Here is a 576,716-nt window from a genome sequence, read left to right on the forward strand (position 1 = left end):
CATAGCCAGGTGGGAAGCAGGGCCCAGCGCGGGGGTCCCCATCAGCGAACCCCGACGCTGCCCGACCCCACCCGCTCCGGGCAGCCGGGCCGGGGGAACCGCGGTCTCGTGCCCGAAGCGCCTTCCTACCCCTCTGTCCGGGCAAGGCGCCCCTTCAGCGCTATCCCCGCGGTGGCGTGGCGCTACACGGCCCGCCCAGCCCCCAGCGGCCGCGGCGGGGACCGCGGCACAGCAGAGCCGAACCCAGCGGCCTCCCCCCGCCGCGCCGGGCGGCTATTTTTAGTAAATCCTCCCCGCGTCGCCACGGGTTGCCGCGAACGCAGCGCGCAGCTCCTCTCCAGCTGCCGCCGCCCCGCCCTCCGCGCACGGCACACGCTCGCCCGCCGCCGGCGAGATGGCCAGCTAATCCCCGAGGCAGCAGTAGCAGCAGGCGCCGCAACTTTCCCTCCCCGCTCCGATCCTGCCCCGCCGCGCCGGTGGAAGATGGCAGTTGGGGGAAGGATTGGAAGTTGCAGCCCGCGAGCGAAGAGATAAGGCGGAAGGAGGCGCAGGAAAGTGAGTGGCACCGGCCCTGAGTTCTGCCCGGTCCCCGGCCGTTGTCTGTGACCTGCTGGGGTGGGGTTTTGGGAGACCTTTGGAAGGGTTTGGGTAAGTTGGGCCGTGTCAGGGCGGGCAAGGTGGTGGTGTGGTGTTTCGTGTCGTGTGGGAACAGTCTCCCCCCCCCCCCCTTTCCCCCCTCCGGCAAGTTTCGCTTCGCAGGAGCGTGAGTGGAAAAGGAGTTTTCTGGGCGTCTGCTCTGTCTGCCTGGTGCGTGCGCGCCGTACTTGGCCCGGGAGCGGGGTTCCCTTGCCGTGTCCCCCTCCTGTGGGGTGCCGGGCCGCAGCTCCGGGCGGGCAGGGGCCGGTTGCTGGAGCCCCAGCGGGCAGGGAGAGCGCTGGAAGCTCCCCAGGGTGTGCTGGGTAGCGGGAAGCAGGGGAGGGCGCCGGGGGAGCTGCCCCCCGTCGGGACCCAACGGGAGCAGGTGGGAACGGAGCGGTCGGCAGGGTGCTCGTCAGTCAGGCACCGCCGCTGGGCTCATGTCGGAGCGGCCCGGAGCAGGCGGTGGCCGGAGGGCGGGCAGGATGCATGCCATCCCGGCAGTGGGGTAGCGTGGACAGAGTTCTGTGCAGATGCATGTTCGGTGTATGCGTCCTGGCAGGGCAGGTTCCAGGGTAGCATGGCTGGGCATCGGACGGTTGGGTGGTTTCCAGCAAGGGTACGGTTGTTTTGACTCCCATAAAATGCCTGGATTTTGATCAGAAATGGAATATAATAGCAGGCAGTAGTCATCCATGCTTATCACTGTTACAGAGAGAAAAAAACAGGTATTACGTGTAATGCACAAAGCGTGTATTCATCTTTGATAGATTTAGCCTGAGCTCACGGCAGTTTGTGTTTCTAAGTGATCCGAAGGGGTCTAAACCCACTGTTAGACTACATGAGGATTTAAGAGGGGATGAATATTTAAAAGCCTGAACAATGACAAGGAAGTAGGAAAGTGAATTGTGGAGACCTATTGACATATGAAAATGCGTGAATGTGCTTTTCTCATGCAAAAGCTGTTGAGAATCTCTGTCAGAAACAGCGCAAAACAAGTGCTGAAACAGAAACTGAGGAATTTTAAACATATTTGTCTTTCAACATTGCCAGCTTTAGTTCCTTGATGCTTTGTTTTCTGTGACAGAATAGTTTTGTGACAGTTACTCGGGATTTAATTTGCAAGCTCACAAAGGCCTGTAAGCTCTGCTGAGAACTCATGAGCAAAAGGAAAGGTATTTCACATTAATGTTTTTCAAATACCCTTCCATATCTCCCTTCTCTCGTCTCTTTTCCTCCATCCCCCCTCAGCTCCTGAGCAGCTTTCCTAGTTCTACTGAAGATAATTAAAATTATCTTTTTATTGAATGTTTCTCAATTTTTTTTCTCATGTCTGGTGCATTCCTGTATCAATGCCCTCTGCCTACATATGTTTTGTACCCAGAACGCCTACTTTGTTGAGAGACAAATGCAGGTTTGTTCTCTGTCATAATACCGGAGCAGTCTTGGAAGGCACTTCCATCCCTTCATACATTTCAGTTGCATGGTTATTTGTATAAAATAAATACCTCAATAATATATGACTCAATGATGCAAATAATACACTATTTTAACTCCTGTTTTTCATTATGAGGGCAGAGAGATGATCCAAAACATTGGGAAAAAACTTGCCATGGCCTCAGTGAAAACCTGAGATCAGTCATATTTACCTACCACTGGTCCTAACTTCATACAAATATTGAAATAACTCTCTTTTGTGTGCAAATGTCATTGTCAGTTCAGAACTCTGAAAGCGAGAAAAACACTTGGTGACCGAGTTGGTACAAGTGCAGCACCAGAGTTAGTTAAGCCTACCTAGAACACTATTCTGGGTGTCAGATTCCTTTGTATTTTGGTATCAAAGTCTACGTGAATGTGTAAAACACCCAAATATTTTCAACCTGATGTTAAAATGGCAGTTTTGAAAAGAGTAGTGTTTGTTTTTCCATTAATCTGCTTTTCCACAAATGAAGAGCAATCTACAGGGTGCAATGGGAACAGTATTTCGTAAGCTGTTGTGTATCTTCTGTTTACCACCATCTTCCTGTGCCCAGAGCAGATTAAAATGGAAAGTGAAATTGTGTCTTCACTACCGAAAGTCCCAATACATGCTTCATTTGCTGCAGTTGTTCCTATTCAAATTTTCCTGGGAATAAAAGGCAATATTATGATTCAGTGGCATGTAACATTAAAAAGAGATTCAGTTATAAAAAATATGTACTTTCTAAAAATCATTTAAAGTGGAAAATAATTTTCATTTGTTCATCTCACTACCTGAGATAGTCCCATGGAAGTTGCTGTTAAAAATGTAATTTACATCCTGAAAATACTGATCAAATTCATGTTTACCCATCATGAAAATGATATGAATGCCAGTTTGAATTACCATGAATGCAGGGGGTCATGACTAGTTGGATTAGTTAGTTTCTTAGTATTCAACTAGTGCTTGGTAGGAGAAATATAGTTTTGAAGATACTTGAATCCTGTGTGTATGAACAACTACAACCAATGAAAAATTACAGAAATGTTGAGATGTTACCTGGTCACCTCCAAAACGGTAAATTAAGCATGTATTCACCAGACTGCGTGTACTGCTATTGTTTCATGTAATCAATATTCAGATTAGATAATTTAAAGCTACTTAAGGTATGTGTATACAAACTGCAATAGACAGTACTTCTGATTTACAGTGTAGTCATAGCTGAATCATAGCTGAGAGAGGTTACTGTATCTCAGGAGTGAGTGTTTTTTCCCTTTTACAGAAGGTGTTTGAAACAGATTTGCTGAGGGTTATATGCTATGTCCTGTATGCATCTTGTTTATGTGAAATTAGTTTTCCATAGGAATTTAAGTTAATGAGTACTTACCAGTTTTCCAGGTTCTTCTAGGGTGAATAAGAAACTTTTTTTCCTGTTGCTGCATTTAAGTAGGAAGGTACATAATGCATTTGCTGGTTTGAATTAAAGATAGCTCTCATGTAAAGACAGAACATTGGACTATTCCATGAGGAAATCTGTTTGTCATGCTTCGGGCTTTCAGCAATGATTTCCAGAGAAGAAAGCTTTTTTTTTTTCTTTTTTTTTTCCCAGAGAAAGTTACATTACTGAATCACTTAAGTTTAAATTGTTTACTGAAACTGGTATGTGAGTAAGGCATATTAAAGCTATCATTACTTGATGAAATTATGTTTCATTTGCTCCTGGTTTTGAGTTTTTAGGTTAGGATTCTCTTACATGACCAACTAATCTCTCACTTATTTGATGTGGCTTACTTGGAATGAATGCATTGCGAATGAGAGTGTATGTTGGGTAAGGCTGCACTAGTGTTGACCTTTACACAAATCCAGGTAGATGACATCAACTGCTCTACCCCTGTCCATCAGTTCCATAGCCCCATCATAGAAGGCCACCAAATTGGTCAGGCAGGATTTCCCCTTAGTGAAGCCATGCTGGCTGTCACCAAGCACCTTGTTGTTTTTCACGTGCCTTAGCATGCCTTCCAGGAGAATCTGCTCCAAGATTTTGCCAGGCACAGAGGTGAGACTGACTGGTCTGTAATTCCCCAGGTCATCCATTTTCCCCTTCTTGAAAATGGGGGTTATATTTCCCTTTTTCTGGTAGTTGGGAACTTCACCTGCCTGCCATGATTTCTCAAATATGATGGCCAGCGGCTTAGCAACTTCATTCACCAGCTCCTTCAGGACCCGTGGGTGGATCTCATCAGGTCCCATAGACTTGTACATGTTCAGATTTTTAAGATGGTCTCGAACCAGATCCTCTCCTACAGTGGGCCCAAGGTCTTCAGTCTCACAGTCCCTGTGTCTGCCTTCCAAGACCTGGGTGGTTTGGTCAGAGCCTTTGCCAGTGAAGACCGAGGCAAAGAAGTCGTTCAGAACCTCAGCCTTCTCCAAATCCTGTGTAGCCAGTTCTCCCAAGAGCTTCCTCCCCAAGAACATAGGGGGCCTATGTTCTCCCTAGTCTGTTTTTTATTTGCTATGTACCTGTAGAATCCTTTCCTGTTATCTTTAATATCCCTAGCCAAATTTAATTCTAACTGGGCCTTGGCTTTCCTAACCTGCTCCCTAGCTTCCCGGACAGCATCCCTGTACTCTTCCCATGCCACCTGTCCTTGCTTCCACTTTTTATAAGCCTCTGTTTTCATCTGAATTTTCCTCATCAGCTCCTCATCCATCCAAGGAGGTCTCCTGGCCCTCCTGCTGCACTTCCTTCTAGTTGGGATGCAACACTCCTGAGCTTGTAGCAGGTGATCCTTGAATATCAACCAAGACTCTTGGGCCCCCCTGCCCTCTAGGGCTATATCCCATGGAACCTTACTAAGCAGGTTCCTGAAGAGGCCGAAGTCTGCTCTTTTGAAGTTGATATCATACTGTTGTTCTCGTGGCCTTCCACCTGTACACCTTGGTGCTACTGTTATGTCAGGTTTCCCATGGCAAGTAATTGCCACTGGTGTAAGTCTCACTCTTTTTCACTATCCTTTTCTTGCACTGTTTCTTGCAGTTTTTAGTTTGTATTGGGTGAAAGGCAAATGTCTTATAAGTGTTACCCAATGATATACACAAAGCTCAACAGCCAGTTTGCTTGCAATACCAGCCTCTTATCAAAGACTACTCCAGTCAGTGTTAATAGCATCATTAAGTGGGGACAGTCAATAGGGAATTTGAACAGATCAGGAAGAAATCTGTATAGTTTCTATGGGAAAAGTAGTGTGGTGGACCAACTTATGCATTAGAAAGGACACCTGGGAGAGGGTGCTTATTAGGGAGGCCCTGTCAGTTCTTTTCTTGACTACCCACTGAAATGAATGATGCCTTTCCCCTTTCCGTTTTCTCCTTTGGCTTTTATAGTTCCCTTTCCCTTTTTCTGTGTTTGTCTCTCTCCCCCTTCCCTCCCCCCCAAGACACTTTTATTATGGTAGTTGACGCATGTCATCAGCTATAAATTCTACAAGTAAATCAAGAAGGGATGTAAAGATGCTTACAGACTTGTAATGAGAAGTCTAGGTATGTGTGCCAATAGATTGGTACATGGTCAATTTATACCTGTTTAAATAAAGATTATTTGATAACTTTCCTGGGTTTACTTTTTGTTCAAACAAAAGTCATACATCCTCTAAGCCTTCATTTGGTCAGCCTGAGTTTACCTTTCTGTTTTGTTTTCATGTAAGAATATCTCTATTCCTTCAGATATCTTTGTGCCTTTCTCTGTCCTTTTCAATCTGAATTTCTATTTCTTCAGTAAGTATGACCGGAATGGTAGTCTGTGTCCATGGAAATCTCATCAGTGCCCTGGCCAAGGGTGGTAATACTCAATGTCTCTCCTTTTTTTTTTTATTTTCCACTAAGTGTGTACTGATGTGTCCTAGGATGCGTTCAGGTCTAACTGACAGTTTCATTTCCTGTAACTTTTTGCAATGCTCATGATTACACCAAATCACAGAAGCGTTCAAGTTGGAAGGGACCTTAGGAGGCATGTAGTCCAACCTGTTGGTCAGAGTCGTCATAGAATTCAGACCATGTTGCTTAGGGATTTGTCCACTTCTGTCTGAAGACCTCCGAGGAAGGAGCTTCCACAACCTCTGGACAATCATACTCAATACTTAATTATCCTTATAGCCTCATATCCGATTTTTCTTCTTTATGTTTAGTCAATAACCTCCTAGCTTTAGTTCATGCCTGTTGTCTCTTGTTCTTATGCCATGCATGTCTGTGAAGACCCTGGCTGCATCTTGTTGGAAACGTCCTCATAGGCACTGGCAGGCTGACGTTAGGTACCCACTAAAGCCATCTCGTCACCAGCCTGAACAAGCTCAGCCCTGTTAGCTTCTCAATAGGCTGAGAAAGTTGGGGCTGTTCAGCCTGGAGAAGAGAAGGCTGCATGGAGACCTCGTAGCAGCCTTCCAGTGTCTGAAGGGGGGCTATAGGAATGCTCGGGAGGGACTCTTCATTAGGGACTGTAGTGACAGGACAAGGGGTAACGGGTTAAAACTTAAACAGGGGAAGTTTAGATTGGATATAGGAAAGAAATTCATTACTGTAAGGGTGGTGAGGCACTGGAATGGGTTGCCCAGGGAGGTTGTGAATGCTCCATCCCTGGCAGTGTTCAAGGCCAGGCTGGACGAGGCCTTGGGCGATATGGTTTAGTGTGAGGTGCCCCTGCCCATGGCAGAGGGTTGGAACTAGATGATCTTAAGGTCCTTTCCAACCCTAACTATTCCGTGATTCTCCTCACAGAGCAAGTGATCCAGCCCCTGACAGCCTTGATGGATTTAGGAGGAGGCATCTTTCAGTTACTGGGTGCTCAGGTGAGGTCTAGTGCTTTAGTGAAGGGGAGACCTAAAATTTCATATTTGTAAATCTATCAAGTAGTAAATAGCACTAGATTTTGAAAATCTGTGAATAAGGCAATGAGCAGCAGTGTACTGTCTTGAGACCATAAAATTAATACAAGCTGTTATGTGCTTTTAAGACTTTATCATTGCAGCTTACATAGAAACAGAGCTTATTCAATACTGCTTACCAGAAAAGTTCTTGAGTCATGTTATTTTGGAGTAGGAAGTAATGTGACATTGGATTTTTATTTTAAAAGACTTCACATGGATTTAAATATCTCCTTTATAGAAGCATATGAAGAAAATGACATGACACAGACATTCTGTATGTTTAGGCTTTTAATTATACAAAACTCTAATTATTCAAGTTTTTGACAGTTATCATTAAGTCTCCAGGGTGTCTAACTCTCGAACTGAAACCTTGCTTTGACAAGAGGTGGGTGAACTGCAAGCATGAATGTAAGATTTCCATGGGAAAAAAAAAACAAACCAAAAACCAGTAAATTCCAAATGGAAAATAAGCAGTATGCACATACTGTGTTTAGTTTGTAAAATATATGCATTATTGGCATTTTACCCGATTCACAGCTAGCTAGTTATTCAGTTGTTAATATATAGCTTAAATTTAGAGGAATATGATGACAATATACAATAAATCCAGTTACCACTTTAATCTTTTATGTTTCCTCTTTTCGTAGACAATATAAGCAACATTGATTAATTAGCCATGCTATTAATTAGGTGGAGTTTTGATATTTCATGTTGGAGTTGAAGCTGTTTTGGGATATAATTACTCTGTATATTCTCTGAAAACATATATTGAAAGATCAGCGAGTTGAAATGGAAAATGATATTCAATAGATAAGAAGACTCTTTATTATCTGCTTTATGTGGGTTAGGTCTGCCCTGCTGACCTCCGTCATCCACACCAGAGGTCTAGCTGGAGGTTGTCACAGAATCCTTTTTGGCTTCTGCGCACTCAGCTCTCTTTCCATATAAATCAGACTTAAGAGAGCAGTGGGGAAGTGAAATTCAGTCTCATCAACGGCAAGCTTGAAGACGTGGTCAAGATGCAGTCCTATGGCAATCAGGGCTGCAGAACTGACAAGAGCGAATAGTTTGGGGAGGAATCCAAATCAAGATCCAAGTCAGAGAAAGGTATTTTCATTTCTAATTGATATATTTAGGTTAAATCTATGGATACCTCTGCATTAGCAGCCTAGCAATCTATTCCTCTTGCATGTGAACATTTCTTGCTTGAAGGTAGATGATTTGCACTGAACGCAGAGCTGTTGAACATAATGTAACAAAGAAAAGCTGAATAAAATCTTTCAGAGGTGCTAGTTCTCCTATTTTAAACATGTTAGTCTCTTATGAAGATTTGTGAATGAAGTAAGCATCAAAGTGAATACTCAAGTGCTCTTGATAAATGCAGGTTTCTTCCACAGTCTCTCGGAAGAATGAAGTATCTGTATTTATTGTATGCTGTTGCACACACCTAGCCCCTCCATCTGTCTGTTGTGTTTGTTTGGTTTTGGTGTTTTTTTTCTTCTCCTCCTCTCTGAAAGAAAGTATTTAAGAATCCAGGTCTGAAAATGTTACTGGAAATTATTATCTTTTAATCATTTGGAGCAAAAGAGTTCAAAACTTCCCTTTGACTGGAAAATTAAGTTAGTAAGTGCTTTTTTTCATCAACAAGCTTTCGTCAGAAATTAGTGAAAAAGATACAGGATTAATATGATTAATAGGTACGTAACCAGAGGTTTTTATTGCTTTTCAGGGAGATATGTATAACTGGAGCAATAGCAGTTATATTAATGTTATGAGACTTCTGTTAGGACTTCTAAGAGCTAATCAGCCATTCTTTTTAGTTGGGCTAATGCATGTTGTTGATACTGATTCAGAAGAATCCGATGAAGAAAATGCAGATTTCAAAAGAAGATGATGGGAATGTTCTAAACAATTTGCTGAGGAGGACACTGATATTAACAGTTTAAGAACCTTGATTGAAAAGGTCAGGGATTTTACTTATCTAGGAGGAGTTTTGCCATTGACTATAATGAGGTCAGGATGTCACCTTTGCATGTGAAATTTTCACCTCTTTATGGTGTATTTGTATTGAGAGAAACAGGTAAGATTTCAAGGAGAGCTCTTGAAAGCCCTGTTCAACGTTTGTATCTACTGAAGACATGCACCATGTGGCACTTAGGGACATGGTTTAATGGTGGACTTGTCGATGTTAGGTTAGCTGTTGGACTTGATCTTAAAGGTCTTTCCTACTTAAATGATTCTATGATAGTCATATCTTTCTCAGCCAGCAGAAGAGCTCTCAGGGGGGATGGAACTTGGAATTGCAGCTAGCAGTAGTTAAGTGCTCATTTAGTCATATAGGCAACCCAGAGATGCTGAAACAACTTATACGAACCATCAAAGCAGTGGAGGAGATACAAAAGTGTATAAAAAACAATTCTTGATGATTCTTTGCCATCTTTTGTCAATTATCTTTAAATGTTTTTAATAGATTTTGTCATACACTCTAGGTACGTTTTCCTGACGCCAAAGTATTTGCATGCTTCTGTCCCCTCCATTACTAGTTTTCTTCAGTGATGCCTAAATATAAGTTTGTGGCTTCTTCAGTGTATTCTGATTACATGCAAACAGTGCATACTGGTATGCGTAGAAGATTTTTTTTTTGGATGTCTGGCAAATGGAATCCTTTTTCTGTAGGCCACAAAGTAGCAATAGGGCTGCTTCTACAGTTTCACTGTAGTTTTTATGGAGAGTCTGTGTACATTGCATGTGAGAAACATGGAAGTGCTGATTAACTTCGTAGTGACAAACAGTATAATTTCTGATCCTGCTTCCCATTTACTTATCCTCAGAATGGTCATCCATACTTTTGGAGTGAGCTGCTGGGATGTTTATTGCCTGTGAAGTTTGTATGCATCTTTTTTCCTTTCATTTCTGTGGAATGTTTGATTGCTGTCTTTGTAAGGAGAGGCTGGGCTGGGAGAGAGGGCAAGAGACACAACTGCGAGACTGTCTTTTTCAAGTGACATTTGGACCATAACTTAGGTTTTTATGCATAGAAATGTCAGATCAAAATACACTTCTGTATAGATCATGAAGCAACATAATAAATTCATTATTCTGTTAAGAAAACAAGACATGTATTCTTTGCAGTGATTTCAGTCTAAGTACTACAGGAGAGTGAAAAGGCTAAGGAAAAGACTTTTTTTTTTTTATTTAAGGCCAGAGAAATATAATCAAAACAAATGAAAAGTAATCCAGATTAGAAAAAAAATACCTCAAATTCTGCTAGTTTACTCTGATGAAGGGCAGTTTTCTTGCATGAAATTGATTAACTGTGTGTTACGTAAACTGAAGTATTTCTTTTAAAGCATCATACAATTGCTTCTTTTTCAGGTTCCTATTGCTGTGGTATGTATACAGTGATTTTATATTACTTTCCTTCATGAAAAAAACCCACTATATAGCTTCCTGCTACAGATAGCTTAAAATCAAGCTAATGAAAAGACCAAAATCTGTCATTTATGGTATATAGTTGTATTCTAAAATGAATGGGAGCTGCATAGATTGCCAAGGACAAAACTGATGTCTAATTTATTTATCCTGTTTTGTTGAGATTTATTTTTTTATTTTTTAAAGTCCAACATTGTGAAGAGATGTGGAATACACGCGAGGCACGCATAAAGCACAGGCAATGACTCTTCATCCTTAAAGCAGTTATTGAACGTCAGTGCAGTGATCCGTCAGGTTTTGATATACAGGCTGTTTTCCTCTTATCAATAGACTTTATCCACTAATGTTGGTGCTTCAGTTAGACAAGGGAATAATTACCTATATTGATACTAGTGGAGCTGATATTACTGACACATATCAAGGTAAATCAGATGAGAATCTGACTCCTGTCAGGTTGCTAGCGATTCAATCTAATTATACTGAATTAAATATAATTGCATATCATCATCCAGTCCCCAGAATTTTAATAGCAATTAGGTTTTCATACTTCACGTGATTTTTAAAAATCTGAAGTATAATGTAAATTCTGTGAAGCTTGTATAAATTTAAGTTTCTTGGAAAACTAAGCACTGTTTAAAAAAAAATACCCATTTTGGTCAGGAAGCTTTTGTCAGAAACTACCGATAAAGACGTAGAATCATAGAATCATGGAATGGTTTGGGTTGGAAAGGACCTTAAGATCATCCAGTTCCAACCCCACTGTCATTGGCAGGGATACCTCACACTAGACCATGTTGCCCAAGGCTTTGTCCAGCCTGGCCTTGAACACTTCCAGAGGTGGAGTATTTACCACTTCTTTGGGCAACCCATTCCAGTGCCTCACCACCCTCACAATAAAGAACAACTTCCTTATATCTAACCTCAACTTCCCCTGTTTAAGTTTGAACCCATTACCCCTTGTCCTGTCACTACAGTCTGTGATATGCAGCTGTACCTGGAATTGCCCTGACTCAGGTGTAGGACGTTGCACTTCGCTTGTTTGAACTTCATGAGATTGGCATTGGCCCACCTCTCAATTGTGTCAAGGTCCCTGTGGATGGCATCCCTTCCCTGCAGTGTATCAACTGAACCACACAGCTTAGTGTCATTGGCAAACTTGCCCAGGGTTAATGTAGATAATCAGTGTATGATTCTGAGTTTTTTACCTGTTTTATTAGATATTACAATACTTTATTATGTAATACAAAATTACAGAAGTTTCATATTTTGTTATAAAAAGAGGGTACTACGAATAATATTTCTGTTTGAAAGATGACTGCTTTATTTGAGTTCTCTAGGTTTATACTCATGTAGAATAGGGTTGGCTGTGGCATCATTAGAAATGCAAATGTAAATACAGTTTTTGTGTAGAAGATAGCTGAAGAAATAATTGTTTCTGAATCAGGAATTCATATAGTTCTAACCATTTTCCAGCTGGTTAATTGTTTAAAATGAAAGTGATGCTGTGCAAATGGGCAGTAAGCATTTGATGCTACATAGTAAATGGTGCTTGAAATAAGTTATGTTTCATTCTGTATCAAGCTTCAAATTGTGCACTGATACAACACTAATGTGTTGCCAGAAGAAATAAAGGGAAGTTTAGAGGAATGAATTGTTATTATTATTTTGAAATTATTATTTGAATTTAATAATAATTTGAAAAAATTGGAATTAATATTTGAAATTATTATTATTATTATTTTGAAAATTTTTAAAATCTGGAATAGATGAGGAAGTTCTTTGGTTTAGTAACTGCAAGGTTACTCATTGTGGTTCCCATTTCCTACTAGTAACAAATTGGAATCCTGTTATTTCACTGTATATTGATTTTTCTTTTGCAGTGCATCCAAAAATTAATAGCAGCTTTGCCTATTTTGTTGCAGTTCTCTAGTAAAAGGAGAAAAAATGACCTCCATCCTAAAAATTTCAAGTGAGAATACAACCAGTAAAAACTTACTGGTTTAAATGGTAATGAATATTTCTGGGAAGCAAATGGAGGCTTTGGACTTGGATATAAGGGCTAACACGGGCAACTGGATTTGTCAAGATCATATTGTCAGAAAACAGCTAGAAAATACTAAGAGCCTGCCAATGTCACTGACAGAGAAGTATCACCTGGGAGCAATAGGAAGTGAACATGTAGTTGAAGAACTCTTCATCTCCATCCTGCCTGTAACCTCACCCTGGAAGCTGCAAGAAGAGGTCACTACAGACCTCTTCTTTGTGGCATAGTATCGTGGACCTACTACAGAGAGTGTAATTTTTTAATCTCTCTCACTTGATTGAGAGCCACAGCAAGGGTCATACCAGGAAATGTATAAGATATAAGAGTGAAATAAATTTTGCCTAGATAGGCAGTAGCATCATATAATAGTGAAGCCTGATTGTTTTGTGATTTTTTGAAGGCCTACTCTATGTTAATGTTGAGTTCCTGATTAGGAGTCCTCTTTCATGTCCCAGTGAAAATAAACTAGATTTAATAGTATAATAGAATTTATTCACTCATCAGTACAGAATTCCTGGAATGAAAAAAGATCAACAGAACAGCCTTCTGTGCAAGATTGTAAAATCTGCCATTTTGTTATGGAATGGGGTATATTTTCCTTTTTTTTTCTTATTCCTGTCACACAGAAGGTAATTATGGCTTTGTGTATAAGCGTTAGAGACAATTTGGAGTCAATTGAATAACTGGAGTAAAGAAGCTGAAGCAAAAAAGGCACTTTCAACACGTCATGTTTTAGAACAGTGAGCTATGAAGAACCTGGCCTCACCTAAAAGAAAGAGCTAAACTCTATGTTCTTTTACAATCACATTAAATGCAGTCAATTTCAATTGGCTGTTTCAGTAGCAAAGGGGCATTTTCTGCATGATTTATGCAGAAAGAATGTTTGTTTCTTTCTAATCTTATTCAAATTTCAGTAACCCTCTAATTACTATGTCCAGTGGGCATAAATATTATTTAGATAAAGCACAAGGCTGAGACTATGTCTGAGCATGTAGAATTTTGTCCATGATTGCTTCATGAAGGCTGGGATTTGTCTTCCTACACAGGAAAAAGTTAGATGCCACTCTAAAACTATGCATCTGAATTCAGTTGTGGTGAAATTGCTCTTGCTTGAAGGACTAATTTCCCTATGCAATGCAGCTTTATATCCTCTGGATGCTCAGGCCTACATCCCAAGCCATTGCGTCTCTCTGTAGGCCCATCTAGATGTCTAAGCATTCTTAAGCATTCAAGGTGCTGGCAATATTGTCCAGAAATCCAAATAATTTTCTACATTTTTCTTCCACCTTCTGACTACTACACTGCACCATATCCCATAGAGAAGGACTTGGAGGCCAGGAATATTGCAATGTGCCTGTGCACATTCCCTCTTCTCAAACCCATTGTAGACTAGCCGGTTAAAACAGTGATGAGAGGAAACATGCTACCCAAAGAAAACAGCTGGCCAGTATATTGGCCTAATGGCTATGTAGTCATGTGTAATAAGAATGGTATTACCTATGTGCACTAAAGGGCATGCACTAAGCCAATATTGATACATTTTGTGCTGGTATAAGACCTTCTTAAACATTGTGGTGCCTCTGAGAGTAAGGATGTTTTCTCTTCCTGTATTTTTCCGCACAGCTTTTTCCCCAGTCTCCATGGCAGACTTGAGTCCCAGTCTGTCTCTTGGCTCTTAACAGAAAGCTCTCTGCCAGCCATAGGCAACCAGCATGGACAAGTCTTAACCTATTTTTTAACCCTCTTCCTAGCCTGAACAATGCAGAATTTTGGATTACAGGCCTCTTAATGACACAGAATCAAGAGGGACAACTTGATTGTAGGAGACATATGAAAAGAAAGAAGAAGGGCTCATCTTCTAAGACAAATCCCACCATGCTCAGTATCCTAATCATAGAAACCCACTAGATAATGAGTGGATTCTTCAAAGTCACAAGACGTCTAACAGCCACTAGTCAGCTCTGCATGCAACTTCTAATACTTCTTGTTCATCTTTCATGAAACTCCAGCTATAGGCAAGGAGAATGTCTGTATGTAGTCAACCATTGATGGCAGGAAGGAGATGACAACCGAAGCAGCACAGGCTTGGCATACTGAAAACAGTGAAGCTTGAGCAACATCCCACCATTGCATATGAGTGATTACTAGCCCACAGCACAATTCTGGACAGGCTGAGTACAAAACTTGGAGACCCCAGAGAGACACAAGTGCCTTCTCTAGTGTCTGCAGTAGTTGTAGCTCCAAGCCTAGCTAGAGATATCAGTGCAGTATGCTTGAGCAGCGTATGTGCTCCTACCATGAACAGTCAGAAGTTTAGGGTTCCTGTTTCTTCCGCAAGGCTCTGGTTCTCCAGGTTGGTAACTTCCCACATGATTCTGATCCTTTGCCTGCTCGTGACCTGGAGAATGTCTGGTGTGTTTAAGATGCAGGAGAGTGAGCAGGTGTTTGGAGACAGTATCTGTGGTCTTTGGCTTTGTAGACTGTGAAAGACAGCCTGCACAGGGGTCCTAGGGAAAAAAATAGTTTAAAGCAACGTGGTAATGTGCCATTTTTATTTTGTGTATTTCTAGATTGAGCTGAATAAGTGGATCAAGACACTCTTGATTCAAGTCCCCCTCCTTCAGACTGGAGTGGACACTTGAAACTAGCAGTCGTGTGCTCTCTTTATGACAGTGCTGTTTCACTTGGTGATCTGTCCTAGTTGCATTCAGGAGAGACCTGACTTAGCAGTGCTAGACAGCTAAGACAGCTGTGTTTGGTCTGAAATCAAGCCCGGAGTTCGCACTGTGTAAGAAGTTTTCCTGTTTTGCATTTCTTAAGTAGTTGGGTGTCTACTGAGCTGCAGGGAGTTCCAGCAGAGAACAAGAATGCAGGGAGAACTGGAGTATCTAGAGCTGTACTCAAGAGGTTTTGGTGGTGCTTCATTGTAGTGCTTCATTGCGTGCTTTGTGTAGTGGAGTTACAAGTCCTTGTTTCCTTCTTGTTCTGCAGCTGGGTATGTTTGTATGTAAAAGTTTGCATCTTCTCCTCCTGTGAGATACAGGTGGTAAGGTATGAATTCCCCCAGTTTTGGGGGCAGACAATTGGGTAGCATGTAGAGTCTATCACAACTGGCTTTCTCTTCTGCTGGATCAGATTTAAGGTACCTGTGTATGTATGCAGCCTGGAACTTTGGCTTCTCTGAAGTGATTTTCATGTAAGAACAGGTTTTGAGATGATGAATGGGAAAGGACAGTTCTCACTTCTTCAGGTGTCAGCTTCCATGTTTGTACTGCTTGGCCAGGTTGTCTGGCAAATATCTAAAAGAGAATGTGTCCTCTAGGCAGAACCTGCATATCTGTATCCTTAAAGTTCCTTTCTGTCCAACTGGCAAAATTAGTAGACGGATGTTGCATGAAGCCTGAGATAGTGCTCACAATTTTTGGATACTTAACTTTTTTAAACTTAGAATGTTTTCTTCTCCTACAATATCTGACATTATTCATGGATCTGATGTAGGACCATGAAATTTTACTGGTAGTGTAGTTGTACGTATACATGTGGCCTTCCAAATGTGTTCCAGATCTCGCTATTGCTCTATATATCTACCATCCTAAACTATGCAAAGGGATTTTCTTTCAAAATGAAGTGGCTGTTTCTCTAATTTTCACACACAACTTTTGGTAGAGGTTTGCCAAGGGGAGGGCTAGATATTATGGCTTGGCAATGTGGCAGCAAACATTTTTTTAGCTCATTCCTTGAATGTTTTTCCTAGAAAGTTGCCTTTTAAATGATATCACCATATTTCTTCCTGAATTGAACATTTGAGGAAGTAGGTGAACATAGAATATTCAGCAAGTTCTACAGAAAGTCTCACATCCATAAAGACATAAGTGAAGAACTTGTTAACAGCACTGCTGTTTCTCTGCAATTCAAAGGGGAAGTAGCCTGCTATCACTTGAAGGGGTCACTTCTCTGTTCAGAGTAATCATAACAATTCATCCTTCCTCCTGTGGTATTTATGGATCCCTTCTGTCAGATCTCATTTAGACTAGTTACACCATCAAATGTAGATAGGAAGACAGGTTATAATGTGGAAGAAAAAAAGGACCTCAGTTCAGCTTTTAAAATTGGCATGGATGAGTGACAGACCAAAGCTTTCTGGGCTTAGATCAGGCTTGTGCATCTAAATCAGTTAAGACTCTTAAAATAAACAGTAATTCATGGTTCTTAACTGTTTTCACACATTGGTAAGGGGAAATTCACCTACGGTTGCTATGAAATTAACAGTAAACTTACAAACAGATGAAAAACCCCCAACAAAACAGTGATTCTTTACCTCTTTCTTCCAAGTGAGCTTTAAATTTTCTGGATGAATGCTTTTTAAAATATAGAACCTTTTCTTTCAAATTCCTCCTTCAACCTACCTGTTCTAGAAGTTGTTTGGTTCCTCCCAACTAATTTCTCCTTCCTGCTGTGTAGTTTCTTGAGTGGATTGTAAGAGCACTCATGCTGTGGTCACTGTTCCCCAGAGTAGTTTCCACATCATCTTTTTATCATAGTTATACCTCTGTTGAGTCCCCATCACACTGATTGGGATTACTTTTGCAGTGTTCATATCTTAAATTCTCAGAGAGGTTTCACTTTTCTCTCCAGGTACTTCTGCGAGTCATATGAAGACTTTCTGTCTTAGAATTCTTAAACACAGTATTTTCTGTAGAAGTGTTTAGATACCTGCAGTTTTGAATATTGCATCTTTTTTCACTTGATTAATTTCACAGGGCTTTAAACTGAACTTTTTTCTTTCTAAAATACATCATACCCTTTTAAAATCAAATTACTGTAATGGAAAGTAATGGACTTCGTAGTAAAGTATATTTAAAACAGTGTTAAGCCAAGCCATTTTTGCTAAATAAAGATTTTAAGCTGCTTTTTATTAAAGCATGTGGTGTGACAATTTTGGAAAAGAATGAAATATATTATTACAATACATAAATGCAATATTATTGAGTGCAGTATGTTTGTACATAGATGCACTATGTATAGAACTTAATCTCTTGCCATTTTGTTTTTTTTTAATGTATTTTCACATTTACTTTAAATGCTGACTAATATAGAAGAATGGTGTTACACACATAGCATCAACAAATGGAATGCTGTAAGCAAGTTATAGTCAGTAACTAAATCAATCCACAGTAACCTTTTGAAGAAAATGATGGCACATTACCTAGATAGCAAAAGCTCTTAATTTTATTTTGGGAGTTTCAATTTTCTTTTATGCCTTTTTTTTTTTTTGTGTGTGTTTTAGTGATGAATATGACTCATATGAGATGAAGGAACCCTTCGACATTCTTGTGTTTCAGCAACAGTGGGAGTGCTGTAGTCAAAAAAACACACCAACCAAACCCAACATAGATGGGGGAAGGCAAATCACTGAATTTGGTGACATCAGTGGGTAGTGTTGAAAAGAGGACTTTTAAAAATCAGAATATTTGGATTGATGGCTGGGGAACACATCTAAACAGGTCCATCTTTGTTATATTATTATCAAATACAAGTAAGTATGTAGAGATATATGTCTATATTCAATTTATTCCTATGCTATAGGTTGATACAGATTGACGTAGATAACCAGACAAAATATTATCTTTATCCAATCTGGTTAGGGAAGCTCAGGTTGAAAGTGGTGCTGGATGAACACCTAGGACACTCAAGCAGTTGGTTGCATATCATCTGGAGTGGGAATGTGCCTGTAAAGAAAGAAATTATAGAAAGTTGTTAAAGGTTAATCTGAGGAAGAAAAATATCAACATTGATTGTGGGTAACACTAAACTTGTGTAAACAAAGATCTATATTGGGAAGGTAGTTGCCTCAGCAACTACCTAGTGAGATCAAAGGAAAGGATTAAATATGAGGAAATCTGTAAATTTAGGGGGAAAGCTGAAACCCAAGGCTGTGGTAATGTTGGCAGCTGGGGAAAATGGGTAGATGGGCAAATTAAGGTGATGAGAGGCAGCACCTGAGTAGTATGATGATGACTTGTATAGGAGAAAGGCTGAGTTCATGATGGTCAGCCTGGAGGCTGTTTTGAGAGGATGGGTATAAGGTGAACATAAAAAGGTAAGTTTTGAGAGATAGACTAATACATTCTTTAGTTATATTTGAAGAATGTTCTGATATTGTGGGTGTGTTAAGCAGTGACATGCTGGAAGAATGTGATTTATGTCAAGACTTAATACAGGTGCTTAGCTGGAGAGTTACTTGGGTGTTAAGATGGGATGTACAGAGAACTACTGAATTTGGAGGTGTTACCAGCTCAAGTTAGCTTGTATCTGAAAAAACTGCATTATAGTCTTGTGTAATCCATACTGCAATCTATGTAGGACCTGATCTTAAGCATTTCAGTATGTTGACTGCTCAGCTCATTTCTTGTTTTCTTGTGGTTTTGTTTTTGTTCTTTTTTTTGTTCGGTTTGTTTTCCATTTATTTTTAATCACAGTGTTAACTTAGAAGTTTCTGAGCTTGATGCAACCATGACATACTGATTAGGTGTTTAATGATGTTGATAGTAACAGGCTTAGGTTTATTCATTGCTGACCTAATCAGATTATTTGTAACAGTCAATTTACAAACTATGTTTTTAAATGCCAGCAAGATGTAGTAGCATTTAAGCATGAGTTTGGGTTGTGGTGGTTTTAATTTCTCTACTTACTTACTTTTACTAAATCAGTTCCTTTTTTGGTGGTGTTCTGCAATGCATTTCAGATACTAAACTTGACCTTCCTTGTGTAACACAGGTGTGTCAGCAATTACTCCTCTGTTTCTTTTTAGAAGCACTTAGGTGTCAAGTATTGCACTATAATTGAATAACAGTCTGGGTTTTTTTGTTTTTATTTTCTGTGATTGTGCTGGATTTTTTTTTTTGTAAAGAGTGAGGTATGTGCCTAACTTCATGTTCTTGATTACTTTCATTGATTGTTTTTTAGATGACTGGGAGCAAAGTTAGAATAGGTTTTAATTGTTAGATTAGTTTTTTAAATTTTACAAAACTTCATAGTTGCACAAATGTAGTTAATGAGTTCCAAGGAGCAGGTAAAGACTGCTTAAATTGTAGATAGAATAACCTGTAATAAGCACGTTGGCTGTTTCCAAATGTTAGTCAAGTTTGAATTAATAGTAGGCAGACTGCTTCAAAGGGCTAAAGTAAGCCAGTGCAACAGCTTGTATATATAATATGGAAGATGTGAGAGATAGGTAATTAGAATGTAAAAATTAAGAGAGTGAGGATAATTTACTGTGCTGCGTATGTTTGGAGCTTGTAAGACCAATGTAGTTAACCAGCAATGTATGAAGAATGGATTTAGTGTGTTTAAACAGGAGAACCAGAGTAAATTCCTTCATTCCAAGCTGCTGCACGTTTTATGCTTTTGGCACAATTTTAGTCTGACTATCTACTATTCTACCACAATCAAAGTAACCTGTATGACTGACCCTACCTAAAAGTGGGCCTAAATATGGCCAGTATTCTGTCATCTTAATCTCACAAGAGCTTTTACATAGGAAACTTGTAATGGCGTTAGAACTACTTTTGTTTCTAAGCAAATGGATTGGAACTGAATATATGAAAGTGATATGAAGGCAGTGTGTTGCTGAAGACTAAAGGCTGCTGTTATCTGTAACCTCTCCTCCACCCCCACTTTTTTTTTTTTCTGTTTTAGGAAGCTTGTACATAAAAATAGTTTTATTTGACAGACTTGAGTTCCTCTTCCACTCACCAAATTAATTGTTGACTTCATATGATGATAGACTAGGAAATTTAGGCTTTCAGAGCCGAGCCAATCCACAAGACACTTTCAAAAATACTGACAGTAAAGTTTAACTTCTTCTGTGTATAGAAGAACAGTTTTACTGGTAAAAGTGTTTGCACAAGAGATAGCTTTACTGCTGCTTGCTTGGTGCTGCCCCTGTATTTAAAGGGGTGGAGCAAGGGAGATGCTCAGTTTCTAAATTAACTTAGAAAGCAGAAGTCTAAGTCTTGTAATTTTTTTTCTGGATCATATTGTCCAAGAATGGTATGCAAACTAGAAGGAGAATTATTTTTCTTTTTTCGCCACTCTTAACAGTTGTCAGTGATAATAAGAGATGCATCTTTTGGGTCTTTCTACGTATTAAAAGGAAAAAAACCCGCCTTTGTAAATGAACAAAGTTAGCGGACTAATGCCATAAATCTGCAGCTGCAGCATCTGCAGAGCTATTTCTTACCCCTGAGAAGTCAAAAAAGGCTGCATGTTGTTAATTCTCATCAGCATAGGGGTTAAAACGAGCTGTGTCCTGAGCACACAAAGTGGCTGCATATATCAAACTGCAGGTCGTGAATACAAGATGCAAATCTCCTCCAAACATTGTGGTTTTTAGACTGAGATAGGGATCCAGAGATAACAAAGACAACCAATGCCTTTCAATAGTTTCTATTGTAATAGAATCAGAAGGAGGTTATTTCTTACTCTAATGTCCTAAACATTAATAGTGGAAATAACATTTCCACCAATGAAATAAGCGCCATAATTATGGGACTGACTGATCTCATTTTGAGAAAGTAGAGCTGTAGCTTTAAATGCCTCTCTCTCTTAATGGAGGTTTTCCTGTGACAGGGAAGCAATAATAGTACATATTTTTTCATCAAGGCAGCTGCTGTAGTCTGTAATGCATTTTCTTTGCCATTTGCCCACATTTAATTGTGACAGTGTATAAACTTAGGTAACGAAAGCCTCTCTATACTAAGGAAAGGTGTCTTTCTCACTCACAGTGCTAGCAGATATGCCTGACTTGAAAAAGGTATTGTATTATTCGCAAAAATCCTATAATTTTTCTTTCTGAACCTCTTACCTAGTTCTCTTGCTATATGAAGTGCATCATGAAAAAAACACCACGTTTCTGGTGAGTTATCGATATCTGTTACTTTTCCCTACCACAATTAGTAATAAGTCTAGAAAAAGACCAGACACAGAACATTTTTTTCCTGAGTCTTGGCACATTGGCTTTTCAGTCTGTGTATATTCTTGCTGTTTTGCTTGCTTTCCAATTTTAGGTTGTTGTAACTCTCTTTAGACAAATCTAAGTAGAAAGTTGTTTGTGTCTGAAAGTCAATAGGAATTTGATTACAATGCTTTTAAATATTAAAAATAAAAATAGTAGTATCTCCATATGAAAAATAGTATTATCTCTATATGAAGTCCAAAAAACCTGGATATACTGTAAAACATTTCAATGTGATGTTTATTTACCAGTTTGTGGTATGGCATACATAATACCCTCAAATGTAATGATGCAGCTTCTGTTGAAACTTTTTTCTAGTTGAATTTTCAATATGGTTGGTGGTGTAACAAAACAAAAGGAGTTGGAAATCCGTGATGAGGAATCTGCAGCAGGAAATCTGCAGCTGTAGGAGCTGTCATGGACTGTGTCAGGTTGTTGGGACCCTGCCAGAAAAAATAACATAAAATCTATTTCTGTTTGTGCATCTGGATTTACTTGCTACAAGAGTTTGGCAGTAAATCCAAATGTAACACTATATTTTTAATTATTTTCTCTTATGCTTCTTGCCTCCTGTGGGAAAAAAATCTAGGACAGCTTTCATTAACTTCTCTTTTTCTATAGAAATATGGTTATCAAAATGACTTATGCTTAAAAGGCAGGTGACAATTAATTTGGATACATATGCAATTTTTATAAAGAAAAAGGTGAAAATTGTATTTCTATCATTTCAAAAATTGATTTTTCCTAGAAGTGGACTGTTAAATTCTGTATTGAACTCCTAAACTCTTTTCTTTCTGATGCACTTGCAAACCCCGCATCTATTATTTTAATTCCCTCTTGCTGCAAGTTAGAAAAGATGCTTGTCATATTGCTCCCCCCTGAAGAAGGCTGGAAACCCGGTTCTGTTCCATTTTTTTGTGTCTCTTCCTGCCTCTAATGCCTTTGCTAATCCATCTGTGCACTTTTCTAGGAGTCCCAAAGGCTTAAGAAGTGTTCTGTTTGACATTAGTTTTGTTTATATTAGTTTGACAGGTGATTTTTTGATTCAGAATTGCTTCTGCAGCCTGAAAATCTTTTCTTTAACAATGTCATACTTCCCTTTTGATTTTGAATTCTACTGGCCTCATACAGTTGTGCAGCAGTAATTAGAATCATTGCATTATCTAATGTTTGTGGTTAATGTATGATAGATTTGGATAAATCATAAAGTGCTGTGTTACCTGCCAGCTAAGACAGGATGAATACTCTTTTTTTAATGTAAGAAAATAGCTTTTTTTTTTTTTTTTTAACCTGTTTTAGAGGCAAGGGCAAGAATAATGCAGTCTCACTGAATCATAAAATGAATTATGTAATTCTGTTTGACTGGTTAACATCTGCATACCCGTTCAGTCTTACAGAATAATACCCCCTCCTCCCCACAACCTTCTTCTACATCTGAGTACTCTTAAGATCATACCTTTAACAAACTGAGGGGCACTGAGTTTAACACCCCTGTTCACAGATGCAGTCTCTTCCATGGATATTCAGATTGCTGATTATGAAAGAACAAAAAGAAAAAAAATCCATTGTTTAATGCATTTAAAAAACTTTTTTAATTTACAATATCAGGTGCAGTGTTCTGAAGTATTTGCCAAAACCATCGAGTTTTAATTCGACTATTTTCATCCAATCAGGGTGGTTTGTTTAAGTGAGAACAAGTATTGAGTCATGTTTAGCTCTGGTTTTGCTTGTTGTGCTTTTGTTTTCACCTGAATCAAATGGGATTTTCTTGTATATGCATAGGCATGGATTTTTTTATTATTTTCTTATTTTTAAGAAAACTCCCCATCATGCTCCCCCAAGTCTTTCATGAAACTTGGCATTTTTAGCTATGATTTTTCTGGAAGTCTTGAATGTATTAAATCTGCAGTTCAAAACTGAATTCCAGTATTGAGAGAACAAGCCCACACAGCTGAATCTGAAATTGCTCTGCACGTGAAATCTTTCAAATTAGAGTATTTGCCACAGTTACAGTCCTGAAAAGAAGAGAAACTAAGTCACTTCTTATGAAGCCCATTATTTCTTCTGTGTATGTAAATAGATGCAAAAGTGCACCGATACAGAAGTCTTTTTATTAAAAGAGATTTACCTGTAGCTTGTTGCTTTTTAAACCTTTTTCTTGGAACTAATTATCTGAACTGATATTTATATCCGAGATTTGCATAAGCTGCTTTCTAATTACGTTGATGTACAAAAATATTTGCATTAAAAATAGTTGCAAGTATATGTATATCTATAGCATCTGATGGGGACAAAACCAATGAATTGATTTGATGTGTGTTGGATCTTTATTTTTATCTCAACCCTCAGACATTGAGTTAGAATAGACAAGAACTTGGACAGAATGTGGGTTGTGTTGTTTTTTCTCCCCCCTCCTCCTGCACAAGAGTTATTTTTCCATGACCTTTATGAATGTTGTTAATTTTTTGCCTTATTTTGCCCTAGTACTATTGCTAAATGACAATATGCACTTGCAGCAGAGGTCAGAATTTTCTGTTAAGTTCTGCTTTATGAGCCAAGTGCATTAGTAAGTCTCTTGTGTTGTGGCTGGAAGGTTCCTGTGTGAAGGAGGATGTTACGCTACTACTATTAACATAAAAATTATCAAATTTAAAGTTTGATTTCTACCTCCCAGTGGCATTGGTGAAATGGCAGAAAAGTAATCTCACATAAAAATATTTTTCAGACTTACACCTGCAACCACATTTAACTGCCTGATGCAGAAAGTCTGTTTTCTTGGTTTGTATTCCACTGCTGAAAATGCCAAAGTATTTATCAAGCTTGCATGTATGATTTAGTCCCTGCTGAAACATACTCTTAACAAATGTCACTTTTAATCCTAAGCTTGTCTTGCGAAGACAAGTAAAGCTCTACTGTAAAGAAATCCGCTGTCAAAAGACATTCAGTGTAAATGTTCTTCGTATCATCAGCTTTAGTGAAAGGTTTATTTTTCTTGTAATACAATCTCTATGAAATTTCTCACTTGTCAAACAGTTCAAATAACTGCTTAAACAATTAAAGACTCTGTGGTAATAGTTCTTTAAACATTGAAAAGCCAGAAATGAAGCCTAACATACGTAGAAGCTAGCACAAAGAAAATTGGTTAAGCTTTGATAAAATAACAGCAAATACATGTGGGCTTTTTTTCTTTCTTTTTTTTTTTTTAATTATTATTATTATTTTTAAAGGTAAGTTTATACACAGGATCTCAGGTTATATGTTCCCTGGCCATCTGTTTGCTTTTCCTGAGGAAAATTTGACTGAAACTTGTTTTCAGTAAACAGAAAAATACTTGTCTGTTAATTAAGCAACAAAAGCTGAAGGATTCCTCATGGTAAACCCAACAAAAATTCTTTTGCTGCTAAGCAGATAAACCCACTTCTCCATCGTAGGTTTAAATGGAAAATTTTCTGTCATCTCAGCTGTTTTTTAATGAATGAAATAACATTGGCAACATTTCATGTTGTCTATGAGGTATCCATGATGTTTCCATGATGTATCCATACATCTAATGTATCACAAGCTTGGATACTATTTCCTGAGGTGAGAAAGCCGTGCACCAGATATCAGTAGGTCATGTTTGAGATCATCTCCTGTATCACAACTGTAAAAGCATTGGGCGTAGCAGTTGCCTTCTGGCTGAGCTTGCTGACAACCCATATCCCTTCTCCTGTGCTGAATCTCTCATCAGTTTGACTTCTTCATTTTATAGAAACCTTTTCATTTTATAGAAACCTTTCTTAGTGTAAATGTGTCAGTCACCACTCATTATTGTGCTTGGTGCTTATGCTAAAACCTGTTGCCCCCCTCTACCTAGTTTTTTGGCACAGATTTCAAGTTCCTTGTGGGAGGAAATTCTTTAGGTGCTACATAAAGACAAGGTGGTCTTGCTCTTACCTGGAATCTCTGTATGCTGTGATGGAAGTAGCTCTCTGTAAGTGATTGATATGGTTCTTCACTTGTGTTTTATCTGTTTGTAGATGCTTGTTTTAATTTGTATTCTTGGGACTCTAAACTGCATTTGCCATGAGTGTGTATTTTGCATGCCTTACTCCTGTGCCATATTTTTTTTTCTGGAAAATTTTATGTCTAGTGGAAGTCAGAATTACCAAAGATGCGAATATACCTGTGGATTTGAAGTTATCTGCTCTCTTTCTGAAATACTAATTTCTCAGGTTAACGTTTTAAGGCAAATAAACAATAAAATAAAATAAACAATAAAATTCAGAAACTGTTTTTTAAATTATTTTTTCCCCTAAAATAATATCTTGTATCATTGCTTAGACCTTCTCAAAATCAGAAATATATATAGGTATAGAAGAGGACAATCATTTAAATGTAAATGAGGTAACACTTGTACAGCTTCTTGAATAGGCATGTGTCACTGAATAAATGCATCCAGTGTCGAATACTATGTCTTTAGGTGGGAAGGCAGTGCACATGAGGCACCAGAAGGTCATGTTTGAGACCTGTGTTCTACGGTCCACATGAATGTACTAATTCAAGAACACTGAGCATACTGTGAGAGCTTTTTTCCATCTCTTGACATTTGAGGAAGGTTTTAATAACTTTTAAAAGTCCATTAAGTAGCAGAGTACTGAATGCCTTACTCTAAGTGGTTTGAATCCTGGGTGGGACATCTAGGTCCTAATTTAATGGAAGCAGCAACAGCGGTTCTGGAGAAACCATGGACAGACAGCTTTGTAGACTCTGGAAGGGCTGGAGACCAGAAAACCTTGAGATTTGTCTGGATTCATTCAAACCAGGTGTCAAAGCAAAGCTTACACAGACATACTCATACATGTGCTCTAAAAACACAAACTGTTTGCAAATCAGGTTCTGTTTAGTATGATTATCTGTGCTAATACCTGTACATAACCACAATTAACATGAATTTGGGGTTTTCCAGGGTATTTAGCTGTAACTTAACTCTAGCCTTTTTGAAAGCAGTGGTAATATTCCCAAGTATTTGTATTTATAATCACATCAGAGTGTTTAATTATTAGATATTGAGGAAGATTTCTGTGGAAGAGAGAATGTTCTTTTGTCTTAAAACCTGAAAAACTTTGTTGCAGTATGTCTCAGTGAAATGAAATGAGTATACTGAAAGTAAAGGTTTGGTCATTTCAAATAATATTTTTATAATGTCTGAGGAAGTTTATACATGAAGCTGCTCCCTTATTTTATTAATTTTTTATTTTTTACTTAAGGAGCACATATCCTCATGCTTTATTTAAGAGCTGAGAAGGAAAGCAAGACTGATAACTTCAGAGGGTAATTCAGAACCCAGGCTACCCATCTGAGATTCCCTTCAGAGACTTTCTCTTCTAGATAAGTAGTCAAGTAGTCTCTTCCTGTAGAGTGTAGGACAGACGGACTCCCATAGGGCGGCTGATATTTCTCGTTGTTTCATGAGATGCATTCTTTTCTTAATTATGATATTGCAGAAACACAAGAGTTCATTTTTATATGAAGCTTTGTTCTGTTGCGCTCTAATTATGAAATTGCCCTGTTGTAAGTATTCAGGTGCTGTGCATCTCAGATTAAAACATAGTAAATTAGTTGATATGCTGCCCTTTACTTGAAAAGATACTGTACATACAGAATAGATGAAAACTGTGTTATTGTCCGTCTAAAGTTCTCTATCAGTAGCTATGTGTTACTTAGCATACTGTGCAGCAAGGTTCAGTAGCATTTGAAATGTGGTTCAGTGTGAGGAAAAAAGGAGGAGTGCTTGAGAGAAATTTGGTTTTTAACCAGTGGAAAGACAGCTATAAAGTGAGGCTGAAATAGTGTGAGCTACATATTATAGGCTCAAAGGGTTTCACAAGTGCTCTATTTGCTGTCTATTTCTTGTTCCTTTGAAAGAATGTTTTTAGTTTTAGTGTTCTGAATCAGGTTGGGTTACCTGAACCTGTGGGAAAAGTCATCTTTTAATGACACGAATGGTAAAAATTTACAAGCTTGCTTTGTTCTTCTTGCGTGAGCCCACTTAGTAAGAATGTATGTTGGAGTGACGGGTTTTTATTCAATGGGTATGCATATATAGAATAAACAGTCCATCATTTTTCATTATTCCTACCTGATGATTGATAATAAATTATCAGTTAAGGAAGTTTTGCCTTCCTCAGTATTCCCTGAAGTAAGTGCTCATATAACCCTCTGTACTCCTGCTGTCATTTAAATTTGCCTTTGCTCTCCACAGAAGTCTGCTTAAAATTTTTCAAGGGCAAATTTAAGAATTTAGAAAGCATTTCTAAGTTAGGTGCCTAAGTTCTGTCTGAGGCTTCCTTTCCAGGAGCCTGGATAATTAGTTTTGATAGTAGTGGGTAGGAGAAGCAACATGAAGGAAACATAGAATTTGAGATTTCCTTCAAAATAATGTGGACTCTAAAATTTCTTGTTCTGGCTCACTTTCTCCAGCTTTTTGAGGAAAAAGAAAAATTCATAAGAGACAAATGCTTTCCTTCAGTTATGCTTATCTGGCGGAAGTTCCTCCATGCCATTGTATGTGGGGAGAGGACTATACCCACTTTCTTACTACCTATAAGGGCTATTCTTTGTGTGTCTTGAAGCAGAATGGCTGAGGCTGGAGAGCATCTCTAGAGGCTGTTTAAGTCAATCCCCACACACAAAGCACAGTCAGCTAGAGTAGGCTGGTCAAGGCCATGTACACTTAAGTTTTGAACATCTCCAAGGATGAAAACTACACAGCCACTCTGGGCAACCTGTTCCAGTGAAAAGGGTTTTTGTTTCTTTCTTTCTTTCCTTATGTTTAACTGGATTTCTTCAGGTCTCTGGTATTTTTTTTTCATTGCTAGCCACTAAACTTCAGTTTAGAACTAGTATCTTTCCTTGTGAGCTACTCTTAGGGTGCAGAGAAGCATTAACTTCTGATAGTTCCATCCCTGTTTCATCAGGCTTTGTGAAGAATCTGAGAAGTCCATTATATTTCCCTAGCTCCAGCAGAGCCCATTGGCAGGACTTTGGGAGTGCAGGAGAGAACTCATCCTCTCTGAAGGTGGCTGCATATGTTGATTAGTGATACAGTCTTGGCAGTAGTTATGTATTACAGTGGTTCAAGTGGTGGAAGTGATACAAGTCAAATTTGTGCTTCAGTGACCTCCTAATTTTATGATTAAATTTTTTCCATAGAAGAAGTTCTTTTTTGTTTCCAAAATGGTTTTAAGCAACACTGATTAAAATCTGGCGTAATAATAAAAAAAATCAAAATGTGGACACAAAGAGGCTAGCCTATCTCATGTTTGCTATTTCTGCTGTGAAGGCATCATACAGGCCAGTACCTCACCTGGAGAGGTCCCTTGTAGTCCCTGGTAGTACTTGATGCAGCTCAACTTTATGAGGGCACAGCCTGATGTACACTCCTCTTGGTGAACCAGGGAGCTAGTGTGGAGGAGGAAACAGGACTGTTTAAACTGCAGCAGACTTATTTCTGCAGCTGCGTGGTGAACAAGTTCAAAAACCTGAGGAGGCTGGAAAATAAAAAGGTTGGTTTTAGCTAGATTATATTCCAGCTGGCTTCACTAGGAAATGCAGTAGAAGCTTGTGCCAATTTGTTGTAACTGGCATAGCAGAAGTCCAGCCAGCTGTTTAGGAGCATATTATTTAATCCTGATGATTAAGGCCTAAGACTCGTCTTTGCTGGAATGCATCATCTCATGTTGCTTTTTAGAAATCTTGTTTGCTTCATCTCTGTAGTAGATGGTGAGCATAAAACGGATTGACCAAATGTCTGTATGGCTCTCTTGCTTGCTTAAGAGAGCTTCAGAAAGGAGGATTTGTCTTATGGAAAGAAAACTGAGCCTTCCCACTTAGAACAGTATGCGCAGTATGCTCACAATGTGTGATGGCTTAAAACTTGCTGCTAGAGGAATACTGAACCTTCGAAGAAACATACTGCAAAATTGTTAGAGACTTCAAAAAGTTTTAAGTAGATAACTAATTAAGGATAAGATACTTGAATACCTGTTGCAAAGTACTCAGTCCTGCACTGAGCTCTGGACACTGAAGGCTTTGCTGTGGAACCGCTAAATTCATACTGAAAGCAGTTATATGCCCCAATATGTATTGGAATGGATTTTGGTAATGCTGCTGATAAATCTGCACTGTACTTCCATATAAAGGTCACAGCATAATAGCATTATGCTGCATAATGTCGTGGCTTTTGTTCAGCTTATTCTTACTTTATGTTTGTAAACCAAATACAATAAAAGTGGAATAAAAGAGCATATAGCCATTGGCTCTGTGTGGGCTGATGTCTTTAAGTCCTTCATGTTTAGAATTCATGCTAACATTTCTCAGCACACATGATCTTATTTTTTCCCCTTTTTGTAGAGACATAGAATCGTTTAGGTTAGAAAAGACCTTTAAGATCATCCAGTCCAACTGTTAAGGAGCACTTCCAAATCCACCACTAAACCATGTCTCTCAGTGCCTCATCTACATGTCCTATAAACACCTCCAGGGATGGTGACTCAGTCACTTCCCTGAGCAGCCTGTTCCAATGCTTGACAAGCCTTTTGGTGAAGAAATTTGCCCTAATATCCCATCTAAGCTTCCCCTGGACATTTCCTCTTGTCCTATGGCTTGTTACATGTGAAATATAATTCACATGTCAGCTCACTTCCTAATCGAATTTTGGAGGTTCATATGAGGTTAGAAGGGTTGGATTTGGCACTCTGGGTTTGGCTTATGTGGGTGAAATTCACTTTCATAAAAGTTCACTGTAATTTGTTTCTTGTCTTCATGTTGTCATGCATTTATTATTTTTGAAGTTCTATAGCTTGATATTTTTTTTTTCCCCATCTTACTTTTATTATATACAGTGCAAATAACTATTCAAGATTTTTTTGTATATCTTTCATTGGAAAGACACTTTTTTTTTAACCATTGCATTTTTCATGTCCTGTAGAGAACAATTGTTGTTATATTGTTTATTTTTTAGGTTTTTTTTAAGCCTTTCACATTTCTTTTAATTGTGCTTTTTGCTAAACTGCTCTTGGAACAGCAGAATTCATACCAATTCCGACAGGTATTTTAGATGCTTAATTTTTGACATGCAAATTGTAAGAAGTGATTACTGTTCCTTTCTTGTGATATTTGAGGTGAATGGCCCCCAGCCTTTTGATCTTAATTTCAAGAACAATTTTTATTTATAACTAGCTTGAGAGCTCTTTTAAAACAATACATGCAACAGAGAATTAACTAGATGTGTTATTAGGGTTTCCAACCTGTCACGTTCAGAATTTAATGAAGTGTATCATACCATATTTTAATCCACAAAAACTTTCACAATGATTTTTTAAACCCCTTTACAAATAGACATATTTTGGAGCTGTGTAAAAAAAAAAAAATCTTCTGGAAGAGAAAGATCTGGAAAGTACCTCCAGAATGTAGTTTTGAAAAATGTGTGCCTATGGTTTTATTTCAGAAGTTCTTGTGAAAAATTAAACCTTGGGGAAGAGAACTATTTATTTAATCTGAATTTTGTGAATCTGTATTCATTGCATCCTCTTTCAGAAACCCAGTTCCCCAAAGAATTTTGGAGTATAGGTGCAAGATAGAAAAAAAGTAGTTATGGAATATCTTGTGAGTTTTGGGACAGCACAGTGGGAGATGACAGTTTAAAGGAATGGTATTACCTTGAAATATTACTTGTGTTTAAAAACGTTGTACCTATAGAAAACATAAGGTTTGTGGTGGCCAGTGGGCATGAAGACCTACATTCCATCTTGCACTGTTCTTCTGTAGCCGTTTCTAAGATGCATCAAGCCTTGGAGCACATAAACCATTAAATTTCCTTTGAAGAAAAACGAGAAGGTTCATTGTTTCTGGGTGAACAAATGTAAGTCACTGATGTGTGGCATCACATCCAGTGACAAATCTGAAGTTAATATGCTGTATATTTCGCTATAGCTGAATATGCCCAAGTTGTTAACAAGTAAAGGATGAATTATCATCCAGCTAAAATGGAATGCTTTGGGAAAGTGCAGGTACTGTACTAAATCCTGGAGCCACTTGCTGTACCTCAGTATCTTCAAGACTTATAATCATAGAATGAATCAGAGAATGGTTTGGGCTGGAAAGGACCTTACGTCTCACCTAGTTCCAACCCCCTGCCATGGGCAGGGACACCTTCCACTAGACTGTGTTGTTCCAAGCCCCATCCAACCCGGCCTTGAAGCACTGCCAGGGATGGGGCATCCACAGCTTCTCTGGGCAGCCTGTGCCAGTGTCTCGCCACCCTCATAGTGAAGAATTTCTTCGTAATATATAATACAAATCTACCCTCCGCCAGTTTAAAACCATTTCCCTTGTCCTATCACTCCATGCCCTGGTAAAAAGTCCCTCTCCAGCTTTCTTGTAGCCCCTTTTAGTTATTGGAAGACTCTTATAAGCCTTCTCTTCTCACTTGACTGATCTGGTACTGTGTGGTGGTTTGTGTGGGTGGAGGTAAAGTACAAATGCATCTCCCAAGGACCGTAGTACCCCACATGAAATTATAAGGTACTGTGGCCAGTGCTATGCTTTTTTCCTTTGGTAGCATTAAAAAAATTGCTAACATTAAAAAACATGTGGCACTGCAGTTCATAGTGTCTGATTTACACTATGACATTGCTTCAGGAATGAGATGAAGCATGTCAGCTTATCAAAAGTGTATTTGAATGTGATGAGACTATGTTGTGAATATAATTATGTATATGATGATGTGGAATTTTTCATGGTTCTGTATGTGAGCTGTGACAATATGAGCCTTGTATCATATTTGCAAGGAATTGTTAAAACTAAACCTGAATGGCAACATTCAGCTTAGCGAAAGCTTTGCATTTACGAGAAATACATGGAAATAGAGTATCAGGCAGGCTGCCAACCCCCACTTCATAAAATATAAGACTACCAGTGCAGCTGAATTTACAGAATTCCTTAACAGAAATCTTTTTGTGGGGATCCCAGCAGAATGCTTTCTTATACAGGAGTTATTCTCAGTAGGTTTAACATCAATGAATATTCAGTGCTGATGCTGTCTATGGTGATCTTAAAAGGGAAAAATCCTTAACTTCCACATTGAGTAATCACAGAGTAGCTGAGGTTGGAATGGAACTCTGGAGATACCTAGCCCATTCCCCTGTTAAGGCTGGGTCAACTACAGCAGGTTGCCAAGGACAGACAGCCTCCAAGGATGGAGACTCCACAAGGTAGCTGGGCAGCATGTTTCTGAAATGTTTGGACTCAAGAACAATGAAAAAGTGCCTTCTAATGTTTAAATGGAATTTTGCATGTTTCAGTTTGTGCACATTGCCTCTTTTTCTGTCACTGGGTGTCACTGAGGGAGTCTGGCTCTGTCCTCTGCTCTTCTGTTCTTCTGTTTACCTAGTGGGTCTGATATGGAGCACCTCTTTTTCCCCTGACCTTGGTGTTCTGTCTCGCTTTTCGTTCCCTTCCTCCTCCCTTCCCTTCCACTCCCCCCACTGTCTTCTGCCCTTAGATATATTTTCACAGAGGCTCCACAGGCTTGGTCATGGGCTAATAAGCTTTATCCTGTGGTGGGGCTGTTGCAGGACTGACTGGACTGGCTGTGACTGACATATGGCAGCCGTTTACGTTCTCCTGCAGAAGCCACCTCTGCAGCTCTCCACCCTTTGCCTCCCAAAACCTTGCCACATACATTCAATAGACCCATTATCTCATTGAAGTCCCTCTGAATGGAAGCACAACCGTCTGCTCTGTCAACCACTCCTCCCAAATCTGAATCATCTGTAGAATTGCAGAGGGTATGCTCTCTACCATCAGCCATGTCCTCAATGAAAAGCGGTATTGGCACCCTGGGTACTCTAAGTGACTGGCCTCTAGCAGGCCTTTGGACTGCGGATCACAACCCTTTGAGCCTGGCAGCTCAGGCAGTTTTCAGCTATCCTACTGTCCACTTATCTGTCTATATTTCACAATTTGCCTGTGAGGATGTTATGGGAGACAGTGCTGAAAGCCTTGCCAAACACAAGGTAAACAACATTCCCTTCTCTCCTTTCATCTGCGTTGCTAGTCATTTCATTGTAGAAGGCTCTCGGGTTGTCCAGGCATGATTTTCCTTAGTAAATATATGCTGTCTGGATCCCATCACCTTCCTATCCTTCACATGCTTAGAAATTGTTTCCAGAATTTGTTCCATCACCTTCCTAGAAACTGAGGTGAGGCTGAGTGGCTTGTAGGTCTCTATTCTCTTTATTGTTCCTGAAGACAGGAGTAACATTTGCCTTTTTGCAGCTTTTGTGAACCTTCCTTGATGGTCATAATCTTTCAGAGGTAACTTGGGAGTGTCCTTGCAGTGATACTCTCCAGCTCTATCAGTGCTCATGGGAGCATCCATTCCATCAGGTCACATGGTTTTGTGTATGTCTAGCTTCTTAAGTATTCCCTAACCCAACCCTTCTCCAAGATTAAGTGTTCCTTGCTGCAGAAAAGCATGGAAGAGCTAAGAAGTAACTCCTTTCTGCAGAGTTTCAGCAAAGCTGATACCAGTAACTCAGTAGTTTAGAATGTCTGGGACCATTGTTTTGATGAAGTATGGAATGTCAGTATATGCACTGACAGGAGTATGCCATACACAGTCACTGATCTCTCTCCCTCTCCTTCCCTTCCTTCTCTCCCCACCTCAACTATCCCGGTTACTTGCAATTATCTTTATTGGGGAAAAAATGAAGATGCGTTTGTGAGGTGAAAGCTTAGCCATTTGTGCGCAGTCTGAACTGACTGCATCTGGACATGCTAGCTTCATACATCTATTTAGATGGGGGAACTACATGAAATGAAATTAGGCAAAACTATAGTTTTAGCTGTGGTGATAATAATTGTTTTCCTTAGAATATTGTCAAATCCTAATGTCCAGAATTTTATATTATGTTTATGTGTCCAAATAGCAGGCCTGTTTGAGCAGGCTACTTTAGTGGCCATAAAAGCAGAAGCTGCTTATTTAAATGCGTGATTTCCCTTTCATGAATGATAATGGTGCTAAACTTAAATGATAATGCTTAGTTAAAATGTAATTTACTATCTGAAATTTGGCTGAGCTCACTTAAAACTAAATGTGCAGTTGGTGGTTTAAAAAAAGTGTCAAAAGCTGCTAAAATATTCAGCACTAAGAATATCTGACTACTTAGATGCCTCAGGAGCAGTGGCTGAATAGGATAGTCACAGTCGTAATTCATTACAACCTTCTCTTCTCATGATGCTGTTTTTATCATGCTTGAATGAAAATATATTTTAGTACTCTGAAAGCCTTTTGTCTGCAGCTTTAATCTTTCAGCAGATGAGAGTATCAGAGCAACGTTTTTGCCTCTGCTTCTGCATTGAACTGAGAGTGTCACAGGACTGTGAAAGGATTCAGCCAAATTGCAGAACCTTCCTTGCCTTACTCTTGAGCAGCCCGCACTATTGGCGACTATCTTGGTGGTGTCAGATATGTCATTAGGTAGTCATGGGAGATCCATTCAACTGTGCTCATTATTACAACAGGCTCTATACGTGAGCTGTGTGAGCACTGTAGATTAAGGAAGTAGTAGCTATTCCAGAAAGGCTGTTGAATGCAGATCTGTTTCTGCACATTCATGTTTCAATGCTGACTGCAAATGTCTACATTAGGAGTAAAACTATGAATTGGGCACTGTTTAGCCATAAGGATATAACCCACCTATTTCTTCCTTAAGTCTTTCAAAGTAGTTCATAAATTTCCTTATTCCTAGTGGGAAGAGAAGGGATCATTTACTTCTTTACTCTGGTATTGTTATGTGACTGTAAATGGGTTTTAATGCAAATTTGTATCTGAATCTGAACTACCCTGAAGCTTGAGGATTTTTTAAATTTAGTCTTGTTTTCAGTGGTTGTCGGCTTTTCATTTTACAGCAAAAATGTATGTAAAAGAATCTCTAGGGTAAGGGATTTCATATGTTCTTGTGTTTGATGTTAATTATAATCTTATAATGTTGTTAACATGTACCCAAAGTTGTTTTTTTTCTTCTTTATTTTATTCAGATTCACCCCACTTCTGGAAGAACCTGAAAATCTGAAGAACCTGCCGCGGTTTACAGTGTCAACAAGTTAACCATTCCATCAAGAGCAATGAGTTCCACAACACCGGGTCAGTTTGTTTATACCTCACTCTTGGATTACACTGTCCTGTATTGGTATGTGTGGGGAATACAGGTGACCTGCCAATAACCTCAGGCACTCAAAGACATGAGGAACATAACCAGAACAGCCGTAAAACATCACAGATGTGAATACCCAACATTGGCATGCAGCATATCCTGTATAGGTGGACATGAGGTGATAAACAAAGATAATGTAAATTATAGTGTTGGAACTGATCAAAGCTTAGCTAGAACAAAAATACACAATAATAGCTGAATAGTTAAGGACTAAAAATAGCTTGTGTGATTTTCTATTAATATGACAAGATGCTCAGTAAAAGTGATTCAGTTTGCACACGCATTCTGTCTCTGTCTCATAATTCACTGGAGGTATGTACATAATTCTTTGTGTTGATGAAATGGATTTGGCAAGTTACTGTTATGCCACCGGCACTTCATAAGATATGACTGCTTTATAAAACAGGATAAAGGCAATACAGGCACTTTGGCTGTTTTGGGGCTACCTTATCTCTATTGAATTCTAAAGCCAAGATAATCCTACAGTCCTTTCAAAACATTTTTTTAGAGTTTATTAAGAAAACCGAATAATCATGTTTGGCCATGAATAGACATATTAAAACATTTGAATTCTTAATATTTGTATTTAGTCATTAATTTATTTTCTGCCTTTGCACAATTGCTTTAAAGAAAGATTGCAAGTGGTATTCTGTTATTTTTATTTTTTTTTTCAGCTCTAAAGTCATATTTGCCCACATTGGGCATACTCTGCAGAGCTTTTTTCTTTAAGGATTCATAGTTAACAATGGTCTCTGAGCCTGCTGTATCCAATTCCTGCAAATTGAGTTACTGCAAGTTTACCTGATAAAAAGTGTGCTATTAGTAGCTGTACCCAATGTTTAAACTTCTAAGAAAACAGAATGCTGCATATGGAACACGGCTTGACTTCAGTTCTTTTGAGGAGTGCGAGTCCTGAATTCAAATACGTGCAATGTCCCATATGGTTCACACTTTGTTCACCCACATTTGAAGTATCTATTTCTAGTACTGTTGGTACAGGTGGCTTATTTAAGACTGCTTTGGTTTTGTGCAAACAGCCTATAAAAGCATCAGGGAAAACACTGTAATAGTGAGCTGTATTTATCTGCTCCATGCCTATCTCATAGAAATGTAATTCACAGTGGATTTTTTAAGAATTGTTGATTGTAGTGTTGAAAATTGGCAATAACTGCTTTTACAGTAAATGGAGTCAAGCCTCGCTGGGTTTCATACTCTGCCTCTTTTCCTGCAGTGCAAATTGGGGCATGCAGTGAATTACCAATACAAAGCATGATGAGGCATTCAGCAGAAAGGCATGTCTTTGTTTTATCTTTATCGCAGTGGTGACTAACATGAAATAGTGTTGTACTTCCCTAAACGAGCAGTTTAAATTCTGAGATACTCCAGTTGATTTAGTATCTTTCTAATGTTTTTTATCTTGCTTTAGATGCCGTCTGTGTAAATAGCCAAAAATGAAATTGTCTCTCATAAAAAAAAAAAAAAATAATTTATCCATCACTCTTACTGCTATGAAGGAACAAATTGTAAATATGCATTCATGTTTGCTGTCTTTCCAAATCCAGTGAAGGAGAAACATTAAATACAACCAGATTATCTGTAAAGTTATTTAGACACTTCAGAAGCATTGCCTTCAGTAGGAGCTAGGTGCCTAAATATCTTTACATATTGTCCTTTGTATCCCTCGTCATTAGATTTTGCCTGTGAAAGCTCTGCATTACTTCACCAACCGTATCAAAACACCTCTGTGGCATGTACAGCATTGCAGAATTTAAGGGCAGCATAACCCAGGGGATCCTCATTTTAATTTTCCTCAGTGGAAGAGAAATGAGGCAGGATTTATTTGGACTAAAGTCTTGCATCCTGCTCAAAGTAAATGCTGTGGACTAAAGGAGAATGGTTGTCTCCTTGTGGCATCTCTTCTGCCCCCTGATTGAGGGAGTCTGAGATGTGTTTTGTGCAGTGTTTTGTCACCTTTTGGTGGTTACTCAAATTTTTCCTTTCATCACTGTCACTGTAATAGGTTGGTAGGAACAGAGTGATAGGAAAGGCCTCCCACTTCTCTGAGCAGTTAACCTTGATTATTAAATATTTTAGAAGATAAAAATTGCTGTGTTTTCTTTTTGCATCCACATTAACTGGATTCACCCTTCCCAGTTGTTTTCAGGCATGTGTGTTTATTCATATGTGGCCAATATAACTTTGTCCCATTGCATTTTGTATTGCTTATGTTTCTTTCTCCTGGAGTTTGTTTTTGTGAAGGTGAACCTGATTGAGATGAAAAGACAGGAGGGTACTTCCATCCAGCTTTAAAAGTCCCTTTCAACCCAAAGTATGATTCTATGATTCAACTTCATATTTGTAACTTGAAGTAACAAATATGTATCAAGATGTACTTATTTCACTTGTAAACACTCTGCAATAGTTGCGGAAGTATCCTTAGTATTCCAGTAGAAAAATTAATTGGATTGGCACTGACATGAGCAGCTTGTTCCTGTGGTGGTGATCATGTGGAAGGCAGTTCTTGTATTTATGGCATATAGTTAAAATGGCAAAAGCTTGATGGAGATGTGACTAATGTTAGAATAGGGGTATTCTGCTCTTGCCTTTTTTGCTCCTGAGAATCTTGTGCTTCTTCAGGGAATGGGTTGCTGTATTCAGTCATGGCCAGTGGTTAGGGCAATTTAAAATAATTTCTAAGCAGGAAACTTAAAACATTCCAATTTAATGCAGGTAGTAGTTTAAAACACTCTTTTTCTATTGTGTAATACCAGGATGCTACCTCATTTGAATACCTATCTATGTGTCTTATGTATAAGACTTGTGAATATTTCCATAATATATTGTAAATATCAATATTTTAGATCAGGTTGTAGGTTACAACAGAATGGTAGATGTACTTTTTCATTTTACAGTTTGTCTAGCCCGCATGCATAAAGATTGTATATGTACTTTCACACATGCTGTTTACACAGAAGATAAATATGCTTAAAGAAAAGAGAATAAAGAATAAAGCAAGAGGCAAACTGAAAAAGTGGTGCTATTCTGTAGATGAATGGTACAGGCCAACCCACTTCATGAATGGCTTGTTCTGTCAATTAAAATAAATCTGAAATACCGTAGAAAGCTTCAAATATTATGTGCTATGTTAAATTTCTCTGTACTCTTAAAATGTGAATGCTAAGTGAAAAAATACTTATTTCTTTAAAATTACTTTACCTTTATACCTTATTGTCAGAAAGTCTATTGAAAGACCTGATGTGGAACAAGTGAAAACTGTGCTTGTTTTATTCAAATGTTATCTGAGGAACTTCTTTGGATAGGGTTTGTTTTTAGCAGCAATGCACCTAAGTTATTGACTTACATTGTATGATGCAATGAAAGGGTCTCCAGTGTAGCAACATCTACTTGCAACAACACTGTAACCTATTAAATTGATCTCAACTCTGTGAACCTTAAGGGACCAGGCTCTTGCTAATCTGCAGAGCTGTAAAGCAAATGCTGAATCCCAACAGGGGAAGGTGCTGATGTTTGGTTGTTTGCTTTGCTTACAGATTGTGAGATCATTAAGGAAATATTTACATCCTGTGGCCATTGCGTGTTTTGAACTCATCTTGTGCACATAAACAACATTGGGCAGAAGAAGAAAATGTTTATTTGCTCTTATAGGGAATAGTTAACTTACTGTTTTGAGAGACTTTATTTCTCAGTAATACCAAGTGGTGAATAAAATACAGATGTATTTTGGGGTTGTCTCTAACTGTTTAACATTTTGCAATATATCTTCTAGTAGCATGGTACTGTGATTGGGGATTTTGTCTGTTGTGTGCCTAACACCAATTTCCAAGGATTCTAACACTTGCAGAGGATGTTACTCTTCTGAACAGGGGATGGCTTTATTTCCCCAGTTCCTTCTTTTTGTTCATTTTCCCAGTTCCTACTTTTGATTCCCTTTTCTGTCATCTTGATTCTGAATTTCTTTAATCGGCATGTTTGTTCTCCTTGAGAAATAGCTTGCTCTTCCTCTCTGCAGGCTGACTCCCCCTGTTTTCTTGCTCAGCTTAGCTCTGCTTTTTTATAAATAATTTTCCTTATGTTAGTAAAAGCTAAGTATAGAAAGTGCTCCAAAATTGTATTTCCACTGCTATTTTAAAGTTAAAATGCAGTGAAAGGTTATGTTACAGTCCAGTAACCATCTCCACTCCAGCAGTAGAGGCTGTGGGTGGATGAATATTTTGATGAATGATCATGTATGTAGTTACTCTAAAATATATGTTGTCAGTCTTGTGAAAAGGTTTAAGAGAACTCCAAGTCCAAAACAAAATAGTAAATGAAGTAGCAGAAGGCTAAAACCTCTTCTTTATACAGAAATAGGTGTCCTAATTTCTGTCTAATCCTCACATTTCAATTTAGAGATCCAGATAACAACAACAACAACAAAAAATCCTTTTCTGATGTCATTGCTAGCAGTGTTCTTTACATCTGAAAACACAACTAGCATGGAAGATGGTTATGGTTCCCTGCATCTCTGCAAACTCACTTTCCCTCCGGCGTGATTTTACTCATTAGATAGCCGTTTCACTTCAGTCCCTTACTAAATGATTCTGTGTTTAGACTCATTGCTCTATGTCTGTCTTAATGGGGGGAAAAGATAGGACAGAGCCACCTCTAGGGTAGGGGACCAGGTGGGAGACTGTGAGCAGGGAGCTGCACAATTTGAAAAGCCAGCAAGGGGAGGTTACATTTTGAGAAATGACATCTTCATTGGCAGGGCCAGAATAAGCAGCTCCAGCGGCCACCTGCCTCTGGTTCTCACTCTTCTCACTGACTGGTCTATCATAGCAGGTACATTTATTTGTGGCTGCAGGAGGAAACAGATTTTGGAACTGATTCAGGCTTAGCTGTTCCCAAGAAAAAAAAAGAAGGGTTGTTTTTAGCCTGGTTTGGTTCCTCATTGTGGTTTACTACATAGCCACACGATCAGTGGTGTTGGCAATGTGAGGAAGGAAGATGGAAGAGAAAAGAGTGTTTAGCTCATGTACTACCTTTGAAGGTGTCATGCTTTAAACCCAGCCAGACAGCTTGTTCACTCACTTCCCCCCCTTCTTGCCCTCCCCCTGCTCCCAGAGGGATGGAGAGGAGAATCGAAAAGAATGCAACTCCCATGGGTTGAGATAAGAACAGTTTAGTAACTAAGGTATAACACAAATCACTGCTGCTACCACCGATAATAACAATGATAAGAGAAATAACAAGGGACGAGAATACAACACCTCAGCACCAGCCAACTGGTAACTCGCCCCCCCCTCCCAGCCCGACCAAGCACCGACCCATACCTCCTCCAACCCTGCAGTCCTAGCCCTTCTGGGTAACTCTCAGTTACATCCTGGGCATGACGTGCTGTGGTATGGAATACCTCTTTGGTCAGTTTGGGTCAGGTATCCTGTCTCTGCTTCCTCCTGGCTTCCCCTACTCCCTGGCTCACAAAGTCCTTGGCCAAACCAAAACATCATTGTTATCAGCTCTGTTCCCAGGCCGAAAGTCAAAACACTGCACTGCACCAGCTACCAAGAAGGAGAAAAATGACTGCTGCTGCTGAACCCAGGACAGAAGGAAACAGTCATGAGTGATCCTTGAGCAGGAGAAGTGTGATCAGTCTCCAGAATTGTGGGATTACCTACCCCTAGGTAAAGCCAGAGGGAAATACTAAGGACTTCTTCACACCACTTCACTTTACTAGTCATTTCTGTTTTCCAAATGATTTGAGTTCTCAGTTCTGTCCATAGAGAATTTAGAGGTTCAGTGAAAATTTTTGTTTTTCATCTCTGTAGCTGAAAGAAATCACCAACAAGGTCACATCCTCTGTCATAGAGTGTACTGCTTTTGAAGTACTCCAGCATCTGACTGCCAGGCATTCTTCATTTTAATTAAAATATATGCAACACAAAGCAGCAGTATGTGAAATATGCTTTGTTGAAAGATCATACAATTAATATTTTCCTATAAATTTATAACATCTATATTTTTTTGGAACAATCTGTTTCTAAAATGTTACATGATACGGAAAGTTAAATATGGCACCATGAATAAAAACTTTCTTTTCGTTTCTGCATTCATGCTGCATGAATGTTGATTGTATTGAATACCCCAAAAAAGATGTGTTTGCCAAGTTTTAATTTTTTCTGACCCACACACCTCCTCCTTATTTAGTCTCCAGCAGCCTGGATATGTTTCTGCAGTGATAATTAAAACACTTAGAACAAGTAATTTGCAGGTTAGGTAGCTCATGGAAGGCTGGACTGCTTTTTGTAGCACCTTAATTTTGAAGCTTCAACTTCGAAACTTCATTATGAAGTCTGATTTGTTACAGCGTGTGGAATATTTTAATCTAGAAATTAAGTACTGCTTTGTACCATTTATCAAATGAAGGTCTAAAGGGACCTTGAGTTACGGTTTAAATCAAGGGCGCAGAGTTTACTTCAGGCAATGATGTCTATGTTATAGAATGGATCCAAGTTCTGCTGAACTAGTGAAACTCATGGTTTGGACCTGCATCAGGGCACACTAAAAAAAAACCCAAACCAGTAAGAAATCAATCATCTCTAAGAAGACCAGACAAATGTTGTTATTAAAAGCTTACAACAGTGAGTTCCACAGTCCCCTTAATGACCTGTTTCCATTTGTGCTTATACCTAGAAACATAAGGTTCCTCTTCTTTATGTTTCTACTAGTTATATCTTTTTCTGTTTAACATTGCAGTTTAGATACGCAGGATTTGTAAACTCTGAGAATTTTTTCAATGTGGCTTGAAACAAATTAACACAAAAGATACCCTGGAGGGAAGGAATGCCATCCAGAGGGACCCTGACACACTTGTGAGGTGGGCTGATGCCAGCCTTATGAAGTTTAACCATGACAAGTTCAGGGTCCTACACCTGGGTTGGAGCACCAGGCACAGCTACAGGTTGGGAAGAGAAGAGATTAAGAGCAGCCCTGTGGAGAAGGACTTGGGGGTGCTGGTCAATGAGAAAATGAACATGAGCCGGCTTCAGTGTGTGCTCGCAGCCCAGAAAGCCAACCGTATCCTGGGCTGCATCAAAGGGAGCGTGACCAGCAGGTTGAAGGAGGTGATCCTGCCCCTCTACTCTGCTCTGTGAGACCTCACGTGGAGTATCGTGTGCAGTTCTGGTGTCCTCAAGATAAAAAGAACATGGAACTGTTGGAAGGAGTCCAGAGAAGGGCCACGAAGATGATCAGGGGACTGGAGCACCTCTCATATGAAGATAGGCTGAGAAAGTTGGGGCTCTTCAGCCTGGGGAAGAGAAGGCTGCGTGGGGACCTCATAGCAGCCTTCCAGTATCTGAAGGGGGCCTATAGGGATGCTGGGGATGGACTCTTCGTAAGGGACTGTAGTGATAGGACAAGGGGTAACGGGTTAAACAGGGAAAGTTTAGATTGGGTATAAGAGAGAAGTTCTTTAGTGTAAGGGTGGTGAGGCACTGAAATGGGTTGCCCAGGGAGGTTGTGAATGCTCCATCCCTGGCAGTGTTCAAGGCCAGGTTGGACAGAGCCTTGGGTGATATGGTTTAGTGTGAGGTGTCCCTGCCCATGGCAGGGGGGTTGGAACTAGATGATCTTAAGGTCCTTTCCAACCCTACCTATTCTATGATTGTATGATTAGATTGAACTGGTGCTCACTGCAGGGGAGGGGTTTGAAGTCATGTAATACATAGATAACTGGTTTTTTTTTGTTTGTTTTGTTTGTTATGACAAAGTTGAGCAGCTGTCAAGGGTCCTGGATTAGTGCCTAATTTTTGGTGGAATCTATAGTTCTTGGGGCTGTGATGTGTGGTGTTGGTGTCATTCTCAATGTATGTTCCAGAGCTGAGTCTCCTGCAGGGCTCTGGCCTCTGGCTGGGAATTCTGACAGAAAGGAAGGTGATCTAACAGGGTTTGACAGAACTCCCATTCGTTAAACATGGAATATTTTCAGTTTAAAGTTTCTGATTTAACACTTTGGTGGTTTCTGCCAAAACAAAACAGTGAGCTATTTCTGTATTCCTACCCAGAATGCCCTTTGTTACCGATTGTGGTTAACAGCTGATGGGAAGACATGAGGAGTAGTCACTGCTGCTGTGCTATTCTTCCCCTCACTTGTTAGATATTCTTCTAGGATAGTATTTGCTAGGGTTTCTTCCCAGTCTTTTCTTTACTGGATGGTAAAAATCCATTTTTTTAACCTTTTCTCAGAGACCACACTTTTAAATATCATATTTTCAGATTTCTCTTAAGGTGCCACCTGGGAGTGACAGAAGTACAGAAGTAAGATTATGCAAGTAATTATTGTTTGTTACTCTCATTTCTTAAAAATCCTCAGTTTGCAGACACAGACACTTCTCAAGTTTCTGGATTATGGATTAGTCAGGTTCTGTGCCCCTCACTACTTGGATGCAGGACGTTGCCATGGCATGAGCGATGTAGAGGACAACTGCTCATGCGTGGCTTCCTCAAAGTACTGCTGTTTAAGACTGCATCTGTGCTGTGCAGAAGTTTATAGCTGTTTTCAAAGTTGAATATCCATCTGTTCATAGAGGTTTTGTGTTGTCTGTATTGATTCCTCCTACATTGGGTAACAGAGGACAATCTGGCATGAGTGGTAGATTCATGAAGGATTACTGATCTGGGTTCTGGTAGAGGAAAAAGATGTTTTCTGTGAGTGTGGGGCCTATGAGTTCCTGTGTATGCTCTGTGCTGTGTGACCCACATCACTTACTAATCAGAGGGGGTGAAAAAGGTATGTTAATCACTTCAGGAAATGGACAGCTTTGACTTGGGAACAGCATTAGCAATTCTTTGTCTTGCTAGAGCATGCAGGCCTAAAATGCTGTTTGCGTTTAACCCAGCTTGTTAAGGATAGAGGGAGTTGTATCAATAGTGATGCCAGTACTGTATTTCTAGAGAAAGTAATTAATAGGAAGAAACATATCAAAAGCTCTGCTCAGAAAGCATAAACGAGTATAAAAACTACAGCTACTCTGTATTTTGAGACAGTACTATTTTGATGCAGAACCCTGCAATAAAGGACAGTGCACAATGCATGCACACTTTAAGCTGCATAAAGAAAGCATACATCAGATATTTTTCACAGCTTCCCTAAGGTGCTTGCAGCTGTTCCCCTAGCCTTGAAGTATATCTTTAGTGACTTAAAGTGAATATGGCTCATTTAGATATCCCCAACTCAGCTTTCAGTAGTTGCTGTCAGTGCAGAAAGCACTCATATTGCTCAAAAGCTGCCTCAGTTCCTGATGAATATCGTTTTTGTGTACTGAAACATTCAGCAATTGCCCTAGAATTTTTTAAAATTTTTTTTTTTAGGTTTGTTTTTTTTTTAGTTTTTGTGGACAGATTCACAAGTGTAAGCTAAGACAGGAAAATCCTGAAATAGCCCCTGAGTGCTCTGGTTTTTCTGTTCAGCTGTTTGTAATGAGTGGAAGAAGAGAGAGGAGCTCTCTTTGCTACTGCTATATGAAATACTGCATCACCTTTTTCTTATGATATGTCTATGACTTCATCAATGTTTTACCTTTCCAAACTGGTGTATTAGAATATTCCTTTCCTGCTGTGTCCTTGGATGCACTTGAGAGGTCTACTTGCTCTCCCTCACCAAACATTCAGGAAAAGTTACACCTCAGAGCACTCCATTAATCCATTACCATCCAAAAAGTCTGTGATAGATGACAAATAATGCTTGATTTCTGTTACCTGATTGGGAGTACCTACAGAGTTGTGGAGGCACCGTTCATTTCTCTGGCAGGGAGACACTAGCAAATGACTGCAGTAGAAGTCTTTGGGGTCCAGATTTGCACCCCGAAGAATTTAATAGTGGAATTCTTTCAGTAATAGCAAGAAACTCCCAAACCAATCAACTGAATAATGAAACAAAACCAGCATCTGCATGTAGAGGAGGCTTAGGAATAAAGACACTGGCACAGCGACTTGAAAGCAACGTAGAGAAGAGTAGGTGAGATAGAGTGGAGAAGCTGTGGTGGAGAGATAAACACTGCTCTTGGCTTAAAAGAATAAAGAGCAAGAACATAAGAAGAAAGGCATGGAAAGAAGACACATGCAGAAACATAAGAATACATGAGAATAAGTGTGTCTAAAGTGTGAGCAAGGAAAAGAAACTTTTTAAAAGAACTTCCTGGGGAAATAGCCTCCCTTCCGCTTGGCACGGGTCCTCAGTGTCACGAGGGAAGTGGGACTAGCTTCTCTGGTGCACTGCATGCCTAGCTGCTGAAATGGAGATTCCTTTCAAAGTTGATTAACACTTTACAGCTAGTCAGTATTTTATAGTGCTGAAAATGTTCCCACTGAGGGGATTCTGAGGTACTTAGCTGCCGCTAGTTTCAAAGTCTGTTATGTTACTGAGGTATCTCAGTGGATATGGACTGGAAGAGCAGATTCCATTAACTGCTTTTTAAAGGAGTATCTGGATTGCTTTTGTTATGTTTTGTATTTTCTTACCTTTGGGAAGCAGTAAAAACCTTTTACTTGCAGGATTAATAGTCCTTTCCGTATAACTTTATCCAGAACACACCCTCTCTGGGAGCACACCCTCTCATAGAGTACTACAGTTCCTTTTGCCAACTCACACTGGCTGATGCAGCTGCCTGCTTTGGTTTGTAAGAGTTAAGGGCTCAGGTGGAGGAGGTTGCATGTACTGTGTGCAGTAGTCTATACAATTGAATAGGTTGCAAGTTCATACAAAATGGAGTTAATGTTAAAAAATTTTAGCATGGATTAATTTTAGCATAGCTATGTTTAACTTCATTATAGATGGTTACTTGGGTTTTGGTTGGGATTTTTTGTTTTCTTTTTCTTTCTCAACCAAAATAAAACCCAGAACTATGTTGCAGTTCAGTTGTACCCTGGAATGGAAAAAATAGACCTTAAAAAACCCACACCAAAACCCAAGACAACTCCTCCCTCAAAAAAAACCAAAAAAAACAACAACCCACAATCTAAACCAAACATGTCGTACGTGTGATTTTCTGGTGCATGTATTTAATATCCTTGTGAAAGGGGTGTTTTGATGGTACAGAAATGAGCTGGTATTTTGCAATCAAAAATCATATGTAATCTCTGTGTTTTTATAAGAAAAAAAATAAATCTGCAGAGTGGTCTGCTACTGCTTCCTGGACTTGCAACATCCATGGTTCTGACAGTTTCAGGGCTTTAGTAGCAGTCATTCTAAATTTTACATTGTTTTTCCGGTCAGCATCAATGTTCTTAAATGGTAAGGGTGGTATTTCCACTACTTTATACACATGGCTGTATAACATGCAGAAGTAAGCTTTCTGGGCAATCTGTGGATTCCATATGAAGAAAAAGAGACTTTTCTGGGGAGGGGTTGGGCCAGGAGATCTGTAATCTCTTCTTTGGGTGTTATGTGCTATGTTACTTCAGGAGAAGTAAATCTTCCTGTTGTCTAGCACCATTTTCTTCCTGCTATTCCATCTCTCTAGAGATCCTTCCTGCAGTTGTGTGAAGAGTCAGGAGGTGGGCAAGGTCTCTTTAATTAGTACACACGATGTTTTATTTAACCATCCATCTATGCTGTGCGGTGACTGTGCCACAAGAATTGCACAAAGTTTTTTTTCACTGTAGGCGGTTGTTCATTTATTAATGTAAACACCATGTGCCTTGGATGTGTGAGCCCTAAAAATAAACTTGCAGAGTTAAAAATAGATCTCTGGGATTACTGAGATGCTGCTTAATCAGAACCAGCTGCAAGCTGTCTAGAAAATGTAAGTTATTTGGAGCCAGATGGCTTTTGCCCTTTTTGCTTTAGACAGCATGTAATTTGGGTAACTACAGATACAGTAATGTATTTTCCCAGTCAAACTGTTTGATAAACATATTTGTTTCAAACAGACACTTCCAATTAGAGAACCAGTAAAATGTTAATTTATTTTAATATTTCTCCATGTGGGTAAGCCAGAGGAAGGTTGCATAATACTAAACTCACAATAACTGGTCACAGCTGGATTTGGCAGGACTGTAACGATGCATCATTTTACAGCAGGGCTCTTACTCTGGGAACAATCCTCCTGAAAGCAAGGAAAGAATGGTTTAAGTGAAGTGAATGATGCAGTGATCAGTTGAACTTACGTGGAGTAAGTTTGCAGGGGTAAAGCATTACACAAGATGTAGGAGATGAGTCAGAAGGGTACCTGGCATGTGTACTTCAGAACAACAGCCCATATGATTTCAGGAAGGATTGCTTGCATCACTTGGTTAACTGATTAAACCAAAACTTGTTCTGAAGCTTGGCGATTTCCACAATTCACTGGCCTGCTGGTGGGGACCTGTGTTCAGGCTCTTTAGGAGTCTCAGTGACTGCTCTAGGAAATAGGAAACTGAAGCTCAAGTCTGCTTTATTTGATTCGGAAACACCCAGGACAGGGAATTATGCTTTGATTCAGAGGCTTGTAAGTGAGTATTTCAACCTGCAGTATCATCATAACTCTATTTATGAGGTCTACTCATTTGCATCTGGGGGAGCATAGTGTGAAATTGCACAGCCTCCAGACCATTCTAGCTGTGTGTGTATAAATTGCCATTCAATCTGGTATTTGCCTATCTAGATTTGTGTTATGATCATAGGAAAACCTGGGGAAAAGAGGTGGAATGTATTTGAGGAAATAGCCTCTTCTAGGAAGTGTGATAACAAAAGCCAGCTGTACAAACCCAAAAAGCAGTAATCAGGTCATTTAAGTAGTGATGTAAGATGAAGACTGTTGTGCAGAAGATCCAGAAGTGAGTCTTGGTTTAAGCAAAGGCTTTTGAAAATCAGGGTTAAGGTGCCAACTTTACAGGCAGATGATACAAATTACATACAGCTGGTATAAAACAGTCATAATGAGTGCTTAACTTTCTCTACAACCTTCTCCTGTCAGTGTTTTACACTGTTAATAATAACTGGATTTAGTTAAGATCTTGAAGTTCTGTTCACATGTTAGGTTGGGTTGTTTTGGTGTTTTTTTTTTAAGTCTTAGCGCTATTTTCTTTAATTAAATGAATAATTACACTTTCTGACTGAAATGCCTTTTCCTCCACAAAACTTTGTTGACTAAGGATTTTTCTTTCTCTGCTTCATCCAGTCTTCCAGAATTCCTCAACTTCAGTGTCTGTCATGCAAGTTGTCATCATCTTATAAATTTAAGCCTCTTATGAGAAACCACTCAAACATAGCAGCGTGTCTGAAGGCAGCACTAGCTACCTGAACTGGCACAGTGATGTGTGGGGAAGATAAGTGTTGTTTTGGTTTGAGTTTTTCGAAATGCTTATATTTAAGTGTATATACAATGCAAAACTGTCTGAAATTGGTAGTGTGGCATTCTGTCCTCCACTTCAATTCTGTTGCACCTATCATGCTCATGAGTCATGAGCCTTGGGTTTTTTTTTTGAGCTGCAGGAAGTAGGTTAATCAATATTTTTGTGGTCTGTAATTTTTTATAGAAATTGTTGCCAAGAGGAGGTTTAGGTTACAGGTTTCTTTGGAAGCAGATCAGTATGAAAATAACTTTCCAAAGTGCTTTGGAAATGCATTAAGTTACATTTTTAAAAAATTGCACTTGTTTGGTCTATCTGATTATTAGCTGAAACAACCAGTGATTTAAGAATGTGCAAATCTATCCTTGCCTGAGTATGATTGAGGTTCAATTTACAAGTGGATCTTAAAATAGTAACACTTGTAGTCAGATTCTGAGATGTTTTAGGTTGAAATCAAATTATAAGAATTTTCTAGTTTTTGACAGCAGAAGTGATAAAGCTGTGCAGATGAATTTTTAAGTAGCTGTATACATGACATGCAGTCTTAAACTGATGACTGTCTGGATTTAGATCATTCCAGCTGTAAGAAAAGCTCAGTGATGATTTGATTGCTCCAGGCTTTCTTGCCTAAGTATTTTGTCAGTGGCCTAAAAATGGTTCCCAGACTATTTACCATAGGATAATTATGACCCACTCCTAAATAGCAGAGCAAGAAAGGAAGGGGAAATGAGATTGCATGAGCAATTTAGTTGGGATTTCAGTATTTCCTCTATTAAGAATACGGTAGAGGAGAGAAATAATTCATTACGTATCAACCATTTACCCCCCCCCCCCTTCCCTTTATCTGATGAGGAGATTATCATTAAGCATAGAATTAGGTTTACGTTGATTGTGCTGTTCAGATCTGTGCTCAGCAGATCTGAGTGGGTACAAGCAAAGTATGCTGTACCAGTAAAGATAGCTGCAGGAAATTATTTGTGCCACAGGAGCTGGTTACTTGGGAGAGAAGGAAGAGCAAAAAGGGGATGATTTAGACCAGAGTTAGAGCAAATAATTAACTAAATTGAATTTAGTGATTGTACTCTGTTAAAAATCAAGTAACTTTCTTCTCAAATGGCACATGAAGTATCTAAATGTTTCACTTAAAAGGAATCACAAGAAAGAACATTCCAATGTTCTTAGCATGCATTTTTGCTGAAACAAATGAATTTCATTAAAGTTCAGAAATAATTTTTGGTTTGAACTGGTTCCCAATTGTTTGAAACCTATTTAGTTTTTGCTTAAATCCAGGACTAACACTGATAATATTAAGATGTAGACTGAGGTGCATTCAGCAGGAAGCTGTGCTAGAAGAGGTTACTCTCTCTTGTCAGTGTTCATCTCAATGTTTGTTTCTATCTGCCAGGTATCTGAGCATTGTGCCACCTAAAGTGCCTTCTCTCCTGTCTGTTACAGCAATCAGGTTGCTATTGATAGCTTAAATATCAGGACTTTGCTAATCTGGTACATTTTGACTGAGAAATACCCTTGGAAGCATTTGCAGCAGCAGCTTAATATGCAGCATTTTAGGCGATGGAGGTTGTGAAAGGCCATGTGAAGACATGCTACGAGGAGGTAGCCTTGTCCTAGCTCATGTGAATTCATATTCACTGAATTAAATTAATTCATTACCAAATTTAAGAAATTGTGGACTTGCTTACTGAAAATACTCAGTCTTGTATAGTAGTAAAATTAGTATAGCTCAACCCTTCTTAGTGTTTTTAAGTGGGTGTTTTTCGGACAGGGCTTCAACAAAGTAAATTCAGCTGAAGATGGCTAGCATCATCATTCTGTTTGATAGCATTTCCAAGATCTTTGGGCTTGTTTACACAAGGACACTAAAAAAACTTATCTATGCTAACTAGACCTTTAACTTGTATTAAATCCTTGTTCAGAATGCTTTCAGAATTAGTTTTCTTAATTTAATTTACATTAATTTATTTTAGAAATGAACTAAGCTGCATGGAATTAATCCTGAATGAGTATCTATGATCCAGAATAGTATTCATAACTAGTTTAACCACTCTTCTTTAAAAGTAAATCTAGATTGCTTTCAAATATTTTGATGTATTTTTCTCTGAATTTCTTCTTCATTTAAGATGAAATTTCTAAGGGTGGATTTTTTGTGTTTGGGCTTTTTAGAGTGTTTTAGGTTGCTTTAAACTCACTATGTTAGCATAAGGAAAGTCATTTGCTCACCCAAGTTTAGATCTTACTCATGTCTCAGGAAATCCACACTAGCTGAAACCAGTAAAATTACTCTGTATAGCATCACTATACAATCATCCAAAGTGACTTGAAATTAATATGAATTCATAATATGAATAGATTGTAGAATAGTCTGTAAGGACAATTAAGAGCTGCCAAGTCTTTCACTCATTTGGCAATAGGAAATAAAGCTGAAGTGCTCCAAAAAAAAAGCTTTTTTTTACGATCTTAATAGACATGTCAGAGCACAGAGACTATCAGAGCTTGCCTGAGGTGCTTGTTTCATTTGGGCTATGTTAGATCTGGTTCCTTTTCAATTTCCTCAGAAAGTCTTCATTGGAATTGCACAGTCTAGCCCTATGTGCTTTTATTGAACATAATTTTCCAGTTCCTTTAAAGTGATATGCATCTTCCTTGGAGATGTGTATCATTGTGAGGAAAACTGCAACCATGACATTTGTGAAACACTGAAGAGCTGGATCCTCTTTGCTTTTTTTCCCCTACCCTTGTATCTGAACACATAACCTCTCTCAAAGTTGGTTGTTCAATTTGACAGTCACTTTCAGACCTTGTACACCAGCCTCCTCTTGAGCGTAAGCTATACTTTACAGTTACTTGAGTAAGTTACTTGTGCCAGTGATGCTTTGGAAGGTGTAGGCATTGCAGATCTTTTGGTAGTAGAAGTCATAGAAGGTCAAAAATGTCCAAAAGTAGCAGATTTTGTAAGTGGATCTTCCCCTTTTGGGAGTTGTCTCTTTTTAAATAGTTTTCTGGGTAACTGTATTTCAAGCTAGATTTGTGAGATATCTTCGGCTTTTTTGTTTCAGTTTGACAGAAGCCAACTGGCAGTTTCCAAACCCCTGATCATTTAAACGACCGTGAGGCAGCAGGATGAGCCAGAACAAGTGAGGGAGTAGAAAAGTCTTGCAGTAGTTGGGAAAGCAACAAGTCACTTGGAATGGTGCGAAGGAAGTGTGTCTCTCTCATCAGATGGAATATTAAATTTGAGCTGTAGTCTTTTCCTACAAATTTAATAGTTGGCCTATTGTACAAGCAGAAGAATATTGTGTTCTTTTACATTTCCTTTCATGGCGAACTGCCATATTAGGCTTTTCAAAAGGGTACCTGTCGTGTCACACCCAATCATACTGCATTTCAGAGTATACACAACTCTTAAAGCCATTTTGGCTTTAGAAGATGGTAAAAGTCAATTATGACATTATTTGCCATGCTTTCCTGATTTAAAGTCTATTGGTATTTTTAAGGGACAGGATCCATTGTATCTATTCATGGTTAGTCACCAGAAGCCATCTGAAATGAGTTAGTCTCTGACTAGTTCTCAGAAAAGAGCTGAGATTCTTATTCTGTTTGGTAATATATTCCCTGTTGTGCAGTACATCTCTTGAAGTGTACTGTTATCTGGTTGCTTTTTTTCTAGCTTTCTTTTCAACCTTTAAAGTGATACATGTCCCTTTTTGTGATTGAAAGGATGCTGAATTTATGTCAGAGTTTGCTGGGGGATTTTCATAGCATTTGTCACAAAAAATGAAGGAAAAGAAGATAAATGTCTTTGAGGTTCAGTAAATGAAACTATTTTAGTATTAATTAGGATGGATGTGTAACTATTAATTTGTATCTGAATGATGGACAGAGTCTTTGGTGAGTCTTGTGAGGCATCCCTGCCCATGGCAGTGGGGTTAGAACTGTATGATCTTAAGGTCCTTTACAACACTAACCACTCTATTATTAAAATAATTCTTTAATATAATTTTGAGTTTTCAAATTCAAATATGTACTTTAAGCAATAAAACAAAAAATTAATAGTGTTCAATACTTTAACAAAATGCCTAAGTTAATAAATTCCTAATTTAATCCCTGCATCAAAGGTTTGCAATGACAACAGAAACGGAAGAGGAAAGAACCATCCCTTTCCTGGCCTTTTCTTATATGTGCTAAATAATTAATTTCCCAGTAGTTTTATTTTGGTGGATATTTAGCTAATTTCATGAAATGATGGTCTGTGCGAACATTTTAATTCTGTGTGTCCTCTAGAGTAGTTTATAGTGCTATATCTGATAAGTGTGTGCTCTTCCACTGTCCAGATAGGTATATGTTAACATTTTTGAATAAGCGTTTCTTGTCACTTTTCTTCCAAGACAGAATTAAAATGCCTGATGCATCTGATAGACCTTTCTCCTATATTTGCATAAGATATCTTCTGGGGGGTGGGTGGAAGGGAGGAGAGAGGTAAAAGGAGGGTGCATAAGAATGAGAGATCAGGTAGTTGTACCCAGCACATTGTCTTCTCAGCCTCACTAGCGATAAGACATACTGGCAGCTCTCATCTTCTGTACATGAAAAATACTTTTTTTTTTTCAGCTAACCTACGTTATTGTATATTGGGCTTTTCTATGAAAGAGTTGTATTATTTTGCTGGATTTTCTGATAGTAGCTTGAAAGTTATTGTTGCTACTCATTGATTCAAAGGCAGTGAACCCTGTCAGTGTTGACCCGATGGCTCTATCCCTAGAGGGTCTCTTTTCCAAGCTGCCACACTAATACTTTTCTTCATTCCTTACTATGTTATAATAACTATATTGAGGCCTCATTGCAGTATGTGTTCAAAAGATTTATTTGCATTTCACAGGGTTTGAGTTTCCATATCTTTCAATTCATACATACTTAACATTCTAATCTACTGGAAAAGCTAACAATTTGAAGGTGAAAGAAATGCAAATATTTCTTGCACGCATTCAGCATATATGAGAATGTCTCCTGGATGCTTGGTTAGATAAAACTACTGTTTAAATTCAAATAAGTTACTAATATTCCTAATCAGAGCTCAAAATTCTTTGGTTCATTACCATGCTTTATTTTTATTGGTAGATTTATTTACCACAAAATGCCAGACTTGCAGGAATTAACAATATTGACCGGGTATATATAAGCAGTGAGCTGAATATGAACTTACAGAAAGTTAGTTGTCTTGTAGCTGTGGATCTAAATCTGGTTTGCACAGAAATGTGCACTTAAAGTGAAGATATTCACAATTTACCAATGTGTCATTCAAACTCCTAATACTTCCTTGCATATCAAACTGTCTTTCTGGTATCTGCTGAATAGTTTGTGATTAACAAATTCTTGGGTTATTTCAATATGAATGTAGGACCATGAGAAAGATGCTTTCCTTATTAAGCAATATTAAGTTCCTGAAGCATTTCGTTCAAATTATATGCTCTTTTAAAATATAGGCAAGTAATGTAAAGTATGCGTGGTGTGATGTTTCTTTTTTTGTGTTTTTTTTTTTATTTATTTTATTTATACAATGTAAGAGTCAACTTGGGGAAATGAATGAGTTTAAATTACTACCAGTCAAATCACAGTATAGTTATGAGAGAGAAAACCAAACCTTAAAAGCACCTTTCCGCCACCCCTCTCTTCCCTGAATGTCTCTGCCTCCTCCCCACACAGCATTACAGGGGGGGTTAGGAAGTGAGAGTTACTGTCAGTTCATCACACTCTCTGCTGCTCTTTCTCCTCACATGTTTCTCCTGCTCCAGCATGGGGTCTGTCCCATGGGGTGCAGTCCTTCAGGAACAGACTGCTCCAGTGTGAGTCCCCTCCAGGATCACAGCTCCTGCCTGCAAACCTGCTCCAGCTTGGGCTCCTCTCTTCATGGGCCACAGGCCCTGCCAGGAGCCTACTCCAGTGTGGGCTTCCCATGGGGTCGCAGCCTCCTCCAGGCATCCCCCTGCTCCAAAGTGGGGTCGTCCATGAGCTGCAGGGGGACAGCCTGTCCCACCATGGTCTGCACCATGAGCTACAGCAGCTTTGTTTCTTTAAGGAAGAATTCTGAAATCTCAAAAAAATGATTTAGTAAAAATTGGAAGACTTTAAATAGGGCAAGACCATGATCTGTGTTGTGCAAGAGCTTCTCTATCAGGGAAGAGGGAATTTATCAACACTTGGTAGAAGTCTACAAAATCCTAAATAGGATGCGAGAAGGTTGATAGAGATTAATTATTCTCCATCCCTCTTGGAAGAACTAAAGGGTATCAAATGAAGGTGGTGGGAGACAGGCTTCATCTTTGTAGCCACAGTGGTGGAAAGCCTTGCTGAGGATATTGCTGGTGCTAATTATATTTTTGTTGGAATTCCATTTTGGTTGGTAAAGTATGTATTCATCAGAATATGCCCAACAAAAACACTACAGTGTTAAAGAAGTTTTTCTTAACTGTCCATTGATGTCTAATATTTAAAAGAAAGATTCTGTTAGCCAACAGTACTATGGCAGCGGAAACATCTTGTAGATTTTAGTTTGGAATTTGTGATTATGTTAGACTTCTGTGAAAATAGAATGTGCTGGTTTCCCATCATGAGTCAGAGCGGTACAGAGAGACAAAGAATGCTCCAGATGAGCCATGTCTCTGTGGCTGCAGGGGGGTTAATGTTAACTATTAAGCGTTCTGTGAGGAGTTATCTGGCTCCCAAGCAGATGATCTATGGAGATAACTTGGTAAGACAGAGTGAATTTCTGATGACTAAACCAGCATGGCAGTTACACTTTTTGCTTTTGTTCTGCAAGTTTTATGTAAGCCAAGTACTTTACTTATCAGTCGCATGTGGGATGCAGTAGAATATGGAAAAGGGAAAACAAAGGTCAGTACATTACTGATGTCCCCTCCCTGCCTTTCAGCAAACAGCCTCAATTTCCTCCTTAGAGCTTTTTGCATCCTGCACAGTTGTGTAATGTGGAGCAGTCCTTAGCAGGAGTCCTGTAACAAATATGGAAAACTGTGAAAGTAGCTTGCAGGGTAGTTAATGTTGCTAAGGAAGTGCTAACAGAAATATATTTATAACATGATAATTTCATTTCTGTTACCTGAATGGGGGGCTAACACCCTAAACTGGTCAGACTTTTCTTCAACTTTTTCCTTTTTCTTTTTTTTCAACTGCCTGAAGCAGTTGAAGATGTATTCGCCTTGGTTCCTTCAGTGCTTGCCAGCTGGAGGTTGCTTCCCTCACAACTCATTTCTGTCCTGGCAGTCTTACTTATGATCACAGCCAGCTTAGGATAATTTTTTCCTAGGATAATAATTGTCAGTTCTGAGGACTGTAGGGAAAATAGCTTAAAACCCACTGGAATTAGGAAGTGGTAAGATGCATGTAAGGGAAAGTAAGTTCACAAAGTTTTGTAGGTTATTTATTCATGTTGGATTTCCAGAAACTGCCCAGTGAACTAGAGCTCTATTGGACTGGAGCTGTGCAAACAGCATATGATATAGTCACTCAATTTTCAGAAATCTTGTGTCCAAAATGTTGTTTTTGTTTTCCTGAAGCTTTAAGCAGTTCTTGTAAGCAGTGCATTTCCTCTCTGAACATCCCTAAACAAATAGAAACTTTTTGGTTTCTTCTGAAGCTTTAAGCAGTTCTTGTAAGCAGTGCATTTCCTCTCTGAACATCCCTAAACAAATAGAAACTTTTTGGTTTCTTAAGTGTCTTATTTAACACTAATTCTTCAAAACATGTTGAAGATCTATCAGGATAGTGATTTAATAGCTTCCTCAGGCAGGAGCTACAGAGGAAGGTCTGTGGCCCAAAGTCACTAAGTTTAGAAATACCTTTTTAGGCTTAACATTATAAAATCAGGATCTAATAAATTACTTGGATCAAAATGATTTTAAGTTATAGAATATATAATTTTTTTTTAGATTAGAAACTACATGCTTTTATGATAATTTCTGATTTTGTAGACTTTAGCAGTATTGGGTGGAATGATGTGGTTGAACAAATGAATTTTTTTAGTTCATATGATTAAACTCCACATAATGTGGTGTAGAAACAAAGCATATAGTTGGTAAGAAATGCTTGCATTTCTAGAATAGAAAACAAATACGTTTTAGCTAGTAGTGTTGTGTCCTGCTAAATTCCCGTTTTTTCCATATCTGTGCAAATTTGAAACTATCATGACAATCAAAATGGAGAGGAAGATTGTGAATTTGTTATTTTCAAATCCTGTAGGAAACGAGCTGCTAATTCCTTTTGTGGACTGCTGAAATACTTATTTCTTGATGAAGTGTGTGGGGTATCTATCTTTTAAAAAATACACAGCAGAACATGCATCTCTGGATGATTGTAATACATTACTTCTAAAGATTAAATAAGATGTTTTGTTGCTGAAATAAAAATCTTGTACAGTCATATTTGTGATAGGAGGGTGAAAAGGCTAACGTGTGCTAATGATGACAGGTGATGCAGAAATGCCCTGGAAGGTGTACTATGTAGTGTGGCTATTAAATTCAAAGATCGTGTAAAATCTAATAGCCATTAGTGAGGCAATGGTCATTTGTCTAAAACATTTGGCATTTAAGATGCTGTAGCTGAATGTATTAAATCAAAGATTTAGAAAGATGCTTATCAGATTTGTGAACAGTTTTGTTAAGTCTTGTGGATGTTTAACATTTTTTTCATCCATCCTTTAATAAGATAATCTTACAATTTGGGTTGCTACTATTTTTCATTCAGAAGCACTTAAAATAGCAGAAAAAGTCATCAGAGTTACTGAGAGATAGGATATGATACCGTTCCTGTCCAAAGGAATTCTACCAGATGGGAAATGTGCAAGAACTTGTCCTTTTTTCTCACCTTTATCCCCACCAGTTGTCTGGGGGCTGATTAACAACTGGTTTTGTTGCCCTTACTCAAAGCAAACTCCGTTTTGGTGGAGAGGGTACAGGAGCATGCTTCATTAAGTAGTCTTTTTTTCTGTGATTAATGTAACGTGGAAACTGGCCAAAAAGCTGCTAAGTTTATCTGAAGTAACACTTGCAGCTTTGTGGAAGTATGCGGCTGAGTAATAGTATAAAAATAGCAAGTTATTCTGAGGAAGAGCATATGTTCTGTAACAATGAGAAATTGGTATATAGATAAAAGAAATTACAGATCTAAATATAAATTTCAGATGAGAAAGATCTGTGTCTTCTGTTGACACAGCCGTTAAAAGTTGTTTAATGATCATTCTTCTAACACAGTTATTTAAAGAAGCACCATCATTGATAAATTGCTGTCCTGCCTTAGAGGTACATATTTTGCATTCTGTAACAGTACAGATAATAGGTACTTTTTATAGTCAAGTGCACACTAATATATAGGGTGCCATACAGTGACAAGAGCAGGATTTTTTTTTCCTCTTACAAGAAAGTTACACTGCAGAATTGTACTATTTGCTTACTATTTAGAGACACATCCAAATGTTGCTATCTCCCGTTAGAATTAAAAATGAAGACAACATTGGAACAGATTGCCGGGTTACTTGAGAAAGCAGTTAGGTATATGTGCTTAGGCACTGGAAAACAGTTCCAGTACAATGTCATTTAAAACTCCCCATGCTTGAGCAGATAAAAGTATGATGTACTGCTGTGAGGATTAAAACCTTTCTCTGTAGAAGCTGATCTCTTTCATGGAAGTGTTTAGATTTCTTCACGAAACAGTGAAGAGCACAAGTTGGCTGCAAGTTCCTCAAAATCTCTACCTCTGTTTGTCCTTCTGCTGTTTTTTTTTTTCCTTTCTGTTTTCTTTCATTTTGTGTTTTTTTTTTTTTTTTTACCCTTTTTTCTTTTTTTTTCTTTCTTTTTTTTTAAGCTTTTCCTTAAGCACTTAGAGATTGGCACACATAATAGTCATACTGATTGAGCAGAACAAGAGATTAGAAGATTAAGTTGCAGTTAGATGTGGAGTAACTAAAAGCATTATGAAATAAAATCCGCGTATAGCTGCTCTGTTCATCAAGCTCTACCTAGCGTGAAGCTGACTGACGGAGCTCTGAAGGCTTCAAGAATAGTTATGTAAAATAAAACCTTTATTGGTAAAATTTTAATTTTCAGGAGATACCAATTTGAAAATATTAGACCTTGCTTAGGACAGTCTTGGCAAAATGAAAATCAGTTCTCATTTGGTTTATGGGTAGATCTTTTCTGAACCACTTGCACTTCAAAATCTACATGCCTCTTGCTGTCATTTGAAGTCTGAAAGAAAGATTTGATCATGAAGGGCTTCTCTTTCAGAGGAGGATGAAATGTTGGCAGAAGAGAGAGAATTTGGGTGGTGGAAAGCAGGGAGAGGTTAAAGAATTCAGCTGGCATTATTTGTATGATCAATTAATATATATATATTTTTAAAACTATTTCTCTTTGTCTCTTAATCATTGAATAACCAGCCTGATCTCATTAATGTCTGTATTATAAACTGCCTATGTTGCTGCTGCTGGGGAGAAACAAGAAGAAAAGGAAGGTTCCAAATTCCAGATAGGAAATTATTGAGACATCAGGAGAAAAGAAAAAAAAAATAAAAATCCTTGCAGATTTTTTTTCTCCTGGGGTTGTTTCACCTCTCAACCCGGATATTTTTCTCCATAATGCTGAAAGTATGAGACAAAGTAAATATAGTAACTTTAGCTCTTTCATTTATGATTCCCCGAAAAAGGGAGGTCACTTTCCCCTGAGCTATCAGTCATCTCTGTATCTAAAGTAGTGCCAAAAAAAGCTAGATATGGGAGGTAAGATAGTATTTCTGCTGTTAAAACTTTAACACATAGCTGTTTATTCAGTGTTTAGAGTTGTCTTCTGGTAATAAAAGGTAAAGTAAAACAAAAAAATCATAGTGAATGTAATGATCTTTCTGTGTATCTGGGATCTGTTTCCTCAGTATGTGCTGCAGATCCTGGCTGGGCTACATACCTAGTTTTCTGTGAAAAGATGTATGCAGAGGAATACCTGATACGTGTCAAGATCTCATCCTAATGCAGATTTCAGATGCAGCTTGGAAACTGAAATATAGGTAAATTACTGGCAAAAACCCCCATGAGAATACAAAAATATCACTAGCCAGTATAGCTGTGAAATCTAGGCAGTTTGGGGTTAATCCTTTTATGGACCTCTGGCCAAAATCTATAGTTGGAATATGCTCTTTGGCTGTTTCAGTATGGCTTTGGAGAAAGTCGAAGATAGTTTTCTTAGATAAGGGGGAGCAAAATACATTATATGATGTTCCCTCTGTAGGGATGCTCCTATTACTCTATTTTACTTGTTTATTCTTGTGATTTTAAAAAAGAGCTGCATCCAAAATGCTCTTCTTTTGGAGTTTTGTGCATCCATGCCATATGTTGAATACATGCTGAAGAGTAGTTGTAGAATCTATGCAGCAACACTTGTCCTCTATCTCCCTCCCCACCCACACTAAAGTAACAGACTTTGAGTCTGTTATTCTCTGCACCATTTTTTCCTCCTGCAAATGTAGATGTTCTGGTTATACCAGGTCAGTGTTCTGCAAATTGACCAGGGATATTTATTTATTTATTTTAAAATTTATTTCTCTGACTCACATTTGAGGGTCTTTAAAACACTGGGCTGGTGTATCTGGAATACATAAACTGAACATTGAAACCTTAAAAGTATCTAAAGGTGAATACAAAAAATCACTGAGTTTCTTGAAGTACAGCTGCAAGCACTAAATCTGTAACCTGGTTTCTGCCATTTTTCCTATTTTCTGTACATCATGTGGAGGTTAAAGGAAATTTTAAAATGAAAAGGGTTTTGGAAACCAGCTTTAGTTGTTTTTTCTTAACTCATTTGAAATACATAGTCTTCAATGAGAAATTATGCCCAATTTGGCTTGTACATGCTAGAATTTTGGCTTGTTTCCATAGCTGCTGCGTACTCTGAAATGTGCAGAATGAGAGGGCAAAATATCTCATCCTGTCTGTTCTAATCTTGTTTAGAGTTTTTCACTCTTAGCATCCTGTGATAGTCATTTTTAGCAGTGGGATCATAAACAGGCTTTAATGCTTGATTTGTCTTTCACACTGAGTGTAAAGGAAGCGTCTAGAATGTATGATGAAGTATGTGTGTAGGCATGGAGAGCACAAAGCTATTACAAGAAGCATTACAAAAGGTGATATTTCATATGTGAGCCTGTAGACAGATGTGAAACTCATGATTTTGTGTAAGCATTTTGAAAATGGAATATCGCAGCACATTAGAAAACAATTACACTTTTGTCATCGGTGATTTGACCTTGTGCATGAGATGCTGATCTTGCTGGGTTTTGATAGGGGGGTGTAAGAAAATTGTTTTTAAAAAAGGTATGCTTTAAAATGAATAGTAAATTTCACCTGAGATTTTTACTTCAGATATGGAATCCTTTGCATATCCTGCTTTGGTCATCTGTTTAAGTCAAACTGTGAATGAAGGCCCAGGTCACATTATCAAAGGCAATTGGGATATTGACTCATTTGAGAAAATATTGTCTAGGAAAATGACCTAAAATAGCTTTGGAAGTTCCAGCATTCTTTTGAGTCTTTTTACTGTGAGGATCCATGATGTAAGAAGAAGTATCTACAAAATAGTTTCTTTTCTGGCTGTGGAAAATGAGTAACATACGAACATAGAGAGACGTGAGTTTGTGACTATCACTCAGGCAATGCTGAACCTTCTTGGAGTGACTCCATCCAAAAACAGCTTGAGGGCCCCATACCGACAGTGATCCAGACACAAGTTACATTTTTCTTTAGGCTCTGAAAATACTCTATCAAATATATTTTCTCCTTGTATAACCTGAAACACAATGAAGAGTGGTCTTACTTAATTAGTGCTTGTTTAGTCTCAGAGCCTCTCAGAAGCCTCAAGGTGGGCTGGGGTTGATTCTGCTGCAGTGTGAAAAATTCTCAAGGCTTTTCTCTCTCCGAGTTCTTGGCCTGGGGAAGTGCTGCCTGGGCTCTGGGAAAACTGGAAGAGTGTTCGTTCTAAAAACCTTTCAGAAAACTGGAGTCCTCCGACTAGTTGAGGGCTGTGCTGCAGCACATGCTGCACTCATTAACTAGGAGGTTTCTCAGTGATTGACTATATCAAAACTTTCAGTAACAAAAAGTGAATTTTTAACAGGTGGTGTTTCTGTTTTGTCCACATGAGCACCTTTTTATAGATTTTGCTCTTCCCCACCCCCCGCAAAAGTATTACAATGAAACAGCTTAGGGAAATGAAACAAGCTGTCCAAATTTGTAAAAGTTGCAGTTCCTCAAGGAATTTCAGTAATGCATGACAACTGTTCTAAATGGGGATTGGGACGCTCTTGATATTTTTATTTGTTTTTATTTTAAATGAGAACTGCAATGATTTCTCAAGAAAGCAAGGATGATCTTTAGAAATCATCTTGATACTTGCAGAGCTAACAGTTATGCTGGAAGAAAAATAGATATTTAATAAATGAGCCAAAAGTCTTCCCACTTGGTCACGTTTTGTCTTTCAAAAGGAAACATGTAGCTTTTTTTTTTTTTTTTTTTTTTTTTTTGCTGTGGCACTGTTAACCTAGTAGGAACACCTGAGCAAACACAGCAGTGTTTGCACATGTGGCATTAGAATGAGTAGAGTAGTAGAAACTAGTTAACTATACCAAAATGTGTGGAAAGCCCTGATGTCTGGTAGGTTTTCCATGTGGGATACGTATTAGTTATTTATATTGTGACTAATAAAGGACTTTATGCTTCTGCACTATCTCCAGTACAGTAACTTGTATCTGCTATCAGTTTTTAAAGTTTACTATTTCTTGAGGAGCCACTGTACTAATGAATGCTGAGATTTCAGCAGATGCTGGAAGGATAAGTAAACAGCATGAGAGACGCTTGGAAAATAGCAAGGCAGTGCATCCTGGATAGAATAGATACAAAAGGAAAACAATGTAACTTTTTCTTGAAATAGCAAAAACATTGTGCCATTCATTTTGCAAATAAGAAGTAGAATATGCTGTTGTGCTTAGCAAGGAATTAAAATTGAGTATACTTTTAAATGATGATGTTTATGTGAGGATGAAAATCTGCATTAGGAATTATTTGCATACAGTAACACTACTAATTCAAATATTTATATATTTAAAAAAATAGGTTGGCAGAAATTACATAAGGTGTGGAGAAAGAGAGGAAAGGTGTCTTTAGTGGATATGCAAAAATTATAAATACCTTATGCCCTAAGGATCTGTGTTTGCATTTATAAAGATCATTTCACAGAGTCTGTATGGCACATGCAGTACATGCTAAAAATATGAGAAATTTGCCTTTGGATGAGCCATGTTACAGTAAATTTTTAAGAAGTGAAAAGGAATAATTAAAAATCCTCAGAAGAACATAATTTCTTGGCACATGCAACATGGCTAAATACTTACACACCTGTCTTCCCCCCCTCCCCCCAATTTCCCTGAGTGTGTGTAATGGAAAACCATCAAAACTGCTCCAGATCTATCAGATTTATTTACACGTGTGCAGCCATTATAAGAGAGGGAAAAGCTGTAAGCCTAAGGACAGCTTTAGTGTTAAGAAGCAGTGATTACAGACCAGCTATGCATACATGCATGTTTTAAATTCCATAAATGTTTTAACTATCAAAGAAATGAAACTGTGGGAATGCACAGCAGTTGTAGTGTGATTTGTTTATGAGCATGAAATATTTGCTTGCTACACAAGGAAATAACTTCAAAACCTGGTAGCATCACCTAGTCCATATTTCTCTTCCAGCTGAGTCCTTTCTCATAACCTCCGGGCTCTGAATGGTCTCTCTCTCCAAGTCTTGTCATTTTTTCCTCCTAGTAGAAGGGAAATGGTTCCACAGAGGCTGTTTAGTAAGTAAGTATGTAAGAAATTAATAGAACTGTTGTAAGGTCTGAAGCACAAGCTTCAGCAGATGGAGCTTCTCAGTGTCCAGCTGCATGCTAGGTTACTGGGAAGATGCAAGAAGAATGCTATTGGAATTCTCCAGCTGTGAAAGGTGATGTATCTGTGGTAGACTTCTGTTGGGTACATTGAAATATCTTACAAAATGTGGCTTCTCCATTGTGTTAGATGGGCAATCTGTAGGGATGGAAAAAAGAAAGGAAGAAATGTGTGAGAAGGTGAAGTTAGTGTCTCTGCTGAGTGCTGTCATTCTTTCAAGAAGCAAGGGTTTCTGCAGGCTGCTGGCTTGGACAGTGTCTTTGTTACAGGGTGGGGGGCACAGAGAGGACAGCTCCTTGTGGTCTTGGGCAACTGTTGTTTTTTGGTGTGAGGGTTTTTTTTTGGTAGTCAGAGAAGTTGAATATTGATCTAGTTCATAGTGTATCACACGTACTCAAAACACCCAAAGCCCTGGGTTGTTTAGGCATTAAACTTTCGATGTACTTTACAAATGCCAAAGGAAAGCATTGAATAAATCATGAAACCACAATTTTAAAGGTAAACCTGGGCTATTGCTGTGGCTTAGCTTTAACCAATTTGTCTTAATCTGTTTTATATTAATTTAATACACAAAACCAAATGGAGATGTCTTGGTGGATTTTCCTCTTCCCACTTCCCCAAATACCGTTGCTAAAAGTGGTAATTTGTGTTTTTGAGAGCTTACTAAATCAGGACACTGAGTTTGTGTTAGTTCTGTCAGAGTTCTTTTTACATCTGGTGTTAAACATTGTCTGTTAGAAAAACACATGTCTCAGCAGTGAAATTGGGAACCAGATTGTTACCTGCAGTAAAGAAGCATGCAGTGCATGCATGAAAATACATTTACAAATGTGCTTTATGGCAAAAAGTAAATGTCAATCAAAAAATAATTGTAATGTTTTAGTTCTTTTTCGTTTCATTACCCTTGATCACTTCGACCAGTATAAACTGACTATAAAATACTGATTTTTTTACTGATTTGTTAGATGGTATCCCCTGTTCATGTACAGATACATGAAAGCCTTCATAAAAAATCCTGTCCATTCACTCCAAAGTCAGCTAGATCTAGTCTGTTAGATAACTTGGCTAATGTTAAATACAGTTAATTTAGTCTTCCTTACCAAGTAGTGCAGAATGGTTTGCATTTTGTTAGCTTCAATTCAAAGCAGCAATGAGAAAAGCTACTCTTAGGTAGTGTTTTTGGTTATTTTTGATTCTGTTTTTTCCCCCTCCAAGGAAGCAGAGATTATTACTACTTGGACGTTGTATCTGGTATCTTATTATGGCTGCAAGTATTGAATATCTGGTTTGAAACACTGTAATAATCCTGAAAAACTGGTGTGGTGCTTCTTATTTTTTAAACAAATAAAAGGAAGAACTGGGATAGTAAGCTGATTTACAAGCCTACAGAGTTCGGTACTGCTGAAAGAAGTGGGAGGGAATAACAGCAGAACCAGCTAGTTGACTAACCACTTCCCTTCATTGTTGCTTTTAATATCATGACAGCCTTGCTAGGTTTCTAAACCACCATGAGTTACATCAACGAGACCATGTATGCTCTAGCTGGTAGGTTCTTTTCATTTAATATCTAAATTGAAAATCATTCCATGTGATCCTCTGTGATTTTTGAATGAGTTGAAAAATGAACTTCCATTTCTCTTTCAAGTACTGTATCTTATACTGTGCTGTCCTTCATGAGCTGAAGCCATTTGTGTTGTTTCCTATTATGACTTGGTGGCTGAAAAATCCTTGTTTTGTGGTTTATGTTGCAGGTCCTGTAATAAGTCCTTAGTAATAAGTATTATAGTTAGAAATCCTAAATAATACACTAAATAAGCAAATGCTTTTCAGTAATTTCACTCCTTAATACCCTAGATAGCCTGAAGTGGTTTTACGGTGGAGATTTGCAGTTGTACAGTTAAAGCTAAAATAAGCTGGGTTTATGCTTGCTATGCTCAAAAAACTCTCTGTCAACCATAAAGTCTGTATGAAGTTCAAGCCTGGTGTCTCAGCAGCAGCGCAATTGGAGGTTCTAGCCTGTTTTAGTGGTCTGAATGGGAGTTAGATTGGATTCTGTGTGTAGCCAGAAGTTGTAATAGGGATTTCAGCTGTTACAGCTATTTATTTTTGTCTGATCAATAATGTGTCTGTAATGTGGCTAAATATAACCAAAAACTAGGGGAGGGCACATCAGTTCAGAATCTATTTTATAGCATTGTTCATATAGTGGGATGTGCTAACTTCTGTTGCCAGCATATTTCTTTACTTAATAGCTTTACTTGAAATGTATAAGCAGCTTTTTAATGATACTTTTCCCAGCAAAAAAACACCACGAAAACGAAAGCAACCAACCAAAATCCCCCCCAGTAACAGGTGTTTTTCCTAGGAAAGGCATAATTAAAGAATGGATGGTACATTTTAGGTTCTTCATTTAAGACATGATGTCAAGTTGTCTGTTCACATTGATACCTTATAGTTTCTACAACATGTATTTGCAAAGTGACTTCTGTGTTTTGTGCTTATATTTGGATATTTACATTTGAAAGACAAAAGCATTAAGCCAAACATTTCAGGAGAATCATGATGTTGATAAAAATAAGATTTTGAAATTATCATAGTTTTATTTATATTCTTATACTAAAAACCTGACGTAATTCCATTGAATGTTGCACAGGAAAACATGGTGGACCGTGGAAGGTTCAGCTAGGATAAACCTTGTGCTTGCCAGCCACTATTGCCCTGAAGTATGGGTGTACTGTAATGAAAGATTTCACATAACTTTATCTTTTAATGCCAGTGTTTTTGGAGAGCCATCAGGAGTAACATCGAGTACTGTAAGGAAAGTAAAACTTAAAATCTAACAGTAATACTTAAGTTTCAGAGTAGTGATAGCTGCATGTGTTGCATTTTGAAGCCATCTGTACCCCTCACCTGAGGAACGTAAGGGTAATTAGCAAGTAACTTTTTCTTGCTAAAGTGACAAAATAAGCTTGTTTTCCAGACATCTTAATCATTAATTCTGCCATCGGCTTCTTTATAGGGAAGATGATGATGACAGTGATTAATAATAATAATAAATTACCCAGTTCTCTGAATACAGCGCATCTTTGTGGAATCCTTCAAAGTTTTCCTTCATTCATGTCAGTAACAAATTTCACTAGTTCAGTCTTCCCTACACTGCAGTGCCTGATGCTGGGTCCTCAGCAAATGTATGCTGTTCTTAAAAGTTCTGGTGGACCTGTGACAAGACACGCATCAGTGAGGGATTTGGTCAGTGCTATTTTCATTTGCAGCTGAGCTGGAATTATGAAAATATATGGTCATCCCAGCTTTTGTTAAAGCAAACAAGCCAATGAAACAAAAAGAGCCTTTTCTCCCCCCCCCCCCTTCTTCCTAGACCAGTGAGCAGCACAGCTGCAGCAGCCTGCTCTCAGAGGTGGTGGGGAGAGGCTCCTGGGTGTTCTCCCAGATGCCTACTGAAGGCAACTTTCCCAGCTGCCATTTTTGGGAACGTGTTTTACACCCTGTCAGACCTGGCAGAAATCATTCTATGAATTCAAAAGTTATTGTGATGAGGGCCTAACGGATAAGTTTCATTTCCTTAGGAAACCAGGCTAAAAATAAGTAATTAGCTCTTCTGTATGCAGAGGAAATTTTTTTAAATGTTACTATCAAATTTGTTGCAAAATGAGAGGCAAAAAATGATTGTTTTAAAACTATGACATTTTAGCCAAATAGTGTGGGGAGCCTGTTGTTTAATTTTTCAGGTTTTTGGTTGTCAGTTCTTTCTACTCTTCTTTCTAGCACTCGGATATGCACAGAGATGGCATATTCCCGAGACCATCTCTTTTTGGTCTTAGAAATAGCCATTGTAGCTTAGAAGTCTTAAAACTTAATTATCTGTGTTACCAGAGCCCAGCCTTTGGGACCCCAAATCTGTCCAGTGTTTCAGACCAGTGTTCCCAATCGAGTATTTAATATAGAAGCAATTGTTATATTAGGCATTCCAAAATTTGTGGTGTTAATAGTCATGACAAGTATAGACTTATTGCTCGTATTAACTGCTCAGTTGACTCTCAGTGAAATTAATGAACTTCATTCCATTCTGAATATTGGAGGGGAAGGAATTATTTTAAGCCAAGAAACCTACTTTTTCAAGGTCTGTCTCCAAGTATAGCTTGCTGTTAGACAGTTTTCCTCCTCTAGTTAAATTTTTTTTTTTTTTTTCTCTTGGAGTTAGCTGTAAGTGAAAGGGTGTGCAAACAACTGTAAAGTAATTTCAGGATGACATTTTCGGTGCCGTTTCAGTGCTGGGCAGTGTCAATGTTAAGGAAGAGGTTATTGCACGCTCCCCACCCCGTGCCAGGTACGTTTTTTCCAGTTTGAAGCAGTACTGTTTCTGTAGCCACAGCATAGGTAAAATAATGTTACAAAAAGGCAAGTCAGGCCTTAAAATCAAACTTCTGACTAGTAAATATGTAGCATCAAAGTAGTCTTCGGTTACTGGGTGGGGTTTTTTTTTACATTAATTGTAATGCAAGTCAGCACAGTGCGCCTGACCACTGCTCTGAGTTGGGGGGGTGCATAGGATATTTTAAATAATGTTTCTAAAATCTGATTGTGTCATACTTGTGTAGGTGGGAGGAGGTCACAAAGAGGAATGGTGAGGGAAGGTCTTTAATACTGCAGTATCTACGTAGTTGTTCCTGGAGGCACATGGAAGGAATGAAGCTAGCTAAGATTTCACAGTTTGTAGGAGAACGCCTCTGTGGCAATTACACATTTCTTTGCTTCATCTGTCTGTAATCTTCCTCCCCATCATAGGTACTTGTAAGGTCCAGCTGTATTTGCCATCTTGTGTAGTTACTGTGGAGAGCAAATGATATGGGCCATGATTGGAATTTTATGTAAGTTCCATGATGTACTCTCACCTTCAGTGCCTGAGTGCTGATAGGAAACGTAATTTCAGTCGTGTTTAGAATAAAGGCAGGGTTTGATTTTTCCCAGCTTTTTTTTTTTTTTTTTTTAATCCGAAGGGAAAACTTGGAGGGTTTGTAGCTTGTAGGAAATAGTAACATTTTAAAGCTTCTCTGAACCTGCTGAGTTGCTTCCTCTCTATCTCAGATGTCAGCACATCATTCTGTCAGTACAAGTTTCAAGAGTTAATAGAGAATTTTAAATAATACAATTCATTGAGTAGTATGATTAATTTTGTTGATCCAGTTTTCTACCTTGTGTTGGTGGAAGATGAAATGCAACAGTGGTATGAAGCATGATGCTCTTGTATGAGATCATTGTAGATCTGTATTGGAAAGCAGACAAGCAGGAGAGTGTACAACTCAGTGAGAAAGTTTAAAAGCCCTATGCTTACAGCTGGATTTGATGTAGTATTGCAGTGAAATAGCAGATGCTGAAAATTATTATCACTCTGACTGCTCTTTAGTGCTGATTTTTCAAATGATGCTCTGCTCACTAATTTGATATTGTTAAGCAAGACTGTTACTAGAGCTCTCTTATTTCATCATTTTTAATTACTTTCGGCTTTGTAAATGAAAATAATCCTGACGATTCTGTAATTTATAAACCTGGTAATTGTATATTTTCATTAGCTTACTATTTTTCAAATCTTTATTCTACAAAAGATTGTTATTGCCGCCATTTATTCAAGAAATGGTCATATGACTCAGGAGGTTTATTTCTTTCATATAGGATCTGTTTGCAAATACTATGCATTTTGTACAAATGAGACATGAAGATTGCAGAACTTAATACATCATTTTCATATGGCAGAAAGTATTCACTGAATAAATCATTTGTAAGTAAACAGTAAAATTTGTTGAATAACTGTGAACAGCATTATTCATTTCATGTTTGGTATTATGGCTCCAGTTCCTTTCATATCTGTCTTCACAGGGAGAGCAGTGAAATAAGCAAACTATTTTAGGCAGATGAGCACAGTACTTAAGAATAAACAGAACTTTGAATTTTAAGGTGTGAGGTCATAAGTATGTTTTGGAGATTGCAGCCATTTTTTACTCTCTTCCAGATTTCTGTTTGCAGATATTCTAGCAAGATTGCTAGCTTAGTCTAACACGATGATTTGAAAGGATGAACTTTTAGATCAAAATGTATAGCAAATTGGGAGTAAAGTTTTGAAGTTATGCCAGGAGAATCTTTGACTGACAGATGAAGATTTTTCTTATGAATTTTTTCCCTGTTGTAGTGTTTTCCCAGACTGTGAAGAAGATTTTAGCTGTGTGAAGCAGATTTATCCTTTTATGTGCTCACTTATTCTGAATTGCTGCATTTAGAAACATTATGTAGAGTTGAATGCTGTTTGATAATAAATTGTCAAAAATTCTAAAGAATATAATCTTTTCCTAAGGCATGTATTTGCATGCAGTAGCTCCTTAATGAATATTTATGGTTTATAATGAAAACCTTTCTTTAACGTCATGCATGTCTACTAAGAATACTTAGTGTGGAGATTGAATTAGGAGAACTGCTTTATTTTCCATGAAGACATGACAAAAGTTTGAGTATGTCTGTTGAAGAGTGTTCTTCTTTAAGTTAGTTATTTGCTAATTAAGTTATTTTTCATGCTTGAACACGTAGAGCAGAAAGATGTGTAAGTCTATGTACTATTTCACAAAACCATGTTTGGTACCTTGAATTAACTCTCACTAAGTTAACCTGAGGGGAGAAACACAGAATCATTCCAGAACTTGACATGGGATTAAAAATTACGTAATTACATTTTATGTTATTACTGTGTGACTCTTGCACACATAGCCAAGAATCATGTAGAACCTACAGGTAATGTATGTGAAGAAATAGAAATCAAATTATGTGTATAAAGAATATACACAAACCAAACATTCACTTGGACAGTAGCATTATGTATGTATGTAGGATCCTCTCATTTCAAATAAACCTCTTCCTTCAAGTACTCTTTATTGTGGTGATTTGTTCCTTCTGCAAGATACTAATATTACTGTATGATAATAATGTATAACTAAGCTGGTTATTTTTGTGTGGTAAAGGAGCAACTTCCCAATCTCACCTGATTCGGAAACTTACTTTGGCTCTATTTTAAGACCAAAGAACTGTGTTCCCCAGCAACTTACTTCTTTCCATCCTGTTTTAAAGAAAATATGTTATATTTCACATATTTTAATGTTTTCAGATTTTAATCAGCTGCTTCCAGTCATCATTCCCTGATGAGTTATACTTCAACAAAATTAATAATCCTAATTCTGTGTTTACAGCTGTGCCATCAGGAAATCAGTATATTCTTTTTAGGCAGATGCAAGTTTACAGTTTCCGTGCTGTAAACAGCTGGAAACAATTCTGCTTGCATCCTGAGATTACAGAAGACTGTGTTGGTACTATGCCCAAGCTAATACAGCCTGTTTCTTAGCAGCAAGGGTTCTGTGCTGTTCTAATTGTAGTTAAACAGCTTTCAGTTAGCCCAGGAGGCAGGCAGAGATGTATTGCATATGCCTTCAAAGAGGTTAATGGTATTTGCATTTAAATACATGGCAATTCCGCCCTTCCATACCCATCTATGAACCTCGGTGTACTTTGACTCTGAATTTTGAAAGAAGACATAAAGATAAGGAGGGATACTTTTCAATTAGGCTTTAGAGTAATGGCTAGAAAACATATTCCACTAAACGGATTCTTACTTTGTGAATTTGCAATGTTACGTGCAGCACAGAACAGTACATACAGGACGGTGTGTAACTGGTGTTTGCCTAGAACCTTCAGTCAGAGCTGTCCCTTCTGAAGTTTGGCAATAAACCTATTTCTCCTTCAGTTTTGCTAGTACCGTCACTGCCTTTCTCCATGATGCCTTATGCGCAGTCCAAGCTGTTCAAGGTTATAATATACCTATTGTAAATAAAACCAGGAAAACCCCCTCTCTCTTGCCTTATTGATTTTCTTCTAAATAAAGAACATGTTCTTGAAGTCTAAATGTGCCTGACCGTTTGGAACTGGCGATGTTTTGATTTCAGAAAAAAGAAGAAATGTTAAACAAGTCAGTCTTGGTGAAGTTAAGCAACTATATATGCAAATAAAGTCATTCATCTAATTAAAATTCAGTCGGTTATTACAAACTGAATTAAAATGACAGTGAAGGAACAGCCTCAGGTGTATGACTGTGCATTTTAAAGTGGTACATTTAATGTTTGTGCAGAAGGTTTTTATATGTTGGAAAGTGATTAGCACCTTGGCTCTTCTGCTTTCAGGAGAGCTTTTTCTTTCTTTAACAGTGCATAAGATTTCAAGATTTTGTTTCAGCATTTGACCTACTTAGCAAAAAAGTTCTGATTAGTGCCATGTAATATACTCCCTCAGTTTTGGAAGTACCTTTGGGTAATGTGTTGTAGAGAAAAGTAATCTCATCTAGGAGCGTAAATGGACCCTATCACATTTTAAGATAGAGATTTCTTTTTTTTCTTTCGATTTCCTCTGCCTAATTTAGACCTCAGATGCAGCCCTGTTTAATGAATCCATGTTCAACTGTTGAGCTTAACTGATAGCTTAATTCTGCTTGCATATAAATTCTTCTGTTCCTTGGCTGATGAAAAAGAATCCCTCCCTTTGAAGTGAGGTGCCACAAACAAAGCCTAACAAGTTGTTTTGTAGGAAATTAAGCTTTTGGTTATTACTAATTTTCTGGGTCCTATAAAACACTTCCTCGTTAGCAGGGCCTAAATAACTGTGTCCCCAAAAGGTAAAGGAGACTGGTTACTATGGGTTATGCTTATGGTTTAGGAAAACCCATGGGCAAGCAGAATACAAGAGAATACAAGTCTTCCATCTAGACTGCAGTAGGAGCAGGATAGTTTGAAAAGGACTCCATTCTTCTCATTTCTTTCTTTACCTGCTTTCCTATGAAGTGAAGCATTTGTTAATGAGATAATAGGCATTCATCTGGAATTGTTGAGGGAGTTCCTAAATATTTCTCATTCCAAGTAATCTATAGCTGCAGGAAAGACAGTGCTTCCCTAAACATAAATTTCAGCAGCAAAAGTTGGCAGTTATTCCATTTCTTGCTGTGAATTTCAGGGCTGCCAAGAGGAGTAACTAATGTCTTTAAAAAAAAAAGGAAGAAAGAGGCAAAAAAGCTTCTGCACTGCTTCAGCTGGGACTTACAGACTGGCATTGGTGTGTGAGACCTGTCTGTTACCATAAGAATTTGGCTGCAGCGAGGATGGATAAATCCCAGCTGGTGGGTACATGATGTAAAGATTTGTGTGATAAAAGTCTTGATCGTGCCTTTTGTAATGAAAAGTAACCTTCACAGCTTTGTGGTTTTAGAAGCTTATGAAGCTAATTTTTAATGGTTTGGGATTCCGCCCAACCCCTTTCTGAATTCAGGTGCTGGACTTGCTTATAACAATATGATGTAAGTGTAGCAAGTGGTGAACATATTTAATACCAAAGCTAGACCGAAGGCTTGGCAAAATTGAGTAAGGCAAAGATAGCAAGGTGAAATCAAATGCTGTCTTCATAGTACAAGACTTCAGTCTTTGGCCTGTGTAGAGTAATGTTTTGCAATTTTCCCTGACTCATGAGTATCAGTTCTGAATGAATAAAACATGGTGGGTAGCCGTCTACTTTGTCCTCTGTTTTAGGCTGGTGTGTAACTTCGCTATTTCCCCTGAGCACTCACAGGTCTTGGGTTTGTGTCCTGGCTGAGGTCTGTTACTTTTCTTTGCAGCATCAGCTTAAATATTTTTTCTTATATATTCAGTGTGGCACCTACAAAATTCTTCCATAAATATTTTAATGATAAGAAATACCTTTTAAATGAGACATTTCTTCTAGTTTGGAAAGTATTTTCCAGTGTTGCATGCAACAGATTTTTTTAAGTATTGAGTCAGAAAATTCAAGTTGGTTTATTTGTACTTACTATGTATTTGTGTGTGATGGAGAAACACTTTTAAAGGTTTCTTGATCATGCTCCCTATATGATGTTTCTAACAGTGCCATCTTTCAGGTTATTTAGAGATGGTTGATAGCAGTCATACCTATATATCTTTTGCATTTTTCCTTCGGAGTTACTTCATGCACTGCTGTGGATGGAGTCAGCTGGCAGATATGTAGAACATGTATTACCAGCCCTTGGTAGAACTTTCTTAATGACACTGAATGACTAGAAGCCTGGAAAGAAAGGGTTTTATGTTTGCCCTCTTTCTCCTTCATTCCTCTTCATGTATTAATGTAGATAAGGAGTGCAATTCTGGATTACAGTTATTCATACATCTTAATATGTGATATCTGTGTTTGACAAATACCTGTCTGCACTGTGTTTTATCTGCTCTGAAATCTCAGAACAGTATTACGAATTCCATCATTCACACCATAAACCCATTCCCTGCTTGGTAATGACAAATAATGGAATGCTCTTTACTAAATAGGGCCATTCTGTCATTTCACTTTGTCTTAATCATTTTTACCATGCTTAAAAATACCGTGGTTTCAAAAAACCCTTAAGTATAACTGCTTATGTTTGCTTCTCCAATCTAATTGCTTTTAATGTGAATTGATATTATAAGTGACTGTCGTTTGTTCATAAACTTGACAGTGAGCAACAAAAAATCTTACCTGATTTGGAGAAGTGAATGAGCATAATGTCAAAGCATTTAAAATAATATTAGTTGGTTCATATTGAACAATTTATTCGAGTTGTGTAATGCAAAATAAAGATTATTGTGGAAGAAGGTAAAGTTAGTATTCCTCTCTCAACACAGATGCCAACTTGGTGGTTATCTGTGAGACTTTATATAAAGGCAATGATCTGCTTATGTCTCTTAATTGCCAAATGAGATTTGAAACATTTGATTTTAAGTGTATGCCTTTTAAGCATATGCTTTAAGTACTTTGAATGCATATCTTGTCATATTAATTTTTCAGATCATCATAATAGTGTAGTTGTATAAATGTGTAATGCAGAAAGAAGTGTTACTTTAGAAGCAGGAACACCATTCATTGTAGATGCAAATTTTTATTGCATTAATGTTTTGGTCTGGCTTACTGATTGTAGCCGTAGCATATGCCAACAGCAGCAGTTCCTGTATCAAGTGGCTGTATTTCATTTTCTATGTGGACATTTCAGGTAGCTACAAAGTACTGATACAGGTAAATAAACAAATCATAAATTACAAAGGATCTGTGATTGATGATTGCACTTCAAGTCATGGGCTCACACAGTGGAAAGGAACAAATACACTATTGTAGTGTCCCACAGTAGAATATGTCGCAGACTCCCACAGTAATCAAATCTCTTGAATGGAGCGATCAGTTGCTTGTCTGAATGATGGGTCCTTGCAACAGCGTCTTCATCTTTGATTGCATGAGGTTCCCCAGACCCCAGTTTCACTGAATTCTTAAACCGCAGCTGACTGTGTGACCCCTCTGGCACATGTGATACATTGCCGCAGCATATCTTCAGCTGTGTACGAATCATCTCCTAAATAATCTTAACTACAAAGACTGTTATATTTGACCATTTCTGCATCTGGAAGAACAGTCTGCTAAGTATTCGCAAGTGTCTTATCTGTGTACAATTTGGTTAATTCTGCTGCAGAAACTGCCTGAGTGTCTCTCTGGAATGGCCAGAGACTGCATTCAAGGTATTAATCAGCACGTTGAAGCAGATGAATTTTTCAAGGCACAGCAGGACCTGACTGAGGGAATCATTAGAACCATCTAAAATACCCACATGGCAAGCTCCTTTAGCAGTTAGTCAAATATGTAATAATTTGCAACGAGAGTTGAGAGTAACTCCTTTCATCTCACCTCTGTATAGAACTACCTGGTAAGTTCCTGGGGAGCACCTAGGGAATTAATGACTTACGTGCATACAAGAGGCTGAGGCAGGGACAGATGACTGGAGGCAAGAGGGAGATACTGGGTTAGAAAAGCTAAAGCTTGCTTGAAGCTGAATCTGTCAAGGGCCTTTAAGAACAAGAGCAATGAAAAGGGCTTCTGCAGGCGTTTCAGCTGCGAAACAGAGACCATGGAAAATGTCAGCCCATTACTGAATGGCACAGGGGATCTGGTGACATGGAACATGGATAAGGCTAAGAAACTCAATACTTTCTTCACCTCTGGGTAAGATTAACTTTCAGGAATCCTAGGCCATGAAACCAGTAGGAAGACTGACCCTCACTAGAGGAAGATCAGGGAATATAACCTGGATGCATACAAATCTATGGGAGTTGATGGGATGCACCCATGACTTAAGGGAGCTAGCCAGTGTCAGTGTGGCTGCCCCATCCCTGAAGGGTTCAAGGCCAGGTTGCACAGGGCTTTGAGCAACCTGGTCTAGTGGAAAGTGTCCCTGCCTAAGAAATAACCACACGCTCCAATACTGGCTTGGGGATAACTGACTAGAAAGCAGCTTTGCAGAAAAGGGCCTGGGAGTCCTGGTGGACAAGTTGGAAAAGAAGCCAGCAATGTGCTGTTGCAGTAAGGGAGGCCAATAATCTCTTAGTCTGCATTAGGCAGTTTTCTATATGTGGCTCTTTTTTGGGAAGAGTTCGATATATCTTTATTTGAAAAATATTTAAATATCTACATAAGCAGATTTATTTTTTGTATAGCTGAGACAAGCATGCTGATCTGAATGTTGTTTTAGTTCCCTTAGCTGCCTTTTATTTATGTATATATTTGTATAAATTTAATGAAATACATAGCTATAGGCAGATTTTCTAAGAGCTTAAACATCTGACCACTTTCAGGGAAATAAAGCTTTTTGATTCAGTCAGTTTTATTTCTCATTTATCTTCCTCCCTCAAATATAATTCTCAGAAATTAATATGTAAGAATGGACAGGTTTAGCAGAAAACCAGTATTTGTTGGAAGTTGCAAAAGCAGATTAGCTTTATTAAGTATGTCTTTCAAAATCTGTATTAGACAAGTTACAGTTCAGTAGCAAAATGCATGTCATTTTTTTGTACTATTATAGTGATATATTGGGAAAAAGCTCATCTAAAATGCAGTTTTTATAGCTCAAGGTCAAATCCTGCTTCCTTGGACCTTATGGTGTGTAGTACAGATTCTGCCTTTCTACAGTTATTGAAAATGAAAACACTGTTGGGCATGTACTGCTTTCACACTGGGGTTCTCAGAGTGCCTATTTCACATGGACAACCTAAGCCTTGTTTTGGCTGTTGTAACATCCTTCTTCCACCCCTCTCCTCCCCCCCCCCCCAAATGAAAGAAAAGTAGCAATACAACCCACACCTAGCGCAGAGATTTTATGGAACAGCACATGTGGAGTTATACACCATTAGATGTATTTCTGAAGAAGGGTAGTGCCTAAGATTAGATATACTCCTGAACATAAGTTTTATCAATCCAGAAGCTTTTTTCTATAGTGCAATTAAAGAGAGAATTTCTTCTCAATAGTGTTTCTTAAAGCCAAACCTGGGACTCCAGCCTTTTGTTGGCAGATATTTCTTTAACCTTCAGGTGCTTTCACAGGAACTTGTTAGAGACTCCGAGTATGCAACTATAGCAGGAAAATACAGGGAAAATGGAAAAAAAAAAAAGCTTTTAAAAGATGAAAGATGACAATTATATAGGAAATCTCATATTGTATGAAATGGCTGGGAACCCTCTTTGTGGAGGTTCAGGGAATGACATTTATATCTACCTTCCCCTGCCCCTCTTGACACATGGTAGAAGCTTTTGCGAAGTCCAGACTTGAAGGAATGGCTGAGGATTTCTTTTACAAAGGGAAAAAGCTGCTCTTCAAGTACTTTTTCAAGCTCTGGATTAGTTCCTGAGGGTAGTCAGATACGGTATACAGATGGAAAAGTGTTTCAAGAGGATCCGATACAGGACTTTTGTACAATTCTAAGATACATGAAATGAACTGGGGAAGTCTTGAGACTCCTTTAAATTGCATGCTGTAACTCCCAACCCTGTGGTATTGTGCAGAAGTAGAAAAGTTCCAGCTGGACCCCAGGGTCCACACAGTGCCTGTGTTAGGTAAACTGGGCAGGCTCTGAGGCAGGGGCCAGGTCCAACCAACAATTCACAAGGCAGTGTCATGGTGATGAGGTGCATCCTAGTTTTAGGGCTTTTGTTTTTCTGTTCCATAATGGATAGTATTTCCCAGTTCAGAAATAACGTGTTATTTGGAGAAGCAATAGTCTAGGCTGAGTGAAATTTTAGGCGAAAGACTGGTAGGTGAAGACATAGTCTGTTAATTAGACATCCTAACAGAACGTCCATGGGGAACATAAGCAATACCAGACAGTTTGTTAGAGGTGTTTAGGTTTGAGAGCTGGACTGGCAGAGCTACTGGTTAGGCATGGATATTGGCATGCACTGGAGAGCAGTGTGGCGAAGGTGATGTTAGGGGAACTTACCCACAAAACTAGGGGAAGACTGGTCTGCAAAGGAAGGTCGTGACTCCACTCAGTATCTGCAGTGTAGACGATTCTGTCATACTGGAGGAATGCTGAAAAGGTTAAGCGTGTTACAAAGTGATTTCCTTTAGTGTTTTAGGGAGCTCACTGAAGAACTGAATAACTTTGTGTTCGAAGGAGGCTGCATAAACTGTTCCATAAACTGAGTTGAGAACCTTAATCATTTAATCCCTGAATTGGGGGGGAAAGAGGGAGGGAATAAATGTTAAAAGATTTTTGTTAAATGAGTAACATTCATCCCTGATAAAATGATTATAAGTAATTAAATTTTTTTGCCAAATGAAAATGTCAAAGACAATACAAACCCAAAGTTTTGTAATTTCGGAGTGCTTAACTTTATAGCCTTAATATATTTTAAGGGTTTTATGTTTGTAAAATATGCTTATCAAAAGCATGAAAGTAGAGTCATGAAACAGTTTATTCCTGATTTTTGCTTTTTCCTGGTGATTAGCTCTTGAAAATCTTAATGAATAGATTTATTTTTTTTTTGTTATCTGTGGCTTTTTGTTTGGTTTGTGGTTTGTTTGTGTTGCTTTTTGTGTGTGTTGAGTGTGTTTCATTGTTTCCTTTCTGTTGTTGTGCTTGTTTTGTTTGGTTTTTCTTTTTTGCTAAGGAGATGCAGATATATAGAGGAGATATAAATGAAGAGAGGAAGCCTGCCTAGTGGTATAATAGTTTCCCTGGAGCACTATTGTAATTTTTATTATCTAAGTTATATATGGTAAACTCTAGCTTTAGGCAAAACCTAGAAAATCAGTTTTCACTGTCTGTGTATTTTACTACTTTTGCTTGAACACTTTTATCACAAATACAGCAAAATCCTTCAAACTCTCCTGAAAACATTTTGTCTCTTTGACAGCTTATTCTAAGTACCTCATGGAGTTGGGCTTAATTTTAAGATCATTTCCACAATTAAATATTTTGACAAATTACTACCATCTTTTTTTTTCTGCTGGCAGTATTTTGACAGATGGGAGAAATGTTTCAATCTCAGGAAAGTATTTTAAGGTAATAAAATAATTGAAAAGACGTAGGTGTAGTATCTTTAAAAATACCTCATTTAGATTTGTCTAATACTGGAATGAACTGGGGCTAGGACTCAATGTGCTCACTGTATTGTGGGCATATTTCATTTATTCCGGATAATTTGAAAAGAGAGATTGAAAATACCGTACTCTGAAGGGATGGTCTTGGAGACTTCTCAGATTAAGAAAGCTTCTGATTTATTTTTTTGTGACTGGTACTTAGAAGCGTGTACAATATAACCTCTGTAACAAGATTAGGGGAAAAACGTACTGTGGGGTGCTTAAACTCTTGCTTTATCATTGCTTGAAGCAAAGCTCACTGTGTTTGTGGCATTTTGCTAGTGGCTGTGAACATTAGATATCTTTTCTCAGGTGGTAGCTGTATTAAACCACCCAGTGATAAGAAGGTCTGAAGAGGCAAGAAGCCTATGTCTGTTTGCGGAACTGCTGTTGCTGTCAGAGTGGGCTTCCTGCTTGTGGAAGCTAGATAGTATAAGACTCTGCTAAACAAGTACCTCTGTCCAGGGGCCCCATTGTTGTATTGTTACTGCTTCACATCTTGCTTTGCAAGGCTCTAAAATAAGCCTTTTTAAATGGCCAGTTCCACCTGTGAGCTGGTGAAGAGAAGAAATCTCACCTAAGCAGTATTGGTACAGAAGGTAATGAAATGCAGTCGTATCTTTTTCAAGAATAAATATTTCTTAATTTATTTTAAATCTGATGCAGAATCAGTGTGAATTAGGGTTACTAGGGGGCTTTTCACTGGCTCTAATGAGCAATGTAGGAGCTGAAATGGGATAACCAGCCTTCCAGAGGTCATTCTTTCCCTGGGTTAGGAGTGCAAAGCTAAATGAGATATTGCATAAGAGTCCTTAGATGTTCAGGTTATCACATTACCACTTCTTCAAACATCAACCTACTCTGTAATCTTCAGCAATGTAGGTTTCTTACATCTGGTTTGTACTCTCTGTTCTTCTTCCTGAACTAAAAGACTGTTTTTTATATATAATATATATATAAAGTCACCCAAACTAAGCAGATTGCTTTTCTCTATGAACTCTTTTCTTTTTTTTTCTTTTTTTCCCTTTCCCTGTTTGATCGTGTTCTGTGTCTTTAGGCAGACTTCAGCATTTTCTCAATTTAACAAATGGCTGGGGCCTGCTCTAAAAGTTGTAAGGAGCCAGGCAAAGCTAAAATAGGTCTGCCACCAGTTCCTTAATCTGTTCTTCAGCAACTCTTCTTCCAAAGCTTTTCTGTAGCATTTTGACTTGGAGCTGTGAGTGGGTGTCTGAGGTAGTATCATTCAAGTACTGTGGTTTTAGATGGAAATTTTTAGGCATGCTGTGTCTGACGTTGCAATGGGCAGTATAACAAAGTGGCATCACTATGGTGTTTTTGAAATGGAGACAGTGTTTTTGTCTTTGTAATACAGTTTCTTTTTAAGTTCTTCCTTTAGTGAGTGGCTGGTGTCTTTCAGCAAGCTGGCCAGCAGTTTTCTGGGCACTGTTGTATTTCTCTCTGCTCCGTGACTATGCCACATAGCACCACTCTGAACTTCATACAGTATTCACAAATGCTATGTTAAATCCATGGATTGGGTGAATGGTTCGCTAAACCCCAGGAAAAGAGGCCTGACTGGGACAGTCCAGAGGAAGCATTTTTGAAGGGCAGATTTGAAAGCTGGGGAAGAAGATGGAGCTGGGCCTTGGCCTGGCTGAGGGTTGGCCTTGGGGGTAGGAGGGGTGTCAAGGTCAGGATTGGCCCCATTGAGAGGCAGGGAGCCCTGAGGAAAGGGCAGTCATGGAGAGCAGCTGCTGCAGTTCCTCACAGGTCAGGTGCGTTCCCAATTTCTTCTGAGCTTCCTGTTCCAGAGCTACAATAGGAGTAAGCAGCCTGATTCTACCCCAGGTCTAATGTGCAAATTGTATTCGTACTTTGTCATTAGACTGAATATTCTGGTAAAGCTTGTTCCTGTGGCCGAACTGCAAGTGTAAATATGCAGACTTAAAATGTTAATGCCACTTAAATTTCATCTCTGTGGAGTGACACCTCAGTGTGTATAGAATCAGATTAAGGAGAGAAATAAATCATTCATGCACTTCTGACTAGAATAGATGGACTAACTGCTTTTTATGTGATTAGCTGCTGGTACTTTTAACTATAAACAAGAAGATAAGACCTTCTATAATTCACTTTCCTGAATAATCTAAAGAATGAGAAAACCAGACTTTTTTCCTGTTCGTTTGGGTTTTATTTGTTCTCAGTGGTGCCTTGCTCTGGTGCAGTTCATTTACTGCAGTGAAGTTAACTCATGCCAGGACACGGGTGAGCTTGATTGGTGTTGGATCCTTGCTCTGTCCTCTTGAGTCTCCCTTATTTTGTAAGACAGTAATTCTCTTCATGTGGCTGTCCTTCTGCTCTCAAGTGAGGCACCCTGATACCCTTCTTGGATATAGAGACCATGCAAATATGTTCCAGCAAGTGAATAATTTAGTAGATATTCGATGACATTCAAAGACAAATTTATACTCTTTTGGTCTTCCATTTAAGATTGAAGTCTCTAGTGATTATGATAGTTTAACAAAGATGTAGCAAAACAATTTGCACTTGAACTTGTGGAACAAAGACAGTAACAGCATATTATCTGTGATGACAACAGTGAATATGCTGTGCAGTACTCAGATATGTCTGTATGTTTAGCTTCAGTGTTACTTAAAGCTCTTCCTGGAAGTATCTTATGTGTCAGAAAATCAGCTAGTTATGGTGACTTTTCAGATGCACAGACTTTTTCACTTTTATACTGGTATATCCAGTGCTGCTTTTTCAGAGCAAGAACTTTGTTACTACATGAAGAAACCTCTCTGCCTATCAGCTTGTAAAGTATTTGGAGTTACAAGGATGATATGAATTTTTCCCCTTCCAGATCCCAGTCTTATATTGACTCCCTCTGTGTTACAGAGGGAGAGAGAGACTGACCTGGAGTGTCTGGGACTAGTGACTGTTTCTCCTTATAATTTCTCTGAATCTGGTGTCTGTTTTACTATCAACCTTCATGACCCAAATATTTAAAATTAAGAAGCTATTGGAAAATTTTGGATACTTTTGGTGGTGGTCTGATTCTGCAAGGAATGATGAAACAATACAATGTCCCTCTGAATAAATTTGGGTTGTAGGTGTTGGAGATGATATTGCAAGTTGTTGTGGACACATACATAGACCAGATAGAAAAAAAAAAAAAAGCCTTTTTTGCTCTTCACAAAGGTGCCACAATAGAAGTCGTGTTAGTTTCTATATGTATTCACACTGCTTCTAATATTAGAGCTGTCTGTAAGCAATCAGCTTGTGTAGGAAAAGACAGATTGGAATATTACCTTTGAGTAAATTCTTTGTGCCCTGAAGGGGTACTTTGCCACCTCCTAATCCTGAACTCAAGAGTCCTTTGAATCTTAGTTCTAATAGTTACTGTGTTCTTGAACTTGCTCTGTTCTTTCTTCGAGTCACCTGCTATGGTAAGACACAAGACAATGGCTGAAAATCTTTTTTCTATGTCCTATCTAAACAGACAAGTTTTGTCAGCTTTTGCTGAAGACTGTGACGTGCTTTGAGACTTGTAATCTGACAAACTCCATTTGTGCTGTACTGTATTGAAGAAGCTATGTTGCTCAAGAAAATATTGTACTATATTGTGAAATATTGCTAAATATTGTACTATATTGTGAAAGAAAATGTTGTACCATATTGCTAAAGAAAAAAAAAGAATCACATTTTGGGTGGGTTTGATTTTTTTTAGTTTTTTTGTTGTTGTTGTTGTTGTTTGTTTGTTTTTTGTTTTTTTGTTTTCTTTTAGCAGAACGCAGACTAGAATTTTCTTAGCTTTATTCTCTGGATTCAGAAATCGTAATTCATAAGCATTCAGTGTTGCCAAAAGAAAGACTGAAAGTGTCTCTACCTATAATGGGTACTGTAGAAATACGTTGGAATTATGAGTGTACATGATAATAGGAAAAAAGTGGATTATGAGTTTTTGGAGGGAGATAGGAGATGATAGTGAGATCTGTTAACTAAGAGTAGCATATTAGAATAGAAAACCAAAGTCAGCTTAGTAAATAAAAGACTGGGAAAACACCGTGGTGTGCTGCTTTTCTTCTATCACATTTCTGTTGTTTAGCAAGGTATTTAGTTTTGGACTGGACTGTACTTTGTTTCCTTCAGCAGTATTTTCAATATTTTATTAAAAGGTACAATTCAACATAAATGTACTGTGTATGTATACTTCAGTATATGCATGATGAAGCTACATCAAGTTTCTGTCTTAATTTCTGCATTAAGCAGGAACAGTTCACCATAACTTACAGCATTGACTAACCTCAGAAGACTGAAAAAACCCCTACAAACGAAACCAATCCTGTGACTTTCAGCTCTCAAATTTTCAACTTTCTTAAAGAGACTTTTTTTTTTCCTGAGAACCAGGCCTTTAACTGCTTGAAACTTCATCCAGCTTAAAATAACTTGGTAAAATTAATCATCTACAGGCTGTGACAGCTTTAGACTAGTAACCCATACAGCATTTTTTTTCATTATTATATCAAAATGCACTGCTTTTAGTACAAAGATCCTATGCACTCACATGAAATCTAAAATAAAAAGGCAGTTCCTGTGACCTTCTAATTCATTAATAGAATTTTTCATTTAAAATTATTTTGAATTTAAATTCTAGGGTTAAGGACTAGGCAAAAAAAAAAATTAAAAAAATAACAAAATATTATGTTGAATTTGGAGCAGTAAGAGAAAAAAAAATATTCTGACAATTCAACATACAGAAAAAAAGGCAAATTTATTGGTAAAAGGAAACGTTTTCAAGCTTTGCTTTAAAGATTCTTCTAATAATAAGAATATAAAAAGTAGTGAATTTTGTAACATAACCTAAACATTTGAAATAATAAGAGGAGAGAAAATTAAACTGTACCATATGTTTCTTATATTTGCTTGGATCCTTGCTTCTAATATCAGTGTAGCCCTTACATAAAGGCAAACTCTGGAGACTGGCAATTGCTTGATTTTGTCGTTTTATCTGACTGGTGGGGAAGATTTGTCAAGCAGAATGAACACAACCGGGTTTTGTGCAGCTACGTTAAACCTCGGTTGCTGAGAATTGCAAAACCATTTTTCACTAGCTGAGGAGAAGCAGTGTGGTCATAGGAGCAGCAGCAGAAGTAGATGTGTGAAAAGTTACTTCTGTGTTTATTAAAATTGTACCCAGATGTACTGGCCATACTTAGGGAAGTTATGCCTTGCTTGTGTTTTCGTTTTTAGTTTTACATGGTTTTCAGGTTGGTTGCTAAAGCTTTAGCTTAGTTCACTCTTGGAAAGTAGTTTGTATCACAGCTCCCTGATATTTATTTTCTAATAAATAATTAATTCTAAATTATTTTAGAATTAATTCTAATTATTTTAGAATTCAAACCTTTTACACTTTGTCGCTTTAAGTCTGTTTTCAGAAATTTGGTTTATCCATGCAATTTTTACATGAACAGAAATAGGCATTCGTGTGTCTGTGCGAGGACCTCAGTACTGCATTTTTTGAAAGACTGGGGAAAGCTTTTCTGTCCTAATTATTACAATACCAGTGGCTAAGCAGTATATTCAGAGTCTGCAGCCTAGCTTACCCTGCTGTGACATGCACATATGTCTGACTACCTAGAAACTGTCAGTTCCTTTCTGTCATTAAACACTTGGGAATTTTCTCCTGAGTATTTGACAAAATCTTTCTGGCCTGAGTCTTCCCCATGTTCCGTTAGCTTTCCAGTAAATGCATGACTGAAATCAGTATGAGCTTTTCACTTGCCTCCTTGGCCAAGCATGACTGCAGAAATAGCCATAGTTAAGTAGGCGGGTTGGCATGTTAAACGTTTGCTTCAAGAATGTTTTGCAGTCCATGTGAGGTGAGCTAAGAGTAATTTACTATAATATTGTAATACCAAAGTATAATACAGCTTATCTGTGAAAGTTTACTTTCTTCTATCTCTACTCCTCCCCACCCCAAGGCTTCATCTGGGTGTTTAAATAAAGTGTGCATGAGAAGGTGATTGCACAAAATTTAGTCTTCAGTTATCTGGATATCTGTTGTAATATTAGATTAACTGGTTGTTTTGTATGGAGCTACTGTATACAAAACAATCAGATTTTATAGTCTTGATCTCATTTTGTAAAGTTGTATCTCCTGAGAGCCAGGTAGGTGTTATAAATATTGTTTTCTTCATTTTTTTTTCTTTCTTTTTTTTTAAACTTGTTTCCAACAAAGGTTTATTTGGGGTTAAGAACCAAAATTCTTTTGACAAAGTGGATTGTTGTTTCCCTGTCCTCAAAACAGAGAACCTCTGTCAATGTGGAAATCCTACCAAGAGTTTCCCTAGTACAAAGACAAAAAAGAACAAATCCTATGTGAGGAAAAATTTGTCAATAAAACTGGAATACACCAAAGCATGGAAAAAAAAATATTACAAAATATGCATGCACTAGGAAATACAAAGGGAGGGAGTTGTACAATACTAATTTAAAAGTTTCTCTTCAGCTGTGAAGAGCCAGAAAATGTATTTGGTACTGAAAGCTTTTTCTTCATATATGTCATGCTGCCAAATTGCATGAAGTGACCTGCTCCTTAAAGAATCAGATACATTCCATTAGCCGGTCTCAGTGGGATTGTCTGGTAGTGAGTTTCATTATTTACAGCACTCCCTTTCTTATGTTTGTTATGCTAAACTGTTGCCGTTACATAACTTTGTACTATGTTTTTCATACCCTCAACATTAGGTTACATTTAAAACACCTCTACAAAGGTGTTGCTAGTGAGAAGTCTGTTTGCCAAGGGTGTGGGAATTGTATTTAAAATTTCAGAGTTGGCAAACTTGCTTGCCACATTTGAAGTCTTGAATATACTGTGTTGAAAGTCAGAGTTATTAACTCAGGCTTGGCATCACACCAACATAGTTCAGAAGCAAAGCAAGAAGGAGGTTTGTCCATATTATGCCCTGTGAATGTAGCCTAGTATTGTAATGGAAATGGTTGAATGTTTGTAATATTTAATTATTTAAAATGTGCAAACTGCAGTCGTATCTGAGTTATTTGCATCACATTTCTTTCATCTTTCCTTCTTTTTATCCGTATGTGCAACAAAATGACTAATGAAAGCACAGTCATCTTCTGCTTTGCCTTATATACGGAGCTAGATCAAAGGCTATGAAAAACATAAGCAAAATTTAGCTTTGCACCCTCATAGTTGAGGGAGAGTAAGCATTTTATGTAGTTTTTGTTTCAGTGGTAGAAAATGTCAGGGCTCTTAGCTCATTGCGCTTTCCAGGATCTGACTGCCTGGGCTCCATGCCGGTATTGATAATGCAGTTGTCCAGTCATGAGAAGTGTTGCTGAATCTGGAACTGTCACTAAGATGTAGGAGGTAGGTGAGGTTGGTTGCTTGGTTGGTTCTCAGAGAGTCTTTCTGGGCATCTTTCCTCTTCATTAATGCCCATTCCTTTCTGTTGCAGCTTTGGCTTGAGATCAGCATGAAGCAGCTTCCCAGAGTGCAGAAGGCCAAGAATTAAGGGGACCAAATAATTTAAATCAGAGCAACAAAATGGTTTTGGCATTTTAGTCAGTGGGACTTACTTGCCATGTGTATTCAGTCTCAGTTCCTGTGGTATTGATGAAACACTTAAAGATTGTGAGGCGTGAAGGTAATTCAGAAAGGGGTAGCATATAATAACAGATAAACAATCTGTAGGTCCTTGCTCAGGTATAGTGTTGGCCAATGAGTTCAGAAAGTGTTCTTGTGAAACTGAAATATTTCAAATTTTATGATTTCATTAACAGCTGATCCTTGTTCTGGAAGCTCTGAAGACTAGCATATATTTTAAATGGACAAAACCCTATAAAACAGCTCAATTATTAAAAAAATAAAATCTTGATTATGTCTTTTCCCAGTATGTTCTATACTTCTAAACACAATACTAATTACCAATTTCAGTTTTTAATTCTTAAGCATCCCAAACCCAAAGGCAGAATTCTACATGCAATATCACCCTGAAAATAAAGAAAACAAAATGGCAGATTCTTAAGCTGTAAGAAATGCTCTAAAAATCTCTATCTTGTATTTGTGTTTTGCATCCCTATAGTGTGATATAGCCAAATTGATTTTCCTCCTGATGTTATGTGAGCTGAATTGCCTCTGAGGTATTGTTTTCTGATACATGCCGTATTTTAGCTCAGAGTAGATTTTTATATGCAAGCTGTAACTCTCAGAAGCACACTCTGTTTGACACCACTTTAAGTACAGTTGCACTGGCAGTAATATATCTTCATGGGAAGAAACCACTAAACAATAAAATTATGTAAATTAGACTATAGGAAGATTATTCATAAGCAAATGCCTAGATGCAAGCTTAGCATCTCCTCTGTGGTTCAGTTCATGGATTTTGTTAAAGTATGACAATCCTGGCAGAAATCACAAAAGAAATAAAGATCAAAGCCTAAACATAAACTAAAAGAAATGAAGTATTTTCTGCTGATCAATTAATGATGTGCTTTGCTGCCAGCCTGCAGTCATAAACTAAATAGGAAACCACATTAGGCTGCTTTTATAATCATGAATGGAAATGGCACTTATGGCTAAAGAGGGAAAATCTCATTGCGTTTATCTCTGTATTGTTTTTTAATTGTTTTTTGTCTTTGTTGTTTTTCATAATTCATATTCAGATTAGTTACCTAATTTTAGATGAGCAACCAAGTGTGTAATAAATGCATGAGTTCCATTTGGTTTAAATATCCCTATCTAATTAGCTCGTGCTTTTGTTATCAATCTCTGATCTTAACAGCCTAATGGCAAAAAGAGTTTTTAGTAATTAAATTGTTAGTAGAATTATTGTAGAGCACCTTGACACACCAAAGACACTTCATTATAACTATAAATAGTCTGTAAAGGTTCTTAGTAGAAATAAGATTAAAAAGCAGAAGAGTAACAGTCTAGTTCTATATTTCCTGTCCTCTCTTTGTAGTTGGAACTGTCTTATTTTCATCTCCAGCACTTTTGCTGTTTTATAGGATACTGAGCTTTTCCTTTTCTGAATTTTGTCAGCTTCTCATGGTTGTTGATGAATAGTACAGTGCTGCTGGGAATCACGTAGCAGAGCACAGAAGATACTTCCCTATTTGCCTCCTATGAACTCATGCTGCAGTAGGGGTAAATGTGAGTAGTAAATGACAGTTGCATTCATGATACTTTTTCCTTTCTCAGAAGAGATTTTATTGAAAGAAAGATGCTATTATAAGGACAGCTGTTGTGTCCTTTCATATAGGATAGTAAGATCAGTCTGGGTTTTTGAATGAGATTTAAGTGGAGTTGCACCCAGTTATAAACTGTTGTGCTGATTTCCATAGCAGCAGGGAAGGATGAATAGCATCAAGACGTTCCTTCTTACGTTCAGAATTAATGTAGTGAGGTGCATTGTGTATTAGGTTTTAAAATAGGAGTTGTAAGGAAGCTAAAAATAGAGTGTCTTCAGGACAATGTAATTGGAAAGATATGGTTTTGTTTTTTTTTCCCCTCTTGTTAGGCTGCAGGCAGGATTTACTGCCCTCCCCACAGTTAAAAACAAAGGAGAGGAATGGAACAAACTGTAGGTCTCTGTTGTTCAAAGAAAACCACTTCCCCATCTGCTGCCACTCCTTTGCCATGTAAAAGTTCTGTAGGTGGAACTGGATGTCATCTAGAAGTGCAGTCTTGCTGCTGGCATTTCCTTGTCCGTGACTCCCCCCATCCTGTCGCTGCCTTCCCCCTGTGTCTTTTCCTTGCACACCTTTTTCTCTGAGGGCTATTGTCTCCTGCCTGTGGCACTTCTGCGTAGCCTAAGTCGGAAAGCCCAGCTTATCTGGCACGCTGCGTGGCATCAGAAGTGGTTAAGAGAAGTTAATACTTAGGATACGTTCTGTGTTCAGTAAATGGGAACTGATGATTTAAATCATGTGGGGTCCAGAAATGTGGTGGTGGTTTGAGGCCCAGTGAAGCAGATACGCTTTGCTGAAACAGGGGAGGGGAGGAAATGCCAGGATGTGAAGAGACCTGGCTGAGTGGCATGTTGTGCATGCACGTTCAGGTTAGACTAATGGTTTGATTTTTAGGATAGGAAGGAATTTTCCTCTGAGTCATATTAGCAGGAATGAATGTGGTTCTTTTTCCTTACTTTACAGCGTAGAGCCTTGTTCATGTTCAAGGATCACCAGGCATGTTTCCCTTAATAAAATTTCTGCAAGGCTACTGTAACACTTCTAGGTTTTCTCGCTCTCCCCTTCCTCTTGCTTTCTCATTCTCCCTCTACCCCTGTCTCTTTCTACCACTTTCTTCTTTCCAGCGTATGGCTGCTTTTGAGGCTCATGGTCTGTTCTGTAAAGTCTGATACTTGTTCTAAAAGGAATATTCTGGAAAAATAATAGATTATTTTTTTTTTTTGACATTCTAAAGGGCTGGTATTGGGATTGGTGTGCACCCCCCTGGAATTAAACATTTGTTAAGTTGATCTTTTTAATTGTGAGTAACTGAGCTGAATGACCCAGGCAGTGTCTGCCTAACTTAGATTTCTGTTAGCTCCTTTTAGGCTTTTTCTTGCTCTCTGTACAAGTTTTGTGGTTTGTTCACCAAGGTGACTAATTTTTCCATGACCTGGAATGCCTTATAGTGGGGGAGCAGAGGTACTTAAAATTGTATTTTGCATTTGAGTCTGTTTACCGTGCAAAGTTTAGCTATTAGAACATTAACTTCCTTCATTGAGTAGTCTTTGCATTTACTTATGTTTCCTGAAGTGCACATGTAAAGTAAAATTGGATAAAATTAGAGAAATAAAATATTGGAAATCTGAGGGTTTTGATTTTGAAGATTTTGTTTCAAAAAGGAATGAAAGGGTGACAATTACTTTTTCAAGTTACAAAAATCTTGTGTGTATTGTAGGAGTTGCTTGTGAATATGTAGGAAACGTGCTATTGCATATACCAAGTCATAAATCGTAAAATCACAACAGCTGTTGTAGTTGACTATAATGTTCACTCTGCGTTTATTAAAATTTTTACATTTCCTAGTTGTTCAGTGCTAATGAGGTTGCCACATCTTGTAGGGGTCACTTCTGTGTCTGTAACAGGAGATACTCAGATGGAGCTTGGATCATGCTTGTCAGTGGGCTTTGAAACCTAATTAGGCAATTATAGCTTAAATTCCACAGCTCAAAATAAACAGAGCTCCATCTTTTCTGTGAGCTATTTTCTAACAATGAATCCTGATGAGTACAGACTTAACTACAGCGGCAATGCGCAGATTTTGTTCATCAAGAATAAAAGTGATGCTGAAGTATGCTGTTGCACCCTGAGAAATAGGCCACGTGCAGTGTATATGGGAGCCACCTATTTTGTGCAGTGTGCCATTTATGCATGCAACTGAATTATTGTCATGAAGAATGCACCTACAAGTTTAAAAGGATGTTTTGCTTGCTCCAAGCAGTTATTCAGAGAGATTCACTTGAGCAATTAACTATTTTAAATGAAACAGTCTGTCTTACAGAAATGTTAAATAGTTGATTGTCATGCTTTGACTTTTAAGTAACCCAGGAACTTTTGCCTTTGACAATACTTCTTAGCATTTTCAAGCTTACATAGGTGCCAGGATAGACACTGGTGTTTTAGGGTATCTTAGTACTTGAGCATGTGTGCATTGTGTGTATAAAAACGCTATTGAACCTTTGCTGGTCAATCACTGTACAGTCATAGGCAAGTTTCACTTGCAGTGAGCCTAAAAATTCTTGCTTACATTTCATACACATACAGAGATCTGTAGATAAAAAAGCATGTGCTAAACACTGTGTTAAAGGAGTGGATCTGTCTGTATCCCAGTCCACTCAGAAACAATTGCTGAGCAGTGAAGACACACTGATAGAGAGTTGCAAACTATCCAAGCTGCATCTAAGTACCAGCTGCATTTCCATGTGGCAACACTAAGATGGGCATGCTCTCTTGTTGAGAAGCAATAGCCCTTGATAACTTCCACACTGGTAATCAGAGTAATTAAGTACTTTTTCAAGTAGGAATTTCCCCTCATCCCTTTGAATGAAACATAATTTCAAGGTGCACAGCATTAGCATAAAAATGGGGAATAAACCATTGAAGTCTAGACTGAGTTACATTTGCCCTGAAAAATCCTCAGGTTTTTTTTTGCAGATGATGTGCGTATTTTGGAGAGGAACATTTAACACAGCCGGTTTTCAAGTGTCCTTTCTAATACTTCTTTTTCTTCACTTCTTCCTGGGTACCACTGAAAATGCCCAAACCAGCTGGCTAATTTTTTTTTTTTTTTTTTTTTCTGCTTCAAACCATGCTAGTCTCTGTTCTCTGACTTTTAGGTTCAGCTGAATGCATTACAAAAAATATTTATTTAGAAAAAAAAATACACATACAAACAGATATGACTTAATTCAGTGTTTCAGAATACTGTAAAGCTATGCCAGTCTGAGTACTGCATTATCTGAAAGAAAGTTAAGTTGTGGTTTGATCTATTGCTTGTTAATTAAGGTGTTCTATGGCTTTTAGTTACATAAAATTGGCTTAACATTTCTCATACTGCCTAAGTGCTCTGGTCACATGAGCAGACTATTCCTTTTGGGTAGGACAAGAATAAGTGGCCTGAAGTTGCTTTAGGCAGGTTTAGACAGGATATTGGGAAAAATTTCTTTTCTGAAATGGTTTTCAAACATTGGAACAGACTGCCCAGGGAAGTGGTGAGTCACCATCCCTGGAGGTGTTTAAAAGACAAGTAGATTTGATGCTTAGGGACATGGTTTAGTAGCGGACTTGATAGGTTAGTGGTTGGATTCTTCAAGGTCTTTTCCAACCTAAATGATTCTCTGATTCTATGAAATATCTATCCCAGTAGAATGCTTTGATTTTAAATGTTTAAAAACAAGTTTCTGGATTAGTCCTTCTTACAGCATGACTTGTATGTGTTACTTCAGTTACTCTGATAGACAAGTATTTTGGTGATGGTGTTTCTTAAGCTTCTTAAGAGTGAGATGATGTTTACTAACTAGGATATCTCCTGCTTAGCTTTAAGCCCACAGTGCAGTGTAATCAAATATACAGTTTTCTTATTTGGTAAACTAAATGTCTGTTTTATTTCCCCCCCCTTCCTGAGAAAATTCAAAACCACTTTTTTCAAGTAGCTTTTCATATCCTGTTGAAATGATTACTGTGGAGATAGATTCTTAGCATATCTCATCTTGCTTTGTTTAAAAAGATTAATGTATGGAAAAGAGAAGGAAGAAAGACATCCTGAAGGTCTGTGAAGACTCATTCAGTAACTTTTAAAACTCTTTTAAAAATAAAGGCATAATATGGTAGCATTAAATTAAGAAAATGCCTGTCCTTTATGAGGCTGTATGTTTCAGCATATTTGCATTTGGAAAATGTTTGCTGCATTAATATGTTGTTAAAACAAGTTTCCCATTTTTTTTTAAGATCAGCTCACTGAAACCTGTTGCTGCCAATATCAAGGTATTTTTTTGTTTATTTAGTAGTTTTAGCTCTTCTGCTCTTAGGGCAGTGTTACTGTCGGGCTTTATGCTCTCTGGTTATTGTATTACACATTTAAGAGCCCCCTGTGCCAGAGAAGCTGTGCTAGCTTTTGCCTGCAGGGCTCTGGCTGCTTAAGTCAGTGGTAAGACAGGGGTAGCAGTGTACTGCCACAGTTGTAGGTGCTATTTTGAGAGGTCAAGCAAACATATGATGGGCACAGAGTATTTGATATCTTCCTGTTAATTTTGGAAAATACTTGCTGGAGAAGAACTTCCCAGGCCCTGCAGCTGTTTATTCCCTGTTCATATTTCCATTGTTAAGTTTTTATCCTCTGCCAAGACCTTAATATCTTAAAAGGCAGATGAGATCCAATCATCTTTCGTCCCTCTAGTGTTTTTCTTTCTGCATATCTTTCCTTTCCAGCTGCAGATCTTTCCTAAATTGATTGCCGTCTGCTCCCCCTGTGGTTTAAACATCTGACTTCTCCCTCCTTATAGCCCAACCTAAAATCCCTCACTCCTCTTAGCTTGCTGCTGTATGTATTACTTAAGATTTCTGTATGTTAAGTAAAAGCAAAACAAAATGCTGCCCCCCCTTGCAAGATCCTAATGGTCAAGTGCCATAGTGTTTTTATTTTCCTTTTCTCATAATTTGTTTCAATAGATCTATGGCAGATACCATAATTTGGGCTTTTTTTCTCCTAGTATCTCTGAAATTTCCTCTAACATAGACTTCATCTGTGCTACGGCATCTTCCAAATAAGGTCTCTTCATTGTGCCAGAAGTTTTTCACTTGTTTACTCTTGTGCCTGTTTTTGATGCTGTCATTACTCTTACGGAATTCCTGCTAATATGTTTTATGTTTTTATGCAATATTTTTTTTTTTCCCCTTTTTTAAAATGTTGTTGAATATTCATTGGGTACTCACATTTTATTTAGATTTAATAATTATACCTGGTTTTCCTCCAAAATAAAATGGGTTAGATGCAGCCACAAGTCTGAGAGAATGGCATAAGGAGCATTGGAAGGAAATGTTTTACTTGTTGAGAACCCTCTCCAGGTAGTGCATTTTCAATACAGACCAGTTCCCTCTGCTACCTTCTTGATAGCATGGTCAAGCAAAGTGACAGCAGCCATAGCTGTGGTGATGACACCGTCTGATGACTAGTTTGCAGTCCTTATGCCAGAGAAAAGAGAACAACACTGCATGAGGAGCCCCAGTACTGTTTAGTCAATCCAAAGTGATCATGGCAGACTTCAGAGGGACCTATTAATAAAAAGAAGGAGGGATAAAAGGGAAGAAGTGTACTGTTCTTTAAAACAGAAATAAAAAAAAAATCCTTGCTTGTGCACTAAATGGTGTAAAGGCAACTGGTAAAACGGAAAGCACACTATCTAGTAGCTATGGATTGCCATAGGAACCATAAGTGTAGCAGCTCTTCTGTTAATTATCATTCATAGTGTTGAATTAACAGTGAGTTTCTGAAAACACAAACATATCACTTCAGTGTAACTGTAAATATTATGACCTTGAAAAATGCTTTTTTTTTTCTCTTTTTTTTTCTCCCACTTTTCCCAGTCTTTCCAGATTTTTGTTAATGTTAACCTTAAAGTGTAAGAGCACACACGCAAAGTGAATGAGGAACCCACTGCAATCATTCTGCCTACTGCTGCCATCTCCCGGCTGGCGCCGCCCCACATATGGACAGGTTTCTTTTCCTTCTGTAGTGAGAGAAAGCTCAGACAGTATAGATCCATGTGTCTGATGAAGTAAAGGCTGTACAGTATTCCCATACCATATGTATGTGGGCAGTTAATGATCATGGTGTAAGTACAGCCATAGATAGTTAAATTACATTGCTTTACATACAGATGGCACAATTCTTTATTAAATATCTGAATTAAATAAAAAAGGTCCTTTCAATTTGTTTGCACTGCTGTAGTCTTTTGGAACACAAGCTGTGATCTAACAAAATGCTGTCTGCACCCTTTTTTATTTCCACAGTTCATGTTCCCACCAACAAACTTTTCCAGTTCATTCTGCAGAGAAGGTCATCTTAATCAAATATATGTTGCTAGAATAAATACATATAACCTTCTGTATATTTATAACTGATATGTAGGAGTGGGTTTTCTTAACAAAATCCTGTTGAGGCAGATGTCTGGAACTTTCTTTAGTTTTATGTCAAAGACACATCGCTCATGTATCATCTAAATTTGCTCTATCCAATTTACATTGAGCAACGATCTGGTCAGAAGTGATTACTTGCCAGAACTCACACTGGCATTACTATGCTAACTTTCTCATGGGTGTTAATCACTATGGTGATTAAGGCAGCTACCTAGATGTTACAGAAAAACTACTAATTCATTTCCAAACTGTCAGTGTTGCTTTAGAAAAAAATTAAGATATATATTATTTAAAGGTTGTACTAGGGAATGTTTAATATTAAACGCCAGTAATGCTTACTATAGCAAAAATGGTAAGAGCAAATTACAAGTCAGTTGCAACAGGTTAAAATCACAAAGTAGCCTGTACATCGTTGCTGCCCTCTCTGTGGCTTTTATCCTTTTTTGCACAAAATCACGGCATTTTCTCTAGTGTGTCCCAAAAATGCAAAATTACTTTGATCTCTGTCTGGTGCCCTAGTATTTGGAGACCCCATTTGAAGCACTTTGTGGGTGGCTATTTGGGTAAATTCCAGTATCCAGGTGAATTCCAGTGCAGGGCACTGTTGGCAGCTGATATTGGTCACACCAAAGCTCGTAAAAAGTGATATTCTCCTGTGATTAAAAACTACGTTTTTTTTTAATACTATGATGATGTCATTGTTTCAAAAAAGGAGGAGCATATTCTGGGCTGTAAAAGTCCATTCTGCCTTGGTAAGATATGGTGATTTCATAGTTTTATCCATTAGCTGCTTGTAAGCATAATATTTGGTTCTCATTTGACATAAATATCTATGAAAATAGTTGGCTTTGATAGTGACTGTTAAACACTTTTTCTATTATTTCTCAACAGTGTTGTAAGTCAAGAGTGTTAAGAAGTGAATGTCATGCCAAAAAAGGACAGTAATTATGGGTACTCTATGTGAAGCGCTTATGTATTTAATTCCTACCTGGGTATGTGAATAACATTGAAGTATCAAGGAAACTGTATTTCTTGAGTGCTTCAGGATTCAAAGTTTTATTTTGATGGCAAGATGATTTCAATACTTTCCTGACAATTCTCTTGAATAGAGGGTTGCCAGATAGCCAGCTTTTAAGGAACATAGTTTTTCAAGCCTGTGAAACTGTGGTTATGATTGCCAGATAATGAAATGCTTTTTTGTTTGTTTGTTTTCTTTTGTTTTGCAAATAAAGGAGGAAGTGTTCATCCTGATTTATGAAAGGGAGTGGTATAAACTGTAAAATTATGGCACATTAATAATATCTAGTGGCGAAAGCTGAGAACTGAAGGAACAAATGTTACCTAACACCTTGCACTGAATTTCTCAGTGAGGTGACAGGTCTAATAGTGGAGCTAGAACTGCGTATTATTGCTCTTTGTTATCATAAAGTAAGGGAGTGTTGAGGTAGATGTTCCTTATGTTTACCAGGATGTCTTAATAGCTTGTTCTGTTTAGTTATTGCATTGGCTTGACAGGCTTGTTAATCTTTCTGCTGTTTCTGCCTTCTCATTTCCTGTGATGCTACTGTCAATGCATCAGGAGGAGGCTGCTGCCTTGTGAGACTGATGTTACCAAGGAACACTGGGGCTGATCAGTGGAGGTAAAACGAGTTAGATTTTGTCATCCTTTCAGAAGCAGTTTGAATGGATCCAGTTCAGAGTAGGTGACTGACTGCCTAACCTCTGATCCCTTACAAGCCAGCATGTGAGGAGACGGGTGCTTCGTCCTGCTGCCAAAACTGCCAGGGGACAGCAAGCTGCCCCTCCAGCCTTCCTTATTCAATCTGCTTCCCAGGCTGGCTGGTTAAGAAGGAATGGCAGTAGCAAGGGAAACAAATGATAAAAATGACCCTCTTCAGAAAATACAGCACAAGGAGATCTTTGCGCTGGGCAGTGCACTTAAAGATTTGCACACTGTCTGTGGGAAGGGGGCATGTACTGCAAAACTCTCTGCAACTATCCCCAAACTACCCTCTGAATGGAAACTTCCTGAGATTGCATAGCTGCATGACTGCTTCTGCCTTAAGGGTCCCTCTGCTGGCCTTATAGCTCGGATGAGTATTTTCAAATAATGCTCCAGTTTGGCCTTCTGTGTGTTAGCATCTTTAGTGCTGCAGGTGTGGTGAGGTTCGAATCCCTAATAGTGCTGCAGGGCCTTTTGGAACCAGGGAGGAAACAACAGGTCTGAATGGTTAAGTGATGGAGGTAGCTAAACAAAACACATGAGGCTTTATTTAAATATTTCTGTGTTTTAGGCCAGGAAAAAGATAGTTTTCTCAAATGAGTTTCTCTATTATTTGGAAAAAAATGTGGAATATATTGGAGTTACTCTTTATTATAGTTTAAGCTTATGTTTGCCAAATACAAATCTTTGTGTATGCAGAGACAACGTGAGTGGCAGAGAGATGGAATTATTCTTTTTTGTCTAATTAAATTCTGAAGATGAAAAAATGCCTTACACAATCTGTAGCGTTTCTGGTCGGTTTGGGGGTTCTCTTGTTTTTTTTACTTCCTTCTGTTCTCATTTTATATTGATGATTATTCAGTGGCTTTGCATTTCAGTTCAGGAGTTGTAATGCTTCTTAATTTTATTTTGTTTTTTTCCAAGTTTATATTCAAAGCTGGTGTCATAAATTCCAGAATCTTCAGTTTATGGAGTTTTATTTATTCTTTTCTACCGTCAACCTGGATTACATTCCTCTTTTCTACAGCTGAACAAACAGAAGGCTATATCCATCAAAAGCATAGTCTTGAACCAAGTGAGCTCATATAAACTATATCCCTAAACAGTACTGAACTAAAATTGATTTATACTTATGGTACAAGAAGTCATCTTGGATTTTCCGCTCATCTTCTAGGTTAGTTTATTGGTTACCTAGATTTAACTTATATGAGAATGGACTTAGCAAATTAAGTTCTAAATGAGAAACACCTGCCAGAAATAGTGGTGGTGTTTGTTCAGGGTTATTTTTGTGTATTTTGTTGTTTTTTTTTTCTTTTTTCTTTTAAACCTTTATATAAAACTGGGGTGAGGAGATTCTGCCAGGCTTATCTTCAAATAGGAGTATTGGGAGAAATCTGGTACTTGGTCTCGCTACTTTTGCCTTAGAAAAACTTTTGCATGTCTATTGCTCTTTTCCTTTTTATCAGTAAGACCACCATCTGAGCTGATTCTGCAGCACAGTCTTCTGCAAATACATTTCATTTCAGTTTCAAAATTCTGATTAAAACCCACTCATGCCTAAAGTTAGCTTCAGATTTTCAGGTTATCAGATATCCTTGTGCTTCTCATTGTGCTAAACCAGATTTTTGTTTCAAGTGTCTGCTTTCTGTCTAATTTAAAGGAAATTATGTAGAGGGAAAGAAGAAACGTAGAAAGAAAAACTTTGTGACATAAGTTGATTTTGATGGAGGCTCTAGTGGTGTAATGAAAGGTAATATTTTACATATACTGTTTATGATAAAATGGCAAAAACATGGTCTTTTTTTTAAATCTGAAAGTTGCCATTGTATTCCTGATAATACTGCAGTCTGGTAGGATCTCTGACAAGTATTTTACATCTTCATACCAAATCCCTCAAGATTGTACATCACGCTCAGGTTTGTGCTCTCCTCCTCCTTTGTTTTGCTTGCAGAGAGGTTCTGGTCCCTTCCTACAAGCTGTGCACTGTCTGCTGCTTCTCTAAACCAAGATATTGTGCAAGGGAACATTGATATTCTTGGAATACGCTGTAGATTACAGAACTTCACAGTGGAATTAAATCACATGCACAAAAGAAACCTGGATATATTTTATTCCAGTCTTGTTTCACATCTGTATTTCCCTAAGAAAGCTGAATTTTCACTGCATTCAAGTGCATTGGTTTGAAAATTAATTATAGTAATGTTGCTCACACCTTGGTGGTACTTTGTGCAGTTCATGCACTTTCATTTATGTAATTATATAACATATTCAATTATCTAACATACATAGTATCATTATAGAAATAATAAGTGATATTTCTTGATAGAGATTTTTGTCAGTTGGAAAAGAAACTAGAATTAATTTTTTAAAGCAGCCTTTTAGCTGTATTTCAAATTCTTAAATAATTTTATGCTGCTATTTAATAGAACATATTAAATGTTTTCTATTATTTATAGTGCCATAAATATTCTGGCTAAGTGAGAAATACACTTTCATCAAAACATATTATATGTTTATCACACATTAATAGAATTTATTATTACAATGAATATTTTTTGCCTGTTTCTAGAATGTCAGAATCTCTTAGTAGCTGAGGTTTTTTTAAAATCTCTTCAATGTCCTAAAAGGATTCTACAGTTAGCTAGGGCACTTCACCATGTCTCCACAATACACTACATTACAAATAGCAAAACAGGTATTTTTTGTGCCTACACCCAATTTTTGTGTGGTCCCTTGAAAAAGGAAAAAAAAAACAACAACCCTCTCCCAGCCCTGTCTCCCCACCCCTTGCAGCCCAAGGAGCTGTTTTTCTAGATGTGTGCTTCAAAAGATACTGATTTACAGGATCTATTATAAAATTAGAGTTCAAAGAAAATAGGTTGTTTCAATATGATGTTTGATCTATACTCTTGAGTACTTCTTGATCTTAATATCCTTTAAGCAGAGAAGCTGTAAGAAGATACTGCCATTTTTAAGGTCTGGTAAAAAATAATATTCCTAGTAACAGTTCTGTTGGTTAATGTTACTCCGTTTATTCAAAATATGATTATTATGCAAGCCTGTGTATATACTTGATATTTGCAAGTTTCTGGTAAAGAAAAAGTACCTGGTTTTACAATGTTTTGCACTTAGACTGAACCGGTGATTGGAATCTGAGCCTGAATTTAAATTAAATATTAAGTAGACTGTATGAGCTGTGGCAGGCAAAAATTCATTCACCTCTGTCATCACATTATGAAATAAGATCAGAAGCTCATAATCTTCCAGAAGAGGATTCACGGTTTGGACTTTTTTTGCTGTTATACCATAAATGTCGTATGAGGAGTTTCTCACTGTAGTTCTCATTGTATAGTTCATGTATATGGTCTACTATATTTTTCTAAATTTCCTCATTTCACACTCCTTAAAGTCCCTTCCACTTCTTAAGGACTTAACAAAATATAAAAATCTTTATGGGTATAGCTGCTTTGAATTTCATTTCTACTTAGTAGAGAGGTGCCCTGCCAGCAGTGGTTTGCTGAGTGCAGTCTATTGCCATAAAGATAAACTGCATAGGTTTCCCAGCAGTGAAGGTCAAAGGACACATGCACAGCTATTTATTTGCTTTTAAAACAGAAGGAATATGATTTATGCATGATATTAGCTAATGTCATAGTGTTGAGCTTTGCAGGTGCGGCCATGGGAGCCTGACCCTCTACTAATCCCCCTAAGTGTAGCGAGCATGCATGCAATAGCTTTGTTGTTGCCGTGCTGCTTCTGGACTCACTTTGGGCAGTGCTTTGCGAGGTGAGGCTGTGTTTCCCTGGACAAGGTTCCAAACTGTTAGGTTCAAATAATTAATCCTGTTTGGGTTTGCTTAGTTTTGTATTAAACTTTCACTGGTAGTACCTCCTAGCCTCTCACCCATCTGCTGATGCAAAGCATGCTTGAGCACCCAGGTCTGAGATCAACATTACAAGGGGCTCATGCAAATGGGCCAGGCTGGATACACGCACTCTCTTCAGGGAGATGAGCCAGTGCTGATGTTTCTGAGATCTGACTCTAACTGTTAAAAAAAAAAACACAATAATACATCTTCATAGATTTCTTTAATGATGTATCGTTGCTCTGCCTTACCATTCTGCCTTACCAGCATTCTGTAAGAGGCAAAACGTGGATGACCTGCCTACGAAAGGCAAGGGGAACAGGCACACTGATTTTTAGGCCTTTGTGCCTTGTTTAGCATATGTGTAGAGAGCAGAAGGGTTTTGTAACAGATTACAAACAGCAGTCTTATTGCTTCTCTTTCTTGTTATTTTTTCTTAGGTTACTGTGGCTTAATTTGCAGTGGTGGATGTATTCCTTGTGTGCTAGTGGTGTATGAGATCGAACTGAGATGTAAATAAAGAACAAACTTCAGAGTAGGATTTACAACAAAAAGCCATCCATTCCCTTGCTGTATGTTGTTTGATAGGTTCCAAACACAAATATAGGCTGTAATTTTAAATTTCATAAATAAATCGATGTTTTAACACTATTCGGAATAGTAGGAAGAACAAAACATGGAAGTGATGAAGTGCATAAATACGACAAGTGATTGTACTTTAAGAAAAATTAGTGATGCTTCACATCAGAGTTTGGCTTTGAGATTATTAACTATAAAGATGTAGACATAACTGATTTAGTTTGAAGTATTTTCTCACAAACTGGAGATTGTGGCAATTTAATAACAACTGCACATGGAAGTTTTGTCTCTTAGGATAAAGAAAATGAGGTCATCTTATACCTGTCCCTATTCCACAGTGGAAAAGAAAGCACCTCTTCCCCAAATCTGTAAAACGTATTATTGGCATGTCTACTTATATCAGAATCATGGAGTTCTTCTCTCTTACCACGATATAAGAGAGAGAAATATTTTTATAGCATATGTTAAAAAAAATCCATTTTTTAAAGGACCAGTTAGAAACCCCTAGAGGGAGCCAGAAGCCTTCCCTACAGCTGCAGTGGCAAACAGACATGGAGTTGAAACTGTTTCGTAGGGTAAATTACTCCTAGTCTTTCTGATATGGTATTTATTTTTACTTTTGTAGTTTGAAGATTAAACATACCGTCATCTGTGCTACTCAAAAATGTATTTTCACAATTTACATGTTGAACTTCATGGCTATTGTCCATGAATTTTTAAAGAGAGGAGCGTGCAGTGGCAGTACATGCTGGGTGATGGAGGAGGCTGTGAGTCTGTCCTGCTGTGCTGGCCCAGCACTCTGGGTTGTGTGTTTTTGTGTGCTGCTTTGTGCAGTGTTCAGGGGAATGAGGAGATGTTCCCCTCCGTACAACAAATCACACCTGAAGTACAGCATTAACAGTATCTTTGATGCCTTACTTGTATTTTGTGAATATCTGTATTTTCTGTTTAGTGCATAAAATGAGGAGAAATCCTGTTTTCACCTTTCTCTCCTTCCCCCCACCCCCCCGCCATAAGTAGAAGCAGATGTTGAGAAAGTGGTTTCATCCTTTCACTTCTCTCCACCCTTCCTCTTCTAGTGTTAGCACCCCAAGCCCCGCAGCCTGTCCATACACCTGTTGCTTTGTAAGCACCAACCCTTTATCCCACGAGCAAATTTGTTGACAACTTCACTATAAAATACATCTCTTTCTGGGAAAGTCATGCTATACACTCAGCAGAATGTCTCCCAATACCTTAGCGAATTAGCAAAATATTTGAAGAAACGCTTTATTTCTACGAACAAAATACCCTGATGGGTATTGGATTTGTCACAGCATATAGGGTTTCTCCTGTAGCCTTACTGACCTTGTATGCTATTGAGTTGCAAACCAGATCTTTATATAATCAAACCAGGAAAATAATGCTTAATTAACAATAAATGATCCCATTTTAGCAAACAGGTAACTAATTTTGTGCACCATCATTAAGGCTTATTTTTTTAAAAATGCTGGTGGTTTAGCATTTGACCCATGGTTTGAAAACACAACAGAACATGGAACTATTTTAAATTGAAAGGCGATCAAACCACTTTCAGCAGGATACCACTTTTATGAGTGGTCTTGGATCTCATAACTCCTAAGTGCCACAGAAATGAGCAGGTTATGAAAGGCTTTTCTCCTGAGAAAAATATATGTGCTACTTAGCTGTAAATCATGTTAGGCTCTTCATTACACTACAAAGAATTAAAGAACACTAAATAAATGACTTTTTCCCTCCTCCTGTGTGCTCCTGAGTCATGTTGTAAATGCTGGATCCTGTTGTTGACTGATGCAAAAGCTACTGTCGCAACCTTTTATTCCCTAGGTGCAAATTAATCCTTTGTAATGTAATTGAAGGAAATCAATGACATATTTACCGTATCTTGGGTATTGAGAACATGCAAGCAGGAGGGAGAGCAGAACCAGTCACCACTCTAAACTCCCGTTGTGTGAAGGCACAGGTCAGCAAAGATTTAATTATTTGGTTTGTGAATTCCCTTGCGCTTTTTTAGTATTCTTCTGATTATCTTATAATGTTTTTCTTACCATTATACAGTTTGCTTCTGTCCTACACAAAGTAAATGCCGGTGACATAAAAGAAGAAAATTTATCCTAGGAGTTACGGCTAGTGCTGTGATACAGTTAACATGTAGAAGTGAGTAACAGCAATACAAATTCAATTGTATTTCATTGAATTAAGTGTAAACTTTATCCTGGCTCTCAGTATGAGGACTATTTGTGATAATCTGTGTAACTGAAGTTCCCTCTCTTGTATAAATTTCTTCAAATGTTTGATACCAACTCCGAATAAATAGTGCCTTGCTGTAGTGGCCAGGGTCTGCTCTTCAGCTAACAAGCTTGTAAGATTTGATGTGCTTATCAGAGTGGGAGTAGTCAAATTTGGAGTATAGAAATATGTTAGTCTCCATTCCAAGTATATAAATTATAGTTTTAGTTTGAAAGTACTGTATAAATGTACATCTTATGAAGGCAGATTAAAAGTAACCAGATATTAAGAAAAAAACAACCCAACAAAGAAAACCACCACCCCAGAACAACAGAAAAACTCCCCAACAAAACCACAAACCAAAATGAGAACAAAATATTGTGATTTATAAAGTTTGATTCCTGTAGCAGTATTTCTGAGTTTCAAGTTCTAAACACCTACTCTCAACCTTGAGTTGACCTTGAAGCTTATGAACTAGAGGTAACAATTATGCAACAACTAAAAATATGCAGACAGGACTTTACTGCCTAAAATGAACTGCTGCCCGGTGTTTTGTCTGCTGTTTAGGAAACTTAACTTTGTCCCATTGGAAAGCCAGGGGAAACGAGTGAGGGTAGCTAGTGTGCAGAAATCTCAGAACACTTTGGGAGGCAAGGGTAGGAGTGTGGCAAATGCATTGTGTTACGTCAGTTCTCCAGGAAAAGTCATGGGCTCGTTCTTTGTGCCGCTTTGGAGCAAAAGAAGTTTGCCCAGTGGATGTCTCCAGCCAGAGTCTAATGCTGAGAAAGCTCAGCTGCAATATAAACTTTTGAAGAGGTTTAAATGAACCTTTGTCATCTAAAGCACTCTTTCAAGATAAAGTGGCCTTGTCATAGACTTGGTTTTATTCATTTTTATCATATATTACAGCCTTTGCAAGATTTCATCAAACTTTAACCTTCTAGTTGTGATGCATTCATGAAGCAGTAAGGTGACTGGATTATATTTGCTGTACATTACAGCTCTTTCTCTGAAGACAGAAATGAAATATGAAAAATAATGTGTCCAGACTGTAATTTGGACAGTGATCACCGGTATCCCTTATAATTTAAATTGATATCTCTGTTTCTTATTCTTCTGTAAACAAAAGGCTTATTTGTCTGTTTAAAAAGAAAAAACAAGCACCCCTCCCAAATCTATTGCATGTTTTTCTATTCCACTGAATGATGCAATAGGCAATAAATTGCAGTACATCATGACATTTTGAAAGTAGAGGCATCCAGACATACATACATAGTTCTACAAAAATACTTTTTGCTGTTCATACATTCTAACGACATCTCAAAAGCAATACAAACGTTTTGTGACAAATCTTGGCAATAAGTGAAGCATCGTTTGGATCCTGTTTCACCCTTTGCACTTCTGGAGAGTATTTTTAAGATAAAAAAGTCTGGAACCTTAATGTCTCTTTCTCTAGGGCAAAATCAAATTTACTGTCTATTGTGCTGTCTTATCTCTGCAACAAGGGCTGAGAAAATGAAATTCCAGAGCATCGTTTTGGACAGTGGGTTTTAGGTTGCTGTGTCTTTCCCAAACAGATGTTTTAGCTGCAGATGAAACAGTCCAAGTGCACATACCCTAGCTCTGGAAACATTTAAATCTAAATGTTTAAATGCATGGACATATATTCTTTATATTAAACCTGCAACACTAGCATCATTAAAATATTAGCTAATGATAAAATTGTTCTGTGGATGCCTTTTCACAACATAGAGATAATGAATATGAATATCATTTGAAAATGGGGCATGTTTTCCTTTGAGAACTAATCATTATAGATGCTATGAACTCCCTTGGGCTTAATACACATCTTTGGTGACAAACTTCCCTAAATGCATTAGAAAATGTTTTCTTTCATATTTGTGCTTTAATGAAGAGGTTCCTAATGACTACAAAGTCCTCTAAGTAATAATGAAACACTGACATTTTTGGACATTCTCCAAAATTAGGTGCGAATGCTGTTCTTTTGGAATTTCTAATAAAATGAATCCCTTTGCCCAGCTAGCTTTCCAGGGAACTACAGGTCGGGTTTGGATTTTGGGTGAATAAAATCAATCTCTTCAGTACTACCAGTGTGAAATACAGTTTGTCCTTGCTATCATAAGAATTTCTTACACTGCTGTTCTAGGATTCATGAACCTTAAGGTAAATTATGACATCTCAGACATGATTCTTATTCACAATTTCTATGAAAACTTACAGTGGGAAAAAAGTGAAGCTTTTTCCATGAGGTTTGTGTTGCAGTATATTCTAATGAGCTGGGAGACCATCTTTGATCTTTGCAGGTTAGAGACTCCTCACAGTACAACAAACATGCTTTAAATCAAGCCCTGTGTATCAATTTTGCTGTAGTGGAGTACTTAGGAAATAATTTTATTATTATGTAGTATGTATCTCAATGCTGTAATGATTCCCTGTGTGTTTTTCCTGTCTTTCTGACTGCTCATTTGGAAGATCCAATAGGAGACTTTCCTCTCGAACTTCAGAAGGTACTCTCAGTGATCCAATAAAGAAACTTTCTGTTGCAATACCCCATAATTTAATTTACACCCCCACCCCCTACCCCCAACGTAATTTGGAAAGATTTATGCAGGCTAGAGGAGAACTGGTACCTCCTAGAGCATTGAACCCATCTTTCCCTCACTCAGCTTTGGTCCTGGTTACATCTGAGGCTGACACTGAAGTGTCCAGCTGTGCAACTACTCAACAGTGTGGTGATGGGTCTCTTTCTTGTTTTCCTTTTAAATGTATCTATTTAATCCCCAGAACAGAGTGAGAAGTTTTTTGGAGTCTAATTATTTGGCAGTATGGCAAAAAAGTTTTTTCTCCAGGAGAACGTATGCAAGACTCTTCTTGTTTGGAAAGAAAGTGTCTTTTCAGGGAGGACATCAGAGCCCTTTGCTCAGCAGCATCTGGTAGGCTTCAGTAAAGTTCAGAAGCAATTCTGCTGAGCCATGGTACTGCATCATTCATGCTCTTTAAGGCAGTCTCAGAAATTAATAGTATGCTGCATGCACATGATGTTGCTTGTCCTTAAGTCTATGGGTCAGTAGTACTGACTCTCCAGAACACATTGTGTTTTTACAAAGTTGAAAGTGGGAAAGTTAGGCATGGTGTCAGTGTGTTGTACTGAATTTTATTAATACTAAAAAATTGACGTATGACTTGGGCTAATGTTTCAAATTAGTACTGTCTACAGTAAAATGTAGAGATCATGAATTAGAGTTGTTGCATGTATACTTTCCATGTGAATGCTCCAACCTTGTCTTCAAAAGGTCAGAGAATCTATGCTGATGTCTGTCAGTTTGCTGAGTATAATGATAATGGAACACAACCTTCTATTCCATATTGAGAGTGCTGCCTCTTAGAGGAAGGTGCTAGGAAGTGGAGTCCAAGAACATGAATAGCGCATGAGAAAAAATACCATAGGCTGAATGAGGCATTGTCTTGCAATGCATCACATAATCCAAGAATAAATTATAGTGGTGTACAATTTTCCTGGATGTGAAAGTGCTTGTCGAGACACCACTGGATAAGAATGTGCACACAGATACTGCACATATACTATAACACACTTGCAAGGTAGCACACATACAGTAGTAGCTGTTGGATTTTGCTCTCATGCCCTGTGATTTTCACAGTGATATTTTCATCTGCCAAGGAGCAATAATCTTAGTGCCTAAAATGGCATTTATGATGATGAATATAGTTGAGATTTAGTTTTTGTTTCGGTTTGTTTTTTTTTCCTGTGTATGTCAACTTGTTTTCTCAGCTTCACATATGATATGGCCTTAGTTTCTACTGCATATTAATATCACCCACCATATTCGAGAAATAAAACCCAGAGAAAGCATAAGTGCCTTTTCCAAGACCACACAACAAGTCAGTAGCAGAACTGGAATGAAACCACAAGAATTCCTGGCTCCTTATTAGACTTTTTAAGGCATTTTGGAGGGCGTCATCCGGACATAGGGAATACTTTATGTAAAAAAGTAAATTTTAAACATCTAAAGGTGATTCACACTAAGCTGTGTTCTGTAGTGCAGTACAAACAGGTGTTTGATGGCACTGCCTACCTGATGGTGTTCTTCTGACTGACTTTTCCAGCCATTTGGTGGTACTGTGCTTCTGGTAATAAAGAAAAGCTGAGGTAAAGAGGTCAGCAGTAGCTACAGCAGATGGCTAAACCACATGTCTTGTCTTTAGTAGTGTTCTCACAATGTGGTCCTTTAAGGATGCAACTGTGAAGGTAGGACAAAAAACCCAACCATATGCAGTCCAGTGGTACTGTGTAGGTGGTGTGGATAAGATCTTCTTTTGTAACTAAATTCAACAAGTAATGGGCATTGCTTCTTGGGAGCAGAAATGAACATAGGTGTTGCTGTGGGTGCAGCTGCTCACTGAAGCAAATAATGATAAAACCAACTTTTTGAAAAGTTTGTATTAATTCTTATATCCTTGAATGGGAATAGCAGATTTGGGGAGGAGTGGAAGTAAATGCTCAGCATCATATGCTTTCAGAAAAAAATATTTATAGTGTCTTTAAAGCCTGTTTATCTTTAGTCTGAAATATTTGCATTCATTTGCATGAGTACAAAGCCATATAAAAATAGATGGCTGTATTTTACATTCACTCTCAAATGGTGTAAATGACAAACTAAGGAGAATTAGCCCTGTTACTGCTTTCTTTCAGTAAGTTCTTATAGCACTGGTGTACAGTAGATTGCTCTAATTAAAAGCAAATAGATACACAGAGAACTGAATTGATGGCATCATTTAGAGTACCTGTTTGATCTGGAGAGCAGATTGTTTGTAACCTAATGGAAATATTAACAAGCCGGCCTCTTCCTTGGTCCTCTGCGCTAGTGGCCTGGGAACTGGCAGCTATCACGACAGAACCTGGCACTGTTGAATGCTTGGCCAAATTCACTGAATATTGAATTTATGCCTTACAGCTACTATTTTTTGTAATAGCAGCAAATTTAAACTGCAGCTTCAAGTTCAAGACGCTCAAGCATCAATTCTTCCTGCTGCACCTTTTGCAGTCTCTTAACTAGGATTCCTTTGAACTGGGAAAAGGAAATCGCATGTTGTTTCTGGCCTGGCCTACGTGGCAGCAATCGAAACGGGGTCAGAGAACTCAACATTTATAATAATAGATGGCTTTTAAGTAGTTGGTACCTACTTTTTTGCTTTTTAGCTAGGTTGTGATTGTTAATAGAGCAAAAGAATTTACTCTAAGCTACTAAAAGCAGTAGTGTTCCTCGGATTTTTAGTTATCTGTATTTTACATGGACGTTTTAATGTACCATTTCCTTCGCTATGCAGAGCAAGAGGATTTTTTCATCTGTGCCAGTCGTTTACTGGGAGAACTTCTAGCAAACTTTTCTTTATTTTTGCAAGACTGATTCCCTTCCCCAGCTGCTTTGGTCTGAGTGCAAATGCTAACTCAGCATTGGCAGGCTCCGCTTAGTGGGACTGCATTCCTTCCTTTGCAGGATTTGACACCGGGAGAGCAACAACTGCTGTGGGCAAGTCCCAGAGGACCAATAGCTCTTTCAGTGGGATGCACTTTGATGGTGAGGAAATAGCCTGCTTTGATAAGCTGTCCAGATGATCAGGTCATAATCTGGACAGCAAAGCCCACTGTTCACCAAGCCAAATACCCGTTTCTCAAGACCCTGACCAACAAAATGGGAGGATTTTATCAGAGAAAGAAAGGGTTATGGAAATGTTTGCTTTGAGAAGTAATTTGGTATTGGCATGCATAAACCTGAGCTTTATCAATCTCTCTTCAGAGGCTGCTATTTTTTTTTTTGTGAGAAGTGCTGGTCTTTTACACCAGCAGGAAATACTGTGAACTTAATGCTGGAGATAAAGAGCTATGTGGTTGCTGTAATGGCAAAGTTTGCTTTCATGAATTTGGGAAGATACTATCTAATTTAATTTACAAATGAAAGGAAATTGTAGAAAATGTAAGGAACTGCCATAGCAAAGATATCAGTTGTTCCAATTACTTCATCTTGAAAGAAAATTCTGTGCATCCTTGACTTAATACCAAAGTATGGTTCTGAAAGGTTTTTTCTATCGCTTCTGTTTTAATTGGAATGTCAAGTCAAGAGTCCCGTATGACTGGAACAAACTGTTTCAGTATAATCACATTGCAGGCTATATTTATCAGCTTCTTTGAATGTTGAGATTTTATGGCAACCAAAGCTTCCCTGCCCAGAATCCTAACACATGTTCAGAAGATGATACAACTGAAGGGCTTAAATTTCTCTTGTAAATTTTACTTTTTTTTTTTTTTTTTCCCTTTCTTTAAAGAAAACCAAAAACCTGTAATGAGGCTGTGGCTCTGGTTTTGCACTTCCTATGAACCAGTACAAACAAAAATAATCATGAGAGTAGGCATCAGGAGCTTGAGCTTCCCTCACCAATCAGCCAGAGCAAGGTATGGGTTTTTTTTTGCTTAATTTTTGCCTTGAGCCACCCAACTGTCCAACTGTCTGAATTCAGGTACTGTCTGGAAAGCAAAAGTTACACTTGGGACCTCCTCCAGCTGAAAAGGGAAGTGAATCTAGATCTCCTGCTTCCTGCTAAGCTGAGCTTTGAGGGGGAAATTTGGCTGGGATCTTGAAACAATACTACTTTTCTGGGACGGCTGTGCTGTTAAAAGAAAGCCGCTATGATCACATTTTGAGAGAAACCTAATTTTGTTGGTCCATGTTAGTTACATACTAACATGGAGCACAGCTGCCATTAGGGTGATTGGGGTGCTGGCTCAGCCTCATTTCTAGGCTCCTCAGGGGTCAGGCTTAATTGAAGCACTGTACAGCTTTGACCAAAAAAGTTGTCATTTACACAAAACTGAATTTTGGGCACCTAGAGCATCCTTGTTCCCAAAGGAAAGGTCTTGGTGAGTTGTGGTGCTGTTTAGGCTCTATGGGAGTTCGAGAAAACTTTGGAGATTCGGAGTTTGAAAAAAATGTAGTTATTTATATTCTGGTTTGGATCTGGTCTGTGATATGAATGAGTATTGAATTCCCTGTGTTGTGCAGGAGAATTATTCATGGAAGTATTTCCTGAAGTACTACGTACTCCCTTAACTCTTCAGTAGTTGGGCGTGAGTGGCTGCGACGGCTGTCTCGTCATGATCTGTTACCCTTTACAATACCATCTACAGCAACTGTGACTAATGAGTGCAGAAGTTGTGCTGTGCCACTGGAGTGGCTTTTTGAAGCAGACTTGAAAATTGTTATATAATTACTGTAACTTTGATCAATGCTAGTATTTGGAATATTTTTGTTCCATTCCTCATTTTCTATGGATTCATGGAGTTTAAGACTATAAGGGGCAAACTGATCATCACATTCAGCTGCAGGAATATGAGAGTCAATAAATGTTGCTCAAAAGCATTTCTCCAGCAGTCCTATCATTTTTGGCACATATTGTGCACATATTACCTTTCATCATGAACTAATGCTGGTTTTGCTGTAAGGAAATTACGTGACTGCGAAATAGAAACAGAGGTAATCATCAGGTTGAGGATAGGTGTTGTGTTTCATAGGATGATCTCTTTCAGTATATTATTCACCTTTTTAGAAAGAGAAGAACGTGGAAAATCAGTGAGTAATTCCATCTTATTCTACACACAGCAGTCCTGCAGCAATCTGTGCTCTGCAAACCTTGGTCCTATTTTTAACTTCAGAAAAATATTTCAGTTCACTGGCTTTCCTAGTGAGAAATGCAGAGCACTCATGCACAAGTTCAAGCTATTTTTCCTTTCCTTGATTCTGGTATTCCAGGAAAGCCAGTTTTGCCAAACCCATAGATAATTTTCCTCCTGTAATCTCTCAGTAAGTCAGTGTATGTCACACCAGTTAGAACGTAAGTCACTACTGAAAGAAAAACCTTGCAGGTTTTAATTCATGGCATACTTCTGTATTGTAGTCTTCAATATCGCTGTAAACATGAATTGAGAAGGCAGGCTTGGCTGTAGTGGGATTTCTTGTAAGCATAATTGCTTTGATCTTTCTCGCTAGAGCAAAGCACACACAGACTTGTACTCATTTTTTGCATCAGATAGGGTGGATGGAGCTCTTTTTTAAAGCAAACAAAATACATTGTCTTGCAATCTTTTTTTTATGAGAGAGGCATTGGTAGAGCAGGTGGCTGTGCTGGATGGGACTGCACTGCTTGACTTTTATTTTGCCCTTGCAGGCAATATATTTGAATGTTGCTTGGCACATTTTGCATAAAGATTGTATTTAAGCCTATAACAGTTTGCCTAATGAACCATTTGTCCTCTAGTAGGTGAGACTTTAAAAGCTTTAATGAGATGTTAGGTGAATTGGAGTGGTTGGCATTGAGGGATGGGGATACCGAAGTGCTGGTGCAGGGGTAATAAAGTAAAGGTCTTGTTCACAGCTTCCTATAGTTGAAGCAACAAAGCTGTAATTACATAAACAGAACCGCTTCAGCAAGCCCAACATGTCATTATGGATTTTCCAGCTAATCTGTCCATTCATCTTAATGGTGCAGAACTTGTGCTTCATGTCACTCTCTGCCTTTGTTCCACTCCTTCATCTCTTGAAATGTCTGTCATGAAGAAAGTGTTTATCTTGAATTATGTGTTGAAGAAGGTTAGAGTGCACACTTCTGAAGTTTGGCATGAAATTTCCTAAACAAACCTTGCCGGTTGCTTTGTGAAAATGACTGAGGTATGGATTTCAGATTAACACTGTGCATTAATGTTTTTGGAAGCACTTTAAAATAGCGACTGTGGTGTTGGTGAATAAAGGAATCCCATTGAAGTGCATGTGACATCCACATTATTAACAAATCAGCTTGTTCGTTGTAATGAATATTATTATGATAAATGTTGTCTTAATGCACAATGATTAACAGTTACTACAGAGACTTTTTATTAACTGAGACATTTACTTTTATTACATTTTAACTTTAATACAGCCCATGATTTAAACACTTTTCTATTTGGATGTTTTTGTGTTGGGCTAATACTGGTATTGTGTTGCTGTACAAACACTTGCAGAACATAACATACATGAGGAAGTGGAGACTTCAGTGTGAAGGCTCAGGGACCCACTGGAGCTTGAGGCACAAAAAGGTTTACACTAGGAACTGCAGAGAGTCTCTGAGTCACAAGCAGCTCACTGCTGTGGAATGAAATGATTTCACTTCAGCCTCTCTGTTTCTTTTTTTTCCAATGGCAATCTTAAATTTAAGATGTGATCTTTTTGTTACCCTTCAGTAAGAGACAGTCTCTGATGGATTTTTTCACATTATATGTAATATTCCAAATCTATTCCTGTAACCAGTTGGGCCTATTCTTATGTGATGCTTGTTTTTCTGAATTTGATATATTTTTTTAATTATTATTTTTAAAGTCAGTATTAACTGTAGTTCTGTGTCTTTATGTATAGATTTTGTACTAAGATGTCCGGAAAATTTGCTAGGGGGAGTGAACAAGCAAACTAAGTATATTTCTAAGAAACCAAATATGTTCAGGTGACTGTTTGGGTTCAGTGTTTCTTTTCCCTAAATTCATGCAACAAGAGAACAGGCTTATTAAATGTATCTAACTACTTTGATATCGTAGAAGTGAGGTTGCTGCTTCTCCACTTCAATGAACATCATTGTTGCTTGATTTTCAGCAATTTGTGGAGATTTATACTAAATCTTAAGAATATGAGTATTTCTGTATGTCAGTAGGCTTACTCGTGCTCAAAATTGAAACTGTGTCTATGCACTGTTCTCACTGAAGCCTAAAATTTGTTCTGTAATCCAGTTAGTGATCCTTTACTTCCCCTCTCCTTCTTCTTTTCAGAAATAGCAGATTATTAATTTTTCTGTGGGTTAAGGATTTCTGAATGGCTGATATTAATGCTAAGGTGAACTTGGAAATGCAGGTAGTGCTCTGTAATGCAGCTAGACATAGTGAAATTATTTTCTGTAATTAAAACTATTAATACTTTCAGTTTAAATTCAGTTAAAATCTAGTTGGTGATTTCTGCTTTCAAATAGAATTCTTGCAATCCTGTTAAGCTCAGTGGAATTGTCAGCTTGTATTTGATCTCTGATTGGTTTTCTTTAGAGCTCAATATTAAACCGAGCAGTGTGTGTGGGTACTGCACCTACTTTCAAAGGAACTTCAAGGTCTCACAAATTCTCATTAAAAGTAAGTATAAACCAAAGCAATTGAATAAGAGATCTGTGGGCTTTGAGATGTCTGCATTCTTTTCCAATCTTGAAATGTATTTGATTTATTATAGCTTATATTTATTCAAAGTGCGGAGTAGATCCAACTGGTTTAAATCAGCTTCCTCTTTATATGTAACTCAACTGCATAAAGAGTAGTGGAAGGCACAAATAACTATACTCCTTTTTGTCTAAGGAACAGGATTAAGGATGACAGAACCAGAATGGTTGTCTGGAATACGTCTGGAATAGATATTAATGAATATATTACGTAACTGCAGCATTGCCAATATCTAGATCTACTTGGGAAGGATAATGGTGTACCAGTTTGGGAGTTTCAGGTTTATACAGATGCTAATAGGTGACTTCTGCTTTAGAAACATAGAAGGGCAGGAACAGATGATTTATATGATTTTCGTGTGTCAACACTTGTTGGGAGACTTTGTAGCAAGATTTAACTTCTCACCAAAATTTGTAGCTCTTGTGCTATGTGATTATTTTTGTTTGCTTGTTACTTCTTTGAGGAAATCAGTGCATTGTGTAATTGAAGGGAAATAAACTGCTGCTATAGTATTTCACATGTCAGTTGTGTTGCGCTAGACCTCTCAAAAGTGAAAGAGAACTAGGGTGCCATAAATGACATTTCAATAGTCTAGTCACTGACACAAAATTAGAGAGGGATGTGTTTGGTACCCATCCCAAGCTTTGAACTGTTCAAGTAAATCTTTTTTATTGATCGTTAACATTCCTTAGGTTTTTCTTGAAATTCTAGTTATCTCTGGGAGAGAATGTTAAGAAATACATGGAGCTTGCAAATAAACTTATAAAATTGTTAACAGATTTATTCCTATTGTTACTGTTTTCTTCTGAGATCCGCTGAGCTACGTTTTGTAATGGAATTAATTTTTCATTTTAAAAAAGTATCAAAAACTACCTGGAATTTGACACTTACCGGCTCCTCGCTTCTTCTTAATACGAAAATTGTGCTAAATAGTTACAAATCTGATACAACCCAAAACCTTAGAATTAATAAAATGAAAGTCTTTGGCAGACTTCCTGCTGCAGAATTCTTCTCCATTCTGTCTGTGTGTTGCAGCTCTTACCACTGAAATCCTTCTTTCAGCTGCCATTGCATACCAAATTAAATCCTCAACATAGCACTGAATTCACTGTCTATTAGGCAAGATTTTCCCCGAGGCAGTTAGACATTTAAGCTGAAATCCTGACTTTGTTAAAATAAAGGCCTGTATTTTGAGTACAGTTTAGAGTTGTTATTTTTTTTTTTCTTTTTAGTCCATGTATTTGTAATATAATCATAGTAAATATCCTGGTGACAAGTGCCAAGTCTCTGTCATGGGGAACATATGATGGAAGTGCTAAATCCATGAACTCTGTACATGGAAACAGTTCTGTTGAAAGCTAGATTATTAATAAAATCTACCCTATTAATAAAGTAACACTCTGCCAGGTCTCTGGCACTGGCTTTGCTACACCCTTGCTCAGTGCTGGTAACTTCACAGACTCTCTTAGATGGGGTGTTTGGTGTGTTTGGGAGTATATTTACATTCAGTAGGCACCTATTTTTACTGTTCATAATCTTGCCAATTTAAAAGCTGTCCCACTGTTGACCTATGCTAATCACAGTCATGCAATTACCTACTGTCATGAAATTTTCTAAAATATATTTCACCAAAACATGAACTTTCAGTTTAGTTTGTTTTATCACAGGATAACAGATCATACCATCTGAAACAGATTTCAAGGTTTTGTAATAATTTTGTTAATAAAATCACTTTTGAGAATGATCATTGCCCAGGTACCTGTGGGGTTCAGTGACCAGAGACTGAGCAGTGGGAACTCGAAGGTGCAGCAGAGTCAGAGGACCAGAAGTAGCACTGTACGGTAGTAGCAGCAGCAGCAACCCAAACACTGCCAGCGCCTGTTCCTAACACTGTGAAGGTCTCTGTCATGAAAGCTACCAAAAGAAACATCTCCCTAGGATGCTATGAGATCATAACAAAGTTATTGCCTGAAGGGTCATAGGACTTTATGTGAGTTCCTGAAGCCAGAGTATTTTGAGATCGTATAAAACTTATCATGGGGTATTTTAATGGGATTGTGAGAATGTGCAAGATTTGGTATGGGATATTTATGGGAAGGATTAAAGGTTAATGAAGGTGGTTGAGGGAGGAGAAAGCATGGGAAGAGAGAGGCGGAAAAGGGTATTGAAGGAGCTTGTCACTTGTAAGCAGGTTGCTGGGCATTACGCTGATCTGTCTGAGTGCTATGCCTCATTGCTGCAATCCATATTCTTATAACCTCCCATTTCCATCTATCCCCTGTGTACTTCCTGTACCCTGAGCATCTTAATAAACCTGGAGGTGGGCTGGCAGGCCTGAGAGCCAGCCACTGGAGCATGAGACTGCAGACCTGTGGGCTCATGGGTGCAGGGGATGGCAGAGCCGGGCTCTGAGGCAGCTGCTGGACCCACCAAGTGCCTGGGCCAGTACGGCTGTGACTCTTTGCAGGACTGTAATCTTTGTGCTGTGATTGTTTCGTATATAGCATTTGGAAGTCAGGGATTACAAATAAACTGTCTTTAACCATACAGTTCTATTTTCAGCGTGTTTAATATATGAAAGTGCCTAGCAGGTGACTAGTAAGAAAGAATTTTATTCTGTCCCTCATGTTAAGTTGATTTACTGTTATGAAAGCAAACACACATTTCCTCTCTTGTAGACTTAGTACTTGAGACTGCACACGGGATTTTGTACAGCATTCCTAAGATGCCTGAGTAAGCGTGTGGACTCTTATATAAATAACATTGTGCATACAGAAATATACGTGTGTATAAGAATATTTTTTTCAGTTTAATTCTGCATGGATTTTTTGAAAGATACAACATAATGCAAACACAGGTGGAGAACTTAGCTTTTTGGTGAAAGATTTTAAGAGCAAGACCAACAGAAAATGAAAGGGTGTCTAATCATAATAGAAATTTGCTGACAGCTTCTTCCCATAATGGCATTTGCTAAAAGATAAAGTAAATTGCATCTATGTACAGATATGAGATCAAATAGCTGTTTGGAGAGATATATTTTCCTTATATTGTTAACAACTAATGAACTGATAAAGATTCTCACAACAATTAAAATGTGTTTTTAAGGCACTGCATTTGGCTCATTTAGGAGAGGAAGTCAAAGTGCAGTAGGTTGTTGTCAAGTGTCTTGTGTCTGCAAAAGCTGAAGTATAACTTCTATCAGTGATTCACTTATGTAATTGAGGAAAAGGTTGTTTCTTAACTTTACTTAAAATTGGAGACTTTAAAATGGTATGGTTTTAACCACATAGCATCAATCAGAAAACGTGTGAGTTGAATGAGAAACATGAGTTACGCTTACAGGAAGTTTCTAACATGCAGCTCCATAAATGTGCTGCAATACGTTGCTATTCAGAGAAAAGAAGGAAAAAACCACCCCTAGAAGTGGGATCTGTTCAGCTGTTCATTCTCTCTGAGACTGCAGCGTTGAACACTGTGCCTGTGCTTTTGCTGTGATGTGCTTGTCAAGGCACCGGTGCATCGCACAGACATGGCAACCTGTAAGCTGGTTCCTTTGGGCTTGTAAGTGTGTGTCAGACAGCTGACACTGGTGCAAAGAAGTGTCAGGTGGCAGTAAATGTGAATCCAGAACTTATGCCCAGGGTATGCAAGAGTTGTTTTGGATCGAAGGTTTCAGGTATAGGTGTGCTTTTTACAAAAGGAAAAGCAACAAACAAATTATACATTTTTTTTTCTTTTCCTTCTAGAAAGCTTATTAAAAGCTTTAAGTCGCTCCATTTCACAATTGAGTATTTTATATACTCACCAGGTACTAGGGAAACCAATAAACATTTTAGAGGGCTTAAAATGGTATTAGAGGTATTATTTGTTGTGCTTATATAAGGTATAAGTACCTTAGTTCAAAGGTGGGGCTTAGAGAGTGTCATAAACATAATCCTAAATGAACTGAAATAGATTTCTGAGTCAAAAGTATATCACAAATTTTAGAACCAACATAATGGATCTACTTAAGTATTCAAAATATATATTTACATGTTTCACAGGGAATTTTGGGACTCTCACATTTTCAGATGTGAAATTCATGTTCTAGGCCTGCTGCTGTTACACTACGCTATTAATGCATCCTTTAGAGTCAGGGGATATAGTCATATGTGGGTGGATAAGGGAAGCGGTGGAAAGCAGAGGAAGACATTTTGATTCGACATTTGAGTGGTTTGTCAAGGTGTTTTTTTTTTATTTTGGGTTGAGTTGTTTTTTTTTTGGTTGGTTAGGTTTTTGTTTTTTTTTTTTTTGGTTTGCTTTTTTTTGGCGGGGGGGGAGGTGGGGAAGAAAAGCAAATGGCTTTTTGAAGCTGCTCAGAATGTTGACAACTTCCAGAACTGAAAATCAGTGCACAAATCACAGATGAAACTCTTTCAAAATATGAGTGCCCTATTGGTATGCTGACTAGATATGTGTGCACAAGACAAGTAGATTTATCTATGTACTGTGTAACACGCATAAGCCAACTTGGTCACCCGGAGATGTCTATGTGATGGATCACATAGCCTCATGATAGATGAGTTCATTTTCTGTGTGTCGCTGAATACAAACAATGTGTGTGTTTTGTGTCCAAAATAGCATTTTAAGTTGCCCTTGAGACTTACTTTTTTTAAGTGGTTTTCACAAAGGTATGAATATAAGTGAGAATAGCAGCCTTCTGGTATATCTAAGAAGATATATCATGAAGGTGGAGGTAGGCTTTTTATGGAGATGCCCAGCAAGGTAAAATGAAGCATTTGTCATAAACCGCAAATAAAAGGGGGAAAAAAAATCTCTATGAGGATAATTAAACAAACATTCTCAGGGGCATTGTGGAGTAGTAATATGAGTCTCATTTTATAAAACAAAATAGAAACCTTTTATCTTGTAAGTTTAAACATGCCATTGCTATTAAATACAGGATTTTTTAAGTGACTTATAGTCTATTGAGGCATTGTCTGTGGTGTAAGGTTCCTTGTCATCACAAAACTCTATGGGCATGAGCCTCTGTGCTTGAATTAACATTTTCCTGCTATCACTGGAAAACTTTCATTTGCAGTGCTTTCGAATCCTAAACTTCACTTTTTGCTTCTCTTGATCCTCTTTGAATTAGCTGGTAGGGGGAGCTGTTGGTTGGATTTTAGTTCATCCAGTTACTACTGTTTTTCTTTTTTGTTATTATTCACTAGAGGACTGACTGTTTAAATGCTTGAGCAAAAAGACCGTTTTTTTTCCAGTTACTGTGTTCAGAAAATATTCATTCGGGTACAGAAAAGGAGAAACCAGGAAGCATGAACAAGGATCTCTGATGTTCAGCTCCAAACTGCAACAACTTAATCCTTAGGAAGAAGTAATTAGTAGCATGTATTTACTTAGTATTGCCACAGCTCTTTAGAGGTTTGAGTGCTGTATTTGTAAATAGGATGTAGCCTTGAAGTGATACCTTGATAAACTTCACTCTGCAGATCATAAAACCAGCAGGGTTCGTTTGTACTTAGGACTGTGGTCTGTTCCAGCATTTGGAAAGTGTTTGATTTGGCTTCAGTATCCTTCCCATCTTCCACCCCAGTTCAGATTGTGCTTTTTCTCTTTTCTGTGCTGGATGGTGTGGCTGAAGTAGTCCTTTGCCTTCCATGCTGGGCTAAGAGCAGAGTGACAGAATTCTTTCTTCCCTGGGGGCTAGTGTGGGAAGGAGTCTCTCAAAGAGACTTTCGAAGTCAGGAGTAATTGCTGCTTTTTGAATTTTCCCGTCTTGTGGTCTGTAGCTTACCAGTAGACATGTTATGTGGTTTTGTCCCCATCTGCATGTTCTTGGCAATTTCTGTGAGTTCATAGGATCTTCACCACCAAGAAGAGGCTGATGTTTTTTATGAAGACCTGGAAACCAGAAGGCAGCCAAGTAATGTCAATATTCAGAACTTGTAGTACAAAACTGTCATTCAGCCTCTGTTCTGGTACTGTTTCTAGTGTATGATGTAAAGGCAGGTCTCAAAGAGCCCCGAGAGCAATACCTCTGCCAGGCATCTAAACATGTGAGATGTGCTACAGAGTACAGAGGGGAATAACTGATTATCAGGGGTGCTGTTGAAGGTAGCTTAGCTTACTCTTTTGCAAACTGCTCATACTGTGGTCAAACCACTGACCTTTGGATCAGAGTGCAGAAACTTTTTTATGGCCAGTTCGACACACAAAATGTAGGCATTTGAGTTCAGATATTATACCTAGGTTAAAGAAAAATTATAAAAGGACAAAAGAAGACATTTCTCTTGGGTTTCTTTTCCAGCCATTAGAAGTGGTCTGCCCACTTGTGCATTTGTTTCCCATTGAGACACAGAAACTACGTGCAATTTGTAAGTTCCAAGGGTGAAATCTCACCAGGGTTGCAGCCTGATCCCTGCAGAGGAAGCTGGTGCAAAGTAGTTCTGCGCCCTCCTCCCCACTACCTTGGTCTGCTGGAAAGATTTGGTCTGCGTACAGATCAGCCTTCTCTGTTCCTATTTTCTCAGTTTGAAATGCTGACTCTTTTCTTGCAGATAATCTTTTGATCCTTCTTTGTCTAGCCCACAAACTTGTAAATCATGTCATTCATGTCCTCATGGTTGCCAATTGTATTAATGTTTAAAAATAAAGCAAGCCAATATATTTTCTCATGGCAGACATACTGGAGCCCTCTGTTTTGGATGTTATAGGCATCATGCTACACAAGGGCCAACAGAAAATTCCTGAGCATAAAGTGATGGAAACAAGTTTATATACAAGATATACAGTTAACAAAAAAAAAAAAAAAGAAAAACAGAAGGGGTTTGCCAATTAGGAAAGTTTGGGCAGCAGATTTTCAAATAAATGGCCCTGATTCAACCAAAACTGCAATGACTCATAATCATATCAGTTTAACATTTCTCCCTCCTACTGGGCTGCTTTTCCAACTGGCTAAGAGTATCTGACAGTCGTCTTTATTTCTGATATACTGGAAATGTACTCAAGGATTTCCAAAAATATTTTTTATACAGGCACAGTATTATCGAAATGCTCATGGGATCTGGGTGTTATTTGCTAAATGATTTCTTTCCCCCCCACAAAGTATTTGAAATTAATTTCAGTCACTTAAAAGGATTTGACAGGCACTCTGCTGGTGAGACTCAGTTTATTTTCCAGGGACTGTTTCTTTTCAATTTGGCCACAGGTAGATATAAAGAACATTATAATCATGATAACATGTTTCTTTGTGCATACCCAAATAGGCATGCATGGGTTTAGATGTGTAATTCTGGAGTGAACTGGTTGCAACCTCTGTTGTTGTTTCCCTGTACCCTACCTGTTGTATGCATTTCCACAACTGCATGAGTTTCTCAGAATGAGCTGTACTTCTCTAACTTCTAGCATGCTTTAAACTGTGCCAGGCACAAAGATTCCTGCTTTTCTTAGGCTTTATTTGAACTATAAAGTATTAAAAATTATCACTTGCTTTTTCTAGCTGTAATGGTGGGGATAAACTGTATGTGATTGATTAAATGATAATTGCATACGAGCATTCCAGAAGCTGAAGCCAAAACTGCACAAGCAGCAGGACCAGGAAGAGCAATAGGAAGGTAACATTGGAAACATCTGGGAGCTTAGAGCAGCAGGAAAGACAGCTGGGCAGCCCACTTCTCTGACTGCCCTCAAAACCCGAGTACATCAGAGGTCTACCTCTTCTTAAAGAGGACCACTTGGGCATAAGATCTGATTTCTGAGATGTGAACAGAAAGCTGTAAGAGGCTTCCTGCTGGTTTCCCCTTCAAATGCAGCAAGTCATTGCTGCGGTGCACCCCTCAGCCCTGTTAAGGAATAGTTTTCAGTTTTAGGCCTATTTTCAGTTCGCCAGCAGTGCTGCTGCTTGGCAGTGCAGTGAAGGGCTCAGTAATGCTGCTTCATTCAGCTCTGGTGGTGATATTCAATGGAGTAGGGCCAGCATGACTGCATCAAACAGTGTATTTTTCCCTTTATTTCTTTAGATCATTCTTACACACTTCATTTTGCTGCTTTAAAGTTATGTTGTTTGCATTGTGAACTCATGCATGCAAATTCAGGATATGTAAGTTTTCAGGAGCTTGCAAAACCTTATACATGTTTATATATTAGATTGGTCTTTAAATGCATAAATACGCACTACAATTTCCAAAGAAATTCTGCCCTATTCAGAGTACAGAGGAATGCAAATAGCTGTTATGCATCTTTGCATGTCCTGGTAATTTAGCTTGCATAAATATCTAGTAATGGACTCATAATGAAAAAGCTAAACTTTCCAGAGTGTGCAAGCTGTTCCTGCACAAGTAAATAATTGCAGAGCAAACATACTAAATGTGCATTTAATTTAACTGCTACATGGTATGGGCATAATTGAGAATCATGAGAGAGAGGAATATCCCCATGAAAGTTTGTTTCAGCAAGCTGGGATTTGCAGGATAACTAGTTAGTTGAATCAGTCATGAATTGATCAGATCAAAAGCATACTTGTAGGATGTTTTCATTCAATGAGCCCACGCTGGTGGGCAGCAGAGTCTGGAAAAAATATACATTCCTAAATTTGCTGCCATTTTTGTGTTCACAGTAGCTTGCATTTGGATTTTGTTCTTCATTTTATGTACCCGGAAAGACTTTACCCCTAGGAAGTTTTGACAGTTGTAATAGCTGCTTTTTCTGAAGCAGCATCTTCCTGTCTGTGACACTGTGCTACAATCTTTAATTAAAGAGGACTGTAGGATATTGAGTGTGATATCCTATTTAAAACAGGAGCATAGTCTAGTTCCTGGCAGCTTCCAGGTCTTCCCTGGCTTGGAAACTTGGGCTGGTCCTTAGCTTAAGTGCCCCCTCTGCCCACTGTAGTTACTTAGTACTACTTTAGGCAAGTTGCCTCATCTCGGTGTTTCAGTTCTTTATATTACAGAGCTGATATACAGTTTCTCTCCTTCTTTGACTTTCACATCTGTTTTATTTCCACCCAACAGAGCCCTGAGTTGGTTTTCCCCCCTCCTCTGTTTTAAAAAGAGCCTTGCTTGGTGGTATTCCCAACTCAGGTGGGGATCCTAATCTTTGACATGATAAATTGATCTAACAGTAAATAATGACATTTTAAACCCACAGTCCCCTATATTTCTAGAGGATTTTTTACCATATCTGTGCACCCTGTAGTGAAAAAAGATCCTGCCTGCACTATTTCAACTGATTCATAAACATTTAATCAACATTTACAGCAGTAACTGTAACCCTCATGTAGTCTGAGACCTTTCTACTGTGAAGTCATTCAGTTCAGTAGTATTTCAACATATGTTTTGCCAAAGTTTTATATTCTTCTAAAATGGAGGTTTTAAATTAGATATGAAATAGAATATGTTCAGCATATTCAGTTTATTTTTTGTTGTGTTTTGGTTTTTTACTGCCCATGCAGTTTCTGTTTCCAGTATGTTGGTCCTTTCTCTGACTGTAAGTACTTCAAGCACATTGTTGGGAAGCCAGATGCTTTGGTGTGGCTGACAAAGCCTTTGGCAATGGATCAGCATCTGACTGGGTACAGTGACTGAGGCCTAGGCATGTCCAGTTGCTTCTGGCCACTTGGGGAGTAGAGCACCATGTCTGCCTCAGTGGGCACTACACTGGTAGTGTTGCAATGACAGCAGCTGCCCAGAGCAGCTCACATGCTCAAGAACATGCCAGGGAAATTCCAGCAAGCTTTGAATAGTTAGAGCAAGCCAGCAAGTTAAAAATATTTGGGGTTTTGGGTGAACTCTGCATAGACTAATGTGTCAAGTAGAGAATCTTGTCCACCAGCAGGGCTTTCCCCAAAGGAGACAAACTGCATGAGTGATGTCAGGAGCTGAAGTATAGCAGATAGATGAGCTTTGCCCTCCCATGGAGAAGGCAGGCATGTCCCTCTCCTAGGCCGGTTGCCATTTGTGTGACTCCTGGTCAACCCCAGGAATTTTCTAGGACAAACTGGAGACCTTGTATAGATCCAAGATTCTTTCACTCCCTGTTCTCCTGCCATCGAAGGTGGTTTGGTTCCTCTCGAGTTCAAACCAGGGAGCAGTGTTACTCCTGCTACCTGCAGCAGAACTTAGAGTTGCAGCTTGGTAGGGTGGACAATTCTACTGAAGCAATTCCATACACACTGATTTTTTAAAAATGTGCTTCTCTGGTGTTAGTTGCTGGGTACTTACTCATTTCATAGCACCATGAGGATGGCAGGTTGCATTTTAACAGTGCAAGTTGTATTTCATTGTGCAGCCTTCTGAAAGGTGTGTGGTGAAAAATAATATGACATTGTCAAGGCTTGTTTGTTATTATCGCTAAATGAAAGAACAATAACATCAATTCTCTTTTTTTACATTAATGATCGTATTTTCCCCAGGCATTTAACTGCTTTATCATTTGTTGTTTCACCCCAAACAATGACATGCAGTTGCAGTCTGTAGGGTAGATGAATACTGATTTCTACTGGCATCAGTGAAACTTGTACTAATTTAGTGAAGTTACCATATGGTCCACAGCTCTTTGCTTTCCTTCTTAGATAGAATATTTGTGTCATTTCACAAGAATAATGGGGATTTCAAATGGATGGAAGACAGCTTAGAGAACTGAAGGAGTGAAGTGTTTATTGAATTGTAATGTAAAACTGAAGAAAAATTAAAAAAGAAGAAAAAGTTGAGCATGAATTGTATATGAAACGTCTTTAAAAAATAGCTGTTTTCTTAAAGAATAGCAAAAATACATAATGATGCTTATAAAGCTGCAATCCTTTATTGTCAAGATTTGTAGGGCAACCAAACTATAGTTTTAAATTCAGGACTTCTGGCCTTCATTCGTGGTTCAACAAAGCTAAAATGATAACACCCTCTGCCTTTCCCCATCAAGCTTTAGAACACATTGGGGAATTTAAGCCAGATTTAGCAGAAGAGCAGAAGTCTGGAATTCATGGCAGAAAGTCTGTGGCATAGGCAGTGGTTGTGATAGCTTGGCTTGCTAATTACTGAAAGCATTAGCATTTGTAAAACTATTAAGCATTAATTTCACTATAGGATTTCAGGTAATTCTTCAAACAGAAAAATGGGCTTTTTTTAAATACATAGGTATACACAAGCCAGAGTAGTATGTACTGTTTGGTACGATTAGAATAAGAAATAACCTTATTTACATACATGTATTTTCCCATGAGTGGGGACTTGTTTAGTTTTTTTTTTGCTTTCAGTATTGGGAATATGTCTATTTAAAAGCTCAAAAAAATATATATTTTTTTAAGAAAGTATTAATTCTGTCAACTTGTTTTCTTGACTATGTAGTAGAGAATCATCCTGCCCTCTGTTGACTCTGAAGGACGCTGCAAACTCTGAAATTCATACCAGTTAACAATCTGAATTAATCTTGCTTGCCTTTGTAAATTCCCTCCCGCTACTTTCTGCTGCTGAGAGCAGTGTGCAGATGTTCTTTGATGCTAATCATTAAAGAGAAAATCATACGCTTCACTTCTTCTGACTTGGGCATTAGTCAATTTGAATAGCAAATCCTATTGTATGCCTAGTTCCTAACTCAATTGTAACTGCTCCTCATTCTCATCCATAATACAGGTTTTTTTCTTGAAGAGCATTGCTTGCCATATGTTTTCCTGAAGTACTGCAGTACCTTAGTCTGCAAGGAACTAATTTTCATGTCATTATGAATGAAAACTATGACACAGAGGTTTTAAATTCTTTTTCTCAGATTTTTTTTTCTTTAATTACAAGAAGAGATTTAAAAAAAAAAGTTAATTAAAAAAGTATTTATTTTGTTTTACGCAATAGGCATTCCACACAGCATTTGGGTCATAATTATATACCGGTACATCTAAGCAGACAGTCCCAGTCATTGATTTGCATAGTGACTGGTACAGCATCCAAAACGTTTCCAAATTTGATATTGATATAAAATATAAGAATATTTTGTTGCTATCAACTGACGCTCCTTTTGCTGCACAGTGTCCTTGTGGTAGCTTCTGTGTTTTCTACCCATGATTACATGATGTTTTTTCTAAGCCATTGCTAGTAAACTGGGCAGTATTAATGACTGATACATAGTAAGACACAATACTGCTTTATGTAAATATGTTTATAACTAGATTAGACATGTAAGTTTTTAATACCGGTGATGAACCGCAGGATAACTAGATTGATAGAAAACAAAATACAGTATGAGGAAGTATTTATGCTTTACTTTTACTTCTTACACATTTCTCTAAAGCTCAAATTATCCCTTGACTAGTGGAAGACAATCTGTTAATTGAAACCTAGGCTACTTTTTTCTTTCTCAAAGCCCAATTTAGACTAGGTTTCAAAACCTAAATAAACAACTGTCTGCCTGCCCATTAAAAAGGAGTGTGTCAGGTTTCTGTGTTATTAAGTCTTTTAAATAATCTCCACTTAACTGTTCACAAGGGGCCATGTAATCTTTAAGGATTTACAATGCCATTGCCTTGTGGTCCAGAAAGATGGGGATGTCATGGGAAGGGTTTGCTCACTGAAGTGCAGCTGCGGGTAAATCACCAGAGTTGTACTGTATGCCACCAGCTCGAGGTGCAATACCTACAGTTAAAAATGGCGAAGAACTTTGTGTATGCTGACACGTCAGTTAATACAAAACCCATAATGGATGTGCTGAGTACTTAAGTACAGGTTTTAAATGGAATAAATGGTCCCTCTATAATTTGTCTGCATGAAAAAGTTTAATAAAGGCATTGCAAACAATGATGTGTAGAAGGTGTGCATGACCACTGTACTTTACAGCTTTGCACTGCTCTGTTTCCTGGCGATGGGCAGGACTCCCCTGCTACCTGTGGTGGCCATTTCAGGTCATCCTGGTCAAAACTGGCATTAGAGGTTTAAAGGGGAAAAAAACTGTATGTTGGGTTTCAACACTGGGACTTACTGGGAAAAGATCCTGGAGCTGGAAAGGTTAACAGACCTCACAGAGCACAAGGAGGGACCCAAAGATCTGGAAGCAGAAAGATGCTTAAAGGAGGGAACCTACATGGTGGAGTTGTCTCAGTGATCTCCTGGGCAGGGACACTGGCATTGTGACTAGAAGCTGTAGAATTGCACCTTGGGGCTGGTTAGACAGTGAGGCTGGGACAGGAGAGAAATTCACTGCAACACCTCACTGCAGGTGAAGTGTAGAGTAGCTGTGCTTGGATAATTTGAAGTGCTGTGCAGTGCAATGTGCTGCTTAAGGAAGAAGGTATAATGTCATGGGCAGTGACCCGTACCAGCAGTTGAGTGGCTTCTCTTTACTTTCAGTCTCTTAGTGCTGCACTTCTGCTTTGGTGGATCAGTAACCTGTGGCACATCTTATGACTGCAAAACTCAAAACCTAGCATGTGGATGCAGTGTGAATCAGAGGAAAACCTGTAAAGAAATGTCAAGAGTCTGGAAAGGAATGTCTTTATATCTGCATAACTATTCTGTGCAAAGAATCAGGTGTGAGCGAAGACTACAGAGTGATCAAAGAGGAGAGAGTAAAAGACGTGATACAGCAGTGACCGCTGTGAGCAAATGTGTTGTAAGTTCTACAGAAAAAAACCAGCACATAGAGGTGTGGTTAAAGATTCAGTTACAGCAGCTGTGCACAAGGCTGTTAAAGTTGTGCCTTTTAGATTAATCTGGTATTTCCTGCGTTCCTGCTTTTTAATCAGACTTTTTAAAGTTTGTTTGACTTGTTGTACGTGTTTGGTGGTCACATGCTGGTGCCCAGGCAGTATCATTCTATCATGATATTGGTATAGAATCACTGTTACTCATTAGTGTTTTATGTGCTAAAGTCAAAGAATATGCACAGACTCAGAATCTCCAGAGAAAATGATAGAATTGCTACATGAAAATTTTCCTCTTGAAATGGTTTAAATATATTGGAAGACTCATCTGGCTCAAGATGTTGTTGAGCTGTAAATAGCTGGAGGCTGGAAAAAAATAGTTTATTTGTTCTGTTTTTACTCTTCCTTTTTATTTGTTCTGTTCTTACTCATACCTGCGCATGAGTCACTGTGTCAGGCTGAGTACAGAGCTAAATGAAGCTGTACTCTGATCTAAGATATCCATTCCTGTGTCACCATAACTTTAAAAGGGCAAAGTAAATACAGGCAAATTCATGAAGTTCTAATACCTTAAAAAAAAAAAAATAAAAGCGCCCATATGAAATAACTGTTTATGCTTGTCAGTGTTAAACTGAGCATCTTGCATTTCTTTTTCAGGAATATCTTTCTCATTTGAAAATAGTATTTTAATTTAATCATAGTTTAAAAAATACACACCTCAAAGGAGGAAGATTTGAAAGAGCAAGGGCTGGAAAGAGCATCTTTAAAAATAGTGCTTCAGTTCTTAGGCTGCCCTGTTGGTATTGCTGCCTCTGCTTTGCTGTGGGGGAATATTGGGCTCGGTCAGGCAGATGGTCACCGAAGAGATTATTTTTAGGGGTTAGGATTTCAGATCCAGACTCAAATCTTAGCAAGTGTGGCATTTCTTTGAATGTTTGACACTTTACCGATTTAAAAATAGCTAAACAGAGGTTTCAGGTGGGCAAGGGGTGGTGGGGGTGGTGTTTAGTTTGTTTTTTTTTTTTTCCTTAAAATTTTCATTCAAAAAATTTCTCCTGAACTGAGTCTCTACATGCTGTATTTCAGCCCCAAGCAGATTTTTACACCTGAGTAATAAACCCCTGGAAATGGGGTTTTATAATGGAAAATGCAACTTAACCTTAAGTAGAACAGCACCTTACAATAACACGGATTTGGAACCTACAAAATCCCTTGCTCCCAAGGGTGTTGTTACAGTGAAAAGGAGTGTAATAACAGTTTAATTTATCATAAATACATAACATATTTTATGATGATTTGATTGTGTTGAAAAATTTCACCGTACAGATTTTAATAAAGCAACCTACTGGTAAACTTATTGCAGTTGGCTTGCTTTTCCTTTGACTAGGGAACTCAGCAGAGTGAAGCATAAATGACTTAGTTTTAGAAGCTGCTTAATAAAAAATAGATTTCCTTTCCCTGTGACTTCTTTATGAAGCTGAAAAATGGCTAGGCATGTCAGTGGTGTGTGGCAGAGCTAATTTCTACCTGGCAATGAGTAAAACATTATGGTTAAGCTGAATAATCCATTTTCCTTTGTGAACATGAAATGCAGTAAATTATCTAAGATTCTAAGATATATCAAATCCAGGAAAACTCCCATCTTCTGAAAAACAGAAGAAACAGTTAAATATGGCCTGTGCTACGTTTTGGGCAAATTGGTCACCAGAAGTGCCCCATACCAGGGATAGATTGGTCTTGCTTTCGTAGTTTGCAGTGGTATGGCAAGAACTGTGTTTCTTGGCCATGCTCTGCCTAAATGGAAGTGGCATCAAGGACTGCCACAAATCAAAGCAGAATTCATGTAGACAGTTTCCTTGCCCAGTAACCAACCTAAAGTTTGTGATGCTTTCCAAATGAAATAAGGATTATTGGATTTTCAGCTTTTTTTATCTTCCCATCCTATATAATTTATAAATTAGAAATTGAGAAGTAGAAGTTAGGATTTGTTTTACTGTTCATTGTTGTATTTCATTATTACATTGGTCTTATATAAATTATAATAATTTAGAGAAAAAAAACAGTTTTATTTGACTTACTGTTTTTGTTTAAGTACCATTAGGGATTTTTTCAATTAAATCTGGTAGGACTCTTGAATCAAGCATATATTGTACACTGACACTGTATCCTGATTATAGTAATACTAATAAATGCTTTGTATGTAAAGTTATGGTATTTATAGATGAAACTTAATACTGTCACGCCCTTAAAACTTGGAAAAAGTTACCTAAACTGACTTGAATAAACACAATAGTTCTGAATTGGAACTCCTATTGAATATCTAGAGAAACAGAAATAAATGGTATTGCTTGTTCCTTTTCCACCAAAGAGCACTTTTCTGAGAAGCCAAGAAAGTCTCCAAGAGATTCTTAAAATGCCATTCCTACAAAATGTGAATGCAAACTAATTTTTATTGTTTGTATTGGAATGTGAAATGGATTGATGACTACTAATGTAGTATGTGCTTGTTTTAAAGTATAGATCTAGAACCAAGTGAATGATAAATTAGATATTACCAGAATGTCACATCTTTGCATTTTCGTTGTAAAATACTGTTTTAGTCTGCACTTGCAAATGATTTTGATCCCCCTTCCTCTGTAATAATTAAATGAAAATTGCAGTAGATAAAAATAACATGAAGTCAGAATGTTTCCAATTGGGGTTTATAGCCTATGTCTGAAAATGTTTGGCCTATGGGCTTTCACAGTGGGTTTTTGGTTTGTTTTGGTTAGGGTTTCTGTCAGTATGGTAATCACTCCCTTTCTCCCTTGACTCCTAAAAATATTGATTTTATTGTAATTCTTGCAGAGAGAGAAGAATTTACTAAGAAAACTGAGTGACCAGGCAGAAGCTAGATCTTTGTTCTGTTTGTTTTTTAATATGCTGAAAGATGCTTTGTGTGTGCCATGAAGCCCACAGCTTTTTTATCAGTCAGTTTGTGACCAGGTAAGGGAGCAAAAACGAGTTGCTGGGCAATTTTCAGTGAATATTTGTTTTCAAAGGTAATGGATGGTGGTCCACTGAAAAATGATCTCTTAGAGGACAGCTCACAGTAAAGCTGCAGACTTTATTTGTAACATGTCCTGACAAAACTCACAGCTGTCTGAAAAATGCTAGTAATGATTCAGGTTGCTTGGTAGTTCATTAGTACCTTACACTTAACAAGTTTTGAAGCTTTTCATTACAGATTGCAGAAGCAGAAAGATGAGAAAAAAGAGAGAGAAAAGGGAAGAAAAAAAAAGAGTTGAAGTTTCTTCACAATGGAATTAGTTCAAAGCTAAGACTCTAGGAAAACTGCTTACCCTTGTCCCGATACTGGACTTTGTCTTCTTTTATCATAAAATAATTGGTATGTTTTGATCAGTTATGTTTATATAAAATAAAAACTTTTGTCTCTGAATTCAGTGCACCTTCGTTCTCTTCATAGAGTGCACTGGAGCGTTAGAAATGATCTGAACCTGCATTCAGGTTGTTTCCAGGACTTGTCTAGGCTTATCAATTAGCTACTCTAAATTGTGTACGTTCATTTGGCATAATACCAGCATTGTCTGGCACCATGGATTCAAATAATTTTTGACCCAAAGGCATGGTGTAACTGCAGGAATCATTATGCTGTGCCTCGAAGGTCCCCTGTGAATGCAGCTCTGTGCTCAGTTGTAACCCTGTAGTGCCAGGGATTACATATTCTGCAGCATCTGCATTCCTGTGCCAGAAAGATGTCCTGTAAACCTGAACTGTTCCATCTGTTATTTCGTTTCACCCATCACCTGTAGGCCCTCTTTATTTTCCAAGTCCTTGCACTTATGCCCTCAGCAATTTATGATTTATTTTCTCTCCCTTAGCTCCCTGTCTCTCATTTGCTATCATCCTCTTTGCATTGGCTATCTTGCCAAATAACTTGTTTGCTTTAATTCTGTGAACTTCAAAGATTCCAGTTTCAGCCACCTCCCACTAACTTTGACTTTCTCCTGTTTTCTGCTGCTGTTCATATGCTTTCCAATAGCAAAGATGTATTCTCACTTTGTTTGCTTTAACAGCTTTCTTTACCAGCTTGTTACACTTTCAGATGGACATCTTCCTGCTTTCTTATTCTGTTTCTCATATGGAGGAGATCCTGTATTCATGTGCAAAACTCTGTGGTGACTACAAAAACTTAGCAGTGGTTAGTTGGATGGGTGTGACTTGGTGCCTATTATAGTTGGTATATAGTTGATATTGTCTATGTTTTCTTTCCTGCCAATACACATTAGACTTTCTTGCTTTATAATTAGATCTCAGCTCTCAGAGGTGAATATGTTTTTATTGTTCTTTTTTGTTGTTGTTGTTCAAGCTTTAATGGGAGTATTGGTCAGTGCTTACTGCCCCTGATTATCAATTGTAATGCCAAAGAAAATGATACTTTAGCATGAACCTCCCAGTCCAGATCTGCATAAATGTAACTACTTTGTACTTCAATTTGTGTATTCCTGAAAACTGTTTGGAAACTGTTACATTCTTACCTATTTTTTTAAAGAATTGCTGAAAACCAAGGTAATGTTATTTGACCTCATTATTTCTTCAATGCAGTAAAATGGAATACATTGAAAACTATTGCACCATACTTTATACCTTGATTAACCTATACTAAATACCTGAACTCTGTGCTTACTTTCTGTGTCCCTTTTGAGGGGAAATATTAGTATAAAAGCCTTTATTATTTTTTCTTTTTCCCTTCCTTCCCTTAACATATAAGTGCTTTTTATCCAGAGTTTGCTTTGGCAGGCCTACTATCATGTATAAGAATTGCTTATTTTTTTCATACGTAATACATTTATATTTTTCTCCTACTACTCAACTTGCAATAGATCAGATCAAAACTCTGGCTAACAATTTTGTGGAAGTGTTTTCAGTATTTTGTGAAAAGTTCTTGGAAGCAATCAAAATATTGTAAAAGGCTGGAACTTTACCTACTTGTTAATTGGCAGGTTTAAACTTTTATGGGTTCCTGGTACTCTGGCAATACATGACTATTAAAAATTGCAGGTGGTTCAGAGGAAGGGGGAGGTGAGTTCCTGTGCTAGTAATATATCATAAAATGATATATTTCATGCGCCTGTTGTGAAAGTGGAGACTTTAATACTTTTTCACAATGTAAACTGATTGAAGAATCTTTATGGATCTCATTAACTGAAGTTTTTCTCTGTGAACATTGAAAATGTAACACTTAAGGCTAAAGCCAGCAAAAATAATCAGCCTCTGTGGTGCCTCCTTTGGTTCAGCATAGCACTGTGGTATCAAAAGTGCTTATTTGTTCTGAGCTTAAGTTTGGCCTTTTGCATGAAATTCAGTTGATGATTTGGCCATTTTCCTCAATTCTGGCATGATGAAGCATAGGAAGTAGAAGGTTAGAGCTGTTGCATGCTCCAGCTACAATAAAATACTATAGTGTGTTTGACAGAGTCACAAACCCATGGTATTGTTGAGTTTGGAAAGGACCTCTGGAGGCCAAATTCTGTCACCTCCCTCCTCAAAGCAGGGTCAGCTACTGCAGGTTTGTCTGGGCCAAGTCCAATCAGATTTTCAAAATGTCCTGAGGTGGGCACTCCACAGCCTCTGTAGGCACCATTTTCCAGTGTTTGACCGCCCTCACAGTGAACAAAGTCTTTTCTTATGTTTAAGTGGAGCTTCCTGTACTTCAGTTTGTGCCCATTGCCTCTTGTCCTTTCACTGGATACTGTTGAGAAGAGTCCATCTTTACAGCACAACCTTCTTTACAGCACAACCCCAGTTATACATCTGTACACGTTGGTAAGACTCCCCTGTGCCATCTCATCTCGAGGCTGAACAGTTCCAACTCTCTCAGCCTCTCATACAAGAGGCTACAGTCCCTCCATTGTCTTTTGTAGACATTTGCTGGACTTACTCCAGTATGTAGTTGTCTCTCCTGTACTGAGGACCTTTATCTCTAGAACTGGACACACCCTTCCAGATGTGTCTTGCCAGTGTGGATCAGCATGAAAGGATCACCTCCCTCGACATTGTCCAGCTCCATTAACAGTTCTGGGATCATCCCATCAGGTCTATGTCTAACCTTTACCTAACCTGATTGTGCTCCATGGGTGGTGAGTGTTCAGGGCTTCAGACTTTCGCACTGATGTCTGCCAAGGATTCCAACAGACAGATCTTACCAGTGAAGACAGAGGTGGAGATAACATTGAGTATCTTGGCCTTTTCCATGTCTTTTTATATCATGTCCCCTGCCCCATTCAACCATGGGCCCACCTCTTCCCAACCCTTCATTTTGTGGCTCATATATCAGTCGGTGGTTGTATTGTTGCCTTTCATGTGCAACATCAGATTCACATCCAGATGGGCATTGGCTTTCTTAAACCCATCTGTGTGGGAGATCCCATCTGTATTCTTCCAGAGTCTCCTGTCTCTGCTTCCACTCTGTTATTCTTCATTTTTATGTTTGAGTTTTGTCAGTAGCTCCCTGTACATCCATACAGGCCTCCTCCTGCCTTTGCTTGGCCTACTGTCCCTCAGCTGGGTTGTTTCTGAGCATGGAGGAGTTGGTCTTGGAAAATTAACATCTGTGAGAGCTGTGTACATGTATTTCTTTCTTCCCTCCCTAATGACACTGAAATAAGCACCCAAAATCCTAGAATGGAACCCTGAAATCCTTGTTGTTGTTTGAACACGTCATTCTGCCTGTCGTGATTTCTATGAAGTAATTCACTTTTCAGATCATTCTAGAGACAGTGTCACTGGAAATTTCTTATGGGGAAAACTTTTTATGTCACTGGCCAGGTATGAAATTCAGTTTGTTCCTTCTTGCCTATACTGAAATCCTAATGATAAATACTGGAAACATCTAGGCAGAAACCTGGAATGTGGAGCTTGGCAATTTAAGAATGAAATAAAAGTATTTTGACACAAGTATCAAGATATTTTATTTAATGGAAAGAGCTTGATTTTGCTTTCCTTTTCAAAAATTTTATTACTGATATGGCAAGGGCTTAAACTGTATTTCTCCAAATGCCCTTTGAAAACAAACAAACAAAAAAATTGATCATTTATATTTAACAAATAGCTTTATTTGCAAAGCATAGCTTTATCTCTCATACAGTTCAAATGCAAGATTAGTATCTTGCATTCATCACTTTAACGTTGCTTAGTAGTTTAAAATTTGATGGCTACAAACCAAAAAGAAAAAAGGTTGCGTGAAGCATATCCGTGAGCTGTCACTGTGCTGGAACAAAAGGTGAGTTCTCGTGCATTAGCCAAAAGAATTTATACAAACGTATCAATGTGTTATTTCTTTCTCTGAGATCTTCATAAAACTTCAGAAAAACAAGTACAAGGAATAAAATTTAAGAAATACAGAAGTAGAAACCCAGCATCTTGATACAGAATGATATGCTGTAAACAACTGAGAAGATACAAAAATATGCAGAATTATGGTCTTGAAACAAAAAGATTAGTTGCAAGGATGGCCCCCAAGGGTGCGTGTTTCTTCATGCAAATAAAAATTTCAGTATACTTCTTTTCCTTCAGTAAGAACTCCCAATATTACATGAATGGGTTCCAGAAATTTCAAAGTATCCCACCAGCAAAGCACTGGCTTTCATATGCAGAAAGAATAAAATGGCTACTAAAAAAATGTACAGTCCTCAGCTATGTTTAATACTAGAAAATAAAGTAACACTTCTCCATCTATTCCATAGGGCCTCATTCCAGAAAACACTTCCATGAACAGAACTCAAAGGCACTGCTATATGCATAAAGGTGCTTATGGGTGAAAGCTTTTCCAAGAATTGTATTTGCTATCTCTGTGTTTAAAAAGTTGCAAGATTTTAATTTATTCAGTTTTAAATTGCTGTTATAAAAGCCATGCAAATGCACTTAAAGCCTGCTGCGCATAAATAATTATAGATGCTTTAAAAGTTGTTTGAAAAGAACTTTAAAATGAGCATTATATGAATATTTTATTTAAACAATTTAATTATTAAATAACTATTAAGAGAGAATGTGTTTGTTATTTGCATTCACCAGATGTAATTTAAAAGACTTGATTTTTTCTTCTCCTTCATAAATATTGATTTCTTATAAAATCCAGAATCTACTGATAGAACCATCTTCTATGTATGCTCATCTTCACTTAATGTGTGTTCAAATTATAAGCCCTGTAAAAGAAATGCTGAGAATTTCAGATATGGCTGGTGTTGAGATGGGAGTGAAAGATTGAGGATCCTTATAAATGCTATTATTTGAGTAGTTAAATTTGCTCCTTGAGCGATAAGTGGCTGGTAGTATCTGAAGAATGAGCACATTCAGATCTTATTCTTTCAGTATTAGCTTTCAGCTTGTTGTCCTTCAGGTTCCCTGCAGCAGTAGCATTATCATTTGCACAGTATGTAGAATCAGTCATTACAAGAAAGCTTTTAAGCAATGCACTGACATCTGCATATTATCAGCAATGAACACCAAGCAAATTTGTAGTGAAGGAGAACTTCATGTGTTACTACACATCGATGATCCTGGCTTGTTTCCCTGATTTGTTTTGCTGTTTAAAATTTTGGTTTTGCTGTTTAAAATTTCGGCATTGAGTCCTTAATGTTCTTGTGTCGTCATGCTCATAGAGAAACGACTGTTGTTGTTTCACATCTCAGTGCTGGTAATTGAAGTGGGCTGTGAACTAATTTCTCAGCTTTTTTTGTCAGGTTATTCCATCCTATTCATAATGAACAACTCCATTTCTACCTGGTGGACTGCAATACAGGGGGACCAGGGGTAACATGACAGTCATCAGGGTTTTCTGTCTCTGTTTCGTCCTTCAGTGTGTGAGTTGTGTGTACAACAGATTGTGTGTCTCACCTGTACATCATTTGCTGACCCAGCCAAGAAATATGCATGGTTTTTGCTGATACCTTATTACCTCTATGCTGATCACTATTCCACCCTCTGCTCAAGTGTTGTTAAGTTCCTGCTGCTTAAGTGTGGAAAACGGAGGGTCGTGATTCTCCTCCTTTTTGAGAAAGCAAGATAAAGTAGAAACATAAGACACAGCTGACGTTCAGCTTGTGTCACTGAGGTAGGTTCAGTCTAAGTGATTTGAAAATGCATTCATCACATGTAACATTTTAAACACTGTCAGTTTTCTTTTCAGTGTGGTTAGAAAGCAGAATATGCCTGGACAACGTCTCCTGAGTCAGAAAAATTAGTGAAAAAAAATGGTATTAAGATGCACGGAGCACAGCTATTCTCACTTCACTTTATCCATCTCAAAATTAGGCGTCTGCTTCAGGATAGTCTGCTATTTTTACCTTCATTACTCAATCTAAATATGTAGTCTGGATCACACTCTTAAGAGTGCTCACCCGAGCTGCCTTGCTGCTAACTTATGAAAGCATGCAGTCAGCTTTATGGTCACCCTTTTGAAATACAAATTGTATGTATAATTCAGTGGTAGCATCACTATAATTTTCCTATGATATGCTTTCTTCCCTTTAGTTTTCTGACGGTATGTGGTACTTTGTTACCAGCACAAGAGGTACTCAGACACTGACTAGAGAGCACTGTTTTAATTACAAGCAGTTCATTAATAAACACTGGCAATTCTATAAAGCAAGTAAGTAAATTCCATACATACACTGTAGCAGTGCTAGGTCCTGAATAAGATTTTTCAAGCAGAAAGGACTGTGTTCTGCGGAGGAGAAGCACAAGATCTCTGCATCTTAGGTGTGTTTGTTAGGGAGCACTTTGAGCAGAAGAATGCTTTGCAAGGACAGGGCTGTGATGGAGATTTCAGTTCCTCAGTCTTGGGAGTCTCAAGATTTTCATACTAAACTCATGTCTAGCATTCCTATTTATATCTTTACAAAAACAACCTTCAATTGCTGCCTGTATTGTGGTACTTCTGGGCAGTTATTAAACGATAGAACAAATGTTGGGTAAAGCCACTGACATTCTGACAATCTTGGAAGAGAAGAGCTCTTACGAAATTTAATATCCTCACCCCAGAGCAGCAAAAATAATCTTGCAGCTTTCAGTAGATGGATGGTTGTATACCCTATTTTATTTTTCTACATCATGCTCAACAGTCCTTACTGTCATTAATCATTTCAGAATCTCTGCATTGCTATTTTTAGGAGCGTAAAGAATTTCACTATTATAACATGATCTGTGCTAGAAAGAGGTTAAATAAATGGTCTGCAGTGAAGATTTGCTGCTAGAAATACATCGGTATAGAGTCAGAAGTAACTTTATAGTTCAGGACTACTGGGTGGGTGTACAGTAATTTACTAAATTACAACAGATTTAAGATGCTGGAACATTTTTATTAATACTCGTTTTTGTTTTTACAATCTAGTTAACTCAGAACACAGCAGTTTATTCAAAACAGGTATCTTGGATTTCATTTCTAAAAATATTTTGATACTTTTTATGAACATTTAAAACCCAGAGGCTCTGTATGCTAAAAAGAAAGCACAGACATTATATGACTTTCTCACTTTTTGACACCTATTATAAGACTGCACATATTGTGCCAGATCACCAAATGGAGGCAACTCTGATTAGGAGCTGAGGGACCAAGTGCTTCTTCGTCTGTGGGGAACTGCTGTTTGCAGGACTGTGTACAAGATGTGAGGAGCTCAACTGATGTCCCTCATTTGCATGCAGATGTGTACATTTCTTAAGGAATTAACATCAGCTAGAGACAAATTTAGAGCTCTCGCTTTTATGAATTTGCTGAAGTGTTGTGTATGTAAAACACATTGTATATAATATGATGAGACTAAGCATGTTCAGATGCTTAGTTTGTTAAAAGTTTGTTAAATATCAGTGGAGCTCAAGTTTGAGGATAAAGGCATCTTTATAGTGCAGAGGTTTACTGCAGAAAACCTGTTTTTAACCAAAGCCTTACAAGTTTTCTAGATCTCCAGGTACCTTTTGTGCAATTTAATAGCCAGCAAATACAAAAACATTTCATAGAGGAACAAAACATGCAGCCTAAATTGCTGGCTTGCTGAGAGCTGGCTTTTGGGGTTTGAATCAGCCCAGCTGCCCTGCTTTCTATCTCTTATTTTTATCTTTTTTTCTTCAGTCACACTGCCGTAAGAGGCAGTAGAATCTGCTAGACTTCAGTGGGGCTGGGTTTAGACATGCCATGTGAGTTGAATACACAAGATTAAGAAAAAAAAGAGTAATTGTGTGTATTATTGTTATTATTATTTTTATCAACTTTACTATATGGATGATAGTTAAGCATACAGATGCATCTGTTTTCTTTATTAAGTAAATCAAAGGCGTTTTCTCCTTGAACACAGTCCTGGGGAATCTGGAGGTTTTGCTAATGGAAGAAAAAACAAAACAGTACTGGAAAGGTGGCAGATACACCTGCACATGGGTATAAAAAGAACTTTAATGTATCTTGTTTGTTGAAAGAGCATTTTATTGACCAGTGTATATTCATAATGACTGTTTAAAATGCAAGTAAACTAAAATGCAGCAGTGCACACTTGGGCTGTGGTACTATTAGATGTGAATATGGCTTGGGATTGTGAACAAATTCAGAGGATGATTTAGGAATTGTTTTTCTTGAAGGTGGTGTTTTTTTCTCTTTTAAGCCCTCCCTAAAGCAGTGTTTGGTCACTGTGTTATGGCTGCAGTTCTTCTGGACATGCTTTTAGCTGTGCTATAAAAGAGGAACAAGGTGATAAATATCTGGGACAATTAAATGGTCTCAGGAGTTGAAATCCTGACATAATAAAGTCAATGGCAGAACTCCCATTAACTGTAATGGGGCCAGGGATCTGAATCATCATCTTGGGACTTTGATCAAGAGTCATGATATTTAACCCGTTAATAGTAGGTAAAGTAAACAAGAAAGTGATTCCTTGCCATTAGCTGTTGGGAGCGCTGTTCAGATGCTCATAGCCTGGAAAACTAACACATGTAAGTGTTTCAATGATCATGCTGAAGTCTTTTTAAATGTCATGTTTTGAGATCTTCTGCTGAAATGTCTCACAAGGGAAGAGAGAGAAAGCTGTCCATTGTTCCCCATATTGTAAGCAGCCTATGACTGTTATGCTATGTACGCATTAACATACAAAAATAGTATTTTAGACTTAAATGGATGTTTGGGGTTTTTGTTTCCACTGGAATCTTATATATTGCTGCTTTCAAGCTCAGATATTTTAACTGGAAAAATAAAAGTGCATCATCAGACCCTACCAAAAAGGCAAATCATATGCTACTGAAAAGTTTAAGATGCCGGGGATTTTAGTTCTGAAAACAGTAGAAAAAGTCTTGCTGCTCCCTTTCTTTACCACCCTTGTCTTTACTTCAAGCTTATGCTTTATGAATCTACAAATTATTGCCTTTATTGAAAAGTTTGTGTGTTATTCAAGATGACTTGTAAACTCAACTCAATCTTCCCTAGCAAGGGAAACAGGAAATACCAGAGAACACTAGACTCAGTAAACCTATAAAATTTGAGAATGTAGCCCATTATTACTAGAGAGTTTTCAAATAACACTTTGGGAAGCAATGACTAATTAGTTTTTGGCTTTAACAATACCAGTTTGAGGGTTCTTTGTTTTGTTTTTATAGCTTTCATATTAGGTAGAGGAGGGAAAGTGACTCTGAATGATGAAATATTGACGGTGTATACACTTGCTTCTCAGTGGGAGCTCAGCTCTTTGATCCCTAGTACAATTACTTTCATTGCCCAAGTTTTATTGCCATGCAGGAGAGTTAACAATCAGCCACTACACTCGTGGCAGCATCCTAATAGAGTTTTGTTCAATAGGTAATTGAATATTTAAAATTAATGTCTTAGCTTCTCGGGATTCTTGGTAATAATTAAATGTTCACAATGTTTTTTCTTGACAACTTCACAGCAGTAAATAGAGTATTTACATTCATCTGAACTATCAAACACTCCGACAATGCTTCTGAGCTTTAACTGTAGCTAGAGCACCATTTTAGTTATTGTTCCTTTTTCCTGCCTGAATGCTTTGAGTAGAGTAAGCTGCTAGAATTTATGCCGCACGTTATAACTTGTGCCGTAAGTAGAAATGCAAGCAAATACCTTTGTGACAGTTTTCCTGCCATGCTAAACTCACAACCCTTTCTTGTTTTCAGGTTCAGCAGGCCTCACTGGAATAACCTTCTCTGCAGATGGTTTTCATCTTCATGGCTAACTGGTAGCCTGATTGGTTGTGCTTCTCTGTGTTTTCCAAATCATAGGAGGATGATTATCATAGCTCTCGGTGGAAAAAAAGTAGAAAATATACATACATGTCTGTATTTAAAAGATAGGTTTTCTAATAGAAAGCTAAACCAAGACTGAATAAATTCCACATGTTCTGTTCAATCAAGTTTTGCTTGATTAGTTGATAGTAAGGAAGGCAAATTAGCATCAACATAGCTTCCTTTCTCCCAGGTTAATGAGAATGCTTACTGGCAGGTTTCTTTTTGCTTTGATTACACAAAAAGCGATTGCTTGATTATGACAATGGAAGTATAAAAGAAGATGAAAAAAGTCCTCTTGGAGCATTTTCTCTGCCTGTCCTAACAGTGGGATGCACCAGCATCTCTAACCATATTGGTGACCTTCATTTTGGCAAGTGGGGAAGATCACTACATGCTATTGCCTATAACAGAGGTCTCAAAAGGCACTCAAGCCAATTAGCTCAGTGGCTAATTGACAATTTAAACTGGGTAGATTTACAGCTTGTTTCTGATCAGTACCTAAATCAGTGACTTTAATGCTGTATTATATAGTGGTTAAATTACAGCCTACCAGGTATGGATACCCTAAATCAGCGACCTCTGCAGCACACATGCAATGGGCTATCATGGTTTCCTCTTCCTGTCGGCTTTGATTTTTAGGTCTTGATTTTCTTGTGGCTGCTAAGAGATTTAAGCAATTTCTCAGTCAAGTTGTTGTCCATATAGCAAGACTGAGTGGGATAACGAAATAAAGTCAAGTAAAATTCCTTGAAAATAGTTCTGTGACAGATTGTGTAAAAATTAATGTGTTCAGACTTGACTAATATCTACCTTACTTTTCTTCCATTCCTCTATTTTACCCATTTAAAAATTAACATTTAGAGTGTAGCCCAAGTAAGTTTTGTTCTGGTTACTAATGTCTAGGATACTTGAAAAGTAAATATTTATTTTTAAGTTCTTTGTCTTTGGGAGGGTGAAGTGTCCCCATTCTTGAAAGAAGGTGTCCTGTAATTCAAGACCAAAGAGGTTGAATTGGTCTATGGATGCTGACTAAAAAGCCCATTCTGTTTGCTATATAAACTTGTTGAAATGCAGTATGTTATTATGAAATCTGCTATATATCTAGAGCAGCTTGCTTGGAAAACTACCAGGGTCAGTTTGCAGTATTTATTTTTCTGGAAGGTGAGAGGTGAATTTATTGTGATGGAAATGACTGAAACCTTAGACCTGTTTGCGCTAATTTACTGATGTATGCGTAAACACATTAATAAGGCTAAAATAGGCAGGGGCACCTGATGACACATGCTGGACTGAGGATAGTGGTCTAGCAGAGGGCTTTACTGAGGATCTGTGCAACTGGAGCCCTGTAAACCTCCATTTAGAAACGGAAATCCAGTATCAGGTTTACTGAACTGATTTTAATTAAAGCTGGTGTTTGTCTTCATGTGGGTTTCTGACCAAAATAACCCTTTGTAAGGGATGTATAAGTGCATACGTGTGTGTGTACATATACATGTATCTGTTGGAGTGTACTTGTGCGTATGTTTGTATTCTGTTGTATTTAAATCTTCTGTAATTAAGAACAGATAATCCTTGTGTTTAAAGTAGTAATTGTCTGACTTTGAAGGGAATAGTGACAAGTTATTTTTACTTCTGTGTTATCACCTGTCATGTTAAATCTAGTACCAGGTGAGAGCTCTGTGACCCTCATACTGGGGGAATTGGGAAGGACGTTTGTGCTTCCTTGCTATAAATAACCATTGCAGAACCAGGTGTCACGTTGTAGAGAAATAAAGCACTACTCCTGCATATAAGTAGGACTGTAATATTCCAACAAAGGAAATACGGATTTTTTTAGCTTGATTTTAGAAACTGGCATATCAAAATAGATTTTAAAAAATAGTTCACTATAAAATCTGAGGTAAGGCAGACACCTTCTGTTTTCTGGTCAGGTGGAAAGGAATATTCTTAATTAGAAAACATATTACATATATTTCTGTATTTAATGTGTGTCAGACACCGATGTGAAATTAGGAAAAAAAGATAGAAAGGTAAAATAGTAGAATGTTAAACCAGAAGACTTAAGCTGCAAACAGGTTGTCTGTATACCCCTAATTTTCCTCCTTTCCTCTTATGCATAGCCATTTCACTTCCATTATTATAATTGGGTTTCTTCCCCATCAGAATCTGACTTGTTTGGTCTTCTTTGATAGCTGTATAAATTGCTCTTTAAAGATGTCTAATTCTTTCTCTTTTCAGTAAAGCTCTATCTTTATTTATTACCTGCCCTTCAACCCTGCACTGGGTACAGAATATTTTGTGTGCTGTAGGATTTTTGATAGTGGTTAGTGACTCTTTTATCCAAGTGTTTCACAGATCTTTTTTTTTTTTTACCATTATGGCCTTAAGAGATGAGACAGTGTTTTTTTTTATTTTGTAGCTAGACAACACAAACTCAGAACACTGCTGTGCTCTGGTACTTCAGCTAGTTCTGGTTGAGCTAGGTAGTCTACCAGAAGCTGCATAAGGAGATGTTCTGCATTGTGCTTCCTAAATTAGCCTGAGTGAAGCACTGTGATTGTGCTATATTAAGACAGGATATCTCTGACTTGCAGAGCATTCTGCTGTTTGGACATATCCTCAGAGGTTATCTCAAATAGCAATATAGCTACCCAACTGTAAAAATTCTGTTTGTCAAAGTACTTAGTAATATCACTGCTGTGTATCAGGCAAGATCCATTCAACTTCAATTCCATACATAACTCTTTCACCAGAAAATCAACAATGAGCCCCGGGTCACTCATACCAGATCATTCAGTTAGGAAACAGCAAAAACACACATGCCACTTGGGATAGATTCAGCTTAAACACGATATCCCAGAAGGGTCCTGAGCAGCAGGGTCCATGATTACTGTGCTGTCTAACTCTTGGGCTCCTGCAGCAGCATCCTGGGCATATGGACTCTGCCATCTTGGAGAGAGGCAGGAGTTCCAGGGCAGGTTCCTGGGGAGTGAGGATCTCTGTGGTGGGCTGCATCCACCTTTTCAGTAAGAAATACTGAGGACAGAAGCATGTGCAAAATCCTGTTCCTCTCTGCTGTATTAGCACCTTACTCGGGGATTCAAGAACCTCCCTCCACCTACTGGGGATACGTATTGCTGAGGTAGACTTCCAGGCTCTGTCCTTCACACAGATGAGGAGAAATTATTGTTCTTTCAAAACTCGGCCATGGGAACAGGGCAATGTGTCACATAACAGAGTGGCAGCTTTCCTGGAGAAACATGAGCTCCCTGCCTGTAAGCAACATTGAATAATAAACCCAATGCAAACCACAACAATTAACAGCTCAGGGGCATTATGACTAGTTACTCCCTTCTTGCTGTGTGTTAATGGCTGTACAAACATCTAGCTTAAACCACCTTTAGTTTCTTCTAAGGGTAAGCATCCTGCTGGATGGTGAGATGCCGGTGGTGCCACAACCTGAGAGACAGCTGGCAACAGGGAGGAGAGCTGGAACGTTGATTATCACCACTTAGCTGGAGACTATTACACATCCCATGAGATTTTCACTGCACTTGGTGTTATGCCAGTGTAAAGGGAATAGACAGCTGATTTAGTTTCCTTTGCGCTCTAGATAGGGAAATTCTCACAGCCTGCTCCAGTCGACCAAATGGCTGCACGTGAACAGCATAGGAGAGGCTCACCAAATTCCCTGGGCATAGGCTTGGACCAAATGAACAGTGAGAATGTGTCTTTAGTCTCCAATGCAAAGGGAAAGTGTCTCATGTGAAAGCTGTGGGGTGCTGACCCATAGCTCACATCTTTCTGGTAACTACAGGAATCACCGGTCAATCACTTTATCTGCCCATGGGCGCACTGGAGCTCTATGCTAGGGCAAGGAGAGAGAGAATTCAGGTGTAAGGAAGTGTTCCACCTGTGCAAACAAGAGGAAGACTTTCTTTACTTGCAGCCTTTTTCCTCATTCACAGTAAACTTCTTAAACCTGTAAATACCCAAGGAAGTATTCCTGCAGGTGACAGTCTCTGAGCTGAGCGTGTAATGCTGAACGTGGAAAAGAAAAATGCTGTCTGGCACAATGCATGGGCTTTACACTGCCTAGACCCTGCCAGGGTTAAAGCCCTGAACTACATTAATTTGCTCTTGCTCAACTCCACCAGGTGACAGCCAGTAGCCAGTAGACATTCTCATGGTCTGGTTCACATTTCTGGCAGAGGTTTCTCACTTTGCCAAATAGTGAACTCAAGGAAAGTCTCAGTCAGCTGTGGGCTGCATTGGCCTTTTCAGATAACAGGAACAGTGAAAAATACAGGTTGCAAGGAACCTCTGGGGTCTTCTGGTCTATTGGAAAGGCCTTCTGGGCCAATACCCTTCTTAAAGCTTGTCAGCTTTAGTATATGATCAGCGCAGATTTTTTTTATTAGTCCCCAGAAAACATTTTTTCTTGCACAATATTTAAATAATGTTCCTCACATCCATAATTCAACAAAAGATTTATTAGGTGGAAACAGCAAAAGTCATTTCTCCGGTCAAGTGATATCTTCTCTGGCAAATTTTGATACCTGTTTCTGAGGCTGTGGGAATGTGGATTCTAAGATACTGGAGGTGTTAGTGATAGGAACTTTGGGTGGGCAAAATGATTTCCCCCTCTGCCCAGATTTCCTCTCCAGAAGAGCTGTCTTAGCTGACTTGGTTGTTGTACCTTCAACTTTGTTCCCACACACCTTGATAATGATGGGAGGTGAAAGGCCAAGTGAAAGAAATTAAGTTATTTTGAAACCATAAGGAACCAAGTATAAGATAATATAAAGAAACCATGGAAGAACCAGAAATGGCAGCTTCTTCACTGAATGGTATCTTCTTCCCTTGCTCTGTTCCTATTCCAAAATGTGGAAAATCGGGATTTAATTGGAGATGTAGTTAGTCTCCACTAAACTTACTGAGAGCTAAAGGGGCTGAAGCTTCTCTTTGTTGATATGGGATCATTTCTGAAATGTTTCAGGAAAAAAATAAGATCTGGAGCCCCCTTTCTCAGATGAGACCAAGAGCAGTAGAAAGCTTCCCCTGTGTTGTGGTGGGAGTAGTAGTCTCAGTTGTGGACAGAGAATCTCCTCCCCTTGTCTTGGCTTTGTCCATACAACTTTGCCCTGGGAGGTTCGGTGTGTTGAGTCTGCAGAGGTCAAATTGCCCCTGCAGAAGTTTTGTCCATCTTTGCCTTTTCTAGTTCTGCCGGTGACAGTTCAGCACTGGGCCTGGCCGGACACCAGGAGTGACACTTGGCACCATCAGTAAAGGAGAGGTCTCTTGTGGTTTACTGCAGTCTGCATCATGCCTGTAAAATCAATCCTGAAATGTATGGATTAAAATGCATTTTCACATGACACCAGCACATACAGGGTCCTTTACAGGAAGCTGCAGTGCATATGGATAGTATGCAACTCTCATACTCTGAAACATGGTTTTGACACTTGTTTTAAAAACACAGAGGAAAATAGCCTAACAGTCTGGGCTCCATTACAGATGGATACATCTTGGGTAACTTTATGAACTATATTGGTGTAACTGGCTATATACTGTGAGTAAAGCTAGTGTTTGGAACAGTAACTCTTTTTTTACATTAAATGCTTATTTATTGAAGGGCCTGGAAAATATTTATTTATTTGTTATAGGATGCTGACCTAGCTTCTATAACTGAAATCAGAGCTTGCTTGCTGTGCTAGGTCAGCCTGATTAAGAGTAAAGTAGTATTCATGATTATCTGATTATACAACTAATTTATTTTACATAATCATAATATTTTCCTTGTGGTAGATTTCAAATGTTATAGCATGGTATGTCATGGTTTATATAGGTCTCCAGCAGATGGCAGAGGAGACAGGCTTTGAATAGGTGAAATTTTCAGGTACTCCATTAAATTAATACAAGAAAATAAGTTTTATTTGAGCTTCTGCAAACCTGCCTGTTTCACTTCACTCAGTTTCACTCAAGTGGAACCAGTGTGTAGGTTTTATGAAAGGCCCACATGCCCTTCATGGTTGTTGGGCCTTAGTTTTTTTGAAATAAAACATGCTCTAATAGAGGTTGCCCATTTGGGATCTGAAGAGATTGCAGAGGTCTTTTTCCTCTTTAATTCAGTCATTGATTTTTGAATCAACGCCTGAGGGAAAAGCAACCTGTGGGGACAGTTCTGCTTTGTAACTTGAAAATACTTCATAAAAGAGGCATAAACAAAAAGGGTTCTGATGTTTGTAGGTAGGAGCCAAAACCTGTCTCTGTTCTCATTTACATCACAGTAAACCCTAAATAATAAAACTGACATAGTCCAAGTGCATTATTAAGAGACTCCGCTTGGATCAAGATGCCCTGTGTAATCCCATAGAACACTCAATAAAGCAGCTGTAGAAATCTCTAGGTAAGTAAGAAAATGCCCCATAAACTAATAAGCCATACACAGCCCTAGGGTAAAGCATAGCAAAACTGTACTTTCCCTCTCCCAGAATGGTTTTGCAGTGTGTTCTGTGCTCACCTGAATGAAAACCACAAGCCTCCCATCTGTACAAAGAATAGCACAGGCCTGGGTGTGAACGTACAGCTTCTGTACTGTGGTCTGAAACTTAACAGGAGGAGACATGAAAAAGAGGAACACACAGGAGGGGAAAGAAACAATATTACAACCATTGTATTTTTTGGAAGGGACATCAATATTTGTTGCTGAGGTAAAAGGATGCATGTTAGGATATGTTGATATGGGAGTGTACAGCCTCAATGCATCCCCTGATTTTTCATTGAGCTTCCTCCCAGCTAAATATAAATGGTTCTGGATCTCCTGTCATCCTGTTTGCAAAGCCACATCTGTGGCTGCAGCAGTATTTCTCTGGCAGGCACCCCCTGCCCAGGGAAATTTCTTTATCCATCAACTTGACAGCAAAGCTAGTAAGTTTGTCCTTGAAAAATTCTGTGTTACTTTAAGACGAGATACCAGAGCAACTCTGGCCATAAAATTCTTTCAGGGACCATGAACAGCTGTAGTTAAATAGGAAGTGCTATTGAAGAGAATGGAGTTTCACCCTCTTATGTCAAGAGTTGAAATGAATTTTATTATTGTATGCTACTGCTAGGGTCTCTGGAAATAAGTTGTTAACTTTAAATGAACAAACAGGGGACTACAATATCTGGTGCCTGCTGCACAAACAAGGCAGAGGTTGCTAATACTAACCCTAGTCTAATGATAGAGAATTCCTGGTGATGTTGTCCTCAAGCTATGCCAGGGGAGGTTTAGACTGGATATTAGGAATAATTTCTTCATCAAAAGGGTAGTCAGGCATTGGAACTGGCTGCCCAGGGCAGTGATGGAATCACCGTCCCTGGAAGTGTTCGAGAAATGTGTTTATGAGGCCCTCAGTCATATGGTTTAGTGGTGGCCTTGGCAGTCTTGGGTAACGTTTGGATTTGATGATCTTCTAGGTCTTTTCCAACCTAGTTGTTTCTATGATTATGTATTTATCAGAAGAAATATATGTGCCGCCGGTCACTATGTAGTGAAAAAAACATATGTATAAGTGAGAAATTTAATCAAAAGAACAACCGCTACCATGTCCTTCAAGAACAGAATGTCTCAGTTTTAAAACTGTTCTGGGTGTTTCTTTTCTGTCTTAACTCTGGCCAAACAAGTAAGGACAAATGATAAGTTACCAGGGTTTTGCTGAATTTCAGAAATGTATATGAAAATTATATTTTATCTTTTTATTCTGTAATAGCAGGATATAAAAAATAGATTTTCCACTCTTTATTTACAATGAGATTTCATTTCTTATTTCTCAGGGGGGCAAAATCTGCCCATTTTCTCTTGAAATATCCATCAGTAACATTTATTTGTTCCAGAATGGCACTACTTGGAAATATCACAATATTCAAATACATGTTTCAGGTCATGTTGTAGTTCTTTTACCGTAACTGTACTTTATAGTTCATATTCAGTTAGTGAGACCATTTGTGAGGCACTTTGTTGTATGTTCTCCATAGGCAATTGCTGTCTAGGCACTGTGGGATGCCAGGTGTTTGTCAAGATCCGTTGGACAGTAGATGTCAATCCCACATGCATTGCTCTATATATTCATCTGTCTTCTATATCATTCTGTTATGTCTAACCTTTATTCATGTTTCATTTTGAGTAATCAATTTGTCAAGTAGTAATTGAAATCAAATGGGAATTCTGGCTAGATAATTTCACTATTACCGTATTTACCTATGTCTTTTACAATGCCTTAGATCAACAGAAGCCGGTGAAAGTTTTAACTTTCATGTATTTTTGTGGTATTACTGACTGGAACTGTAAGAACTGTGAGTTCACTTTATAGTTAATCTCTCTTATCTCTGAGAACATAGATTCTAAACCTACAGTTCCTCAGTCCGTCACAGAATGCATTCTCTACTGAACAAAAGACCCTGATTTCTTCACGAGAGTCTTGCACTTTATAGGAGAGCTTAATATATGAGTAATGGAATATGTGCGGTGTTGCTGAACATACCTGTTTAAGAGAAATTTGTAGCTGCAGCAAAACTAAGAAGGCATTTTTGTAAGACAATAATCATGTCAGAGCCAGCAGATAATATACTTAACTCTAATCAGCTTTCACTAATCACAGAAGGTAAAATTAGTTACAAGTGTTGAGTCACAACTTTCTTTAAGTAGCATTCTAAATCTAATTACTGTAAGTTACTTTACTTTCCACTTAATGCTTTACCGTTGTCCACAAAGGTTTTGGCAAATGAGAGGCTATTTGTAACTGAGTTGTTGATGTGCTTTTTCTTCAGTTTATTTGTATGATTGATGTGGAGGGATCAGGTACTAATTCAGATACTGATTTTGCTGCTGAGGAGCTTATGACTCATTAGAGTGAAGTCAGCTATCTTGATTAATTGTATGATGTATTTTGAAGGAGGTTTCAAATTTCTATAAACTGGCACAACTTCATGACCTTCCAAATTCATATATACTTTTGTAGGAAAAGGAGCTTAAGAGAAAAGGGAGGAAAAATATTCTTAAAGTAGGTTTTAGTAAAATAGAAACCAATTTCATTTGAATGATGTACTTAATTTTTTTAAAATCAAAGTGCCACAGCATGAGAGAGTATTCAGCTTCTACCGTGTTCCTGTTGTCTTAAATAATATCATGACCATAGACTCTTTAGAACAGTAGAATTGAAATCAGTTGAAATAGAATTAGACCAATGCTGAAGGCTTCCAAAAATTCTGTCCTAAAAATACACGTGATGTCTTATGAGTTCATTCATGTGGTGAGGTCATACATTTGAACTCATCGCTTGATGCCTTTAACTCTTTAATGGGGAGCATCTGAGGCCCCAAGAAGTGGCACTTTTTCACCCAAAAGCTGCTGATCTCCACCACACACACAGCCTAGAGGATGGGTGGCTTATGCTTGCCTGGAGAAGCCACCATAGCTGCAGTGTAGAGGTTGAAGCATGGAGTTTACTAAGCAATGCGAAGGGGCTTGGGCTATGGGCTGTGCTATCCTTGCCAGTATCTGGTGATCAGCTGTAGTGATGAAGGCATCTTTGCTATCTTGGGTGCTGCAGTGTGTGTGTTGGACTCCAAGTGGCATCCAAAGCCTGTAATCCTAGGGAGTGGAATCCAAATAGATGTGTCTGCTGCCAGGTCTATGTTAGGGGTGGAGAGCAGCTCCAGGCCCTTTAGTCGTGGTGGCTCTGGAGCAAAATCAATATCTCTGGTGTGTAACAGAGCCAGGGCCTTGCGTAACTCTGCTCCTGACATGTTCAGACACAGTAAATTCTGGCACTGGGGAGGGAGGTGAGGGGCATGACCTCAATAAGGAGGTTTTTAGTTCTCCCAACTTTCATCTCATCTGTGTCCCTTTAAAATAACTTCATCTGGATTTGTAGTCCTGGCAAGTGCATAATTTATCCCTTGATGTTGCAATGATATAAAGGAAATAAATCAATATAATTTTCAGCTCTTAGGATGACTGTAGTAAATATTTGCTGTGCAAAATTTATACAGAAATGTAAATTAAAAAACAACTTATCTCTCCCCAAAATGGAACTGTATAGAGGTTCAAATTGAATAGAGGTTCAAACCCAATTTTTAAAATTTTCCAAAGTATTTAATTGGTGTTTATTGGGTTTTGTTTTATGCCATCTTTTTTTTTTTCCTGTCCAAAAGCCATTTCCACTTTATATTTGAAAACTATTGGTGCCACCACTTCTGTAAATGAGGGTTAATGTTCCTTGAGTTATGAGAGCAGATTGCCAGCATCAGTTCAGAAAAATGCCAAGCTTTTTTTCCTCCAGTTTTCATGCAGTTTTTCATTGGTCGGGTAAGAGATGTAGCTGTGATCCCCACACGTAGTTTATAAAAAAATCCTTCAACCCAACTCAGGGAAAGTAATGATCCATGGGGAAACTTTTGCACTGAAGTGCTAAGGCTCTGTGTTTAAGTCAGTAGAGTTACGCTTATCTTTAAACCTAAACTTACCCTGAACTTAAGCCGCTGAGAGATTGTTCAGTTTCAGTTGAGATTGTTTAGGATTTACTAATAGCCATGTCTGCTCTATGAGTAGATGTGTTGGTTGAAGGCCTTATTATCTGTGCCAGTAGCTCATTCCTTTCCATCTGAGGCTTATTATGTCCAAAACTTTGCTAAAACTTGTGCAGCTTCTCCTCTGAAGGCTAAAGCATCTTAGACATCCTGAGAAGTCATCTGACTGGAGGTCTCTTTGAATGAAAATATCTTCTGCTAGCAGAGCTCTGCAGGCAGTGGGCTGGATTGCAATGGGAACACTAATACATTAAACCAGCAAGGCTAGATCTGGAGCAAGGAGTCTATTCATGGCTTGAATTTGTTAGCTATGTGTTTAAATTAACCAAAAAAAGGTTCCTTAAATAAATCTGTCTGTGCTTGACCCACCATCTTAAATTACTTACGAAAAAAAGTATAAAGCTCATGAACTTGTAAGTGTAGAGCTAAGGCACAAGTCTTGCACTGAAAAGTGTTCAGGTGGTTTCCTTGCTCATGTGGGGCACCACAAAAGATGGAGAGAGAAAAAGGCCTTTCATGCATGATGTTGCTGGGCTTGGTCTCAGTAAGTTCTGAATTCTCCAGAATTCTTTAATTTTGGGGGGAGAAAATTATTGTAAGCTACATGTGTCCAGACAGGTTTTGAATATCTTTACAGATGGAGACTCCACAAGCTCTCTTACCAGATTGTCCCAGTGTTTGATAATCCTCAGAGTAAGCAAGGGATTTTTTGTTCTTATTTCTAGGCAGAATTCAGTTTGTGCTCATTGCCTCTTGTCCTTTCATGTGGAACCACTGAATATACTGTCTTCTTCTTTACTATCAGGTATTTATACACATTCATGAGACACCCCTCAGCCTTCTTTTTCTCCAGGCTAAATACTCCCAGCTCCCTCAACCTCCCCTCCTATGACAGATGCTCCACTATGTGACCTGAAATCTACTTGCAGATAGCAGGAGGTCCCTTTTAATCAGCTACTAGGTAATTAAGCACACCAATATGGTCTTACCTAAACTCTGCTTAGAGGACAGGGACTTGCTATTTAAAAGTATTTAATTTAGTCAAAATAATTTGCATTCAAAACAGAGTTCCTGTGCTATTATTTCTGATGAGGGCTTTTCTGAGGTTTGTTTTGGGTTTTTTAAAGTTTGTTATTTATCTAGCTTTACCTGTTGGCAAAATCTGCACCACATGGCAGGATATTGTGCCTGTTTTGCTAGCCCTCACCCTTCATTCCTGGAAAAGTATAAGAGTATCTTTCGTTGCTCAGCTCTGACTTCATAGTCCAGTTACGGAAATGCATGAGAGACAGCGAGACTATATTGCCAACCCAGAATAAAAGTCGTGAGTCAGTCCTCAAACCCCAGTAAACTTAGGAGCTATTTACTGAATAATTATATATTGTTCAGTATCTTTAGCAGAGTCCTATATTTGCCTTCTGTTTGGTTCTTTTTTTAGTCTGAAGATTTATGTCACATTCTCAAGCTTTCATTTGAACCTTGTGGGATAAAAATACTTATACATATGAAAAGCAAGTTTTGTAAGCATTTAATTTTTTATTTATGTATATATACACATATGTTTATGCATATGAAAAAGTAAATTCTTAAGTAAAGTTCTAACTGTTAAGTTTGGATGCTTAGAGAAAATGAGAAATAGTATACAAGGGATCTATGATGACCTTTTATGACATTAAATAGTACAAGATAGGTACAATTCCATCAGCCAAAACACAGCAGCCAGATGTAATCATTTTGCTTGGAGACTACTTGTGATGGGACATTCCGTGCAATTTTTGTCTCAACTATGGATTCAGTAGTGCACTAAGTACAGTTTTGTGGACTTCAGTCTTTGAGAATAGTTTTGTTTACATCCATGCTTCTTAGATGTGGTTATTTATGAGTATATGAGGCATAATTCATCCCTCCAAACCCACTAGTACAACTCTGAGCAGAATAAGAAGAAACTGTTGTAATCTGTGCTCCTACCTCCTTATCTCACATCAGAATACTAGAAAGCATGCTAATACTTACCAACAAAGAAATTCAGTGTAAGGAGATAACTCTACTACTGCCGTGTAGACATCCAACATATTCCTAAATTACATTTAAAGGATTACAAAGGGAGTTTTGCTTGTTTCTTTGTTTTATTTTTCTCTGGTCTTCAGTGGTTTCTTTGTAATTAATTTGCAGCAAGTGTGAGCATCCTTCCTACCCGGCAACTACTTGCCTGGCTAAAATGTAAATACGTGATTCGTTGTCTCTGTGGAGCTGTAAGCATAGGCCTTTAATGGTACTACAGTTTATTAGTATAATGTTTTGGGGAGATATTTTTCCTTTAGCTGGCTGGGGATGCTATTAAATGAATGGGGATGGCTTGCCTAGCAAAAATTGTTAAATATTATCTTACTGTGTCTTAAAGCATAGCTTGTGTGAAAGATGACATTACAGGCATTTCATTCAGATTACAGTAGATTTATTATATTAATGAAGTTCTGAATCTCTTGAAGATTTATAAATATTGGCAAATAGTTTGAGCAAACAATGTCAAATATGGTTGAATTTCAGGGGAAAAAAACATATTCCTTTCTTTTTTTCTTGGTTTATATATTTAAGAATTTGCGTTTTTTTTTATCACACTGTAAATATTAGATCATCAGAACAGATACTTCTTTCCAGCAGCAGCAGAAGTGTCTTCCTTGCTTTTGTATGGCCTGAGTGGGCGTGCCTGTGCAGTCCTGTTCTGTGTGTTAGGCTGGTGCTTGTATGAATTGGTTTATGCAGTGATTGGGCATTGCAGCTATAATGATTCTCATGTGCTGTACGTTTGTTTTCTTGGTTCTACCAGATTTTGCTGTGTGTAAGCCTGTCCAGAGCACACTGCCTACCTGGGAACAAGGAAATACGGCATGTGGGAGTGGGCAGTCTAATGCAGTAAGGTACCTATTGGGAGGAGCTGCAAAGATCCTCTGGGATGGAGAGGCTGAACATATCTAACAGGCTGTGTTGTATCTGTTGGCTGTGTATTTGCTTTCTTTGGTTGTTCTAAGGCACTGAAGCAGCCACCTGAAAGGAAGAATTGCAAAGAGGGTAAGATTTCTGTGTATTTTGGCTAAATACAAACCCAGTAAACTCCACTTCTTGTTTCAACAAGGTTCTTTTAACAGATACAAGGGTGACCGTGTCTGAATTTCTTTAAAGGCTCAGTTCACTTCTTGAGTGATGGCACCCATCTGACTCTCTGAGACAATACTTTCCAAAATGGTGTTGGAAAGTGTCCTGCTACAGTGTCATAGAACGTTTCCTTATTGTGCCATGGTGGTACACCACCAGGAAGAACTAGATATGCTGTCTCTAGGACTGGCTGTAAACAGATGTCTAGGATGGGTTTGTATAATATTTCTCTCAGTAATCTCAAAATCTCAGAATTTCACCTCAGGGGACTTGTTTCAGGATCATTAACATCTTTTTTTTTTTTTTTTTTTCAGGGAGTTCCATGGGCTTATTATGTAGTCTGTGAAAAACTGCATTGTTTTGCTTCATTTCAGGTTGTTTTCTGTGAGTTCATTTTTGATTATATTTAGCTCTTGCATTAAAAAACACTGAACAATCGGTCCCTACCCACCATCTCTCTACTAGTTATGAATTTGCAGACCTTTGTTGTACTCTTCGTAGGATATGATACCCTTTTTCTCTGGACTGAAGAGTCCTAACTAACTTTGTAGTTCCTATTATATCTTTGCTGCTCTTCTCTGAACCATTCCTTACTCTACTATATCCTTTCTGAAATGAGGGAACCCAAGCTGTTCCAGGTATGAAAGTAATCTGGGGATTTCTTCAGTGGTATGATGATACTTTCAGTTTGTTCCCCCTTTCTCTCCTGATATCACTTTAGATTATGTGATACTCTTTTTTTCTGACTGAAAATGAACACTCAGCAGATATTTTCTTTAGAACTGTTTACAAATCTAAGATTTCACTCCTGAGTGGTTGTGATTGTAAAAATGTCATTTCAGATGTGAAGCTAGCACTGCTAGCACTACTTATGCACATCGCTTTCCTGTTACCTTCCTTGAATTCATTTGCTGGTTTATTGCCCATTCAGTTTCAGAATTCTGTTTTGCAGTCCTGCATGGTTAACTCTTGGCTTCACTATTGGAAATTTACCATTTCACTACTTACCTGTTTCTGAGTGAGCTGGTGTTTGCTATGCATGCAAAGTATTCAGTTAGCCTCACTGCAATGGCCTTGTCTTCTCTGGATGCTGTTATCAGATCCTGAACATTAACTGGGCCTGCAGAGTCTCTCTGACAGTCTTTTTGCACCGCATGTGCAAAAGACAGAATTATTAGTAAATTTGCTTGCTTATCCTTATACTTTTCAGGATGGGATGAGGGATTGTTGTGTTCCTCTATTTAATTGACTTCTCTTTATGATTTTCATCTGGGCACAACTCCCTCTTTTTGAAGGACATCTTTGTGTCCTTAAGCTCTGTTTACTAGTTGAGATTCATTAGTACTGTGTTTTCAGTTGGGTGGTTTTCCACATAATCTTTCTGCAGCATCTCTAAGGATTTACCACTTTTTAGTTTTTTCTGTTTCAGCTGTTCTTATCCTTTAGCTTAAATACAACTTTGAAAGTAAACAAAGGAAGAGCGAGACAAAAATGAATCTACCTTGTTGCCTTTGGCAGTAGTCTTGCTGGATCAGGTCCAGCCAGGACCCAGCTGTTCAGGTCAGACTATTACTGTTTGTAGTTGCATCCGCTTTAGTGAAGTTACGGTGTATTGGACTTTCTGCTTCTGTGTTTGCAAAAGTCACAGCTTTTTATATTTAAGAGTTCATAATATCCTTACATGGTGTTCTTCACCAAGGGATTTCCCTGCAATGAAACAGATCATATGTTAATCTCCAGTGGGACATTTTTATGAGAGGTGAATTTTTAGATTACTTGAGTGAAAGGGTTTTTTTTTTGTAACACCAGTTAAAACAGCGTAACACCAGCTCCTACGTGACATGCTAGAGATAGAGTATTTGATTAATATTACCATTAGGATAGGGGAAGGCATGAAATTCAACAGATGGGTCAAATGATGAGCAATCTGTGCATCCACTGCTTGGCTTTAGAGGTCCTTTCCTTATACTTGGTTGGGAATACTGAAAGCCTTTTGTGAAATTAGAGACTGAATGGTAAAAATAAGAAGAGCTGGTTGTACAGTTCTGCAGGTGCTGTAAGTCTTTGCCTCTTTTTTCCAGCTTCAGGTGTCCCCCTGGTACTGAACATGTGGTATTGCACCTACAAGTCTGTCTATCCAACCAGGTAGCCAGCCTGAAATTCAAGGCTGCAGGGATGACTGGGTACCACAGCTCCCAGCAGCATTACACTAGGTACATGGTCACTCTGGCCACCCGATAATGGAGATCTGAGCTCCTTGTGAATGCCAGCCTGGCACTCCTGCATGGTAGCCCTGTTAGACACATGGAAGATGAGTGCTCAAGGGACGTGACACCTTCATATGTTTTCTCCATTGAAGCAAAATCAGACTGTTATTGCATTGCTATTAAAGCTAAGAAAAAATACAGCGTGAAATAACTTAGAGCTTGTAGAGCAGCATAGTTTCAAATGTAAAGACATGTTATACCAAATGGAAAAGCTGTTGGTTTAGAAGAATAGAATATACTCCTTAGGTTAATTTTAGATTATGTAAACAACTGGTTATAGCTGGGATACAGAGTTTGAAATCAGAAGTTATGTACTAGTTCCCTGCCAAATAATGAAAAGTATTTTCTGAGACATTGATGTAGATGTTGATGTTTCTTTATTGCTTAAGGTGACACTACAGAAGATTCTAAATATAATTTAAGAAAAGAATATATATTTGGGAATATATTTCTTTCAAGTAACACAGGAACATTATGCTTCATGTTTGTGTTATACTTTTTTATAGTAAGAAGGTGATTATACCTGACATAAACAGCTCTTTCTACCCAGATGAATACTTTGCTTATGGAGTCTTTTGTGGGATTTTTGCATGTTACGACATGGCAAAACCAGGCTTATACAGATTTTTATTGAAGCAGTAATTCTACTAACAATTGTGCTGTCAACTGTTATCTGCAGGTGAGAAATGAAAAAACACTTGTGTTGAATACATTTCATTGCTAAGTGATACCGGAATTTTAATTTATAACCTTTCAAAGAAAGTAAATAACTTTTTTTCCCCTCTCTGTTTAATGATTCCCTCCCCCCAGTCAGTCCATTTTCCCTTTGAAAAAAATGTTACTCTATATTTGGAGCTTCTCAGTTGTGGATGACAGCAGGAAATTTCCTATGGATTGGAATGAAGCAAGGTGAAGTCTTTATCCTTCAAGTCAGATTGCAGGTTAAGTGAGGAGATTCTGAAGAATTTGCACCTTTGCCTTGGGAAAGCTCTGATACATGGTCTTGTCTGTGCCTGGTTTAAGTGGGAATAGAAAGCACTCCACCAAAACTTATCTCCTGCAGGTTCTTCCTTCATAGGCAGTGAACACTTCTGAGTTCAGATAGCTTCTTGACCATGGTACCAGAAGCCTAGTAGTTTAAATGAAACTCAGATCTTACCATAGCTGGGAGCCAGATTCTTTGAAGAACATATTTCATAGAACATATCTATATAAAATACGTATTCTGATAAATAAGTTTGGGTTTTTTTCAAGTTTTTATGCTTCATCTGCATGGTCACTGCACCAACTTGCAGGCACTTGTTTCTCTTCACTGTGATAACAGTTATCCTAAATGTCTCATAAAAGTAAAGGAAAAGAAGGAAAAAGTCTACTGATCTTTTTACTGTACCTCATGCTTTGAGACAGATATATGTATTATATATATGTGTTTATATATACATATATATTTCACTTGGCTGCATTCTCTACATGCTCTTTTGGATGGTGTGCAGGGATGGGCTCTAGAGCTACTCGGGCCAGTGGCAGAAAACCCCACTGCTTCCACCAGGAAAAACAGCTCAAGCTGTGCACTTTATTGAGATGTATGATACACATTTGCAGCTTTCACAGTCCCTCTTGGAAGTTGGACATCCTGAGCTTTGGATACCTAATGTTCAGCCTTTTGTCAGAATGTCTGTAATAATTACATTTCAAAGGTTTTGATGCAGTGTAATCTGAAGCAAACAAGCTTTTTCAGAAGAGAGAAAGTAAAACATATGTTGTACATCTCACATGGCAGAAATGTTGTCTGTCATAATTGATTCATCAATGTGATATGTTTTCAAAAGAAATTTTGTACTACATGAAACCACGTATCTTTGCCACATTTCCCAAATTAAATAGAAATAAATTGAACTGAGTTCCAAGTAGATGTAGACAAGCTAACTTGTACAAAAGTGGATACTGTTAATGATTTAAATTGAGTGACATACCAGTTTTCCTTGATTCATGACATCATTGTCATGAATTATTCTAATAATTTTTAATCTGGTGTATTGACCACACTGAGTAATTTATAAGTAGGGTTAGTTACAGACCTCTGTGGAAAGCTTGCAGACAAAGTGGAAAGGCAACAGAAAAGAATGGGAAGTGTAACTCAATAAATTGCGAAGTAGCAGAAATTAGGAAGTGTCTTGTTAGCTTCGTAGTTTTGACTTTGTTATGTTTTCTTATTCCAAACCCTCCCCCCCTCCTTTTTTGTCTTTTGTGCTTGGGGGTAATTTAGAAATAGCTAATGATCTCATCAATCAGGTGGTATGCTGAAGTAAATAAGGTCATTTAAGGCTTATCTTTGATATGTAGTGTGGTCAGTTTTACCGTGGGTCAAATGGCCCACAAACTTGTAGGGCTTAATATAATTTGAAGTAAGTTTAGTCCTGTCAGCCACTGGCTTGGATTTTGAATTGAACTTTAAAAATTAAGAACACATTCATCTTTAGGAAAACAGTCCCCAAGTTTTATATATAAATGGATAACACTAATCCTGCCACTTTCTACTCGGCAGTACCTATTCTAAATCTATCACTATTTTTTGTCCTGGTTTTGGGTTTTCTGGGGGGTTGTTTTGGAGGTTTTTTTTAATTTTACTTTTGTCTTATCAAAATCTGTATGCTCCTGAGAACACTTGAATCCATAATCCTGTACCTCTTGGAAGGTGCTTAGCATTTCTCAACGTCTGAAGGTTAAGCTCAGTGTTAAACTCATCACAGTTGAGATTTGTTTCTAATTTTAGCTGTGACACCATCTTTTGTGACATGATGTGATCATGTTTGTGAGGAAGAGGTTAGGACAGCAAGTCATATCTTTAGCTGTGTAATTAATATAAAAGCGAGAAAGATGAGGAAATCTCGAGGAGGCGATTTTGCTGGACTACTGTTCTTAGTCTTATATAAATAAGAAAATATGAAGTGATCCAAAAACTTTTACAACTAAAGTGTCAGGAATTTCTTAAGGATGGAGTGGAAATTGGCATAATCTTTATTAGTATTTATCAAACATGGAAAACAAGGAAACAACTGGCCTTATGCAAGGTTTGTTTACTGGTGATGCTCTTCTCAACAGCTCTACTAGTGTATTTGTAAAGCTTATAAAGGAGGTCTCAGCTGAAGGCAATAATGAGTTGTAGGTGTGACCAAACCTAGTTCATTGCATGCCTCTAACATTAACTCACACGGGTTATTTTAAGCTTTTCTTTTAATATAACCTAGTGATTTTGTAGCTATTTTTTGCTTACTTGGTATAAAGCACCTGTAAACACCAGGGCTGAAGGTCTTGGTGGAATGATAGACCTCACACGCGTTTGTTATTGTTACTTCTAGAGAGTTTGTTTTATCATTAAAAAAGACCGAGTCACTCAGATGAGCTTTTTCTTAAAATTTGTGTGCTACTGTTGTATCTCCTGAGCTTCCTACTGTTTGCCATAATGCTTGATGATATTTAGCAATATTTAACTAATAAGGGACTGGTGCCAGTCTTGCATATGCTTAGCTGATAAATTTTTTGAGCTTTATTTGGTCATATGTGAGTGCAAGCACAAGGCTGTAAGGTGTTTCCAAAGGAAGTCTCCAGTTATTTCTGTAGCATCATCCCTGTGTGTTGTCCTAAAGGAAATTATACAAAGTGCCCACCCCCCATGAAAATACACTTTTGAAATGAAAATTTAAGGATTTAGTATATCCTCATCAGATTTAGCACGTAGGTCTGTCAAGGCAGGATGCACATTATTGAAATATATGTGGTCTGCACAGCATGATGCAGACTGAGGGGAGAGACAGAAATAGTGAAAGGGTGGTAGTGAATTTGCAGACACTATCCTGGCAACAGTGAGAAGAAACACTGAATTGGCTTAATGAACAGTGTTACTGTATGCCAGGTTTATTTGCTTGCCTCGAGCATGTTTTAAGCCAGGCATAGGAGAGAGCTGAAGAAATACTAGAGATTTGGACATATCTTTTTTTTTTTTAATATAAAATAGATCCTAGACATATTCACAAAGCTTTACTGTATGCTTTTGCTTTGCAAGCTCACCCTGTTTGCTGACGTTGAAAATATGCTTTTAAGTCATTGTATCTTGGTCAGGCTCAGACTGATAAACAGTGTGGTTTTTCCCAAACTGACATTTTTCTGTGTTTGTTTTTCTAACGGGCTTCCAAGTTCCATAGTAACTATCCCTGTTCTGCAACCACCTCCCCGCTCCCCCTCCTTTTCTATTCGTGGTGCAACTCCCTTTCTGTGTACTGTGGGAAAACTCTGTTTTCTCTCATGGAATAAAAAGTCTACCTTTGTTTCATGTTGGACAAAAATAGGGCTTTATATCTCTCTCTGTTTTCCATATAACAAAGAGTAAAACTAGCTCTGGTGAGATGATTACAAATGATGTATATTAAGCCTCATAGTATGTTGTCAGTGTTCCTACATCAGTTTTGACATGATCAGTCTTTATAATCCAAAGGAAATGATGCTTCCCCTTTTACTTGCCTGTTCCTTGGTATTGCACTGATTTATTCCATGGAAGTGTTGAAGTCAAGTGTTATTTGAATAGGTGGCAGCACAGGAGAGGTCTCTCCCCTTTCACTGGCTTTTAATGAATGAGGAGTAAAGAGACACAATGTTAGCAGCAACAAAACTTAAAAGATGATGTGTGATGATTCCTGAATGCTATAACCACTTCTATAATTGTCTTCTCCAGAAAAATTGAATGAGACGAGAAAATTGGCTGTATTTGAAGTTTTCTCTGAATTTGTGGTCTCAAAGGCAAAATTTCAGTAATTGAGAGAACAATTTCTGCAACATGTCTGCAGACAGAGGAAAGATGAAAGTTTGTAAGTACAATATGAAAACAAGTGGTAAGGAACACGTTCTGAGTTGTGTTTGATGAAGAATGTTCAGGCTGTTAATAAGAAAAGAAACTGCAGGGTATGATGTCTATTAAAGGATCAAAGAGTAAGAGACTTAAGTTGTGAAATATAAATATAGACAGAAGAAGATTAAAACAGAATTAGTGATCAGAAGCTTCTGGGAGGAGAGATTGTGGAGCACTCTATAGAAGCTATAGAAAGCAAATACAAGAGAGAAAACAGTAAAAACGAGAGGCATTTATTTATGTACAAAAAGAATGGGAGACTGATAAATGTTTGACATGAGCTGTTCTTTGAGGAGTGCTTTGCATCTTCTTTTTGAGTTCAACATTCAACAGAGATTATGGAAGTTAAAACCCTGTGAAATGAAACCTGAATTAATAGGTTTGGAATAAACATGACTTTGACTGATTGTGGGGTGTTTTTTTTTTTAGCTGGGAGCATGTCAGTGGAAGAGCTTTTCTTGAAGAAGCAGGCTGTTAGTGAGTGTGTGGAGGTTCTCCAAGCCCCTGGAAAAACAGGAAAGTAGCAACGGCAATGGTAATACAATTACAGTACGAAGCCACAACCTCTTCTTTTATCTGATGGAGGGGGTACTTTGTGTTCATGATCACCACAACAAGGTCTCTTCCAAATATTTTTTTCAGTTTGGATGGAAGTAACTTGGCTGTTTTATAATCTCTGTACCTATTCAGATATGGAAGAGAGCCATACCACCTGTTAGTGGTTTTCTGAGCAAAGGAGTGCAATTCCTTGTATTGATCTCAGGAGGAGAGTTTTAAGCCAGCTGGTAGAAGAACAGCCAGGTATTTGTAGACTTCTTCACAAACAAGAGACTAGCATGAAAAAAAGGTCGGAAGTGTGATTTGTCTGAGATTTTAATAAGTGAAGCATGGAGGAAGTCAACATTTCAGTAGTGAATGAAAGATGGGAGTTAAAGGAGGAGAGCAGGACAGATAGTTGTATGTCTGCAATAACTGAAGAAAGACTAACAGAAAAGGAAAGACCATCCATTATGAATTTTCTCTTTGGAAACACTATCCTTTCTGGTGGGAGTAGTAAACAAAGGAAAGGGCAATATTTTTAAACACAGACCCCAAAACAATGCAAAGACTGTTCTGCTCAGTTTGAAAAGGAAAATCCTACAGAAATATTTACCCCGATTTGCAAATGAGGTTTCCATGGGAAGGGTATGAAGAGGACTGTCTAGTTTAATGTTGACTACAGCAGAGGCAGTTTATCATGGTCAATCATTGTTCAAGCATCCTCATGCCAAAAATAAACTGAAAATTAACTGACCATGCCAGGTCTGTGCTAGACCTGAAATAAAGGGAGCAGGTGTGTACGACTACAGTGTCAGCTGAATGGGAAAAAAAGTCCTTCAGTTGATCTCAGTAATTTGTCAATGTACAACAGATTCAAAGAAACAAATGTTTGCCCAAAGGCATGTATTTGGTTTTTAATTAGGTGTTATTCAGTGCATTATCTTGAGCTGAAGTAGACAATATATTTCTTTAATAGCAAAGGTTTAGTGTCTGCATGACTGAGACACACTGCTTGCCACAACTGTTGCTAAGCTGTCTTGTTTCTCCTTGTGAATGGAAATATCTCTTAAGCTGTAAGCCTGGGAACCTAGAGGAAGACATAAGAAATTTTCTTTAGCTGTGTTTTTTGCCAGGTGGCAATGTTCTGTTTACAGAACTATATAAAATGTTCTCAAGAGAAGGACACGTTTAGGGAACACAGGTAAATACAAAAAGCTTTTGAAATACGAAAGAAAGCACAGGCTTTTTGTGCTTGTCTCTAGCTCTTGAGGAAAAACCAGCTATTTTTGTGGTTTGGGGAAATCACGTGCAATTTTATTTTGGCAATAATCAACGATAAGAAATAATACAGGCTTTAAAAAGCATTTACAGTCATGCATAGTAATTAGTATTGCCAGTTCCCTGTGGAGGGACACAGATTGCCAGTTCCCAGCTGACTGTTCACTGTAGAAGTAGTTTGGCAAAAAATATTTTGGCCTAAAGTGTATGCTCTCCACTTCCATGATGTTTGAGCACCCTGAAAGCAGTTGTCCTCTAAATAGTAATGTGAAAAAACCTGCTGTTTATTCACGTTTGATAGATGGGGTCCTGGAAAGCAGAGTATTATGGGGTCTCTGATCACTGGAAATCTGTGATTGGTAACTTCAGCTCAAGACTGCTAAATACTGAGCTCCCCAAAACCAAACTAGACCATCTTTTATTTTTGTTTTCTTTTTTGTTGCTTGGTTGTTTTGTTTGTTGTTTTTTCCTTTCCTAAGGGCTCATTAGCCATCCTTCACGGGCACTTTTAAGAAATATGTGATGAATACGTGGATCAAAACAAAACAACAACAAAAAATAAAGTCAGCTGGAGTTTTGTATGCATCTAGTGAATATTTCCTTTCTGTATGTGAATGAAATGCAAACTTCATTCTTTGTACTGCCATATTAAGAATGCTTCATCTTTACTTTCTGCCAGTGAAGAATTACACTGCTTCAGGTAGAGGGACGAATGTTACCTTATCAAATATGGGAACAGGCCATCTATATAAGTCAGAAATAGAATATTGGCTCTGCAGTAAATGACACAAGACGTGCTCAGGCTAGTTTGCTCTGTTGTATGTGAAATCATGTATTCATATTGTACTTTCCAAGAGGCCAGGGATTCAATCATCTTTTCAGATTGCATAGGATATTATCATATCTTGTCTCCAAAATGCAAATTTGAAAACTGCATTATTAATTGTAATGATGGGCAAAATTAGTTCTCTTCAAGTCTGTGTGTCAAGCAGAATAGCATATAACAAGCCTTACTGTGTATCATTTTTCTCTTGTGCAGACAATAAAAGTAAATCTAAAGCTTATCAATTGGGGTGGCCAAATGATATGGATTGTTTATCTGCCTCTCCTGTGACGCCAGCAGAGTTGGAAATGTCCCTTTGGCCTCTCAGTGCACAAATGGCATGCTCTGATTGCTCTCTCCTCTAGGACAGGAAAATTGCATGCTGGTGAGGGAGTTTTGTACATGAGCATTGACAGATGTGGAGAAAACAGAGTCTGTTAGGTAGTCTAAGTCTTAAGGTAGCCTAATTTAGGCTGACATTTTGTGAAAAGTAAGGGCATCAGGCCAGAGTCTTGTAGAAGCTACTTAAACCAATATTCCATTTTCTGTGTCATCAGAAAATGCAATTTGTACTGTATAGAAACTAATTGAAGAATATTGTTGTTCTTTTCAAAGGACACCTTAGTTGTTTATTTACCTAATGCAATTTAGATCTATACCGTCATGACTACAAACTGTTAGAAACTTGAGTTTTTAAAAAAAACATTCATTTATGGCATTCCGAAGACTTTTTTCTGCCTTACTGTTTAAAATACATGTACTGTTTACTTGTGTATGTCTTTTAAGTGATGTTGGCTAGTTTAGGTTGTCAGTTATGTTAATTATATATGTTTGGCCATATAGATTATCTGTGGTCTATCCATCCTTTCAAGATGCAGGTCCTTTTGATCACCTGTCATGCCACTAGTGAAGAGAGTTCTGGGGTAGTGTAGCACTGTCAGGAGTTCTCAGAACTCCTGCCACTGAGTTTATGGTTTGATGAGACAGGACCTCACGACGATAAAAATTTCTTGCTTTTCTTGCTTGTGCTATTTGGGTCTTGCTTTTGTTGCCTAACCTTTTTTGAGCTGCATTGGGAAGCTGATCTGATTTCCTTTAGAATGAATGAATAAATGCAAGTAAAACCTTGCCATGCTGGCCAAGGACAGGAGAGGAATGGGAGCACACAGGGAACTCCTTAACATGGTATTGCCAGGGAAGCCCCTGCGCCCCGTCCAGGCAAACATCATCCTAATGATCATCAATGCAGTGGCACCAAGACTGCTGCTCTTTTGATTTAGATGTTCCATAAATGTGTTGTTTAGAATACATGGTTTTATTTAGGACGCATCTCCTAAATAAGAACATTTGTGCTAGAGAAATGGCTGTGCTTGGTTTTACGTACTGCCTAGAAACACAGTATTTCCCAATGCCATTTGAGAAGAAATGGCTAAAGGAGTTACCATGATCATTCAGTCCAGCTGTCCATAGCAGCAGCTCACTCTATAGAGGATATGTAGCTGTTAAGGCTCTACTGACCATCCGTCTACCTTCTTTCTCTCCTCACACTGCAACAGTCCACACAAACCCCTTAACATCCTGTGATAAGCTTATGGTGTTTGGATCAGAAGACAAAGTATCACAAAACAGCTGAGTGCCAGAAAAAGAGTGTGAGAAATGAAAGCAGTTACCAAACTTGTTGGTTGCTGGTGTCTGCAGTGCTAAATAACTTGGCAAAAAGCAAGATGGGAACCATAGTGCTGTGAAAAACTGACTGATGAAATATTTCTGTTGGCAATATTCCTAGTGTATTTCTAGCCTGAAATTCTTGTTGGTAGGTATGCCTTGGAGATTTCCCCTTGCAAATATAGTTAGTTGCTCAACTTCTCAACTCATTCATTTTCTGATGGGTCCCAGAATAGCATGCTGCCTCTCTGAACTGCTAGAGGCTTTTTGCTGTATCTGAGAGGACACTAAATGAACAAAAGTGAATGTAATGATTTAGGCCACAAGTCAATAAAATACTCAGTAACCACGTTTTAAGCTATACGCTTGCTTTCAGCTTTATTTTTTGTTTCTGTCAGTGTATGTGCACTTTAATATTTCAGCTGTGGTGAGTGACACCAGTAGCTGAAATTGTTTTGTTTATCTGTTTATATTTTTGTACACAGGTATACATGAGATGCTAAGAGAAATACAGTTTGTATGCCTGTAAATAGTGACTGAAAGAGAATGCTGTGATTAGGTAGCTTACAGTAGCATTTTCTTTGAAGTTGTCTAGATAAAACCAGCTCTGCTGTGTTACTTCTAAGTAAATTACTCCTTAAATATAAAATTGCCACAATTGTATGTGAAAATGAAGACATTTATTTCTAATGGTAAGCAAATTAATATTGTAAAGCATGAGGATGCTATTTTTAGAAGCATTCCTACTGGCAACTAAAAAGAAAAAAAAATAAGCTTGACCAAAAATAGCCTGTTTCACCACACTGGTAATTTACTTATGTGTTCTTTTTCAGCCTTGTTATTACAGTACATCTATTTTTAATGCAGGTGGTGCCCAATTTTGCTGCTCCCCTTTATCAGGTAACACAAACCAGACTCATAGCTTTAGTTACCTTTCTTTATCTTTTAAGATGTAGAAAGCTTTCTTATGGCAAATAAACCTTCCTTATGACAAATATACCGTTTGCAAACCATATGTGCAATTTTTAGTTGTTCAAGTTTTCTGCCTCCATCTTTTTAGCTTTTCATTTTTGCTGGAATTCTGGCAGAGGTAAGGAGAGGAGATGGAGAATACAATTAAGGTTTAAGGTAATCTAAGTTGTGATTTATTTATTCATTCCTGTGGACACAGTCCATGGGTGATATCTGCTACCTTGTACACTCCAGTTTTGTTGCTGTTTACTCTTAGCCAAAACAGCCACTTTGCCTGTGTACAGCATTATTTTGTTAGCCACTGAAAATGAACTCCATTTTTCATGGACTAATGCAAACACTTGAATTGCACTAATGTCAGATGTAAAATGAAAGAATGTATTCCAGACCTCCGGGAAATGTTCTTAGCAGTTTATTTAATTGGCAACTGCTTTAACAAGCAGGGGAAGGGGCTGGAAGTGAGTCACAACATACACTGGCCAGTCCATCCATGACAGATGATTTATGTGAGACCTAACTTGTGATGGTGTAGAACCTCTGATTTGTTGACTAGAGGGTTTTGTTTTCCTGCCTTTATCACATATCCTGACATCCTGTTTTCTCGACTACCAGTCGACAGATTATGAAGTGCTTAGATGACTGCCATTGAACTATGTTATTTTTAGAACAGGCCCTGATCCCAAGTTTGATCCTACATTTTGACCACTCAGAAGTTTAAGCTCATCTAAAATAGTCTGTCATCTCTGCTTGTGGCACTGGGATTCCAGCATTTTCAATTTACTTTTCATTTAATTCATTTTTGTACTGCCCTTTTCCTGCAGCTCTTCGGCTTGAAGTAATGGTTTCCTTGCCCATGGCAGGGGGATTGGAGCTAGATGATCTTTAAGGTTCCTTCCAACCCACACCATTCTATGATTCTATGAATACAAAAGCCTTCGCTTCCCAGACTTTTGCAAAATATAAATATACCTGATTAGTGTTGTCTGAACATGGATTCAATGTATGTTCCAGTTGAATCCAGTATTTACAAAAATTAAGTTTGTGACACATTATGGTAGTATCATAGAATCAACTAGGTTGGAAAAAACCTTTAAGATCATCAAGTCCAACCATTACCCAGGACTGCCAAGACTACCACTAAACCATGTCACTGAGGGGCTCATCTACACAGGTTTTGAACACTTCCAGGCATGATGACTCCACCACTGCCCTGGGCAGCCTGTTCCAATGCCTGAGCACCCTCCTGTGAAGAAATTTTTCCTAATATCCAATCTAAACCTCCTCTGGCACAGCTTGAGGCCATTTCCTCTTGTCCTGTCATTTGTTGCTTGGGAGAAGAGACCAATCCCCACCTCACTACAATCTCCTTTCAGGTAGTTGTAGAGAGCAATAAGGTCCCCCCGAGCCTTCTCTTCTCTAGAAGGGAACACAACCCCAGTTCCTTCAGCCATTCCTCATTCGACTTGTGCTCCAGACCCTTCACAAGCTTTGTTGCCCTTTTCTGGACCTGCTCCAGCACCCCAGTTCTTTCTGTTAGTGTCTTTTTTGTATCATAATGTATTGTGAAGGTACAGTAAGTAGCTGCATTAAGATTTTCAAGGTGGTGTATTTAGCTAAAGGGAGAGGTTATATTTAGTTGAAATGTGTTGTGATTTTCTTTTCAAAATTATGAAACCTTGCTTTCAATTGTATTTTGATTTTGGTTTGATTGTTTTTATTTTTTTTTTTTCCCCTCTTCTGGAGTCTATAGATTTGTTACTTCCATGAGGACAATTAAGATCATGTTGCTCCATGGGAGAAATCCCGGTTCTACTGAAGTTAGGCAAAATAATTGCAGTTCACCCACTGAAGTCACTACTTCATCCTTTTAATACTGCCCCAAATTCACTGGCACAGTAAGAAGAGCTCCCTAGCTTGTGTACTGATAACATTTTAGTTTTTAGGTCTGTTCCTTACCAGAGTTCAAGATGAAGATGAAAGATAGATGAAAACTGGATATGGGTCCACTGAAACACTTTGAAAAAAACAGACCAGTAGAAGACTGGGACTGAACTTTGCTGCCATCCTGGTCCAGATAACAGGGAGAGTTTTGTGTGGTTTCATAACAATGTTATTGACCAGCATGAGATGTGACCTTTTCATAGCACATTGGAAAGGACATAGCACATTGACTAGCCGTCAATTTGTTACTGCTCTCAGAAGCATGTTTGTGTATGTAACACTGTTTCTCTATGTGCTTGAACGTCCACCAGTGAGAGGTAGAGGAGCTGGAGGAAGAGGGGGAGCCCAGCAGGCAGCACAGGGAGAGAAACTGTTGTGTGCCCAGGGCCCAGCATGCAGCCAGGTCTTGTCCTCGGCCCACACATTAAAGAAGGCCCTTTTTAGTGCTTTATGTAAAACGTTCTGATCTTGGCCAAGCTTCCAGTGGCTTCTGGTGGCAGTTCTCTAACTATGTATTTTGTTTGATATTTAAGTAAATGTCTTACTTGCTTCAAAATTTGAGCAATTTTGTTCCAGTCTTCTTGGGTATCCATCTACTATAAATCTACTATAGCTTTATAGTGTGGTTGTAGCATGTTATGTAGAGCCACTTCAACCCTTCACGAATCCAGGCCTGGATTTAGAAAGACCCTACTTTTGCCATCTAATTATTTAACTTAAAAGGGCAGCTTTGAATAGCAAACCAAAGCAAATACTTTATGGTTTGCTTTTTTTTTCCACACAGGCTTTTTTCTCAAGATGTCTACAGTGCATTCCATTGTGCTACTCTTGTAAAAATTATCAAATCGTATAGGAAAATAAACATATTTTGGATAATAAAAACCCCACAACAAACCCACACCTTTGCTTTTTAGGAGAGGGTGACTTAAAAGAAGAAAACTATTTCTGATGAAAAAATAATTATTTAGTTCTTATTACCTTCTATAAGGCAATAATTCTTACTAGTTCTTGGTAGCTTTGGGCATACCCCTACGATCACCAGGTCTGACCTGTCTGGCTTGGAGTTGTACAACAAAACCTGCCTGACGTTTGCTTTGTGGAAGTGTCAGAGGTTTCTTTCCAGAGACATGGCCACTATTTATGTAAAGCTCATTGATAAATTGCTGCAGTGATTAAAAAGTGTTAACATAAAAAGATTTAAAACATGTGGCCACTTCTGGCTTGAATTTTGCTAATTGATGGATTTTTCTTAAAGCCTTGCTTCTTAAAATAAAGACCATATTACTATACCATTGGACATCTTGCCCTGTGTATATATATAGAGTGCCCAGCTATCCCTGGGCTTGGTCAGTAAACTTATTTTCTCAGGTCTTTGAGTTGCCAGTTTCCAATGGTTTTCCAAACCTGTTTTATGCTTGTGGCGTATGTAGATCCATCTTCAGTTTTTCAGCATTCCTTTTCAGGTATGTATACTGGAAGAAGTTACAGTAGCCCAAGAATATTCTCTTTGGTATTTGCATATCACCTCACTGATGTTACTCAATATAACCTTGTTTCTATATCCAAGGATTTTATTAGCTTTTTTGGTCTCAGTGTAATCCTAGGAGCTCATATTTAGTTGAATGTCTTCTGCTGTGATCCTAAATCCTTTGCATAGCCATTGGTTTTCACAGTGCAGTTGTCCAGACAGCAAGTTTGGCCTACGTTTCTTGGCTTAAATCCAAAAAAGCACTTACCAGGCATATATTATAAACTAGAGATGGTGCTCCTCTTGGTTCTCTAGCCATAGGGATGTAGTAGTCTGTCCTCTGGGAACTCTTAGTGTCCAGGTCTGTCAATCTGATCTGTCTGATTGCCCAGCATCAGGAAATCCTGCGAAAACATTGCATGGAAGTACAGGATATCTGCTTAGTAAATGTGCAGAGGGCTTGAAATGCCTGAATTATGCTGAACGTATTGCAAGCTGTCACAGGTAATATATTGCAAGCTCTCACAGGTTATATGCTCTTATGGTTCCTTCATGTATGTCCATTCAGGTGTGACTGGTGGATCTAGACATGGCAGGCAGTGCATGTATTCACTAATAATGTCTCTCTGAGAAAGCTGGGCATAACCATGGAAGACCCAGTAAATCTCATATTGCTTATATCTCGACTTGCCTCATTAATTGCATAAAAGAAGCAAATGCTTTGCTGGTCAGAAGCATTTATTTGTCAATATCTGATGTTCCTTTTGGCTATGTGGCTTATGTTATTTGTATGCGATTTACCTCAGCCTTGCTGCAAAATATGTAGATTTTTGTTCCAACATGATAAGTAACTGTGTCAGCATAATAATTGAAGTATTGCCTAACCTAAATATTATGCATTTATTTATTTGATAGCTCTGTGTGTTTGGGGTTGGGTTGTTTTGTTTTGTTTTGTTTCATTATTTGAGCTTTGTGATTCAGGAAAATACCTTTGAATTTATAAAGCCTTTAAGCATATGCTTAACTTAAGCCTCATGCATATAATCAAGTACGTGCAACTGAGGTGCTGTCCTGAATCTGGGATTTAATTTCTACTAGATGTATTTTGTGAGCAGAAAGGCATATTTTAAGAGGAGAAAGACCTGATAAGTCATCAGCTAGTTCCAAAAGCCCTGAGATAATTTGCATGAGAAAGATGTGAGGCTCTCTATATTGTTACATGAGAGATGGTAGAGACCCATACATTTATCTAGTGTAGCACTCCTTATCCTCAAAACTTTGTGAAGTTTTATTCTCCTATAGTTTGTCAGGAAATCCCCTAAAGCTGCAGATATGCCTTTCTTTGTCCCAGAAAATGCCTTTGAAGCTTGAATTGAGCTTAAACACATTTAGAATTGCAGTCTTCTCTCACTTGAAAAATGCCCATCATGTGGTTTCACAGTGCTGCAAAGAAAAAGCAATATGTATTCCTGCACAGGCAGTGCCAAAGGCTTGCTACACAGAAAAGGGATCAGAGACATTCCCTTACTGCATCTTTCCAACTCGAGGATGTGGATTAAGTGATACATTTTAACTCCCCCAGAGGCTTGGAATATAGTCCCTTATTTCCAGGAGGGAGCAGAACCACACCACTTGAGCATCTCCCCTAATTTCTTTCTTCTCCCAAACCATCTGCTTCTCTGTGGAAGTAGTTGTCCTCGGTTTGTTAACCTAGTTAATCCTCTAGTGTAAACTGTAGTAATTTATGCTGCGTGTTTGGGTTTCACATGGTACTAATAGTATCTAATGAACTGTGGCCCCGGAAACATCTGCTCTATACAATAGTTAATTTTTTTCTTCTTCTTTTTTAATCCTGTGATTGGATATAAAAAAAATAAAAATAAAAAAAAAGTAGGAGCTCTTTAGGCTGCAAAGATCAGAACTCAAACCTTCAGAACTGAAATAGGCCATATTTAATAAAACCCATGTTACCTTAATTTAGCTCCCACTTGTTTATGAATGGTTTGATATTTGTGCGTGTTATTACTTGCTGTTTTCACTTGCAAAATGAAAAAGGGTTTGAAAGAATGTAGAATGGAACACTGGTAAGACTGTGCTATAGTTGTTTAGGCTTACAACTAGAAGCTAGAGAACATCTCTTTATTTTTATATGTAATAGTTCTATGATACAATTGAGCTATATGGTAGAAAAATCTATGTAAGAATTCATTTACAAGTAAGAAAACTGCAGAAGTTGAAACTGTTATGAATGCTATGCTCCAGAATAATATGAGAGAGAAATGGGATATGCTAAAAACAACCAGTAATATACTGTTTTTACTTAAAAAGGAAAGTAAGAAGGTAAAAATGCTACTTAATTATAATGTTGCAGAGTTAATAATGCAGTAGAAATTTTAGCTCTTTCTGAGTGCTTAATTTCTCAGTCTTAATGTGGTTTCCAGATTTAATTTCCTTATATTTATTTGTTTTTAACTCAGAAAGAAAATAAGATTTTCTTTTGTGAAACACCTGTAATGAGATCTTAGTGCTACTTAACATGCCTTACGTTTTCTATAAAGTTGCTGATTGCATTTAGAGTCACCTCAGCAGTAATAAATCATTTCAACAGTTTACTCTTACCTCCAGTATCATTAAAGTTCTCCAAGTTTAGGAAATGCATTTGAAAAAAAACAGAACAAAACCCCTCATGTTCCTGTATGAAAATGTCACCTTATAACATCCATAGCTTTGAAAATAAAAAACAGATTTTCTTCAGGCATGAACCCTTTATCCTTCCCCTGTGGACTCTGAAGAAGCTATTTAAACTCATGTGATCATGCAGTTAAAAGCTGGGCTGACTCAGCAAAGTGTTTAACTATGTGCTTAAATTCTATTGCGATCAATAGAATTTGAGCATGTGCTTAAATATTATGCTGAAAAGAGATGGATGTACACACGTTTTAAAGCTAAGCGCATACCAAAGCAGGCCCATAATGCATCGAAGCAAGTCAGAAGAATTCAGGCTGTAAAAGCCCTACTTTTGGGAGGACTGACTTCATAAGTAAAATATTTTGATATAATTTTTATATACGATCTAAAATATAGAGTACAATGCTGTAGTTACTATGGTCTGTGAATTAGCTAACATGAGATAGTTTATAAGCCTGTCAGCTTATAATACATACGCCAAAATTAATAATGCTTGCAGCTAAATATCTGAATGTACATTGTCTACTCTTAAATATTAGTTTGCTTTTATTTAGCTACGGAACTATTTGAAGTCAGCTAGAGCTGTGAATGCTATCTTTAGAAATGCAGATGCATATATAAACACGTTATAAACACGAATGGGTACCCGATACCAGGATCCCACACTCCACCATTTTCCATGTTCTGACCCGTTTCTAACTTATTCCTTCAGTGTTTCCTTGTGATATGATTATTTTGAGGCAGTGAATCACTAAACAGGGTCATGTTCTGGTTGGCTCAAGGGCATAAGCAATTCCACTTTTTTTTTTATTTATTTACTTGAGTCTATTAAAAGCTTTTTCTGCATTAAAGAAGATAACTGTTTCTGTTGGTGATCCCCCTTGCACTTGTGTTAAACATCTTCTGCTCTGTACTGTGAAAGTACCATGTATTTCCCACAAAACACTTGGGTACTTTAATTCGCAAATGTGAATGATACCAAATTGTTAGCTGTCAATATGTGATGGTATGTGTGATGCTCATCCTGGTCTTGCACTGTAACATCCTGCCAGTTGCTGTGCTGCCAACTGTGCCCCTGTTCTTGCCCTTGGCAGAACTGGGTGTATGCTGCCTGCACAGCTTTGCTGCTTCCCTGGGAGGAGTGTTCCTGGGGAAAATGGGGGAGGGGGAAGAGGGAAAGCAAGGACAGAGGTGTGTTGAGCAGCAGTATGTGCTAACTTGAAGATCTTGTAGGGAAAACCCCTTTGTCAGCTTCTGTGGTAGGACAGCATCTCTGGGGGACAGATCCTAACTGAGCAGAGCCAGGTCATTCGGCACATGAAAGAAGCAAAGGTTTGGGATGATGGAGGAGACTTGAGCCACAGAGCTCACAGGTGCCATCGAGTTTTCTGACATCACAGTGCTTTGTTATTGCGAATCTTTTCTTCAGTAACACTATCAAGATAAGTTTGAAACAAAAACTATTGCCCTTGGCTATGATCTACTGGGTTAGTTGAAGAGCAGACAGACAATCCTTTTGCAAAGGGCAGAACCAGGCCTCAAGTATCGGTCAGATTCTTGTGCCTTCAGGAGCAAAAAATGCTGGAGATAGTTGAGAATTTGGTGGATGTCTAGAAAGCTCTGAGATGCCACCTCTGTTGGTTTCTTGATTACAGTGAGGAATCAGTGTCCCAGTGTCTGTCGTTGCTCCCCTAGAGCAGGGGCATAGAAGGAGACAGAATTTTGGCAGGCAAGTGGTCAGGCTGTTGTATCGTATATGTAGGTAGTGACAGGCTTTGGTCACCTGTGTTACCAAAGGCAGAGTAGGACCCAGAGAAGTAAAGTGCTATCTGTAATAGTGAAATGAAACTAACTCAGTGGTAGGTATTTTAATCGGCAAACAAGACACACAATGTCTGAAATATCAGTATGAAAAATAAACTTCACAAAAACCTGCCGGGATGCAGAGGAGCATCGTGCTGATGCACTGTCAAACACTGCTCTTCTGAAACCACATTGTCTTGTAAAACTGAGAGACGCCACACAAATTGCCTAATGCTTCCAAAAATAAGCATGAGCTGCTCAGCCTCTCTCCGAATTTTAGCAAGTCAACCAAACAGTGCATAGTCGGTCAGCGTGTCTAGCATGCTGTGCCGCAATGGGTGACTTACTATAAGCATTGTATCAACCCTGCTAAATACGGAAAGGCGCCTTATAACTACGCGCACAAAACCCGGTCCCTCATTAGCATCTGCCCCCACATTCTGCTCCTCCATGAACCCCAGCGATTGCTTCTGCCGAGGCGAGGCAGCCGCAGGTCCCAGGGGAGCAGGCAGCAGCCTGGCTCCCGCGCCAAAGCCAACTGTGGCGTAGCCAGAGAAACGGGCAGCAAAAATAGAACAGCAGGATGGCTGCATGTGGGCGAGGCACAGACCACATAGCCAGCAAAACCTCCCGGGGTATTTTAGGACTGATACAGAGGCCGTGGCATTTTGCTCATTGTTCACAAAATACGCTCCGGAGGTGGAGGGAGAGAGTCCCGGGGGAGGGGTGTTTCTGTCCTGCTCCCTGCCTTCCCTTCCTCCCTCCCTGGCGTCTCCCCACCGAAACGGGCTGGGCAGGGAGAAGGGGTTAATCACACTCGAGGCCGAGCGGCGGAGCGGTTTGAAAGACAGCGACTGGACAGCTGTGTTTGCTGTGGTATTTTTAAACGCATTAATGCAGGCTCCAATCACTCGGCCATGCTTGACCTATTTTTGGCTCAGGCCGGCCATTGTTCTATTTCTGCCGCCGCTGGGCCACGCGGGTGTCGATTCAAATGCAAATGAGTTATCGCTGCTGCTCCCGCCAACTTTGCCCAGCTGAGGGAGAGCCGGCCAGGGAGAGGAGAGGGGTATGGGGACGGCAACGCTGGTCCGGGCTGCGGTAAATCCGACTCAGCCCTCGGGGGCTCCCTGTCCCTGCTAAGGTGGCTCACTCGGTTTGATGGTTTGTAGGAGGCTGTGGTCCCCCCACCCCACCAGAAAACCTGAAGAGCAGAGATATTGCTTCATTTCTTCTTCCACCTGCCGCTGGCTGCCTGAACGCAACTGCTCAAACTCGGCGGCACGCAGACCCCCGTGTGCTCACAGTCCCCTTCCAGCCGGCGGGGGCTGCTGGGAGTGCATTTGGGGGTTTTTCCCCTCCCGATAGATACTTGTGCAAATGCTTAAACATTGCTTGTTGCTGAAGCGTATTATCTTACAAGCCTCGCTGGAGGAGGTAGAACTGCAGAGGGTCGTGCCTGACACCCATGTTCAAGTGCAGTGATGAATCTCTTGTGTAGCTGAAGCACAGACCAGTTGGAATATGCTGCAGACAATTTATGAGAGTGAATCGTGTTTTTCCTCAGATGGGGTTTCTGGACGCGAACAGCTCTTGGCTCAGCAAAGAATGCACAGTATGATCAGCTCAGGTAAGAGACAGCTCGGTACTTCAGACTTCAGTGGCTGACCAGGAAAATACAGCCTAGCCCAACAAGAAAACACCCTTCCTTTAAAGAAGTGAGTTTATTTTTGTGGGGTTTAGGTAAGTTGCTAGATAATTATGGTAGTATGGTAGCAGCTGCTGCTTATGCAGGGAATTTGTCTCCTTCAGCCTGCTGCTTTCCAGCCAGAGCAAAACGCTTACAACTGAAATCTAGTTTGGGATTCCTTGTTTGTTTTGTTGCGTGGTTGCAAAATGGGGCTCATGGCACAGGCTTGTTCACAGAGAGAGGCTTCCTCAAACAGACCTTATCAGGAGGCTGCAGTTAGAGCCCCTCATAAGGCAGTTCTGGTCATATACCAGTTGTAAACAGTGTTTGGTCTTTCTGTCAGTTCCCTTTTCTCCAGTTTGCATACAAAGGGAATTTAATACTAATCCCTTTCTTTTTTTCATTATGGTGTTGCTTTAAAATGTCGTTAATATGCATGGATTATTTTGTAACTTAAAAAATGTTTGTGAACCTAGCAATGACAGTGTATGTAAAGACTCTCTGAGATGTTAAATTGGATTTGTTTTTTAATGAAGATAATTCAAAGCTGCTGTGAAAGAACACTGGACATATTCTCACGTATTAGAAGCTACCCTTGTAATTTTGAGTTTCTTTGCTAGCTGTGTTTGACTTGCAAATGATGTATGGAGAATCAATAAAGTTGGAAGAATTGTTGCCATTCTGATAAAATGTCATTTTAAGCTAAAAAAAGTCAAAATTTCAAATAACTTTTGTTCATTCTCTCTTAAATTCTGTGAATTCCAGTTCTGTTTTTATTGGACTGAAACTCTGTCTTTTGTGGCACAGTGGTATCTGTTTGATATGTTTTTAATCCTATGTTTCTGAATTTGTTTTTCATAACATTGGGTTTATAAAGGACCTTTATGTAGAATGCAGGGTGAATTGTTTATCTGTACTTTAGACTTGGTTTACCTTGCTTTTCCTTTTTCTTTCTTTTTCATTTTATTTTTTTCTTCTTTTTCTTTTTTTTTCTTTTTCAAGTTGGCAGTGTTTCTCATTTTCTAAGATTAATTATGTGTGTAGGCCACAGTTCTCTTCACGTATTGCCTGTTCTGGTACACCTGTTGAACCCATGCTTTTTTTTTAAAAAAAAGAACTATTTCTTTGCCTGTTTTATAGACAAAGAACTTGCGTTTTTACTTGTGTTTCTTTCTTACACACAATTTTAAAGCAGACTTCTATTTTCAGATACGAAAATAAATTCTGTGAGATTGTGTCAAATGGTAATATCTTTCCTGCTACAAATGATAGATGTATCTTAACCTCATGACTAGTGTTTTTCAACATAGAAAGGCTACCTCAACATGATTAGAGACTGAAGGAGGGAATGAGAGATTGAAAAGCTATTCTGTGCAGGTAAAAATCATGAGACTGCCTAAGGGGAATGGAGCCTTCCAACTGGTAATGTTTAAGATTGGCAGTTTTTCTCATTCTATATAAGACTGTTGGATTGGTTTTTGGAGCTCAAAGAATTACTCTTCCTCTGACTTCTTAGAAGACGTTTATCACCAGTTACAGTTACTTGTCAGTGACAGAAATCAGGTGCAAGACTTGTTTACAAATATGAACAAGGAAGCTTTTGGAAAAGACAGTGGGTAAACACAGAAGTTTCTTTGAAAGTGTTACAGTTCTGCAAAGCCATTCTCAGTGTCAGCATCTGGTTCAAGAATAACTGTTTTTCTTTCATTTCTCTGAGCAGCTCCGCAGGTGTCCAGTGCTTTTGTACTGGTCAAAGAGATAACACTGACTGCTTCCTTTCCTTCCTGTTGTTTTTTTGATTATTTGCTTGGTTTTAATACTTGTCAAGTTAGCTGTACAGAACTGAAAATCTGGGGGTTTAGCTCATTTTGCTACCTTGTATCTGACAGCTAATGTTGCTTGAGTAACAGCAGTTTTCTCATTCGAAACGTTTGAAACAGAAAAAGTGAGGTAATTTTCAATAAGTTTGCAGCTCTGCTTTTCTTCACTGAAGAAAGAATATCGTGTAACAGTTGATTTTTGTCTGCTATTACATTAGACCCATATAACACACAGGATTTCCACTGCAGTGCCAAGTAGAAGGGGGGGGGGGGAGCAGGATTTAGACTTAAAACAAAAACACACACACAAAAAAAACAAACCCAAAATACCTTAGTCAAAAATGTTATCCAGGTAAAATACATTTAAATATATATTCTGCAGAGCACAAAATATTCCTCAGTTGGCCTTTAAAATACACAACTAGACTGCAAGTAGTTGACATTATACATAGCCTGCAGATTAATTCATGTCACATGAAACCACAGAGCCCTGTGCTGGTGTTGGTTGCCTTCAGTTCCCTCAAGTTCACAGTCTCGCAGGATCAGGCAAGGGTCTGGTAACTTTTCAGGTACTATCTCTCTATGTTGCATATAGGGGAGAAAGAATAGCCAGGGTATGACGATGTGCTCTGGTGTTTGGAGTAGCTACAATCAGTCAATTGTGTTTTGCTTACAACAGTGTCCTTACTTTAAAGTTATCTTCACTACATGAATGTGACTTTTGCTCAGGTTAAGAATTTGCCCGCTTTTAAGGAAAGATCCCTCAACATTTACACTCTGCATCCTTGATATTCTTAAAGTCTTTCAAGCAACACAACTTAAACCCTCAATGGATTTTTAGGTTTGCTAGTTTCCAGATGCAGTGGGCATGTATTATGCAACTCTGATTTTAAACTGGACTGGAGCCATCCCTAAAGAGGGCCGATTCAATAGCCAATTGATACTTACTTGAAAAGCAAACTGAGGAATTTCTGAAAATAGCAGGCATAGAACATACTTTTGTCATGTGAAACAGTTCTTCTGTATTCCCTCAATCACTGCTTTGCCTGTCTGTCTCTCTCCCTGCTTGTAAATCATACTATGAATGAGATGATCTGGATAGGTACCAGTCAAAATCCTAATTATGAATGGAGCAATTGAGATCCGCACTGACTCAAGAAGCTGTGTAATTTGCAGGCACCTACACCTTACTGCAGAGAGCAGTTTCGGCTATCTTGGGAAGAATGAACTAGATTCTCCCATATGATATTGCTGCTCTAAAATGCAGCAGTAAGTGCTATACATCTTTGTTTAAGATTATGACATTGATGTATGCTTATTTGATACCATCATTGTTTTAGCATCTCAATTTAAAAATTAGATCTGGAATTGCTGTTTAACTATGTTGTTGCTTTTACTTTACTCCAAAAGTCTCAACTCCCATGTGTGTGCAATGCTACAGTGGATCCTAGCATTCAGTTGGCCTCTTATCTTACAACAGTACAGGTAATAAACTGTAAATTCTGGAAAAGAAGCATTTGATGTGCACAGTCCGTGGAAGAATGCTCATTAAAATGTAGCCAATAAATAACTAACGCAGGGCTACATTACTCAAATAGATGTTAGTTTTGTGAAGGAGAGAGAACCTACCCAGCTGTGGTATCTATAGATATGGGACTTTAAGGAGTAATTCCAAGTTCATTAACTTGGTATAATTTATTTTATTATGCTATTTTCCGAAAGGGTAATGTTGCTGTGTTTGCTTTGCTGGCCATATTTTGACATAGAGCCTTGATCTGGCTTGCCTAAATTCCACCTTGGCTTTTATTGGATAAGGCATCCTCTGCTTCCTGCGCAAAGCTGTTGCATTGAAAAATCAAGAGTTCAAGGAGATCTTGAGCTTAAAGCTTTGGCTTGTCACCAAGCTGACAGGTGACCTGAGCAAGTTATGCAATCCTGCCTACATCAGCTACGCCTTCTGTGAAACACAGGCGTGATACCTGTGATACCTGTCAGGCTCAGGAACCTGTAGAGCAAAAATGTTCTAAAGGGAATATAATGATGCAGAATGATTAATTTGATTGAATCCATCTGCCTACATGCTTGCAAAACACCTGCAATTTCACAGATGTAGTAAGTGAATGTAGTCGCACTATTTTTTCTCTGCATCGGTCAGGAAATTCGAGCTGTGTTACTTGAATACAAATGACAGAATCAATGCTATACACATCATGTTGTACATGGGTTGACAGGTCCTCGTGAGCTATCTTCCCTCAGTAAACACTGAGGTACAAAATTTGTCTCATCTGTTGTATCTATTGCGTGGCCGAATGACCGTGTATACGTGTTTGTACACATGCCTTTATATTGCCTCAGAGAAATTTTTTTTGGTGTTCGCTGTCCTGTTTTTTTCTGCTCAAAAGAAACTTTCATTTGCTTAACCGCTCCTGTGGGGAGATTGCAGAAAGCCAATTCATTTCAAGGTTTGCTTTGCTGTTCATGAAAAACTTCACATATTTACATATCTGAATCAGGTAATGTAAGCTTCTTAGAGAAAGCAAGATGTGGCATATGTGGTATCTCGGGCATTAACTTTTCAGAGAGAGCGAGAACAGATATGCTGAGCTTTTGCTGTGCGATTCTCTTCAGAGTAATGAAAAAAATTAAGTTTCGGAAAGTTCAGGATAACAGCCAGAGAGGCTTTTTCAATGCCTATTGGAAAGCCTAGGTAGAAAGTCCTTCATAGAAGCAGCTGAAGGGTTTGAATTAATTGTTACAAGAAGAGAAAGGCCTTAGCCTTAACAATACAATGAGAAGAGACATGCAACACAGACCTGCGTGTAGCTAAAATCGCACTGATTTTGAGTAGAGCCTCTGCTCAGTGGTGTATGCTGGACAAGACATTGGTTATGAATTCACTCGTGGTAAAATGGAATTAAGCTGGGTTATTTTTTCGTTTTACGTTACTGAGAAGACATGAATACAGACCAATTTTACCAACTTCATGTGTCCTCTAATTACTTTTTCTTTCTTTAAGTCCCAGCTTCAGGAGCCATAAGATTACCTGACAGTCTTACTTTGTATTAGAAGATATATCTATATTGTAAGAAAAGCCTGGAATAAGAATTTTGAAGTACAAGATCGACAAGAATAGCAAGCTACAAAAGCTAGAAAGTAAATAAAAAAGAATGCAGAACATAATTTCAAAACCTCTTTCACTGTCTGTCCTGATAACTATTGAGCAGTGCATTTAATAGTGTTCAGTAGTGCTGGCACTGGGACGCTGTTTCTCCTCTCTTATTTTAGTTGTTCAGCTCTATAACGCGTATGGGTTTCCAATGTACTCAAATGCACAGTCTCAGCCAGTCTTCCCTCCTGTGGAACTATGTATAGAATTCATTGAGGTTTGCATTGAGGAACACTTGTAACTCTTCCTACTACCAGAGCTTTCATCAGACCTCTTATTTCTCTACCAACTGCCTACCCCCTCTCTTCTGCACAGTCTACAGAGAAAGCAAAAGCAGAATAGATAGCCTGCAAAGATATGTGTATACACGTATTAATTGCAGGTTTTGGTATAGATGATGGGGAAGTTTTCAGGTATAACTTCATTCTAACCTTTCCTAGCTACTGTTGTGGGTGGGTTTTCTTGTATGGTAGGTACAATCCAAAATACTGTAGAGAAACTAATGGCCAGATGTTATTGTTAAACACATGAAAATCTAAAGAGATCCAGTTCTGTGGATCTCTTTAACAGGCTGACTCCTCTAGGTCAGTTATTCTTAGCCTGGTTATTTTCATTTTATGGCATTACAGGTCTAAGATTAGCCTGTTAGGCGTTATCATGCCATCTGAGTTACCTCCTAATATAACTGTACACCGGAATGATTATTTATAGACAGAGCATTCTGTCATTTTTGCTTTATTTCTGGTAGTTTAAATAAAGAAGAGCAACATTCAAGAAAAACCACAGATTCCTTCCTGCTGCCAAAACATGATAACTGCCTGCTGAGGGGCAGGAATATTGTTTAAAATGTGTGCTTGCAGTAGATGCAAACATCCACTTTATCCCCCCTAATTCTACTAAAATGAGGTATCTCAGGGTACCACTGCTCCTGTCTCTTCTGGAGGAGGGAGAGGGGTGCCAGATCAATGCACTGAACAACAGGGAAGACAGGGTTGTGATTTCTGATGAAAACAAATATATCCAGCTGTTATTTTTAGGGGCTGGCACCATCAACCTCCATGTTCAGTGTGAACATGTCATATATGCACACAGCTCCTCCAAAATGGATCCATCTAGTTTTGTTATATAAAAGTGATGTCTGCTGTTCAGTTCCCCTTCCAGGTGCTTTTCACAGACACAACAGGAAGCTTCAGCAAATTGACACATTTTTAGCAAACCAGTTTTTATGGCAGCTTCACAAACATTTCTGCTCACAAGAAAAACTTGAATCCTAGACCAGAGCTGTCATTCAGAAGCACGGTAAGGCACATTCTCTCTGAAGGAAGTTCACTGGGATCTTTGTGCTTGCATGTGTTAACTAGGAGTAAGTTTTTAGTGACAGTTTAGTAAAGAGCAGCAAATATAGTAAAGTGGCTGGTCTTCAGCTGGGTGTCAGTGCAGCCTCTGGCTGTAGCTGTTGCTCAGAAAGCTGGCAATTTGTAAAATAGTGACATATTAATGGATTATGGTTATCTAATGAACTCTGTCCTTTCTTTTTTACCTTTCTCTTTTAGATAAATGACATGTTTATGTCTTTGTGCACATTCTGGGTGTAATCAGGGGGCACTTGATCTGTTCTGCCTTAAAATGTTCCCAGTGTAAAAAGGCTTGCAAAATCAATAGAAGTCTTTGCATAGTTGAATGATACAGTGCCAGTTTAACTTCCATTATATAATAAGCAGCTGATTTCTTTTTGTCAGGCTGGCAGCTCTGTGCATGACTGTGTAAAGGTACTTTGGCATTTAGTATAAACCGAGCACAGCCTACACATTTGTTTTATTTGTTTTGTGTCTCCCAGTTGTAAACTCCTTCTAGCTTGTGGAGTATAAAAACACAAGAGCTCCAAGAATTCCAGCCCTTTTTGGATGAATGTGCTTGAAACAGAGCATGTTTTATTCTAATGATAACATGTTCCTTCTAGTAACGAAACTGAGTATCATCAAAGGAGACATGAGAAGGAACAGAATTAATTCTTTGAAAATGCCAAATATATAAATCATGTTTTTACTATCAAAGACTATTGTTCTCTTTCATGATCCCTGTGGCTGAAGGTATGCATGCTACAGGGAGGAAACGCAGCTATTCAATTTCAGTGAAGTCTGGAATGGAATAATGAGGAAATTTCATGTTAATTTAATAATTTCTCTCAATTGTTCTGTTCTTAATCCAAGTTTCCTTTTTCTTTCTTAGTGCCCAAGGCCACCACCTTGTTGGTATTGTGCAGTAACAATATGAGAAGGAGAAGCGAAAATAAACTTTAAAGCTTCATCTTACACAGAGACTCTTTTTGGTGTTCTCTACTCCTGTTTACATTTAGTAAAATGTTAGTGATGGTCTTTTATTTACCTGTTCACAACTCCTTTTCTTGCAGAGACAGTAAGTTCTTAGTTCTCTTCATAGAATCATAGAATCACAGAATGGTTTGGGTTGGAAGGGACCTTAAAGATCATGTAATTCCAAACCCCCGCCATGGGCAGGGACACCGTCCACTAGACCAGATTGCTCACAGCCCTATCCAACCTGGCCTTGAACACTTCCAGAGATGAGGCAGCCACATCTTCCCTGGGCAACCTGTTCCAATACCTCACCACACTCATAGTAAATAATTTCTTCCTGATTATATTATCTGAATCTGCCTGTTTTCAGTCTAAAGACATTCCCTTTTGTCCTACCACTACATGACCTTGTAAAAGTCTCCTCTTCAAATTTCTTGTAGGACCCCTTTAGGTACTCAAAGGCTGCTCTAAGGCCTCTCAAGAGCCTTGTCTTCTCCTGGCTGAACAAGCACAACTCTCTCAGCCTGTCTTCATAAGAGAGGTGCTCCAGCCCTTGGATCAATCATCTTTATAGCCTCATCTGGATGTGGTCCAACATGTCCATGTCCTTCTCATGTTGGGGGCTGGCTGCAGTGGTCCAGATTGAGTCTTATGAGAGCAGAGGAGAGGAATCACCTCCCTTGACCAGCAGGGCATGCTGCTGGTTATGCAGCCCAGGACATATTTGGCTTTCTAGGCTGCAAGTGCCAAACTTCCAGGTCATGTTGAGCATCTTATCAACTGACATTTATCTACTTGTTTGAACTCTAGATCAACATCCCTATTGAAAAAAATGTGTTTTTCCTAAGCCTTGGGAAGTCTTTCTCCTATGGATACAAAAGTAGTAAAATTCCTGGACTGTTTTAAGTTTTTGATATTCTAATTGCATCTAACCTAGAAGTTTTAAAAAGCTTAAAAGAATACACAAATTACAAAATCTCCAAGAAACGCAAAATTAAATACATAGATTTTTTGGTATTTCATGCTGATGTGAAAAGTGACAGCATTAGTATGAGGCACAGAATGGTGTAAGAAATAGAAAACGGAAAATCATCAGTATGAGTCTCTGTATTAACATATATTAACATCTCTACTTCTACACGTAGTACATATTGTTCAAGGACTATATAGAAATTACTTAGATGCCTTAAAATGCTCATCATATAAATCCTTGCAGAGTAGCTGCTGAAATCTAGTGGGACCTAAATTCAGGAGAGCACTTTACCTTGGGAGTCCAGTAGATACTCACCAGCCTGTGTCGTGCATATGCTCAAAACTGTTCCAGGCTCCAAAGACAGATCCACTCATTCCCACACGCATGTCAGAAAGTTGGCATCCTTTTATTTGCTGTCACCGTTTTTTCTACAGGATCTGTTTCAAAAGAAGAAAGTTTTACTCTATTGTTTATTTTAAGAATAGTTAGCATAAAAGGAATGCCATAGGAAATAGTAAGTCTTACCTAGGTTTATTCAAGGAGTATGAGGGAAGGACTGGCAGGAACGAAAGAGTTTTGAGGACAATATGAGAGAATTTTATAAATGGAGTAGTAGTGCAGAGCTGTGCTATACAAGATATTGTTGTGAGGGAGAGTGAGAAAGGCACTGAAAGTGCAAGAGAACTGTGTAGGAGGTGAAAACGAGGGGAGTTTGACTATCCATGAAAAGCAGAAAAATACAGGTAAAGAGTTATGAAAACAATCAACTTCAACTGGGATAAGTTTCTGTCAAACACCAAAGCCATCATGAAGAAATAGGAATATTTTGGAATATGGAAACTGTAATATTGGAAATTTGGAATATTGGAATATTGGGAATTTGGAGAAGTAGCAATATTTTGGAATTGACACAAGTTGTTTAAAACAACTCAGGTCTGTGTTACTCTTGCAGTCACACAGTAAGCTAGTAATCAGGGATTTCCCTCACCATTGTGCAGACTATTTTTCTGTTTGTTTTTAGTTTGGGGTGTTGGGACTTTTTTGTCTGAGAATGAGTACTTTGTTTAGGGGAGATATAGGGCACTGAGTCTGTTTATGCATCTGCTGCAAGTTCTGCCACATTTCACCATCCAGACCTCCAGCCCACTGTAGCTCATATTTCCTGGTGAACCTGCAGAGCAGTCTCACCAGAGATTTGCCATAAGTTCCCATCACTGTGCTATCTGCACCATCCTTATCTTGCCTTTGTCACTTGCCCTAGTAGGCAATTTTCTGAGCTCTGTGCTTATTTTCTCTAACTTTTTTTTTCTTTTTTTTTTTTTTTTGGTCTCATGCCAGCACATACAGGGTGATAATGGGGCAGCTGAAGAACTTAATGGGGAAAGAGGGAAAATTACAGCATCAAAGGGCTATAGGCAAAGAAATAAAGGAATGAATGATAATGCAGCTGAGTTAAGTAATGGTTATGCACTGGACGATTAAGGATACTAATACTGACATAGCTATTCTGTTTAGAAATTAAATGGTTAGAAGTAGGAAGTAGAAAAAATTTCCCTAGGGCTAAAATTCTCAAACCTCCTTTAAGAGTGAATACCTCTCTCTGGTCATTGGTCATGCATATATACTTGTCACTGGTATGCATATACAATTACAGAAGATGTATACATGTAAGCTTATCACCAGTCATATTCCATCTCCCCTCACTGGGGATGTTTTGTTATGGCTGTGTTAAAACCTGCCAAAATTTTTGGGAATTCTGGGTTTCACAAGTTAGTTCAGATAAGCTTGAATGAGTGCCTAAGGCAGAGTGATCTTCCTCCTCCTGCAGCCACAGGAGGCGGACGTGCACCTGTAAACCTCCCCATCTGTCTGCTGTCCTTCATCTGCCAATATCCAGGGGTCTGCAGCAGCACACATTTGTTCCCAAAGACCTCAGGAACTCAGTCTTAAGGACCTAAGGTTTTTTATTTGCTCTGTGGAATACTAGGTCTGTTCTGGTAGCGACTAGGAGCACCAGGTGCAGGGCAGGTTATAAAACATTTAGCAGCCAATTTGACTATAGTGATCTCCTGCAGATTCAGAATTATGTGAGTGCAGAAATCTGGACTATTCCTTTCTTCATTTTCCTCTTTCTGCTTTTTTTTATTTTTATTTTTGTTTTAATTGTTGTAATCTGTGAATACTACATGTATGTGATTGTACAGATGTACAGCCTCAATACATCAGAGTGAGGGAGGACCGTAGAGATAGCAGCTGGCATTGCTGGGAAGAAGGAGCAGCGGTCTCATCCTCCCTTTGGTCTTAGGATCTCATTCCTCTGCTGAGGAGTCACATCCCTTGTACTGACACAGGTATTCATGTGTCCATTGGGTCTGATGGGATGAACAGCTACCCTCAGTTAAAATGTGCCTTCTGCTTCCCCATGCCACTGCAGGTGTGTAATGCAGTGTGGGGAAGGAGGGTATCATCTTCAGGGTTGGAGAGGCCACACCAGCTGTGGTCCCAAATACATGTCAAACTGCTGCTTGAGAAATCTTCCATGTCTAAAGAATATACCCATTGCTCCTCTTAACATTTAAAGGTTGGACCCTAAAATTTCACACCCGATTAGCACCTTGTTAAACTCCAGTTTATTATATAGCACTGTACTCTTAAGTAGAATTTACATTAATACTGTCCCTGTGAAGCTGTCAATAATTATGTTTCCTCATCCAAAGGGTAGATTTTATCTGTTACTTTGAAAGGAAAATACCCTACAAATATATGTTGTTTATATTAAGTAGAAAATTGTGTTGGCTTTAGCAGCCTGCACCAAATTCAAACATACTGGAAGCAGTAGCCAGCTGCACCTCTGAACCACTATCAGTCCTGATGCAGTGCCATGTGAAGAGTCTGCTGCAGTAAAGTCTTCATGGCTCTTGCATTTCATTTTTGCTTCATTCTTTTTTTAACCTTTCTCGTGGAGAAAATGTTTTGCCAGACATCCTCCTGCTGTAATCCCTGCTATCCTCATTTATTTTTGTAAACTTAGAGTGCTCCAGTATTCCTTTATCCTTTTTAGACAACCTGGCAATCAGTAGAATTCAAGTTATGGGAGGAGAATTTTCCTTCGTGTGATGCTGTTCCCTGGTTGCTACTCTAGGTACTGGTATCAAATACTTTTTATGTAAACCAAAACCATAAAATAACTACCAGATGCTGACATGCTACCAAATGCAGGTCAAAAGGACCATATAGTTGTCACAGTTGTTGCTGTTCATTTCTTACCAAGTGTGGTTTCAAGTTAAAGGTAGGGTCTGACTGTCATGGTTGGCACTGGGCTGTGCTGAGCCTGGTGGCATGAAGTGCAGACTTTTTTTTTTTGATCAGAACCCTTCAAAACGGCTTTGCTCTCCACAGTAACACCCAAGATGCCAGATCTGAAAGGAGATTTTCATTGCTGTTCCTTTGCTGTGAAAGTCTGTACATCTGAACTGGGGACCGCCAAAGACTGTATCCCTTGTGGTACAAAATGGAAAATGAGAAACATTAGTTAGTAACATTGTGTAGGAAATAATTTGTTGTGGCCAGCTGTCAGGACTTGGTATTTGACTAATTGTCCAAACTCTCAGTTGGGGAAAACTCAGCTTTCTCGTTAGATAACATGTTCAGGTGTTTGTGATTATAAATTCACTTATAAAGTCTACCCAGAAGACAGTAGTTGCTTTCTGCAAAAGAGAGGCTATGTAGATTAATCTTATATTTCTGCACTAAATCTACTTTGGTTTTGTATAACCCTTACTTGCACTCCCCAGAAGACCTGTAGTTATGCAAATAATTCTCATTTATAATATGTTTTTCCTCTTCCAATGTAGATGGATGGATGATTAGACGGATATTAATAGTATATGTTCTATGCAAAAAAAAAGCATAGTAATGCAAATGAAAATCAGACTCTTTCTGCTTATGAAAGTCGTTGCAAGCTCTTAATCATCTTAAATCCAATTAGCCTTTTCCTGTTTCTGACATGGCTCTCTTTGAGATAGGATAAGCGAACTGGAATATTCCTGATGACAGAGCCTCCTTGATGAATATAAAAACTTACTTTTATCCTGCTTTCTGTATTTCCTGTTTTCATTTTTTAATCTTGCTGTACATTGGCCACATGTTGTCACTGAGTTGTCTGCAATGACAGACATCTGTTTTTAAGGTTATATTAAGGTTAATGAAGCACAGCAAGGTATATTCTACTCATTCATCCCAATAGAAATAACCGTGCACATACAAAAAATGAATGAACTCTTCTGTTTCCCTATCACAAAGCTTTATGAGGACCTCTGGCATTCCTCAGAGCCTTCCATGAAATATCCTGAAGAGATTTGTTTCATTTGTGGTTTTAACCCAATCAGTCTTTTTTCCATTATTATTCTTTCCAGACCTCTATTAAAATAGCAATTACTGTTGCCTCACTGCGCTACCAACCTTTTCTTAAATTCAAAAAGAATACTTATTTCCCTTCTGCTTTAGAACTGTTTCTGATCAGCAACAGAGTTCTGGTAACTTCATATAAAAGCCAGAGCAGACACAAACTCCAGTGAGACACCTTGGGAAGGACATTTTAAGTCCAGATAATTCTGTGGACCAGATCCTTAACCGGTACCAAGTGTCACTGCCCACTCACATCCAGACCCTATTTTAGTCACCATTTTGTTAGTCCTGTGAAAGAATTTGTTAGGGTTTGTGTCTTCAAATATGCATGCAGTTATAATTCAAAACTCCTAACTTCATCCTACAAAGTCAGTTTGCATCAAACTTGATTTGTTCCCTAAATGTCTGTGAGATTAAAACAAGTCAAATTTAAACAAAAGTTGGCTCAGTTGTGGCTGTTAACGGAGGATATAGTTTCTGAGAGAACATATGGGGAAAGAATATCTCTTTCCCTTTCTTCTTTGAAAATAACATATGTGGCTCTTGTTTGGCTAAAATAATTTTTGCTAAAACTTTTGTGATTAATCTGTAAGATCAGACAAAACATTAACAATTTAAATTCAAAGCCACTTGTTTTAAAAATATCAGGAGATTAATGCAATCGCAGCAGTTTATTCATATCGTCCTTGACTAGCGTGTTTACAATTATAGCGGTATAAGCTGATTGTATTTAAAAAGAACAAAGTATTTTTGCTTCACCACTCATTTGCAGTACTGTCTGTAGATGTGGTCCAAATGTTTAATTTTTTTTTTTTTTAAAGAAGACTACAAATCTGATATAAATACTAGAGGATAAAACATCTGAAGAGGGATTAAGGGAGCTATATTTATAGTCTATAACTGAGAGGGTTCAAGGGACATGGGCACAGGCTATAAATAACTTCAAGGTAACAATATAAATGAAAGAAGGGAATTATTTGTTCTGAAAAGATGGTGAAGCATGGAATAATAGCCTGCAGCAAAGAAAAGAAAAGTTTAGGTTAGGTGTTAGAACTTTTTTCTACCACTAAGAGCTGTGGAAAGCAGAGACATAAATAGGTAAGGCAGGAGGCGAAAGCAGTACCTAAAGGACTAGCTACAGGTCCTTTACAGGTATTTGGCTGCAGATTAAAATTACTCATAGTTGGAGTTGTGTTACAAAATTCACAGGGCAAGACTTAGTAACACAAAACTTTTTTTTTGTTGTTTTCTTACCTGTTGTATTCTATAATGCCCACATTTCATGGTGTGCATTAATTTCCCATGAAGGCTATGTAGACAGCGTTCCTCCCAAGATTATTGTGCAGCTTTAACCAGATTAGGGGGTAAAAAATAACATCATTAGTCAATTATAACCTCATTTAGTAGCAGGATTATGAAGTTGTGTTATTTTAATCAAAGTGGCAGAGTCTCATGTTATTTCTTGTTCTGGTGAGAAGGAAGAAGTCCCTTCTTTTCATCAGTCCCTAGGTGAGATGGTGGCTTTTGAACGCTGTAACCCTTGGTTACTGGTAAGCAAAATAGCTTGTATGACTTGTACATGGTAATGTCAGAATATTGGCTATTTGTTGGGCACTGCTGACTTCACTAGAAAGAAATAGTTTTGGTAGGTTGCGTGCTGGCCTGCTTCTAAGTGAACCCTGATACAGCAGTGACAGAAGGAAAAAGGCGAAGAAAGGGCATGAACCACAGAACAAATTGTAGTGTTGTAACTCTCATGGCCCTCAGCCATAAACCTCTGAAAACAATGCGGTTCTAATCTAGGTCATTGCTTGTACACATTTTGCTTTATTCCTCCTTTGGTTCAGTGTGTCTGGGGAGCTTCCTAACACTGGGAATTTTATTTGGCAAGTTAAAATTTTCAGACAAGATGCTTTCACTGTAATCCAACTAAGAGTGGTCATGTCACACCATGCCATTGAGAACAAAAGAGAAGGCTTGAAAGACCAGAGTTATTTGAAGGTGGTGCCAAATGTGTTTGAGAGAGTGTGTGTGAGAGAGAGGGAGAAATTATAAAATCATAGAATCATAGAATAGTTAGGGTTGGAAAGGACCTTAAGATCATCTAGTTCCAACCCCCCTGCCATGGGCAGGGAAACCTCGTTACTGGTCTCCAGCCAGACATTGAGCCATTGACCACAACTCTTTGTGTGTGGCCATCCAGCCAGTTATTTATCCACTGAGTGGTCCACCTATCAAATTGATGTCTCTCCAGTTTAGAGACAAATCAGTTCAGTAAAGTTGATAAACTGCACAGATATATTTGGACCTCTACAAATGACACATCCCTTACTTGATCATTCAGCAGATGTATGACTTTTCCAGTACTCATGGGCTTTTTATGTCATGAAAGCAATAAGACAGGTTATTGCAATATGACAGTGCAAGTGCTGCAGCATTACATTAATATGACAACTGATTTTGCTTGTCTGACATGTAATCCATTAAGCAATAATGGATTTAAGGGACTTATGGCTGTGGTTGCTACATGCAGTAACCATTGTAAATATTGTTTAACATTGATCAAATCACACAGAAGTGTTCAGCTTGCATAGCTTCAAGAAGCATGTGTATTTATGCTAGGAGAGGAAGGTAGTTTCTGCTCGTTTCTGCCCGGGATTTCATGCTCAGTAGCCTATACACTTGAGCTGTTAGCATCACCAGACATCTCCATTGCTGTTAAATCAGGCAGGGTCTACTGTTGAATTAGAGGCTTTTGGGCACACCTGAACTTAAGATTTGTAACTAGGAGTGGATTGGATTTACTGAATAATAGCTTAGACCATGTGCCTTTAAACTTGAAGGCATTTAGTTAATACTTAGCTCTTTCCACTGTCTCTGCTCTGTACCCGTTAGCTGTTAATTTTCTCAGCTTTCAAAAATCTCTGTCTAAAGATACTTGATAATATTATTTCATGTAGATAACAGGTGAAAAAATGAAAATCCTGTGTGGCAGAGGGCAGCAGTGGTAGAAATTTGATTTTATACTCACCACCTCTTTTTGTCATCCTTTCTTGGCCACATTCAAAACCATATTTCCTCTTTGCCTAAATGGCAGCACTGGAAGCATAACTTCTCACTCAGTGGCCACCCTTTGAAATATGAAAGTGGTGCAAGATGGCTCTGGTGCTACAGCTATCATGTAGACCGGATACCTCTGGATTTGGGATAAGTTATTAGGAGAGTGCTGGTCATAGCCTTGGAAATCAGCAGTAATTTCCTGTTGTCTATCTCTGCAGAGCAAGCACTGGCTGCCCCTTGGAGTAATTTGCCTAATTTCACTCAGTGGCCTCAGAACTTAGATGTTGGTGTCTGGATATTGATAGTTTTCTGAGTACTGACAATTTCACTTGTGAAAACAATTTAACAAATGCTCTTTACAAAAGCTCCAGCCTTCAAGAGATTAAGCTGCTAGGAAATGAGAGATCTGGTTTCATTTATTAAAACTTTAGTATAGAGCCGTATATTTGCAGTGCGTGAAGCGTAGTATTTCTTAAGTTTTCTTTCTTCATGGGGTTTGCCATGATCTTTTCTTCTGCTAGTCTGTTTTCCTCTAAGCTGTGAAGTTTGTATCTTCTGTGCCATAAAAAGTGTTTCTCATGGGTTTCTTTTTGGGATAACCTGTACAGTATACATACAGCAGACCTTGCTGATGCCTCTTGGCATTCCCTGAATTACACTGCTATACACTGGCAGAAAAACTCAAGGGTGTTGGGACATAATAGGAGCTACGCATCCTTGTACACACAAATATACTCCTCCTATCAGAATGAGTGATGAAAAAAAGTGAAAAATGTGAAAGTGTTTATGATGTGGCTGGCTTGGGATTCTTTGGCCTGAAGGATGTGTTAAGTGTGTAAGATTTGGTTTTGTTAGTTATAAGGCCTCCATGCATTAAAAGAATAAAGAACCTTGGGTCATGCTGAAAATCAGAATGAACTAAATTTAGTTAAGAAAAAAAACCCTGTTAATTTCCCAAGATTATTAAGATGGCACTTGCATGTTTATTATGACTTCTTAGGTAAAAGAATAAAAGAAACCAATCTGCAGCCCATCAGATTTCCAGTGAAAATGACACTAAGATGAAAAGTCTCTTTGGCATCCATAGTGGCACATTTCAGAATTTAATGATTGTTATATTTTGAATGAGCTGTCCATAAATACTTTAATACATTTTTTTGCCTTTTGGCAGCTGTCTTACACTCTAAAAGTCCTTATCACTTTATTTATGTCACCATCTTGACTGACAGTATCCTTGTTTTCTATTGACCTTTCCCAAAGTTAAAGAAGAGTAAGTCAACTTTTCTCCCAATTTTATTTCTGTTGGTATTTTCTCCTTGTCCTTTCTCTATTCATGCAAAACTGTGGATTTAATTATTAACACCTTTGGAATGCTTGGACTCTTCTTGGTGTGGTGAAACCTGTCCTTATGAGTGGAGAAATCATTAAATGAACAAATCCAAAGAATTTAGAAAATAATTGATAATTTGAAAAAAAAAGTCATTTTGTTTATGTAGATTTTAGGATTCATTCAAATTATTTGGATAATTTGTCACAAAATAGGAACAGCTCTCAGTTACTCTAGTAACGTAGTCTCTCATAGTGTTCCTTATGGCATTTTTGTTTACTTGATAAAATGTATGGAAAAACTGTCTGTCTAGTTGGTGGGTGCCAGTTCCTGTCCACTTTGTTTTGTGATTTTGTTTCCTAAGTATTTCAAGATGTCGATCACTTATTCACAGTGATATGAATAGATATCCAACTTGTTCAAAATCTAAAAACTTATTGCTGATCCAAAATTAATGATCTTAATTTATGCCTGATGCCAACTAGTAAAGTCTGTGATTAAATTGCCATTTTCTTTCAATCACTGGTCTTTATATATGGAAAAATATTCAGAAAAGGCTAGCCTCTGGTATGGAATTTTATTTGCTTGTACTTAGGCCAAAACCAAATGTGCATGTGTCATGGCTTACATACTTTTACAAACTTGAAAAAGGAAGCATAAAATTAAGTACTATTTTTACTTATTATAGAAAGAACAAAATCACATGCTGATGTTATGTTCTTCAGTCTTTCAGGAAATATTTTATTGTTAGAACAGAAGCCCCAGGGCTGTCGTGCACAGCTGAGCCTGAAGTCTCTGCAAAACTACACATTCTTCCACATTCCTTCTGGCACCTGTGCCTACACTGCTGTTGTTGCTTGAGAAGTAAGAAAATTATATAGGCAATTAGGCTATGCTGAGCTCCCTGCTGCTGAAGCTACTTTGCTGTAAGTAAACAAAGAGGCAAATGAAAGCTGTTGTCCTGGTTTCATTACTGCACTGTGGTCATGCCATTGTTAAGAGCCCCAGGACATGCACAGAGGTCATTGTGGAGAAAGGGCCATAGTTTATTCAGTTAAGTCTGGAAATAAATTCTTGATAACAGGTTTAAACTTAAACAGGGAAAGTTCAGGTTAGATATAAGGAAGAAGCTCCTCACTATGAGGGTGGAGAGGCACTGGAACAGGCTGCCTGAAGAAGTGGTAAATGCTCCATCCCTGGCAGTGTTCAAGGCCAAGTTGGGCAGAGCCTTGGTCGATGTGGTCTAGGTTGAGACATCCCTGCCAGTGACAGAAGGGTTGGAGCTAGATGGTCTTAAGGTCCTTTCGAACCCAAACCATTCTATGACTCTATAAGTAAATTTAAAATGAAATAATGTGTTATGCCTATTAGGACTATATGGGCTTTTTCCTGCAACCCTTTGCGTATTCTAGTTCTTACCCAAGAAGTCAAGTACCCTATGTTTAAAGATTTAAAGAAGTTTTGAGACCCATAAACTTTTTGTCAGTCTGAAATGGTAGGTATTATAGCTGGACCTTACTCCATAAATGTTAGACAGAAGACCTTCTGTTGACAGTTTCTGAGAATGTCAGCTCAAGAGAAAGTTCCTTATGTTTGAAGAGTTAGGTGAAATTAAAAGAGTGCATAATAGCATTAATTATTACTTTCTAAGAATTAATTGCAATTCCTGTGGTTGGTAAAAAATGAAGCCGTATGCTCTCTGCTGTCATAGTAAATGTCACTAGATCTTTGAGCAGATTGAAAAGTTTTTTGTGGTCATAAGTATTCAAGACTTCAAATTAACAAGGACTTTTTCCAGTGGTGTTAACTTGCTTGTGTGATCATAATCTTATACTTGATTGCAGCCTTTGAAAGTGCTTTGTAAAAATTATGTTCCTTAAAGCAAATGTTTTGAGGAAGTACCTTTGGTAGGAGGGGAAAAGAATTTCTAGTTTTATACTTCAGAAGAACTTGGTGGAATTATTTGAATATTCAGGAAACAAGAGGACTCAATGTATGCAAAGCGTTGTATTAGATATACTAATTGTCAGTTACCTGGAATTGTGTTACCCAAGCTTTTCAACAGGCAAGGGCAAATGCATTTTAGGATAGTAAGGTGGAAAGATTATCAAGTTCCATAAGTTATATGATACACTTTCTTTTTAGCAGTTTGTTGACAGGAAAGAACTAGTCATTTATTTCACTGCCAATAGCGATTTCATTCTTGCCACTCAGCTTATCAGTATTATTGGTTTTTCTTCTCGGTTAAAGCCACATTTTTGTACCAGATTAGAACAGAATCATCATTGTGGCAGTCAAAGCTATGAGACTTACTTGTAAACAAGTTTATCTTTGAGATTTTCAGACTAGTGTGATGTGCCACTAACATTTATGGTTTAGAAGACAATGACACTAAATGTTTGTGGGGCTTGTGAAGGTGCCATTCAGCTGTCTGCTAAAATGTGGCTTCTTTTTTTTAACCCAGTTATTTTTGGCCAAAAGATTTCAACCATTTTTGAGAAAGGAGCTAGACAAAAATAAATGATTCTGTCCTTGAAATGTTCCATCAGTCTGCCTTAGTCTAGAGCATGGTGCTTTCTGTGCTTTAGATCTGGAACTAGATATGTGATACTTGTGGCTGAAAGGCGACTTTTCACTTTCTCTGTGCAAATCTATTTTTGTTGGCCAAAGTTAAATTGCAAATCAAGTTTTACTGTTATGTTGCTAATAAAATGTCAACGTATTCTATCTTCAATTAGCATGTTGTGTTGTCCTTTTTAGCAGTCTTGTTTTTCAAGGCAGGGCACCTGAAAGCAGCCCTGGTGGAATTCCAGGTGGCTTAATTGAAACCAGGAGCCTGTTGTATCCTCAGCTGTCTTGCAGACCCCTGCACTTAACATCACCAAGCATGGTAAGGAGTAGACTTTGGTGGAAACTGGAAGCATAAAAAAGAAAAGGGGAAGAAAGAAAACTGAATGGGGACAGAACCTACTGGTTGGCCAAGGAGTTTGGGTCTGGTTATGGACTACTGATGAGCTGAGGGCATAGTGGGAAGGATGGGGCGGGGTGTGCAATAGGAACCAGGAGCAGCTTGGGTGGAAGCAGCAAAGAGTGAGTAAAGAACCTGAGAAGGAACAAAAGTGCAAGAAGCCAGTAGGAATTTGAAATGTGCAATCACATCATGTTTTCTTCCTATAGGACTTCTTTGTTATCTACGAATCTATGAAAATGTTTCTATAACTTCATTGTTACATGCGGGGCTGCAGGCATTATTAACTTGACCCCATTTGTATCCTACTCACTATGCAAAATTTATTAAATTTCTTCATGAGCTCACCTTTTGCAGCTTTCCTAAATATTAATATATTCAGACAACACCTTTTGTGAAATGTAGGAGGTGGGTGATGGTGTGTTATAGATGGGAACTAAAGCACAGAGCATTTAAAATGCTAACATACCAGATATCCGTGAATTTATGGTGCCCACATTAAACAGATAAGGGCTTGAGGTTTCAGTGTGCTTACTTTATATAGTACTGTTAGCTAACACAGAGTTTAGGGCTTAATGTGGCAGTCTGAATAAAGTTTTAGTAACATAGTCAGTTAGTACAAAAAAATGTTTAATTCATCTTACTCATCATTAAAAAGCCAAATATTTTTGTGAGGCAAAAGTTGATTTATTTTTATCCAGGGTGAAGTGAGCTTCAGTACAGGCACGGAATAATTAAGTGAGCCTTCTGCCCTGCTTTGTGGAAATGTTATATACGATTTCTCAGAGTCATAACATTTTCTTCCAACATATCATTGGTTTGGATTTTGCTAAAGCCTGTTCAGGTAAGAATTGCTGAGAGTGAGTAACTGATACAAAGTATTAGACTTTGTGAACTATCTTTAGTTCACAAAGTGCGTAATACTCACTTCTTCTGAACCGTCTTTAGTTGTTCTTGTTTCCATTGGCTTTTCTACAGTGGGCAAGCTCTTATTTTGCTGACTTGCTCTTTCAGTGTTTTCACAATTTCAGAAAAATACTGGAAACAAATAGAATCATAGAATCATAGAATAGTTAGGGTTGGAAAGGACCTTAATATCATCTAGTTCCAACACCCCTGCCATAGGCAGGGACACCTCACACTAAACCATATCACCCAAGGCTCTGTCCAACCTGGCCTTGAACACCGCCAGGGATGGAGCATTCACAACTTCCCTGGGCAGCCCATTCCAGTGCCTCACCACCCTTATACAGTAAAGAACTTCTTCCTTACAGCCAATCTAAACTTCCCTTGTTTAAGTTTTATCTTGTTACCACTTGTCCTATCACTACAGTCCCTAATGAATAGTCCATCCCCAGTATCCCCATAGCCCTCTTCAGATACCGGAAGGCTGCTACGAGGTCTCCATGCAGCCTTCTCTTCTCCAGGCTCAACAGCCCCAACTTTCTCAGCCTGACTTCATACAGGAGGTGCTCCAGTCCCCTGATCGTCCTCGTGGCCCTCCTCTGGACTTGTTCCAACAAGTTCTATGTCCTTTTTATGTTGAGGACACCAGAACTGCACACAGCACTCTAAGTGAGGTCTCACGAGAGCAAAGTAGAGGGGCAGGATCACCTCCTTGGACCACGCTCCTTTTGATGCAGACTAGGATATGGTTGGCTTTCTGGGCTGCAATCACACACTGAAGCCAGCTCATGTTCATTTTCTCGTCAACCAAGACTCCCAAGTCCTTCTCCGCAGGGCTGCTTTGAATCTCTTCTCTGCCCAACCTGCAGCTGTGCCTGGGATTGCTCCGACCCAGGTGTAGGACCTTGCACTTGCCATGGTTAAACTTCATGAGGTTGGCATCAGCCCACCTCACAAGTGTGTCAAGGTCCCTCTGGATGGCATTCCTTCCCTCCAGGGTATCAACCGAACCAGACAGCTTGGTGTCATTGGCAAACTTGCTGAGGGCGCACTCAATCCCACTGTCTATGTCAGCGACAAAGATGTTGAACAAGACCGGTCCCAACACCGATCCCTGAAGGACACCACTCATTACTGGTCTCCAGCCAGACATTGAGCCATTGACCACAACTCTTTGCGTGTGGCCATCCAGCCAGTTCTTTATCCACCGAGTGGTCCACCTATCAAATTGATGTCTCTCCAGTTTAGAGACAAGGATGTGTGGGACAGTGTCAAACGCTTTGCACAAGTCCAGGTAGATGTCATCAACTTCTCTACCCCTGTCCATCAGTTCCGTAGCCCCATCGTAGAAGGCCACCAAATTGGTCAGGTAGGATTTCCCCTTAGTGAAGCCATGCTGGCTGTCACCAAGCACCTTGCTGTTTTTCATGTGCCTTAGCATGCCTTCCAGGAGAATCTGCTCCAAGATTTTGCCAGGCACAGAGGTGAGAGAGACTGACTGGTCTGTAATTCCCTGGGTCATTCATTTTCCCCTTCTTGAAAATGGGGAAAATATTGAAATATTGAAAATAGTATTCCTCTGTATTTATTACCATGTTTTCAATTGGTTTAGATTAAACGTCTGTGGATATTTTACCTTTGAAACAATAATTAGCTGTCAGTAGCAATAAAACCACCTTAAAAGTGTTCTTCAAACTTACAGAACTCATGGTATTTCAAAATTAAGCTACTTGTTCAGGTGGTTATAAATCATACACTTCTTCTAGAGAACACATAGAGCTTGTATAAGGAACACAAAGCATCTACTGTGTTATGGAGTTTGAGGAACACTTTGCACTTTGATTATTATGATGACAGGCTTATTCCATATGTGCTACTTCAGGATAACAAAAGCTGTCCTTTTTTGTGTTCTGGGGTAATCACTACATCTCTGAATCTTTCTACAAGAATCCCATAATTACAGCATTCCAGTCTCTCAGAGGCACTTGGTGGCTTCTTAAGTTAGGACAAGAAGGAAAAGCAGCAGCTTAAGTGTAGTGTCTTCCCAGCTGACACCAATAACTGACTGGACAGAGCTGTAATGAACAGGGTAATGCTGAAGTGGGATGGATGATAAAGGGAGGAAAGGAGGAGGAGGAAGCTGTAGTGTTTCTCCTGGGACTCTTTGGCAAAAACTTCCAAACAGTCATGAGAACATGATTTACTGTCAGCCTCTCTCCAATTAATCAGCTTGGTTTCCAATATAATCCTGATTGTGTTCATAACCATATGCTCACATATGTTCATAACCATGTTGCTCACAGTCAGAAAAAATGTTAAACAGTGGTTTGCATATAGTGCAGTTGAGTTCTACATTACAAAGATGTAGATACTGTTTGTACATTTTAGAATCCCTAATTAATGGAATTTGGACCCTCTTGAGATCTTCCTCTGATGCTCTGCAGTCGGTTTTACATTCAGGCTTAGTGGAGGAACTTGGAGCGCTTCAGTTCTCCTCCCAGAATCACCAAGCTGACACCTCACAGTGCATCTCTTCCTGAGTGCTGTGGTGAGATCAGGCTTTCTTGCAGCCAAAACACTGGGTACATTTAGTCTTGCATGTATAAATGTTAAGGTGTTAAGGAAGGATAAAGATAAAAGAGGTGCATCCTGATTTTGCTTAGCTGTTTCATGTTAAGTACTTATGCTCTGTCTCTTTAGTTTCTGTCTAGAAGAAGAACTGACCAATTTCTCATTGCCTTCAGCAATTATCTTCTCATGCAGAACATTGAAGCTTTGGACTTATGCATAGAGCTGTGAGTATACCCAATTAAATGGTCATGAGCGAGTGGAAACTCAGTGAAGTGCTTCTTACTGGTAATTCTCAGGTCAAGGATGACAAATCCATTTGTTTCATCACCACAATTTCTCTGTTGTGGTTACTGTTTAGAGCTGCATTGCTTTCTGAATTATAATGAGCCATGCAGTGAATTTACTAGAATAAATTAACCCTTCTAAATTCCCTGCTTACCTACTAAAGACATTAACCAAATGTAGTGAAAATAAGGCCTCTGATTAATCAACTATATCATCTGCTGATACACGAAAGAGCTTTGGCTCACTCTTTTCACTTGTTTATCCTTAAAACATTCACTTTGGCATAGGGATTCCTGTAACAGGAGTGACATAAGAATGACTATTACAGATAATAAGCCTGAAATCAATGTAAGTCTATAACTTAAGCACACAAATAAGCAGTTTTGCAGTCCATATGCTAAAGTGTCTTCCTGACATGTGGCCTGTCTTTTGCAGAATATCTCACAGCTTTACATAGGTCAGCTTCATTTATGGAGCATGATACTTTCTTATAGTAAAGCTATCACAGTGATAGAGATCCTTTTTGCAAGCCAGAGTTGGAATCATTCGTGACTTGGGAATACTTTCATACTTTTATACCCAGTCTCATTAGATTTAATATTTTTCATTTTTTTTAAGTCCTGGGTTTTTGTACTTTTAAAGGAAGTTTTAAAATATCAGCACCAGGCTGAATTCATGCTGTGAACTGCAGTCATGATTCCTGATGATAACTAGAGCTTCTGAGCTGCAAAGGGAGGGCAAGTGGTATGGAGAGGAAGGAGCTCCATTTTGTTCTTTCCCTACCTTTCATGATAACTCCCACTAGGGACATAATCTAGTTATTAGTTTATAAAGCTTTAGGAATATGCAACTATTTATAGTGATAGTAACAATATTTATAACTGCAATAGTAACAGAAGTAATAATAAATTTGGATTATGTTGCTTTTCTCAGTGGTAATAAGCCTACACAGAAAGCTACACAGAAAAATAGGAGAAAAACATGGGTGTATTTTCACTGGGAAGAACAGTATTTTATTCCTGGAGCAGTAAGCACTTTTGTGTGCCTCTTGGTCCACAAAGCGGAAAGGAGAGGACACGTGGAAGATATTAAAGGTAAAAAGATAAACCAAGAGTTTCTAGGCAGGTTTCATTAGTGGCTAAAAATGAGTAAGGGGGAGTGCAGAGAAAGGAACAGTGTCAAAAGTAATGTGTAGGTGGAGATAACTGGTTAATACTGTGAGCAATCTCAGGTTTTTTTAAGAGAATGAGAAAACATTAAAGTAAACAGGGATGATATTCTATTGAGTCGCAAGCAGCAAACTGGCAAAAAAGAGTTAATGAAGTTGTATCCTAGAAATAGAAAATCAAATGTGAGTTGACATTTTAGCTGTGAGGCCCACTTTAGGCTGTTGAAAAGTAGTGGAGTACTAACAACGTTCTATTTTTCCCACAGCCTCAAGAAAACCTCATGGCTGCAGTGTCGCTGCTAATTTGCTTTTACATTTCATCACATTAGTTTTCTAAAGTTCATTTCATGTCTTCTCAAGGCCTTTGTTAGACTTTTTTTAAAGGTAGATAGCTGTGAAGGGTGATTGCGCCTTCTTTATACTGTTACTGTAACAGCTTGCATCATGATTAAGTGTCTTAGCAGGATTAAGAGTAAACAGTCTGCCTCCTTAGACTTATTTCTATGGCTTACTGGAATTTTACTGAAACAAATGCCACCAATAAGGCTGAAGAGGTAAATGGAAACATGTGCTCTGAGCTTGCTGTTAGGTAGTTTGAGGGCATATCTCTGCTATTATATTATCTCTTCTCTTTCATTTGGGTAAAGAATTGTTTTTCCTTATTCATTTAAAAATGAGAGAGAGAAAGAAGTGGCCATACTGAGGCTATATTGTTTCTACAAGGGTAGCTTATAAACAGATTACCAAAACAAACATTTGCGCCACTCTTCATTCCATGAATAAACAGCTATCTGATAATAGTCAGCATGGTGCATCTCATAGAGAACTTGAATTTAATACCAGTGTTAGGCTTTATGTAAGAAGATAGCCTATAAAACTGGAGCTGTGCTTTGCTGTGTCGACATGTCTGGAGCTCAGAATAAAGTTGAGTTTCCTGCTTTAGCTGTAGCTTGGTCTTAAAATAACCTGAAGAAGTTAGTTCTGATTACAGGGAAAGTGAAGGACTTAGAACATTCCCCTAATAAAGCCACAGGATGACACAAGATTTAGTAATCTGTAGTCTGTCTGTAATGTGCATTTCAGAGAGGGAAAGAAGCCTTTGAAATTGGATAATTTGATTTGCAATCAGCCCTAATTATTTTAAGAACACAGAAAACCTTTGGTTTTGGCAAAAATAATCATCTGGAATCCAATTATAGGAGAACAAGCCATTTTAAATATGATGAATGCCACACAGCATCCATAGGAAAACTGATGTCTTGGGGGAGAGAGCTGTTTGAAATGGAATCCACCTGTCATTTTTCTTATTGCCATTTCTGAAATAAATAATTGTGCTCAAAGTACACATCACCCTAAAGGACAAATAAAATGCTTGTGACTGAAAATATATTCAAAACCAGTGCATGATAGACAGTAATTTAAAAGTCCTAGGGAATTCTTTCTATCATCTTCAGAGTATTATGTAACTTTACAGCAGCAGAAAACACTTCAGGAAAGTAAATAACGCTAGAGGAAAACATGGCTATCAGCATTAAAAATGCAGATTTGATAGCGTTACTGTCACTAGTGAACCAATGTGTAATTTGGATTTAAACCAGTTTAGGTTAGCGGTTTCTTTTGCACGCTATAATTTTTTGGCAAATCTTTACACGTTACTAATGATATTTAAAGGCTTTGTCATTTAGCATATTGAGCTTATAAATGGGTGTATGTAATATGGAGAAGCAAGCCAATGAATGGTCAACTGATATTCTGCTTCTTATAGATTCACCATGGGAGAAAGCCAGTGCTACTTTGTGCCTATGTAAGAATTATCCAATACAAGCTTAAAGGTTTGTTGTCTATATAGTTTTGCTGGAGGGGGGCCAAAGACATACTGTATTATTTGCACAGTGAATAAGCTTTCCACATTTGTTCCACTAAATGTGGATAATTACCACTCATTTTAGGTTTTTCTCTATAAATTACACAGATGTCCAGACAACATATTTATAATTTTACTCCATCTGTGCTAATTTTTCTATAAATGTCCTTTTAGTACAGCAATCATCCTGTTTTATCAACATTATCCACAGTGTTGAATAACATGCAAAGATGTGACTAATATTCAGCCATCATTAAAAGAAAACATACCCACCCCCACCCCATCCCAGTGTCATGGCACAGTTGGGAATTTTCTGAACTGTCTTTGTTGGCTTTGCTCTGGTGGATTTCTGGAGCCAGCTTCCCTCAGCCCAAGACATGCAAGGCTGACACTGTGGTGCTGGGGGGGCAGCAGACAACAAATCCCCCCAGCTTGTGCTCAAGGCTTTATGCAGCTATGTGTATCTGGTTACCCAAAAAGAACTCGCAGAAATATATATGTAATTCTTCTAAAATTAAGGGCTTTAAGCCCTTCATTAGAACTCCCTCCTCTGCATATTGCTGGGAGGCATGAGATAGCAAACTAGAGACTGTTTTTTAAGTCCTCCAACTGGGACCCAACTTTGGTACCAACAGGAAAAGAGCATAATATAGGGGGACTGCTCTGCTGTCATTTGCTTCTGATGTGCTTTAGGTGTTTGGCTTTCCCCTCTGTTGAAAAATTTCCAGAACTCACCATTCCAGAGGCAAGCTTGCATTGGAAAAGACCTCACAGTGTATAGCATAAAATCTTTGAGGTCTGTTTCAATAAATCACCTCAAATTCATCAACCTTGCTCAGACTCACGCAGGCAGATGTTGTGTGTATATAGTTATTAGGAAATTTATGTGGGAAGTAATCAATAGTCATTCAGAGAAAGTGTATTTCTAAATGAAACAACTAGGTCATTTGTAATTTGTCCTGTTCTGTCCTCCAATTCCCCAAAGCCACCACTGTGATTTACAGTTTAATGACCGGGAAAAAAAATGTTTCCAGAGCAAGGGCCATATTAAACGATAGGAGCAAAAGAAAATAATCCAGAATTATAAAACAGCTAGGTATTTCCAGTCCCAACCTCAAAACCTTTTCTGTTAAATTAGCAAAAGCAATTGAGAAAATGGGGTCAAGACCTTCAAACTTGGTCTTATTTGAGAGCAAAACACTACAGCAGTGGAAATTTTAAATAGGGTAGAGTTTAAAATGGAAACTGTTATCACAACCACAGACTTCTGAATGCCCTCCTACTTAAAGATGTATTGAAGTATTTTGAAGTAGTATTAAAGTACACTTTTCAAGAAAAGTAGTATCAAGCTTCATAAGGTAAATTTCTTCTGCTTCTGCAGGTTTTGAAGTTACTTGATTATGCAGGTTCGCCAGCACTAACTCCTTTTTTCCTCAGGAAGGAGTAAACCATTTATGATGGTGTAGTTCAACCTAGTAAATGATGACTACACATAAAGGAAGCAGTAGGAAAGAAATCACTGATGTTTTTCCAATTTTGGAACTAGGGTTGTTCTTGCGTGTTTCCAGTTAATGTGCGCACTCACAGAACTGTACCTATACCATGTCTTTACAGAAATGGAAAGTCATAGGAATTCCCCCTCTGGATGAATAGGCAGGTGGGCAGCTGATCTTACTGAGATAAAATAACATAAACTCTGCAGTTTCTCCATTACATAAGATCCACATTTCAAAATTATTTTGTCAGGAAGGAATTTAGAATTCTCAAAAACACTTGGAAGGCCAGTGGTTGCCGATACCCAGCACTGGGAATCTAAGGTCTTTTTTAAGAGGCTAAACGTTTTTAAAAACTTCCCCAGATTCTTATGTATTTTCTCTGTGTCACTGTGAGTGAGTTAAAAGTCTTACTTGGGAGACTCAAACTTCTCCTACTACTTATTTTTTTTTATCCTGGTAGGCTTCCTGTATGCTGGTGTTTGTATACCAGTAAAATACACAGCTTCTGCTCCTGTGAGTGCTAGAAGCATATTTCTGAAAGGGTAAAATTGCTTCTTCCTTTTGTATCAAAAAGTCCTTTCTATCAAAAAGTTTTGGTCTGTAAAGAGGTCAGAGGAAATTAAAGTAGCCTTTCATTCTGTGTTATAGGAACTACCTCTGAATTTCAGACTACTAGACTAGGAGGCTAAATTCAGCAGCAGGGATGCCTTCAATTAACTGTATCTGTTCTATTTGTAGTACAAAGGATATGAACAGCCTACATAGCTTAAAAGAAAGGAGGCTAAATAGATCTTAAAGGGGTACCCTGCATATAGCACTCTCAAAGGAAAGCAGTGGGATCTCTGACAGTCAGAAGTTTAAGATCATTGCTAATGCAAAGACTTGGACTGAATTTATACAGGTGTGCTGTCTAGTCAATATGGCATGCAGGAAGACTTTCTGTAGAAGAGGTTGCTCATAATGGAAAAGCATTCTGTTGAAAACAGTGGAAAAGTAAACAATGTGTATGAGTTTTAGGCGGAATTTGCAAGTTCATTTTAGAGAAATGCCTGGTTAGCTCGGGGGATCTGTAATAATCTTGAGATTTTCATCTCTAGAGCACCAGTTTGAATTTAACCTGGTTGTTGATGCCAGTCAAAATACATTGTCCTTGTTATTGATCTATGTCAAATGGCTTTCCAGTGTCCTTGGAAGAAAATTCAGAACCTGCAGTTGGCACATTAGAAAAATTGACATAAAAGAATTGAATAAGCATGGTGATTAACTTACTACTTACTTTCTGCAAACTGACCTAGCTGGACATATTTACAGGGAGGCTGGCAGAAAGCATGGGGAATAAATGTTAAACGTGGCACAAAGATTGGCAGAGTTTCCATTTTGGTCAACAGAGCTACCCCATCATCTGGTTGCAGGCAGTTAGATACCCATTGATGTTATTAGTTCAGACACATGATAAATATGCAGTAAATTTTCTCTGAATTCAGTAACTGAGTAAGGTAAGGCTTCACTCTGTGGAAGAATGAGCCAAGATCAAATTAACTCTATCAGAAAAGGTAAAACACTTAGAATTTTTATTAAAACAGGTTAATATGACTGCATTTAAGGTAAATTTGATTAGGACAAATTTGGGAGTGTATTCCAACCATAGCATCATGAAGGGGAACTAACATTGTATGTGCCCTTGGTAGGGAAAATTCCCCACATAAATGTTGTCCATAGAGGATGCTTACTTATTCCAACAAAAATAGCAATCTTCAGTGGATTTTACTGGATGAAAGAGTAAACAACTTCTCCCAAAATTCTGTTTTTCACTAGATGTCTGTTTTTCGAAGTGCAGTACTTTCTCTTTCAATAGGAGGAGGAAGGGGTTACCCATATCTGCTGAAAATACAACCTCTTACTGTCAAGCATCTTGCGATGAAAAGCAGTAATGCTGCAAACTTTCAAGTTTCATCTGATAGAGACTAATTCCAAAGATATGTGCCAGCTAAATTCTCACTAGAAAAAATGAGAACTTTGGCATCAGACCTTGCCAAACATTTCATTCTTAGAAACAAGATTGTGTGTGAGAAGATTTTGTAACTTAGTACCATGTATCAGCTTTTATATCCACAGAGAACCTATAAATGTTTCTGGAGAGCATCATTGCTTCAGTTGTGTTACCAATAGAATCCATCTCTGTATTTTTCCTACGTATTAATGGTTGCTTTAGGGGAAAAATACCCCAACACCTTAGTATTTCAGCTAAGGGTCTTTAAAGGATTCAGTTACATTCTAAATGAGTTCCAAAATAAAGAATAATATTAAGGGAGAATATACATTGAGATTTTAAACATACTGGGTTGTGTTTCACTGTGTCACACAGGATTTTTACTTTTTTCTTTTTTAATCAAAGATTTGCCCAGAGGGATAAATTAATGTGCATGTCAAGAGACTGTCAGAAATCATGCAAATCAGATTTTCATCTAGATTAAGCACATTAGCTGCCATGTAAAATTACCAAATTCTGAAAAGAAAACCCACAGATATATTTCTTGGGTGTTTTAATCTCACATTTATTACACAGTCCATTTCCCCCACTGAAGGGATTTCACTGAATTCAATGAAGTGTGAGTTTTGCAAACTGCATCCTTGCCAAATTTAAATCTCTCTGGCATTGGGATTGTATTTTCCACTCAGTTATTCTGAGCCTTCCAAGTTCTTGTACTCTCTTCCTTGTTTTTAGATCGTCTGCTTAATCAAAGACTCATTTACAGTAGCTCCCTCCCACCATTCGGGTATAGTACAAACCACAGATAAGCATGGAGATAAAAAAATTATAGTAAGCAGCTACTAGAGGCTGGTGATATTCTTGCCAGGGCAAGAATAAAGAAGCTCATAAAGCTTTTCCAGGGCATTAGCTTTTTAACTTTTTTCTTTTAGTTCAGGAAACTAAACCCATAAATATTTGAAAAAAACTCCTGTGTTATTTAAAAAATGAGAAGATAAATAAGATAAAGTCTTATTTGCATTCTGCTTCAGTACATGTAAGCACACTGGAAATTTTAAGACTTGTAATCACATGAAGTAATTACTTGTAGCTCATGGAGCTCTGTCTCGGTAGCAAATCATTTTCCATCCTGAACTTTGAAATTATTTCTCCATGTGACTGTTAAAGTAGAAGTCAAGACAAGTTTTGCAATTTACTTTAATCAGAAGAAGGAGGGGCCATGGGTAATGAGATAAACCTGAAATCAGTTCTTAAAAGTGTGTATAAAATTCATCCTTGTTGAAATACATGTGAGATTTTATATTCACTTCAATGTAGCTAGAATTCTCTCAAATTTCTAAATTCAGGAATGTGTGACCTGTCCTTTGCCTATAGTACACAAGACTGGTAATGGTAGATTTACCAGATTTTTCCTTTCCAGGTCAAGTTTCTGAGGGTGAGTTTCAAAGATGATGAGTTTTGTTTGCATTTCTGATAAATTTCAGACCTGTGTAACAAAACTAAAAGAAAGCAACACAAAGTTTAACACTGGGCCTACTTGGTCACTGACAGTCAGTGGGGTTTTGTGTGTAGTCTCATGGGCACTGGGTTCCTGAGGCTGAGTGCCTCTTCTGCAAGTACACAACTATGGTTCTATTGAGCCTTCAGCATGGCATGCCAAGCAAGTCTTGTGCCTGTCACAAGTCACCTTACCTGTTTTGCTGCTGTGGCTCACTTACAGTGCTCACATTAAAATTTTTGCTGATCTTTATGAGCATGTGGTTTATGCATCTTCAGAAGCAAAAGTTCTGGAATTTGTCGTGGCAGGAAAAAGTACTGTCACACTTGAAAAGTGCGTTTTATTTACTTCTTTTTGCAAACATCTGGCCAATATGAAGCCTTTGGTTTCTGTGTGGTAAAAGTTGTAGAACTGTGCAGATAACCTGAAGGTTTCATCAGCAGTGAATGTGCTCCATTTCAGAGCTCAGCTGTTTTAGTTCTTGGCTGCCATAGACTGAATCTGAACCTGGATCCAAGTACCAAAGGGACATCTGTCATTCCTGTGTTCAGTTACTCTTCCTGCTTTCGCTGGGTAGCAAAGAGAAAAACCCGACAGGATAAACTGGAGCGCTGAGCTTATGTTGATGGCTAGGTACTGAGAATTAGAAGCTGAGTGCAGCGAATGTGGCAGGGAGCTGGAGAACAGTTGTGAGGAAAAAGCCCTTTGGAAAAAACAGGCGTTTATGATTCAATGTTTGATGTAGACTAACAGCCGTAAAACTACTTTTTCCTATTCTTAAGTGTCTAATTGAAGTTAGTGCCAATTTAAAATCCAATTTAATAACTGTATTCTATTTAAATATAATTCTATGCAGTTAACATTTTCTCCTAAATTCTTTAGACCAGTTCACTTCTTATGAAATAAAACGTTAAGACGATTAGCAGTTGAGTACTTAGCGATAGCCAGGAAAGCCAAAATATTCCTTTAAATGTACTTATTACAGATGTCTAAGAATTTTGTTAAGGAAGATGCTTTTAAAACACATCAATTGTATAAATGAAAAAATATTTTTGAAGAAATAGATTGTCTCTGTAATAGTTTTCAACTGGCAATTGATCTTTGATATTTACGGTTTCTGCAGTCCCCTGCATGGTTTCCTGGTGAAGAGTGGGACTGTGGCATCCTGATCATAACTGAAAGCTGCGTGGGGAATCTTTTTACTCCTTTAAGTGGTGTCTGATGAGGACCTTTTTGTGAATGCATATGAATCTTTAGGTATAACAATCAGTTTTGTATTAAAGAAAGTGTCACCTCTAAGAAGGGTGGAAAGTATGTGATTGCTTTCATGTTGATTTGGGGGCATGCTCTCCTTTCTCATGTTTCCTTTAAAGAGAATAGGCAAGACAAGGACAGAAGAATCATGTATCCAGAAGATGCATCTCAGGAGAAAGCAGACAGCCAGAATGGTTCTTACTTTGTGATTTTTAGGAAAGCGGTTGGGATTCTTTGGTTGATAGTGAGGTGGCCATAACCGATCTGGTGCCCATCCTACTCCAAATAGGTGAGGAAAAGCTGTGCAACTAGGGGTTCTCAAGTGCACCTAACCATACTGTGCTCTTTGCCATTCATAAACAAGGTTGCCCTGGGAAAATGAGCCTTTGAGGCGTTGTATACCTGGATTGCCCTAGCTGTGACTGTGCTAACTAGGAATGGCAAGTCTCTTTTCTATGTATTTCTCTGTAGTCTCTTACAATGATCAGGAATATGCAGTCTTATTTTATTATAAACACACATCACAGGACTATTCACACAACCCACATTAAAAGTGTTTCTGTTTTCTGACTTTCTATTCCCTTGAGGTACAGAAATGTTGTAAAGAAGGCAGTAGAGCTGTGTCAAGGATTCATGCTGTGCTCTGCAAAGAAGTGAGCTCATTCAGTGCTGGTGGCAGCTGATTTGTATTGATTGAGACTTCTACATGTTGAACACAGGCATAATCTGTGCTTGTGCCAGAAATCATTGTTTTCCACCTGTACAGTATAATCTGTTTCTAATGCCTGTGACCTATTTTTAAATCTTTGTCTTTACAGCTGCTTATGTGCAATATTTATAGAAACATCACTGAAATGGTCAGTAACAGAAGTGCAGATAACAGCCATGTAGCTCTCCCCATTTTGTGGTATATTCTTAAAATAGACAGTGGTACAGCTATTTGTTGTGCATGCTTACTACTCACATATAGAAATCATATCTTTCATCATTTTTCCTCAGAGAGCTGCTGTGCTCTGAATTGTATATGGCTGCTTCTGCCTTTTGCATACGTGTTTGAGTAAATGATATCTACTCTGTATCTTTACTTTCATGGTAGAGCTGACTGCTGTTTATCTGTAGTTTGCCATTGAAACGGCAAACTAAAATGTGGGAAAATACTGTCTATAGAGGAAAGTGCTTATAAATTAAGTATGCTGTACAACAGGATGTTCAGATTACAGGCCATTTTTTAAGCTTTAAAAGGGTCTCATAATGGAGATGATATTAAGTTGCACACAAACTACCCTGAAGTTAGTAAGACCCAGCTGTTTGCTAACAGCATAACAAACAACAAGCCATGGCAGTTTAATCCAATGAAGGATTAATTAATATGATCTGAAAAGCAAATCATATGGTGGTTTTCAGAAGGGAAACTGGCTTTCACATATATAACACTGCATTCTAGCACTTCTGACTAAAAGAATATGCAGTAGTCACAAAAACTGCTGAGGTATTGATTAATAAATTAAACTGGTAATTGAAAGGTGCAGTTTAAAATCCAGACACACCACAAATTCTTGTTTATCAATCTTGAGATCTAGTAGCAGGGAAATTTATGGTAGTCAGTCAGGTTTTAGTACATATATGCATGAATATATATGCTTAGATAAGAAAGATTGCAAAATGTCCATATTTGGGAGGATACACTCAGTGTGAATAAATACGGCATCTGCCAGTAGATTTGTCACTGCCATTGCTCTGTGACTCTGTCCCTTCAGAGAGAGGGAAAGCAGAAAGGAGGCCCCAGCTCAGCCATGTGTTGTACACCAGTCCTTCTTTTCTGAACACACCAAGTAACCTTACCTTTAAGGGACTGCCATAGCCTGGGAAATATTTGCAGACTGACTCTAAGCAGGACTTTGTTGAGAGCGTGGGTCAAAGGGGCCAGGAGAGAAAGGTTAGGAATTAACATGAAAGGCACAGATTTTCTTTTCAAATGCTTTTTGTCTCTGTAAATGTTATAAAAACTTACAGATCTCTGTACATCTGTTTGACTGAAGGCTCACCCCAGTTTGCATGAGATGGGGTTAAACGCATGACTTCCCTCAGTGCCTTTTCACCTATTTAAGCATTTTTCTCTAAAGAGGTGATTTGCTTTATGAAAGTATGCTTCTAAGAGTAGAATCATAGATCAGCAAAATAGTGTGAAATGGCTACTGGGCTAAGAGAAGAGTTGTACTGGTGAGTACCCTGGTAGAGGTTAACAGCCATCTGAAGGTGGCCAAAAGATGTGATCAACATCTGCCGGAATTTCAAGTGAACCTATGATCTTGATTTACGTATTTAGACTGGAGAGACTTAAAACTCCTTTAAGATGTGTCACTATCACATCAGAAGGATACTGGCAACTGCCAAATCAGTGTAGATAAACAGTTGCTAGACATAGATCATTTCAGTCCAGTTTATCCAGACTTCCAAGTCTGCCATAGTTCAGTGTTCATTAGAGCCATCATTCTTACACCAGCAGTTTGTAGTCCTTTCTCATTAGCCTATCTTAATAAACTCTGGGAAGTTCTTATGCTCTTTCCATTCTTCTACAGCTCACTTATGGGAAGTGCTTCTGCTATGTGCTCCTTATGGATCACAAAGGAAGAAATTATTTCAGTTATTCCTGTCTTACCATGTGTGCTGGTGCCATGAAGCCATCTGTAAGGAGGAAAGTACTGGGAGGGGACTGCAACCAGTCTTAGACCAAAAGCATGACTTCCCTGCAGTGTCCCTACCTGACTGTTCCTGCTCTGTACTATGCTGATTCATCCAATAGGGAATGGCAGAGAAGCAGGTACAACAAGGAAATTGGTATGTCAGTGGGGGAGCAGAGGTTTGGCAAACAGTGCAGATCCACTTCTTACCCTATTGTGCCTCACATGCAACCCCAGTAGCAGCCATCCTTAGCAAAACAGTTGCAGTTTAACAGCCCTGTGGCTGGCTGGCTGAGATTTCTTGCCAGATGGTTTTCTTTACTTAGATTGAAACTAGCTTAAGTCTGTTAGCTTCATATTGGTGGCTCTGTCTTGCACAGGCTGCAAGAGTGGTCACTGAAATGGCTGGGAGGTTGCTACCGGGAGTTGTCAGTATCAGTTGTCATGGGCTATTTTTTGATCTCAAGTGGCGCTCCTGTGCTGTAGGAGTTCTGCTTAGTGTAAGAGTGGTTTTATCATTGCTGAATGAAGGCTGTTCCCAAGGCACTATGCTAACCCAACTTGACAAGTTTTAAAATAGTGTTCATATGGTGTTAATTGGCTTATTTGTATTACATACAGGATTATGTTTTACTAGCTAAGTGTGGGATGTAGGATTCTTACTCATCCCTGAAGAAATAATTCCTTGAGCTAGCTGCTTACACACCTCATGCTTGTTTCACAGCACTCACACTCACTTCTTAGGGGCATCTTGGTATATTGAAGCAATTGGGGCTGCCAGTGGGCATATCTCACGTGACTGACATTAAGACTTACGCTATGCACACTTAGAGTGACTTCAGCCAGTGTCTCACCTCCTTTTGTAAAACAAGACCAGGGAGCTCCCCCTTTTCTCCAGGGAGAGGATTATGACAGCGAATCTGTCATGGTCTGCACCCTGCTTGGGAGGGCTGGTGGGAACTGCTGGGAGTGGGCACTGTGAAGCAGGTTTGCTCCCTGAGGTATAATTTTAAGCTCTTCAGAGATTTAGGAATAATGGTTATACTTGAGCCATTTTTCTCTGGCTTTCCATACTAACCATTAACTAGAACATTATATAAGAAGAAATAACTGTCTTCCAGTATGATCAAATGGTGCATTGTTTTACAGCTTTTGGCATAGCCTTATGGTGTCCTTTTCCTAATCCACCTCTCTCTTTCTCTCTCTCTCAAGTTCAAATGTAAACTTCAAATAAAGTTGATGTTGCTTTCTTCTTAGTTGCTCTTCCTTTTTAGCTTGATTATTTTATGATAGGAGACCCCAGTGCTTCTGCAGGTTTTGACTGAATTTTGTGGTTTTGCAGCATGCTTTAATAGTAAAATAAATAAAAAAACCTAAAATTAACATGAGTATAAAATTATATATAGATTTATAGAGATATAAGTATAAATCTAACAAAATTTCAAGAATTTAACTTTTAAGGGTACTTACCAAATAATATTACTTTGAAGTCGATTACTCATTTCAATGGCACACAGAGACATGGCAGAATTATGTTATGGCCAAAACAGTGTTTTGAGAAGAAACCCTAATAGGTTTGTGTTTTTATTCTATTCTTTTATGGTGGTGTAAGCTACAGATCCCAAAAAGCCTAAGAACATACTGTGCTAGCAATTACAGGTATTTCAATGCATTAATCATTTTACTCTGCAGCTCCAGTAGCATGTTGATACTTTCGTACTCAAGAGACTGTGGTCAGTCAGTCCCTGGCGCTCAAGGTTGGGCTAAGGACTGAAACCGCAATCATTTAGCAGGAAGTTTATGCTGGTTCAGGCTGTGCTTTGGAATATTGGGTAGCCTACTGTGGAAAAGGAAACCACAGGGAAGGGATGAAAACAGCTCTGCGTGCCCTTGCCAATATATACCACTGGTTCGATAACCCTACTAGCAAAGTTTCATTGTGGAAAGAGGGACCAGCAGCTGTTACATAGTTGAAAGTCGTATCTGGAGGTGATGGCGAAGAGCTTATATAGAGCACGGGAAGGGAGCAAAATGCACAGTATCTGTTCAAAAAACACTCAAAAAAATCTGATTTTCATTCCATAATCTCCTTAAATATGGTTGTGTTTGGAGCAGGTATTTTTGCCACAGTTCATTTACTCTTTTTACTGCCTGTGTTGTAGTCCTCTGTATTCTTTCAGAAGGTTTATATGTATTTGAACTTGTCTTTTTCCTGAAAGTGTTTCAGCATGAAATAGGACATAGGTGGTTTAGCTTGAGCAGAAAAATAATGAGTATACTAACTATGCACAGAGTGAATTTGTGAAAAGTGGATTCCTTCAATCTAGCTGTTTGGGATTTTTTAGAAAGTACAATATATCATCTTAAAAATACTTTACCATGGAGGCCAATGTGTTACAGGAAGGAAGAAGTGCTTGTGATCCAATGTAACAATAATAGGTGAGCGGACAATCATTTATCATGAAATATTTGCAGATGTTTCGTGAAAGAAGGTCAGTTTTGATATTTGTATATGAATGGTAAATTTGAAACTGTTTATCATGTAATACAATTATCTCCAGTCATTCATTTTGTCTTAAACACCTTTTTACTTTCTTCTCTTCTTCTTGGCAAGTTCATGGCAGGATCAGTAGGTCTTGAAAGGCTAACTGCATTAATGCCTGTCTTTGAAGGTTTGGGGTTTTTTTTTCCTTCTGGAAACAATACTGTACATATATTATAGAAATCAGTCTTGCTTTCTTGAGGTAAGGTTATGTCTTTCTACCCTTTGTTAATATGATTCTCATTTAGAAACAGGAACTGTGAAATGTGCTGAGGAATAAATAGGTCTCTTCTAAGAGTAGACATTGTCAGAGAAGAGCAAAGGAAGTGAATTGTGTGAATTGTTCGAACCAAGTAACGTTTATTTCAGAAAAAAAAGGCACTCTTCTCAGGTCAGAATGGCCTTGGCTTTATAAGTAAGTTAGTTTTCTCTCTCTTTATGATGGTGGCAGTTTCTGCAGATGGGAGGTTGCAGAAGATATCTATTTGAGTGTATCCACCAGCTTAATGTCAAAATTGAAAAAGCCAGCAGAGTTCTGAGCCTGGGTGAGCACTGAATTGAAGCTTCTGTCATGTGAGCCTGCCTGGAGTTATCAGGACCATCTCGTTGCTGTAGCAATGCTCTGAACTCAGAAACATATGGAGATGAAAACACACATGCGGAAAACATGCCCTGTGAGGTCTCAGCAGAAGGCATTATTTAAAGGGATGGAAAGTTTAGTGGGTAATTTTCCATCTAGTCTCCCTCTTTCATTTAAGAGAAAGATGATCAGCAGGTCCACACTGGAAAGGCAGAAAATAACTCTGAAGAGGGTGAGCACTGCTATGAGATCTCAGAAATGAAACAAGTGAGCACTGGTTTCTACCTGCTGTGCTCTGGAGTAGTTCCATGTGGGCAGCTGTTTTCAGGAACCCACTGAATTCTGATCTTTTGTGTAGTTTGCACACAGATGCTTTCTTAGGACGTTTGGACTCTAGCAGATAACTCTGTATTTAGCTGCAGGATTTTCACTCGGTTCTGGAAATCTGGAGTCTTTAGCCAGATTGCCAAGTGATTGGCAGGTTTTTCTGTATGTCTTCAAATGGTTGCAAAAGGCCATCATTGAATGAAAGTCATAAGGTACTGTTTTGATGGGTTTTTTTTTTAGGATTTGAATGGCAGAAGGGATGAAATTTATTGATTTTTTTATTATTTAATTTAGTGTGGTATTAAACTGTGTATCTGAATACGTATGTTGTGTCTTTTGGCTGGCATAGAGGAATCAAAAGCTGAATATGATGCCAGACATCATTTCCAGTCAAAAATTACACTTTGCAATAAGATAAATTTTAAGTGGCTGGCAGCAAAAATTGCATCAGGTGGTTCAAATGATCCCTAAAGTTTTTTTTGTTAACTGTTCACTGTAATAGTTTGGCCCTGTCAACAGAAAGGGTGATTAATCCCACCCTGTAACATGGGTGAGATCTTCACCTTATGCCGTAATAACATGGTGTCAGTATAAATATATTTGCACAATATTGTATCATATATTACCATAGGCCATATGTGTGTGTGTATATATATATATAAAATAAATATATATATTTGTCATAGACTAACAAAGAATCCTTGGTCTGCTTGTTCCAAGGAGTGCCGGATACACAGTTGTTCAGCCTTGTGACCACAAGTCATGCAGCTTTATGGTATTTGATTTCCATACCTTTTTAGAGATGGGCGATAATTATAGCATGGCACTGTCTGAAGTCAGCCTCCTTGTAATTAGTGGTAATACCTCAGCAACTTCATCCCAGTCTGCAACTAGTCTCCTCTTTATCAGTGTCCTCCAAGATGAGGTGAAGCCAGCTGCATAAGATGGTGCAAGTTCTGGAAATGGATTTTTTAAGGGGATAGTAGGGAGTGACATTTGGTCATTTCCCATTTTTTAAGATCATATGCTAGTTAATTATTGTCTTTGCTGTGAAAGTTGAGCCATTCATTTTACCTGTGAAATGAAAAGGCACTTGAGGTAAATCCTTGAGAAGCCCTTTTGCATCTGTGTTGATTATCAATTGCCTTTTTCGTTTTTTTCTCTGGCAAATGTAGATGTGATTGGAAATGAAATGGAATTCTGTGTGTGCATAAGCGACCACTTTCTGAACCAAGAGCTAATCAGTCTGTTGATCTGGGGCTCTGAGTTGTGGAGAAAGTGAAAGGTAATAGTACTGGGTATCAGCTTGGCTTTATGGTGTTTCGTCAGGTGCACAGCTCTCAACTGACAGAGTAGTACTCGCATACTTGGAATGAGTGAAATCAATGACATCTCCATTGTCTGTCTGTATTTCCAGATCTCCTTTCCTTCAGGTAGCCTGACCCTTGGTCATTATCTTTATATTTGTGATGTGTCGAGACCCTATTTTTCCTGTACTTTCTGCAATGCTTCTGTCCACAACATTGAGTAGTTAGTGGATGTGTAGATTTTGTGGTAGTTCTAGGAAATGGTGGTTTATGTTGGTAAGGGAAAGTCAGCTTCATGCGATATATTAATCACTGTCCTGGGTTCAGCAGTAGCAGTCATTTTTCTTCTTCAGTTCCTAAGACATTGCATAAAACATGCTTTTTGGATAAGCATGGTCTCAGCATTCATTTAATGGATTAAACTTTACAGTCAGCAGAGAGAGTGCTGGGCTAGGGTTGGCTACAGCGAAATCCATAAAGTGTAGAAATTTCAGCTCAGGGATTCACTATCACATCTTAGTTAAGGGAAGAAAACCAAACACAAGCATATTTAAAATCAGTGTAAATAACCTCATCAGCCAAAACAAATTCCTGTTTCTTAGCAGCATGATTCTAAGTAACATAAATGTGCATGGCATAAATATAAAAAGCCATGGAAAATTTAGTTGTACTTTCTGGGTGTATCAGAAATTATTTACATTTTGTTTTTAATTCTTTAATGTGTTTCATTCTAATGTTTTCAATAAACTACAACTACTGAAAATCACTTCCTGGTAGCCTTTAAAATACTTTTGAGTAAGTAAGAAAGAGGAAACCTCAAAATTAGTCAGATTACTGCTGTCAAGAAGAATTTTTAAACTTCTGAGAAAGAGAATGAGCGATACTGAACAAGATAACCTAGTAAAGGATGCTGCTGCTGCAACTAAGATTCTCTATTGAAAATTTCAGGATCCAGTGCATTGGTAAGGTTCCAGGCTAAATTCCAGTTTGTCTCTTGTTAAAGTGAACACGTTAGTGACTTTTGTGTGGTACCAAGATCTCTTGGTGCTTTGCCTTAAAATCAGTATTACAGCCTTTCCATGGCAAACTTTTAAGTAGTTGTGGTACCTTCTCCCAGTGCTTAATATGCAATGCCTGATGCAAGAATCCAATAACATTGTTATTGCTGTCTCACTGATCACAAAAAGTTCTGCTTAAATTGCAAAAACTGAGTGCTTACTGTCGTGTTGCCTCTTGTATTGCAGAATTTTAGTTTGTAATGATATTTCCAGACAGGTTCAAAAGCTCAGTCAATAGGACTAAATGTGCTTCTTATTGCAATGTGCTAAGATTTGTTCATCTTAAGTCTGATGAGAGGGAACTTCTACTCTGGATGATTAACGTGGTAAGTGGGGGCTGGGGGTTTCAATATGACTTGGATTTATTTAAATGATTAGGCTGAGATTCTCAAAGGACCCAAAGAGTTTCTTGAAGAGTAATTTTGAGTGCTTGGCTCCATTCAAGCAGTCAGTCTAGTGTGCGTAGGCCTGATCTGCAGATTTCTAAAACGCGAGTTTGAAATTTTAAGAGTTCCCACTCATATTTGTAGGCTTAATAGGAAGTCTAATTTCTGGGAAAGCTTGCTTGAGAAAGAAATCCTCTTTTGAAACTGAGGAAATGCCCACTGGCTTGATTGCATGTCAGATGAGTTGAGATGAAGAGAAACAACCAACCCACTAATAGAAAATGGATCTACTGAAACATGGAAACACAAACAAAGGGTAATAACTTTTGGATTTTCAGTTTTCTGAATTGTGCTTGCTAAGTGGCATGAGAATTGTGTAGCATTTTTCTGTGGTTGTTGTTTCTTTCATTAATTTCTTTAATTTCTGAAATGTTACAGAATGCAGAACCATTTTTTCAGTATTTATTTAGAAAAATAATAATGGAAAATACCTCCAGGTATTGTATTGAGAAAGTTGCCATCATCTTAACAATTACTATAGTTTGCTTTTCCAATGCTGACAAATTACCAAGATGAGTGTTTGGCAGAGTGATTAGAAATGTTGATTTCTTCCCTGTACTCACTATCATAAGTCCATAACTCTACTTGCTGATAAGGTGACTAAATCACAAATAAATGGAAGAAAACCTGTTGAATTTACAGTTTTGAGTTCAGCCATCGTATGTCTGAAAGACTTACAAGTCTGGTAGTGACTTGAAATCAAATGAAGAAAGAGTAGTTAATTGGCTAAAGATATGAATATCATTCTGATAATGCCATTACCTTTAAATCCTTAAAATCTTATTAATCTGAATCCATACATGAAAAGTATAGCAATAGGAATTTTATTAATGAACATTTAAAGCAAAAAAGGTGATTTTCTTATCTCAGTGAACAATTAAGCATTATGTTGGGAATCTATATATCTGGATATAAACTATGTTATTTGTTAGTGATTTGTTCCCTTCTCAGTGCTTTTTCTGTTCATTCTAATTTCTGAGTTGACATGAAAGAACAGATTGACTCCCTCTGGTGGCTGAAGTCATGTCTCTGCAGCTCAGAGGGAGCCTTGCCGAGATCTCTTGAGTCTGGAGGGCCCAAAGCATGAATAATACCTTTTAACTTTAGTGTTACATCATTATAAAAAAACAGCGATAGCTTTTCTTTCTGTCATACAGGATGCAATGTTAGTGGTAAGTTGCTTTTGCTGTATGAAATCTTTTGAATTTAGGGCAGATATTTACAGCACATGTTTTCAAGGAATCAAAGTAGATAGTCAAAATAAAGTAAGTGTAGATATGTACCCAGTAGGATTAAAATAATTTACTGTGGTGAAAAGAGAGAAATAGGAAAGGAGGAATTTAGATAGAAAGTAGTGTGATAGTGATGATGCTAATTATGTCACAGAATTACATTAATAAGATGTTAAATACCTAGCTTAGGATTTTTTTTTTTCAGCTCAAGAGCATTGTCTGATTTTAGAAGTAAACATCTAAAAATTTACCTTCACCAGGACACCCTTTTGGGAAAGTCCTGCAATATTTAGATTACAGCTGTGAACCTTAAATGTCTGTCTCCTATTTTCAAATAATTCTTCCAAATCCCAAATGGCAAAATATGAGAGACTTTTTTTGATTGCTTGCTGCAAATTATTATGGTTTGTACCTGTATGTTATAAAGCCACAAATGTCTTCACAGTAATGAGACAAAAATATAAGAAAGCATCACAGAAGATTGGCATTTCCTTGCTTGTGTATTCATAATACGTTTTGTATATTTTATGTAATCTTTATTACTGGAGTGCCTGCCTTATGTAATGTCTTAGTAATGAAAATGAAGCCATCTGCATGGTAGTCAAGGTTGTTCCCTGAAAGACATTTCTGTCTAAAGCAGACAATAGATTAAATCAAGACCTTAAAAACCTCCACAGCCCTTTCATCAAGATGAGAGGGATCTTCCTCAGGAGCTCCTCCTTACTTTTATTAGAGCAGCCCATATTCTCTGCCCATGGATGTTGTTACCCGTCCAACTTTGGGGCTTGACCCGTGTATAATATTGCCATCAGCTGTATTGCCATTGTTTGTCCCTTTTCATATCCTGCCACTCCTAATTCAGTTCTGCAGTCTAATAAACTCTATCCTTTTTCCTTTGCTTTGCATCATCATTGGGGCCATATCTTTCCCTTTTAGTTTCCCTGCCTTACCCATGCATACTGTAATCTCTGTGCATGCGTGCATTACACTATGCATGCTGTAATCTCTTCTGCTCCTAGGTATCAGTAATCCAACTTGTGGACTTCTGAAAAGTGGCAAACCAGTCACCTAGTATTATTTATTCATTTTACTTCAATCACTGTACAAATATAGTAGGTGTTCTATGTGACCAAAGGAAGACAGATTCTGCTGAGTATGCTGCAGTCCAAGGCAACGTGGTACAAAGGGGAGCAGAATAAGAAAAAATATATAATGCAAAGAAGCACATTTTTGCTAATAAACATCTGGAATTGTTAATTTTGCACGGGTTACATGAGAGTTTTATTTCTGAGTTAACATAGTTAGTAGTATTGTATTGCCAGACTCTGGCTGACATCTCATTTGCTTTCTCATTAGAAAGATTCTTTAAGAGGTATAATTATCCTTTTGTTGGGTTTTCCCCCTCCTCTGTTTGAGATTTCAGTTCTGTCTTCCCTTTTTCTGTACGTGTGATCAAAACCATTTTTAAGCCCATGCTTGTCAAAGTTCAGGATGTTCCATCAATATTTACTAAAACATTGGAATGATAGAAGGTCTTTCTTGATTTCCTGGGTATAATGGAGAGGTTGTGAGCTTTGTAAGTTATATGTACATTATAGGTTTTGTTCTTCAGTAAAAAAAAGGAAACAGAAACCCTTAAATATCGTAGCATCTTGGGGAGCGCATAAAGCTTCAAGAATAAAAAAAAAAACAGACCCCTAGGAACTGGAAAATATTCTTTTCGATGCACCTTAGGCGTTAGTCATCTTTTTCCCTAAAATACAAAGCTGACAGCAGTTCTTGAAAGATGTGCACTGTATGTTGTCTTCTAAGGGTTTCATTTGGAGTACTGGCTGTCACACTCCTGGAATAGCAAAGCTATATGGGGGTACTTGTTCAGCAAACCTCCACACACTGTCTGATTTGCCTGGAGCATGCTGCCTTATGACACTTCAGGACATACCTGCTGTCATCCCCAAATGGTTTACCTTGGATATCCTGACTTCAAGCAAGAGATTTTTCCCCTCTCCTTTTTCTCTGTGTCATCCACTTGAGATTAGAATAGTGGTATCCCTACAGCTGGGAGTTACTCAGCAAGTTCTAAATTTGACATTGCCACCAACATCCCTGCAGCATTTGCAGGTTGAGAAAAGATGAAAGAAAAGTAGGTGAAGATCATCTGTTCAGGATGTATTTGGTATCACTCATAGTGATCTCCAGTTGTCTCTGAGTGGGGGATGAGGCAAAGCCAGTAGCAGGTTACTGGAACCCCTCATGGTGCCCTCTCAGTCATCCTTAGCAACCTGGGGGACTTCTGTCTTTTAATGTGTAATAATAGTGACATAATTACAAACATATTGGCTTTCTCATATGTATGTCGCATCTATCATTATACCTGTTTTAAAAAGGGTGAGAGGAGTCCATCATATCATGTCTGCTCCTTGATATTTCTTAACATTTCCAGATATGATTTAAGAATTATGCATGCATCAGATTTATATCACATGTGCTTTCATTATAATTAATTAATTTTAAGGCTTTTATGAACTGACCAGCTGATAGTGATAAACTAGCACCTACTGATTTGAAGTCATACCTTCTTAGTTCTGCAACCACTACGTGGTGCTGCCACCAAATCAAACCTTGTTTGACATCTTCAATATAATCTTGCTAACAGTAGTATTGATTTGTGCACAGAACATACACAGCCAAAAGAATGCTATTTTACATTCTACCCTGTCATTTCTTGTGCATGCATGCCATGGGGTGGGTACATTGTGATCAAATAGGTTAACCCAATACCATGTATGAACAGCATAATTAACACTGGTATGTTATCAGTATTTAATACTGTCACTGCTGTGTCACAGACTGAAACTGAGAAGAAAATGATATAAAAATTGCACATTTTAAACTTTATGTTAATTTATCTTTGTCCTGGTTTTATCTCGCTTGCAGAATTAGTATCTAGAATTTAGGATATTTGGATTCCTTATATCAAAATAGAATTTTGTGGAAAGTGAAAATATGCCTGTGTGCTGATGGGTGTAGAGAACATGTATGTAAGAGTTCTCCTAACCAAAATATAAATGAAGTCAGAAACCCAACTATAGCTCAGCTTGGATTTCTTGATAACAGATCATCCCAGGTTTGAGTTTAAGTGTCTAACATTCTGATGTGATTTACCGGGCACATTTGTGTTTATTCCTGTGACGGAAGTGATTGGCCTGATGTTTTCATGAACTCTGGCAAGCTCGTAAGTGGATCTTTTGCTCATCTATTCAGTAGAGAAGAAACAGTGAACACTATAATATTTACAAACTTCTTGGCTATAACAAATTAGATGGCATTTATGTTTGTGTTTGTTATGACTGTTTAACTCAAAAGGCTATTTGCAGTGAAGGAATCTGATTTTCATAAATCAGTATATAAAGCCTTTGATTTTTTACAAAAGCCAGCTAGCTGTAACTTCAGTGTTGGTATTTCAAGGCCTCTCACTGATATTTTAGAAGTTTGTGGTTGTTTGAGCTTCCTTTCCAGGCCCTGGGGAAATAAGAGAATGGTAAATCAAAGCCCAGATCGCTGTTTGCATTTATTTTACTTCTCATTATTACATGTGTGCAAACACTTAAAAGAAATAGGGAAAAGTTATAATGATAAGATCATTTTTATAGAACAAAGGGGAACACATTTCTAGTCTAATTTATTACACTTCTCCTTATTACTATAAACTCAATTGAGTGCCTCATCAAGTTTGACAGTTCACTTATGTTTCTAATTCAGTCATAGTACTGTTTAAAATAATTACTTAGTCTTAAAGGATAATCCAAGAGAATAACTGTAAAGTATTTTTTCTGATCTGAAATGTCCTAATTTCTTGTGTTTTTCCTTCCCAAGTGAGGAAGCTTTATAACTACAAATTGCAGTCGAGTACTTAACTGCCGTAAAATGTCATCATGTTGCCTTTGAGAAAAAATATATCTGATTTGCATTTGCTGTCTTCTTTCTTCTTTACTTGCATGTGACCAAAATCCAGAGTATGATTGAAGGTTTATAATTGGTATTTTAAAATATTTAAAAACATTAAGTGAAATCTAAGCAACACTTTTTTTTTTTAGCTTGGATGCGTCTTTAGTGTAATTGTGAGAGTGGAGAAAAAATTCTGCTGGTTTTAAATACTGGAAAATATTTTTATAAGTGTCATCCTAAATGCGGGTGATTTTATCCCCATATTAACATGAGATGCTCTCAAGGCTGTCTTCTTTCACTCCTATACTCCTGAGAGAGATTCTTCATCAAGCTTCTCAGGTGGCATTAAGATGCTTTGTGTATATTGAAGTTAACAGAGGAATGACAGATTATGCCATCTGAGAATTGAGGTACAAGATTTTAGCCACCAGAGCTGGGATGATAAAAGCATCCTGTGGGATGTACCCTGACCCTTCACAGTTTATTGATCATCTGACTCATGCTTCTGATGTCACGAGTTATTTTTAAAATCCTCATCTTCTTGCTCCTGAAGCTTGCCAGGCATGCCTTGCTGTGGCATAGCTTCCCCAGAAAACCATGAGCCGCCTCTTCTCTGGGGAATGGACTCTGGATTAGGGTATTTTTCTGTGGGTTTGAACGTTGAACAACAGCTGTGTGTTTTTCATGCCAGACTCCATAGTAGTAGTCATAGCTATTCAAACCCACATTGCTCACTTAGTTTCCCAGCACCCTCACAATGGACACATTTCTCCTCTGTTGGCTATTTACAGTGTGGCCTCTCTGACACCTTATAGGTATGCCAGGGCTGCTCTTAGATTACAGAATGAGCAATTCTCCTGTAATGCTGCTTCTTGGTAGAGAAAGCTCAGAAGTTTTAACTCCTTTTCATGTGCTCAATCTCTGGGTGGCTGCTTGTGTGCTGTTGCTTGGCCAGTCCTTTTCTGCCCCATGTCCTGCAAGTTACTTTGTGTCTCACCTGCCACCAGAGTAACTGTCTTAGCCTCTGTTCTTTATTCCTGCAACTTTCAGCCTCCTATGGTACTTAATTTTTTAATCTTTTCAAAGACTTTTTAAATCTATGTTCATAGACACTGATCAGAAACATTTAGATCTCCTTTCTGTAAATTCTGTAGTGCTCTGATTATATCATGATTGACTCATGGCTAATCCTGATAAAAAGGAAGTTTTTTTCATTTTCTTTGAATGAAGAAACCAAATGGAGGCAATTTCTTTTATATAAAAATGTGTGAAACTGTTCTGGTTTGTTTTCATTTTATGAAAAGCATATGAAAACTATGAAAAGTACTGTGCAAGTTAGTAATAACTTTAGGTGGGCTCTGTTTTGTAGAGCAGAGTTCAAAAGAGTACCACTAGTATAAACAGTTCTCCCATTCTCTCTTTTCTTTGTAATATTTCACCAAGTTGATGCCTGGGGTAAGGTGTGGCCATTTCTTGGCAGAATGATTCTTCCAGATTTTACTTGGTTTGGTGTGGTTTCAGGAATATGCTTTTATTGCCTAATACTGGAGTTGCTGGTTGGAGGACCTTGTCATCTGTCTCTTGTCACATGTAATTTTAATTTAGCATTCCAAATTTTATAGTCCTCCTTGCTCACTTCATAAAACTTAATGGCTTCTCCAGTAAAAGGCTGCCTTGGATGGCCAAGGCGGGAGAAAGACCCTTGCTGGCTTCACACCATGTTCTCTCTCCAGCCGTTTTTATTGTCCCAGCCCAACAGCCTAACTTGAGAAATGCCTTTGGGAAAGAGTTAGCTTGAATCCCTGAAGTCCTAGCAAATTCACACAGTTTCTTTAATGTAAGAATTGTCAGTGTCCTAAGTGCAATATTCTGGTAAGCAAGTCTACTAGAATTCTTCGTCATTGCATCTCAAATAATGAGTGGTGACTGTTCAGCTGGTTTCGGCATACCTTAAGTTCCTGTTTTTAGAGATGGCATAAGTGTCTTCAAAGAAAGGTAACTGTCAATAAGAACCGATTGCCTCTCTTGGGATATGATGTTAAGAAAGTGTGCTGTTGGAAGATTTGTGTATTCTAATATACCAGAAGTTGAAAGTAGTCACGAGAAACAAAGCTTTGAAATGTCACCTCTCAGTGGAAGACTTACAGTTTTTCAGCTATTTCCATTTTAAGAAATGGTTTCCAAAAGCAAAGCCTCAGGGTTAAACCAAGCTCTTCTGCCTCTTTTCATATGTGCTTCAAGCATCTAAATCTACTCAACAAGCATGCTGTTTTGCAAGTATCTTATTTTCTTTCCACAAAATGTCAAAAGCACTGCGGGAAGTGCCATCTATGGATTATAATTGATATGGCTGCTCTTCTGAGCCTATTTTTGTTGTTGTGTTTGAAGATAAAGGCAATCGAGTATTTATAGGAAAAATAAATACATATGCCTTTTTCAGTGTGTTGTAGCTGAAAATTAAATATTTTCCTGCTCAAATTTTGGCATGTTTCCTGGAATCACCAAGTTTTCAGTAACGTTTTTAGTTAATATTCTACAGCCTACTTTGTATTCACTGCAGATGACAAGAGCTCAAAGAGCTTGTCTTTATTTAACCTTAGAGAGGAATCCCTGGCTTGCTGTGTAGTTGACAGAGCTGTAGGGAAGGATCTGCTCCAGACCGCAGTGGGGAATAGTACCTACTACAGCCTTCCTCCAGTGGTGATACTGGAAATCCTGCAAAACAAGGCTCCTTAAAGTGAAGTTAGTCTTCATCAAGTTCTGATTAATATTTTCTTCATTATCCATTCTTTTCCTCCTTTGGCTAATGTCTTGACAAGTCCTTTTGCTATAGTCTTGCATCCCACTGCTTCTCATGATGTTTGGAAGTTGAGGGAACTTATTAGAGCATTCCTTTCTTACTGAAAAATACATATATCTGTTGGGGGGGGGGGGGGGGGGGGGGGGGAGGGGTGAAAAAAACATGAAAAGCCCTGATGAGAATAAACATCCTGCATCACCTTTGCTCTTTTGAGACTTAAAATTGCATTGGGGTAGTGGTGGGGGGAAAGATGCTTCAGCTGAAAGTCAAAGCTTTTAAAGACATTGATTCTCTTCTCCATTACACATTTTTCACACTGATGTAGCTCCACAAGGCTGCTTTTGTCTCTTACTTGTCAGCTGATAACAAGTAAGGAGAATGTAAATGTCCTGTGGCATTAGGACCGCCTAACAGACAGTAGCAAACAATTTGGTTTCATTGATGGTTTTATAGTTCCTTTAGAGTAATTTCATTGATGAGGTTGACTATTCAGCCAACTTTTAGCTATTACAGTTCTAAGACAGTAGTTACCCCCAGAAATTAGTATTCTCTATGTCAGCAGTTATTAGTAGCATTGGGGGGGGTGGGGGTAACCTTATTGCTCGCAGTAGTTATGCCAGGAAATAAATGCTTGTCTTTATTTGTCAGTAAACATTGGCATTTAAGTGACATTAGAGATCATGTATTGATTTCTGTGGATTCAATCTAGAGCTACCATAATATTTATTTTCTCCCATGTTAAGGGTTAAGGTAAAGTTGAACTCGATGAAATAGATATTCCAGAACCAGATTTATTGTCTGAGTGTGTAAAAATTCTTGAAAATGTGAATCTCACCAGTCTGAGCCTGCCTTCAGTTGTACGTTTTACTAATAGCGGAAGGGAATATCCATTGTTGGAAAAAACTGGATGCCAACCCTCATGCAAAGTGCTCTGAAAATGAAGAAGTGGGATGTTCATCAGAGATAGGAAGTATAATTAGCCTGAATCAACATGCAGACTTGTAGGGGTGGATTTGCAGCCAGTATCTGTGGAAAAAAATGCAGTGCAAACACTATTCTGAACCAAACCATGCAGGGTTTAGTTTGCAAACACTATTGCAAACCAGACCCTGCAGGGTTTGCCGAGCTCCAGTTACTGTTACTTCTTCTAGTAAGTCTTATTATCCTGTCACAGAAGATGTAAGAAAATCCATCTCTCCACTTTAAACATGATAAGCCTTTGTCACCTACAACACAATTAATGTTAAAAATAGAGCGCTGATGATAAGATTGTGACTTGCAGGCAATGAGGCATTGTCCAAGTACCAGAGACTTATCTGGAGGGCCAGTCAGCCTACATGGTTTGCTGTCAATTTGCTGATTGCCATTTCTCTCTGAGTTTGATGAAATATTCATGTCTTTGCTCTGCTCTCTGCAAGCACTATTGATTTCTTGTATAAACGTGGCTATATTTAGTCTAGACAACTGGAATGTGGATTGCTGCTGAATAAATGGGATGAAAGGCTGGGGGTTTGCCTGTCCACTTCTCTTGGTTTATGGCAATTATTTATAATCACAAGTAGTTTTCGTAAGTTAAAGGTGATTTTTTATAATTCAGTGATTAGTCTCAGAACAAAAGTAAGCACCTAGATACAATCATTCTGTTGGGATAGCAGGTTAATAAGGCAAATTATGCTCTAAGGTTTACAATAACAGTGACTAGGATAAAAATAAAAAAAAAAAGAACCAAAACCACCCAGAAAGTTTTATGTTTTGATTTTTTTTTTTTTTAATAAGAATATGATCGGTAGAAGAGATTGGTGTCTTGTCTCTTGTGTTATAAATCTATAATAAAACAAAACAAAAATATTTGATCCTACAGTTACAGTTCAGTTGTTCATTTTGCTGCAGTTTCAACTTTTGCTGCTGCGATTTTACTGCTTGCTAGAATATTTCTGTTTCATTTTGGTCTTCTCCTTGAAAACAGATACAGTGGTAGCAGAGCAAAAGGAGAAAATATGCTTTAAATCTTGTTCTCTAGTCGTTTCCGACAGCATGTTTGTTTTCAGTTAATAATCTTACTTTCCAGAGAAGATAGGAGAGCAAGAGTGGATGTGTTTGTGTTCCACTGTCCTCTCGTGGATGGAATCAGAACTGCTGAGCTTCAGCAGAGACCCTCAGCTACTATTTATATTTGGTAGAAATGTTACTTGCTAGTTTTTTTGTTCTTTTGAAACAGATAAAGCTACACTCTGTCTTCATTTGGTGTGAAAACCTGAGCTTTACAAGTATTGTATTGAAAATCATCAAATCTCTCTCTTATGCTGCTATTTAGTTCCTTTGATTTAAATAGATAGAAGGAAACAGGATTCTTCATTAAGGACTTTAATGCTGGATTAACAATGTATTCCCTTGCTGCAACAAATTGGAATAATTCAAGACATTTTTATTTTCGTACTGTATATAGTGTATTATGTCTAAGCCAAGCATGGTGTTTCCTTTCCAAAAAGCTGTATTAAAACTTCTTGGTTTGTGTCAAATTATTTTTTTATTTCCTAATTTTATATGTGTTGTTCCTATGTATATTTACATGCAGTAGCTCTGTCACATTGGGTAGCTATTCATGTTCAACACCATCCTCAGAAAATCTACATGCTGGCTTTGGAAAATCTCTTGCAATGCAGTGCAAACTGGAAGGTTGTCATCTTACACTGAAGGTGTGCCCTGACTGTTTATTGTGAGGCATTAATAATACCTAGGAGATTCTCACTAAATATTGCTCTGTTAGTCTGCGACATGGTTTTAGAACTGGGTTATTTGTTAGTCTGCTTAGCAGGATATTAATCAGGCAGTATTTTATGCAGAGGATGGTAAAAAGATGATAAGATCATTTGTAAAATCTCCAGTTGCTAGTAGGAATGTCTGAAGTTTGCATTGCCTTAGTATTTTGTTAGGTCTATACATTGAAGAAGTCTTTGATTTAAATTGATCTTTTCCCCAGGGGGAACGATCTCTGTTCTCATTCTCCAGTTATATATGTGTATGTTTTGTTGTTTTCTTCCCACAGTGGATGTGAAGCCAGAGGTTGCCGTGGCATTAGAGCCTATCTCACCATTAGACTTGCGAACTGACCTCAGGATGATGGTTCCCATGGTGGACCCAATTATGCGTGAAAAGCAGCTACAGCAGGAACTACTTCTGATCCAGCAGCAGCAGCAAATTCAGAAACAGCTGCTGATTGCAGAATTTCAGAAGCAGCATGAAAACCTGACCCGCCAGCATCAGGCCCAGCTCCAGGAGCACATTAAGGTAGCAACATTTTTCATTTATCCCTTGCTTATCTGCAAACTGAATATGCTTAGACAGGCATGAAAAGGGAACATGCCTGAAAGGCTGGCTGTGACTGAGAGCTGGTGTTTGAGTGCTTCTTTCTCTGCTTTTGGGTGATAAAAGCCTTTTCAAGCAAAACTGCTAGCACTTACCAGTGAGTTGCTAACAGCAGACCAAGGCAGTACTATGAGAACCATCAAGCTCATGAAGCCACCATGTTTTCAGAAAATCAAACCACCTATTTTGCAAACCTGTTTTTTCAGCCAGACTTCAATATGGCTTTCTTTCCTGTATGTGCAGTTTTTGAGTATATTAAGAGACTGCTTTTTTTGAGCTACTGTTTGAGTTTTTGACCACAAATCAGATTGATGGGCAAGTGCATAATATCTGCATTTGTAAAATGGAGGCAGGCCCTGAAAGTGTTGTGTTTTCACTCTTCTCTGGGCTGCCTCTCATAATATGTAGAAAGTAAATGATTTATGGGATTACATGTGCTATAGTAGGATTGCTATAATGGATTTTGACTGTGAATTTATGATCTTGCCCTTCTTTTCATTTTTTCCTTCTGATCTACTTGTCGTTATGCTACTGTGCTGATTCCACCCAGTGGAGCTGACAAATGCAGCAGAGAACAGCAGCCAGAGTTGGGTCATGCACTGGCAAAGAACCTTGTGAAGTTTCCAGGCATTTTTGCCAAAAGAGAAAGAAGTGAAACCAGAGCATCAGGCTGCTACCTGACATTAGAGTTCATTTTAGTGACAGCCAGTAATGCACTATCCTGCTTCAGAGACTGGGGAAAGTCAGTTAAGAGGTGAACAGAAGTGTAAGCCCAAAATCAGGCACTGTTACTCAGTTATTCGGGGGGGGGGGGGGGGGGGGGGGGGGGGGGGGGGGGTGGGATGTTTTAGCCAAGAGTGACCAGGAAAACAGTGCAAACTGCTCTTATGTCTTTTTGTTCTGTGCAAGTTACAACAGGAACTCCTAGCCATTAAACAACAGCAAGAACTCATTGAAAAAGAGCAGAAACTGGAGCAGCAGAGACAAGAGCAGGAGCTGGAGAGGCATCGCAGGGAACAACAGCTCCCTCCCCTCCGAGGCAAAGAAAGAGGCCGAGAAAGTAAGAGTCAATGTACCATGAATTCTAAGAAGAAATTATTCTGTTTCCCTTTGCTTTCACCCAGACAAAATGGACCACGAACAGGAGCCTGAAGCAAGCCTGTTACTGTGTAAAATAGGCAACTAGAGAAGTCGAGGCTGTGCTTGCAGAAAAGCAGGGCCATGTCCTGCACCCACAGAAACTCATAGTTGGTGTATGTGCAGACTTGGCTGAATGCAGGAGAGCACATTTTGACAGACCCGTGTATATGCCTCTCAAGAGTCTGTCTCATTTTATAAGGAGGGAATCTGAAAGCCTAAAGCTTCACATGAGAACTTCTTTCTGTAGAGGTTATTTCCCAATGCAGAAAGTACTACAAAAACCAAAACAAACAAAAAAAGAAATTACATACTAAATCAAATGTTGTTTCAAGGTTGGAAATATAAAATATTTAAGAATATCTTTGGCTGAAACTTTTTAGCACTTTTGCTAGTACTTTTTCAAACTACCTTATGTTTGGTTTTGATGCCTAAAAGTTATTTTTAGTTCATACACTGCTCTAAGATAAATGACAAAGTGTGCTGCTGGGATTTGGTGATCACTAGAGGGAGACACATACAAATAATTCTCCTTAGTGAGGTCAGTTTAAAAATCAGGTTGAAGTACATCATGAAGGTATTCAAAATGAAGCTGCCGTGAGCAGATATTGTTACTTGCCCTGCTAAATGTCCTCAAGAATTAACTGACAAAGAAGCAGGAAATAAACTGTACATTATACTCCTGCCTCTTTTACTTGGGTGGAAAAATGTAGCGGTTCAGTTGTAGGTGTGCCGTATTGTAGGCTTTAGAAATTAAGGTGCCTATGGTGCTTCTAGTACTTTGGTGAATAATGAATACTTGGAAACATTACCAACCCAGCAGTGGAAGGGTGGCAGAAACTACAGGAATAAAAGTTTCCTGTAAGTGGTATGAAAAATCAGCCTCCATATGAAAGTTTGGCTTTACTAGTGCTCCCACCAAAGGAGAAGCAGTGAAATTAGCGGTTTCCATCTTAGTTTGCCTTTCTGGGTGGCTGTTCAGTATGTAGCAGCCAGCCGAGCAGCACTTGTGACCCCCAGGCCCAGTCCCAGTGTTTGCATTGCTGCTGATCTACTTAATGAGTAGAGGAGGGAATGAAGGTGTGGGGAGGGGAGTTGGGTCTGAAGCTGAAGGGTAATAGAGGTATTTTATAGGAACTAGGTCACAGGGGCACATGCTCACCAGCTAGCTGTGCTGTGTCAGGGTCGAGTAACCAAATATTTACAGTATCAATATGCCTTGGTGATGCCATTTTGAAAGAGATTTTTTTTTCTTCCCTTTTTTGTCAGTGTTTACGGAAAGCTAAAGATTTTGTTTTTCATGTGCTGTTTTTATGAAGACTAATATGGCTGTTAGTAAAGAAGCATGTCCCATGCTGTAAGTAGGAATTGGCAGTTTAACCTGAAATTGACTTGCCCTACTTCTTGTACTGTATTGAATTAGCCACCAAGAGAGGTCAAAATGAACTGTGTCTTCCTGGTGTTTTGGTCTTTCTGTTGGTTTTGTGTCATAAGAGTAGAGTTATTAACAAAGACTCATTTTTCAGACTGTGGTTTGTCTTCTAGGCATCACAGGTACAGACTTTTCAAGTGGCTTGAATAAAAAGGCTCACTACTGTCTCTTTTTGGACTGTTCAGAGGGCAGTTTTGCTGGGCTATTACTTTACTAAAAGATTGAAAAAGCATTCTTTTCTGCAAACTCCAAGTGACCTTTTGTCACTGTCTTTTTAGTTCTATCCTTGGTTTTGTATTTGGGAATTATTAGGAAATAATTTAAATTCTTTAGATACATCTGGTCCTGGATAAATGGCCTCATCAACTGTTGAAATATTCCTTATGACTTCACTGGATAGCTGGGTTATGGCCAACTTCAGTCTTCTACAGACATGCATTTAATTCAAATGTTATCTCATTTGACTGATTTCCACCAGTATTTTTATAGTTTACAACACTTCCAGCAGCAAGACACAGGCTCTTTCTTGTGTTTTGGCTTTTGTTTTGTTTTTTTTAAGGAAAGATAAGATGCATTTAACTCTGTGTGTCTTAGGGGCAGTGGCCAGTACAGAAGTGAAGCAGAAACTTCAAGAGTTCCTGTTGAGTAAATCGGCAACAAAAGACTCTCCAGCAAATGGGAAGAATCATTCCATGAGCCGCCACCCCAAGCTCTGGTATACGTATGTTCAGTATTAAGATGATTCCTTGCCTCATTGAGGTATCTGTTAAAACTTGCCACAACGCTTCTCCAGCAGGGGTATTGAGAGACTGCCTTTAGAACAAAACAGAAGTTCAACCAAGAAGTCAGCAGGAAGCTAGAAGTGTATTTCTGCTTGAACTGAAGAGTACTCAGTGTTCAGACACAAGAATTATACAGAACAAGATGCTGTCAGAAATTTATATTAACTTTTTATTTCAACTGCTTCATCTCTTGATGCAATTGCATCTGTCATTTTTCATAGTCTCTTCAATTTTTTGCAGTTAGAACAGCTTGTGTTTGATTTACTTGGATTTTGAATCAATCACATAACTTGTTCCTTCTTCTGAAGAGATGCTGCTTTTCAGTGAGGTTACTTGAATGGTGTAGGTAACTCACAAGGATTTTGAGAAGGATAGAAGTCATTTGACTTTTCTTACTTAAATGGATTTTAGAATGCAAAACTGCTTATTCTTATGATGCCTTGGCCTTGATAAGTATCTGCTTAGGCCATTGAAACAAGTGATTTTTTTGAATCCTGGAATGGGCCTCTTAACATAGAATCACAGAATAGTTACGGTTGGAAAGGACCTTAAGATCATCTAGCTCTAACCCCCAAATTTTAAGAGTTTACAGTTTTTACAACAGACACATAAGTCAATCCAACAAAATTAACTCACTGCATTTCTGAAAGACGTCAATGTTACACCTGAATTTATCTTCAGTAGGACAAACAGAAATGCATATTGTACGCTAGTTTTCCATCTTGTGCTTTTTAACAGGAATTACTGAAGGTCTTCACTTGGAGTTTCCATTGTGAGCTAATCAGAGCATTGTGTTAACATGATTTAATATATAGATACATGTTTCTGGTGGAGATACACTATTTTTGGTTCCCAAATAATGTGTAAAATTCACTTAAGTACCTAAAATTCCTGGACTAATAATCTAAGCTTAGTTCTTGAGTCTTCAGATGAGTGAGAACAAAAAGTTCTGCAGAGGGTGTCTTCTGCTACACTAGGGATTGTAGTACTTCTTATGCTAGTGCCCCTTTTGACAGAGTCACAGTATTGATTAACCACACTACACTGGGAAGATAGGGAGAATCTCTGTAAAAGGCCAAGTAAAATTATGTTTAGATAAACACAAAGCTTAAAATCTTCCCTCTCTGGCCAGATGATGCTATTTCTTTGCAATTTGCAGCTTCCATGTTCAGAAAGATGTGCCCACACTATTTCTTTCATCCAGCAGTTGTCAGAAAGCACTCTTCAGCTTGGAACTCTTCTGCTGATATGAATGCTACGTGCTGCAGAGTGGTGGGCTTGAAATCTTACAAACTGAACTTACCTGCAAGGTTTTATCTGCCTTGTCCACTAAAAAGTTTGCTTTTTTATGTTCAGCAGAGAAGAAGAGCTCAGTATTTCTGCTTAGTTTTATACAAGCCCTCCTGCCCTGAAAATCTCCCAGATTTTGATAGAAGAGGCTTGGATCAATGTACATCTATTTGTATGTGATAAACAAGATGTAAATGGTTTTTGCTGTGCCCCAGCTGGTTCATATTAAAATGCAAGAGTCTAAAATGGTCAATTCCCCAAACTGGTGACAGATTCTGTCTGTAGGTCAATGTTACTCTTATCCTATGTGACTGTTATAATGAGTGCAAAAAACACATTCTTGGGAATCCCAAGGAGTTCCATAACTTACTGTACAAGTGAAATTGGTTACATGAGCCTGTGGTTTGTGCACACTTAGATGAACAAGAAAATAAACACAGCTGAGAAAAGTGTACAACATGTGTAGACAGTTACTGCTGGTCACCTCAGTGACTGCTAATTTGTGACCTCTCTATGTCTGCTGCAGGGCTGCCCACCATACCTCACTGGATCAAAGCTCTCCACCCCTGAGCGGGGCCTCGCCACCGTACAAATATGCTTTACCAGGAGCACAGGATGCCAAGGATGATTTTCCTCTTCGTAAAACGGGTGGGTTAGTGTAGTTTATTCGAGCCCCTTACCCAGCAATTCTCCTGCCCTTTACTTTAACCATCAGCAAGGCCATCATCCTAGTCCACAAAGCCTGTTCAGAATGATGCTACGGGTAAGTTCAAAGATCCTGACTGCATCTTTACAAGGTGAAGACCAGATGGTATCAGGAGTTGGTGTTTCCCAACACTTAACAGCTAGTGCAAGCTTCAGTCCTGATAAATTTAGTTTCTAAACAGACCATCATTTCATGGGTCTTTTATGGCATTGTTTTGTTTGTTTCAGTATTACTTCTAGTTCTCTCTGTTTTGCATGGTAGGTACAATATTTGCCTTCAGATAGCGTGCTTCCTTTAGAGAATGTTTTTCAGGACATTTTTAGGGGAATTCATGGAAAGGAGGACTTGGATTAATTTTATATCTCATTGGTTGTCAAAGTTGCATATGTGCATACACAGGCATGCACACTTTTTTCTGTGCTTTTTACACATAGAAATATGTAATACTGTACAAGAACATTTTCATTTAAGTGTTTCAGAGGATTTAGCAACTGAACCTTTTGTCTCAACAGCAGGTGAACTGCAGTATTAACTTTTTCTGCACCATAAAGAAAGCTAGAAGGGTGGTGATGGAGTCCATGTGGCTGTTGCCTCGGGTCCTTGGTGCACTGACTAGTATCCAGGAATTCAGGGAGACAGTAAGAAGAGGGAAGGAAAAAAAAAAAAAGAAAAGAAAACATTAGATCGCTTATTGCATGAGACTGCTGTTGAGTGATATAGTTACATTCAGAGAGAAAGTCTGATCCCCTACTGTGCTAACAGTCTTTGAATAAGATTTAGCCACTGGGAGACTGAAAACTAACTGCAAAACTGGTACTGACTTGAAAAGAAGTGGCATTTGGAACCAGCATATATTCAGAAAGAAAATCCAGTCTGTATCTAATACTTAGGGGCAGACTCTAAGCTCATATCCCCAAATATTTTCAAAGGAATGAAAGCATGAAAAGCAAAATGCTGATTTATTCTAGCTGAATTACTTTTTGTACAATATGGTGGCAATATAAGATTCTATAAAATCTTGTTCAGGCTATTCAGCCACAATAAGCCCTTATGTGGTTCTCTGCTTAATACCACTGTACAACATATATTTTCTGTGCCAATAGAATATACGTTTTCATTTTTAAAATGAAAGGACATACTTGACATCTTCTAAATAACTGTAAATTCATTACTTGTTTTTGTAATGCAAGTTTTAATTTTTCTTCCATGTTTGTAGATCTTAAATGTTATGATTGATATTTATGATGTGTCAGACTGTTGATCTGTAAAACAAAACATTTTCAAACATTGTAACAGTAAAGTTCTCCTGCAGCTGCTAATACTTTTATATCTCTGTGGGGGTTTCAAAATATTCCTTAATTCAATTCCCATTGTCTGCATAAGAGGACTATAATATAATTAAATCCAGATGTTTTCTATATGTTATTCCAAATATTTGGGCATGCAGTGCATCAGTTCCAAAATTGAACAAAGGACATGATGACTCTCTGAAAAGATATCTACAGAATAAATAGACAAATGCTAATATAATCATTAGCATAACCATTTCTATGACATTTACATAGTGATTCTGATAAGCATATATAAATGAAGTATACAACATGTTGTATCTTAACAAGGGAGTATATTTGATAGCTCTCCACATCCATGAAAATAGCAACTGTTAAATACCCTGTTTACACATCCAGTTTCTATGTATACTACAGCTGTTTAATTCCAGCCTTCGGCAACACGCCACAAAGATTGCAATGATTGTTCATCAGGTTGAGAGTAAAAGCAACAGGAACCAGATTGACACAAGTCAAATGACCCTAAACTGATCTGGGTGGTTATAGGGCCATCCTCCAGGCAGAGGGGACATTGTGGAGCCTGTGTCATCCTCATGGGACCTTACTAGACAAAGATGGTCCACGAACACTCATGTATATAGACAGGCTATAAGCCTGCAGAAATCTGACCTTTGCCATGAGGGGTGAACCTCTTTTCCTTTCCTTTAGGCTATGAACACTTATTGCCACTGGCTCCTGGTAAACCCTCTGTGTTGCTGAACCTGCATGAAGTCAGCGATTTCATATGAAAGCAGACCTTACATTCCTTTCAGCCTTAAGAAAGGATTACCTGTGGTGGATTTTAATCACAGTTTTGTTTTGCTTCTCAATTTTACTTTTCATATTCATAATATAACATGCAGATCTATCTTCTCCAACTTTAATATAATGCTGTTGGAAGGTAATTCTGATTGAATCGGTTGCTCTAAAAACAGATTCAGTGGGCAGCAAAGCTGAATGATTCTCTCCTGACAGCCTAATATGTTTTTCAGTGCTTAAGGGGACACTGATTCTTGCTTGCTCACTTTCTTGTTCAGTAATCTATTTAACCTTTGCTTAATTAAAGTATGCATCTCCTTATTCATCTTTTAAAAATTAATTCAGAGAGGCTATAGTAAAGAGGAAGATATTCTTAGCAGCTTTTACTCTTCTAGCATTTAGATTGTTGGGATACATAGATAGGGAAAGATACATAATAAATAACTAGGGAAAGACTTAAGATTGTCTTGCTCTTTCTATGTTTACAGCTAGGTAGCAGAGTTAACACCCTAGTGCAGTGACTGTCGTTACTCAGTAACTCTCTTAGCTGTGTGGATTATTCCTTTCTGTACAAGATGCAGCAGAATTTGTTGGCCGTGGGCTTCACGCAGCTCAGTTGCATGGAGGATTGGGACTGTCCTAGGGGCTAGAGGCCAGGATATGCAGCTCTTTTCACAGCTGCATTCAGATGCTCTGTGTTGACAGACTTTCAAAAGAGCAGAGCAAGGGGAGCTATTGCTTCATTGGACAGATAAATATACCATAAGGAGAAGCTACACATCTGTAGCTAAGAGCAGAATTAGCCAAAACAGCTTAAGATCAAATATTTAAAATGCCCACAACTTTCACCGTGGATACCAGTCATAACTTGTGTTTTCTGCAAAGCACCCAAAAGCATGAGCAGCACATGGCTCATTAACTTTCAATGAGACTAATGTGTCTAAGTTACCCAGAGAGGTTTGAAAATTCCTCCCTATTACTGAACACTTTTGAAATTCGTACTGACTGTTGTAAGAGCTGGGATGGGAGCTGTGCGCTTCTGAAGACCTGATCATTTACTACAGGGAACTTCTGATTGTTCAATTCCATCATTCTATGCCTATCAGTCAGGAAAAATATTATATGCTTGATGAGGTTACTATGAAACTAACAAAAATGGAGCAAACAGCATGGGTTTGATAAGGTATAAATTCTTTTCAGGAAAAGGTTTTGGTTTTTATTTGGCTTTTTTTTCTTACCTTGTGGAAATACATGCAGAAATTTTTTGCAAATGGCTATGATATTTGCATTTTCTTCAATCTGTAGCATTTCTTTTTCTGTGTGCAAGTGTTGATGCAAAGCAGCAGAAGCCAGTAAATTCCAATAAAGGTTAGCTCTCTAACCAAAGCTGCATGCTTTTTAAAAATGTTGCTATAGGTGGAATTTATGCATTTTGCCTTTTGAGTTTTGGCTTTTATTGGAAGAAATTCCCGGGGACATCATCATATGAAGGATAAAATGTTGTGGGTTTTTTTACCTGAGTTTAGCACAATCGTGGTAGAATGGGAATATTGATCACTGTCTATTACTATGGGTTTTTTTGGGCTCATGCCAGTTGAATCTTTCCTTGCTGATGGAGTTGTAAGCTTACAGCTTTCATTCTGCTTAGGGATCTGAAGATCACTCACAATAGTACTATTTAAGAAGATGTTTGCAGCTCGCTTTCCAAAAATTGGAAGCGTGCTCAATGGAAATGTAGCTTGTTGGGTTTTTTTTTTAAATAGAAAATAGCACAAGGTTCTTTCTTGGAGGGGGGAAATTGTGTAATTTCATATAGGAAAAAAGAGGAGATGAAGGATTGCTTAATATTGTGATGAAAGAGGGGAAGAATTCTGTGCCACACAGTCATGAAGGTCACTCTATGATAACCATAGTACGTTAACCTGATTAGACAGTAGAATAGCAGCATAGCTCTGGTGTAATGAGAGTGAAAGATTCTTGAATAAAAACTCAGAAGATGTAATTAAAAAAAAATAATAATTAGAATATTTCCTTACCATTCTTTCTGCCCTAATGACTCAGTTACTGGAGCAGACGAAACTGAGAAGACCAGGTTGTGTCTGAAAGTTTTTCTTCCTTTCCTTTTTGTGCCACCAAATTCCATTTCTGTTTGCATTTTCTAAGAAAACACTCTCCTGTGAAGTAACAGTATATGAAAAAGCTGGATTTGTTTTGGTCTTCAGTAAAAATAATAAAAAAAAAAGGCTTAGAGGACTGCAAACCCTCAATTACCATATCTACCAAAACGAATAAGTCAAGCTCAGTAGAGAGAAGTGTTATTTTCTCCAAGTTTATGAGTGAGCACAATAAATGGGAGAGACACTTTATTTATTGAAGCAGGGAAACAAAGCAAACATGATGCAGTTCTTCTCATTCTGTCCCATTTTTCAGGGGTGCTAAATATTCCTGCCTTTCAGAGTCCTTGTTTTCCTGGGTTAATGAACAGTCTTGATAAATTTGGACTAGGACATGTGCCCAAAGGAAGACACCAGTGCTTACTTAACACAGTAAGAAGGAACAACAAAAAAAAAGTGTCCTGATTCGCAGCCCTTCTTTTTCTTGACTTCTCTTCCCATTAATCACCAGACATTTTTAGCTTTCCTAAATTCACGTGAGAGGGCGTAATGAGTAGTAAGAGGTTTTAGAGAAGAAGCTTTCACATGCAATTGAAGAGTGAATCTGACGCAAACTGTTGTTAACAGCCTCTTCTGGATTCATGTAATGACCAAGCCAAAACAGAGTTCAGCCCCTGGGAGCCAGCAACTCTAAAGAAATGTAATACCATTGTAGCTACTGTGCTGGGCTGCAGTCATCTCAGGTCTGTCAGGGTTCTATAACCTCCTAAGCTGGGGGTGAGGAGGGATGTCCTGTCACTCTAATTTAGCTCCAGTTAGAGGAGAAATATTTTGAGATAGCTTAAAACTGAAAAAAAAAAAAAAAGAATGGTAGGGGCAGGCTTGATGACACTTCAGAGAGAAAAGAACTTGTGTAGGTATACTTTGGTATCGTGAAAGCAGTCGGAGTCTCCACAAGGATTCAACAGGAGTCATCACCAGGATGACTTCATCATCATAGACTTCCCTGCAGAACCAGGTTGTTCCTCTTAATAATTGTTTTATTTAACACTTACTTTTAACTGCAGGAAGGGAAAATGTTACACGGGGGTGATTCTTACTCATTTTCAAGATGACCTTGATATGAAGTTTCTTCACTATATTTCTGTTTTAGAAAAAACGCCACTACCTGTATACATACCACTTTCTCTCTTGCTAGTAATTGCTCTGCTGTGCTAGGTACTGAACCTTCTTGATGGCTAGACTAATTATACAATCTACTGTCTTCCCCTTCTACTACCCAACGCATAGCCAAAATTGAATTACAAAGTTCTGCTTTATATGGTTTCATAAAGATTTTTCTTATACAAACTGTGTATGTTTTCAGAAATGTTATATAAGTTACCATTAACAAGTAGCTTGTGTAACTTTTTGATAAGCAGGTAATCAGATACTAGGCACCTTTTTGACTTTTGAACCTAAAGGAAACAGTTTAAATAAGGAGCAGAGAGCGGTCCTAAAATCTAAAGCATTATAAGAGCATAATGTCCATTGAAAATGAAATGGAATGGTTTTAATGGGCATTTCAAAGTCTATTCACTCTGGATAAATAAGTTAAAAATATTGCATAAAAATCTGAGACTCTTTGAAGCCAGTAGAAACTGTCCTGTTTGATTTCAGTGGGACTAGTGTTTTTCTTCCACTGTATTAGGTCAGGGACAATTGAAAACTCTTAGGAAAGTAAACAAGAGCATCTAAAAGATGGCAAAAAGAGAGAAACAGAGAGAGAAGCTAAAAGTGGAAATCACATGGTATTGGATCATCCAAAATAGAAAACGTTAGTTAGTAAAGATTGCACTTCTCCAAACCCCTGCAAAACATAGTTTCACTAAAAAATGTGTTCAAACCCACAACTCAAATTAAGGGGTTTAGCTGCCAAATAACATGTTCTGGCTAAAGCTAAGTAAGTATTACAGAGCCATTCATGAACAATGGCATAGGCTTTGTACTTTGCTTTTGATTTTCTCATGGGAAAGTAATATAAATGAGAGTGATACCTCCCTGTTGGCTTTAACTGTTAGAAATGCAAAGCATGCTGAAATTGTACATAATTCTCTTCCAAAGGAAAGGAAATAGCATTTCAATGGTTTTCCTCAGTGTCTCGTTGAGTTATGGTGGTGCACAATTATTCTTGTTAAATTACTCTACCAGATGGAAGGTTACTTTGTATATTTAGCTAATTAAGTTGTAGGGGACTGGAATTATATCCCAGAGCATAAAGAACCTATCTAAAAGTGAACTTGTTTTAATTCAGTTTCATTGTGGGGGTGCAGTGTCAATATCTAATTAAGACTTTAAACAGGTGGGTGTTTTCTCCTCACTTAGCTCAACACAGAGAGATCCTTTCCCACAGTCAACCCTGCCTATAGAAGTTAGACAAACAGGTTTTGGAAGTCCAAACAACTTTGGGCCAGTTTCATCCTCGTTTGTCTTCAGTGGAGCTGAAGTGTCTTCCTACTCTTGAGCTGAACTTGGCCCATAGTTCTCATCTTTTAGGAAAGCAAGATATACTGTGTTTTAGTTGCTTTTGTTTTCCTGGCATCCTGTACCCTTGTGTTGCCTTTGGACAAGTCTAAAGAGTATGCTTTATCAATCTAGACCTGTCCAGCTCTCATCTGCTGATGACATTGATGCCCTGTTAAACTGGGGGAGAAAGTGATGGTGTCTCATCATAAATTTCTGAATGTTGGTGAAATATTACATTATACTTGTTGCCTGAATTATCACTGCTGGACATTTTCCTAGATTAAAATATGTGGGATTTAATCCCCCTATTAACTGAATCCTTCTTGTATGGGACTTAGGGAGCAACATAATCATGAACATGATTATTCTGTAAAAATAAATCACGTATGTAAGGGTCAGATGGTGACCCTGTGAAAATCTTGACTTTTGGGGTTAGGGGATTATCTCTGGCACTTCTTCAGTGAAGAAAATATTTTTTAATGTGCAAAATTAGTGATTCTGTGGATGTTGGAGGAGAATTTAGGCTGAAGAGTGGGATTTGCTATATTTGCAGAAAGCATGTTATTATATTCCCATCAGTTCTTCCCAGCTAGAACTGACTGGTGTATATAGTCAGAAGCAGAGGTGAGAATAACCAGTGGAGACCTAACCAGAAGGACTGCCAGTCATGTATATCTAAATTGGGTTACTACTATTCAAACAAGAGATGTCCTCTATTAAATGGCCCATTTCACCTTCTTTCTCCTTTATACCTCCTGAGAACTAGTATGTGATTTGGCTCCCATAAAATGAAAATTAATTTTAAAATATCTTTGTTCTTTTACTCTATGTTTCAAGACATTATAGTATTATTTTCTTTTTAATCCCCTTTGTATTATTGGAAAAGAATATTAGTTTGCATGGAATAAGATTAAGATGAACATGGCATAGCAATGATAGTCATGGTTTCAGCAGACTTGACATGTAGTGGGGATTTAAGAGGCTTGGTGAAATCATGGCCTCGTTGAAGCCACTATGTAGCCCAGTGGTGCAGATGCAAGGAGCTGCTGGTTTTGTGCTAAAGGAATAGAAATTAAGAATTATATAAAGAATCCTGTTCTTTTGCCTCACAGATTACATGCAAATACCAACAGGAAATATATTGAACTGATTAGCTTTTCATTAAAAATATAAAGATCTTTAATTCTGGCTAAATGCAAGCAATACACTAATTCTTACATCTGATTCAATAAATCATTCCCAGAAAGGTAATGCCCGTTTGCATAGGTAATAAACCAGAAATTTTACATTTCATACAGACTGCAGTGAATAACAAAATTCAGGTATTTAAAACAGCTTCAGGGAATATTTAATTTTTGAACCTTCTTTAGGAAATCAATGAAAATTCGCTAATCTTGTTACATAGGCTTCCTTAGCCTGCAGAGAGCTGAAGGGCTGTGAGATCCCCTCTAATCTAATTAGGTCTTTTACCACGTGTTTCACTAAACCTGTTTTTTTATTTAGGGAATGAATATTTACCTTAGTCTGTATAAATAAAGCATTCTACCTTTAACAAAAGTAAAATAAAGCAAAGTACTAAAGGGTTTCACATATGACCAACAGTCCCCTTAAAGTGAATGGTTGTATAGGAAACAGTTTCAGTGTATGCCGAAAACATATTAGATGATGCAAGCCAGAAAAATAAAGTGTCTCCATCCTGCACTGCTGTATCTGGTGCTCCCGTCTTGTTGAGACCACCCAGTGGTCAGGTCCATGTAGTTTTTGGAAAAGCTTTAGAGAGCATGTGTAAATAGCTTTCAGTATCATGAATCTAATTTAAAACTCTTTCACAAGTGGCATTTTAAATCACCAGAATTTAGAAATCATTGAACCTACAGAATTTTACTATATGCTTGTATCTTCCAGTCTGTCAGGCAGTGGGGAAGATATCCACATGTTCATTGTCCAGTATTGTTTTGCACTGGGATGTGGTCTTCTGCAGCAAATGTATGAAAACAGAAACCACTGCTCATCTGGCCCATGCCTAATATATTCAGCTATGTGAAAGTGGCTGAAACAGTCTGTGGCTGCCTACAGGAAGCCAGAGCAGAAGTGAGAAATGCCATGCAGAGCAGACTATTTACATGTCTGAAAGAGCCATGTGCAGCAGAAGAAAGGCTGAGACCATCAGGTCTCCACAAAACACTGAGGAAGCTGGAAGCAGATTTGGTCCCTGACCTGTGTTCTCTGCCTCTCTAGCTTTCTGCCTGCCTTTGGTTGCATTCATGGTTCTGGTGAGGAAACCCAGATTATCTTCTCATCCTTTCTTATGGTACCTAGGAGCATCTTATGCTATTCATTCAGCCTGCATCACTGCGGGCGAAAGCGGGAAGTTTCTCCCTAGCTCATCCCCCTCAGACTAGCTGCCAAGGAACCTTAGATGTGCCTCTTTTGGCTATTTCATGATGCAGTAAGTATAATGTGAGGTTTGATGTCTTGATTTCCACGTCCTGGCATGGCATAGGCTGCAGGCTGCTTTGTTATTTATGCATATCACCACAGTGACTGGGAGCCCACAGCATGGACCAGGAACTTGTTCTATGCAATAGAGCCAATGAAATGAGAATCTCCTCACAGTATGTTTTCTCCCATTGTGCTCCTCCTGCATCAAGTGAAATTACGACAGGGATCTCAGAGTTTTCTCATTATCCACATTCGGTATCTTCTTGAAAATTCCCAGTTGCCACAGTACTAGGAAAACTTAAAGGATGAGCCGCTGGTATGCTGGCAATACCACCATTGTGCTAACCAGTACCATCTCATTATTTTCTTTTGTACCTCTGATGGTCTGTACCCATACATCATTTCTTAGTTCTATAACTTAGACTTCAAGCTGTCTTTGGCATGGAGTGTTTTGGTTGTGTGTTGTAAAGCGCATAATGCTTATCTGTGCATGTGTCTCTAGTTACAATAGCGTTAAAAATAACAAACTGTGTGGTGTGAAAAAAGGATTCCTTGACTATGTATTCGTTTATTGATACTTGTTAGGTACAAGGTGGAAAAAAAACAATTGATTACTCATGCATGGAATATAGCGTAGAATATAATCAAATCAATGTAATATGTGACCCTTCACAGCTTAAAAAAAAAAAAAGACAGCCAAGGAAATAGAAAGTAACAGTGAAGATTTACTTCTAGTTCATGAAGTCTTTGTTTCTTAAGTGTTTCTATTGACTTATTTGCGTTAAAGAAGTTCAAGTTATTGTTTCAAAATGATCTTAGTGATAACAGCTGGTGCCATGTGCATTAGGGAACAATTTATTTCTCAAGTAAGATCTGAAATTTGCCACTGTTGCTCATGCTGTTGTTGAAATCTTTGTAGCCAAATTTAGCATCATTTACCTCAACTGCCCCACAGCTTTTCTGATCCAGCCTGCCAGTGAGGAAAAGGAAATGCTTTCAGTTTAGAGCCTTTCAAACTCTGGACAAAAGCTCACACAGGTTTCCTATATATGGCTTTAGGCTCAAGATGAGGACCTGCTCACTATGCACCCTATCCCACCCCCCATTTCCTGCCTGGGTTCATTAAAAGCTGATTTGAAGTTGGCGCACACTCTTCTGATACAAAAGTAGTACTGTGTTCCAGGAACCATCAAAAGTAGTGCATTATTATCTTTTACATTCCCTTCATGTGTGTGTGCTCTCCCCATGCACAGAAAGGATTTTTAGCCCTTCTTAAATATCTCTGTGTACTTAATAAAAAGAAACAATGAAGCAAAGCCCTATCAAAAAACACCCTAAGCTCATTTGGGAGCAATCTGCCCCCAGGCTGTATTCTTTAATGCTAGTATCTGCATATTGGTAATATTAAGCAAAGTGAAGTATAGCGCTTAATGACTTCACCAAATCATTTTTCTATCTCTAATGTTTGTGTTTCAGTATCGTGTTTCTCAGGGAGAATAGTTTTCTTTCATCTGAGCAATGATTGCTGTTGTGATGAAATTAATGTGTACCTATATAGAAGCCTGTATATTTTCCATTTTTAATAGTACAGGTACTTCTTTCCTTCTATATGAAGTTGCCATCAAAGATGAGAAAAATCATTGAAATGCTGTCTTTCTTCTTCATCTAGAACCAAAATTCTCAGTTCTGTAGATAATTACAAATCATGCCAAAGATATTACAGGTAACCAATCCTTGGGTTACCTGTGATATCTTCTGTTGTAGTTTAAACTAATACTTTCTGTATCTTTCATACCTGTTTCCGACTTACAGTCATTTAAAGGGTAATACCAGTTCATTATTGCCAGCACTGAAAAAAGAATAAGCCAGGTAATAACAGTAAGACTAAATAAGCCATATTAGTGCAACATCTCATTATTCCAAATTATGCTGCAGTTACATAAACAAAGTCATTTTCAGGCTAGTCTTTCCTGAAATCCACTCAAGTGAATTGTTCAGATGGGTTCAGCTGAATCCTATTAAGATCGATGATATGGGCTTTAATGGCCTTCAGAAAAAAATAGCTGTGTCTTTTTGTTTTCTTTGCAGCAAAGCACTCTCAAATAGTATATTTTCCCTTTCTGCAAGTGGGAACTGGTGATTACTTGTTCCAAAGTGCTAAATGTAGTAGAAGTGCAAGGAGTTGTGGAACAAGGAGGCAGGGCTAAAAGTGACCACTTAGACCAATATCAGATCTATACTGGTTCTTAGCAGAATTTTAGATAAATGGCCCTACCTGCCAGCCTGGTGCCATGAGAACGTGCAGTCCTGTTGAGCTTATCTGCTGTGCTCCTGGCCACTTGATCTTGGTTTTCTCTTGTCTCTGCCGTTCTTGCACCATAGTCGGATGATTCAGTCTGCTATACTTGCAGGCATCTAACCTAGCAAACCCCACCTCATTCAGCACCCCAACACTTCAGAGAGGCACTCTTTCCTTTCCTCAGAAAGGGGAGATATGGGATGTATCTTGTATGGGGTGGAATCAATCTGGTTTTGAATCCTGGACCCCAGTGGGTTGCTTGGTGTACAGAAATTCAGCCACGTGCATTAATTATGCTGCTGATTCACTGTCTTGGTTAATGTACACCGTTTCTTCCAAATATCCTTGTACCTGGTGAGACTTCTGGTGAAAGCATGTAGTGTAATCTTAGCCCATTGTTATATTTTATGTTTTCAATTTCATAGCAAATGGTATCTTAGACAGCAAACAAGTCATCTACTCTATTGCTAGAACCATTAGTCTTAACACTGTTAGTAAATAATAACAAATTTCTTGTTAATATTTTTATTATTAAAGATATCTAGTGTTGTGCTAGCCTCTGTATCTTGGTCTGAAATGTACTCAAGGCACTTGGGAGGGAGCGCTTGCCAAGACCAATGCAGTACGTGACAAAGGCTATTGCACAACTGCAGGTGCTACAGGTTACAGCAGCACTTTAGCAGAGGTGCAGCCTCTTTGCTCTCGAGCAAGCATTTCTAACATTGTCATCCCTAAGGAAACAAGCGGTACATCAGGAAAAAGATGTGCAATATTACATTTTGGGCAGGGACTGGAATTAGAAGTGTTCAATTGAATTCCTGCCCCAAAGTGACAAAGAATAAAATGCTGAAAAGAATGAAGATTTAATTTATTTGTTTTTTTCTGCTAACTGGCTCCTTGTTTGGGGCTGGGCGTATGCCTGTATATAAGAGAGAGAACTAGTACCAGTTTCCAATTCTCTCTGTTTTGAGATACTGCTTAGCCAAGCCTCAGTTTCAGAAAGGGAAACATAAACAACTTCTATTCTGCAGTTATCTTTCACTAGCTCTTACCAGTCGGTTTGATACAGGGTTTACTTAGACGAGCAGATAAATGAGTGTATGAAACATTTGAGCATGCTAAAAATATCATAAAATAAAAAGCACAGCAGAGCTTCATCTCTGGCCTTCATATGAAAAGACCTTGTCCTTTTAGAAAACAAAGGTGGAACTTTCCCAAGGTGCATTAAATATAATCCTGGTTTTTCTGGGAATCAGTCCTACTTCTTCATTTTCAGAGTGTATATTTTTCTGTGTAAATGTACTTAGGACACTGTCATAAATCTAGTTATTCGGCGTGTTACTCAGAAAACATTGAAGTTCTGGGCCTAAAATTGCTGACCAAGAAATGTTCTGCCAGCAAGGCTTGTTGTAATTTATATTTCTAAGAGCAATCAAGAGGCAGCAATGGAGGCTTCTCTCTGTTTCTGTCACCAGACCATAATCCAATTAATTATAAGGTTCCAAGTTATAAGCTGTATTTCTATCCAAGTTTTCACCTACATGAGAGATAAAAATGATGTAGAATAAAAGTTGCATTCATCTCTAGTTAATACTTATGATATTAGCAATAATTAATGGGTAACTTCAAAGCTGAAATGAGATGAGAAAAATACTGGGATCTGAAGCTTTTTAGCTCTCTTCCTCTCTTTCCCAGCCTACAGTCTAATATGGAGTTGTATGAGGAGCAGCAGGGTGGCTGGGGAGAATGTGTGGTAAAATCAGATGAGAGAAAGTCAGTGGTGACTGACACAAAGCAGTAAGTTGATTTGTAATCATTTATTCTTTTTTTTTTTCCTTTGCAGCTTCAGAGCCCAATTTGAAGGTACGTTCAAGGTTAAAACAAAAGGTGACAGAAAGAAGAAGCAGTCCTCTACTCAGGAGGAAGGATGGAAACGTCGGTTCATTCAAGAAGCGACTCTTTGAGGTGACAGGTAATTAAGAATTGAGAAATTCTGTATCAGCTGCAAGTGCTCATGGAACAGTAGTGGTATTTTGGAATTGAAACTGTTTGCTAAAGAAAAGGTTATATCTTTTTTTCTGCTGAGAAAGAAAAAAATGAATGGTTGCATATGAATAACTTGCAATCTACAGCTTTCTACCATTTACTAAAAAGTATTGTACATTTGAAAACCATACTTTCAAACCAACTTGGAAAACAGGACCTTACAATAGCAAGTACGAGAACAAATAAATGGTAGATTGTTGGTAGCAAGGGACATCAAAGGAGAAAACAAGATTAGCCTCTTCCCTTAAATTGCATCTTCTGTACATGGACAACATTTTGGGTCTTGTGTCTGAGACTTCCCGTCTCCCATGGAAACTCCAGATGCTAATAGCAGTCACAAAAATACTGTCTGCTGTTAGTTAATCAAGGATGTTTTGGAATCCTGTATTTGGCCCTCTTTCTCTAGTTTCTCTTGTTTGAAAAATATCAAGTTTAGTTGGTTTCAGTATGAGGGCTCACTAAGTTTTTTGAGAAGAAAGAGTTGAAAAGTTTAAATATTCAATGACATATTGTTCATCATAGCAGATAGTAAGTATTCTTAGTAATTCAAAGGGAACTTTTAGCATGTAAGAATACAGAATATGCATATGGGTGTAATTAAAAGGGGGAATAAGGCAAAGTAAAAATCTGTCATCGAGTAATATTAATTTTTAGTATTTTTCCTGCCATTGAACTTAAAAAGTGACAAGGTGAGTGTACCATGGATGCTAAGGCTTTCTCTCACATATTTTATATTGAGTAATGGTAATTTTTTTCCACATATATTTTGCAGAATTTCCTAAACAGCTATAGTCCTCTCATTTTTAGTCCTTAGGATTAATATGCTGCCGAGCCTTACCTGTAGATTTGAAAGAAAAGAGCATTTACAGTGTTTGGTCTCATTCTGACATTTCTTGCTTTGACTCTGCATCTTTGGTAGCTTCATAGCTTGTTCAATTGGTGTTACAATCAGGCCATAAGTTTATGTAACCAAGTCTGTCAGACATGTATCTGAATTCGCTTGGCATATCAGAATTATGTCATTCACATCAGTGTCCGCATACATGCAGTTCTTGTGACAACTTTCCACAGTATGTCATGTGTAGAACTCCGACATGGATGTGAATGTAAGTGTGAAAGCAACTAAATAAGATAATTTCCCTATAAATTATTTCCAGATTAGCAATTTTTACAGCTAATTTATTATTTCAATTTGCTGAAACTCTTACAAGATTCTTATTTTCCACTTCCTCAGTTTTAGCTGATTTCTACATATTTTGTACACTCACAAAGTATAAAATGAAACACTTATCCCAAGAGGTTTATTCTGCAGCCATTGAAAGAGCAGACTCCTGAAAATAAATGTGTCCTCTTCCTAATTCGAAGCCTTACAGATTGCTGTTATCTTTATTGTTACCAGCTATGTGACATTTTGCACCTTTCATAATCAAAATTTCCCTGATCAAACATTTCTGGTCAAAGCCTTTTCCTCCTTTCCTTTTCTTCTTTTTTTTTTATATTCCTTTAACTGAAAAAAAAGCCCTTTATTTAGATGCCTAACTGTACAGAAAGTGCTATTGTAAATTTTAAAACAGAGAAGAAAGAGTAAGTTTGTGTTTCTTCTATAAAAACTAGCAATAATATGACGCAAGAGTTTTAGCTGACAATTAGATTAGCTGCATAAGAATTCACTTCAGTAAATTGAAGTCACTTCAGTAAATTGAAGAGTAGCAGGTCCAAGAAACAGCTAGGAAATCTCCTGGTAATTTCAGACACATTGGGATTATATTTTTGCATATAAACTGAGGCAGAAAGAGTGAAGAAGCAAAGAAGTAGCTATAGAATATTTACAGCCACATTTAGATACTAATTATTTGAATTTCTTAAGTGCTTTAATTTGAAAGCTATTCCATTGAAATAGGTTTACTTCTACTAATGCTGTGCTCTTCCATCTTTAACCTTGTTAACTGTTTCCATTACATAAATTTAATTGGTATCAGAGTAGGATTACAGTGGCAACAACAGCATACAACAAAATTATCCTCTCCCCCTTTATCTCAGCCAGAACTCAGGAAATTTTAAATCAAGATAACATACAGCCTTTCAAATGCTATTTCAAGACTTTTGTATACTGTAACTATTCCTTCGTATTTGTGCCAAAGACGTAGTGAAAGTGGTATATATTTTGCCATTACTACTTGTGTATGTAACGATTAGTCCACAATGGCCGCATCCACTTTCTAAAAAGAAAGGGAATGGCAGTAGGCCTCATGAATTGATGATGTGTTATCATGACCTTTGCAAGCCTGCTATCTCTGTCATTGTGATCTCTTACAGAGGCAGGATTCTTTGCAATTAAAAGGAAAATCTGTTCTTTTTACTCATTACAAGTTCTATGCCTGTATCTCTGCCTGATACTGTGTCCCATCTTTGTGGGAAAAATAAATACTAAATTGTTCCTTTATGAATCAGACAGATCAGCAGGGGAAAGACCAAGAATATCTCTCTCTCTGTTAGCTCCGTAAAAGAAAAAACAAAATAAATGGAAAATGAATTAGAAATCTTTAATGTAAGTAAATAGATTCTTTTCAAGAGACAAAAAACTCCAAGCCTGTGCCATTAAAAGTATGTAATTAATCAAGTGTTCCTTTCCTAGTCTGAAATTCAGGTATGCTTAATCTGCTTTTCAGAATCCTCAGTCAGTAGCAGCTCCCCTGGATCAGGTCCTAGTTCCCCGAGCAATGGTCCCACCAGCAGTATAACAGAAAATGAAAACTCAGTTTTGCCATCTAACATTCAAGCTGAGGTAAGACTCTTTATTTGGTATAGATAATTTCTCAGGTTTCTAGACTGGAGAGATTTGAAACTTCACTTTGGTAGTGCTCACTAGCAGAGTAATTGCAGAAGTCATAATTATCAGGGATACCAGGACACTACAGGCTGACATCAGATTATGTTGTGTACAGGATACATCTTCATAAATGAGATGCGTGTTCAAGAGGCTGGCATATATGAGATGCATGTTCAGGAGGCTGGCATCTATGTGATGCATGTTCAGGATACCCTTCAGGAAGAAAATTGCAAATAAAGGCAGCAGCAGTGCTACTGGAAGAGGGAGAGTGAGCTGTGGAAGGAACTTGGAAGCATCTGTTGCCGAACATTATCTTTTCGGATAACCTGAAGAGGTGCACAGTGTTGAACACTGATGATGAACTTTCACATGCAAAAGGGTGATTTAGGCATTGGTGACCCTGACACATGCAAGTTAAGGTGATCCCAGGTTCAGATGGATTCTAAAGTAGATTTGCTTTATTACCGTATCGGAGTTAGGTGACTACATCCTTTTTCATATCTGCCTTTTATTTTACTGTACCTCAGTATCCTTATCAGGGCCAGTACTGACATGCCAGGAGTCTTGAATACTTTTTTCTTGTGAGGTTTGTACATGGAAGGAATCTGAACTGCTCCATATTCTGTTTCCATACATATGTGCCTATCACAACAGCTACGCAGATGGTAAATCAATTGTGATAAACCTCATTTAGCATAGATGACATGCCTTAGTCATTGCTTTCCGTGGCAATATTGTAAAGGGACAGTAAACACAACTAAGAGAGAATCAAATTCCACAATATTCCGTATGCACATACTTACAGGAATTCCTGCTTTGGTGGAAAAGTTTTCTAGTAATTGTTGGTTTATACAATGTGTGTTAATAAAATTGCATTAGAAAATATGATTTAATAGAGTTTTAGCTAATGGAGCTGTTTCTCCAGGTCAGTGGCAGGACATCACCTCAAAAAAACCTGGAATGGGCAGTTCAACCTCCAGCAGTGACTTTTCCCCATAATGAATTAATTGTGTGTGTGAACTATGATCCAGGGGGCAGGTGGGTGACCTCTGCACACTGATTAGTAGCCTCTCTCTGGCCCGTAACCAAAAACGAAAAAAAAATTGCATTGATGGCTAACATGTGGTCTTGCCTCTTAGCCCCCTGTATGTGATTGCAAAGAAATTTAAATGATGCAGAGTAAGATCCACCATTTGGATTAGATAGGATCTTAATTCAGTGGAGTTAAATGGTATATTTTAGTATTGGGAATGCTTTAGATAGAAATTTGCAATATGTGGGTGTTAGTACTCTATTAAACAGGAAATCTTGTCCAACTGGATTGTTTATTGACTTGAAGATACTACAAAATGCAAAGGGAATAACATCTCAGACTGATGTACGGTGCTTGTTAGTTTAAGTGTTACAGTTTCTGGACATTTTTCCACAGTTTGGAACCACCATCAGAAATGCATATAATCTGGTTAGGCTGGCAGTCTCTCTTTGGGGAGATTTGGAAAGGTTGTAGTAGCAACCATCAGCATTATATTGTGTTTATTAGTAGATCACTACATTGCATGTAATTTGCCATTACTGTGCCAGACAACAGAAGTTACAGTCCCACCATGCAATCACAGATACTCAACTGAGCCTAAAAGTTCCCTTAGAAGCTGAGCTCTACGTGCTGGCATTGGTCACTTAACTTGCTGGAAGTGTGCTAAGAAGCTGAAACTACAGAGTTCTATTTCTGAATCCAGTGGGGGATTTCTTTACCTCTCTGGTTACTTGACTTTTAATATTGTCATACTGTGGGCTGAAACATTTTTCCATAAATCTCAGCTTCAGTGCATTTTGATTTCAGTGGGATTTTCTTTGGTAGTTTAACAGCAGCCAAACTCCTACATCTCTTTTCTAGTCTTAGCATTAGCTGCCAGCTCTCAAAGGCTATATATCTAATCAATGTTTCATCAGATGCACCAAGTATAGAAGTTTCTAATAATAGGATAAGTGTTCCTAAATCACCCAAAATATCATTTGGTTTGCTGTAATCCTGCATGACTCACTTTGCTGTTGTTTCATAATTGTTGTTGTGGCATTTGCAGTAAGTGTTGTGCTCATATCTGAGTGGGTGGATAGCTGTGGTTTTCATGGCACCAAATAAAACACTTTTTGCTGAGGGAAAACAGGTTGCTATGACAGAGGGCCATTTACCAGTAAAACATGAGTCAATACCATAAATGATTACGCTCTAGTGCATGGACAGAATTAGGGCATTATCAGTAATGAAACAGATTTTTAAAGTATTTTTGCCATATCCATTTCAATAGTGAGACTTTTAAGTGGTTTACCCTCCAGAGCAGACAGTCTGGTGGGCAGACATTTACATTTTTTTGAATGAACAAAGGTGAGCTGCAAATGCTACATTTTTGCAGGTAATCTTTTACTATCACAGTTCCCTTAATGGTACTTTCAGTGCCATTTGTTAAAACACTGGTCTCATTATATGAAACTTGAAAGTTAAGCTTCAGATTTTAATTGCACCTTATAAATAAAATGCTGTTTTTGTTAGGCCCAGTTGTCTCCAGTATCTTCAAGGTTCACCACAGTAGCTATTTGTCTCTTGTAGCATGCCATACGCTTAGAGGTCACCTGCTGTGCTGGGGCTCAATCTTACGTGCATGAGAAATGCAAGCAGGATTGAGCCGCTGCACAGCACATCCCTGGAGTTCAGAGGGACAGCTTGCCTTAGTCATGTAAAATGATTAATTTTAGCACTCATGGCCTGGTCAAAAGCCATTGGAGGCAATGGAAAGTTTCCAGTTGGTGTAAGTGGGCTTCAGATAATTTTTCTTTCAGTTGTGCTTTGGAGAGCAGCATTTCCTAGAATATCACCTGATTATACAGGAGATAAAACTGACATGCATGGCAGATAAACACATACTTGATTTGTGCAGCCCCACAGCACTATGTTTCTAATACTCAGCTCCTTGAAGTGATCTTTGCAAGTAGCCAGTGGAAAAAAATGTGTAGTTTTCTGACCAGCTGAGGTTTGCTTCATGTGCAAGTGAAGAGAATCTTATTAATTAAAGTAAAAACCCACAACACCCCAAAAGACTTAAGAGTGTAATTGTAAGCATTCAAAGCTATGACAACCTTACTGTAGCTCCATAATTGAGAAGTATCAAAGACATTTCCTCTTCCCCTTCTAATGTATAAATGTGCATATAAACATGCACACCTGACATAGGTGTTCCTGCTTCTCAGAAGGTCCCATATAGCACAACAGAGATACAATAGCTAATCATAATTACTTAATGATCATAATGCACTACTACGTTAAGTTATTGTACTGTATTTTAAGAAAAGGGTAACTGTTTACAGACTGTTTTAAGGGTCAGGAAGCAGGATCCACGTATGCAGTGAGTGAGCATATAGAGGAGCAAGTAGGTCGAGTTGCTCTTTGGGGTGATTTAGGTGCCAGTCTAAACAATCAAGTCTGCATGTAGGATGAGGACCGTAGCTCAGCCATTGTGTTGCCAAATGACACTGCTGGCAACTGCACCTTTTGCCACCGTTTCAAGGTATTGCCAACTGTGTGAAAAGAGAAGCGGCTGTTGGGGTTAAGCAGCTCTGCCTGAGCATATGCAGGACCCTGATCTATGCAGGTGGGCTACCAGGCTTATTTTGAGAGATGAGTTTTAACTTATGCTTAGGCTAATATTACCTGAAAATGTTTTTTTAATAGTTACCAAAATGAAAATGACTGATTATTGGCAATATTAGAAATTGGTTTAAATGTTCTTACTAATAAACTCCTGTTTTCAACATTAAATTCCCATGATTCTGCCTGATTAAACAATTGTGCCTTACCTTAATGTGGGAATGTGTTTTCCTGCTATACACCCTGTCACTGTTATGTTTGTTAATTCAGATCTGAGAAGGTAATAGTGACATACTGAAAACCAAAAAGGAAACATGCACTGTGAAGTGGCTTTATATAGATACTGCAGTTGCTACAAATTTGATTATATTCTAGGAGGCATACGAGCTTCTGCAGTGTCCTTTTGCAGTTAAATCTTTATAGTCTCCTTCAGTAATATCTCCATAGTCTTGATGTGGTTTTATTCATGGTCAAAGGGAGATGTTATCAAGGCAAGATACTGTTAGCCAGGAATTAATGTAATATACAAGTGAAGCTTCTTTGTTTCGTGTGCTATCTGTTGACATTCCCTAGGTACCAAAAGAAAATTACAGAAATAGGCTTCTACTGTTATTGTCTCAGTGATAGGTCGTATCTCCAAACAAACTGTATGAGGAAGGTTATGTTTTGGAATAACATCCTGTGTTTTTGTGCTTAACCACTTTTCATTGATGGTCTGAAGTTGCATTGTATTAGCACAGAGTATTTTACAGAGTTAATTGATATTGCAGGTTTGTCCAGGGGAAAATCTACAGCTCCCCACAACATGCTTGACAAGTTATTATATTTACTTTAGTCAAAGCCCGAGTGTGCAGTATCCCTCTTGGAGGTGGTCTATTATTGGAGTCCCATATGCTTTTTGTTTGGGAAGAAAGCAGTCACTGTGTCATACTGTTACACAGGGTATTCTTTTTCAAGGATGTTGTTCCCTTGGGGACCATATCATGCCAGAGTTCCTAAGTCTAATAAGACCTTTGTAGCTCTTATTGTGTTAAAGTTCTGGGAGGGAAGCAAGAGTTAAACAGAAAATGTAATTCAAGCAACTGTACTAGACCACATGTTGAAAAACATGACTGTTCAAGCAGAAAGGCAAAGGCTTCAAAAAGATTCCTGTTGTGGTAATGTAACTTTTTATGTTTCTTCCCAATGAATATAGAATGGAAAGACAGAGGGTGATCTTTGTAGAATGTCTGGTTTTACTTGACAGTAATTAAAACTACATCAGCAATTCCATGTCCTTGAAAATTAAATCACAAGGCTTCAAAAGAAGTGTTAAAGATTTTAATTTGGAGGGAATTAGGAAGGCTATGAGGGGTATCCCACCATCGGAGAATGGTAGGATGCTGGTTTTGTATGCATGCATAGAGAAAGAGGAGACAGTACATTTTTTAAATGGTAGATGTAGCAATCTGCCTCACTTTCTACCCCAAATTCCCATGTCAATGGATGTAAATATTGTGCCTGAAATTTCCCCGTATAGTAGTCTGGGTAAGAAAATACATGGATTAGGTAGAAACATTTCATACCTTACAACAAAATTTATAATGACCACAGTAAAGTAAAGTTATAGTACATGCACGTATGTGACACCTTTCATTCTGCTAGATATGCTCCTTAATTCCTTGGCTAAATTCCCGCTGAGTTTTTAGTAGTGAAAGTGCAGGTGATGAGAAGAACCTCTGTTTTGCTGATGAGATGCTGATGAGAATAGAAGGTCTAGGAATCTCCAAGATTTCATTTGTTGCATGGAAACTTGATTTACTAACCAAGGAATAATCCATGACTGTATCAGTTGCTTTCTTAAGAAAAGAAATATCAACAGCCTTTTCACAGGGATACTTTTCCTTATCTGGCACCCCATTGAGATGCAAACCAACGCATGATACATAACTGGCTTTCAATGTAGCAGAATAACAAGGATGAAATAACCAAGATAAAAAAAGTTGAAGATGATACTTCAGTTGTTTTTTCCACTTTATTCCAGCATCTGGTTTCACAGCAACGGCTTTTTATACAGGATGAATCAGTGAACTTGCTGAGTTTGTACACATCCCCTTCTTTGCCCAACATTACCTTGGGACTTCCAGCAGTGCAACCTCAAATCAGTGTAAGTGACCAGCCTCAAGCCTTGTGTCCATTTTTGCTTCCAGAAAACCTGCTTTCTTACTATTCTCTTTTTTTTTTTTTTTTTTTTTATTTTAGCATTTTGGAACGTAAGCAATTCACAGTAGGAACCAAACTTCTCTTTGCATTGCACAATGTCTGAACATTTATGGGCACATCTTGAAAGAAGTAACTATTCTTAATCGTAAATAAGTGCCAGTGAGGAGCTTATCTAAGTACAGGCCACATGCGTTGCATTTATGGCTGCAAATCAGATAACGGATTTCAGACATGGTGAGAAGTATATGAGGAGATCATTTACTGTAAAAGTTCAAATTATATGATCGCTCCTACCTGCTAGAGTACAGCACCTGTAACTTTTTATGAGATTCCAGTAGCAATCTCATGTGGAATGGAGCATAGTAGGGGAGGAATCTAATATTCCTTCAGCTAGGTTTGTTTTTTGAGTTGTGTGCCATCAATCAGATAGATAAAGTCAGTGATATGTGAACGACAGTATTTTAATAACAAGTTCTATTCATGTGCCCTTGTTCAGTCTGCAGCAATTTAATGTGATATGTATGAAAACACAGACATGGTATGCATGGATATCCATGCTGATGGATAAGGATCTTTAGATCTAGACCATGTTACAGTAAACTATACGTGAAATCTGAGGCACAGAGGAATATCTGAAAATTTTTGCCTCTGGTTAAAACTTCCATTTTCTGATTTCTAGCAAAAATGCTAAAGTATTATAGAAGTCATGTGGTTGTTTGTGCAATGGAGTATAAATTCTGAAGAAAGTTTTGCTGGTTAAATTTTGTAGAAAGTAAATTGGTAACTTCTATAAAAATACAAGGGCTGTAAGTACAGCTTTCCATGGTGCAAAAAAAAATTAAATCTATACAGTCCACTGTGGTTTATAGCAAGTGCTACTTAATTTCTGTGCTGAACGTAGTTTCAAGTTAAAGTTTCATGTTATTTTATGGCTTTTTCAGTACATTACTGTTCTCACCAGTAATATATTGCTGCAGTCCCATATTTTAACATCAGATATAGAACTTTGCAAAGAAAGTTGCGTAAGCTTTAAATCAGTTCTGTAGAAGCCTTTCGTAAGATTTTTATAAGCGAATTATTGTTTTTATGGGATAGAAAAACTGAACTGACCATGAAAAGTAGTGCTTACTTTTCCAGACGATATCATCAAAAATTTCTTAGCTATTTCACAAAAAGTATAACTAGCTTCAAAGTAATTTTATGACATTAAAATTGAAATGAAAATATGTTTAATTTGCTTACTCAAATCATATGAGCTTTTGATGTGGCCAGCTAGCACCAAATATTACTTTTGGCATTAGGAAAAACAAAACAGCTGATTTATGCAAGTAATGTTTATTTCTGTTACCAGAATAAGCAGTCGCAAATTGAATGTAAAGTTTACTTTGGTGTTTGTTTTTCAGGGAAGGGTGATAGCAGAGTGTGAAGTAAGCATGCACCCAAAAAATATTAGTGAAAAGCTTGGTTTCCTTTATTAGAATCTGTGGAATTTAGATTGTCAGAGATACTGGTTTTACCATAACATACCATAGGCCGCTATCTGCAGCCCACAACATGCTTATATCTGTTAGGTTATTATTCTTGCTGTAAAAATTATTGTTCTGCTTTAGCTGCTTTTTTTAAGATTTATTTTTTTAACTAGACAAAGAACAAAGAAATGTAAAGTACATTTGCAATGCTGAAGGGCCAAAACTTCCAAAAGCTTTAAAACCAATAACTATGCAATTTATAAGGGCACTTCAAAATGCCACACACATGCAACAGCTCTTGATGGTTCTGTAGATGAGAGTTTAACTCTACAAATTTACTTTGCAAAGGGTAAAACTTATATTTGTGCTGTCCTTCAGGGAGTCAGGGAGTGCTCCAGGAAAAGTAATAGCTTCCCACTACTACAGGTAATTATTTTGTTTTACTAATTGGCTTGCTGTCTGATGGAAAGTTATGTGAAAAAACAAGCTTTGCCTCATCCAAACTCAATGGAAACTATTTCCTCTGATTCCCTATTTTCCTGTGCAGGAGGCTGTGGGAAGGTCTTGAGGAATTTTAAGGATAGGTCCTGTTTTTTCATTAATAATGTTCTAACTAGTAGTACCTTATGCTTTGGCTTTTACTACTGATTTTTTCCAAGTGGTTTCATTGCCCAGTTTCTCAGTGTTGCATTTAACTTGCATGTTCTTCCTCCCTTTTCATCTCACAGTCACAGTGTAAGATAGGGATGTTAACCTTTTCCTCTGTATGTGTTCATAAAGTATGACATAAGACCATCTAATCAAGCAGAGATAAACATGGCCAGGTCTATGAATAGCAGTTACCAGTGCCCTTGTTCTTTGACAGGCTTCATCATCATTCAAAGAAAAGCAGAAGGGGGAGACCCAGTCGCTCAGACAAGGAGTGGCCTTGGCTGGACAGTATGTGGGAAGCGTTCCTCCATCCTCAACTCATCCTCACGTTGCTTTGGAGGGAAAGCCAAATAGCAGCCACCAGGCTCTCTTGCAGCATCTGTTACTGAAAGAACAAATGAGACAGCAAAAACTTCTTGTGACTGGTAATGATCAAGGTTTCAACACAATAATAATTTAAGATGTTTTTAATGGCATTTGTATTCACATTAGATGTGATAATATAGATATTATACATCCTAACCATTGGGAAAACTGGAAGGGTGGGATTAAAAAGGGCAGCCTCTTTGCTTTCCCCCATAGTGATTCTGCTGCAGTCTGTTAGCCTGAAAGAATTCAGTGATCACAGGAAAAAGAAAATGATTACTTCATCACATTCTTTTGTAGCTGCTGAACTTCCCAGCATGGTGAGGCACGTGGTACACATCCCACTGCATCAGTGCTGATGCTAAGTTCTGCAATATACACCCCTCTTCTCACTGAAAGCTCTCTCCTATTAGAACTATGTTGTTTTTCATATTGGAGTGAAATGTCCCTGTTTTGCAGGAGCGGTTCCTCTTCATCCACAGTCTCCTTTAGCAGCAAAGGAGAGAGTCTCACCTGGCATACGAGCTGCCCACAGACTGCCTCGTCACAGGCCACTGAATCGAACCCAGTCAGCCCCTCTTCCTCAGAGTACTTTGGCCCAGCTGGTTATCCAGCAGCAGCATCAACAATTTTTGGAGAAGCAGAAACAGTACCAGCAGCAGATCCACATGAATAAGGTGAGTCCCCAAAGTAAGGAATTTCCAGTGAATGTAAAGGTTGAAAACTTATAAGGGAGTTTAGGTATTGGTGCCATGTGGTCATGGACAGTAGACAGGTTCTTGCACGGTTATCTTGTTTATGAACAATTGGTATATACATTTGTATAGTTCTTCATTTTCAACTTCTGAAATATGCTACAAAGGTAATTTTCATTCTTGATGTCAGCAAGAAAACAATTCAACAAAATAGTGTTCAGAGCATCTTACAGGTTTAAATTACAGGTGGTTTCATGTTGAATGGTAAGTGATGCCTTAAGGATTACTAAATTTCTATCCAACTTTTTTATGCGCACTTTTGAGTTTCAGCAATTTTTCCTTTCAGCTGCCTTTGAATTGTATTTTAAGCTTCCTCATTGTGGACTACTGTGTGCAGTAAGTATATAACTCATCTAAACACAACCAGCTGATTAAATTTATCTTTTTTATCAGCTTTTATCAAACCAACTTTTTCTCTGTAAGTCAGAGAAAGTTCGTTATCTATATGGTGCTATAAATTTCCCATATAAGGGAGAAGAGAAGAATGTGCTATTGTTAACATCTGATACAGAGTTAACTTGTGCCCCTCTTTCCGTGCAGGCTAACACCTTATTATGGGGAGGGAGGGGGGAGAATAAAAGGGACCATGCATTAATAAACAAAGAGCAGCAGAATCTAAATAGCTTTATGAGAAGCTAATGCTTCTACAACAAATATGATGCTGTTCCCTGCTCTAAAATGAAGATACACAACTAATTAAATGTTTTCATCTAGAGAATGTTTTTCTGAACTTACTCCATAGATTTTCAAAAGTTATTTGCTGGAGCTCCACTAGTAATTCAGAGATATTAATCATTCATCTTCAGTTGTCTTCTTTTATTTGAGGGTTACATAATAACTATATATAAGAGGCAGTGGCAAAGAAGAAAAGATTAAAAGCAGCGTTCATCCCTAGTACCTAAGAAAAAAGAAAGAAAAAAAAGTCAATCCACCTTACTGGGTGAACTTCCCAGGGGGTACTGATTCTTTGGAATCTAGTAAGAGTTCCCAACAAAATGAGAAACAAACCTAGAGTTTAAGTACATAGTTTGTACAGTGGTTTGGTTATTAAATCTTGTCTTAATTAGGAAAAATGAAGACCAGAAAACTTCAAAGTTCAGAGCTGATCCTTGCATGTTAACCCCTCTCAGCTTGGGTGTTTTGATTACTCAACTAGGACTCCAGTTGGCTTTTCTTTGAGTATGCATTCCATATGTTTAATCAAGATGGCATATGTATATCTCATAGCCTCAGGTTTTGAAAATATTTCACCTGCCCTCAATTGTCTGAAGAGAAAAGAATTTTTACCAGTAAAGTAAATCCCAGTCTTTGTGCTGTTTTTGTGTATTTGCTACAAACCAATCAGTTCATGCATTCCTCACAAAGCAAAGAACCCCACTGACATGTTTTTGCTAGATAATATGCTTTTTTGACACAAATTCTACTAAAGCATTTGGAGATATTTGCTTTGCCATATAGGTACATTTGCCCTGAATCTCAAAATTAAACTTGAGTCATATAAACGTATTCCTAGTCACACAGGACTAGGAATGCATTGTGCCTCACAAGAGATAGCCTGGCCAAGGAAGTACAAAGGCTGCAGTTGGTTTGGGATAATGCTTGTTTCAGTGATTTTTTTTCCCCCTCAGTTAAAGTGTAATGAAAATGTATGTTAAGAAGCATAACTCCCTCTCATACTTGAAATACTCTTTCAGTTTCACATGGTTATATGTAATAAAGAGATAAAACAATTCCTTCTTGTAAAATGTAGTGAACAAATTTTTATTCTCTACAGTATAGGCTATACACATATGCAGATAATAGAAATTTAAATTTATCCTTAGTAGCTTCTCAGTCTCCTTTATGCCTACTCCCAGAGCAGCTAGCCTTCATGAGGAGCGCAGCAACTCATCAGAGCAGCAAACACCTAAAGAGGAGTAGGATCATGGTGCAGCCACAGAAGCGGTGGGTTATCAGAGGATGAGGGTGATTTATCAGACTTTACAGTTTGCAGCATTTAGTTTCTTCTACAGCACCTTTCTCAGAAGAACCGTTCTGATGAATAGCACTGAAAAATTACAGTGCTGTAATTATGTATCTGTCCTCTGCAAGTATACAGAAAGCCAGGGGGCTTTATTACAAACTTAAAAAGGAAACCTGATTTTTAAAACCTGGAATTTAAGGGTAGCCCATAGATGAGAGAGTGAGAAAAGATCAAATCATGGAGTAGATTTTAAGTACTAAATTTAAAAGTATATTCTTTAACTCTTTAACTTAAAAGTTCAGATCAAACACCTGTGCCTACATAAGGTTTATGAAGTCCTCCAGCATGGTGGAATATACCTTGTTCTATCTTAAAACTAGCCTCTATTCACAGTTGAAGTTATTTGTTCATCATATAATTTGCATGGCTTTACAATCGAACTTAACTCTGCAAAGCAGAGTTACTTGAACCTTAAAACAGTAGATATTCTAGACCATGTAGCAAAGCAACCCGGTGTCTTCTCATTTCTTAGGACAAGTTTGGGCATTTATCAAGTAAATACGTACACTTGCATTTTCTTTTAGTCTGTCTCCTAACCTTCTGTTATTAGGCTGTATAATGAAATCTGCACAGAGGTGTAATTCCCTCCTTTTCAATCATGAAAAATATAGGTGGGGTTTTTTTTAATAAGGTATACTCAAATATTCTCTTAAAAGTTTTTTGTGTGAAATACCACAACCATTTTAAGCTATTTAACACTATGAAATGCCAGTTGATCAAGAGCTTAGAACAAGTTAGCATCTTTTTTTTCTTTCCAATTTCTCTTTCCTTTTTTCCTTATGTTTAGGACTTCGAATAATTAAGAATTTAATATAGTTCAGCTGAACCCACTATTTGAATGTTTGCCCTGAAATAAGATTATACAGCATGCACCAGCACTCCCTGAAAAGTGTTCTTGGTCAGAGCATTTGGGCAGATGTATAGGTGTATCTTTCTGTAACAAAAAAAGAGGAAGAGACCAAGTTTCTCTCCACCCCATTGGTCTTGTATTTCTCTTGTATTAAAAAAAAAACATTTATTTTCTTTAAGAAAATAATACATTTCGGCAGCAAGACAGTGCTGCTGTGAGGGTGATAACGAGCAAAATCTAACATAGGTCAGAGGTAAAGAATTCCCCTGGATTATTTCCATTCTGAAAAGAAGCAAATCATTTTCAAGAGATGTGCCTCTGTCCTTAATAACAAAGAAAAGATCCCCTATGGATTATTTCTGGTCAGCTGTCAGATGCCAGGCTTTTGATGTGGGAAACGGTATACCTCTCCACTGAAGTCTGGCATTTATACCTGCGGGATCTAGTATGCTGACCTTCTGAAAACATTCTGCAAATGTTCACATCCCATCCAAAAGTGGGTGGAAGCCCTCATTCCAGCTTTCTGGGGAAAAAATATTAATGAATGTGAAGTAACCTGAACTTCTCTTGTCTGAACGAAGATCGGCTTTGCCGTTGTCAGCTTTAATATACTTCTGTCCAAATGACAGCTTATTTCCTTATAAGGCCCTTTGATCACCATTGCAGATCTTCGTTTTACTCAATAAAGGGAGTCCGAAGTCTAAACCCTCTGGTTAAAATTATTGCAGTCAGGTAGCAAAAGACCACTACTACAATAAAAACCTTAAATTCTTGATGTTATTTTTGTATCTTTGTATCTAGAAACCCTTGACCCTTCCACTTGCAGAAAAAAAAGGGTAATTTTGATGTAAATAATATAAGTGCAAAGCCTGTAGCATATGTCTGTATTCAAGAAAATCTCAGAAATCATAATGTGAAAAGTGAACAAACCCCTCTGTCTTTTAAGGTCATTTTTTGTAACGTATGATGGATAAAATCCTGCCTCCACTGAAGCTAAAGTAGCACTGTCTTCACTCAACCAAGATTTTATTTGCTCAGTGTAGGAACCCTACATATGTTCTTAAAATAATCTATTCATAGCATTTTGACAATTTGTTTTTAATGGTAAAATCCTCCTCTGTATTGAAGTAGTAAAGGTTAAAATAATGCGGCAGTTGGTAGGATGCACTAAATTATGGGAACAGTATAGATAATATTAGAGCTTACATAAGGAGTACCTGAATTACAGTTTTCATTTCAGGCTGTCAGTTGGTTTAAAGCACATTTATAAATACATAAAAATATCTAGGAAGTGAAAATTTGTTAGTGCTTTGCATGGTGATCATAATTGACAAATATCTGCTAATAAAAAATGAAAAATAATATCTAAGGTTCTGTTGATGTACTGATGGAAAAAATAAGATTATTTGTTGTCAATAATAATATTGAAAAGATACAGTTAACGCCAGATTAATAATTCGCTCCTCTGAATAATACTTAATGAAATACAGATGACTGGATCAGATTCAGCTGGAGAAAATTAATATAGCTTCATTAAACATGTTACAACTGAGGTTTTAGTTTTCCAGCTTACACATCTGACTAGCACCTTCTGAAGGTGAGAGGTAGCACAGCTCTCCAAATACTGCTATCAGGCAGGCAATTATTTGGACAAAACTACAGCAACAGCTGACTGTGGAACTGAAAAATGCCCAAAGCCTTTTCTCCTTTGCTGAGAACTATTGTTTAAGCCATTAGGCAGAAGAATTATTTTGAAAGATACATTCCTTAGAAACATTGTACTACATGAGTAACAGAGACAACAGTAAGCAGATGCCAGGTTGTTTCAGTACAACTAGTGTACATCATTGGTCAAAGTAATATGAGATAGTCATAGGAGAGAAGGAGAAAAAGTGTTTCGTATGTATGTACAGGAGTTTGTAGAAATAGCCACCATGTATTTAAAATGAAGAATTAATTGAAGAAAGAAATGTAGGGGTTGTTGTTGCGGGATTTTGTGCTATGTGTCTTTGTAAAGATGTTTTATTTAAAATACTGTATTTTACAAGAGCTTATCATTACAAAGGAGAAACGAAGGCAGGGGCTGTAACTGAAGGATCTATATAATGATTTGTTGCAATCTCCAGGCTATTTAGTCTTCCACTTTTCTGTACAAGCAAACAGGTTAGATTGTGTTTGATTGGACTCTTGTAGTTATACAGTGGAACTGACGTCTGTAAGTGCTTCCTCTCCTGCTGCCACTATTTTCTTTGGCTCATGCATGTCCCTAACAGTTTAATTTCCTGAAAATAGAAGAAAATAAAATATATAGGTTACATTAGCATGAAGCCATTTTTCTGAGTGACTCCTTTAGTTGGAATAGCGAAAACAATGAAGTGTACTGGTTAAAGAGACCAGTCTGTACAGCTCTAAGTTATTAGTGAAAAAAAAGTAGGGGTTTTAAATGTAGCCTTAGTAAAATTCAGGTTAATCAATCATTTTTCCAAAATGAAAAATATGCATTAACATAAGGAGAATCCAGCATGTACCTACAGATAAATTCAGAGAAAAAGTGGTAAGTGGGGATTTAAAGATTTAAGCATTAAGTGTAAGCAGAAGTATCCAGCAGTGAAAGGACCTGAGCAGTGTTTCATATAAGACTCATTTTCTGCTATGGAATCCAGCTTTAGCTAGAGAGGTAAGATAGAAATACTGACTCTAAACTCCAAATATGTAATTTTCCACACTACTACTAGGAGATATAATATAAAATCAGATATTTCTGACTCAGAAGAACTGACCAATCTCTTGGTAATGCTACTGATGTAATTACTGGAATAAGATGGGGCCAAGCTGCCTTTAAAAAACAGTTTAACAAATAGGAAAGCATGGTTGATAGTGATACAGGGAAGGCATTCAGCTGTGGCTTAGCAGACTGAGCAGCAGCAGTGGTTTTCAGGTTTGGGGTCTGTCCCTCCCACCATGCCATCCACTTGTTTTTATCATTCTCCATCATAGGAGAGGACAGGACATAAAAGTGAAAAAGCATAAAAGAAAGGAGAGCAGTAATGAGCTAAATATGTGTCTTAACTTTTCTAGTAAGTAATGGTAAAAATTGGGGGTTATTTTTCTCTTCTCAGTATATTTGACCTTGGAGATACAAATCAGTATTTGCTTGAAATCAAGTGGTCAGTTGAATAAATGGTAATTACTCACTTGACCCCACAGATGCTTGCTCACATCTCTAATTTGTATCTCTTTCAATAGAGTGGGGATTTTTTCAGTTTGTGTTTTGAGGACTACATCTGGACTGGTTTGGAATGTATTTGCTGCATCTTAAATAGTAAAACATAATCTGTACTTGATTGCAACACTCATATCTGGCACCTCAGCAGAGCTTTACAATAGATGTTAGTGGTGTAAAACCAGTATTGTCTGGGTAGCTATGTGGTATCATTTTGCTTAAACTAAGATACCTGTACCATGCATGACAAAAGCTGTAGTCTCTCCAGTCATAGACAGATCTGTATGTGATATCTTTGTGCCACAGGAGAAGGACTGGCACCAGCTCTTTGTCACCGCTCCTTTGTTGCCTTTCAGTGCCACCTTGCTTTGATGGATAGAGATGCTTATGTGAACATTTTGTAATTTTCTTATAACAAAATATTAACCATATCACTATTTTTTTTTTAGGACTTAGGAGTTCCGTTATTATTTTGTGTTGTAGAAATTAACGGTAATATAGTTATGTAAAGTTCTACATTTATGTTCAAGTATGAAAGGAGCCCAATTTCTCTTTATTACCAGCTGTAACAGTGTAACAGATGTGTATTGTTTTCATTCTTCTGCCTTATTTTTAGTTTAGTGTTTCCATATAGCACTCTCTACATACATGGTATTTTCTACTGAAGAGTAACAAATGACTTTTGCTTAAGAACTTTGGTTCTGTTTTGACCTGCACATTAGTATTTTAGCAATTCATGGCTACATGGGCTTGCTGTGGATTCAATTTTGTCAGTGCAAATCTAGCATTTCTTTGTGTTTGGCATCAGTGAAAGGAGTCGGTAACTGTTCCCCCATTCTTTTTCCAGATGCTGTCTAAGTCCATTGAGCAGCTGAAGCAGCCTGGCAGTCACCTGGAGGAAGCTGAAGAAGAGCTTCATGGAGATCACTTGATGCAGGAAGAGCGAGCTCCTGCCAGCGGGGCCAGCATTAGGGCTGAGAGCAGCAGTGCTGGTGTGGATAACAGAATAGGACAGCAGGTGGGGGCTGTGAAAGTCAAAGAGGAGCCACCGGACAGTGATGAGGATGTTCAGACCCAGCAAATGGAATCTGGGGAGCAAGCTGCTTTTATGCAACAGGTAATAGGCAAAGATTTAGCTCCAGGATTTGTAATTAAAGTTATTATCTGATCATCACATGCATTTTCTAGGCTTTGGTAAGCAGTTGTGTTTTGATTCACTGATCTAGCAAATCCTGATTTACTTTCAAAGAATCTAACAAAGGCAGAAGTGTTGTATGCACACTTGAAAACATAGTGAATCTCATCCGTATGGCCACTAATTGAGAAAATACCTGTTGCAGTCACTTTATATAAATCTTTGCATAATAGGTGATAGACTTTGTATTAGCCCAGCCTTTGTATTACATTACATTGCTTATTTCTAGTGAAAGAGAACTCGTATCACCTAGCTTGTTGAGATCAGCAATTGCTGGAATTAGTTTCCAGTCCTGATTAATGAAACATTCTCCTTCTCTGATTTTGAATCCTCTGACTTTTGCTTTCAGCTGTCTGTATATACTGTATCATACTGTAGTCTTGAACACTGTTAACCTTAGGGTACTTTTTCTTCAGTAGACATGTATTGACTGCTATATCAGTGGTCCCAGGCTGGTGTATAAAGTTTAAATTAGAGAAAAGATGGATGCAATTTACAAGGTGGATGTAGAGGCAGGCAAGGCACTGTTTAAAATTGCATTGTTTTCTTTCTTTGCACTGCTTAGTTAATTTTTCATTCTGTCTTATTTGATGATGCCATCCACAGAGACAATTTTAAATGCAGCAGATGCAAGTACTGGCGAGAAGCAAAAGGCAGCATTAGGTTGCAGTTATTAGGATATTGCAGGGAAAGCACAGAATTGTTATCGTTATCAACTGATACCTATCGCTTGTTTGTTATTTTAAATAAAGACTAATCATACAATATGGCATAACCTTTACTGCTAGGTCTCGGGGACAAATACAAAAATAACAACTGTCCATAAAATGCCAACTCGGCAAAAGGAGACTTCAGCTTGTTGGCGAGCTGGAAGGCGCAGTGTATGTGTGCAGCCAGCGTGCTGGCATCCCTTTCCATTGCCATCCGCTCAGGCAGGGCTAGGGTGAATGCAGTGGAAGGCCCTGTTTGTTTAAGTCGATACTTTGTCAGGTCCCGCTGTTCTGCAAAAAAAGTGATTTTGGGGGGGGGGGGCAGGAAATGCCTTATGGAAACAGGAAGCCCAAGTGATTCATGTGCTGAGGAATGCGGGGCGGGGGGGGACAGGGCAGTGCTCCCTCTGTTTTTAAAGGCACTCTATGAATTGATTTATTGTCAAAGAAAATAACAAAGCGAGTAGGGAAATTGTTAAGGAAGCTTTCCAGTGAAACATTTCCTTCATATTCCCTTTTGATATGTTTACCTTGTTTTATAGGTTTACTTTTGTTAAGCTAGTTAAAGATTCGTTGTATTAAGATCCCCTTTAATATGGGTAATCCCAAACTGACCTGGAATCCTTGTCAGGGTTTTTTTTTCTATTGAAAATATTTATATTTCTAAAGCTGAGGTATTTTAAGGTGCAGTATCCTGTTTCAAGAAAGATAGCTGTTTTGCCAAATGTAGAAATTGTTCTAAAATATATTATTAGCATGTGTTGTTTACATTATGCTGTAATACTATTAAATCACTTATAAAATGTTGCAGCTTCTGAAGATACATTATCCTTTTTCCTAGAAGGTCTCCAAACAAATGTCTGAATAGTTGCTGTTAATATGAAAGGCTTCCTTAGATAGAAGAGATTTATTGATTGAGAAAAAAAACAGGTGATATTTATGTGTGCTTCATATTTGAAAAGAAGCCTTTCTTCATCTTGGATGAAAAAAATCACATACACATTCAAAAGGTAATGGAGGAGTAAAATTAAATGGTTTTCCCATTCTGTAAAATTTTAATTTTCTTTGAAATCTGACTAACTTCAGCCTCATCAAAATGGGATAGTGCATCTTTTAAAATACATTTTATTTGGGGAGAAACTTGCAAATGAGAAGAGTTTTGTACAGTATCACTTCAAAGACATATATTCACAAAAGACGAGATATTTTTATAGTGTCATTCTGGTGAGAAACCCCAATACATTAGTGGACTTTAATTTCAGAATCTTTCAAATTTGGATAAAATTTAAAACCTGGAACCAGTGAAAAGGAAAACTGGGTTTAAACAACCACATTTCTAATTGATTATTGTCTCTTACATTTTAAATCTACTGTATTTATTATAATTTACACCCTTAGAGGTGATCTCTTGTTTTGTGTTGTAAATATATTCTGTTTGTATGTTCCCTTTTTTTGCCTTCTGATATAAGTCTCTTCCTTTCTCAAATAAAGGTTTTTTTTTTAAAAGATCACCTTTCAGATATCTGACTTTGTGTAAATTTGATAACTTAGTTGTGCTTTTGCTTCATATAACCAAATACGTTCGCCACACAGTGTTGAAACAATTCAAGCTTTCAGGAGCAAGGTTTTAATTACACTATTCTTACAATAATTACACAAAGTCTTTTTTTTTGGTCTCTTGTTTTATCCTGCATCAGCCATCATAAGTTTTAGTGAATGTGGAGCAGTATTGATGCATGTTCATTTTCCCATCGTGGCATCTGTCTTGAACATGTGATCATATATCACCATACAGGAAAGGTAAAGGTGAATCCCAATTTCTTAGCTCGTAATTATCTAAAATTTAGATGAACTGAAATAATTTTCCTTATTTTTCCAACTTGCCTAGAGCCCAAAACATGCTGAGCTGAGCTGAGCGTCTACTGATCTCTGATATTCCTCAAGACCTTTGCAAAACTAGAGTCCGCATGTAAATATGCTGGGGAGGAGGAAATCCTCAAACTTTGCAGATGTTAAAGCAACTGCACGAGGCAGTGAAGTCCTACTTTAGAATACCACCTTTAAAGTCCACCTTTAGAGTAACACCTAGCCCTTCCATGAAGATGTTAAATGCTTTGTGACATGTCCTGAGCTTTGCTTCAGATCTAGAGAGAGTTTATCCCATTAGCAGCATGTCCCTATTGTTACTGTACATGAATTGTTCCTACCAAGAGTTCAGAAAATTGTTACATTCTAGCTCTTCTAACAGTTCATTTAACTTGCAAAGGCTCTTAACAGCTCTGATTCTGGTACAAATAGTACTAAAATAAAATGGTTTCAGCAACATAAATATGTAAGAATAAATATTTCTGTAAATCAAATGTGATAATTTTCACTAATATAGCAGCAAACTAATGTTTCGTCAGTAATACACCCCCAAAAATAGGTAAAAAGTCAAGTTTTAGCTTAGGAAAGATTAAAGCTAGCATTAACAGAATAAACAATAGGGCAAGCAGTGCAATAATGATATAATGTATTTAGAACCTTGTGTCTATAAGTAAATCATGCTTTCAACAGGGATTTTATTGAGATGCCTTTTGTTTAAATACTTACGTTGGAATTAGAAGAATGTTTTCAATTTACATTCCTGGTTTGGAGGCTATACCTAGATTTTATTTTTTTTTTTAATTATTTGTTTACTATGCATCATACCACCCATAATGAAGAAAATAAATAATCATAGTTGAATACAATTCACAAGTCTTACCTTCTTCCAGTTTATTCTGTCCTGTTGTCCAAAAAATAATGCCAGTGTAGCTGCTAATTTAGAATTACTACTAAGCGAGGGAAAATGCTTCATAATATTTACGTACTCAAGACAGACACATTACTCAAATGTAGGTACTGTAACATTAGCCTTTTTTTCATTTTCTGGCATTAATGAAATAGGATTAAAAGCCAGTTCCTTCAGGAAAGCAGGAGCACTCCAGACACTACCACCACTCATCTTTCCTATTCAGAAAATCATTTGTGCACTGTCTTCGTTCCATCTTCATTATCATCAGGATCCCTAAGACTTAATCCATGTTACTTAAGCCACTATACCCCGTTTTTATCTTCACTGGCATTCTGAGGTAAAAATCTATAAACGTTAATCCCAAACACCAACCTAAAAATGTTTACTTATTTCTCTCCCTATGAACACTTCACAATTTGCAGCCAAAATTAGCTAAGCCAAGTTAATTTCCTTATTGTACTCTGTCCCACTAGCAGCATGTACTACTTATCCACTTAAGAAATGTTTGTTTGCTTTTCATTTATTTGTTTAGTTTCTGATTTCCTTATGCAGTTCCCATTATCTGGGTGGTAGCGGGGCTTCTGTTACCTCATTGCTCAGTGGAGGAATATAGTTTTAGAATGTTGAATGCTGAATTGCTGTTTGGGCAAAGAGAAGATGAGCATCCTGGATAAATTATCATCTCTGCACTACAGCAGTAATCCCAGTGATTTTTGTAGAATTTTACCACTGTAATTGGTAGACACCATACTTTGCATTTGGTAGGCTTAGTGCTTTGCTTTTGTTCTTTGGGTTTTTTTCCTCTTCTATTTCAGCCTAATTTGGAATTCGATTTAAAAGCCAAAAATACAGTTAGCTCACACAGCCAGTGGAAAACATGGGTTTCTTGGCCATGCTTACTCACTCACACATACAAACAGGACTGAGAAGGGGCATCCTTTGGCCTTGAATGGCCTTGGTCCCCATTTACGGAGCCCAAGTGTCACACTCCTTTTGCTTATTTTTATTCCAGACCCATAACCCATCTATCCCATAGAGGCCAACTTCTACCTGTGGACACGCACAGCTGTTAGAGACCCCATGGGTTATTTCATCAGTATCTGAGAGTTAAAAGCATACCAGCTTAGTAACTTGAAATCATTCAGGAGTGTCTAAGTCTCTATGGTGACTGCACAGGTGCCTTAGTCACTAGAGTTGTTTTGACAGATCAGATAACTTATAAGTGATCTAGTGCCTTAAATAGCTGACTAAATGAGATGGTTTGAATCTGGCTGTGAAGCCTTTGTTGCATTTGTATTACTTTACTTTCCATAGTTGCCTTGAATTAACTTAAATATAAGGGAGGTTTGTTGGAGGATATGCTGTTAAAAGAACCCTTCTGCACATTTGGTCTTTCCAAGCTGGTAGCATGTTACAACATTTTTGGTCTTGAGAAGTGCTGTGAAGGGTAGGATAAATGGAAATGGAAGTTTTGAACAATGTCAAACTTCCAAGTAAACCTTTCTGCACCTCTCCTCCCTCCTAAATGAGATTGCCACCAGAGTCTTACATATACCAGCTCAGCTATACTTAGTTGTCTCTTTTAACTGCATAACCAGTAAGAGAGGCACTAACCCTGTACCCTTCTGCTCTTCCTCAAGTCCATGGGTGCACAGTCTCAGTACAACCTTGACATAACACAAGCTGGCGTTACGATTTCAGGGATCAAACTTGACTGACTGGATGGAGCGAGTGGACAGGGTGCTGTGTAGTTGGAGTTGCTTTGTGAATTTTTTTCATTCATCTACATGAGGGGAAGCCCCATCTGAATATTTAGCCACCGTTCTATCATCTCTACTCTTAAGAGCCTGTCCATCTTTATCAAGTTTTTAACTGTGGTCTTTAAATTTATGCTACAAGAAGAAGAATTCTTTTTACATTTTTAATGCCAATTTTATGTGAACATGCAGAATAATGAGAACAATTACAATTAATTATTCTTTCCCGGTTGGATTTGAAAATTATCCTTTTTTTTTTTTCCCCAGAAAGTATCACATGTACTTTCTTAATGATAGCCAAGGAAATTGGTGTTTTTTTTGTTTGTCTCGGATTGTAAACTTTAAGTTACAGAAGGCACTGAGACTTGATTTATCACATAATTAAATCAAGAACTGAACTGTCTGACTGACTATGTGGCATTAAATAAATCATAACGGAATTGTATCATTTCACTGGTACCTGCATAGAATGACGTTGATGAGGCTTTTATTTTTCAATCAAAAATTTTTTATAGTTGTTTTCCTCCTTCAGATACTTAGGATATAGCACCTTGTTACTTTTGCTACTGCTTCATCTCGTCAGAGAGAGCAGCCTGTAAGGAGACTGCTGGGGCAATGCTAGGCAAAATCACTTAATCAGGGGTACATAGCTGGCATGAATCAGGTCTGTAAATCCAGATCCCAGTAATTACCATTTCACATTTTGACAGTCAGATGATACTATTTTCATACCATTGGGCAATTTATCATTTCCTGTATCAGACAGCACAGGGTTTTATTGTTATTGAAGAGGATTATGTGTTCTTGGAAAGCTGCTTCTTTAAATGCTTCATTTTTTGAAGAATTCTGGTTTGATCTCTGAATGTCTCTCTGTCAGACACACACACACACACACACTAAAGTTTTCATTTCTTTTCCTTCTCATACACTATGAGAGTGAATAAATGCACGCCTCAGTATGCTGCTGGCTAAATCTTCATAAAGTTCTGTTGTTTAATGTCCTGGAAGAGCAGCTCGACCTGAATCCCTTTGAGACATAGGTGCTCTAATGCAGAAAGCAGTGCATAATCTGTTTTCTCTCATGTTCTGGCCTGTGACCTTTGGATTCCAGGAAGCCAAGGAGGTCTTTCTGTTCATACTGCCTGTATTTCCTCAGAAAAGGGCCTTGTGAAAATTACAGCTGTGAGATTGCAGCAAAGCAGCAATGGCAAGGGCTTAAGAAGGCTTTGCTCAGGTTCTCTGTAAAGCAGCTAGGGAAGCATGGAGGATTCCGTTTTCAGCCCTTTACTTAGTCTTTTCCTTTTGCTCCCATCAAGAAGGAAACCATGGTAGTTTTTTAGGTGGCGGCTGGCAGATTTTTGAAGCAGATCTCTATTACTGAACAGACCCATAAGGAGCACAGGGCAGAAGTTCTGTTGGGAAATGCTCCCCCCACCGTGTGCACAGAGGGATAGCTACCAAGACCAGCTGCTTCTACAGCTTGCTCTCCTAGAACTTCCTCTACTGAAAATACAAGTTGAAGAGTTACTACACATCAGAAAGCATGGCTCCACTCAGCTACCTGACTGCACACAGGGACAGGTGGTGATCAGGTTTTCCTCATTTCTCACCCGTTTTGATCCATTTTGCCTTAGGGCATCAAAGGCTCCCAAGCTCAACAGCACATCCCCTGACATTTTTCTTTCTAGAACTTTTTTTTTGATGAATTTGTACAAGTCTTACTTTTCTATTAGTTTCTGCATAGATTTCAGCTTTCTGAAGCTACTTACTCAATACAGAGAACTTCAAAGCTTCTCTGTTGGTGTTTCTGGCAGAAAAAAAAAAATGGGTAGTGCCAGCCCCACAGGCACAGCCCAGGGACACCTGACTTCTATGGCTCTGATTTGGCTATCAATCAGGGGGGTTGGAACTAGATGATCTTAAGGTCCTTTCCAACACTAACCATTCTATGTGTCTATGATCTCCACGCTCTGAGAAGCAGCACAAGACCAGCAAATAAAAAAGGATCAGGAACAAGATTCATTCCTGCAGGAAGAGGCTGAAAATGAGCATGGCGACTGTTCCTTATCCATATTGATGGGTAATGCAGTAACTAAGCAAGCTGCTCATTTTCCCAAAACAATTGAGTGCTTTCAAGTTAAATACTATTATATGTCACTACTGTAGTAGCTCAGACTTCAATTTAAAAGAAATAATCCTTTCTTTCACCTCTCTGGCCCTTTCCCTCCAGCTTTTAATGAAGGAAAAGGATTCAAAGTACATGAACTCATTTTCAGGTTTTTCTTTTTCTGCTTTCAAGATGTGAAATCAGTTGACACACAGCACACTCAAAGATGCAGAGGGTTCGGTCTGGTGGGGTACCACCCACAGCATTTGTGAAGCTGCTGTCATAAAGGTGAGCTGCAGGTAGTCAACACAGAGAGACAGTTTCACAGCAGTTTCCTTCATGGATTTGAGTTTCAGTACCAAGTCCTAGAGGCCATGACTAAGTGGATCATTTGAGCCTGGAAGGATACTCTGAAATTAGATAGTCAGTGATAGAAAGAAGTCAGCGCCTGGTTCTCTTTTACTGTCATGGCCACCTGCACATTTAATGTCATTGCTAAAGGCTGAATATTAACTTATAGACTAGTACTCAAAGTGAGTTAGGTGCATTAGTGAAGAAAAATGTTTGGAAGCTCCTTACCAGCATTAGCTTTACTGTGTCTGCCTGATCTTCTGCATGATTACTTCAGCAAGTAGTTAAGGAAATCACAAGACAAAGCACTTAATGCTTGATGTATAGCAAGTTATTATTCACATGCTTCTGGTATTTCCTATTTTTACTTTCTTCTGATTTAATATGGGTGCCAAGTATTGAAAAGAAAAAAGAAAAAGAAAAAGCAGACTTTTCAGGTGAAGGGTTTAGAAATGGAGGAGGATTTGGCATGTCAGAATGGAGGGGCACAATCCCACTGAGGTTAGTTGCATTCAACCTGCAGAATTCCTTTAAATGCAACAGTAGCTTACATCAAGAAATACCAATATATACATATTCTGCTCTTTTGTGTCACAAAGTTCATCCCTTGAACTGAGAACTTGAGCCTAACGAAACAAGGAGATTCGAGGCCCAAAGATGACTGCACAGCTGAGATACTCTATGCAAAAGCAGAAGCTGCAAAGTAGTTCTCTCAGCTGCTACCAGAAAAACAGACTTTTCAGCTATTGCCTTCTCCACTGATCACAATCAGTGCTGTTGCATCAGCAGTGAACAACTACTGGTCACTACTGCTGCATATTTGCAAAATCAGAACAATTACACCCAAAGCTACCACAACCTTTCTCCTCTTTGGCAAGTAACTCCTCAGCAGAAGCTTCCCCAGCCCCTCCTCTCCCGTGGCTGTCCTGCTGGTGTACCAGCCTCTCTGCCAAGTACTCCAGATTTCCCCCATTTTTGATGCAGAGACATAAGAGATCTTGGGAAGGGCTATGAGCCTTCAATTACCATTGGTTTAAAGATGTGCTTGGCCACCCCATGGCAGGGTTCACTTATGCCAGGTAAGAGATGGTGCCTGGAGGCCAAGACCAGCTGGGGAGCAGGAGGAGTGGATGGAGGGGTGTTCTCCTCACTCCAGCACTGCTTTGGGAATGATGGTGGGGAGAGGCAAAGGATGTGAAGCAGCAGCTGTAAAATGTCTTACGGGTCACCTTTTAACTAGTCTTGAGAGACCTCCTTGGCTTGGAAGGCAGCTCTGTCCCCTCCCCCTCTGTAGGATGACTCTACCTCAGTCAGAGGCTCCGGGTTTCTACCTTCTGCAAAGAACTTTCTCTATTGTCCTTGTTCTCAGAAGACAAGGTGGTCACGAGGGATTAACTGCTTTGCCTATCAACTGATCATTATAAGCCGTTGTATAGAAAGTTCAGGCAAAATAATATACGTTGAAATGCACTGATGCTTTCAGGGAACAGAAGAGTTCAGACAGTTGAAGAAATGTTGCTTAAGAAGAACAAAAAGCTCTGCCATCTGCTACCAGCCTAAGTCGTTGGTTTTCACTTTCCTGTCATTGCTATCTCCTTTAACAATCGTAGATTCACTGTTTCAAGCTTTCCTGACCAAATAATGGAGATTAGTTAATAGAGAAAGCATTCAAAGGAGCAGAGAATCAAGTCCCAATTCCTAGTTCTCCGTCTCAAATCTCACTTCAATATCCTGAGAAATACTGTGACTGCTAAAGATTGATCCAAGGCTACCAGTGTTCTGTCATATGTCTTACACTGCTTTTCAAAGGTAATCTGACATTTATCTTTCCAGCTGGAAGCTTGTACTTTGATTTCATTGAATTGAATCAGTTATTAAACTTAATACCACAGGTCAGTGCTGGACCTGAATCGGAAGCACTGAAGCTTCTGTTGTTTTGTATCTGAGCGTTCTGGGACAAGGAAATAAAGTGAAGATAGACAGAATATCTAAAATGCCTATGAAATTATCTAGTGTCTATTTCACCAGAAAACGGTGAGACACAATTTTACTTTCATTGACAGGTTGCCATGTGCTAAGGTCATTTTTCCCAAGTTCTTCATTCTCTTCACTTGAAGAGCATTTTGCAGTCTTCAGGATTTATATATATATATGAAATATTCCTGTATGTCATCTCCTAAAAAATCTTAAGGACTGGACTATTTAAATCAGTGATTAATAGCTCCTTCCAAACAGATTTGCAGCCTTTTCCCTATTGTGCAAAAACATAACAAAACAGAAATACCAGTGATTTAATTTGGCATCGTCAGCCACTGAAAGATGAATCAGAAATACATTAGCAAATATTCTAGATGATCTTCATACTGCAGTGACAAATAAATGCAAGAATGGCAGCTGATTCCACCAACTAGCAATTCTTTTGACTGTAGTATGGCGCATTGTCATGGTTTAAGCCAAGCCAGCAACTAAGAGGATAACACGCATGGATAAACATGCTGCATTTCTAACAACTGGCCATGAACACAAAGAAATCTGAGTTTGTATTGCTGTGGAAAAGAGAACCAAGCCAAAAATTCCTTTGTAATTCATGTTTGGAGGGCTGGATTATTGCACAGAAATATGTTGGGATCTCAGTTTGTAGGATACCTGAGATGTTTCTCTTTACTGGGCAGGTTTTTTTTTTTTTTGCCTCTGAACCAGAGCATCAGCACTACCCTCCAGTGTACACCCAGAAATGCTTCCTGAATGTTCACATGCTCAGGGCATTTTGAGCTGCACCTTTAATAATAAATAAATACAGAATGAACTTGTCTGGCATTTCAGGCCAGTGACCAAAGCCAGGGAGTGCGGCGAGTATGCCACTGTTTTTCCTTTAACTTTATTTTTGTGGGCATCATGCATTTTCAAAATGGTTCTACATTTCCCTGAACCAATGTAATATAAAAGATTTACTGTTACAGTTTGTGTGTGGCCAGGCAATGGCATATGGAAAACATGTTTCCTGCTATTTAATTTAATTACTCTAATCACGTGCCAGCCCCAGGCATGTCATTCTGGACCTCTGAGGCTCTTTGTCTGTCAAAGAGATGGACAATATCTTGGCTTTGTTTAGTTGCTCTGCAGGCTGCAGATAAAACTACTGAAATACTGACTGTTTGTTTAACCAAAACTTTGCATTTTAACCATTTGGCTTTGATTTTTTGTTTTACAATAAAAGATGACATTTTGTCCCTGGTGAGCTGAAAAGGAAATATTAGGGATATGAAGGAGTACTGTCACTTTTGGGGCTTAATAGATGAAAAGGGATACTCTAGCCTTCTGGTTAGAAATCAGCTTTGTTAGCAGAAACTTAAGACATGCATAGCTGTTGCTTTAGAGTTGCCTGTTAGCGAGGGCAGCTGGAAAAGTCCTGTTAATAACTGCTCCTTTCTACTATGGTTAGCCCTTCATTCAACAGTTTCAGTAGATTTTTGGTTTTTTTTTATTTTAGTAGATAAAACCGGAATGGGTGAAACTAATTAAGATTGCCTTGCAAATAATCAGACCAATAATGTTACACCCAGGTGTAAATTAGCTTTTATGTTACACTCTATAGTTATTCTTAGATAAGAAGTATCTACAAATTACAGCTTTAAGTCTTTTGATAAAAATTTAAGAGCATATTACCAGATTATAGCACTCCATTCATATTATAAACCCCAAATCTACAGAGAAATTAATCATACACTTAGCTTTAAGTATGTGCTTAACACCACGGCTTCCTTCACTTGTAAGCAAGTGCTCAAGTCTGTCTTTTCCTGCAGCCAGAAGTGACACTAGAGAGTGCTTCAGACTATGAAAGTGTATCATTTCTAACAATCATGTTGTCAGAAAAGGGAGGAATAAGAACCAGCTTTTAGTGAAATTAGTTCCATTTTATAAGGTTATTACTACACGTAGAAAGGCGTGTCTGCACGTTTTTGGAAACTGGATGAACTTAAGTTACTGTAAATTTCAACAGTAATTAATCTACTTGCTTTACTTTCCCCTGTTTTCTAGCTGAATCAATGAGATACAGGAAATAATTTCTGTTCATTGTAAGTTGCACCGTACAGCAAGGCAAGAATTAAAAATGTTGTTCCTATATACTGACTTACAGCTCCTCTCACATTTCGCTTTGAGCTAACCACTAGATGACACTACTTCCCACTTGCTTAGCAGGTGTGGGCATATGCTCCCATCTCTCTTCCCTATACCCATTCATATATTTACATGCTTCTCGACCAAAGAACTTCAAAAAGAACATTATGCAGGTTTTGCCTTCCCCACTACCTTTTTGATGAATTTTGTGTGTATTCACCTAGGTATTTAGGTGTGTGCATGGAGGTTTACAGAAGCATAACAAGCAGTGCCGGTGTCTTTGCGTGATTTATAGAAAACATGTATTATAACTCACCCTGTGAGTCTTCAGGGTGTTATAACTTAGCAAATGTCAACAGCACAGCAGCTCTACTTAAAAGAAACCAGAGGAACTCCAAGAAAAACTGAATAGGCTGGAGTTTGTGGAGAACATTCCCCTGTCCCCTACATTTTGTTTCTCCATCACCCCCAAAAAAGGGATAGTATATTGTTTTTTGTAGCATGACTCTGAATTCACGGTGAAAAATATCACGCTGAGGAGTCAGGCAAGAGCAGGCTTCACTATTCCAAGTCCAAAAATGGCAGACTAAGGAAAATGAGAAAGACACAGAAGGGCTGTCATGTATATCCATAAGGCGGCGGCTGCTGCTGCTGTGGTTTTTAAATTAAGAAGAATGAACTTTCCAGAAGGATGTGTGGAAAGAATCTCACATTTCTAAAAGCCTGATTTTCAGAAATCCAGAAGCTCCAGATTACTTGAAAAATGGCTTCTCCAAAGTTACATTTATCCCACTGAATTGCATGCATAAGGACATGAGGACATGGAAGTGGAATAATAGCGCCTTCAGATAAACTTTTATTTTTGCCTATGTCAACAGGCGTCTTGTTTTCTTAGGATTTGTCTCAGTTTATAACACATTTGCTCTATATGTGCTATAACTGTAAAGCATACTTTTGTGATACACTTTATTTAAATAGCATTTAAAATGGCCATACTAAAAGATGTCTTTAAAATCTGACCATCATCTACTTAGTGTTACAATGTACTACCCATAGTCAAAGCAAAGTAAGAATTACTTTCCAGTTTAGTAATATAAGTTTGAAATATTGAAACTCTTCTTCATTTTGTACCTATTTTAATCCTGATCCCCCAGGACTGCGGCAGTAAGGATTGGGTGCATCCTTATCCTCTGTCACATTAGCCAAGTACTTCTGTCTTCCTGTTAAAAGTGACTTTCAAGTGGAGAGGATGAGCCTCCTTGCCTTGAAAGGATTCTCTGCTCTGCATTTCACGTTCTATTGCAACCCATTATTTTAGCATTATTTCTTCTTCTTTAATACGAAGAGCTGCTACTGATGTAAAGCTTTACGGTCTTGCAGTATGAAGTTCATATAGTGTCTACCTTGCACTAGAGTAGAAAGTAAGATAGTTCTGCTGAGAAGCTTGTTTTGTTATATGAAGCTTGTCATAAGAGATACAAGCTGAATTTCTGATTTGTAGGACTTCAAAAATTATATTGCCTTAATATTGTTAGTTTTGCTGCACCTATGCAACAGGTCAGTTAGTGTAATGTTTCCCGTAGTTCTGTTGAATGTTTGGGAATTGTATTTACAGATAAAACCTAGCCATTTCACACGTAAATTCTTCCAGCTTACAACAGTGTAAGTACATAGTCCCTGTTAAAGAGTGATGACATACTATAGACACAGCACCATATTTGCAAAATTATGCTTTTAAGTCATTTGTCAACAAAACAGAGACATGTTTATCTGTTTGAAACCAAGAACATAACTGGATCCATCAAAGAGCTGAGATTTTCTCAGCAGTTTAAAGGTGCCCAAGTCCCCAGGAACAACAATGGCTGGAATCAAGGCTACCTAAATTGCAGTCATAAGCAATGCAATCAAAATCAAAAAATATGCACAAAAATCCTGTGCATGTGTTATTTGGACCGGTTAATTTATTGGGGATTATGGATCCGAGGAGAAAATACATCTAATTTTAATCATAAAAGAAGAGAAAGGCTGAGAAATAACGTTAGCCAGAGTTTTGGTTTGTTTGCTAAAATGTCTTGTATTTAATCTAAAAAAGGGTAATTACTTTTTCAGACTTTGATTTCCTCGCAAATCTTATGCCCATATATTTCATTTTGACAGGACATTTATGTGAATTGATTCTTTTCCGCCAGTGTCCTACAGTTTTTCTTAAATTTATCAGCAAACATGCTTGACCCTCCCTCCAAAGACTGCTTAGGAAGGGTAAAAGCTCTCCACTCTGGAAGTGGCTCTCCACTCCAGGAAGGCCAGCCAGAATATACAAAAGCAGGCAAGATGAGGAAGCAGCTTGTCTTCAGACCTGAAGACAAGGGGACTTGCTGCACTAAAAATACTCTGGTGGTTCATATGCTACCTGTGCAGGGACAAGTTCCCTGCTTGGTCTGATTGTAAAAGCACAGACTGTGAGCTTTTACATCGCTTTGGAAGGAAAGAGACAAAAGAAAGAAGTTTTAAATAACTTTTGCTCTCTCCTGACAAAAGGGCTTTAATATAAATTATAGCAACCAAAGAAACACAGTCCTTTGGGGCTAGGCTCCCCTTTCTCAAGGCTGGGAGCCTTTGAAGGAAAGCAGCTTTGTTATACCTGCTACACTTGTGGAAAAGAAGTTATCACTTAATGATGTTTCACTCTTGCCCTGTAGCAAAGGACTTCTTCTTAGCTGGATCTGAAAGGGCAGCAGGAAAAAAACCCACATCTTTCCCCAAGTAACTTGAAAGGCAGCAAAACTATCTCAAAGTACAAAGCATGCGAGCAATCAAATGGATGCAAAGCAAATTCACAAAGTGGAAAGTAACCTATGCAGCTTTACACAGCCCTGGAAATGAAGTATTTATGAGCAAAAACTTCAAAGTCCTCCCTCCTCTCACTCCCATGTATAACTGAGGCAGCAGGAATAAGCATTTTGGAGCAGTAGAAATGGTGACAAACCGAGGTAACAAACAGCCAAACACAGCCTTTGGTGTGAAGCTTCCTTCACCTCTGCCGGAGGGACACACATGCCTTTGGACAACAGCAAGGAAAGCTCTTTCCATGTAATCCAAAGCCACTGCATTTTGATTATCATCATAAATACCTTGCTGAAACTTCTGCTTATGTACTACACCAGGGCTTGGATTAGAATAACCTACCATATTACAGACTATATAAAATTCTCAATTCCAATGAATAATACGGAGCAATGCAGTTTAAAACATGTTTTAAACTCACAATATACCAATGGAGCAGAAGAAAGCTTTGGTTTCAGTAAAGAGGGGTGTGGGGGGAGTATCCTTCCATGAACAGTTTTTCAGGCAGTTTATAGTGAGGAGGTGTTAGGAGGAGTTATTACTTCCCCACACCTTCAATAACATAAAGAATTCCTTTTAAGCTAATCTGAAGACAAAACCATTCAGGGTTAAATGAAGTCCTGTGACAATATAGTGACGTTTTGATCTCAACAGAAAGAAAACTGGTCTGGCATTTTCAAATCTACCTTTCATTTAAGGGAGCAACGGTAAGGTTTCTTCCTTATATAGAATCAGGTGTGGTTGTGTTTCCTATCATCCTGATATAGTTCTTAGCTCACAAGGACTGCAAGAGTTCACACAAGAAAAAAAATAAACCCACCCCAAAACAAACCCAAACCAAGAGCAACAAACAAGCAAAAAAGAAAATTACAAGAGACAGAAAAAAGAAACAGAAAAAATTACCAGCACATAAGAAAAAATATAAGGCTTTAAGCTTGCTAGAGGGAAGCCCTTGAATTTTGAAAAGTAAAAGGTGGAGCTCTACGAAATTGTCTCTGTGAAATGTCTTACACCTACAGCACAATCCCTTCCTAGCCAGTCGATCATTTTACTCAAATCATTGTAATAGCTAGTTTTACACTCCTGAAGTAGTGAGTAGTGTCCAAGGCAAAAGATTTATAGTTTGCTCTGGGTATAATGGTATGAGAGCAGCTGGCTGCCAAAAGGGACTGTGATTTGAAGAGGGCGCCTTTGGTTTGGGAGGTAGTGTATTTCTTCTGTGGCTGGAGTTCACTAGAAGAAATTGTTTGATGCACTGGCCAATGATAACTATCTTGGGAGAGGGAGAAACACAAATCCTCCACATTTCAAAGAGAGAGCAAAATGAAATACTTGGGTATGTGGAAAAAAAGATGACAAACACCATGGCAACATGAAGTAGATCAATTCATGGGGCACTTTGTGGTTTATCACTTAAAAAAAAAGATTTATTGACCCCAAAATCATGGTAATTTTTAGTAAGCTGCTTGAGAAGAGGAGACAGTAGTTTTGGAATGAAGCCCTCAGCCTTAGAAATAACACTGCTGTTTTGGCTCTGCTTCCAATATTGTTGCCTAGTTTTAAAGCTTTTCAGCAGGACTTGTGACCAGCATGAACCGCTGGGGAATAGATTAACACAGTGTTTTCCCAAGTGTCTAATCTCTGTTTAGGATCAGAATACAAACAGCAGCAAAGCATTCTTAAGACCCAAGGAGTCCTAGGAGCAAGCCTAAGATTCAGACCTGGTCAGCATTTGCATTACCTTGGGCTCCACGTATCCAGAATTCTTTGGGAGTTCTGACATTTCTGTTCTGACCTAAAGCTTTACCTTTGCATGCTGAGTGCAGCTCTTGGCTTGTCTGTGAGAGTGGCGTTATATGTGTAACATCCTCTAAATCCTGTCTGCTGAGTGGATTCATCCTTTCAAGCTCACTTTTGATTGTTAGAGGGAGAGGTTTTGGAAGAGCAGTGTCTGTATTCCTTCTTTTTTCCTTGAAGTTTTTTCTGCTATTTTAACACTCCTGAAATCAATGAAGAGCTCTGCATTTTTGAATCAGCTTCAGTGTTTCCAAGAGGCAGTGGCTGAGAGACACTGATTAGAAGTTTGCTAAACTGTTTGCCTACCTCTGCAAGAGACTGGGCTAGTCAGATGCACACCAAGTTCTTTTCAAGTTGTTAACCAGAAAATTCCTTTATTGTTGCTGGATTTGGCATTTTGACAGCAAGAAATTAATCAATATAATATACTGATTATATATATTATATATATACACACATTATATGTATTTTTATATATATATTGCTGTGTGTATGAGGATTAGGAGATATAGAAAGAACTAGGAAATACAGCAATAAGCAATTCCAAGTCACTGAAGCCAAAGGGAATCTGTGCAAGGAGGGACAATGGTGAAAGATGTGGCAGGGAACAATAAAGCATGCATAGAAATGAAGAATAAGTTAGGCTGTAGTGATAGGACAAGGGGTGATGGGGTTAAACTGAAACGGGGAGTTCAGGTCAGATATAAGGAAGTTCTTTATCGTGAGGGTGCTGAGGCACTGGCACACGGTGCCCAAAGAAGTGGTAAATGCTCCATCCCTGGCAGTGTTCAAGCCCAGGTTGGACAGAGCCTTCAGCAACATGGTCTGTTGTGAGGTGTCCCTGCCCCTGGCAGGGGGTTGGAACTGGGTGATCTTAAGGTCCTTTCCAACCCTAACTATTCTATGATTCTATTAGGCATGATTCAACCCAGTTCAGGTCATTGGCCATTATAATATACAGGAACTTCCATGAAGGCATTTTAAGTAAAACCACTGAAATGCCTAGGGTCTGATTTTGCAGATCCCTACTTGCCTGTAAGTATGTGGGGGGTGACATCCTCAAAGGTTCGCACAAGTAAAGCAAGCGCATTCTCTGCTATCTAATGAAAACATTTGTGTATTTACTTATGTATGCAAAACCAACAACAACAAAGAGCTCATGTTTGAGAGGAGCCTAGATAACTGATGGTGGAGATGGCAGCACATAGACAAACCCCTCAGGAGGTAGGAGATGTGCTACAATCTCAAAGTTGCTTTATAGACTCAGAGGATTATGATATATTTCTCTGTGTATTAAAGGATGACAGGATTGTTTAAACTAAAAGCAACAACACTAACAATTTTATATAAAATTCCTAGCTTTCTGTTTTCCTGACAAACATATCAAATGAGAAGTTATCAACAGTATTTTGAATACACTATGAATTAAAATGAGCACACATTTTTGCATGTCACCTCACTGCCTTTTCTTGTGTTACAGTTAGGTCAGAACTAAAAAAAATACAGGGGCTCTAGTACCATAATATAGAATTATATGTTGATTTTTCCATGGGCTATTAATATCTTGTTACTGTGAGACTGTACTGGTTGGTGGTTTCTGGCTTAGTGGTGTTTGGCTTGTAGGTAAAGGAAAAAAGAAAAAAAAGATAGAACAAGACCACCTCTAACATGAATACTGACTTCCAACTGCTATTTTATGTAACTTATCTTTTGCTAGTTCCACATTTTTACCTTTCATATAAATTAAATACCATTATATCTCTTAGCCTATATTCATTTTTGTGCATGCTCAAAAAATGTGTGGAAACACTTTTATCTTGCTTACAGGTTTCTCTAGTATCAAGATCAAGACCTCTTAACTTCTGGATCTTGGGTGGAATTCCAAGGGACATTCCAGTGGGTAATAGAGTAGAAGATGTAAAACTGCCAGTAAGGGGAGGGGGGGGGCGGGGAGGAGAAGAATTTTCTCTCACAATCAGTCACAGGAGAGGGTGGGAAAAGCAGTGTAGGAGTGCTTAATGTGTTCTCCTAGGGCGATGCCCTTTAGACACTCCTAAATACAGAGTCCTAATCCAACCTGCTTCCCTTCTCCCACTCTTTCAAAAACAATTGTATTCCTAAATATCTAACAGCAACACGTTGAAGAAGTTACATTTGTATCTCTAAGTCAAACTCGATTTTTCCCTTTGCTTGTGAAATGACTCAGAATTAGGAGATTAAAAATGTAACCACGTAGCTTGTAAAGGTTAGTGATATTTAGTTATTGATATAAAAACCTCAGCGAGGGACTGCATTTCTAGGGGCTTGCTAATGGCATACAGAATCTTTCGCCTTTGGGTCACTGGATCAAATCTGTCTCTTGTGGATAGTGATCAACTTTTGCTACAATTAAAGCTTTCAGTGCCCTATATAAATTAAATATGTAGAAATTAGAGATGGAAAGGACCTGTTACAGCTTGCAGCCTATCCCCCTATCAGTACGCAATTGTTCTCTCTGGCTATTACAGATTTTCCAGTTCCTAGTAGGTCGTGTCCACCCTGCAGAGCAAAGCAGCTGGTATTAATTGATAGCTGAGTTTAGCTAGGTTCTGGTGAGCTCCCTGTGCTGGCACTGGGGCGTTTGGCTGACACTTCCCTGCTGCCTGCCTCCACAGGGGGCACTGAGTGGGCAGCAGTCCAGGGAGCTCCCATATCCCTCACTGCTGCCTGGGATGGGGAAGCAAGCAAGAATCCCAGCTCCTTCCCACCCTGTGCAAAATACCTTATAATACAGGAGGATTACCGAATCTTATTTTCAATGCCTCGCTTATTCCCCTTTCAAGTCCTACCAATGTCTCTTCCATAACCAAACAGCTGCAGGTCATAGCTCTAAATTGTGGGTCTGACGGATTAGTTCGGGTAGCTAAAGGGAAGGCCAGATATTAGTTCAGACATTGACATGAACTAAAAATTTCCCAAACTTTGGAGGAGATCTGGAAGCTTGCTTGGGGCTTCTTTTTGATTTAAATGAAAAGGTTTGAACCCTATTACCTTTTACAACTTCCATTTGCAAGTAATTAACTATGTTGCAGAATGCCCATTATTAAGTGCTAGGAACTGGGTACCAACAATATTAAGGTTAGTTGTGTAAAGTATTTAATGACTACTGCTGGCTATAGTGTTATAGATACACATGGGTTTTGTAGGCTTAAAAAAAAAATACAAGAAAAAACACACCACCAAAACCCAAACCAGTAACAGTGGCCCATTCCAAAGTAATATAAACACATAATAATTAAAACAGTTCTCATTCTCTTGAAAGGAGTCCGAGTGGGGCTACTTTAGCCTGCGCACTTTTGAGTGCCTCAAGGTGCAAGTTACAACACTGGGACAGTGTAGAGTATAAGTGGGATTTCCTCAGTGCTTCTAACCCTGGCCATATGTGCCTGTCCCAGAGACTTCATAATGCAGTGTTTCCTTCTAAAACTGCTCAAAGTACAAATGCAGCCTTCAAAGCATCAGAATATTTTTAGAACGAAAACTGAACTTTGTTGCTGTTGCTCCCTCTGTGCACCAAAACCTGAAGTGCCAGTGCGAGTGGCGTGTTGGAGCTGCCCCATGCACCCCAACTCACTGCTGGCAGGTGCTGCTGGAGGAGCAGAGCTTGCCCAGGACTCCCAAGTACCCTGTAAAACACAAGTTTCTCCATTTGTAGTGCAGCTAATGACCGCTGTGTCACCAGAGTTAACCTATTCCTGATATTCACAGTGCCAGAGTTTCAGCTGTTGAAAAATTCAAGCAATCATAAAGGAAAATCCTTTGGGCTTCAGAAATACTGCAGCCAGGTGGTTTAAAAAAAGAAAGAACAAGAATTTAAAACAAAAGAACACCAAACAGGAACGCAAGTAGTAAAATTAAAATTGCAGCGAATCTGCAAAGGGGACACTCCACACTTTTTTTTTCAAGGTAAGAAACCCACAACCCTGTGTCGTGAAATATCTTTTTAAACACAGATTTTGAGAATGAAATTGAGGGTTATAATCTAGTAGCCAACAAAAGCAAGAAAGGCTGGAATGTTGGTAACCAATTGCAAGCACAGGATCCAAGCAAAACATCTTGAATTGCTAGTACTGTAATAAATTACAGTTTTCACTTTTGTATTCTGCAAGTGAAAACAGCAGTAAGTCAAGCTTGAGTGAGGGAGAGTAAAGGATGACCTTTTTAATTCACCCACACCCATTACAAGTAGAGGAACTGCAACGTGGAACAGTGAGAAATGAAAATACAACACCCATCCTTGTGTGAAGGGACAGATCCTACTCCCATAAAATGGGGTTCCTGTGTCGCTGAAGAGTTAATTGTCAGGTAGCAATAGATGAAAGGCAAACCAGACTTTGGGATGGTCTGCTATGGCGGCTGTTATCTCATTTTCTTCCATGGATTAATTTTCCCCTCTTTAACTTTAATTAGATAAAAGTCTGGGGGGGGGGGGGGGCGAGGTGGCCCTGGAGTGCTCAAAGGGCAAGAAGTGGTCAAGAGCTGGTTTCTCTCAACGTTTGATTAGTCTATTTGATAAGTGATACTAAGCACCCCAATTGGTTAATGAATGAGGGGTTCCCATGAGGTAAGTGGCTGGGAAATTTAGCCTCCCCCACAAGGACAGCAAATACGTAAACTTCTGTCCTTCAGTTAGGTGTCTACTGTGGTTAGTAGTAAGGGTGATTTATATCCTATCTGGGTCCTGGAGTGTATCTACATTGATTGACTCCCTTGATCTTGACATCAGTCACTTGGGCTTTCAGAGAAAAGGGGAACGTAAGAGATAATGAAAGCTACATTAAAGAAGACCTTAACATTTATGTAAACTTCATTCTATTTCAAAGGCAGAACCATCTTTCAACAGAAAGGAGATTTATCTCCCACTTGAAAAATATCAAAAAGTTGCAATATATTTAATATCAAACTTCTAGCTTTGGTGCTGCTCTCAGCCTTTGGGTTTGCTTCTTATTTCTTGACTAAGTTGAATTATAGTTTAAAGTTTTACTGCAAACTGCTTGCAAATACTCATACAGACACACTAATGTCTTGTGCAAAGAGACACTGAGGAGAAGAAGAGGGAAGAGAGAGGGAAAGATGAAGAGTTTGAAGAGTAGAAGTGTGGAGAGAACATTTGGAAAGCTTATATGTTACTATGTATTAAATATAGAGCTTTTATACATGTAGATCCATGGCAGTAGAAATCAGAGCATTCAAATAAAACTAAAATGGACCTCTGAAATGCCCTCCTAGTGAGTATCACCTACATAATAAGATTTCCCCGGCTGGCTGCCAGGCTCTCCTTGGCCCGGAGAACAGGGGCAGGTTTGGGCCACGCTGGGGTCCGGAGGGAGCCTGACAGGAGCCAGCAGTATCCTCACTCTCTCAGCAGGTGACCCACCAGGCCAGCTGCAGCACAAACATCAATTACAGCAGCGTTTTCAGCAGTGCTGAGCAGAAAGGTGGTTTGTACAATGAGAAACAGGGCCATGCTATCACCTGTGGAAGGCTGAAAAAGTGCACAGACTGTCCTGGGTAAAGATCATCTCCAGTTCTGCTACAGAATACCTTCCCTCAGAGAGACATTTACAAAATCATGAAGGCAGCAGGCAAAGTGGATGAAAAAAATGTTATTCACCACATCCTGCAATATTGTCTTTGGGAGCTTTTGCTGAATTTACAAGGAGATAGTTTAAAACAGGCATGTTTTATTTTTGCTTTGCCCCATGAGTAGTGAAATTCTAGAATTTGTCGCTGCATAAGATTGTAGAACCAGCTTTTCAAAATAGGATTAGACAAACTCATGGACAGCATGGTTATAAGCAGATGTTAAAGGAAAGAGACAGGGATGTACCTCTAACATCTGTAATGCAAAAATTCTGGGTATTGGGAGAGTACGAAGGCAATGAATTGCAGAGAGTAGCCGTGCTCGTTTGCTCCCACTATTGTCTGAGGATATTGGGCATGATAGAGTGGCCTGATGCAGTAATACATTTCTTATGTTCTTTTCTTCTTAAATCATATTTGGCTTTGTCTAGTCCTTCAATCATAATAAAACTTAGATTCTTCTATTATATTTTTGTACTCTTTCTGTCTAGTTTCAGCTAGAAATGTCTTTCAATACATTTCTGCTTTTTCTTAAGCCACGAATTATTCTCCTAAAAACAAGTAGTCAACAACACAAGCCTTTTTTCTTTTTATCTATGAGTCCCAAAAAGCTTCAAATCTGTCTTCTCAACATGCAAAATGCAGTACTTTTATTCCTGAATAAAATACTGTTATTAATGACAGCCTAAAAGTGCAAGTGGTAACCTACAAATTACAAGGTAGAGAATTCACAGTCCAGAATCAATCTTACTAAATATGTCAAGAATTAGGACAAGTATGTAAGGCTGAGTAATTAAGATGAAAAAAAATCTGTGGTAAGTCTTTGTAGTGAGTGGTGTATTTTTAGGCAGAGGACTTGCAAATAAAGTCTTAGTTGCCAAGTCCTATATGGCATGTTTGGTAACTAGCAGACATAACATTTGCACTTTAAGTGGAATATGATCCTCTGTCTGGGAGAACTGGTCATTAATATGTAACCTGCAGAGCTGGGATATTCCTGTGGTAACGAATAATTTCTTTGCAGTGGAAACGTTTGCAGAAAAAATATATAACAAGGAGAGAAGGGAGAGGAAGTTTTTTTCTTCTTCATCTCATGCGAAAAATCTTTCCTACTCTGAACATACAAATGTAAAATTTCACAATTTGAGTGGAAAACTTTATCAGCAATAGGGGGTCACTGAACTGTAACTATGCTCACCAAGAGAAGCACCAGAATATGGTCTTCACAGTCTTGTATACCTTGATGTGTATTGAGATAAAAGGAGATGGAAGCGCTGGCATCTTACCTAGGTCCAAAAGAACGTGGCATTAATACACCTGGTCAGAGAAAGGTAGCAGGAAGCAGAAATTGTTTCTTGGACAGATAACATCTACAGAGAGATATCTGCAACATTATGCTATATTCCTTGACCCATTTTTCTGCAGTACTTAAACTAAACAAACTTGTAAGTGCTAACCTCTCACCTAAAAACACCTTATAAAAAAAAAACACCCAATCTACAAATCAAAGCAAAGCCAAGATGTCGTAAAAAAAAAAAAAAACACCTCTGCAAGGAGCTGTTGTTGAGGTGTCTCCTCTGTGTTAAGGGAGTTGAGCTGTACTTGACTTGGAGGTTTCAGCTCTCCACTTCCTTACTCTTAAATAAACAGTAATTTCTGGCAAATCAAACACCCCCACCCACACCTGACTTTACATTTATACCTATGATTTCTGCAGGTCCGCAGTGCTATTCTGAGAGAATGGAGAACTCATGAGCAAAATTCCCCAATGGATTTGTTGTCTGCTTCTTACAGAAATAAACGAGCATGGCTCCTGCACCGGAGCTGCTGAGCTGTGAGACAATAGCTGTGCAGATATGACCAGCCTCTAGATAAGATTTTGAGCTCTTCACTTAGTGACCAAAAATCCAGACCCATAGAGTTATTCCTAAATTACAATCCCAAAGACTCTTAATTGCTCAACACAGGGCAGGCAGATCCCTGTCACCAGCCATCAGAACATCCACTGGGCAAATAGCCCAGCTAAGCAAATAGTTTGGCTCAATGTACACACAAACCCACAGCATTAGATGAGAACCACACATGTGCATAAAATCTGCTCTAGACAAAAATGTTGTCTACAGAAAGCTGCATTCATGCTTTGTCAGGGTGTAGCATATACTCAAGGTGATAAATCATCTCTGTTTCTCCACCCTCCCTCCCCCAGCTGCACAGTGACTAAATGCCTCTATCAACAAAGTCTTTTAAGTCAAATCAACCTTTTAAAAATTCCTCTTTCTTAATGCTCTAATGTGCATGGGTTCACAAAATTAAATTACAATATTTTTATCTGTTTGGGATCAGTACTGTTTCCTCCTCCTTGTGTTTACTTTCCTTCAGTAGCTGACATCAAAATGTTTTCTGGAATGCTGGGACTAAATAAGTTATGCTTAACTCAATATCTAATACAAATAGCCCTGGGGAAGCTCCAGCAACACAATCATAAAAGCTACAGTTTCTTTTAATAGCTTGCCACACTTTGCTGATATAGTATTTCTCTAATCACCAATCTTTACGTGCCTTCCTGACCTTAGAGCTCTCTGTCCAAATGACTTTGTGGTATCAAAGGCTTGTGTCATTGGAAGAGTGAATGGCTTTCATTTTTCTCCCTGAAACTTCCGGTTCCTGGCATCTGCAAAGAATTATTCCAAGCAGTGTTTTGCTGCCTTGCGGCCACTGCCCTGTAGTGGCCTGACTGATGGAAGTGACTTTTCCCAAAAAGGTTACTGTGGTCAGTGCTGGGTGGGTGCTGCAGTTGGTGCACGACTGGTCATGCTTTCTCAGCTGATTTTGTCCGACCTTTGGGCTACCACAACCATACACTACAGCAATTAATCACTGTGGGGTTTGCAAGGCATCGAATAACTAGAGTGTACACTTTTTCATAGTAGAATATAGCAGAAAACTAAACCTCTCCAAAATAACCGCATATTTCAAAAGCCTTCACATTACAACAAAGGTGAATTCCAAGGTTTAGAAGCTTTTAAAGAAGCAGTCATTGCAGGGGGACCTAGGGAATCAGGATTCACTCAGCAAAACCTCACAGTGTGTGAATGTCCAAAAAATCACAGTTGTGATGCTCTGAGCATTTCTAGGCAATGAGAAAGTTGGTGCCTGAATCTAGTCTCAGTTACTTAGGATTTGTCTCTATTAAAGCTGCATTCTTGTTCTATTCAGCCCACTCCCATCTAATTTTTCTACTTTCACATTTTGTCCTTTTGCTCTATTTTGTTATATTCGCCTCAATTTTATTTATTTTCAATATGAAATGCAATTGGACCTATACGGGCACTTACTGAGTTGAAACAAATTAAATAAAACGCATAGCTTTTTCTTTTTCTTTTTTTTTTTTTTTTCAGGGTGCACAGTGGGTAAAGAGGATTTTCAGGATAGTTTTTCATTATTTTAAGTGTATTACTGCTTTAGCTCCACAACTGCAGGCAAGCAAGCACCCTTAGTGTTAAGCACCGAATGTCATGTTGCAAAGAAAACTGCTTGAAATCTCCCTAGTTAGGATAGATAAAGCTCAGATGAGATAAGGTGATACAAAGGTTCAGAGATGTTAGAAGCCTGGTGTAAGCTGATCAGTAACAGATAAAATTTGAAAATCCTACTTTTTCTTCTAAGAGACAAGATTAAGACTGTGTTCCTCAGAGACGGATTATGTATTTCAATTACTTAAATTAAATTTTAATTCAAAGAATGAAAACAAAACATCTTCAGAGATCCAAATCCTCCCAAAGCAATCTAACTTGACCCAAACCTCTCTCGGGGCTGCCAGTCCCTGGTGCAGCTCTTTCAGCAGCATGACCCTTTCTCTTCCACCCGCTCTACCCCTGGGGAGAAGGCAGCCACCAGGGACACAAACATTTCACAGTTGGAGGGAGCCAGCCATGGCCCCCTGCTCAGGGCTTCTCAATCTCTCCTTTCTCATTAAAACACAGAGATTAGGTGAGACAATTTACACCTCTGGGTTAGGCACCAAGTATGTGCACTGGTCACTTCAAGCTTCCTCCATGGGAATGCATTGCCTGAAACCACACCCTGTATTCGCCTCTCTTGGCCAGTGTTACGTAGGCACTAACAGATGCCTGTGATGTGAAAGCCTAATAACAGCAGAGATGAATTTACCAACTGGCTTTTGTCTGAGGCATTCCCCAGGTCTTTTTTGTTAAGTTTCAGTGGGCCTAAAATCTCAATGCCTTCAGATGGCAGCTACTCATAAAACTGGTGCAGTGTTTTTCTTCCTGCCATGCAAAGCTGGAGTGTGTTATTTCCACTGTAACAAGATGAATTTTGCTCTTAGCGATCGTTGCATGAGTAGTAAAATTTTGTTTTTAAAAGAATTTGGACTTATCAGCTTGGTGAACTTCATGTAACAGTTTTTGTACTAAAATATTTTGAATATCCAGGTTATTACAGATATTACCCCAGAAAAACAGCCAGCTCTGACAGGAGGCTCAATAACTCTTTACTGTCACACATGCAAATACGCTACAGGTTAGGTGAGGTAACAGATGCCTCCATCTGAAATTATACTGAACCCAGGTTTTTGGAGCATTATCTGGGATTTTGTATCAGGACCAGTTCCTGGATGTACCTAAAATCAGAGGAATTCACCAGCTAATTAACAGATTGCAACTTTGTGATCCCTTCCCCTAAAAAGGAATAAAATCCCAGAAGATCTTTAGGATGTAATATGCAGTATGTACAGTACTACATCATCAGGGAATATTGCTCTATGACATCAATAATAATCACAGTGTAAATACAGATTAAAAAAAACCAACAAACAAACAAAAAAAACAAGGTAGTAGCAGGCAAATTCTTCTGAATTAATATATCCATGTGTGTAGCATATCTTAATGTCCAAAGAGCCACTTGGATGTGACAAACTGAACTTCTATGATGAAAAGCAGAGCTATATCTAGAATTGTCAGTAAAAGTCAGAAGCTTGGCCATGATCCCACATATTTTTCCCCTTTTTGAATGTCACTATTAAATGTTTAATTGCTTTACTTAGGTTCATCTACTGAGAGTAGCAAAGAGAAACCCCAATATCCATAGTCAGAGGAAGATTTGGAAAAGAAGAGAGGGAAGGAGCCAAGAAGCTCATTGCCTGCAATTGAGCCTCTGGACAGTGCTTACTCTGGTTGGGCTCAAGGATATATCTGCCATGTTTTAGCATATCTGTTCATATGGCAATCAGATTGTGTTTAATCCCCTGTGGTTGATAAGAAGAACACTTAAAATGCATCCTGTCTCATAGAGTTACAACAGGAACACATTTTGCTGGGATGACAGGACCCAATGCTTTGAAACCAAGCCCCGGAGTTTTCAGCCCACCTATGTAGCTCTGCCAAGGGCCTGAGATACATTTGACAGCAGTGGCATGGATACAGGTGCCAGCTATCAGGAGCACTCTGGCACTACCTGGCTTGGGGTGCTGTCAGCATGGCTCATGGGACTCATGTCTGCCCTGGGGTTGGCTGTGGCACCATGTGTACACTACATACCATATTATGGGACCACCTTTCCTCCTGGTTTCTCTGAGTAGGTTTGATCCTTCCAGAGGATGGAAAGAAAGCAGACTGGATATTCCCAACAAGACTGAGGACAATGATCCCAAAGTCACAACTGAGAAGTTTCTGGGGTCCCTTCACCACAAAGTCACTGTGATCAGCCTTCCTCTACTCACCCAGTCCATTCAGAACCCTTTTATATCCAGCTTAAAGCTGTAGAATGGAGATGCTTTAATTTGTCTGTGTACTCCCTAAAAGCTGTGCTATTCTCTAGTGCACATTGATCTGACTTCTTTCTCCTACCCTTTTCCAAATCCTGGAAAAAAACAAAACAACTTCTGACTGTACCTCTACTACTATTTGTTGTAATAAAAATCACTGAAAGCCACAGTGCTGCATTATTTTGTAATTATAACAGCCAGAAGTGTAGAATATTATTGATGCAATGCAATTGTTACTGATGCAATGGTTAAAGGAAGAATCTAGAAATGAGGATTTCTAGTCCCTGTTCACTAGAATGGCATCATGCAAGGATATATAACAGAAAAGTTATTACAGAGAAAGAAAGAAGACATTCATAGGAAAAAGACAGTAATTGCAATAGTATATGTAAATGTACATATATCTTTAAAACCAAACAAATCAACCAAATTGTTCCTTGAGACATTACGTTACATACCTATCTGAAGACAAAAAAGACATCTAAGAAATTATTAGCAAGCACAGCCTTTTTCCCAGCATGTTAGTAACTACATGTCTGCAACATAGGAGAAAAAAGTTTCCAAGCACCAAAAGATTTCATTTTTCACTGGCCCCAAATCTAGAGCATTTGGGGACAGCTATAATGTTATCTTGAGTGAACACAGCGCCAACATAATTAGGAATAAAGAGGCAAGGAGCAAGGGGAGTTGTCTGCATAACTTCACTTTGTAAAATCTCCCATGCAAGGTGGCAGGTAGGAAATCTGCATAATAACAAACTTGTCACAAGACAAGGCCAACTAAATGCAACAATTAGAATTAACATTTTGCTTTGACTGGTTCTCAGGATTCCCTCTTTCCCTCCTCCCAGGTTTCATTGATGTAGTTAAAGTTGTGACTAGTGATCCGGTATATTTTCCATTATATTTTTTTTAACAAGTATTGTGCGGATGCAGAAGGCTCTCTCTCTTCTTTGCAGTCACTGCTTTAAGAAGCAGCTATTGAAGTGCTAAACCCTCCTCTCATATAGCAGTGAAAACCCAGAATAAATTTCTTCATTCCCCTCTAGTCTATCTAGACTTAGATCTGCATACACAATCCACTCTGGCCCCTAAAAGGAGCTACAATGTATGATAAATTATAATTTATTATTGAAGGAGGTTACCTTCTCCACTGTCAGGTCCTTTCTTTTGAGCATTATTGCTCCTTGACTGCACCCCCACAGCTCTTGGGACGCTAGATTTGTGCTTTACAGCTGCTCATCTGCTCCTTCTCACTTGCTTATGGTCTTCCTGCTCAGCCACCAACTCTGAGACAATCTCCAGCATGTGGATGCCCTCCCAAGGTGCCATCAGGCCACATGCATGGTGGTGCCTTAAGGGACTGCACTGGAAATTGAGCTGATCTTCAGGGCTGCCTTACCCAATATACAGATTGAGATACCACTACCTCAGCTGGCCTTTAAAACAAAGGTATAGTGATTCTGAGTACTAAGCAGGCGAACTGCAAAATAATAATAGCTAATTTCTGAAGTAGAAAGATATTTTTGTTTTAGATTTATTTAGGCAGTTCTGAAAACTTTAAATAATATACCCAAGGTGGTTGTGTTTTCTGTTGTTAAGGAAGGACATGGGTTATAGTAAGGAATAACAGAGCCCGGATGATGAATATAGACGAGGGTTTGGTCTCTGATTTTGTGTCCTTTGGTATCTTAAGCATTCAGACTTCTTTTCCTGTAAGTTACTCCTGTATACTTTGGATAGAGATCTCTTCCAGATTGAGAAAAATATCATGAAGGCTAATGCAGCAATGATACTTTTGTGGTGTGATCAAACCAATGAGCCACCTTGCAGAAGCGCTACATGGAGACAAGTGTTCTTACTGCTCTCACTTCTCCTCCCCAGCTAGTATTCTTCTTACTTTTTCTTATTGTTTCCATTTCTTATAATTGTTGTAGTATCCTATTAGATTTGAGCATTCTGAAGATGTGAACATATGGAGGACTCAGCTGTTGTTGGAAATAGAAAAAACACAAGAAACAACTGGAAGATAGTTGTACATAAAAGTAAAATAGCTTTCAAATTAAAAAAAAAAGGAAGAAAATAGAAAACAAAAATGGAGAGCACTCTCATGAAGAAGAGAGGGGGTGACAATGGGAGAGGTTGGAGCTTATGATACTCAGTTTGTTTGGACTTTGTAATACTGCTCCCTCTCTCTTTTCCCTTTTAGTCCCACCTTGTCTTCAAAATCTCTCCCTGTCACAGCAATGTAGGCCATTTTTCACTTTTTTAGAGGAGGCATTTAAAGCACATTGTGATGAAGCAAGTTCAAATAGATTCATTCATTCTTCCCACAAAATATAACAAGTATAGTGACCTCTTCTGAGCTGTACTTTGCATTCTGAGGGCAGAGATTTGCTAAAGGTTAGAGAAATTGGAGAATTAATTTTGCAGTCTGCTTTATACAATTTGTGCTATGCTAGCACATACTATTTTTCATGTTTCTTTTTAACCCTGTAGTTGCTCCTAAATCAGCAAATATATGGTATGTGTGTCCCCTTCAATTTGCCCATTCTGGCAGTTCTTGTAAGTATTAAAACCAGCAGACCCTATGCTGAGCAGCATATAGTAGGAAAATCCCAGATTTCAAGAAATATTTAAAAGTAATCTTTAGGTGTTCAGTTCAATTTTGTTCAAGTTACAAATAATCTTATTGCAAATAAAATATTATAAAAGTACACACTGTATTTGTTCCAGAAATATATTTATTGCATAAATAAATAAAGCATACTGCAAATGTACAGAATACATTACAGGTATAAAGAACAGCTCTGAAATAAAATATTTTGTGGGCAGTTTCACTTTTTTTCCATCAACAGCATCCTTCCTATATTCAAATTCTATATTTTGTAGAGTCTCAAATTATATCACCATCACACTACAGATCACTATTTCTCTGTGTGCTAAAATCAATGACGTGAAGAGCTAAGCACCAGGGAGAGAAAGATATTTTAAAAATCCTTTGTTATGCTTGCAAAAGGGGGTGTGTACATATGTATTTCTTCAAGAAACAAGATTTTACTACAAATATATTGGAGAAATGAGGTCTGTTGACATTTTAACCACGCCAAAATAGGGTGTGAGATTTGGTAATATATCTCTCTGGAGAGTTCAGAGGGGCAGAAGTCCTCCAGTAAAGGAGTAGAACCTGGTATCCATCAGGTTACAACTCTGCTGTCATGCAGGCAACAGCAGAAATGGAAGGTTTGTGCAGAAGAACTCTGGTGTGGGCAATGGCAATGCACACACCTGCTGGAATTTGTGCATCAGATACAGTAATCTATGGAAATGGTCTACAGAGAGAGAACAGAGCTGTTCTGTCCGTAACATCTTTGTTATGGCTATTTGCTGACCATATGATCCATTGATGTTCCCTGTTCTGATCTCATGTACCTGCATACAAGAAAGAAGTCATTAGCAGAGGGCTTCTATATACCCACATGATTTTGTGCTTAGACACCGATGTGTTAATGTGGGTGAACTCTGTATTGAAGAGCAGGGTTTTCCAAGGTTTCATCCTTGTATGTCAGACCCAAGTAATTTCCATTAATTCTACAATGAATCCCAAACTCAGCAGAGTTACCTATAAGACTAGAACAGAATCTGTTGAGTACCCAGAAAGCATAGATCTTCACCAGGGATGCTGCTGAATTTACCCTGGAGCCTGTTATTTGCCTGTATGAAGGCCAAAATAATGATGCATCACTTCAAAAGAAACTGTATGAATCTGCTAAGAAAAATAGTTCCATTGAGTAGCAGAAAAATGGAAGTGGTTGAAATGATCTGTGTAAAGTAACACCACACTGATTTGCCAGCAATGTTGAAGAAAGTTGGGTTTTATTTCCCAGAACAATGAACTAGGTGGGACAGGTGATTTTTCATTAATTACTTTGTGCCAACTAACACTTCAAGTGAATGACTGTTGGAAAGCTGCGAGGATTAGGTGCTAGTAACCATTAAATGCAATTATAAAGCTTATTTATTCTTCACATCAAAGTAAAAGAAGCAAATACTTGTTAATACTGAAAGCTGGGGCAAGATATGTGGACAACTGTATTTTCCCACTGGTATTAGTTTCTGTACTTCTTTGTATTCTTTTTTTTTTTTTTGGAAAGCACCAAGTGACTTCAGGAAAGTCTTGTGGTATTTCTAGTAAAAGTAATAAAGTAACAAGAACCTCGAAAGATTTAATAAAAAGAAGAAACAGTGCACAAGATGTTCAGTTGGTCCCTTTCTTCCCTTCATTGTACCTCCAATTATATATACGTTTATATTAAATCTCCGGGAGAGTCAGAAAGCAAGGAAAAGATTCAGCCAGGAGTGCAAGCTTTTGAGGAGGTGCTGCATTTTCTTTGGATGTGTGCTGCGCACACGGCAGAGTCAGCACTTTAGCAGAAGTGACAGAAGTGGAGTACCTGCCAATGTCAGGAGTGGAGAAGGCAGGTCTTGAAGGAGCGGGAACTGGGATTGAAACCAGCAGCTCAGATGGACTCCTGGAATTTCCCTCCAGTAGAAAATGCTCTGTATTTAGGGCCCTCACTGCTGTAACTCCCAAACATCACTTCCCATGACACCTTTCTTCTTAATCATGCCAGGCTTCAACTTACTGACTGCCTGGCTCGTATTTATCAAGATGGCTGAAAACTCAGTGTTTTGGAAACTCTTCATCCAGGGGAGGTAATTTTTACCACCTGTTTCTCTGCAACTGTGGGTCAGCAACCTGCTCACCTCCCCCTGCTGTGGCAGGGCAGTAGGTAGAGTCCCAACCCTGCTGTTATGTCCTACAACCAGAGGCAACGGGTATGACCCCAGCCCTAACCTGCTCATTCGGTAATACAACCCAAGGCAGGTAATCCATCCTCTCCTACGTGCCTTGATGAAATAGCACGCTCTTATCACCCCATTAATAGCCTTTGCTCTTCCTCTTTTCCTTTGCCCACCTGACAAAAGTGTTGTCATTTTAATAATATGTTTTGCTGCCCCAAAGGAGCTCCTGCCCTAGAAGGGAAGGGTTGCAGGAGGGCACAGAGACTTGGCTGCTGTGTGAACAGAGGGGGAAAACAAAGATGGTTGCGGGTGGTGAACATGCCCTGGGCAGTCACTGCAACAGGGCCACCCCAGATACTAAGCTCTACCTTGGCAGTAGCTGGAATAAGCCTTTCCACACTCCTCCAGAAGGCAAGGGAAGGGCAGAAGGCATGGAGCTGTTTTGCTGTGAGCAGCAGGTTGCTGCCCAAGGGAAATCTTTTCTGCCTAGGACTCCAGGCAGTTCTGGGGTATGGCTTTCATTCCATTGTTCTGTATCTGCACCCAACATGCAGTTGATAAGATTTCATTTCTCTTTACCCGTTTTCTAGTCAACACTGTCTTCCCTGGGTTACAGCAAGAGAAAACCAAATTCTCTAAGCAGCCTGATAATATGTGACCTAATACGCCCAGATGACTCAAGGCTAGCTGCCCGTTTTTTCCTGTCTATGCTTTTCTTGCTCTGAAGCAATTTCTATCTATTCAATCTTGTGTTTGCATCCATACTTGCTATTTATTTACGTTTCATAAAAATGCTGATTATGAACTTGTGTCTGACTGTATTTCAGATTGTGATTCTGGTATTTTTGAAAGTGGTGACCATGGAAGTTTGTGGCTTTACGTATGGTTTTGTCAAAAATAGAATTGGTAGGGTTTCTTGGTCATGTGTTTTCTCCAAGTGACAGAGCTGTTTAAAAGATCTTTCAACATATTAATTTTCAGGGGTATCTCAGACTAATTTTATTTTGTATAGATTGACAGAGGTAAACCATAACTGCACTTTCACATTTGTTCACACAAGCATTTTCAGAAGACCTCATGACCTATTTTTCTCAGTTCCTGAGGAAAATTAGTTATGGTTTGAGACCAGCTGGCAGAACAGTAGTTCATAAAATTTCTGGATCAAAAGTGCTACAACTTCTGTTACCTACAGCCCTTTTTGTCACAATTCTCCTTGTGTAGGAATCGTTCTCTGTTTTTTTCCCTGTCATTTCTGGGGATAACAAAGGTCAATCCCATTAATATTTTCCATGAGGTCCATGATTTTTGAAGCACTGGTAACTAGCTACATCTGTACTGTATGAGAAAGTTCTGGGTGCCCAAAATTTATTGGTGCCAGAATTTCCGATTGAGTCAGACTTTGTATGATGCTGTCTTAGTCTGGGCAAAGGCTGCCATCGTGGGGACCTTAAAGCAGAACTAAACTCTATTTGCTGCAAGAAGCAGCCATTTTCCTGGACGCAGCCACTGTCTGGTCTGAACATCTTGTGGGTGCATTCAACAACGGTACCAGGAAGTTCGGAAGTCAAGGAAGATGATGGGTGGGGAAAGACAGGTGGCAGGACCTAAAGTTACTCTGTTTCCACGTTGCTACAGGGATCTTAAAATGGGTAAGGAGCAGAGAGACTCCAACAGGAGCTGTGGGGTGAGACAAGGCAGGTGTCAGAAACACCCTTCGGAGGAAGGAGCTGGAGGAAGCACTTGGAAAGCCGTAGGTCTTGCTTGCTGGGCAGGGTTTGTTTTCATCCTCATGTAGGACAAAACTTCCTCCAGCACGTTATGTATTTTTCCTCCTCAGTAATAACTGGTCCTTGCGGTAATGTTCAAAAAACAATGTGGAAATTATAGGGAAAAATTACCTAGGGAACAGGCCACCAAAAATGCTTTGAAAGGAAAAGCTTTGCAAGGTTAGCAGTACTAAAGGTCTTCAGGGGAGGGTGGTCAATACATGAATGATTTTTAACAGTTAATAGACATTAGCACACATTTCATACTTCAGCAGAGGCACGGCAGAGGGCTATAAACCTGGCCACAAATACGTGAGAGACTATAAGCAGTAATCTTGCCACTAGGAATGGCAAATTTTAAATTTCCTAAGGAAAAAATAGATTTCTACCACAGTGAGAAGAAGCCAAAGCATAAACCTGAAGAGAGACATGCATATGCCCATATACAAGATTGTGGTACGGACATACAACTTTTATGATTTATTTAGCTGTGATTAAACTAAAACATACCAAACTAAACTAAAAAGCAAAGTGTTGTGAGGCAAGGAAAGTTTTTGTAAGTGAACAGAACATATTTTTCTCTGCACAAAACATAACAGCCTGAAGGAGTGCTAATTCATGGAGAATTCACCTATACTTTATCATACAACATAGATCACCTAATAAAACAACTGAACACACTTGTGAGACACCAGTTCTCACAGCCAGTAGAACTAAGGAAGTAGCTCTCATTAAAATTCCCAGAACATGTAAAACACTAAGCACCAAAACATACAAATCACACTTCTACATGAAAGGAGTATTCACACCAACCCAAATTAATTCCACCTCCTCCTAAGCAAACCTTACAGTAACAGTAGGAGAATAACAAATATTTATCTCCCATGTCTCTTTAAGCATCATCTTCTCTTTAGATACTGATTCTAGAAATCCTCCTTAAAATAATTACTGAAGGTCTGAGCTGGTTTCTGAGGAAGACGATAAATGACCCTCCATTCGCTCCAGCAGAGGCCCTAATTGCCTGCCTCTACTAATAAACTAATCTCAGGCACCTGGAACTAGCAGGCTCCATGCCGGGCAAGCAGGGCTCAGGTTACCTAAGAAATGCTCCAAATATATTCACACAAATCACTAACCCTGCAGATGTGCAAATACTGCTTTTGTCATATTGCTGGAGAGATGGACATGTGTTTGCAGTGCTGTAGCACATAAAATCTGAAGATGAATTCATTGTGTTGCTTTAATCCCTTCCAGAGTCCAGGTGGGCATCTGGGGAGCCAGATAAGTGTTTTGATTATTCACATTACTCATTGCACTAATCCAGTTGTCTGTGTGTCACAGTGTATCTCAAATGCTCACAGCATAAATACATAGGTGGCTGGAAAAAGTATATGCATTTCAGGAGTGCCTGTTGTCTGTAAAATGAAACCTAATCAGGAAGTTAGCCTAAATCTTTGACAAAAACCTAAACAAGTCCAAACTTTGCTGATGCTTCGAGTTTTTAAAATTACAGTTTTAGGACCTGGCGGTCACCAGACGATGCAAGCAAGCTTCGGTGTTAGCCCTGGGAGACAACCTACTGCACTTTTAACAAAATTTAAAAGGTTTTCGCAGGCAAACAGTTTTCCATGACCTCCGAAATTAAAACAGGTGTCATGCAGCTTTCCATCCAACCATCCACAAATTTCTTCTCCTTCCATGTACTGATTATGCTGATAAACATCTGTCAAATTCAGGGTATGTGTCTGGTTTCGTTTGAGAAGGGAAGAATGATATAAACAAAATACATTTTAGCAGAAAAATACAGGAGAGCAAGAACAGGTTTCCTCTTTGACAAATTGCTGAAATGTATGGCTGGCTGGATCCTAAGTGATGTTCACACAGGTTGATTAGCATTCTAAAATATTACCTTGATTTGCTCATATGCCTGAACAATAGTGTTATTTCTATTGCTCACATAGACACAAACACCTAATCTTGTTATAAGCAAAGGTAGGATCATGTTCCTGAATTATCCATGTTTTATAGTGTTCCAGACCTAGAATCTTTTCTTCTTGAAGACAGCACTAAAAACCCCAAACCAATCCAAAACCACCTAAATTAACTTTTTGAGGTCAGAGACCTGGTTAGATTAGATTTTGGATATTGGTTGAACGGCAAACTTACAGCTTCACTGAATAAGATTGTGCAGTCACTGCCCAAGTGAAGTTCAGGTCTGAAAGTAAAATAAAGGCAGATGAGGCAGCTCTAAAGGCTCAGAGCTGAGTCTACTTGCACTGAAAAAAGTCCAAACAGAAACATTTGTTTCTCATCCCCACTCACTGAGAGCTGAATTCCCAAGATTTCCTTACGAAGTACATTTAAATAATATTGTTTAATAAAGACTTCCAGAATACACTGGTGCACCCTTACTGGCTTGAAGTAATATGAAGAATACCCTTTGTCTTCTGTACTCTAGTAATTATCAGAAAAGTGAACTCAGTTAATGAATTAGTGTGAATACTAAAAGATACTATCAAAAATCCCATTAATCAAAGAACTACACAGATACCAGGTATTTAATTCCTGCAATTAATGCACCTGCGATGTTGAGGAGAGCAGCAGAAATAACAATTCTGTTCATTTCATGAATGGTAGTAGAGGTCTGTGTGAAGAAGGGCTCCAGGTAGGAGTTTGTCTTCCTCCAAACTGCTCAGCTAGCTCTTGTGCTTTGAAACAGATCAAAAGGAGGCAGGAGATGGTGAATACACCAGCATCAGACAGACAGTCCAGCTGTCACTGCTTGACCCAAGGATGCAAGGTGTCGTCATGCCACAGACAGCAAAATAACTCCTTTATTGAGCATTAAGCCAGCATTGAGGACTATGACTGCTAAATCCTCACAAAAGAATTAGGAATATGTTCTTCATAGGAAATTAGGAATATGTTCTTCATAGGAAAAATATTCAACAGAATAGCATTCATGTGCTCTTCACTTCTCACCAATCATCCACTTTCAGCAAAGGTTACAAAAGGTTTGCATGCCTAGGAGAACAAAAAAATATCTCCTCTGAAAATTAATCACAGTAAAAATAATTAGTGAAATTAAGTAAAAACAAGGCACTTCAGCATTTCAGGAAAGAATTCCTGAATATTATGTTATGTTCATAGAGAAAGGGCATGCATAGATCTCCTCAGATACCTCAAGATATTTCATGAAATATACAATCTCATCCTGCTATCATACATTGAAAAAGCAATAGGAAAATTTGGGGACTATCTAAAGAAAGGGAAAAGGTTTAATGATGCCAAACCAAAACACTTCTTGTAAAATCTCTTTTTGCAAAGCCTCTTTTCTGCTTACTCGTATTTTCTTTCTCTATTTAGTCACTTAGACAAGGTTCCAACTGATTTACCTTCCTATAACCTTATGTCTTTTCTCTGAAGTGTGACCCTAGATTTTAATGTGGGTTTTGAGGCTTACTTTAAAACATTTGCTCTCATTTCAGCTGTTACTCATGATTACTGCTTTCATAGAGGCCTTTTTTTAGGTGCAGGGTAGATATTCTCTCTTCCCATGAGCTGTGGATTCATTTTGCAGTGTACAAGGAACTGGGACACTCCAAGGTACTTCTACCTGATTTCCTGCGCAGCCTGAACTTAGTTTCATCTCTGTAGGCACCCAACAATCCCTCTTTGGTTGGGTCAGACCTCTGAGCTGCTGTGCCAAGCAACAGCACGCAACACTGCTAATTGTTACCGGGTCAAAACAGGAAAAAAGCCCCATACATGCACCATATATACCTGCATAAATGTATACCGAGCCAAGGTGAGGATAAACAGAGCCTGCAGTTCTTAGAAGTGTGAACTTCATCTGAATTTACATTGCAGAATGGTTTGGAAATCTCTTGCTTGCTTTCACTTTCTGTTGAGGTTCTAGGACTATATGCACAAAAAACAAAAGGAAAAAGAAAAGGACTTGAGCAACTCTGCTCTGTGGAGAGAGTGAATGCCAAGGTTTCTCCTGACTTCAGCAGGGTTTCAGCCTTTTGTCATGTCAGCAAAATTCACCATCTGTTGACAAACAAAACAGAGGAGGAAATCTTCCTTTCTGCTCTCAGTCTTTTCACACCTGCTGACCTTTCCTGAAGTCTGGCACTGCCTACAGCCGGCAGGATTTATGACAAAAAAAGGTGGTCCCCAAGTGGGATCTCATGTAACAATTCCTGAATTTCTAAGCCATTTGTGAAAACTTATGTCCAAATCGTTCCTGGTTTCCAGAGTACTCTGGGGACTGAGACCTCTGTAGAAACTTGAATCTCAGTCGCTCAGCAAGTTTTGTACTTGATAGTAAGGACGCCGCTTTTCACTTTCTGCGCTGTAGGAAGATTTTATTTTTATTTGTGTAGGGTCATAACATGCACATTCTAACATCATATTACGTATTCAATATATTGGAAAAAAACATTGTCTTTTATAAGCCTCTGAATGCGAAACCATTTTTCCCTCTATCAGGGAGAACTGACAGGTTGCCTGCTATGACCTACCTACTCTCCAGCAAAGTCAGCAGCCCATGCTGTCAGTGTGAAAACATCTGTTGAATGGATTTATTGACTAGGTCTTAGCTGTGAGTTGCTGTTGAGGGGGGGAGTCCACACTGTTTATTACAGCCCTGACCTAATGAACTTAATTTGTTGACATGTTTCCCTCAGTGTCTTACTTGATCTCATCTCACATGTCTTTCTACTGTGCTGTTTTCTTGGAAACAGGAGTTCCTGGCACATCGGCGTGTCCACCAGTTGCAAATCTACCAGGCTCAGATGGCTACAGTTGGCATGGCGGGATTAGATAAACATCAGCCAGTGTTCAGGACCCCATCTTCCCCCGCTGATTCCACATTACCTCAAGCAGATATGGACCAGCCCAGCCAGCATGTCTACACCACTGGTAGGATACCCTAGACTGCTTTAAATAGGCAAGAAAAATGTGTTTGTTATGTAGGATCAGCAGACTTAAATGCCTCAAATGCCTCCTGCAGCAATGCATTCAGTTTTAGCCTTGCTGTTCCTCAGTTTTATGATGCTGTACTGGCATCATGTCAACCAGTGCAGCTGATAAATCACACAATATTCACACAGTCATAAATTATTATCATTGACTGGCTATGGCAATATAGTAACAGGTGCATTTTGGTGCTTTTAAGTCATTTATAGTTTTTTTATTTCATTTCTCTATTTTCTGGGTCTTTTCTCTGTGTTCTTGTTGCCTGTTTTGTAGAGACCACCAGGAAGTTGAAGAGAGACCACCAGTAAGTAGGAAAGCTGCAATATAATTCTCGACATCTTCATTTTATAAGTCAGTCTATGCTGCAAGATTGCTTTCCCTGCAGAAATAGCAAAGCTGTAGCCATGACTAGAAGGTGATGTTGATTACAACTTTGGCATCTTTCAGTAGCTGTTGTGGAGTCTACAGAGGAAGGATTTACAGTCAGGCCCTGGGAGTCCTCACTCAGGGAGCATCAGGTATAGCCTGGTCTGTCCAAAGCAAAGTGATTGAAACCCCCAAAAGCTTCAGTGAAAGGAAGAAAAATTAACACACAAGCACCATTTCTTATTATGGGTAATCTAACCTTGCAAGAGCTCCCATCTTTTTAAGAGCCAGAATCCCAGGATAACATTACAGCATGGTTAGATGTGAAGATTCACTTACTTTGTGCACAAGAAAGGGAAAATGAATACTTGGAGATATCATTTATTCAGGTTTCTGACAGAGGTATTAGTTCCTTCACATCTGTTGGCAGACTTGCCATGACCTAAAAGCTTACAGCTCTTCAGGCTGTGACCATGAATTGATCTATGATGGAGTTAATGGACACTCTATGAGACTGTGCAAGACAGCATGCTCTCCCATATTCCCAATTAGAACTAGAACTTGGAAAACAAAACATAATATTATAAACAAAAAAAAAGAAAAGAAAAAGAGATGTCCTTAAAGCACTGCAAGTAAGTGGGTAAATGGATGCAAAGAATTTCATTTGCTGGGTAACAAATATTTGTTACCCAAAAACCATGCTAATTCACTTTCCATGAGTTTCTGAAAAAAAAACAAACAGCTGTGTATAGACAGGATTATTTAAAAAAGGCCACTGTTTTTCTAGTTGTGCTTCACAGTGTCCCCAAAACACTGTAAACTCGTGCTAAAAGATTCACAGAACACACCAGAAGTGAACTCACTGTGTGCAGGCTTCAGTGTCCTGTTCAAAAATCTGCAGTTCCACTAGAAAAGCTGAATGGAGTTACAAATGTAAAGTCTGCTGTTTCAATCTGATTGCTAAGGCTTACTGACATCTCCCTTTGTGAGTCCCCAGAAAGGGGACTAGGGCCAAGGGTGTTACATATATCTGGGAACTTGTGGTACCAGTGGAACTGATCAAGAAAGAAAATGTTTAGTTGAGCTGGAAGAATAAGAGAAGGGATGAAATTATGTAGGACAAACACTGAATGGAGACGGTGTGGGAGCGGAAAGTACCAGGCATCAGGGCTTGAGATCTGACACAAGGAAGTCTCATGAGCTCTGCAACAGAAATGCAGACAGCCCATACAGAGAGTCAGGATGTAAGATTGCGCAGACAGTTTAACCATACCCCTTTAGTTAAGTATCACTACATGCACAACATCAATGGAAAGGTAGAAAGAAGGAAAGAAGGAAAGAGAGAAAAAACGTATCTTATTCTATCAGAGATTCTCAATCTTTCACTGAACTCCTTACTCCAAATCAAAGTATCTTTTTCCTGAATCCCTGTTTCTTCTCTTATTGAAGCCTTTTTCCCTATCCCCCACTCTTTCAAGATAAACATCTCTACTCGTTAAAAGAGATCCTCCTATTTCCTCTTTCTCTACAAATTTATGCTTCTGATTTTCCACTTCTGCTCTGTACCTTCACCTCTTTCATATCCTCCAGGCACTGGCTGGAGACACAGTAAAGTGCTGTAGGTGCTTCTCAGCTGTATCTGTGCTAACAGCCAATACTCCTGGGCTGCTAGACCAGTTCTCAGATTCTCAGATGCAATAGAGAGATGCAATTCTGCATTCATAATGAAGCCTGCTTGAAGAAGCCCCTTTCCCTGACATGTCTTTAGGCTTATAGACTTACATATATAAACTTTGTCGCTACCACATCTGAGTAAATTGAAAATATATTTAATTTCTATGAGATTAACATCTTTGGAGTCACAATGAATTGATATTTTGAAACTTCAACAGCTCTAATACAGCTTCTGTGAATACCTAGATTGATGTGTGCATTATAAATGTATGGTATGGTATGGTACAGTACGGGTATGGTATATAGACTGGCTTTATTTGTGCATAGTATTTCCTGGGTCTGGCTGGTGCCCTAGCATTTATTCACTGGTTAGTGGAAAGAAAGAAGTCGACCCAGTTTTTATCCATTTTTATGTGGCCTTTCCTAAATTCTTCAGGAACTTTGACAGCTCTGAGCAAACTGGTCTGACCACAGTGCTGACGTGCTCTGAGCAGAGGGTTGGTCTAACAGACATCCCTGTCAGCCTCAGCTATCCTGTGGTTCTGTGATTTGCTCCTTTAAGAGAGCACAAGATGCAACCAGTCCACAGCAGTTGCAGCACTAGCATTTTTAAACACATGTAAAGAAGGAATTGGTGTGTGGAAAGGGAGAACAGCATGAAGTGAGGTCGAATTCAGACTTTAGAAATTAATGTAAAAACACCTCCCTGCCTTGTTTTATTTCTTACTGGTTTTGTGTGGGATTTTTTTTTGTGTGTCTTTTTTTTGTGTTTTTTTTTTTGTTGGTTTTGGGTTTTTTTTTGGTTTTGTTTTTGTTTGTTTTGTTTTGTTTTTCTTATTTAAAGATAATATATTCTGGAAGACAAAAAAAGGTAGAAGAAACACTCTTGTGGCTGAATATTACACGGGGATCTAAATGAGCCTGTATTTTTGTGAGTCATAAAAGAAAATGCTCTTAGGCAAATATCTGAAGGGAATATTGGCTAATATACCCTGAATGGAATAAGAAGGGAATAAGAATGCAGATACCTGTAAAAGAGCTGTGCAGTATATATGCAGTAGATATATGAGATAAAGAGTTAAAGATGGAAAAAAATATAAAGTCTACCTGATGCTCATTTAGATGGTTTACAGAATATTTGACATGATTCAGTTCAGACTTTTCTTTTGAATAATTTATTAGATATTCTTCCCTTGGGTTTTCTTATTGGCAATGCTCTCCAGGGCACTTCACCTTCTTCAAAGCATATCGTTAGCTAACAGTTTTTAGGTTTCTTGCTCTTTTTGTTTAAAATATTATTAAAATAAGCTGAACCAAATAAAGTATTTGGAAAAGAATGGGTGTTAGGGAGTCCCCATCAAGAAGGTTTTTTTTTTTCAGATGTAATGCAAATTCAGTTTATTTTGTCCTGTGTCCTTTATCATTATATGGTTCAGTTGTGCCACCGTTCCAGTCTGTCATCAGGGCCGCATTCTGACCTCACTAATGTTGGTGTAAATCCACAGTAAGTCCGCCAGTCTCAGTAGAGCTGCTCAGATTTACACAATGAATCTGAGAGCAGAATCTGGCTGAAGGCATTTTCTCTGGAGAGACAGAATAGCCATCTTTTATTAATATTTCACAGCAGTCTGCAATTGAAAACAGTTGTTTCTCTCTCTCTCTGGCTCTTTTTGTGGGGGTGGGGAGGTTATTGGCTGAATCCTGTTAGGGAAATCCTACAGGCTATTTTTAGCAGTAAGCTCTACTGCTGCATTGTGGTATTGTACCAAGCACATGTGCTGTATGAGCAGCAGCCACACATCTGAATTACTTGCACATCCTAAATCAATTTAGATGCTTGCAATAAATGAAAACATATATTTCATTCTTTTCTTAAGTCAATTAATCCTGCTAGAAATTAATTTCACACTCAGTGGTGTGAATATCAGTATTTAAAAATTTGGAACAGATGCTTCTGCCATGCAATATTAACTTGACCCAATTAAACTGTTTTTTGATTAGGACAAAATAATTTGCATACAATAAAACTACATTTGTAGCTATATTGTATTTTGGGGAAAATACTAGTTCACTAAGAAAGGGATGTTTATATCTATGCCAACCAAAGGAGGCATCCTGAATACACAGGTACAGCTTTTCACTTCAAAACCAAGGGTTAGTTCCAACTCTGATATAGGTCATCAAAAAGTGTCATTACTATATAACATATTGATTCTGCATAACAATAACATAGTAAAAATTTTTTTTGTATTAATTTCAGTTCAGTCTATGGAAGTCTAAGCCTGTAGGGAGCATTGATAATTAGAAATAAAATATTGATTGAAAGAGTGGCAGGCTGGAGATAATTTCCATTTTCAGTTAATTTTTTTTGCATTTAACAAGTATTTCCATTCAAATCCATTAGATGTAACTGCCTTCTCTGCCTAAGAGCTTCTGTAAGTCCTGATGCATATACATTTAGCATCCAAACACCTCTGTTAGGCAGGGGGATGGGAGGAAAGGTTTTCTTATCTAATGGTATCATGATCACTGGCAAACTGTACAATCTGGGTATACAGCAGAATGCAAAATTTAAACATTTGGTGCAAAGAAAAGGGAAGCAAAATATGTGAGCATGGACTTATTCATGTGCATTTGCTATTTCAAATAACTTGTAAGACCTGATGATAGAGCAACAAAGCTTATAAACATCACAGTGAAAATAACTGCAGAAAAAGGAAATTATTGACTGCGCTGACAATGCCAGCGGAGATTTTCAGTTGCATTAGTTTATTATCCTCAGAAAATTATTACTGATTTTTCTTCTTTACTTTAGAAGAAAATTTAGAAGAAAATTTATTTCTTATGAACTATTCTGTTTGTTAGATGATCATTTAGCATAAAGTCAGTCATGCTCAACATAGGTATTATGTTTGCATTCTCCTTAAGCTAAACATAACTGTTGTATTATCATTTTGGCTGAAATAGCAAGATTGCAAAGGTTGAATTCTAAAGTGCATGAGCTAAGAAATATGGCAGCATAAATATTTCTAGAGCAGCGTAATTTCTGTCTGGCTTCCAACTGAATTATCTCAGAACCTTAACTTTTCATTGTCCACAATATATACTGACTTTTAGCAGAGTTTTAAACCATTCAATATCCATTCAAGAACTTTGCTAAATAACAGTAGTATTGAGCATGTTGTTGAATCTGGACTTCAGTTTTATATTTTCTTCACTTACTGACTTTTCAGTAGCAGGCTAACACAATTTTCCCAGAATGGTGCCGTCATCTCCAGTAGTGGTGGCACATAAGAAAGAGGCTTTCCATGCTAAGTTTTGCAGTTTGGAGAAATTGTTAATTTAAGTCCCTTTCAATTTTAAGGGGATGAAAAATTCAAATGTTTCCAAAATTCAAATTTTTCACAGGTGTAAGGAAAATATTTTTATTCCAGACATTTCTGAGGGAATTGCAAGCAACAAATAAATAAATAAAATCATTTTCAGTGTTTCAGACTTGGTTTGAAAGCCTGGAAAATTGAGGTTAGCTCAAGCCTACTTACTGAAATTTCTCTTCTGCTTCTACTATACAGCTACAGAGCAATGTGATATTGATAACTGTTTCATATAAAGTTGTTCTGTCCTTGAATAAATGAGCATAGAAAATTCAAAAGGTACCTTTCATTGCAGTCTAACAATAAGATTTGGTCCTGATTGAGTAGTGGGTGGAACTTTTCCTGTTAATGAAAAAGGACTCTGGCTGTCACTGTTGCAGCACTCTGAAATTTTCATCTGATATTTTTTGAGATCTGGAATTAATATAGTACTAGTTAAGCAGCACAAATACAGAGTGGCATTGCCATTTCATTATTTTTTAAGGTTTTTCTGAATGACTTTCCTTACACTGCTATAAATAAATAACCTTTTTGTGTTATATGTAGGTTAACAGCCTTAGCTGACCTTATGCACTAGAGGAAGAGAAAACAAGTGATTCAATAATAGGACTGAAACTTTTCTAGCTGTAAAAGCTTTAACAAGGTACCGCCAGGTTTCCTTTCTTATTTACAGCTAATTGCACTTGCTAGTATAATTTCTTGAGACTGCATTTTTGCCTTATCAATATCACAAGATGTAACTTTTATTTCAAAATTCAGAACCTCCCAGAGGAAAAGGGAATTAAAATCCAGAATTTTAATTTTGCTATAAGTGTTAAATAAAAATTCAGTTGTGCTGTAGTACACATGACACAGGACAGTGTAACTTGCATTTCTCTCATTTTTTGTTTCCTATTGTGCTGTCTTTGTGCTGAAGGTGTTGTATATGACAGTCTCATGTTGAAGCACCAGTGTATGTGTGGCAACTATGCTAATCACCCTGAACATGCCGGAAGGATCCAAAGCATCTGGTCAAGGCTGCAAGAAACTGGGTTGCTAAACAAGTGTGAGGTAATAAAAAATAAAAACAAGATATTTGACTTGTTAAACTAAATGGCAAATTTATTAAATCCTTTCGTAAGAGAGTAATTTGTCTTAGGAATTATTTAACTGACAATATCAAAATAATGCATTTTAGGAAAACACACTTCCCAGTCAGAAAACAAAGAATTTACACATTGAAAGTCATTTGCGCGTATGCATCAGAATATAGATAAAGGAAGGTAGACAAGCAGCTGTCAAATGGCAAGTACAGTCTTTTCAACAGTGTAGTTCTTAACTTTTTCAAGCAGCTGAAGATTTTATTTCTGTAGGAGCACAGAACACTGGAGTTTTTTTTAATGTATTTTGCATTACTCCATAAGCACACTGCATCTTGTATTATTTCAGACTCTAAAGTCTGTTTTCATATCATTTTCATTGCCTGGTGTACAACTGCTGCCATGTCAAAACCCAAGACATTCAAGTGCAATCTTCTGACAGTATCAGAGTAAACGTTGAACTTTTTCCTGCTTTGATTTCTCTCACAAAATTGTTTATTAATGCATCATGCTTATATCAGATATAGGCTCTGAGGTGTATATATGACTTAGGTTACTGAAAACAGCCTTTTCTTGTCATTGACTGCTTCCCATGAGTTGTGCAGAACTGTCAATTTTTGCAGAAGCCTGTGGCAACTCAGGGTGCTTACTGCACTGCAGCACAAGTTAACAAAGTTCAGCACAAGCTTGCTTGTTTTGCAGGATCCCAAAATTTCCAGGGCATTTATGGTCTATTTTCTTTAATTACTTTTCTTTATATACTTAAGTTTTTACAAGCCCAAAGGAACACGTACAATAGATTCCTTTGATTAGCTATTAGTGACTGTCCACAAAGATTTTTCTTCAGGTAGCCTAGTGTACTCTGCAGTGAGATATTGCAAGCACTATAAATGGATTTGTTGCATACACTCATCTAACTAGATGGCAGCACTCTGACAGGCTAATCCTTTTTTTTAGCTTGGATAATTTTTTTTCAACCTTCAAGAAGACTTTTCAGCAAGGCTCTTAAGGCCTCATATCAAATGAGTGGTTTCACTGGTGGGATCGCATACTTAAGGAGTCAGTTAAGCACATAGCCAAGTGCTTCAGTAAAATTCACCAAACCAAAGTGCTTCACTAGTTATATTCTTGACTTAGAACCCACTTTATAAGCAAAAGAAAAAAAAAGGAGAAAATAAGGAAACCAAAATGTACTGGATTGTATTGCTTTCTTCAGTAAAAACAGATAGTTCCCAACAGTAACTTACATGCATCTGCAAAAGGTGTAAATGGGAAAAATTATATAATTTAGTCTGAGGTGTGTGCAGTCCAATACTTTCCTGGAAGATATTGCAAAATCCAGTGACTGACTGGGCAAAAAGGAAATATGTTACTTCATGTCGAATGGCTTTTTTGTGCCATGTTTTGATTGGATATAAGGAGGAAATTCTTTCCTGTTAGGGTGGTGAGGCACTGGAATAGGTTGCCCAGGGAGGTTGTGAATGCTTCATGCCTGGCAGTGTTCAAGACCAGGTTGGACGAGGCCTTGGGTGACATGGTTTAGTGTGAGGTGTTCCTGCCCGTGGCAGGGGGGTTGGAACTTGATGATCTTAAGGTCCTTTCCAACCCTAACTATTCTATGATTCTATTATGTGCCATTATGTTTCAAAGCATTATGTGCTTTGAAATGAGGCTGGAATGTGAAATGTGCAGTCAAAATATGAACTTTGATGATAAAAATTTGACGAACTTCAGTGTGAAGCTGGTGTGTAGATTTGGTGCTTACCTTGATCCTATTATGTAACTAAAGACAGGACTTTATTTGATGATGTAACCTGCCTTTTGCTTCACTGAATTCTTTAGCACTTACCTGACATCAAACAGTGCTCATTTTTCAAAATATGGAAGGCTGTGGTGATTCACTTAATTGTTGCTCTGATTTTTTAGAAAGGTAATTCAGCTGAGTATATGACTCCTGATACCAAAGGAGAGGTTATTGCATTATTCAAGAAATAATAGGCCACCACTAAACTGCATTCTGAAACATACCACACTAAGAATGAATCATCAAAGCACCACAAAAAAAAATCCATTGTCTTTTTTACCGACTTCTGAATGCCCCCTCATGGACATCAGTATTTCTTAATATAGTTTCTTGTATAATTTCCCACAGTTTCTGTCAGAAGGAGAAGGGAGATCACTGGTCAGGTTTTGCCATGTGCACTGCCTCATGCACCAAGCCTGAAGGGCAGTTTAGGAATAGCAACTTGTAACAACCATTTAGGAAATCCTCTGCAGTTACTGTGAACCTTCTTTTTTTCTCTTTTACTAAACAATTGTCCCACAAGAGAGCTGCAGTCCCACTCTTTATCTGATGAGGAGTTTAAGGATCAAGGCTAGTTCAGTCAGAGGTAGCTCAAATCTTGTTACCTTTCAAGGTGTGTATCCTTGGCCACAGGCTTGTGCCAGGAGGCCCTCCCTATTTTCTTAATCTAAGAAGAAATCCTTATAAAAATGAGAACTTTATATCTATGCTATCTTTGTTGGAGTAAAATGTGTTCCTAAATCATGCAGTGTGGCTTAATGTCTCTCACACAGCTCAGGACTATGGCCCTGAAGAGATGACTGGCCAAGAGTACAGAGAACTGTCATTTAAGTGGGCATGGGATAGTGGAAGTCATATATACTGGGCTGACACCATGCTTGCTGCAGCTAAAAGATTAATCTACTTAGATTAATCTAAATGTAATCTCTTACCTATATATACTGCTCATGTTGCCCCCTTATATAGCATTTTTAAAATATAACTTGGTAAAATCATAAAGGGTTTGACTAAGGTACTCAAAGCTGTGTCTTCATTACAAAATAAAATATGCCAAGGATTGTTCTTCACCACTGTGGCCAACTGGAATGGAAAGGCTCATGTTCATACTACCAGGAATGCTCCCTGACCCATGCCAGTGACCAAACCATATCTGGAAGTCGTTTGGGAGAGTGCTAGCTGCTGCTCAGCCAAAACAGTGTGAAGCACCACTTTAGCAATTTAATAGTACAGATGATTGTGTTCCTGTGCCTGGGAATGTTTCCTGGCACTGCTTGATTTACTGCTGCAGATACAGCCAAAAGGGCTTGCTTTTCCAGACTGTACTTTGTTTTTCTAGCTGTAGATATCTGAGCTCTAGAGTTATTCAAACAACAATTTAGAGGATTTCTGCTAAATTGAGAAACAACTTACAGCTTTAGGATTTTCTTTTTTTTTTTTTTAATCATATCACTCTTCCAAGTAGATAGATTGACAAAGGAGAAACAAATTCAGATTATGGCCAGCTCTGGAGAGACGGACTTGAGAGACCTGCACCTGACCGAGCCCAGGGCAAGAGAATGGAGTCATTTCCTCATGTAATGGACTTTTTTATAATGTTGGTATAAATGTATTGAGAAAATAAAATTCAGGCACAATATTTTTGAATTGGTTTATAGTTTTGTGTATTTTTACTGAAAGACCTATTCTGTGTTTCTTAAAAACAGACAGATGTAGGACAGACAGGTATCAATGCAGCACCAGAACAGGGCCGCTAAAAGATTCAAAGGTTGAAATAAAAACATCCACTATCTTTATTTTTTTTTTTTTTTCAATTTTGTCTTGGCATGGAGCAATGCACAGCTGTCTTACCTTTGGGACAGAAAAAGGACTGAATTATGTTTTGGTAATGGTGTCTGTTTTCTACTTGTTATAAGGAGAGGAAGTATTTACATATCTCCTTTGGGGCCATAATTTAGGCACACATGACTGACATTAGGCTACACTAATCAGCACCGTTTTAGAAAAGAAAATAAAAGAAAAGAAGACTGTAGACATGGTCCCACTTTGTGCCCCCACCTTCACTTCCTTTAAGGACTGTGATCCAGCAGCATTTTTCTTTTCAGTCTGGAATTTGATCTGAATTTCAGTAGTTTTCTGGATTAGGGAGACATCTTACACCTTCTTCTGTCCACATCTTATGGACTGAAGGTAGAGAAGAAACAAATTTAAACATTACAATAACCTTGAGTTTACCAGATCACATCAACTGAAAAATATATTAAAAAAAATCATCCTCTGAACCTCAGTTTATGACTGAAGGAATAATACAGGAAGAATTAGTCTTTAAGAGCAAAAATCTTTGTAGTATTGACCATATTCAGGTTAGGCACTGGACAACCAAAACACATGAAGAGAATAAATGCATCCATATGTGAGTGCATGTGCATCAGAGATATGCTTGCAATTCCCACATAATGAAGAGAGAGCAAGTGATGTGTTTGTATGGACTGGCAAAAGATCCATATTATCTGTGTGCATTATAAAAAACAAGAGTGAATTTAACACTTACAAGAAATCACAGAAAATTAGGAAGAACCTTAAAGACCTTGTTTACAAACTAGATAACCTAAGGAAACTTCAGAGACACTTACCTCCATATAAATAGCTGCAGTAAATGCAATAGACACCTTGGACTGAGAGACCAGAATGAGAAATATTTCTTAAGCTATGTCAACAATTCCTGCTAGTTTAGCTGCGAGAAACAGGCAGTGTCACCTTTGTTTTTTTGGAATCTCTGATTGTGCTGAAAGTCTAACCAAAATCTTCAGGTTAATAGGGGTTATTGATGTGAAACTTTAATGGCCTCTTTTAAACAGAAGACCAGACCAGACGGTCCTCTTCGACCTTAACTTCTGCAAAAGGTGAAAGTTTTCTCTGTTCTGGGGAGAATAACTTTCCAGTTCTAGACTGATTTTTTGAAGCATCAGCTATTTTGCTCTCCTGAGATGTGTAAATGTCTCTGTTGATGGGGGAACTACTTATGTCAGAGGAAAAAGCCAACACATAAATTTTCATGCACATCAGAAAAGGATGACTCACCTTCCACTAAGGATGCAGTAGATGCAAGGATGTAGTACTCAAAACCTCCTGAATGAAACAAATGCTATGCTATTTCTCATTTTTCATTAGCCTTATGTAAATTTTCTGCTTTCTACTACAATTTAGGGTTTCAATACAACCATGGCCAATGAAAATTAAGAAAGACACTTTAAAATAAAAAGATGTGGAAAAAAGCATACTTGTTATGTTATTTAAATGCTTATCTTATGTTTTCTGATAACTCCTGCCAGTGAGAGCAAGAAACTATTGCTTTGCATAACTGAAGTTACATGATTCCAGATTCTAGCAACAGACTTATGACATGCTTTTATAGAACTGCTAAATCCTGACATCATTATCTAAGAATAATTGTTCTTAGTGATTAATACAGTTGACTTTTAATATAAATTATTTTTTCCCTGTGCAGAGCCTTAGTTCTGATTTTAATTGAAAATGGCTTGATATGCAGAATGCTGCAACGGTGGGATGAAAGAAGCAGTAAATGAGGAGATAGGAATGGAAAAGAGCACAGGAGTGTACTGCTTAACCTTCCCTTTCCTCCTGCCATTTACTTTTTAATGCACTTGTCAATACTCAAGGTTGGAGCTGGAGAAGCCATGGAGAAAGAGCAGCTCTGGGCTGCGCCTGCCTTGGCAACTCATCTCTTGGCTGTGCTCCAAGGACCTTACTGCTGGGAGCAGCCTGGAGTGAGGCATCCTGTTTGGTGCTACCTTATTTTTGCCACAACCTATTTGTCCCCTAGAGAATCTGGCTGGCAATATTGGGTCACTGGCAAAGCGTTCTGTGGAGGCCACTGCCAGACCAGCTCTCACATAGCTCCTCATTGTAAAAATAATGGCAAACTGCAGGCCTTTTTATGGTTAAAGGGCTATGGCATTTAACAGCACTTTAAACAAAGCCAATTAACTCTCTTAAACATCTCCTAAAAAGTTTTTGTATAACTTGTAGAAAATATATGACCAAAGAGTATTCTACTCAAGGCTCTTTGATGTGACCTTCATAAAATACCTCTTTACTTTTTTTCTACATTTGTTTTAGCTGTCCTAAAAGCCAGCTTCCCTTCCCAGTTTTGCTGTGGAAAATCGGGTATACAGATTTTAAGGCAGCTTATTAGAAACATAGACCTTAATGAGAATGGATGAATGAATAAATGTTACCAGTCACCTCTCTTGTGAAGAAAAACATTTTATCTGACCCAGAAGAACCATTACAGTGTTTACTGACTCCATGAGGTGACATAATGTGCTGATTTTGATTGTGCAACTGTGTGTTAAAAGGATGTGAATGCACTGCTACAAATTCTCATGTGAGACTGGGAGAGGCTTGAAGAAATTAGAGATGAAAAAGGGTTTATTAAGTCATTTAATTCTTGGATCATTCCCTAAAATGTTTTTTCCACTGCTGTATCCAGTCAAGTTTTAAACACTGCAAGAAATAGGGCTTCCACCATTTCCCTGAGGGGAGCTTGTTCCACAGTCATCTAGATCTAACTCTTGAAATATTTTTCCTGATTAGTCAGAAAAAAACTGCTGCTGCTTAACTCAATATAAATTTTACATGGTTATTCTGCCCCCCCTGTGCAGTTTCTCTCTTTTGCAGTGCACATTCTCTTTAACATTTAAAAGATTGCTTTCTTCTCTTAGTGAAGAGGTTGGTGCTTTCTGATGTGAATGTATAGGGGATGGGTATTATAAGAATTACAACTTAACCTCTAAGAAAACTAGAATTGTGTAGCATTTCTGTAACAGGTTAATCAGTCTATTAAAAATAGAATTGTCTATTTTGATAACTTCTGTACCTGTTTACCTGTAGACCTTGACATTCACACAGATCCACCATCTAAATTATAAGAGGTCTTGCCCCAAGTACTACAGATCTTAAAAACAGGCTGTTTTTTTCCCCCACATTATTCAATATCAATGGGAAAGATGATTTTGGAACCAGAACTTTGTTGACAGTGCTGTTTATTATGCCTAAACCTGAACAAAATCTGCTTCATGTTTCTGCAAAGGCTGTGCAGCATTAGCACAAGCAGAGAGGTAAACATTTTCATGACAAGCTGTAACTCCAAATACATACAACAACAGATCTGCTGAATAAGGAAGTGTTTGCTTTATCTTTTTTTCCTTCTTTTATATTTTCCTTCCTAAAGTTGTTAAATTTCAATGGATTTATAGAGATAAAGACATCCCAGATTTTTTTAACACTGATTTAAGTGGGGAGAGTACAGGCTGGAGAAACAGTTAAACTCCAGTTATAAAAGGAAGCAAGTGAGTCAGCATGTGTAACAGCAGAAATGATCCTGGGATATTGAACTTACTTACATTTCAGAAATGAAAAGACATAGAAATGTTTTATTAAAGTATTTAAATTTTAATTTTCTTCTTTTCCCTGGCTATCCTTACTGTGATCATCTTCTTTCCAGTAGCATAAATCACAAGTCCTAGTAGTGATGCAAAAAACATTAATCCTTATTCAGAACACAGCTGTAGCTCACAGGTGTGAATAAGTTTTTGCTCTTTAAACTACAGTTTTTCTAACCAGATTTCTTAGCTAAGAAATATTTCACTTTTTGGTTTGTATCATCTCTTAAAATAATGTAGAAAAGAGGATCAGAATTTTTTCATTTTCTTGTATGCGAAGCCCTGTGTTAACTCTGCTAAGACTTAAGTGAAGCATTTGTGATAAACCACACACACATTTGTTTTTCATATAGCATTACTTTAATAAACAAATCAGTGTCACATTCCTGCATGATGCAATTTCAACCCATTATTAATCATACTAAATGTTATTTTGGACGTTTACTTTTTTTTTTTTCCTCTCCCTAAATATTGTCAGTGGAATATTGTAGGCTTCTGCTGTTTTCTTTCAGCGAATTCGAGGTCGAAAAGCCAGTCTGGAGGAAATACAGCTGGTTCACTCTGAACATCATTCACTGCTGTATGGCACCAGCCCCTTGAACAGACAGAAGCTGGACCCCAGGAAACTCCTAGGTCTGTACAGGCCTCTATTCTACTGAGAACAGCACATTCCAGCCCTGTCATTAGTCATAGCTGGTGTCAGTTTAAAATACTTGGCAAGCAGTGTGACAAAAATTCACTTTTTCCAAATGCATTGCTATGTGGCAGGAGAATGTTACAATGGAAGCCAAATATTGATTAGCAAAATGCACAGGCTGGAAAGAAGCAATAGTTGTTTCTACTCATTTGCTTCAAAAATCATCTAAGTGTTAACGCTTTACTGTAATTTGTTGTCTGTTGGAGGTCAATGGCGATTTTGAGTATCGTTGGTCTTCTATCTCTTTGTGTTCTTTGATTTGAAAATGAGAGCTTAAGAATCACTTGCTTGTCAGAATTGCTTGTTCACTGTTCTCATTTGCTTTATTTCAATTATTTCAGCCCCAGTGAGTGCAGATACTATGCCTAAGTCTTGCTAATAAGTAAACTTTACATTAATGCTTTCTCATTATGCAGTATATGGTATATTTCTAAGTAACAAGAGGGAAAAACACATTAAAATATTAAATAGACCTGTGGATGTGCAGAATAGCAGAAAACTGACAGGATTTTCACATCAAATATCTTAATGCGCAGCCCATACTCAGCGTATGTTTTTTATAATAGAAAAGTAGGGTTGAACTGAGCTCTGCCATGAGTGTTATTGAAGCAGATCTACTTGTCAGACCTGCTACAGAAAATGTGAAAGGAAACATACAAAAAGGTACTGCATTTTGGAAGTAATCTATGGGTGAAATTCCTCCATTTATGTCCCAGCATACTGGATGAAACACTTTAATTTTCAGCTATTTTTATAACATTTATTCTAAAATGTGGGTGTTTTCCTAATTGTAGTGAAACCCAACCCAAACAAAATCGATACTAGCCATCAAAAGAAATGCTGCCACAGTTTTAGTAATACATAGCAATTATTTTGCTTTGGAAACTAATACTAAGAGTTCCTTCTTTAAGGCAGACTGTTGCTTTGGTGAGTCATAAGAGCACATAAGAGCAATGTCTTGATCACAATATTATCTAGGTTTGTACATCTTAGCCCAGGCAACATCAAAACTGAAAAATACTTGTAGTAAGATAAATTCTCTGGAGCGTGAATTTCCAAGGTAGGAAAACCCACTATAAAAACAAAACAATACAAAGCAAACCCCAAAAGTGTTTCCAAGAAAAAGGTGTAAATTCCTGTAAAATGAAAATTTTGAAACATTTTGAGTTCATCAACATTGTCAAAATGTTCCATTTTGATAGTCAAACATTTCATTTAAATTTTATTTTGTTTTATTCATTTCAATTTTCACATTATTTAATATAATATGCATTATCAATATATGTATTGTGATAACAAATAATAACAATAATATAATAATATACAATACAATAATATAATAACTGATAACAGATGTTCCCATTTGGATCTCAGTGGTTGACCAGCATATGGGATGCAGTGTGTAGTTGCAGTTATGAGGTGAAAAAAGGAATGGACCCAGGTATCCTCTCTGTGTTTCTGCCTATGCACAGAGAATGTAGAAATCCTTGTTTATCCAGTCTCAAAAAGCCACTTCTTTACCCACAGTTCTTTACTTGACACTCTGCCTTTTTTGTTTGACACTTAGTCCAAAACATTTACTCTCTAAGTAAGTTTATATCAAGATCCCACTCCTAGCATATAATCGGAGTGTATACTTGGCTTATTGCCCTCTTCTGTCTCTGCTTCTAGGATGTTGCTGCATCTCACATGGCCTTTTACCAAGACAATAGTCAATAAAACACCCTTCCCACATGTTTTTTATGTGCCTGGTTTTTGGCTGGAAGTACTAATCATTTGGGCTTCCAGACTCTTATGTAAAGGAACTTAATTGTCTTTTACCTATTCACAAAATGAAGTGTAATTGTTTCACCTTCTCTTGCCTCAGTTCAGTGAGGTTGAATCAAACAAACCCTGACATTAAAATTAACATCTTGGTACAGTATAGGAATTCAAAATGATGTGTAGCAAAGGAGAAAAATCTAAAGGAAATGTTTCTTAAAAAATGTCATCAATAACAACATCATCTCATAAAACTTTTCTATTTTATTGAAAGTGCTTTTTTTTTTCTATAGAAATTGTTCCATTAAATTATGTCTTTGCATCCTAAGGAAAAGGAGGACCTTTCCTTATGCCTCTGGCCACCTAAGAAGACGGTGGCACTGTTTCTTCTCTACTTGTGTTCTAGAAAAGTGTTTGCTCCTTCTCCCTGTTCAGAAGAGAGGGTACATGAGTACATCTGCTTTGTCTGAAGCAGCTATAAGCAGAAATGAGATTTAAGTAAGACTACGGCTAGAAATGTGCTACTTGTCAATAAATGCTTAGTTCAGTGTTTTTTCTTGAGAAAAGCTCTGTTCTGGAAGACTGCAAAGCAAAACAGCTGAAACGACTGAAATCAGAGAATAAACTGGCTTGAACTCTTAGCTTTATTTTCCCTGCATCAGGACCTACAAATGAAGCTAATGTAAATGATCACTTCAACTTCTACATGATTGTGTAGTTAAGCTTTCTTACTGCTTGTATTTCAGTGTGGTAGTTGCAGTACATTGTCTTGACCTGAAGGAAAATAATATGCAGGCTATGTATCACATCACCTTGTGGTTTCTTGTGACAGAAGAAAATCTTTCAAGTCTCTCTGAATAAGCTCAAGGGCAGAGCACTTATCAAACAGGTCTTAGAAATTTATTTGCTTTTTCCCTCTTCAACCATAATTAAGAAAGTGTTTCTAAAAATCAAGTTTCCAAAAGTTAAAAGTTTGTAAAAGTGAGAAATATGCTGTCAACACATCCGTGACTGTGAGGCAGTGTTTAGAGTACAACTAAAAGATCCATTCACAGAGCATCTGCGCAATTGCAATTACAAGTTAGTGAAAAAATGACCGCTTGGAGGAAATGGCTTCATTCCTGAGTGATACTGAAAACAATCAGGTCCCCCAAATTGTGCCTTTTTATAAGTGAACATACTTTTAAATTTGTTGATTTTTCTGAAAGAGAGCTTTTGCAGATCATGTTTCCTGCTTGTCAGACTCTCAGTCCTCAATTGTCAACCTCGTAAGCAGTTTCCTTGACTTCTGTAGGGACCCTGACCTTAGTCAGTGATGGGTTCTTGAGCACCTAATTTGACTAACCAGCTTCTACTTCTTTTGTGGGTTGGAATTTTAGAGTGCAAATCTTGGATACTTTTTCTAGCTCTATCAGTCAAGTGTTCTACTAAATCTTATCTAAAAGATTTTTTTTTCCTCTAGTAATTTCTTGGTAGCTACAAATTCTGTCATGAGACAAAGCCAGAAAAAGTATTATTAATTAAAATTTGTCTTCTATCTTACTTGAACTATCCTAATATATTTTTTATGATTATTATCATGGAGGTACCCTGGGGTATGGAAGGGTGTAACCTGAAAATGACTGCTATGTACCAAGTTCTGCTGGAATATCAACTCCAAACATCATGAGAAATTCTCACTTTGATTAATTTTGGGGGTTTGCTTTTTGCTACTGATTTTCATTTATGGCAGTGTTGTGAGCTCTTTTCATTTTGTGAGGCTAGCTAAGAGATGGACTTACTCTCCCATAATTGAAGCTTTCCCCACTGCTCTCTTCATGAAATCTCAATGTTTTTCTTGTTCTGCAAAGTCTGTTATCAATCTGATCAAAGGCCTCTAGTCTGTTAAAAATGCATCTTGGATTATACTCAAAGTGTAAAGCACTTTCTTCATCTCAGACATTGCAGTCTGGTCTCTTGTACTTCAAAGATGATGCCTTGTAATTGTCTTTATGCATTTCATTGGCACCTGCTAAACATGAGTAACTGCAGCATTCACCCCTTCCATAACAATGGGTGGCTGCTCTAGGTGACTTGAGTGATTCACTATCTCATGTTTCCTCCAGATGGCAAAGTTACAAAGCCAGTTCTGGTGATAAGGCAGGGAAAAAGTTTATGTTCTCTTCCACAGCTGCCTTAGGATCAGATTACACACTGGGATAAGAACTGCATCAAATACTGAGATCCTTACCTGGTTTTCATATACTCCTTATCAAGACAAGCAGTGAATTTAGTGGTACAAAAAAAAAAGGAAACATTAATGAATAAAAAGTGAATATAAATATAAGATAAACCCTATCACATCATCTAATATATAGAGCAGAACAAGCTAGTAATTAGATTCTAAAGCCTATTAATTTTTTATTCCATTTAGTAGAATGTATTTACTGAGCAATACTTAAACAAATAGTATTGTTTTTTGTGTTTGTGAAATATTAATGTATTCATTGATGATACATTAATGAAGAGAACAGCATTTTTGCATAGACAGACAGACTAAGGCTGTGATTTTCAAAGGAGAAACTTTTTTTTGAGAGATGAAGTTAAGAAATTAGTTTTCAGTTTCATGTAAAACTTAATGAGGCTCCCTCTGTTCAGTGAAAAAGAAACAGGCATTCCTCAAGCATAATTCACTGCATTGGTTTAGACTGGCTAAAGATACTTTCCCCATTCCACAGATTGGAAGAATCTGAGATGACTAGCTTGGACAAGCTTCTTACCAGCTACAAATATCAGGATGATTAGTCACCCTAGCTCAGAGTGACTTTCTGTGGAGATTTGATCATTATACTCCTTTGAAGCTACGGCTTACCAATCTTAAGATTTGTCACTGTTGTGAAAGAGTGCCTTAAATATCCCATGGCTGATTTACTTTCAAAATACTATTACTTTTTTTTATTCTAATATCTGGTATTTTCATTGTGTGATAACAAAATCTGAATTCCAGTAAAGAGTAATTACTGTTCCAGTATTTAAATGTCTTTTTTTTAATAAATGATGTTCATTGTTTCTTTTTTTCTTTAATATATAGGAAATGTGTCTCAAAAACTCTTTTCCTTGTTGCCTTGTGGAGGACTTGGGGTAAGTACATGTTTGGGATTTTTTTTGCAAGAGGGACAGCACACAGCATATGTACTCACAAATGAATTCCTTAGAACTATTGCATTATCAGTTCAGAGTCTTCAGAAGCTGTTGAAATCTGTAGAGATGAAACCTGAGCAGCTATTATGATTTTTTTCAAGGACATGAAAAACAGTACATTGCAGTAAGCAAATATAACAATTAGATAAGAACATATTCTGTGATAATGTGCACATTTCTTCGTTGTCCCACTTGAGTTTTCTTACATGAGCTCTGTTTTCTGAGGAAAGTACCATAGGTGTAATTGTTAGAGCAGAATGAGCTTTGGAGAAGCTGTTTTGTGTACTGTTGATACGTAAATACAGCTTCATCTTTTTCAGAAAGGAAAATAAATTACTAAAGCTAACAGCATGAAAAGCGCTCACTGACTGCTACCTAATAACTTGGGTGTTGTTAAACTAATAAGTTATTTGAGCTTTTTTTGTCTTGTTTTGAAACAGATTTATTCTAAAATGCAAGCTTGTGAGTATTAGGACACTGCAAACAAAAATCTGCAGGCAAAAATTCTTTGCAACACTATATAAAAGAATGAATCTAAATTATTGAAAACCATGGAGAATAGAGAATTAATGCTGATATTGGTATCATGCTCCTATTAAATTATACAAAAGATAATACCAGGGAGAAATAATTTTCACATACAGGTTTTTTTTTTTCTGAGAAAAAGATTCTACACTCTTGGTCCAATTGGGTCCATTATTTACTGATGTCAGTAATATCAAAGTGAAATGATGATATTACCAGATATCAATGGGCTGGCTGGATGATGCACATACATTTTAGTTCCCTTTCCGTGTTTCTGTGTATGCAGGAATAAAGACACAATCTCTGGAGGTCAACTTCCAATGCAACATTCTAAAGTTTTACTTACTTTTTTCCTTCACAAAGGATAAATTCCATAACATAGAATCTTAAAATGGTTTGGGTTGGAAAGGACTTTAAAATAATCTACTTCCAACTCCCCTGCCATGGACAGGGACACCTCACGCTAGACCATGCTGCCAAGACTTTGTCCAGCCTGGCCTTGAACACTGGCAGGGATGCAGGATTTACCACTTCTCTGGGCAACCTGTTCCAGTGCTTCACCAACCTCACAGTAAAGAATTTCTTCCTTATATCTAACCTGAACTTTCCCTGTTTAAGTTTGAACCCATTACCTCTTGTCTTATCACTACAGTCCTTGATGCCCCTCTCCAGCATCCTTGTGGGCCCCCTTTAGATACTGGAAGGCTGCTATGAAGTCTCCATGCAGTCTTCTCTCCTCCAGGCTGAACAGCCCCCAGTTTCTCAGACTGTCTTCTAGTCTTGTTTATAGCATGGGTTGTTTGGTTGTTTTTTTTTTTTAATTATGAGATACCTGACAGAAAAAAATACTCATTTTGTAAGGTTTTAACACTCAAAAAAGAAAAATTCAATTTTAGCTTTCAAATATTTAGTAACTTTTGAGGATTACTGAGCTATTAGTTAATGAAGAAAGAATCAGGAGTGGTAATCACTCCAGCTTCTCTACTGTGGACTTAGCTTGCTGGTGATTCTGCCTAAAATTTGGAACTTAGTGACTAGCAGCTTGGGGATCATTTCTGTATGAGGATCAGCTAACATTACACATTGACATGTAGACATGTATGCACATACACAAGCTTATATGCACATATTTCAGTATAAAAAAAAAGGTAATTTTTCCACATTGTTGCATTTATTAAGAAGTTTAGAAAAAATTGAGCAAAATATCAATAAAGTTGAGAAAGGATGTTAGGCTTCTGAGTAAAGAGGAGCTGATGTAAACTTTCTTTTAGGGCTTTGGAAAGTAAATAGGACTGTGGTATGCTTTAAAGATTATAAAATTTTTCTTTGAAACAAGTAATTGCGGTATTAAAAATTGTAAATAGAAATGTGCTTTGAAATCCCTCTACCAGTGAATGTATGTTCTAAATCTAACAGGTCAGAAATGCTCAGTATAAATTCATTTTTAAAGCATTTAAATGTATCTACACTTTTTTTGAGTCTGCTTTATTTTTTTATTTAAAATCATGGAAGCTAGATTAAAGAGCATGTTGTAGAAATGGATCTTTTATTTATTTCTTTTCTGGTTGGTTTGCCTTTCTACTTATTATTATTGTCAGGCTTGCTGTGGGGCTCTTTTAAAGGAATGGGTTATGACCTCTTTCAAGGTAAATAATCAGATTAGGAACTCTCAGTGATATTTAGCTGTCTATTGGCTAAGATGAGCTCTGGGAAAGGGAGCTGCTTCAAACTGTGTGGAAAGTAATTCTTTAGTTTCGAAAAATGATGGTAGAAAGAAAGAAGCAGCATTGCTACTTAGTAGTTTTCAACTTCATTGAGGGTTATAAAACAGTAAACAATATAAAGCAGTAAGAATAGTTCATGCAAAGATTTTAAGGAGGGATGGAAGGATTAATTTTTTTTTTAGACTTTTGTTCTCATTTATTTTCTTGTTTGCTAAATAATACAGTGAGAAAGTATTAAAAAAAAAGTTAATTCCATTCTTGCAGGAGAGCTCTTTGATCCTATTGTCTTCTAACCCTATGGGGACCTTACTGGTTGTTATTATGCAACTCTTCTATTACTAAATAGATTAGTGGCTGGACTACTCACACAGGTGGGAAACCTAGGCTCATTTCTCTCCACTGCCTGGCTGGATTTAATATCAGAGCCCTCATCTCTTAGAGGAGATGATTATTATCACTGAGCAGATCATAGATTGTTTCTGGTTCAGGACCCTCACACCACACGCTGAAGCTGTGCCAGAGCTGGAAAGAACATTGCACCAGTAAAAACATAAGCAGGATAAAGCCCACGTATCTGAGGCTATGATCTACCTAAACAAGAGGCAGTATTCATAACTAATGTTTTCAGATACTGTTCCATCATGGCTATAAATCTTTTTTGCCAGTGCAAAATGCATGTAAAGCTACTATTTCCTGATTTTGTAATAAATTTTCATCCATATGAATTTTATTTCAAGTAGTGATAGGCACTGATTATGTCAGGTTCATTGGCAAAATTTGTCTTCATGTATGTCAGACTTTCAGAAGGAATTAAACAAATAACTTTATAGTTTTATAAGAAACTATAATTATATATATAATTAGCTCTCTTATCTAAGAGCACAAAGCTGTTTCATACTGACAGCCAAATTGAATAGATATCAAAGATGATAAAAAAAAAATAGCCATCTAAATCTAACCTCCTAAATTTGCCCATAACAGGTTTTTCTTTCAATGATGGTTAAATTTTTTATCAGAGCACTATCCAGGGCCATCAGTGTAACAGCCACTGAAGTATGGGACCTCTCTTACAATAATGCTTTTCATTCTTTTTTCAAGCTTAACTTTGTTCCAGAATCAACTGTTGTTAAAGAATTCCAATACTGGGGGGGAATGAAATTCCTTGAGTTGGAGAAAGACTATCAGGTCTATGGCCAGCAGTTTTAGTAAGATGTTCTTGCAGCTGGTCAGAGGTTTGGAATGTGAAAAATTTTCCAAGAGAGGTGGGTAGATTAGAGGTGAAGTGGCCAAATGGGGAGAATAATCACAAATTACTTTTTGGTTCTGTGGATTATCAGAGTATTCCACAATTTTTTGTTTGTAAACAGCCACTAGAGGTATAACTGTTGATCAATGCATCCATCTATTGCAATTACCCCCTTTCTGTTGTGCTGTGAAAATGACAGTAAGAGAAGCAGAAATCTATTTTTAATGGGAGTAAGTTTCATCTCCTTGCCTCAGTCTGTCACTAAAAATAGTGATTGTTTTCCTGCCTGTTTGACCTGCTGCTGTGTGAAGAAATCTTGAAGCTATTTCTCAGCCATATTTTTTTCTCTAGCTGATAGGCAAAAAAAAACCCACAAAAGCAAAAGAAGAGCAGGCTTTTATGATAATGTCATCATCAGCTCCCAGCTTCAAACAGTTCTGCGGCTTTTGAATTGTCATTTATAACTTGGAACTGAACCGACCCATAATTCCCTTGATGCATTTAGAGAAATTGATAACAGACTGCTTCTTTTATGGCTCAGAGGAGGCAACTCCAATCACATCACTATTGGCAGTCAATATTATTTTCTGACATGGTTGTAAAAGTATAAAGGAGCTTATGGCATTTGTTTAGATGAGGAATGGGCGCTCAAGCTGTGCTGGGGTTTATGGGTCCAGATTACTGAGAAGCAAAGGGAATATGACGTTTGCAAACAGGATATGATTTTATTTAAGTTTGGGTTTCATACTTTGTTCCCTGGGGATTTTCCTGCAGACAGGAGAGAATTACTCTTTTATCATATGAAATTGGGCAGTTATCCAATTCCCCCTACTCTCCCCAAACCCTCAAAAGACGCTGCTTCAAACCTGTGATGTGTAAAGTCAGATCTTTAAATTGCAAGAGGAGGATCTGGGGGAGAACACCATCCTGCAAGAAATCAGATGTTAGCAGAATAAATGTTTAATAAGCTGAACAAAGTGGCTCATGGGCTAAATATTGAGCCATCTGAATGACTGAGAATATCTTGTACATATTACGGACAGTCCATTGCATTTCATCTAATTTTGCTGTTACGGCTGTAAAACTGAGATGAGATCTTATGCTGGGATAAACTGGTCTAGATTCATTAACTGCTGGCTTTGTTTCATTAACTGAAGTGTAGCTTAGATCTTTCATATCAGAAAAAATATGGCCTGTAACAATCAAGAAAATAAATTTAAAGCTATAAAATATCTCTTTTTACAAAAATTGCAAAATATTCATGTTTTCTGAATGTTAAATTTCTTCCTGGCACTCCTTGCTGTGGTAGTTAGATATTACTACTTTTTGTCCTGACCACACACAAAGAAAAGCAATAAGAAAGGCAAGATTTCACTAGTATACAACTTTAGTAAGTCATCCAGGCAACAAACTGTTTTCTGCTGTTTTTCCTTTTTAACTTATCTTCTCATCTTGGCCCAGGAAGAATTCTTAGCCTTTACACATTATGAGCCTTTATTCCTCTTTTTTGTATAAAAGTTAATGGCACCAGCCATTACCATGGTACAATAATGTGAAAATTAAGAAAGTATTGGAGATGGCATTGTCTCCTGTAGGAGATATTAGGCTCCAGGCTGCTAGGGGTCTCTCCTTCTATCTGCATGCAAATCTGGCTGTGAAGAAACCAGACTGACTATGATTTGGACAATCAAATTAAATATCACATCCAGACATATGTTAGAATTAACTTGTGTTTGTCCCCTATACCCCAGGCTGTACCAACATGGGTATAATGCTTTCATGATATCAGCCAGAAAATATGTCTGTTTTCTGGTTTGGGGAAAGCAATCTTTTATTCCTAGAGGCACATCTACTCAGTATGATGTCTTCCACTGTGAAATTATTAATATACCATGTTGCCAATATTCATCTATTAATTTAAACTACTTGCCTAATTCATCTTATTAACCTACTGAAATTTGCCAGTTATAACATTTTGGAGCAGGTTGTGAGAGACTTCCAGGAATAAAGAACTTCTTTACCTCCTAAGCCTCTCTGGCAGCTACATCATCCCTAAAAAAATGCCAAAATTTAATTAAATCAATCTAACAGATACATTATAGTTTAATTGATATATTTTGCACAACTATTTTGGACTCACAATTGCACAGCCTTGACTGTGTGATATTTTCTGCATAGCTCATCAAAATATGAGATCAAAAAGGCCATAGATGCATAGAGAATTGTAGGCTTTCTAGCTGACGAGCTCGAAGCTTCCTTGAGTGCACAAACTAAAGAAATAGGGAAATGAGATAAAACCTGCACATTTACTTACTCTTAGTTCAGAACAACAACAGTTCCCTGAAGACTCACTTGTCCAGCTTCACATATTTAATTTTAGACAAATTAACGAAACAGCCAAAGCAGGACCCTGACCACCCTCACTTGTCTATGTAGCCATTATAGAGCCATGTTCAGCAGTAAAGCAGGAGTCAGTCCACCTAAAATCAGAACTGACTAGAGGTGCTTGATTTCTTTCATTGACAGTGACTTGAAGCAACTAAGTTCCTACTTTTAGGTACATTAATTTAGAAAAAATAGAAATGTAAAAGTGTAATAACATGAATCTGGATGATCAGAGCACAAAATAGATATTCTTCCTTTACTGAGGTATAAAGATTTCATTTCTGGATCTGAAATGTGCGATGGCGCCTCATCTCTACACAGGGAGGGGACACCATATTTAGCATGTCGATAACATGGCCACAAAAAGGGAAAATATCTCTTAACGGGGAAGGACAGATATTTTGTCCCATTCTTGTCCTTTCATGGCATTGAAGTGGCCCTGTGCCATCCACCACAGAGCTTGATGTTTATACCACTGAGAGGAGAAACTTTTCAACCGAGAAAGATAGTTCTTTGGCATTGCTGCAGGCACAAGAGAATATTTTAGAATACTCCCAGACTTCTCTTACTTGCAGCAGGCAAGCATAGAAAGCTCAGGAGTTGTAATCTGCCAACTCATCAAAAACAGAATTTGGCCCCTCTGACACATTTTTCTTGCCCTTTTTGACAGAGAACCTGTTCTCCTTGGTACTAGACCAAATTAAAATTGTAAACAATGATACAGCTCATGGAACACAGAAAATTAAGAGTGAAGTTAATGAACTGCCTCAAAGTCAAATAATTAAATGTCTGACCTCATTGTGTGCATTTCCTAAAAACTATTGTGCTGCCAAAGGCCAACATTATGCAAAGAAGCCTTCTTATTTGACAGAATATGAAACATTATATGTACGTATACACACATGTTAAACGTAAATAGTGGAATAGTACCGTATACAATTTACTAATATTATTCATTCTCCCCAGACTTAATACACACACACACATATGGATTTGATGGGAAATCTGTAACTAAAGCAAAAATCATATTTTAATTTTAAAAAGACATGTGTTTATTGCTAGAATTTAGCCCCCAAAGTGGACTGAAAAGCTTTCTGAAGAGGAAATGCTCAAGTATTTCTTGTCTGAATAAACATGAGGTTCTAGCATAGCTAGGTGTTAGGTGACCTCCAACATAATTTACATGCAAGAAGTAAGGTGAAATACTATGTATCACTAAAAAACTTTTAAGAAATCAGGCTTAAACTCTGCACATAAAAGTTGTATTTTCTACAGCTATGCATTACTACCAACTTTACATTGTTCTATTTGCCCATGAACTCCTGGAAACTGCATGTTCAAACATAAGGAGGCAGCACACAGCATTTTCACACACTAATCCATTAAATACTAAAACAAATGTCAAGTTAAATTAATAGAGTACTCGGTGCTAGGTCTGCAAGTGCAGTAACATTTTTTACAAGCATTTGGTGAAATATGCCACATATCTGAGACTTGAATCTGGGCCTGTTTTATTTATGAGTTTTTTCTAAAAACAACTTCTAAGCCACATCTAATCCATGCTATCCTCCCTCCATTCCCCCTACCTATGATCCACACATTGCTGTTTCACTAAGGTTTTGAGATCCTTTAGGGTGCATAATGTATGATTTGTAAGACCCAGAGATTTTGAATGCCTATTGTAAAAGTTTAAGAGAATAACCAAATCAAACTAAGTTTTCTCAAGAAATTGCTCTATTCAGGCTTTAGCTTGATTTAGCCTGACTTTTCTGATTCTCATTTGAATGCAAAGCTATTTATTTTTTAATACAGAGCCCACATATTTACTTGCTTTTTACAAACCTTAAGGTGAATTCCATTTGTACACAAGTAGGGGTGCTGCATTTTTTTCAGTGGCTGACTACCGCCTTCAGTAACTTCACTAGGTATTAAACTATTAATTTTTATGTAGAACTTTTTACTGAGTATTTTCTGAAAAATTGGCCTTGATTTATAATAGCTATACAAGTCAGATCACTATTGACAGGTAAAACTTGAAAGACAAATATTTTACATACATTGGGTACATGTATTAGCCACATTCCTCGCTCTTGCCTGGAAAGGAGCTTTTGGAGTCAGATTTAGTAGCATCTAAAATTCTGTATAGAAGTCCATTAATGTTGCTGATAAATTCTCCTACTGGGATTACTCAAACACAACAGAGAAGCCAATGCAAACCCAAGTGAATCCCATTTTTTTTTTGTTTAAGCAACGATTTGTGATGATCCTTTAAACTATTCATCCCACTATAGACTAAAGATCACATCCCTTCACAAATTTTGTAAACCATACTGGTAAGCAAGAAAGTATGAAAAGCTGACAATCTCTATGGCAGGCACTTTAGATTAAAGCAACTAGAAATGCCTTTGACAGAACCAATATCTGATACAGCTGTAAAATAGCAGTAAAAATAAAAGAAGCTCACTGTACATATTTTTCCTGAAGTAGCCTGCTTTTACACACTTCCTGTATGTGGGATTTATGGAAAAGACGTCAGCCATGCAAACTTTTTCTCCTTTGTTCCTTAACAACAGACATGGCTGACAGGCCATTCATTAGAGGTTGTTCCTTGGAGATGATGTGCACACTTTCGCTTCTTTAGTCATGGTGAGATGAAACAGCAGCTGAGAAGCACGTTGAGGATCTTTTCTTCTCGGTGGAAATCATGGAGGTGATGAATGATCACCAGGACATCTGTAGGAGTAGGAGGTGAGAGCTATGAGCATGGCACCTGGGAAAGCTGCACTGCTCATGGACAGGAGCAAAACATTACAAATTTCTGTGCTAGCATTTGCTGGCACCAGCTGTCTCCAAGAATGACAGACTCCTTGCTGGAAGTGATAGCAAACTGCCACACATAATTTTTAGAGGTTGCAACACTTCAGAAAAATATTTAACTTCTATTTTCATGCCAGAGAACTAAAGAAAAAAAAACAGTGAGGGAAACATGTTTGCTCTGGCACAGTAGAAGAGTGTGAGACTCCGAACGCTTTTAAAGCTAAAGCAGAGGAATTTTCTCTGTAATACACACGTTTTATTAAATTGCAGTATCACTGAGGAGGTCTGTACTCCCCTATATTATTTCTCACAGTTTTCTTCATTAGTCCATTTACTGTGTATAGCTACACTCTTGTTAGCTGACTATATTTTATTTACTTCTCAGTTTTAAAACTACTTATATCAAAGGACAGATTTTTTTTTTTTAATGTAGTATTTTCTCCAATTTGTATTGAAATGTATCCATTTGAAATGTATACTGAATTAACTTCCATCCAAGGACAGCTGAGTCCAAACTCTTTAAGAAAAGGACAAAGAATCATTTTAAACTACTGTAAAGAGCTACTATTTTTTAGCTTGCTGTCCAGGATACTGTACACATAGAACACAAACAATGCTATCAAAGGATCATTGCAGGTCAAGTTTCCATGAACAGGTAAATGACAGACTACATTTTTGAATAATTCTCAGAGGTAAAAAAAAAGTAGAGCATCTCTGGCAGGGACATGTGGTAACTCTAGGAGGACTGGTTTTGATTTTTATGATGGCAGCATTTGTGCAGACAATCTGGAGCAGGATAAGTGGTTCAGTATATTTTTAATGCCTTTAAGTGAAATCAGAATTCCACTGTGGAAGCTAGATTTGTGTTAAACTGCAAGTTGTGTGTACATGTGTGTGTGTGTGTGTGTGAGAGAGGGCAGGCTGTAGGATGTTTTGTCAGAATCCATCTCAAAGCAGAAACTTGGACTCTTTTTTGTACTGCATATAGTTATCAGTGGTTGTGTATTTAAGGCAATGTCTGAGTTTACAATAATTATTTAAAAAAGAGAAATAACACAACAGATGAATACACCATTCAGGGTGTGAAAAATGGAAGTGTGTGTCAGACTGTATTATCTCTCGTCAGCAGAACATTAGTGAACCCAGTGAGCATTAAGCACATCCCAGCAGGTTTCCAGGGGAAAAAGGCCTGAAGCAAAGGATAAGGAGTGAATAGGTCCCCTAGCAGGGGAAATGATAAGTCAAACAAAGGGCAGTTACAAGTTTCTTCTAAAAATCATTTACTATTATTATTCATGCTACTTTTCTCACCGTCTGAGGTAGGCTCAAGGTAACATAAATAGCAGGTAGCAAGTAACATTTCAGTTTTAGCAAATGTGGTGATTTCAGAAAGGCCTTTAAGTAAAAAATCTCTCTTAGATGTATTTCGATATCCTTCCTCTCCACCTTCACATACACATGCTACTTCCTACGCATAGAATGAGGAGCTGGTAACTTTCAGACTTTCTAGTCCATCTTCCTTAATAAGAAATATTCCATCCATGAGGGGTTATGGTACAAGCTTTCTATCTACTGAAATGTCTGTGCTCCAAGGCTTAGCTTGTTTTCACTGTGTTTAAAGTCTTCATTGTGAAAGTCATCACATAGATATTTCTTGCAGGAAACAATCATATCAAGTTCTTTTCACAGTGCAAGGCAGGGAATTTCTGCACACAGGGCTTGAAATATTAGTTGCATTCAGTCAGGAAAAGTTGCCTACATTTCTTTTCACTTAAGTCACTGCCTTCTATTTAATGCCTCCACATCCACTTCAGGGACAGGTAGCTTAATTTCTATCATCTGTAGCTTTACAGAGTATTAGCTCTGCTGCACATGCCAATGACTGAGCTACACTAAATGTGCTTGAAAAAGCCTACAACTTACAGTGCTCATTCAGGAAGCTCGGAGCGAAGTAAATCCATATGTGTGTTAGAAAGTCAGTGTTCAAATAGGGCTCGTGTTTTCTGGCTCTTGGCATTATCATACACAAACCTTCTTTGAAGAGCTGCAGCAGTGATAGGATTTTTGATAAAGAAATGTGTAGTATGCTCATGGTTAAAAAGTGACATTTTGATGCTTTAAAAATGTTCTTTTTTATTTGGTTAAATATTCAGAACCTTTTCCTACCCTGCCAATTTTCTTAAAGAACTCTTAAATGAAAACATATATAATTAAGCAGGAAAAATACCCCAAAGATTCTGTGTTACATTTAAGCTACAAATGCTGTATTTTCTGTAAATTTTGTTGAACTTTATCTGAAAAAAAATCCTAATCAAGATAGGGTTTTAACTGAATTCTTTGGCTGCTTCAAAGCACTTGCAGAATAAAAACAATCTCATAAAATTTCATCTGACTTTTTCATAGTCTGTGATTCAGAAAGCTTCACATTTGTCAAAAATTAATGCATACTCAGCATCTAGATACACTGTCAGATATATATGATATATACATGAACTAGAACCAGAAACCACAGTGTCTAATCCTATTCCCTTTACTTATATAAAATCCAGCCATTTCATCTCACAGGAGTAAAGAAAAGCATATATAGTAGGATTTTACATAGCTGCATTTCATATACAGCTTGACAACTGGGCCAGCTAGTAGCTGTAATTCTAATGGGTCTGCCATTTATATCACTGCATTTCAACAGCAATTTGCAAAGTAAACATTAAGTAACACTAAAAGAAAATCTCTGTTTAAACACCTGAAACATTTAAGGCAATGCATAGAACTAACAGAGATACAAAATGGAGTAAGATGGCATTTTGCAGTCATTACAGCTAAAGCATTGGCTGTGTGATGAAAGTTCTTCAAAGTGGTTCTTCATGCAATGTTCCTCAGAAATTCAGTCTTAATTTTGCATGAATATGAAATAGAATTTGACATCTACTCTTGTAATGCCGTGCCTTTTCAGGATAATTAGTCATACGTTTATGTTAGTTTTCTTGTATTATAATAACTGTGCACTAAGGTATGCAGCTTCAGTTGGCTTCCCCTGGCTTTGAGAGTTTATGATTCATTACATGTGTCATGCCCAGGAGATCTGCTAAAATATCCTGAATTTCCTGTATACATTCAGGTGGTCATTTTTGAATATTCCTCAGGAAACACTGTTTTGCTTCCTGATTGCCCATTTTTACTTCCAGTCAGGGTAAAATTAGGTATCATTCATTGAAGTGGTCTCAGGGAAATTTTTCAGTGGAAGACATTTGGTCTTATTGTCCCAGCTCAGTCTCCTCACACTCAGCTGAAAGCAGAAAATGATAAATGCCATATCCTGGCTAATACTCAGCGTTCGGCGGCTGGCTCATGTGTCAGAGCAGACAACTGTCTTGAAGGGTGTGTACTCTCAAGCTGTGGTTACAATTTTAACTTAATCTGCCTTCCTGAAAATGAATCACAGTCCCTTTGAGGATGCAGGCTCCTGCTCATGCCCTGGTGTACCAAGCAGCTGCCATTGAATCATTTTCCTCAGCCACTCCTTCATGGTAACCTTAATTTGCTAGCCATAAAAATGATAAGGAAGTACTCCCTCTTAGCCCTCTTGTTGATACTTCTTTATTTAAAGTTCTACACAGCATTTTTCAAACTTCATTATGGCTTGATTAAATTGATTTAACCAATGACCTCTACTTATCGCCTTATTTGTTTTAAAGATGACCATTCATAGTTGCTTTAAAGCAATAGAGACAACCTGAAGATCTGCCTAATGTTAAATACATCATTATTTTTTCTTTACTACTTGGCTGCTTTTTCATATCTTGTTGTAATTTTCTTTGTTACTTACTGATTTGTGGGTGTCTTCGGGAAAGCTGCTTAATTTATTTAAATATCAAGCTACCAATCTGCAACACAAATATAATAAATCACCCCGTATCAAGCTGATGGTGCCTAATTGTGTTTGTACAAGATTTTGAGTTTCTCAGATGAAAACACAGTGTGATGTTATTACTGCTATTCTAAACTTTGCAAGCAAAATCCAGTCTTCTTATTCAGCTCTATTGTGAATACAAACTATTTTCATTAGTTCTGCTGCATGCACATAAAACTAATCAAAACAACAAAAAATTCAGGTCCAGTATGCTGAAAAATAAGATCGCTTTAGTAGCTTGAAATATAATATTATTGTAACAGTAATGTCGAAGACATTTGACAGGTGTAGAGAAGATCAAGCTTCTTTCTGTTTCAAATGACTAATCAGAGAAATTCCTCAGAACCTCCAGAGTCGAGTAGCAGTTGCATCCATTTCCAATTACTTGATTTCTTTCTTTCTTTTTTACTTCTTTCCCCCCAACCCCCTTTTTTTTTTTTTTTTTTCCTCAGAAATTAGGAACAGAAGCGTCTGGGTCAAACTGAAAATGTATCTCAGTGTGCTTGGAAGTTATCCAAATAGTATCTGCCACAGTATTTTGTTTAACCCTAAACACTTTTCTTTTCATGATAAATTTGTACTGTATGATACAATTAAATGCACTTCCTATGGAGCATCGAGGAAGTCTGGCTGTCTGTTTGGATGACTTTTTCAGCCTATTTCAAACCATCATGTCTGTTTGGAATAGTATTGTATAAGGGATATGTAAGATTTCAGCTATAGTTTTTGGCATGTTTCTCTAAAAAAAGAGTCACTAAAAACAAATTTCAAAACTAAAATTTTAGCATGACGACACTGTAGAGCAGTGCTGCTTAGCCATCTGTGTATTTCCTTTATAATATCATTATAATATTTTATGCTTCTATTTTATATAATATTCATGTAATGTTCTGTATGTCACATTTAGAAGGCACAAAGGATTATTTTCTCTGCTTAATAACCACACTCGTGCTAAGAAGTGGGACCCAAAACCTTTCAGCCAAAACTTACCAGTTTGTCAACACTGGAGATGCAGCAGGGGTCACACTTGGTTTCATTTAACTTTACTTTCTGTCTATGGCAATAGTGACTACTGAAATTAACTCAAGCAATTAATTGTTCTGATTTCCTTCACTTAAAAATGACTCCTGCCTGGGTAGGGAAGATGAGTGTTACTCTTTTTGGGGGGGGGGGGTGTTAACAAGAAGGGGTAATGACTAGAGCTACTGGTGGGTGTTGAGGCATGGGTTGCCTGTGATGGCGGCTGGAGCCAGGGGTGGCTGGGTGCTGGCAGGTCCTTGTCACCCTGCCGGCATGAGCACCAGGCACGCAGAGTCTGGCGTCTGGTGAGCAGGCCTGTCCCGGCCGATGTAGCACTGTTTGTAATGAGAAATATAAACAGGGAATGGCAGCGAGGCATGACAGGAATGTGTTTCCATTGGAGAAGCCCGTGCAGAGTAAAAGCATAAGCAAAGCCATGTCCAGAAGGCCTCTCAGCTGGCCAGGACGGAAGACTGATGTTATTGTACAGGGGCTGTCACGTTGCCAGCCTTGCCTCACAGGTTTGTTTTCTCTCATGCTCTCCCTCTCCCTCTCTCTCTCCCTCTCTCCCTGCCTTCCTCCCGGGGCCGGCTGTTTGCTCAGGTGGACAGTGACACCGTTTGGAACGAGCTGCACTCAGCCGGGGCTGCACGCATGGCGGTGGGCTGTGTCATCGAGCTGGCGGCCCGCGTGGCCTCCCGGGAGCTGAAGGTGAGGTCCGGGCCACGCTGTGGGTGGGAGAGCCAGGGCGGCAGAGTGAAACAGGGCTGAAGGGAGGTGTTGTTCAGCTGCTCTGCTCCAGCAGGGTGCCGGGAGGAAGTTCACGAAGGTGTGGCAGCCCTTCCAGTTCTCACTGGGGACGGTCTTGCTGTCTACATGAAGACGCAGTTGTGGGTGCTCACAGTCCGGGGTTGCCACACCTAGAGGTGAAGTTACTCATAGCATGCACTTCTCTGCAAGTGGCTGTGGCACTGCCTTTTGAAGTGTGTTTTTGCCATATTTGGATTTAATACGGTTGTTTAGTCACGTATGGAACCTCAGTATACCACCCAGAGAGAGGGGAGGCAAAGAGTGGCTGTGCGGGAGAGGAGGAAGAGGAGGCGCTGGGGAGGAGAACTGTGGCCCAGGAAGTGCTTTTCTGCTAGGCTGGCTGCCCTCAGACTTCTCTCCCTGGCCCCCTTCCTTTACCTATCTCCATGCTGCGTGATCTGCAAGGCATGATGTAAAAAGCCTAAATTATCCCGAGACTAAACAATTTATGAAAACTCCAGACCTGATGATCTTTGACATTTTATTTGGTATTTTAACAGTCCTATTTAACGGTACACCATATGCAGCCGGAGAGCAGGCTCACCCCAGTAAACTTTGGAGCTAAGATGTCTCCTTAATGAAACTGTTTATTCACTTTCCAGACCAAATACTAATGGTTTCAGTCCTGTTTCCCAAATCAAGATAGAAATAAATATTTCAGAATTAGCAATGTACAATGATTTTAAAAATTCGAAATTTGAACTTGAGAATTTTCTTCCTGTATAACTGTCCTATTTCAAAATACATTAGCTATATATTTGAGGAAGAGTACATCTGTTTATGTGTGTATATATAGATATAGAACATATAGATACATAAATGGTAGTGTTCTCATGTGAAATGCAGTACTGTACCTCCGACCCAACTGAATGGAGTTACTAAACTTTCATATTCAGACACCAATATCATTAGCCAGGTGCTACACGAAATGTACAAATTTTGAGTTAACATGTGCAGGGTCCACTGCAGAATCTTTACTACTTAGATCTGTACCATTGTGGTGTCTTGCCACAGTATGAATGTGCTTGGTTGCTTATGGGTGTGTTCTAGACAGTTGAAAAGAATCAAACATCAGCCACTGGAGAAACCTTGGTTGCTACTGGCATTGAACAGTCTCTGAGCAAATATATTAAACTTAGTACTAGTTTGTAGGTTACTGTAAAATTATTGTTGATCCTAAACAGAATCTTTGTCTACAGTGCAGAGAATTGAAGCAATCTTATGGTCTTATGCAACCTGCAGTTAAAACATAGAAAAGGTAATTGTTACAGATGTGCCAAGTAGCTGGTTTTTAGCAAATCATCAAGAAAATAGGAATGGAAAGGATTTGCTGTGAAATTTGCTGTGAAAAATACTGATGCCATTCCTGAAAGATGTTTATCTAACCTGTCCCTATACTTCCAGCATGAAGCCCAATGACTTACATGCCACCATGCCAACTGTATGAACTAACAACCTTCATGTGGTTTTTATAATTTAAGATTATAAAAATGTTATTCAGGTCCAATTAACAGAAGAAAAGCATGCTAGGAGAAGTTCTGGAAATGCACCGATCCTGACATTAGCTTTTTTGGCAGTCTTTCTGTGTGTGCCTTGTCACTGCGTCTATACAAACCTGGATTTTGATGCAAGTGGTTCCCAATACCCTCATACAGTAGGGGGTTTGCAGTGTATTCTGAGGTTTTCTACATGGTGTTCAGGGTGGGATTGTCAGTAGCTGTAAGTTTTTAGCCCCACAGATCTTTATGTTTCAATTTACCTCTTTGACTTTCCATCTTGCTGCCAATTTTCCTCCAGAAACTTATGCATTGTATTGATCAGTGATTTCTAGTGTAGGGAAAAATGCCAATTTTGTAGTGTACTTGTGAAGATCTGAGGGCACGTAAGTGAGCTGATCACTTCCATGTGCATTCATTGAGCAAATATGCATGTGAAGCAACCATTTGGAGCCAGTACTGTGAGCAGTGAGTGGGAGGATTAAGCTCTGATGGGAATCTGGAATGATCTGCTGCAGCTTCAGAATCTTTGGATGACAAAAAAAAGCACCTTCCACGAACTGAGTGTAAACTATAACAGCTCTGAAACATGTAAACAGCGAGATGAGAACAGTAAAGACACATGATGTAGTTTTTCCCTGGAAGTTTTCCACAGTGGATTGCTATCACAAGGTGCACTGTCATTCGGTGTCATCTTAAGGAAAAAAAAAAAAAAAGTAAATTATGAGACAGGGCATACTGATTTGTTCTGAAATCCCCCAGTTCTCTGAGAAGAGCTGCATGTCCTGAATTTCACAGCAGCAGACTTAAAATACACATCAAGGACTTCACAAAGGGCAGTGCTCCAGCTTGCAGCAGAAGAGGCAGTAGATTATCTACCCACTGCACTGGGGAACCACTGAAACAGCCACGGGGACATTAGGATAACCTGAGTGAAACTATCTAGCATAGACAAAGTCTGAGACAAGAAGCCTCTTGAATGAGACACTGAAGACACTCATTTAACAGCTGTTTTTCTGACATAAGGATTATCAAATTTGTCAGTGTAGTTGGGTATGAGCAGCCCAAATATTTCTTACAGCTTGATGAATCAATATATATGTTTTTTCAAAGTCTAACATGTTTCTCCTAAAATTAAAATGAATAGTTTATTTTATGAACATGTATTCAATTAATTTATAAAATATAGTATTTAAAATACTGAAGATGAATGTCTTCACTGCCTAGCTAGAGTGTAGAAACTAACAAACATGTTGTTTGTGTTGACTGGCATCTGACATTTAAAGCCCATTTCAGTCAGGAGGGAACATTTCAATCTCTGTGTTTATTTCATGGTCTCTACTGATTTCGCTTGCTCATACAGTGATAGTATAGACATATTCTTCTAAGATAAGGTTTGAGACTACAAAATAAATCATGAAAGTCTGAAGAACAATTGAGAGATTCACTACAGAGCTGTGCATGAGTCAAACTCATATGCAAGGCAAAAGGTTCTTAACTTTATTCTGAATTTCCTGAGATTATCAGTCCCATTTCACACAGGTCTCATCTGAGAACAGCAACATTTTGTTCATCTGATTTGGACAGTGCTCAAGAACTGAGAAGGAGTTAAGAGTTCTCTTCACTATTGTTCAAACCCCTTGTGAGACGTCAGATTTCTTTGATCTCCTTGGCTAATGGGGAAAGCATCAATATGACAGTGCTAAAGGATATAAAACAAAAGGGTTTACTGGAGTTGTATTGATGCTGTAATAGTAAATTACTGTGGTGGTATTTTTCTTGATTTTGTAGTGTTTTGTTTTTTTTTAATCAGGACAAATTGCCACTTCTCTGGAGAGTCTTAATATGGATGGTTTTTATTTAATTATATGAAAAAAAAAATTAAGGATTTGGGGGGTTGTTTTAGTAAAATAGTAAGCACTCACTGAGATCAATTTGATACACTTTTGAAATGATATTTAATAGATCATAAAGAATCACATCACTGAAGTATATAGTATGATAAATATGATATCATGCTTAATCAAATGCTCTACTTTTTCTTTTTACATTTATTTGTTTACATGCATGATGAATGTCATGGTGGCAGTATTACAATAGGAGATAAGCCTAACTATTACATGAAGGTCACTATTTTTTTGAGTGTTTTATAGTTTAGGAAACCTGCTGATGCATGATAAGGAATTTATGTTGCATGGAATTGGTGCCACAGCTCTCCTGTATCTACCTTTGTTCCATTCTCATTTCCCTAGTAGATTTATGTAGGTGGCTTTTAATAATCTGCTGACCCCAGACCTTTAGAAAAGTGGAGTATGTGGAACTTGGTGAATACAATCCCACCGCAGTCATTTGCTATATTGAATAAATTATTTTAACAAATCAGATAAGTCTTATGATGTATTCATTTGAGAAAGAAATGCAGGTAGTGCCCTGCGTATGATTTCTTGCATGCAATTTAGCTTGTGAATTTGGAAATCATTGTCTCTAGCCTCTAATAACTGCAGCTTAAGAAGGAAGGCCCTAAAAGATCTGCATCAGTAGGAAGAACTTATATTTCCTAAAGTGTCTCCTAAGGATCTATTTACTCTATTTCATTGCCACAGGAAAATAAAGATGCGATAGCAATAAGTTGCTAAAAGCTCACAGTGTCCCAGTCACTGCTCTGCAGTACAAGGCAGATTTCAGGAGTGTGTGGTCTAATGGCTTAGTGGTACTGAGAGGCGCTGTCTGGCCCTGCCTTCATGTTTATTTCCCAGCCTGGCCCAGCTATTACATCGACTCTGATGCTCAGCTCAGTTCACCTCCCAGCCCTGCCAGCATGCTACTTCACTCACAGGCAGCTAGGCACAAAGAGACTCTCCCCTTGCCTGCACTTGGCTATCCTGCACAGCAGGCTCTCCCCTCTTGCTTCTGAACTGGACTAGTACAGAGATTGTTCAAACCCCACATTAGACAAGTCTCAGAGGAAATTAAGGAGGCTTCCTGCATCTGAGATCTCTCTTGATGTTCAGATTTCATTTGTATCTCTTACTGCTTGCAGAGAATCTCACCTTCAGGACTTAGCTTGCCAAATTACTGTTTTTTCTGAATGACTTTAGGTTGCTGGTATTACCATTTTGTTAACCAAATTATTCGTGCTGATGATGCCCCCTTTTATTAACAAATAGTAGGTATTTCTTAAATGTTTATTGCTACTTTCAAGAAGCCAAAATTCATATAGATGATTATGTTAGTATGATAATTTTGCAATATTTACACTATGTTGCATCATGTCCTTCAAAATATTTGTTCTTTAAATGGTTGTTTTATTGTGTGCTGTTTTGTGAATGTTAAGTGTGTCTCAACTTCTTTTCTGATATTAAATTGTACATTTCTCTGGCTGGCCCTTAAAATCTTGCAATTGACTGGCAGGAAAAAAAACAAACAAAAACAAAAAAAAACTAGCAGTGAAAAATATCATTTAAAAAGAGTATATCTAATAAAAACCTCTTTTCACAATGGGAGATGACTTTCCATTTTCATGGGCAACTCAGAGACAGAGTAGATCATGGAACTATTGAAAACTCAAAGGAACATTTCTGAAATGGTTTTCTTCAGCCTCAGATGACCCCATCCAGTGCTATTATAAGATGGAATTAATTATTTGAAGTACAATACCCATAATAAGGATTACTGACTAGTTTACTTTGCATATCCTTTAAATATGTCAACATTGGTGATGGCAGCACTCTTTACTGTAATAAAAACACATAAGCACCATATATTTTTAATTTTACAAATTTGAGACAGAAGAGACCTACACAGTAAACTTCAAAGAGCTGGTAGGATTTGTATAGTAATTCCATATTTTTAAAAATCTGAATGAATTAAGAAACATTTTTGAAAAAGAAAACTTGAGAAAAATGGCACGTAAGTTTAAAGTGTGGTCTGGGACTGTCCTGAACATCACTTTATCTGAATTGAGGGAAGCACAAACCCTTTCTCTGCCTGTTCATATGTATGTGTGCGCACACACACACGTAAAGTTGCCCTGTTGGTAGTTAGGGGTCATTTAAGAGAATGAAAGCAATTGAAAAGAGTTTTCTGCAAATCATAACCTGATATGTTCCTGGGATGGTTCTTTCTGATATGTCAGATTGATTCAATACCAAAATAAACCTCCTGCATTTGTTCATTGCTGCTCTAATGTCTTTGTATAATCCATGGATAACTTAAATTGAAATTGAAACTCTCATTCCAGTTGAGTCTGGTTATTACTGTCCTCAAGGCTTTTGTCACACAAGACTATGGAGGGATCATCGCACAGTAAATTGTACCAATCCAGTGAATAAGAAGAATTAGCTAAATCAACCCCCTCACTCCCCCAAGCTCTTAGTTTTCTAGTCTTAAAAGTATTCAGTGTAAAAGTCCCTCAACCATGTTTCACAGCTCTACTGCTATGATTTCTTAGAACAAAACCTAAGTATCTTTCTAAAGGCATAATAATCAAAAAGAGCTTAAAATAAATGTCCCTAGTCCCGCAGCATCCTCCCTCCAGAAAAGCTTCAGTCCAGAGAATTTCCATGCCTAATTGAACATCACACAGAATCCTACACAGCTCCTCTAGTTGCCTACAGAAATCTCCTTTCCTAGGAAGTGCTTAGATGCCTCCTGGACAGTACTGTTCTTGTAGGCTCTGTCCTACCCATTTTTCTATCTCTCTGTCTCACCATCTGCCCTGTAAAACTCTCAGAAAAAAAAAAAATAATCTGAGTGATGTGTGGCAGCCACAAAAAGAGGCATTTTTTCTACACCCAGGCACAGCATTTTCAGTAATGCATAGAGTGTAAGAAATGGTAACAAATGAATGCTAAAGATATAACTGATAAAAGCCATCAATCAAAGTTACTAATAAAGTCTTTTAGATAGTAATTTGTACTCTTTGCTTTTACAAAGTTACAAAATTACAATATGTCATATGGAACCATTTCTTAGATACTTTATCCCAGCAATTATGGTTATATTTATAGCTGAATGACTGTTATTATTTCATATAGTAGTACAACTTTAATTATATGTGTGGTACATAGCTTATCTCCATGACCACTCTGTTCTTAAAACTGTTTTCTTTCTTTCCCGATATAGTTAACACTAGTTGTGGCTAAGCAGGTCATCTTGGTTGTATATAAGTTAGCTTGCAACCACCAGCTTTTCATGTCTATTTTCTGGGGCCATCCTTTTAAACCTTCAGTGAATCAGACAGGGAACTTTGTTGCCATCACAGAGTTAAACGTTTAATGTCCATTTCTGTGCTCTTGGCCCCTACTAGCTTCCTCTGAAAGATAAAATGGTATTCCCTCCTGTTCGTTACTGTTTTCCTGGTAAATCTATGGCTGCTAATACTGCTCTGTTAAATCATGGGCTCTTGTTCACTGCATTCGCAGACCCCACAGGGCCGGATACTGGTTCCTGCTCTGGCTGTATGAATAGGTTGTAAAACTGTCCCAAACTGGTACCTGGGGATTGTCTTGTCCTTACACCACTCACCCTTATGCTTACCCTCCCTGCTGGATGGCATAACTTGCCATCGCATTACAGCATGAGTGACACTGGCAGGATATATGGTTATCTGCTTCAGGGTACCAGTTGCAAGAAGATTGTCATAAGCAGATGAAACATAAAGCAGCCTGATGGATGTTTGTTATTGTAGGAATTAACTAAGCCACAGATAGCATGGTTAAGGATGCCACTAAAATCACTTCAGTGTTGCACCTTGTCAGATACACTGTATGGAGCACCTCTTAAATTTAATGAAATAGGTTTGTATATAACTTTATAGCTTTGTGAGAATAAAAACTTGTATATATATAAAACATAAGGAATGTCAATTCTGACAGGAGCAATGGATATATTTCTGTATAACTAAAGATGTTTCTACAAAGAAATGAAATATTAGCTTCAGTGATTGGCTTCTCTTCTGAAAAGAAGCCTGTGCATACTGAAGCAAAAATAAAACTTTTCCATTTAAAACAAGTGAATGTCCAAGAATGCCATTTTTAAACACTTCTAATTTTAAGAGCTAAGAGCTAGATAGGTTAAGGGATTTAAACATGCAGAAAATAGTCTTTAACACCTGGCTTTAGGAGGAAGTTGCTGCTACTGCAGGAAATAATTAAAGCTCCATAAGTTTGAATAAGAACTGAGGAAGAACGTGACTCTAGACCTATTGTTAAAAACTCACTTAAAGATGTGTCTTAATGTCTACTTTATGGACCGCATAACCTAAATACACAAGTATGCAAAGAATATTTAGAAATTCATCCCTACATTCAAGAAGGAGTTGAATCTGAAAATTCTACTGCTTCAGTAAATGCTTTTGGAGTGCCTGCTGGGGTTTACTCCTATTTCTTGCATGACACTGGCTTTTCTTGGAGTCAACAGAAACCTCAAGTGTGAGACTGACTGGATTGCTTTTAGTCCACTTGGAACCTAGGCAGAGCAAGCTACTCACTGTCAAGCAAAGGGAAGAGCTGCATGACACCTTGCTACATTCACCACATACTGCTCTAGGGAAAAACTGTCTAGGTCTAGTTTTACCCCCTTGTATAATAAAAACACCAGTGGAACCCTACTAGGGATGGTCAGTCCCAAGGCCTGGAGTAACCTCCTCTGTTGTGATATTGTTTTGAGAGCTTGTCTTGAAGAGGTTCAGAGGCAGATATAGTAGAAGCCCAAGCATGTTGTAGCCCGACACTGTAACCCAGCATGCTACAGAAAGGAATCAACTGAACCACCAAAGACAAGAAGACCACAGTAGGATGTACACCTGTGTTCTTTGGAAATCAGGCATCTAACTACCTATTTGGAGTTATGAAAGAAGAGAATACTTACCTTACTGTGGAAAAAGAGTACGTCTCTTTGTTGTTCAAATATGTGCAGGTTTTAGAATATCTATATTCAGGCTTTACTCTTTAACCTCAATTTTAACTAAAGGTAATCATATAATGGCACAGGCATGAATCCTTTTCCTAATGTTCATGTCTGTCAGACAGTTTAATGCTCTGTCTACATATAAAGGTGTCTGTACCCTAGTATAAATAAGGTTCTGTATAAAAAGCTTTGAATTTATGTGTGTTGGCTTCATTTAAAACATAGTGCTCTTTGTTAGTCTATCTTTAAAGCAGATTTTTGCCTTTCTGTCTACTGTTCTGAGCTCACTGTCTGGTATTTAAATATTGCCTAAATAAATTAATGTTCCGTTCTATTAATGTACAGTGTGTTCATAGAAAGTTTAAAAGTAGAATAAATAAAATGTTCTATCAATTGGAAGGTTGCTGTTAATACTATATAGTAACTAGTTTTCAGTGCTTAGTAAAATTTGATTATATTATATGCTTTATCATCAATATAACATATGCACTATATTTAAAAAAAAATAAATTTCCTATGTGAATACTGAACTCCTTCTAATGTAAAAGCACATATAAAATGGTCACAACACTGATGCAAATGTCCATGCTTATGAAGAACTGTAGCAGTCAACTTAAGCTCTGATAACAGAAACTAGCTAGCTATATGAAAGCAGGCCTTCCAGTTGTGTCAAAGGGAACAGAAAAGAGAAGCCTATACTGTAACTGTCATGTTGTCAAAAGCAGCAGTGTTGATTTTTTCTGTCTCTGTATTGCTGAAAAAAAATACTCCCAGATATAATCATCTTATTATTTTGATCATTTGGGAATGCTGATAAAGTTAGATGATAATGATCTGGGAGCTGAGCAGGGGCAGTTGTAAGCCTTGCATGGACTTTTTCCAAATCCTTACAAATATCAAGAGAACAAAATAAAGGTAGCATGATGCTTTGCCTCTAGTAATACCCTCTTCTCTAAGTCTGTTTTCACTTCGTTATCTACAGATTCCTCAGCAGACACATACTTTGTTTCTCATAGACACTACAAAAGAATTCTTCACAGAATTCTTCTCTAAGTCATGTTTTGTGGGAAAAGGAAAGGTTAAAAGTCCTCAGAAGGATAAGGACAGGGGGTTAGCTTAGAGTGTAAAGCTGGTTTGCTTCTGCAGATTAGTGAGGTCCACAAGGTTTTTTTTGGTTTTTTTTTTGATGGTGAGTTTGGTCTATAGGCAATTTATAATCCATCTCCAGGAATGCCTGCCTAAATATGGACATATATATTTGCTCTGACTCTAGTCTTTTTTGTTTGATTTGTTTTGGGTTTGGTTTTTCTTTTTGGTTGGTTGATTTTGTTTGGGATTTTTTTCTTTGCTTGTTTGTTTGTATGGATTTGTTTTGTTGTTTTTTTTTTTAATATGAATAGTTAATGAAAAATAAAGCATGTGTCAAATCCCCCAGATTCTTTAAATGGTGGCTGGAAGAATCACCCTTACAGATGTACTTCATTTGCGTTATAGTATAAGTTTGCCATAGTCTGATATAGGTTTGGCCACACTCCACAAAAATACAGCTGGCTGCTTGGATTCCACTTAGCAGCAAACTATATGAGATAACCTGGTAGTATTTCGTAATTAATTAATAAAATTAATGCCAGTGAAACAACATAGGTAGACAGTTGCACAGGTACACACAAACACACATTCATAAGACTGTAAATAAACATTTCACAGTCACTATCGTAAATCTATTAACCACCTTATTTACATTTTTTATTATCTTGCTCCTTATTTGCATGAAAGTGTAGTGATTATCATGTTTGTTTCAGATAAGTAAAAGCTGAAATATTGACATTTGCCTAGTTTAAGTATATCAAACTGGACTACTGTAATACTGATTATTTAAATATATAAATTCTCCATCCTTTTCATTTCTCTCCACTCCTCTCTGAAAATCACATGCTTGGTTGGTCTTGCAGCCAAATGTTGTTTCTATGAGGCTGCTTGAAAATGCAAGTCTGATGATGTACTGATACACAGATTATAATTACTTATTTTTATGTATATATTGATTTGCATTAATTTGATGTCAGATAGAAGAAAATAAATAGCTGAATAGAAGAGACTAACTGTCTTGAATAGTTGAACTAAAGAGTAAATTTGTTGAAGTAATGGTGTTACTTCTGAATATGACTGTTGTAAAAGAAATTTGGTATGATACACACTCTTATGTGACACTGCTGGTTGAATAAATAATCTGATTTTCTGAACAGAGCTACCTTGCCAGTACTTCTACATTTTCCCTTTACCTTACCCACACTGAAAGGAGGAAAATTTAATTTTTCTTTTACCTTCAGTGACACTAGAGGCAAAAAATACCTTGATCATCACTGATCCTAGAGTTGCATTTCATTAAATTTATATACAATTCCAGAAAGTGTGTTAGAAATTGACTTTAGGGAATCTATTAAATTTGCGATCTTGGCAGGTTCCCAAGTTTAATTTATGGTTTGGAGAAACATGGGATAATCATTGACACCCTTTTTCTGCTGCTGGGAATTACACGTGTGTGAATTTGTCATTTAATCCATAGAGAAGGTAGGGTCAACACTGACCAATCATGTAAAATATATACCTCAAGCCATTTTTATGTTGAAACATCTCAAGCTAGAGCAATGTAAGATTACATGAACTTAGATCAAGAGTGTATCATCAGTGGATTCGGCTTTCTTTTAAATGTGAATTGTAGACAGCAGAATTGATAACAACTGCTGTCTCATCCTGCCTTTTTCCTCCTCTTTAGATCATGTTGCATGTGTATGTAAATATAAGCATGTGTATATTTGTATAAGTTTATGTGCCACTGTTCTCAAATATATTATTTCTGGCAGTACTATGAAAGGGCGATTGGACAGAAAAAGTGCTCAAGAGCCTCTAATAGATTTCAATCCAGTCTGCCTGCTGCTCTGTTTTGCACTGAGTCAAGTACTTTTTTAAGATGATAATTGAAAACCTATCTTGTTCCTACAGAATGGCTTTGCTGTTGTAAGGCCCCCAGGCCATCATGCTGAAGAATCAACAGCCATGTAAGTACCAGGGAATATTGCCCATCTTGGAGCACTAAGGTTACTGGCAATCACCTGTGTTGTGCATGTCTCTGAAGAACTGTAATTGTTAGCAGATGACTGAAAAGGCTTTCTAGGTACTCCCAGAAGCAGATTTATGGCCTCAGAGATCATATAGCATTTTTCAAAATGCTCTGAACATAATTTATAGCTGTTTTCCTGACTGATTTGCTTTCTTATTTCTGTTCTTCTCTATTCCACAGGGGGTTCTGCTTTTTTAATTCGATTGCAATTACTGCCAAATACTTGAGAGACAAGCTAAATGTAGGCAAGATATTGATTGTAGATCTGGTATGTATTCTTGGCAAGCATCACACTTTCAGTGCATCTAGATAAAAGATAATGAATTTGTATTTGTATGTCAGACTTTCCTGGTTTTAATACCTACTAGTAACAAAGGTGTGCATTTCCTCTGTTTTTGGGAACTCATTAAAGCCAGGATGGCAGTACTGAAGCCATAAACATCTATGTTTCACTTTAATGGTGTTAACTGCAATTTAATGAGAAGAAGGTACAGATCAGGGCAACTTTTATGGTCCTTAAATGAATTGATACTTCCACCATTAAAATAACCCTACAGAACCCAAGTTTACTTTTCCCTACAGAATACAAACTTTAAATAGTCAGATGTGCTTTAAAGAATTTTGTTGTTTTGGTAACCAAATTGGCCACTTCCCCCAGCTAGCAATGATTCGACTTGTTGTGTAACTTTGGTATTATTAAACAAATCAACAGGTCATTCCTTCTAAGAAGTTTTCAAGTCATGTATGCCAGGTTTTGATGGTTCCCTGAAGGAAAGCTACGTGATTAAAAATCCACTTCATTGGATTAGTCTTGTATTTTAACAGAAGGCATTCTTACCCAATACTTTATATGTTTAACAAATGGATTATTTAAATGCAGATGACATTTGGCATGTTGTCTATATTATTTTCATGAATAATGAATTGGAGTTCTGCCTTGCACTTAAAGGATCAGCCCAATGCACAGCCCAAGGAAAGTTGAATGCTGATTTATGAGCACCATTTTTGTTTTCCTACAGTTCATGAGGAGGTGTAATAGGGTGTCTGACAAAGCATAGACAGGAAATGAACCCTGGCATCAAAACCTAGCCTGTTACATCTGCACTTAATTAATTTTTGCAGGTGATAAAAGATTTAAAGACAAAATATGTTAAAGGGTTTTTGAAGTGCAGGGCTTAATAGTCTAAATCTTGTTCATATCTGCACTCGTAATTAAATCTTATTGTGAAGTCATGGCCTTACCATCTAGCACTTTTGTTCAGTTAAACATGTGTACTGGCTGTTGAAGAGAAGCAGAGAAAGGGGAAGTGTGGGAGAAGGAGTGGCAAGTGAAAAATGACTGGTAGAAGAAGTATATGGGTAGGTTAAATATTCTTAAAATGTTTTTCAGATATTTCTCAGCATGTTCTATTATCAATTAGAAACATAATTCTAACTGCAAGAATATTTTTGAAGATTTCACTTCCACTGCATGTTGTATCTGTTTGCTGACTTGAATCTTAGAGTTCATTGAGTTTTACTGATGTAAATATTGGCCAAAAATGAACTCCATGTTTATTCTTGGTTTTTGATAGGAAAGGCCTATTCAAACTTTATATTTTGTGAATGTTTCTAAGTCCTTTTGATTGTAAACATTACATTTGTTTTGTATTTGACCTGCTTAGCCAATAAGCACTTGGGAATTCAGCTTCAATTTTTCAAGAAAAAGTTAGATGTACAAATCATTACCTGTGCAAATGATTACCTGTGAAACTGCCTGTCCTTACCTAGGAAAGTGAGTAGGAAATACCAACCTCTCTCTGACTCTGTCCCATTGGCCAGAATAACTCGGCTGTTGAAAAGGGAGAAATATGGCTGACACAGAATACTTCATTCCTGGAGCAGTTGCAGTCCAGTCCCTAGTCTGCTCTATGATCAGCACAATGATGTACAAAAATTCATATGGAAAATTTCTTATGTATGCAAACTACAGATAAATTACAATCCAGATGACATGAATTAACAAGTTAATAGTGACATCTTTATGTCCACCAACAGAGTTTTGAGCGTCCTTGGGAAAGATTGGAATTACAGATGTTAGACTTGAAGTTAACCTTTAAGACTATATTTTGATAGTGTCTACCACAGCAGGACCCCATGCAGGTTGGCAGCTATACATGATACTACAATGTAAATATTAGAAATATTCAGTCCCATACATTAAAACTGTAGTCTAGTTACAAATCAAGTGAAGCCTTCATAGAGGCTATATGTGTTCATACATAAATTTTTAACTTTTTAATTTTTAATCATTCTTTCATTTATTTCTACACTAAAATAAAAGACCTCTCTTTCAGCTTTTCTTTCTTTATTCCACCATTTGAATAAATCTCTTTTTTTTGAACTGACTTATATACCTGGAATGCATTCGATCTGCTAAGTGAAGAATATGAACATATTTCTCATGTGGTAACATCCGCAGTCTTAAACAACACACTCCTTTTTCTAACCAGAGAAGTTACTGCTCTTCAAAACCCAGTAATCCTTGGTGGAATTAAAGTTTAGACAAGAAAGTTACAGAATTTCATGTATTTGAATAATAAAAATTTAAATCATATTTTTTGTAATCTTCTTTCTATGCTTATTTAATATTTTTTTCTTCTCATTTGAAAAAAGTTACAATAAAAATATATCTAAAGCCCCAAACATGCATGGAAAAGCAAGACTAATTAAAGTAAAAATGAAGTCCTACTATGTTTTTATCCATAATCTCTGCAGATCTATCTGTATGGCCAGCAGAACTTCTCAAGATTGTTGTTACAATTCTTGTTCCAAGATCATCCATATGTGCATGCATGTTAGCATGATCTGGGTCTGGAGTAAACCAATTAATTCTGTCACATTTGAAGACTGAATGTGATTCTGGGGTTAGTCTGCATTCCAGATTTTACTTCCTTTGCCAGTCAGAGCCCTCATAATACTATGCTGGCTGCCTTTGAATCTCCAAAACCCTTATAGCAGTGTGTGCTTCCTTGTACCTCCAAAATATGTTACATTTAACCCTGGCATTAAGTTACAGTTGGGCTGTAACTTCATCCCCATGTTGGTCCAAGAACTTTCAACTGAGGAAAGAAAAGTAACTATTATAATATTACCCCACAGAGGTCCCAGAGGAGGTCCAAGTGAAGCACAATGCTGTACAAGTAAGGCTCAATCAATGTAGAGTCCTGAACAATGTGGTTGAAGGTCATGGGCTAGACCAGATGGCACAGAACACAAGCAATGCACAGTGCTTGCTGTGCCATTGGCAACACACACATAACTCCTTCCTGGAGTCTAGATATCCTGAGGAAAATGTAACCATTGTTTCTGTGATACTAAATTTGGTTCAGACCTCTTAGCATTCATATAATACAGTCTCAGTTATAGTGTTGCCATCCAGAAACTTTTTCTGTACTCCTTCTGAATTCTCTTGTTATATGAGAAATTTCAAAAGGATGGCTTAAGGGAGGAGAATCAATAATATTCATAATTTTTCAGCTTTTTACAAATGTAGAGGACAAACTTACAAAAAAGACTCATCTTTCTTTTGCTGAAAGGCAAGTGGATTTTCCATTTTCACTTGTAAAGCTTCTTGCATGTCTGACCACATAGTACAATAGTAGAACTGTGAAAACAAAACTAAAAGTCTACATCATCAGCCTTTGTTATGCAGATATACTGTCAGCATTTCTTTTCCAGTATTCCATTTAATGACAGAATTTCTCTTCACTGGCATTGTACAGTGTTTGAAATATGGAGACTGGCCAAGGTCACTCCTTGATTGGGGAAGGCACCATCCTATCTGCCAGATGATTTAATAGCTAATGAGATCATATTCCTATGTCTTCAACTGTTGCCGTCATGATTTTGCAAAAATGAAGTATGAAGTCCTTTCTGCATCTGGCATCTCTTTTGATGTGGATCTAACTGCTGAGGGACTGAACTGAACTGGATGTTTCAAGAGAGCCAATTTACTCAGCTGGTCGCAGAGCCTTTGACCTCAGTAGTGGAAACTGGCAAATCAGTGAATATACTTATATTTAGTCTTCTGTCAAGAATTGTGAAAAAGCTCTGTAAACCATTGATCCTTCTGCAAAATACTAGTTTGCAGTTTAAACATTAGTCTTTCTTCAGAGGCCAATGAGGCTAGTTAATTAAGCCTGAGGGGTTATGAACTGTTGGCAGTTAATAAGTCATAAAATTCCTCCATAAAACAGGATGTTAGATTCCATCACTGAGGCAAGGAGTACAAAGAGCCGGTGTATAAATATCTAATTGTACAAAAGGACTGGGATTTCTCACTGACTGCTCATCTGGAGTCTCCAGGGCATGCTCACTATGGTTTCCTGATTTTTAGAAGCCAGTTTAAAAAATGAGTGCATTAAAGAGTAATTTGCCTGAAAGTTCAGGAAGTATGGGGTGGTGAAGGGAGGGGGAAAAGAAAGACAAAAGGAGGGCAAGGGAGAGGGAGAGAAACAGGGGTGGGAGGGGGGTAAAAGAAAGCAGAAGTGAGCTCTCTACACTGAGTTGGACATTATTACAGTTGTCATCTGTTTTCTTTCTCCTTTAGGATGTTCACCATGGCAACGGTACACAGCAGGCTTTTTATGCTGACCCCAGCATCCTGTATGTTTCCCTCCATCGCTATGATGAAGGCAACTTCTTCCCCGGCAGTGGAGCCCCAAATGAGGTTAGGTTTATTTCTTTAGACCCCCATTTTTATTTGTATCTTTCAGGTAATTGCATTGCATGATTGCCCCTAATTTTCTTGTCCTTCTCTGGTTCCTTAAATTACACCAGATTACCAAATTGTCTACTGGGAGCAGGGGACCAGTGGAGAACAAGTGCATAACCCAGAGTAGTCCCTGTCAAACAACGCTGGGCTGATCTGACATGTTGTTTGATGTTTGTTTCTGAAGCACACAAGAAATATTTCTTCTCTCCCACCCCCCACCCCCCCTTGCTTTCCCTCTCTTTTCCCCCTTCTGTTTTCTCCTCTTCACTCTTTTTGGCATTTTATTCCTATTTTTCAGGTTGGAAGTGGCCCTGGTGAAGGTTATAACATAAATATTGCTTGGACAGGTGGCTTGGATCCTCCTATGGGTGATGTTGAGTATCTCACAGCATTCAGGTTTGTATCTCTTTCTTTTAAAGTTCTGAAAACTGGATATAGAACATAAGCACATGAACAAAAGTGAATAAAATTTTGCAAGACAGGAGAATGACTCAGGGTGAAACTAATTTAATGCCTGTGTCCAAGTATACAAAAGCTTAGTAAATAATAAAAATGGATAATTTAATTGTTGTGATCATCCACTCAGAATAATAATTTTAAAAAATCTATTTAATCAGTCACTCATTTTATCATTATTATATCATGCCAGAAAAATGACTTTGAGCTTGTTCACTTCTCTACCTACAGAATTTAAATGTAAGCAATTATATCAGGCAGAAGAACGTTACTGTTCAAACTCACATCAGTTGCAGTTACATGCAAGTAAAGAAGATGATAGAAAGCAATATGAAGTATGGTCCAAATCTAGCATTCTTCATGCACTTAAAAATCTCATTGTGATGACACAGATTTGACCAACTGGCTTTTTCTATGAATTGCAGTAAAGTGTAATTTACTTAGAAGTAAATATCTTCTATTGTGAAAATTAAGTTAGTTGTAAAATGTCTCGGTAAAAATGACAGGAAATATTGCATGCATAAAAGTATTTCTCTTTACTTTCAATAGCTTATTCTAAATGAAATTTTATTCTTTCATAGGTAATGCATCATAATTTTTAGTCTTATTTTTATGGGACCAGAGGAGATAAAAGCTGTTTAAAACACACTCTTTTAGAGTTTCAGTAGTCCTGCCTTACCTACGCCATTTTCTTGCATTGTAAGTAGTCTAGTGAAGGGTTTAGTGGGCACTCATCTTTCAGGACAGGGCAAAGGCTACGTGTTTGAAAAGTGGAAACTGATATGCAAGAAAGGCAATGAGAAAAGTAACGTATTTCCAGTCACTTTCAAGACTTCTAGTTTGAAGTAGTGCATTTACCTTATATAGCTTTTGACTATATTCTATTGATAATGTATCACAAAAAATATAAAACCTATTTTTTATCTTTTCTGTAGCATTCCTGTGCAGTCCATGAAATAATATGCAGAGGATCAGATAACAACACACCTGAATTCAAAGTATAAGCCCTAGACACAGAAACAGCATTGCACATTCACAGTATCACACTGTTGCTGTGGAAAGGTTTCAATATTATTTACAATATTTGCCTGTATTTAAAAAGAGTCTAAATAAATAGTGGCAGGCTCCAAAGTCTGTACTCCTCAGTATTTCCTCAAGCTCTTTCCAAGATCTTTCTTATTCTTTGATGAGATTTTTACTGAAGTTAGGGGACTGGATGGTTAAAATCACTGTTATTAGTGTCTGCTATCAATACCTCTGGTATGATCATCCCAAAATTCTTGGTTTGGATCCAACTTGTCCCAGTAATGGCATAGGTAATCTGGCCATCTGATACGGTGGAGAATGGTGGTCCCAACTTATTGAACAAAAGGTTCATGTAACTGACTGCAACCATAATTGGCACCCCTGGTATCCTGACAACAAATACCTGGGCTTAATAATGCCTTGTCAAACATGTACTTTGCAGTTCTATTTTAAGACACGCTAGTGAATAGTTTGGAGCAGCTAGTATTGCTGCTGTACCTATTGCTCTGCTTCAGTTTTAAAGGGATTTCAGTATCTGTTCCTGAGTAAAGCAGCACTATTCAGGAAAATAAAATTCATGTAAGCTACTACATGCTGGCTAATCATTTGCAGACATACCACTAATATAAATGCTTAATTTTTTAATTTTATTTTATTATTTTTAATTTAATATATTAATTTATTTATATAATAAATATTTTTTAATTAATTTATTACTTAATATTTAAAATTTATTTTCATGCAGGTAAGTTCAAAGTCAAGGTTGAGATCTGCCTTAAAAGAATTGCTGATGGTACAAAATTTAATTTCAATACATACATTTAATTTCACAATTAATGTTGTAATTAATGTGAAGGTTGTATTTTTTAATATAATGCTGTTGACTGATTACAATAGTTATTACTGTTTTCCTTTTCTCCAAAACAGCAGGATCGACAGGAAATATTTCCCTACACCCTAAGACCATTTGTGCTTGGGCACAGTCATTGTGCCCTATCTAGGGATTATTGATATGGATTTGGTATGACTGGTATGACAAATCTGAATGGGGATCAATGAAGCAAACAGCATGGAACTTTGAAGGGTGAATAGAAAAATCTGTAACTTACATAAGAAGAACAAGGTAGCTATTTTATGTGCATCTGGTCTAAATGTTAGCTAAATTTATGACTCCTAGTAAAGAGACAACCTATGGAACAGAATCTAGCCCTGCTATTATCCAAAATTTCAAACGTCATGTAGCCTGAGTTCTCAGTTTTGCCAGAATTGAGCGGCAGTCAAGAGAGATCCACAGTTCAGTCATTTAGCCATAGATAGAAAAGTACAGGCTTCAAGAATTTCAGGAGAAGAGCTGCTGAAATACCCCCACAAGTCAGCTGTTGTTTTGGAGTTTTGACCTGCAACAGGTCAGATTTTAGGAAAATAAACAGTGAGTTATGTAGCTAGGAAAATAGGCTTGATTCCCCTCCTCCCGTTTTTTTTTGTTTTTTTTTCTTTTTAGATACATTGATTTTAGAGACACATTTACAGGGAAGATCGAAGATCCAATCTAAGGGATGGGTAAAATATTGAACATCCTCAATTTTAAGACAAAAACAAGGGACAAAATGGAGAGATTTTCTCTTCATACCTACTCCCCAGTAGACAAAGAGGTTATGCAGTTTTCAATCCCTAGCAAAGTCAGGAGAGATGGTTGGTGAAGGTCCTCTGCAAAATATCCAGGGTGTGAGTAAGTTTACAGATAGGTGGAGACTGTATGGTAAGAAGCTGAAATTTCCTGTTTTCTGCCTGCCTTGAAAGCCTAACCCTTTGAGTTCTTAGGAACTGAGAAATTTGCATTAAAATCATCTAAAGCTCCCTAGGGGGTACATATAACCTTCACTTTCTCACCAGCAGAGCCCTAGTTTCTTTCCAGAATTGCACCAAGCACATATTTGAAGTGTCAGCAGCCATGACACTAGGTAGCTTGTTACTGCTTGATTGACTGTCAAATTTCACATTCTTCTGAATGATGTCCACAGAAATAGAGAGGGAGGCTTTTTTCTGACTCAGAGTTTTGTCTATAATAATGTATTATATATGATGATGTAGTTGATATCAGGTATATTGTTCATGGGCCAGAATTTATTTGTAGAACAATATAAGTATTTACATACATACACATATAGGGAGCTGAATATTACTTATTTTACACTGCATAAATGGCTAGATTAATCTATTTTAAGTACATCTTGTTGGGACTGAATGAGATCCCACCTCACTCTTCCGCCACACTGTCCAAGAGAAAATATTTCTATTTCTTCAGGGAAAAGCAACTTTCATGTGTAAAAATGCAGAAAATTTGAATATGATTTAGAGGCATAACAGAATAATCACTTCAAAGGCATGATGAGTGAGTGGCTCCTTTGGGACTCTATTGTGAAACAGGAAAAATTATGGTGCTGGTTTGTGTTTGCCATTTTAATTTCAGTGCTACATGAAGAGACTTTATTGTATTTTTAAACTAACTCTAGTACAAAATGAAATTTTAATGTCTGTAACTGGATTGAAGATGAAGACTGCTCTTTCATGTATAAAAGAATACATTTTCCTTTCCATTTCTTTCCCATTGCTACTAAGAAAATATATTTGCCTGTGCTAACTGCAAGGACATAGTGTAAAATGTAGGAGAGAGAAGTTTCTCTAGAATGGAAGTGTAGTAATTGAATCACTGTACCTTTTAATTTTTCCAGAAAAGTTTTGTTTGAGGTTTACCATAGTTAAGCAACTTGTCTACAAAAAACCTTGAAATAATGTCCTTTTTTCTAAAGTGCAAGTATCTCTTCCCCTGTTAACCAAAGCACAGTTCATTATTTTCAAGACTTCATGTATCCTTCCCTTCAGAGAGTTTTGTTTCATCATTTACTGCCATCTATTCAGGTTGAATTTGCTTTTATCTCTTTGAAAGCAATAGAAGATGGTAGCTCTTTTCTAAGAGGATAATTCTACATGAGTTTATGAGGATGTAATCCAGTCTCTTCTGCCAACAGTTATAGAAAAAATAAGAGCAATAGTCGACTACTAATGTTCAAATAATTATTTTCATAAGCTCCGCATTTTACCAGATGGGCTCAGTGAAGGAGGCAGCAGACAGAGGCTTAGGTCTGTGTTGTACATGCACACATGTATAGGTATATACTTGGAGTTTACAGAAGACAGGCGAGATGTGCTTCTATAGAGCAGAATATAGAAGATGCAGGATGCAGTGGGAACAAATGTGAGTGTTTAGGAGAGTCAGGGAGAAGCAAGAGGCAGAATGAGACTGGGGTGTGCCTTCCAACTGCTTTGCACTGCTTCTATTTAACAAAGGAGCTGTAAATTTAGCTTAACCAGCCAGTATGCACTGGCTGCTTTTCTCTACTCCAGAGGAGCATAAAACAGCCACAGCATATCAATGAACCTGGCCATGAAAGCTTACATAAAATGAAACGTATGTGTGTGTGTGCTTCTTGGAATGATTAGAAATAACTCATGATAATATTATCTTTGAGTTCCAATTTTTAGCAGACACATGTATGACTTTAAGGAGGTGAGCAAATTCAAAAAGCATAGGAGATGTTAAGTCACAGTTAAGGATGACTTATATCCATGATTCAATTTAAAATACAGGACAAAATTTATAATTGTCAAAAAAAAATTATCTAAAAAGAATTCAAAATTAAAAATCCTACTTGAAAACCTATATGTTAAAGTGAAATGTAAAAATGAAAGAAAAGTTGTGCAGAAAATCTACACTCTATGTTACAATTCTCAGTGCTTGTTTGGGGAGAAAATAAATGTGCCTAAAATTCTGTATTTTGAATTCTGATATATTCATTGCAGACTTGTGGACTTAAACATAATAGTTAAATTTATTTGAGAGATTGCACTGATGTATACCAACCCTTTTTGTGTCTTATTTTTATATTTTCTGATCTGATGACATTTAAATTTGACACTTCAAATGAAAAACTTTGTAAATGTACTTTTGTTGGTTTTAAAATATATTCTTCTTTTCATATTCTTCTGTTTCAGCATAGATACTGATATGAATTTTTTGACTCTTTAAATTACAGTTTGATACATAAACCCTATGGAAAACATTATATGGCTGTATTTTCCTTATTTTTTTCATATAAGTAGACATAGACAGTGTATTTGTATATATTATTTTAATTTGCCTTTAAATTTCACTTTTATAACTTTTTGTTCATTAAGGAATTGGAGATAACTAATTTTCTGTGTATCCTATCGGTATTGAATTTAATGATCTTAATGTGTGTCTGAAAAAAAAGTTCTTTGTTTCAGCTCAAATTATTAGGCTTCCACTTTCATTAAATGTCTGTTTGTTCATGTATTACACGTGTAGATGAAATGCTTATTCTTGGCTATCCATATTTATTATTTAAATATATTGCATTATCTGTGTCATTTCCTTTCCTATTTGTATTCTCTCAAGCTACAATATTTCTGGTCTTTTCAATCTCTCTTCATTTAGAAATATTTCCAGTTGCCAAGTCATTTTAATTGCTCATCTCTGAAACTCTGCTATTTTATAGAAATGAGCTAAATACACCACATGAGGGCGAACCATCAATTTATATTATTTTGATTATTATCATGGCTTTTTTTGACACCACTATTCTGCAGTATTGCATAACTAAGTAGAAATCTAGTTTCTGGTAAGCAAAAGAATGTAAGACACAAAAATCAACATTTTTCCTGGCTCTACCTATTTACAGCAAGTCATAGAACAGTGGTGTACTGTGATAATGTTTGATGAATTCCACCAAGAATAGCTTTTGAGAAAAAAATGTTCTTTTAAACAATAATTTTAAGTACCCATAACTTATTGTTATTAATTTTTATGACTGTAATCTCCAGGGGCTGCTGGTGAGGCTGTATTATGCTAGACTGGGTCAAAAAAAAAATATGGTAAGACCCAGTTTCTGCTTCAAATATTAAGAGATAAAAAGACAAAAGCGTGGGAGAGGAAATAAAAAAGCCAAGTTAGCTGCGCAGTCTCATGAGTCAAGAAAAGACTCATGAGTCAAGGAGAAAGAACTAACATCTTCAGAACTGTATTATGTCATCAGTGAACTCCATTAGCAATAGCTTCAGACAAGCAAAATGCCATGTTCGTATATACTGATGGAAATAAATTATTTCTCAGTATTTTGCTTTACAATAACTCATAAAGATTATCCCAGCTATTGCTCTTTCTTCTTCCTATTTGCTGACAGCAGTGTATTCAGCATTCCATGCACAAAGAGGAAGGCAGAATCTCTGAGTCATATGTATGACAGACAGGTAATGATTTACTCAAATGTAGATGGACATTATTGAGAGTGCTAATCATCCGCAATCCTTCTGCACTGTCATAGGCATAGTACTGCTTTTATGAAGAAAAGTATAGCTGAACAGAACACAGTCATGGAAACTCTAGGAAATCTATACAATGATTTCTGTATAGATGTATATAGTTTGCCCTCAGTCACCCACAGCATTCTTCAGAGTCATAAGTTAACAGTTTCAATCAGTTTTTAATATCTGATTTTGTCTACTTCTTCCAAGTATCCCTTAAAAATGAGCATTTTAACCAGTGATATCTTTCTTTTCCCGTCTGATGTAGAAAATGTCTTAGGCGAATTCAAAGAAAGGTACACCAAATAGCTATAAAAAGATGTCTTAGGAGTGCACGAGCAGTTCCTTTTGAAGAAGTTTGAAGAAGGTAGAAGTTTGCTTGGACTAATATTTTTTAAATCTGCTTAGAGTACAAGTTTCATGTGTAAATATTAAATAGTCCTGAGGATTTGTGGCTTTCGAATATTTTTCTGAGTGTGGTGGGGGAGGGTTTATAATAATGGTAAATTTTCATGCTTTTTTCTTGTTTCTTGACAAATGTTCTGAGCGTTCAGATGATTGGTATCGTGGGAATAGGGACAGAGTCCTTAGGAAATGGAGAAGCAGAGTTAAAAGCATTTGAAACACTGGTATAAACAGTTTTTCAACATTTTTTTGTACTTCAAAGTTCACCATAAAACTAAAACTGGCAACAGTGTTTATAACCTGCGACCTCTTGTTCTTCCTACTTGTTTATTTTTATTTGGAAAAATCTAACTTCTTCTCACCAAACTACCATAAATTTTCACTTTTACTGTACAAGGATTTTTAAAACTGCATATGATGCTCCTCTCTTTCACTGAATGAAATCTTTCATTACAGAAATTAATTAGTGTCGGTTTACTTTTCTACAGATGCGCAGTTTCTTTCATAGACAAGGCAGAGTAGGCGGTGGAGGAGAAAGGATAATAAAATATAGCATGTGTCAGGTTTATGTGGTTCAGGTTAAAAACTATTTGATTAAAACCCCAAGCCATACATGGCCTGTAGTTTCAAAGTACTGAAACGTACCTTAGCTCTTTTCCAATATAACCGTTTTCCATTTTTTGTCAAGCCAGAGAGATGAAAGAATAAAGGTGTATGGATAAAGACTTGCCATATTGTCAAATACATTGATGTAAAGGTGAGAAATATCACCACAAAGATCCTGGAAGAAGTTAAACAGCAGCAAGAGCACAGAAGGTATTTTTTTCCTAAAAGTCAGAATATCTGTGGCATTTCAACAGAGATAAATGTCAGGTCTGAATTAAAAGTCCTACAGCAACACTGAGCCAACTGTATAGATATCCAGCCCCAATTTAAATTTTGCTGTTTTATAATAACTTTTGAGAACTACACTGTAGCCTGTAAAAAATATCCACATGTTCTCTGCTGGAACAGCTCCAGACTGTAACAGAACCACTAGATTGCACCCTGGTGCTTTATGTATTGTTTAATTGTTTTCCTTTGGTGGATATTTTTATTAAAAGCCCATTATCCAGAATCAGACAGAAGTGTTGTTTCAAGAACAGCAGAAACAGAGGTCTTTCAGCTACACGGTTCTGATTAATGCTTTCTTTACCCGGCTTAGCTAATGAGACCTCCACTATTCTTCTTTTAATTCCTAAAGAAGAAAAAGAAGTGGGAGTTTATTTTGCTCCTTTCAAATATAAGCAGGATTGCAAAGAAGTATTATGAAGTTCTGTGTGCTCACGCACCTGTGTCTCAGTGTAAGTTTGTGTGGGTACCTCCAGGGTATGCCTCTGCTTATAGATGTCCTCATTGTTTTGGACCAGTAACTCCTTGGAGATATTTTTTAATGATTAAGGTGCTACATTTTAGCCACAAAGTAATTGAATGAAAGAAATAAGTATTTTTCATAGAAAGTATATTCTAGCAAATAAAGCTCCAATAATTCTGAAGAAAAATAGAAAAATCTGGCAAGAGTCAGATTTTGAAATCCTGAATTTTGCTGAATAGCACTCTGCTCAGACCTGCAAGATCTTATTAGGTTTCTTATTACTGGATATTGTTGGAGCCCCAACTGAGTATTTTATTACTTTTTTTAAGTCAGCTTTTAGTCTTGTGGAGAGATGTTTAAAACTATGAAAATATAAAAGTCTCAAAAATGGATATCTAATGAAAAAGTTCATGGAGGTCTATGACTCATGATTATGTGGTAGTAACAGTAGTGCTTGGGCCACCAGTAATCACATCAAATAGATGCAGCTTCTTGCAGAATAAATTGCTTCCCAGTGTGAGGGAATCCATCAGACTTCAAACTCCTAGACACTGTTTCTTACAGATAATATAAGAAAAACGTTCAGTCCTTGAAATCATGTTTGGTATATTTGTACATTTTTTCATGCAAAATGGAGCCTTTGTCCTGTGATCACATATACTAGGGTCAGGATTCAGAAGTAAACTGATCATTTGTGTCATTAAGTAATGCAAATCTCAATTCTGCATACCAGAATAAGTCATTGCTATGATGTAGTGTTGTTACTTATATAAAATAGTAGCTTCCTGCAAAAGTCGTTGTTAAAAGAGTTTGTGAAAGCAGAGGCTCTTCGCCAAGTAAATGTTTCAGGATCTTATCTTAGATACTGTGACAATATTTAACCTAATTAAGCAATCAAATATTTAAGATTATATGCCAGCAGCTTCATGAGTTGTTATATCTTGAAATAAAAATAAGCTTTCAAAGTATTTCAGTAGGTGATTCATATATTTAACTCCTACAAGTGTTCTAGCCATATTTATGTCAGGTGTTAAAATAAAGCCACCAAAATTATTAATTTATTACAAAATATTATGAAAATTGAACCAAACAAATCTCAACACAGTATAAAACCAGGCTGAAAAATATCTACATCTGGGGTGCATTTCTCCTATGTCATGCATAGGAGCGTACATGCTTATCAGATGATACAAAGTTGAGGGCTGAAGGGAAGAAGAAGCTTATTTGGTTTTTTTAATCCCTTACAGTAAATCAGCTGGTCTCTGCTGCTTTTCACTCCTGTCCAGGGTGTGCATTACTAAGTAGAGATGACCAAAGACAGTAATTCCAGTAAATAGCAACTGTCAGTGGTTTTGACATGTGATTTTTTTTCTACACTGGAACAAAACCAAAACTATTTGAAATTTTCCAAGAAAACAACTAAGTGTGCGTTTCAAAGCCTTTCATGACAGTGTTCCTTTCTAGCCTTATGGTGAGGACATTACCCTAGGAAGCAAGAAAACCTTCAGTGAAAAATCCATTCCCTGAATGATTCAAAAAAATTTCTTGTCCTCTATTCTTACAAATCAGGTACTCGAACCTGACCTCATCACATCTGAAGTTAATGCCTTTGATGTCAGACTCCCATCCCCCCCTTAAAAGAAGTTTCCCTTTGAAAAGTACAGTCATTACATCTACAGGCTGATTAGGCTGATGGGCGAATGGGGGCTAATTATCTCCCTATCCAATCCAACCCTCCCATGTCTTCAATAAAGATATTTACAGATGAAGAAAGTATTGTTGTTAAACCTCTGTAAGTGCTTCATTTCCTATGTCTCAGGGACTTCTCACTCCTCATGCTTCATTAAAATCTGCTTCACTGCCTATGTGATGAACTCTCTATGGAAACTGATTCCTCTTGGATCTGAAAATGGCAATTTATTATCTGCTCATTTACCTCATTTTGTTCTACAAAGAAAACGTCTTTCAAAAGGTTACCCATAATTTTCAATATATTTCTTCTTAGGAACTGCAAGCAAAACCAGGAAAAGAAATGTAGAGTTTGTAACAGCTTAAACAACCTGTGATTTCCAACTGATCATGAAGGAAGTGATTTCATTCTCAATCTGAACCATCAGGCCACTGCTAAGAAGTATTAGCTGCCCCTGAAAGTGAAAACATGCAGTGGATGAGTGTTCTTGAATTAATTTTGACTTGCTCTGTGTCAAGTTCAGTCACTGGCCCCTATGCAAAATATCACTGAACAAAATAAGAATTTTTGTTGTTGTTTTTTGTGGTCTTGCAGAGCAAATTTAAGAATGTCAAAGTCTTGCAAATGCTTTTCTAATAGTACTAAACAGTAGACATAATTTTCCAATATTTAAAATACTCCCTCCCCTGCCCCTTTGCCTTTCACTTTTCTCTCTTGCAGTCATAATTTGACCACCCACCAAATTCTTCACAGCAGCCCTAACTCCCTTTTTCCTCCCACAGCTCTGTCCTATGCCTCTGATCACACAGTAGCTCCTCATCTGCTCTCCTTCTCAAACTCTTTGCTCAGCACCAGGCCTCATTCTCTCTTATCTTCCTATCTATTTGATACACAAGCTTTCCTCTTCCCTTATTCTTCTATTAAACCTCTCATTCCCTGCACAAGAGGCTTTTGTCCCTTGTGATACAAGCGTGTTTCATTGAAGAGTAAAAGTTCTAAGTTCTCTGTCATCTTCCTTTTATCCCTCTCTATGCCCAAGACTGTTGAGTTTACAGATTGCTGTCTGTTCTCTGGATCAATTCTAGATCTTCAAAATAGCATCTCAGCCACCTCAGGCTTCCTTTCCTCTGGAACCATTCTTAGCAAAAACCCCTCCTAGCCCAAAAAATCAGGCTGTATTTCACTTTAATTTTCCTTATCCTGTGTGTCATCCACTTCTATTGACCCTGATGATCTTTGTCTTGAAAATTCATCCTTCCTTGGCTTCCATGTTCGGTAGCGCCTGGCCTCCAGCCAAGATTTCAAATAGCTCCTTTAATTATCTTTTGGAAGAATCAACATTTTACTCCTTAAGCTTTCTTCAGTGATTCTGTGACATTCTGCTTTTGGTCTTGGTCCCTTCTATTTCTTTGTGTCTGTCTAGAGGACAGTGAACCCAAAATGCATATCCAGTTACTGTTTGACAGAGAATTACTTCTCTGTTCTAGGTATGTCTCCTCTACATTATGAAAATCTATAATAACTTTACGATATACTAATTGGGCAAATTTGTCTTTTGTTCAAACTCAACCTTACCACACTTTTACCCCCAAGCCATTCTTACTGCTTCCTGCTGCCACTCTCTATAGGCAAAACCATTTTCTATCTGACAGTCTGACAAGTTCTTGTGTTATCTTTGACTTTCTCTGTTTCTCTGGGCCTCTCAGTTCAAGAAGGACAGGGACCTGCTGGAAAGAGTCCAGCGCAGGGCAACTAAGATAATTAAGGGAGTGGAGCATCTCCCTTATGAGGAAAGACTGAGGGAGCTGGGTATAGTTTAGAGAAGAGGAGACTGAGGGGTGACCTTATTAGTGTATATAAATATATAAAGGGGGAGTGTCACGAGGATGGAGCCAGGCTCTACTCAGTGGCAAACAATGATAGGACAAGGGGTAATGGGTACAAACTGGAACACAAGAGGTTCCACTTAAACTTGAGAAGAAACTTCTTCTCAGTGAGGGTGACGGAGCACTGGAACAGGCTGCCCAGGGAGATTGTGGAGTCTCCTTCCCTGGAGACATTCAAAACCCACCTGGACACATTCCTGTGTAACATTATCTAGGTGTTCCTGCTCCGGCAGGGGGATTGGATTAGATGATCTTTTGAGGTCCCTTCCAATCTCTAGCATACTGTGACTGTGACTGTGACTGTGACTGTGACTGTTGGAAGTCACAACACAGCAATGTCTATATTTTGCAAATTCTTTCTGTAGCTTGTCTGAAATACAGAATATGCTACCATTATAACCAGCTAAGGTGATTTCTAAACTTCTGCTATTTTGTTTATTATTGCGATGTCATTCTCAGAATGCTCTGATGAATTTCATTTTCCAGATCATGACATTAGGTATAGGTTTTCCGCTTCTTTTCTGGTGGTAATGTTCATACTTGTAGGGTATTCTCATAAGCAGTTACAAGCCTACTTCATTAACCTCCTTGAAATCTTTTATTACATTTCTATTTTGCTATATGCCTCCCACAAACTGGGCAGTAGTGAAATTTCTATACTGCTAAAATTGCTTCTAATTTTCTAGCTTGTTCAGCTTCTCCCTGTAGTTCCCCAAGTCTCCATGGAATATATAGACAGGAGTCATCTTTTTATTCCTTCTTTGTAGTATCTTATGCAATGGGAGTTTTGTTCATGGCAGTACTTCCAATACACTGTACTAGTACAAATGGGTTTGTTATCATTAAGGCTAATAGTAAGATGTAAGGAGTTAAAAGATTAGTTTGGGAGACGTAAGCTGTTCCTCTTCCTTCCATGTTCCATGAGGGCACACATCCCTGATACTGGCGACAACGGCTGCATGTGAGACATGGGATCACACAAGCTGGTGCCCTGGCTAAGGCTAAGGCTAGGGCTGAGGGTAGAACCAGACTAGAATCTGGTTCTCTGATATGGTGTGAAAGGGGGTGTTGTCCCCCTTTTGAAAGACTTGAAACAGAGATGGAAGGATTAAGTCCTCTAGGCCAGAGGAAAGACATTAAATTCTTTCTCTTTTATGCAAGTTTTTATGATTAGAATTTATCTGGGACATGGTGACAGGGACCTGTATTCTGGAACTGCTCTTTGTCAACTCAGACATAAGTATGCTACTGGTAGGAGTACTTCCCAAAGCAGGCTTTGAAAGTGTGATCCACCCTCTGTCCATCTGTCTCAGGAGCATAGATATTGCTCAGTATCGCTCCCACAGTGTCTATGATCTCATTAAGCCCATGAGCATACATATCTTGTTGACATCTGAGGAAACATGATGATTGTCAACAAAATGTAGGGCCTGTTATACACTGTAGCACTTCAAACACAATGAGGTTATTAAGGCTTAATTACATAAGAAATGGTATACATGTTTTGCAAGCTTGTAGAATGTCACTTGCAGAAGTTAAGCAAAATATAAGAGTTTCCTAAGTTTCTATTATAGTTTTATTTCCAGCAGTATTCTTTGACAAACTAAATAAATTACTGCATGTATTGGACCTCTGAGGCTTGGGGCAAAGAATGGAAAAATTATTTACAAAAGCTTGAAAATATTTAATCACTAAAGGCAGGGGGCAACTGTGTTTTAATTAGCAGTTCCTCAGGCCATTGGCTGGCTGGAGGCTTTCTCAAACAACCACACAAACGCACTGAATAGCTGTTTGCCAGCCTTAGGGTCAGGCCTGAGATGAAACAGATAAGATAATTGGCTCTAATGAAATCCAGAAGGCCTTGGCTTTCTTGTTTGAGCTTGGATTTGAAAAGTGCGTGTGGAAGTGAGGCTTAATTCAAACCAGTCCTGAACTAGGCCAGTTTTTCAGTGACTTTGATATTGTTTGAAGTTCTGAAAGTGTTCGCCACACCACTAGCCTGCTGGGCTGGGCCTCCCCGGTCACCTTAATTACTGAGCTTTATTGCTGACTTTACTACACAGGAAAGGAGCCATTATATGTTCCATCAACATCAGCTCTCCTCAGATTGGAGGAAAGGGCAGGGTGAAAGGCCACTGTAGGAAGGCAAAAATTTCACTTTGAGGTAGTCAGATCATTTACCCGTGTTAAATTTCACTGTGTTATGTGTGTACATTCCACACAACACAGAAGCCCAATTTCCATTTATTTTTTTTATTTTTTTTTTTTTTTTAGCAAGTGATTACTTTTCAAAACATTTTGTTTGTGTCTGATTAGCAGAAGGGGACATTTACTCTTGGAGGTGGAAAGAAGGCAAATTGTAACAAATGCCTAATTAATCATCACAGGGGAAAGAAATCTAGTTAAAATCTGTAATAAAGAGAAATTGTTCTTAATGCTTCTTTGAAGTGGGAGTAAGTGAGGAAACCCCTACGGTGTGTTTGCAGACCTGACACCCTACAGAACTGACTCCTTACAGCCAGCCTGATATCTTGAGGGTAACTTGTAACGTGCTCTCCAAAACAGGAAGGCTCCTGTGAAATACTGTAAAGGCAAGCAACAATTGAGGTATTTTAGCAATGTTAGTTGTGAATTATTCTCTCACAATAATTACTTTCAGAATTTGGCCCTAATAGCTTAGGTGCTCCAGCTGGTGGTGCTGCTGGAAAAAAGAAGCAGCTGAACTTGTGTGCATGAATGGGTTTTCAGATTTAGACTTCTATACCACAAGAAAAGTTTCTTAGGCTTCAGTATCCAAGTCCAGGGCCTCCGAGGTCCCTGGAAAGACTGCTGTCAGGAAACCTGTGACAGATCCTGCAAATGCTTAGATGTGTGGCTGAATATATTTACATGTTAACTCATTATGAAGTCAATCAGACTACTAGCCTGAGTAAAGTTACACATATGCATTTATGTTTGCTGGATTTGGCCTCCCAAGACTAATAAAAGCATATAATATTGGCTGATTCGGGCCAGATCCCATATTACTAACACTAGCACATAATAAAAGAAATATTGATGAATATTACTTTCTAGTGGGACTGAAACTGTGAAGTTCTGATCAAGATACACAACCTTTTTTTCCATGAGTCAAGAAACAAGTTAGGACTGAAAAATCAGTTCTATTGCTGTCTACTCAGTGAGCATTTTATATTTATTTCCTTTGTGTGTTTGGTGTTGTCTTGGGGTGTTTTCTTTTTGTTTGTTTCATTTATTTTTGTTTTTGTTAAAAGCTTGAAAATTTCTTGTGTTCCTTTATAAAAATTAGAACTGTCACAAAGATACGTTCTGCAAAGTATTCAGCCCTATCCTAAAGGCAACTCTATTCCACAAAGAAGGTTCTGTAACTCAAGATAGTTTCACCTTTTGTTATTTTATAAATAATGTTATAATGCAAATTTTATTTGATTTGAAGATTTTTTAAAACAAAGGACTCCTGTTTAAGAAGCCTGAAGGTTTTTTATTTTTCTTCCCTTTCATAAGACCTGTCATTTTAACATGTTCTGTGTTAGTAGAATGGTGTATTGGTTACAGGAGTTAAAGAGAAGCAGCAGGCTTTAATATTCTTATCAACATTTTGTGAATTTTTAACGTGTTAAACTCATAGAGAGCATCACAGGGGCCTGGTTTTATCTTGATGGGTATTTTATTAGCACTAATGAATCTCTCTCTAAACTGAGAAAATATCTTTTGAAATCATCGTAATTCATTACAATTGTCAGAAAACAAACATTTCCCTTCCAATACAAAAGGTTATTTTGTGAGAAAATAGTGGTGTAGGTATCATAGTGTGAGAGTTCCTATAAGGAATATTTCCAGGTGGGCAGATGTTCTGCTCTTTATTAAACAGAAGATTCTCTTTGCTTTCACTTTTTATAACTAAATAGCAAGTCACAAACTTCCTCTGTCATGCTTCCTAAGTGGTAGTTTGGCTATTAATGTGTAGATTATAATCCTTGTCCGACTGTACTTTCAGCAGCATTCACATTTTGTAGAGGTTAGCATGATTCAGAGAAGCATATATGATGATATAATAATATTATAATATATTGGAAAAGATTCATTGACTAGGAGAAGTGAGATTATATAACCTATCAGTGATTTAATTAATACCTTGCACATATACCTAATGATCTCTTTAATTGAAGGAATAGGATTATAAAATCTACTGGTGATTTAATTTTACTTTTGCACATCTATCTACAAACTTTATAAAGTTAAGCTTAGGTGAGTGGTGTAAGTCAAGCAGGGGACAGTGACTGAGGAAAAAATTTCTTGGATCCTTAAACCACTCTTTTCCAAGGTTTTTAACAATGTTTTTAAGGTAGTACACCTTGCTTACAATTGCTTGCAAATCTGCAGTTTTATAAAAGAGAGTCTATCAAAAATATTCATAAAGTATTCATTATCTGATGTAATGGTGTTGTGTTGTGTATTTTCAAAACACTATAGAGACCACACAGCAAATCACTTATTGATCAAAAAATAAACATTTGGCTTCATTACTTTATCTAATTCTGTGAAATTCATTCATCTTTGAAATGACAGATCTAAAAAAGTTACCATTAAGTGTCATCTGTCCATGTGTCTGTCTGCCCTTCTGTTAAAATTTTCAGGTAGAAAATCCATCTTCTGTTAAATTTGAGGGTAGATTATGTTTCTACTTTTTATTATTTTTCCTTTATGTCATTTTAGAATGTGTAAAGAAGAAGCAAATTGAGCCGCTTGGGTTCAGTAAGTCACTTTCAAATGCAATGACCATGACTTATGTTTTGGCAGAACTGCATTCTGTTGTCCACTAAATGGATTTTATACTCTTTGATAACGAGGGTAACTGGAAAACAAATGCCATTAAGAACATTTCATTAGATGCTTGGTGCTTTACCTGTTTGTATAATTATAGACTGCTTTCAGGCATCCTTTACCCTGGTAAAGAACAGCAAAATTGTTAAGGACATTACCTACCTAAAGTATATAAATGTGGCTTTTTGGCTATGACTTGTCATTGCTGCACTTAGTAATGACAGTGGGAATAATTCACTTCAGAGAATGTTCACAGAGTTTGACATAGGTAGGTAATTATTTTGACTGAAGAATTCAACTGGGGTACATTCCTCATATCGTGGCATATGCCATATTCCAATAGATTACTTTTGTGTAACGTGGGAGACAAAAAGATTGTACTTGGATTTCCATGACTACAATAAACTTGAAAAGAATAAAAAGGAATTATGGTGAATATCACATAAAACAAATGGGAGATAACATGATTTAAAACAAATAATAATTAGAGGAAAAATGAGGACAGCATGCTTCTTTGTTGTTCTTGGTTGTAGTGTGAAGACTTGCACCTGCTTGTTAGTAAGATCAGATTTAGCATGAAGAAAAATGAAGGAGTACTTTTAGCTGCATATTTTCTCCTAATAGCTCTGTTTCCTTAATTTAATTCATTTGTATAGTATTCCAAAGTAATGCCAGTGGTTGATAGTGCCATGATAAAACACAGGAAAACACACACAAATCCAATGTTTCTTTAAAAAATTAAAATACATCCCTTTGCATTCTATTTATGATTGTCCTTAAAACACTTTTAGGAGAAGTGAAATACTATTCTCACTGTAACATGAAGCATTACTCTGAATTTGCAGTCAATACTATGTTAGACGTCTTAAAAAGTAGACTTATAATACACACATTTTAATTAAAGAAACAAGTAATATTTTATTTAATGGAAACTATTGTGTAATTGATGTTCCATACTACATATCAGGTTGCTTAAGGATTGTGGAATTAACAAAGTACTAAGTCTTGCGTTGCCCATATTTCTTATGAATACTACTATTCTTCATAAAATCTAGATAATTATTGTTGCTATTATTACAGTATTAGCTGCCCAGATGAGACTATGATTTTTGCACTGGGAAAGAAGCAATGTACAAGCTGTTGAGAAGAAACAGAAGGTTCAGCCTGCTGTGTAGAAGCAATTTGTATTAGTACCCTAAAGGAAAATATGGAAAGCAGCCATACTTGTTCAGATCTTAGTTGAAAAATTTGATTACACAGATGCGATTCACTTCCTTATGTCCTTTCTGCTTTGAACATGAAGAGAGATGACTTTATATTTGGAAAAAGAAGCTTGATTCTTCTGCTTTCTACCCAGGAGACCTGCTCTTCCCCAGTACCTTAAGAATGGATGGGGACCAGTGTTAATGGGCTGCTTTCTAAAACAGTTTCTTTGCTGAGTTTTAGCTTGATTGACTCAATAACATTGAAGAAGTTGTGATTTTTGGCTTCTTATTTCACACTAGGTTATGTTTAAAAACTAGCATGTGAACAGAGATGAATTCAGGGACAAATTCAGAAATCCAGCTATGTGCCTAGAAGGTAGGCATTTGCATGTGAGCAGTGTCTCCCATTGTGGAGTTCTGGGTGATAAAGTCAGCTGAATTGAGAGAACTCTCAATGGATATGAGAGTTGGATATGAAAATGGATATGCACTGATTTTTTGAATAGCTTTCTAGACTTCACTGCCTGTATCAACTAGGACCTCTATTCAGTTCTCAAAAACATACAAATCCAGTGCCACTGGATAAAATGCACTGGAGAAGCTGAGGTGTACTGCTGGGGCTAACAGCTGTAGCACAGGATCTCTGTGAGATTGTGCCCTATTGGAGAGTCAGCAGCAAGCTAGGACAGGTAGTTAGATCCCTGCATGCAAAAAAGTTGCTGGATATCTTCACGCAAGTAACTGAACTGAATCCTCTGTCTCCATGAGATATGATGAGAGTTTAGACCCTCAGTTAACACATCACTTCTACTATACAGAGGTGTCTGCAACTGGATTTGAATTCCATCCTTCGTTAAATCAATCTATATTCTAGGTAATGGTTAACCATTATTTCATCCATACGTGGTTAGGGATATTGTTCTAAGCCAGTGTCTCAAATTGTGCCTATACTTCTATACCTGCAAAAATAGTGTAGACATGTTCAATCCAGCTTTAAGCTACCTGTGAAATGTCTGAAGAGCTCTCATGAACTACCCGTGGTAATTTGTTTGCTTCACAATGTCAAAATGTAAATACACATGCTGTAAGCAGTTTATGTCTGTCTCTCAACTAATCTTTCAGTCTGGAGAAAGCTTTAAAGGGGCTAATATACTGAGATAAATTACCTTTTCTTAGCAATATGAAATAGCCTGTACAAAGCAAAGTCCCTGTGGCAGAAGTTTTTCACTATCTATGCTGACTCATTTTAAAGCTACACATCTTTGCCTGTTGCTGCAGCATGCATTGAAATCATATCCCTAGGCAAGGTATCTACTTCAGTTTATTGATGAAGTGGGAGGTTTGCCACTTCAGTTGTACGCCTTATCTTCTATCCTTGCACTGTACCTTCTGTTGCCAATATTGTTGGCTGCACTTAGACCAAAATACATGAGAATTTAGGATGAGGTTGTATTCTAGTCAGGTTGTATTGTTACTCCTGAAGGGACTATGTCTCAAAATTGTCCCTTTCCAGAAATTCAGAGCTGATAATATTTATGAGACTTCAGAGCAGATGAAACAATAGCAAAAGATCTTTTAAATGGCTGAATTTCAACACACTCCCTAAGGAGCTGAGATGGAGATCATTTCAGACCTGTTAGAGGAAGATCATGCCTCAAATGTACTTCATTGCACATAAAAATGAGACCTCTCCGCTAGATTTAAGAGCCTGTGGTATTGTGATCTGTGCGAAATATTAGAGGAATTCATCTGGGATTTTACCGTGTATATGAAATAAGCTTGTGTCACTAACAAAGGTAGAAATAGTCACATAAATGTGATGGTTTCTGTAACTGATCTTTTCTAAAAGTATCTCCATCTTGACAGGGAGCATCTTTTTAGTGTGATTTATTTTGTAATACAGTACACTCTGGTGGCTGCCTTCCAAAAATGTTGTCTTGAATATCTGCTTATAAACAGAGCAGCTCCAAATCACTCAGATTCATGACTTCATGATTTTCATTGAAAGATAATACTACTTGGGTTGTGACATAGATGCCAGCTTTCAGGATAGAGCCTCTGAAAGTCTGAAGGACTGGTTGCCTCTTTCAGTACCAATGCTTACTCTGACAGGGGTGTTCCACTTTAGCACCTCAGCTTTAAAAATTTTTGTCTTTAAAAAAGTATGTTACATCATGGAGTAGCACTGCTGCTTTTATTTGATAAAATCCAAAGCAGCCAACTTCTTCTGTCACTTGCCTTTTTGCCATTAAGTAGAGAACAGTATTGTCACAGAGGGACAATCCTTTCTCCAGTCTGTTTCAAACCTTTCACAGTTTTCAAGATCATGGAAAAGAGCTAGGCACTCTGTAATGAGGGCAACGTTCAAGCTACCTCTCTAAAATTCATCTGTAAACTCTGGAAAGTTGTAGAAGTCTGTGGAGTTTCCAGAAGTTTCCTCCACAGCAGGGCACTTAGTTTGTACTGATTTTTCTCCTCCACTGACACTGAGAAGAGCAAGAACCTTACTATTTGTCCCTCCATTTGGCGGAGTACTTGAAAATATTCCCTTGGACAGCATGAGGAGAAGGGCAGAGTTTGAAGAATGAAAAATGATCTATGCTGGCACAAGAGCAGAGGCGGTGAGTCCCAGAAGATAAATAGGGCTTTCCTGCCTACTTGGAGGGGTGCATTTTACTGTGAATGGAAGCTGTCCTAGGGAAAAGGGACACATGGCGCAGCTGGACTTCACTGAAGCTGGTAGTTCTTGAGTATTTCCCAAGCCTGAGACATATGTAGGTAATTCTGTGAATTACTCACCAATGCACCCTTTAAGAAATGGACCTGATTCTGAAGTTATGACCTTATCAAAGTCCATTGGAATTGCATCTCCAGACTTCTGTTACAGGGGACTGCAAAGGAGAGTTCACAAGGTAAAGTGCACAAAGTTGAGCACCTAGTGAAGGACCCAGGAGTAAGACCATATGCACAGTTCTGGAACGTCAGTGCTTTAGTCTTGAACATTTGTGAAGAGTTGTTCTTTATTAAAATAAAAAAAAAAAAAAAGAATAGTTTCAAGCTGGAAGTTTCTGACTGAATACAGTTTAGGGATTAATGATTACCTCTGTTCATCAATGGCTAGATTGTGGCTTTAGAACAGTGTTTTGTTACCTTAGACAATGTTCAGAAAAGTAACATGGTTAGGTCAGGGAAGACATCCAGGACTGTTTTAAAAAATAAATTTTAAAAAGAAGTTAAAATATGTATGTCAGAAAAAGAAGTTAGAGTGGTCAGCATCTCTCAGAATGGAGCTCTCTGGTCTCATGCATTCTCCACTTTTGTGAGACAATTGGGAAGTAAATGGGAAAACAGACTGGACTAATAGTAACGAGCAAGCAGTTGAGAGAAAACAGAGTAGAAAGAGAATGTAGATGAGACAGAGTAGAGGAAAAGCTGAGAGAAAACAGATGGAAGCCAAAAAGCCAATGAAGTGAGAAAGACAAGACTATAATGATTTACACAAGACGTGGTGGAACTAGTCTGGATAAAATAAGAACAACAAAAAAAAACTTCTACCTTCAGTCCAACTTCAGAATAAAACAAATCTTTAACAGGATTTTTAAAAGGTTAAGGCAAAACTTTGTGAATCTTTTCATCCTGGAATTAGAAACAGAGATTCTGAACAGGATATTCTGATGGTATTGGTGACCTTGCATAGATAAGATTGAAATAGACATCAAATCATTTATATGTTAATGTGAGCCAAACTTCAAACCCCTTGAGGTCTATTCTTTGTGAATATATACTTCCTTTCAAAACTGTACAGAGCCTAAATTAAATGCATGGATAACAAGATGTACAAAATCCGTGGTTTTTACATATGTCCTAGAACACCTTTTTTTTCTCACATTAGCCTTGTCTAATAACAATTTTCATTCCCTTAATAATAAATCATTATTTATATTTATATGTAATTGTGAATTATAAAAATTCTAACTGAATCTTTTAACTTATAGAAGGAGAATATAGGAACTGTTAAAGAGGGCACAAGTTTGAAGAAACTGTGTATTTGACTTCATTTGCAGTTTGAAATAGAGACTGATTGGAAGATACATTTGCACCCTGTAACTGTTGAAAAACTATGTGCTTTTTCAATTTTAAATGCTTTTTATGTGTACAGTATCTGCATGAATTATAGAAATACTTAGTATTCTAGAAAACTGCAACACCTTCTTTATGCCATTCTTGAGCTGTATTCACCAATAGTTAGCAATCCTGCTAAAAGTTCTTCTTAGATTACAAGCTAGAGTACTTATTTGTTGGTTTAGTCACTGTGTTTTTTATTTTAGGGTTTTCTTTTCCCATGATCAGGCCAGAGTTCTCCTTTGGTGATTCAATGGAATTTAAAGATAATTGAGTAGAGCCAGAGGGAAGATGAAACTATCAGCCTTGGAAGGATCAGATTATTTTTAAGTACTCTTTGCTCTTTGGTACTCCTCAACTCAATCATTGTTTTTTTTGGTGAAGAAAACAGTGCAACGAGGTGGTGGGAAAGCCAGCTTGCTTTGTGTCATAGCAGGCAAGATTTTACTGGTTCTCATTCCACATCAAGTCTCTTCAAAGAGAGCTATTTCTTTACTGGATGGGTTTCCACTTGGACTGACAGATTGTCAGGATTCCCAGTGTCAGATCATCAATTTCTGCTTGAGAATGAAATTAAACTTCAAGATTTACAATTAAAACCCCAAATATTTAATAGAATTCAAAATAAAATTAATAAAATAATTTATTAACAGTTTAAAGACTATAACATGAAATTGAAAATTATATTTGTGCTACTGAAATGTCTTTTTAAAGCTATAGTGGGTAAATAATAGAAAAATATGCAAATCATTTATTTGGTACTAGGTAAGAAAATTTGTTGCAAACTATTTATTAGCAATGTCTCTTAAGTGTGCAGAGCTGGATAAAAAAAGAAATACATGAATTGCCCAATGAGTAAGAAGAAAAACATCAAATTTGAGATATTATTTGATTAATGTTATGAATTCACAAAAATCAGAAAGTGTTGAAGTTAGGACTGAAAGATCAAAATCAACTTAGATGATTATATATACAGCCCTTTTGTAGTTATCCTTAATATTATACTATTTAGGGCTCTGTTTTTTCTTCCAAAGACTGAACTATCTTACAGAAAAACAGTACAAACATTACAGATATAATAAGTAATTCATAAGTAATTTTTTCCTTAGCTATTCATGCTGAAGGTCTGACAAATTCTTTTTGCATAGGTTCCAAGAGTCTTCTAACCTTTCTTGAAGGGCCCACAACTTAAAAATCTTTTGGATCACCTTCCATGTATTAACAATGATAAAACCTTCCTCTTATCCACTGTAATTGCAAAATCTGCTATAACATGTCTTGCAGTTTTACATTGGAAGAATAGCTTTAATGAAGAGTAGATGGTAAGAGTGTGCCAAATGTCTCAGCTGGTCTAAAATTCCTTGGTGCAACTGGAATTGAAGAAATCACAGCAAAAAGATCTTTGCAGAGTTTTGGGGACTGTTGGTAATCCAAAGATTACCAGGAAAAGTGCTGCTTTTTAACTAGTCACAGAATCTCAAGAGTTTGAAGGGACCTTAAAAGATCATCTGGTCCAGCCCCCCTGCAAGAGCAGTCCTTTGCACATTTACAAGTTCTGTTGGCAATTTTAAATATGGAATTTAAAATTGCAAAAGAATTTCATAAATAAATACTAACTTTTACGTAAGCACACTGAAGAAGATTGCAGTCATATTCTTAGAAGAGAAATTATCATGAACTAACTCCTGAAGGAGTCTGTGAAATACTCGGAAAATGAATGTTTTAACAAATATATTTTGGCTTTAGTAAAAGTTCAAGTTTTTGGACAAAGTGAAGAATTTGAATTATATGCTACCTAGATACTATGTCATCCAGATATCAAATCTAGAAGAATAAGTTTTTTGGGTTTTTTTGTGAAGATGATTTGAATGTACAATAGAGTTACATTTATTGCAATATTTTCTGAAACACTGCAATTATTTTAGTGATGTATCCAATCCAAATTTCTATATTATCTTGACTGTTATTCTGAGAGATAACTGAAACAAAAAAAAAACAACTGGAAGTGGAGATCATGCTTAGGGATGTTTTTGTTGCAAGTTTCAACATTGTAAATTGAGACAGGCATTGAAAAAGGAACTATGTGGTTCAGTTCATTCTTACGTTTTCTTGAAATTATAATCAATCTCAGTTACCAAGGCAACTGACTACATGAGGATGGCCCAGCCAATAATGGGAAACAGCTTTCTTTTTTATTACTGTAACATATGGTAGAAAAAGTCTTTTTTGTTTCATGCTGTTGAGGAGACTATCTAATTTATCACTCAAATTGGATCCAAAAATGATTAAAAAAGGTGTGAGCACTGAAATTTTGTAGCTGAAGTGCAGAAACATAAATTCATGTGGGAAAAGCCAATTTAGAAATTTCAAGATGTAATTTGTAGATGTTCTTCAGTCAAATCCCAAACTTCACCTTGATTTTTCCTCTGACATTCAGGGGTCCTGGCAACATGAAGAGTTGGTGCAAGTGATTGTATTGGCAAATGATTAGCATTTTATCAGTATGACTCTCTTGGGTGAGTGGAATTGCCTTTCAGCTGTAAAATGTCTGGCACAAATGAAAGGCTTCTTCCATGCGCACCACTGAAAGAGTTATGATTGATCTAGGACCACAAGACTTTCTACATTTCTTTCGCAGATATCAAATAAAAACTATTAGGAGAAATGTTGGCTGTATGAAGTCAGTGAAAGCTGAAAGAAATATTAAATCACATCACACAATATCTGCATTTTTGTGTTTTGTTTCTTGGGCTGAGATTTCAAGTGCTCTGCTGTTCACTATTCCTTCCTTGTTAAAAAAAAAAAAAAAAAAAGGCAAAAGCAAAACCAGAAAAACCAAACTGTGAAACATTTATGTAGAATTCATGTTATTCTTGAATGCTGTGCTGTTGTCTTCAATAATTTTTCAGAGGTCTTTATTCCCTTTTTTCTTCTCCTTCCAGATGTTCTTAAGAAAAACTTTGTTTCCCTCATTTTAGGTGTGATTGCGAATATATATCCTTTTTTATTTTTATTTAACTTTTATGAAGCTGACACAATATCTTCTTGACCATCTTCAGTTTTGTTTCAGATATTGTGTTGATGAAGATTTCTTTGCAATTTTTTATGCTTCATTTATTCAAACTTCCTATTTGTGATATTGATTCCTTTATATTTTAAGTTGTTTCTTAAATGAAAATGCTTCCCTTTGAATTTCAGGTATAAAACTCTATTTTTTTTCATACCACTGAAATGAAAATCAAAATTCTTATTGTCCTTACCATGTCATATTTGGCTTCATGTCTCCCTAAACATTAGTTTTGTCCAGTCCCTTCTTTGACTTCACTCTTTAGGCTACAACTCTCTTGCAGGAGAGTTTTTCATATTTTTGAACAGTTGCCTACCTGATATTGTTCAATACCCTAAACAAGTCTGGTACTTTTCTTTGTGAGTTCAGTACTTCTAGTCACATTCAATTCAGTTAATTTGCAATTGCTGACATCCAATTTTGCCTGCCTTTGGAATCTATCATTCCCTCTATTTTATTGAGAAAAATGAGTGTAAGGGAAGATAGGGGATAGGATAATATAAAAGAGACAGGATTCCTCCAAACTACCCATAGCCAACACCAGATCACATTTCTAACCAAACAGTAGCTGAAACTGCACCAGAAAAAGTTGTAGTTTCTAACACTATATAGCACCTAGGGATTAGTGCTTTAGTGTGAGAGTTCCCCCTGCTCCCATGTATATCTTCTCTCTTTCTCTATGAGAATTTTGTAAGGGGGTGTGGGAAGTGCAGAGACTGAAAAGTGCTTTTCTGGGTTACCTTACATTATCTGTAAATAATTCCTGTAAACCCCCACGAAAATTATATCGGTGTGGGTTCCATTAAGCGGCATTCAATTTAGGTAAAGTGAGCAGACTTGATGTTTTTGTACTGTATAATACCTTGTTAGATGAGAGGTGCTGTATTTTTGGCTAGCAGAATGAAGCCCAGCTGGTCTGTTTAAACACATACTGGAGCAATGGGATGGTCTAAAGTGTCCCCAGTTCCAATGGCAAAGTTTTATCAAGCATGAGACAAACAGACCTGTATTTGCTAATACAGAACAGCTGGATACTTTTGCTTCTTGTAGCTTCAAGATCTTCCTCTTGAGATCAGAGACACTTCCTGTTGGTTAATTTGGTTTAGGTGTAAGAAAATATCTGTATGTTCCTTTTCTACCAGTGCATGTTGTACCTCAGCAAAAAGCAAGAGGAAGTGACATATGTCTGTTTCTTCCCTTTCAAAGAGTATCTCATAAGAGCTGAAAAGTAAGATTAGCCATATGAACAATTTTCTGAATAGCATTAGTCCAAAGGAATAGTGACAGTAATATATATAATAAAAAAATAGTGGCCATCTAGAAACTTTTCTGTTTAATGACAAGCCAGGAAAGCACATACACAGAGAAGATACTTTTAGAAGCAAATGAGCGTATGGAAAGAACTACAAGATAAAGAAAGAAAGCATTTACAAAAGAGAATATAGAGAGACCTCTGAAAAAAATTTAAGACAATTTCATGTAATTTGTAGTCACAACCATGTTGATGAATACAGCATGTGAAAAATCATGACCCTGATGAATAATTTAATTTCTAGAAAATGTTTGTTTTCTTTTCATTTAAAAAGAAAAAAAAATATCCCCTTTTAGGCAAAATGAACTTCAGAATTTAACAAATTTTGTGGTGAAAGTATTTTTTCCAGGTGATTTCTATATCTTTTATCCACCCAACCTATTGCTCCCATGAAAAATGCAGTGCCTCCAATTCATCTCCCGAGGCATTTTTTAATAAGATTTAGCCTTCTTCTTCCCACATCTCACTTTTGCAAGAATTGAAAACTATTTTAACTTCTCTAGTAATAACCTCAGTGGTGACATAAGCAGATTATTAACATTGCAAAATGAGCTGTTGTACAATCAATAGCAGTAAATTTTAGGTAGCCTATTTTCTTCGATTACTGCTCTTCGTCAGACTGTACGCTATATGCCCAAACTGTAAAGCTTTTTTAAAGATTTTTAATAAAGGAGCAGGGTAACTTTTGGATCTAAAGATAAACTTCATATTCCAGAGTCCTCTTATCTTTTAATGTATTCAGAACACCACCACTTCTTTCTTTACTCCAATTCCACCATTCCTGTGAAGTGTAATAGGTACTATGTTTCCTTTCTTTTACACTGTTCTTTGATTGCTGAATAGTTTTAAAGGTGTCAAGTATTCTAAAGATATACAGAAAGGTAGAATATGCTTCAAAATAATATGCTTTTTTATAGGCCTATGAAATTCTTTAGAGAGGAGACCATGCTATCATTTATTTTGTGAACTCTGTAAATGCAATGTGGGAAGTTTTTAACTCTGTATTTGTGATATTATATCATAAATACAATACATTTGTCTTCTTAGGAGCAATCTTATTACTTCTACATAATAAGATTTACTGGGAGCAGTGAACTGTTTTAGTAGATTATTAGATTATTATGTTAACATTTTAGGCCAAGTCCACTGAATTGTATGATAAAATATGCTGAAAGAAATTACTTAGTAGAAAGGCAAAACTGTTATTTTGGTGTTGAAAATACTATAGTGGCTTGATAGAAATGTAATTTGTTTTCTAAGCAGCCATGCAAATGTAAACTTAAGTAAACTTAAGTAAACTTAAAATGCCCTCAAGTGTGATTATTATATTTATGTAAGAAAGGTTTCTAAAGGTTTAATTTTCTCTTTTTTTTTCCATAAAATACAATAATAACAAGAAATTGGCACTAAATTGATTTTTCTGATAGAAACATGTTGCACCATGAAAGCTAAATGTATTTTAAATAATATTTAAGGGTAAAATTTGTCAGCGTATATGCATGTGTCAGTACCATTTCCCATACATGTTAGAATGGCTTTGATAGAAAAATGATTGGCTTAAAATGGTGGGATTCCATATGTATTGCCTTTTACTTTCTCAATGCTAGTGATACTATTTTAAGTCATGCTGTGTTTTATATTAAGTGCCATCTTTGCAAATTAAACCTCTATTTCCTCCTTCTCATATATCATCTTCATTTGTATAGCTTTGGAAGCCATATCAGTCCTTCAGCTACCAGTTGGAATTTAGTAGATAAGGTTTATTTATGTTGCACAAGATGACATAGTACCAACCAGCCTTATTTAAGAAATAAATAAAAGGTAAGCAGATAGTAAATTTTCATTTCATCATGCCAGTGCTTCCGAAAATAAGATTCTAAAAAGAGGAGCATTTAATAGAAAATACAGATTTTATTTTTTTTTATCCAGTCACTTTTCAGGTAAAAGTGTACTGTAAGGAGATATCCTGCCATTGCATGTGGTATCTTGGCCTATATTTCCATAGAAGGCCTTATCTTTGCATAATGGACAGCTGAAAGTCTTTGATCCTTGAAAGGTAACCTCTTCTTTCAATGTATAATCATTTAAGAAGTACTTAGACCCATAGCCTTTGAGGAAGCTTATTTAGCCAATCCCTTTACCTAGTACACTGAAATTTGAATTTTACTCAGTTCTGAATGAGGGTGTGAATGTGCATTTTACATGTGTATACGCATTTAGCCACAGTTCTAGAAGTTGGATAATTTTATTTGATTATGTTATTAATATTGAAATGAATTCTGGAAACCACAAAGTAATATTTTTCTCATACTTTTCCAGTTAACTTTTTCTTATTTTGGTTCTTTTTGTATTAGTTCAGAGACTCCAATGGAGGCATTCTGTAGATCAAATGTAGATGAGTCCTTATAATTGAAATGACCTTTTAAAATAGCAATAAAAAATGAAGAATCAGCACATATTGTAGTCAATATTTCTTATGCTTTTTGAGTTCTTAAGATGTTGCAATACCAGCTGTAATAGAATTCAGGAAACTTGCATGACGGATGCCAAAATAATTATTCATTTAAAAAGGAACCCACAAATAATAACCTTAGGCTCTGAAAATGTCCTCAAAAAGAAAAAAAAAAAAACAAACCAACCAACCAACCAAAGCTGTTAGTGCTTGCTAGTGCTTCTAAAACTCTTCATTCAGTGGTGCTCAGATACTCCTACAATTATAACGTTTGAAATTACTAACTTGGGTGCATCCATGGAACTCCTTGACCCTATATGTAAATTCCAGTGAAATGACCATGACTTACAGTAATGAGGATTTTGTTTCAATGTGGTGCCTTTTGCCCCTTGAAGAATAAAAGAAAAATATATTTTGTATCTCCAGAAAGCAAATAAGGTAAACATAGAATGAAAGTAAAGACAAGAATATTGACTTTGCTTATAAAAAATAGGGAAGAAATAAAATTATTAAAAAGATATAAAAAGAAAACCTATAAAGATAAAAGAAAATATCTAAAAATAAAGGCTATAAAGTTTACATAAAAGATGTAATTTAGAAACTGAAAGATAACTTAGAAACTAAACAGATAAGATCTGCAGAATTTAGGCATACCTTGGAGGGTAAGTCCAGAACAAAGTTTATGATCAGATTGCAGTCAGCAAGGAAGCTTAGGGGAGAGTTCTTAGGTTTGTCCTTGGTGAGCTTAGGATGATAGCAGAATTGGCACAAAGAAACGTCATGAAGGTGAACAAAAGTTTTAGTGAGAGACACTAGTATAAATTAATACATAGAAAAATATTTAACCAATAGTTGTACAACCATCCTATGTAGCTTTCTGTGAGATAAACATTACTTGATACTGTGTTACATTAAAACATATGTGCAAACAGCACATAAAAATAATAAATATCATAAGTTCCACATACCTATTGCGCAATTTTTAAAATACTTTCTGATCTATTCATATCAGGGTGCATTCAAGAACATACTCAAATCTGTATAATTTTAAGGTAGGACAACATAGTGATTGGAGCAATATTTAATTTGCAGGATGTGACACGAAGAAACTGTAGGCAGAGCTACAGCCCTTCAAACAGGCTGGATCTTCATTTGGTAGCAACACCCCCACTCTAATAGCATTAATGCATTTTATATACTCTTGCAAAATACAGGTCTGGTATAACTGAATAAATAACAGTGCTTTTATAGTGTTTTCTCCTAGTTAAAGTAGTGGACTTAGAGTCTTCTGCATTTGCTTTCGAGGTTTTTCCAGAGGCGACTAAATAATTTATTAAAGTCTTTTACCAGCTTTTAGTTTTAGCTGATTCATCTGTGAAGTGGGTACAAGAAATGCTTGCTTTGGAGGACTATGGAATCAAAAACAGCTATGCTGATTTATACCAGCTGAAGATATGAGCCTTTTCATTTATTAATGTTCTGAGAGTACTTTCAGATCACTGGATGAAAACACTAGAGTATTTTAGGGAAAGAGCAAATAATTTATGTTACTAAGCCATTCCAATATGTAGTTTTAGATCAGTGTGGATTTTTTTCTCTGTTACATAAATTACTGTCCTGGAATGGTATTCCTGCTTGTTTCCTTTCTAAATTACCAACACAGAGAAAGAATCATAGCTATTTGCATCAGTTTAATTTTCTTTGGAGATTTCCAGCTCTGTGTGACGGTACTTGCAGAGTCATTTCTGATTTGGGTACTTCTCTGCAATCTCTTGTGGGAGAGTAAATGTTTGGGACCATCCTAACCATGTGCTTTAAATGTACAGAAATAGAATGGAAGAATAAAAGGAACAGAGTCCCTTGGTAGACTCTCTTTAATGTCTTGCATCTGATGTTCAGATTGGTGAGGCGGGGAGTATCATATGCCTGATGTTTTTCTCTAGGACTGCACCCAACTGGAAGCCATTCATTGGCTTCCCCACAGAGAGCAGCATACCCAAATGGAACATATTATTTCCTTGGGGAAATCTCCTTAGTGAGATAGAAAAAAATTTTTTCAGCTTCCCAGACACACGCTCTGTTCTCAGTACCACCACACTTAAAGGAAGATTCACGCTGCCTTGAGCTGGAGGACACAGTTTCATTGTAACTGCAAGGTTTAGCATGGATAAATAATTCCTGTGATCCAGCTGCTCAAGCTTTCAGGCTTTGACATGCTTATTAATGAAAACGTGAGAGAAAAGAAACAATCAGGCAGGCAGGATGCCCCTGTAACTTTGCTGTCATTGTTAGGTGAATACAGTATACCAAATATTTATGCTTTTGTAAGATTCAGGATCACAGAAAATAAATATCTCTTTATTTTGTTTTCTTTGGAGGAGTAAGGAAGAGTGATACTCATAGTGGAAGAATAAAATTCACTTATATTCTGACAAAAATTACTCATTTGTCAGAAAAGGATCCTAGCATTAACTTCTGTTTGCTGATAACCCCTGCAGCCCAACTGGCTTCAAGCAGGTAGCTGATGGCTTGCAGTCCCCAGTCCATATCTGACTGTTGACCTATGGCCAAAAGCCAAATCATATTTCTTACTCATGCTGTGGGTAAGACAACAACTGTTCCTACCTATGTCTGACCACAGGCTGCCTATGCAAGTTTGCAAAGGGCTGCTGATGAGCAGGTTTGACCCTTCGCACCGTAACAAATCCTGCCAGCTACAGCCTGATTTCTGAGCATAGGGTTGGTCTGAGGAGTTTGGGATGGCTAACATGAATATCTAGTAGTGTAGGATCAATGGTAGTTCTGTGGTGGGTTTTTGTTTTGTTTTGGTTTTTGTTTTTTTTTTTTTTAAATAAAAGGCATATTTTCTGTTATGATCTAATTCAGAGGATTCTGTACTTAGACAATTCAGAAGGTATGTGCTATGGTTATGGAGATCCTGAAGAGTCAGTCAATGGATCATTTCTCTTTCTTACACTTTGCTGTGCCACGCAGAGTGTAGATGAGATGGGAAATGAGCAAGAAGCAGGATCTGATGATTCTATTCTCCCAAGAGACAGTGAAAGGTCAGGAGCTGTCTCTGCCTCTCCAGCAGTTCTCACTCTCCTGAGGCAGGAGAATCCTGTTTAAGAGGGAGAAGTGAGTTTCACATTGCTTTTGGGTAAAAAAGAAAAGATGGAATCTAGTGCTTTGTGTAGGCTTTCTTTACAGCTGCAAGCCTCAAAGCATTTTTCTAAAGACAGTTTTTCAGGGATAATAAGGGCACTGAAGCCTGAGAGATGGCAAATGCCAAAAGGTTTTCTTTATTTCCTGGTGAAATTTAGTCCATATTTTAAAATGTATGTATATGATTCCTCATGGCACTTCATAAGATAAGAAAGTATCACTTCTGTGAAGGAATTTAATATGTGTTTTGTGCCACAAAGGAGTTCCAGCCAAAGCAAGACAAAGGTTAGAGAGGTCTTACCTACACGATGTCCAAAATAAAATGCTATGATGTTTTCCAGACATTAAATTGCTCTTCTCTGAGCAGAGACCTAATAGTAGTTACTCAAAGAAGGAGCAACCTTAAATGACTGCTGTCTAATGTAGAAGAAGACTGGATTAGGGATTTAAGAACTAAATGACTATATGGTCTTCTGTGTCAACTTTCTGAAAGACCAAGTAGTATTGGCTGCTGTAACCAGGACTGCAGACACCCTGATATCTTTTAAAGGAGTCAAGCTTGCCATCCTTGTAAACAGATTACATATTCCATAATGTCTGAGAAGCCCTTAGAGTTTCTGTTCAGTATTACATCAAGAACAGTGTAAGATGGATGAGCTCTGGCATTCCAAGTCCCTCAATATTATGGAGGATGAAAGAGAAATAAACAAAGAAACAGGTCTTATGGACACATAGGTTACTTCTGATATTTAGTATACAGGGTAGCAGCAGTGAAGTTCTGTCATAATTTGTGAGACAGTAGTCTAGCAAAAGTAGGGTGCTATTCTTCTGGTGAAATATAACAGACATTGTAAAGTTTTAAAAGAAAAAAATCTTTCTTTTGGAAAATCCCTCTTATGTTTTATTTTAGTCATGTAGATTCAGGTAATACAGGAAGCAGTAACAGAACAGCAAGTTCTAAATGCCACGTCTGGTAATTATCCTTATAGCCTTATTCCTTTAACTGGGATTCCTAAATATAATTTCAGTAAAGATGACTTGTTGTGGTTTAAGCTCAGTCAGCCACGCAGCTGCTCTCTCACTCCCCCCTTAAGCTGTATACGCTATTATTTCCTGTTCAGTACTATTAAAGATGGTGTTAATAGCTATACCTAGTGCTTTGTGTCGAAAGACCTTTCTTTCAGTATTTAATAATTTTACTAACATTATCCAGTGTAGCTGGTGTTTTTCGTGTCAGACATACTTATTTGAAAAAAAATTTTTGAAGAAAGTGACTAAACCATTTTTGCTGCTTCTAAGAATGAAATTAAGGGTCAAATGCACTCTTTTGCCCAAGGTATAAAAAAATGTGCTGACATCTTTATGCTTTGGAGCAAGGTAGTGAAATGTAGTAGAAATGTGGTAGATTTTCCCAATGCTGCAAATTATAAGACTCTTAGAAATCTTATTCTCTGCTAGCCTGGTTCGGTTTGTTACTGCTCAGCAACTTGAATTTCCACAGCTTCTGTCTGCACTGAACACACTCCATCCTGTTGCTCCTGAGCATTGTCTGTGTTATACTCCATAGTGCTGCCACTTTGTTTGACATGAAGAAACAAAAAACAGATCCTGACTTGAATTTGAGAAAATGTGAATGGAGAGGAGGAGGGCAAAAGCTCAAGTAGCTGAAGATAGGGAGGGTTCTCTATAGGATCCCTCCTTCTTTCAGTGTATAAGATATATGGTGTTATGAGGGCAGATCAAGGTTGCGTATCAGCCACAGTCCTCATCACTAATCAGGATCCTTGCCACATGCATTGCAAATGTGGGGAAGTCTGGGAAACATGTGTTGCTTCAGAAATTGAAGATACTCTAATTGAGTATCAGAAGGTATGTACATAAGAAAGATAAGATGTGGTTGCATGGATCTTTATTCCTGATATTGTTCCCTAACTTTGTGGAGATTAACTTGCAAAAATGTTCAGTCGCTATAGTGTCTAGTGTAATTATTCATATACGTACTTTGTGTGTTATACATTATGGAACTATAGGAAAAGGCCTAGAAGAGAAGTAATCTGACCTGCTGCCTCAAGGCCATGTCATGTTCAATCTGTAGCAATCTTGATGGATATTTGCTTTACATTTTATAAAAAAATTCTCAGTCTCCAATTTTATTAAATATTTTATTTGAATGATTATCCAGCCTTACTCTTAAAAAAGCTTTTTCCAGTGCCTGAGCTGCAGCTTTCCTGATGCAACTACTTCATGTCCTATCCATGGTAGAAAAGCAGAACAGGTTATTTTTTTCCTCTTGCAACCACTTACATATTTACAGACTTTTAGCATGTTTCGTCTCATGTTATTTGAACCAAATAATAATAATTCTATTATTTTATTCACTTAGGTCCCATCTTTTAGAATTTTATTCCTTCTTTTTGTTCTCCCAAGTTGGTCTAAGTCCTTCTTTAAGTGCAATGCTCAGTACTGGAATCCATACTTCATAAGAGGCTTACCAATGACATGTAAAAATAAAAAGACTCTTCCACAAATTTTAACACTTGGTCTGCAGACATTCATGGTGCAATTTTAGTGAAATCACCAAAGAAAAAATGAAGTTGCCTAAGTCCTTTTTTCCTTATGTAAAAAGATACTCATTGAAATGCTGTATGCATTGACAAAGACCTTCTAGTTAGTCTGAATTCTCCTTTTCTCTGACTTGCAAGTCAAAGTAATAGTAGGAACATTTTCCTGTATTAAAATTACCTTTGAACAAAATAAAGATTATAAAACACAGATGAAAAACTAAAGAAAAACCTAAGGAATTTTTAAAACATTATTAATATGCTTGTCTTCCTCCTCCCTCCACCCCCCCAACCTTAATCTTTTAACAGAAACATGACTTTTTAGCATAAGTTGATTAAATAATCAATTAATAAATATTGAACTAAGACAAACAGTATTACATATGTGCAAAATTGATTTTCTGATTTTGACCTGTGTAGACCAATTGGGATTTCCCTGAGTTAATTTGGAACAGAATATTCGTTTTCCTATTTGCCTTTTAATAATAGCAATGCCTCTCTGAATTAGCACAGCCATTACAGGCTCAGTGTTTGTCACACTAGTACAAAAACCATCTTGACACCTTCCCTTGGAAAAGCCAGCCTGAAAAAAAGCATCTACAAGTGCAGAATGCAGGGTTTTATTGTCTCTTTCACCACATCTTTAAAGCCTTGAGTTTGGAAAAGAGTGAAAACAAAGCAACAAAACATCCCCATGGAAGTTTGCCAAAGAAGGGGTTAAAAAAGTGGAATCTTTGACTGTGAAGGGCTGAATTATCTTTCTGACACCAGCAGGGGTTGCTGTCACTAGTTTGTGGTTGTCACATTCCTGTTATGCTTGACCTTGGAAAGGCTTGACAACATAGTCTGGACTTGATTAAGGGAATTTCATGTTTTTCCTTTGCTAGAGTCACCCCCCACCTCGACAAACATTTAAAAATATTAAGGAAAAAAAAAAAGTTTGGAAAGCAAACATTTTCCCAAAAGAAATTTATAGTTCAAATTTACACCAAGTTCACACTAACTGGAGCAGTCCGAGTTTCCACTCAAGCTTTGAGTGCTCTCTGTAAACTATTAGTCACTTCCCTGGAAGAGGCAGCTTTTTTTTATAGGCAGCAGGATAAAACAGGCACAGATGTGTGTGTAACATTAGAGACTTTCACATGTACCTGCATTTGTTTCCCCCTCAGTTGTAGAAAAGTAATAACAGTGACTATAGAAAGAAATTAATTGAAGCCTTGACCTTCATTTGGCTTTGGACAGCTACCATGAAGATTGGTTTAATTAAAAGAAAATATCTTGTGTTGTGGATTTTTGAGACTGTAGCAATTTATATCATGAAGGTAGAAGTTCTAATTTTTAACAGGTTGGATTTTTTTCACTTTGCAGAACTGTGATTATGCCAGCTGCCAATGAGTTTGATCCAGAGATTGTCCTGGTGTCAGCAGGATTCGATGCTGTGGAAGGCCACGACCCTCCCCTGGGAGGGTACAAAGTCACAGCTAAATGTAGGTATCATCATAATGCATATGTTTCTGCATGGGTATTTTTTTCTAGTTAGGAGCCTTATTTTAAGTTCATCTTACATCCATATTTCTATTTTGTGAGATGACACCGATGTCACTGAGGTCACAGACTACCCGTTAAGTTAATACGCAGAGATGTCAGTGGAGCTGTTGGTCTCGTCCAGCACACGGACAGGGTGGAAATGAACCTGTTAGCATTTCTGGCTCACTCCTTTCTGTTCCTTTTGGCATTTTCATCTTGGCTTTTTAAACTATTACTTTTCTCACATTCAAACAGCATTTTAGGGGTTTCATGTTTTTCAATAGGCCCCATTTTCCAAATGCTGGAGTAAGTTATTTCACTTTATATATATATTGGAGATTTTAGGCTTTGGAAGCCTAAATCCAATCTCATATTGCTCTTTTGTTATTGTAATCTTTTCAGCTCAATGGCATTAATCCTGAATTACATCAGTGTTCATGAAGGCCAAAGTTTTCTAAAAGACTACTCTGTTGGGTCTCAATGTTTGTGTGTCCATTTCAGTCTTCCAAAATGTGTGCTCATAGCAAAGATTTAATATGTTCTGAAAGACAGATCTGTTTGAGGTGTCTCATATGTAGCACTCCAAAGTCACTAGCTCTTACAGAATATTGTGCCCCAACTGATTCTGAGCCTGCGATGTCAAGCAAGGCTGGCTAATGTGGTAATGCCCTGTACAGTAATGTGCACTGTAACATCTCCCTATATAAATTGCTTTCCATGAGGCAACACACAGCTTTTCAGGTTAATGCAGTAGTTGCACTAGAAAGAAGCATAGTAGCCTATATGCATGTTTGAGTATCACTTAGCTGTGTATCATGACTTTTAATAAAACACTGTGCATGAAAAGGCCCCTTGTAAGATGTTTACTCACTGTTTTTTTCCGTAAGTATGCTTCTTGGTCAGAGGCACCTTTCCGTGAGCTTATGTGGTATGGACATGAGCTTCCAACTGATACAAAATAGATATTTTGTTGGAATTCATTGTATAATTATCTGTATTTAGCAGCTGAGAATGCATGTTACATGTTCCTTAAGCATGTGTGATGATCCAATAAGATGCTTTGGCATACATGATGTTCTGACATAGCAGCTTCAACAACTTGAGATCTCAATAACATTCCTATTTTTGTCTCTGACTGAATTTCACCCTGACAGCAAAGAAAAACTTATTGGTATTGTAATCAGTATTAATTTTCAGTCATGAACCAATTAAATCCTCATAACCTTTCTTAGAAACTGAAATCTTAGTACATTTTTTAATATAGAAGGCTGCACATCTGCAAGTTACAGATGTGTCTGTAAGCAAAAAACAGTGATTTACAGTAGGTGGTTCTTTTTTAAATTAAGAGAAAAGTAGGTGGTTCTTCTTTAAATTAAGAGGAAAGTCAAGATATACTCAGATAATGATCATGAACCTGAGGGATGAATAAAGCTTTTTGTAGAGAGCCAAAGAAATGTATTATTTCCCCAAAACAAAGTTCTCTGCATTCCACTATACCATTTTTAGAACATAGCATACTATATGTGGTATGTAGAAAAATGAACAGTCTATTAAAAAAATTATGTCCAAAGACAAACTTTCATATTTAAGACTAAAAAAAAAATATTCATGCAAATTTGTAATATAATTGGTTTCTAATAATTAAAAATTATGCCCCAAATAAGTAAATGCAAAGTAAATTATAATCTGTAACCATTCCTTCTTCATAAATCTGTAGCACTTTATGTACGCTTAATACATAGAATTTTCTGATTTCTATGACCCAATACAAACTTCACAAATATAACTGGGAAAAGATTGACATCAAAGGAGATAAGATAGTAACAATGATGTTAAAGAAAGTTAGTGTGACACTAGATTGTTGATAAGGAATCTTTCCTTCAGAGTACAGTCAAAAAGATGAAATTAGAATGTATTAACCGATCAGCATTCCCAAGCCACAAAGTAAAATCTATAGGATAAAGGTAACAGACTGGACTAATTACATCCTTGGAGTAACCATATAGCAGGTAAATTACATACACAAAAGATTGTTCTACTAAATCTACGCAGTTTGAGAGATTTTAATTATACCCTACTTTAACAAAGTATTTTAATTTTTTGCTATATTGACATATAACATGATTTACTAAAGAGTTGTCATTTCTGACTCATAAAGCAACAAAATAGTTGTATATATTTTTTCTGCTAATTTTTAAATACATGTATCTAATGTGCATGTCAAGACCTCTCACCAGGAGGTGACCCTCAGCTCCTCTAGAAGGCTGTAGGATGGAAGATGGCCTACTAAGATCAGTGATGACAGCAGGGCTAGGAGATGATACATCACTTGCCTAGTTTATCTCTGGCCCTATTAAGTAACAAAATCACTAATGGTCCTTTTCCATTTAAAAGAGAGGTGGTGTTTAAAAATTATTGAAATGGAAATTTGGATCATCCTTTCCTTATTGTACTTTTCAAATTACTTTCCCTAAGTATGCCTTTTTTCTCGACTGCCTCTGCAATTCATCCTTCTGTTGATATTTTGAGACAAAAAGCTTTCACTAAACTAAAAATATTTAACTTTTACCTGGCCCCAAACCAGTTTTTGTTCAGTACAATGTAGCCTTTAGAGTGACATTGCCTAAAACATTTATTACAACACCAACTTTGAGGATTTCATAGACACATTTTTCCTTGTGTTGGCTCTTCATGCTAATCCTTTCTCTCAATGAAGTGCTACCATTTCAAAAGGTGCTCATATGTACCTAGGTGCACATACGCATCTTGAAACATGCACTCAGCCCGTGTGCATAAACTTTGTGATGGATTTTATATTCTGTTAAGAAGAAGATTGGGCTTCAAAGACTTGAGGTGTGTGGTTCCATATGGCAGAACTGGTTACATATGAGAGACAGGAAGCTCTCAGGCCTTTGCTACCAGAATATCTTACTAAGATATTAAGAATATCTTAGTAAAGATCTGATCTCAGAAAAGGCAAGCTTTATCAAAAATACTGCTTATAAGACCACCTAGCGTAATTAGAAACAATAGGTATACTTTTGACTGCACAACCACTTTGTCCGGAAGAAAGTCTGCCCCAAAAAAGGAGTTATGTCTGAAAAGGAGGTTGTTTTCCAAATATTCCTTTTTTTTTTCTGATAAAGATATTATCTACATTTGCTTGTGTCTTTGTGCTATGATAACTGCACTAAGTTTATCATCAAAAAGCAAAGAAAAGAACGCTAAGCATATAACGGTAAACCTTTCTGGTAGCTCTCTTGTCCCATTGTCTTGCATCATCAGTTATAGGTGCCAGCTCCTGCTCAGGAGGTTCTCTGCTGGTAGGTTCTGGCTCAGATTGTCAAGAATAATCAAGCTACTTATCTCAAATTTTACTTTCTATGGCCCTTCTCTTTGGACTCAAGCTGAACTTGATTAGCTGAAATAGCAGAATATGTTTTGTGTTGTCAAGTCCATCTTTGTGTCTGTTGCTTTGTTAAACTATTTTCCCAAGCTGTGTGGTGAAGGTGGATGCAGCTCTTTCTTTCATGCAAAACTCTCTTATACAGAGTAACTATTGATGACATTGGGATTGCTCTGTTTAGATTAGGGACTATAAAGGTGCTTCAATTTTACTGTAAACTATAATGAGACAAGAGGAAAACATGCCCCAGTTCCTAACTGGCCTAATACTTCCATTTGATTACCAGAAACATACTGGGGGGTTTTCAATAAAGTAAGATTAAATATCAACACAATATGTTACATATTATTAAAAAAAAAAAAAACTTGTATCAAATCCACTTAATGTACTGGGCTAGTAAAAATTGTATTGATAATAAAATAAAAGGAAAAATAATGGGGGAGAAATAAAGGGGATAAAGGAGTTTTATATTTAGAATAGTAAGGAGACACAGATCTACTCTTCCATCTTATCCTGATTGTGCTTAGGTGAAACTACTGAAGATAGAGCTGACATGTTCTGTGGTTTATATTTAATTTATACAAATTCTACTAAAACACATTGTATTGGCACACCATTTAAATTTTGAACAGTGAACAGGTTTGAAAAAAAGCTGCCACATGTGATCATAAATTTGCAAGTGGTTAGGTATTGTAAGAATTCTGGTTTTAAATTTAGCTCTGATAACTGAAGTTCTCCTTGTAACATGACCTTGAGATGAAGTATTTTCTCTTTGTTTCATAGATCAGCCCTTAGAATAGTGCTTGCTTTAGAGTCACTGAGATCACTTTACATTCAAGTAAATATTGTATATAATTGGTCATTAAATGGTGACCATTACATAAAAAGAATAAAGTAAATAGAGAAGTGTCAAGCAAGAACAAAGATTTTTTTCTTTTCACAGTACTTATGTTCCTGAAGCACTTCTTAACGGTTTGTAAGGGCCTGATGATTTACTAGAATTTTCCTGTTGTTTTACTCTCTTGTTCCAAAGGTGCTATTTGACACCAGAGTGCAAAATAAGATCAGCAATTAGCAGTAGGAAAAGGTACCACTGCAGGCATTTAAGGAGTAAAATAGGTTTTGTCAGTTTATAAACCTCTCTACTGTTATGCCAAACTTGTGATGCAAGGTTAATTCAGGGTCTAGAATATAACTGACTCTAAATAAGCTGATTTGAAACTTTTAAAGTTGTATTATGCTGTGATAAACTCCCTTCAAGTGAGACCAATGAAAAAGTGCTAAAGTAAAAGCTTTGGACAGTTTCCCCTCTGGAGGCAAGTCTTATAGGACTTCTCTGTAATAGTGCACAATATGTTTGATTAATCACAGCATAGGAAACAATTAATACTATAAATATATCAGCCTAAGTGGTAAAAATTAATGTGCAAAAAGAGCTGCTGGCTTACCTGTATCCTGCAGATCTTCCACTGAGGAATACCTTCTCTTGGCTGAAACTAGTACTTCTCAGAAAACAAATAAGAGCAAACAGGTTGAACTTGAGTGCTTGTCCATTTGGTTTCTGCCTTCACTTTCACATTTCAGTTCCAGCTTAATAATTTTTGATAACAAGATCTCAGAATGTAGCATACAGTGCTATAAAAAGATAAAATGCCTAGCATCTGGGGACAAGCAAATTCAGAAGTAATGTGCACAGTTTTAATAATGAGATGATTAATCACTGAAACAAATGATCTAGCATGGTCTATTTGACATCACTGAAAGGCTTTAAATGAGACTTACAGGTAGATGTTCTACAACATCCTTGCAAATAGGTATGCCATAGCACACTCAGACATCAGAGGCTTCATGCAAAAATAATTTAATGAAATTTGTTTTCAATGACCAGTGTTTTCTTGAGTCTTCATGATTGTCCTATTGTACTTTGGAATTCTTTTCAGTTTCCCATTGCATGTCACGTATAGTATATGTGTTAAAAACAGGCCAAAGGAAAATGCTAGAACTTTCTACCACTGAATTCAAATGTAGAGCTGATCTGGGTCTAATCCTGGTATGTCAGATATATTTCCAATAAAAGGTTTCCCATGTGCCAGCCTTACTATTTCTAAAATATTCTATGTGACTGTTCTGACTACTGAAATGCTATATATGGTTCTTGGAATTTTATTGTTTTTTTCCCTGGAAGCACTTTAATTTCTAAAGGAGTCCCCAAATAATGCTGTAACTATGTAATGGACAGTACCTTGGTCTGGCTGTGGGTTGTTTTGGGTAGAGCCATTGTAATGTCTTTGGGGAGGGACTACATTTTGCTGTAATTGTCTGAAAGATTTCCCTGACACTTGACTCAGAAAGAGTGTTCTGACTGGGACTGCTGGGACTAATGTAAGACATAAACGTTAAAGGAAAGCAGGCACAAAGAGTCCATGCAAATTCATAGCTGGCTAAACAGAGTGGTAGTTTTGATTTGTTAGCTCTTTAAACACAATTCAAAAATATTCTAAATTCTAAAAATAGTACTGCAGGCTTTTATGATGCCATGTCTGATTTCTTCACAAGCAAGAAAGGAGGCAAGGGCAGTAAAGAAAGGGAGAGATTGAGTAGGATACCTTTTGGTAGCGGAAAGCTGTTAATTCAGTTGCCACAGCTGCCTTCTTGTCTGAATTCTTCTCAGTTCAGAGATCTGATTTTGGTTACCATGATTTTGTTATCTTTGCAATACTGGAGGTGATAAGATGGTTATCCAGAGAAGGATAGATCTTGAGCTTTTGACTCAGAGCTGAAAGCAGTAGAGGTGGGGTGTAGAGACAGGGGAGTCTACTGATTCATATCAGAAATGTTCCTTTTGTTCCTTTTTGTCTCTTGGAAACTACGGGGTACCCAGTGACTGGCAGAAAGAAAACATAGCATCAAGACTTCGCTTCCAGTTGTTCACTTTGGAAGGCAAAGGTTGACTTTTCTCTAGGGTGATTTCTTGAATACTAATTGAATGTTTGTTTGGTGCAATACAAAAGGCATCAAAACGGATGACAAGTTCATTGGTGACCTACCCTCAGACATGAGTATTTTCACAGGATTTACTGGGAGAAGGAAAGCATTTTGGTTTCTTTTTCCCCCTAGCTCACAGCAGTGTTTGTCATAACATGTCCTATGGCCTGGTCATGCCCATTGGATTGCCCAGCTTCCCCAGTCAGATTATGCTGCATTTAGTCTTGCATTTGTACTCCTTAAATTTTCTCTTGCACTGCAACCATCATTTGCCAGTGACTCCAGAATCCAGTGCATTATTGACATTTACACTACATTTACATTTATGAATATGAAATGTAGAAAATTACAGAAATCCTGTTATTAACTATTTAGTCCTCAGGAAACTGAGCAGAGATTGACATTCTCTGTGTAAAATTAGTGTCCTGTCTAGGACATAGAATAGTAAAAGGCAAAGATGAAGATGAAAAGATTTCAAATTTCCAGTGTTGGGCTGAGAATTCTTGCTGTCAAGTAAGCATGTGCCAATGGCTTGGACTATGGATTTAAACCAAAAGAAAGAGATCAGTGAACAATTCATCTTATGTACTGAGGCCAGGGAAATCTTCATCATCAGACTTTGGGATACTCATGTCTAACCAAGCATGGTTTTAAAACACACCTGAAGGATTCAGAAATCTTAGCACTGATTTTGTTATTTCCCAGTGTTTTCAATGACTGACTGGTTAACTGGTGTGCCTTCCAGAAAGTGTCTACCAAAGCAGGACGATCAGAAATATTAAAAAATAAGCTCTGATTTGCCCTGCTCTTTCACTTTCACTTAGCCTTTCTTTCTGTAAATCAGCCAGGAGATATTTCCATTTTCCACTCCTGCTCCTGCCTCACAAACAGCAGGTCTGTCTGCTGTCTAGTTAAGTAACTCATACAAGTGAAAAACCACCTGTATACTATGTTCCAGATATACAGTGCTGATCCATCTGCAGAATTCATCAGATGCCAGTTCCTTGATTTAGGGCAGCTCCTGTGAACAGGACAGAGGATAGATTACAATGGGAAAGGAGGATCCACAGAAGCACTAAGAAGTATTTTCCCTTTTCAGCCATCTTCCCTTATCTCTTTGCCTACCTCTTGTTATACTTTTTCTTTCATGCTATAGTAGTGACGCTGTCTAACAACAATAACTGATATGAGGGCTTGAAAAAAAGGTAAAACTGGTGGCATCTTCTCTCAATCTTGAAATTTAAACTTATGAAATCTTTTCCCTTATTGAAACCAAAAGGCTGTCACTTAGTACAAAAAAGTAACGGAAAAAAAAATTTTTTTTTTTTTTGCATAGGCAATATTAAACTTGTCAGATTAGAATTTAAATACAGCAAATTAAATATAATTTTTTAGGGCCATTTGGAAACTGATGGAACTTGACACAGTGTTCAGCAGCTTACATGTGCTTTTCACAGGATTGGGCCCTGAGAGAAAATTGTTGAAAGACATCTCCAAATGTGGATTTCTCCATAACAAAGTGTCTGATCTTTTATAGCATCGCTGCACTGGGAATTAGGCTTGTCTTTGGGAATTTGTAAAGCCTTTAGTAGAAGAGCATGATTTATGTCTTAGAATTTAACTATTCTCTGTAATAAATAGAAATGTGCCACAAGTATTTACTTGGTTGCGCCATGGGAAAATTTTGAACATATTGTTCACAGCTTCAGAATGCTATAAAAGAAGACACGTAATTTGTAGACCGGACTATCCTTTGTGATTTCTAACCAATAGATTTGAGTAATATCTTTCAAAAGAGACACCAGCCAAAATGTTTACATCTCATTAGGCAAAGAAGAAGGGTGCACACACAGTTTTAATTATGAGCTTAGATGGTTCATTTCTTTGGGCTTCACATCCCTACTACTTAAGGCAGACAGTAACTTTAAGATGTTATCTCTTGCCTGCATAAATAAACAGCCAGTTATGCTTTTTATGGTGGGTAGTTCTCAAACCAACAGGGGATTAGAAGATATTAGCTGGAGTTTGTGGTTCCCTGCTGAACTATCATGGGCTCCATGGATTCCTGTCCTGAATACTTCACAGAGCAAACACCTCTTCTCTGGGGTGATATTCTTACACTGGTCTCTTGGCCATGGACTTCAAAAGCTGATCACAGGGAGGGCTAGAGAGACAATAAACATCAATATAACAGTCTCTCCTGATAGGTACAGAGAAGGTAAAGGTAAGGCATCTCTGAAGTTTGCTTTTGTGTATTCAGTCCCATGGGGTGATAAGGGGCATCTGTTTTTTTTTGGTCTGCAAACTCATCTTTTTCACACTATCCCAGTGTCAAGTACATTTTAGATCAGAGTGGTATAAGCTCCAGCAATTCTTCACTGATCTGAAGAGATTTTATTGGTATTTTTTGTTTTGATCCCTGGCAATTATCTCACTTATTATTGTGTAGGGTTTTTTTTTGTTTACCCAACTAAACATAGAAAATACAATTTTAATAATTAAGTTCAAGATACCATTGGCTAAAATAAAAGAAATTATTAAAATAGGACTTCTAACAGGTATAATATTTGTGGTTAAAGGGAAACGAGTGCTTTCCCATGGGATTAACTCAAAACATCGATTCATGGCAATAGTTTCAAGAAGTCATTTATTATGCAGCACCGCACAGGATGCTTGCACCTTAATTAATTGTTCAGATAGAATATCAGTATTACTAATTCTAGAATTTAAAAACTGCTGCTTAGACCTCAAAAATATTGTAAGAGTGATGAAAATATACCCAGATTTCTTTTCGTTGTGGAGCTCCCAAAACACAATTCCTTCCTATTTTAAACTTCTCCCTGTGGCCATATCTTTATCAGCTGAGCAGCAGGATTCCATTGCAATCTCCTGATTATAATACCTTTAATGCAAACACTAATACCATGAAACCTGCAGCAAAATGGTGCAAGTTGCCAACACTGGCGCATTTACAAAGAAGAAAAAATACCCTACTTTTTTCCCAGCATTTTAATAACCTTTGTTTGTTGTTTTAGAGGTGGTAGTTGTGGTTTTTTTTAAAGTAAATTGTTCTTGCTTATACCAACTAGTTGCCATAAAACTGCTGGAAATGCAAGAATGTAGGTCCTAATCCCACAAGCTCTTACTCACTTTTGTAAGTCCTGTTGAGACTGCATCATCAACCTGATTAATATTTATTAAAATAAGTAACGTTTACAGGGACAGATCTTGCATTGTGAGTGTTACTGTAGTACAAAATCATATGCTAAAAACTTTTCAAAAGTATATTCACATGAGAAAGCTGCTATTTAAATACTGAAGTTTTATAGAATTAACTTGGAAAGAGAAATGAGTAGTTCTACTGTAAAATAAATCCATTTGAAATGTTTTTAATGGTAATTTATTTACTTTGGATTCCTTCATTACTCCCCATCATTGATTGTGTTTCATGTACATTAAAATGGACAAAGGGTCAGATCTTGGAAGGTCTTCCTCTTTGGAAGAAAAAATTAAAATATGTAGATATCCAGAACAAGAAAATATTGCTAGTGAATAAAAATTCAGTTACTTTCTTGTGTCTGTTTATGGTAGATATTAGCATGAATTAAATATTTGTTTCTTTTGATTCATATTCTTATCCATTTCCAATATTTTCCTTTTTATAAAAATGACTGGTCCTCTAGCTGTATGGTGACATGAAACTTCTCAGTATCTGGCATTGTACCCATGTAGGTGCAGTTTGGTTTTGAGGGCTGGTTTCTAAATCTGTTTTTTGTTTACTTAATGTAAAATGACAATTTAAAAATTAATATATTTTTTACAAATATGTTTTATTTTGAAAATTTTCATATTATTGTCTTTTTAAAATTAAAGACAAAAGTCATTATTTTTTTCTGTTAAAAATGTGTAATTTCTACAAAAGCAATGGAAAAAATGAATAATCCTATCTTTATCTTTTTATGTAGAAATAAGGTATTGACTAGTAACAAATAAAATCCAATGGTATGATTCTTTGTATCTATTTTATTTCTAATAAAGAAGTCAGTATCTGTAGTCTCAGATATGACTATTGAAAAGAAATCCTTTATTTTCAGGTGAAAGTTATAGTTCCTTTCAAGGTCTCATCTTTTATGATTCTTATATTGGAAGAACAGCTTTGCAGTAAACTAAAAGATATGACTGCTCTATGTACTAAAAAAATTACCAGGAATTTCAGGAAATTGTATGTAATTAGCTTTAAAATAGTTGCATATTTATGTTGAATGTTTTAAAGCAACTTAGCATGCAAGTAAAAATGAAGAAGTGGAACCTAGTATTATTGAAACTTTAGAAGCCAACATAAACAGATTAAGAGTAATTTTTGATTCACCCAAACATTTAAGAAATGTTTCTTCTTAAACCTTCATCAAGCCCTGGGAAAAACAGTAAGGAAAATTTATTGATCAAGTAATAAGATTTTATTTCCAAACTTGTATTTTAGTTAACAAATATGCTACCTCAAAGAAATTATCAAAAAATTTGTGATGCTTATATGACCTTGTGAACAAAACTTTATTCTTCTACTGTTGTCAAGTGCATTGGCTTTAGCTTTGTAAAATATGCATGAAGACAGTGCGTATGTTCAAGCCTGGAGAAGAGAAGGCTGCGTGGAGACCTCATAGCAGCCTACTAGTATCTGAAGGGAGGCTATAAGGATGCTGGGGAGGGACTATCATTAGGGACTGTAGTGACAGGACAAGGGGTAACGGGTTAAAACTTAAACAGGGGAAGTTTAGATTGGATATAAGGAAGAAGTCCTTTACTGTAAGGGTGGTGAGGCACTGGAATGGGTTGTCCAGGGAAGCTGTGAATGCTCCATTCCTGGCGGTGTTCAAGGCCGGGTTGGTCAGAGCCTTGGGTGACATGATTTAGTGTGAGGTGTCCCTGCCCATGGCAGGGGCGCTGGAACTAGATGATCTTAAGGTCCTTTCCTACCCTAACTATTCTATGATTCTATGTTCTGAAACATGTAATTTTTCTCTTTTGAACCTTTTTGGGTGTATACATTCCCACACACAGTGCACAGCTCTGGGAATTCCCAGCATGCCTTTTGAGAAAAAAAAGCAAGGTCACAAAAGTTTAACAGAATTGCTAAGCCAAGATATTTAAGGGATATGGAAAAAAGTAGTAGATCTGAAACATTTATATCCACCAGGAGTTTCAGTCCTTCCACTACATTGAGAATCACCAGGGTTTTTTTTTCCAAATCACGTTACAATTTTGAAAATTATCTAAATTGGCACTGCGTTTTATAATGTTTTATGTGACTGATAGAGAATAAAGAAGATTACTTTAAAAAGCACTTAAGGGGTCTGTGCAGTTCGAGTGAAACAAAAGACCAAACAGGATGTCTTCGTCCTCTTTGATCTTGTGGCATCACATGGACATGAAGCTACTGGATTCTCTGATTACTTACGTGGTGCTGGACTCCCAGTGGCACTTAATGAACATAAGTTTTATGCAGTGCTTTTGAGAAGAATGGGAAATTGAATCAGCCTGATTTAGTACTTGATCACGGGTGTAATAAAGTTGGCAAATGGAGAGAAAATAGAGAAGATGAAAAGAGGAGACGGAAAGAGAGGAGAGGAGAGGAGAGGAGAGGAGAGGAGTGAGGAGAGAGCATGAAATAAGAATCATAGAATCATAGAATGGTTTGAGTTGGAAGATCATCTACTTCCAATCCCCCTGTTACAGGCAGGGTCACCTCACACTAGACAGTATTATCCAAGGCTCTGTCCCACCTGGCCTTGAACACTGCCAGGGATGGAGCATTTGCCACTTCTTTGGGCAACCCATTCCAGTGCCTCACCACCCTCACAGTAAAGAACTTCTTCCTTATATCTAACCAGAACTTCCCCTGTTCAAGTTTGAACCTGTTACCCTTTGTGCTATCACTACAGTCCCTGATGACGAGTTCCTCTCCAGCATCACTGTAGGCCCCTTTCAGATACTGGAAGGCTGCTATGAGGTCTCCACACAGCCTTCTCTTCTCCAGGCTGAACAGCCCCAACTTTCTCAGCCTGTTTTCATACAGGAAGTGCTTCAGTTGCCCTGATCATCCTCGTGGCCCTTCTCTGCACTTGTTCCAACAGTTCCATGTCCTGTTTATGTTGAGGACACCAGAACTGCACACAATACTCCAAGTAAGGTCTCACGAGGGCAGAGCAGAGGGACAGGATCACCTCCTTCGACCTGCTGGTCACGCTCCTTTTGATGCAGCCCAGGATACGGTTGGCTTTCTGGGCTGCGAGCACACACTGAAGCCAGCTCACGTTCAGTTTCTCATCGACCACCATCACCAAGTCCTTCTTCTCAGGCTGCTCTGAATCTCTTCTCCACCCAACCTGTAGCTGTGCTTGGGATTGCCCTGATGAACTTCATGAGGCTGGCATTGGCCCACCTCTCAAACATGTCAAGGTCCCTCTGGATGGCATCCCTTCCCTCCAGTGTATAAACTGGACCACATAAGAAGAATGTCTTCCATTCAGACCAAATAAGTATTTTCTTATTACAATCTGCATTTCATGGCTAAAAAAGAAAACAAAGAAAGATGCTGTTAATATACATCCTTTCCACAAAATTTTCAAAAAAGACTTATAGATCGTTGGTCTGGTTTTTTATAATGTGTCATTGTGTTCAAAAAAATTTGAACTGGCCATCTTACAATTTAACAAGGGTCCCTGTAGTGTAACCACTTCACTCATCCAGCCAACCTCTAGTATAGTGTACACTGTCACACCTAAACCCAGTATTTCTAAAAGAAAGTAGAAAATATCTTCTATTCCAAGGTAGGACATAGACTTCCAGCAGAAACTGAGAGGATATATTTAACTGAGCAAATAGTCAGCACTGTTCTAGATATATTTAATCTGAAAAACAATAGCAGTCTTTTGGCTTTGGCTTACTACTGACAATTAGAGCATCATAAAGCAGGTATTAAAAATTACGTCTTGAGCAACCTGCTTTTTCCTTAAAAATCTGCCCATTTGTCTTGTCGTCAGGACTCAACTACTTAATTCAGTCCATTGGACAACGCTGTCCTTGCTTGGCACCTGTTTTTATTTTTTATTTTATTAAAACTCTAGTGAAGGACAGTACAGCTGGGAAATATATTGGTTTGCCTGGAATGTTTCCTTAGCTTTTAATATAATTAATGCAGTTAGTATACCCTGCTTCACAGGAGCATCAAAAATAAGCATACAATCAAAAAAGTTCAGAGAAAAGGCTTCTCACTACTACAAGAATATTCCCTAGTCTGTTTTATGATAATTATACCACTATGTTACTGAACTCTACCTTCTGTGTTAGTTTCAGATCAATGACTTGTGCCACTTACTAGCTTTAGGAGATTGATCTATGCAGACTTCACTCTTGGAGAATGTCCCTAGACATGAAATTTTCATTTGCGTTAATAAATTGCTCAAAGTAAGCAATCATTCTCTTCTTTCAAACATATACTTTTTGAAGCAATACAGATATGTATGTGGCACTGTTTAGATATATGTCAACTACTCTTTCAAAAGAAAGGGCTTGAGAGCAGCAAATTAATTCATGGCAGAGGAGGATATTTTTCTGTGTTTCAGACTGGGAAATCCCAGGTGAAGCTGGATATCCAGGCTGGAGCCATTCTTTTGACTGGGTGGCTTAACTTTGAAACCAGCAGGACAAATAAATAACCAAATTCTTTTTTTTTCCTGGGATATCTAAAAGCTATCCTGGTAAATGCATACCACTTACTAAGTTTTTATCATGTTATTAGCAGAGAAGTGCCAGTATATTCAAGGGAAAAGAACAGTGGAATAAAATGCATTAGGGAAGATTGAACTAAATACTGAGTGGAGCTTAAAAGCACAGATGATGTGTGTCTTAGCCAAAGAAAGCAAGACTCAGAATGAGTTGGTGGGATAACAAATATTTTGAGTCAGAAGAAGTGTAGTCTAAGGAATTATTACTGGGAGTAATGGAACAAATTTGGCACACAGATCTTCAGTCTGCATATAATTATTTTCAAAGTTTATGAATCTGGAAATATTCTACATGATATTCATAAATGAATAGGCTTTAAAGCTAAAAGGATTATTATTATGACATTCTAATATAACTTCTTCCATGTTACAAGTAGAACAACCATTAGAACAATCATAAGTTCTACATAATTTCCATGATTTCTGTATAAAAAAAAAGCCCTGCTAACTTGAGATTTGAAAGGTTATTATAAAAATACTAGATCATATATTTACATAGAAATTATTTTAATTAATTATATCACAGTAACTATATAATTGATATGCTAATATTGTATGATTATATTAGTATACAACTGGCTTAAATAAAAAAAATAATTTGAAAGCAGAGCTTTGTAACCTACAAAACCTCTAGGAAGGGAAATTGTTATTTCAGATATTAACAAAGGCATAGTTTATTTCATAGAATAGAATAGTCAGGGTTGGAAAGGACCTTTAGATCATCTAGTTCCAATCCCCCTGTTACAGGCAGGGGCACCTCACACTAGACCATATTATCCAAGGCCTCGTCCAACCTGGTCTTGAACACTGCCAGGGATGGAGCATTCACAAGCTCCCTGGGCAACCTATTCCAGTGCCTCACCACCCTAACAGGAAAGAATTTCCTCCTTATATCCAATCTAAACTTCCCCTGTTTAAGTTTTAGCCCATTACCCCTTGTCCTATCACTACAGTCCCTAATGAAGAGTCCCTCCCCAGCACCCCTATAGTCCCCCTTCAGATACTGGAAGGCTGCTATGAGGTCTCCACGCAGCCTTCTCTTCTCCAGGCTAAACAGCCCCAACTTTCCCAGCCTATCTAAATGTATTCATCTCTCATTTTATAACTTACCTGAGAAGCTTCTCATTGAGCATACTGTGTTCACAATGCCAAAGCATGACTTTCGTAGATGTAAACAAATTTCATCTGCCTGGATGTGGCAGTCTTTCAAAGCCCTAAATGAGCTTCCCCTCTCCAAGTTTGGCTTTCTGAACATTATATATCTTAATAAGTCCAGATTTATCTATGACAACCAATATAGAAATGTGTTTAATTACAAAGAAACTTTCGTCCTTTCTGAAAATTGGTGCAACAGATCTCCCCAGAGTGGTAACTAGCCTGGAGGCAAGACAAATAGCTTCCTTGGTTAAAGGTAAGGGAGACAAATCCTAATGAATGTTAAAATCAAAGCAGTGTTTGCTTCAAGACGTAGAAAGGTTATAGGTTAAATTAAATTCATTCATATGCAAGTTTTCTGTTAACATCCCAAGTTGCTAAAATTGATAGTTAAATTGCATTAAAAGAAAATAATCTGTGTAACTTTCTATGTTCATTCAAAATTTTGCACAAGTTCTTCATACAGGTTTTAAGAGAGGTATTGTGGTATGTTCAGAGGTGTCATAAGCTTACCATTACCCTTCACTAGGAAAAACTATTTTGACATAAATCCAGGTGTTGATGTTGGTGATAGCAGATTCTGTTGGTTCTGCTATTTTGTACTACCCCATGAATGAGCTGGAATACAAAAGAACGTTCTTCTCCATTACTGTTAAGAATAAGCAGTATTTCAGAAGGGATGCAGAGATGAAGCCTACGGGTATGTTGAGATGGTGAAGGTAAGGGAAGAGATGCAATGAGTAAGGAAGGCCCCAGTAAACCCAATACGCAGCTGTTAACCTTCCTGCAGTGCCTCAAAGTCCAGTTCCCTTGTCAGCCCATGCTTCTCCAACTCCCTCAGCTATCATAAATGCCCTGCACATATCCTTCAACACATATACACTGGTACTGTAGACATATATATTAGGGCTGACAATTAAGAATTATGAGTTTTTTTAATGTTCTGCTTCAAACATCTGGACACTTTCAGGACTTGGTCTGTCTAGAAATTACTTTCAATATGTTTTGAAGGTAGACTGAAATTAAAACTGATCTTATAGCAGCACATGGTATTGGTACCTTTAGATGACACTACTATGAACTGTAATTTTCCAGGGAATGGAAGACCCTAAGGAGAATTAAAACTATAAAGCCAGTTGTGGTGTTTGTTATTGTTTCAACAATTTAGTCCCTGAGCTGAAAGGGAGAGAGAATAACAGGAAAAAGCTGGCCACAGAACAAATAAATATGGCATTGGCTCTTATTCATTACAACACATTGGACAAAAATGAACAACGGCAACTACCAGCTTTCATGTACTTCCTTGGAAAATGCTAGTGTTGTGTAACTTGACCAAAAGGACCACATATACTGCTGCACATACACAACCCAGAAAGGGAATCCAGCCAGCACTAGCAGTAAAAAGCCATTTCATGCAGAGATCTTGTTTACTTGGAATATTTATTTATTTCATCCAAAAAGTATCAGTTTAGCATATCACTGTGCATTTTCTACTTTTTCAGTTTTCAGAAAAATTATGATAAACTCATTTTGCTACTGAATGGGAATGGTATTAGAAAGCACTGTTCAGAGACTTAGGGGGATAGGAAGGAGAAAATAAAGGTCAACACAGAAGAAAAGGCTTAGATGAATAAAGGTATGTCAGAGAAAAGCTTCTCATGAAATATTATTGAGAATAAAGCTTTTTTTTTAAAACAAACATAAGAAGCAATGTATAAATCAAGAGCACAAAAGCCCTGGTTTATGATTTTTTTTTTGAGCTGTTTAATTTCTTTGTTTTGTTTTGGGTGTTGAATTTTTTTTTTTTTTGCCACTGTTAAAAATAGCCAAAACTTCAAAGACAAGCTGCATGTGTTCTAAATCAGGACTTCAGTGCTGATGTATGACAGCACAAAAATTAAAACTAAATAAATGTGCTGTCTAAACTCCCATATTTCTAAAAAAATTGCTTTAAAGTTAAAAAAGTTAGCATTATTGCTTGATCTTACGTTACCAACCATACAGTTTTCACCAGAGTAAATGACAAAATATCATATTAAAAAGAGAAAAAGAAAAAAGAGTGTTGTCTGAGTATATCTGAACACCTGTACTTGGCTGTGTTGTAGTTTTGTCAGACAGGCAAGGGAAAAAATGAAACTTTGCAGTGATTTGTCTGATAGTAGATACAGACTGCATAAATTCTCAACTTATCCACTGTTTTCTGTAAGACAGGGTAAGTCGATGAAAACAAGGCAGTATGTCTGTGAAGGCAAGAATAACATTCCTGGTTTATCACATAAAATTGGTTGAAGAATGGACAGATTCTTACGAAAAATCTTTTGTGCAGGTTTTGTGTTTTCTTTTTAAAATATGAACTTTGTAACAAGTCAAGTTATTGTTCCATTTTACTTTACTGTCTTTGGACATGATCTTGCTGTTTTCTTTCCTTAAGTGAAATAGCATGTCTGTCTCTAATGGTGTCTGGCCACAGCACACCAGTTAAATCTGCTTGCAAAAAAAATCTTGGGGCTGGGGCCTCTTGTGGCGTCCATTTCCTCTGGCTTTTACTTTTACAATGGCCATTTGCTGTTCTTCTACTAAGTCATCTTGATTTGTATTGACTCATTTGTTTTATCAGGCTGCAAAAGAGGCAAGTGGCCCAGGCAAATAGGAATGCAAATGCTGATCTTCTTTGTAAACTTCTCTCTGACTTTTAAAACTCACTCATCCCATCTTTGCCTGTGTTCCTTTTTTATTTCCTATTAAGAAATAGTGACAGGCTCTAATTTATGTTCTCATCTAAGTCTGAGGCGTGTTATTTCTTTGTAAAGGTTCCTGTATATTTGTGTGATTGAGAGAACTGATTATTTACTAGTTATCACTTTATCTTAGTTAATCCCTATTCTGTTGCACACAAAGGTTTGATTACACATCAAGAGAGTAGCTACTGTAGGATATAATTTTATGGGCACTAATAAGAAATGGATAATTAAGGTTAGGAAGTCAAAGAAAGCAGTGTGCTGGGAGCCACTAAGCTGAACATAACATTTGGCAAATGCAAAAGGTATCTTCACAAGCATCTTTATGAACATGACATTTGAAAAATACGTACGTTTACAAACAGTATTGAACATGAAGCAGGGCTACATGATCTGAATTATGTATTTGTAACTAATACTTCAATTATTCCTAACAGTGTATCAAAGTTTGGCCAAGCTTTCATGTAATACAAGGACAACGATAACCTCCTAGTGAGTTTGAGATATTCTGGGCTTCTTCAACTTTAACCACCCAACCTTGGTGCCTGAATTAAAAGCCCAGGCCCTTTAGATGGCCAGTGGAGCCTCCAGAGGCTGACTCAAGAGTACCAGAGACCTCCAGAAAGTGATTCACAAAAAAGCCTGTCAGCCTAAGAGAGACTGAAGGTTCTCACAAGGGTAGTTCCAGATTTTTCAATATTTACTAAGTGATAAAGTTGCCTCTCCCACATATGGACTTCAGAGTTTGCCAAGATTCATTTGGAGCCAGTTACTTTGAGATTTTTAATGCACACTACTGATACAGATAACACATTTTCAATTTTGGTAAGTTTTCTAATAAAGGCTTTACAGTGTTTAATCAAGGAAAGGGTTTGTCATTGTTTCCATATAGATGTCACCTAGAACACATGTACGGAAGTGATATGTGGGCTTTGCATATTGAACTTTTTTAACATGGCCTGAAATTTTGTTTATAGAAGAACAAAATATCAAGTCTTTAAAATGCTGGGTAGTTAGAGTAGGAGCAAGTAGAAGTTACGTTTATGTTGCCTATGTTTTTTCTTCTGCTTTTTTCTTGGAGAAGTCTTCAGAATTTTTTATTTGTAGCAGTCCTTTGAAGACTGACAAGGGAATGCTCTCAGGCTGACAAAGTGTCATTACCTTTTTCTATTATATTCCCTGCTGTCCAATGAACTGCTAAAACTTGTTTCTTTTCTCCTCATTTAATTCTTAATTAAGATATCGACAACATACGAAAATAAATAATGAAAAATTTGAATGCAGATTCACTGGAAGTATCATCAACAGCAACTCTTTCCAGAACAAGTTTTCCACTTTGGCACAAATTTTCATCCATCTGTAGGATGAATGAGTTGCTCACTTTAGGCTCAGCTGAAATTGTTTACACTCTCTTTGTTTGAAACAATAAATCTAGAAGTTGCATATAAAAACTGTGCACAAACGAACAATATTTTGGTTGTAAGGTAAATTGCCCTGAAGTTAGGGCAAGTGAGATTTATGATTGCTTGCACAATGAATCCCTTTTGCATATGCTTTAAGATAGAGTTGTTAAATAAATGAGCACCTACTATTCTGTACCTTTGTTTTTCTCAATATAGAGACAATCAGGTTCAGATTGTTACTATAAGCCAGCAATAAAGGCTAGTTTCAAAGTTTCTGCCAAAGCCTGAAAAACAGAGGAAATACTTGTTCCTCTACCTTTCTTTGTATACAATATTTTTCTGTTATCCTCTTTTCTGTAATGAAAAGCAAGCTTAAACAGCAAGACCTCTGTTGTTAGAAGCTGCTGATAGAAAAATGGCGCTGTGTGTGGAGCCCTAGATTTCTTGTTTCTAGAATTGTAATTTCAGATGAAATAAAAATGGGTTTGATTTTCCTAATTGTTAAATTTGTAACAGCAAATTGTAACAGCAGGTCTCTTATGTATTTCAACTGGCCATGAAAAGCCACGACCAGAAATTCAGACAGTGCTATGATCCAAATATTAAATTGCATGCATTATATAGTAGTCCCATAGAACAGACAACAGTCATGTTGAAACAAATTTCTCTTGAACATTTCCAGACACAGTGAAGATGTGGGAAGACCCAGTACAGCATGTTTAAGAAGTAAAAATATCCTAGTCTGAAGGGGTCACAAGTACTATTCCTGCCTGTTCTTGGATGACAGAAACAGGATAGGATGAAAAAAGAAACCTATTTTGTTACAACCCCCTCTGCCTGCTCACTCACACCTGTAACAGCCCTGCCAGTTGCACATACAGGATTTCACACCTCTTGAAAAAACATCATCCATGTCTTACTCTGATTTGCATAGATTTTAGCACTAACGATATGTATTTTACTAACAGCTACCACCACCGAATATCATCTTGTTTGAAAGTAACTTTTTTATCTGCCTGCAAGCACTAGTCTTCAGACATATTTTCTACTCAGATCTGAGCACTCAGTTCTTGCAGGTGTTATAATAAATACATGTATATGGAAAGGCAGTGTGAGTTTATTTGTGAAGACCCGTTAGATTAAGGCATGGTCTGGTAGGATATATAAGCGGATAAAGGATTAGAAGGAGTAACTGTTGTTAGCTCGTTGGGTCCAGATGAGTTCAGGAAACTGCTGTGCATCCACTGTAAAATCTTTGTTCTGGTTGATAAAATGTGGATTTCCAAATATGTGTTTGAACTTTTATGTGGATTTCATTCACAATTTCTAAACTGATTTTACTATGGTTAAAAGAAGAGAAATGTTCGCACTTAGTTGGCTAAAATTTGCTTACATTTCCAGAAGTATAAATACATTACACCCATGGAATAACTTCAGATTTTGTTTCTGTGGCAGTATGGTTGTATGAATAAATGGCAAGTAATTTGATTACTCCCAGGTAAACCAGCTTATTGTCACGTACCTGCTTATTTAAATACCTTATTTGTTTTGGCTGTTATCACCAACATTTTTGTCTATGCATACAGATCTGTCACCTGAAGCACATTGTATTTTCAATTCAGTGCCAGCTGCTTATGTTTAGACCTTGTCTGAGTTACTAACAAGTCACTGAGAAATCCAGAGCTCACAGTAGACAAAATCTGAACCATTTTCATGTCAGTGTAGCTGTGGAACTGCCTCATATTTCTCTATATAAAAACTATGCAAAAGTATATCCCTGGTGAAGAATTCAAAAATGCTCTGCATCCCTTTGCAGTAATATGACCCTAAACCTTCTCTGCTGTATTTGTTTTCTGACCATTCCTGGTGGTTATAAGAAAAACTAATTCCTTGACGATGTTTAGTTCCCTATTCATTTTTGCTCTAGCTCATCCACTCAGTCATCCAGTAATTTTGCTTACATACCTTCATTGTCTTTAAGTCACAGATGTATTTATTTGTCATCTTATTTAATAACAGTCTCTTTTATTAACCCAATGCACTTTTATCCTTTTCCTAATTCTCTCATCTCATTTTTTGTTTTCTTCCATCTTTCTCTCATGTGCAATTAGTATAAATTAATTACCTCTAACATAGTGTCCTGCTGTAAAATTTAGGTAAAAACAGTGGGAAGATGCTAGAATTTTGGTCAATGACCATTTATGAAATAAAATCAGTGCTTTGGACAAAACTGAGAATGACTAGAAAGTGCATCCTTCCTGCTGGAGTGACTATTAAATTCTCTGATGAGTGGAGCTGTTCTGATTTTGACATATTTCGTCATTCTTCTCTATGTATCTGTAATAAGACCATCAAACACTCCTGTTGTCAAGTGTTTCTAAGAGACTTTGCTGTGAAGTTCGGATAATTTTTGCCAAAGCTTTCAGCTGCGGCAGCTCTTCAGCTTTGTCAGAAGGAAGAATAAATGCAATCCTGATGTTACAGTTTGGTATATGTTGTTTGCTAAGTTTCTGGAGCCACTAGGGAGCTTTGAGCTCTGGAAGCAGGTTATTTTACTTCTAGCTGTTCAAACTCTGGAGGGAGAAACAGTAGCTATTCTGGTAGTAGATTTTCAGGATCTCTATTTCAAAAAGCCAATGTACTGTTTTCTCTTGAAGAAAAAAATTACTGATGTTGCTCAAGAAACAGTATCTTAACATAATGAATGATTTTTGCCCTGTTATGAACTTCCCACTTTTAAGAAGAATGACTAAGATGACTGTGGTAGTGCAGCTGCAACAACATCTGGAGTCCTCAAGTTACCTTGACACTAGTTAGCTGGATTTAGATCCGAGTGTAACACAGAAATGTCATTGTTTGTCTTAATATTTATATTGTTCAATGAAGATTTCCAATTATTTTAGGTCTACCAGCACTCTTTAATACTGCTGTCATGCTCTGGTAACAGCAGTGATAGTGGTTATTTTCTAGCTTATGGATCCTGTAGAACTGGGTCACTCCCAAGTGACTCTGCTCCTCACTCTCAGAAAATCCAGAAAGCAGTAGTCCATGGCTGCTCAGCCACCTGAAAGCATTTTTCGCCCAGGCCTAGTGATCACTGGTTTAAGTTTTTCTAAGAAAAGGTAGAAAAACACTGGCAAAAGAATTCCATTAGGGTTTTTTGAGCACTAGCTCTCAAGCAGTAATTAGTGCGTCACCACTTGGCTGCAGAAGCTCACAAAAGGGCTCTTTCTGAGAACTGTATACCAGAGGACTGGAAAGACAGGGATGAGATATTCAATATTCTAAGAAAAGATTTTATTCTCATACTGGTTTCTGGGGAGAAGAATTTCTGGGGAAACAGAAGCCACTCCTTTTCCAATTTTCTCCTTCCAGATAACAAGTTGTATTGTATATGAAGCCTTCTCATTCACCCAGCAGCCAAACCTGGCCCTAATGTCTACTAAATGAATAAATAGAACACCTTCAGTCTTATTCTTCAAAAATTTTACATATCTGTGATGAGGATAAGTCATATATTTCATTCTGAGGAACAGCAAATAATAGCCTTCTACATATATAACATAGTGTCAGTCTTGCCTTCACCTGAGGCCCATACGCTTCCTTATCACCTTGTCTTGTGCTCCTAGCAGGTTAAGGCTCATGCAAACTCTGCTGTGGAATAACAAGTGACTAGGTTCTGACATAACTCTTCTATTTGGGAAGAAGGCTGGTTAGAGCCACCTATGTCATTCAAATGGCAGCTACAGTTCCTTTTACTCTGTGGGGTTTTATCCACCATTTCAAGGCATCTGTGTGTCCTTTTAATAGCACGAAAAGGGACAAAGGGGCCTTTGTATTGATTGAAATCACATCCTTAATTCCTACAAGTTTTTGTAATAGAACAGCATAATAGAAAGTTGCTCAATGTATTTTACTTTGAAATTGCAATTAATCAAAAGACTGTAAGGAGTCAGACCCCAAACCTGGTTTCGATACCATTTCCTTTAGTGAGTTTTACACATTACCTTTTCAATAAGTGGTGACAGCCAGTGCATTTCTGGGTGATTATAGCATATGTCAGGTGGGGTTAACAGGCACAATGCCAGAGGGAGAGTGAGTAACTACTTGAGATGTACAGTAATCCCTTAGAAACACACTGCCTTATTCCCTCCTGATATTATAAAATGAGGTTTATTAAACAATGTGATCTAATTCCTGAGGGGCACTAGACCTCTGATATTAATACTTAGGTCACCAGGAGACTTGATGCCAAATTCATCAGGAAATAGAGTATTTACCTCAAGTCTATCAACCTACAAGGTCTCATCCCTGATACGCTTATTGTATCTATGTTCTTAGTCTTGGAATGGTGAATGACCCACATCTGGAGGCCAGGTCTTTAGATAATGGTACATGCTGATTAACACTGGCTAAGGAACTAGCACTTAATTTAATGTGATATGTTGATGTGGCAGGGTCAATAAATGACTGCAAATAAAGTGAGAGGCTTAATTTTTAGATTCTGAGAAACTGTGTATGTTGGAAAGATCATTTAGTCCTTGCTGCTTTTCTTGGCAGAATTTTGTAGACCATCTTCAGAAAATGGCAGTCAGTTCTCAGCTTCTGAGTGATGGGCTTTAAATCAGATCCTTTGTATTAGTCTCTTGGGTCAATTCAAAATTAACTGACTTGGCTTTTCATCAGTTAAAAAAAGAAATAAGCCTAGATCTTCCCATCAGATTGTTTTCGGCCATAACTTGGTGCCCACATTTTAGCTATACTCATTTATAATAGCAGAAACTTTGCCCCAGATATTTAAAAAATGTGTCAAGTTGATTTTATAGGCAGTAGCATTATAATAAACTTCTCCAACCTTAATCAAGCTTACTGGTTTATTTGGATAGTCAATAGTAGTATCTGATTTTCATTCCAGCATGGATTAGAAACAAATTCCTCATACTTTGAATTATTTTTTTTATCAGATGTCTTATTTTCTAGCCAACCCCTTACTGAGTCTAGACTCAGATTTGGAGATATAATCATCTGTAATTTGTAACATCAGATACATATATTGTGAATCTGTTTAAATCAGGGAACTTGATCAGATTTGGAAGAAGTTATTGTGATAACTGTAGTGATACTTGCACTATCAGCTTGGCAGATTTCACAACATGTGGGATAGATTTTCAGTAGATGTTTAACAGCCTGATTAGACTATCCTCATAGAATTCCTTTAGAGGAATTTTTAATCCGGGGGATGGTGGAGAGAGAGAAAGAAGGAAAAAAAAGGCCCCCAAAACCCATAGAGAATTTCCTCACCACCCAATGAAGCCTTTTTCAGAGAGAACTGAACCTAAGATTCTTTGCTGTTTGCAGGTCTACATTTCGTCTCTTGGCTTCCTCTTTCTGAAGCAGAACAGCTACATGTTCCTGAAAAAAAAAAAAAAAATAAATAAATAAAAAATGAAGAACTCTGGGAAGGATAATCTTGCTTCCTCGCCAGTTTTACTTAGTCGAGGATTTACTAAATAGGAAGCAAAATAAAAGAGGGAGAAGAGGGAGAGGATGGCAGGACAGGGGAGAAATTATTACTTAGGCCAGGTGTGAAGCAGAGATAGAGAGGCTGTGAGGAAACCAAGAAGAAAGGAAGCCATGGAGCAAATAGCTCCATGCTATTTGTCCAGCCAGTTTTGGGAATATCCAAAGGTTCCTGTTTTGTCTCTAGCAGCTGAAAATGATGGTTTAATATTTTCCTTCTTAATCCACATGACAGCACTATAACAGTTCTGAAAACATCATCATTGTTTTGTACATCACTGTGACCTTTCCTGGAGGATGCAGAATCCCTGCTGCTTGATAGTACAGGGTACAAAAGAAACCCTTTCCTATTTTTTTAGTATGAATTAGATGGGAGAAGAGTTTGGGGGAGTCATCTTCCTCCATGTGTTTTCTCTGAGGAACATTTTGTCAGGTGGTCACTGATGTCACCGTGTGGTGGAGGTGTACAAGTTCCTCCTTCCCAGGGTACTAAGCACATGCAATGGACTATATAACGCGTTTGGATACATACATATCTAGAGTTAAAGATGCCCAGACCATCCTACTGAACATTTTCAAGGTGACCATTTCCTGTAGTGAGACAGGTTTACATTATTTGGCTTTCAAAGAGGTAGCCTATGTATCCTTGAATATGTACTTAATAAAGATTTAATAAGTTAAATTCAGTGTAGCAGCTAAAGAGCAGCTAATTATGAAAAATGCATTACTGTAGAACTAACAGGCATACAATAAAAACATCTATTACATAAATTGTTAATCCATAAAAAATGCATTCCTGAGACCATTGATATTTATTTAACATACAATTACTGTCTAATTTAATCTAAATTAAATGCTTGCTTGATACATGTAATTTGAAGTGTTGCTGAGCTTCCTTCTCCAGTATTAAAAGCAAGAAATCAGCAGCTAATGCCTGGAGGCCAGATCTCCACAGTTTGAATTCAGGTATCTCAACACTAACATTCATAATTTCAGCCATTTGCAAAATGTTTTTCATAAGAATGTATTTGGCATTAAAATCTCCTTTCCCCCTCACTCAGGGCCACATCCTGCCAACAGACTTAATCCAGATAAAGTTTTGATTGAATAAAACGTCCTGAATTAAAGACCTGTGAAGAAAATGTGCTCTCTTATCACAGAATACAAGCTTTGCAAAATGTTCTAGCTCCTGCCAGTGCTGGAAGGGTAAATTATCATTTGACTCCTGTATGGACATATTTATTTAGGACACGTAGCCTGGTGACTCAGGAAGTTATGTAAAAACTGACCCAGTTAATTTTAGATGCTATTGTTGGAAGAATATCAGTGAAAATTAATCAAATAGTCATGGAGGAACCGCAGGGAAGGAGTGTAGAACACTGGTGGGTAGACTTTTGGCAGCAGTCATTGCAACAGTTTTAATGAGAGGAAAACACATTCTCAAAGTAAATTAGACAGTAATGACTTGATTAAATGGTAAATAATAGTTAAATACATGCTTGGAGGTCCAGGACAGAGACTGTGGAGTTTTTGTTGTTTTGTGTGTATTCCTCTCCAGGCTGCTCTGAGTAGCCAGAGGAGCTCACCGGCACTCTGCCTGTAATTTAGGGTCAGATTGTAGCTTTTAAGACACTGAAGCTGAAAGAGTTGCTGGGGCCCTGCTGCTAAGGCTGAGAAAGCTGAGGCTTTCTCTATAACTCCAAAGCTTTGCCAGCCTTTCTGTTGTTGATATGTCCTTGTTCCTCCACCAGCTGCCTCCCCTGAGCAAGGGCCAGCACCGCAGCTCTGCTCTGCCTGCTGTTGCCCAGAAGAAGGACTGTGCAGGAGACATCTGCTCTCCTTATGCACAGCGGGGGAGAAGGAAAGATTCTGTCTTCTGCTGAGGCAGATTTTGTCCCCACTAGTTGGGTGTTTGCACATTTGCGGGTGAGAAAATTGGGCTACATATATGACTGTTTAGGCAAACAGGGAGCGCTGCAGTGCTAGCTGGGAATGTGCCCCATCCATATGGTTTCTTTCCCTGTCTGCTGAGGAAAGGATGTGTAAAGAATAACATTCAAAAGTTGTATTAATTCTCAAATGTTTCTTTCTCAAAATGGGAGGCTGTACACACAAACTCTGACTTGTTAGCTCTGACTTAGTCTGACTCTGACTTCATCTACTCATAATACACAACACAGTTGTGTTGTGTGAGTCCATTGGAGGGGAACAGACCTGCTTAAGAGGTGTTTTACCTGCTGTTTGCCACTTTCCTATTCAAATTGTCACAGTAAGGATACCTCAAAAACAAAAATAGAAAACTGAAATAACTCTGGATTCCCTTTTTATAGGGTTTAAGATTATTTCTTGGTTGTCAGTAAATCCAGGTATAGTTGGGATTTCATATATAGTTGGTGGCTTTGGGATAGTGAGGCAGAAGATTCATCTATGTTATTCCTTGCTGCTTGGCAGAACTGTAAGGAGCGCATGGGGAGGGAGCTTGTCTGTCACAAAAAAAAAAAAACACCAAACAGGGCTCTTACTGGGACACTAAAAGATGAAATACTTGCTTAGATTATAATTCAAGTCATCAGCAAACTGTGTCCTTCAATAACAGCCTGGCAGCTTGATTATTAGTTAATACTGATAATCTTTTTACTTCTCACAGTAGAATATTTTCTTACATAAGGCTGCATATTGTATCTCAGCACTAATGGGGGGAAAGGATATAATTAAAAAGTACATGTTATGGTTTTGATTTAAAAGTTTATATTTTTACTTCAAAGGTCAGTGGATAACAGCTCGTATGCTGCATATTTCTCCAATGCATAACATGGCTTATAATGGTTTTAGTTTTAATCTAGTCTGTTTTACTTAGGTGTACAATCATGCACCCACAGATTTTTGTCAGGCAAATGTAAACCAATTGGCAAGTATGATTTTCAGAACTACTTGGTAGTGTTTTAATGTTGTTTCTTGCATAAACCAGAGGTTTATTATTGGTTTTAATAGGATCGTAGCAAATGAATATTAAGAGCTTTTGCAAATTCTACCCTCAATGTCTAAATATTTGATCTATGAAAGGAACAGATACTTTTAACATTTAAATTACAGAAAATATGAAAATAATAATTGGCACAAAACCACGCTCAGAATTTCCTGGCACACTGCTGAGCCCAATTTTAAAAAATGCTGCTTCTCTGAAGTACAAATTCACTGAGCAGATTTATAAGAAGATTAGAGAAATACCCCTGTATGTATAACCTTTCCTCATTTATTGACTGAAATGTTTGGATTTTTAAATACTGATTATTATTATTATTAATATTATTACACTGTCACATATTATTATTATTAATAATAATAATATGTGACATTTTTACTTATGTTTATGGGCACAAATAATTGTGACTATTGCCAGGACCATTTCAAACCAGGATTAGTAGATGCCTGTCATTGAGTCAGGACCTCAGACTCTAAACGGCCTGAAGACACCTGCAACCTCTAAAAAGCAATGCCCGCTTAAGGCTGGACTGAAAATCAAGCAGTGACGCATTAACATGACTTTCCATTTTATAACTGAACATTTACTGTTTCTATAAAATGCCACTAATCTATAAATATTATTCACTACTGCAAAAATCTGCAGTTTTAGAATACAGCAAATCCTAACGGAAAACATCTTTTAAGCCAGCATCACAATTGGCACCTTTTTCAGCAGGCACAGTAGAAGGGCCAAGAACTGCTGCTGATTTCTAGACATTCATGTAACTTGGAAGGTTCAGGATTAAAAACGCTTTTCTGACTCCTTTCTCACCTTAAAGTTAGCCAGTGGGATGTCAAATATGTGCTTGATCTCCTCATATCAGGGAAGATGACTGATTCATTTCGTGGTGCCTGTTACTATTTTCTTCTTGTTTTTCTTAATTATTTGGCACGCAGTAGAGCCCATCTTAAAACCATTACTTGACTGGGATTCCTTTCTTTCCATTTTGTTACTTCTGCACTCCAGGGGATTTCCTTGAGGAAGCTAATATCTTTCCTAGGTTGCTGCAGTGGCACAGGATCCAAGTTTCTTTGTTAAGAATTTCCATAACTCATTCACCGGCAATGTTGGTACTGTTGACTCCCTTTCTAGCAAGTTACCTTTACTTTCTCAGGGTAATTACACTGACGAAAAGCTTCAGTCTTGTTGGTTTGGTTTGGCAACGTTTTATCTTGTTACTGTGCTCTCTGATTGGAAAGATTCTTTCTGTATGGCTCATTACATCCTGACTCAGACAGGGATGATTATTGTAATTTTGATACTAGGAAAATCATTAGGAAATTAGACAAACTAGCATCATAACAATGTCTACAAGTTATATTATGCATGGTTGCCTAAAAGAAGAAAAGGGCATTGAGAGAACCTTTATATTAATTGCCACACATACCTCAGAAAATTGAGATGCGGCAGTATCAATATTTGAGGTCTCACAAAATTTTCAAAATGTGCAGGGGAAACATGGTAGAGCTTTCTCTTCATCACAGAAGCTGTATATCACAAAGGATAGTGTTGACTTAAAAGAGCTCTTGGATTCCTCAGAGACCCAGAGGGTGAGCTGTAGATGTGTGGAGTCTGTGTCTGTTCATTCTTCTTCATTTCCTTTAAATGCTGTATGCACAATTCACTTTACGCTGTTGGCACTCTCTTACTACAAATCCAAAGAACGCATGTGCAACATGCAGACAGAAATAAATCCTGTAGGTAAAAGAAAGTAGAAATTGGCTGAAGATCAAAGGTTATCCTCTTTCCACTCCTTCTTTCACTTTTATTATCCTGTCTAAATTCGGTCTTTTGTAGAGAGGATTGGGTGGGGATTTTTTTCATGAGGAAAGGTTGAGCTTAAATAAGAGTTTAAGGTTTTATTCGTTTTTCAAACCTGTATGCAATTTGAACCACAATAGAAGATTGTGGAGTAGCTTAAGGAAACAATATTTCACCTCAAGTATTCTGTGATCATTCATAGATTAAGTGACAGACAGGGGGTGTTGGGGTTTTTGTTGTTTGGTTGGTTTGGTTTCTTTTTATCTGCACACTAAAACAAATCTGATATCATTAAAGTCCCTATTCCAAAAACAGTTGGGCATGTGATTAACAAAGGCCTAAGATGTAAAGAGAACTAATTGTGAGATTGCTTGTTTGCCAACTCAAGCCTTAAATCTGTGTATTGGAAAATGTCTCTAGAAAATAAGCTTGCGATTTTTGCATTGATTTTTGTATTGAATTTTTGACGACCTTCTTCACTGAAACATGGTAAAAAGATGTTGGTTTTTCCATCTTTGTAGAGCCCCAGGTTTTAGCAGATACCTTCTAAATGCTTTATTTAAGGTTATGAAATACACTGCAATGAGTACTGATGACCGTCAGTAGAGCAACTAGCACACCTAGCACAGACCAAGTGGAAAAGTTGTGGTGGGTATTTAACTTCAATACTTTTGAAGCTTTACTTATCATTACTCACTGAAAGGAGATTAATCAAAACCAACAGCTCTCCTTAGGAAACTACCACAAAACTTCTCTCCAAAATCTTCACACCAAATTAACACTTTTTTGTTCAATTTTACTTGTCATTAAAAATGAAATAAATTAATTTTACATGATTCACAGATGAAAACTCTGTGGTAGCGCTCATGTAGTTATAGATCACATAAAATGAAGTACTATTGATTTTGGCTGCTGTGCAGTTGCTTAGAACATTACTGGTCAGAAGTGAGTGGCACTGGTAAAGATATCTACAAAGTTCTGGATAGTTTCAACTTATACAAAAACCTTGAATTAAAATAAGTGTTAGTGCTGATTCCAAAACACTTCAAAATGAAGCTAAGAGTTAACATGTTTCTACTATTTTTCAGTCTATGGTTGCACACTATACACAAACCCCAAATACAAGGGAAAAAGCAATTTCTAGATAAAAATTTTGTCATCTCATTTGAAAAATACAATTATCACATCTTAACTACAAATATTTTTTGTCTTATCAAAGCTATAAGTGCCAGGGTTATGTCAGATCTCCCTAAATAACATGGGCATAAGTTACATTGATATGCAAATAGATAATCCAGGATGATAATGGTTAATGATGGTAAGAAGAGAAATAACCTCATGTTTCAATTAATCTCAGGCTATTAGGGATCAGCAAGAGGGGCATTATCTCACATCTGTCACATACAGAATTCCATATACCTAACTCCAAAGCATCTACTATGGGCCAGTCAGAAACAGAATATTGGACCAAATGGATCCCATGATCCCTGTACAATATCTGTGAACTTTTATATTCTCATGCAGCAGATGTGAAATATGCCAGTAATGTCTGTTCTGCTTTAATTATTTGCACTACTGTATTTGAATACTAGGTTTTGGTCACCTAACCAAGCAATTGCTGAAGCTAGCGGATGGCCGTGTTGTGCTGGCACTGGAGGGAGGACATGACCTTACTGCCATCTGTGATGCATCTGAAGCCTGTATAAACGCCCTTTTAGGAAATGAGGTAAAACACAAATCAGAGGAGATGAAGAAAATGACCTAAACTTGCTGAAACTCCTATCTTTGATTTTCTTTTAGTAACAATGGAATCAGCCCTTTTTTCATTTGCTACAAAATCCATGCAATTTGAACACGTCTTAGAAATAAACAGACTTCAGATGAATTGGTTTGGATAAATACCTCTAAATGAGAGGATTTTACAAACCCTTTAGTGTGTGCCAAAATTATTGCCAGTTCTGAGTAATATTTAATACCTCAAAATTGCTTTTTGTGATGTACTGAATACCAGACTTAACATAATCGGTAGTTATTGGTGTGCATATCATCTATCAGGATCAGAACTTCCAGACTATCATGGGAAAAAAAAAGATGCTTTTTGCAAGGTATCTGGTAATTTTAGGAATTGTATATTGCAAAAGCACATTTTTTCCAGTATTTTGACACTTTGACTGGCTTGTGGAAGAACCTATTTCACAGGCTTTTGAAATTGAACAACAATAGTAATAAAAGTGTGTCCAAGACTTCAAAAAAATATTTTGTTATAAATGACTCATTTGTATGTAATTTAAATGGAGTTTCCAAAAATTTATCAAACACTATATGTTATTTAAAAACTTTTGAGACTGGACTATCAGGCTAAGTAAATATGAATAAATTATATTTATGGACACAAACACAAGATAAGCATTCATATTAGTGAAAATTGTTCTGTTGTTTACAAGAAAATATCTTTTTTTCCCATAAATGTGATGAGAAGGAAAATAAGCTTGCTGAAGGTGCAGCCAACACAATTTATGAAACGACAAAAGCCTTTACCATAAACTGTGAATTTTGCAAGATCTTGTTATAAAGTGCAGTGTGTTACTTTCTTTCCCCCAGGGAGGTGGTAGTAACTATGTAATCTCTCCAATCAAATGTAAGCCAAATTGTAAGCTAGTCTGCCAGTTCCCTTATGCTTTGAGCCTTTATACCTATGTGAATAATGTGAAGTAATGTGTCTTCTGATTAATATTGGATAGAAGGATTTTCTAAATGTTCTTTTAGGCCCTTTTACGACCCATCGAGAAAAATACTTTCATGGTTATTATTTTTTATGTTATACATGTAAAGAATAAGTGATAGCTTTTTCAAAAATATTTTCAGAAATGTAAAGAAGTAGTCACATTAAAAATAAAAAAAAAAAATTGAAGCTTTAATTGGGTTTTATCTGATATCATCTTTGATAGGCCTGTAAGGAGAGTTTTCCAGTGTGGTGATATGCATTACTGAAAAAGATGCTCAGCTCAATGTTGGTCCTTTTATTTAGGTTCTGAAATAGAGATTGCAAAACCTTAGTTTGAGGCATCTGGCAGTCTTAAGTGAATGCAGTATTGCCTTCATGATCAGCTACTATTGCAGGGCACTCTTGTTGATACTCTTTGTAATCATCTTCTCTGTGGTAGTATCTTATAGCACCAGTGGCTTTTCATAGCCCTTCTAAACCCACTCTGAATTTGCACCTTTGTGGAACTAACGCAAATGGTACAATGCTGATGATGTGATGTGTCTTTCTTTGTGTAGGTTCCTGGGTCCCTCTATCCATTTATGACCATTTGGTGGTGCTACCCATTTATGAAAACTGCCTTGTTTTGCTTTAACGCTGTGTCACACCCACCTACTGCTCTGCTGTCACCGACTAGCCACTACCCAAGATAAAATACTGATTGTGAGCAAAAGGAATGGGATAAGTGTACTAGAATAGAGACTTTCTTCAGTTTTATTTTTGAGTTATTAGAGACCAGGAAATTTGATAAATTGTGAGTCTACCTTTTTGCAAAATATAGCAAAGCAATATTGAGACAGAAATTCAGTAACTGAGAATTAAGACAAACATAACCATGCAGCCATTTTTATTCCACTTGTAAAAGAACGCGATCATTAATAACTTGAAACATCTCATGCAGTATGCATTATTCTCATGTGCTTCTACTCACAGCGTTGTCTTTGGTGGCAGTCATTAAATGGTCTGGTGCAGCAGAATTTCAAAGAGAAAATATGCTGTGGCTGCTAAGAAGAGAAAAATACTCCAGAGAGGATGTTGTTACCACAACTATCGTAAGAAACTGATGTTTGCTTAAAAGAATGACTAAAGGTGTTGCCAAGGAGCAGACACTAATGAAGAAGTCTGATACCTACTTAGCAGTTAGAAATCAGTGCATCTGTTGACATCTATAGACTTATGGCAATGTACACCACATGGCCCATAGCATATACATTGCTTGATTTCAGCATAATATTCATGAGCTTGCACAGTACACCCCAAGCATGTTCCTGTCAAGGACAAAAAAAAAAAATGTTTTTCTTCAAACAACCAATTATTGTAATTCAAGGATGCATTCTTCCCGGAATGCAATTATTTACAGGTGATTAATAGGATAATTATAACCTGTTATCTGCCCCCTTCACTTTTACAAATAATGGTATATAGTGCAACCTTGGTTTAAAAACATTGGCAAAATGTTCTTCAGTTTCTAAACACCATACATGTAATTGAACTCAAATTAGAAAGGTTGGGAAAGGCCTTTGTAAGGTACTCTGCACTTTGTCAGATGTATTTATTCATGTGCTGAGGAGAATTTATAAACATTTTGTTGTTTTTTTTTTAACTTTTTCTTTTGTTTTGTTGGTTTTGGCCAGGACTTGTCAATACAGAAATTCACTGCTTCATATGTCCTATTACCAGCAGAATAACATTTTTTAAAAGAGTAATAGTAAAACTTGCCGCAACTTCCAGCTTTCATGAAGAGCTGGTCTGATATACAGAAGTAACATCAAACTTACAAGTGCAAAATGATTTATTTTCTTAATTTGTCTCTGAATACCAAGATGGAAAACAGGTTGACATCCAAGATAGATATATTTTGCTCTTATTTATATGTGGCGTGTAGTACGATGATCTGTTTAGCAACCTGACTTCTTACTCTTCTCTTAACAAATGCAACTGGAGCCACTAGGAAAAGAATACATTATCAAGTTAATGTTTTTTAAATAATTTGAGTATGGCACAGGAAATTCCTGCATATAGTTGTGGATTTTGAAGACTAACCAAAAAAAACTATTAAAAGGTCTCTTTTTCTTGCAAGAGATCAGAATTTAAATGAGCTATCAGCCCCATCTATACTTCTGAGGTCAATACTTCTGAGAAACATCTGATTATAATTGTTGGTTTTCTCTGATCGAAGGCACTTACATTCTAAATTGTTTCTTTCTAAGACACAGCTCCCTAAATAGAGGTTCCTAGTGCCTGGATACCTTAAGGTAGCCAGGACATCAGCACAGGACTCCTAATATAACACAGAAATTGCAGGAGACGCATATCTTTTCTGAGCAGCAGCTGAAAATCAGGCAAAACACCTTATAATATCTGAAATTTCTCAGTCTGGTTTGTTTGCATGAATCTCTCCTTAAACGATAAGAAATATAAAAAGGAAATTCTAGAAGTAAAGGTAAGGATAAATTTTATAAATACCAAATTAATTAGAAAGTTTACATATAATTTTTTTTAAAAAAGCATTTCAAGATTTTAGGTTTCCTTGTCTATGTGTCTGTCCATGTCACACTGAGAAGAATCCATTTGACCATTTGCAAAGCTAATTGGGAGCACTGTATGTTATCTCCTTGGAAGGAAACCTTCCGAAGAGGTGAGAAGAGATTAAGCAGCTGGATTCCCTTGAAATCCAGAATAAAAACATGGAAATCCTTCTGGACAGTAAAAAAGCAGGATGAGCATCAGTTGCTTTAAAATATCCCTAAATTTTCTCAACATGATTTGAGAACTTCGCCATTAAAAAAGCATCTATCAAAACAAAGGAAATGTTGGATTCAGGTAATTAGGACAGAGACACTGTTTATAAGCCTAAGCATTTCTGAAATTATGATATACTCTTATGCTTAAAACTCAATTCTTCTACATTTTTTCACAGATTGGTCATACAGTTTCTTTTTCAAGTATATATAGATGTATATATTACTTCAATTAAGAATTACTTCAATTACTTCAATTAAATGTTGGGTTTTGTATGTAATTCCAAGAAGTGTGTGAAGATTGGGTTTAATATCAAGGTGTTTCCCCAAAATCTTTGTTATGGAGAGTGGAAATTCCACACTATTTTGCCCATCCTAGCTTCGATGCTATAAAGACAACTGCTTTATCTTTCAGTGTCAGGTGGCGGTGAGTATGGCTGCTCTATACATGCAAGGGTAGGTTCTGGTTTCTTTCCTCCACATTACTTTTGAAGAGACACTACTTGGATTTAAAAAGCCCTCAGGGATAAGCTTTCTTTGAGTTCAGTATCCTAAATCCTGCAGCTTATTTCCAACATAATTGTGTTCAGCTGGGGGTTCTTCTGCAGCCAGAGACAGTAAGGAAGGATTCCTTCAGGCACGAAACTTTTTGAATCAAAATCTAAAGATATAATTCTTCCTTATTCACATCCCTTTTCAAGCAGCCAGATGGGGTATTTCCATGGGACACAGAAGTCAGTTTAACATCATGGTCCCTCTGATCTGCATAAAGGTTTGGGCATTGTCTCTTAACTCTATGTGGTACAGTAGTTTGCTGTGGCCTGTAACGAGTGATAATTGCTAGCAGATGGGGTCATGCTCTTCTTTGCATAAAGGAAACAGAGAAGTGCAGTCCACAGTGTGCTCTGCCCAGCGGGACCCTGCAACAAAGGCACAGAGAGGATGCATGTCTGCTCTCATTGACTGTGGCGGCCAAGGCTGAATTTGGCCATAAGTGCAAAAACATTTTTAAGTGACTAAATTTAACATCTTCTAGTAAATACTCTTCTGGCTTGAATTTCAGTCTGAAGCAGAATTTGACAAAACATTGTGATTGGTTGGCTCCCATGCATGCTTGAAAACTTATCCTGGACAATTTTCCTGCAGAGTGTGAAGTATGTGCTTCTTTCTTGCAATCTGTTGAGCTGGCATTTAGGAGGGGATGGTAATTTAAGTGGAAAGCTTGTACTCTGCAGCTTTCCTGTTGATGATGAAAAGTTGGCATTTTCTCCTTTGTGGAACTCAGTGTGAATCTGGGGTTGCTTGCCAGCTAGGCAGTGAGCTCTGCCAAGAGGGCCTGGACTGTGTTAAAAGGGGTTATTTACCAGAACAGGTAAGCATTTCTCTCTCCAAAATTGGAATATTCATGGAAGTGAATACGGCCTGAGATCAATTTTAGATTGCTTGGTAAACTTGGTCACAATCTCACATCCTGATAGTTAATCTGAAAATAATTAACACTGAGTCCAAGCCACCTTTCAACTGCTGCTTGCACAAACCCAGAGTCCAGAAATTGGTCCAGAAATAATTAGATAGGGTAGGAAACTGGAGCAATGTATGTGCCAGAGGTCAGCATGGTGACATCAAAGTCCACAAGGTGGGCAGCACTAGTCAGGAAGTTGTTTGGCCAAAGAATCAGAGAATATTCCAATACCAAAGTTACATAATTCTTAGGCATCCCTTGGTTTTCAGGGACTGGTAGGTGCTAATGACCCTTTGTGTCTTTGAACTTATTCCTTACTGAAAACTGACTTATATGCTATGTTGTAACAGTAGATCACAAAAATACCTTCCCAAAGTGCTTATATTTAAACAGAAAGTGCATAAACTTTCAGAAGATTGTTAATAGAAGAACAGAGAGGACCTGTGAGATCTTTGAACCTAGTCCTCTGTAATCATAGGTCACCCTAAAAGCAATGAAGTCCAGTCTTTGGGCTGATATGCTTCTCGCACAGTGCATCCAGGAAAGAGAGGTTCTAATGCTTCCCCCTGCAACCTAGGCATCCCTGAGGAGCCTGCCTGTCTTTTCCCCTTCCTCTGCTTATGTCAGGACTTTCCGTGCTCCTTACATTATGCTTGCAATTGCCTCACTCATCAGTTATCTCTAACTGCACAACAACCTTCACTGACGCTAATCTCGGTGCTTTAAAACATGACAGTGTTAAGGACAATACAGATATTGATAGAATTTCCAGCTCAGTACAGAATGTTGCAGTTTCAGATTCTCTCCGTGTTCCCAAGGATCAATTCATATCACTTTCTGGGCACATGAAATTTCCACCGTTAATTCCTTCTTCAAACATTTGTTGATACGCCTCTGGCAGACTTAGGCAGCCCAAGTAATTTTTGCCCATTTACATTGTTTTTCCTACTTTGAAAATGATTGGTGGACACAGTTTCTACTTTCATCGGCTACTTTAGTCACAAAAGCCTAATTCAGCCATGTGAAAACTTAGAAAATGTGACCCTTTGTGTCTGGTCCAAACAGTCTTTCCAGTGGTTTGGTTATTTCTGCAGACTTGGGCTGTTCTCTGAAAGATTTCTTTCCTGACAGTGTATTTCCAGTGCTCTTTTCAGCTTCCTTTCTGTTAGCCTCCAGATTTAATAGACTTCATGATCTGAATGCCAATAAGTGTAGGAGGGAAGGTGATGGTGCCATATATGCCAGGTGTAGAGTAATTTCTTTTGTTCACTGTCGGGTATAACTGCTGATATTTTCCAGGGACACCCCTGTGTCTATACAGTCATATCCAACCAGTGGACAGCTGCCAGCAGAAATCATTCGTTCAAATGCAGTCTCATTTCACAGTGTATAGAAATACCTGCCATAAGTCACTGGCTTTGTTTCTATGGTGGTTTTGTAATGGTACTGCATTTTGGGCTCAAGAGGATATATGATGTAATGAACTTACTTGTGGTGCTTGATAAGGTTTCCCTGATATGGAAGAGGATCCAAGGTCTGTCTGGCTATCACTGAGTGAAGAGGCAGAATAGTTCTGGAGCAGAAGCTCAGCTTGGGATACAAAAGGAAAGTTTTGTGGAAAAGAGTTAAGGAAATGATCAAACATGACTGTTATGCTCACATGACCTATATAGATCTGTTAGTAAAACTAACAGATGGAGTAAGGATTGGGATAATTGTTGTATGTATGTTTTTTCTTCTTGTCTTTAATGATTTATCATCTTATCCTGATTTCTAAACACACATCTGCCATTTCTAAACATTAACCTGATATGTCTAAATATTCAAATGCAGCCTACTTGTTAAAGAATTTATTCTGTACTGATTAAAGAGGTTTTATCGATATATTAGGAAAAAAAAAGACTTTTTGGCTCCTGCAAAAATCCAGCTCTGAACACAACAAAATATTCACCTTTTAATAGGATATTACTTCTAGCTATCTCTACATCAGTTGCTCCCAGCTTAATAATCTCAAGGTACTCAAAGGACAAAGTAAGACAGTTTTCTCACATCTTGCAGTCTAGCAATTACATACTTTGTACTATTATTCATACGGTTATAGCCCAGGGCTATTTTGTCCTACTTCAGGGGAGTGAATTGATCTTCAAAGCCTTGGGAATTAGGAAATTCTCAAAACAGAATCTTAAGCTACAGTTTGCTTCCTCTTCTGTGTTCCTGCACCCAGTACGACCAAACTAAACTTCAGATTTTGTCCTTATGCTAACCAAATGATAGATTGCTTTGAAAAGAAACTAACTGATAAAAGCAAGTTCTATTCATCTGTGTAACCCAAGGTATATAGTATTAAGACTGTTTCATGGATTATTGTTCTAAGATCTGTCAAGCTTGATCTGTTGGTGGGCATTTTCATACACAGTTTTCCCTGAGGTACCTGCAAGAGTTACCATATAGATGGTAACATCTACCATGTAGAATAACCTACAAAGATTGTGATAAAAATGTGGTTTAAGAATTGTAAATGTATCTGTAAATATTATTTCTATTGTAATAGCTCTTTCTGTTCTAATCTATGATACATATTAGATAGCAACAATCTTCCTTTGGAGTTTGACTTCCTTGGTAGACCAAATCAGGTCCTACCAGCACTTCTCTGCACAGAATGGAGTGATTTATGTTATTTGAAAACAAAACATAGTGCTATTGTTTCTAGCCACAAGAAAATCTTCCAGCTGTGATCCCATAGAGGATTCTAAGGAAATAATGACATGAACTGCCTTATTTATTTTAGTTACCAGGACTCCATGGTGATATTTGCAATGTCTTTATCACTGACAGGCCTTCACTATTGATTGCAGTGGTAGGATTCCAGAAGTTCTGGGATTTGTAGCTAAGCTTGCTTAAAATAGAATCACTAAGGGAGTATCTACACTGCAGTTGCTTCCCACTTTGTATTTTAATCAAAGCTGACTTCATCTAGTTGGTGGGTAGCAATGCAATGGTAGTAACCTGAAGGATGATATGTGTTGGTTACTGAACTATTAACTTCACAGAGGAAGATCCTTAGGTGGGCTTCACTTGACCTAGTTTAAAGTAGACCTAGACATGCTTAAGAAAGGAATTCTGTCTGCATTACAGATGTCTGTTGTCAACAGTAGTTGAACTTCCTTAGCTTTAGAGAAGAGAGATTGGTATTGATACTGCTCTTCCTTGCCCACCTTGACACAGTTGGTATTCCTGTCCCAGTCTGTGCAGACACTGCAGTGAAGAGGAAAAACTGACTGGACTTTAAGCATAGGTCAAGGAGAATATAGATATTACAGTATAAAATGAGGCATTTAGCCCACACAATATTTTACCCTCTTTCTGGGAGAAAATGTATGGAAGGTGGACAAAAAAAGCACATGTGGATGAATTTCAAAATATAGTTTGCTTGGTATATTTATCCATTGCAGGGCAAAAGTAACTGTGCAGTAAGTAAACACTTCCTTCTGCAAATATGCTATAATGCAGCCCTACTCAAAAAATATAGAGCTAAAACTGGCTAATTAAAATACAGCCCACTCTATAAGTAACTTTTTTAGAGAACTCTTACTGCTGATCTGCATAACCATTATTTTATCTACTGTTTTATTTGAAATTAATGCAAAACTAGTAAAAGCAGCTGTGTTTTATGGTTTCCTCCTATAAATCTTAAAATGTGTAAGATGGCTAGATGTAATAACACCAGAAAAATAAAGATAATGGAGTGCACGCTTTGGTTTCAGTGTGGCTTCAGCAAGGGTTTGTTTGGTGTGCCCAGCTGCGTATACACATGCAGTGGAATTTGGTTTGTGAGGAACCTACAAAAATTACACAAATAACTAGCATTTTTTTAATGAATAATACACAGACATGCACCTGTTTCAGAGACTCCATAGATTAGTCTTGCAGCCAATAGAAAAGCCCCTTGGAATTCAATTACATGGCTGGAAAACAGAAAACAAAATCATGGCTATACATTTAGAACTGATACCAGCAAAATGTTAACCAGTTCTTGGGCTGAGCTTTTTCTAAGGATTAGGTTGTTTCAGTTTGTTTTACTTCCCTGTGGTTTATTGAAAATTTATATTATTCTATTCTATTCTTGCAGCTGGAGCCTCTCCCAGAAGACATAGTGCACCAAATCCCCAATATGAATGCAATAGCTTCTTTAAAAAAGACCACTGAAATTCAAAGTATGTTTCTCAGTTTGGGTTGGAGGGTTGGTGGGTTTGGGGTATTTTTGATTATGAATTAATATCATAGACATTAACCTATTGGTTCAAAGAAAAGAGTGGGCAAATTTTTTATGTATAAATGAATATTCTGTGTCTAGTTATGTATATGTATATATGTTTTTATTTTTGTTTATTTGACATCCCTTTCTTCCTGCTGTATGTTTAGCCCTGAAAAACTAACCATTTGAAATTATTTAGAGCTCTCTGATTCCTAAGTATTCCCAAATCTTTCTAGTCCAGAGTACCTTGGATGAACTAGATGTTTGTCAGTGAGGGGCAGGAACCAACAGGTAAATTAGAGCTGTAAAAAAATAGTTTCTACAGATTCTGTGCAACATCCCCTGAGTTACTCACTTTGAGATGTATAGGAGCTTGAGATAAAGTTAAAAAGCTCAAAATGGGCACTAATTCCGTGAAACAATGCTAACAAATGCATGACTTTCTTCAGTTTCTGATGCAGCTGATACTTGATCATTTCACTTGTGGGCCCTGACACCAACCCTTTATTAACCAGATGCTTTAGGGCATTCGCTCTGGTCTCACTAAAAAATTTTCTCTGCCATCAGCTTCCTTAATCTAACTGAGCAGACTTCCCTTAAATTCCCTAATCTTCTGCTCTCTGCCATTTTACTGAGGCAGTGGAAGCTTCCTGACTTCTGCTGTTTGCTGACTCCTTAACAATAACAAATGGATAACAAATGTTTTTTTCATCTTAGATGAATCACAAATAATTAGTATTCAACTACATGAAAGAAATGCAGTTTTTAAAAGAGACACCATGCATTTTCCACTGATCATGCAGTATTCAAACTGATTTTAATTGTAAAGTGACAAAGAAAATTTACTGTAGGTATGTAATTCATCTTTCACATCCAGTAGTCACCTAGATATGCAAGTGTTCTGAGTAAATCACCTCTACGTGATAAATTCCAGTCAGTCATTTTTGCTGAGTGGTATGTCCTAAGGTAGTTCATGAGTTAGTGTCCCTGTTAATAATCTGCTAGTTCCCTGTTAATAATCTGCTAATTATATGGGAGAAATCACCAAATTAAGGAAATTCATGTACTATGCAAATGATAGTGAGGACAGCAAGCTGCACACATACCACAGACATGAGAAAAGGATATGTAATTCTGTTTGAAATAAAGCATGTATTTAATGAAAAATGGATCAGAAAAAAACCAAACAAACAAACAAAAAAAAGGGTGCATTAAGAAAAAGAAAATAATTTAAGCTCTAGAAAGGCATAGTGTCTTACACACAAAGGAATTCCTTCCTTCACAGAAAGAAGGAATAGTTTTAGGAACTATACAAGTTTATGCCTAAAAACATAGTCCAGAGCTCGTGAAGAGGGGCCTAATTTTGCCACACATTGGTTTGAGGTGAACTGGTACAGTCATGGCAGTCCAGATGGATGAAACCTAGGTCGATCTGCTTAGGTTTGGAGTTATTTATATACAATAGTCTCTCTTTTCTTGCAGTTATTACTTTAAAAGTTATGCATACCTCATTTTGTCTGGGGAGACCAAGTATTAGAAAGGAATATGCTTGGATGACAGAAAGGAGCATTGAGGAAGTTCAGGACAGCTTTATGGAGAACACCTATTTAGATGGAATTAAGAGAAGCAAGTACATGTTGAATATTATAGGGAGTTATTAATGCTGAAAAGCATAAAGCTGTCAAGTACCACCTCAAGAGATATTGAGAAAGCTTGATTTATTTGGATGATTGTTTGCATGTGTATTGGGTCTGTATGTTTGTGATTCAACTTTCATAACAAATATTAGCAATATTTTAGACAAAACCAAAAGTCCCTCCTCTTTGTTTGTTGCAAAGATACAATACTTACTTAGACAATGAGAGGAAACAACTTTTTTTCTAACTAGAATGGAATCTGTATAAATGTTTTGTATGTGACAGTGATCCAAAAATCCTTTGGAAATGTAATACATTTGGAAGTAACAGTTCCCACACCCATGTAATATGCTATTTCTAAGCAATCCTGTTCGTTGGCTTGAATACCACCCCCAAGTATGGGCTTTTTTTGAAGGAAGCCATGGTATAGCATGTCCAAATCTATCTGTGAAAGGCAGTTACAAATGCTTGTAACAGTGACAGAGACATTCATTTTTATTATTTCCTGGTAATAATCAGTAGTCTCACAAATCTTTGAGGGAGTCTTAAGCACATTTTCATGCTGGAAACCAAAGCATACCTAGAAGACTGATTTGGTTTCATTGTTTATTCTTGCAAGCCACGATTGCTCAAGTTTTGTATGAATGAAACCAGCAGTATGCTTCACTCTTTCCCCTGAGCTCCACCAAGTTCTTCTCAATGAATGTAACAGGACTGGTAGAATTTCACATTCCAGTATGGCACAGTAGAAACGGCATTTTCAGAGATGTGAGCAGTTTGAGGCATATGCTTTTTGAGTTCATTTAATTGCAAATACGTAGCATACCTAAGGTTTCTTACAAAGCTCCTTTGCAGCCTCATGCTGTGATTGTCTCTCTGTTCCACAAAACTTTGCCTGCAAGTCGTCTGGCTGAACATGCATGGAAGCCCTGTATGTAAATGTAAATATTGTCTTGTATAAAAAGAAACTTGCAAAGCTGCTCTGATTACCAGAGGTGTTTGTAAAGTACATGTTTAGAATCATAGAATATATCATAGAATCTGATTTCCTGATTTTAAATTAAAACCGACCATTGCTTTTTCACAAGCATCAGAATGCTCTCTTTGCGTGAGGTACTCACGGCTACCTGGATGCAATTACTAACTGGAACAGCTTTAAAATTTCCTCCCACAAACCACAAACACCCTACCATATACTCCCCTTCTCCAAGACCCTCCACTGCGGCATAGGTGCTGCCACCTGCTTCCTGGCCTGACTCTGGTTTCCTTTTCTACCGCTGAAATCCTTCTCATAATACAATTCTCAATGCAGGGAAACAAGGAAAATCATCAGTCGCTTGGGTGTGATTGATAGTTAAATGGGCACAGAGATCCCACTAATATGCTTGAACTGGTGTTGAGTTTTAGTGTTACAGGAAAGTTCGGATTCAGGGGACAGCTGGTATGCGAGTCTATGTGCGAATGAACGAATGTGATGTAGCAATCCTCACTGATGCCGTTTTATTGTTGCTGCAGGAGGGCAACACAGTGGTAGCTGATTACTAATATTTTATTTTATGAATAAGAGCCCTTGAAAACTCCAGCAGTGAACATGGGTTCATTTCTTTTATAGGCAAGAGGGGGTATTATTCCCATGCCCACAGATTTGATTTTCTTGCACATCTGTTTCTGCAACAAAAACCCCACCCACTTTGCAAACATTTAGCTCATAAATTATAGGGTTTGAATTGGGTGTGTATTGCAAAGACTGACTTTTGCACATATGACCTGTGAGAACATTGTGGAATGCTCATATAATTTTTTGCTTTGTTTTAGTGTATTTTTTTAATGAATAGAGAATATGGTCACTCAGCAAGCTAATAATAGAACATTTTTGTATTGTTTTTACAAAATCTGCCAGGCTCCGATCATTGAGCCTACTGTTACGTACATAACTTTTTAGCTGTGTCTTTCATGCTTTTGGAACACAGCCAACCTCCTAACATTTAATCTCAACTTTGTAGGATACTTAATGCACTTTACGTTTTATCCCCAGAAGGTCCCTGTTATTTAAAGGTTCTGCTAACTACTCAAATGTGCACACTATTACAGTTCAAAGAAACATGCTGGCCATGCTCTCTGCTTGTTCTTGCAGACTGACTTGGGCTTTCATCTTGCAATGATGTTTTTGAATAAAGACATTTTCAGGCTTTATCGACAGCTGCTTTCTCACTGGAGGGAAAAGTTCACCTTTTGAAAAGCCTGAAAGTGTATTGAGAGCTGTGTTACCAAAGAGGGAGTTTTCAGCAGCCTTTGTGCGGCACAGGCAGCACCACCGCTGGCCTGGCCTCCCAGCTGTCAAAGCCTCCAGATACCCTCTGGATAAGCACCTCAACTCAGCCCGCCACCCAACTGCCAAAATCCTCCTTTTAGCCCTTGGAAAAGTCTTCTACTTGATCCCCTCTCTTTCACAGCTGTTGAAACCCTCTGTCTAATTCCCAGATAAGTACCCTGATTCAACCTCTGCAGCTGCTGGAAGCTTCTTGCTAAACACTGAATAAGCTCTGGTCCAGAGCTCCCAGCCTTCCCAGTTCTCCAAATTTCCAGGTGTCATCCACCTGACAATTAGTGAGTGCTCAGTGGATTACTGAACTGTAAGAAATACATATCTAAATTCCTAGTTGTTCACCTGGTTCCCACTAATTAACCTGTTTCTTAATTGCACTGCAGTAGCAGACCATTTTATATGTGGACCATGGGTTACTTGCCATTATTGTTTGAGTTGCTTGAGAAGCTTCTTACTGTCTCTTCTCTTGCAGGCAGAAAGCTGAGAATACTCGGGCTTTTAAGCCACTGCTGTGTTTTTACACAGCAAACCAGAAAGCTCTATTCCGTATGACATCTGGCAGCTTTTCAGCAACAGCCAGTTCATATATGAAAGTTTTAAATAAATTATTGTTCTAGTATACGCCCCGAGGTTGGAAGAGAAAGAACATCCAGGACTAACAAACCTGATTTTTCTGGCAACATCACTCCAGGCTGAGCTGGCATTTCTGACTTTTTTCCTTTTCAAGACACTGCTCTGTGAGCACTTCGTACAACAATGTTAATTTTTCTAGCCCTATTTGCTGTATATGCATCAACTGTCTGCCGTATCAGAGCTTCTAGGTATTAACCCTGCCCTGAACTCCCTTCACCTTGTACAGATAAAGCCAATAACCTGTCTGACAGTATGCGATCATTAGTCTGTGTGTTACTCCTCCAGTTTATTACCTTCTGGGGAAGGTTATGACACAGCCCTTGGAATGAAAGCACTTTCCAAATTGGCATTCTTAGGTTCAGAAATATACCTCCTCACTGCAGTCTGAAATTTCAGCTGTGCTGCTTATACCACAGTGATTTTAAATTATAATCACTCAGTGTTGAACTAAGTGATTACTATGCTTCTACCACCATGCTAGCTAAAATTCCAATGAATTATTATGCATGTTTTCTTTAGGCAAGTACTGGAAGTCAGTGGAGCCATACTCTGTGCCAGTGGACTGTGCTCTGGCAGAGTCTCAGAAACAAGAGAGGGAGGAGACAGAAACGGTATCTGCTATGGCCTCTCTTTCAGTGGATGTTCAGCAGTGTATCCCTCAGGAAAGCAGCAGGTAAGTGTATGCAATTACTGTAGAGAACAAGGCTTTCACTCCAGGCAAGTAAGGTGAAGAAGACAGCCAGACTAAAGGTTGTTTCAAAATTAACTGCTAATTGAGGTACCTGGAAGTTTTTATCCCTTGATTTGAGTTCTCTCACTTGACCACTGAAAGCAGAGATAGTCTATGCTAGCAGATATTTTCTGTCATTTGTCATTTTTATTAAGGTCCATGATTAGTGCAAGAACCTTGTTTTCTCCCTGTGTCTAATGCTCTCTAGTAAACAAAAAGCATAATATCCATATGAGGAAAATAGATATGATCAAGGTTAATTAACCATATTCTTCTCATTGGAGGCTATTCAAAACTGTTCTAATTTTCTAGGAAGGCATTTAACACACATTCAGATAAATTTAATAAGGATGGACTTAAATCATTATTAAATTATATTAGACATGCATTAAAAGTTATTTCCCTGGAAGCAATGGAAAGGTGCCAGTGTAAAACTTAAAGCAATCCTGACAAGGATTAAGGCCAGCATTTTCCATGTATCAAAATGAAGGTACACCAGCAAAGAGTGAGAACGCTGGTTTTTTTTCCACCTTGTCAGCCGCTTTTTACGTTAATGAAGATTGCATTCAATTTCGCAATTTGAGAAAATGATATAGCAATTGCTGTTGTGGTTTTTTGCCAATAAGAGATTTTAAAAAATAAAAAAAGATAGACACCCAATACTGTGTCATTAAAAAACAGTATTTCTTCAAAGAGCTGTTAAGAAACAGAAAGGCTACTGCAGAAGTTCTTGGAGTTTCCTATTTACTTGTTTTAAGGACAAAGTTCCCTGGCCTTCACCAGTAGAGGAAGACCCAAAATGCAGTAGAATCATTTGGTATCCATCATCCAGAGAAAACAGGGGAGGGAGGAGGAAAGGAGAAAAAAACCTTATAAGGAGACTCATCAGCTCCCTGCAGACTGCAGAGCAGAGCTGTGCAACAACAGGAAAGAAAGAAGGGAGCTCCGGGTAGGCAGAGCAGTGGTAGGAGTGGAGCCAGAAAGATCCATGTCTCCTACATTGTGACAGCTACTTGTCTGATTTGGCTCTTACCTTCTTCATTGGCTCTTTAATCAGAACTGACCTGATAGGCATGTAGGGAACTGGAATGGTGGTAAAAACTATGGCTGTGTTTGGGACTGAATATCTTTCACAACAGTGGGAGCACTCATCTGTCAATGAGTTAACAGACACAGCTCAAAGCGACACACAGGGCGCACAGATAGCTAGTGAAGTATTTACATAATTACCTTTCCAATTGTAATTAGATTTTAATATGCTATGGCTATTGTTGTGCTAATAAGATTGCAAACAAATCCATAAAAGCTTAGCGAAGAATCCATGACAAGTGGGAGACATATTTTAGTTTTGTGAGAGTGCTAATCAGTGCTCAACTAAGGAACAATTAAGTTTTGTTATATAAATTTGTGACAAGTTATGAGACAGAAAGGTGCCTGCTCTTGTGTGGGTAGCACTGAAAGATAAAGAATTTTGGTTCAAGTGTTGGAACTAATGCAGTCAAAGTAAAGCTTTAAATGTTTCTGTGTAAGGGTGTGTTTAATTTTGTGTATTTTCACATTGCTCAGAACAACCAAGGATTGTATTCATGTGCCTCCACTCACTTAAAACTACAGCCATTGAAAGTAACTGCTGATCCTACATGATTTGAAGAAAATAACCTTTTGGCTAACACTGCACTTAATTATTGTGTTTATTACTTGCCTAATGATAACCTGTGACAGTTTCCATCCATTCTGAAAATAGCATTTCAGGGCAGAGCTGAGAGAAATTAAAAAAAAAAAAAAAAAAACAACCAAAACCGGATGTACTGAAATGTACACAAGTGGAATTCATGTGGCTGCCAGATTCAGTACACTTCATCAGTTCTGGACTCTTATAGGGACCAATCTGTCATCATTAATTGTTCTGTGGAAAAATGCTTTCCTTTGAAATATCTTCTGTGGTGCTGCTGAGATTTTTTAGCAGCTCAAAAAAAAAACCCTATGCACGCATGCATTCCTGTCTGTTTCCACATTTGTAACCCCCAAAGAAGTCACCCACAGCCAGATTGTCATCAGACAGCACAACGTAAGTGCTGTCCCAGTGGGCCAAAATTGGTTAGGTTTTCTGAGGCTTCAGGACATCATTCTCTTTGTTATCTTCCTGCTGAATGAAGAATGTAAGGAGGACCATGAAATAAAATATGGTCACTTTGAAGGTCTGATTTTGAGGGTCCTCTGAGCTGCTGGGAGACCTGAGAGGACCTGGCTGCACTTTGAGCATGAATGTAAGTCCAGCATGGGATCATAAATCCAGGGACTGATTCTACATTGCACACTCTAGTTTCATGCCAGTATAATTTCATTCATTTCACAAAAACAGGCTGTTAATTTCATAGGCACATACCAATGCAAACTGCAGCAATGTAGTGTTGGTTCCAACTCTATGTTTTCCTATTTATGTCTGTTGTAATTCAGGACCAAGTACGCAGTGCTCCTTCTCCAGCCTTTTTCTGTGTCAAACTACCAGGCTGCAGTTATGTAAGAGCTCATCTGGGCTCTCAAGCCATCTTAATACAGCCACTGTAGGTGTACCCTCCTTTCCCCATTGTAGACGTGGGCCACCTTCTGAAGACCTGTTGTAAGCTTTTGCATTGTGTGTTTGTTTGGGAAAGTTGGTTGTGACAGGAAGGGTGGGATCAGAGCAGAAGGCACCATAGCTGACAGGGCAGGCTGAAGGGTTCCTTTGTTATTCCAGGAGCCAATTTACTTTCTTTAAATTCCCACCATGGTCAGCCAGGCTGATAAGTCTGGCCTGCATCTCTAACACTGTTTCACTGAACAGGTAGAGATCCTGTTGACTTCAGCTTGAGATGGTCAGTCCTCCACATGAAGAGAGCAGCAACAAGAGTCTCTGGGGAAAACTCTTGCCACTTATGTTGGAGGATATACTGCTGTTTGGAGTGAGATGACTCACTTTAAACTAAGATTTTGGTAAAGCATCTCTTTTGCTGGCCAACTCATATCTGACTCATTTACCACTGATGAATAAAGGATAAAATGCTCCTGGCTAAGGCCCATCTTAAGTATTTCTCTTTCTTCCTTCTTTCTTTTTTTTCTTCAAGTGACAGTGCCAGTTATTTTTTATTTGATTTTCTCTGGCATGCTAAATGAAGAAAACTGCGAAAAGCTGCTGCACTTTTATTTTACCAAAGCAGAGCTCTACGTTTTAAGGTCTGATAGAAACTTGATTATAGACTTCAGAAGAAAACAGATATAGAAAAAAGTTTGTGGATAGGAAAGAAAACATACATGATGCTAACACAGATTTAAATACAGATGCAATTAAAGGAGCAGGCATGCCCTATGAAACATTTCTAGCTACCATAACCTTTGTGTGTTGATAACTCCTTATTCCCTACATGAGATATGGATTTAGCTGATTAGAATTTTGCTTTGGCCAGACATCTGTTTCAGAAATCATGCTTTGAAAATATTCAGTACAGTGCTGTTCCTGATACATGGGAGCTTCCATATGATTCTTCTTAAAATCAAAAAATAAAAGGGTGTGGAGGGATATCTATTGCACTTACTATTTTTACAGCAAACAGTAAATTTTGAGAATGACATTTATCAGAATTTGACTTTATGGCCCTTGTTCAGATAGTTAGAGATTTTACTCAAATGGAAATGAAAACAAAGTGCAATTTTTAGATATTACTGTTACAGAGCTACCAGTTGCAGTTTCAATCACATTGCATTATATTACATACATTATATTACTCTATACCAGAGCAACTGGTTGGACCTTGGGGAAGAGCTAGCCACCATCAGAGTTGCGTGTTGTGTTTGTGTATCAAGTCATAGAGCTTCTCTTAATATTTAGCTGTTTGGGTATCCACTTCAGCTGTGCTGAGTAACCTGCACCTACCTGGCGTACCCCACAGGATCTGAAGTCACAGCCAGGATCAGTTGCTAAAGAACAAGGTCAGGTTTCCCCAGGTCAGGCTGTAGCCCTGTCTTGCCCAGCTTCCTCTCATCCCCCAGGTGGGGTAGTGAATAAGGAAGAGAACCAGGAGCAGAGGAGTTTGAAAACAGGCCTTGCCCTAATGGGTTGGTAGATGTCAACAGCTGTATCTGACCCATGTCATTTAAAGCTTCCAGGATACCTACCCAGGCATAAACTTTTCAAAAGTTTTTTTAAACCAGCTTACACCTTTGGTACTGAGGTAGTGAATCCCACAGACTCATCAGGCATTACTCTAAACTTATAACCAACAAATTCACTGGGGAATCCCTAGTTCTTGTAGCAGTATTCTTACTCATAGTCTCTGCCCCATTTCCGATTTTAAAGGCTTCAGCTGCCTCAAGACTCTGTATTCTTCCTGGTATGAAAATAATTTCTTACCCCTGATGATTCTGTGCCTTTTGTAGTTTTCTTTGAGATGGAGTAAGAACTGCATACAGGACTCCAGGTGTTGAACACACTATCTTAAAGATATTTGTTTTGCTCTCTGCTCTTCTACCATTAATTTCAAGCTCTCAGTCATAGCCACCACTGTGTAAAAACAATTAAATCTGTCCTCCCTCCTATTTTGTGCATTGTTAATTTGCCTTCTTTTCTATTCAGAAATGGTGTTAGGGGCTTTAGAACTGACCAGTATCGGTAGTTTGTCATCATCAACAAACATTATCACCTAGAAATACTGACAGTCTGCTAAGCCCTTTTGAGATGCTCTGGAGAATCCCTCCATAGTAAAAAATCACAGATATTATTACCTGTTTCCTACTTTTGGTGGATTATCTACCTATGAGAGGTCCTTCTTTCATTACCTAGGTTCCTCAAAGCATTTGGATAAAATAGTTGGAAGGTTTCTTTGTGCAGGGATACCACTTGATTGCTCTTCTTTCATTTCCTTCAGAAACTTCTGACAAATTTATAAGGCTCGCTTTCTTTCTAAGTGTTAGGACCTAACTCTTACCCAAATTATTGTTACCTAAATGCCTAGTAATCAGTGATTAAAACTGATTTCCACATACCAGCTTACTGTTATCTCCTGCAGTTTCCAAAAGGGGAATTGAATTTCTTACCTTCTCTACCTCTTGTATGGATGCAAAGTTAAGCAGTAGAATATGCTCAGTAATTATTTCTTTAGCAATATCATAATCGCATTCCCCTAGAACACAGTGGACGAACATCATCTGCTTTTAGCAATTTAGCAATGTTTAATATATCAGTTTGTTCTAAGTGCTGATTTAGTTTAACATTGTTCATCTGCAAACAATAAAGTCTCCCTGACACTTCTCTAGTGAACACAGATATAAATAGTTCATTTTGCTCTTGTGGTCTACCTTCCTTGATGCTCCTTTTATGCTTTGATCATTTCTTCTGATGTGCTTTGAAAGATCTTTTTGTTATTAGTTTTTATGATTTTAACATGTTGCTCTTCAGACTCCTTTGGCCTGCCTCGTCAAGGGTTTACATTTATCTTGCCAGAGTTTATAGTTTATTTAAATTGCCTTATTTGGACATTACTTCCTCTTTACAGAGTATATGTGTAGTAACCTTATTCTGGTCTTAAACTATGATCACTTTTACTTTTAGTTCCTTTTACTTTGATCCATACAAAGTCTATTTCTACTAGGATATACACTTACTCAGGATCTCTTATATGATGCCTTTAGGCAGACACTCTGAATCATCTTCATGGTATAGAAATGTACCTCTGTTTCCCTGGCTCTTTGCTACCAGAGATCACTTTTCAATTACAGTGTTATTCCCTAAAACAGCTAAGTTAAGTTAGGAACAGATTATGGCATAAAACATCCATACCATGCCAGAAAAACTATCTTTTGTTCAGCAGTTTCTGTGACTTGGAAACATATCTTGAATTTTTATTTTTATGCGTGTGATGATGTAGCTATGAGGAATTTCTGTAACTCTAAAAATAAGGTAAGAGAAACATTTGCTTTTTTGGATTATGTACAGGATTTATCTTAATTCTTAAATATTAAGTTTTTAAAAGTGCAGATATGAAATATTTGAAATAATCTCATAATTAATATGGTTGCTGTTTATTCTCAGATGCCACAGGATAATACTTAATATGCCACACATTTTGCCAGATTCTATCCATATGGTAGGACTTTTGTCTCATCCATTTCTTTTGGTTTAAGGTTTAAACGGAATAATTTTGATTAGCATTAACTTCAAACAGAGTACTCCAGTCTGCCGTAGTGTGAATTGTACATCTAGAGAGCTACAGATGAGCACTGTTTCCAGTACACCAAATTAAGCAAAGCTAAGAGGCCTCCGCTCCTAGGAGCTCGCAGTCCAAACGAGCCACAGTGAAGCCTTAATGACTAATCACAGCTGTGTTTCTACAGTTATTACAGTCCCAATCGATTGTCTTTCTAAATCTGTTGACTGCCCAGAATCAGTCCAAATCAGACCTGAACTCACAGCTGCGCCTTTGAGGAACCAGTTAGAGCATACAATACAGCATGGGTTTTTTTGCATGTTTTATGTTTTTATGCCAACTTCTTGTCAGCTACAGAAAGAGTGACTGAACGGATGTAACTAACAGTGACATAACTGAAGTAACATAAATTTGGCCTGTCAGACTCTGCCCCCTCGATTTCTACTGGGGTTTTTTGACAACTTTTGATATCATCAGAATGGCTATATACTGATTCACTGCTCAAGGTTAGGGGGACTACAGTGTTTTTCTCTCTGTACAAAGAGGGAAAAATGGGGCTCTTTGGTACTAAGAACCCCAAAACTTTACTGGCTTTCACAGAAAACTCTGATGTAAGCTGCTATCCCATAAAAATGTATATTTTGAATGATTAGCCTTTGGATAGATTCAGTGACTTCTCTGACATGAATAAAATGAAGTTAAAGCATACACATAAGTCTTCAAGAGGAGACTGGAAAAGGGTCTTAGAGTTGCCACGCTGAGAGACAACAGGTGGATTCACCAGGGCACCCTAACTTCCTCCTCTCTTTCTGCATAGAACACCTTACATCTGCCACTGGCATAAAAAAAAATATTCTAATGGTTAATCTCTGGCTGATGCAGAATATTGGCATATGGTTAGAAAATATTGGAATATATTAGAATATGGCACTTGAGGTCAGTCGTGTCCCTCAGAATTACCCTCACCAGTGGAAAATTGCCCAGGACTAAAACCCTGAATAAGATCATCTCTCGGTTGTACTAGGGTCATGGGAATGTCGGTCCCAGAAGCCAAATACATGTGAACAGATTGATGCACATACTGCTTCCCTAGATCCTTATAAATAACCCCAAGACCCACTTTCACTCTAGAGGTTTTCCAGAGCTCCAGTCCTTCCTGCTCTGACAATCTCTAACTGAAATCTATTGACAACTATGCCTTCTCATTTGCTTACTCACAGCCCAACTTAAGAGCTGAACTGTTATCTGCTTTCAAGTTATCCCCTTTCCAGACAGACTCATTAGGTCCTGGATGTTTAGCAAGGGCTTATTGCACATTTGCATTATGCCAGAGGACATGCAGGTCTTCCAAATGTGGCTGGACAAAGTGGAAGTGTGTGATCAGCACAACAGCAACATACACCATCAGTATGAATCCCCCACATGGTGCATGATCCTTTATCAAACCTGAGGACATCAGCAACAGGCTGGGCTCTATCCCACCCTGGCTGCCATTGTGCGGTCTCTGCTGCAAGCCAGAGCAATGTAACAGGGGTAAAAAGAAATGCAAAAGGGATTCACCTTGCCTCTCAGGAAAGAGGGAGCTGCAGTGGTTACTGTACGTAGGGAACATTCTCCACCGTGTGGTGGAGCACCAAAACATTTGAGATTTATAGAGTAATAATCTTTTAGGGTCAATAATCCTTTGGAAATTATTAGTCTGAAAATATCTTATTTTTCACATATCATTCATCTGACATATTTTTCAACATACTATCTGTGATCATTCCAAATCATAAAAGAATAACCTCCATAAAATCATTTAAAGGCACACTGCTAAATTTTTCATTGGGAAAGACTGTAATAAACTCCAGATTCATTTAGAATTCTCTGGCTTCCTTGCTGAATAAATTACCAAAGCCCATGCAAGCCCCATTAATTACTTTTTTTTTCATGGGATTTCACGAGTTTGTATTTTCTGAGGGATGTTTCACTAAAGCCAGTTATTATACTGGCTTACAAGATTTATCCAGTAAATGTCTTATTTATTAATTTGCACTTATTTTTTCTCTACCCTCATTTCAAAATTGCTTGAAGGGACTATTTTTTAGGGAGGTCTTCAGCTCATTTGTCATAGGGTATTCTGCCAGACTGAGGTGAAAATTGGTTTATGTCCAAATTCTTATGCCCTTCAACAGTAACTGTGATCTCAGGAGCTTCCCATTTTATAATTGCCAGGATAATCCTTGGGTACGATAGCTTGCCAGATACAAGGAATTATGACACTTTTTTCTGGCTCAGTGTATGTCCCCATTATTTACCTATTGGCTGTTTTAAAGAGCTCATCTTACCTAACCTGATTATTACCCAGAGACTTTCAAACAAAAGATACATGTATAACGCTATTTAATATTCTTAATAGATACCTTCTCTATGACAGTGACCTTGCTGATTGAGCTCAGAATTTGGTCCCAGAAACTGCAAGCAGTCAGGCAATGCACTTCTAAATTCTCAGAATCAAAAATCAGAAGGCTGAAGAAGAACCCCAGAGGAAACATTGCTAACAACTAGGTTACTAATAAACTGTTTTGTTGTAATTTTTTACCCACTCGAAAAAAATAAATACATGTATTTTTAGTTGCAAAAGCTTGTAAAATAAGTATCACAGCTATTTTTTTCATGAAATTATTTGACTCTGTTGACACAAAGCATGTACATTTCTGGACAAAAAGTTATAAAATATTCTGACATATTTTAATATAAACAGGAACATTTTCAGTGATTGCTTGGATCTAAAATGTTTTTCCACTTGACATTTGTTTATACTTCCTAGGAAAGAAACTCTATTTATGGATAACTGAATAACACAAATAAACATCAGAGAGAGCTGAAAAATCAGCTTTGATTATGCATGAAAATCTACAATGTCATTGTGTACTCTTGTGCCGTATTCTGATTGCCTGTTTATTTTTACAGAGCTGCTGGCGAGCCCATGGAAGAAGAGCCAGCCTTCTGAAGTGCCAAGTCCTCCCTGATATTTCCTGTGGGTGACATCATTGTGTATCCCCCAAAAGCACCCTCAGACATGTCTTGTCTGCTGCTTGGGTGGCACAGATCAGATGGAACATAAACACTGGGCACAAAACTGAATAGCAACTTCACTTGTTCTTTGGATGGACTTGAAAGGGCCCTAAAGATTCCTTAAATATAACCGCTACAATTCTAGAGTTACAGTAAAACGGGCTTGGGAGAAAGAGCCTAGAGCATGCTTTTTATATGCTGTTTGACCCACTCACAACATAAATTGTGAAATAGAGTATTACAAAATTCTATATGATAGATTATAGATACAAGAATTCCAACAGCCAGCAAAGTGCTCGGTGAAACCCATGAATCACTTTCTGACAATTTTTACTGGGTAATTTTTTTCATACTGTGTTAAATTGTTAATAGAATTAGTTTTCTTCGCTCTGTGTAATGAAAAAAAAAAGGACACCTTTATTTTATGAGCCATTTTTTAACCCGCTGTCATGGGTTCTTAGCCGAATAAGTGAAAGGTGTGTAAATTACAATGAGGAAATTTAGCTAAAGGGAAAGCACTTCTTATTGTACTATAAATCCCCTGAAGTACTGTGCTTGTTGGTGCTTTACTTTCTTTTCCCTTCTCCCAGGCATCCCTCCCCATTTCATGTAATCTCTTCTATCGTGAAAACACATTCTAAAATGAGTGATCTTCTGCCTTTAAAGAAAAAAAGTGCTGTACCCTCTGTATTTGACAGTAGCTCTCACCATATGTGCAGCAGAGATCAAGTGTGGATGGCTTTTCAAATGTGTTTTTACTTTGTTCTGAAATCTTTCTGCATCCTGACTCTAAGAGCAGCGATCTTCAGTAACTGCGTGCAGTTCATCTGAAGCGCCGGTGTTTCTGTGGAGGTTGTGTTGAGGGTGTTTTTACAGGTTGTCATGTGGATACAAACTGATTCTTTATATAGTCCTGCACCAAGAGAACTGATGTTGCTTAAGAAGCTTCTAACGGTTTATGCTTTATTTTAGCTCCCCAAAGTGCAGCAAGATCTCCATGCAATGTGACTTTAGCTGTTTAATTCCATGTTTGAGAACGTAACATATAGTTGTGCCTTTAGCTGATAATGAACGCTTAAACTGTTACACGTGTTGCCTTACCGTCAGAGAAAGAGATAGGGCATGTATGTAAGACTACTTCGAATGAACAAAACTCTGCTACAGCAAATTTTATTTTGTTTACAACTTTCTCACCTAATGAACCCTTGGAGATACCTTGAAGTATTCAGCTTGCAGTATTTAATAGCTCTCTCAGCTTTTAAACGCAAGTGATGTTCATTTTTATATATTTTCCAAACTCAAAGGATATATTAAAGCCATAAGTGAAGACTGTCATGCTTTTTATTCTGAAATCTGAAAGGAACCTTAATTAAAGCAAGATTTTGGGGAAGGCCATGATATGAAAGATATGGAACAATATGGTTTCATTTATAGGCATACTCAAACCTGTAAATCAAAGATGAAAGATTTCACTCAAATAGAATTATATAATTCTCTTTTGTTATGCAGTCAGACTATATCTTTCATGCATTTGGGTTTGTTTACGATTAGCATTTTAATTTTAAAGACTTTTATTACTTATACAAAAACTTTCTGCTACAAGTTAGAAATCTGAGGCATGCTTTGAAAAGGGAAATGTGAAAAAAAAATGTCATTTCCTATAATGTGAAGTAAACTTTTATTCTGAAAGGCTTACTCTAAAATGGGTGTATGCCTCTCAGAAAATGAAATAAAATTCTACCCCCCATTAACAACCCAAAATCATGTTCATTTTAGTAATGCAAAGAGTCCCAGCAGGCTAAATTGACTCCTGGTGAAAGCCACCTTGCCTGACTTTGGGCTATTCTGAAGGGGTTGTTCACATGACTAAAGCAATCAGGAGTTCATCTCATCCTGAATTTTCAGCAGACTTGTGATGGCAATCTTAACTTGCCATTTACTGTGATTTTCTTGTGGTCTTCAAAGAAATTTCCCTTCAAGGAAACCAAGGACCATAGCTGATGAGTTGGGTGATTTGTAGAGCTTTTCACATCTTGAAATAGTGGCTGCAAAATTTTAATTGGGCACATAGTAAGAGCATTTTGAAATTAACCCCACAAATGCAAAATCTGCTTGTGTCCTTAGCTCGCATGAAACTGCATGTGAGTTGCAGCCTGAAATATGATTTACAAACTTTACCAATTAAAGTCTATATTCTGGAGTGGAAATCAACTAAAGCTATCCTTTGTAGCTGGAACTGCCTTTAAAATGCCGGAATAATTTGAATTAAACCACATTATAAACTCACACTTACGCATTTGTGCAGGCATACTCCCAGACAGATATCCAGACATGCTATGGTTAAAGTTGGGATCATTTGGATAAGCAAATGTACAAATAAACTGCACACAGATTGTGTCCAGAACTCTGTTCTCGCTGAAGTCAATAGCAAAATCCTCTTTGATTTCAACAGGAGATGGATCAGGCCCTGCTTTTTTTTTTTTTCCCTTTCCTTTAAGTCCAGAGCACCATTACTTTTTGATTATGTCATTACAAGGCACCGTATAGCCCTCTGGGAAATGATTGAGGCTTATGGTGAATATCAACACTTCCTTCAAAGCAGACCTGGGCTTTCTGAGAGGGCAGTTTCACTTGCTGCTGTTTTCTTCTCACAGTATTTTTATTACCATCAATAGCTCCCCATGGATTACAGTTAAATTTCTCCCAGCAATTTTAGACATACTTCCAGGGAAATATTCACATAGAAGCTCTTAAAAGTGCCCAGTTTTAGCTGGATTCAACAACAAATTCCAAGAATTTCAGAAAGATGTACAAATTACATATTTCTCCATTTCTAATGTCCAAATTCAGAGGCATGGGAGCTGTTTTTGAGGAGACATCACAGTCTCATGTCCCACATAGACCTCAGCTTAGGCTAGGGAGATTGACACCTCTGAAAATTCAGTCCCAGATATTTCAAGCTGGCTGCCAAAATATCTACATCTGAGCTTAGATTACTTTGAAAAAAAAAAGCTGAAATGCACAAATGAGATGGGGCAAATCGTGGTTCCTTGTGTGATTCCATGGGGAAGCTGAAGCTGAGGAGGTGGCAGAGAGCCCTCAGACCCGGGTGATTCTTTGCCTGGTGCTGGGGACACAGGGGCTGTCAGCAGGCAGAAGGACATCCCAAGGCACTACCACTCCAGGCTGCCATTGTCATTAGCAGTGAATCTTTGCCTCATAGGGAAAGTGTGCACGAATTTGGATTCTGCCTGTGGATCAAGGTTTCCCTAAGCCACCAACCTCCAGAATGAGACATGCCTCAGCTGCAAGTACTACTATCATGCTTGCTCAGTTCATATTCTTCCCTAGCTTTAGGGACTAAATGTTAAGTGCAGTTGGGTTTTTATTATATTCTTTTATTTATTTTTTTTTGTACTCTTAGGTCATTAAATTATTAGTAGAAACTGACAACTAAAAAGAGATATGACTCAGGATATCAAGAAAAGAATGATTTTCATCCAGCTTAAAGCTTTTACCTGGGCTGGAGTAAGATCAATGAAGAGCAGTAAATCTCAGAACTTAAGAGCGTCTTGCACTTCATTTTGAGACTCTGTGTGCAGAAATTCTGTATGTGCTCGTTTGCCTTTAATATAATCTACAGCAATGAAGTGCTTGATTATATGATCCTTTTTCAGGCAAAATTCCTAGTGAGTAATCAAAGTTCATGGGAATTTTGTCAGTGTAAAAAGACAGAATTAGTCCCTTTTTTAATTATGTACCTTCCTAATTTTGCTTTCAGTGAAAATGAAGTAACTGATTTCAGGCAAGGAAAATAAAATCATTAAGCTATCTTAAGTAAACATCATTACAGAAAAAGAAAATATAAACAGCTGTTATGTAAACAAAGATGGCTATTTCTTTTCTTTGCAAAAAAGTCAACATGCTGCCAGTTGAAAGTGGCAAAATGAATCCCTGTCTAGAGTATGTGGTATTTGAGTTGGTGTCTTATCTAAGTGCAGCCTCCCTAAAAAGCTGAAAGTCATAACCAGAGATGAAATATTAGAACACCAGAGGTCCTGTAGAGAACAAGAATGTAGAGACTGACTAATTTGTGTAGACAGACAGCAGGACACTTTCAGGGCAATGTGTCTGGGACAAAGAATTAGAGGGAACTTTTCCAAAACCATAGATGGTTGTGAGGCAATTAACTTCTATTAGCTTGCAGGGGCAAGGAGGCACTCAGCGAGCATTTATTCTTTGGGAAATGCCCCCTCCATCCCACAAGGATACAGACATGGACCTCACTGTACAATTTTTCATCCTAAGCAGCAGTAGCCAGGTGTGCTGCCCTGAAGTGTATGCTCTCCATTTGCCCAATAAGCTATCAGCCCGCAGCAGACACTTTGTAATACGACTGATAGCATCCTTTTTTTCCCCAATAGTGGCCTTTTCAGAAGCATAGCAGCGCACAGTTGTTTTATTTTAAAAGGTCACAATTGAGCTTTGTGAACCATTGTACTTTTTTTTTAGTTTTTTACAGACTCCATATGGAGGTAAACCAGAATATGTACATGGTGGGGGGACCTGCTGGGAAAAAAAATTCTTTTAAATCAGGTTTCTGCTACCTGCTTTTCATCCTGGATTTGGAGGAGTTTGGGTTCTTAATTATCATTCAACCTTTTACTTTGTCAGGTAAGCAACTTGTTTTGTTTTCTTATGTGTAACTGAACTCGATCTTGTAGCACATAGAAAACAACAACAACAAAAACAAAAAGAAGTCTGTCTTTTCTGATAGATGTCCCTGCCCTTGGTGTGGGAATAAGAAGAGCTTATCTTTGTCACTTCCAGCAGCAATTAAATGCTTCATTTTTGTGACAGATCCAAACTGAAGTGGTATTGTATGCGTACGATTTAGCTGGCTGTCTGCTGATGGTTAAAAAAAGAAATTGTGAAACTCACATTCCTCTCTAACCTCAAAAGGGACCCATTTTGATTTTAACAATGTAATATTTTCACTTGATCCAAAAGGTTTTTGTCCCATGACATCCCGTTACTAGCTTAGTTTTAGTCTCTTGCAAATAACACACTAGAGAGAGTGAAGACCAAAAAGGACATGCCAGCAACTGTTAATTGTATCTCTTATGCACAGTCCTTCATCCTGCTGTAGTGCCGTGCTCTGTGGTTCAGCCTATTAGAATAGTGTATAGCAAAATATAAATTGTTCTGCACCATCAAAGATGCTACTGTTCAGATGTTAATTAGTACATTGTGAGTTGGGTAATTTACAAGGAAGACATTCTCCTACGTGTATGGTCTAAAGGCAAGTGACACATTAAACCAGTGGCACTGGTACTGTGCAGTGAGTGATTCTGTGCTAAGACCTCCACACATTAACCCATTCCCAATGGTATGCCTGCCAATACATGTTTGCAGTAGGAGAGCTGTAGGATGCTCTGATTCAAAGACCACTGAAATCCCTTCTCTAACAGGCTTTGGGTAAGATCCAGGAGGTAGCTAAAGAAGAAACCTTAACTTTGCACTCAGTCACACAGAAACTGTAAAGAAAGCACAGATATAGATTTAAATTTGGCCACACATCCCTGTTTCTGATATGAAGTGCCAGTTCTGGCTTCTAGAAAAGTCTGTCTGAGAGAGCACTATCAGTAGCGGATACAGTCTATTGGCTTCAGGAGGGTGTATACATCATGTGTTAAGGGAACAGGTTCATACTCATGTCTCTTGCTGCTCAATTTACTGCTATTTTAAATTCCTTGATTGGCTTAAAATTTCACGTTATGATGCAATAGGAAAGCATAAAGCAATACTTAGTAAAGTCATAACTAAAGCTTTCAAAGCAAACTTACTGTCACTTTTTTTACAACAGCGACTTTTTGGTCTAGAGATGAACAGCTGAAATGTTTATTTTTTTCTTGGGAATTTCATGTTGCTGTCTGTTTCTATGATAAGAAACAGTCCTTTTGCTCAGTGTACTAGAAGTTTATCTGTAATTTGTCTTTCCAGGCAGATCAAATTCTAAGGCATAAAGCATCAGTGGGACTGACCCAAAGGGCAACACTTTTAAAGGTCAATAGTAATATTTCAGTAAAAGGAACCATTGTTGTTATTCCTGATACATTTTTGTATCTGAAAGCATCCAATGAGTAACGTGAAGTAATACTGTGCTCCAGAACTTTGTTGATTATAGATATACGAGCATTGGATTGGCGTGAAATAGTCTTAAACGGATTGTTAAAATTCCTTTTGTTTTGTGTTTTGTATAATTCTTTGGCTATAGTCTTGTCCTAGTGTCAATAAAAGCTATTTGAAGTAAGCTTGTTTGATACTCTGAGCTTTTTCTTGCATTTGTTTTTTTCCTGTTTAATCGGTGCTAAAAAGAAGTGGAGCTTTGAACATGCCACCCCTGGTTGAATCATAGGAATCTGATTGTTAAAATATAAAGGGTGGAGCATGGTGAAGCTGGAGTGCATAAAAAAGGAACCACAAATGTTAATGTAAAAATAATGTTACACAGCAGGCTAAAACGCACACAAAACAGAGCATTGCAGAGCTCCAGCTTTAACACCAAGCTCATATTCTAGAGTTCCTTTGCCTCATTGTCCTGTGACACTGCAGAACACGTAATTCCCCTCCCAGTGAAACTATTTAAATAGTACATGTGCTGTTTTGAAAGCTGTAATTCTCCTGCTTTGTGGGAGGTGGGGAATATCCAGCACACTGCAGCAATACTCTGGACCACAGAACCACGCCAGCCCTGCTGCTGTAAAACTGGGAGCTGTTACATTGATACAACAGACCTGTTTCAAGAAAGGCACCCCACAAAAGCAGTGATGTGAGGAAGGAGTGTGTTTGCTGTGAGAACACTTTGATCACTTGCACCCTGTCAGCTCACAGATTGAAATTGTTCCTGTGGGCGGAGATTCATGCACCTAAACTTGCAAACTTAGTGGGCAGGAGGAGAGTACAGGCACTTGATTTGCATATGCAGATCCCTACCTCCTGGCACGTATCCAGAGCTGCTCCAGAGGCGGGTTAAAGCAAAACAGCATCCTACAATTTTAGCTTTATTTCATCCTTCAGCGTAACACATCTTTTTCCTTTCTGGGGAAAAGGACCCAAGCCCCAGAAATGCAGAGCTCCACTCCAATCAGTAAAATATTGTTTGAAAATTTGGATGTGTAACATGTAATTTCCTTGGCATATTTCAAGGAAGTTCCATGCCCAGAGGAGCTTAATCTATCCCGTCTATCTATCTGCTTCTCTGCTCTGCTTGTTTCCTGTGATTCCATTGTGATAAATTGCAGATCTCTGTAATAAATTGCATTCATCGTGTCTTTCTAGCTGCCTCACCTGCATTTTGTACATTAAACCCTCTCTCCTGGGAATCCTTCTAACATTCCAACCTTGTGAGAGGTTCCAGCTAGACACCATTGCTGCTTTAAAATCAACCTGCCACAGAAATGACCCTGCCTTTGAGAAGTGGAGTGGGTTTTTGGAAACCTTCAGGCTAACAATGCTTCTAGGAATCTCTTGTAGGTGGGTGGGAGTGAATTCTTCCAGATTCCTTCTCTCATGCTTTTTCACTGCTTACCTTGGAGATCCTTCTCCCCGGGAAAAATCTTTCTTTCCGTTGACAGTTTTGAAAGGAGTAGAATAGTGAGATAAAAGCTGAATGAATATGTGTTGAGCCACTGCTCTTCTTCCTTATTTCTGCTTCTTTGCCCTGCCAAACAAGAGGAAGACAATGTTAAAATTATGGTTTCAGAAAAAGTATTGAGATATTTTTCTCTCTCTCCTTTTTTTTTTTTTTTTCCCCCAGAAGGATTTTATTTTTCCATTTGCTATCAGTGGCCTGGGTACAGTACTTTTTTCATACAGGCCTCTTGGAACCTTAGAAAGTAGAGTTTCAAAATTCTTCTTCCATCTTTTTCTGGGCTTGCCTACTAAAGGGAGCAGGTTCAGTGAAAACCCAGAATGAGGTTCTGTACTTGACTAGAAGCTAAGTAAGAGCATGGGTCCAGAATTTTGTGCAAACTTTATCTTATTTACTCCTCTTGGCTCGTATGCTGCTTCAGACTGAATTTCAGTAAGAAGTAGACTTTGAACAGCAAAATGGCTCAATCTGAGTCACTGAGTGGATTGAAGAAATAATTTTATTTCAGTGGCATTCAATATGAAAATCCAAGATCCTTGTAAACACCCAGGGCTTCATCCTCACAGCAGCCACAAAAGCAGAACAGTTGCTGTCTCTTTTCACAGATAGGATTAAAAGACTTGTTTGAGGATCCACAAAGAGCTTTTAGCTGACAGATGAATCTCCTGAGCTACAGTCTTAATGCCAGCACCCAGACAGTCCATGTGCCTATATTTCTTCCAGATGCCTTCGCCCTATAAAGTGTGTGTGTATATTTGTGACTTCAGATGCTGAATCTGCCTCTTCTAATTTTAGTTCATTGTTTTAAACTCGCTTGTTCTCTGGTATGTGTATTGCTTACTGAGACACTGCTAAAGAACAAGAAATTGTATTTATTTATTCAAATAAGACAGTATGAGCATATAGAGGAGATGTGGGATTTTTATGAATCATATCCTGTAGTTTCCTTGTGTGGTTTTTTTTTTCTTACTCGCTCCCTGTTTTTCACAAAACAAAGAACTGTTTGGATTGTGTAAAAATCTGTGCACAGGAACTAGACCGTTCCTTTATCCTGCTAGATGTGTTGGTTGCTGTGATTTGAACATGAATTGCAAACACAAAATATCAATAAATACTGCACTTTTGTAAGGGATAACAACTGAACCATTTCAGATGAGGCTTCAGGGGATTTGGAAGAAAGTAATCTCAAGACTATCACTGCTTATAAGCATAAGGTTGTGGGTTTTATTACTAAGTAAAGAAACATCAGCCCAGTCCTTATGCCCCATATTAACTTTAGGGGATCAGTGAATAGACAGGTCAGAACAGACATAGGCTGTTCTCACCAAGTACTCACAAATGAATGTAATGCAAATCCCTAACTCACACTGTGAGTCAGGAATTTTGGAAAAATAACTGCTTCTTACTGAACAGGTGATTTCTCAAATCTACTTCTATTTTCTGCCTACTGAGATTTCCTTTCAGCAGCGTTACTGACTTTTCAAGAAATATTTTGTTAGACCCTTATCTGCAAATGAAAATGAATCATTAAGTGTGATATGGACACTAACTGGTATCTGAGCAGCTCAAAGGAAAGTTTAAAATGAGATCACAGCAAAAAGTGTCTGCTAAGCTCCAATCTCACGTATCCATCTTTGATTCAAAAAGAATAAAGAAGCAAGGCATGATATAGGAAGAATTATCCCAACTATGTAATAGCCATCACTTCCTCATGTTACGGACATGTCTTTATGAAAGGAATTTTTAAAAGAGTGTGAACTATGTCTAGCAATTGAAAGGAAAATATACTCTAAAGGATAGACTACACTGTTTGCTGTGAAATGCCATGGTTGAATTCACAAGTGGCACAACCTTTGCTAAAGAGGGTGTGCTAGGTCACACAAACACGTCAGAGGAGAACAGACATGTTGATCACATTGTATCTCCCATTTGTTCACCAAACAGTAATAACCACATAAATTCTCATAGTGGTACGCTAATGCTTAGCTTCCTAGCAGCAGCCTGTGAGAGTCATTGTACATGGAGTCAGGCAACGCTGTGACCCTGGCAGGAGTGCTGGCTGCAACACATCTGTTTGCTTCCCAGGCTTTTAGACCAAATGTGTACATGAGGGATACTAGGCTGGCTGCCCAAGAAAGAGGAGATTTGAGACACATGGCATATGTTTTCTGATGCTATATTTCCTGAGGCTTCTGCTTTTAGTTTTTTCCATGACTGTAGCATTTGTATCTAGTATCTACACCCCCTGTCTTATAGCAGGAACATCATAAGGTCTAGTGTGTCCCTATATAACCACGTAAATCCAAGATAATTTTTTACGATAGATATTATGGTATTACAGCATCACAGAATCATAGAACGGTTTGGGTTGGAGAGGACCTTAAGATCGTCTAGTTCCACCTCCCCTGCCATGGGCAGGGACACCTCACACTAGACCAGGTTTTCTCATGCTCAATGTCCAACTTGGCCTTGAACATTGTCAGGGATGGAGCATTCACAGCTCCTTTGGGCAACCTGTTCCAGTGCCTCACCACTCTCACAGTAAAAGTTTGAAGCCATTGCCCCTTGTCTTATCACTACAACCCCTGATGAAGTGTCCGTCTCTAGCATCCTTGCAGGCCCCCTTCAGATGTTGTCTTCTTTAAAATCCCAAATTTACTATATTATAGGCATTTACAACATTTTCTTTAAGATCATGCTTTTAGATGATGTTTTAGCTGATCACAACACATCAGTGCTAGGCTTTCAAAGGCCTGGCTTCTTCCTTCCAGTGGGGCATGTCCATTGGCATTCCCAGAGCTGCTGGTGGGCTGCTTCTCAGTGCTGTGAGCATCAGCACTGCCTGAGCCCTGCTGGCTGAGAGCTTCTGGGCTCCTCTCTTGCCTGAGCTCCATTATGATCCTCAGGGCGGGTGTTTCCAGAGTATGTCACTTTGCTCAGGCCTCATCAAGAGGAGCTTTTGTGATGAGGCACCTTCCTTCCCTTCTGCGCCCAGAGTTTGAACATCCCACTGTTTTCCTGGGAAGACATGCTGCCAGCAATTTTAGATGTCATCCCCAGTCTGCCTGATTTGGTAGATGTGTCCATTCTTCTCCTGCCAATAACTCCTAGTCCTGCAGAGAGCCCTAGTCTCCAGGATATTGACCAGAGATGGAGACTTCAGGAGATGGGAGGAGCCAGCTTTCAAATGCTGCTTTCATTCTTCCTCAGAATAAATCGTTTTATCTTTCCTTTTTCAGTCCCGTGAGATTAAAACCTGTAGAAGAGGGACAAAGAGAAATATTCAGCATTTTTTTGCTGTTATTGTTTTTTCACTCAGTTTTGGAAACATGGCCATGTGGTTATTCCCAGGATGAAATATATTCCTCAGTACCCTGTCAGCTGCTGATTGCATCCAATAGTGCTGTCAGCTTCACAACAGCTCTTAATAGCTGTCGTGGTTTAAACCCAGTCAGGTAACTCGTTCGCTCACTTCCAGTGAGTGGTGCCGAGCTGACAACAATCGAGGTCCGTGTCCGTCTCCCCCCCCCCGCACCGGGGCTCTCCCCTTCCCCGCTCCCGGAGGAACGGGGAGGAGGATCGAGAGAGTGCAACTCCCACGGGTTGAGACAAGAACAGTCCAGCAACAAATCACCACCGCTACTATCAGCTAAAACAATGATAAGGGAAAATAACAAGGGAAGAGAATATGATACCACCGGCCAAGAAAACGAGTTCCACCCGGAAGCCCCTGTCCTTCCGGGTAACTCCCAGTTACCCCCCACCCCGGGCATGACGTGCTGTGGTATGGAATACCTCCCTGGCTAGCCCGGGTCAGGCGCCCCGTCTCTGCTTCCTCACAGCTTCCCCTCCTCCCTGGCAGAGCATGAGCCTCACAAAGTCCTTGGTCAGGGTAAACATCACTTAGCAACAACCGAAAACATCGGCTTCACCAACACTGTTCTCAAACTAGAAGTCAAAACACAGCACTGCACCAGTTAACACAAAGGAAAAAAAAACATGACTGCTACTGCTGAACCCAGGACAATAGCCATACCCTGCTTGCTGTGGGACTGCACCCCAACCTCCCGGGGCAGTGTCTAACCACCAAGCTACACAGTCATGCCTGCTCACTCTCTCTCTTCCGAAGGATATTTAACTAGCATGCACTTAACTAACATGTAAGCTGAAGCTGCTTTCAGTGCCCCAGTTTCAGTTCCCTCACGGCTGCTTTAAGATGTCATCCCCCTCTGGCAAGGACCAAAGCTGTGTCTCTCTCAAAGCCTTACTAAAGATCTAAACATAAGAGAAAAAGCAGAAGCACATTGCTCCAGCTAGTTTCATGCATAGGCTAATCCTGGAGGTGTTCTTGAAGAAAATCTGGCAGAAAGGGCTTTGTGGATGGCATGGATTTGGGTCAGTTGTCTGGGGTTGTGGGTCTTAAAACTGGGTGTCACCCCAGACTCAAATGGCAAAAGTCAAAGGCAGTTTTGAAGAAATGGACTCCAGTTTTCTCTCTAAATTCCAACAGCAAGGTCTATGTCTAAAGTGAGCCAAGCATAAATATTTACGTAAACTGGATTGTGGCCCCGATTGGAATTCAGATCCAAGTTCAGAGCTGCATTTAGACTGTAATATATTTCTAACATTGCTATATGCAAGAGGAATGAACCACCCCCAGGGACCAAATATTATCACCATTCCAGTGTTCTCTTTCTTTTTTTTTCCAATATAACTTCAAATATTTTTACAAAGCTGGTAGTGAAGCAGCCAGAGAAGAGCAGGAGAGATATTTGTGAAGATGTGCATAACCACCTTCTGGGCAGGCCGCAAATCACGAAGCATGAGCAAGAGCAAGCTGGACAGACAAGTCCTGGCTTCCAAGGGAAAGGCAAACACAGATGGTATCTTCCATGAATTGGATACCTCTGAAAGCAAGGGACAAATATATCCTATGCTGTGGATTAAAATAGCAACAGGTGGGATTCCTAATAGCATTTTGGTTAGCTCTTAAAAGACTAAAGATATTCTTTCCTTTCCTTGGGCCAAATAATAAAATGTGAGGAATAGTCCTCACTGTTGTTGTAGAGGGGTATCTTGTCTGCAGAATTATTCTTTCTTACCCTCCGCTACAGCATCTGCTTCCCCCTTATCTCACACATTTTCTATGTATGGTATAGCCCACTCAAGTAAAGATACTAACGTTCCATTAGCTGTATATGCTCTGAGAGAGCAAGTACGCACAGAGAAGTTCATAAAGCCAACAGAAGACATAATTTAATGCTTGCGTTCCTCTTAACAATTAATCAAGTTTAAGAATGAGTATAAAGTACACTGATTGAAACTTGTCCTTCTAGTTTTAGCTTTTATTTCCATTTGATTACATTTATTTTTCTACCATAACCTTTGTCTTATTTGAATTATTATTTCCCACAATCAAATATGTTAGTGTAATGGTAAAAATTTCCAGAAGGACTTTTTCCCCTCTGCTACTTTGGGAAAGGCTCTGTGTGTAAACTGCTATATAACTGCACGAAAAGTACACACACTAAACATGATAAGTTTATCTTACCATCTGTAACTAAAGAGATGTAATTATTTAAGTGGGTGTAATTTAATGTTATGGCATCCCTCAAATGGCAGTACTGAAATTACTTTAATCTATACTTTGGCTGAGGAAGTGTATGAGATGTTTAAAAGCTCACAATGAATGAATGAATGAATGAATAAATAAATAAATAAATAAATAAAGCCCGGAAACCCAGACCCAGAAAAGAGTTTCTATGGATTGCATGGAAGTCCTCATGACATCTTTTCAAGAAGCAGCCCCGCGTTTTTAAGAGCTCTACTATCATCTATTGAACATTTCATGCACTCTTCATCATGTCATTACTGATCATGGCTTGACGCTAGGCTGATTATGTGTCAAACTAGAAATGGGCACCCCAGGAAAGATATCCCATACTGTGCCTTCTACTGACTATACAAAGAGAAAGCGACTAGCCTGTACATCACTTCAGGGACACTGAATGCTGAACTATTGCTACTTTAAATATTAACAAAAGTCTTTTAATTAGAAGTTGTGAATCTTTTGCCACTGTTCACATGCATCTTTCAAAGGAGCTGTGACAACAAAGCCGCACAGAGTTGTGTGAAAATAACAGGACGTTACAGTGTTCAGGTTCTTAAATATTATACATTTTGCAACAAAACCCTCTCTAGATTCATGCCTGCACTTTCTAGCAACCAGTACTCTCGGTGAAAATCAGTACAACTTCATTTAAGAGTGGCTTCATTAACAATCTGTGCTTTATAAACTGGGTGTGGTATCCTGTTTTTCTTAATGACTTAAGCACATTTTGAGCTAAGTAGATTATCTGTCCAATACTTTTGCCAGAATGGAAATACCTAAGTCAGCTTTTATTATTACCAGAATCTCTTCTATGAGATGTCATCACAAACAGAAGTTTGTCATATCTGGATTCAAATAAATTTAGCTTCTTAGCAATTCTGCAATGACTGTGAGCTACCTCCTGTTCCCACTGAAGTCAGTGGGAATGCTGCTACTGACTTCAATGAGCTTGGTATTTGGTTTCCTTTCATTGAAGATTGTTCTAAATGTAAAGCCCAGAAGCATCAGTTAGGTATATGCCCACATCCCAGTTTAGCATGCAGTTAAAAGGACTTCTTGCAATAAACTGAAGCATTTGACTTCCTTTTAGAGCCACCTCCTGCTACCACCCATTGAGACTAGGAGAGCTGCTTTATTTTTTTGGGTTTATGAGTATGTTTCTTTTTCCACTGTGGATGACTATGTTAGCTGCTCCAAAGCTATTCCTCCAAAAACCCAGAACCTCTGTGGGAACAGAGGTGGAGTGGTTTGTTCCTAGTCTGTCATCCCATCTCTACAAAAGTCATGAGGGAAAAGTTGCATTTCTCTCAAGATGCCTGGCACCAATAATAGATAATGCAAACTGAGGCTTAAAACAATAAACAGACCTTTTAAATATAAGTAAGTTGAAGAGCTCATCTGTGCATATTTTACCTACAAAAACAACCTGCTCATAGGTAAATCTTCTGTCAATTGAAACAGTCCCAGAACAGAACTTATTTTTACTTACTTTTATTCTGTTTTGATATACAACAGAAAGGAAGAGACAATCAAACATTTACTTAATTTGCTTAGGCAGTGAAATAATGGTTAAAAGACCCTGAGTCCAGCATCTCTGTTTCTATCAGGGCAGCTTTGTCCACTGCTACCATTTATTCAGTTGCAGAAGGTACGAATTATTCCATCTCCCAAATCATAGCTTGTTCCAAGTTTGGATACAGAGATAAAGAACTCTGCTCATTCAATTAATGCCAAGGGGGAAAAAAGAGTTACCTCAAAACTGGTTAAAAATAGCACGAGCAACAACAGGGAACAGGAAAAAAGCAACTATGCAAACTGATCTTCAAAATGGTGTGCAGCAACACAAAAACAAGGTAGAACACAAAATCAAGCAGAGCAAAGTGAAAGCATCTGAAAAAGGAGCTTATTCAAGCTGCTGCCTTCTGCTGTACTGGTAGAGCACAGCATCCCATCCTGTCTGCATATGTGCAGTTCTTGAGTGCTTTTATCACGATCAACAGAAATCCTTTGGCTATTGTATGAGGTCTGGGAGGTTCCTACCCAAACAGGTCCATTACATTCCATGGGGTAGCCTGCCTTAAAATAGGTTTTAAAGAAGCAAATTTTTACTTAGAATTAATATTAATGAGTATTAGTTAGAATTATTGCTCATGTGTGCAGTATGACAGAAGCCCAACTAAAACCTACTGAAATAGAAATAATTCTCTAGGTATCATAAACAGCTGTGAATAAGATGTTCAGAGTACTCAGATTTTAAATGTCCAGCCTCTGAGGATGCCTAACTCTCCCACAAGGATTTATTATTGAAACAAAAACACACTACTGAAGACAGCTTTCACTAACATATCAATATGCTTGACTTATTTCCTAAGGTGTTTCCTTTGTTGTTTGTATGTGTGTCTATAATAAGTGAATGTTTTTAATGTGAGTGGGAGAAGAGTGATAGAGTAGCTGCTTTTAGCATGTGACACACGAGTCTCCATGGGAATGTAACAAACCTGGCTGAAAAACAGTGCTGCTTGCGTTTCAAGATATGTATCTGTCTCTTGGTCCATTTCTGTCATTCTATCACATTGTTCTCCTGAAACCCCACTTAGAGTACCATGTGCAGTTCTGGAGTCCTCCACACAGGAAGGACATGAATCTGTTGGAGCAAGTCCAGAGGAGGGCCACGAGGATGCTTGGGGGACTAGAACTCCTCCTGTATGAAGACAGGCTGAGAAAGTTGGGGCTGTTCAGCCTGGAGAAGAGAAGGCTGCGTGGAGACCTCATAGCAGCCTTCCAGTATCTGAAGGGGGCCTATAGGGGTGCTGGAGAGGGACTCTTCATTAGGGACTGTAGCGATAGCACAAAGGGTAACAGGTTCAAACTTAAACAGGGGAAGTTCAGGTTAGATATAAGGAAGAAGTTCTTTACTGTGAGGGTGGTGAGGCACTGGAATGGGTTGCCCAAAGAAGTGGCAAATCCCTGGCAGTGCTCAAGGCCAGGTTGGATGGAACCTTGGATAATATGGTCTAGTGTGAGGTGCCCCTGCCTGTAACAGGGGGATTGGAACTAGATGATCTAAAGGTCCTTTCCAGCCCCAACCATTCTGTGATTCTATGATTCTGTGATTATACATTCAGTTGCACTATTAGCATCTTTATTGGCCTACTTTTCTGTCTGCTTTCCTCATCTGATCTAATTAAAGTCTTCCCTCCACGAAAAAAATTCCCATCTAAGCTAGATCTGTGATTTTGCTTATTTATATCTCTGTGCATCATTTTGCCCCAAAAGGTACTTAGGATGGCTTCAGTACTTTATAGCAACAAATGTGAAAAGCAAACTTCAGAAACTTTACATTTGGTTAAATGTTATTTCTTAACTGAAATTGCTTTGAAATTGTTCTGAAAATGTAAAATAAAGACAGGAATGCAAAACATATTGTGACATCAGGGGAGAGTTCAGGGGTAATAGAAGGGTAACGCACAGGGACGTTTTGGGAAATGTTATGTGTTTTAAAAGAAGACAGATTATTGTCTTTGTCCTTTCTGATTACTGAACAAATTTACACTGTTTTGCAGGCATGGGGTGATTACTCATGGGGTTTGAAGCACAGCTTTACTCACAAGTTATTTAACACTTGTGGCAAGCACACCTATGAGTTATGGAGCAGCGTGCTCCATTCCTTTGAGCATTGTTTAAAATATTATTCATGATACTCAGAGCAAAGCAGAGTGCAGCCCTAAAGGTATTTTAGCCAAAGGCTAGATTGTGATCAATTCATTCAAGCTGGGGAGTATTTTCTCAAATGAAAAATATTGTTTAAGGGAGCAGGAGTGTGAGTAACTTACTTGTCTGAGTAATTTATTACAATGTCTTTTTGTTTTGATTTGGCTTTTGTCCTACATGTGATCCACATGCAAGAAATAACAGCTTTAGCTTTCACATAAAAAAGCTGAACCTGCAGGGGTAATGAGGTATGTGGAGGGATTTTCAATCACTTCTGAATTAACCTGGAAATTACTGAGCTGCAGAGATCTTCCTAGAATGCTACTCCTACAAACCCATTTCTTCCTCAGAGTGCAGGACTGTCAAAAGCATGATTGACAAAAATTAACTTCAGTCATTAAACAGCTAAGCCACCAACTGCTCACAGAAGATGAGCTTGTTAAGTCAGAAGATGGTACTTTAATGAAGTAAATTTAAAAAGCAGAATTGTATTTTAAGATGAATTAGACTAGATGGATATCTGCCTAACTACCATAGCTGCATTTAGGTTAGCTACCCGTCCAAATACCAAATTGTATGAGCATACAGTACTATAACACACCATATATGTCTGTCTCTAGCTCTGTACATACCACAGCTATGAATATATGTACCATCATGGAATCGAAACAATAGGGGAGCTGATTCTTAGCTGTATATAGTATTTTAACGAAACTGAATATAAAGTCTAATGATGATTTTTCTACAGGAATAATCTCAGCCTCCCTGAAGTTAGTCTTCAGTAGTTTCATGCATCAGCCCTGGGAGGGTCCAGCAACACTCTTGGAGTGTGCAACTAAGATGCAGCAAGCTTCAGCTGAAGGGAGATCATGAGGTGTCTAGATCATGAAGAGGCCTCTTTGCTCTGGTGATTTAGCATGTCACCAAGTACATATAAGGCTGTTCAGTGGCAGGCATGTATGAAAAATGGCAGTCTTAGAGTCCCTATGGCCTATTCAGTTAATAGGCATCAGCACAGAGGCCGTGACTTCACACTTCAGAATTTCATTTTTTAATCCAGTCTCTAATCCATTTATTTTATGAAGTGAAACATTCCAAAATTACAAAGGGATTTATGCTTCTTGAACATGTGTGAGCTGGCTGGAGAGATCTGTGAATTCTCCATACCTTTCGCACAGCTGACTAACCTGCACTTCACACACCTCTTTAAATCTTCCCATTTCAGGCTGCTTTCTGATATAAGTGATACCCAATGAGAATGGGTTTTCTTAGAAGAAAAATGTAATAGAAACGTCAAAACATGAAGGTAACTACAGGGAGAAAACACTCCTAAGTGTGTGTCAAACACTAACTCACAGAAGCTGAACAAGTACTCATAAATGACTGATGACCCTGGCAAAAGGATGGTGATTTTTCACACTGCTAGGATTAATGAAAAGTCCATAAAGTAACACTAATAATTAAGTAAATGCTGATGCAATGGTGCTAACTAGGTTAGGTAGTGGCAGTCATTGTGCCCATGCTTATTGTGTTTTACATTGGTTTAACCAAGAAATACCTTATCTGATAAAAACAATAGTTCCCAAAATGCACTCCTTTTAGAAGAATTATTTCTCAACAAATTTCCAAAATAAATATAATACAATATTTTAAATTTACCTATGCAAATCCATCAGGAGATGCTAGCCAAGCAATAATTTAAATCAAGATAACCTTAGTTAGCATATTACCCCTCAGCTATAAAGTTGCTGTTAGTTCTACTTCTGGTATGGCTTCATCTACGTATGTTAGTACAATGTGGTTTAGCTCTCTCTCTCAGTTTTCTTTCTTTCAGTGGAGCTGGAAAGAATGAAAGAACATTTTTCACCAAACGGAGAGCATTCCATGAGTGGTGGTTTTCTGTTATGAATTTGAAAAGAATCACTACCTCCCATTGAACAGGACCCAGAATTTATGTACTTTCTTTGACCAACATTTGAATCTGGTTTTGAAGCCAGACATGAGAAACAAAGCATGTTGGAAGATTTTCTTTTTTTTTCTTGGTTTCTTAGCCTATACACACGCTGCAAAGGGGAAAACACATGCAACTTGTTCATTTGACAGCTTTCATCCCTTTAGATGCCCCTCCTGATCTCTCTCCACTATCTGTCATTCCCTTCATACACCTTCTAAGCAACCTGGGATACGTGCCACGCAGTAAAAGGAAGAAATCAGTTTTACATTACACAGAAAAATGGTCCAGGCTCTTTTTCACCTGAATCATGTGAAAACCTGGGAGCTAAAATTGTTTGTTTCCTGATCTGCCTCCAGCCTCCCTCAGCTCCTCTTTAAAATATTAAAATATTGTTATTGTGAGGTTAAACATTGACACAGACATCTCAAGTTCTTGCACACTACCTTTGGTACAGGAAAAAATAAAGTTGATTAATTATTTGATTTCTTTCCCAATCAAAGTTTAATTCCATATGGAAGTTAAAAAGCTTTAGAGAAACTCTATCCCATGTGTCACCAGAAACATCGTTACTTACTGCAGGAACTAGAGCCATCTTCCCTCCTGATACTTTTGCTTCTCCATAACAGAAGCTACCTTAATTTAGTCATTCTGATGTTCTCCATACTTTCAGGTCCTTCAACTCCTTCAAAAAAAAAGAAAGAATAAACTGAATGTAGCCTTTCATCTTTAAAAATATTAAATAAAGAAAAATGTTTTAAAGTCATCCACAATGTCTTTAGTTCATTTCATGAGTTATATTTCTTATATAAGACACCTAGAAACAGAATGAATATCTGATGAAGTTTGTAGTTTCCATACTACATCTATCCCACTTGCACAAATCAGTTTTATGCATTTCTTCTGTGTTTTCTTGTATGAAAGCTTTTTTTTTCCCCTAGGACATTGTAGCTGACAATGGGTCAGAACTGGCATGAATACTCATAGCAGTAGTGAAGTTATCTGTGTGATGGTCTCAGCAAAGCCAGCGAAAGAGCTAGAAAGCTGTTTTTTAAAGTTTTTCCAAATTAGAAATACCCCAGGGGAAAAGTGTATTATCTATTTTTCCTCAAGCATAACTCACCTTTTGAGGTTGCTCCGTAGGTTAGTGAGCAGGGGTACAGCTGCACCCAAAAAGGTGATAGTGTTAAAAGTTAAAGCGCAGAAGGAAATAAAATACACTAGGTTATTAGAGCTAGAGCTGGGATGGCTCTGGTTCACATCAGGGAAACCCCGCTGGGAAGGAGCTATGCCCAGCAAACCTTCAGGCTGGTCCAAGAAAACTTCATTTTTACAAAGAGTTCAATGTCTTCAAATTCTTTCCCATGCAAGCAGTGGATCAAAGCCTTTGTGTTCTGCTGTACAGCTCAGTTGCCAGGCTCATGACAGAGGCCAAATGAAAGCAATTTTGGGTGGGATTTCATGGAAGGTCACACCCCTTGGCTAGTTAGAAAAGCATTGGCTTTTTCAGTAGGACTGTGGAAAGAAATCCTATGAGAAGTCTTCAACCCTCTTAAACACATGTATGCATATCTCACATTTAGGCAGTAGATCCTGGTGACTGCTTTGTCATGCTAATCTCTGTGACTGAGTACAGCTTGTCTGTTTGTGCCATCTTTTGTGCTTCAGGTTACACTCCCTCACATCATTCATGTACTGCAGAGATGGAAGGGTATCAGCAGTCGTAATGATGCTCCTATCCAATTTCTGCATCATCTTGGCTTTCCTTATGTTCTCAGCTCAATGCTTGGAAACCTCACATGCTACGATGAGATGCCCAGTTGCTCAGAAGCACACTTGTCCTTCATTACTGGATACCCAACTGAATACCCTCACAGGGTGAGACTATGATTTTTCCTTAGCTGCTCTGCCTTAAAGTCATTCATTAAGCTTCTTTTGGTACATAGCTGGAGTGTGACTTGAAAGTCAGAGGAAATTGCAGCCATTTACTCTGGGTATGTACTTACAGTAGTGAGAAGAGATTGAGGTATTGGCAGCAGCTCTGAGCAGACCAAGGAGATAGGCACTTGAGGAGGGTCAGTGATGGAGTGAAGATATGAGAACTTTAAAGAAAGGAACAAAATTTTAATCAGGATTTCCACTGTCCAACAAGAAACAGAATTTTTTTCTCACAGTATCTTCGATAGGGAAATATTAAGATTTACTAACTAATAATACTAAAAGACAGTGATCAATAAAATAACATGATAAAAAGAACGTAAAATCTTATTATTCTTCAGTTGGATACAGCTTTTCCAGCCAGGTCTATAGGGATATAAGCTGTCAAGTAAAATGATTCATCTTCAACACCTGTTTCATTTGAGGCATTCCTGTGCTTAAAGTGAGTCTCCAGAATGTTTCAAGCATCTCTAATATAAAGGGAGAAAGGAAGGTTATTGCAACCTCCAAAGTTAGTCAGATGCACAAGCATGTTGCTGCAGCAACCTCCAATGTAAGTGGACCCCAGAGTCAGAGATGTGCTTTTACTAGCTGGTGAAGAGCTGGGGAAAATGTAAATCTGTCTTGCTGTATAAGCTTGCATTTCCCTCCCTATTTATTGCCTTCATAATGTTTTCTGTCACCACTTTAGCTGAAAATAATATTGAAAAGGCTTTTCTCAGTTTCATCTGCAGTAGATTTATGTGTAATATCACAGCTGACCACCAGTGATACCCTAGATTTGGAAGATAAATGTTTCAAGTGCACACTTCAGTATATACTTGTCATTTTCCTTTGCAAGAAATTTTCCATACCACAAAGAAAACAATGTAGAACACTGACTGGAGATATTACAGCAGTGCTCCAGAGTTAGGAAATTATTTCTGTTTCTCTTAGAGTTATAACGTCCATCTCTGATCACTGTCAAATCTAGTGTGAACCCAAAGAGTTGTGAGATGGCATCTGCAGACATTTAAAGAAAGGAGTTAGTAACAGGAAGCTCATACACAAAATCACCTGTTGATTTCTTCTCCGGCTAAGGTGAGGGAGAGATGGGTCACACTGACTACCCTGAAAACAGTTGAGGTCATCCATTCTTGATGTTATTTAGTGCCTTGATCCTGCAACATCCTTGGGAAAAGAAACAGAAAATGGTATTCTAGAAAAAGTGGGTCTTCTTTTGGAGTGAGTTGAGAGGCTTTCTCCGTTCCTGTATAAACTGAGTAGTCAACAAGCTGTTATCTGCTTACATCCACGGGTCCTGTGCATCACAGGGGCATAGCTAATACACAGTGTTTACAGTTGTTACCCATTCAGGGTCTATTTGAATTTTTTAGTATTGAGAGAAATCTGAACAAAATAAAGCATTAGTTATTATAGTAAAATAATCTAAACCCAGTGAAAACTCAGACGATGAAAGGAAAATAAACAATACACTTGCTCTTCAGCAAGTTTAAAGTAGAAACAACAAAGACTTGCAGCACAGACAAAGCAGGAGAAATAGGACATGCAGAGGACTTGTGGCAACCCAGGGCACAGCAGAGAGCATTAAGGCTGAAGGGCGTGTGAGAGAAAACTCAGAGGATGCCAGGGTTCAATAGTTAGCAGAGAAGGGATTTATGAGGGCTGGTAGTTGTCAGGTCTACGTTCTTCCCTTCCTAAGGGCACTGCCTTGTTAAGGGGAGGTTTTAATCTCTTTCACTCTTGGCTCCATGTGGTTATGCAAAGTGTGAAAGGTCCATGCTCCACTTCTTACTGAGGCACACATCCATACTCCTCTCCTCTTTATGTGGAGAGGGGAAAGGAAGAGGAGGGGAGGGGAGGGAGACCCCTGCTCCAGGGCTATTTAAGATCCTCAATGTACTCCATCTCACAGGAGTTCCAGGGCCCTGCACAGCAAAGTGCTGTTTGTTTCGGTCATCTCTTGTAGCCTCTTAGAACCCAAAATGGTTTTAGTTATTCTTTCTGTGTCTCGATATGCCTCTGAAGCTAGGACTGAGACTGCAGAAAGGGACTGCAGGGAGAAACTGCTCATAGTCCTTAAACACTCGTCAGAACAAGGTTAAACATATTCCTTCTATTCAAGGAAATGAGGAAAAGCATCCTCAGTACATAGTAGACATTACTGGTGCTAGTGCCAAGGAATTCAAACACCCACTAGGATGAATAGCCTCTTTTATGTCTGTGTAAGCTGTCTTTTTCATTGAAAGGGTGATTCTTCTATATGTTCTAAATTAAGTATATTTGGGCAGGTTTCTTTGATATCCAAGATGCTTGCAGAGGTTCAGAATAGGATTAATGATCAAAATGTGGCAGCACTTAAGCCACAATAATGCAAATACAAGTCTTCAGGAAAACATTCCCGAAACCAAGTGAAACCAAACCAAGCAAAAGCAAGAAAAGTCAAGTAATCTCATTCTTTTCTTGAAGTTTCTTTTGTGTAGAACCAGGCAACTAAATTCTGGCTCTGCAGAGAATCCAAGGCTTTACCATAGCTAGAGATATTCTTTGGTGAAACACCACTGAGCCTGGGATTCTTGAAACAGTAAGTTCTAAGAAAGACAAAAGTCTAATACTTGACATCTGGGATGTTGAACCCTTTCCCAGGCAGGCTGAAGAAATACAGGTAGCAGATTTTTCTAGTGGATTTTTACAGCAGCTCATTCTACCACTTTAAAAAGCACCCAGGCTTCTACCCTGGTGCTAGCACACCCAGAATTTTTTCCACTTCTATAGGTATATATGCCAATGCTGGTGTCACAGACTAGCCACCAATACAAAGGATGACTGTTGCTTACCTAAAGGGCATCTGCATGCAAGAGTTTTCCACTTTTTGCAAAGTGGGGTCAAAGCTGCACCATCTTGTCTCCAGATTGGGAGTGTCTCAAGCATTGCATTGAGCTGTGTTTGGCTTCTTTCTCTGACACATATTTTCTACTGTCTTTAGACAGATATCTGATGATTAAATCTTTAAAGCCAGGTCATTGCAGATGACTCTGAATGTGGTAGACATGTATTCAGTTCAGGTGTTTTATACATCTTAGTATATATCTCTTTTGATGCCTAATAGCTTTTCTGATTCAATTTCCTTATAAAGAAAAGAAGGGAACAAAACCACTAAGGATTTGGGATGCTCATGGAGAACAAGAGCAGGGTAGATAGACTGTTCATAACTGATCTGCTTTAGGTAACACTGAGTTCAGAAAAAATAAATGAAATTTTTCATTGCAATAGACAGATAAGATAGCGTTAAAGTTTTTTTTTTAAGAATAGCAGTTTAAAAGACAATAATGTTACTCTTACAAAATGTTTAATTAAAAAATGGTAAAAACTTCTAAGCACAATCAAGAAAAGGTAGATAAAATTTCAAAAGTATCCAATCTCAAAATCAAATGTAAATGTGAAGTTTAGGAACTAAGCACACATAGGTGTGGCAACATCTAAAATTGCCATAAAATAAGATAACAGATCAATCAAGACCTTTTCCTCTTTCTGCAGCACTCTACAGAAAGCACAACTATGTCCCCTTTTCCTTAAGCTATCATATATGTACGCATATACATATACATTTCAGTTCTCATGTGAAAGATGCCATTCTGCTGGTTCACAAGTTCTCATCATTGGTCTTGAAATCTCAGATAAATTCACTTTTGCATTTATGTCCAAGAAAACCATTGGTTTGCCCTAGCTTTCAAGGACAGGGTTTAATATCAAGTCAACATCATTCACAGATCAGATGCTCCTTCCCCTGATGTCAGCAGGAATATATCCAGTGCCAGTGTGTAGACGTGATGTGCCTTCTATAACCTGTTGAACCAGAGGCCAGAAATGACACTGTAGTCAAGTGTACTGCTACAGGTGTTCCTGAGCCTATGCTCAGCTTCTCCTCCCCTTCCCCAGAGGTCATTGCTCGCTAAAATCTACCTGCATAACTGTGTATACGGTAGATAGGTAGATAGGTAGATAGGTAGATAGGTAGATAGGTAGATAGATAGATAGATAGATAGATAGATAGATAGATAGATAGATAGATAGATAGATAGATAGATATAGAAGATTCACTTGGACACTTTTGAGCCATTAATTTTTTCAAGACCAGTCATTTTTTTGCCTCCTCCAAGAACAGTAAGAGAGTAAAGAAGCAAAGGAGAATAGCATAAAGACTGAGTGAACAAAGACACAACCAGAACTGCCTATCTGATGGCAGCCTCAACACCATCCACTTCATTCCTTGCCTGACCAAAAATGCCCATATCAAAAATAATAAAATAAAACCAAGAAGAACCCCAGGCTGATCTAGAGATTTAAACTACTGGGAAACTGGAAAATCTTTCCACACCATGCTTCTCATTCCTAAACGGAATAGGGATGTACTGTCATTCTAAAAAATGATTATATGTGGGCTCTGCAAAAGCAGAGTCATTGTTATTCCTACAGCTAGGGCTTATTATGCATTGCTAGGAGGGAGTCCTGGAAGCACTTTTAAGTATTTGCCCTTTTTATGCCCGGATTCAGTGAGGCAAATTGCATTTTGGGATGGAAAACAAGAGCCAAGCTAACCGAGGAGGTTCACTCCACCTCAATTTCTCCTTCTCTCAACAAAAGGGGGACATGGCAAATGAAGTCTGTGATGTTTTCAGGCAATGATTACTTGTCCCTCTAGGCATATTCCACTGTAAATAGTTTTAAACAGAACAAGTACACCAAAAGCAAAGAGCTGGTGAGGAGAGCAGCGGTGGATGTTTCCCTTTTAAGTAACTCACTAAATCACAGCAATTGGTTGTTCCAGCAAGTTTCAGAGGATAATGCATTTCAGCCTAGGCTTCTTATATGGGCAGTTTCCCTTAAAAACTTTATTTCCCTTCCCAGTCAAAGAAAGAACACTTTAGGAAAGATTTCCTTCATTTCTGTTCATTTTCAGGTAGGATTCAGGATGGTGGAAGTTGCCTTCCTATCCCCTGAAGGATGGAGCTCAAAGCACATGTTCCCAAACTGTCACAAACAATATCCAAGAATAAGGAAAAGATGGGAGAATAGAGCCCAGCAGTAATATTTCCTTGCACTAGAATATCCACCGTTGCTCCATGCTATCCTAACTCTATGAGTTGTGGGTGCTGATGGGAGTCCTACTGATGACTCTCATTAGTTCATGATTTCATCCATAGCCTGCACAATTGGAGATGTCAAGTAAAAAGTAGGGAAAAGGATTTACTATGTGCACTAGACACAACTGTTATTTCCAAACGCACTTGAACGAAAGCAGTATTAGGTGGCTGATTTCCAGCAACTAAACTTGAAAAAGGCAAACTGGAGATGTGGTTTGGAAGGAAGTAGAGAATTACTTTCCAGGAGATTTCAGAGATTTCTTCACTTGAAGAAGAGGCTTCATGGAGAAATTTACACAGGTATTTGCAAAGGAGCAGCACCAGCAGCGGTCAGAGTTATAACCGCAGGCTGTTTCTGTGTCTGTGTGAATTCAGGATGAATCTTCTCTCTCTAAGGAAAATTTATTTTCTAATGTGCCCTTTTTTTTTCAACCAAGGGGTATTTTCAGGCAGCATCAGTTTTTACCTTCTTGTCATATTGCTGTTCCATTTTCAATTTAAATAGGGACAGAGATGGTGCTCTGCCAATGCCACACATCCCTTCAGAGGTTCCACCTCCACATCTGTTGCCCTGCTTGAATCTATAAGCTAAATTATTGATTGAGGTTCAACAGAGTCTATACATTTTCCCTATTAACCCACCATTTAGCAATTCCCAGTTGGTGACCTTAATGTGCCTTGTGGATAAAAAGCTCCAAATCTTTTTCTGATCTGAGAAAAATGGGAAAATCAGGGGGGAATGTGCATACCCACATGAAACAATGTTAGTAATCTTTCAGCTGTGAGTAACCATACATTTGCAAAGTACTATGAAAAGGAGCTTTTTACAATTATATACAGTCATTACATGTAACTAGTGCAAGTTTCTTTACGTTAATGCATCAGCCAATTAGTTGACAACCACAATTAATCCTCCTTTCTCTCTCACCTAGTTAGCAATGAACTAGGTCTGTGTGTACTTGAATTCTCATGTGATTCTTAATTGCATTGTAGAATATGATCAAAAGGGTCTGTTCCAACGTGAATGATTGTGTTGCTCACTGTACTTGATGGCAATTTACTTAAATATGATACTCTGCAGGAGAACTTGTTCAAAGTAAAGTCACAAGCAGTTTATCGTCTTCTTGTGTGTATTTAGGATTATTGCCTCTTAAAAGCTTTACAAAAAAAAAAAAATCAGAAGATAATGCCAAGAGGAAGAGTTCAGGCACTGTTATGACCATACCCTCCATTATCAGTGTGAGGCAAAATGTGTAAGTCTCCAATTAATGATATGAATACCTTTACTCAATAATGCACAGCCTCCTATTCTGAGGCAACACAGAGGTAATGCCATTGATTGATAGCAAATTCTTCCAGTCTGGCTACATTCCATGCACCCATCTCATCTGACCTCAGCAAATAAATCCTCTCAGTCCTGGTGACTTCTATGAAGACTTGCAGTCTACAGGCACAAGCCTAGGAATTATTGTCAAACATCAAGGAAAGGTACACTGTTATGATGAAAAAGCTTCATGCAACTTGATAGTCACAGATAAACTGTTGAAGCAGAATGACAAATACACTACAGAAGGTAAGTTCTGTAAAATGCCAGAATTTTGGTTAGCAATTATCTGGTCTCTACTAGTTCTCCCACTCTTCCTATTTCATTAATAAGATCATCCTTCACTGTAAATTAGGCCCCAAGTAGAATATTAGAGATAAAATATTCCACTGGTCTTGACTGTCTTTACAGCATAACTTTTGCTCCTGACTTTCAGTCTTCCATGCTAGCAAACTCCTGAAGGCAAGTGAAGTTGTAGTAACAAAAAAACTTCTGTAAAGCTGAGAATTTCTCAAGTGAGAAGTGACCTTAAGCTTTTTCCCTCCTTTTTGACAATAATCATGTGTTCCTTAGAAAGTTAAGGATGTGTCTAAAAGTACTAACTGCTCAGGTAGCTCCTGTTAACTAGGTAAGAAACCACAAGGGCAATACCCATAAGCACCCAGACAATCAAGATTTGTCTCACTGCCCTGCATTAGCTTCCATGATTTAAGCATGCACCACTCCAACAGTTCCCTAGACCTTAATCTTACAGTTTACAGCTCTATGTTTTGATTATCACTATTAATTCTGCATATGCCAGCATGCATAGGTGTTCTGGTTGTTTTCAGCATCCTTTTTATTTCAGCCTTTTGTGATTGATGCAGAAGATGCTGTTGCATTTATTGATAGGACAGTGTTTCAGGCAGGTAAAGGCTTGTGGAGTACAGAAGAGTAAGAGGAAACCTAACTGAGGGCTGAGATCTTGCAAGCAACAAAGCAAACCTTAAGGAGCAGCTCATCAGCCCAGCAGAACATGTCTAAAGTTAGGAGAATCCCCTGACCAAAAGCTGTTTGGGGCAGGCTAAAGGAGAAAATTCAGCCAACAAACTATGGAGGTAAAGTCAGCAATGGCTGTGGAGTGGCTCCATGTGGCCATTCATCTTACTAAATTAACCTTAGTACAGAAAGGTGTCACCCTTAGCAAATTCACCCTTAGCACATTTGTATTTCACTTAGGCTGTTGCATCTAGGTGCTACAGAAAATGTTTAGCAGTCCACCCAGCGACATTCACTCCCTCACTGGAGACACCAGCTGTACCTATACCCTATGAGGTATATTAAGGCTGCAGTATCAGATCAGAGTTTCAGCTTTAACTCTCAATTTCCTGGCTTTTTGTGGGATTTAGGCAGACCCTTAATGTTACTTTAATGTAGGGGGTTTCTTGTGGTTTAATATTTCTAAGGGCAGTAAATTATTTCCAGCAGATGTAAAAAGGACAAATTTCTCCTGTGGTTAGTGACCACAAAGCAAAACAAGAAACAGAAATGCTCAGGAGTAGGGTTCTTGAGAAAAGGTTATAGAGCTTTAAACCTCCCTTTTGATGTTACACGCAGAAAAAGAAAGTTCAGTACAAGGATGAAGATTAATACCTTTACAAAGCATGGTAGCAAATAAAAACAACCTGTATCCATCATCTCTGTATACCCATACAAAAAGCTTTTTATCTGCTGTATGAGCACTTTGAAACAATGCTGCAGCTCCCTCATATACATCCCATTAAAATGAACTGCCGAGTAATAAATGTAGCCCAGCTTGTGAAAAGAGGTTCCAAACTGGCAAACGATGAAGAAAATGTTGCATCAAAAAAAAGTGGTTTGTTTGTCGCAGTCATAAAATGGTTTGGGTAGGAAGGGACCTTAAAGATCATCCAGTTCCACCCTCTCTGCCATGGGCAGGGACACCTTCCTTCCACTAGACCAGGTTGCGCAAAGTCTCGTCCAACCTGGTTTTGAACACTGCCAAGGATGGGGCTGCCACAGCTTCTCTGGGCAACCTGTGACAGTGCCTCACCACCCTTGCAATATAGAATTTCTTCCTTATGTCTAAATCTGCCCCCTGTCATTCCTGTCACGTGTAAAGCCATTCCCCCTTGTCCTGTCACTACATGCCTTTGTAAAAAGCCCCTCTTCCCAATTTCTTGTAGTCCCCCTTTAAGGTACTGGAAGGTTCCTACAGGATGTCCTTGGAGCCTTCCCTTATCCAGGCTGAACAACCCCAGCTTCCTCAGCCTATTTTCATAGGAGAGGTGCTCCAGCCCTGTGATCATCTTTGTGTCCCTACTCTGGAGTCACTCCAACATGCCTACATCTTTCTTACATTAGGGGTCCCAGTGCTGAACACATTACTCCAAGTGGGGTCCCATGAGAGCAGCATAGAGGAGTAAAATCACTTCCCTCGATCTGTTGGCCATGCTTCTTTTGATGCAGCCCATCATACAGTTAGCTTTCTGGCTTGCAAACACACACTGCCAGCTCATGTTGAGCTTCTCATCAGTCAACCCTTTTTCCAAGGTCTTTTTCCTCAGGGCTGTTTCACCTTTCCCATCTGAACTGGGATCCCAGTTTCCCCAGTGAACTGGGAGAGGAAAGAGAGGTGAGCTGATGCCTGAAATTGCAGTAGAATTGTTACTACAGCCGAGCGGAGAGAAGTTGTGAAGATCTGACTGACATTGTCAGATAGCGTCCAGAAAGTTTAGAAAGTCACAATCTGTGTGGCTGGACAATAGCTAGCTTCATTATCCCAAACCAGTCTCTTCCAGTAACTGTTGTGACTGTAAGGCTCGAAAGCACCAGTTACAACCCTTGTGGGACAGATGACCATGCAGGCATTAGGACTGCTGGGCCTGCGGAGTCGCTCCTACAGCAGCAGTGTGCCCGCAGATGCCTACTGTGTGCCCCACACAAAGCTAGTGGGTTATTTCTCTGCAGGTTTCCAAGGCTTGGCTAGCTGACGTGGGGCAGGTGGCCTTGGCAATTCTCCTGCCTATGTCTCTAAGCCAGGCTTGTGCAATGAAAAGACACTGTCATGGCTCCTCATAGGCCCGGGGAACAGCTTATTTTGCTGACAGTAGAAAAGTCTCTGTTTCCTTAGTTATGAACATCTGGGTAAAAAGAGTAAGTGTTGAGAAAATTAGACTCTTTTCAGGAGGCAAGATATTTTGTTAGTACTGGCAGATATATCGAGGATTGTTCATATGAGCTTTGTTCATAGCACCATTTAAAAACTCTGGTTGTACCAGTCACAGAGCAGATTTCCAGAAGCAACTGTTTGCTTCTAGCTAGGGAAAGAGAGGCTTTCTACTGGCATGAGTTACCTTGTCTGATGCCAGAGGGACCACATGCACCTGCATTAAACTGCAGGACTCAAAATGAATTTGCTTGGTTTCCTCATAAAATTTTCAGCTTCCTGGGATTATACAGTAGAGAATGCTACTAGTTCAATGATGTCTTCAGGAGCAACTGTAGGCTCCTCACTCCAGAAATGTTACCATAAATTAAAGGAGAGGTAAGAATGAAGGAAGAGATTGTTTGCACCGTTCTCCCATGAATTCTTGTTGGAGCTGAATGAAATAAAGATGTGCTGTGTACAGAAGTTAAGAAAACTGAACACTGCCTCGAGACTGTGATCCTTTTTTTCACAGTACAGCTATTCTTGCCCCTACAGTGGCGATGGGAAGAAGAGGTTTAAAAGAGGAAAAAAAGAAAAAAAGGTGGATGGAGTCTCAAATAAACACCACCCCAGATCTTTTAACTACAGCTTTTGGGAGGGATGTTATTCTGTTAATACAGCTATGAGCTCTATAATCTGCCCTGGAAAAGAAAAACTCACTATACTTGATGAGGCTTCAAAATGTCCAGTCTAGAAAGCTACATAAATATTACTTCATTGAATTATTGACAATTTTCCGAGACAAATTACTAAATTAATTAAATTAATTTAAAAGTTAACAATCAATTTAAAATTAATTTCAGGGATAATTAGCTTGAATATTGCTAACCAGCTTCTTTTGCTTGAAAGAAGTTAAAAAGTTCACAGTGTCCCTTGCTGCATCATGGTTTGCAAAAATTTTTCACTTCAGGCTATGGCTGGAAGATATTATTTCTGGCAGAATGTGGTACAAAATTCACTCAACAAATCACATTCTACTCTGTGAATCCTTTTTCCTCAGTAACATTGGAATTTCATTCTTCTTCGCAAAGGCCTACCATTGTTTGCAGACATTAAGGCCTTTTTATAAAACAAAAATTGCTATGAGCAGCTCTGGGACCCCAGTTCACAGTGAGTAACTCCTTACTTCATTAATGCCTCTGTTGGCTTTGGTGGGACTATTTATAGAGTGAAACGCTACTCAATGTGAGTAATAGGGTCAGTGCCTGACCTAGCAATGCATCTTGACTGTTCCCATAAAAAATCTAGGCATAATAGCATATACTTTCTTGGGAGCATTAGGTTCTATTTAATTTACACGGGAGACAGATAGAGGTAACAACAGAGTCTGCTTGGTTCAGACTGAACTAGCTTTCATTTTGTTCTGAAAGAATTAAATACTGCACATTTTAAGGGAGCAACATGTTCACTGTTGTTAATGTAATATTAATATAATAATAATTGTCTGCATTGTATCTGGTTTACCCAAATTCTATAATGATGGGGAATTAAAAGCAAATACTCAGAATGGCAGTCACACTTTTCTCCATGGTCTGCTATGAACATCTATTAAGACTGCCTGGTTTAACTCATCTTCATATATTATACCAGTGGAAATATAACCAATATGTATTCTATAGACATGTAATTCTATGGATTAAATAAAATGGTATATATAATACTCTCTATAGTGTATATATAATACTATACATTGAAATAAAGAATTAAATGCACTGTAATTAAGTAACATCTTTCGTTTGATATACTCAGAATATTTAAAGCTTAAAGAAGTAAGACTCCCACGTACCTGCAAAGTGGGTAAGTGTTATTTAACTTTAAGAACTTACTTGTATTCTGCAGGAAGTATAGAGCAGAACTTTGAAAAAGCTTGGACTGCCCAGTTTTCCTGGCTGATGTTAATAGTTTTCTCTGCCATTATAGGGCATAAAACATACGCAGTCTTATGGTATAGTCTCATGGTATGGTCTTATGGTCCTGGCATTCACCTGGGATATCTGCATTGCTCAACAATGGTGAAGCTGTGCATGAATAAGGTAAAAGGTCACAAATTAATAGCAATAAATCATTTAAAAAACATTCTACCACCAAGCAAATTTGGGGTGCAGGAAAGGAAGGGATTAGCAGCACATGGGAAAAAAATATCCATTTTTAAACCTGAGCCCTTATAAACCAAAACTGTTCTAGTTGCCCTACCTCCCACTGCACAAGTAGCTATGGAATAGAAAGATAATAACCACCTAGTGACCAGTCAGTAGCCAATGTCCTTTCCAGATAAACCTCACTGGTCAAACACCTGTTATTGAGGACCTGTAAATACTAGAAGCAGGTGGTGTATTAGGGGAAAAAAAATGGAAAATTATCCTTTTTACCCTCATCTGATCTAAATCTATGTCTGCTCCAGAAATTTTTCTTGTTGGTTTTTTTTTTTTAAGTTTTCTTCATGTGCGGTAGAATATTGAAATAGAAGGAAAAAAGAAGGCAGAAGAGATTTATTTCACATATAAAGGCAGGAAAAGGTCATTCTAGAGAGAACAGATTGGTGACCAAAGAGATGGTGAGAACAACAAAGGGAATTAACAAAGGCTGGGTGCTTGAATATGCGAATGTGTTTGGGCTAGGTAGACAAATAGGCTGCAATTAAAATGTATATTGGTTTAGGTACCCTATACAGTTACAGGTACCTTACAGAGTAATTCTTCCTAGTTAAAATAATGAAAGTGACAGCATAGATGTGTGTTTTATTTCAACAGGTTCTTGTACATAGCACCTGAAACTGATTCTCAACTGCTACTGCCTCTATCTGGATTAACGGCAAGTCTTGCTAAAGAAGTCATGTGCGACAATAACAGAAAGGCTTTCTCAGGCTGTTCCATGTCAGTCCCCTACCTCTGTCAGATTGCGTTGCCCTTTATCTAACTCCTAGTTTGGATATGCTTAAATAACTCAGTAGTAGCCCGTTCCGTTGCCCTAGGAAATTAAGGATTCACACAGAGTTGATCCCATTAGATCAGGCCCTATAAGGAACATTCCTCTTCCTGACATTGCTAATGATTGGTATACTGAAGATATTTTTAACTTTAGAATTGGGGATTTCCCTTCAGTTTCTCCAGAAAAATGTTTGGGATTTTTTTTTTTTCTCTCTTCCCATGCCACATACAGAAGAGGAGATAACTCATTTTAGACAGCAAGAATCTTGTCAATAGATTCTTTTTCTTGTTGACCACACAAAGAAATGATAAACACATGTTTTTCCCTGCATATAGACATTCAGCGCCAGTCTATTACTAAGAGGGGTGCAGGTAATCACTTGCCTGAACACTGATGTGCTATATGCCAGTTTTAGAAACTCTGTAAGGGTTAACTGCAGATTCAGGGATTTACATTGCCTTTTGGTGGGAACACTGTCTTGACCAGCAGGTATGAAGTAAATTGTTGAGTTACTTCCCAATACCAATACACAGTATCGCATTTTTGATGGTGTAAGTGCTCCCATATGCTACAGAAATAATTAAATTTTTATTGACTTTTTGGCCTGGTTCCTAAAGATGAATATCCTTCAGATGCTAAACATTTGATAGGTTTGAAGTGTGGGGAAGTTTCTTTTCATTCCGTGGAAAATATGCATGCAGTAGGACAAAGGCAATCTTAAGTCTTTCGATATGGTTGGCCAACAGAAGATAGGAGAGAGGAGCCTTTCATTAAAAGAGCAGATTGTCAAACTGCCATTCTTACATGTATTAACATTTCTGTTGGGGTTCAAAGCATCAGGATCAGTTCTGCACAAAAAAATTAAATGTGGATTTGACCCATTTATCATCCACAGGAAGCAGATACACTTGTAAGTTGAAATAATGTGGATGCAAGCAGAGGGGTCTATCTTCCCCTTCCCATTAGTCTTACACACACCCAACAAGTCCTGTTTGACAATTTTCAGATAAATGCTGACAACCATGCACTAGGCACAGCTAATTCTGTATTCAGGAATATTGCTTAAAAGTTTGTATTTTCTCTTTTTCTTTCCTTTTCTTTCTCTCTCTTTTACTCTCTCTTACTTTCTCTCTTTCTTCTTCTTTCTCTCTCTTCTTGTTCTGTTGGTTTTATTTCATAGAGCAGAATTTGATCACAGCAATGAAGAATCTTAGAAAATCAGACTGACTGGATCATATTGACATTCCACAGAGGAAGTTAGCTGCTGTTGCAATGCTAACTCTAATGTGGTGATAGTCCTTTCCCCACCTAATACTAGCCAAGCTCAATGTTAATTGTTTTCCTTGATGTATTCAGTATGGGAGGAGGGATTATTTCAATTTCAGATGGAAAACTCTCTTAGTGAGATCAAACATCTAAGTCCACCTGCCAAGAAATGCAAGTAAGAAGTCACCACATAGTGAATTCTGATCTATTTTTGTTTTGATTTCCTGCTGTTCATGAGAACCAGGAATGCAGATAAGGCTCCACCGTCCATTGAGAGTCATGTGTTAGCAAGGCTTCCTCTACTTCTTGGAGAACACCCATCCCCTTGCAGTTTTTGGCCAAATATTTTGCTCTCTGTAGACCATTGGTAATTTATCTGTGACTCATCTCTGGCAAGGGAATCTGGCCTGCTGCAGTAGCCTGGGAGAGTCCATGATGATTGATGTGCTCCAAAGATGAATGCCCTCTGTTTTCATGTTTGAAATTCTCCTTCCATCATTGTCTCTCTGTCCTGAGAAATCTTTGAAAAGCCTTGTATTGAAAGGAACTCCAGGGACTCCTGGTCATTAAGTTGGCCAAACGACAAAAAGGGCAGAGAAAAGTAGACAAACTGTTTGAAGTGCAGCTTAAGAAGTCAATCTGAAGAAAGGATTTGAAGGGAAGGGGGTGTCCTGCACTCCTCTGGATGGATAGGACAGGTTTATGCCATATGTCAATGAATAGCCCGGATGTTGGAAAGTGGTAGAAACCATTGTAGAAACCATTTGAACTGCTGGCAAATCTCATAAAAAAAGTTCCTTACCGGGCTTACATGCCACCTTATTACCCCAGAGCAGATGTTTTAAAGAGCAGGTATAAACTCTCCCCGGCTATTGCAAGCACGTTTTCTGCAAGGTGAAAGGTTTGGCATCTGGAAGTGTCAGAAAGGAGTTTTTTGCCATAAATCACACCAAAAAGCACTCAAATTTGACAAGCGCCTTGAGACCACTTACAGGTTTACCCCTAAATTCCAAAATCAAAGAGCAGCCCCTCAAGCTGTAAACTCCTATAATACACCAAATCTGACATAAGAAGATGCGTTAGCGGGGAGTTGAATTGTGAGACTGTCCCTGGACTCCCAGACAGGGGCTGGGACACACAGACCTGCATGAACTCCCTAAATTCAATGCTCCAACGATGAAGGGGCTTTGTCTTCACTCAGCTGCAAATGCCTTTTCCTTTCCCCACTTTTCACCCAACCTTTTTTCTCTGATCAGAAACAAAATACTGTAGCACCTCTGCCCTTGGGGTAGTCACCAGTGGCCATGAACTCCCTCCATGTACATTTTTTCCTGCTGAAGTGCCTCCATAAATAAAACAAGCGTCCATAAAACAATAGGAAAAATCCACTCCCAACGAGACTCCTCGGAGGCACTGAGAGTGGATGAGTGGTCCGAAAGGTGGGGATAGACAGCTGCCCCCCACTTGCTCACACAGACAGCTGTCTCTGAGCGGTTCACTTCTCCTAGTGATTTATGAAGCCTTTTGATCAGAAGCGAGTTTTAATTGCCTGAACTGCAGAAACTGACACGTGCTTCATTAAGTCCAAAACTGAGCCTCTTCTCCACTCCCTGCTCTTCTCTTCCTTGGATTCAAGCCATGTAGGATTTCGGGAATCCACCCAGTCCCTAACCCCATCTTTCAATCTAACTGGGTATCAGCTCAATAGTTGACATAGGAAGGGAAAAAGAGCGACAAAAACCCCAAATGCTTCTCTCCCTGAAGCACCATCGGGTTCCCCAGACCATCCATCCAAAGTCTCAAGAAGAGGCCCCGGGAAGGAGAAGGGTGAAGGAGCCCTCCTGGTTCCGGGGATGGACCCCTGAGGGAGCCCTCCCGGCGGGGACAGACCCCGGGAGGAGCCCTCCCGGTGGAGCCCCCACAAGCCCCTCCGGCCGGCGGAGTGCCCCGTCCACCGGACCCGGGTCAGCGGCGGGGGGCGAGCTGCCCGCACCGGGTCTGGCCGGCACCAAGGGGAGAGGGTATCGCTTTACTGCTGGGCAGGCAGAAGAAAGGCGAGTGTCAGGCACTGTCAGGTATTAATAGGGCTACTTCTACCCATTAATGCCATGACTTTGAGCAAAGGGGTTTCTTTCATGTTCTCCCCCACCAATGCTCTGACAGAACTCTTAAACTCAGGAATTTTCCAAATCAAAGACATAATCGTTGTCCTTCTGTCCATTCCCCCCTCGTCTCTGCCACACACACTATACCCCAAACTGCTTTAACTGTCATTAACCCAAGCACAGATGCCTGTTTAAGTTCTTGACTCAAGCCGGAGGACATTTAATAGCTGACTGGATTAAATATTGCAGACTCCAGCCCAGAATCTCTTTGAAAACACAGGTCGAGGACTATGCCTAAATTCGCTGGATGAAAACTGATCTATGATATATGTTTTAAGTTCAGATCTGAGGACCAAAAAGAAGGGGGAAGGGAATCTGTTCTGGATCTGGTTTATATTGGTGTAAAAACCTTGAAGTTGAAAAGTGTTCCAGGGCGCTTGTAGAAGGAGGAAGAGAGAGAAAGGGAGAGGGAGAAGGAGAGAAAGAGAGAAAGGGAGGGGGGGGGGGGGGGGGGGGGGGGGGGAGGGAGAGAAGGAGACAGAGAAAGAAAAGAGGAAAGAAAGGAGGGAAGAAGGTAAGAAAGAGAAAAAGAGAGAAAAAGAAGGAGAGAAAGAGAGAGAAGAAGGGAGGGAAAAGGCAGAAAATAAAAAGAGAGAAATAGAGAAAGGCAGAAAGAGAGAAAGAAAGAGAGAAAGGAAAAAATGAAAGAAATACCCTAATTAATTAGCTAATCTTTCTACGTGGTAAATGGATATATTTTCCATCGCAAGTAATTAAATATGAAGCACAGCAAAGCACTTTGAAAGTGCTGAGGTTCGGTGGAGGAATTAGCCGCCTGTTTGAAATTAACACTAATTTGGCTCCTGCATCAACAACCTCTCCGCAGACAGCATCTCGCTCAGTCACTAAGCATGTTTGATAGCTCCAGGGTTCAGAAGCGAGTGCGTGTTTGTGCCTGTGCATCCAGAACATATACACTTTCACACGCGAAGAAAAGCCTGACTCCTTTACATCTTCTGAAACAAATGTAAAAACCGTTCTCCCTTTATTCTCTAAATTGCGTTAAAAAATGCAAGACAAATCAGCTTTTGCTGAAAATTCTGCTATCAGCTGAATACGCCGAGTCTGTCATTTGTAACATCGATTGATAAGAAAGGAAAAAAGGACGCCATAGTTAGTTTTTTTATTTTAAAGCACTTTCATTTGCATTCACTTTAAACGTTTTTACAAGGTCATGTGATTGGGATTCAAGGGCAATAAATCTAGATTGAGAATCCTCAGGGATTTTTAGACTGATGCTATAGATTATGGGTAGCACCTCAGTCTATTTATCTGCATTATATACGCCTGGATTGTCATTCTCAAAGCTCATGTGCTTCATGTGATTCTTTTTCCCTTTGAAAACATTTGGCTAAAAAGAAAACCTAAGACTGAGTTAATTTCTGCCTGACGAAGTTCAGTGAGAGCTCTTCCGTTATTTAATCCAGGTATCTATAATAAAAGCCTCCACCGCAGTTCAAAATCAACATATAAAACCCACTTGCCTAAACAGATTCGCAGAAGCAAGAAAGGTATATTCACAGCTCATCGAATGAGTTGTGAATGAAGGTCATAGAGCACAGGCAGGTGACTGTAGAGCCCCCAGCCTGCCCCGGCCGCACGGTGGGTCCTTCTCTGGGCACCGGCCGCCTCTCAATGAGCCGGGCTGTGCCTCCAGGCTGATGGGCTTAGCAGGGGGGGTACCTGCCCCCCTCAAACAGCCTGCCGCAATACCGGTAAACACCGGCAAACACCGGTATTTGGAGATGTGACACGCCAGAGGTTTTGAAGCTCAAGGAACAGAAGAAGACCTTCTGAAAATAGAAACAAGAGTGCAAAACATCAAATTGTACATAACAGTCGTTCCGTAAAACCCCGGAAAGTGGGTCTTGCTGCTAGCGGAGTTTGACTGCGCCTTCTGAAAACTCCAAGCTGAGGACAACTTTTCATTTCCTGGATATCAGCGGCGCTGACGCCCTCCCCGCCGCCGGGCAGGGCAGGGCAGGAAGGGCAAAGAAGGGCAGGAAAGAGCTGGGGTCCCCCCTCCCGAAGTCTCTCTCCCCGGCGGCGGGCGCACGGCCGGGAGCGCCGGGCAAAGCCGGGCAGAGCCGCCAGCTTCTCCGCGCCCGAAGAGCTCGAGGCTGTCAGCCCAGGCTCTCCCTCGCTCCTCTCAGGAGTCTCTACCCACCTTCAAACAGAAGGCAATTGATTAGTCTCAGTTTCTCCTCCCAGCAGAGATCCGATACTTTCCTTGGGATCAAACGGACCGGAGACTAAAGGAAGGGGTCGACGGACAGGAAAGAAGGAAGGAAACAGAGAGAGAGAGGGAGACAGCGGAGAAAAGGGAGAAAATGAAAGAAAGAAGGAAAGAGGGAAAGAATGGAAGAAGGAAAGAAAAAAAAAAGGGGGGGGGGGAGAAGAAGAGAAAAAGAAAAGAAAAGGAGAAAGAAAAAGAAATAGAAAGGAAGAGCAACAGGCAGGGGAGAGAGGGAGAAAGAAAGAGACAGGTAAAAGTAAGGAAATTGGAAGAAAAGAAAGAAAAAATGGTTGAAGAAAGAGAAGGAAGGAAGTAAATGAAGGAAGGAAGAAAAGGGAAGAAAGGAGAAAGTGACTTTGCTTCCACACACTGGAAGAGGATAGCTGCGTTTTCCTTTTCACAAACAAACAAATAAAAAAGTAATATTTCAGTAGAACCTAGACACTGTATATCTATGTACAAACACCCACATATCGAAAACGAGGGGAACGACTTATGCTTGATTTTCTGTGAGCCTTTCTCTTCCCAGTGTTTATAAGGCGGGGCTCTATTTGCAAGTTGTACATCTGTTCGCTTCACGTGACATTTTCATAAAAGCTCTAACATCTGGTCAAAATAAACCTCCTTCAGGTACCTGCTTAACTTTTCACATGTCAAAATTTTCCCTCTGAAGCTCCTCTTTCCCCCACGGCTGCAGCCGTGCGGATTGCTCCTTTCTTGACTGCTTGTTTAATGACTCTGTCGCGTCCAGAACAGAACAAAGCAACCCTAAACATGAGGGGCGACCCCGACCCTTCCCGAGAGCATCCTTCTTCCCCCCTCCTCCACATTTCCCCTCATTAGGAGGGCAGAGCGGGTCTCCGGCCAGCAGGAATATTGAGCGGAGGGATTTCGACATTGCAGGCACCAGAGTTTGCCCTCCAAGCAAACCCGCGGTTCTGCTCGGGCTGAGATATTGCACCAATTCTGGTAAAGCTCCCAAAGCCAAGCGATGCGTACTTAATTGTCCCAGACCGATTCCGTTATTATTTATGTTAACGGTAATTGCTGCTGTTATCGCTGTAGCGGTCTTGATTCCCAGGTGTTTCGTCGGGGTTGTTCTGGAGTGAAACGTGTCCTCTTTTGCCCCTGACCATGTAGTGAATTACGGAATTTTCGTAAAGTTCCTGCAAATTTACACCACCTCTTTATGAAAAGAGTGGAGAAGTGTCGGCTACCCAAACGAGAAGACTACCTAAATAAGTGGGGTGCAAGTGCTCCTGAAATGGGGAATTACTGGGAGAATGGGCAGATTTCCCCCTATCTGAGTATTTGGGTTAGTTTTGCGTTTTATTTCGGCTTTTTAGGCGGGTGTTACCATCATTATTATGTTTCCGGGACCTTATTGTTCCTGCTCTGTAAGATTGCTCTAAGCCTCCCGCAATCTCGATCACTGGGCCCTTATAAATGGCCGGCTGTTTGCTTAAAAAAAAAAAAGGGGGGGGGGGGAGGACGACGACGACACACTTTTGTACAAGTGATTTTAACCTGCTCCACCTTCAAGTGACCTGCCAAATACTCCGTCTTACTTTATAGACATCTGGGAATTCCATACATGCCTTAAACTCCAATTACACACCTTCAAAGGACACGTGCTTTGATTTGCCAAGAACATTAAGTGGACTGAAATCGAAAGAAGCTGGTGCAGAAGTTAATGTAAAATACATCCTGTGCCATGTTTACTGCGGCCAGGTTACGTGTGCGGCAAATAAAGGAAGCCCTGGTAGGATGTGGAGGATGTGTGAGCCTCCTTTTTTCGCCTTAGCCCCCCGGATCCCTCTGAGGGGTGAACTGAACTTTCCATCACCACCACCACCACCCTTTTCCCAAAGACGCTAATTTATGGCGGAGGGCTCCCGCTCAGCGGGAGCAGGGCAGAGGAGTCAGCGCCGTGTGAACCGGGCCAGCCGGGAGCAGGGGGCACCGGCGCAAGGGGCAAAGCCCCTTCCCGGGCATGGCTCCTGGGGAAGCCGAGCCCCGCGGTGGCTCGCCCCGGGCGGCAGGTGCCCGCGCTGCCGGCGCCGCAGGTGAGCCCCTCTCCCCCTCCTCTCTTCTGTGACTTCTGTGTCCCCCTCCCCGTTTTCCCCCCGCCACCGCGCGTTTGTTTGTTTTGCTTAAAATTACAGATGCGGGGGAAACCGCCTGACATCATGGGAGCGGGACGAACGTGCACTTTGAAGGGCTCCTGGCCAGGACTTCAAGTGAAATCATACGCCTGGGAGGAATCCGATACCGGCCTGGAGAAAGCAGCCCTGCCAAACCCAGGAATGCGGTGCGAGGGCCCGCTGCCGGCACCCCCCGCTCGCAGCCCTGCGGGAGGTTGAAGCTCAGAGCACCCGCCGCAGCTGCCCTCCGCCGGCTCCGCGGGGCTCGGCAGGGAGCGGCAGCTGCTTGGACCCGGACTTCTTCTTCGTTCGGGTTTACTTTTCTGCGAGTAAACGGGGCATAGCGATTCCTCGGAGAAAGAAGCAAAATCGATCAGGACTTCAAAAGTCAGAGTTCATTTTCTGATTTCAAGAGTGGTTATAATTCCCAGAAGACAAATTAATACACATGTAGTTTTTGCTGTTCCTTCGGTAAGCCCGGCTCTGATTTAATCGTTGTTGGCTCTAGCCCTAGGAACACCAGGTCTCTGCAGTCCCCAGTTCCAACCCAGGAAAGGGCAAGCTTGTGTTTTAAAATCAGGATTGTCTCCTTTTAAGTAATTTATTTATTTATTAATGAAGCGAAGGTGGCAGTTGGCAGCGGGAGCGCTCCAGCTGAGTGCCTGGGTGCCTGGGAAGGCTGTGGCACCAGCAAGGACACGGCCGGAGGGACCCGGGGTAAGGGGATAAGACCTGGCCGTGGCATGAGCCCCACAAGCAAGATCTGAAGGGAGGGTTCTTACCTGGGTGCTTCAGCTTGCAGGAAAGGGCTAGCACAGGCTGGGCCAGAGGCCTCTTGCTGGTTGCGACGGAGTCAAGAGGGTTTAAGTCCAGGAAGCAGCGATGCTCCGGGTTTCTAAAGGCAAGCACAGCTTGGCCCTTGACTTTTCAAATGCACTTGCTTCCTCATTCATATTTCGCAGGTATTCCCGTCCACGAAATGCAACTTTTCCTCGGCACCCAGTATCAGATTTTTTCGAACCTGTTTTCTGCCTAAACGTAAGGCTTTACCCCCCGTTCCCTGGTGTGATTTCTCCCTCAAAAGGAGCAACCTAAACCACCCCCAGCCTATCAAATCCCCCCCCTGCCCTTTGCTTTTCCTGCAGCCGAAATACCGTGGGCACCCATTACCCCCTCCTCGGCAGCCGGGTCGGATCGGAGCGAGGTTTTTCGGGAGGTGCGAGTGGGCGAGTGGGAAGCTGCGGGTGCCGGGGAGCCTGTAGGTGTCCGGGTGGCAGCAGCCGGGGAGCGGGCCACGGTTCCTCCTCCTCTGCATCACGAAGGGCCAAGACCACCAGAGCCCCATCCAATTTCTGAGTCCTTTCTAATCCGGCAGTGCAAACAAGAGCGGAGGGGTCTCTACTGTAATTGCACACTGGCCTAAAATATACACGATATTAAATTCATAATACTGTTATATCAGCAATAGTGGGTAATACGTGGGTATGGAAACAAAAACATTCAGGCAATAAAGTCAGCTCAACCTGTGCTATGCAAACAGGCTCTGTTTTGAAAAAAACACCCCTTCCTATTTACCCTGGACACTGGATGAACCCCAGCAGGGTCCCTGTCGCGGCGGACTCACCCGCCACTCTCCGCCCCCGTGGGGGAGCAGGAGGTGCCGCTCCTCGGGCACGGACCGGCTGCAACGAGCTGAGAGATGAGCAAGTGACAGCAGAGGAAGAATCAGTTGTCCGGTTATAAGGGCTGGTTTTGGGTTGGTTTGGGTTTTTTTTCTTTTAGTTTGCACAACTTCCCTTTTCACCCTCCTCCTTCCAAGCCCTTATATAGGGAGATTTCCTCTCTCTTACATCTGGGGTCTCGCCGCATACTGGGACCCCGCGGAGGGCATGGGGAAAAGAAACAGACACAACATGTGCCCTACATCTAGAAAACGAGAAGAGGTAGGGTTATCATATCCCTCCATGCTTTGCACAACGAAAATGTGATCGCTGGTGTGTACATTATATAAAACCCTAGATAGCAGAGCAGTCAAACATCACTTCCACCGGAAAACATCACTCGCTAGACACTTCCCTATTTCAGACTCACTTTCTGTCACTTTGCCTGTGGATGGACTAATCCTTGTTTAAAAGCGATGCCTCTTCTTCGGGGATATAAGCAAAACCGTTTGCACCGAGGTCCGGGGAATGAGCCCGGCTCCTGCCTTACATCTGGGGGGCAAAGCACAACATTAGCGCCGGAGCTCTGCGGTTCTAAGTTCTCACCCTGCAGAACTCTGCGGAGCTTGGCGCTAAGATTAAAGGGGGAGAGTGAGAAAAGACAGAATATCTTACATACACCACCCCGCAAATGCAGTGTGCTTCAGCGCAGAATAATAAAGCTGTCTCAATAAATAACTTGCCTATGTCTGTCAGTAGCTAGTTTATTTGCGTTTTTCGCCCGGTTTGTTTATACTAGTGCCTCCTCTCTCTTGGGTGTCTTTACAGCTCAACAAGCAGGTATTTATCTCCAGTTCCAACCCTGAGTTCCCAGAGAGACCAAACTTTAAGGTTATTAAAATTTCAATCATATTTATTTATTGCAGAAAAATAATATACAATGATATTTACAAAACAATCATAAAAATAGGAATGCATTTAGACACCGGATCTATTTGCATTTTAACATGGGTCATCAATAAATAAATAAAATGTTTTTTTTTCTCAGAGGAAAAATAATAATAATAAAAAAGTTAGGAACCGGGTATATAACAGCTAGAGCCCAGCTTATTCCCCCCTAAAAAAAAAAAAAAAAAAAATTGGTTTTCATCTCTACAGGGATATTTTTTGGTTGATTGGTTGGTTTCATTCAAGAATGAAGAAAGTCCACAATAATGTATTTCCTTTCATCAGTGGCTCATAGACACGACCTCTTGGGAATGCATGCAAAAAAAAAGGCAAATAAAAATAAAAAAGTTAAATTCCAACATTCTTCGTCAAAATAAAAAAAAAAAAAACTGTTTAGACTTCTATCAGAATGCAGAGATGTGTGGATTGTACCGACGCCCAAAGTATAGTCACTCTCCAAAGCCCTTGTCTCTTTCCTTAAGTGCTCCCCACGCCCTGCTTTGAATTTGGATATTGCTGAACCCAGGACACTCTTTTAATTTCCAATAAATCCTTGGTACTTTTTTTTTTTTTAAGAAAAGACCAAATGGATCGTATCCAACTTCAGAGTCTCTAGATTGTCCATTTTCTCCTTCTGTGGGAACAATGTCATCTGCAAAAACCCAGAGACGGCGGAAAACTCGTTACTGAAATGAAAGACACAAACATATCTTCCTACACCTCTCTGTCTCTGGAAATACACATCTTGGGAATGAGTGGAGGAGGAAGAAGCCCCTGCCTCCGCCGAGCAGGGGGTGCGGTGGCCAAGTGACACTCCAGCCCGGCAGCTCGCGGTGCCAGAGCCGGAGAAGGGGTAGGAAACCCTCACCGGGAAAGACAAGAGCGGATACAGATTCTCTCCAAAATACTAGCAGGATCACAGCTGGAGGAACCATCCCAGCAGCCCCGCTGGCTCCGCAGCCTTTGGTGAAGAAGTGATCCCAGGCCGGCCCCATCTGGCCAGGGTGCACCCGCGCCACCGCCGCCTCCCTCCCGCAGCCCATCCCCGCCGGCAACAAGTTTGGGCCCCTCGAGGCCGGGGCGCTCCTTGGGCTGCACAGGGGGAGGGACGCACTGCGGTGGTGGAAGGCTACTCCAGCCGCCCAGCTTTCCGGCCGGCCCTGGAAGCCAGGCCCCGCCGGACGGGGAGGTTCCCTCTCTCCTCACGGTCACTCGTGCCCGGCCCACGGCGCAGCTGGTGGTCCCTTGCCTCCTTCTCCAGCCCTTCCTCCCTCCAACCTTCTCCCCGCCAGTTTCGGAGTCCTTCCCTGCCTTACCTAGGGCTCCTGCCGGGGAGATGCGGGTGGGGGACGCCGCCTGCTAGTGGGATGCGGACATGGACCAGGCGCCCTCCATTCTCCAAACCGAGAAGGCGTAGCTGAGCCGCTCGTGAGCCACATAGCTGCAGCTTGCCATCTTGGAGTCCAGCTCGTCGCTCTGTAAGACCTGGTAGAGGAAGTCGATGTACCTGGCCGCCAGCTTGAGGGTCTGGATCTTGCTCAGCTTGTCCGAGGGCAGCGTGGGGATGATCTTCCGCAAGGCGGCGAATGCTTCGTTCAGCGACTGCGTGCGCTGCCGCTCCCGCACGTTGGCCATGACCCGCTGGGTCTGCAGCTCCTCGTAGGACTGGGGGCTGCCGCCGCCGCTGCTGCTACCGCCGCCGCCGCCGCCGCCCGCCCCGCACTTCTTGCCCCGCTTGCCTTGGGCCGGGCTGCACGGCTCGTCCGCGGCCCCGACGGCGCCGCCGGCGCTGCGGCGGCTGGAGCGCCGCTTGCGCCCCCCTCTCTTGTTGTTGGGCAGCTGCTGCCGGTCCGGCTCCTCTTCGCTGTTGCTCAAGCTGTCGTCGGCGGGGGAGACTGGAGAGTTTGACTCGTCCTGCTGCATCATCTCTGGGGGCAGACGCGAGAAGCGGGCCGGGAGGGGGGGGAGGGCAGGGAGAAGAGGGGGGCACCTAACCCGCCAGCTCCCCCTTGATCGGCTGCTTCGCTGGCCTGCAAGGAGAGGGAGGAGGAGGAGGGAGGGAGGGAGGGAGGACCTCACTTTGGGGGGAGGGGGGATGGCATCAGGATCCAAGAGGAAAAAACAAAAGCCAACAAAAAAAATTCCCTCCCGATCCCTCCTTGGAGCCCCTTCGAGGTGTCTGGGATTGGGAGAAAGTTGAAGACTTGGAGGTTCTTATAGCTCCTGCTGGCGGAAAGTTTGGGGGCAGCAGTGTCATTGGCCTGACGTGGAGAGGAGGGACTTTTGCTGAGTTTTATAGGAAAGTTTCCGCTTCCCCCCCTCCACGCCCTCCCCCAATTATTTTTTTCAAGCCATTCACAAGTGATCTGCCCCCACCCCCCCCCCCCACCCCGCACACACGTACATCCTTACCCCAACCCCTTTCTCGGCTTCCCTCTCCGCGTTTTCTCCCTCAGGCTCCTTCGGTTCGAGCTCGGCTCGGGGTGGTGCTGCGGAGCCGGGGCAGGAGGTGATGGGGTGCCTGTGCACCCACCCGGGGCTGCGGACGGGCCAGCTGGGCTGCTCAGTGCCCGCGCCGGGGGGCGGCTGCCCCGGAGTCGCCCGTGTCGCTAGGACTCTCTCCTCTGCAGCGGGCACGGCTAGCTGCTAGGGGGAGAAAACTGAGATTACCCGTGGGGCAGCATCCAGGCACATCCTAATTTTGTCCCGCTCTTGCACACGCCGCTGTCCCGTCACCAAGCTTCCCCGGGGTCTGGCTTTGCGAGGGAGTCGCACATTTCTGGGCTGGGGAGGAGGGAACAGCGCAGCCTCGTCCTGTCAGGCTGAAGGACTGCGCTCGGCGAAAGCCATTTCCGAGGTGGAAGCAGCGGGGAAACTAAGCACTGATTTCGCACATACGCACCAATCCTTGAGCTCGTCTTAATAGAAACCCGGGAGGATCCGCGTCCCCAGGCTGGCATAGCAGAGACAGGAGGGCGTGCAGACCCTCTCTGCCGACACTCCGTGCCTACCGACAGCTCACTGCAGCTCGCCCTCTCTGCAGGCGCTCGAGTCCGGCGCTTCCTGGGAAGAGAGCTTATTTATTTTAAATGCTCTTTTATGTTTGCAGCCCAAGCTATTTCTCCCCATCCCCCGCCTTTGTGCCTCCTTCCCCGCTCTCCAGCAGCACAGAGCAGGTGGTGTGTCTTTTTAACAACAACTCAGATTCAAACGGGAACGCCTGGGAAGGAAAGCTAGGAATTGCCATCCATTAGTAAATGGGGCGATGCACTTTTGCTGCAACCTGCGAGGACACCGCATGCCACCGCTGTCGGCCGCTTCGACGGGATACCTCTGGGCGCGGGGGGAAGCGGGAAGCCCGGTGCAGCGCTGCAGGTCCCCGGCTGCGCTTGAGGTGGGAGGGTGAATGAAAGAGCAGAGGAGCGGAGAATCCCAGGGACGAAAAAGACGAGGCTTCTGGAAGAGCGCTGTCTCCTGTTCAGGGAAAAGAGCTCTCCGTCACCTCTGCCTGGGGACTCTGCTTCTCCGGGTAGAGGCCTCCTACCCCAGGCGTTGCGAGGGGTCAGGACCCCTAGGCCGCCGCCGCCAAGGGGCGTCGGGCCCGGCCCGACACGGCCGATATCCTCTCTCCCGGCAGCAGCGCCCGGCGGGAGGGAGGAACTGCCCCGCCGCTTCCTCGCTGCCCCTTGATTAGTTCTCTTCCTGTTCTTCCATGCCATGATGTGAGCAAATAGCTGTCTGCCCTAAACCTTCTTTTGTGGGAGACAGCTGGAAGCAGGACAAGGAGAGGAGACAGGGACTGGTTAATAGGGAAGGGAAGGCACACCGACATGCAGACCCACAGTGAGCCAGCGCAGCTTCCTCGCTTTTGTCTTGTTCCTGCTGCGTGTGCTGCAACCCATAGGCCTCTCCACTCCCCTTGACACTACGGCTTGTCTGGGGAGCTTCAGGGGTTCCCTTGTGTTGGCAGGAGCTGCTGTCCTAAGGTAAGAAGATCTGTTTCTCCTTTCACCTCCCTCTCACCAATAATTTTGGCTGTGCCCGGAGCCTCAGCATTCCTCTGGGGTGTTGAGCAGTGCCCTTACAGAGGAAAGGTTGGAAACAGTAGCTGTGCGCATCTGGAGGCAGCTCTGGAGGCTTGCCTTGCCTTGCCTGCATTTCCCTCTTTCCTTTCTCTCCCATTCATCAAAAAAACAAAGTGCAAATCCAAACCTATGCAACTATCACCTTGCTGAGAACAGATGCTGGGGTTTTGCCATGGAACAGGAGGAGGGTGTGCAAGTGAGGCAAGGACAGGTGGTGATGGAGTGTTATATGGTTTGGAAAATGACACAGAGAAATGCAGGGAGGGAGTGACATATGATTGGGGTTGACCATGGTAGATGGTTTGGTTTAGGGTCAGTTACTCTTCAGGGAAACTGTAGCAAAGGCAACCGGCAGTAGTTACAGAACACACGTGGTGCTGACTGGGACCTGCATGCTGCTGTATAAGCCATGGATGCACAGAAAATCCTACCATTTTTATTTTGCTTTTTGATTTATTGTTGACTTAGAAACCATGTGCTCAAGTACCACCACAGGAGTACAGGGGCAGGTGAGCTGTGGTGGCAGTTGTCTGGCCCCAGGGAGCTGCTGTTGGGCTGTCTGCATGAGCCTGCCTGGACCCCCCAGGCCTGCTGATGAGCAGCAGCTCTGCTGGTGCTGGAGTGTGTGGAGCTGTCTGGTGGAGAGTGGATGTTCAGGGAGTCATGTCTGGGGGTCTGTGTGAGAGAGAAAGACATCCTGGAGTGTGAGGTGTGTTTGTGTGTGCATGCACATGTATGGCTGATCTTTTGCAGTATTGATACATGTGGGTTGGGAGGGAATGGGAGCAGGCACTGTGCAGTGTTTAAAACAAATCAATTCAATTCTGTTTTATTTTGTAATATACAGTGTTGACGTGGATGGAGGGGGAGGCTTTTTATTCCACAGTAAACCAGTAATCATCATGAAGTTCATACAGTATTAAACCATCTGTTTTGAACTTCTAAAAGCCACTAAGGCAGACCTGCAAACTCTGGAGCATGGGATGAAGTATATTACGCCCTGTTCTCTGCTATGCATAGGCGTGGTTTGGGTGAGGATTCCCCTTGCTCCTTCGGCAGGCTGTCAACCCTGCTTCACTCTTTTGAGGTGGCAAGCACAGCCGCAAGCAGCTTCAGAGCTTTCCAGGAATATTTCCAGGTCCATTCATGAAGGCTTGCCTGGGCCTCAGCTCAGGAAAATGTATGCTTGTGGGATCAATACTTGCAAGGGGCACTGTCAGGACACAAAGGGCTCCAGCAGTTTGTAATCTGTGGAATAATGTATAACACAGGTAAAGTAACCGTCTAGATTACAGGTGTGGGTGTGAACATGGAACTGAATAAACTACAAGCTCCTAGAAAGATGAAATGAGGAATAAGTTTAGCAGAATGACAGAACAAGCCAGCTGTAATTATTGTTGTCATGGCTGATAACAGGGAAACAGCTGGAAGGGATCTCCACCAGTGATATGCTGGCCCTTGTACAGCCACGCATTTGCTGCTGAGACACCCTCTAGCTGGGACAAGCAGGGTCTGCCCTAGCCAGGCAGAAAACACCACAGCTTTTGAATGGAGTAGGCTGACAGTTTGATTCCTTCTTTGATTTTTGTTTCAGAATGAATGAAAGGTCTGATTTTGTTTTCATGTTTATAAATCAGTGAAGAAGTTTTAGAACTAATGTGCACAAGACCTGGTGGTTACAATTGCAACGTTGCCCACTGGTATTATGTGCATACAAACAAATTACAATTTCATTGCAGCAGGCTGTTCAGTATTCCCCATACATTATAATTTATCTCTCAAAGGATGTTCTCCCTGATAAAATACCAAACTCTCTCACTGGGATTTCCTGGGATATTTGCCAGTGTAATTATTACATTGGTGGACACTTAGAGACAGGCTCTGTATTTTTTTTGTGGAACCCTTCAGTCCAGTGTTTCCTCAGAAGCTGTACCTTCAAGACCTGCTCAAAGGCCACTGAAATCAATTGAAGTTTCCCCACTAATTTCCTACAGATGCTAGGTGAAAGCCTGGTCGAGACCAAATCCCTTCAAAAGGGACACGAGAGCACCCAGCAACTTTCCACACTGACATCTAAGCTGCAATTTCCTCTGTATTCAAAGCACATGAGGGAAGGAATCTTTCCCACATTAGGAGCTGCAAACTCTGTGCCTGCCTACAAACGTGCAGAGCAACAGCAGAGCAGGCAGAAAGCACATATAAAGGGTCTGGGTGCAAGACCCCTTTTTCTGCTTCTTTCTCCTTTTTTTTCCTTCCTATTCACCGCAGTAGGTCGTAGAGGAGAGGAGGATGTAGAGCTGCGGAGCATCTCGGTTAATGCAGGGCCTGGAGGGGCCGGGGACAGCGCCTCGGAGGCAGAGGGTCGGCGGGCTGTGCGGCCGGCGGCCACCGGAGGGCACGATTCCCCGCCAGTCCTCGCTCCCAGGTGAGTGGCTCCACGCTCAGGCAGGGCTGGCGGGCAGCAGCTCTGCGCCGGCGGAGCCCACGTCCCTCAGAGCTGTGTCACCCGAGTTCCACGGGCGTGAGGTGCTGCCCGCCCGCTGCCGGCTCTCTTGCACAGATTCCTGCCAAGCCGCCGACATTTCGGCGAGCCACGAGTGTTTTTTTTTTAACTCTCTCGGGAGGACTCGCATAGGCACAGGCCCTCTGTGGGGCTGGGGAGGCACAGGGGACCGGCACACACATCCTCCGAGGATCACGAACACTTCCCATCGGTGTGCTTCTATCCCACATCGCTTTGCCACTTGCTTCGTTTGGAAGCTCTGGAAAACAGAAGGATAACACTGGAAACTTTCAAGGAACCAGTTTCATTGTCAAAACGATTTTAACAACGATTTTAATTTTATTTTATTTAAACTCGTTGTGATGTGGACATTCATCTAGAAGTCCTAACGGCTTGCTGGCAAAGGAGGATGTAACAGTGGCCTGTTTGTTTAACCTCCCAGAAGCGAAGCCTTGTTGCTTTCCTCACTCCCAGCTTCCCCAAGGGGGTCCCGGGCCCAGCCGGCCCTCGCCGCTGCCTGTCCGGGGTCGGGGCTGCGCTGGCGGCAGGGAGCGCTGCGTCGCCCCGATCGGGCCTTTGCCTTGTCCCGCATTCTCCCTTCTTCCCAATCCTCACTTCAGTGCAAGGATGGGAAAACCAACGTCCTGTTAACCAAACCAGCGATCCGACATAGGAGACAGGTGTCCCAAGAAATTAAGATCTGAAATTATTTGCAACACGTGTTTTAATATATTTTATTTATATAGGTTTTATTAAGCTCCAGATAGAATTCTTGGCTGTGGATGAGGCTTTTTAAGCAGAGCATAAGTGGATCATACTCTTTTTAAGCAGAATGTGAATATTTAAGCAGAGCATAAGTACCACTCAGGCTTCCATGCTTTGGCATACCCTACCCAGGTATTCTCTCCTCTACTCCAGAGAAGACCAGTCCTTCCTACCAGAAGAGATCAACATATCTAATGCTGTGGTAGAGCTTTGACCCTCATTGTGGCTCAGAGTCTTGTTTATGTGGTTTCATGGTTAAATCTGAAAAGACTGCTTAGCAAAACAAGCTTATCTTCACTCCAGGGGATAATAATTATTTATATTAATAATGGAGCTTGTTTGCTATTTCAGCTCCTTTGATTTTTTTTTTTTTTTTTTTTTTTACTTTTACATCTCTTCTGTCTTTCTTGAACTACTTAAATGTATCTTTTCTGTATTCTTCCTGCTCCCACACATTACTGAAATCTATATATTCAGTCTTTCAGTACACATGGCCCATGGAAACTCCATAAAACTTCAGGCCTTTTTAGCCACAAATTCTGCTTTTTCTTCCAAGTCTGGGGAGGGCACATCTCCAGCACGGATGATGGATAAAGCATTCCACAAAACCTTCTTCTTAAGGGTAGACTCAAACTCTCCCTGCAGCTCATGCTATTAGAGTCAGAGTCCTAGAGCCAGATATTCAGTATGAAAGTGGGCCTTTCCCATGTTAGCCATGTCTGCATCCTAGGGAAGAACCCCCTGTGCTTCCTGCTTCCTACTCAGTGTGGTCTCCCTTAGACTTACAGTTACTTTTGGGATGTTGCAGATGAAAATGAAAAAAAGGGTCAGGTAAGAAACAACCATGACTCACAAGAACCCCATAAGAGTTCATTAGACAGGGTAGTAGGTTCTCTTTACCTCTGAGGCAAGCAGCAAAGCCTGGTGTGAAGGAAAGGGCCTGGAAGATCATCCTATCATACACATGTGCTCTCCTAGGCAAATGGACATGTTTTTTTTGATTGGTAGCCTGATTGAATGCCAAGTCTGCAAGTCGGAACCCATTCATCTCTTCCTCCTCACACTTCAAGATCACACAGGGGCTGACTGTAGCCATGCAGAGAAGGGGAGATTGGAGGCAAAAGGTTCACAGAAATGAGCACCCATCTCATTTTTTCCACAGTTACCTTACTTCTAAGAACACCTGCTTAGAGTTAGATCTTCTGAGGGAGCAGGGGTTTCCAGGGTTTTGTGGGAGAGGGTTCCCAACCTTGCCAGGTTGCATTTCCTTTCGGAAAAGGCAGTCAGAGTGGAATCAAAGTTTATGTATTTCTTTCTAAGTGGGGAATTTATAATTATTTTGTGCTATGGGTTATCAGCTGTGATACCTAAAGATCTACTGTGCATCATTACCCCTCATTTTACAGCCCCAGTCTCATTTGCCTCCCACTAGAATGCAGGATGATGATTAGCTGACTAGAGACTGATCTGGCCCTAGGTCCACACCCTGGTTTTAATTTCTAACAAAAGGGCATATAGTAGGTCACACGATGAAGCTGATCTAGGGCATTGATCTTCAATGCAAAACTCCAAAGGCAATTTTCCAGAAGAGCTGGTAGCTTATTAATATGTTAAAGTAAATTCACACACATTCACTGTTCATGTATGTGTGCATGCATCCAAGCATCTCTCTGTATACTCTGACGTCCAAAGAAGCATCTGTATTTGTATCTACGCTGTATTGTAAAATACTGCACTGCTTCTGCCTTGAAAAGTATCTATATCAAACATATTCTCTCGCCAAAATCTACTATCTGACCTTGAAGCACTAAAAATAGTGTATGTCAGAAGCAGAGCAATATTAGTTCCCTATTTTAGAACATTTGTGCTTGCATTCATTAAGGACTTGGTCCAAAATCCTTTGATGTCAAGGAAAGTGTTTCAGTAGACCTTGGATCAAGCCCTAAAATGGGTCAATTAAACTTCAAATAAAATAAAATGAAAACCGGTCCAGCCTAAGAGTATTGTTGAATAAAAATAAATATTCAAGAGGCTGCCTTTAGAGTACAGGGTCATTCATTGTTCCCGAATGTTTAGCTGAATTTGTGGAATTTTCCATTATTAAAAAATAATCCTTTGCGTGAAGGTTGTAATTTGTTTTCAGTCTTCAAAACATCCACATTTTGCTGCACAATAGAAATGTTGTTCTTTAGTAAGTGCAAAGATGATTTGAGCTCAGTGGTGTATGTATGGGCTGGACCCTACACAGTAAGATATGGTCCACATTTTCAAAGTCAGAGCAGAGACTTCATTCCAAAATACTCAGCTGACTCTAGAATATGTTCATCTTTACGTCTCAATTCATATTTGAGCAGTTTATGAATTTTTGTAATGTCTGAGCTAACATTATTCTTTGCTGTTACACACTTTACAAAAGGGCTAATGCAGCTCTTGGTGACAGCAGATATAATTAGTCTTACAGGCAGATGATGTGCAGTGGAATATAGCAAGGGCTTTATTACAAAACAGTGAAGTTTACATCTGCATTTGGTAATTCTTTTCTCTATAACAATACATAGTATTTTAGAGCATACCTTTCAATAACAAGAAAAAAGAAGGCAACATAAAAGCAAACTACAGTCTCACAGAGTTTACTGCACTGTTTCCTTCTAGTCATTGTATCAGAGATTTGGGTAATTTGAATGATGTATGTCTGCAGGAATTTTTGCTGAACGAGGATAATTTGACAGTAAACCAGTCATTATTCCTTTCAAAGAGATAGAAGCTTGATCAATTATATTGCAATGGCTTGCAGCCATATCCTATCTACAGTGACATTTATGATCTATTTGGGTTATCCCCAAGTGGCCTTCAACCTAGCTATTATCTGCCAACATGTTAAACTTTTGGTCATTCAAAATCCTTTAGTGTCTTGGAAAGACTCATGATGTTGTCTTCTGGCCAGATTCCATTATGGGTAACTACAACTTTATCTGCATTCAGTGTATGTAATTGAGTGGCTGTGGTATGGCACACTGTCATTTGGCTTGATTTCAATCAACTAAGACAATTTTCTGTATTTTCTCTGCTATAATATTGTGTCATGTTGCTGTATGAAGTGAAACAGCTGCCACATTCTCCTTCCTAAAGACGCATCCCAGAATGGTCTGTCTCTTCCAAGAGAGCAACATAGCCTCCAATTTGGCAGGTAAAATTTTGCAACACCAAATCCTTCCGTCTGTGGTTCATGCTGTCAGTTCATTGCAGGAACTAATAGTCTGGTCTAGATGTCAAGCTATCTGATTTGTTAGTGTAGCTGGCGGGTTAACCGTCTAAGTCTTACTGTTTCTGTACAGAATTTACTGTGGGTAGTAAATTTCATTCCAAAAAAAAAAGAAGAAAAATAACCATGTTTAAAGATTAGACACACTGTTGAGAAATTATGTTCTTAATGCTAAATCAGATGTATAATAGGAGGTACTTCATAATTGCTTACATCAAGGATAAGGAGCCAACACAGAGGCATATAGACAGTACAAGAAACAGCCCTTCATATTCTCACAAACCTAAGATCAGAAGCTAGCTATACTGCTGTAAAGAGATAGAAGATTCTCTTTTATTCCTCGTGGTTATGGGATACATTGAACTTCTTCACACATACCCCTCCCAAACTGTTCATTGAGGCAAAACAAAAACAAAAACAAACCAAAACCAAAACAACGAATTTCCACTGCTTCTCATGTCATAGAGGTTAACAAAGTATTACATGGCAAAAAGTTGCCTTTAAACTCTGCTTAAGAGCATTTGAAAATGGTATCTGAAATCCATGCTGGAATAGGTACTACTACAAGGGCACCAAAATGGAAGGGAATGGGTTAGCTGCTCCCCAGTAACAGCTGTGGCACCACAAATAGCAGATAGCATCACCCTTTTGCAATACAGATGCAGGAGACCAGTGCCATACAGGTAGTTGTAGCATTATCCATAGATTGGAAAGAAATGACAGCAAATGTAGCTTGTATGTTCTCTAGATTTTCATTGATCCTCCATTGTGCTGTCAGGATTTCTACCATGCCACTGCAAAGCATACACTACTAATCTCCATGTAGACGTCCTGTCATTTGAAAATATGTCATTGGATGTTTTCAACAAAAGATGAGACTTTGGGCATGAAGTTCTTTGTTTGTCTCTGAGGTCACACTATGTGTTTGGGGTGATATTGGGTGTTTCTGTGATATGGAAGTGATTCAGAAACCCTCCCAATAAAGAATGTTAATGACCCATAGCTTCAAGACAACTGTGTTTTGGCAGGGGAAACAGAGTTGAAGGTGTTATTAGAACTTTTTACTTTCTGTGCCATTCTCAGCTACCTAGTATGCCTTTTCAGCTTGGATGCCAAAAACACTCACCTTTAACTCCAAAATCCTCTGCAGTCGAAGACTTGGCTTATGCACTGGATCCTTCAAAGGATTTGGTCTGTGGGACACAAAAGATTCATGCTTTTACTGCTCTGAAAGAGAATATGAGGAATCTCTTTTTTTTTTTTTCAGGAAATATGCTTCTATATTTTAAATATGACAAGTACCATATGTTCACATCACAGCTTTTGTAGAACTCATTTCTCTCCAAGGGCAAAACCCCATGCTACAAACATCACAGAACTTCCTCAGTATAATGTGGTTCCTTCTATAGGTATGGCAGTTGGGATCGGAGAGGGGATACAACCATTCAGTTCCTGGATGTGTGGAACATACCACTATGAGAATTGACTTATGATGTTGCCAACTTACATATGGTTGACAGAATAAAGTGATGGACATATGCATGTCTCCACATTTAATGCCTTGAGGCTGGTAAAGGTGTTTTCAGCAACAGGACTTGAACTCCATCTTATCAAGGTTTGGTTAAGTAGTTTAAGTACAGTTATCAGTACTTTAGTGAAAGCTCTGTTTGTTTATGATTAAAATTTGGGTTCTGTATGTCAAGAAGGTGGCACCTGATGAAGACCTAAACTATCAGTTTAATCATGCTTGGCAACATTCATGATAACTGCAAAGAAAATGTAAACTGGCTCAGATGTAATATCAAATGAATTCCACACGTCTTCAAGTAAGGCAGGGAAAGATCTGAGATAGCCATTCATCTCACAGTCTCTCAATCATCTTTACCCTTTTCTTTTTTCTTTTTCTTTCTTCTTCCATGACCATTATTTATTGTCCGACAACTTCTCTTGCGTCTGATAGTTTGCAGAGTTATGAGAATCAAGGATGCTGCAGTTACTGCAGTGTTCTGTCTTATCATTAAAATGATTAAAAATAGATTAAAGCATCTTTCTGCATATTCACTTAATGCTCTTGACTTTTTGCCTTACATGTAATAATATTAACAACAAAAATATGAACAACTTAAAAGTGTAAGTACTCCCAAATGTCCCAGATGATATTGCTGAGTACTAACTCTCTGATTCAGCTCAAAGTTATGTAAGAATAATTTTGAAATTATTCCTGTACTCCAAAAATTTCCTGCCAACTCAATAGCTTAGTTATGTACACTATCCTAAAAGACTTCATAAGAGCTTAGATGGCCAACATCAGGTCCAAGAGCACCTTGAAACATCTGAAACATTTCAGTGTTTGGATAATTACATACTTTCGGGGCCAACCCACATTTCTCTTTGGAAAATATTTCCCCCGCATGTCTGCAGACAACAGATGGATCATATGATCTCTGCATTCTGTAAGATGGCATAATTCTGGCAGACTGTCAGTTAAGTGAAGGGGACTGATTTCAGATCCTCATTAAGAAAATATACAACCACACGGAGTGGACTGAATGGCAGAATGTGATCACTGGCGCCAGTTTAAATGGAAAATGTAGCACACTGTTGCAACATGAAATCTGATGTGCTGTGGCTGGATCTAGCTCTACCGGGTTTTGTGTTCATTTTTCAAAAAAATGTGTTCTAATGTCGACATTCTTTGTATTGCAAGAGCCCTCTGTTTGCCAGCAGCGAGAGCAGAGCAGTGGAGGGGTGCAAAGTGAATTCAATGAGCCACCAGCTCTAACGTTGGAGCAGGGTGTCAAGGCTTTGTTGAGTCTTCTCTTACAATTGAAAAAGTTTCTGGGTATTTGCTGTGTATAGAAACTTTTCCTTGTATTTCTAATCTCTCATCATATTTGTTAAGGTGGGTGCTTTTTGCAACTGGCATTTTACTCAGCAGTACCCAGTAGAAGCAGCATGGGCCCTTTCCTTCTGCACAGCTCTGGGAGCAAGGCCCAGTGCTTCCTTTGAACCCCAGATTTCTACAGAAATCTGGGGTTCAAATCAGGACCTAAGAACCTGAGTAGGAATTCCAGGACACTGTAAAAAGAGTTATAATTTTCCAGCAGTACTGGATATGAGCACTAAGTGCACTGTAATCACTACTCACAGCTGAAGAGAAAAGAGCTAGTGGAGCTGCACACCTTCATTTCACCATCAAAGACCAAAATAATGACTATGAGTTCAGATTATAACTTTTTAAGGCTCTTTGTGAAACAAAGAACTCCGAAAAATCAGGATCTTCATATGATATCTCATCTTCATCACAGAAAAAAATGAATGATCCTAAATCACTGGTTGTTTTAAAAGTCTTTGCTAAGCTACCTTTCATCCAGATTAGATGTCATCTATCCCAGAGTAACCTGAAATATTCAAGCAGTGACGATGTTTGCTGTGGTATATTTATTCCCATATCTTTTGTACTATAGTCACCACTCTTCTCTCTGATAACTGTAAGTTTCAACGGTCAGAATTTAACAGAATTAAAGACTGCATAGTAATTAAACAATGTTAGGGAGAAAAAAAAAAAGAAAAAAAAAGAAGTGTCAATATCTGAATTGACTTTTCCTTCATTTTTCAGATCATTTATTTATGGTGAAGATGTTTCATGCACAGATTTCCTCTTTGCTGTTTGAAAAAATCATAAAATGCTCTATCTTCCCTTGGACCTATGTAAGGCTTGAAGGAAGACAAGACAGAGCTGGAGGTAGGATGGAGAATTATTATCTTTCTTCTGCTTTCAGAGCTTAAGAGGGACAGCTAAATCAACAGAAGGCTCTTTATTTCTCTTTTTAAAATTATGGCAGAGGTACAACATATGGCATAAGCAAGCCTAGCATCTCAGGCTAGCATGTGACAATAGGGATGACTGTCCTTCTGCACTGCAGTAACTCTGTGTGGGAACCATTCAACGTCCCTCAGTGCAGGAGGAGGTCGTCTGAGCCATAGCTACAGCACTGAAACCTTTGGAGCATGTTGAGATAACACAACAATTTCAGTACATTACAGTCCTTAAGGGTATATAAAACAATGTGAAAATTGACAATACAAAAGTAAAGATTACTGGAATGCTCCCCACCTTTGTCTTCTTTGAAGGAATAGGTGTGTGGGGACCCCTAAACTGGACTGTGGCTGGTAATCAGCAGAGTGGTGGCTGTGAAAAGTTTCAGAGGTTAAAATCTAGTACCAACCAGACCAAAGGATACACTTGAAACTAGGATAGAGAAGGGAAAAGGTAAAATCTGGGTGAAATACAGGCAAATTTTATAATCTTATCTGAGCTGCAGTTCTTAGAAAGCTAATTTTTTAAGGCAATTGCAGTTGAAAGTTTTTATTTGGTCAATTCTTTTAATCTTGGTATACTGCTGTGATGATACTGATTTAGTCTGCAACAAGCACGTTTGTTTTTTTTTTTTTTTGAGTGAAGTTCAAGAGGAAATAATCTGAAGTGATTGTATTTAACAACTTCCTAAAAAAAAGAAAAACTTTTACTGTACTATAAAAAGACTATAAGCAACATGTCTATCCGTCCTTATAACTGTTCTGTTGTGTACATAGCAGGAAAGCTTGGCTGTCATTGTTGCAGACTGATAGTATTCTAGCCTAGTAAAAATAACAAATTCTTATGAAAAGGGGACTCAGCACACAGAGCAGTCACATTTTAAATCTCAGTATTTTGGCCACTTTTAATTAAAAAAAAAAAAAGAAAAAAAGTCCAAGTTCACTGAAAGGACCAAAGGACTACATAGAAAATATCTTTGAGAAGCACCATGGGTCTGAAAATAAATCAAATCCTCTCTTCTATCACTTTTACATAGTACCCACACGACTTCAAAACCTATTTTATTTTAAAGCTTGTAAAAGAAAAAGAAAAAAAAAATGTTGTTGGACTAAAACCTCACTTTTCAATTTCATCCTGGAGGGAATTTTTATAGCTGAGTTATAAACCCTCCACACTAGAGTGTTTATAATGGAAACACTGACAAATGTGATAATAAACACCAATCATGGGGCCATAGTAGCTGGTCAGAATGTGGATGCAGGGGTTTTCAGTGCTATCATAATATTTAGCTCTGTTTCCAGCACTAATTTGCTTAAACTTGCTTTCAGGTTGAGCAGCTGTAAAACAAGATCAGCCTGACTATAGATTGCAAAATCATTTGATTATTTATACTTCTCTTAGAAAGCTTGGAAATGTCTCTCAAATATGATTTCATTTACAGTTATTTTTTGGTTTATATGTCTGAATACTAATCGTAACACGATAGCTTCAAGGGAACTCAACTTTCTACCAAAAGACAGCCTTCAGTGGGCAAAGAGAATATAAACAAACCCTCCTCAGACCAGGATCTAAAAAATGGGCTATGATCAACCAGCTCTAATGCTTTAAAAAAAAACCTTATTATCTTTTCCCAGAAGTAATTGACACTGTCAGTTTTTGTTGTTAATGCAGTGATAATGGTATGGTGCTTTGGGGAGACCAAGGACCTTGGTGGCAGCAGGGTTTCTAAGTAAGGGAAAGGTCTTTTGTTACAGGGGGTGGAATCCTAGCTCTACTGAAGTTAGCAGCACTTCGATACTCACCCTTCATTATGGCCAGGGTTTCACTGACTTACCCAGCCTGACACTCTTACTGTGTTGTGACTCCACTGAGTAGGATGCAGCTACCTTGGGTTGAGAGGAGGGTGAGGGAAGAAGGAACTCTACAGTGCTGTAATGTCAGGGAGATGGGATCGCTCTCCAGAAAGAAGATTGTCTGAAGTGTTTCACAATATCATTGTATTCTTAGCAGACTGAGCTTCCAGGACTTTAACATGGACGCATGGGCCAAGTGCTGGATCAGTATGGTACTGTTTCTCTGTATTTCACTGTTTCACTGAGCTCTTCAAGTGCATAATGGCATGCTTTGGTTTTAACAAAGGTGTTTAAGAAAAAAATGCATCTGGACTACTGTTCTGGTAAATCTTTGCATGACCCAGGAAAAGCATGAAACATCAAAAATTAAAACCCCCTTCATCAGGTTCTCAGTTCCTATAAATCAATGTGTGGCCAAGAGGCTCTCTCAAAGTCTTTGGCATTATACAAAATGTATCTTGGTACTTCATCTGTTCTGTTTGCATATTGTGTTCATCAGCTTATACCACAATGGCATTTTTAATTTCTAATGTTATTTCTAGAACCAGTGGCTCATATAAGAATGTTACTACTGTTCTGTATTGCTGCTGAAAATTTCCAGTGATCGATTAAAAATCAGGATTCATTATTCAGGATCCAGATTTTTATTAGTATTTAAAGATAAAATGTAGTATTTTCTTTCTGCTTTTCTCTAGTCTTTAACACAAGTATGGAAAAACCTTGGATCTAGAACAAATTCCAATGTTTTGTTATTAAACTGAGAAGAGAAAGCCAATAATTTTTGAATTAACTGTAACAGACATGTTTACATTATGAATCTCTGAAGAGTCTGTGCTATATAGCTGTAATTTTCCAGTCACATGAGTAAGAAAAAAATATGAAAAGATACATAATCATGCTGTGGAAAGCGCAGTTGTAGAGAGATCATGGAGAAATAGTCCTAAGAAGTGAATATTGAATTGCATATTTCATTTTCTTTAAAGAATGTGCCTTCATCATTTTGCTTGAGACAATGGTAACAGTAAAATGCATCTGGGTCATGTGAACAGTTGATTTTAGAACATTGTTCACTCATAGTTCCTTTTCTCATTTTATTTTTAGAAACAACAACAAAAAACCCCAACAAAAAAACCCAACAAAACCCAACACAAAACCATCTGATGAGGTGAAACACCCCAGTTTCTAGAGAGGATCCAGCTGTGTTAACTGTCCAACTGCCTCTTGGAAAAAAAGCTTTCTGACAACTGTAAAGCAGATGCAGTGTGTGTAGTCAGGAAGGTAAACAAAAACAAATGGAAAAAGAAACCAAGAAACAAGTGAAAAGAGAAAGAATATTAGAGTATTAATGCAGGATATTAGATCACGCATGATAATATCAAAGTCCATGGAATGAGAAAAAGAAGAAGAGTCACCACAGAAGCTGACAAAACATGAGAGAAGAAATCAAAGAGGTATTAGAATGGGATTTAGATCTTTGCCATTCTAGCCTGAATCCAGGTAAATCTTGATATTCACTAATATACAACAATTTTACATCGTGGAGACAAAAGCTGTCCTGTAAAGTCACCCAGAGCGACTGCCCTGGATGGGACATTTCTCCTAAGTGTAACGCAGGAGTTAAACTGGACTGGGCCCTGAACAGGCTGATTGCTGCGAAAACGGGGAGGAATCCCGCTCCCTCCTGGGCAGCTGCAGGGGAAGTTCCAGAGGCAGGGAGAGACGGGGGATGGAGCAGCAGGGCAGGCACACAGCAGAAAGAGCCGCAGAGGCTTCTAGAGGAGACCCCGGGATCTCTACCCCTTTCCCAGGCGGGGTGGGGGCACGGCCACCCCTCCGCTGAAGCTCTCCCTGGCTCTCATCCCTGCCAAAGGCGGCTGCGGGACATTAGTAGACCGTGTCTCGTCCCCAGGGCCGGGCTCTCCCCTTCCCTTCCGCTCCGGCTTTTCAGGATGTATGTATTTATTTTCTCTCGTGCAGCAATGAAACATGGGTATGAAGGGTGGTCCAGTGAGAGAGAAGGGGTCTCCGCTTGACCTCCGCAAAATCAAAGCCCACAAGTTTTCTCTCTGAGGAGCGAGTAGACGGTTTCCCAGGCCGGCCCTGCCGGTGCCGGGGAGGCTGCGGTGCCGCCCCGACAGCCGCCACCCCTTACCCTCTTCGGGACGCCTCGCAGCCTCCCCGGCTCCTGCTCGGTGCTAGCGACGGCCCTGGAAGCCCACACGAGAGGACGGAGCTGGTCCCGGGAAGGAAATCGTGATAGCAAACGGTTGTGCCCAGATGTTCCACTTTACTGGCCCTGTGACACGGCGGCATGGACTTGGCAGGAGGTATTTGAAAGAAAAGGGAGATGCTGTTTACTTTCCGAAGAAGCAGAAAGCCCTAGGTTAAAATGCAGAAGCTGAGGTTTTCCTAGTCCTGCCAGGCAACTGGGCAGGCAACTGAATCCGCTGAGAACCCATTCCTCAAACTGGCACCACCCTGCTGCCCTGCAAAGCCTTTCTCGAAAGCATCAGATTGCAAAAGTTTTAAAACAAACAGGCGACACAACACAGACCAAAAGGCCTCAGATATTCATTTTCCCCCATTACTTTTACAAATATTATATATATATTAGCAAATCTACACACACTGAATCTTTTCCCCCTCCACCCCAAGGCACTCTTCCCCCAGGCTCTCCTCATTGTTCATCCCGCACCAGCATGGTCCCGCCTGCAGTGTGAGGAGCCCGGGCAGAGCAGGGCTCTGAGCCTCAGGGAGCGAGGTGCACGGCTCCGGCGCTCCCTAGCTCGCCTACTGACTGCTGCAGCCGTCTAGGAGCTCAGTCATGAACGAGATGTACACTATGGCCAAGCGCAGTGTCTCTATCCGGGAGAGCCTCTTCTCGTAGGCGAAGGTGGGCACTTTCTTCCTCAGCTGATCAAAAGCCTCGTTGAGGTTGAACATCCTCTTCCTCTCTCGTATGTTGGCCGCTTGGCGCTGGGCGTAGGTGATAACTCGCTTTCTCCTGGGTCTGTCTAGGAGGGAAGTGCTGTGCATCCTCTCCTCTTCCTCCTCCTCTTCTTCGTCTTCGGGATTTCCATCTCCGAAGGCAACCAGCGGCAGCCCCCGGGCCATCTCCCCCCGGAGCGACAGGGCTCTGTCGCCGAAGGGAGGCCCAGAGGTGACCTCGCAGAGCCTCAGTCCCGGCCCAGCCCGGGAGGGAGCCTGGGGAGGCCCCAGGGAGAGGTCAGCCACGAAGTCCACCACGGATGTGCCCAGCAGCCCCTCCGGGCAGGGCACTTGCGGGGCTCTGCCGTGCAGCTCATCCAGCAGCCCCGGGAGCTGGTGGGCTGGGAAGAAGCTGGCTGACATCTTACTTCAGAGAAGGCTTAATCTGGTCCCCCATCCTCAGCCCCAGTAGCGCTAATATTTATAACACCTCGGGTAACAGGATTAGCGGGACTACAAAGAGCGGCTGTAAAATTTCTCGCAGTGATGCTGATGAGAGGAGACAGGCAGCCCCCTCGGGGACGCGTGTATGCTCCCGACAGAGGAGTCCCCAGCGAGTCAATCCTGTCACAGCGATCAAGGACAGCTCCTGCTTGGCAAAACCCTCCGCTCTTACCTGCTGAGCACTTTTATCTCTTCTTACACACCCGCAAACAACAGATTTTCAGCCTCTTTAAAGCCCGCAGCCACAGATCCAGGTCTCCACTGGGCTTGTTTTCCTGCTTTTTGTCGGGATCTCTGAACCCCGAGAGCCAGGCTGACAATTGATGTCAGGCAAGTGCATGTACGCTTTTAATGATGTCCTGAAGAGGAGACCTGCACGCAGAGGGTCACTGGGGAATGTTTACCCTGTATCCCGGCGCAGTGGGAACTGAATGACAGGACCTCCATTAGCCTAAGTAAGCATTGTAGGGGACCCGATATTGCATTCCCAGTAGTAACTGTTGGAGTCGTCTCTCCATTCCCCCTAAATCCCCTTCAACTAGAGTTCAAACATCTTTCCAGTCTAAGGCTGCTTCTTAAAGCTCATTTTGGCTTAGGCACCAGGCAATTTCAAAGCACTTGCTTTGAAACTCTTTCCTCCTGCCCGTGAGACGAGGATAAGCTGGTACTATTCAGGTCAGCGGTTGCTCTTATACCTTTGGCAGAGGTGTCCCGGTCACAAGCGTTGTACAGGGGAATCAACCTGGCGTGCAGCACTGGCAGCGCTGGGTACACAGCACAAAATACCGTGAAACGCGTATAAACACACCCGTACACCCGACACCGTCGAATACCTTCCTTTGATCAAGGTTTCCTAGGGGACGGACGCTGGGGATCGTTTTGCTTTTGTCCTGGGAGGGCTGTGTCTTCACCCTCCCACACCCCGGACTGTCCCTAAATGTACAACCTGCCCCTGGCCATCCCTGGCAGCGTAAGACACACCCGGGCTGGATAGGATCAATTTTCTCCGGCACCGGTTTGTGTGCGCAGGTCGTTTAGGAGCTCTGGCCGTTGCTCTTGAGCTGCGCCCCTAAAGCCGTACCTTCGCCTTTGTCATGCGTTGTTGTTACTCTCGCTTTGCAGCTAATTAGTATCTAATTTATAAGGAGATTTCAAAGCCCATCAGATCAAAGGAGGCGGGTGGGGGCGGCCGAAGAATTCCGCTCCCCGAAAATCCTTCTTGTTTGTCTACACAGGACCGCAAACATTTCCCACCGCGGACCCGGATCTGCCGTCCTGCGCAACACTGTGAGCGAGCCGCGCATCCCCTTTTCCTGGGAAAGACACTTCCAGACCCAGCCCCACCTCTTCCCGCCGTTCCGCGGGCTGCCAGGAGCGGACAGGGCACTGGCTGCGCTGCGCGGCGAGGAAGGTGAGCGAGAGCGGAGCTACACTGGAGAGCTCCGGGGCGGTAAGCAGCCGGTCCTGCGGCCCCGGGACAGCCCCCATTCCCCTGCCTTTCTCCGGGTCGAGAGCCGGCCTCTCCACCCTCTCCACGTCCTGCCGCACCACCACCAGCGCACCGCCTAAGCGGAGGACCCGTATCTGCTTTAATGATTTAATGGCCAGCCTAAGGCTTAATACAGAGCAAATAGCAGTGAGGCTGCTTTTATCCTTGCCAGAACTAAGAGTTTCTTTAGCGATCAGGGAGTCACTTATTTGGGGCAAATATTGTTCATTAAAACACCTGGTCAATGAACTAGTAACAGAGAGGTGCTGTAAATCATCTGTTAGAGAAGCGTTGACTGTTAAGAGAAGTGTGGAGACCATCCCAAAATCACAATGAGTTGAAGAGCTCTGAATGTTAAATGTTATATAAAAGTCTGGTGAAGAAAAGGTCAGAGAAATATTTACGATCGATCCGCAAAGGAATGTGACTTATTTGATGTTTCTTTTAGGTGAGGTGGCAAGTATTTCGTTTAAAGACATGGAATTATGAATTAGAGGACAAATATCAGCAAAGATGTGTTACCACAGAGGGCAAAATTATCGGGGAATTACAAATACTTCAGATAATGAGAGAAATTAATGCAGAAATAGGGATTCATCAGCTCTGTGTCAATCTTCACACGGTGTGGGAAATCGGCGTTTTAAAGAGGATAGACTAGTCCTTCACCACAGCCTCTTCGGGAAAGAAACTCGTGCTCACATCTCTAGTTTCAGGCTTTTGCAGAACACAAACTACAAATACAACCGGAACCAGAAACGTTTTATGTCACAGGAACGTAAAGGGAGAAGGTTACTGAGTTAGTATTGCATCACAAAAGTGATATAACATCAAAGATTAATGCAGGCTGTGCCTGTCACTGAACTCTCAAAAGAAGCACTAAAGTCAGGACCAAGCCAGGACTGGGAGGTCCTAGCAGAAAATAAAGACTTGTAGCCAAGGTGAATCCTCCTGTCAAATTTGATTGTTTGTTTTTTAATTGCTGCTTTGTTTCCCTATTTTATTTTCCCTTTATTTTTGCTAAAATATTTATTTTTCTCTTATGTTAACTATTTTAAATTAGGTATAATAAGCTTAAATGAACTGTGATTTGAGGTACGATTTTGAACATTTTTTTGTATTTGGTGATTTTTGTCAGTGGAGAAAGCATGGAGCAGAGAAAGTGTGTAATGAATATCCAGGGCTGCAGGGGACAGGTTTTCAGGGCATAAATGCAACGATGTAGGGGAAGCAGGACAAACTCTTACGAGAGGCTGCTGTATACTCTGAAATCTTCTTAGACCAGATTAGGTGCTCAAAAGTGTCTTCTAGATTTGTTTTAATGAAGAATACAGTTTGCTCTATGATTGTGCATCTTTCTTTACCCACCTCTTATTCTACCTTTTCATTTAACTTATTTCTCATAAAAAAAAATTTGCTCACAAGGTACTTACAGATGCTGGGCACTGATGGCTGCATCTTCAAGCCACTCTACATCCTTTTCCATATATTTTTTTTTCTGCAGAAATATCTATGATATGATTCCTGATGCCCATGTAATATTTGTGTTTAAACCCCAAACAACAACATCTTTTATGATCTTTTATCACTATCAGAAAAGCATACCCACCGCTGATTATGTTCCAGTTGTTAACAATTTTGTCTAATGACGTCTCCCTATAGAACAAGTCCATTATCCTTAGTACTAGCAGGAATGAGGGCAAAATGCATTTTAATTCAGCATACTTCTATGAAAATAGTTTTACCCCTTTTATAACCCTGTGTGCTGGATTAACTCATAGGAGAAGATAGCCACTCTGATGACTTAGCATTACTGATTGAGATGTTATAGATTTTAACAGTGGCCTAGTACTTTACTGCAAAATTCACTGGAAGTCAGTGGTGATCCTGGATGCTGAAATAAGGGGGCACTGCCCACAAATGTGACTTACTAAGCAAGGAGTTGAAAGTTGCTGTCTGCTCTAGAAACCTTAAACTCTTAAAAAGATATGCAACTGAAAAAACAATATCTACACACTTTTCTTGTAAAATGGGAAAATTTCTTTCTCCTTTAGCTGATCCATTAATAGTCAGTGTTGTTATCATTCTCAACTATGGCCTGAATAACAGAAATATATGTAGTGTGCAGCAGACTATGCTGTCCCTCTCAATTTACTGACATTGCAGCTGTCTGATCTTCTTGTTAAACCTTAAAATCACAGTAATGTCCATGGATAAGAACCTTATTACCTCAAAATACAGGGCAATTCCTGTCCTGCTGAGCTCATAGTTTGCATTTCTGACAGACCAGACCAGATCAGTGCAGTATATATGTGTGGAGATGGGGCTAGTTTTCAAGATAATGGACAGAGTTTGAACAATATCTTATCTTGACACTCACTCATTGGTGGAGAGGAAGGCACTAGGGACACCACCGATGAATTAATAGTACAAAAAGGAAGTATTCAAGAAAAATTAGCTGAAGACTGGTTATTTTGATACTAGAAGAATGTAATAGTATTCAGAGAAGACAGAGCAAAAGGTGATAGAATGCGGTTTCACTGGAAAGGTAAAGGAGACCTCTGATATATCAATGCATTATGAGATTTAACAGGCAGGGAACATTGGACTGTGATAGAGTTTATCATGGAATCATAAAATGGTTTGTGTTGGAAAGGACCTTAAAGATGATCTAGTTTCAACATCTCTGCCACAGACAGGGACACCTTTCACTAGGCCAGGCTGTTCAAAGCCCCATCCAATCCGTCTCTTTGTGTTCAAAGGGTTTATTCCTAAGTCAGTGTGAAGCTGAAGAAGACCAAACAAAAAGCATCAGATGAACTGGTCAGTAGTGTTTTGAGTGGCTTGCAACAAAAGCAAAGTTGAAACTAATGTAGACCAGAGTAAGCAGTTCCCTGATGGTTGAAACAGCTGGGAAAGCCTTTGGTGTGTTGGAGATAGGTGAAGTGTACAGATATGAGGACAGGGTTACCTCACTTTGACTTGTGCAGGGCTCACGTGCAGAAGGAATTAATTGAATCCATTACTTAAGAAAAATAAAATTGATACTAGAAATGGGCTCATATTATCTAACTGTTGGCTCTTATCCAAGTGTCAAGTTATCGTGGAGGCACTCTGGGTCCTGCGGAGATGCGACCACCTGTAGTGGGCTCTGCAGTCCTCTTAAAGTCTGCCTCCCCTGACAGAGTAAGGAGTTTGGTTATACTGGTTTCTGACTCAGATAACTTCAGCCCCATGGGATGAACCTTGGCTCTAGAATTAGCAGTTTATGAATAAGCACACACACACAAAAAATGTCCATTAAAATATATATCAATGTAATTGATATATTTGAGAGCAGTGATTTGAATTTGAATTCCGAGAATTCTCTGCAATCTTTTTTTTTTTTTTGAAACACTTTACCTTTATAAACATTATGAGAATTAACTTTATTCCTTATGTTGATGATGTCTGTGAGTACATTTCATTAACAAAACAGTGTACCGGTCCAGTATAGGGACCGGTACTGTTCTTAAAGCTAAAATATACCCAGTGAAGCTAATGTATCACAGTCTGATCCCAGAAGTAACTTCAGGCCTTGATCCTATGTGTGTCTGACTATATGAATACTTTCCTGTGTCATGGTCTGTCTTTAACAGGACTCAAATTTGAATAAAGATGCCTTCTTACAAAGATCACGTTCCACAATTTGTCCCTCCCTGACAAAAATGTGACATTCAGTAGCATCATTGTTCCCTGACACAGGAAATCATTAGCAAAACTCAGTATTTTGGGCAAACTCTAATGAAATCAGGTACCTTCTGCCATTTAAGCTCAATTAATTTCTATTTACAGCTGTATTACACACCATTGGAAGAGTTTAAAGAAGTAACTACTGATATTTCCCCATATATGACCAAAGGATGAAGAAAAAGTTTGAAAGTGTAACCTTGGGTAAATCATAGACAAATGAAATGAACAGCTGTGGTTAGGGTGTGATGTGATTCATCATGCTTGCAAAGTTTTATGAATTACAATTTCCTCCTTAATCATAACCTTAGGGGTGGGAGGGATTGAGAACAGGACATGTATTCAGGTTGGAATGTCAGCCTTAACTTTGAATTTCCTGTTTTTTTATCAGTGTGAATGAAAAAATGTTATTTAAACACAGGTACTTTCATCTTGATTTTGTTATATAAATACTGTTTGTGGAAAATGGAATGCAATAAAAATGTGCATTGTTTACCGAGGAATCTAGATATTTTTCTAAATCTCTATCACACTTAATAAATTTTGTAATGTAATTATGTACTGTGGAGCCATTAATTAATGCTTATTCTCTTCCATTTTTCACAATTCACAAAATGCAGGGAAATGTCAGGCTGGAAGATAAAGTTTCTTTAAAATTTTGATAATATATATACATAATAAATATATGCATAATGGTGGATCAAGATTCGTTACCAGAATCCTGTATTCAGGCTTAATTTTTCATCTGGTGGTATCACCTTGGGTCAAATGTGTCACTTTGCCTTTTCACCTAGTCAGCTTTGGATCTTTCAATACTGACAGTACACATGCCAGGTAAGATCTTCTACATTTTATTTTGTTTTAATATTTTTTTTAGAATCCGGACATTTTCTGCTTCATTTTGTAGATTCTGGAATTACCAGATGATTTTTCAGAGTTCACAAGTACATCTCCTGCAACTAGAAAGGAGGCTTACACTGAAACTCGTCTCAGAAGAATGAGTCTCCTTTGTCAAGCTTCTTAACCAACCACTACCTTGCTAGCTTCTGGTTTTGAAACTCTTCTAAGGATATGGAATTTCTTTTCTTGCTAGTCCTGAATACTATGCTACTGTGTGATACTGTAATTGGAGACTATTGTCGTAAATATGCACAAAGCAACAAACTATTAAGAGGCAAGATGGCATATTTTGTCAGAAGATTTCACAGATACTTGCTGGCAGCAGAAGCGTACTAAGAAGAAGATGACTTGTTCCTCTCTACTGAGGTAATGTGATTTATTGGCACTTCTCATTTATAACAAATTAGATCCAACCTGATTTATCCCCTCTGGTCTGTCCTTATCAATGTTCTGTGTCTTTTTGTGGTACAGTGATGTCCCATCTCTTCTCAAACTGTCCTTTCTCCTGTCCTTGCTGCTTAGGCTTAGAATTACAGGATCATTTAGGTTTGAAAGGACCTTTGAAATCATCAAGTCCAAACACTGACCTTACAATTGCTAAGCCCACCACTAAACCATGTCCCTAAGCATCAAATCTACACATCTTTTAAACACCTCCACTAAATGGTGGCTCCACCACTTCCCTGGGCAACCTGTTCCAATGCTTGACAACCATTTCTATGAAGAAATTATTCTTAATATACAATCTGAACCTTCCCTGGCACAACTTGAGGCCATTTCCTCTTGTCGTATTGCTTGTTACTTGTGAGAAGAGGCTGACCTACACCTCGCTGCAACCTCCTTTCAGGTAGTTGTAGAGAGCAATAAGGTCTCCCCTCAGCTTCAGTTTCTCCAGACTAAGCAACCCCAGTTTTCTCAGCCATTCCTTATAAAACTTGTGCTCTTTTGCCCTTCACCAGCTTTGTTGCCCTTCTTTGGCCCTCTTTTGTAGAGAGGGGCCCAGAACTGAACACAGTATTTGAGGTGCTGCCTCACCAGTGCCAAGTACAGGGGGATCTCTTCCCTAGTCATGCTAGCCATACTATATTTTATACAGACTAGGATGCCACTGACCTTCTTGGCCACCTGGGCACAAGCTGGCTCATGTTCATCTGGCTGTTGACAACACCTCCTAGAGTCTTTTCAGCCAGGAACCTTTCCACTCTCCACAAGCTTGTAATATTCCATGAGGCTGTTGTGACCCAAGGGCAGGACCCAGCATTTTGCCTTGTTGAACCTCATGCCGTTGGCCACAGCCCATTGATCCGGCCTGTCCAGATCCCTCTGCAGAACCTTCCTAGCCTTTAGCAGATCACATTTCCACCCAAATTAGCATTGTCTGCAAGTTTACTGAAGGTGCATTTGATCCCCTTGTCCAGATAACTGATAAAGATGTTAAACAGCACTGGCCCCAGTACTGAACCCTTATGACTGTCCACCAATTGAATTTAACTCCCTTCGCTACAACTCTTTGGGTTTGGCCATCCCCCCAGTATTTTACTCAGCAAAGAGTATGCCAGTCTGCCGTAAGCAGTCAGTTTCTCCGGGAGAATTCTGTGGGAACTTTACTATAGTCTGGGTAGACAAGTGATCAGGCTAGTTGAGCAGGACATGCCTTTCAAAAACCCATGCTCACTGGGACTCACCACCTGGTTGTCCTCTATATATGATGATACTCAAGATCATCTGCTGCACTAATTTTACCTGGCATTGAGCTCAAGCATGGGTAGGATCCTTAAGAAATTTGAAAACTCTAATCCAAATGTATAACCAATCTAGAATATTTCAAGTCTGTTACAGCAGGACAGGTCTTTAATAAGGTATCTAAAAGCACACTCTTCTCAGAAATATTTAATTTTCAGAATTTTGAAAGATGAGGAAAACAGTGAATTTCCCCGTAGGGTTGTTTTATGCACAATCATTTTGGCTGGGCTAGAGAGTAAAAAGATATCGTTGATGTTAGTGTAACTGATTTTAACTATTCATGATATTAGTAATAATCATATTAAAATCAACATTAAAGGTACTTAAACTGGTGATAGCTTTATAGGTCCTTTTTACAGGCTCAACAGCTAGAAGATAAAGAAGTCCAAACACATCTTAAATCAAATGTTTTTAAACCCATTTATTTGATTCATATGTGCATGTGTGAAGGGAAGCAGAATAGCCTGATTTTTTTTTTAAATACATTTCATGCTAAACTCACAGTAGAAACATTGACAGTTTACTATATCTCTAATCATCTGTGCCATACAAAATTGTCATCCCTCTTATTTTTCCTCTTCATATTTTTGGTGAGTATGAGATCAAATGTTTTGAATGCTCCTGTACCTGAATTTTCTTTAGAAAATATTTCAAAGGTGGTGGAAGGTGTTGCTTGCTGCCAGCTGAGATGACAGAATCTATCTTTTTGATGCAAAAAACTTGGGAAAGGTAAATATTTGGCTATTTCAAAATCTTGTGTAAGCTTGTGTTTTCCAGCTATACAGTTTACTGTATTTCTCCAGTATACTGTAGAAATTACACATAGGTTTTTACCTATTATTTGTGCTCCTTTGTTTATTCATCTTAGAATTCAAGAGAATGTCTCATTTTCAGGTACTTGGTCATGTTCTTTTGACAAAGAAACTTACATGCAATAGTGTACAACATGGCTAATATGACAATGCAATTTTATTTATTTTGGGTAAAAATAAAATACATATTAATCTTTTAGGCTTATTAGAAACAAACAGTGAATCAAGGTGATGGATTTTTTTTGGAACAGCCACTCTAGTCTCTTCTCAGTTGAGGCGGATCATTACATCCCTTGTTATCCTTCCTCCTATTTATTTTCCACACATTTTAGGTTGTGAACAAAACTGAAATCTTGGAATACTGCAGAGTGTGGTGCTTATCAGTTGTTCTTATGTAGGAACTGTCATGGCTGAGTAGCAGGTTGTTGTGGTTTAAACCCAGTCAGGTAACTCGTTCATTCACTCCCCCCCTTCTTTCCCTCCCCCTACTCCCAGAGGGACAGAGAGGAGAATCGAAAAGAATGCAGCTCCCATGGGTTGAGATAAGAACAGTTTAGTAACTAAGGTATAACACAAATCACTACTGCTACCACCAGTGATAATAATGATAAAGGAAATAACAAGGGAAGAGAATACATCACCTCACCACCAGCCAACCGATAACTCGCCCCCCCCCCAGACGACCAAGCCCCAACCTATACCTCCTCCAACCCCACATTCTCCCAGCCCTTCTGGCTCCCAGTTACCTCCTGGGCATGACGTACTGTGGTATGGAATACCTCTTTGGTCAGTTTGGGTCAGGTGTCCTGTCTCTGCTTCCTCCCAGCTTCCCCCTCCCCTCCCTGGCAGAGCATGAGGCTCACAAAGTCCTTGGCCAAACCAGAACATCATTGTTATCAGCTCTGTTCCGGAGCCGAAAGCCAAAACACGGCACTACACCAGCTACCACGGAGGAGAAACATGACTGCTACTGCTGAACCCAGGACACAGGTTTATAGAATTACACAAGGACTGGTTGAGTATATTAATACTTGGAAAGTGCTGACCTGGCCCTGACTACCAAGGAGGAAGAGCAGACATTACTTTTGTGGAGGTGAAGTGTTTCTCCCTTTCCCTCCCCAACATGAAAAGGAAGTGGAGACTTGCCTCTGTTATACCTTCTAATTATCATATGAAGGTTGCTTCCCATCACAGATTAGAAGATCTTCCAGGCAGGGACAGAATTTTCCTTTATAGTTCTGCTGTAAGAGAGGAAGCCCAGGCAATACTGGGATCTCTAGGCATTACCAGAAGATGAGGAAAAGATTATATTTCATGCATTTCATGACAAAAAATGTATTTTAAAGGAAGGGAGAGTTAAACCAAGTCATAGTCTAGCTGGAGGAGAGGAAGCAGGGGTTGTGAGTTGATGGCACCAGAAAGACTTGGAGATTAAGAAGGAAGCTAGTTCTGGGAAGGTTATCGCAGACAGATGAAGCCAGAGATCTTGGGATTGAAAATGGTTTTAGTTTTTCAAATTCCAGATTCTGTCCAGTGAAGGGAAAATGTAACCTGTGAAGGTTGAACCTAAAAGTTGTAGCAACTGTTGTAGTGCTCCTCACGGACACAGTGGTTTCAGGGCAAATTAGTAAATAAAACCATACATAAGCAGTAAATTTTAAAGTAAATAGTAAATAAAAAATGCCCCCAAGGGAATGTTCAAGGGTAGAGAGTAAGGAGTGAGGACTTATATTTAACCTATTCTGTAAACTTGCTGATCTCAGCAGTTTCTTCATGTTCTCATCTGCAGGTCATCTTTGTTCCAGATTTGCTCAACTTCAGAGAATGCCTGAATAACCCCCTTTAGGTATTTTCCCCAGGGTAGAGAATAGGAACAGTGTCAATTCGTTTATACACAGGACATGGTGAATCTCAGACAACTTCATCCTTGCATTTAAAATAGCCCCAGACCACAAGGGCAATTATGTAAGCACTTAAAACAGGACTTGCAATTACTTATTGTTACTCAAGAAGATACAGGATCTTGTCTATGGCATGTTTTGCTAACATTAGAGTGAGCGGTATAGAACAGTATTATCCTGTTACTCTTTTGTGTTGGCTTCCATTCAAACATCATGTAGAATGGTCTAAACTTGCAAGTGTAGGCATGTCCATAATACACCAGCAAATTGTCTGTCACCTGTAAAGGGGTAAATTGAAGAGAAGAAGATTCAGTTATTTGCATTGGATTACCAAAATACATTAGTTGCAAAACTAAGAACAAACCATCTCTGGTCTGCTAGCTTAATTCTTTAATTGCTAGGTAATCCTGGCTCACAATCTCAGGGAAAGTCAGATTACTCAATTTTGCTTTCAAAGCTAAACCTCTCAGGGATTATCTCATTTGTGAGACCAGATCCAGAGAAAATAAATTAGGAAAGGAACAATTCCTTTTAACTTTAGCTTCAGAAAGATTGAATAATTGTGCAAATCTATTTTCTTTCCTACTTTGCAGAAAAAAAAGGACACCTACAAATTTACTTTTACATAGGTCAAGTAGAAAATTAACATTGCAAATTAAAAGCTTGATATACAGTAATACACACTAGTCAGTCAGAAAGAGTGTCCTAGGATGTTAAAGATTAGCCGTGGTGGTTTTGTTTTAGTCTTTATTGCTATGAGAGATTTTTTCCACGATTTCTTGACTCATTCCTCTAAGCCTGTGTTGAAAGAGAATTTCTTGATGCATTCTGAAGCAATCACATTGTTTGCGTTTTGTTTTCACTTACTGTTTAGAACTTAAGTTGGTTTCCTCATAATATTTTAAAACACATCTGTTTAATTGCATCGTGTATTTTTGAAAGTATTATTTCTTATTCAAAGACAAACACAGCAATGATGTTTTAAAGAAATTAGGAGAACAGACAGTTCTTGTTAATAGGCTTATAACATTCAAACCCATTATGTTATCAGATATTAAACTAAAATTAATCATTGTATAAATTCAGCTGTGATCTGGGTAGTTGCATAAAGTTAATGAGAGATATGTTCTGCCCAGTGCTCTTTTCAGTGGTAATGGATTCACAAAAATGTCCCACTGGCCAAGTCTGATGTATATTAGGTAAAGAGTCCTGCTCACAGCGATGAAAGGGAAGAAAAAACTTGTAATACCCTTCTGCCTCTAAAACCACAAGTGTTATGTTTTCAGTCAATGATAGAACTTACTGCTATATAGCCGGCCTTAAGCTTTACAGGAAAATCTAGGAAAAGCAAAGGAACTTAACAGGGCAACAAGTCAAAGGTTTTAAAATAAACATGATTCTTTTTGCTTGGTTGTGTTGCTTTTTTCTTTTTGTTTTGTTTTGGTATTTTTGTTTGTTTGTGAGTTGTTTTGTTTTTTTTTGTTGTTGTTTTTTTTTTTTTCCCCAGCAGAGAGAAGTTTTCTAACACTGACTCTGAGAAGAAGACAAAATGGTCCAGTGGCTCCCTTCCAGAACTTGGGCTTTTCAGATTTTATCTGTCACTCTTTCCCATTTTACTTTGCATGTTTCTTAAGCAGACAGTTTACAGAAAAGCACCGTGAACCCACAGGAACTCTTTTTGTCCATCAACTTGTGGATATCCTTCCGCATTTCAGCTTCATAAGTCAGAAAGTGACAACTGGAACATCAAAGGCTGGTATAATCCTTATGCATTCACTTGCCCAGTCTAAGACCTCTCACTGGCTCTCCTTTTGGTTAAACAGGAACCTTCCTGAGGAATACAAATACAAAGGAAACATTCAAGAAGTAGAAAGAAAACTGCTGAAAAAGCACATTTATAGTACTTTTATATTTAGGGAAAAGAATGTGAAGACCAATGTCTAGTCAGAGCTAAAAGTAGTCAGGGACATAAAAGTGGTGAGAGAAGATGCTGCAGATACCTTAGTAACAAAATAGAATCGACGAACAATGCGAGTTTGATGAGGTAGACAACCTAGTAAAAGATTATACAGAAAAAGTTGAAATAGAATTAATTTTTTTTGGTCTCAGTTTTCACAGGCAAAACCTGATCTCACCTCTGTATGGACCAATGTAGTTTGGTTAAGAGAGGGAAGCCAAATGATGCAGTAGACACAGGCAAAAGTACTACTGAGAGAAGTTTAAAACTGATGGAGCTGAATGGGATTCATCCAAGGACACTGAAAGAGCTGTCTGCCGTGATGGCAAGGTTGCTGTCTGAAAAAAACTGTGGTTATCAAGGAAGATCCTTTACAACCAAAAATGGCTAAAACTGCCCATCTTTAAGAAAAACTATACGAGGATTTGGGGAATTATAGTCCATATTCCTCTCTATGAAGATTGTAAAACATGTCTCCTTGGAACTCATCCATGAAAGAAGTCAGGAGTAACTAGCTCAGATTTTGCAATGACAAACTGTGCTTGACCAGCTTGATAGCCTGCTATCATGTCAATGTTGAGTGGGCAGGAGTAAATCAGTGGTACCTGGTCTTCAGGATGGCTTTTGGCACTGCCCGCACTGCCTGTGGAAGTTGAGGAATTATGAATGGAAGAACAGTTTCTTAGATGCATTGAAAATTGGCCTTACCACCACAGTAAAGGGGTAGTAAAATCAATGGTTTGGGTTCCAGTTGTAATGAGTGAAGTACCCTACAGTTTGTCACTGGGACTCATATTGTTCAGTATTCCCATCAACAGCCTAGATCATTACACAGAATATGTCTTCAGGCAAATCTGTAGGTAGCACTAGTTAGGAGGAATGATTGACATGAAGAGTGGGAAAACTTTAATTCAAAGGTTTCTTGAGAACTGGACCAACATAAACATCATGGGAATCCTGAACCTGGGGCAGAACAGCCTCATGTTTGAGTACAGGTTGGGAAGTGAATAAAGTCCCCTGAAAAGGACAGGGTTGTGACAGACTGTGGTGGTTTAAGCCCAGCTGGTAACCAGAACCACGCAGCTGCTTGCTCGCTCCACCCCTCCACTCCCATCGCCCCCCCCCCCTTCCCATTTTATATACTGGGCATGATGTGCTGTGGTATGGAATACCTCTTTGGCCAGTTTGGGTCAGGTATCCTGTCTCTGCTTACTCCCAGCTTCCCCTCCTCCCTGGCAGAGCATGAGACTCAGAAAGTCCTTGGTCAGAGTAAACATTTGAGCAGTAACTAAAAACATCGGTGTTATCAGTGCTGTTCCCAGGCTGAAAGTCAAAAAACACAGCGCTGCACCAGCTACTAAGACTGAGAAAAATGACTGCTACTGCTGAACCCAGGACGCGGACTACAGCTAGAATACAAACCAACAGTGCAAATTGTAAATAAGGTAAACCATGTATTGGACTATGTCAGGGATAGCATGGAAGAAGACCATATAACGTTCTTACAGTCTTCTGTTTGGCACGGATGAAGCTGTATAAGGAAAACAAAGCCTAATTAGGAGGCCAGTAGTACCTGAGGGATGCTGAGAAACAAGAGATTGCAGTGATGTGCTTTGAAGATGATCGTGAAGAGACGTTGAAGAAGCTGGACTTGTCAAGTCTGACAAAGTGGAGGCTAAGGAATGATCTGTTATCAGCCAACTACTAGAAGGGGAGACACAAATCTGACAGAAACATTTGCTTGTGCAGACAGGTGATACAACACTGAAACAGGCTGCCCAGAGAAGGTGGGGAATCTTCACCCTTGAAAATTTTCTAGACAGGACAGCACTAAGATTTGTCTAACCTGATCTAGTGCTAGAAAAGTAAACTTTGTGAGGTAGAGACCTCTAAAGGTCCCCTATAAACAGCATTTTTATGATCTGCTATTACTGGAATCCAGAGTTCTGAACTCTGAGGCCTTTCTCCTCTGAAAGGGCACACCTCCCCCCAACAGGAGGAAATGGCATGTCCCCTTGTCCTCAGTTTATTTAGGATAGATTGTCAGTAAAAGCTCTTGATTGTATTTGTGGTCATGGCATCTAGGAAAATGTACATGAAATATGGCAGAATATTTCAAAACAATAGGTCTGATCTTTTTGATCAATGATTAGGTCCCAAAAAGGCAGAACACTTATTTGAGTTCATAGATATCTAAACAGAAGGTGTTCCATTCACATCAAGTGCAATGAGAACCTGAAGTTTTCAAGTGCTTAAGTGATTTGGTTAGATGATCTTTTGAGGTCCCTTCCAACCCTTGGGATTCTGTGATTCTGTGATTTGTTGGCTTGTGACTTTGATTCTTCTTTAAAATGAAGTAATTAATGTAAAAAACTGTGTGGGATGCTCACTACTCACAAGCAAGCAACCAAAAAAAAAATCAATTGGTCAAACTATTAACTATCTAAAAAACTAACCTGGAAAAATATCCAACAAACCAGAACATAATTTCTGAGTTCAGATTCTCACCTTGGACTTTGTTCCTATTCAGTTATTTGTAGACAGCAGAGAATAAACATATGGAATGCTATGGTGAACGAAAACATCAGCATAGAATTGTCTTAATGATTAAATGATATGTTACCTAGAGTGGAAACTCCCTTGTGCTGGACAGGCAAAGATATTGAGAGTCATATATTTTTTTCTTTGCTTCTATTGTACAGAATTCCAGACTGAACTTCAGCTTTTACAATGTACAAAGTCCTACACATGTATAAAGTTTAGATTTCGCAGGACTGTAATTTTAAATGTTTGCATTGGTTGTTGGTTTTATTCTTTTAGGTGCATGAACTCTTGAATTTTTATCATGTTTTCACAAAACTTTGATACAGGATTATGCGTCCTAAAAAATTGCATGCCTTTACTGCAAGTCTGAGGTGAATTTATATCCCTTAGGCCTTCCTCTAGGATATCTTTTGACATCAAAAAGTTAAAATTATAAATAGATTCTATTTCTTTCATATGTCAATTTAATTTTTTTCTCCTAACCATTGTGATTTAATTTTAAAGTTCACTTTGAAAATAAGCAATAAATGAATGTGTTTTCAGAGATAATGTCTCTTCTTTGCTTAAAATAAAAGCAGACATCTGGTTTGTAAATGATTTTTTTTAACTGTCTACCTAATCACTAGGTTTGTAGAATTTCAAAATGGCATTTCTTTGCCAATCAGAAAAATATGTTGCTGAGAGACAAATCAAAAAGACAGATATCTTTTTACGCATGTATATGCATACAACTTGTTCTCTTTAATGATTCATATGTCTCATTTGCATCCACTTACAAAAAATGCTATGCATTCAGAGTTACAAATACAACAAACAATCTATTGTAAGTATTTGCTACTTTATTTAACAGCAAAATAAGTTTATTCCATCAATGGGCTATGTTCAACTGGTTACTACAAGAATTATGTTAATAGACATTAATATATAGGTAATATTCATTTGAACTTTACTGTTTCTTCTCCTTGCTATCATTCACAGCCTATTGATATAAAACAAGTTCTATCTATCCTTCCATCCAGATGGTTGATGTTACATGTGATTGCATGAAGGCTTTGATATGAAATGCCTATGGCTTACTGGATTACTCTCTCCCCACATGTTTCAAATTAATAATAAAAAAGGAAGAAAAAAAGAACCAGTGCAATCTTGCTACAAAAGAACAAGAGTTTATTGTATAACAGGATTGCAGATGTGGAAAGGTGCTTATAATAAGGCTACACTATTTTTGTTTCATTGTGCATCTGGAATGCCAAAGGATCTTTAAGGCACTAGGAGATCATACTAGACAGTCTTGGCTTTTTGATTAACTAAATATTCAGAGAAATTATTCATTTTTGTAAATTCTATGGCATTCATCATCATATTGTCATTTGTGTAATCACAAAATGATTTACAAAGTCTTTTTCTAATTTCTGAAACAATTTTTAGACATCAAAGACTTTCAGATATAAACATCAAAGAGCAGCCCAAATCAGAGATTTCTGGCTAAGACAGTTTAGTTCATTTAATATCCTCTGGTTTTCTAAGGATTAAATTACAGCATATAAAATTCTTGGAATCTGACTAAGGAAGCTGTACTGTATATTTATTACAGTATGGTGTTGTTTTTTTTTTTGTGGGCAAAGGACTTTGCATTAGAGAAGATGACATCTTTTCAATTTATCAAACCAGCAGCAAATTCTTGTGAAATATTAGAGCTGCAATGATCTAATCCTAGTGGGAATGGAGAGATGTGTTAACTGAGGAAATATTTGCACATAAGCTCAGGATGAAAAGCAGTTCTTCACTTGTAATCAGTCTGTTACAGAGGGATACTTATATGAATTTAATAAGAGTATTCTGGAGAAAAGTATGACAATGAGTTCTTCAAAGGAGGAGCAATTTCAGTTATTATGGTTTATGCCAAACAGTAGGACAAGTCTCTTATATTGGCTAAAGATTCAATTAAGAAATGCTTTCCATTATTTCCATGGCTTACAGCACAGTGACAATGCAGAAGCTGGTCACATGGATGATGGGCATTACATACCGCTGGCACACATGCCAAGTCCTAGAGTTTCTGAGCTCCAGAGAGTTTAGAAAACACAAACAATGTAAATTGATCTAGTCAAGAAATGAGTCAGTAGAGACAACATGAGGTTTTTCTGTGTACAAGAAGAATATAAGCAAATATAGTTTCATCCACTATTCACCTAAGAAAGGCAAGATATTGGGGTTTGCCTTCAAGTAAGAAAGGTAGATAGAAATGTGTGTTTGGCTTACCAAATCTCAAGAAGGATTCTGACAGGGAAACAGGTGCATGAAGAGCAAGCTATCTACAGATCTTGTTCCTATAGACTGGATAACTAAACTTCTAAATGCTTACTCTTGAAAGGCACACTACTACCTTTTCAAAAGCAGCCTAATGAATAGAGGAACTGAGTTTCTGGGAACTGGGTCTCATGCTACTGTAAAACAAGGTTTTGCCCAGATGGATTTCTATTCTAATGTTCACAACAGGCTGGGTTAACTTTGAGCTAGTTCAGAACCACAATCAACAAAATGAACAGTTTTTAAGTGAAAAAAATCATAGAATCATAGAATAGTCAGGGTTGGAAAGGACCTTAAGATCATCCAGTTCCAACCCCTCTGCCATGGGCAGGGACGCCTCACAATAAACCATATCACCCAAGGCCTCATGCAAACTGGTCTTGAACACTGCCAGGGATGGAGCATTCACAGCCTCCCTGGGCAACCCATTCCAGTGCCTCACCACCCTCACAGGAAAGAATTTCCTCCTTATATCCAACCTAAACTTCCCCTGTTTAAGTTTTAATCCACTACCCCTTGTCCTATCACTACAGTCCCTAATGAAGAGTCCCTCCCCAGCATCCCTATAGGCCCCCTTCACATACTGGAAGGCTGCTATGAGGTCTCCACGCAGCCTTCTCTTCTCCAGGCTGAACAGCCCCAACTTCCTCAGCCTGTCTTCATATGGGAGGTGTTCCAGTCCCCTGATCATCCTCGTGGCCCTCCTCTGCACTTGTTCCAACAGTTCCATGTCCTTTTTATGTTGAGGACACCAGAACTGCACACAATACTCCAGGTGAGGTCTCACAAGAGCAGAATAAAGGGGGCAGGATCACCTCCTTTGACATGCTGGTCACGCTCCTCTTGATGCAGCCCAGGATACGGTTGGCTTTCTGGGCTGCAAGCGCACACTGGAGCCAGCTCATGTTCATTTTCTCATCAACCAACACCCCCAAGTTCTTCTCCGCAGGGCTGCTCTGATCTCTTCTCTGCCCAACCTGTAGCTGTGCCTGGGATTGCTCCGACCCAGGTGTAGGACCTTGCACTTGGCATGGTTAAACCTCATGAGGCTGGCATCAGCCCACCTCACAAGTGTGTCAAGGTCCCTCTGGATGGCATTCCTTCCCTCCAGGGTATCAACCGAAGCACACAGCTTGGTGTCATTGGCAAACTTACTGAGGGTGCACTCAATCCCACTGTCCATGACAGGAATGAAGATGTTAAACAAGACCAGTCCCAACACTGATCCCTGAGGGATACCACTCTTTTATATTTACATTCCTTCTTTCTCTGTTAGGAAGATAGTAAGATTACATATTAAACAGTCACGTCAGACCTTGAATGAAAAATTATTTTTCAAGATAAACCTCCCGGCAAAAAAATATTCTATAAACAAGAATAAACACTTGACTTTTTACCAAGATTTTTATCTTTGAGATATTCAGCACAACATTCTAAACTCATGTCTATGTATAACCACTGGAGCTCAATTATATCATTCTCTTTGCTGATATCAATGGAACTTTATTTTATATAAATACTTCGCAAAAAAATTCTGCTGGCCTTGTGTAAGGATGTGAAAAGACGGGGGGGAACGTCTATCATGCTGATATAGCCCTGCTTACCAACATGAAGGACACCTCACACATCAGTTCTTATTTATGTCCAGAATTTCGTAGTCATATACACCGTTGATGAAGCTTTATGCCTAAACACTTGGCAAAGAAAGAAAAAAAACTGGTACACAAAAGACAGCTATATTCTCTTCTGTACAGTTAATCCAGCTGAGACAAATATAATTAACATTTTTAGACTGGAAATTGCTCTGGCGCTGGTCCTTTAACACATTTGCAAGGTGCCCATCATGATGCACTGCACAGAGTAGGTAATATAGAGTCAGGTATAGAAGGAATTTTATCAGTGGGTTGCATTTGGTGTAGTTTAGCTTCAGCCCAGATTAGAACAATCCCTTGAGAAAGGAGGGTAGGAAGGGGACAAAGGCTTCTCTCAGCCTCCATCAGGATTAGATTAAACCCAGAAAAGATAGCAGGGCTCTAGAAACTTTCAGGGCTGAATAGAAGGAGCAGCCAAAGAGGAAGCCTAGGAACAAAAGCTTAATTTTAGCAGACTTTTGAAGATGAATTTTAACTTAAGTAGGAGCTGGGATTTTCCTTTCACTGCTACCACATAACTGCTAGAAAGAAGCTAGAGACTTTGATACCTAATTTAGTTAAGAATATTGTAGAGGTAGGGTTACAATCTCCTAGAATTTAAATAAATTCTTGTCCCAGTGTTAACACAGGGAGATTTACTGAAGTATTTATTCTGTTCCAGTACTCATCTGTGTATGTATTTGGATGAGTTGTGTATCTGCTGAAAGGGTTGTGGTTTTGTGAGGATTCTTTGAAAAAGGGGTTATAATTGTGGTGGACTGGAATTTTGTAAAATGTTTGGTTGGATTCAGAAGGGACATACAGACTTTAAAATAAACAACATTTTGATCACATTGCTCTTTGTCATTCCTCAGAATATTATCCAAGGAGAACAGGAAGCTTTAGTAGGCTTTATATTTCCTGAGACAAGGACCATTTTTTATGTGCTTTGTTCAGTGCCTCTGTGCAGGCAGGCTCAAGTTCTGCCTTCAGGCATTGTTAAAATAAAAATGTTACATTAAAAGTCATGTCATATTTGCCCCACTCCGGTGAATAGGAGAAGTATTATTTTAGGATTAACAGCTAAATGTTTCTACCACACAGCAACATCACCAGAAAAGCAATAGTACTCAAGCACCTGCAGCTCTCTTTTTCACACTCACATTCACAATCACAGTCACGCACACCCACATTCGCACTCTTTCATACACATACTCTACTTTTACCTTGCCGACATCCCTCCTTTCTTTCTTTAGGGAATATATGGGAACAGCTGACACCTATTCCTGTATATTCCCTGTATGTCCTAAGTTGCAGCAGCCTACCTCATTCAGGCATATTCAGCATCTTTATCCTTTCCCTTAGCTTGAGTTCTGTTCATCAGTGTGTTTGCATACTAGTCCTTGCCCTGGGGCTGCTTTTCCTTACAATATAAGTGATTTTATTCACTCCTAATGGGCATATGGACAATGATTTCTGTATGCTTTTGTCCAAGTAACCGTTTATGAACACTCACCCGCATATTCTGCAAGATTTCTTTTTATTTTAGCTTCTACTTTATTGTCAAAACCAGATGTAGTGACATTCCTTATCAGTCAGATCAGCAGGCAATGGCAAGCAGCTGGATTTGCCTAGTAATATTGATGTAACTAATAAAATGTTGTATTTGGAGAGAGGAGAGTTTTCAAACTTCAGTTTGATATTACTTGCCTTAAAAGTGGGTAGAGTTAAGTATGTTCATATTTGTAGTATTTATAGTTGTAAATTTTAGCAGCTCCGGTTCTCTTTCACCAATTCAAAAAATCCAAAAACAGTTCCAGTTCTCTTTCACCAATTCAAAGAATCCAGAAACAGCAGATATTCTCATCTGTTGTATCCCTTCTTATTAGTTGCACAGGTGGTGAGTCTTCTGAGAATGTGATATCACAGTATTGCTGTTTCATTGACTAAGCAGAGCAGCAATGACTTCCTTAGTGCTAAAGGTGAAACCAGTCAGGCATTCTTATTTAAAGAAAGAGGTTTGGATTCAGTAACAATTTGGAGTTGAGCAGAACTTGGCCATATTATTTAGTTCTGGGTTCTTTTTTTTTTCAGTCTCAAATTAAATATTTTCATTTGTCTGATCAGCCAGTAAATGTTGCAAAATTTTGGTTTGGAATTAGCTTAAGTCCCCCACACCAATTTTTTTGTGAGTCCCTAATCAGCAAGCTAAAGAAGAAAGACAGTTATTCATAACTGGGACCGGTCTTGTTTAACATCTTCGTCGCTGACATGGACAGTGGGATTGAGTGCACCCTCAGCAAGTTTGCCGATGACACCAAGTTGTGTTGTTCAGTTGATACCCTGGAGGGAAGGAATGCCATCCAGAGGGACCCTGACACACTTGTGAGGTGGGCTGATGCCAACCTTATGAAGTTTAACCACGCCAAGTGCAAGGTCCTACACCTGGGTCGGAGCAATCCCAGGCACAGCTACAGGTTGGGCAGAGAAGAGATTCAAAGCAGCCCTGCGGAGAAAGACTTGGGGGTGTTGGTTGATGAGAAAATGAACATGAGCTGGCTCCAGTGTGCGCTTGCAGCCCAGAAAGCCAACTGTATCCTGGGCTGCATCAAGAGGAGCGTGACCAGCATGTCAAAGGAGGTGATCCTGCCCCCTTTATTCTGCTCTTGTGAGACCTCACCTGGAGTATTGTGTGCAGTTCTGGTGTCCTCAACATAAAAAGGACATGGAACTGTTGGAACAAGTGCAGAGGAGGGCCACGAGGATGATCAGGGGACTGGAGCACCTCCCGTATGAAGACAGGCTGAGGAAGTTGGGGCTGTTCAGCCTGGAGAAGAGAAGGCTGCGTGGAGACCTCATAGCAGCCTTCCAGTATGTGAAGGGGGCCTATAGGGATGCTGGGGAGGGACTCTTCATTAGGGACTGTAGTGATAGGACAAGGGGTAGTGGATTAAAACTTAAACAGGGGAAGTTAAGGTTGGATATAAGGAGGAAATTCTTTCCTGTGAGGGTGGTGAGGCACTGGAATGGGTTGCCCAGGGAGGTTGTGAACGCTCCATCCCTGGCAGTGTTCAAGGCCAGTTTGGATGAGGCCTTGGGTGATATGGTTTATTGTGAGGTGTCCCTGCCCATGGCAGGGGGGTTGGAACTGGATGATCTTAAGGTCCTTTCAAACCCTAACTATTCTATGATTCTATTCTATAAAAGGTTACCGACAAAATTGTGTTGTCTCAGATAGGCAGCTTATAATGATTCAGTAATAACAACGGTATACATAAGTCATGGATAGTGTGCTTAGGAGATTTATTCCAAAAGAATGAGAAAAAATTTGGCCTGCAAATTGCTGGTATGGTTGTTTGGACCTTTCATGGTATCTCTGTGGAGGAGGACATAGAAAAATCTCTAGAAATGGCTCCTGTGCTGACATGATCTCCCGTGCTCCTACTCAAAACCTGACCCCAAGAGACACAGACTGTGCATAGATGTTCAACAAGACATTCTTATAATAGTGTGGCAGGTATGAAACCCTGAGGGCTGAAGGGGTAAGACTGTTCTATGTCAAAGTATCTCCATACATGCTCCTTTTTTCTGTGCAGTTAGTCCAATTTAAAAACTGGACTTTGGCTGTTTATTGGGAAGACCATGCGAGCAGTGGAACTGTGTAGGATTTTTTAAATTGGGCCATAACTTATCTGTAACGTGATCCTTTACAAAATAAAGTGTTTTCCCCCGTGTTGATTAGCTGACCCTGTTGAATAAATGGCTTATGCAGATGTTCAAAGAACGTTACATATATAAACAGAATCAATGAGCTTTTGAGTTACTGAGCGGTAGTGAGGTACTGCATGCTATGCGCGTTCTCTGTTCCTAGTGACTTTAGAGAGCATTAACTGTCACTTGAGATATGAGGAGCAGCTTATGGACCTAAACATAAATGCACTGGAAAAACTCTTCAGCTGGTAAAAATCTGCATATGCCAACTTCCAGCTGTTGAACAGTTGGTCTGATATGTTGAGTCCTCATGGCTCAGAACTACGTGTAACTCTCGGAATAATAAAATCAGTGGGCATAAACATGCTCCACATGTTTTGGTAAATTAGTCATTCAATGACTGAATTATATTTTAAGAGAGTCCGTCTTAGTTCACCTTTGTTGACATGAACTCTTTAAAATAAGGTCCTTTTGAAGATGCTTAGGCTACTTTAGTACATGCCAGTTGCTCACCATGGTTCTCCCTCTAATTTGTCTCATTCCAGATAGGTCAACAAACAAAAGTGATGGATACGCATGATGATAATGCTAAGTTTCATATTTCAGTAGTCAGACTGTTCACTCTTCTTGCCTTGAAAGTCCTGGGAAATTAAACCTGACCCCCAAAAGATGTATGCTTTTAACTTTTGGACTTCCTTTCAGATCATTTATCATGTAAGTACAAAATTCATTATATCATTGCTTGTACAGTCTGTGCCAAATTGCAAAACTTTTAACTAACAGAAAGGATTAGTCAATCCTTTCTGCTTCTATTATTATCTTGTCTCAATGGCTCTGCAGGGATTGCTGCAGTCTCATATTTGTGAGACATGATACAGTATGGGACATGACAAAAAAAGGTAAGGAGGCCCTTGATAATTGCCCTAGGCAATGCTATCTACATCTCAGACAGTTCATACAGTAATTGTGTTTGTGTGAGCTGACTCTGGAACTATAAATATCATCTCTTGTAATGGAGGGGGTTTTGAGGTGTTTTGGTCTCGCTTTTTCTGCTGCTTCGGTTTTGACATTATATAAATAAAATCATTTGCTATCAAAAGTGATTCCTGCAAATGGATGAAGAAAGACCACAACTAAGATGTAACCTTCTAGACTGCTGTAATGTAAAATGTATTTAAAATTCTAAGTCAAATAAATAATTTTTAATAATGTACCACAGGAATTTATTGTTGCACATCAACAGTACCAGGATTTCACAAAATGAGCACGATATTTCTTGTAAAGTGGCACCTATGTGTTTTTTTCAGACTGACAAATATAAACATTGAAAAAGAAATATGTTACTGACATAGAAATAGTATTGATTTAGAAGCCTATCCATCTTTCTTATTTATAAAATATCTGGGGAAATTAGCATGGGACTTAAACCATTTGGAAACCTGACTGGGTTTTGGATAAGTGCTTCCCTTTTTTTCTGTAAATAGTGGAAAAGATATTTCTCAGCACATTAGCTGCACTCTAATTACAGACTATGATACTAAGAAATAAGATAATGATGGAGATTGCCAGCCATAACACTTTCTGGTGAGCCACTGCTGTCATTTTTTTCCCCAAAATATGACTGACATCCTTCCTTTAACCCTCCCACCCCTTATTCTTTATGTATATTGGCACAGTGGCCCTGCAACTATGTGGAACACCATACTTTTCGTTGCTAAGCACTAGGAGAGAGTGAGCCATGGGAATCTTTATCTATAATTTGTACTGAATTTTTTGAGGCTTTCGTTCAGCATGAACAAGCAGTGGAAATTTTAACTCATCCATTGGCATTATTGATGAAACAGTTCTTGGCTTTTAGCATGTTTAGGGGCCAGTGTCTGCTGAGGGATGGCTAAATAACAGAATTGCTAGACTGTCGTGTATAAGGGTTTAAACAGGGCAAATCATATCTGCCATTATTAAGACAAGGCGCACTTACAGTGTCTTCAGGGAATGGCACTTTATAATGAATTAATTTGGTCCTCAATCTTCAAACTGCCCTTGTAAATTAAAAGTATTTTAATGACAGCTGATTGAAAAAATAGCCTGGAACTTTTATTTATGAATAGTGTGATTTAACCCAAAATCCATGGGAATGTAGGAAGCTCCAAGTTCTTTTAGACAGCATGCTAACTGTAGATGGGAATCCTGCCATCCCACACAAAATTCTAATGTCTTAAATTTTACTTTAATCTGAAAGTGAAGATGTCTACTTTATTATCTGCTCTTCCTTATGTAGTATGCCTCACAATCTTTTTTTTTTTCTCAGGTTAACAATTACTCAACCTTTTATTCCTTTTACTAAAATTAAAAACACTGAAATAATTAATAAAAACGTTAACAAATTGGAAGTGGGACTCAAGCACTTATGATCATTTTGCCATTTCTGCGAGGCCTGTCTCTAGGCCCTAGTAGATGACAATTCACCAGCTGTGATCAGTTCTTAAATGAAAGCTTTTCTTTGTAACACTGCAGCACAGCCAGTTTCTTTACTTCCATTCTTTTTTTTCAATCCATTATTTACCAGAAGGAAAAAAAATGCATCAGTGACGAATATAATTTCAGGTAGACCACATACCAGAACAGGCATTTGGGGTAATAATGACAACAATACATATGCTGTATTACATCTTTAACAACCTGCATATGTTAATAGCAGGTGCTACTATCTGAATAGGTGATTGAAATATTTTGAGCAGTACACTTTCAGAAAGGAAAGAAGAAATTTTCCATGTAGGGACACCTTTTTTTGCCCCACAGTCATTCATGCAAATACTTTTGTAAAAATAAGACGTATAGGAAAAATATCTCAAATATTCAACCGTTGCTGACTATACACATAATTCATTCACCGTTGGTCATTCTTACTAATGGTTATCATTATTACTTTCAAACTGACACTGACACTTTCATTGAATTCTTTAGAAGATTTTAGGTGTGAACTTGCTGGTTAGGAGCCTGAGGGAAAGGACAGGAAAGTATGAAGTTGCTGCTTTGCCTGTTTCACAGCTAAAGTGTTTTCTTCTTCCTCATAAATATGAGATGTAAAGTCCCCCAAACTGGGTTGTACTAAGGGATAAATACTAATGTCGGTAGGTGCCCTGGGTTCAGCAGTAGCAGTCATGCTTCTCCTTCATGGTAGCTGGTGCAGTGCTGTGTTTTGACTTCCAGCTTAGGAACAGTGTTGGTGAAACTGTTGTTTTCGGTTGTTACTAAGTGGTGTTTACCCTGACCAAGGACTTTGTGAGGCTCATGCTCTGCCAGGGAGGAGGGGAAGCTGGGAGGAAGCAGAGATGGGGTGCCTGACCCAGGCTAGCCAAGGAGGTATTCCATACCACAGCACGTCATGCCTGCCGTGGGGGGTAACTGGGAGTTACCCGGAAGGACAGGGGCTTCTGGGTGGGACTTGTTTCTTGGCCGGTGGTATTGTATTCTCTTCCCTTGTTATTTTCTCTTATCATTGTTGTCGTTGGTGGTAGCGGTGGTGCTTTGTGTTGTACATTGGTTGCTGGACTGTTCTTGTCTCAACCCCTAGGAGTTGCACTCTTTCGATCCTCCTCCCCGTTCCTCCAGCAGTGGGGAAGGGGAGAGCCCTGGGAGGGGAGGGGATGGCATCGATTGCTCTCAGCTCGGCGCCACTCAGTGGGAGTGAACAAGCTGTCTGGCTAGGGTTTAAACCATGACAGTAGGTTAGATGGAAAGGGGCACCAAAAAGCACCAAATATTTGCCTGAATAAGCACAATTTCATGTTAATAAAGTTATAAAATCCTCTCTCTAAAACATAAACAGAAGTGGTTTGAAACTTATTTTTCCCAAGATAAATTACAGGTTGTCAGTAAAATCCACAAGCTTTTCATTCTGCTTTGCTTCGGTACAGTTTTATTTACTTTTCTCGAGATGAAAAGCTTTGTTACTGGTTTCCAAATCAGGCCCTCACAATTTTGAGACTTGAAACATCATAATGAATTTTGTGTTTTCTTTTCTTTTGTCTCTGTACACCAGAATCTTCACAGCTTATCTGTGTCTGATATTCAAGGTTTTTTTCTAGAGCCATAAATGAGCAGAGTGAAATTATCACTTTCTCATATATTTCCAGGCACAGAGTCTTTAAAAAAACTGGTAGACATTTTGAGACTCAAGAGACAATCTCAGTGGTTAGTCAATTTAACAAGGAAATCCGTGTTATGCCTTCTCAGTGAAGACAGTCTTAGAGAATTTTTATGTCGAACACATTGGCAGAAAGTATCAGTAGTGAATGTGCCCCTTGGTGATTAGCACAATAGAGGACACAAAATAAATATATGTCCACTGACATATGTACTAGATCATCTCCTTTTGACTGAAATGCACAGTGCTGAAGTGCAGAATATGGAATCAGATACTCTCTGCTCTATGGAAAGCAGCTATTCTTTCAATATCTCCGTGGCAGCTGTGTGCTGCCTGATTGCTGTGTCTGCCTGTAAGCTGCCACGTACTTGCACTTCACAGACAGCAAAAGCATGTGTGGAGAAACCATTTGCTTTGATAAGTGAAATATATATACAATATTTGTGCGCATTAAGAAATAGGATTCCCATCCCTTCCAGAACTGATGTCTATAAACTGGTACTTTTTCACTGCTTCAAGATTGGCCTTCTGTAATACAAATTTTTGGCCTGCAACCAACTGGCTCAGTAGTGTCTTTCACCACGCTAATGCTGTTCTTCTTCTCTTCTCTGTTCTCCTTTTGTGTATTTATGTTAGGTCTTGCCCTTATCACGTCTTTTAGGAAAGTGAGTTCAAATCCATATTTCATTCAAGTGGATTATTTAATTTGAATTAAACACCAGTGTAGACATAGTGTAGCTTATGCAAATGCCAGACGAACTTTCCTGATTGGCATTATTTTCTGTCTTTATAAATGGTTTGCAAAGGCCTGCCATACTTGTATAATTCTTCAACTCTTCTATACGGCTACTAATTCAAAATGATCTACAACTTATTTTTGTTTGTTTGTTTGTTTTCTTGATGTTTTTTTTTTCTCTCCTTCTTTGTCTTTCTCCCTTTTATTACTTTTTCTAATAGTTTTGGCACATTAACAATATGCCTTCCAGGAAGGGGTACATTTCCCCCACTCCTGGCAAGCCACAGGAAGAGCACTTGCACTGGACTTTCACCAGGATCCTCTGTGTGATTGAATGCCCAAGCAAAGGTCTACCAGTTGACATATACTTAACCAACTTTCTGATACCCAATGTTTCCTGCTCATTGCATCAACTGGAATTTTACTGCCTTCTCTATAATATATTTTTCTTGGGCATTCTGCTGTATTTAAGTATTGTGTTTTTCTCCGGTTCTATCTGGTTAACAGGACAATATTTTTCACTGATATAAAGTAAATGGTTACGCTTGAATTCTTTTGTATCAAGAAAGATTTTAACCCCTTCTCACTTCTCTTGAGGAGGGATGCTTTGTTGTGTTAAATGATGTTACTGCTTTCTGTGTTATCTTAAGCTCTGTCTTCAGACTTTTTCAGCTTTCAATTTTTGAGGCATGAGGCTAAAATCTTTGGCCTGCAAGTCATGATTGTTAAAAAACTACAAGCTTATCCTTTAGCTTAATAGGCAGAGATAATTAAGCATGTATTGGATAACAATGTAGCTCAGTAACTGACAAAAACATATAGGATCTCTGCAATGTTTTTCATTCACTTTTTTTTTTAATGGGTTTTAGATACTCCTACAAACCTCAGTAAGACCAAAAGACCTATGTGCTTTCTGTTTCCCTGTAAAACGTAAGACCTTATGAAGTCTCATGCTTGACTACCGGCAGCCAGCTTTCGATTGTACTCACGTTAAAGGAGTTTTCCTTGTTTTGAATCAAAGCAATTCAGATTATAACCTTTGTGTTCCAAGGGCTGGTGAGGACACTAGGTTATGAATATATTACCTACATCGCTATCAGTATAAATGTGGAAGATTTTTAGAAACCTCTGGAAAAAATCCACAAGGGGTATTGACATTGGTGTGGCCTGATCTTGCTTGCTGGCTGTCACTTTGTGGTGTTGCTTGGTCTCAAGAGAACAGGTGGCATGTAAGGAACAAGAAGAATTTCCTGTCTGGTGGTTGCAGACATAACAGTAGTGGTCTGACTATTAACAGTAAGCCTAGATTTGGTGCTTACTTGTTGTGTCAGCTTTTGGAAGGAATTTATCTGAAATTGTACCAAAGGAGTGTTGAGCAGAGGTGAAGCCACAGGGTCCACGCTTCACCTGCAGACCTGTCAGCCAAACCTAGGGAAAAGACCAAACAGCATCATCCTGTGTGTTCTACAGACTATTATAATTCACCTAAATTATTTTGTTTGATAATCATGTAGTTTTCCACTCTGTTTATGTTTGACACACTTTTTTTAAACAGCAGCTAGGCAAAAGTACGAAACTTCTACATTTGAAGAATGGCTTATTTAGGGTCAAGTTAGATAAAGTCAGCACTGCACTCCTTGAAATCACTTTCAGTTTGGGCATCCTGTTCAGCAGGACTTGCATTTATTCCTTTATCCTGATTATTCATGTACTTATATATATGAATATAAATATGAATAATTCTTGAAGGGGAGAAAATTAAAAAAAAAAAAAGAGCTGCAAATAAGTAGGAAACTCATAGTTCTATTAGAAATAGACCTGGAGAATGTTACCACCTTTCTGCTTCATCTTACATGCTTAACTTCTCTCTCTTTTCCTTTTTCCTCTAATTATTTAACATTTATTTTATTTATTTTATTTTATTGAAAAAAACTCACAAAGGGGGAAGTTGAGCCCCAAATGCTACAAATATGAAATATTCAGAATGGAATCTAAGCCAGAAGAGGTCAAGAAATTCAGAGATAAGATTTCCTCAATCTTAGTCTCTTTCCTTCATCTCCTCTTACCAGTATTCTTGCATCTTTCTTCCCTTAACACCCTTATCTTGGGTCCCTTGTGAAAATTAATTAAGATAGGACTTTCTGATAGGGAAATTCTTCAATGTCAATTTACCTGTGCAATCTGATAACTCACTGAAATCAGTGTAGGAAATGTGTCTGCACTCCTGGCCTAATTAACTTATATCTGTAAGACAAATATTGGCCATTGCCCAGTGCTAAATGGTCATGTAATCAAAGCCTCTATCATAATTCTGAGACACAAGGGACAAAGATAAAGGTCCAATGAGGGAAGCAGGGTTAGTCTTTCTGAATGACAGACCCAGTCCACAAGCACGTTTTCATGAGCTAGGCATGTCAGTAAAAAGAAGGGTTTGCCCAAGGAAAGGGTTGCCCATCTCTCAGTTAGTGAGCAAAACCAGAAACATGCATAAACCTGCTACAGGGCTGAGGATGTAATCTAGGATCATAAGTGTCATTAGTGCTGAGATTTCCAAAGACCAGACAGGAGTTAAGAAACAGGCAGTGCTTCTATTTTGTGTCTGGTGATGGGAAGAATCCACAGTCCAGTGCCAAGTCCAAGCAACATTGTGGCTTTACTCAGCTTCATATTATTCCAGTGTTTCCTCTGAGATACTTGGGAAAATTTTTTAATTACGTTCCCATTGTTTTGTCTAAAGTAACTAGACAAAAGCACAAAAGCACCACAAAGAGGTGTGATGGAGATGAATGATTGTATGGAATTTTTAAGATCAAGATCAGCTGATAAATATGTGGCAAAGCTTCAGTCAGCTGATACTTATTTATAGACATGTCCACCAAGTATGAATTAGGTTCTGCTTGAATTAATATCAGAACGATTTTGGTTTGGTTTTGCTTTCAGCTCCAGTGGAAATAAGATCATATGCTTTGTGTCCATAATAAGAATGTTCCAGTCCAGGACTGCATGAAAATAAGATACATTATTTCAGACAGTGTGATTTCTTTACCCTTTCCTCTGGGCTAAAATATGGTATATTGCAAAAAAAAAACAACAAAAAAAAATGTTAACAGTTTTGGCAAGTAAGCTATGGAATGACTTCAGTTACAGTGTAGCTGGCAGTACTGTAGGCATCATAAATAATTAAGTTCAATCTAAGATGTTGATTACAGAGTGTAAACAGTGATCTGATCCATCTGACTTTGAAGTTGATACCAGTGCTTGCTTCACCTCCTTATTTGCTGGCATGTGTATGTAAATCTTCAGTGCTTTGAACAGTAGGAACAGTAAATTCTCTCCTACTCTGTTGATTCTACATTTTTAATAATGTTGGACATTTCTTACCAGTAAATTATTAGTTTAAAAATACACTTCACCCCACCCTATATCCTGATTTGTTTTGAAAAGCTAAAGCTAATCTACTGATGTGATGTGTGAGGTCCAGGTTTGGTACTGAAAGTACATTAGCCTTGTTCTTTCCCTCTTCTCCTACCTGCTGCAGCCACCAGAATAAAGATATAACATGTCATGTAGATTGATGTGCTAAAGCATCTCCTTTGTATTTCTTTCTGTCAATGAAATATTGAGATCTAGCTAACTGTCCTGTGAAACCACTATCCCATGTTACCTTTCATGGTGGATCTAAATGAAGAAGACCAATAGTATGGTCCCACTGACATTTGAGGCTCAGGGATCCATATTTATTGAAAAGAGCTATTAGAACTAATATTCATAGAATCACAGAATAGTTTGGGTTAGAAGGGGCCTTTAAAGGTCATTAGTCCACCCCTCCCTGCACTGAGTAGAGACATCTTCAACTAGATCACGTTGTTCAGAGCCCCATCCAGCTTGACCTTGAACGTTCCCAGGATGCAAGATTTCCATAACAAGCCATTATGCATTTCTGCACTACTCCACAGTTACCATCACTACAACAAAGAATAATTTACATTGTTGGAGTTGCATTTGATTGACTAGCAAAAGGCAAAACCAAAGACAGGTTCTGTCCAGAAAGAAAAAAAAAAAACAAAACAAAATGAAAAGACTAGCAGGCTTGCTCTAGTAAATCAAATTTAGAATCTCTTGCTGCCTGCAGCTGTCTGTCTTGCTTCTTTGACAGATATTGCTGCTTTTGAGACAAGAATGTGAATAGGCTCTTGGACCCCTGCAATTTCCAGCCCAGCCTGACTACAATTTTAGTTTATCTGTATGTACTGGTCTGGAAATTTACAATGGCTCAAAAGCAGAATTACAAGAAGAGCAAATGTTTTTTGTTCATTGACCAATATCCGTCCAACAGGTAAGGAGAACAGCAGGAGAGCTTTAGCTGCATCACTTTATTTGGTTCCATTGCACACCAATGTTGACCCTGCTATGATTAAATTAAGTTATACAGCTCTAAATGCACATTTCATTTACAATGGTGCTTCAATCTGACCCTGATTTCGAGCTTTGAGGACTGTAGGTTTTATGCTCAGGAAAGAAGCGCAGGTCCAGTTCTAACTATGGTGAAATAATGTCACAGATGTATAATATTATTTCCTTTTGAAGCAACCCTCATAAGAGTAGTCTATTATAACTGTTACAGATCATCTAATAATGTAATATATGTCATTGGCCTATATTAACCTCTGAGACTAGGTAATTAATGAGCAGTGTTTTATGTTCCTAGGAAACTCATTTTCCATGGTACAATGCTCTGATATCAGCACTCACTATGTGTCCAAGTCCCGTGTTCATAACTGAGTAATAACTTTGTCAGGCTTAAGTTATAGCAATGTTGCCAAAAGACAAACAGCAGTTAGCAACACTTCTTCATTCAAAGCTGGTTCCAAGTGCAGTTTGCAGTGACCAACAGCCAAACAGCCAAAAACTCCCCCACCATCACACAGAAAAGGGAGGAAGGCCAATAGTGCAGAAGGATGGAAGTTTGCAAGAGCAAGGGCCAGCAGGAAGAAGAGGCTTTCCCCAGGGCCTGAGGTGCCGTTGCAGAACTGCTTCACTGCTCTGCAGACTGAAGGGGAAAGACCTGTCACAACAGGAGAGACACTGGAGCTGAGTAAGGCAGCCCGATCGTCTCCCGGTGTAACAACCAGCCCAACTGAGACAAGGCAACCGGTGATAGCAGCAGGTAATTGTCTTCTGAAAGGCACAGAGGCATCCATTTTCCACTCTTTAGAAAGGTAAGATGCTTACCAGAGGCTCATATCAGAGATGTCACTGAGAGATTACCAAGCCTTTCACAGTCCACTTATGATCATCTGCTTCTGTAGTTTCACACTGGTAGTAGTGATACAGGCAGAAGGAGTGATACAGTGTGAGGAGTATCAAGAAAGATTACAGAGCAATGGGAGTGGTGGTAAGGGACTCTAGACCATAAGCATTTTTTTCATCAATGCTCCTGGTCAAAAGGAAGGGGTTGGAAAAGACCAGCTGGATCTGGTGAATCAACCAATAGTAATGGGACTGCTGCCACAGCCAGTAGTCTACTTTGACCATGGGACTTGTTTTGAGAAACCTGGTTTAGTAGGGGCTGATAGGGTCAGAGAGGGAGAAAAGCCTCTTCAGTCATAGGCTTGACTAGCTGGTGAAGATAGACAGCTTTAAACTAAAGTTGCCAGGGAAGCAAGTTTTGAGTTGCACCCTAAGCAAGTTTTCCAGTGATACCAAGCTGTGTGATATGGTTGGCATGCTGGAGGGAAGGGATGCCATCCAGAGGGACTTTGACAGGCTTGAGAGATGGGCCAGTGCAAACCTCATGAAGTTTAACAAGGCCACCTGAAGCAACAGAAAGATGTCATTGTGCCCTACTGAAAGATATCAGTCTTTATAGTTTCTTCCAGTAATATGGCACAGTAATGGGAAGGATCACAGAAGCCATTTCAAAAACAAGTCCTATCAGCTCTGGGACTACCCTTTTTCTACCTCATTTCTTGGCATCCCTCAAAAGATATAATTCTTGGCTCAGAGAGATGCAGTTTTCATGCTGCTTAAAAATTCTTTAAACAAAAAGGGGCCAAGGTGTTTTAAAAGAACTCATGATTTTCAGTGCCTTAGTGTCTGGGGGCTTGACTTGACTAGTTGAAATTCAAATCTCCTGCAGGTTTTCTGTTGAAGTTTCAAATCAAGAAAACCTTGCAATTACTGGCTTTTTTGAAAAGCCAAACAGCTCTTTTCCAGACTAGCTATGAAAAATTAATTTTAGTTGTTGATCCGATAAACCCAGATGAACATATATTCTGAGGGCACAGAAGATATAGCAGGTACTGCAGCTGACTTTCTGCCTGCTGGAATATCAAAGTACCTAAAATTCACCTACATTCCACTTAGTTATGTAGCTTTAAGTTATTAATTAGTCATTTATAAAGGCATTTATGTGTCTCTTGTTGGTAGTTGCTACTTCAGTTTCCCTTATTTTCCTAACAGAAAAGGAAACACAGAGCTGCATTCCAGGCGTTTCTATGGTGAGGCAAGAAACTGCAGCTGTAGACCTGAAGCAAAAGGGTGAGGTAATTTTAGGCCTTAGAGACTTGGTAAATCCTAACTGTAAAAAAGAAAGTTAAAGTAAAGTACCAAAAATATACTCCTCTACATTGATGTCAGTTTTACAATGGCCAAAAAAATGTTGTCTTGAGATTAGCTGTGTCTTGTAAATATATTTATGGGGTTTCAAGCATTTATATGACAGCAGTCATTTCAACTTTCTGCCCCCTCATCCCTGCATCCCCTCAGTATTTAAATAATTGAATTCAAGTTCAAATTGTCTTAGTCCTGACCTCTCTACATTAAAGTTTCTGTCCAGAGCCAAAGAGTTAAGTCTAGGGCTAACAGTGAAGGTGCAGCCTGCACAAGGGAGAGTCAGATTAATCCAACCTTAAAAGCCTCAGCCTCATCCCAACAGCGGGTGTCTCCTGGACATGCTGAGGAGGAGAGGAGCTGGTGTCACTTTCGTGTGGGTAGCCTCCTCCTGCCAGTTCACCCCATCTCTGAATGAAGTTTGTTAAGAGGAGAGAGGGAGGGTAGCCTTGTCCCATTTCTGCATCCAACTTTCCACTGCTCAGGGACAAGCAGACTCAGTCCTTGAGGATATGGCACTATGTGTTGTCTCCCACAGCAGGGTTGAGATACAGCCCACCTTCCATATCAAAACATCTCCTATAAATTCATGGAATTAATTATTTACCATCATCCTGACATGGTTTTAGTGGGGTAACTAATGCCTAAACCAGGATAAGATGCAATTGAAAGCTTTTGGCATTACATGGTACAGGCTGCTGCTTGTATAGACTATTTCCAGTGTGGAATTAAGAAGCCAGAGCTAAGCATTACACTCCTCATGCATTGCTTGGGAAAAGACAGCTGTCTCTGAGTGGTAATAGGAGAAATGCTGTTGTTTCTTACATGAAGCAATCATTACACAAAATGCATAATGCTGAGAGAGATCACCAGAGTCTAGTGCTAAAAAAGAAGCTTAAAACTTAACCTACTCAGTCACATTCATTCTAGATGGTCCTGTGAATCCTGAATTGACTTCTGTAAGGAGCCTGGTAATGAAGTGTGAAATAGACATTTGAATCTCTTAGATCTTAAGACCACATAAACTGGAATATGAACAGACAGTCTCAAATATAAATTCCTTGAAGCAACAACACTTACTGAAGCAGGATGGTTTCTTCTAATATTTCTCTATCCACCAGTCCAGGAAGATTTTTGGTGACTAGGTATAATGATGCTCTCACTTGTGTTTTCACTATACTACTCAATACATTGTATTAGGTTGATTTTAAGGATCAGTGAATGTACAGCCTTGGAGCAGTGTGCAGACAGAATGCCCTTATTTGAGACGACATCATCTTTTGCAGAGAATTGCTTCAAATTATCATCACTTTTCAGAACAAACTGAACAGTAGCAGAATTCTTCACAATAAGACATGTATTTTCTGACTGTACTGTATGTACAGTATTTAAGTATTTCTAAAGAGTCTCTGGGGGATGATGCTGAGAATCAAAAGTCCAAAGAACTAAAAGTTCAGAAGCTTATCTATAGAAAATAAACCTGAAGGAAATGCAGTGTTGAAGGGCAATATTCAGGGTGGAAACACAGGGCCAGAAAAAAAGTCTTGGCCTAAAATATATCGTGAAAAAAATTATTGAAGAAGAATGAAATTATTTATAGAAAGTAGACATTAATAATTTCTTCACCTTGGAGTGTCCAAAGTTATTATAAAATTATAGAACATTATAAACAAGAGCATTTAAAATGCTTATAAAAACAAAAAATTATTATATGAGCATTAGGCATACCTGCTTTTATCATACTGTTGAAGTGTGAAAGAAAATGACAATTCATCTTCATTTCATCTCTTAAAAATCTACAAAAGAATCTACTAGCAAGTTCTGTAAATTTTTTAAGGTAAGAAATTGGCTCCCAATACAGTGTAAATGTGTTACAGGAATAGACATATTGAAACAAAACTAGTCAAAGTTAGAATTCATATAGAAATAAAGGATTTTACAATGGGAAATAAGGACTTCACGCAAAGCACTATTCAGGATATATTTTGGAATGCTCTTGCTTGACTCTTCAGGTAAATATATTGCTTTAGTCAAACACAGCTGAAGGGGCTGTATAGTAGGGGTGAAGGGGCTGAAGGGGCTATATAGAGGTGGGTAATATAAATCACTTGAAAAAGAGGAAATAGGTAAACTCAGCTCTGAATTATGTTGTCTCATATATAATAAGGTTCAGTTTCATGTCCTCTAATTTCAGCTGTCCAGAAGTCAACTGTCTGGTTGAAGGTAGTCATCAAATCTTCCTCAGTCATTAGCAGAGAAAGATGGCTATTTCCAGAAGAAGATTTTCCTCTCTGATATTCAATGCCTACTTTATGCCCATGCATTTTCTTGTATTTTTTCACTTCCTGTTGTGGGAGACCAAGGAACATGATAAACCTATGCCAAATAAAGCCAAAGTCAAGACTTCTTTCACTGATTTCAGTGGGAGCTGAATCAGACCCAGGAAGTTTGTAGCCTGGAGTGTCTTGCAGGAAACTTCAATTCTGCCCCTCTCCCCAACACAATCATAATGAAAAGCAAACTTTCATTTTAGGATGAACTCTTAGTTATCCTTTCTTGGCTCACCTACTTGTCTAGGTGTCCTGGGTTCAGCAGTAGCAGTCATTTTTCTCCTTCTTGGTAGCTGGTGCAGTGCAGTGTTTTGACTTTCGGCTCGGGAACAGACTTGATAGCGATGTTTTGGTTTGGCCAAGGACTTTGTGAGCCTCATGCTCTGCCAGGGGGGAGGGGAAGCCAGGAGGAAGCAGAGACAGGACACCTGACCCAAACTGACCAAAGAGGTATTCCATACCACAGCACGTCATGCCCAGGAGGTAACTGAGAGTTAGCCAGAAGGGCTGGGAGACTGCAGGGGAGGAGGTATGGGTCGGTGCTTGGTCGGGTTTGGGGGGCGAGTTATTGGTCGGCTGGTGGTGAGGTGATGTATTCATGTATTCTCTTCCCTTTTTATTTCCTTTATCATTGTTATTATTGGTGGTAGCAGCAGTGATTTGTGTTATACCTTAGTTACTAAACTGTTCTTATCTCAACCCGTGGGAGTTGCATTCTTTTTGACTCTCCTCTCCGTCCCTCCGGGGGAGGGCAAGAAGGGGGGGGGGGGCAGAAAATGAGTGAAAGAGTTGTCTGGTTTGGTTTAAACCACGACACTAGGACTTTCAGTTTTAGATATCATGACATTTCTTTTTCCCCCAGTTCCATAGTGACACAGATGCCAAGTTGATAAAATGTACAGATCATCCGTTTCCTGTGCTTAGCTCTGAGAAAAAATAATGAAACCCCTTCTACCTCTTTTTGTTTGAAGTCAGGAAAACAAAGTGATGGAAAATAAATACAGCAGAGAAATACTGCTACTGAATGTGTCAAAAAAATCTCTACTGGTAGGGGTGGAGAAAGGGAATTAATATGCCATTTTCTATTAATTTTGCATTTAGATGATTTATAAGACTTGTACCTAGAAAACTGAATCCTGGCAGAAAGTGAAAATATATCATCAATTCAAGAAGACTATCTAGGATAGCAAGGAACTTTTTGGTATCAATTGCTTAAAATGTTCTTGATATACCGCTCAGCAGTAGAAGGCTCAGTCCAAAACTTTTAGCATGAGATAATACTTGTTATTGACTTCACTGGTGTTGTTTCATCCATTGCCTTCAAATCCACAAGGTACTTCAAATTCATAAACTCAAGCTCTTTGCTAAGTTAGAGCCTTTTAAAAAATGTTTAGAAAATGATAGTCTGAAATAACGATCTCAGCGGCTGAAAAGTACTTTTCCCCCTGAGTCGGGTTACAAAGATCTCATCATGAATAGAGAGAAGTTTGACACCCCTATCTTGAGTCATTCCACAATTTTTGATAGTCACAGTATTACTTCTCTTAGCACAGATAAACTGTTTGCTCTATTTGTAAAAGTAACCAGCAGGTCTATTCATATTTCAGATATTCCTCTCTTGATGGAAATGCCTCTTTCACTGTTTTAGAGTAAGCAGTCAGATGGGCTTGAGTTCTTATAATAAAAGGCTTTACAAATAAGCAGTCTTTTGACATGGATGGGAGAAGACGAATTTTAGATTTCTGCCAGCTACTGCAATGGACCCTGAAAGAAGACCCTTCAGGCTTCTACGCTCTGCTAAATCAAATACACCATACGTCTGTATTGGTAAAATCTGAACTATTGTATTTTGCAGTCACTCAGCCTCTTCACTGTCCTTGCCACCAGCAAATATAAAAGACCTTCATCCTTTCCTCAGGAAGAAAACAAAACAGAGACATAACCATAAGGAGATAGGATCACTTTTACTACCAGAACACTATAAATAAGGAACTTGAAATATGTCTTGCACCCGGGCAATATTTCTGCAGGGCTTTAATTAATGGCTGTCCTGAAAGTCTCCTGTGTAGCAAAAATTTCAACACATAGAGATATCTCCATGAAGCACTAACAATGGTTTTGGTGGAAAGTAGAGCATTATGGGTGAACGAGAGATAAAATCTAAAGAAAACCTATCTGCTAAAACAGTACAATCATTGGTATATAAAAATGTGCACACTGAATATCATATTTAAGCTGGACAAAAAACTTATCAGAAATCTGCTAACAAAGGCCAAACTGCAGATTTACAAACCTGAACTCAAAAACAACCCTGAAACTATAGAAAACAGCATTACCATTCAAATCTGTCAAAGAAAAAATTCTATGAATAATGAAGCACACATATACCTAGGGATCTTCTGGGACTTTATGAAACAGTAAATCAGCTTGCTGCCAAATTTGCTTTCCAGCATTGCCAGAGTTGCATTAAAACTATGCAGTAGTTATTAGCCTTTGAGGTTGTGAATTATATTGGAAAGTAGATGAATGCCAAGCAATCTGACTATGCAGGATTTTTAATTGTTGGTGTGCGTACTACTCACAAAACAAAAAGATAAAACTAAGCAAGCATGTACTGGGAAACAGGATTAACAGTCGTTTTTACTTCCTTATAAGCATCGGCTGTCACAAATTCTACTGTCGCTTTTCCATTCAAATGATTCAAATAAAAACCTTAATTAAAAAAAATGAATAAGTTACTTCCAGGGCTCAGAACTGCTAGTGGAATGGTGTAGCCTGTGAACTTAGGAAACTGACACACAAATGGTAAAATGGATTGTGATGAGTAATCAGAAATCTATGAACATTTTAAATGATGCTGCAGAGAAAACACTGTGAGGAACAGCAGTGAATAGCATGGAGCTTGCCATGACTGTAGTCCTGATGCTGATGCTCCTGAGCCAGTTTTGACAACATGGGAGTAAAATGAACTAGAGGGGAAAAAGGACTTGCTTATTCAGTGTGAGGAGTGTATGTCTGTGTAGTCAAAACTGCTATGACTGAAGCCAGTAAGAATGTGCATACTAAAATGACTATCATCAGGGTGTACCCTTTATATCCCTTATTTTCTATTATAGCCCCTGCTTTGAAATATTTATACTATCCAGTGCAATAGCTCTTTTATACTGTTAAATAACCCTAAGGAGCTGTTTGCAAATGAACCACCAAACCCAAAACAACAATATTTTTAATAAAATAGAACTGCTATTACAGAACTTGCCAACTTTTCCACAGATGTTGAGTAGCCCTTGCTAATGAGCTTTTTATACAGTATATTTCCCCTGTATTTACCTCTTTCCCTCATTTTCTGCGTATGTAATGAGTGAATGTGTGTGCATGTGCACACAAATGTGGCACACTGAATGCAGTTATATTTTCCATTTAGGTTCTTCTTGCCCTTTTGGTAGCAAAGCTGGGAAATATTATATTACACAGAAAATTTTACTCCTAATAAAAGTAACTCCTTCTGTGACTGCCTTCTGTGCACATTTTGGACCACCGTGTGTTTTAATGAATTTCCACTTTTTCTTGTAATGGAACACTGTGAGGCAGCAGGTAATGGTAATAGCCTGAGCAAGACCCTGTTCCTCCCCATGACTGCACAGGACTGCATTATGCTACGTTACACTTCTGATAATGTCCTAGTCAGAAGAATACCACATGTTACAGAAACACTTCAGAAATTTCTGCTCTGCCGTCGGCTTTGGCCAGGTGTGTTAACTGAACCTCAGTTATGCCACTTTACAACTGCCTCACTGTTTTCTTTTCTCCTTTATATTCTTCCCATCTGTTCTTTAAAATATTCACACACATTCTCTTGATTAATAGGTGGCATTCATAGTATATATTTCCTGTCTTCATTGTAACTTTCAAGGGGAGGTGTGTCTTAGTCTGCACCTTTCCCTTAATGATCCAACAAGCATTCAAACTTGCACATTCAATTCTTCTCACCTTGGGTGACCTTCAAGTGGTACAGTGAATAAAAAAATAATACCTAAGGGAAGACATAATGGGCAGGAGCAGAATAGCTAGGTGGGTTCCAGTTCTGAGGAGATTATCATTTATGGGCTTTATCTAATTTTAAATATGATTATTTTAAAATTTAATGCCCTTAAAATACCTTAATTTTATTTATTTATTTATTTAAAGGGCTCATTTATTCCTGGATGACATGAACTGAATAACACATTTTAATCTACCAGTCATAGGTTGTTCATCAGTTCATGATAGATGTACTCTCTTGAATTATTTTTTAAATAATGGATTTTGCAAGGGAGTATGCAATATATTAATAAATAACTTGTTGAAAGACATAAAGTCCTGGTGGTCAGTATTCAGCATTGCCTGATTTGAACAAAACCATGTTGACAACTATATGGTATCTAAAACTGTGGTGTTTCCTCAACAATAACATTACTAGCAGCACTTCTTGCATCAGTTTAATAGTAGTGAGAGACTCCTCAGGGAGGAGGCCAAAAAGTAAATATATTTTACTAGCAGAAACCTCATCAAGTCAAATGGATAGCCCTCTCTTTCATAAACGATGCCTTCAAGGACATTTAATTAAAGGAGAGCAGTTTGTTAACAATAAAAGCTGGAATTTGCCTTGGAAAAGGACAGAAGGTCAAGTGATGGCTTGGCAAGTTATATAACCACATCACTATCTGTGAGCTACAGTAATATCTAAGTAGAGCTGGCAACTTCAGTTCCTGCTGGAAAAAAATGATTCATTATAAAAAATGCCATCATAATTCATAAACAGTTCCTGGTTCCACCCAGAAGGTGCTTAAATTTGGAATTTCACACTCCCTTGACTGTAGTCCAAAACATTGATGACTGCTAAGGCAACTTAATTAAAAAATAATATGAATGCACCAAGAATTTTATGCGAGGAAATAAGTTTGGAGGCCCACTGTATGATAAGGAAATGACTTAAAGTGTTACAATCCCGAAGTTCATGAATGGAAGCTGTAAGATTACAACAGGAACAACTAAAAATAAAACAGATACATTTCTGATTACAGTAAAGGAGCCATTACTTTCTAATGGATAGCGCACTGACTTTAAAATGACTAGCATGTATTTATGAGTATCATCTTCAAGCATTAGTTTTCTAGACTGTCTTAAGTACTTAATGCCCTGGCACTGCAGTTTTCAATAATAAAAGCTAACTTTGAAAACCAAGACATTATTAAACCCACACATATTCAGATATAAAAAAGGAAGTAGAAAGACGTACATATTTATATAAACTATGCATAACTCCTAGGCACAGCTTTCTTGTACTTAGGTGTGTGTACACATAATGAAAAGAGTGAAAGATTACCAATGAGAAAATAGTATAACAAGTACTCATCCTAATGCATGGAAGACAAATATTATTAATCTAAGGATAGAGTTTGGAATGGCTGTGTGAGTCTGGGGTGGTTTCATGGATAATAAAGTCAGGACTGAATCACCTTTAGCATGTATCAACAAGATATTTAAACCACAACACATTGTCAAATAGACTGTACATATCACTTGCACTAGAGAAAAAAATACTTTGCAAATATGTAAGCATCTTTAAAAATGTACCTGGGACTATTCTTCTACTGAAATGTGTCTTAATTACTGTAAGTCATTATAAATATTTCAAATGATGACATATAAATTTATAAAGGTCTTCATAAGGTTTTAAAATGCACATTTTTTATCCCAGAACTGAACTTATGTACTGCAATTTATGGGGAATGAGAATTTTCTCCTAAAACCAACTTAAAGGTCTTATTTCTATTCCTACAAGGCAACAAAACATTGCAGGGTATCTTTCTGTATATATTGAACTTAATTATGCATTTCTAGACAAGTTATGAATTGAGTACCCTGAATAACTCTGAGTGACAGCATTAGCATATTAATGTCATATCTAGATTTGCCTATATTCACAAAATAACTGATTCTGGAAATCTGTCCACTGGAAGTCAGCCACTAACATTGCTTCTAAGGTACAACAAACTCAGTTTTTAAATCTTTTTCTAGTAACTCTGTAAACGACTATAAATCACCCTTGCTTTTGAAATAAGGTAGATGCTGAATGTGTCTAGAAAACATGTCACTTGTGAAATGCCTGAGATCAGCTGATTTAAAGAAATTCTGGAGCAGGTTGCAGTAATGTTGGAAATATTGCCAAAACAAGTCTGCAACCATAATTGCACATTTGCTGTATAATGATGTACTGCTCATCTTAAGGAATGTCATTGCAAGTGGGAACATTATGCAGATGGCCAGGTTCAACAGCCATGATCGTGTAAGCATGAGCCCTTCTTGTTTTATATATGAACTGAAAATTCATCCCAAGGTTTTCTATTGTTAAGTGGTTACCACAAACGTTACAACATGTTTGCCAGCATAGTCTTGAAGATAGACCTCTGATGCGCTATTGTTGCCAGAAAGATGCCACAAAATCCTCAGCTCTTCTTAAATAAGGATTCCAGCGCTTCTGGCTTTCATTCATAAACAACAATGACTCCAGCTGAGCTCAGGCTCTGATTGCACCCTGCTATTACAAAACTGTGTGTTAGCAGTCATATTCTTGGATATTCCTGCAGTCATCTGTCAGTCAAAAGCCTATAACAGAAGAAGTGATGATGTAAACACGAAAAATATTCACTTAGGAAAAGCCGACTTATGGCTAGCCTAGGAATGAAAGGCCACATTTTGTTTCCTTTGGTTTCTGAAGAGCTTCTGAATTTGGGCTTCCTTTTCTTGAACTTGTTTTAAATGAATGTTTCCATTGTTGCTTCCTCTGCTGACAACTGAGATGTGTTTGTTAGGAGGAAAAGTAAGAGGTGTTCCAGTTTTATCTCTTAAGCTTTGGTAAATTAAAGTTGGTATCACCTCTGCCTGGAAAGGTAAGAATAAGAACTCCAAGCGAAAATCAAAGTTAACACTTACAGTTTCTTGTGTATAAATTTTGAGATCTCTAAGCATATCTGGTATGCTTTAAAGCAACAGAAGTAACAGTTTCTGCATAGTGTTAAGTATGTCTGACATGCTATGCTTAATGAAGCAGCCTTCCAGAAAGAGTAAAGCAAATGATGAGTGAAAAAAGCACATTAAAATTCCATGGAAGAAAGGATGCTGTAGGCTTAAAAGATACTAGCATGATTGGTTTTTTATTATAAACAATGGCCACCTATAAAGTTATATGATGAATTTTCTGTCTCTCCATTGTGGTCTGAACACATAAACTCAACCTTTGGACAATACTGTCTTTAACTGATGAAACGGTGTTGAGTTTCTCCTTTATCAAAAAATATTAATCAGGACATCAATAAATCTTCTCAAGTTCTTCTGTATGTTCCCCACATTTGACAACCTTCAATCCAAAACTTCTTCTATATAATCATTATTCTTACCAGGTTATAGTGTTTACCTTACCTTGTCTCTTACCTGAGTTTGCTATAATTAAGCTTGCTAAAAATGTGCATAGTAGGTAGGGAGGAGTAGTATTAAGTGAAATGAAAGACAGCAGGGTTGGATATAAAATTATAAGTAGTTTGAGGAAAGGACTTTTATTAAATCCATTTGGTGTTTCTGAACTGTGTATGAGACATCACTGCCATGTCTCATTGAAAATGTACACTGAAATTACTTATCCCATACAGCATGCTGCCTTTTCATACAATGTATAACAAGTCTTAAAGAAATGGAGCTATATATAGGTCTTTGCAGAAATGTCTAGTCTCAAAATTTCCTCCACTGAATTCAATAGGAGATTCGTCTTTAGGGACAAATCTGAAAGCTTTGGGGAAATACTTCACTCGTCAAACTGTAAGAACAATTTAGCTTGGTTTTGACTAGAAATATATTCAGAATCATTTTGCAGTATTGCACTCCTTAAGCTTTAAGGACCCTTTTTTTCTTGATAGAACTGAATTAGTTCTGATAAATGATCATTTTATTTCTGGGAGGAAAATACTGTTGCTGCTTATGTTTGCTTTGAAATTTTTATTGCTAATATTGGCAGGAGTGTTTGTAGGTGTTTTATATCAGGAACTCTGAAATGAGAATCTAACAGTTTCATTAGAGCTCACTTAAAATTAAGCCAAAGGAGCCATAAACATGCACTATCTGTGGTCAATAAGAAGGCACTCATGTAAAACTGAGTCCCTTGGCAGATGAATTCCAGTTGGGTGGAGGATGCCTGTTTCTAAGGGTGATTTCTGAGATACCAAATTTCTTGTGTTTCTTCCTCTTGTATTCCAGAGCAATCTTTGCAAAGTGTTCGTTACCTGCTTCTCTGCTTAAAAAAAAATCCTTTGGCTATCAGTACAATAAATAAATGTGAGACAGAAATAATAAATCAAAATAATTTGGTTTTAGGGCAAAACCGTTTGAGGAACTGGGATCACATAGGCAGCTGGAATCTCTTTTCACTTTATCAGGCAATGTGTTTTGTTTAATGATGCTGCTTAGTTAGTTCCACAAGAATCATGTGGTGGGACACAAGGGTGACATTTGTGATGTTTGGTGTTGTGGAATGGAACAGATAGAACAAAAAATATTTCCAAATTTTAGTTAGATCTTTTCTGTCAGTGTCCCCAAACATTCTTTTCTGGGACTATAGCTGAAGAGCTAACACCAAGAGCACAGACTGCAAGAGTGTATTATATAGCTAAAAATGAGCCTCCAAACTGAGCATTGAAACTGGTTCTTGTGAATATTTGATTCTCATAACATTTGTTCATAGAATCTTATTTCTCAGCAGGAAAAAAGCAAACCAAAACACCCTACAATTTGGAAATTTCCTGTTTTTTTATGAAACTGAAATAGGCTTATTTGCTTCTCATTATATACTTGATATGTTTTTATTAATAACATGTATTTTGCACCAATAGTTGAGAAAAAATAATTTAGTGGCTTAGTGGGAATAAAATGGTAATAAAGGAAAAGAAAATGTAGAAACTGCTTGCTGGTGGAACACCCTGCTATTATTAATTGTGAACCATGCGATCTGGCAAACTTTTGATTTACCAGCACCGTCCACTCCCTTGTAAATTCTAGCTGGCTTTCCCGTACATTATTATGTGGATTCCTTGCAACCACTTCCCTTTCTGATTTTCCAGAGACAGGGTATAAAGTTTCCCCAAATGCTAATAAAACGTGAAATCCTATTCCACTCTTTAGGTCTGCTTTGTGTAGTCATCTTCTAAAATAAGAAACAGAGAAAATTTTAAACATTTCTCTCTTCTATTTTTACCTTCATTCAATAGTTACTATTCTTCATAAACATCACAGTTTTTGTTTCAACGTCTGTATGTTCGGCGTTCTTTAAACTGTTGGCTCTAATACTGAGAAAAATTGTAAGTATTTCCTTGCTTGTTCTAAAAAATAAAAGACTTACATGAATATGTTCCATTTCCTCATCTTGATTTTGCTTACAGTTATGCCATATAACACAGATGTCTATAAGTGGATGAAGTTTGAGTAAAACATATGAAGTAAACCACATTTAGCATGTCATTTTATAGGTAAAAGTAACCCTAAAGCAATGTACAAATATTTGGTCTTAGAAGTTCTAGGTTTTCCTGCTTGCAATGTCCTCTACTTTTCAAATGCATAGTAATAATGCAGACAGTGTTGTTAACTGAAGCAATGAAAACATGGATTATTTTTTGGTCTGTTTTGTTGACAAGTAGGTGTGGGAGAGAAGAGAAAGGCTGAGTGTGGGTGGGTGGTATGCAGCAGACTTCATCATCTGTAATTTATTCTTTGGGAGGAAAGGCTTTTGCAGGACACTGGCATGTGAGAGCCTGAGCACTCTTGCATGGTATTGCATCATTCCCATTAAATTATTTAATTTTCTTGGAAAGCTACTCAGGTTAGCACTCGGACTCACAGAGCTGAAAGAATAAAAACATTCATGAATCTTTAAAAGCTACAGCAGCAGCAAAAGGTCATGTCTCATGACCGATGGCAGAAGGAAACCAGTGAGACTGCAACAGAGGTAACTTTTGCTCTTAGCTTAACAGGTGTTAAGGTAACAACACCTCATCATCTTTTACGGGCCAGTGGTTCCCATACTAGCCTACAGTGAAGTTCCTCCTGCCTCCCTGGGAGGTGACCTGGGCTGGTTACTTGATCTTTGAATTGCACAAAACGTTGCTCTGTTCTAAAAGAGGCATGCCTATGTCCTCAGAGGTGGTACAACCAAGCTACCATGAGCTCTTAAGACAGGTAGGCAGGTAGATAATCAGTAAACAAAACTTAAAAAGAGAGGGATATGCTTCATATATTTATGTACTTTTATACACTGAAATAGATGTATACATACATGTATTTTCAAAACATGAAATTATTTCATAAAGATTCCCTTATCTGAAAAATGTCAGAGGCTATATTTCAACCACATTTGAAGATTTACATAGCACAGAAGTAGTCTGTTAATGCTCCCAATACTTCCTGAACTTCTAAACTTAGTTAAATAGTAACTCTTGCAATTGTTACCATCCTTGAGGTAAACAATGCAAACAATGCACTTCCTTCCATTACTCTTGTTGCCTATTACTCTTGTCTCAGGCACTTAGCCTTTGTGCATTTCTTCTCTTTCACTAAGCCTGCAATAACAACAAATTGGAAGCTTTTGGAGCCAGAAGTTGTCAGCTGATCGGTCTATTTATCTGGTTACAAGACAAAGCAGAGAGTTTCATTTGCTTTGCTCTGTGTTTCTCAACCCTTGATCAGAACTGGATTCTTATCTTCTAATCAGAACTGGATTCTTATCTTCTAATCTTATCCCTTAAAATTTTGGCAGCCAGTCTAAATCATCTAAGCTCCTCTGGTAGCGGGGAGAGAGTACTAAACATCTCCTGAGAACAATTTGTACCATTTTAAGAAAGGTGTTTGAAAACAAGTGGGATAAATGCCTGTTTGTATGTGTGTACTTACTCTCATAGATTATGTATAGGGGGGAGCTGAGACCCCATCTGATTTTACAGCTTTTAGGTGGCTAAAATGAAGCATGATCAGTTCCAAGCTGGTTCAACAATAAGGGCATGATGGTGGGTAAAAAATAAAACACTGGCTCATGCCATGGGGGAAGAGTTTTGGGGAATGTGCCAGTGGGACAGAATTTAACATAACCCAGCATACAGGAAGCAACAGTCAAACTGAGGGGAGTTAGCTGGTGTGCAGCCAGCTCTGCTCCTGCATTACACAGAGGAGATTATAAATATTTGTGATCATCCCCCAGGTCTTTGGAAACTCTAGAGAATTTGGATTAAGATAGTCAGAGAAGATAGCCTGATGATTTCAGAGGGGTTTGGACAACTTGGAAAGTTATTTTTCAGGCAGTGCAACCGCTTCAAATTTGGCTGGCCTGCAAAGCATCGATGTTCACTGCTTCCTGGATGGGAGGACCAGGAAAGAGGGTTCACCTTCTTTCATGCATTTTCAGTGTGGGGAAATCTGGAAGATTGACTTTATTGGCTGTCTGGCTGGTAGCTTCACACTTTGCTCTGGGCCTGGAAATAGAGAACTCAGTGAGAACTTTAGTATGTCACTTGAGGATGTTACAAAACCTCTGTCCATTGGGAGTTGCAGTTTGGAAGTGCCCAGTGAGTCATGGCTGCACTGTGTTAATGGGCAGAATCTGACTCCAAGCAAGTACCTTCTACTTTTTTACTCCTTTTTGTTTAGTTTAGTTTCTTCTGAAATTTTGCACCACTGTGTATGCAGAACTGGATCAGTGTCTGTCTCTCTGTGCAAAGATTTTATTTGGTTCTGCAGCATGGACCTTGGAATTTAAACACTGTCAAAATCAGAAAATAAAGCTTAGAGAAGTCTGGTTTACCATGGCAGGTGCAACAAGCATTGCCCTTCACACTTCAGTTCAGTGTCTTGTCCCAGCCTTACAACAATGATGAACCTTTTTCAAACAGAGGTCCACAAAGTAACAGAATCAGAAATGAGCAATTTCTGATGTGATATTTGTTGCATATATTTGTGCCGAACTAAAATCTCAGTGTAGCTGCTTATTAATTTTGGCTATGGCTTGTTATGCTAAAAATTAATCTCATTTAGGAGTGGATATAAAATGCTTTCTTTTTATTGCAGTCACAGATGGTTTATTTTAATATAAAACTCCTCTTAATTCTCTAGAGGAATATTTGTAGTTAGAAATGAGATAAGATCTAGTAAAACTATAAATACCAAGTGAATATCAGAGGCCGAGCAATGTATGCAAGGAGTCAGAGGATACTTGGACACCATGACAATCAAACCTACAATAAACCCTTTATTGGAGTTGGTCATAAGCAAATAATCCCTCTGTAGACTGAACAACAGCTTGGCTGATCTAAGTCAAAATTTACCTCTCTTCCTCAAAAGGAAGACATGCTGCATGAAGATGAAATGAAGAGTGTTTAATGATTGTGTTAACACTTTGATTAGGATTTCCTAAACAACTGTCAATAAAAGAAATTACATGTAACTTCCTCACTATTTATATTTATCTCATTTTGTTAATGCTTCGTCAAATTATTTAAACATGCCTTCTTTTGCATACTCTCCTAAGCATCCTCAATGGTTTCCTACCGGAAACAGGGTACCAGGCTGGACATACCTTGGGGATAAGCTAATACAGAAGTCCTTACACTGTAATGGTAAGAGAACAAAATACATCTGACGTTTTCAATCAGACTGACATAGCGCATCAGCCCATCTTATGTCAATGAAGAATTGTTCTCTGGAGTTTAAGTTCCCAAATAGATGGCTCCTTGAGCTCATTATTCTTTAAAAAAATCTCATTGGCAGGAATTTATTCCTAATACTTAGTATAACATCCTATTTTAGTCCCATCTAATAGTGCTTATTGTGCCTATGTGCATTGTAAATGAGATATTTTTGTTACTCATTCTTTTCAGCTTGTTATTTTTAGTCTGTTCTTTGAAGTGCAGTTCTCTTAAACTACCCATATTTTGCTGTTATTATTTTTTTTTTGTGATTATGTTTCCACATATTGAACATTTTCTTCAGTATTCTCTAATTAGTTTGGTTTTTTACACTAAAACCTAGTGAAATTTGCAGGAATGATGTAAAAGTTCTGTTGAATGATTGTTTTTTTTTTTTTAATTGTTTTACTAGCCACAGAGAAATTATGTAAAAAATGAAGACATTTCACTTTCAAAGGCGAGGAACCAAACTTTCAGACAGAAAGGAGATGAAGGCAAATGAAGCTAAACAAAGCAACGGTCTGAATCCTGTTTCTTTTTCTTCCTTTCATTGCTTCAGGATTGCAATTTATCCAGAGTTTTCTTTTAATAAAAACATGACATGTACAGTCTAAGGTTTTCCCTAAACACAGGTAAATACATAGGGCAACCAGGGCGTTAAAGCATCTTAATTTAATTTATTTTTTTCATAGACATTTTCAGCACTGATTTAAAGTAAGTTTTTTCTGAGTAACCCTATCCAAAAGTCTTGCTCCTACTGGATGTGAAGAGAATTGATGAATGAGTTTGGAAAAAGGCCCATGACAACCAACCAAAAAAACCCAGGGAAAGTTCAATCTAACAAAGCATCTACTGCAAATTCAGGTTGCTTTTCTAAATATTAGTAAACTGTTAAAAAAGAACAAAGAATTTTGTGACTCAAGCTTTAAATTAGGGCCACACAACTCTGTATAGCAAACTTGCTGCTAATTGAAAATTAGACAGCGTTGTGGTTAGTTTAATGACAAGGCTAAAAAGTCTGAGCCTATGGTAAAGAGACCCAAGTCCAAAGAAAGACAGGCTTTGCTTGATTATAGTGATTACATCATGGTCATTAGGATTTAAACCAACTAACCCAAACACAGACATCATATCTTCATTTGATAGCTGCAGTCTAGTAAATAGTGGGAAAGGATGTTATGTATGGATTAGTCCAGCTGAAATGAAAACAGACGTTCTTTTTTAACCTGGCTGGCATTGAAAACAGAGACTTCAAAATCAGGCTGTAAAGTGGACTTATAAAGCCAGTGGCCTTTGATTTTTAAGGATCTGCATAGTGTTTTAACCAGTCTTTGTTTTGCAGGAAAACCACCTCAGCACCTGGGTATGAGGCATCCTTGTATGCAGTCTATCACTGCACAAGATGTTGAGTTTGTCTGTGGGAGCACATGAAGATTAGCAATGTCCCCCTTTGTACTCCATTGCTAGAATTTCATGAGTCATTGTCAGCTGCTTGTTAAAAATAATCCTTTAGCACTGTTTGTACTTGTAGTCGTGATGGTGATGTGATGAGATGTCTAGAGACAGCATAAACACTGCATATTTAAAATGCATTTCATGCCAATTAATCTTTATTTTTACAATTTCCCAGTCTGTTTGTGTGTGTGGGCATTCCACTGTCTAACGAGACATCTCTGTCCTGTCCCTAAATGAATTGTGTTCTTGGTCTCTCCCTATATACAAAGAAGAGGTAAAGTGCTCCAAGTCATGCTTGGTTCCAAGAAAGAGGGAACCTTGACACTGAAAGTTCCCCTCCCTTTTTGATGGTTTGAAGCTAAAAGTTATATTTATAGAAATCAATATTTGAAATACTTCTTGCATTTCTGTCTAATAAATCTGTATATAATAAATTGCAAAGATCAAGGTCATTCCCATTCCGTATTTTAGTTCAGAGACAGTACATATAAATCAAAAGAGCTGCGTTGATTTTCCGGGCATTAAGACGAAGAAGTACAGACTAAAGGGTGGAAAGGTATTCAGGACATTGCCTTTGCCTATTTTCAGAGTACAGACCTTTATTATAGTGCCATTATCATTAATACTTTGAGAAACTCACACTTGGAATTGCACATATTCAGGTTGTTAAAAATGGCTATGTTGAAAAGAATTGTGTTGGTAGGAAATGTCTCAGACCAGAGACAAACAACAGCCAAATTTAACACACATATATTTAACATCTGTTAGGAGACTGTTTCTCAGAGACTCCTGAAGATCCTTCACAGACAGGCTCATATACTAGTCCTAACCCAAAATCCCTGTGTCAGATAGCATGGGCACTACTCATTTTGTCAGTGTGTTATTTCAACTTTACCTGACTTCCAAGCTGGAGATGGCTGTTTAGCATAGTAAAAGTATGGAAAAGATAGCTCTGAAATAGGCATCAGAACTAGAGAAAAAAAGACCGTTTCATTAGTTCCACTTGGTCATCTGTCTTAGATCTAAAGGATTTGCTACTAGAGGAGCTTACTTTCTATTCTTTCTTTCTTTCTTTCTTTCTTTCTTTCTTTCTTTCTTTCTTTCTTTCTTTCTTTCTTTCTTTCTTTCTTTCTTTCTTTCTTTCTTTCTTTCTTTCTTTCTTTCTTTCTTTCTTTCTTTCTTTCTTTCTTTCTTTCTTTCTTTCTTTCTTTCTTTCTTTCTTTCTTTCTTTCTTTCTTTTTCTTTCTTTCTTTCTTTCTTTCTTTCTCTTTCTTTTCTTTCTTTCTTTCTTTCCTTTCTTTCTTTCTTCTCTTTCTTTCTGTCTTTCTCTTTTTTTTTTTTCGCCTTCCTGCCTTCCTTCTCTTTCTTCTCTTTTGTCTCTTTCTTTTTATTTCTCTCTTTTTCTCTCTTTCTTGTAACTTAGCTATAATCTAAAACATCTAATGTGAGATAGATCACCTCCTAGATGTGGCTATCCCTCTCCACTGATTATAGATGGAGCCTAGGCAATTACCTTAGAGAAGTCATCTTGTTGCTGGGGTACTAAATTACTTGAGTCAGATCCAAAGTCCTTGATATGAATCTGAAGAGCTTTTCTATGTTGCTGTGTAAAAAACATATGGCTTTTGCACAGCTAACATAACAGTTTATCTAAGGCTATCTCAAGGATATTTATGAATCTGCATACTCAGCAAGTTCAGTTCACAAAGGATGAGACACAATTAAGACAGAGATTGAAGTATCTGTTTATGCAGAGAAAGCAGCATTGCAGGTATGAGTCACAATACAGTCGCAAAACTCAGTAGCAGGAGCAGTTCCATCCCTTCCCACAAATACTAAATGTAGGCTGTCATGCAAAAAAAAAAAGACAGAAAAAACAAAGAACCCTGAATAAAATATGCTACTTCAGCAAAAATGGCAAACCACTTTCATCTACAGAAAAACATTAATGAAGATTTGTTTTACTTGTTATCTTGTTTTGTTTATAATATACCAGTTGTAACCCTATTGATCACTCAGCATTACCTTACATGCAATAAAAATTTCAAATCACAAATCAGTTAGCTAATATGGGGGCATATCGTCTTACAGGCTCTTGCCAGAGAATAAATGAATGGAGAGTAGTACAAATTATAAGCAGTGTAATATCTCTATAACCAGTGCAGTATTTTCTGACACGTAATGCATCAGAGTATGCAGAAATATCTGCTTTATTTAGCAGTACTGTCTGTGCTTAGTTTAATTTTATACTCATGCATTCAGCTAATACAACATAAAAATTTGTTCAAACAAACTCATTTCCATATCATGCCATTTTTGGTGGCCAAATATGATGACCAGTCTGCTTGATGGGTTGTTCTCTGTTTTCCTTGATGATGCATGAAACAGATTTCCCCAGTTTTTGTCATTTCAGATTTCTGTTCTTTCTTTTAAAAATCAACAAGTTATATTTTCTGTTACTACAGTCTTTTAATAACTTTGTAGGTTTCATCTTTCCCAATGATAAAATAAATGTTCTTCAGAGCTGGACTCTTCTCCAGGGAACCCTAAATTACAAAAAATTCAAGTCTGGGTATTTTAGAAGGTGCCAATGAAAGCTAATGACATTGAGGGGCAATCTTTATAGTAATAGCAGGTTAAAAAAAAAAAAAGTAAGATGCAGAATACCTGTTTGAGTTCATTAACTGAAATCTGCATTGGTAAATGTGTAAATTGAAAGAGAAAAAGCAATAATGTGAAAAAATGTTAACTGCTTCTCAATGCTGTAGAGTAGTATAGTAAATATTTCAGCAGCTTACTGCATCCATTAACAGCCCAGCCCAGAATTTTTTGGCGTTTGAAAACTTTGTACCTAGATAGTCCTCATGTATATGCTTATTTACTCAAGACACATTCCCTTTTATCTGGTGCTACTATATACAGCTTCATTCCAGTAATAGGAAAGGCAGGCAGTGGGGAGCATAGCTGTCTTTGGGATTATCAGCTCTGCCAGCTGTTTTTCTTCTGTGGAATACTTTTTCTGCACATTTCTGGTTACATGGCAGAACCTCCTAGCAATGGAAATTATACTTAAAAACATATTTTAATGCTTAAAAATAATTCAAGATTACTGGGGTTCAGTGTTAAATATAGCTTCAACGTAAGAGTGTTTTGCAATGCATTCAGCTCTGGATGTGTTGGACCTAGTCCAGAGGAGGGGTAAGAAGATCATCAGGGGACCGGAGCACCTCTCCTATGGTGACAGGCTGAGAGAGTTAGGCCTGTTCAGCTGGGAGAAGAGAAGGCTCTGGGGAGACCTAACTGCAGCTTCCAGTACTTAAAGAGAGGCCTACAAGAAAGCTAGAAAGAGACTTTTTGCAAAGGCATATAATGGTAGGACAACAGGTAATGGCTTTAAACTGAAAGAAGGGAGATTCAGATTAGATATTAGGAAGAGTGAGAGTGGTGAGGCCCTGGCACAGGTTGCCCAAAAAAGCTGCGGCTGCCTCATCCCTGGCAGTGTTCAAGGCCAGGTTGGATGGGGCTTGGAGCAACCTGGTCCAGCGGAAGGTGTCCCTGTCCACGGCAGGGAGTTGGAACTAAATGAGCTTTAACCAACCCAAACCATTCTATTATTCTATGATTTTATGATGTGTGACGCTGAGACACTGATTAGAGCAAAGATATAAGTTGCAGGTTTACAGGACAAAATACCAACTACAAAATCCTTTGTACCAACACTGCAAGATGTGGGTTTTTTCCCCCCCTTATTCATCACAGTCTTAAAATACCAGTTCCAGCCTTTTGTGAAAGTCAACATTCTTGTGTCACACAGGGTTCATTTTGTTGTGTGTGGGTTTGCACCTTCTCACTTCACTGCTCAGGTTTCAGACCTGAAAGGTCTCAAGCTTTCCAGTCACAGCATGGAATGGGTCATGCTTCCTGCTCCCCATCAGAAGAATTGCCCTCTTAACTAAGAGAAAAAGAACAAAGAATGAAAACCAGAGTTTTTCCAGCATATGCTTAGAAATCTGAGGTAGTTGGTGGGCATTGTCAGGAATACCAGCATGAAATGGAGTATCTGGTAATAAGCACAATCATGAATCCATGAATAACGCCAAACTGAATTCGAATCATTTATTTGTGCACGTATTTGCAAATCTGCTTTTACATTGTGTAACGAGATGTAGCAAATAAGCATTTACTTACTTGTTAATGAAAACATTTTCTATAACATAATCTATTAATGAAACAGATGGCAATGAAACATGGTGCATTACTATTTTGCAATTTGCTTAAGAGGTTTGTGATGTACTATAATTCCACCTTTCATCAAAAGTCTCATGACTACATTTATCCTCTACATGGGGACAGCTGATGACTTTTCTCTTATATTGAATATAACTCATGAAAAGGCAGCTGCCCTCTCTGCTGTACAGCTTCAAATCAGTAGCAGTGTGCTGAGAAGCCAAGGGAAACAGAGATGGGAAAGAGGAATGATTATGCACAGTCCCCAGAAGCATCATCAGAGCAGTTTCCAATGATTATTGCAGCCCCAGTTTTTAGTATTCTTCACTGATTCTCCTATATGTACATAGTCAAAATCTGAGCCTGCCCTCTTCCAAGAGTATCTTTCCTCTTCCTATTAAATGCTCTGTATATAAGGCAAAAAAGAATACAGGGGCTAAGTATAGCATAACCATTCTCCCACAGAGTATGTACATAATAATTATGTCCTTACAGTTGTGTCTCTGGTGTTCTATATTGGTGATGAGAGGTTTTGCTTTTGAATTTTGCAGAGAAGGGGAGTAAGAGCAATTGCCAATAATTGCATCAGTGAAAGAATAGCTGAGCTCATACCTTACTGCCTCTCTCATCTGATTCCAACCTCCATACACCCTTAAAAATTCATAATAAATCTGACTAATATTTTAAATGAATGCGGGTATGCACGTCTTGGGTGATACTTGAATGGTAGTACATGTCCTTGCCAAACCTGCTGTTTTAGGTGACCAGCAACCTAAGAGAAAGATTTTGGAGTAGGTAGTACTTAAAAACAATCTTCCTTGTCTATGAAACTGCTCTTTGTTTGGCTGATCTGACAGGCATTTTTATTGAAAAGTGCTTTATCTTTTATCCCTTAAATGTCGGTTGGAATAGTGAGTACAGGGAAAACCAATTTTGCTTCTAATATCTATACTCTGTTTCCCTAGCTACACTTTCCAAAAGCAGAGGGTTACAGCCAGAGTTGAAGGCTGACATTTTTCTTTTAAACTTAAACTATCAGATAGTCACAGAGACCCCAGAGTCTATTTGTTAGTTACATGGTATACTCTGGCATGTGTAACTCAGAATAGATGACTTGAAGCAACCCTGCCAGGAAAAAATGTTGAAACCAAAATGATAACTTCATTGTCGGTGCTCCTTAAAAGAGAAAGTTTGCAGCTGCAACTTTCATGAGTGGCAGTTCAGGAAATTTGTACCAGTAAAGACTGAAGTCTTTAATTTTTGCATTTTTTAACATGTCTTCAAGTGTAGGAATAAGAAACATTCAAGCAAACGAAAATATTTCAAGGAATAGAACTTAGGGGGGTGGGAAGTTATTTTAAATTTAACTGTTTTATGTCTTTTATAGTACCTACAGCTGAGAAAAATGCTTTCAGTAAATCTATATTTCATTGCATCTCCATCAGTTAATCCATGGCACATTAATTATAGAGGGAACTTCTAAAAAAGGGTCCTGTTTTACGGAAGGTGCTAAGTAAACGTCACTGTGCTACATTCTAACTCCGTGTTTCCAGTCTTGCTGACTGATTTTGTTTGATATTCACAATGTCATTTGGGTATATGGTAAAAAAAAAAAAAATTAATTAAAAGTCCCCCACACCCAAACCTTTTGCAAAAAGGACCTTTTCTACCTTTTTAAAAATATCTCATGGCCGTTCTGAGCAGTGGTGATCTGGAAAGAAAACAGATTGGAACATTTGATAACAGAGGAAGGAAATATTACTATCACAGCTTGAAATCTGTTAACAGGGCCTTCCAAATGGGGCCTAACATTAAAGTCAAATCGAAACTCAATTACAGGAAGATTTTCAACTTGTCAAAAATAATTGCATTAATGTCAGCAATGCTGAAGGTCTAAAACAAGGAAACTATTGTACAGTGTCTCTAGAAAGAAAGATTAAAGGAATGCATAGTGTAGTTTTAGCAAAAAGTCCAAAAATGCTCACATTTATTTTGGTTTTAGTTCTGAGGCCAAAGACCACAGTACTGCATAAAACTGAAACATCAATCTGTAACTTTATGGCAGATGTTACGTTACATGAAGACCATGGAATATTCAATTAGAGGGACCATTTATCTGCTTTGCTCTGAACCAAAACTTGTAGTGAATACCATGTAGAGGGCAAAGATTCAAGCAGTTTGGAGGAGCTGGTGCTTTGAACTGGTTTGTGCTCAGTTATTTAGCTCTTAGTCCTAAAGAGGAGGGAGGCTGCTCTGCATTTACAACTGAAATTGCAGCAATGTAAATTTTGTTTAAAAGTATCTATTGAACTGTTGTAAAAAACATGTATCTCTTACTGATTTAAATGGGAAATTTTACCATTGTTTTACAAGAAAGACTCATTTTCTGTGTCCCCTGATTTCCCAGCCAAAGTTCAGATGTTATTTATATTACTGCTGTCTTCATAAGCAGTTCTGGTGTTTGTTCTGAGCAGGAGCTTCAAAGACACATCAGGGCAAACCAGAAAAACAAAGTATCATCATCAGAATTTTTCTTTTCTTTAGCTCTGTGTTCTATTGTAAAAATTCATATATAAAGCCCTGCACTGCATAGTTATTTCTCTCCTTCATTTTGTCTTCTTCCTCCAGGTTTAATTCCAATTATCTATTGTGTCTTGGACCTCTGATTGGTCAATGCCTAAATTCTGCTGAAATTAATGGGAATTAGACCTATATAAGCAAGCACCTTGTGAGTTTTCCAGAAGTTCTTTGTTGGGTTAGACATTTTAAAAATCTCACTACAGTCCTCTTTGCAACTTTAAGCCTCCTAACATCTTTTCCTAAATGTGTAAGTAATTTTCACAGGGAATTAAATATTCTGAAATAAAGCACTTTAAAAAAATTGTTCTTTTCTCGCTTAATTATCTGTTGAAATCTCTCTCCTCTTTTTTTTTTTTTTGGGGGTGTGTGCAAAACAGGATCTCATTATGCCATGTGACTGGAATGGCTTCTCATGAATGCCTGCCCCACAGAAGCGAAAGAAATGTTAATTTTCTTTTAATCTTCACAAGCTATTAAAGTTGCACAGCATTAATAATTGATAGCTCATATCAATATTTTAATAGCCAATGTGACATCCACACTATAAGGTCTAGTATTCTGCTCTAGCCAGGGTCAGTAACACTTTTACAGGGCCAGACCAAATACTTTCCTACTCAGGACATTTCCTAAAACTATTTCATGAACCAGTGATGAGAAAGAGATGTTTGACCTCTGGTACAGGTTGTTTAAACACAGTTCTAAGAGGTCCTCTCCTAGCACCTATTCACCTTTGGAAATCTGTTCTCATTTCCTTACACCAGATCTGCTTCCAAATGCTGTATTTTGTTACAAGAGCACAAGATTCCTTAATAAACAAAATAAATATACTTGCCAGAAACACTCTTAAGTTTTTGCTAGCTATTTATTTTATTAACATCACAAAAAGATTTGCAGATCACCTTTTCAAAGCTGCATGCAATCTGGATTTCTACACTGGGGATGTAGAAACTAGGCAGCGAAATTGTTGAACTAAGATTCAAGAAATTGTGGCTTGTCTGCAGTTCCCGTGGGATCTCCTATTTCAAGACAGGGTGTTAAGTTAATTCTGCATCAGAAGCAACACATGACCCTGATAAGGAAATCAGTTTTGCTTTTAAAGTGCATGGATTGCACTGCTCATCCAGAGAGGAGACCAGGTCAGAGTATGTCATAACTCCCTCCAACTCATGTGCCTGGATTTTTTTTTCTTTAGAAACTAGGGTATGGCAGAAAGAGGAATGGATTGTGCCTCAATTTTCTCTGGTGCGAAAACACAGTGCAGTGAGGAGGCACACCAAGATGCAGGAGGCAGAGCAATCACAACTCCAGAAACTCAGTAACTCAGTGCCTCTGGGACAAATAAACTGATTAACCTACGCACTTCCCACTCAAGCACTATTTTAATGACATGCATACACTGAGTACTGGGCTCCAAAGCCCTGGGTAAAATTTATTTCCAATTCTGTCTAGCCAATAGGGAGTAAGGGTTGTCCCTCAGGAGAGATCTGCTCTACAGCATTTAATGATAAGCTTAGGGGAGACAAATCTCATTCCCTCCTTCCCACCCTGATTAGGTATGCTATTTCAGATGCTTACAGTTTAGGGGAAGACTGAAGAGGTTTCTAGTCACAGATTTATCCCACCCCACAGAAGATAGTTACTTGAGGCAATTTCATTAGGGAAATACTTTGCCTCAAGAGGTCCTTTCAGGTAGTAATTGAGCAAATTAAGACTTTAATCACTCTCTGAGAGTACTTGTTTCTCATCAGTAACTGCAGAGGCTTAGTAGAGCTACCTAGGAAAGTGTCTAGCATTAGGTTGGCAGGATCCCATCCCATATTTTGTCCTGCTGGAAAGTCTCACAGAGACCTCTCATACTCTGGTCCCAACAGGAAGAAAAAAATCATTTGCCTGTAATGTTTGTACACATCAGTTGAAAGCCTGCATGAGCAAACAAGAATGTGTGGACGTGCAGGATTTTGCCTCTTGGTGGGTAATGACATACTTGAAGATTTGGCCTCACATGTGTCAGATGAGACTATTCTGGCCCAAAGAAGCTTACTTTAGAGACCAGAAATATACACTTTTGCTATATGAATGTTCACTCTTTCATTTTATGTCATCAAACTGTCAGAAATCTCAGATGTGCAAGGGAAGCACAAGCAATCATGAAGTTCACAAAGAGATTTAGGCTGAATGTAAAACCTCAAACTTCTTTTAGGGAAGATTCTGGGCACTTGTTTCAGTCTTGTTACAGCTACATAGCTCTTCTACTCATTGGGGTTTGCATTGCTGACTATTCATTATTGTTGTTTGGACAGATTGTCTGTAATAGAATCAATGAGGTTTTAATCTGTTATCAGTACATGACTACAGGATATTAACAGGATTGTAAGATATAATTTTGTCCTATTTTGAAATGTTTGAGTGAGTTACATAGAAAACTGAGTGGAAGACAGCTTTCTATCTTCTGTTAGTGTAAGAGAGACATTCCAGTTAATTACCAGACTGCAATTTAGCAAGGACTCATTCACAATGTTGATAATGGATTAAATATTTTTAGTAGAAGAGCATAAGGAATGTCCTACTGACTAAAATTTATGTCTGTGGCTTACATAGTAGCTTAGCAGTTCACATATGGCTTATGTCAATGGCAGAAACCATGTTATTTTCTAAATCACATTGATTTGTTATGTGGTACTGAAAGATCTTAAACAGAATCATTGGCTATAAATTACAGAATCTAGTCTTCTACATTCTTATCTGTGTTTCAGGTCCATCAAAATGAGCCCAATAGTCAAGTCTTCTATGTACACAATGCTACTAGTCAAAGAATAAGAACTAAAACCATTCGATTTCCTCCTTTTTTTGGAGCAAAGCCAGGCTGACATTTTCCTTTCTGTTAGTCTTGGCAAAGAGGAAAGAGAGGGAAAACGTTACTGCACTGTTACTGATTTTTTTTTTTATTTTGTTTTTATTAAAAATGTTGAAACATGGGCCCTCTGTCAAAATTATTTTATTATTGAAAGCTGGGTGGGGTGAATGAACTGGCAACAGTTCAGAAAGCCATTAACGGTACTGATAACAGAGAATCCTATTCAGCCTCCACAGCACTGCAATTCTTAATTGCAATAAATTTTAGTGAAATAGGGTGACTGATGTGCACAGTTAATGAATCGGTAAAGATTCAAAGGTTAATCTGCTGGGAGGTAACAAGCTCTGCCCATCTGATATTGTAACCAAAATATGATATTTGTTAGTTACATGATGATATTTTTTTGGCATACAACAGAAAAAATGAGTTTTTATTGGCTGCAGCTTAGTTAGGTCTCCAAGACCAAAACGCAGAAAAAGCAACAACTCTGATAGTGATTCTTGAGCCACAGACAAAACTTAAATATATTAGAGGTAAAACGTGACTCCCTGAATAAAATATATTGTCAAACATCAAAGGAATTCACAGAGAAGCAGAGTGTTCCCTGAAGCAGAGTTGCACACATGCCCAGGAGCTTCCCCACCTCAGCCCTTTTCCAGCCAGTGCACCCCATCTCCCACGAGGCCTCAGAGACAAAACAGCCATGCAGCATTTGGGAGGGGTGAGGGAAAGTGTGCAGTGAAGCCTCTTAAGAACTTCCCTAACAATAAAGAAGCTTTCTAGAAACAAATCAACAAGGTCCAGGAGACTCAAAGTGAAAACAGGAATGGAAAGGAAGCAAAAAATAATTCAACAATCAGGAGGGGAGGGCGAGGTTAACAAAGCTTATGATTAATGCCTTTGTTTCACCCTCAGGAGATTTATATTCAGATCTTGTTCTGCCACACCTATTTCTTGGTTTTGGACGTGTCATTTACACTGCCTGGGCATACAGCCTCTCTCTTCTTCCCCATCCCTTTATATGAGGACAGCTGTATCTACCATTCAACAAGGATAAAAATGTCAAAGCCTGTGAAAGGTGCAGATCTTGCAGGTATTCATGGTAGATAGAAACTGTGTCATGAAAAAACACTCCTACTGTCTTTGACAACTCATGGTTTGAAAGGCAACACTGCGTACTAGACTCTGTTTCCAGTTCACAGCAGAGGGACATAGTCTTAGTAAGGCTGTCAGGGAGTGAAATATGGTGATTCCTCCAGAATATTCATTCCTCTGTACAGTTGCCTGTGGGCCAGAAAAGTTTGGAAATCAACTGCTGCCAAAAACCTGTGGAGCCCAAGCCCTGCACTTGGTCTCTCATCGCTTCACAGATTTTGACACGGTGACAGTCTACGAAGCAAAATCTTGCTACATATCCAAGTCAGCTCAGCTTCAAGACTTCTGCCCTTTCCTCCTGTCTTTCTGTGAGTGGACCAAAGGCTCATATGTTGTATTAAAATACATAGTATTTTATTCCCTTCCTTGATAAACCTCTCTAACACTGGGGAGCTCAAAAAAATATAACCATAAATTTAATGTAGTCTAATTTATTTAACAATGAAACAGGGATGTTTAATAACATTCCTTTTTTGTAACACTTCTGCAAATAAAACTTAAAGCATTTTCAAAGCAGGATGCTGTAGACATCATTACAACACCCAGTTGAAAGACAAGAAACTGATGCACACACATAGCAGCAAAGTGAATTGCCCATGGTCACTCAGCATATAGAGGCAAGGCTGCTTTCTCTTTCCCCAAGGTCTCCCCAGGGCCAGAAGACCTCCTCTTAAGACTTTGTTATTCTTTGCTGTTGATTTGTCAACAGGTTACAACAGAGCCAAGTTGAAGTCTGTGTGCCAGGTTGAAGTCTTCTACTTTGGGACAAATCAACACTTATGCTCTCTTGCAGGATTTGCCAAGAAAACAGAGCTCAGCACTTCAGCCCAACTCAGATGAATGCTACCTGAGACCTAGGCTCCAGTCTGGATATTAATATGGGCCAGGGACTCTTCACAATATATAGTGTTAACAACCTCCAGGCACTTTGTGCTGAAAAACAAGCAGTTAGCAAAGGACAAGTGGGGGACAATTGATGCATTTGGAATTTACCCCCAGTTTATTTTGAGTTCTGAATTTCCTGTGTCTAGAAACATCCTTCCCTCTGTGACCATCTTAATGGCAAAGAGCTGATAACTACAGTGCTGATAGAAGGTTGAAAGAGGAAGGAAGGAATTTACTACTCTGTCAGAAACTTGACTGTGGGATCCTCTGTGGTTCTTCTTTTCTCCAATAGGCTTCAAAGTGAGCTGTTATTATGTAATTATTCTTTAAAATGTGATATTATTTAGTAGTAAACTACCTGTAGGTAAATCTGCAAGCAAAATGTGCCCATAGAAGGAAAATTCTGGTTAATACTAATGCAACTTACTGCCCATTTCAGACTGTGCAAAAAACAATAAGAGACCTCTAAGGGCTGAACCAGGATCTATCTAGATCTAACTACCGTTTCAGTCTGTGGGTCACAGCAGCACTTTCACTGAAGGGCATGGTGCAATCTCACGGAGGCCAGTTGGTTCAGTACCAGATGCCAATCTAAAAATTTCAGTTTGCTTTAGGTTATATAGTGATAGCATCTAAAGTAACCGAAATTTGTTTCCATTCCCAGTGACATAGTAACTAAGGTCTCAGTCAGAGTCTAAAAACGTACATTAATGGGTTAATTAGAAAATTTGCTGCCTTTTTTTTTTTGAAAGTCCCAACTACTAAAATTGCAGCATTTTCATGGTGATCTTAGGGCAATTCGTTCGTTACCATCTCTGATGACATTATACTGTGTTGATGGCTGTTCAATACTGAGCTAATGATTTTCAAACTAAAGCCTTGGAAGAATAAATTTGAGAGCAGGAAACAGTCGTTGGCATAGTATGATGTGAAGAAAATGATAATCTCACACTAAGACATTTTCATTATTTACAGATAGCTGCTTTTGTTGATATTGCAGGACAGGCTTTTTTGATTAGT

At 38.5% G+C, this 576,716-nt stretch overlaps 3 protein-coding genes across 5 annotated transcripts; 1 reads left to right on the top strand and 2 right to left on the bottom strand.

The window, feature by feature from the left end:
• Positions 1-65,626: 65,626 nt before the first annotated feature.
• HDAC9 (histone deacetylase 9) lies at positions 65,627-450,954 on the top strand. Of its 3 annotated transcripts, none has more exons than XM_057406208.1 (27): positions 65,627-65,645; positions 176,552-176,614; positions 229,710-229,951; positions 230,939-231,089; positions 233,193-233,319; positions 235,197-235,318; positions 248,667-248,795; positions 251,539-251,654; positions 257,363-257,485; positions 259,389-259,436; positions 259,876-260,086; positions 260,487-260,704; positions 267,726-267,995; positions 307,258-307,435; positions 313,823-313,956; positions 321,764-321,884; positions 326,780-326,829; positions 341,120-341,227; positions 352,735-352,790; positions 353,033-353,120; positions 357,444-357,563; positions 357,907-358,004; positions 393,902-394,020; positions 425,430-425,563; positions 434,934-435,018; positions 440,175-440,328; positions 449,520-450,954. In XM_057406208.1, the coding sequence occupies exons 1-27, from the start codon at positions 65,630-65,632 to the stop codon at positions 449,557-449,559; spliced, it is 3,321 nt and encodes a 1,106-aa protein (XP_057262191.1). In that variant the 5' UTR covers positions 65,627-65,629; the 3' UTR covers positions 449,560-450,954. The 3 variants fall into 3 exon arrangements, with proteins under 3 accessions (XP_057262191.1, XP_057262193.1, XP_057262192.1); XM_057406209.1 differs by lacking the exon at positions 65,627-65,645 and adding an exon at positions 175,910-176,085; XM_057406210.1 differs by lacking the exons at positions 65,627-65,645; positions 259,389-259,436; positions 307,258-307,435; ... (11 more) ...; positions 440,175-440,328; positions 449,520-450,954 and adding an exon at positions 175,461-175,619 and having other exon boundaries at positions 230,948-231,089; positions 233,193-233,313; positions 267,726-270,294.
• Positions 450,955-494,047: 43,093 nt separating this feature from the next.
• On the bottom strand, positions 494,048-495,849 carry TWIST1 (twist family bHLH transcription factor 1). The gene is made up of 2 exons (XM_057406233.1): positions 494,833-495,849; positions 494,048-494,168 (listed from the first exon to the last, which is right to left on the bottom strand). Exon 1 carries the CDS (start codon positions 495,440-495,442, stop codon positions 494,876-494,878), a length of 567 nt encoding a protein of 188 aa, XP_057262216.1. The 5' UTR covers positions 495,443-495,849; the 3' UTR covers positions 494,048-494,168; positions 494,833-494,875.
• A 16,745-nt stretch (positions 495,850-512,594) lies between these two features.
• On the bottom strand, positions 512,595-513,357 carry FERD3L (Fer3 like bHLH transcription factor). The gene has a single exon (XM_057406229.1). It carries the CDS (start codon positions 513,153-513,155, stop codon positions 512,595-512,597), a length of 561 nt encoding a protein of 186 aa, XP_057262212.1. The 5' UTR covers positions 513,156-513,357.
• Positions 513,358-576,716: the final 63,359 nt, after the last annotated feature.

This window comes from Pezoporus wallicus, unplaced genomic scaffold (genome assembly GCF_028554395.1).
Source record: "Pezoporus wallicus isolate ANWC-B61680 ecotype Strahan unplaced genomic scaffold, APGP_CSIRO_Pwel_v1 contig_5879, whole genome shotgun sequence".
NCBI classification, from domain to species: Eukaryota; Metazoa; Chordata; class Aves; order Psittaciformes; family Psittacidae; genus Pezoporus; species Pezoporus wallicus.

What these genes read in the sequence shown, in the direction of transcription:
- FERD3L (XM_057406229.1), bottom strand. Translation starts at nt 513,155, where the DNA reads ATGTCAGCCAGCTTCTTCCCAGCCCACCAGCTCCCGGGGCTGCTGGAT.
- HDAC9 (XM_057406208.1), top strand. An exon ending in GCGACTCTTTGAGGTGACAG is followed by an intron (nt 248,796 to 251,538) that starts GTAATTAAGAAT and finishes TCTGCTTTTCAG; the next exon opens with AATCCTCAGTCAGTAGCAGC. An exon ending in TGCCTTGTGGAGGACTTGGG is followed by an intron (nt 326,830 to 341,119) that starts GTAAGTACATGT and finishes CTGTTTGCTCAG; the next exon opens with GTGGACAGTGACACCGTTTG.
- TWIST1 (XM_057406233.1), bottom strand. Translation starts at nt 495,442, where the DNA reads ATGATGCAGCAGGACGAGTCAAACTCTCCAGTCTCCCCCGCCGACGAC.